Source organism: Lutra lutra, chromosome 3 (genome assembly GCF_902655055.1).
Source record: "Lutra lutra chromosome 3, mLutLut1.2, whole genome shotgun sequence".
Lineage (NCBI taxonomy): Eukaryota > Metazoa > Chordata > Mammalia > Carnivora > Mustelidae > Lutra > Lutra lutra.
In genome coordinates this window covers 115,705,616-116,282,331 of record NC_062280.1, presented here as the reverse complement: position 1 = coordinate 116,282,331, position 576,716 = coordinate 115,705,616, and the positions used below count along the sequence as shown (strand labels likewise).

The following is a 576,716-nucleotide window of genomic DNA, read 5'->3' as shown; positions in this document are numbered from 1 at the left end:
CAGGGCTCTCAGTATATACAAATACTCTCCTGTGTCTGAGAGAAGGCTTGTAGGGGAAATGGGAGCTGATGGGCCTCCCTTATGTTGCTCTTTCTTGGAGCTGAGGGGTTCAGGCTTTCCTCTATGCTTCCAGCTTCAGAAATGGTTCTCTCTTCACTGGACCGGGTGTGGCGTGTGCCTCAATGCATTGCCCCAAGATCAGCCGGTGGCACTTTCCTAGTGCTTCCACCCATCCATTTCGGATAGGCCTCTCTGCTCCGGGAGACTCGAGGATATTTGCCTAGAGGATGTTTGTCTGAAGGAGGCCCTCTCTGAGAGACAGGTATGAAACATGCCATTTATCTCCTCATGCTTACACAGGCAGGCCTGGGACCAACGGCTAGGGACAGGCTGACAGAGAGGGGCCCGTCAGAAGGAGCCTTGTGCACTCAAAATTGGAATTGGTGTTCTGCCATTGGTCCCATGGCCAGGGCTTCTGGTAAGGTTGGTGGTCGGGATGACAGCAGGAGCCTGTGCCCCCGCCAAGTGCCAGGCTGCTCTGAGGCTAAGTTAAGGGGGCACATTCCCAGAGATCCTCTGACCCAAGGACCCCACACCTTCCTTAGGCTTCCGCAATGAGGCACGGGGGCTAATCTTTCTCTCCTCAGGAAAGAGCAATGCTCACAAAAGGCGATTCGGCTTCAGGCTTGTTTCTAGGAGGTAAGGCCGTGGCCCTCTCTTTAGGATCCCAGATAGAAGTTTGAGAAGGCATTCTTCTTCATGGAATGATGTCTGCAGGGACAGTGGTCGTCTTACACACAGACTTCTTTCTCACAGGGATGCAGAGGGCCTTTCCCTCAGGCATTCCACACACACTCTTTGAAAATAGCTTCCCCTTCCCGACACTAGCCTGTTATTTGCGAAGGGCCAACCACTGGGCCTGGGCGCTTCCCCATCAGTACGTGGGCCATTTCCCTCACATTGATGCTTCACTCTTTGTGGCAGTCATTCAGGGAAGAATGTTGTTCCATAAGAGAGGTGTTTCTTGGAGTTCCTGGCCCCGCACCCTCGTTTGGCTTCCAGGGAGCAGTGTGTAATTGGCGCTGACTCCCTGAAACATGTTTTCAGGCCTGAGGTGCTGGTGGCACTAACAGGTTCTTCAGGGTGGACCCCAGAGCCCTCAGTATAAAGGCATGCTCACCTGCATCTGAGAGAAGGCTTGTGGCTATATGGAAAATGGGAGCTGATGGGGGCTCCCCTCTGTTGCTCTTTCCTGGAGCTGAGGAGTTCACGATTTCCTTTATGCTTCCTGATGTCAGAAATTCTTCTCTCTTCATGGGACCAGGTGTGGCATGTGCCCCAATGTGTTGCCCTGAAGTCAGCAGGTGACAATTGCCTAGTGCTTCCACCCATTTGTTTCAGATAGGCCTCTCTGCTGCGGGAGCCTCCAGGATGATTGCTTGAAGGAAGGCCTCAATACCATGTCCTCTCTGAGAGAGCAGGTATGCAACATGCCGCTCTCTTCACACTTGCACAGGTGGGTCCTGGGGCCAACGGCTAGGGTCAGGCTGACAAAGTGGGACCTGTCAGAATGAGTCTTGTGCACACAGAACTGGAGTTGGTGTTCTGCAGTGTGTCCGTGGCCAGGGCTTCTGGTAAGGGTGGAGGTGGGGATGACAGCAGGAGCCAGTGCCCTCGCCGTGTGCTGGGCTGCTCTGAGGCTGAGTTAAGGTGGCACCTTCCCAGAGATCTGCCTACCCAAGGGCCCTGAACCTTCCTTAGGCTTCCGCAATCGTGCACGGGGCCGAATCGTTCTCTCCTCAGGAAAGAGCAATGCTCATGAAAGGCAGCTTGGCTTTGGGCTTTTTTCTAGGTGGTAAGGACAAGGCCCTCTCCCTAGGATCCCAGATAGAAATTTGAGAAGGCATTCTTCTCCATGGAGTGACATGTGTGGGGACGGTTGTCACCTTCTACACAGACTTTCTCACAGGGAGGCAGAGGGCCTTTCCTTCAGGTGTTCACACACTTTTGAAAATAGCTTCTCCCTTTTGGACACAAGATGGTGGTGACTTGTGAAGGGCAGGCCACTTGGCCGGGGCACTGCCCCTTCAGTACCTGGGGTACTGAGTATCCATCACTCACCGATGCTTCTCTCTTCAATCAAAGTTGTACGGGGAAGGACGATCGTGTGAATTCCAAGCTGCTGGCTGAAGCTGCCAGCAGATTTAGACCAGAGCTCTAAATCGACCTTGGGTGGGGAAGTGACTATTCTGGGTACCCAGAACTGATGGAGTCCTGGGTTTGCCTCACCTAACCGGTGGTCAATAGTCAGGGTCACAGAAGAAAACCATGCTCCATGCCACCAGGGCTGTGGATACATATCTGGGTTCAAACAAACAGTAGGATCTCAGCTGTGCAGACCGCATCGCCCTGCACAAACTCGGTCTCATCCTCACCCTAACCCTAGTGCTTCAGTCAGTTCCTGGAGAGGAATTTGTGCTTCCATGCCATTCTCCGCAGAGTCTTCAGGCCTCTAACCTCATCCCTACGCTGGATGTGGCAGTGACCAGAACCATATCCAATTTGTGAGATTCCAATGGATTTTGGACACCTGAACCACAGCAGACTTATAGGGCAAGAGAGAAGAAGGAACACAACCCTGGTGGATGCATGCAACCCTGGTGGATGATGAAGGTGACCCTGATTCTAGTCAAGGCTCCCTACATTAGGAACACATGGAACATCTCCCTGAGGACGCACAGAACCCACACACTCATGCTCATGCTAGCCCTCCAATCACAGCTCCAGGCCCTTTTCTGCACTGCCAGGGATTAGCTTCTCGCCCACTCCTGGGTGGTCACCCTTACCCTTGGGCAGGGCTCTTTCCCTCCCAGGGCCCTGTATGGAAGCTTGAGGCCCAGCGGGATTTGGAACACAAGGGCGGGGGTGGGACAGCAAAACTGCCCTAGAAAAGGGAAACAACTCATGCCATGGTGATCACCCAATGTGAGGCTAACAGCAGAATGCTGGGGACAAACATGCCCCTCATTCCTCATGGGGCCCGACAGCACCTGAGACTGAACCCTAACCATGCACCTGGTCCTAAGGCTCACCCTCCCTTTAGGCCTCACAGCTGGTCTCCACACTCACAGCAGATACAGGCTTCCAGCTCTGGACTGTACCACAAAACCTAGCTCTGGCTGTGGAAATGACTATGTCAGAAACATAGCCCTGAGGGGGTATTGCATTTGATTCCCCTCACTGAGGCCAGATAATTCTTAGGACCATAGCCAGAAAGTGAGCCCCATGCAGAAATGGCGGTGGCCACCTGCCACTCAACCTAGGCTTGATAACCTGTCAGGGATGGAGAGGAAAACCATGCCATTTCCAACCGCCTGTCATGGACTGCTGCACACAGGATTCAAGCCCCAATGCAGAAACCCAACAACACTGGGAGCTGGTCCCTGAGGCCAACCCAGATAGCAGAGGCCCTCCCTTCAGCCCTCATGATAGGACACTGCACTGCCATGCACATGGCCCTGAACAATGTCCTGCCGAGTCCCTGAACCTTAGTCCTGGATGTGGCCCTGAGCAAAGCCCTTCTGTTTTGGTGTGGATACAATGGATTTGGATATTTGGGAAAGGCCATGTAATCAAGGAGGAGCTAAAAAGGAAACTGTGACCTCCAACCCTGGTAACTATGACTGCTGTCCATGCTTCTAGTGAATACCCTCTCCAGCACAAACACAAGTAGCTTGTCCTTGTTTCCAAAGGGGAAGCAAGATGGCCATCCCCCAAGGCAGCCCACAGGTCTTTCTTTAGGGCACTTCTCTGGACAGCCATCAGATGCGTGCCTCCCATCTCCCTGTTTCTTACCCTACACTAGCTGTGGTATGTATGGCCTTCCCTTGGCTTGAAACCTCAGAGTGAGGAATGACAGGATTTGGAATACAGATGGGTGTGGGACCATTCCTCCAAGAAGGAGAAGCAAGCCATGCCCTGGGCAGCCACCAGCGTCAAGCTAATAGCATGATGTTGATGTACACCTGTCTCTCAACTGCAGGGATGGCTCATCCTAGAGAGCAAATCTTAACCCTGCGGCTCATCCTACAGCTTACCCTCAAGGCAGGTGTCAGTTATGGACTCTGCAGGGCCATCGTTATTCCCCACACCAGAACACTAAACCTATCCTGGCTGGGGAAGTGACTGTTCCCGGTACCCAGCACTGAGGGACCACAGGATTTATGTCACCAACTCTTGATTGATTACTCAGTCAATGGCACAGTAGGAAACCGTGCCCCATGTGCCCACAGTGCTGAAGCTGCCCATCTGGGTTCCAAGGAAACACAAAGAACTCAGCCAGCATCATCCTTCCCACACTCAAAGACTGAGGCTTGCCCTAATCATAGCCCTTAACTCAGTTCCAGGAGAGGAATCTGCACTTCCATGTTTTTCTCCTCCTAGAGTCTTTGGGACTATAAATCCAACCCTACCTTGGCTGTGGCACTGACCAGACCCAAAACTGATTCAGGAGTTTACAATGGATTTTGGACACCTGAACAACAGCAGGCTTATGTGGCAAGGGGACAGAAGGAAAGCTTGTGACCTGCACCCCTGGTGGATGTTGAAGGTGACCCTGACTGTAGTCAAGGAACTTTACATCAAGAACACAAGGAGCATCTCCCTGAGGCTACACTGGAACTCAGATGCTCATGCTTATGCTAGCACTCAACTCATAGCTCAAGGCACTTCTCAACACTGCTATGCATTAACTGCTTATTGTCTCCCTAATTCTCACCCTAACTCTTGCCATGCCACTGGCCCTCCTGGACTCCAATCCTACGTGTGAGATGATGGGATTTGGAAACCTAGACTGACACAGGACAAGTTCTCCAGGAATGCAAAAGTCAACCAATCCTCTTGCAACCAAATGCATGGGGCTAATGGCATGATTCTGATGCTACCCTTCCCCTCAACCCTAAGAGGGGGCTTATCCTGAAGGACTAAACTAACCAAGAGCCTCACCATAAGGCTCGTCATCAATTCAGGCTCAGAGATGTGACTTTCACCAAAGTTGAACTCTACTTGTCAGGTGACAATGGAATCTGGATACCTGCGAAAGGCTAGTCTGAACAGGCAGGTGGAAGAAAGGAAACCATGTTACTTGCAATCCTGCCAGATGTTGCTGCTGACCATGATTCTACTGAACACACTGTACAGGAAGAAGACAAGGAGCAATTTCCCTGAGGCCAAATTCTAATCAGCTGCATGCTTATGCTAGCGCTCAACTCTCCCCTTGGAGCACTTATCCATTCAGCCATCTGATATGTGCCTCCTATTTCCCAGATGCTCACCCTAAAGCACACTCAAAGCAGATACAGCATTCCAGCTTGGGTCGGAGAAAGAACCCAGCCCAGGCTGTGGAAATGATTGTGCCAGAAACACAGCCCTGAGTGTATACTGCATTTGACTCATTGCACTGATTCCAGATAATGTCTCAGGAACACAGCAGGAAAGGAAGTCACATGCAGCCAGGGCTGTTGCTGCCTGAGGCCTAGCCCAAAGAGAGCATGGATTTGGCTCTCTTAACTTATGGTTGAGAATTCTGTCAGGAAAAGAGAAGAAAACCGTGCCACTTCCAACTGCCCATCCCATACTGCTGCACCACTGGATTCAAGCCCCAATCCTGAAACTGTGCTGAACCAGTGCCTCCCCCAGGGGCCACACTGCATGCCAGATGCCCTCCCTTCAGCCCTCACGATAGGACTCTGCACTGCCATGCAAGTGTCCCTTAACATCTTATGGACCAAATGTTATCCTTGCATGTGGCATTGACCAAAGCCCTTCCATATTGGTGAGGCGACAATGGATTTTGGATACTTGGGAAGAGCCATGCTAAACAGGCAAGAGCCAAAAAGGAAACTGTGACTTCCAACCCTGGTAGGTATGACTTCTGTCCATACTTCTAGTGAAGGCCCTCTCCATGATGAAACAAGGAGAAAGTCCTTGAGGCCAAAGGGGAAGCAAGATGCTAACCCCCAATGCACCCTTCCTGTCTTCCCTCAGGACACTACTCAGGACAGCCATGGGACGCATGCCTCTCATCTCCCTGCTTCTCATCTAGTACTTGATCTGGCACTGATCCTCCCTCTATCCTCCCTCAATTCAAATCCTATGTCTGAGGAATGAAGGGATTTGGCACACAGGACTGGTGAAGGACAATTCCTCCAAGAATGTAGAAACAAGCCAAATCATTGGCAAACACCAATATTAATATACTAGCATGATCCTGAGCAACTCTGTTCCTCAACTGCAGAGTGGTTCATCCTTGAGAGCAAATCATAACATGTAGTTTCATCCCACAGCTCAGCCTCAGTGCAAGTCTCAGGAATGGACTCCACAGTGCCATTGTCTAGACCCTAGACTAATCCTACCCTAGGTGAGAAAGTGACTCTTCTGGGACCCAGCCCCGAGGGAACTCTGGGTTGCCTCATCTAACCAATGCTTGAGAATCAGTCAGGAACACAGTTTCCCAGAAATCATGCCCCATGCCCCAGGGCCATAGTTACCCATCTGGTTTCAAAGCAAACAGCAAGAACTCAACCAAATAGTCACCTTCCCCCTGCCAAACTTGAAGCCTGAGGCTCACCTTAATCCTAGTTCTTGACTAAGTTCCACTAAAGGTTCTGCACTTCCATGCCATTCCCCCCTAGAGTCTTGGGCCTCTCACCCCAATCCTACCCTGGCTGTGTTACCAAAAAGACCCATACCCGATTCGTGAGGCTGCAATGGATTTGGACACCTGAACAATAACGGGCTCATAGAGCAAGAGTAAAGTAGGAAAGAGGGCGACGTGCAACCCTGGTGGATGGCAAAGGTGACCCTGATTCCAGTCAAGGTATTATACATCAGGAACACAATGAGTATCTCCCTTAGGCTGCACTGGAACTCAGATGTTCATGCTGATGCTAGTCCTCAACAAACAACTCGAGGCACATCTCCACTTTTCCATGGATTAGCTTTTTATCATATCCTGGTTTCTCATCCTACTCTTGGACAGAGCTCTTTCCCTCCTGGGGCCCTGTTGGAAGCCTGAGGCATGACAGGACTTGGAACACACGGGGAACACAGCGCAACTGCCCCAGAAAGGTGAAACAATTCATGCCATGGGAATCTCCCAGGGTGGAGCTTATAGCATAATGCCAGCGAGAAACTGCCCATCGTTCCTCATGGGGCCTGACAGAACCTGAGACCGAACCCTAACCATGTGCCTCACCCTAAAGCTCACCCTTACCTCAGGTCTCACTGCAGATACACCCTTCCAGTTCTGGACAGTACCACAAAACCTAGCCCCCCTGGCTATGGAATTGACTGCTGTAAACATAGCCCTGAGGGGGTATTGCATTTCACTCCCCTCACTGATGCCAGGTAATTACTCAGGAACACTACAGGAAACTGAGCCACATGAAGCCATGGCTGTTGCCCCCTGAAACCTAGTTCTGAGGGAGCATGGATGGGGCTCACCTAACCTGCTTGATAATCAGTAAGTATTAGAGAGGGAAGTTGTGCTTCTTCCAATTGCCCATAGGGTACTGCTGGATAACAGGATTCAAGCCCCAAACCAGAAACTCCACAACACTTGGAGCCTCTCCCTGAAGCCAAACTGGACACCAGAGGCTCATGTTAATGAGAGCACTCCATTCAGCCCTCAGGATAGGACTGCGCACTTCAATGAGATTGGCCCCTCCAACTTCAGGACTATGACCAAGAAGCCAGTCCTGGATGTGGTCCTCGCCAAAGGTGAACCCTATTTTTGAGGCAACAGTGGATTTTGGATACCTGGGAAAGGCCATGCTAAACAGGCAAGAACAAGGTGTATACCATTTGACATGGGCAAGATGGCTGAGGAGTAGTGAATCCTATTTCAACCAGTCCCCTGAACTGACCCAAACATCTACCAGAGCACTCTGAACTCCTATGAAATCAGCCTGATATGTAAGAAGATATATCAGGATCTATACCAACAGAATATCTCTGGTGTCCAGTTTCGAAGTATGAAGCAGGGAGCTGGGATTCCATAGACAGAAATTGGAAGATAAACAGAAGAGAGAGGGAGCCATCATAAGCGCTGGTGCTGGGGAGGTGAAATAACACAAGAGCTCAAAAGCGTCCCATGCCGGGGCCTTGGCACAGACTTGCAGACTGGTAGTCACATGGAAAGGTTTTTAGTGCAGCTGCCCAGCTGAAACCTTGAGCTGCAGGGGCATGCACGTGAACTGGGGGGGAGCTGGCAGTTTTATAAGCACAAGTGGCTTTTAGAAGCCACTGAACTAATGAATATTGACATAGGCAAGATGTTGGAAATAGAATTCAGGGTAACAGTAACATAGACAATAACTAGGTTAGAGAAAACCATTGTTTTGGTAACAAAGATTCTCTGAGGACAGAAGTGAGAGAGGACAGAAGTGATCTGGCAGAACTTAAAAATGCAATCAATGAGACCTAATCTAATCTAGATACTCTAACAGCTAGGGTAAATGAGGCACTGGAGCTCAGATGCTGATGCTAATGCTAGCTCTCAACTCACAACTCAAGGCATGTCTCCACACTGCCATGGATTAGCTGCTTACTGTCTCCTGGTCTCTTATCTTATCTTTGGGCAGGGTTCTTTCCCTCCCAGGGCCCTATATCAGAGCCCAAAGCATGACGGGATTTGGAACACTAGGTGGAAACAGCAAACCACTGAAGAATGCTGAGACAATTCATGCCACAGGTAACCCCTGGGGTGGGGGGGCTCATAGCATGATGCTGGCAAAAAACCTGCCCCTCATTCTTACATGGGTCCTGACAGGACATGAGACCAAACCCTAACGATGGGCCTCACCCTAAAACTCACCCTCAGCTCAGGCCTCAAGGTTGGTCTCCACAGTGCCATCCGGCCCCTTCCATTGTCCTAGTTGTGGAAATGCCCACAACCTAGCCCTAAGGGAGTGCTGGATTTGGCCTACCTAACCGACGATAGATAATCAGTCTGCAGCACAGTAGGAAACTGTGCTTCATGCAGCCACGGCTGTTGCTGCACAGTAGGTTTTGAGACAAAATCCAGAAACTATGCAACACACTGTTTCACCTTGGCCAAACAAGAAGCTTAAGTCTTACCCTAAGAACCGCCCTCCATTCAGCCCTGACGATAGGACCATGCATTGTCATCAACAGGCCCCTCACATCTTTGGCCCTATAACCAAAATGCTATCCCTGTAGGTGGCCCTGACAAGACCTGAACCATACTTGTGGGGTTACAATGGATTTTTGGACACCTGAGCAATATGACAAATAAGGTAAAAACAAAGAAAAAAACGTATGCCTTGGAACCCCTGGGAAGTGCAGGAGATCATAATTCTAGTTTAAAAAACAAAAACAAAAACAAAAAAACCTATATCTGAGGAATAATGCATCTACCTGAGGCCAAATGAAAAGTCAGATACTCACTGAAATGGTAGCCTTCAACTCGGCCTGCATTGCACTTCACCATATAGCTATCAGCTGGGTGCCTAACATCTCTGCATTCTTGCCCTAACCATTGGTGTGGCTCTGGCCCTCTGTGGGCATGAATGCAAAGTCTGAGAAATGACATATTTGAGGCACAAGATAGGTACAGTACAATTACTGCAAGAATGGAGATACAAATCATCTCACAGGCAACGTCATGGTGGGCCAGTAGCATGATGCTGGCAAAAACCTGACCCTAGATCGTACAATGAGCCTAGTCCCTGAGAACAAACCCCAACTCAGAAGTTCACACTAAAGCTTGCCTTCAACTCAGGCCTCATTGATTGTCTCCACAGTGCTATCACATAGACTCCTTCTAGCTTCTGGTTGGTAACTTGAAACTTAGCCCTGGCAGTGGAAATGACTGCAGAAACCACCAAAACCCGGAAACACAGTGAGCAACCACATAGTCAGACACCATTCCTGAAACACACCATATGTTACTCCTCCACTCACCCTGCTGGATAGGACTCTGTGCTCTATGAAATTGTCCCCTAAATTCTTTGGCCCTCTAACCCCAACCCTAGCACTGGATGTGGCCCTGAACAATGCTGAACACTAATTGTGAGGCTTCAGTGGATTTTGGTCATCTGGGCATCTCCAGGTAATCAGGCAAGAAAAAAAAAAGAAACTGTGTGACTTGCAAACCCCAGGTATTTTACTGGAGAACATGATAAAGTGAAAGCTGAATGGGAAGTCAGAAGCTCACTCTAATGATAGCCTTTAAATTGGCTCTTGGGCACTTCTCCACATTGCTATTGGGTTGGTGTCTACAGTCCCCATTTTTACTCTATACCTAGGAATTGTTCTAGCCTACCCTGTGCCTTAATGCTAAGTCTGAGCATGGCAGGATTTGGGGCACAAAACTGGCACAGCACAATTCCTTGAAGAATTCACAAAGAAGCCATGCAATGGGCTTCCACCATGGTGGGGCTTTTAGCATGATGCTGGCAAAAATATGACCCTCTATCCCATGATGGGCTTAGTCCCTGAGACCAAACCCTAACCCTAAGCTTCAGACAAAAGCTCACCCTCAACTCAGGCTCAGAGCAGGCCTCCTCAATTCCATCGGATACACCCCATATAACTCCCAGACCATAACCCTAACACTAGCCCTGGCTTTGGAACTAACTGTGCATGAACCCTAGTTCTGAAGGTGCTTTGGATTTGGCTCACCTGGCAGAAGCCATACTAATGAGTCAGGAACACAGAGAAGTGCCGCTTCCTGATGGCTCATGGGAGAAGAATGAGGCACAAACAAGTCAGCTGCAAGAGAAAGGGAACAAGGGACAACAGTAGAAAAGACTATTGCCCTGAACAATTCCTCAGTCCCACTTCTATTAGATATAGACACTAATCAACAGAAAAGCCAAAGAAGGCCAAACATTAATCATATGCCTTGTAGATAAACAAAAAGGAAGGCAAAATATGTCTGGTCAAGGAGTTTAAAGTTTATCGTTGAGCAAGCTCATTCCAAGGACTTCTCTAATTAGCCACAGGTGCTCTAGGGCAGGGGGCAGGGGGGAGATAATGGAAAAATGAAGCAGGCAGCATTCTGCCCTGAGCTAGCCAGGAATCCCCAGCTGCTCGGCTTCAAGGCTGTATATTGTCCTCTCCCCCAGAGGCCTGTTGCCTCTTGTTTTTCTTAAGGCTATATCTAAACATGCTTGGTAACTAGTAAAATTTCCCATGGGTTATATTTTAAGTAATACACTGTTCTGAGGGACAGTTACAGAGAAGCAAACCATGCTATTGCAACGGCTCATTTTTGCTGGACAAGAGGATTCAGGCCCAAAACCTGAAATTCAGCAACACTGCGAGCATCCTTCTGAGGCCAAACACAAACCCTGAGGCTTGTTCTAATGATAGCCCAAGGATAGGACTCTGCATTGCCATCCAATAGGCCCCTAACTTTCGGGACTATAACAATAACCCTAGCTCTCAATGTGGTCCTGACCTGGACTATACCCTATTTGTGAGTCTACAATGGATTTTGGACATCTGGGCAATGCCAAGCAAATCAAGCAAGAACAAAGAGGGAATCCATGGGACTTGCAACTGGAAGAGATGTTGCTTTTTATGATGATTCTAGTGAAGACACCATGCTTCAGAAACACTAGGTGCATCTCCCTGATGGCACATGGGATGCCTGATTATCACCCTAATGCTAGACTTCAACTCAGTCCTCAGGGCACTTCTCTGCACCACCATTACATAGGTGCCTATTATCTCTCAGATTCTACCCTATCCCTAGAAATGGCTCTTGTCCTCCCTGGCCTGAATGCTAAGTCTGAGGAATGACTGGATTTGGGACACAGGACCGGCACAAGGCAACCCTCCAACAATGCAGATGCAAGCCATGCTATGGGTAATCACCAGGGTGAAAATAATAACATGATGCTGGTGAAAACATGATCCTCTACCTCATGATGGGCCTAGTCCCTGAGACCAAACCTTAACCCTGAACTTCACCCTAAAACTCACCCTCAACTCATGCCTCAAAGCTGTTCTCCACACTGCCTTCAAATCACATCCCATTTTCTCCTGGACTGGAACCGTAACCCTAGTCTTGGCTGTGGCACTGACCAGACTTACCATAATGGCATAAAGTTTTGGGACACCTGGCCAACACCAGACTACTCAGGCAGGAATACAAAGGGTAAGAGTGTCTAATGCAACCCCCAGAAAGTAAAGGGAGTAAAGGATTCTAGCAAAAATCCAATCAGCATCCCCCTGAGGCCCTAATGGAAGCCAAGATTGACTCTAAAGTAAGTCCTCAACTCAGTCCTCAGGGCTATTCTCTGCATTGCCATCCTATTGGTTCCAACTACCTCTTGGGCCATCATCCTAACCCTACACATGGTCTCTCATTTTTAAAGGGCCTGAACCCTAAGTCTGAGGTTAAAATGGATTTGCAATGCCTGGCCACTGCCAGATTATTCAGTCAGAAACACAGAAGGAAACAGTGCTACATACAGGCCCTCAGTTCTATCAGGAGAGCATGATTCTAGTGAAAATCCTAACTTCTACTGTCACTATCAGCATTTCCTTGAGACTGAAACTGGAAGCCAGAGCCTCGTCCTAATGCTAGCCCTCAGCTGAATCCCCAGGGCAGGTCTCTACACTGCCCTCCAATTGTCCTTACCATTTCTGTAGTGGACCCCTAACTCTAGCATGGTCAGTGGCCTGAACCCTCTTTCTGAGGACACAATGGATTTGGGACATCTGGCAGATGTCAGAGTACTCAAGCAGTAATACAGAAGGAAACTATGCCACATGCAACCTGTAGAATGGAGAGGGAGAATAGGTGGGTAGTGAAAATTAAACAGACACCATAGCTGCCAGCAACACCTGAGGTCACAGGGAAAGCTGGAAACTCACCCTAATGCTAGTCCTCAACTCATCCTTCATGGCAGATGTCTGCACTGTCATCAGATAGGCCATAAATAGCTCAGGGGTGATCACCCTTATCATCCTAACCCTATACAAGCCTGTGGGTCCGAAATTGTCTGGACACTAGGATTCAAGGCACAAGGGATTTGATACAATTAAAATAGAAGTGTTTTTTTTTTTAATTTTTTATTTTTTAAATTTCTTTTCAGTGTACCAGAATTCATTGTTTATGCACCCACACCCAGTGCTCCATGCAATATGTGTTTTGAAATGTATGTGTAGAGATTAAAACAAATCACCATGTACTTATGTCTAAGAAAGAACACTATATAGAAACCATCCTTGAATTAACATGTTTCAGGAAGATAAAAGCATTTCAAATGTATATGTGGAAGTCTAAGGAAATGCCATATACTTAACTCTGAGAAACACTGTAGAGAAATGGCTTTTAAACTAACATAAACTTACCTAAATATAGAAGCATTTACAAAATGTGTATGAAAGCATAAGAAAAGTACGATATACTTAACTCTGAGAAAAAAGTATGAGTAGAATAAAACTTTCAACTAATATCTTGTTTCATTAAGATAGAAAGTTTTCAAATGTATGTGTAGAAATACAAGAAAAGTGCTATACACTTAACTCTAAGAAACAACAGTGTTAAGAAATCATCTTTCAACTTACATCTTCTTCCTGAAGATGGAAGAATTTTCAAAGTGTGTAAGTGTAAAAAAGTGGCATACACTTATCTCTGAGAAAAAATTCTCTGTAGCATGCATTTTCAACTTTCAACCTTGTTTCATGAAGGTGGTAGAGTTTTCAAATGTTTATGTAGAAACTTAAGGAAATTGCAATATACTTAACTCTAAGAAATAATACTGTAGAGAAACAATACCTTAATGAACACCTTTCTTGAAGATGGAAGCATTTTAAAAGTGTGTATGAAAGCATAGGGAAATTGCCATATACTCAATGAAAAAACGAAACCGTCTTCCAACTAACATCTTTCCTGAAGATGGAAGCATTTTCAAAAGTATGTGTGAAAATATAATAAATTGTCATACACTAAACTCTAAGAAACCACAGTGTAGAGAAACTGCAGTATCTTTCAAGTAGTAACTTCTTTCTTGAAGAGAGAGGCATTTTCTGAACTATGTTGTAAAGCATCAGAAAAGTGCCATATGCTTAACTCTGAGAGAAATCTAGGTAGAATGCAACTTACAACTAACATCTTGTTTCATGAGATAGGATTTTCAAATGTATGTATGGAAGCATAACAAAATTGCCATAGAGTTAACTCTAGAAACCAGAGTATAGAGAAACCAATTTTCTTTTATTCTTTTTAAAGATTTTATTTATTTATTTGACATAGAGAGAGAAATCACAAGTGGGGGGCAGGGAGCAGGTTCTCCGCTGAGCAGAGAGCCTGATGCGGAGCTGGGTCCCAGGACCCTGAGACCATGTCCTGAGCCGAAGGCAAAAGTTTAAACCTCTGAGCCACCCTGGCGTTCTGAGAAACCAATGTTCAACTAACATCTTCCTTCCTGAAGAGAGAAACATTTTCAAAGTTCTTGTGATGCATAAGGAAAATGCCATATGCTTAACTCTGAGAAACAAATCTGTGTGAAATGTAACATTCAACTAACATTTTGTTTCAGGATGATAGAAATGTTTCTAAATTTATGTGTTAAATGATAAGAAAAATGCCAAACACTTAACTTTAAGGAATACCATGGTATTAAAATTTCAACTAATGTATTCTTTCCTGAATATAGACGCATTGTCAAAAGTGTGCAAAAGCATCAAGAAACTACCATATGCTTAACTCTGAGAAGCAAGTCTGTGTACAATGCAACTGTCAACATCTTGTTTCATAAACACAGAAGCGGTTTCAAATGTACGTGTGGAAGCAGAAGCAAAGTGCCATACACTTATCTCTAATATAAAACATTGTAGAGAAAAAACTTTGATCTAACATCTTCTTTCTTAAAGATAGAAGCATTATCAAAAGTATATATGATACCATCAGGAAAGTGCCATATGCTCAGCTCAGAGAAACAAGTCTGTATAGAATGTAACTTATAACTAACATCTTGTTCCATGAAGATAGAAGGGATGTTTGTAGGTGAGGACACATGAAGGTGGTGTGTGCAGGCTCTTCCTTGCTCTATGGGTCACTCTCATGTACCTGAGGGTCTCACTGCCAGCTTGTTGCCCTAATGATTTCAAGTCTCATCTAAAGACTTGGGAGTCTCTCTTTTCTGAAAAAAGGCTACACCTTAATAAGTGAGCAGAGTAGCCTGTAGACAATATTCCAAAAATGTGATAAAGTGTGTTCCAGAAATTGTGCTTATAAGAAAGATTTATGGCCCAGACATACTTATCACTTTAAGAAAATCAAATAATCTGAAATGGCTCAGTTCAACAGATGGGGTTGCTGAGTGCATCACTGATAATGTCCAAGGGGACAGGAGGGATAGTGCCTGTCTACTGTAGAGAAATCAGGTAAAACAAGAGCCCAACCCTGGAACCCTCCCTGCCCTGCTGTATCACACACATCCACACCCACCCACACACATATGCACATACACCCACTGCACTAAGAGGGAAAGGCCTAGAAGAGGGACACCATGTGTTATGGGCAATTATTTCTTGGTAGAAAGAATGTATTTTTTCTTCATATTTAAATCATTAAATAAACATAATCTGGCTAAAACCTTAAGGAAATATTTACTTTATTACCTGACTTATTAGTAATAAATGGGAAGATTTAAGACATGACTTTAATATTTAAATAATATGCACATTAGAATAGTTAAAACATGGCTCAACCCAGGAAATGAATGAATTTAAAGGTATCTCATGAACCCATAAATTTCTCTTGTGGTTTCTGCCTTTTGAGGTATCCTTATAAATGGGAATCCTATCTCGGATAATGAAAATACTTCATTTGGGGACTTCCCATGATTTTTGTTCCATCAGGAACATTCCTTCATAATAAAATATTATTTTTATTAAAAACTGGAAAAATTATGAATCACTTTTATGTTTTCTGCAGCCAGACACAGAAGGCCATATTTCAGGATTCCAGACAAATGAAAATCCCAGACAAGGTAAAGTACCAGAGACAGAAAAGCAGTAGTTGCAGGGACTAGGATGAGGGAAGGAGCAGTGAGTGATTAGTAGCACAGGTATTATGGAAATATTCTAGAAGTAAGTAGTTGGGGAACAGTCTGAAATATGTACCTAATGACACCTCCATATATAATTAAAAAGGATCAGAATAGAACTTTATGTGAACTCGAACTACTTTATTTAAAGAACAAAATATACCAAGTTATATTAATAATATACAGGTGTCTCAACCGATACCAAAAGATTGAGATTATTCCTGCATATTCTCAGGTCACAATGCTTTGAAACTGGAACTCAACCCCAAGGAAAAGTTTGGAAGGAATTCAAACACCTGGAAGCTAAAGACCACCTTGATTAAGAATCTTTGGATCAACCAGGAAATCAAAGAAGAACTTAAACAATTCATGGAAACCAATGAGAATGAAGACACTTTGGTCCAAAACCTATGGGATACAGCAAAGTCTTCCCTCAAAAAAATTGAAAAATCCAGAATACACCAGCTTTCTTTACACCTTAAAGAACTGGAGACTCAACAACAAATTAAGCCAACTCCACATACCAGAAGGGAAATAATTAAGATTAGAGCAGAGATCAATGAGATAGAAACTAGAGATACAGTAGAGTGCATCAATGAAACTAGAAGCTGGTTTTTTGAAAGAATCAATAAGATTGATAACCAGGGGCGCCTGGGTGGCTCAGTGGGTTAAAGCCTCTGCCTTCAGCTCAGGTCATGATCCCAGGGTCCTGGGATCGAGCCCCACATCAGGCTCTCTGCTCAGCGGGGAGCCTGCTTCTTCCTCTCTCTCTCTCTGCCTGCCTCTCCGCCTACTTGTGATATCTCTCTCTGTCAATAAATAAATAAATAAAATTTAAAAAAAAAAGACTGATAAACCATTGGCCAAACTAATCCAAAAGAAAAGAGAGAAGCCCCAAATTAATAAAATTATGAATTAAAAGGGAGAGATTACAACTAACACCAAGGAAATAGAAACAATCTTTAGAAATTATTATCAACAGTTATATGCCAATAAGTTAAGCAACCTAGATGAAATGGATACATTCCTGGAAAAACTATAAACTTCCAAAATTGAACCAGGAAGAAATTGACAACCTGAATAGACCAATATCTCTAGTAACAAGATTGAAGCAATGATCAAAAACCTCCCAAAAAACAAGAGCCTAGGACCTGATGGATTCCCTGGGGAATTCTACCAAACTTACAAAGAAGAAATAACACCTATTCTCCTGAAGCTGTTTCAAAAAATTGAATCAGAAGGAAAACGTCCAGACTCTTTTTATGAAGCCAGCATTACTCTGATCCCCAAACCAGGCAAAGACCCTACCAAAAAGGAGAATTTCAGACCAATATCCCTGATGAATATGGATGCTAAGATTCTCAACAAGATCTTAGCTATTAAGATCCAAAGCACATTAAAAAGATTATCCACCATAACAAGGTGGGATTCATCCCTGGGTTACAAGGATGGTTCAACATTTGCAAATCAATCAATGTGATAGAACAAATTAATATGAGAAGAGAGAAGAACCACATGGTCCTCTCAATTGATGCAGAAAAAGCATTTGACAAAATCCAGCATCCGTTCCTGATTAAAACGCTTCAAAGTACAGGGATAGAGGAAACATTCCTCAACTTCATCAAATCTATCTATGAAAAACCCAGAGTAAATACCATCCTCAATGGGAAAAAGCTGACAGCCTTCCCTTTGAGATAAGGAACACGACAAGGTTGCCCACTCTCACCACTCTTGTTCAACATAGTATTAGAAGTCCTAGCAACAGCAGTCAGACAACAAAGAGAAATGAAAGGTATTAAAGTTGGCAATGAAGAAGTCAAACTTTCTCTCTTTGCAGATGACATGATACTTTATATGGAAAGCCCAAAAGACTCCATCCCCAAACTATGAGAATTCATACAGCAATTCAGTAATGTGGCAGGATACAGTCAATGTACAGAAATTAGTTGATTTCTTATACACTAACAATGAAAATACAGAAAGGGAAATTAGAGAATTGATTCCATTTACTATAGCACCAAGAACCATAAGATACCTGGGAATAAACCTAACCAAAAAGGTAAAGGATCTGAACTTGAGGAACTACAGAACACTCATGAAAGAAATTGAAGAAGACACAAAAAGATGGAATACAATTCCATGTTCATGGATTGGAAAAGTAAATATTATTAAAATGTCTCTACTGCCTAGAGCAATCTATACTTTCAATGCCATTCCTATCAAAATTCCACTGCCATTTTTCAAAGAGCTGGAGCAAACAATGCTAAAATTTGTATTGTATGGAATCAGAAAAGACCCCGAATTGCTAAGGAAATGTTGAAAACGAAAAACAAAACTGGGGGCATCACATTGCCTGATTTCAAACTTTACTACAAAACTGTGATCACCAAGACAGCATGGTACTGGCATAAAAAAAAAAAAAAAAAGACACACAGAACAGTGGAACAGAGTAGAGGGCCCAGATATGGACCCACAACTCTATGGTCAAATAATCTTCGACAAAGCAGGGAAAAATATACAGTGAAAAAAAGACAGTCTCTTCAATAAATGGTGCTGGGAAAATTGGATAGCTATATGTAGAAGAATGAAACTCGACCATTCTCTTACACCATACACAAAGATAAACTCGAAATGGATAAAAGAGCTCAACATGAGGCAGGAATCCATCAGAATCCTAGAGGAGAACATAGGCAGTAACTTCTTCGATATCAGCCACAGCAACTTCTTTCAAGATATGTCTCCAAAGGCAAAGGAAACAAAAGTGAAAATGAACTTTTGGGACTTCATCAAGATTGAAAGCTTCTGCAAAGCAAAGGAAACAGTCAACAAAACAAAGAGGCAACCCACGGAATGGGAGAAGGTATTTGCAAATGACACTACAGACAAAAGGTTGATATCCATGAGCTATAAAGAACTCAAACTCAACACACACAAAACAGATAATCATGTCAAAAAATGGGCAGAAGACATGAACAGACACTTCTCCAATGAAGACATACAAATGGCTATCAGACACATGAAAAAAATGTTCATCATCACTAGCCATCAGGGAGATTCAAATTAAAACCACATTGAGATACCACCTTACACCAGTTAGAATGGCCAAAATTAGCAAGACAAGAAACAACATGTGTTGGAGAGGATGTGGAGAAAGGGGAACCTTCTTACTCTGTTGGTGGGAATGCTATTTGGTGCAGCCACTTTGGAGAACAGTGTGGAGATTCCTCAAGAAATTAAAAATAGAGCTTCCCTATGACCCTGCAATTGCACTACTGGGTATTTACCCCAAAGATATAGATGTCATGAAAAGAAGGGCCATCTGTACCCTAATGTTTATAGCAGAAATGGCCATAGTTGCCAAACTGTGGAAAGAACCAACATGCCCTTCAACGGACGAATGGTTAAGGAAGATGTGGTCCATATACACTATGGAATATTATGCCTCCATCAGAAAGGATGAATACCCAACTTTTGTATCAACGTGGATGGGACTGGAAGAGATTTATGCTGAGTGAAATAAGTCAAGCAGATAGAGTCAATTATCATATGGTTTGACTTATTTGTGGAGCATAACAAATAACATGGAGGACATGGGGAGATGGAGAGGAGAAGGGAGTTGATGGAAATTGGAAGGGGAGATGAACCATGAGAGACTATGGACTCTGAAAAACAACCTGAGGGTTTTGAAGGGGTGGGGGTAGGAGGTTGGGGGAGCCAGGTGGTGGGTATTATGGAGGGCACATATTGCATGGAGCACTAGGTGTGGTGCATAAACAATGAATTCTGTTACACTGAAAAGAAATAAATTTTTAAAAAATGGCCGAAATTAACACGACAGGAAACAACGTGTGTTGGAGAGGATGTGGAGAAAGGGGAATGCTCTTACACTGTTGGTGGGAATGCAAGTTGGTACAGCCACTTTGGAAAACAGTGTGGAGATTCCTTAAGAAATTAAAAATAGAGCTTCCCTATGACCCTGCAATTGCACTACCCCAAAGATACAGATGTAGTGAAAAGAAGGGCCATCTGTTCCCCAGTTTTTATAGCAACAATGGGTATGGTCGCTAAACTGTGGAAAGAACCAAGATGCCCTTCAACAGATGAATGGATAAGGAAGATGTGGTCCATACACACTATGGAGTATTATGCCTCCATCAGAAAGGATGAATATCCAACTTTTGTATCAACGTGGACAGGACTGGAAGAGATTATGCTGAGTGAAATAAGTCAAGCAGAGAGAGTCAACTATCATATGGTTTCACTTATTTGTGGAGCATAAGGAATAACATGGAGGACATTAGGAGAAGGAAAGAAGTGAGTTGGAGGAATTCAGAGTGGGAGATGAAGCATGAGAGACTGTGGACTCTGAGAAACAAACTGAGGGTTTTGGAGGGGATGGGGGTGTGGGTTTAGGTGAGCCTGGTGGTGGGTATTAAGGAGGGTTTCATGGAGCACTGAGTGTGGTGTGTAAACAATGAATCTTGGAACACTTGAAAAATAAAATTAAATTTAAGAAAAAAAAAAAAAAGGAAGAACTGGAGGTACTCACTACCAAGGATTGAATCACTATGGATATAAGTCAAATATCTGATCTAGAATTCAAAATTAAAAACAATGATTCAAAAGATACTAGATGGGCTAAAAGATGCATAGAAGACACCAGAGAATTCCTCACTCTAGTAATAAGAGAACCAAAATCTAGACAGGCCCAAATAAAAATGCTATTACAGAGATTCAGTCCCAAATAAAGACTATGAAAAGGATGGTGAATGTGGAAGAAGAAGTCAGTGATATAGAAGATAAAATAATGGAAAATAAGGAAGCTGAAAAGGAGAGAAAGAAAACTATTGGATCATGAAGGGAGAGTTTGAGAACTCAACATTTCCATAAAGTGAAATAACATCTGGATAATAGGGGGCCCTGAAGATGAGGAGAGGGAAGGCACTTTATTTCAACAAATTGGTGCTGAGGACTTCCCTACTCAGTGGAAGGAAACATGTACTTAAGACAAGGAGGCACAGAGAATCCCTCTCAAAATCATAAATACATGTCAACACTTTGACATATAAGAGTCAAGCTTTCAAATTTCAATGATAAAGAGTGCTTGCTTTGGCAGCACATACACTAAAAATGACAAAGAGAAAATCCTGAAAACAACTCTGGACAAGAGGGCCTTAATCTACCCTTGTAGATAGCAGCACACCTGTCCACAGACACCTGGCAGATCTGGAAGGACTGCATGTATATTCAATGTGCTAAATGGGAAAATTATGCAGCCAAGAATACTTAACCCAGGGAGGAGAGATAAAGAGTTTTCCAGGACAAATAAAAACTTAAGGATTGTGAACACTAAACCAACCCTGAAAGAAATATTTTGGGGATCTTCTGAATGGAGAGAGAGCTCAAAGGTAACTAAAATCCATTAAAGAATAGAGATAATCTACAGAGACAGCAACTTCGCAGGTAATACAATGACACTGAATTCATATCTTTCAATAATTACTCTGAATTAAACGAACTCAATGCTCCAATCAAAAGACATCAGCACGGATTAAAAGAAAAACAAGATCCATCAATATACTGTTTTTAAGAGACTCACTGTAGAGTCAAAGACACATTGAGATTGAAATTGAAGGCATGGAGAATCATTTATTATGATAATGGGCATGAAAAGAAAGATGGCGGAACCTTCCTTATATATCAGACAAACTAGATTTTAAACCAGAGCCTATTATACGAGATGAAGAAGGACACTATATCATGATAAAAAGGGTCTATCCAACCAAAAGACCTAACAATTGTTAACATTTATGCCTCTAACTTGGAAGCAGCCAAATATATATACACCTATGAATAACAAAATTAAAGAAACTCATTGATAATAATACAGTAATAGTAGAGGACTTCAACCACCCACTCACAGCAATGGACAGATCAGCTAAGCAGAAGATCAACAAAGAAACAAGGGCTTTGAATGACACACTGGACCAGATGGACTTCACAGAGATATTCAGAGCATTGCCTCCAAAAACAGCAGAAAACACATACTTTTGGAGTGTACATGGAACATCCCCCAGAATAGATCACATACAGTCTGAGAAATTGGGTCTCACCAGTATAAAAAGATTGACAACATTCCATGCATATTTTTAGACCACAATGCTAGGAATCTTGATGTTAACCACAATAAAAAAATGTGGAAGGGCTACAAGTACATGGAGGTTAAAGGCCATCCTACTGAAGAATGAATGGAGAATCCAGAAATTAAACAAAATTTAAAAATAAACGGAGGCAAAGAAAATGAAAGCGGGACAATTCCGAGCCTTGGATGCAAGGCTTGGGATACAGCAAAGGTGGTCCTAAAAGGGAAGTATACGGCAATACAAACCTTCCTCAAGAAACAAGTAATATTCTGTAATATATGACCTAACCTTAAACCTAAAGGAGCTGAAGAAAGAACAGCAAGTAAAGCCTCGCTCGATGCAGAAGATGAAGAGAAATAATAAAGATTAGAGTGGAAATCAATGATATAGAAATTAAACAAAAGTGGAACAGATCAACGAAACTAAGACCTGATTCTTTGAAAGAATTAGTAAGATGGATGAAACCCTAGCCAGGCTTATCAAAAAGAGAGACAGAGAGAGACCTAAATAAATAAAATCATGAACGAAAAAGGAGAGTTGTCAATAGACATGGAACAAACAAGAGAATATTATGTGTAATTAAATGTCAAGAAATTAGGCAATCTGGAAGTAATGGATGCCTTCCTAGAAATCTATAAACTACCACCAAAACTGAAACAAGAAGAAACAGAAAACCAAAACAGACCCATAACCAGCAAAGAAATAGAATCAAAAACCACCCAACAAACCAGTCTTGTACCTGATGTGTTCCCAGGGGAATTCTAGCAAATATTTAAAGAAGAATTAATACCTATTCCTCTGAAACTGTTCCAAAAAATAGAAATGGAAAGAGAAGTTCCAAACTCATTCTATAAGAGCAACATTACCTTGATCCCCAAACCAGACAAAGACCCCACCAAAAAGGAGAATTTCAGACCAATCTTCCTGATGGACATGGATACAAACATGCTCCCCAAGATAACAGCTAATACAATCCAACAGTATATTCAAAGGATTATTCAGCACAGCCAAGGGAGATTTATTCCTGGGATTCAGGGGTGGGTCAACATCTGTAAATGAGCCAATGTGATACACCACATTAATAAAAGAAAGGGTAAGAATCATATGATCCTCTCAACAGATGCAGAAAAAGCATTTCACAAAATACAGCATCCTTTCTTGATAAAAACAATCTGCCATGTAGAGAAAAAAGAAATCACCTCAATATCATGTAAGATCACAGAAAATATCATTTCCTTTAGAAAAAAACATGGAAATTTTCCCCTAAGATCCGTAATACAACAAGGATGTCCACTCTTACCACTGTTGTTCAACATGCTACTGTAAATCCTATCCTAAGCAATCAGAGAGCAAAAATAAATAAAAGGCACCTAAAGTGGCAACAAAGAAGTCAATCTCTTACTCTTTGCAGTTGACAAGATATTCTATGTAGAAAACCCAAAAAAAACTTCACTCAAAAACTGCTAGAACCATTACAGCAATTCAGCAAAGTCTCAGGATATAAAATCAATGAGCAGGAGTCAGTTGCATGAGGCATAAGAAAAAAGAAATCAAGGAATTGATTCCATTTATAATTGTACCAAAAATTATATGATACCTAGGAATGAACCTGACCAAAGAGGTAAGGGATTTGTACTCTGAAAATGATAGAACAGTTATGAAAGAAGTTGAGGAAGATACAAAGAAATGAAAAAATATTACATTCTCATGGATTGGAAGAACAAATATTATTAAAATATCTATGGGATGCAAAGAAATATCTATGGGTTCAATGCAAAACCTATCAAAATACCCTCAACATTTTTCAGAGAGCTGGAACAAATAATCCTAAAATTTGTGTAGAACAAAAAAAGACCCCAAAAGACCAACAGAATGTTGACAGGGAGAACAAAACCAGAGGCATCACAATTCAGGACTTCAACCAGGTATTCAACCAATACATCAAAACTGTAATTACCAGGATAGTATGATACTTGAACAAAACCAGACACCTAGATCCACAGAGCCAAATAGAGAACCCTCAACTCTATGCTCACCTAATCTTTGACAAAAGGGGAATGAATATCCAATCGAAAAAGACAGTGTTGGGACGCCTGGGTGGCTCAGTGGGTTAAAGCCTCTGCTTTGGCTAGGGTCATGATCCCAGGGTCCTGGGATTGAGTCCCGCATCCAGCTCTCTGCTCAGTGGGGAGTCTGCTTCCCCTTCTCTCTCTGCCTGCCTCTTGGCCTACTTGTGATCTCTGTCTGTCCAATAAATAAATAAAATCTTTAAAAAAAAAAGACAGTCTCTTCAACAAATGGAATTGGGAAAATTGGACAGCCATGTGTGGAAGAATGAACCCAGACCACTTTCTTACACCATACACAAAAACAAACACAAAATGGATGAAAGACCTAAATGTGAGGAAGGAATCCATCAAAATCCTGGAGGAGAACACAAGCAACAACTTCTTTGACCTCAGCCACAACAACTTCTTAGATATATGTCCAGAGGCAAGGGAATCAAAACTCAACATGAACCATTGAAACTTCATCAGGTAAAAAAGCTTTTGCACAGCAAAAGAAACAATCAACAAAACTAAAAGGCAGCCTACAGAATGGGAAAAGGCATTTGCAACTGACCTATCAAATAGAGGTCTAGTCTTCAAAATCTATGAAGAACTCATCAAACTCAACACCCAAAACTGAAAAAATCCAGTTAAGAGAACCACCAGAAGACATGAGCAGACAAATCAGCAAAGAACACATAAATGGCTAAAAGACACATGAAAAAAATGCTCGATGCCACTCTTCATCAAAGTAATATGAATCAAAGCCATAATGAGACCGCACCTCACGTCAGTCAGATTGCTCAAATGAATAGCTCAGGAAATAACCTATGTTAACAAGGATACAGAGAAAGGGGAACTGTCTTACATTGCTGGTGGAAAAGTAAACTTGGGCAGCCACTCTGGAAATAGTACAGAGCTCCCTCAGAGAGTTAAAAATAGAACTATCCTCACCCAGCAATTGCACTACTAGGTATTTACCCAGATGATATAAATATTGTGATTAGAATGGGCACGTGTCCCCATTGTTACTGCAGCAATGTCCACAATAGCCAAACTATGGAAACAGTCCTGATGTCCATTCACTGAGAAATGGATCAAGAAGACTTGGTATAGATACTCAATAGAATATTACTCAGCCATCAAAAAGGAGGAAATCTTGTCACTTGCAACAGTGTGGATAGAACTGGAGGGTAATATGCTGAGTGAAATAAGTCATTCAGAGAAAGACAAATGCCGTAAGATTTTGTTCCTATGTGAAATTTAAGACACAAAACTGATGAACATAGGGGAAGGGAAAGAAAAATAAATGGGCTAAAAACAGAGAGGAAAACAAACCATAAGAGACCCTACTACTGGGTACATACTGAGGGTTGCTGGAGGGGAAGTGGGTGGGGGAATGGGGTAATTGGCTGATGGTCATTAAGGAGGGCCCTTGATGTCATGAACACTGGGCGCTATATGCAACTGATGAGTCACTAAATTCTACCCCTTAATTAACAATACACTGTATGTTGAATTTTAAACTAAATATTAGTTTAATTAATTAATTTAAATTAATTAATTAAAATGAAAATATAAATGTAAAAACAAGAGGGGTGCAAAAACATTTAAAAAATCACTCTTCTCATCAGCTTTTAAAAATATGCATTTTTAATTTTAAATGTGTTAGTATAGGATATATGTGGAATTTAAGAAATTAAACAGATGAACATATGGGAAGGGGGAAAAGAAAAACAATGAGAGAAGGAAAGAAGCCACAAGAGACTCTTAAGGATAGAGACAAACTGGGGGTTGATGGTGGGTGGGTATGGGTATGGCTAGATGACTGAGGGGTATTAAAGAGGGCACTTTTTGTGATGAACACTGGGGTTGTATGTACGTGATGAATCACAGAATTCTACTCCAGAAACCCATTTTGCACTGTATGATCTCTAATTAAAACTTAAACAAACAAAGCTGTGTTAAGATGGGTTTGGCAGCCAGCTTCAGCACTTGATTTCCAGTCCCTGCGCTGGAAGTTTGTGTGCAGTGTTCAGTGCAGAGTGAAAAGTGTTTTGGCAGAGGCAGCAGAGGGTGCTGTGGGAGCACACAGGAGAAGTGCCCAGGGGCCTACCCAGAGGGCCTAGAATCACAGAGATTCCCTACCAGTGGTGAGGAGGGAGGACACCCAGGACCAACTGCCTGCTGTGGTCTGCACTTCCTCCATCCATTGGCTCAAATAGTGAAGGGCTGACCCCAGAAGGGCATGCACCCCAGGTTTCCATTCATGCGTTCCTGGGCTGTCCCTGCACTGTTCACTCAGTGTAAGTGATTTACTCATTCACTCAAGCATGCATTCAGCCAGCAGTTATTAAATACTTATTGTGTGCTTGGCACTGTGTTCTGGCCCTCTCCTTACCTGCCAAGCGTAGAAGCATAGAAGCATAGAAGATTATGTGGCCCCCATGTATTCTGACTCACTCACCAAGTTCCCCCAGCTTGTAGCATTAGTGTCTGGCACATAGCAGTTGCTCAACTGATACTTACAGTGTGAATGAATAAAAAGATAACAAATTATAATACCTCTCATTTACTGAGCTCTTTCAACTTTACATGTTCCATCTTAATGCTCAAAGTAGGCCCTGTTATTATCCTATTTTATTGATAAAGTGAAGCACAGAGAGGTTAAGTAAATTGCCTAAGGTCACACAGCCAGTCTGAACTCAGCCACTATTCCCTGTGCCACTGCAGCTGTACAAGGCAGGATGCACTCGGGGCCAAGATATGGCACATAGGGGAGCCTTGAGCTTTCAGAGGGCAGAGTGGTTATGATGGGCTGGGGCAGAGATGAAAGACTTCATGAAGACCAGACAGAAGGGCTGGTAGAGGTGGAAGAGGAGACCATCTTGCATGATGGAAGAGGAATGGTTGGAGGAAGCCAGAGGTCCTCCATACATGCTTCCTGGGTTTGGGGTCTGGTTTGCCAATAAGGACACATCCTTTGGCAAATGTGAGGTCTTCCATATTTCAAGCCCCAGGCTGTGTGCTTGGGAGTACATGAACATGAGTAAGAACTCCCCTCCAGGATGGACAGGAGGGCAAAGGCAAAATATGAAAATGACTATGTGTCAGGAGAGGAAGTGCCCAGAGCCAGAGTAGTGTGGGAGCATTTTTCTGGGAGGGAGTGATTGGTTCCATTTGGGAAGAACAGAGCAGCCTCCTGGATGAGATGATATTTGAACTGAGCCATGAGAGGTGGGTAAGACCACCCCTTGTAGTGGGGAAGGGCACCCTGGTATGAGAGCAGCAAAGATAGATGTCCGGAGGAGCATGAGGCAGGAGGGTCCCATGTGTCCCATCTGAGGCCCTGGAGGGGGCTGACAGGGCAGGATGGGCACACTCCCAGAGGGCTATGTGTCCTGTGCTAAGCAGCTCAGCTCTCTCCCCTGGGTGATGGGGAGGCAGGGGAATTTTGTAGGAAAGAGACAGGTGTTATTTGCCAAGGGACAACAGAAAAATACTTTTCTTCTGGGGCACCTGGGTGGCTCAGTCAGGTAGGTTTCTGACTCTTCATTCAGCTCACATCAAGAGCTCATGGGTCCTGAAATCACACCCCTTCTAGGGCTCCATTCTAGCAGGGAGTAGGCGTGAAGATTCCCTCCCTCTGCACCCCTGCCACCCTAGGATCTCTCAAATAAACAAATAAATGTTTTAAAAAATTAGTTTTCTTCTAAATTGTAAGTTCCTTGAAGGCATGGCTTTCACTCTGGGAACAGGATTAGGAAAAGCAATGCTGAGGAATGTAGAAAGCCATTCACCCTGAGGCCTTCTCCTCAGACTCTGGGAGGTACAATGGGAATTGCCCTCAACCAGCAATCAGGATGTCTGCACCGAATTCCTGCTACATCACTAATTCACTGCATAAGCTTCCTCAGGTCTCTCTAGGGGAATCAATTTCTTCATCTGTAATACAAGGGGGCTGATCACCTCCAAGGGCCCCTTTAACCCCAGTACACCCCCTAATAAGCTAAGATCCCATGCCAACCCATTATCCTCCTAAGCACACTTTGGACAGATCCAGGCAGACATGGGAAGGCTCCGCCATCCTTACTGGGCTGTCCACATGGGAGAGGCAGAGTGGGTCAGGCACCCAAGGGAGTCCTCAGCCTCCACCAGCCACTGGCTGACCCAGCTGGGAAAGCCCAACCTCCCAGGGAGCCAGAAGAAAATTTGAGGAATGAAAGTTACCAGAGAAGAGGAAGGGCAGGGGGTTGGGTGGAAGGGAAGGGAGTTAACCCAACAGCTTCCTTCCAAACCAGTTCCAGGCCCAGGGCTTGGTATTTCACAAAAGGACATAAGAGCTCTGTGAATATTTCCTGCCCTACACCAGCCCCCTCCTGTCAGTGACAGCTCTGCTCAGGGTTAGCTCTCTGTTGGCTCCTCAGGCAGTCTTCTCAGGAGAGCTGAGTGTCCAGGCCAGGACCTGACTAGAACTACAGGCTCAGCACACCCTGTCAGAGCCCTTAGTGTGGTTCTCTAGCCTGGGCAAGTGAGCTGCCAGCTTCCCCGGACAGGAGCCCACCCTCCAACTCTTTTTTCTCCATGCCCCTCCACTTGACAAAATTCTTTAAAATCTTCCCCCTGGAGGCCCAACTTGATTGACTCGCCAACATTAAAACTTCCTTCACATATCTTAGCTCATGGTCTGCTGGAGCCTTCTGCCTTCAAATGTTCTGCTTTCTGGGGGCACCTGGGTGGCACAGTGGGTTAGGCCTCTGCCTTTGGCTCAGGTCATGATCTCTGCATCCTGGGATCAAGCCTTGCACCAGGCGCTCTACTCATCAGGGAGCCTGCTTCCCCTTCCCTTTCTGCCTCTCTGCCTACTTGTGATCTCTCTCTCTCTCTGTCAAATAAATAGATAAAACCTAATTTAAAAAAATGTTCTGCTTTCTGGACTTCCCCAGATATTTTACACTTGATCTTAGCCAAAAGGCTGAGAATCGATTCCCCCGGATATTTTTAAAAAGCATTTCTCCCATGTGTGGGACAGGGTCTTCTTCCAGTTCAGTTGGATCCCATGCTTTCTTTGTAGTCTTTGTTGATTCCTTCATTCCTGAGAGTAGCCAGTGGGAGTTGTCAAGGAAGCTTGATAGCATTTTCTTCTAAGTTCCCTAACACCTGCTTCTCCACCATTGGGGAGAGTCCCTGCTCTTGCAACCAGGGGTCCCAGGTGTTATTAAATGGCCCCCCAACCAGTCCTCAGGACCCTCTCCAGTGGGGCCAACAAGAAAATCTGAAGCCTACCTTCAGGGGGAATTCTGCCCATTGTGTAGGTTAATGCTTGTCCCCCAAAAGCCCAGTTCTGGAGCCCTTGGCCTATTCTAGATTGCTGACTACACTGCACTTCTCGGCCTGCTTGTGGGCAGGATGCACCCATGTAGCCAACAAGGGCCTTACAGGGACTTGCCTGCTTGTGGAGCTGGAACCCAGACCTAACCACTTCCTCATTCACCCTGAGGTGGTAGAAGCACGTTAGTGACAGTCCATCCCCTTTGGACTTGCCACTTTTAGGGTCCTGGGCTTCTCCAACAACCAGGGCACTGAGTGTCTCTTATTGGAGATTACAACAGCCAACCCACTGGCCCTAACTAGGCAAGGAAGGACAGTGTGTTCTCTCTACCTGAAGGAGAAATATGCACACTTATGTAGATTAGGTTTTGGGATTATACAGATACCTTGTTCCTCCAAGATCCCGCTCCTGTGTTCCAGTGTCTCCTGACTTCGGCCCTGTTCCAAGTCCCTTGGTACCATGACTTTCATGGCCCAGGCACAGGCAGCTCACATTCATCACCAGAACTTGGGTAGTAGGGGCCCTGCAGGCCCAAAGAGATGAAAGCCTAGCTCCAATCATCCACAGTCTCCAGCATGGAGGGGGTGCACACACTTGAAATCATCCTGGGGCAGCAGCCACAAACAGATGACAGTCCCCATTGGTTCTTGCTGCCTGAAGGGCCCCATGGTTCTCTAGCAGGATGAGTTCCCAGATATCTTCTACTAGGTGGTCCCCACCTCCACACACACCCCATGAGCCTTTAAGGCCCTCACAGGCCAGGCAGTCAAGAAACCTCAAGCTCTACTCAGGAGCACTATGCCCATGCTTGTCCTGTTCCACATCAGGGGCTACTCTGCCCCAACTTGGAGCATGCACAACATTCACCTTTCAGCTGACCTGAGGCCCTTAGGGCACTGCAGGCCCATGGAGCCATGGCTAGGCCCTGGTCACCTACATTGTCTCCTGTGTAGTGGGACCAACACACCAAAAATTATCCTGAACTCAAGGGGGTAGTGGACACATGCCAACTTCCAAACACTGAGCTACACAAATGCTCATCTTTCCCCTGCAGGTAGAACCACAAATACCTGCCCTGCCTTGCCAGGATGGACCCAGCGACTGACAGAAATAGCCCCAGTCCAATAGGAGACCTGGAAATACTGAGTGCTGGAGAAGACTTGGGCCCCAGCAAGCAGACTTTCACCATTTAAAAGCTGCTTCAGAAAAAGTTGGGGGGTTGACTCCCTCTACCCTGGAAAGTATGCAGGTGGTTGGGGAGCTGCCTGAGCTTCAGAGGCCTGCCCAAGGATGGCTGATGAGGGGCTTACTGTGCAGGCACATGTTGTGCATCAATAGGGTAAAAAATGGGAGCGGCTGGTCACTGGAGCAAGCTTCTGGGGTCTCATTCAACCATCGGCTTCATTCCAAACTCTTATTACACTGTTTTCCATTGAAGGCAAAGATGGAGAAACCAATCTTGCCAGGGCAGAGCCAGACAGGTTGGGTAGGGTATCTAGCAGCAAAACACATTGGGGAGCCTTTATTGCTGGTCAAATCCCGTGACCCCATCCAGAGTCGGTCCAAATAGGTACTATGGCCAGTTGGAAACTGCAGCCTTCATGGAGGTATCACATTGCCTTATTTCAAACTCTATTACAAAACTCTAATAATCAAAACAGTAGTGTTCTCAAACATATAGATGAATGGAATGGAATAGAGAGCCCAGGAAAATCCATGCATATAAAGGTCAATAAACTGATGACAAAGGAGGCATGTACATACAAGGGGAAAAAGACTATCTTCAGTAAAGGGTGTTAGAAAAACTGGATACGCAAAGAATGAAACTGGGCAATTGTCTTACAGCATACACAAAAATAAATTCAAAATGAATTAGTCTTGACTGTAAGACTTGAAACCATAAAAGTCCTAGAAGAAAATATAGACAGGAAGTGCTTTGAGATTATTCTTAGCAATGTATTTTTTGGACCAGTCCTCTCAGGCAAGGGCTGCAGAAGTTAAAATAAATAAATAAACAAATATCAAACTGAACAGCTTTTGCCCAACAAAGGATATCTACAACATAACGAAAAGGCAACTCAATGAATTGGAAGAAAACATTTGCAAAATTTATATCCAATGAAAGTTAATATTCAGAATACGTAAAGGACTTACACAATTTCCCACCAAAACCACAGATTGAAACATGGGCAGAAAACTTGAATAGACCTTTCCCAAAGAAATCACAGATGACCAACAGGATTCCAAAAAGATGTTCAACATCACTGATCATCAGGGAAATGCAAATCAAAAGCACAATGAGATATGACTTGATGCCTGTCAGAGTGGCTATTACCAAAAAGACAAAAAATAACAAGTGTTGACTAGGATGTGAAGAAAATGGAACCCTCATGCACTGTTGATGGGAACGTACATTGGTGCAGCCACTGCAAAAACTCTGTGGAAGTTCCTTGAGTAATTAAACATAGAAATACTGTATGACCCAGCAATATTGTATGACCCAGCAATTCCACTTCTGGGTATATACCTGAAGAAAACAAAAATTACCAATCCAGAAAGATATATGCAACCTTGTGTTTCTGGCAGCATTACCGACAAGGGCCAAGATACAGATGCAATTCTAAGTACGTGTCGATAACTGAATAAAGAAGATGTAGTATGTCTACATAAGTAATATTACTCAGCCATGAAAATGAATACAAGCTTAGCATTTGCAACAACTTGGATGGACCTAAGAGTATTATGCTAAGTGAAATAAGTCAGAGACAGACAAATCTAGTATGATTTCCCTTACAGGTGGAATCTGAAAAACAAAACAAACAACAAAACAGAAACACTCATAGTTGCAGGAAGCAAGGTGCTGGTTACCAGAGGGATAAGAAGGGGTTAGGGGCAGATGATATAGGGGAAGGGCATTAAGTGGTACAAATTTCCACTTATAAAATAAATAGGCCATGGGGATGTAATAGACACATAGGGAATATAGTCAATATAATTGTAGTCACTTTGTATGATGACAGACAGTATCTAGACTTACCCTAAGGATCATTTCATAATGTATAAAAGTATCAAATCACTCTGATGTATACCTCAAACTAGTAAGGTATTGTATATCAATGATATTTCAATTTAAAAAGTAAATAAATTAGATAGAGGAGTCAAGATGGCGGAGAAGTAGCAGGCTGAGACTACTTCGGGTAGCGGGAGATCAGCTAAATAGCTTATCTAAAGATTGCAAACACCTACAAATCCAACGGGAGATTGAAGAGAAGAAGAACAGCAATTCCAGAAACAGAAAATCAACCACTTTCTGCAAGGTAGGACTGGCGGAGAAGTGAATCCAAAGCGACGAGAAGATAGACCGCGGGGGGAGGGGCCGGCTCCCGGCGAGCGGCGGAGCAACGGAGCAAAATCAGGACTTTTAAAAGTCTGTTCCGCTGAGGGACATCGCTCCAGAGGCTTAACTGGGGTGAAGCCCAGGCGGGGTAAGCGCGGCCTCAGGTCCCGCAGGGTCGCAGAAGGATCGGGGTGTCTCAGTGTCGCAGAGCTTACCGGTATTAGAACGGGGAAGCCGGCTGCAGAGACAGAGCCGAGGAGTGACTCTCAGCTCGGGGTTGCCTTGAACCGGTCGCAGGCTCGGTCAGCTTGGAGCGTGGCCGGAGGCCAGGGTGACGGGAGTCATTTGGCGCTGTTCTCTGAGGGCGCACTGAGGTGTGGGGCCCCGGGCTCTCGGCTCCTCCGGGCCGGAGACCGGGAGGCCGCCATCTTTATTCCCGTCCTCCGGACTCTACGGAAAGCGCTCAGGGAACAAAAGCTCCCGAAAGCGAACCCAAGCGGATGACTCAGTGCGGCCCCGGGTAAGGGCGGTGCAACTCCGCCTGGGGCAAAGACGCTTGAGAATCACTAAAACGGGCCCTTCCCCCAGAAGATCTACGGGAAACCCAGCCAGGACCAAGTTCACCTACCAAGGAGAACGGCGGAATTCCAGAGGAGAAGAAAGCAAAGCACGGAACTCATGGCTTTCTCCCCATGATTTTTTAGCCTTGCAGTTAATTTAATTTTTTTTCTTTTTCAATTTTTTTTTCTTTTTCTCTTCTTCTGCTAAATTTTTTTTAACTTTTACCGTTTTCTTTTTTTAACGTTTTTTAAATAGTTTATCTAATATATATATATTTTTTCCTCTTTTTATATTTTTTCTTTATCTGCTTTCTTTTTTTTAATAGTTTTTTTTTTCTTTCTTTCTGAACCCCTTTTTATCCCCTTTCTCCCCCCTCACAATTCAGGATCTCTTCTGATTTGGCTAAAGCATATTTTCCTGGGGTTGTTGCCACCCTTTTAGTATTTTACTTGCTCCTTCATAAACTCTTATCTGGACAAAATGACAAGGCGGAAAAATTCACAACAAAAAAAAGAACAAGAGGCAATACCAAAGGCTAGGGACCTAATCAATACAGACATTGGTAATATGTCAGATATAGAGTTCAGAATGATGATTCTCAAGGTTGTAGCCGGGCTTGAAAAAGGCATGGAAGATATTAAAGCAACCCTCTCGGGAGATATAAAAGCCCTTTCTGGAGAAATAAAAGAACTAAAATCTAACCAAGTTGAAATCAAAAAAGCTATTAATGAGGTGCAATCAAAAATGGAGGCTCTCACTGCTAGGATAAATGAGGCAGAAGAAAGAATTAGCGATATAGAAGACCAAATGACAGAGAATAAAGAAGCTGAGCAAAAGAGGGACAAACAGATACTGGACCACGAGGGGAGAATTCGAGAGATAAGTGACACCATAAGACGAAACAACATTAGAATAATTGGGATTCCAGAAGAAGAGGAAACAGAGAGGGGAGCAGAAGGTATATTGGAGAGAATTATTGGAGAGAATTTCCCCAATATGGCAAAGGGAACAAGCATCAAAATCCAGGAGGTTCAGAGAACCCCCCTCAAAATCAATAAGAATAGGTCTACACCCCGTCACCTAATAGTAAAATTGACAAGTCTTAGTGACAAAGAAAAGATCCTGAAAGCAGCCCGGGAAAAGAAGTCTGTAACGTACAATGGTAAAAATATTAGATTGGCAGCAGACTTATCCACAGAGACCTGGCAGGCCAGAAAGAGCTGGCATGATATATTCAGAGTACTAAATGAGAAAAACATGCAGCCAAGAATACTATATCCAGCTAAGCTATCATTGAAAATAGACGGAGAGATTAAAAGCTTCCAGGACAAACAAAAACTGAAAGAATTTGCAAATACCAAACCAGCTCTACAGGAAATATTGAAAGGGGTCCTCTAAGCAAAGAGAGACCCTAAAAGTAGTAGATCAGAAAGAAACAGAGACAATATACAATAACAGACACCTTACAGGCAATACAATGGCACTAAATTCATATCTCTCAATACTTACCCTGAATGTTAATGGGCTAAATGCCCCAATCAAAAGACACAGGGTATCAGAATGGATAAAAAAACAAAAACCATCTATATGTTGCCTACAAGAAACTCATCTTACACCTGAAGACACCTCCAGGTTTAAAGTGAGGGGGTGGAAAAGAATTTACCATGCTAATGGACATCAGAAGAAAGCAGGAGTGGCAATCCTTATATCAGATCAATTAGATTTTAAGCCAAAGATTATAATAAGAGATGAGGAAGGACACTATATCATACTCAAAGGAACTGTCCAACAAGAAGATCTAACAATTATAAATATCTATGCCCCTAACGTGGGAGCAGCCAACTATATAAACCAATTAATAACAAAATCAAAGAAACACATCGACAAGAATACAATAATAGTAGGGGATTTTAACACTCCCCTCACTGAAATGGACAGATCATCCAAGCAAAAGATCAACAAGGAAATCAAGGCCTTAAATGACACACTGGACCAGATGGACATCACAGATATATTCAGAACATTTCATCCCAAAGCAACAGAATACACATTCTTCTCTAGTGCACATGGAACATTCTCCAGAATAGATCACATTCTTGGTCCTAAATCAAGTCTCAGCCGGTATCAAAAGATTGGGATCATTCCCTGCATATTTTCAGACCACAATGCTCTAAAGCTAGAACTCAATCACAAGAGGAAATTTGGAAAGAACCCAAATACATGGAGACTAAACAGCATCCTTCTAAAGAATGAATGGGTCAACCAGGAAATCAAAGAAGAATTGAAAAAATTTATGGAAACAAATGATAATGAAAACACAACAGTTCAGAATCTGTGGGACACAACAAAGGCAGTCCTGAGAGGAAAATATATAGCGGTACAAGCCTTTCTCAAGAAACAAGAAAGGTCTCAGGTACACAACCTAACCCTACACCTAAAGGAGCTGGAGAAAGAACAAGAAAGAAACCCTAAACCCAGCAGGAGAAGAGAAATCATAAAGATCAGAGCAGAAATCAATGAAATAGAAACCAAAAAAACAATAGAACAAATCAACGAAACTAGGAGCTGGTTCTTTGAAAGAATTAATAAGATTGATAAACCCCTGGCCAGACTTATCAAAAAGAAAAGAGAAAGGACCCAAATAAATAAAATCATGAATGAAAGAGGAGAGATCACAACGAACACCAAAGAAATACAGACAATTATAAGAACATACTATGAGCAACTCTACGCCAACAAATTTGACAATCTGGAAAAAATGGATGCATTCCTAGAGACATATAAACTACCACAACTGAACCAGGAAGAAATAGAAAGCCTGAACAGACCCATAACCAGTAAGGAGATTGAAACAGTCATCAAAAATCTCCAAACAAACAAAAGCCCAGGGCCAGACGGCTTCCCGGGGGAATTCTACCAAACATTTCAAGAAGAACTAATTCCTATTCTCCTGAAACTGTTCCAAAAAATAGCAATAGAAGGAAAACTTCCAAACTCATTTTATGAGGCCAGCATCACCTTGATCCCAAAACCAGACAAGGATCCCAACAAAAAAGAGAACTACAGACCAATATCCTTGATGAACACAGATGCAAAAATTCTCGCCAAAATACTAGCCAATAGGATTCAACAGTACGTTAAAAGGATTATTCACCACGACCAAGTGGGATTTATTCCAGGGCTGCAAGGCTGGTTCAACATCCGCAAATCAATCAATGTGATACAACACATTAATAAAAGAAAGAACAAGAGCCATATGATACTCTCCATAGATGCTGAAAAAGCATTTGAGTACAGCATCCCTTCCTGATCAAAACTCTTCAAAGTGTAGGGATAGAGGGCACATACCTCAATATTATCAAAGCCATCTATGGAAAACCCACCGCAAATATCATTCTCAATGGAGAAAAACTGAAAGCTTTTCCACTAAGGTCAGGAACACGGCAGGGATGTCCGTTATCACCACTGCTATTCAACATAGTACTAGAAGTCCTAGCCTCAGCAATCAGACAACAAAAGGAAATTAAAGGCATCCAAATCGGCAAAGAAGAAGTCAAACTATCACTCTTCGCAGATGATATGATACTCTATGTGGAAAACCCAAAAGACTCCACTCCAAAACTGCTAGAACTTGTACAGGAATTCAGTAAAGTGTCAGGATATAAAATCAATGCACAGAAATCAGTTGCATTTCTCTACACCAACAACAAGACAGAAGAAAGAGAAATTAAATCCCATTTACAATTGCACCCAAAACTATAAGATACCTAGGAATAAACCTAACCAAAGAGACTAAGAATCTATACTCAGAAAACTATAAAGTACTCATGAAAGAAATTGAGGAAGACACAAAGAAATGGAAAAATGTTCCATGCTCCTGGATTGGAAGAATAAATATTGTGAAAATGTCTATGCTACCTCAAGCAATCTACACATTTAATGCAATTCCTATCAAAGTACCATCCATTTTTTTCAAAGAAATGGAACAAATAATCCTAAAATTTATATGGAACCAGAAAAGACCTCGAATAGCCAAAGCAACATTGAAAAAGAAAGCCAAAGTTGGTGGCATCACAATTCCGGACTTCAAGCTCTATTACAAAGCTGTCATCATCAAGACAGCATGGTACTGGCACAAAAACAGACACATAGATCAATGGAACAGAATAGAGAGCCCAGAAATAGACCCTCAACTCTATGGTCAACTCATCTTCGACAAAGCAGGAAAGAATGTCCAGTGGAACAAAGACAGCCTCTTCAATAAATGGTGTTGGGAAAATTGGACAGCCACATGCAGAAAAATGAAATTGGATCATTTCCTTACACCACACACGAAAATAGACTCAAAATGGATGAAGGATCTCAATGTGAGAACGGAATCCATCAAAATCCTCGAGGAGAACACAGGCAGCAACCTCTTCGACGTCAGTCGCAGCAACATCTTCCTAGGAACATCACCAAAGGCAAGGGAAGCAAGGGCAAAAATGAACTTTTGGGATTTTATCAAGATCAAAAGCTTTTGCACAGCAAAGGAAACAGTGAACAAAACCAAAAGACAACTGACAGAATGGGAGAAGATATTTGCAAATGACATATCAGATAAAGGGCTAGTGTCCAAAATCTATAAAGAACTTAGCAAACTCAACACCCAAAGAACAAATAATCCAATCAAGAAATGGGCAGAGGACATGAACAGACATTTCTGCAAAGAAGACATCCAGATGGCCAACAGACACATGAAAAAGTGCTCCATATCACTCGGCATCAGGGAAATACAAATCAAAACCACCATGAGATATCACCTCACACCAGTCAGAATGGCTAAAATTAACAAGTCAGGAAATGACAGATGCTGGCGAGGATGTGGAGAAAGGGGAACCCTCCTACACTGTTGGTGGGAATGCAAGTTGGTGCAACCACTCTGGAAAACAGCATGGAGGTTCCTCAAAATGTTGAAAATAGAACTACCCTATGACACTGCAATTGCACTGCTGGGTATTTACCCTAAAGATACAAACATAGTGATCCGAAGGGGCACATGCACCCGAATGTTTATAGCAGCAATGTCTACAATAGCCAAACTATGGAAAGAACCTAGATGTCCATCTACAGACGAATGGATAAAGAAGATGTGGTATATATACACAATGGAATACTATGCAGCCATCAAAAGAAATGAAATCTTGCCATTTGCGACGACGTGGATGGAACTAGAGGGTATCATGCTTAGCGAAATAAGTCAATCGGAGAAAGACAACTATCATATGATCTCCCTGATATGAGGGAGAGGAGATGCAACATGGGGGGTCGAGGGGGTAGGAGAAGAGTAAATGAAACAAGATGGGATTGGGAGGGAGACAAACCATAAGTGACTCTTAATCTCACAAAACAAACTGAGGGTTGATGGGGGGAGGGGGCTGGGAGAGGGGGTGGGGTTATGGATATCGGGGAGGGTATGTGCTATGTTGAGTGTTGTGAAGTGTGTAAACCTGGCGATTCGCAGACCTGTACCCCTGGGGATAAAAATATATGTTTATAAAGCTTAAAAAAAAAAAAAGAAAGAAAGGATGAATCCCCAAGTTTTGTAGCAACATGGACGGGACTGGAAGAGATTATGCTGAGTGAAATAAGTCAAGCAGAGAGAGTCAATTATCATATGGTTTCACTTATTTGTGGAGCATAACAAATAGCATGGAGGACAAGGGGAGATGGAGAGGAGAAGGGAGTTGAGGGAAATTGGAAGGGGAGGTGAACCATGAGAGACTATGGACTCTGAAAAACGATCTGAGAATTTTGAAGGGGTGGGGGGTGGGAGGTTGGGGGCACCAGGTGGTGGGTATTGTAGAGGGCACAGATTGCATGGAGCACTGGGTGTGGTGCAAAAATAATGAATACTGTTATGCTGAAAAAAATAAAAATTAAAAAAAAAAAAAAAGTAAATAAATTAGGGGTGCCTGGGTCATTAAGTGTTTGCTTCGGCTCTGGTCATGATCCCAGGGTCCTGGGATCAAGCCCAAATCAGGTTCCCTATTTGTCAGGAAGACTGCTTTCTTTCTCGAACTCCACCTGCTTGTGTTGCTGCTCTTGCTGTCTTTCTATCTGTCAAACAAATAAATAAAATCTAAAAAAAAAAAAAAATGAGTTAAGTTGAAAAAGTAAAAAATAAAACTGCTCCCTCACAAAGATCTGGGACTGGACTCCCTCTAACAAGCATACTGTGCAGTTGTTTGGGGCCAGGTCCCAGCTACCCAAGACCTGTTGAAGGAGTGTACACTGCTCATGCAGGGCTCCTCAGTGCAGGTTCCAGGGATCTGGAATAGGGTAAGGGTTTACAGACGCTGGTTATAGGAGATGGCTCTCAGGACCAAGGCATTTGTACCATCACATGTCATATGCACAAAGGAGTATAGGCTCACCATAGGCACAGCTGGAGGATACTGGACTAGCCAGGGAAAGGAAGGGCAACTGGCTGGCAATTCCTCCAATCAGAGACAGCTGGGCTCTCTGGCAAGAGAGACACCTGGTCCCCAATCAGGCAACCAGTCCAGATGGACTGTGCATGGATGGTGCATGTGGACTTGCAGTTCAGGGTAGCCCACAATCTGAAATAAGGTGAGTGTCTGGAGAGGCCAGGCCATAGAACCTGTCCCTAGAGGGATAAGGAGTATGTATAATTTCAAGGCAAAACCTGCAGAAATGGGCATACTTTTCCCAAAGGCACAGTTGAAAGATACTGGAATATATTCCAAGGGTGATGCTAGTCGGCTGGAGGGCCAGTCCTCCAAGAAGACTCCACTGGGTTTCCTGGTTCTGGAAGAGCTCTTGACCTGATGAGGCACCAAGTTGGGATAAGTATTTGCAGCTGCTACCTCAGTGTGTTTCTTGGAAGTGAGCTGGGAATATGTCACCAAAATCCGGGCCCAAGGCCCCCCACCTGCTCTGTGCTGCCCTGCAAGCAGTTGAGCTCCAGATGAAGCTGGTGGCCTCTCAGGTTGATGTCACACATTTCCCATTATCAGTGGTCTTCAACAATTTGTGTTCACAAGTCCCTCTCTGTTTGTGTTGCTAGGGCCCTGTAATAGGAAGAAACTACCCCGTTCCCCCAACTCAATGTCCTTGGGCCTCCACTGTAGGCTCCATGGTGCAAGGACCTGGGGTTTGCTCACCATGCAGCCAGAGCAGGGCTATCACCAAATAGGCACCTATAAACGCTGCATGAAGGATGGATTCTGCCATAAAGTCTGGGATGGGGGGAATCAGGATCTCTACTGGGGTACAAATCTTGTAGGGTCAAAAATGCCACCTCCCATTGGCTGTGGGGAAGAGTCTCCCACATGACTGAAAGCAGCTTCTATTAGAGAGCCCACCACTGCCCTTTACAGCTCCTCCCAGCCCCGAGAGACTCTCTGATATCTAATCCCTAAACAATGTAGGGGACTACTTCTGATGTGGGAAACAAAGGCAGAAGAAAAAGTATTCAATTTCCTTACTACCTACAGCCCACTGATAAATCCTTGGAATGGGCAGAGTGACATTCCTCTAGGGACTCAATTGTCTTGATGTTAATACTTGCCTAAGGGTGAAAGGCAATCCTACCCTGAAACCTTCCCCACCCCATGGATCCTTTAAGTCAACTTTAACAGATAAAAATTCCTTTGGAAGCTTCCTTCATCTCTAACCCACCCCCCAATACATTTGTTGGTAATCACCCCCCAAGCATATGGCCCCCTGATATACATCTGAAGGTTCTCATGACTAAGGTTTTATTAGACATTAATAAATGACCTTTTTCCAACAATAGCTGGCCCCCAAAATATCCTAGAAACCTTGCTTCCAAAATTCCTTAGAGGCTTACCCTATCCCTAACCTCCTCCCAATGTAAAGGTGTTTAGTGGGCCACCCCTCACGACCCTACCACAGCTATTTCTACCTGTGGATCCTGTCCCTGTGCTTCTATAAAACCACCTTTTCACACCAAAGGGGTCTCAAGAATTCTCTCTTGGCCATCAGATTAGAATCCTAAAGTTCTTTCTTACATCAGTTCCACCTCCAAGAACTTTCCTATCCTCCCACCTTAAGAGCATACCTTCACTTTAATTAAGTCTTTTGTGCTTGCTAAACTCCTACTGACTGTCTTGATTCAACATGGATCCAATCCCCACATAAATCTTCTGCTGGAAAATCCAAGAACTGAGACCTACATTCACACAAAGCAGACTGATGGATAATAGCCTCAAATGAGGCCCAAGTGCCACCAATTGGAAGACGCTGCCTCAGAATGATTTTGGGAGGCTGGGTTTTACCATCTCTAAACTATGCAGTCATTTGGGGACAGGCATTAACTCCCCAGGCCTGGAGGGTCTCAATGCCCAAGGTTTGCTGAAGGACTAAGTGCTAGGCATGTGTAGCTGTGCAGATCAGTGTTGGGAGGGATTTGGAACCAGCAAGGGTCTCTGGAGTCCTGATCACAGGGTTCATCTCTTGCAGGACCAAGTTTGTGCCTAATTGAAGGCTCTACTTAGCACTAATGTGCACAGTCCCCTTGCCAGCATCAGCCCAGCCCACTGGGTAAGGTATCCTTCACTAAGAGACTTGTTCACTTGTAAGCCCTGGGCATTATCAGGCAGCCAGTTCAAATGGGGACTGGTAGTTTCCAGTTTCAAGCTGCCACCTCAGGAATATATGGGGAGGATTGGGCCCTGTCCCCTCTGGATGCTATGCAGCTTTGGGGACCAGCCCGAGCCTAACAGGCTCCAAGAGCCAAACACCAGCTGACAGAGTACATACTGCACCTGTGTGGGTGACACTAGTCAGGGGAGCCTGGAATCCGAACCAGGACATCTATTGGGAGAGGCTGGGCTCCTATAGTGAGTTATTGGGGTACCAGGACACTTCCTAATTCCAAGTGCTAATCTACACAAATATGCATATTCTTCCCCCTGAAGACACCCCTAGAGGAATCTGGACTGCCCTGTCAGGCAAGGCAGTACAGGATGGCTCGAGATTTCAGAAAGAGGGAATCTTATCAAGAGCATTGATGATGGTCAGCCCGGCACCCCATCAGACAGGCAATCTAAGTGGAGAGACATTGAGCCTATTTAAAGCTGCCACCTCAGAAAGATTTTAGGGGAGTGAGCATTGTCCACCCTGGGAACTCTGCATGTTCAGGGGACCTGACTAAGTGCAATGGGCCTGGTAAGCCCATTATACTTGGCAGGAACTGGGCTGTCCTGTAAGCCAGGACAGCCCAACACAGGTGGCTGACACAGTGTAGACACTCGGAACAAACACACTACTTGTCTCTCCTGGTTTAGCATTCCATATTCTCTATTTCTACATGCTAGACCCAACTGGCCATCATCTGCATGTCTCCATACTTACTGTCTACATCATATTATACATACATCTTGGATTACTTTTTTCCTTTCATTTCCTTTCTCCTTCTCTCTCTTCCTTCCTTTCTTTCCTTCTTCCTTTCTTTCCTTCTTCCTTTCTTTCCTTCTTCCTTTCTTTCCTTCTTCCTTTCTTTCCTTCTTCCTTTCTTTCTTTCTCTTTCTTTCTTTCTTTCTTTCTTTCTTTCTTTTCTTCCTTCCTTCCTCTCTATCTCTGTCTCTCTCCCTCCCCCCTCTCCCTCCCTTCCTTCCTTTTATTTGTTTAAACTAACTGGGACACATTAATTTGCCCAAAGCTCTTATGCCCATGCTTGGCACAGTATCCAAATAAGCTGTGGCCCTAAGGAAAGGTTTTCTAAGTATGTCACAGCTACACCTTAACCAGGTGGTGAAATTCATGCAGCTAAAGACTGAAACCAGTTCCTGCCAAGTATACCTTGGCTCTTAAAATGCTCAAGGATACTTAACCTCTCTTCAAAGGCCATCCACTCACTGACTAATCTGCAGGTGTGGACAATCAGGGAGAGGATAGTCAGGACTTAAAGGAAAGGCACTGGAATGTGCAGGACACTGACTAGCAGGGCCACAGGATCCCCAGGTTTCTCTAGGGCACTTCAACCTTGGCTTTAAGGCCTGAGGCTGGAGTCCTGGTGACCTGCTTGAAAACTTCCTGCCTCCCACAGTGCCCTGTAGTGTGTAGCTCCTGGAAGAAAGGGCTACTGGCACAGGACCAGGTGGCCCCAGTGATGCACAAGCAAGTGCTTGTGTACATCTTGGATTTAGGGGCTCTCGATCTTCCCTATCACCTCCTTCTGCTTTTCCTTCTTCCTTGCCTGTTCAACTGATTCTGCTCATTCATCATCTCTTCTTCTCTGGGCCCACACACATCTACTCCTTGCCTGCTATGTGCCACTCAGCAAGATGGGACTGAGCCTATTGATGTCTTTAGAGATACTTGCTCACCATTTTTTAACCAGCCAAGTTGGGGATCTAGGCTTTCTCCTGGTAATTAAAACTAGTTGAATTTAAGCCAGATAATTACTAATATTTACAGTTATTTGAAATGAGTTTTATTAATTGACATGTGATAGACTCAGTGGTGAAAGTAGATGATTTATTGATAGAACTTGTGTTGAGAAAACATCTATTCCTATTTTTGTCCAATTGATTTTAAAATAGCAATGATGAGGGGGCACCTGGGTGGTTCATTTGGTTAAGAAAGGGACTCTTGATCTCAGTTCAGGTCTTGATCTCAGGGTTGTGAGTTCAAGCCCCAGGTTGGGCTCCATACTGGGTTTGAAAAAGTCACCCTGGAAGTCTTTCATCTCTGATTTGGGTTATTCCACTGATGAGCTCCATTTGACTCTAGACTCACACATCAGTTTCACTACTATCTGCTTTGCCATAATAAAATCTTCCCACATGGTCTTGGGTTTACTTTTAGGCCAAAGCCCTAAGATGGGCCTACCAATTCCTTTTGTACACAGCCTCTCATTAACTTCATTACCAGCTAAAGTTACCAAAAGGCTGCTGGGTTTAGATAGCTAGCTCCTGTCTCTCTCCTGGGCATCAGGCATATCTCACTTAGAAATCACAGGTCTAGGAGAGTCACTGTGCCCCAATTACACTTAATTATGTATCCCACCCTCTACATATGCCCTCTTGAGTTTCTGAGTCAAGGTATTGCTACCCAGTCCTGCCAGATGACCATCTTTCTTCTACTTGAGCTTGATGATATTTCTATTTTCTCTATTCTTCAATACCTCCTTACCATGTATTCTAATTTCTGTTGCCTTCTAAGACAAACCTTAGCAGACTTTGTAAAAAACATCTACAACTTTTTCAGGGTGATTATCAACTTTATTGCTCCTTATTGCCCTAGCACATTCCAAAGAGTGAGAGTTCTTTAGATTCTACACACCAGGGGCCTGGTTCACCTTTTATGTGTGTGACTAACATTCCCTAGAGTTGTGCAGGGTGATCTCTCTGGATATTCCTCACAATCTACTTGAGAACTTGGTGGACTCAGGTCCTCTGGAGTCCTCAGTCTGTGTCCTCAACTCATTGTGCCTCTCTTCTGTTGTCTCTATTAGGGAAATCATAAGAAACAGAAGTTTGCAACTATCCCAGTATTATAGTTCTCATGAACAGGTGAGAAAATTGTGTTTCTCTCTAGCATGCTACTCCTCAGGGTCACATGTTTGCTGGCGAGCTCTCATCTCTTCTCATAAGATGGGACCTTTGCCTGCTTCCCTGTCTCTCATTCCCTGCCCTTCTCTATCACCACCTGTGAGTGTCAGCCTCTGACATTTCTTTGCCCCGATGGTGGTTGCTAAATGCTTCCTCAGAGCACCATCACCACAGTAAACAAAAAGAGAAAGGAAGGTTACCCAGGAAATCCAAAAAACTGGGTGCTTCTTCAGAAGGATGATGTATTGCCCATCACCTGACCCATCTTCCACCAAGGCAGGAGGTATTTTGGGAGAAGGGAGAGCAAACTAAAGCTGTGGTATCCCAGGCCTTGAACTACAAAGCTTTTCCCATGTTCCTCTGTGTTGCTTTGTGCACACATCAGTAGCCTTGGCAATGGTGATGCCCACTCATTTCACTTACCAGAACTCTCTCCTCTGGGAGACTTCTGAGCCAAGTGACCTGCTAGTGCCTCCTCCTAATTACCATTCTCATCTCCACAGTGAGCTCTGCAGCAGAAGATGTGCAGTAAACAGGAGAACGGGAGTCCAAGAGTAGCAGAGAAGTTTTGTTCATAGATCATTGCCATGGGTCTTCTACTTTCTTTTGGTGACTGCTTCTGAATGCTCAATCAAGTTCAGCTCTGTTGGTGAAAGAAAGTGAATTCACTTCAATGTATGAGGCAGGTTATACTCCAAATAGTAACTGTGGTGTGTGTCTGCCCAATCACTCTATAATTTAAAAACAACAGGTGATACAGGCAATTCTCCCCTCAAGCCACTCATCAGCTCAGTATGTCTGTCTCTGCTTTGTTGGCTAGGATATTTTTCAGTATACTTAACCAAATCTCCTTTCTTAATAGATGGCCTGTCTTGACAGTTGTTTAGCCTGCTTTCATCGGTGATGATTTTAATGTGGCTCTGAGCTTGTATTATTGACTTTGCTGGTCACAGACGTTCCTTCAGAAGCAGTGCCATCCAGCAAAAGCTTTATTCTCAGTGGGCTGCAGGGTTCTACCTGGACACAGAGGTGGGGTGGTTTTCTATCCTGGAACAGGGTGTCCCAATTCCCACACACTATAGGTCAGCTAAAAGGGAGTCAAAAGTTCTTCCAGAGGTCAGGTGGATGGGTTGGCTCCAATCTTACCTGTTTACAACTGATAGCAAGAAAGAACCTTCCCCAGAGCTGGGGATCTGCTGCCCCTCACCAGGCTTCCAGCCATTCTCAGGCACCCCCTTCCAGCTGGGCCTTTTTTACCAAGCAAACCTTGGCTCCTCTGCTGTGAAATGCAAAACTCCTTTTTACAATGCCTGTGGGTAAATGAAAGCAAGTGACAGATAGCTGAAAAATAGCTATCAACAGTTTTCTCCCAGCTAGGTCATCAGTCCTTTCCCTCCCAGGAGCTCTCTTAAGCAAACAGCCACAGATGAGACATTCCATCCCTCTGGACTCTCAATCCTGTCTTGCTGGCAAGACAATTCCTTTGCTTTTCCTACAGTTTCCTTATAAAGTGTTTATTTTCAGAACCTTATTTGACATAGAAATTATCACAATTTCTGAATTTGCTTTCAAAGAATCCAGAAAAAAATGAGGGGGGGGGGGTGGTTGCAGAATAAACAAAACTGGCAAAGGTAGATATTTAATCCAGGAACCCCAGATCAGTGAATCATTATCCTGGCTCTTGTGTACATTTAAAAGTGTCCACAATACAAAATATAATGAAAGGGGCACCTGGGTGGCTCAGTGGGTTGAGCCCCTGCCTTCGGCTCAGGTCATGATCCCAGGTCCTGGGTGCGAGCCCCGCATCAGGCTTTCTGCTCAGCAGGGAGCCTGCTTCCTCCTCTCTCTCTGCCTGCCTCTCTGCCTACTTGTGATTTCTCTCTGTCAAATAAATAAATAAAATCTTAAAAAAAAAAAAAAAAAAAAAAAAAAAAAAAGACATGAAGCCCAAATGCCTGAGAAAAGGGTTCCAGAGGTATTTGGGAAGATTAAAAAAAAAAAAAAATATATATATATATATATATATATATATATATATATATAATGAAAGACACTATGGAAGGAAATTCAATTTTAGATACTCTTCTTAAAATGATAATGTCATCAGAAAGGTTTAGATTCTTTCAATAACATCACGTAAACTGAAGTTTTAAAACTTCTTATTCAAAGACATATAGTCCTTTAGATTATACATGGTTTTATTTTATTGTACAACCCATTTTGTTCAAAAAGTTTCTATTGATTTAGAGTCATATTTTTATATATAACTAAACAATGCAGTTAACATGTAATAACCAGTTAAGTCTAAAGGCATGTTTGTCATGACTGCAGTTACAGAGGCCACTCTGGAGGAAGTCGCTCCCAGGACGAGGTCGCTCCCAACAACAAAGAGGCGATGACGACAGTGACGATGACAAGGAGGACAACACCGATGACACAGACTCTGCTCCCCATGACGCCACTCTGACAAGGCTGCTCCCCAGAGGAGGCCACCACTCCAGACAAGGCCGCTGCTAATGAGGTCGCTCCCCGGACAGGGCTGCTCCGGGGAGGCCGCTCTGGCAAGGCTGCTCTGGAGGAAACCTCTTCTCTGACGATGCTGCTCCCACAGGGTCGCTCACCAAGGAGGCCTCTTCCCAGACTAAGCCGCTCCCCAGAATGACGCAGCTCCAGCAAGGCAATGGCTCAGGGTTCACAGCGAGGTTGCTGGCGTCTAGGCCGTTCCCCGTGGCGCTGCTGCCGAGGGTCGCAGTGTGTGGGCGGGGCCTCTGGTGTTGGAGCTGCAGGTGTCTCGGTGGTGGTGAGGCTGCTGGCGTCTCAGGGCCTCTGGGACCGCTGGCGGCTTGGGGCCACTGACGGCTCAGGTCTGCTGGCATTGCTTATAGCTCTGACAAGAGCTGTCACAGCTCCGACAGCTCTTCTTCCCTCTCCAACGACTCTTCTTCATCTTCCTTCAACAGCTCTCCTTCTTCCTCTCCGACAGCCTCGCAGGCCAACCTTTATGGGGGGTGGTTGAGCCCTGCCCCTACACAGGCGGCCAATTGAATCCCAATTCACCCCAGTGGATATAAGTGCACCCCACCGATTGGACGTCTCCACCCAGCCTGCCCCGCCCCTACATCCGGGGTCTACAAGCAAGTTCCTCTAGGGGAGGGGCAGGCCCTTACAGTATCCTCTTCAGTGATGATTAAAGCCCCCCCCCCCAGCCCTGCCATCCCCCAGTCCTTATGTTTTGGAACCTGGACTGGATCCTGGCGGAAGAACCAAGTGGCACTCAGAGACTTTGGAGGATCAGAGGTTTAGTTAACACCGGTGGGCTCAGACAAGGTTGTTCTCCAAAGGTCTGAGCCCTGAGCACAAGCAGAGAGGGGGTTTTATACCATTCTCTGCTTCACATACTGGGTACTTTTGGCGTGCGGGGAAAATGGGGTAGGAAAGAAGAATCCGGAAGGGCTTTGAGACAGGGACTGGAATTTCCTTTCTGGTTTGGTCAGCCATCTTGAAGTACAATTCTTCCCTAGCATTTATTTTGGGGATCACTCCTTTCTTGGATCCAGAGCTTAACATGAGACAATGACTGGGGCAGTCAACTCTACACTCCATGGTTTCACAAGCTGAGCACACTGTAGGCTTCTTTTCATAAAATCTGTACCTTACATATTGTTTGAAGATCCAGTTGCCACAGGGACTTTTAAACTAAGCCTCTGTTGTCCCTCCTCTTACATGGGGGATAATGAAAACACTGCCCCAGAGGCATGCTGTATTAAATGGGTAATGATGTGCCCCAATAATGGGTCCATGATTAAAGGAGTGAGACTGATATAAAACGAAGGTCAAGCAAAGCTTTATTTCACACCAAGCATCAAGAATCAAACTGACCGGCCACAGCCGCACCTCTTACAGAGAGGGCGATCCTTCTTTGTTTCACAGACTAGCTTTTAAGGGCAAAGGCCATGTGGTTGGGCCTGGCCATGCACAGGTAGCCAATGAGATTGTAACACACACAGGAAACTCCACAGTGATGCTAGGTGACCAATTGAATTACAATTTACCCTAGTAGACATTTGAACCAGCCTATCACACCTTGATTAGGATTGGCACCAAAAAGGCTCCCAAAGGGCAGGGGCCCATACTCCTTGGTAGCTAGGGAGACAGTATGCAACCCCCTACTGATCAGATGTCTCCCCCTGGCATGACCCACCCTTGTATCTGGGCTTTGTTACCTGGAGCTGGTTTCTGGGATTTGTTTTTAAGTAAATCCCCTGGGGGAAGGGGAGCAGAGACAGTTTAAAGGTTAAACAACAATGGAATGGAAGCCTCTGGTTAAATAGGTCCTTACAGGTAATGTATATGACATAGTCACCACCATGCTGGGCACAGAGAAAAGGCTCAGTCTGTGGAAAGATCTATACATCCTCAGAAAGCAGGTGGTAAAATGTCTCCCTTTATATTCATCCTCCCCAGTCAAGACTTTTGGGACCCATACCTGCTGCCTAGGTCCCACACGATGACTCCCTTCTCTAGCTGGGCCCTCACTACCATACGAGGGTACATAATATAAAATTACCATTTTCCTGTGAAAACATCTTTTCATGTTGAGATTTTAATTTTTTTTTTATTAGCGCCCCACCCCCACCCCCCATTCCATGCAAGAGATGTTTGTTGCCTTAGCCACCAATATTTACATCAGGGGTTGACTACTTCTGTTGATGTAAATACTATTAACACTATTGAGGAGAGATCAGCACAAGTCTCCAGGCCCCACCCCACCCACCCCCACCAAGTCTCAGGAGGCTCAGCATGGGCCCTGCCTGTCACAGCAACTCACTGCCTAATGGACTTCCACAGCAGAGCCCAGAGATCTCACTGCTGTTTCTCACAGCCTAGAGAAAGGTAGGAAAGATCTGTATCTTCTTTCTTTATCCATCTTATGTCTTAATGCAGTTATTCCAGGTCCTGGAGGAAAGATACCTTCAAATACAAAACCCGGTGAGACTTGACTTCCTTGGAAATTGATCTCCAATGTATTGATGAGACAAGGAGATTCACACCAGATGTGCCAGTGGGAAATGACATGGAGACACCCTGTTAGGTAAGGACTCACATCCAGATCTGAGGGCCAATAGGGGCATTTAAAAGCCTCCAGAATAAACTGCAGTGCGTGCACAATTGTTCCTTCTCATTAAGGGACATATACACTTTCTTGGTCTCAAAATCTTTCTAAGTCATGATAACATTAAGTTATATCTACAGGTTACAGAATGATAGCATAATATTTATTATATGTTAAATTTGTATATACTTATGTTTATATATGATTGCTTTACATTTTAAGCATATGTACATTTCTACTTTTACTTTTAATATTCAAACTTCAATAATTTTCTTTAAACATTCTAGCCTTCTGTTTTTTTATCAGTTTGGCATTACACATCATCCACTTGGGAGACAATGGTAACAAGCGTTTAATTTACAGTCTATTTTTATTATATATATATTTCTTAATCATTGTCAGTCTCATATTTTCAATATTTTTTAAATGTTATCAAAGAGAGAAACATAAAGGTAGCAGAGAAGAAATCAACAACGCTACTGCCCAGAATCTCCAAGCAGAAAACACTCAACTGGACCTCATATAATTTTGGGGAGGGGAATGGAAGCATGGATGGCTGGCAGCCCCAGGATTCAAGTCCCTACTTAAGGGCTTTCCAAGGTCTTAAGTCACATTGTCCCCCAAATACATGTGTGGTCATCTCCATCACTGGCCTCCCAGTTTAGGATCTGAGAACAACCTGGAATAGATTAAGGATAAAATGAAAAACCCAGCAGAGAACATTTTATCATCTTCTTATGAAGATATACTATAAAGTGAAAAATATGTCCTAGTGAGCAGCATATGTCCTGTGAAAGCAAGTTTTACTCTTTGATTGGTACAATGTTGCATTTGCTCAGGTCTAGAAGAATGTGCTTTAAATAGATTCAAAGCAATGATTCCAGCGCAAGTTAAAAGCGGTCCATTGCTTGGCCTACTGCAGACTCTCAGGCTCCAGACTCCCTGTCTCTGGTGGGTGGGGAAGCAGGGGCAGGGAGGAGAGACCAAATCCCTTTGGCAGGTTTGTTCTTAGTCTTAGCACCTGTGGGTGGTCCCTGCCCTGAAGGCCTGTTTTTAATCACCGTCCAGGGAAGCCCTAGCCTGACTTTAACATATGAAAGGAAGGAAGAGAGAAAATCCTACTTGGCAGGGGCCAGTGTTTCTCTTGGTTCCTTGAGCTGTTTTCTGACCCTCCAGTACCCCTGGCAGTTTATTTTTAATCCTTAAATTAACAAATAGGCTTTACCTGAGCAAACAAACTTGGCAGGGAGCTAAATTTTATTGCCTCTCTGGGCAATCTCATGAGGTCCTCTCAGGGGTAGTCTAGCAAAGGGCCAGGAGGCCCGCTCAAGCTAACTCCCAGGCCTCTCACCCACAGGTGTGTCCCCTGGACTGTGCTGCTGCAGGAATGGTGGCACCTGCGTGCTGGGCAGCTTCTGCATATGCCCCATCCACTTCACTGGCCGTTATTGTGAGCATGAGCAAAGGCATAGGTAGGCTCTAGGAGGAACTGGTTGCCAGTGTGGCGGGGGCCTGGGAGGAGGCACAGGGAGAAGCCAAGCTTGACCTTGCAAGGGGAGAAGGCATGGGGGGCGTGGTTAGGATGTGGGGGACGGGAGTTGGGGCATGGATGGGAGCCCCTTCAAAGGGCCTGCAGGGTGGGGCTTGTTGGGGAGTGACACCTAGAGCATGAAAGACAGGAAGGGCATGGCTAGTGCACCCCTGACTGCCAGGTTGAAGCTGCCTCTTTGTCTGCTCAGTGAATGCAGCACACTCCGGCACGGAGCCTGGACCCTGCACCGCTGCCGCCTTTGCAGGTGTGTCTTCAACAGCCCTGCACTGTCTCCCCCAGCAGACACCTGGCAGCTGTGATAAGTGGATCCACATCCTGTGCACACAGTCCTCGATAGCAGGCATTGCTCTTTTGTACCTGCCAATCCACAGAGATCTAGCTGTGCCAGGAGACACAAAAATGAGAACCAGTGATGATTGATCATTTAGGTAGGTCATTCATTCTGAATCACATAACATATTATGGATGAAGTTTTAGAATATAGGTGAGGTTCAATGGGGTGAGGTCCCGAGCCAATGACCAAGAAAGAATTCCTGAGACATCTTTGGTGCAAAATGGTGGTTTATTAAAGCACAGGGACTGGACCTGTGGGCAGAAAGAGCTGCTGCCCAGTTGTGAAGGGTGGCAGGTTATGTACCATGGGGATGGGGCAAGTAAGGAAAAGGGAGGTTTCAATAGAACTTTCAGATGCTGAAGAGGACCTACAAGATGCCAGATACCAGAGGCCTTGCCATTGCCAAGGTTGTTTTGCCCTTTTTAGCAAGCTATTAAGATAGGAGATTCCTAAAGAATGTCACAATATATCCTACCCAGAAGTGGGGGTGGGGGGGTTGCAAGGTGTCAGCCTTTTCTTTGCCCTCAGCCAGCCTTCTGTTCCTTCATTATTATCATTATTATTTAAAAATGATTCTTAAGTTTACTATGCCCTGATTGCTTGTTAAATGTGTTTTTCCAAACAGTGTCCTTAAGTGTCCTTTCAGTGAGCAGACTTTGGGAAGTACACAGCTGCTAAGCAGATCCAAGCTTGGCAGGGAGGTTACTGACTAAATCTTCAGTGATTTCTCTATACCACGCCAACACCCTCTCCTCAGCTGAGAAATAAGGAGGGCACTGGAGCAGGACAGGAGCAGGCATGGATGGCCAGGCGCCACCCTTTAGAGCCAAGCAGGCAGTGCTCCTGGAGAAGGAAAGTGGCTTGTAAGCACAACTCAGGCCTACCATGCATATTAAAAGCCAGGAGGGTGTGGAAAACACATGGGGTGAACACTCATTTATGAGAATTCTGAGCAGTGACCAAACAATGCAAGTGTTTAGCTTATAAAACTCAGTGAGGAGTGTAGGGCGCCTGGGTGGCTCAGTGGGTTGGGCCGCTGCCTTCGGCTCAGGTCATGATCTCAGAGTCCTGGGATCGAGTCCCGCATCGGGCTCTCTGCTCAGCAGGGAGCCTGCTTCCTCCTGTCTCTCTGCCTGCCTCTCTGCCTGTTTGTGATCTCTCTCTGTCAAATAAATAAATAAAATCTTTAAAAAAAAAAAAAAAAAACTCAGTGAGGAGTGTGAATTTCCTGGGTCAGAAAACAGATGTAACACTCTGCTGCTGCCCTTGGGCAGGGCCAAGGGGCACAAGTAAAGAAGGCACAGCATTTTTTTTTTTAAGATTTTATTTATTTATTTGTCATAGAGAGAAGCGAGAGCGAGCACAGGCAGACAGAGTGGCAGGCAGAGGCAGAGGGACAAGCAGGCTCCCTGCCAAGCAAGGAGCCCGATGTGGGACTCGATCCCAGGACGCTGGGATCATGACCTGAGCCGAAGGCAGCTGCTTAACCAACTGAGCCACCCAGGCGTCCCAAGGCACAGCATTTCAATCCCACATTCTGCACAGTCTCCCCTCTTCACCATGCTCCCTGTGGACTTCAGTGAGAAGAAGTACAGTCCCTTCAGCCACTTCATCAGCCCTTGGGGCCTTTGCTGTGCAGTGAGCAAAGCTCCTAAAGCCCCTTTTCTGTTCCTCCATCCACCTTCTTCAGCTTGACCAAATCCCACAGTTGAAGGGTACACTTACTGCTATCACAGACCTTCAACACCACTTCCCACCCCTTTGTCGACTGTCAGGACTGCATTACAGGGGCAGCACCACTGGGTGTGAAGCCCTTCAAACCAACCTCCTGCCCCTGCCTTCCCAGTAGGGCCAGTAGTGGAGGAGAACACTTAATGAACACTCAGCTTCCAAGCCACCTTTCTGCTCCTCCCTCCCTCTTCTGTAACCTTGGATGGGATGAGCTGTCAAAATATGTTTAATGGGGGTACATGGGTGGCTCAGTGGGTTAAACCTCTGCCTTTGGCTCAGGTCATGATCTCAGAGTCCTGGAATAGAGCCCTGCACCAGGCTTTGTGCTCAGCAGGGAGCATGTCCCCCCACCCCCACCCCGTCTGTCTGCCTGCCTACTTGTGATCTCTCTCATGCCTACCAGGTTTCCAAAGCTTTCCCATCTCCTTTCATTTGCTGGGCTTATGTCTCTGATCCACTGGCTGCTCCTTTTGAGCCCCAGAGAAAGGAGGACATAAATTAAGGAACAGGTACTGGAACTGCAAGTGGGACCTATATAATCCTAGAGGTGAAGTCATTTCCTACATGCCATTGGTGCTCCCAGCTGTGGTCATTTCCAGTCTCCTATGTGTAAGGTTTTATAGGCAAGATAAACACAACACCAGGCGAAGTGGGCGCAAGGCAAGATTTATTAAAGACACTCCAGCGAAGTTTCAGGGCTTAGGAGAAGGGGAGCCAGGAAAGTCATGCCAGGAGGAGGTGGGCACCCTCAGGTGGGGTTCCTTGACTCTGGAAAGGGGAGTAGGGGAAGTCGCACTGGGAGGGAATTGGTGGGGGTCTTTTACCAGGCCAAGGTAGGGCATGGGCTCACATCCATATATGGTAGGGTATTTGGTGATCAGAGGGTATGGGGTGGGGGGTCCTGATACCTCTGTTAACTGCATAGGTATCAGGTTACCTATGGAGACGTGACCTGGGCATACATCCTTTTGGTGGGAGAGTTAAGGGTTAAGAAAAGGGGTGGGGGAAGGCTAGAAGACAGCGGTCATTTCTATTGTTCCTCCCGCATTCCTGGAGCCACCGACCCAACATTCCAACCCTTTTGGTGTAATAGGGGCAGCGACTCAGATCTGGCTACTTCCTGCTGGCAAAGGGGCATCGTCAGAGGGTCCTACAGATGTGGATAGGCAGGTATAGGGGTGCAGGAGGAGTTGGTGGACAGTGACCCTGGATACCTCGTGGATGTGATCCTGAATGAAGCGAAGAACACAGGGGGTGATTAGTGCTAATAGGCAGAGGAGAATAAGGGGACTTAGGAGGAGCCAGGTCGTTATGGGGGAGAGCCACCATTGAGAGGGGTTATTTCAGGGCAATGCTGGCCACAAAGGGAATCGCAGATTTTTGCCAGGGCACCGATATTGGTTTCAACTATACCGGATTCATTGATATAATAGCAGCATTCTTCCTTGAGGAATACACAGGTTCCTCCCTTGTCTGCAATGAGGAGGTCCAGGGCTTGTCGGTTCTGTAGGGCTACCTGGGCCACTGAGGTAATCTGTCATTGTAGGGATGCCAAGGACTCACCTGAGGCCTCCACAGCTGTTCGGAGCTGTTCAGATAAATCTCGGGTACGTCTATGGAGTGAGTTAGGGCCCTGGTCCCCAGCCCAGTGGCCACTAGGGAAGACGCCAAGGAGACCCCAATAACCAGGGGAAGAAACACAGCCCTTTTCTGTCGCAGGAGGGGGGTGGAGAGGATGGCCATTTCCGCTAGGGCTGGCACCCTCCGGGCTGGCAATCTGTGGTGACCAGCTGACTAGACCGTGTGGTGTCCCCATTGGTCCAAGTTTCCACTAGGAAGAAGTGCCACCTGAACCCAGGGTCACCAGAGAGGCAGCTATTGGGGGGGGAGGGGTAGAAGGAGGAGGGTGAGGAGAAGTGGTGCGGGAAATCTGCAACTGTGTAGGCCCCAGGGTTTGGGAAGTCCAGCCATCCTGTGGTGGGACTGGTTTTAGATTGGAGATGTGTACCCACAGGTGGTGTCCTAGGAGTTTTGCCCCTGTGGGAGTTGTGAGAATAACAATATGGGGGCCGGTCCACCTGGGCTATAAGGACTTTGGGTGAAGTTCTCATAGGAGAACTTGGTCCCCAGGATTTAGGGCCTGGGGGAAGTCTCTGCCCAAGTTGTCAGGGGTGGGGATGGTGGAATCGGCATGAGACCTTAGGAGGGCTCCTAAGAGGGTCAGATAGGACAGATAGGATAGGAGGGGTGGAGGAGAGGCAGGCAGGTTGTGATTGAGTAGGAAGGGCCTGCTGTACAGGAGCAAAAAGGGGCTGAGTCCTGACAGGCTGCGAGGGGATGCTCTAAGGCGGGTGAGTGCTAGTGGGAGAAGAGTTGGCCAAGAGAGGTGGGTTTCAAGAGTGAGTTTGGTGAGTTGTTCCTTGAGGAGGCCATTGGCCCTCTCGACCTTACCCGAGGATTGGGGGTGATAGGGGATATGGAGTTTCCAGGTGATGTTAAGGCTCTTGGAGATCTGTTGTGTGATGCTGGAGATGAAACCCAGTCCATTGTCCGATTGTAGGGTTCGAGGGAGTCCAAATCTTGGGATGATGTGTTCCATGAGAAGCACGGCAACCATGTCTGCTGTTTCCCTAGCAGTGGGGAATGCCTCGATCCAGCCTGTGAAGGTGTCCAGAAGAGTTAGTAGGTATCTAAAGGTTTTGTGTCAAGGCATGTGAGTGAAGTCAAGTTGCCAGTCCTCGCCTGGCTGATGCCCTTGGAGCTGGTGGGTGGGTCCCGGTCTATGGAGGCCACCCTGGGCGTCGACCACAGAACAGGTTCTGCAGGCCTGGTGTACCTCCTTAATAGTCTTTTGGAGGAGGGGGTGGTGAAAGAGAGGTCGGAGAAATTGGTATAGGGCCTTTGGACCGATGTGGAGAGACTGGTGGGTGTCAGTAATGAGGGTGTGGATTAGGCTGTTCGGGAGGGCAATTTTGTCCTGGACAAAATACCATCCCTTGTCACCCAACCTGCCACCTAATGTTTTGAGGGCCCGTGTCTCCTCATCAGTGTATGAGGGACTGTGAGGAATGTTGAGAAACAGGAGAGTGGCTGGAGAGGAGTTTAAGGCCATCTGTCAGGCAATAGAGTTGGCCTTGTTGTTCCCCAAAGAGATGGGTTCCTTGGAGGCCTGATGGCCATGGCAGTGGACAATAGCCACCTCAGTGGGGTAATTGAGAGCCTCGAGGAGTTTGGCAATAAGAAGCCCGTTGACTATGGGGGTTCCCTTGGTCATGAGAAAGTTCCATTCTCACCAGAGGAGAGTGAGTGTGGGTAATAAGGAAAGCGTATTTGGAGTCAGTATAAATGGTGACCCGTTGGCCCTCAGATAAGTGAAGGGCCCTGGTAAGAGCCACGAGTTCTGGGCGCCTGGGTGGCTCAGTGGGTTAAGCCGCTGCCTTCGGCTCAGGTCATGATCTCAGGGTCCTGGGATCGAGGTCCGCATCGGGCTCTCTGCTCAGCAGGGAGCCTGCTTCCCTCTCTCTCTCTCTCTCTGCCTGCCTCTCCATCTACTTGTGATCTCTCTCTGTCAAATAAATAAATAAAATCTTTAAAAAAAAAAAAAAAGAGCCACGAGTTCTGCCTTTTGAGAAGTAGTCCTGATGGGAAGGGGGGCCGCTTCTATGACTGCGTCCAGGGTGACCACTGCATAGGCCATGCGTCACCGTCCATCTGGAGCTATGAGGGAGCTCCCATCCACGAACAGAGTGCGATCAGGGTCAGGCAGCGGCCGGTCCGAAAGTCCTGGATGGGAGGGAAAGAGTTCTTCTAGGAGTTGAGAGCAGGAATGGGAAGGAGTAGACGAAGGTGTCAGCAAGAGTGGCGGGATTTAGGCGAGGGGAGACAGACAGTGACCAGGGGGTTTTCTATGAACAGCAGGTGGTAGAGTTGGACACGGGAAGGAGTGAGTTGTGCCAAGGATTTGTGGCTGACTAAGTCCATCAGTCAATGGGAGAAGACCGTGAGGTGCTCTCCTAAGGTAAGTTTGAGGGCCTCCTTTGTCAGAGAAGCAGCTGCCGCTAGGGACCTGAGGCAGGGCTGCCATCCCCGGGCGGTGACATCTAGTTGCTTGGAGAGTTAATGGGGATAAGGAGATCCTGCTGCCGGAGGCGGTTGATGACGGGCTTAAGTCCTTGCCAGTGGGTTGCTCCTATAGGTCTGGAAACATCCCATACCTGAGGGTCCATTGAGGGGAGTTAGTCCGGGATAGAGGACAAGTCACAGGAGAGTAAAGGGAAGACGAGGTGAACAGAAGTTGAGGGAGAGGGAGATAGACAAATGGTGGCCTGAAGTTTGTGGAGGATGTCCCTGCCTAATAGGGGCAGGAAGGGATAATGAGGAAGGAGTGTGAGAAGGGGAACCCATCCAGGCTGCATGTAAAGGGAGGGGTGGCCTTTGGAGTGGAGGAAGTACCATCAATTCCCATAACTGCAACTGGGGAGGGACGAGTAGGACCTGAGTAGGAAGGCAGGATGGAATAGGTAGCCCCTGTGTCCAACAGAAAGGAAATGGACTTACCCACTACCTGGAGTGTGAACCTGGGCTTGGCGTGGGTGAGAGGGGTGTACGAGTCTGGACTCCGTCAGTCATCCTCCAATCTGAGAAGTTGGAAGGCAAGACTTACCTTCTCAGGGTTTCCCCCTCGTGGAGGCATGGGGAATCCCCTGAGGCTGGGGCGGTCGGATTTCCAGTGGCCCATTATGGGGCATTGAGGGCACAGCCTAGTAGGCGTTTTTGGATTGGGGCATTGATGGGCCCAGTGTCCCTCGGCTCCACACTTGAAACAGGCCCCTGGAGGGATGTGGTTAGGTTCTCCCTTCTGTTGACCCCCAGAACCTGCCGACCTCAGGGCTGCTACCAGGGCTTTGGTCTGCAGTTGGACCTTCTGTTGGGAGTCTGGCTTGGCACTTAAGTTCTGCTGCCTCCTCTCGGGAGTTAAAGACTTTAAATGTCATTTTCACCAGATCAGAAATGGGAGTTTGAGGGCCTTCCTCCGCTTTCTTTAATTTTTTCCAATCGGCAGCTGACTGAGAAATAAAGTGAGTAGCTAAAACAGTCACCCCAGCCGGAGAGGCCGGGTCTAGTTGAGTGTATTGAGTCAGCGCCTCAGTAAGTTGGTTAAGAAACATAGCCAGGTTTTCATTGGGTTCCTGAATGATTTCCCTTCACAAACCTTCTACAACTTTCCTTTGCATTCAGGATTTGTCCCAAACAACCATCTCATTTAGGACAAAATTACCTCCTTTTACTTTCAACAAAATGTACTCCCATTCCTTAAATCCTTCTTACATATCTTCTACTTTCCTACATACAGAATTGCTTCCTTTATTTCCATCAGTCTTACAGTTAGCAGAATTTTGTACTCTTAGAAACACCTTTAGTTATTAACCTCTAGTCAGTTATTAATCAATTGTGAACGGTTGGTTATAACAGAATTCTTTAGGTGCCAATTTATGAATCAGTTAAGCACAAACCATGCTTACTAACAGATCTCAATATTCTTATTTTCTTTGCTGTAAGAAGTCAAAAGCACAAACTCATGTTCAGTAATCAATGACTTGGCATTTTATCCTCTTTGGAAAAGACCTAAATGTCCAACAAATTTAATTCCATTTGTTATCCAAGCAAAACTTTAAACTTTCAGGTTACCAAAGACTTTGAAAGCAAACTTTCAGGTTACCAAAGACTTTGAAAGCTATCTCAGCAATTACCCATTAAAACTTTGAGACAGACAATTAACCATCAGTTTAGTTATTTCTTTGCTAACAGATTTTAACAAATAACAAGAGCTTATTTGACCTTCAGTAAACTTTGATTGAAGTTTCACGTACTGCGGATAACTTTGTCAGGAGTTGGGATAGGAGTTGGGAGGGGGAGGGGTAGACGAGGGCGCCGGTTCAGAAATCCTGAACATAAGGGACCTTGGGCCCATCTGCCTTGGTGTCTGCCGAGGTTATTTAGGTCCATGAGAATCTGATAATTAAACTTGCCTTCCGGAGGCCATTGGGAGTGATTGTCTAATCGGTATTGTGGCCAAGCCACGGTACAGTAACATTGTTTTTACAGGTCCTGGTCCAGTTCCAGGGTTGTAAGATTGGCCAGCAGGACTAAAACACCCCAGGGATGTTTTAGGGTAGAATTTTGATTGGGAGGTCCCCATGATTCATTTCCGGGCAACCCGAGGGCTGGAGGAAGGTGTCCCCTCGTCCGCCACTGGGTTGCGGAAAAACTGTTGACTGCCGTAGAGGTTAGGACGTCTCCCAGCCTCTGGGAGTCACGGAGGTCACCCGGTGACTGGCGGGGTCCGCCCTGTCGCTGCTGTGATTAGGCAGGGCTTTCTGGAGGGAGGCGCGGAATTGGAGGAAACTCACCACGGCTTCAGAAGTGGCATTCGGAAAGGCAGGTCCAGGTCGGGCTAGGGAGAGGAGAGAGCCTCTCCACCAGTCTGGGGGCTCAATCTCCTCCCGGTTTCAGCACCAAATGTAAGGTTTTATAGGCGAGATGAACACAATACCAGGTGAAGTGGGCGCAAGGCAAGATTTATTAAAGGCATTCTCCAGTGAAGTTTCGGGGCTCAGGAGAAGGGGAGCCAGGAAAGTCGTACCAAGAGGACGTGGGCACCCTTGGGTGAGGTTCCTCGACTCTGGAAAGAGGAGTGGGGGAAGTCGCACTGGGAGGGAGTTGTTGGGGGTGTTTTATCAGGCCAAGTTAGAGCATGGGCTCACATCCATATATGGTAGGGTATTTGGTGATTGGAGGGTATGGGGTGGGGGGTCGTGATACTTCTGTTTCCTGCATAGGTATTGGGTTACCTATGGAGACGTGACCTGGGCATACATCCTTTTGGTGGGAGAGTCAAGGGTTAAGGAAAGGGGGTGGGGGGAGGAGGCTGGAAGAAGGCGGGACCCAGCGGTCATTTCTATTGTTCCTCCTGCACTCCTGGAGCCTGCCTATCCAACACTATGCAAGGCCAGTTTGGGTTCAGAACCAACAGGGCAGGGACTAGATTCCAGAATATCTGCTTACTGTCTTCTATCCTTGAAAACGTCCAAGACTGCAAATGTTGTCTGCCAAGGACAGTGCCAATGGATTCTACGTGTGACTTCTGCTCATCACAGTTAAACAAAATAGTCATATTTCACAGTAATTTATCAGGTGCCAAAAGGACAGGAACACTTTTGTACTGTTTGACTCATGATCCTTCCTCAGGGCTGATGACTGTAGTGGCTTGCTAACAGAGGTCATGATGACATGAGGGATTATGATGAGAATGATGATGGGTCTCAGTATATTTCAGGCACTTTATCCACTTATACCATGTAACTCTCTTAAGCTCATGAAATAGGTTTTGCTATACTTTTTATATTTGAGGTAACCAAGACTTAGAGGAATTAACTCCTATAGCTAATAAACAGGATCTGTTATTTTTTCTTAAAAGATAATCACAAAAGTCTAATGTGAATTTAGAAATAATACATTTTAGGGGCGCCTGGGTGGCTCAGTGGGTTAAAGCCTCTGCCTTTGGCTCAGGTCATGATCCCAGGGTCCTGGGATTGCGCCCCATGTCGGGCTGTCTGCTCCGCAGGAGCCTGCTTCCTCTTCTCTCTCTCTGCCTGCCTCTCTGCCTACTTGTGATCTCTGTCTGTCAAATAAATAAATAAAATCTTTAAAAAAAAAAGAAATAATACATTTTATAGCTTTTAAATATTTTAAAATATTGCAAATAAACATATCATAGCATATTGATATAATATTCTATGAATAGTAAAAATATTAATCTATGAATAAAATTGCTACCATTTATAGACAACATGAGGACATCCCTGAACTTTGTCAAACACATTTTTTTAGTTGCAATATAATCTCATATAACATTTTATTAGTTTCAGGTATAAAACATAATGATTTGATACTTCTGTACATTGTGAAATGATAATCCCACTATGTTTAGTTAACATCCATCAACCTCACGTAGTTATGGTGTCCTTTTCTTGTGTTGGGAACTTTTAAATTAACAACTTTCTTTTTTGTTTGTTTGTTTTTTCTTTAAAAGAATTTATTTATTTGACCGAAAGAGAGAGAGATAGCAAGAGATAAGGCACAAGTGGGGGAGACGGAGAAGCAGGCTTCCTGCTGAGCAGTAAGCCCTATGTCGTGCTCTATCCCAGGACCCTGGGATCATGAACTGAGCCAAAGGCAGATGTTTGACTGACTGACCCATCCAGACACCCCTTAACAACTTTCAAATACAGGTTTATTATAGTCACCATGCTGTACATTACATCCCCATGAGTGATCTATTTTAAAACTGGAGATTTGTACCTTTTGATCTTTGATCTTCCTCTGTTATGCCCGAGTTTTCGCGCCTGAGAGACCACCAAGGAGCCAAGCACCTATGATGCAATCACATGAGGGTTTATTTGACAAGCTTAAGCTTGGGACCAAGTATACCAGAAACAGCGGAGTAGAGACTTGGACCCCGAACCAGATTACAGTCAGAGTTTTTAAAGGCAGAGTAGGGGTGGACTTGGCAGTGGGTGAGGACAAAGGGGATTAGGGATGGCATAAATCTCTAAGGACTTTCGGAAGCAAGGTCTCTAGGACCTTGAGGGGCTAGCTATTGTTGGGAGAGAGGTTATTTATTACCAATAAGAAAAATCTTCTCGTGAGACCCTTTAGATGTATATCAGTGGGCCATATACTTGGGAATGATTCTCGACACTATCTTGGAGGTTTAGAGATAAAGTTTCCTAAAGGAATTGTTAAAGTAGACTTACAGGATTCTGGTCAGACCTGTTGGGGTAGGGGGTTGATCAGGCTAAGATTGTCCTTAGCAAACCTCAAGGTGAGGGCAGTTAAGTCCTTAGGGGAGAACCACTCTGTCTGTTTCAAGGGCTTGTCATTAGGTGAGGAATTTTAACAATTTTCTTCTGCCTTTGTTTCCCACATCAGCTAAACTTGAGGTGGGATGGCCTTCATTTTCTTGGCCTCCACACTTCTACTTTGCCCACCTACCAACCCCCACCTTTGGCAGTCACCGAACTTGTTTCTATGAGCTGTTGTTTTTATTTAAGATTCTACATATAAGTGAGAGCTTGTGTTATTTGTCTTTCTCCATTTTAATTATTTAATTTAGCATAAAGCCCTCAAGGTCCATCCATGTTGTCAGAAATGGCAAGATTTCCTTCTTTTCTATGGCTGACAAATATTCCATTGTGTGCATTTGTGTTTTCTAACATATATTTTCTTTTATCCACATTTATATCATATTCATCCCATTTATATCATATTTATAAATATTTATATCATATATGTTCTTTGTCCATTCATCCATCAATGTTCACTTGGGTTGCTTCCATATTTTGGCTATTGTAAATAATATGCAGTGAACATGGAGGTGCATATATATTTTTGAGTTAGTATGTTTGTTTCCTTTGGATAAATGCCCAGAGTGGGAATTGCTCAATCATATGGAGTTCTATTGTTAATTTTTTGAAGAACCCCCATAGAGGCTGCACCAATTTACATTCCCACCCATAGTGCATAAGGGTTCAGGATGTGAATCTTAACTACTGTGCCATTTCTGTACTCCTGCTATAAGAAGAATTATCAGTACAACTAAAGATATTTTTTGATAGTGTTATTTAGAATATTGATAATATGGGCATATTCTAAATATAACTGCAGAGTACTAGCTAGGTAACTGCTTTAAATCCTTTAATGGGATGTTGTGATGATTTTGAAGAAAATATGGAAGATAGAATGGAAAATTATGTTTATAATATAGTGAAAAAAAATGTGAATCATGTTGATGGGTGAGTTGCCAATAGATAACAACACACTACAAAATCATGACCCTCTGGCACCTCCACAGACCTGAATGCCAAAGGACCTCCAAGGGCCCTTCATGCTCTGATGCTCTGTGGATCTAAGAATGATAGGCTATCTTAATGCCAAATAGAATGTCTTTTCAAAGGCGTGTTTTTCCATTCCCATTCAGAAGAACATTAATTGTTTCTCAGTTTTTTCTTGTAGAAGGAGGTTAACCTGCCCTCTGTCCTAACATAGATGTTGAAGGATAAAATTAATGCCAAATCATCTTGTTTGTTGGTGTGAGCTCTTTTGTCATTTTTCAGTTCCATTATCTAAAATAAATGTTTTGTGAATAATATTCTCAACAAATATTGAATGGATGGTCTTGATCAGTTAGTTACAAATACAGCTCCAAAGAAGAAAGACCATATAAGCCGTTATCTATCATTATATTGCAATGAAAAGAAACCATTTCTAGTACTCTGAAAACCATATGCTTAAGGCAGACAACTGTCATTATCTCTACTATTTTCTTCATTTACTTTTGTTAATTTTGCATTCAAAGAGACAATGTAACATAATAGAAAAAGCATGGGACAATCGCTCCAAAATACTTGATCAAATCCCCCAAAATACTTATTATAACATTTAAGATCTTTATGAAAGGTTGAATAACTTGTTTAAGTTTCAGTCACTGCAACTGAAAAAGTAGAGCTGATTATTTACCCCCATTGATTAATTAAGATGAAAAGGACTTCACCTGTTATATATGATGCACAAAGTAAATTATTACTTTATTATCATCCCTGTCAACAGTGTTCCAGTCAATATAATGAGGTTTAAAAAATTATTTCATAATGTAGCATTTATATGCAAGTTTACTGAAGTGTGTTTTTTTTTTTTAAAGATTTTATTTATTTATTTGTCAGAGAGAGAGAGGTAGAGAGAGAGAAGGCACAGGCAGACAGAATGGCAGGCAGAGGCAGAGGGAGAAGCAGGCTCCCCGCCGAGCAAGGAGCCCGATGCGGGACTCGATCCTAGGACGCTGGGATCATGACCTGAGCCGAAGGCAGCTGCTTAACCAACTGAGCCACCCAGGCGTCCCTGGAGTGTGTTTTTTAGCTTGTGACCCATATCCACTATTTGAGGGGCATTAAAAAAAAAAAAAAAAAAAAAAAAGACAAGCATCCAGCTAGCAGGAAGCTTAGTGTTGGGCCAGGTCAAAAACTCATTATACTAAGAGGGTGGTTCTTCCCAAAGGTAGCCTCAAATGATAAGTATTTCATTAGCCTCAAGAAAACAGTTTAGTGTTCTAAAATTTAGAGTCTAAATACTGACACAGTGAATTAGCAAACTCAAATGCTTTGAGGGATAAACAGAGAACATGAATGTCAAGTGAGGGTCAGGTCAAGCCTCATCTCGTGCTTCCAACTCAGTTAAAGAAAAATATATTTCTGGCACCAACCACAAAGAAGCAAACATAAATCATGAGGGCCAGAACCAGCCTTTAGGCTTATGGGAGAAATGCCCTCCAGGGTTGTGGCCCCTGCCTCCTCCAACATGCTGTATTGGAGAGAGACCCTTCTTCCTGCCCACCAGGGACATTCCCCCATGATAGTGACATTCCAATGGGTAAGATTCTCTGGGAGTCATGGCAGCAGAGGAAGCCATTTGGCTCTCAAAGGTGTCTGCAAATGGGAGAGTTTTAGGAAAGCTGGTTCTGGACCTCACATTGAAATATGACATTAACCTCATTCTCGGTGGTCTTCAAACTTCTTTCCATTTTAATGCCCCACTCCACTCTGGTAAAAACACTGAAGTATTTTTCAGGATAGGACAAAAGTCTGGCCCACTCTAGGCCCGGGTACCACTTCTCTATACCACCCCACCCTGGGAGAGCGTTGTTCCTGTGTACCATAACCTCACAAAATAGGAAACCCAACATCTGGGCCCATTCAGTGGTGGTGAGACAGTTGCCATCCAAACTTGATTTTACTTATATCTTCTTTTTCATATATGCACAGGACTAATACACATGATAAAAATCTTTGAAGTGTCTGGTGAAGTCTAAAAAAAGGTCTTTTGATAAAGATATGATAAAAATCTTGGGTTATAGTAAGTCGTCCACTGGTAGAAGAGTTTCCTTTTCAGTATGAGGTGAGTTAATGGCAGTAGAACAATTGATTTAGTAGATTCTAATCATTACAGTAAATGTTGTAAGGCTTAGTTTTAAATTTTCCTAAATGTATAATGAATTCTAATATTTTCTCCCTAGCCCAGTGGGTGACCTCGGACCTCCATGTGGTATTCACAGTCCCAGTCTGTGGACCCCTGCTGGCAGGGATGATTTGGTCTAACCAAATTCCCAAAGCTGACTAAAACAACAGCCTTTGAATTTATATACAAGAAATGACTACCAACAGGACCTTTATCCTTTCCTGTGGGTAGCCTATTTTGTTCCACCAGGGAAGAGTCAACACAGAAGCTCAGGCTAACCCCTTTCTCACCTGAGTAACTTCTTATGTGGTGAGCACCTATCTTAGCATCAGCTTTTGGAGCCTTCTCTGGGTCCAGATGTTAGGTTTCCTGTTTTGTGAGGTTTTGGTACACTAGAACAGCCCTCTCCCAGGGTGGGGTGGTATAGGGAAGTGGTACCCAGGCCTAGAGTGGGCCAGACCTCAGTCCTATCCTGAATCCAGCCTCCTGGATGGTCCCACTGTAGCTCACCTGTGAACAGGAGCAGAGTGGGTACATGTCGCTGTTGCTTGTCTTCATTATCAGTTAACTTCCACTGTGTCTTGCCCACCATAGGTTCTCACATTCCGAGGGCATCTTCTGGAGGGACTGTAGAGGGCAGGACCAGGCAGACCTATCTGAGGTAGGGTTGGGTGGGGGGAGACAAGGGAGAAGAATACCAGGTGGGCCTCTGCCGAGCAGTCCTGGGGAGAAGTTCTCTGCAGTTAGGCCCTTCCTCATTGGCATGCTTACCTGCTCAGTCAACTCCACATGTAGCCCCAGATTGGCCTGTGATAATGCTTTAGTGCAGTTGGCACCCCTGCCTGCCCGTAGGGCTGGTCAGCTTCACATCATAATCACTCAGCAGGGACTTTAGCTAAGATGCCTGCTGGGCCCCACTACCCCAGGGACTCCCATCCAACACCTTTGGGGTGGGGTCCTACCCATACAGAAAGCCAGACTCACTCCTTTGGGCTAAGAGGAAACACTTGTAGCAGCAGGGAAGGTGAGCACCTTGGTGTGGTGCCACACCCCAGATTGTTGGGAAGCTGTTCATTTTTGTAACTTTCTCTGTGGGAAGATAAACCATTGCTTTTGGAATGGGTGCTTTCTCCTGTTTAATAAACAGTTCCTAGTCAAGAAAATGGTGTTAGGACTCATTTGAGGAAGAGGTGGACCTTTGCAACACAGGGATGAAAGCTGTTTTATTTTATTATATTTCAAATCAGATCTTTTTGCCCTTGATTGCTAAATGACCTGGTGTGGAATTCTCTGAGAGATGACCTTTTGTCAGCTCACAGCCTAAATGAGAAGGGATGAAGGGTTTGTTTGTTAAGCCCTAAAAACACAAATTCTCTTTCAGCTCTCCAATTTCCACAGAAATCCCACTGTTTCTGGTTGCAAGAAAAGGAGTATGAAAGCTCCAGGAAAGCACATCTTCCTGAAACTGGGCCTCCTACAGCGGGGCTTTCTTCCTCTGCCAGGTGAGCCCACTTTTGCCTGGGGCCTGGTTTTGCAATCCTCTAGCCCTGCAGCAGAGCCCCAGCAGCTAGTGAGGAGGCTCAGGCAGAGTAGGGCCTGTATCAGAGCAGGTGCAGACAGCTCTATTTCATTTTCTTAAAACCAATCTGTGACAATGTGTCTCACACCCTCTTTTTTTTTTTTTTTTTTTCAGACCTGGAAGAGTTTCTTGCCATGCACTCTAATGGACAGAGTGCACACTGCATGCTGAGTGTTCTCATCCTTCTTCTGTGCTTGCTCTTACAAAGGCTCCTCAGGGAACGGGGTGACTGCTGACTAGACCCTAGGAGACTTATGCCACAGTTCCACACTGGCAGATGTTGGCCTCTTCAGCACAGCTTGAGCAAGCCTGGTCCTCTGTGGGAAAGCTGGGACTTGTGCAGCCTCTCAGTTTCTATGTTGTAGGTAATAGATTTGTTTCATTTTCTATCAAAAGAAGCATTAGATGAATATTTTCACTGTTTAATAAATATTTTCATGAGACTATATCACTTCACTAAGCCTTATTTCCAGGTCTGTGACTTAGAAACCATGAGTAAACACTTGGCTGGGGCCTATTCAACTCTAAATTCTCTCTGATGATTTCAGAGTGAACTGAGCACATGACCCCTCCCAGATGACAGCTCTACCTTGAGCCCCACCCCCACCACCAAGATGCACTCTGGATGTGGCAAGACTTCGTGTCATGCAATTGTTCACTGTTTGTCTCCCCTACTACTCTCTATATCCTTGGGAGGTAGACACAGCACCACATGGGCTGTGCTCTGGGTCAAGCAAAGAGCTGCAGCCTACAAAATGCCTCACTGAAAAGGAAGGCAAGACAGGGGAAAAAGGGTGGCAAGGAGGGAGTCAAGACTTGAGTGTGACAGCCAGTCAACCCACATCTTTTTCTGTAGCTTCCTCTATTAACCAGGGCTCTTGTGACCCACTGTTCAGGGCAATTAGCACTTAATGGAATTATCACCATCTCCTTAGAAAGGGAAGATTCTACACAGCAAAACCCATTCTAAAGGCCAGGCAGAGGAAGAATTCAGCCAAAAGGGGCTACAGCCTCAGGCTCTAGGCTAGCCCCACTCTGTTGGAGTCCAGTCATCTCCTAGCCATCCAGGCAAGTACAGCTTCTGTGAACTGGGCCAGCCACCAAATCTTGTTACAGACTCAAGCTTGCCCATGCCTACGATGCACCTTGCTCTTTGTTCCCAAAGCTGCCTTGCTCTGCTGAACCTAGGAACATTATACACACACACACACACACACACACACACACATATACATAGTGACTGGAGAAGGAGGTGAATACACAAGAGGAGGTGAATGGGGTTTTTGAAGCCTTGGGTGAGGGGAATCTTGAAACCACCGAAAGATAGGTATTCTTCCAAACAACAAGGTGCCATCCAGGATCTGGTATGATGGGGTGAATCAGATAATTTTGAGACAGATTTTACCACCTGATCGCCATCAGGTTTCTATATTCAATGTGCAAACAAGGAGTAGAGAGTGGAAAAACCAGGGGTAATGATTAATCATACATGGGGCATAAGACATAAGTAAGGAATATTAAAAAAGAAAAAAAAAAAAAACAGGAAGCTAAGTTAATAACATAACTCATACTGCTGTACCCGAGTTTTTGCGTCAGAGAGACCACCAAGGAGCTGACACCGATGCAATCACACGAGGGTTTATTCACAAGCTTAAGCTTAGGCCCAAGTATACCCTACCCGACACAGTGGAGTAGGGACTTGGACCCCGAGCTTAGTTAAGGCAGGGGTATTTATGGGTTCCTGTTACTAAAACAGGGTGGGGGTCTCTGAACCAAAGCAGGGTGGGGGTCTTTGGAACTAAAGCAGGGTGGGGCTTCTTGTTATTAAAGTAGGGTGGGTGTCCTTAGAACTAAAGTAGGATGGGACTTCCTGGAACTAAAGTAGGGTGGGGGGGTCTCTGGAACTAAAGTAGGGTGGGGCTTAGTAAAGTAGGGTGGGGGTCCTTAGAACTAAAGTAGGGTGGGGCTTCCTGGAACTAAAGTAGGGTTGGGGTCTCTGGAACTAAAGTAGGGTGGGGCTTCCTGAAACTAAAGTAAAGTAGGGGAAAGTTCAGCCCTTGGGGACAGGGGTCTGAGATGGTTGTACTTGTGCTAAGGCTAAACCTGAGGTGGGATGGCCTTAATTTTTCTTGGCCTCCACAATACAACTGTAGTACTGCTTATGCTTTCAAGACAGGTCCACGAAGCAAGCATCCAGCCTCAATCTGAACCCCAGTCTGAAATCTGAAATCAATCTGAATTTGCAAAAAATAAAGGGACTGAAAGGCGCATCTTCCGATGCATTGCACAATGATTGTGAGTCAGCTGTTTCTAAGCTGGATCTGCCAGCTACATTAGCTCTCAGATAACCAATCAGTCCTGTTTAAACAGTTACCACAACTAGAAATCAGAGGACTGAAAACAAGGAGAATATTACAAATTATTCCAGTGAACAAATAAAAATAAAATGGGAGTGAGAAAAGGACTCTGGAATAGATAATACAGCCTGAATTAATATCTAATTGATCAAGATATTGATATTTTATGACTTGTGGAATTACTACCTGTGGATCATTTATATGTCTTCTTGGGGAAAAAGGTCAGGTCAGTAAAGGGTTGATTTGGACTATGGTTCTGGAAAAAATAATTACTAATGTTTTGAGACATAAATATTTCTAGGCAATCATGATTTTTGATAGCAAAGTTGTCTTTAAATGGTTTCCAGTGCATTCTGAGCAGTACCTTCTATTGCAGCTCAATTAATCTGGAGACAACTGATGAACTTTGAAAACTTATCCTCAGAACCTGATAAATAGGTTTATACTATGTGTAGAATATTTACAAAATGCTTTTTATTATACCAATAAAAAGTATGCTGAAAAACATAGGTAGAGGAAAAGGGACATTGTCTTACTTCCAATGGCTGCACTTAGGAAATTGAACTGAGAGGACTGTCCCACACTTGAGAGGCTATAATTGTGGTCAAAAGGAAAAGCAAAATGTTTTCATTATTAGTATGAATATGTAAGACATGAACACTCATTTAACTCTCAAGTAGAAAACTGGATCCTTCTAATAGAATAATTCCTGACTATAAATAAAAAAAACAAGTTAACCATTTTTATTTCTCTATCATCCATCTATCATTCTATCTATGAATCTATGGATTTATCATCTACCTACCACCCTCTCTCTCTCCCTGAGAAACCTCTACCTATCTAACTCAGAAAAGGACATAAATTATCATCCAGTAATTGAAAAAAGTAAGTCAACAGCTTCTTCTGTGATGCATGGAGAATGTGAGGATAAAAGGTGTTTTCCATGTAAATAGCTCCCCAGGTGTCCAGAGAGCTCATTAAAAAGCAGACACTTCCTAGGACACAAAAGAGGATCCTGGGGTCATGGTTGGAAACTTGACATAAATGTGTCACATGTGTTGTCTCCATCATGCCATTGAGGAAATCACACAGAGATAGCCTTCCTAGGCCAGAATGTCAGAGCTGCCCCATCCCAGGGATTAGCCTTTTCACACCCCTGGTTTTGCTCACCCTGACAGCTGGTGAGGGGACCTCCTATGGAGACAGATTACAAGCTCTCTCCACTGTGAATTGTTTATAGGAACTATTATTTCCTTGCCAGCTTTCCTTTTCACTCAGTCTATCCTGGCATATCCTAGAAAATTAGGATCTGTTACCACAAGGTCATGTAGGCTCTTGCTAAGGGAGCCACTTGAGGACACTGAGAAAAGGAACAAGGAAAGCCCCAGGGATTGATACCAGTCACAGGGTTTCAATTCCTGACCTTTCAGAGCTTTTAACCCACTTCTGCATTAAAGTTTACTTCCAGAGTCAAAGTGAATGACTGCGGGGCCAGGACCCCTCTTCTACATTTTGGCCACATCACAATCCCTCCATCCCAGCCTGGAAGCAATTGATTTCTTGTCTGGGAGCATTAAAAGGAGCTTTTAGTGTATTTCCAATGTTTGAGGTCTGCAAAATCCACTCTGCACAAGTAGCTTTATATCACACGGGCAATAGTTCCTGTGATGGACTGTTCTATTGCATTTATCTTTGAATTTTAAAAATCAAGTTCTAGAAGCTTTATATATGCAAGCTTTAATCATTTAACTTGGTCTCTCTGCTCTTGGAAAGGAAAACAAGTTAGAAGTGCTGGGCCCTCCATTGATCTGAACAGCAGCTAGATCCCAGTTGGATATTATGAAAGTTTTTAGCCACAGAGATGGCTGAAGCCCCAGCAGCTGAATCCTGGCAAGCTGAGTGGGAGCATGCTTGTAAATGTCTGCAGCATTTCCACTAGTGTTTATACACCAACATGCAACATGTTCCATATCCAGCTCTCCAGAAAGAAATTGATCAATAAAAATATGTTGTTACTGTAATATTTACTTTATATATTCACAAATATATTATATAAGTGGAAGTATATCAGTTTATTATAAGTAAGGTAGATACAGTTTGTTATATATAGAGTATAGATAGCTCAGAATTTTTACATCATAATTAAAACAACACATATAATATTCTACTGTAGATCCCATGTAGCCAATAAGCTGTTGTTGAGTCTTTACCAAATTTTCCATCTGAATGCAACCTATGGCTGTGATCCAACGATAACTTGACAAATGGTGCTGCATCCTAATTCACACTTCCTCCAATGAATTTATTTTCATTACATCTGATATGGGATCTACTGTGAAACTATTTCTTTTTTTTTTTAATTTTTTTTTATTTATTTGACAGACAGAGAACACAAGTAGGCAGAAAGGCAGGCAGAGAGAGAGGGGGAAGCAGGCTTCCTGCTGAGCAGAGAACCAGCATTTGTAGGAGCTTTCACAGTGATGACCCTGTGCCAGTGCTTAAGTGGTTCTTTTTTTTTTTTAAAGATTTTGTTTATTTATTTGACAGACAGAGATCACAAGTAGGCAGAGAGGCAGGCAGAGAGAGAGGGAGAAGCAGACTCCCTGCTGAGCAGAGAGCCTGATGCGATGCGGGGCTCTATTCCAGGACCCTGGGATCATGACCCAAGCCGAAGGCAGAGGCTTTAACCCTCTGAGCCACCCAGGCGTCCCTGTGAAACTATTTCTAATGCTAATACAATGTAAATGACCTGAAACTTCTTTGAACATTGGTACTGCATGTATGAGAACTTCATTGCTTATTGATATGAGTGACTTCTTCGCTGTTTTAAAATGTACCTGGGACTTGTTTTCATCAAGTAGGGTAAGACATGTAGACACAGAAAGGACTGTCATGAAGAAAGAAGTTAATACTTGCAGATCCCTAGAAATAGGAGGCATGGAACACCACACAGAGCCACATAGGGAAGGATCAGGCTCATTCAGGAGACAAGGGAACAAGAGAAAGTATAGGCAAAAGCTTTACATGTGGTTTCCATAGGAAGGAATGGGCAAGGCAAGGTGAGAAGGCTTAGAATTGGATAGTTTGAAGAATTCCAGCAGACACTGTGGTGTAGAGGCTGTCCTGCTACAGTTTCCTGGTACATTTTTCCCTTGACCCCCTCTGCCTCCTGACCCTGGGCTTCCCCACATGGCATGGTGTACCCTGTCCTCTTAAGATCCATGAAGATAACAACCTATCTTTGCAATGGCCTCATTATACCTAAATAATAATGGAGGCTACATTTGAAGACACTAATTGTAATGGACTAAAGAACCACTTAAGGGGAGCCTGGGTGGCTCAGTGGGTTAAAGCCTCTGCCTTCTGCTCAGGTCATGATCTCAGGGTCCTGGAATCGAGCCCCGCATCGGGCTCTCTGATCAGCAGGGAGTCTGCTTCTCCCTCTCTCTCTGCCTGCCTCTCTGCCTACTTGTGATCTCTGTCTGTCAAATAAATAAACAAAATCTTTAAAAAAAAAAAAAAAAGAACCACTTAAGCACTGGCACAGGGTCATCACTGTGAAAGCTCCTACAAATGCTGGTATGACAAATTTTTAACTCATGTTCACTTAAATTCCCCAAAGGCTAGTTGTGCAGGTAATTCCCAGAGGTCAAGACAAGGATTGTCAGTAATGAGCATCCACTTGGACCCTGTGCATTCTCTCAAGGGAAGCCTGGTGCTGCTTGGGCCTCTGGAGTTTATTGTACACCAAAGGGTACCTCAATAAACTTGGTGAGGGGGGGTGTTATCACCACCGAAGAACATGTTCACAGGGGTGTAAATGAACAAAAGCCATACTTCAGAATCTTTGTTACTGAGTCAATAATAACTTCATCTAATAATAGACCTCACCTCTGAGCAGGTTTTAGGTTTCCTTCATGGCATTTGATCAAGCATGAGAAAAGAAAAGGCACCATCATGGTCTTTGTGTGCTATGTGAGGTAACAGAGGCTTGAGAACAATGTACACACATGGCCAGCATATGAGAAATGGGGCGCTGAAGTTCTGGTGCCTTGATTCCAAAGTCCATGCACTTTCTCTCACATTTCTAATACCTGGAAGGGGTTGTAAATTTCTACTATGAGTTTCACATCAACTATAACTTTAGTCCATGCTGTAGAGCCTCCTGTGGGGAGTGCTTGCCAGGCCCAAGACTTCAGGCCCAGTCCTTGCTCAGCATGTAAGTACTTTTAGCATCCAATGTGTATTTCCCCCACTGATGCTTCACTGTTTCCCCTTCCCTTACTCCCAAACTCTTTTGATTACAGGCAGTTTCAGAGTCAATCTTCCTACAGTCTCAAAAGTTGGAGTTCTGGAGCAGGGCTCCTTCCTGTGGCAGTCAGGCCCTGGGGCAGCCAAACCCCACATCCAACTCGGGTAGGACTCTGAGAAAGGGGGAGCCTTCAAGTAGAGTTGGGGAAAATTTATCCCAACTTTCCCCAATTGGGAATCTAACATTTCACCTCAGATGATGTTGCCAAATGTGGAAATGGCATTCCATTTTGGAAAATCTGTCTTCCTCACCCGTGCCAGGCATGGTTTCTGTGTGATAACCAAAGGACCCTACACAGTAAAAAAAAAAAAAAAAAAAAAAGAGAAGCAGGGACTGAGCACTAAGGTGGGCACCTGGCTTCCTTCCAAAGAGGAGGAAAGAATAGGCTATATATTGCCAAGGTGGAGGAAGGAAAGTTCAGCGATGGGAGAGGAAAGCACCACTTAGGTTCTTGTCAAATTGACCAGTTAAAATAAACTCTTGCTGTCTCATGTGGACCTTTGGAAGGAAACAAACCTAGGTTGTCATTTTGAGTAAATACAAATATAAAATGAGACAAATTATGGTTTGAATTTTCCAATTCAATCATGTATGTGTATGACATATGTTGCATTTGAATGGACTTTGTTTGCCCTGTCAGTGTCAATATTTTCCTCCACAAAACAAAATCTAAGACTGTTGGATTGATAAATGTCACTTATTCACTCCAGAAAATCCTAGAAATCATAACCTCCAGATTATCATTTCCATATCATCAACAAGGAGGATCTAAGGATCAAGAGAGCTACATGGTGGGCTCCATGGGTGAATGCAGCACTCAGAGCCTAGGAAAAAGATTTCTGAGGGCAGAAGAAGATGCTCAGCACATCAGACAATGGGATAGATGAAGGGTCTAAGGTTTCAAGATCAGAAAACTCTGTAGAGTACCATTAGAAGACTCAGTAAAGCATCATCACCTGAGCCCAGCCATGACTGGCTGACCATTTGTGCTGATATTTGTGCTCCTCTGAGTGGGGAAGAGGCAAAATATGTTCTTGCTGCTGGCATAAGCACCATACAGGGGTCTCCCTACAAGACTGCAGTAAAGCTTCCTTCTGTTCTCTTGTCTTCTCCAACTACCTGTGTGACAGGACAGGTACTTTATTTCATGACTTTAACAATTTCACTAACAAGAGATCGTGAGAGGCAGAGAAGTGAAGTCAGGTCTCCAGAGATTGGCCCAGAAATGCATTCACACTGAGGGGCAGCTTCAAGAGCTAGGGCAGCTGTGGTAACATGTTCTGGTAGAGTGGAAGTAGGGAGGGCATAGTCTTCAGTGCAGGGCAAGGCCAGCAGAGATGGGAGCAGAGCCTAGAGCTCAGGTGGTCCTTGCTTCTCCCTTTATGGCCTCGAGGACATCTGTTGGAGTTTCTCTAAAAGGGTTTTGGAATTCTCAGTCCCAGACTCTCCCCCTGCATGTCTTTACACTCACAGGAACAGGAATCCTGGCTATGAGCAAGCCTTGCAAGGGCAGCAACCATGCTATCCTCCTCAACCATGCTCAGCCCTGGCAAAGTCAGGTGAATATGCTCCTGGACTGGGATCTGGTTCAGGTGTGAAAAGGATCCCTTTGTAACTGACTCAGGCCTCTTGGGCCCCAGACAAAGCAGGTGTCTGCCCAGCCTCTCAACAAGGGTGGGCTTCTGAAGACAGTGAAGAGTCATCCTGCTTTGATTGTGTCTAATCCAGGTTCTGCGGAACCATGCTCTTCACCTCTGTTTTCAAGTGGGCTGTCTGCTGGGAACTCTTCTAGGACCTGAATGTTGACCTTCCTCTTTCAATGTTTCCAGGGCACCTGTGTATGTGCCCAAGCCAGTGAACCATTATGTGAGGAAAAACAAAGCATCTTCTTCATCTCTGGAACTCTAGAGCTGTGCTATTTAGCATGGTAGCCATCAGCCAGATGAGCCTGTTTCTATGCCATCGAGCCCTCTTTCAGGTGTCTGTCAACTCTAGGTGCCGGTGGCCACCATGTTGGATGGTGCAGAGAGAATACCTCCACCCTCCTGGACAGTGTCCTGGGCAGATGCTTTGAGTCCAGCACAACTTTCAGAAAGGGAGAGTAGCAACCTCCATATGATTTATTTCCTCTTTCGGTCTCTCTCTCTCTCTTTTTTAAGACTTTATTTGACAGAGAGAAACATAGCAAGACAGGGAATGGGAGAAGGAGAAGCAGGTCTCCCACTGAGCAGGCAGCCCAATGCGGGGCTCGAACCCAGGACCCCAGGATTATGACCTGAGCCAAAGGCAGACGCCCAAGAACTCAGCCACCCAGGTGCCACTTTTGGTCTCTTTTTAATTCTCTCTTTTAGTCATAAGCTTCTTTTATAGCTCTTCCCCATTCCTTCCTTCATGACTCTCACCCTGAAGGACCTGGTCTCATCCAGACAGCTAAGGTCACTGGATCTTCAGCGTTCATAAAATCTCCCTACAGACCCTCTCACACATTTTCCTAGCACTGTCCTGGTTTCTGAATGTCAAGCTACATTCTAATGTGTTGAGTAACCCTGCATGCCAAGGTAGCAGGGCTGGGAGTCAGAAGAGCTGGGCCCACCATGCTGGAGTGGCCACAGGAGTTCTGACTCTTCCCTAGGCACTCCCTACACAGGAAATTTCCTGCATTGGGTGGCTCTGGACATGCATGATTGTTTTCTTCCTTTCAGCTCTCAATTTCTTTCCAGCAGGAGTCTGCTTCCAGAAATTCTCTTGTCATGGACTCTAGACAAAGGATTGAAGAAGTAAAAGAGCATGAAAAAGTAGAAGAAATGGGCATGTGGAACAGGTGCACAGAGGAAGCAGAGAAGGCAAGTAAATTCACATATACTTTGTTGCTTTCCTATGCTTTTATTACCACTGCATAAGAATTTTTTCTTAATTGAAAGGCACAGGCACAGTTTGGTGGTTGTGCTAGAAAGAAAAATCCTTACCAGGGCAAAAGAGAAGCACTCCAGGAAGTTGCTCACTGTTGAAATGCAGCTTTCATGACAGGACTGTCTTGAGTGGAGGGCTGGGCAGAAAGAAAGGGTCATCTTTCTACTCCTGTTCCATGAAACCTGAGACAACCAGCTCAGGTTGTCATTATTTCCCTATCCAGGCAACGTGACCCTGAAAGCTGCCCTGCCCATCACCCAGGTGAAATGGCTCTGTGTGTTGACACATCACACCCTCAGCACAGATCAGCAAACAGGCCTCAGTACCTTGTGACCCCTGGGCATTCTGGGGCTCAAGGTCATTTTCCCAGGGCCTGAGAGGCACCTACACATCCACCCTGCTGAACCCCTCTTCCATCTATTTCTGTGACCCCTGTAGATTCCTGCTTGTGCTACAGGTTCTGTCACTGCTCATTTGAGTGCCCAGCCTGGGCCTCAGAGGAGCTGGAGCTTGCCCACTGCAGGGGGCTTCTTCTTTTGTTTCTGTTTCTGTTTTTGTTTTTGCAGGGGGCTTTAATCAGCCATGAGGCAACAACAGAGCTGCCTCTCAGCTACTCCATGAACACTCCTATCTCCCAAGTCAGCTAATGTAGGGCCAGTTATTTCCTTCCTGAATTGTGTGGACTTGGAATGCGCTTTGGTGAATCTTCTTTATATTTAATGTTGGAAGTCCTATATTTTTAATTTAAAATCAATTAATTAACATACAACTATCTATATTAAGCAATATTTCCTACCAATGATTTTAAAATATGTTAACCTTAAATAGAAAGCATCCCAAACCAAGAAAGCTCTTTAATTATTATGAGGCAATTATCCTAGTAACTGCCACTGAGGTCATTCTCTCTCTCATAGTCTTTAGTCATGCAAAGTCACCATAGATTTCCTGTTAACCATCTGTCCTTACATTCTTTCAAGGCATTTCTTGTCCTAAGTTTGGTCATCCCTCTTCAAGGGGTCATGAGAATAATATTGCCTAAGTTCTTGCATGATGACTTGAATGCCAAGACTTTTATTCTGTATAAATCAGGTTTTCTAGCTAGAAAATCCATGGCTTACTGTTTCTTCTGTTCAGTGTCTTTCAATACATTACTCCATTTTCTTGTGATACAAAATATGGCTCTCAGGAATGTGGATGACATTCTCATTTCCCTTCCTTTATATGTCATTTGCTCTTTTTTCCTAGATGCCCAAGGATTTCCCTTTTCCTTGTTTTAATTAAATTTTACATTAAATTTAATTTTAATTTGATTTTCTCTCAATGATTTTATGAGACTACGTCTTGCCATTTGTCATTCTGAATCAGTACTCAGGGTGCTCTGTTGATATACAGTTTGAAAGCACTACTGTGTTTCCAGGAAACTTTCTGTATTTTTATTTTAACACTTTTAGTCTTTGCTTTGTTTTTCTCACAGGTACTCCAATTATTCATTTTCTCTCCTTAGCCTCACATTTTGACATTTTCTCTCAAATCTTGTACTCTCTTGCTTAGTTTCTTTTTTAGGATTTTCCTCTTCTTGCTTTCCATTCTCATACAGCATTGTCTGCTGCCTTGTGCTTATTGGTTTACATTTCATTTATGAAGCGATGTTTCAATATGCTGCTGCTTCTTCCCTGAGGCCTGTTCTTTCATCATTGAGTTTTTCTAACTCTAATTTATGGTGTCATTTAATATCCTGTATAATTTCCTTAATGCCTTTCTCTTCATTTTTTAAAAAAGCACACTAAAATAGATGAAGTCCGTCAAGAAACGATGCTTTCATTTTCTGCAGTGGTGCTATTCTAAAGTTACTCCCCTTTCCTCTACAGCCCTACTGCCTGGGATTTGAAAGCACTATTTTCTGTCACTAAACTTGTTTTCTTGGATTTGTGGAAAGCAGTGTGACTTAAAGAGATCTGCTAGCCTCACAGAGCTCTTTCTCTCCTACTGTTGCTGTGAAGTGCTAAAAAACCCATGGAAGCTTGTTTCTGGAGATTTTCCAGCTGTGTCCCCCTATCCCTCATTCATAGGGCTCTGCTCTTTTGCTACTTCTACTGCAACTGTCCTTCTCTATTTTGGTTCTGTTCTTTAATGTAGTGAGTAGCCTGTACAACTTGGAAGGGACAACTGCCTTCATCTTCCCCAAATCTATAGCTACTCCTTTACATGGTTATCTATTTTCAGATTCATTTAACTTTTAAGTGATTTTTAATTATATACATGTTTTCTAATTATTTCATTTTAGAATTTCTTTTAGGTTTATTTTTATTAAGTACTTTATTCTTATACTTATTGATTTTTAGTTTTTCATTTATTTTAGTCATGGGTTTTCTTTTATTTTTTTTTTAAACTTATTTTGAGCCTTTTGCTTTTAGAGTCGGCAATGTTCATTTCATTTATTTTATTTTAAAAAGTAGAATAGATTAACTTATATGGCAAATATAATCTTCTCTGCTAGGTTTTTGAAAAAAAAAAAAAAAAAGATAAAAGATCCCAGCTCAATGAAGCTTATTGTCTTAGGCATACTTCTCTGTCACACTGTGTTAGGAGGTAGATGCTCCATAATATGGGGAAAGAAGGCCTCCGGTCATCCTATCTTGCCAAACTGAGCATTAGACAATTTGCATTACAGGCCAGAGCAAGGATAGGTGGAGTTCTAGTATTTTCAGTGCACCATACTCAGGAAGAGCCTCTTTCAGAGTAGGGCCTGGATGGTAGAGAGTCCAATCTTGGCCACACTTGCCAGGAACGTCCCCTTGACAACAATCAGCTGAGTTCAAGATGAAAGACTGGCATCCTTCCTCTTGCAAGAGGATGCTGTAACCCTCAAACTGGGGGACAGAGCCCTGTGTCCTTGGCTACAGCTATCTGGAGTGGAATTTGTTTCATGCTGAGCTGGGGATGGTGAAGAAAAAAAGTAGGTTGTGGTTCAAGTGTCACAGACTTTTACTGTTCTTACTAAGTTTTTGTAGGTTCTCTTGAATACATTTTCCTTCATTTGCTATATGTCCATAAGACCATTGCTATACCCTTTCATTAAAAAAAAAATCATCTTCACTATTTTCACTGGAGAGTTGGTCAAGAGAGCCATGCTGTAAGTGATAGTCCTAGCTGTAGTTTTGAGGTTATCTGTTATTCAGCAAGTGATAACAGATACAATGGCAATGAATATTTAAAAGTTAACAGATGCAAGGAAATGATTAGAGGTATATGAAATGTTTGACATTTATGAAGTCTGAAATCTTTGTCCATTTCCGCTTTATCTTATATCTTCTGGTTACTTCATGAGCTTTGTTTCCTTTCATGGTTGGTTCTGTTTGACCATATTCTGGTTTTTATTCTTGGCAAAACAAATTACAGTGAATTCCTTACACCAGGAATGAATGTACCCTCCTTTAGAGCAACTCAGCATTGTGTCAGCCAGGAGGCTGGAGCCCTATCAGTCACAGACCACCTCAAATGACATTCATACCTTGATGTTGGTTGACAGATGCCTAGCTCATCAAACTGCAAGGGCTCATCTACCCGTTCCTTTGCTTTCTCCTTTCCACTCTTTCCCTGCATGCTCCTGGGCTTGAGACCAGTGTGTCTTATCTTGTTAGGCTCTTTGGGATCCTGGTGTAATATGAGGAACATTTCCTATAAAATTCTTGATATGGTTAATTTTATGTATTGACCTATTTGGTTCACAGTGTCCAGATATTTGGTCCAACATTATCCTAGATATTTCTGTGAAAGAGTGTATTTTGAATATGATTAATACTTAAATCAATGGACTTTGAGTAAAGCATAGGTCTTTCCGTAATGCAAGTAGCCCTCACCTCATCAGTCAAAGGCCTAACTACAACAAAAGACAAACTGTCCCAGAGGAAGAAGGTTATTATACCAGCTGACCACTCCAAACTTGAACTGTAATATTCTCTCTTCATAGGTCTCCAGCCTAACAACCTTTGAACTTTGTGTTAAAATACCTGTGGGATTTTTAACTTATGGAAGTGACTGTATGATGATACAAAGATGCAAATGACATTGAGGAATTTTTGTTACTTGCATTTTCCAGGAAGAAGAGGAGGCATGCCACTTCACACAGGTAATGAAACACCAGTTTGGTCAGGAGACAGAAGTAGGAGTGAGGTTAAGCATAACCCAGAGCCTTTACTGTGGTTTCCATGGACAAAGCAAGGCAGAGCAGAGGAAACAGTCTAGGATCGGCCAGTTTGAAAAATGTCAACCGGCTCTAGGCTATAAGGGTGGTTTTTATTTGTCTGACACCTACCTTTGCAGTGATTTAGAATAAGAGAACTATTGGTTTCATTGGATGAGAGTGAGATAAAGAAGGTGTTAAGGTAAGGCCTTGGGATTGGTTGGTTTGCATATGAAAGGTATGTTACCAGTTGATTATTATCTTCATGAATAGAACAGCTCTCCTTGCCAACCTCTAGTAAGATGTCTGGTCACCATAAAATAAAGAAAATTAAAAATATGATTAATATAGTCTTGAATTGCAATATCAGCTCTTCCAGGGTCTGAGCCTGCCAGCCCACCCTACAGTTTTTGCATTTGTACTCTCCATAATCATGAGCCAATTCCTTAAAATAAATTTCCTCCTCCCCCCCACTCAATGTATAGATAGATATTGACATAGATACATATCTCATATATTTGTGTATAGATATCCAATTTGTTCTCTGAAGAACCCAGATAATAAGCTTCCTTCCTGCAGCCTCTGCAGATATCTCCTGAAGCCCAGTTATGAACTCCAAGAATATCCTTGCAGCATAAAGAACATTGGGAATCAGATATTCTGATTATACTCCAGTTGCAGGCTTTCTCTCAGAATTTGGCCTATCAGATCCCTGCTATTTTTCTACCTCTTCAATACCTTTATGAAGATTTTTTAAGACTTTATTTTTTCTTTGTTGTGCCTTTTTAAAAAAGATTTTATTTATTTATTTGACAGATGGAGATCACAAGTAGGCAGAGAGGCAAGCAGAGAGAGAGGAGGTAGCAGGCTTCCTGCTAAGCAGAAACCTGATGTGGTGCTCCATCCCAGGACCCTGAGATCATGACCTGAGCTGAAGGCAGAGGCTTAACCCACTGAGCCACCCAGGTGCCCCTTTTTGTGCCTTTTTATTGAAATTCTAGTTAGTTAACATATAGTGCAATATTAGTTTTAGGTATACAATACAGAGATTCAGTACTTCAATATAACACCCTGTGCTCATCACAAGTGTCCTCTTTAATCCCTATTAGCCATTTAACCCATGACCCACCTCTCCTCTGGTAACCATCTATAATGGTTTGTTCTATTTTGTTTGCCCTCTATTATTGAGTACCTCTCTATATAAGATTTTATTTTTAAAGTAATCTGTATGCCTAATGTGGGACTCAAATTCACAACCCCAACATCAAGTGTTGGATGCTGAAAGAGTGTCCAAGATGGAGGAAGAGTAAGAGACCTTAGTTTCTTCTAGTCCCAGGAATTCTACTAGATAGCTATCTAAACATTCTGTACACCTATGAGCTTAACCTGAGATCTAAGAAAATAATAGCTATAACTCTAGACATAGAAAAGTGATCACTTTCTGCAAGGTAGGAGCTGTGGAGAAGTGAATCCCAGATAATATATGGGAAGATAGACTGTGCGGGGAGGGATCCTCTGTCAGATGGCTACCAGTAAGTGATATAGTGGTGGAGCACAAAATTAGAACTTTTAAAGTTTGCACTGGTGAAGGACACCACTCAGGCTGCTAAGCAGGGGAAGGACCCTTGTTGGGACAGTGTGGTCTCAGGATGCTTGGGGACACAGGAAGAATAGGGGTGCCTGAGTGGGGTAAAGATCCCAGGCATTGGAATGGGAAAGCTGGCTTCAAAGAATGAGCCCAGGAGCAGGCTCTCAACTCAAGTGCCTACCGTGGCACAGTCAGGCCACATCTCTGAGTAGATGCCCAAAAAGCTGAATAACTGGCAAGACCCCCATGTCCTTCCCCAGGAGGAACGTCTCAGGAGGGCCACAGGAGTCTGTAGAGTTTGGAGACTCAGAATGGGGGCATGGGCCTGAGATAGAAACACTTGCTCCCAGGCCAGTGAGCATCGAGTGTGGCTGGAGACCATGGAAACAGGTGTGACTGACTGTTTTTCTCTGAGGGCTCACTAAGGAGTGAAGCCCCAAACTTTTGGCTCTGGGGTCAGACATTGGGAGGACATCCTTTTCATTCTCATCCTATAAAGCTGCACAGAAAGCCTTCAGGGATCAAAAACCACATAAAACAAACTGCAGCAGATTAATTAGCCTGGGCCCTGGCAAGGGTGGTACAATTCCCCATGGAGCAAAGACACTTGAGAGTCAGTGCAACAGGCCCCTCTCCCAGAAGATCAGCAAGAACACACAGCCAAGACCAAATTTACCAATGACTGAGAACTGCAAAACTCCAGGGCTAGGTTAATATAGCACAGAGAATTCATGGCTTTCCCCCCATGGTTCTTAAGTCTTTCAGCTTTAATTTTGTTTCATTTCTTTCCTTTTTCAACCAAATTCTTATTTTATCAACTCCTTCTGCCCCCCCCTGCCTCCCCCATGGCAGCAAAGCAAGTTTATTGAGCAATAGCAAAATGATAGTACTTTGAAGGGGACCTAACAGGGTTGCCCTTATTAACTCCTTAAAATCTTTTTTTATTTTCATTTTACAGTTATACTCTGTCCCTTCATTGTATGTCATCTTTTTTTTAATATATATGTTTTTTTCTTTACAATTTTGGAATTCAGTTGCTTCTAATAGACCAAAATACACCCCAAATCTAGTGTACAGTTCTGTTCTATTCATCTGTTGGATCATATTTTTTTATTGTTGTTTTTCTTTCCTTATTCCTTTTTTTGTTTGTTTGTTTTTATGGGGTTTTTTAAATTTTTTGCTAAAGTCTCTCTTTTTTAAAAGATTTTATTTATTTATTTGACAGAGAGAGAGAGATCACAAGTAGGTAGAGAAGCAGGCACAGAGAGATGGGGAAGCAAGCTCCCTGCTGAGCAGAGAGCCCAACGTGGGGTTTGAAACCAGGACCCTGAGATCATGACCTGAGCCAAAGGCAGAGGCTTAACCCACTGAGCCACCCAGGCACCCCTTGTTAAAGTCTTTTTAAATGTTCATCTGTACATCCATGTTTTATCCTTTCAATATATTTAGTTTATTTAATCCTATTTTGGATATACAAGTTTTTCTTTCTTTACAATTTTGAGATGTAGTTTCTTCTAACGAACTGACCAAAATACACTCAGGCAATAGTGTATTCCTCTGTCCTGTTCACCTGTCTGTCTATATCCCTTTTGTTTTTAGTGGGGGTGATGTTTTCTCTTTTGTTTTTCTTGTCTTTTAATTTTTATTTTTGTAATTATATTCTATCCTTTCATTGTATTTAACCTTATTTTTATACATGTATGTTTTTCTTTTTTTTTACACTTTTGAGTTCTAGTTTTATACACACAGATTCCAATGTCTTTCTCTATTCTGTTCACTTGTCTGATTATATTCTCTCTTTTTTTTTCTTTTCCTTGGCTTTAGGTCTCATCCGATTTGTTTAGTGAATTTTGAAATCTCTGGGGATATTGTTGCCATTTAGTGTTTTGCTCTCCCATTCTTCTATTCTCTGGACAGAATGACAAGATGGAAAATTTCACCTCAAAAAAGAGAACAAGAGACATTACTGACTGCCAGGGGCTTAATCAATATGGACATAATTAAGATGTTGGAACCAGAGTTCACAATAATGATTATAAAGTTAGTTGCTGGCTTTGAAAAAAAACACAGAAGGCAGTAGAGGATCCATTTCTGGAGCAATAAAAGAACTAAAATCTAACCAAGTCGAAATATAAAAGGCTATTAATAAGATGCAATAAAAAATTGGAGGCCCTGGGGCGCCTGGGTGGCTCAGTGGGTTAAAGCCTCTGCCTTCGGCTCAGGTCATGATTCCAGGGTCCTGGGATCGAGCCCTGCATCGGGCTCTCTGCTCAGCGGGGAGCCTGCTTCCTCCTCTCTCTCTGCCTGCCTCTCTGCCTACTTGTGATCTCTGTCTGTCAAATAAATAAATAAAAAACCTTTAAAAAAAAATTGGAGGCTCTAACTGCTAAGATAAAAGAGGAAGAAGAGAGAATTAGTGATGCAGAAGACCAAACGATGGAGAAAAAAAGATGCTGAGAAAAAGAGAGATAAACAACTACTGGATCATGGGGGGAGAATTCGAGGGATAAAGTGATATGATAAAGCAAAGCAATATTAGAGTAATTGGGATCCCAGAAGAATAGGAAAGGGAAAGAGGAGAAGAAGGTACACTGGAGCAAATTATAGTGGAGAACTTCCCTAATTTGGGGAAGGAAACAAGCATCAAAATCCAAAAGGCACAGAAAACTCCCCTAAATATCACTAAAAATAAGTCAACACTCCCATCGTATAATAGTAAAACTTAAAAATCTCAGGGACAAAAAGAAAATAATGAAAGCAGCTCAGAACAAGAGGTAGTTAACCTACAAGGGTAGAAACATTAGACTGGAAGCAGACCTATCCACAGAGACCTGGCAGGCCAGAATGGACTGGCATGGTATATTCAGGGTGCTAAATGAGAAAAATATAAAGCCAAGAATACTTTATCCAGCTAACATGTCATTCAAAATAGAAGGAGTGATTTAAAAAAAAAAAAAAAAAGAAGAAGGAGAAGAAGAAGAAGAAGAAGAAGAAGAAGAAGAAGAAGAAGAAGAAGAAATGAAAGAAAGAAAGAAAGAAAGAAAGAAAGAAAGAAAGAAAGAAAGAAAGACCTTCCAGGACAAATAGAAACTTAAAGAATTTATGATCACAAAACAGCCCTACAAGGAATATTAAAAGGAATCCACTAAGAAAAAAAGAGCCCCAAAATAACATAGACCAGAAAGAACAGAGACAATATAGAGTAAAAGCCACTTTACAGGTAATATAATGATGCTCAATTCATATCTTTCAGTAGTTATTCTGAATGTCAATGGACTAAATGCCCCAGTCAAAAGACACAAGGTATCAGATTGAAAAAACAAAAAAAACAAAAAACAAGACCCATCAATGTGCTGTCTGCAGGAGACTCATTTTATACCCCAAAACACCTCCAGACTTAACGTGAGGGGGTGGAAAATCATTTGTCATGCTAATGAACATCAGAAGAAAGCTGGGATGGCTATCCTTGTATCAGATAAATCAGATTTTAAAACAAAGAATATAATAAGAGATGAGGAGGGGTAATATATCATAATTAAAGGGTTTATCCAACAAGATCTAATGATTGTAAATATTTATGCCCCTAACATGGTATGAGCCAAATATATAATGGAATTAATAACAAAATCATAGAAATACATCCTACATAACAGTAGGGGACTTTAACACACCCCTCACTGCAAGAGACAAATCATCTAAGCAGAAGATCAACAAGGAAATAAGGGCTTTGAATGGCACATTGAACCAGATGGACTTCAAAGATATATTCAGAACATTCCATCCTAAAGCAACAGAATAGACATTCTTCTCAAGTGCACATGGAACATTCCCTGAAAGAGATCAAATAGTGGGTCACAAATCAGGCCTCAACCAGTAACAAAAGACTGGAATCAGTCCCTGCATATTTTTGGACCACGAACTTTGAAACTGGAACTCAATCACAAGAAGAAATTTGAAAAAAATACAAATACCTGGAGGCTAAATAGCATCCTACTAATGAATGAATAGGTCAACCAGGAAACTAAAGAATTTTTAAAAATCATGGAAACAAATGAAAATGAAACAACTGTTCAAAACCTTTGGGATATGGGACGCCTGGGTGGCTCAGTTGGTTGGACGACTGCCTTCGGCTCAGGTCATGATCCTGGAGTCCCGGGATCGAGTCCCACATCAGGCTCCCGGCTCCACGGGAGTCTGCTTCTCTCTCTGACCTTCTTCTTGCTCATGCTCTTTCTCACTGTCTCTCTCTCAAATAAATAAAATCTTTAAAAAAAAAAACTTTGGGATGCAGCAAAGATAGTAAGAGGGAGGTATATAGCAATACAAGCCTTTCTCAAGAAATAAGAAAGGTCTCAAATATGTAACCTAACCTTACATCTAAAGGAGCTGAAGAAAGAATAGCAAATAAAGCCTACACCCAAGAGGAGTAGAGAAATAATAAAGATTAAAGCAGAAATCAATGAAATATAAACCAAAAGAACAGCAGAACAGATCAATGAAACTAGAAATTTGTTCTTTGAAAGAATTAATAAGACTAAATCGCTGGGGCGCCTGGGTGGTTCAGTGGGTTAAAGCCTCTACCTTCGGCTCGGGTCATGATCCCAGGGTCCTGGGATCGAGCCCTGTGTCGGGCTCTCTGCTCAGCGGGGAGCCTGCTTCCTCCTCTTTCTCTCTGCCTGCTTCTCTGACTACTTATGATCTCTGTCAATAAATGAATAAAATCTTTAAAAAAAAAAAAAGACTGTAAATCCCTGGCCAGACTTATCAAAAAGAAAAGAGAAAGAACCCAAATAAAATCATGAGTGAAAAAGTAGAAATCATAACCAACATTGAAGAAATACAAACAATTATGAGCAACTATATGCCAACAAATTAGGCAATCTGGAAGAGATGATGGTTGCAGTCCCAGAGATGCATGAGCTACCAAAACTGAAACAGGAAGAAATAGAAAACCTGAACACACCTATAACCAGCAAGGACATTGAAGCAGTAATCAAAAATCTCCAAACAAACTGGTGCCCAGGGCCGATGGCTTCCTAGGGGAATTCTCCCAAACATTTAAAGAAGAAATAATATGTATTCTTCTGAAGCTGTTGCAAAAAAATAGAAATGGGAAGAAAACTTCCAAACTCTTCCTATGGCCAGCATTACCTTTTTTTTTTTATTTATTTATTTGACAGAGAGAGATCACAAGTAGACAGAGAGGCAGGCAGAGAGAGAGAGAGGGAAGCAGGCTTCTCGCCGAGCAGAGAGCCCGATGCGGGACTTGATCCCAGGACCCTGAGATCATGACCTGAGCCGAAGGCAGCGGCTTAACCCACTGAGCCACCCAGGCGCCCCCAGCATTACTTTTTTTAAAAATATTTTATTTATTTATTTGAGAGAAAGAGAATGAGAGAGAGAGAGAACACAAGAGGGAGCAGAGTCAGAGGGAGAAGCAGACTCCCTCCTGAGCACGGAGTCTGATGCACAACTCGATCCTGGGACTCCAGGGTCATGACCTGAGCTGAAGACAGATGCTTAACTGACAGAGCCACCCAGGCTCCCTTGTAGCCAACATTACCTTGATCCCAAAACCAGACAAAGACCCCACCAAAAAGGAAAATTACACACCAATATCTCTGATCAGCTTGGATGCAAAAATTCTCACCAAAATACTAGCCAATAGGATCCAACACTACCTCAGAATGGCTATAATTAACAGGTCAGGAAACAACAGATATTGGTGAGGATGCAGAAAAGGGGAACCCTCTTAAACTGGTGGCAGGAATGCAAGCTGGAGCAGCCACTATGGAAAACAGTATGGCGGTTCCTCAAGAAGTTGAAAATAGAGCCACACTATGACCCAGCATTGCACTGTTGGGTATTTACTGCAAAAATACAAATGAGTGATCTAAAGGGGCGTGCGGACCCCACTGTTTATAACAGCAAGGTCCACAATAGCCAAACCATGAAAAGAACCCAGATGTCCGTTGAGGGATGAATGGATTAGGATGTTGTGGTATATATAATGGAATATGTTGCAGCCTTCAAAAAATTGAAATCTTGGCATTTGCAATGACATGGATGGAACTAGAGCATATTATGCTAAATGAAATAAGTAAATCAGAGAACGACAACTATCATATGATCTCATCGATATGAGGAATTTAAGAAAAAAACAAAACAAAACAAAGGATTATAGGGGAAAGGAGGAAAAAATAAATAAGACAAAACCAGAGAGAGAGACAGACAAACCATAATAGTCTCCTAATGATAGGAAACAAACTTATGGGTTGCTGGAGGTTAAGAAGTGGGAAGGGGTGATGTAACTGGTGACACACATTAGGGAGGACATGTGATGTAATAAGCACTGGGTAGTATATAAGACTGATGAATCACAGTTCTCTACTGCTAAAACCAATAATACTTTATATGTTCATTAATTTAAATTTAAATATGTAAAAAATAAAAGTGTTGTATACTCCACTTACTGTGCCATCCAGGTGTCCCATGAAGATTTTTTAATAAATTAGTGAAAACATTCAATTAATTTTTTTAAGCATTAGAATGGGGTTTAGAAATCTAGACTTCCCTATAGCAGTTACTTCTTGTTTGTCCCTCCAGGCAAACTCTCCACCCATCCCAGTACTTCTGTGGGATGGAATTGGGAAGAAGAAAGGTCTGACAGGCTCCTGTGCTCACTGGCTACATGGGTTCAGCCAGTGGAGAGCCTCAGCTAAAGAACTGAGGAAGGGATTAGAGTGGTCACAGTGTTTATTTCCATGAAAACCCTATTTGTGAGTTTTCTTCACTTAGTTGTATCCCTCAGCTGCTGATCCCTGCTCCTCATTCTCCCTACCCTGTCCCTTAGGGCTGGCAGTGGTGGGGTGGTGGGAACAGTGGGGGAGGGGGTGAGAATGGCAATGGGAATTGACAAAAGCTCTGTTGCTTCTGCTTATGCCAGGCTACTGAACCAGCTTCCTCTTCTCCATATACCCCATCATACTTTGATAATTAGTTCTTTGATAAAGAAATTCCACAAATGATCCTACCATAAGTGTGGCAACTCCAAAGTCCATACTTCTGTAATGTCCACAGAAAATAGCAATTGCATGCCTCTCTGATCTGTGTTTATCCTGTTATTTACCTAATCTATTGTGCCCTTTAATTCAACCATTCTATTTCTCATATGCAATATTTTGACTTGGTTCTTTCCTGTGGTTTTCTTGGGTCTTATTGCTAGTGATATTTTCCTATATCCAGAAGGAGAGATTTATTGTGTTTATTACTTTTCTGGAGTCTGTCTCTTCCACTACTTTTATTTCAAATAATATATAATGTTCATTCTGTTGTATGTCTAGGCGGTCTTCATATTTCACAGGTATATAATAATTTTTGCATGTGTGCTCACATTCCCAATGGGTTAGCAGCTACTCTGTCACTATTTGGTACTGTGCATCAGAGAAGGACAGAAGTCCTTGTTAGGTCCCCCCAAATATGGGTACCCCAATAATGGGTCCGTGATTAAAGGAGCGAGACTGATACAAAGCGAAGGTCAAGCAAAGCTTTATTTCCTGCCAAGCATCAAGAATCAGACCGACCATCAAACAGACTGGTTGGGGATGCCCCTTACAGAGGACAACCCCTCCCTGCTTTCCAGACAAACTTTATAGAGCAAAGGCCATGTGGTTGGGCCTGGCCACACACAGGTGGCTAATTGAATTACAATTCACCCCACAGTAGCCATGGAAACTAGCCCATCACCTTGGTAGCTAGGAGATAGTGTAAGGGCCTACTGAGCCAGAGCGAGCCATTTTGTTGTTTATGCAGTAAACTTAAATTGAACCTGCCCCTTCCCCCAAGAGGAAAGCGCTTAGAAACAGAATAGGTGAATTATGGCCAAATAGCCCCCGATAACGGAGTCCAGATTCAAGGACGTGTCTGGCCAGATAGAAATGTCCAATCAAGGGAAAGCACACGTGTTACCTCCCTACCCGCCAAGGACATGTTTGGCCAGGTGGAGACATCCAATCAGGAAAGCACCTCCCTAACCACCCAAGAATGTGGGCCCTACCTTTTGGGTGCCAATTCTGACCAGGGTGATAGGCTAGTTCAAATAACTACTATGGGGTAGAATGTAATTCAATTGGCCACCTGTGTGTAGCCAGGCTCAACCACATGGCCTTTACTCTATAAAAGTTAGTTTGCGAGGCTGGGGAGGGGGGTCGCCTCTTTGCAAGAGACGGCCCTGGCCGGTCAGTTTGATTCTCGATGCTTGGTGTGAAATAAAGCTTTGCTTGACCTTCGCTTTGTATCAGTCTTGTCCTTTTGTCTATGGACCCTTTCAATAGTATGCACCCCCACTGATCGGATGTCTCCACCTGGCCTGACCCACCCTTGTATCTGGGCTTTGTTACCTGGAGCTGTTTTCTGGGACTTGTTTTTAAGTCCCCTGGGGGAAGGGAGCAGGGACTGTTTAAGGGTTAAACAACAAAGTTATTGTTTAACCTCAATGGAAGCCTCTGGCTAAAATAAAAATATAAAATACGTCCTTACAGTCCCGATGAGTTCAAAGAAAAGGAGGGGTGACCTCAGAGCAGAGGATCCCAGGCACCACAAAGACACTCTTAACTTCTCTTCCATAATGCCTCCTGCCAGGCAACTCCTATAGCCAGAATTCAAGTTTAAAGTCCTTAGAAGAAATTATGGAGGACCCTGCAAGGAAGGGTAGAAGTGGGGACACAGAAGGCTCTTACTCAAGGTGGCTATCTGGACCTACACACTAGTTGATATGGCCACCCTGCAACATACTGGCACCTGGGAAATATTGGACAGCATTTGTCATAGGGTATGGGATGGGAAAAGAGCAGAACAGGTAAAAAACTTTCTTCAAGCCCATTCTCACGTTGCCCCACCTTCTTCTCCCAGCTACAAGACACTTCAGGATCACCTTTAGTTTCTCCAGTTTTCCTCACTGATTCCAGATTTTCCTCTCACCTCCCCTTCTCACCCACAGTTTCTTTGGGGATGTGAGCCAGTAGCCCCTTAGGATCTCCTGATGGCAGGTCTGGTGAAACCCACTGCAGTGACACACTCAGCCTTTCCCTCAACTGCAGACTCACCAGCCCTGCAGACCTGACCTGAACCTTAACATCACTCTTGTTACTTGGGATCTTTCCTTGCCACTGACCAGGGCCATGTTTGGGACAGACAAGCCTCTCGTGGTACTTCTCACAGGTAACCTGAGAAGGGAAGTCACACAGGGCCTTGATGTGACTGTGTTAGAGGGAAGACCTCTGAGGTCCTTAAAGAGATCTGGGTGGGATTTCTGTTCTACTATTTACTACCTACATGACCTCAGGCAAGTTGCTTGACCATGCTAGGCCTCAGGTCCATATCTGTAAAAAGAGATCAAACCTGAATAGTAATACTGAGCACTGAAGCTGGCTGTGGGTAACAGGGAAATAGGCTGGAGTGTAGCTGTGATTTTGCAAATCTGCAGAGTGGACTAGAAATGAATTTTCATCTATGAGTTAGGGGTCCCAAGACCCTTCGTGGAGGAGCAAGTAGTCACACAATTCCATGCTTCACACAGAAGCATAGCTATTGATGGACCAAACAGAAGTCTCTATTTGAGAGAAAACCAATACAGTTACCATGAGTTGAGGAAAGTGGCTGTTCCAGGGGCAGCAGGTGGCTAGTGCTCCAAATCTGAACTAAGCGCTGACTCCTACCTCAGGGCCCAACAACCCGGTCATGGAGCCCCATAACTGAGTTTACTAACAGGGAGGGAATTTTTTTTCTCACTTAACAGATACTGCTGAGCTGGGAAGGAAACATTTGCATAAATAGCAGAGGGCTTAAAGCCAGCCAGATTCTGGTGACAATGTGCCTGATACTGTAAGGACTTATTTTAGCCAGTACACTCCCATCCAGGTTAAACAATGACCTTGTTGTTTAACCCTTAAACTGTCCCTGCCCTTCTTCCCCCAGGGGACTTACTCAAAAACAAGTCCTGGAAACCAGCCCCAGGTAACAAAGCCCAAATACAAGCGTGGGTCAGGCTAGGTGTAGACATCTGATCAGTGGGGGATGCATACTGTCTCCTTAGTTACCAAGGAGTATGGGCCCTGCCCTCTGGGCACCTTTGGGCGCCAATTCTAACCAAGGTGATAGGCTAATTCAAGTATCTACTAGGGTAAATTGTAATTCAATTGGTCACCTAGCATGACTGTGCAGCTTTCTCTGTGTGTTACAATTTCATTGGCCACCTGTGTGTGGCCAGGCCCAACAGCATGGCCTTTGCCCTTAAAAGCTAGTCTGTGAAACAGAGAGAGGTCGCCCTCTCTGTAAGAGGCCGGTCAGTTTGATTCTTGATGCTTGGCATGAAATAAAGCTTTGCTTGACCTTTGCTTTATATCAGTCTCACTCCTTTAATCATGGACCCATTATTGGGGGACCTAACAGTCCTTGACCTGTTCTCACCTTCTGGAGAGAGGGACAAGAGTGGAAGGAATTTGCACAGAACACCTGATGGCACTGTAGATACAGAGGGTCTGCAATGATTGGGGGCTGCCCCCTGATCAGCAAGTATTCAGGTTTGTGGTCTCCAGTTGTGAGACCCTTCTGAGCATTCTGCTAACTAGTTAAGGTTCTGTGACCCAGACATGTTTTGTAAGGGCCTACTTAGGGCCAGAGCGAGCCATTTTGTTGTTTATGCAGTAAACTTAGATTGAACCTGCCCCTTCCCCCAAGAGGAAAGTGCTTAGAAACAGAACTGGTGAAATACGGCCAAATAGCCTCAATAACGGAGCACAGATACCAGGACATGTCAGGCTGGGCAGAGATAACAGAGCCCAGATACAAGGACATGCCCGGCCAGGTGGAAATGTCCAATCAGTGAAAACACACGTATTACCTCCCTACCCGCCAAGGATGAGCCAAGCCAGGTGGAGACATCCAATCAGGAAGGCACCTCTCTAACCACCCAAGAATGTGGGCCCTGCCTTTTGGGCGCCAATTCTGACCAGAGTGATAGGCTAGTTCAAATAACTATTATAGGGTAAATTTGTAATTCAATTGGCCACTTGTGTGTGGCCAGGCTCAACCACATGGCCTTTACTCTATAAAAGTTAGTCTGTGAGACTGGGAGGGGTCGCCTCTTTGCAAGAGACAGCCCTGGCCGGTCAGTTTGATTCTCGATGCTTGGCGCGAAATAAAGCTTTGCTTGACTTTCACTTTGTATCAGTCTCGTCCTTTTGTCCACGGACCCTTTCAGTTTGTAAAGAGCAGCTCAGGTCATGGATTGGGCTCAGTGGTGGCCCAAGTCAAGAGTCAGCCAGACCTCAAGCTATGCCAAGTCCCCAGGGGGTCGTAGGCTAGGCTTTGAGAGACTGCGGAAAGACAGAACTATGGGTATAAGGGGGATAGACTGAGAGCTAACTTCTCAGGGTTAGAGAGTAGAGCTTTAGAGTGCATCTGAGCTGAGACTTGAGACTTTAGCCTGGTGGCCAGAGCCCTTCACAGTCTACCTCAAGTAGAGCCTTTCCAAGGGAACCTATGTGACCTGTGGGCCTGGAATATCCTTCAGCTCATGTCACATCATCCACTCTAGGAGGACCCATCTACATTAGTTCTTTGTGGAATCTAAGGCATGCTACTTCCTCTATGAGGTGAGACTCTGGCCCCTAAGCCATGATAACTCTTCAGGAAGAATCCCCAAGTCTAGTGGCTCACCTCTGGATGGCCACCAAACCCCCCTGAATGTCCCTGTCCTTCCCTGCCCCCAGTGCAGGGAGGAGGAAGATCTTCTTGTGCTGAGGAGCTTGAAGGACAGTAGTGTGGGAAGACAGGTCCAAAACAGGAGCAGGAAGCTTATTTGACTATTTTTATTTTGTCAGGCCTGTAGCAATCCACAGATGGACAAGTGAGTTCAGAGATGGACAGAGTTAAGAAGAATGCAGAGTCTATTGGAACTAACATAGACAAGTTTATGGGGGAAGAAGCAGGAGGGGCACCATGGGGTCCGTCACAGTGTCCTTAGGGAAATCAGCAGCAGAAGGAAGGTCTGTGAAGACACAAGGGTTATGCAGGTGGTGGGCTTGTGGACCATGCCCAGAGAAGTGAAGTCACTCAAAATAGGAGGTTTTTCCTGAGGAGGAGCCAATGAAGGATGGGGATTGGGCGAGGTGCTCTGCTTCTCACTGATCCAGTTGGAGAAGTAGGTGATCCTGGTGAAGACGCTGGGACTTATGGGGTAGTGGCAGGCCTGGCTCCAGCTAGACAGTCCCATCAGAAACCAAGTACTACTGTTCAGCTTGCAGACCAGGGGGCCCCCAGAATCTCCCTGAGGAAAGAGGCAGTATGAGTTGTGAGAACAAAGATAAAGGAGGATACAGCGCCAGAGGAAAGCAATGGTTTTCTAGGTTTGCTATGGTCATGCTACCTCACCTTGGGCTATCCACTTCCCTCTCTGTGTCTCAGTTTCCCTACCATAAAAGAGAAGGATTCCACAGTAGAAGACATTCTTAACACATATCCAATAACATTCTCAGGTCCTACAATTCAGTAGGAAAGGCACACAACCCCATAGAAATAGTGGCAAAAATCTTGAATAGATACTCTTTAAAAGAGGTAATATATAGATGAAAAAGCGCTCATCTCCATCATTCACCAGAGAAATAAAATAAATAAAATAAAATAAAATAAAAATCACATGTAATTGTTAAATTGAAAATGGCGGGCAACATGAAGTACCAGAGACAACATGGAGTAAGAACAGCTCTCAGCCACTGTTGGTGGAAGTGCAAATTGGTACCAAGCAGGTTAGAAACCTGCTTTCCAGTGTCTATGAGAGATGAAGCTTGCTTATGGCACAGTAATTCTACTCCCAGGGTTACACCCAACCCAAATATGAACCCATGTGCACTAAAACATATGCACTAGGGTGTTCATAGCAAATCTATCTGTAATGATTTCAAGTGGAAGCTATCCAAATGCCACCAAGACTAGAATGGATGGATAAAATGATAGTATATTTACACAGTGGGTATAGGCAGTAAATGAACAATGTAAACCACACCTAAGATGAATAAATCTTTCAAACATGATATTCCCTGGAAGAGACCAGATGAAGATGTATTCTATATAATTCCATGTATGTAAGTGTCAACACTAATCCACAGTGCTTCAGAAGCCAAAGCTACTCTCAAGAAGTTAGTGACAGAAAGGTGGTATGAGGAGGACTCTTTGGGTAACAGTTTACATGAGCATGCCAATTTCTAAAAATTTATCAAACAACACATTTGTAAATTATACCCTTTTCTATGTATGCTATATACTTCAATAATTTATTTTTAAAGAAGACATGTATGGTATTAACTAGTACTCTTTGGGGGCTTCTGACTTTCAGCTCTGACACTTCAGGCTAGAGTGGGCTTAGGAGGAAGAAGCCAGGGGCTAGGACCAGGTTCAGAGAAGACAGAAGGGGACAAATAACACAGGAGAAGACAGGCAGGCTGAGTTCCCACTTACTTGGCAGATGGACTTTCCTGTCATGAGGTCCCCAGCACAAAACATATCCTCGTGTATAGAATATTCACTGCTGCTGGAGTCTGGCAATTGGAAATACATTTTACAGACCTCACTGTCAATAATGCCAACTTCTCCTTCTTGCAGCTGGAATGGTGGAGCCAGGAAATCTACAGCAGAATTTGGGTCGGGGAGAGGACAGATATGGGGTGGAGCCTGGAAGGAAGGCTAGCTCCCTCTGAAACATGCTGCCAATTCTAGCTGACAGGATTGGGGAAGTCTCTCAGAGGACTTGCAAAGATGAGGGGACAAGATGTTCAAGACAGACAAAAGAGCAAATGAGGGGCCTGCAATAGGGGCCAGGAGGGAGGCATATGTGGCTGCAATGGGGTGGGAGTACGGGTTGTAAAAGATGAGGCAGGGTCATAGCAGGGTCTAGAGCAAGCAGGGTCTCCTCACCATCTGAAATGTGGATTTCAGATTTCATTCTAAGCACACTGGGAAACCACCAAAGGGTCTCCTTATGTTTTGAAAGTAATTAATGTGGCAGCTATGCAGAGCTAGAAATAGAAGCACAGAATGTGGAAGCTGGGAGTCCAGGCTCAGTTGCACTGATGTGCCCACTTAGATGCCAGGTGGATTGAGGTAGTATGACCAGTAAGACACGGCCCAGCCTCAAGGAGCAACTGGTCTGTGGATGTTTCCCATGTGGATTCTATTTCCACACACTGCTCACAGATCTGACTGGTGTTTGCATGGGGCAGCACAGTGTCACAATGACAGCTCCCTCCTAGGGTGTGCTTGCCATGTGCAGCCCTCACATGTTCTCGGGGGCCGCCCAGGCCCAGCAGCTGTAATCAGGGGAGGGTGTGGAGGAAGGAGAACTGTAAACTCCGTCTGCTCCTTCTTTCCTGCTCTAGCCTGTGACATCCCCTCATGCCCCAATTCCTACCCTCTGACCTATCCTGCAGAATCCTCCTTGCTCTGCTAGTGGTTCTTCTTGAGTGATAGTCCATCCCAGAAGGGTGTCTCTGGAAATGCTGGAGAGTTGGCTGTTCATATGTCTAGAGACTGGGACTGACATTTAGTGGCCAGAAGCACAGAAAAACAAGTCTCGCCCCAAATGTCCCCACTGAGACATGCAGCCAGATCCTGGCAAACCTATAACCCTACAAATCATACCAAATCTACATTCCAGTTTCTTCACTCTACATTATATTTTCTAATCAAAAGTATTCACTATTGTGTAAAAAGGACCACCATTTCTACAGTGTCACCCTAAAAATATACAAGCCAGCAAGCTGGCAAAATGGGAGTTTTACTTGAGTTAATGGATAAGGGGATGTGAGAGTTACAGAGGAAAATATCCTTAAGCTATAAACACCCCAACTTCGCCTCCCGGGCCAGCAAGCAGGCCTGCTTTGATTTCCCTACTGCTGCTCCAAGAACCTCCCATGGCAAGGGAAGCCTAAGAGGTGTTTGGTGAAGCCTTGGAGGAGCTTGACATAGTCCCAAGCAGAACCTTGGAGTCTGAGTGGAATCCTGAATGGCTTGGAGTCAAAGAGCCCAAGTTCCTGATTCTGAAAGTTACAGATACTCAGACTTTTTGATCCATGGGCAGAAGAAAACTTGAAACTTGAAATGGACATGATATCAGGGCTGAAAGGGCCCTACAACCCTCCTTCTTGGCCTTTGCCTCCCTGCCTGTCCTACCCCTACTCACCACCCTCAGTGATCATTCCCCAGCCTGTTATCCAGCAGCTGCTGTGAAGGGGTAGCTTCGTGGTTGGCCCTGGGAGGCAGGCAGGAAGAATGTGGGATGTAAAGTTCACAGACAGATGCAGTTGCAACAGGGCGATGTCACTGCCCATGAAGTAGTGTTTGTTAAATTCATTGTGAACAATGAGTCGATACACTGTCATCTGCCGGCTATGCTCAGTGGGATGTTGGAGCCGATGGTACCCGAGCAGGATCCGGTAGTCAGATGGTTCATGGGACCTGTTGTGAGAAGCTGCATTATCACCTGTCTCCTCTGTGTGCTGCACCCTTGTACCCTCACCTGACTGTCTAACCCCCAACTCCCTCGACCCTTGTAAGCAACCAGAAACCACCGTTTTTCCAGAGGTAGCTCTCTCCTCCCTAATAATCTTGTCAGTTGGGTTGGATGCCTGTCTGTAGCCTCAGAACATCTGTCCTTTGAAAGTGTTGGATGGCTTCCCCTGTATGTCCCCAAGTCAAAGGAGCAGAAAATCTCAGTGCTGGAAAGAAAGAGCAGAGCACATAAAACTATACCTCTTCATTTTAGAGTAAAGAATACTTGGCTCTTTCCCAGCTCTGATCAGAATACTTGGAACATCCCATGTCTTGAAGTAGTTTTCAAAGACACCATTTCCCAAGCCATGATCCATTCCCTCTTCCCTGTCTTCACATACACATACTTCTTCAAGCCTGTCCCCATCTGGAGACAGGCATTCAGTGAGTCTGTGTGGAGCAAATAGGGGAACTCATGTAACTGAACTCCTTGTTTCTGGAACATGAGCAACTTTCCAACACAAATGGCCTGTTTGTGCTGCTACTTTGCCCAGATTCCACATGTCTATACTCTCCTCCCATAAGGCCTCTTTAGTTCCAAGACCCTATTCTGATGGGATGCATGGCATTTCCCCTGATACTGGCTCAGAATCCATTCTCTTGTATATTCCGGCCTCTCCATTCTGCATCAAAGTAGTTGGGTTTATGTCTCACTTTCCTGATAGTATTAGAAACGTCAAGGTCTGCATCTCCACATCCTCCACAGGGAGCCTCAGATGGGGCCTGGCACCAATGGGTGCTGAATCAATGAACAGAACCCAAGTGGGGTCTCAAATCTATTTGATGCTGATAGCTCTGACCTCCTCTGACTTGGAGCATGATGTTCTCCCTGCTCCCTCTGGGCACAGAATGAGTTCAGGATACACTTGAGGAGCTGCGCACTCTCCTAACTGTCTGCATCCTGTCTCCCAGGACAGAGACCATTTGCTTCATGCCTCACTCTGGCCTATAGGGGCAATGATGACTACAGGATCTCTTAGGCACATAGTTCTACAGCGTGACAGGAATTTCTGGGTACTGGTTAAATAAGCAGTGGATGCCTCCAGAGAGAAATGTGCTAGAATGGTGGGTGGTTAGGACCTAGGGATCTCTGACAGTTGTGCTGATGATGACCTTTGAATGGTCTGACTGGAAGAGTACAGAATAATTTCCAATTTTGTCCAGGGCCTGACTGATGCTCCCTCAGGCCTGGGAAGTGAGGGTTCTGAAGCCACTTGTGACTTGAAGCCTAAAGCCTGTGCCATATGCTTAGCCAGGGACACTACACATCCATTACCATCTGCATAAGAGGAAAATGAAACCCACTGAGATCTTGTTGGACTGTCTAGAGCTGGACAAGATTCAGAAACCAGAGTCTACCTTGAGTGAGAACAGGACTTAGAATCCTAAAGTTTAAGGAAGACAAAGAGTGGGCTGGAGGCAGTTCCTTTGGAATTAAAGTCTGTTTTCCAGTGCTGATCATCACAATTAGAGTTAATTTCCATTTAGCTATTTAAAAATAATGTACATGTAGCTGAAATAACCATGCCATCTTGGCAAGTATTACCAAAGTGTGAGGAGGGGGGCAGATGAGAATATCCCTAGAGGGAGAGATGAGGTACAAAGGGCCTTTGTCCTGGGAGATGTGAACTCAGACAGTCAGGAGACTGGACTCAGGTGGTGAGTAGGGATGGCACTCAAAGTAGAGGGGACTGCTGGCTCAAAGGCAGAGGCAACAGACTTTCCCTAGGGATAAAGGGTTGAGACACTTTTCAACCCCTTCTGTTCTGCCCACCTTGTGCTCCCTCCCCAGTCCCACCCAGGCAGCTGGGCCCATTGGGAGCACATACTTTTGGAAGCAGTGGGCAGCTGAGATAACCCAGTAGGCATCTATGAGGGCAGCTCCGCAGATGTGCTTGCCAAGGTAGAGCAGACTGGCCTGCCATGGCCACAGTAGATCAGGTGCATTCTGTCCACCAAAGATCTTCCCACTTACTGTTGGCTTCCCACACACTGTGGAGACAATCCTACCCGTGAAGCATGTGTATTATGGATGCCAGCCTCAGTGTCTCCAAATGTTAGCATCAACAGGCTCAGGGCCACCATGGACCCTTCCCACTTTCAAGCTGGGAAATCCAAGGCCCAGGGTGAAGTGACATGGCTCAAGTAACAAAGGGCTACCTGGCTTTGTTGGTGACAGTAGCGCTAAGGAAGAAGTCTCTGAGTCTGGGTAAGAAAAGGGGGGCAGTCATCGAAGGGCAGGGAAGCAGGCAGTTGCAGAGGTGCACGTCTGCACTTACTGGGGTACAGAGGTCCCGGAGGTGGTGCTGCCCCAGGCCCTTCCCCACACCTTATTTAACTTAACTAGCACACCACTGTTTGAAGTCCTCAAAACTGAAGACTTCTGAGGGATGCTGTTTGCTCCAGGCTCTTGACGATTAAGTGGTTGCATCCTTCCCTCCTCAGCCTAATATTCTAGGGAAACTGATGGAACACATTCTGCTTGACAATTCTCCTTCTGAAACACTGCACTCCTGTTCTTAAAATGAAGAGATCCTGGGGGCCACAATGACAGGTTAGTGAAAGACCTCTGCCCTTGAACTGAAGATGCTTGAGGCCCTGAGGGAAAGAGGCTGGTCTTCTCAGCCTCCGCCCTCCCTGACCCAGGGAAGGACCCACCAGGGACCCAGAGACTCTAGAGCCCCACTTAGCCAGGTAAAGGTCTTCCTGGCTTGGTGGGGTTTGGGAGGGTCACTTGAGAAGTGTGCGAGCCTGATGCCTTTCGCCTGCTCACTCACCATCTGCAGTGGTTCCCTTGGGCTCAGCGTGCAACAGCAGTGGGCGTAGCCAGAGCAGGGCTGTGGCCAGCACGCAGGCCCCCTGCCAGCCTGGGCCTGAGCCCTTGGCTTGGACGCTTGCCATCCGGCCACTGCACGACCGTCTCCCGGATGTGTGGACCGCATGGCGCGAGGCTGAGGGGGCCGCTGGGAAACCGCCTCCCGCGGTAAGAAATGCCCCCTTTCCAGTCTGCCCTGCGGCCTGCTTGGATAGCCAGAGAAGTCAGTAGACCTCATTTACCTGGAGCCGGGAGCCCCCGGGCTGATGGGGGAAGCAGAGGGCACATAGGGTGTTCTGCCCAGGGATCCCAGTTTGATGGTAGAGACATCAGGGCAGTTATGTGTATGCCCAGGAATATGCACTAATGGTCAGAGCCTAAGCACTTCTATAATGTCACCAAATATTTCCAACTGGCTTTCAAGATCCAATCCCTTCATTTCTGCCCCTCCCCCATTCACATAATTAAGTCAGACCCACCATGGATAATATCCCTTTTAAAAGCTTACTCGTGCAAAACATCATGGCATAATCATGGGTGGATACTTCATCAGAAGGGCATTATGCAAGGGTATGGGTTGTATAGGAAGTCCAACTTCTGGCTGCCAACCACTTATGTTCTCCCAAATGAAAAATTATTTGCTATCTCCCAACAACCCCAAGGATCTCATTTCATTCCAGTATCAACTCAAAATTCAGAGTTATCTGTTAAAGGAGGTCACTAAGAGGACATGACCACTGGTTGATCTGATAACTGGACCCAGGCAATCAAAGGCTCTGCACTCTCTCCCCTGGCCTTGGAATGTATGCTCTGCCTACCAAGTGGGAGCTGCTTAAAGGACACTGCCTTGAGAGAGAAAGGTGTTGCTGAGAACTTCTGGACTAAAATATGTGACTGAACCAGTAAAGGCTTCTTCTTCCTTTTTTAAATTTTATTTATTTATTTGACAGAGAGAGAGAGCACAAGCAGGGGGAGTGGCAAGCAGAAGGAGAGGGAGAAGCAGGCTCTCCCCTAAGCAGGGAGTCCGATGCGGGGCTCAATCCCAGGACCCGGGGATCAGGGCCTGAACCAAAGGCAGACACTTAACAACTGAGCCACCCAGGCACCCCCAGTAAAGTCTTCTATATAAACTTTAAGATCATGGCCTGCCAGTGTAGAGATCCAATCATCTTGTGATCCCCCAAGACAAGCCTCATACCTAAGTTCCCTTGCAAATTAAACCTGCCATCTACCAATCTGCAGCAACCTGCCTCTTTCTCTAGCCTCTCCTTGCCCTCCGTGTCCAGGGGCCAGTCTGTGAGCCAACCTCATCTCAGTGTAAACATTTCATCAGCTCCAAGTCCAAAATCTCATTATTGAAATTCTCTAAGTTAGGTGAGGATGAGGTTCTAAGATTTAACTCATTAACATAGTTCTTAACCACAGTTCTTCCTCTATTTATGGAACTACCTACTCAACATTCCCAACATAGGATGGTAAGACAGGCCAGGAAGGGGATAAAAATCATAGGCATTGCCATTCAAAGAGGGAGGAGGAGAGGAGATGGAAAGCAAAGCAAAAAAGAGTTACTGTCTGTCCTACTGGGCAAGGTCTCAAGGCCTTAGGAAAAAACTCTCTGTGACTCTTGACTCTGCCCTTTGAACTCTTGGTCATCCTCCCTTTTTTATTATTATTTTTTTAAATTTTAATACTTGTTTCTTTCTTACTCTCTGAACTGTTTTATTTTTCTTTCTCTTTTCCTTACTTTTTCTTGCCCTATAATATTTCCTTAAACTTAACAGGAAATCTTCAAAATCTATAAAAAGAACATTTGTAGTGCTTTAGAGATTTACCTGAGTGAAATTCTGATTTTTTCTGTGTAAGTCATGCAGTCCTTAATTGATAATTTCATGAATTATAGGTGCAATCTCAATGACTATATTTTATTTTATTTTTAATATTTTATTTATTTATTTGACAGAGATCACAAATAGGCAGGGAGGCAGGCAGAGAGAGAGGAGGAAGCAGACTCCCCAAAGAGCAGGGAGCCCAATGTGGGGCTCGATCCCAGGACCCTGGGATCACAACCTGATCCGAAGGCAGAGGCTTTAACCCACTGAGCCACCCAGGTGCCCCTCAATGACTATATTTTAAAGAAAAACTTTAAAATACTGCTCTAAATTCATTTGAAGTAATGGAGGCTCAGTGTAAAAATCACAAAGAAAATAATAATTGTGAACACTTATATCTGTCCTTTTGTGGGGGGAAGGAGCACATAGTTGCACAAAATTTGCACCTGAATAGATCTGTCAGCTTGCTTCCGCCTAGTGTAGAGCTGAGGGTCCAACTTCCATTTTGTACTTTCTCTGATCCCTGTCAGTACCAGACCTTCATACTCCTGCTGACATCAGCTCCAGAATTTTGTGGTCCTTGTGTGGATTTCACTAGTTTTCATAGTGCTAGACAGAACCACATCCACATATATTTTTGAGTTAATTCATCCAAATTAGCTTCCTTTTGAGAAGTTATGTACATACCCTCCATCCCCACCCAACCCCCCGCCACACACACACAAGCTGAAAACCCTAATATTAGGCAGAGACATGAAGACAAGATTGAGAGTTTTGAATGGAAGCTGGAGGAAGCCAACAGAATGGGGAGGGTAGAGAGGCATAATTATTGGTCCTCAAAGGAGGCATCAGAAGTTGGGGAATGGAGACATTGCAGAAGCTAGGAATAACAATTGGGCACACCAGGCAAGTATGTCTGAGGACAAAGGCAGCCTCCCAAAGAGAAGCCACAGGAAAACTGTTTTCAGGGAATGTGGGAGATAATAGGGACTTTGGAGAGGATGAGGTACAAGAGATTTGCTGCTCACCATCTGGGCTGCTTCTGAAGTGCTCAGGGGGGGCATGTCATCTCCACAATTATGTACATTGGCAGTTTGCAGGTGAGGAAACTGAATCCAAGGAAAACGAACCATTACATAGGAAACACAGTGACAGGATCAGCCCCAGGTTGGCTGATGGCTCCCTATGTCCTGCTTTTAGTCAATCAGAGGCCTAATCTTTTCCCCTGCTTGTCCCAACTCCATGCTATTTCCAAGAGAATGCAGAAGATAGGCTTAGGACAGGGCTGCCACCATTGTGAGCTGGGTGGGTCTGGAAAAATGGAGGGTGTGCTATGAGCAGAGGCAGGTGCAGAAGAGCAAGCACTGTGAGGTCACACCTAGGGGGATGGACTGTCCTAATTCCTACTCAACATGAGGAACCAGCATCCCAGAGAGGCAAAATGACAAGCAGGTAGGTCAGTGCCAGAACTGGACCCAGCTAGCAGACTCTAGAACATGTGACCAGAGGCATAGTTCCACACAGCCTCTCTGCAGGCTCCACTCAGCAACAACCTACAAGTGCTGGGAGAGGACAGCACCTTCCCTAGATTTTTCATGCCCAGTCAGGTTTTTCCACATTCTCTTTCCTCCAGTAGTAAGTTCCTCTTGAGCCTTGCCACAAGGTGGCAGCATTAAACTGTTTGAGATTGCCTTAATCAGCTTCTCTCTCCAGACCTAGGACATGGCATCCACCCTCTTAGGTACTCTGATTTTCAGGTAGTTACTCTTTCCACCATTCCTAGCTTTAGTGTACCCATGTCCCTCCAACCTCCCCACCATCTGCAACCATCCCAGATTCTTTAATGGCTCCCCCTGCATCCTTCCCCACAAGTGGAAACTCACTCTCTCTAGGAATTTCCTAGGCACTTTGTGGGGAGTCTTAAAAACATTGTCTTCCTCTGTTCTGTTCTGTGGGTGTGCTGTCCCCCTTTCCCACCCTCCTGTTGCACTACGAGCTTCCTCAAGGCTGAAGCTGCGTTCTTGTGTGTGTGTGTGTGACACAGCCTCATTGTGGAGAGAGGATGTGTGGCAGGGCTATTGCCCCTGAGGCTCTTGATGGTCTTCCCCTCCCAGCCATAGAGGGCAGGGCCAGGAAAAGCCTGATCCACCCACACCCTGAGCACATTTTCCCCTCTCTGTGACCTCTGGATGTCTTCAGTTCATCGCAGGTTCTCATGCCTCAGACAAGACTCTGTGCACAGTGGTACCATCCATTTCCTAAATGAAGGGTACCCCATCCCACCTACATGTTGCCTGCAAAAGGAAAATCCTGATGAATAGTGTGATTCCTCATGGTCAAGCAATAGTACTTCTAAAGAAACATCATATATGTACATACAGAAACTCCTCATCATTGCTCTCCTTGTAATACTATACACGTCCATCTATAGGTAAAGGATAAAGTGTGGTGATATGGTCAGAGATGAAATGCTATAGGGCATTTTCATAGAATGAAAGAGATCTGTGTAGAAAAAAACCCTGGCCTACAATGTATAATATTGAGTAAAAAATGCAATAGCAGAATTAAATCACAGTACAATACCAAGCATGAACATCAATGGAAGCTATATAAGCTTTGGGAACCATATATTGGCAGTGAAAGTTTAAATACATGGACAGGAGGAATATAGACCAAATTCAGAGTGGATGCTGCTCCCTGGATAGGTAGGAAAGGGAAAAGGCTGTGTCACACACACAAGAACAAATAGTGTACAATATTTTATTTATCTACATATGTAATAATAAAATGATATATAAAATGATATATAAAATTATTGGAAGCAAATATGGCAAAACATGAACATTTGTTAATTTTAGATAGTAGGTCCAGGAGAATGTGTTAATTCCTTTCTACATTTTTCAATGTATTTAAAATAGTTCACAATGATAATAAAAGAACAGTGTGGTATGTTAACCTTCAAAATTAAATAAATGGACAAAATAAATCCCAAGTGTGAACCAAATAGTACAGGAAGCAGCAGGGTGTTGTGATGGAGAAGACCTGCATCTACAGAAGACAGGAAGGAGCGGCCTCCAGAGCAGAGGCAGGAGCAAGCTGAAGGGACTGGCCATGGAGGAGCATGCCAGGTAGAGAGGACTTAGTGTGAACAGACTGGGCTGAGAGAGCAATGGGTAGTTGCTACGTAGGGAGGAGTGGCTACAGGGCTTCTTCAACTAGAATAGAACCAGGGTGATTTTCCAGGCTTTAAGGAGGGCTCTTGGGGTCCTTAACTACAAGCAGAGTTAAAGAGGCTTTTCAAAGGTATCCCCTGTATGCTAAAATCCAATAAAATAAACTTATTTAAAGCCTCAGTGAGTGCATGAATAAAAAATGTCTCTGACTACTGAAAGACTGATGGACACCCTAATGTGAGTAGAAGGTGAGTTGTGGGCTGGCCCTGAGGAGCAGGAGGCACTCAGGTTTGCATATGTGCAAAGAAGACCAAACACTATGGTCTTTCCCTCCCACCTATCCCAACCAGACTCCAGGTGCTATCATCCATTTATTCATTATTCCAGGATTTTCCAGGTAGGAGTGCTGAGCCAGCAACACCATCTGAAGGGGGAAAGGGGCATGGAGGTAAATAAGCTCTAGCCCTGCACTCAAGGAGTTCACTGTGGTAGAGAGTCAGGTCAATAACTGAACACAGGAGATGCAGAGAGTAGTACGGGCTATGGGAGCTATCAGGATTTTAATTTCTCTCTCATCAGTATATATTATTTAATTATTTTAAAAATCTGGGTTTAACCAGTGGCAGATGACATTCTAATATTTTTTGATTATGGATTAAAAATCTGCTAATTCTAAAGGAATCAGTATGATGGAGATCTCTAAGGCCTCACGGACAGTTCTTGGAAAGTGGCATATCTACTGATGGAAAAGTCAACTGAAGACCTTTCTTCAGAGGAGCATTTCTCTTCTACCCATGTGGTACATCACAAAGAGACCTCACTCTGCCTCCAGGCCTCCTCCAACCCATTGTCCATCTGGATGTCAGCTCTGTCCTCACAGAAGGTAAATTTTGTCCTGTCGCTCTGAGGTATAAATTGCCTCCCCTCCCCCCTCCCACCCTGCTCCTGCCACAGCCAACATGACCAAAAGGCACTGCTGGGTCCTTCACCCTCCTGGCTCTGCTCAAACTGGATTCCTCACTCTGAACTTCTATCCTACCTCTAAGTCCCTGGCCTTAAGGACAGGCCATTTAAACCTCAGCCTGGCATTTACATGATCCTTTTCTGTGACAGGCACTGAGGGTGTGCTGGTGAGCAGGACCCCTTCCATGGAGCTGATTCTGATAACAATGTTAGACATGACTCATACAAGGAAACACAAAGACAAATTGTGGTAAATAGTATAAAAGAAATAAAAACACTATATGCATATAAAGGAGATAGCTGTGGCCCATTCCAAGGGTCAGTAGACATTTGTCAGAAGAGTCCTTCAAAGTGATAGTTTGCTGATAAGGAAAGAGGGTAGCAAAGTTCCCAGGCAGCAAGGGTCATTTGTTCTCTAAGGAACTGAAAAAAGGCAAGTGAGCTGGACCACAAAGACTGAAGAGCAAGGGAAGGAGGGACTAGGGATGGGCTGTACTCAGTCTCATGTACCAGGACAAAGATCTCAGTCTTTATCTTCAGAGCAATGAGAAACCGGTGGAGAGTTTTATTTAATATAGGAGCAACATGCTGATGAGGTGGCAGTGATCACAATGATGGTGAAAATGGTAAGGAAGAGGAGGAAGATTATGGTGACATGGTGATGATGATGATGGCAAAGATGATGCAGGGATGACAGTGATGAAATAAGGATGAGAGTAATGGGATGGTGACAGTGATGCTGACATGGTGATAATAATGGTGATGATGAAGATATGAAGATTGAAAATGAATAAACAAACAAACAGAAATCAGAACCAAACCTATAAATACAGAGAACAAGCTTATGGCTGTAGAGGGAAGAGGGTGAAGGGATGGATGAATGGGTAAAGGGGAGAGGGAGCTACTGGCTTCAGTTATCAGATAAATAAGTCACGAGGCTGAAAGACACAGCCAGGGAATACAGTCAATGGTGTTATGACAGTGCTATGTGGTGACAGATGGTAGCTACACTTGTGGGCAGCACAGCATGACATATAGACTCATTGAATCACTATGTTGTACAGCTGAAATTAATGTAACACTGTGTGTTAACTGTACTCAAAAACCAAACAATAAATTAAAAAATTAGAACAAATGTGTGTACTGAAATGCTGACGAAAATGATGGTGGTAATGAAGAGTCCAGCACCAGTGCCAGCTAGGAAGGCAGTGGCAGGAAGACTGTCTGGGATGCTGGTGAAGAGAGGATGGAAACAACACATGATTTGGAGTCAGACATACCTATGCTCTACTATTTTCTGGGTGCCTTTGAGAAAATGCCTTGATCTCACATATGTCTCAGTTTCCTTGCCATGTAAAAGATTCCTAAAGGTGAATTGATGTCTATAAAAGTGCCTGACACCCAGGAGGTTCACTTTCAGTTTTCTTTGTTTCTCCTTGATCTACATGCATGCAGCTAGGCATGTGAAGTGGAGGTTCTCTTCACTGCTTCATTCCTGCAGCTTGGTCAGGTGACATGGCCTGTTGCTGAGGGACATTGTATTGCTGCTAAGAGCCCAAGAGCTCCCGTTTAGATCATTCACTCCAACTTGAGAGTCTTGGCTGCTGGCTGCCTGTGGGCACTGCTGTGTGAGGGGGGGGGTTCTGCTCAGGGCTACCACCGCCACTGCCCACTACCCATACCTGTCAGTCTTGCACTTCGCCCTTACCACAGTGAGTAGTTCCTATTCACTACCAAATCTGGGGGACACAGCAGCAGGGCTTTTGCATGTCTTGGGAAAGATAGCTTCTTCCTGGTCCTGAGCCTTCCCACAATGTGATTATACACAAGGCACTTAACCTCTTTGGGCTCCATTTCCCACCTGAAATCTGTCTTGCTGGATCAAGGAACAATGCAGGATTCCTGTATCATCATGTGGCAGTACATATATGCAGTAGATGCCCACAGTGAAGAGGTGTGCAGTCACTGTTAGCTTCTCTCTCTCTCCTTTGGTGGGGGGCAGAGCATAGGGGCCCATCCACTTGGTGGTTTGAATTTGCTGGTCTCAACCTTGTCCATAGTTTCAGTTTATCTCCAGCTTCCTGGAGGGTGCCTTCTGGCTGGTCACTGGATAGGGACTGTCCTAGCATCCCAAGGCTTTAGATATGTCACACATGGTGAAGATTTTATTTCCAAAGTGACTTGTAGATTCATTAACCTGCACTACTCATTTTCCCTATATCAGTACATGGTTTTCTATAACACCCATAATGTGAAGTCTTCAGTTTCTACACTGCTGAGAAAGAAAAGGGAGGAAAAATGTGAGTGCGCATGTAGTCAGAGGGTCCTTAGATGAGGAATGAGGCAGGGTTCTGGTGTGTTACTTGCTAGATCTGGTCCAGGTGGCTTTCATATGAGGCTAGGCCTCTTATGGTTCAATGTCTAAAATTTTTGTTTCTCTCTGATCTTAAGAACATTCTGCCTGTGCTCAGGAAGTCACCAGCTCTGTGGTAGCTTCTTCCCAAGGCTCAGCCTGGTGTTGGGCTGGGGCCTGGAGAGAGACTGCAGAGGGATTGGAGGGATGTGGCACAAGCAGCAGGTCCCTGGGGGCATGGAGCAACTAGTGCACTCTGTCTACAGTGAGGACAAGAGAGGTCTGTGGAGCAGAGATGACCCAAGCCTCTGGAAAGTGTGGAAAGGTAAGGACTTACATGAATTGAGCATTTCTCCAGGCTATACATTGCATTAAGTATGTTACCACTAGATTTTTGCAACATTTCCATGAGGTATGTATGAGCAGCATTCATATTTCACAGATAAGAAAACAAATGTAGAGAGCTTCCCAAAGTCTCAGAGCCAGAATCTCAAGAGCAGAAAGCATGCTCACCTAAACCGGATGGGAGACACTTCTCAAGAGATCAGTGACCATACATTATGGTAACAGCCCGATCCATTTAGTTGTACCCATGAACACGTAGCCAGGACAGCTGGCAGATGTGTATGAATGTAGGAACCCATGTGTGAGCAGAATTTTGCTTTGTTGTTTTATTTTTGTTAAACAGTCATTCCTAAGGCCTGCTTAAGCATAGCAGTTCTACAGAGGAGTAGCACCAACAGAACCCCTGCATGGGAGATCCGCACCCTGGGAAGGTACAGAGCAAACCATCTGTAAGAAAGCCTGCCATTCCTGCCAGGAAGCAGGAGGGATCAGCAGACACCCTACCGCCTGGACACAATGGCCTAGCCAGCCTCTGATCAGCTCATCAGTGAGACCCCTGCATGCTCCAGTTAGCCCCAATGCCTCCCTGAGCCTTGGAGACCTGAGGGTGCCTGTCTCGATACTGTTCTGGCTGTTCCTCACCTCAAGCCCGCTGGCTATGCCACACTTGCTCTGAGCTCCCTGCTGCTGGTAACCATCCTGCAGAGCCAGAGACTTTGGAAAGAGCCCCACTACCTGCTGCTGGCTAACATCCTGCTCTCAGATCTGGCCTACCTTGTCTTCCACATGACCATCTCCTCCAGCAACCTGGGTAGCTGGGCCCTGGGCTGCATTGCTTGTGGTGTTCTCACAGATGCCATCTTCGCTGCCTCTACCAGCACCATCCTGTCCTTCATGGCACCGTGCTGCACACCTACCTGGGAGCTGTTTATCCTCTGCACTATTTCTCCTTCATGTCTTATGAGGCAGCCCAAAAAGTGGTGGCCCTCAACTGGTTGGTAGCCTGTTTCTTCTCCACATGTCTCATTTGGCTTAGCAAGAGCCAGAATGCTAGGTTAGAGTAAGAGGCCTCATGCATCCTTCATGGACACTGAACCAGGCCATGACCCCCGAGTCACTGTCACCGACACCTGAATTTTATGCATTCTCTTTCTATGCACAGCTCTCATCATTTACTGTTCTGGAGGATCTATGCAGAGACCAGGACTTCAGGCATCTGGGTGTAGGGCTATTCCCTGGCCAAGGGTACCATGCTTATCCACACAGTGCTAATCAGCTATATGTTAGCCCAGTTGCGGTGTTTTCCCTGGACATCTTGCTAACCAAATAACACCACATTGATGTCAGAACTCATATGTGGATCATGGCAGCCAACAACAAAGTGCTCATGATGTTTCCTCATGCCATGCTCTCCTATCTGTATACACTCAGTTACTGGCAGCTGCTGGGGACAGTCCAGGGCCACTTCTCATCTAGGAGGCACAGAGATATCTGCAGTATTTCTTAGAGCCACAGACATCACAGTCTAGCAGACTGAGGTTAAAAATTATATGTTGGGTGCCTCAGCATCCAATTATTGACAACTCAAAGAACTATGAAATATACTTGTGCAACAGGACCTTTTTTTCACATTTTATTTTTTTTTTCAGTGTTCCAGCATTCATTGTTTATGCACCACACCCAGTGTTCCATGCAATACTGCCCTCCATAATACCAACTACCAGGCTCACCCAACCCCCCATCCCCCTCCCCTCCAAAACCCTCAGTTTGCAACAGGACTTTTAAGATGACCTCAACTGATGGTTTTCAACATTTCAAAAGTTTTTAAGTAGAGAAAGCTCATTCTCACCGAAGTGAAGATTTTCTACTTGAAAATGAAAACAAAGAAGTGATTTGGCAGAGCTCTGATCAAAATGGGGGTAAGACCCTGATCTGTGCCTTTCCAATGGCTTCCACCATATCTTCTACCACCACTGGTAAACCATTGTTCCTGACAAACACACAGAGGCCAAACCATTACTAAAAGTTTAAACCTGGAGAGTAAGCAAGCAGATATGCTGAAGCTGGGACCATGAGCCTCCATTTTGGCAGCTCCTCAGTATATGGGAGGAAGAAGAACAACCTAAGAACCATCTATAGTGGGGAGTGTCATGAAGACATCTATAAACATGGAACCCCCTTAAGGCACCTGGGTGGATTAGTCAGTTGGGCATCTGCCTTTGGCTCAGGTCGTTGTCCCAGGGTCCTTGGTTGGAGTCGCCACGCAGGGCTCCCTGCTCAATAGGGAATCTGCTTCTCCTTCTCCTCCCTGCTTGTGCTGTCTGTCACAATCTCTGCTTCTTTCTTTCTCTCTCTCTCTCTCTCAAATAAATAAATAAAACCTTTAAAATAAATAAATAAATAAATAAATAAAAATAAAGCCAGAACCCCAAAATATTACAGCCTCCGAGCAAGGATAAATGACAACTAACAGAATAGTAAGGGAACTTCTCTGCCTTGATAGTGGTGCTGAGCAAAAGAGGAAGAAAATGCCTTTGAAGCCACCCTTCAAACAGGATTAGAACTAGTTTTTAAACTATATTTTGTGGTTAATAAACTTCATTCTGTGGTTGGTGTGACTCTTTAGGAGGATTAGAATTTTGGCTCAGGCTTCAAAGAATTTCATAGTAAAAGAACCTCAAAGAAAATGAGAAAATTTCAAAAGAAAATTCATAAAACCACACAAAAGAATAAGGTACCATAAATGAGAGTGAGAAGAGACAACAAGAGAACAGTAGTATACTCCATCCAGTTCCTTAAACTGTCAGACACTTGGCTAATACAAAAATGTTCAATACGTTTTAAGACATGAAAAATGACACAGAAATATGAATGAGGAACAACACATTTTTAAATTAATGAAGCAAATTAGGAAAAGAATTAAAGAAAACTTCTAGAAATAAAAAGATGTGTAATAATTAAAATAATAAAAGATGGGTTATATTTAACATGGATTAAAAAGTATATTAGAGGGACACCTGTGTGGCTCAGTCAGTTAAGCATCTGCTTTTGGCAGATGGGATTGAGCCCCACATTGGGCTTCCTGCTCAATGGGAGCCTGCTTCTCCCTCTTTTCCCCACTTGTGCTCTTTCCTGCTATCTCTATCACTATCTGTCTTTCTCTCAAATAAATAAAATCTTTTTCAAAAAAGTATTTGAGACACAACTGAAGAGGGATTTTGTAAACTAGAAGGTGGGTTTAAATAAATTACCTAAAATTCAGCCTAGAAGGACAAGGAGGTGAAAAATATAAGTGAAATTAGAGATTTTGAATTTAGAAAAGACTGACATCTAATTTGAGAATACAAAAGAGACAATGTGGAGAGGGAAATACTTAAAGAGATAACAGCTGATAAATTTTCAGATTTATTGAAAGATCTCAAACCTTAGATTCAAGAACTCTAACCCGTTACAAGTAAGATGAATGACAAATAATCCACTGCAAGTGAATGTGAAACTGCTGGAAACTGAATACAAAGACAAGTTATTTAAAGCAGTCAAAGAGACAGAAGAATAACAATTTAACTGAAAGCTGACTTCTTAAAAAAAAAAAAAGGCACAAGTCTAATGTAACTGAAATAATATTGTAAACGTGATGAGAAAAAATAACTGTTGACCTGGAATTCTACCTAGGGGAAAACAGTCTTTTCAGAAAACAAAATAAAAACCGTTATAGAACACAAAACTGAAAACACAATAGTCCTAACAATACACATTAAAGAAATTTTAAGATTTTTTTTTAAGATTTTTTTTTTTAATTTTATTTATTTGACAGATCACAAGTAGGCAGAGAGGCTGGTAGAGAGAGACAGGAGGAGGAGGCAGTCTCCCCGCCGAGCAGAGAGCCCGACGCGGGACTCCATCCCAGGACCCCGACCACGACCCGAGCGGAAGGCAGCGGCCTTAACCACTGAGCCACCCAGGCGCCCCCCCCATTAAAGAAATTTTAAAGGATATATGTCTGGCAGAAGGATAGTTATTCCAGATGGAAGATTTGAAGTGCATGAAAAAAATGGCAAGAAATAATTATTGAAAACTTTGTGCATAGGAGCAGAGTTAATATGGCAGAATATAGAGGATCCTGACTTTGCTTCAAATACAGCTAGATCAGCATTCAACTATTTTGAATCCTAGGAAGAGGATCTGAGGATTAAGGAAACAATCTGCATAGTTGGAGGGAGAAAAAGTGATAGATGTGAGATTCCAATCCATGGATTGTGGGAGAGGAAAGCAGAGGGGCACAAAGGGGATGGAACTCTTTTCATGGAGCAAAGTCAGGGAAAGGAAGAAAGTGGGAGAGAGCCCAGTAGTTAGGGACAGCACAATTAGCCACAGTAAAGGGTTACCCTGGGTTGCCTAAGGAGAAATAACTCCCCTTCCCAGAGGGCATTTAGAAGAGTGTGTTTAGCCTCACCAAGGACAAAAGGCCAGCTGGGAGCCATTGAGTGGTGCTTAAGAGCAGGGTCACACATGTGTGGCTTCAAACCTCTGTGGCAGAAAACCTCTGAACAACTTCTCAGTGTAAGCAGCAATAGACTTAAACCTCTGTGTGCATTGTTGGCTAACTGAACATAATAATAAAAAATTAAAATAAAAAAATAAGAAAGAAAATTTAAAAATAAAACAAAAAAACCTCTGTATGCAGGATGAGCAGCTGCTTTTCTGTGACAGAACTGAGCAGAAAACAGAGGAGCAAATTACAGATAACCTGGCTGTTACTTTTTGCTGTCTGCTGTAATAGATTCAAGCCTCTGCAATGGCTTTCCTGGAGCAGAACGAGTAGGGGATTGAGTCCGTTGCAGACTGTCAATAATCTGGTTCTAGCTTTTTGCTGAGTATTACAATAACTTCTAGATTCGGAGTGTGCACTGCGTGATTGATTTTTTGGTGTGGGATGGTGCTGGGCATGCCTCCAGCCTCTCTTCTGGGGGATGGGAATGGGTCTGCACCTTGCCAGGCCCTTTAAAACTTGGGAGTTTTGAATCTCAGCCACTAACTAGAGATAAAATACAGGAGATCTGTGGCTCTGGGCTTGCTGATGGCCTGGGCACAAGGTAAAGGGCAGGGAACTGAGAAAAGCATGGGACACCGGAGACTGTTTGCTTTCCGAAAAGGACCTCTAGAACAACCGGTGGCTCGGTGGCTCGGAGGTCCACATCCCAGGAACAAGAGGGAGAGATGATGTCATATTCTTTCTCCTGCTCCACCACCCGCCTTCCACCCACCAACACAATTAGACTTCAGAGAGAAACACAGCGCCTCCAGTGGAGGCTGGAGTTCCCTACACTACACCCCCCAGCCCCGCCCCCTGAGCCTGGCCGGGGCAACTTCACACAGGCAAGTCAGCTTGTAAACCAGACCATCAGGCCTCTTCCTCAGAAGAGGAACACAGGCCCCCGCATCTACCAAGTCTATTAATAAAAGAAAGCTCCAAAACATCAGCTTCCGGTGGAAATACGACCAGGCTTTCTTCTTTTTGTTGTTGTTGTTGTTGTTGTTGTTGTTGTTTTTTCCTCTTCTTAATTTAAAAATATATATATTTTTTATTTTTATTCTTTATCCTTTAATTTATATATATTTTCTTCCTTTTCTCTTTCTCTTTTTTTTTTGTATCAAGCTTATAATCTTCTGTTCATTGGTTGGTTCATTTATTTCTCTTATTTTTCAGATCAAGCTTATTTTTTATTTTCCTCTTTTCTTCTTTCCTCACTCTTTTTTCCTTTCTTCTTCCTTTTTTTAAAGAATCAGGCTTCTAGTTTATTGTTTCTCTATTTGTTTCCATTTTTATTCCATTTCTTTTCTCTTTTCTTGGATCAAGCTTTTTGATTTTTGTTTTTTGCCTTTCTTCTTATTATATTTCTTTTATTTTCTTCTTGTCAAACAAATTAAAGCACATTTACATGAAGGTCCAAACACTTTCCACTACAAGCAGGGAGGAACTCTATGGAGGAAGGACCATTGGGAAAAAGCAGATAACACAAAAAGCAAGACTGTACACAGTACACATCAGAAACACTTCCTGAAGTTTTTGTTGTCATTATTGTTATTGTTGCTGTTTTTGCTGGGGTTTTTTTCTTTTTCTCCCCCCCCCTTTTCATTAAGGGCACAATGACTAGATAGAAAAATTCAGCCCAAAAGAAAGAATAGGAGATAATTCTCACTATCAGGGATTTAAGCAAAATGGATAAAAGTAAAATGTCTGAACTAGAATTTTAAAAAATTATTATAAAGATGCTAGCTGGGCTTGAAAAAAGCATAGAGGACACTACAGAATGACTTACTGTAGAAATAAAAGAATAAAATTTAACCAGTCCAAACATAAAGGTGTTATTACTGAGATGCAGTAACAAATAGGAACTTTAACAGAGAAGAAAAGTGAGGCAAAAGAGAGGGTCAGTGATATAGAAGACAAAATGATGGAAAATAAGGAAGCTGAAAAAAAATAGAGAAAGACAACTACTGGATCATGAAGGGAGACTTCAAGATTTCAGCAATTCCATAAAGCAAAATAATATCTGGATGATGGGGTCCTAGAGATAAAAAGCAGGAGAGAGGGACAGAAGTTTTATTTGAACAAATTATAGTGAGAATTTCCCTAATCTGGGGAAGGAAACAAGAATTCAAGTCAAGCAGGCACAGAAAACTCCCTTAAAATCAATAAAAATAGGTCAACACCCTGACATATAATAGTGGAACTGGGAAATTTCAAAGATAAAGAGAAAATCCTGAAAGCATCTGGGGACTACAAGGATAGAAATGTAAGGCTGGAAATAGACCTGCCGACAGAGACCTGGCAGGACAGAAGGGAGAGGTATCATATATTCAGTGTGCTAAATGGGAAAAATATGCAATCGAGAATACCTTATCCAGCAGGGCTGTCATTCAGAATAAAAGGGGTTATAAAGACTTTCTAGGACAAATAAAAACTAAAAGAAATTGTGAATACTAAAAGAGCCCTGCAAGAAATATTAAAGGGAATCCACTGAATGAAGAGAAAGCCCAAAAGTAAAAAAGACCAGAAAGGAACAGAGAAATCTAGAGAAACAGGGACTTTAGAGGTAATACAATGGCACTAAATTCATATCTTTCAATAACTACTCTGAGTGTAAATAGAATAAACCCTCCAATCAAAAGACACATGGTATCAGATTGAATTAAAAAAAAAAAGACCCATCAATATGTTGTCTACAAGATACTCATTTTATACCCATAGACACTCCAGATTGAAATAAAAGGGTAGATAATTACTTATGGCAATGGACATCAAAAGAAAGCTGGAGTAGCCATCCTTATATCAGACAAACTAGATTTTAAATCAAAGACTGTAATAAGAGATGAAGAAGGACACTATGTCATAATAAAACTGTCTATCTAACAAGAAGATCCAACAATTGTTAATATTCATGCCCCTAGCTTTGGAGCAGTCAATTATATAAATCAATTCATAACAACATTAAAGAAACACTAATAATAATACGATAATACTAGGGGACTTTACCATCCCTCTCACAGCAATGACAGATCATGTAAGCAGAAGATCAACAAGAAAACAAGGGCTTTGAAGAAACACTGGACCAGCTGGACTTCAGAAATATTCAGACAATTTCATCCCAAAGCAACAGAATACATATTCTTCTTGAGTACACATGGAACATTCTCCAGAAGAGATCACATTACATTTCAGACCACAATGCTTTAAAACTTGAATTGAACCACAAAAGAAAATTTGGAGGGGACACAAATACATGGAAGTTAAAGAACATCCTACTAAATTGTAAATAGGTCAACAGAAAATTAAAGAAGAGTTTTTAAAATACGTGGAAGCATATGAAAATGAAAACATGACAGTTCACAACCTTTGGGATACAGCAAAGGTGACTCTAAAAGGGAAGTATATAGCAATACACGCATTTCTTGAAAACAAGAAAAGTTCTCAAATACACATTCTGTCCTTACACGTAAAGGAATTGAGAAAAGAACAGCAAATAAAATCTAAATCTAGCAAGAGAAGAGAAATAATAAAGATTAGAGCAGAAATGAATGATATAGAAATTAAAACAAACAAACAGTAGAACCAATCAATGAAGCTAGGTGCCCATTCTAGAAAAACTAGTGAGACTGACAACCCCCTAGCCAGAATTATCAAAAAGAAAAGAGAAAGTATCAAAATAAATAAAATCATAAATGAAAGAGGAGAGATCACAATCAACAACAAAGAAATATAAAGAATTTTAAGAGTATTATGAGCAATTAAATGTCAAGAAATTAGACAATCTGGAAGAAATGGATGCATTCCTAGAAAGCTATAGACTATGAAAACTGAAACAGTTTTGTTTCATAACCAGCAAACAGATTGAACCAGTAATCAAAAATCTCCCAACAAACAAGACTGCATAGGCAGCTGCCCTCTCATCAGAATTCCACCAAACATTTAAAGAAGAATTAATAATTATTCTTCTGAAGCTGTTGCAAAAAAAAAAAATAGAAATGGCAGGAGAACTTTGAAACTCATTCTATGAGGCCAGCATTACCTTGATCCCAAAACTAGACAAAGACTCCACCAAAAAGGAGAATAGTTCCAAAAGATTAATATCTCTGATGAACATGGATGCAAAAATTCTCACCAAAATACTAGCCAATAGGATCCAACAGCGCATTAAAAGGATTATTCACTATGACCAACTGGGATTTATTCCTAGGCTGCAAGTGTGATTCAACATCCGCAAATCAATCAGTGTGATACAAACATTAATAAAAGAAAGAATAAGAACCATATGATACTCTCAACAGATGCAGAAAAAGAATTTGACGAAGTACGACATCCTTTTTTGATCAAAACTCTTTACAGTGTAGGGATAGAGGGTACATACCTCTAATATCATAAAAGCCTTCTATACAAATCCCACAGCAAATATTTTTCTCAATGGGGAAAAACTGAGAGCTTTTTCCCTAAAGTTAGGAACACAGCAGGGATGTCCACTATCATCACTGCTATTCAACAGTTCTAGATGTCCCTCAGCAATCAGACAACAAAAAGAAATAAAATGCTTCTGAATCAGCAAAGAAGTCAAAGCCTCACTCTTTGCAGATGATATGATACTTTATGTGGAAAACCCAAAGGACTCCACCCAAAAACTGCTAGAATTCATAGAAGGAATTCAGTAAAGTGTCAGGATATAAAATCAGTGCACAGAAATCAGTTGCATTTCTATACACCATAAGCAAAACAGAAGAAAGAAAAATGAAAGAGTTGGTCCCATTTACAGTTGCACGCAAAACCATGAGATACCGCAGAATAAATCTAACCAAAGAAGTAAAGAATCTGTATTCAGAAAACTATAGAATACCCATGAAAGAAATTGAGGAAGACACAAAGAAATAGAAAAATATTCCATCCTCATGGATTGGAAGAATAAATGTTGTGAAAATGTCTATAATACCCAGGGCAATCTACATATTTAATGCAATCTCTACCAAAATACCATCAACTTTTTTCAAGGAAATGGAACAAATAATCCTAAAATTTATATGGAGCTAGAAAAGACCACAAATAGCCAGAGGAATGTTGAAAAAGAAAACCAAAGCTGGCGGCATCACAATTCCAGACTTCAAGCTCTATTACAAAACTGTAATCATTAAGACAGTATGGTACTGGTAAAAAAAAAACAGATACATAGATCAATGGAATAGAATAGAGAGCCCAGAAATGGACCCTCAACTTCATGGTCAACTAATCTTTGACAAAGCAGGAAAGAATGTCCAATGGAAAAAGGACTGTCTCTTCAACAAATAATGTTGGGAAAATTGGACAGCCAAATGCAGAAGCATGAAACTAGACCATTTCCTCACACCACAACAAAAATAGACTCAAAATGGATGAAAGACATCAATGTGAGACAGGAATCCTTCAAAATCCTTGAGGAGAACACAGACAGCAACCTCTTTGACTTTAGCCACAGCAACTTCTTCCTAGAAACATCACCAAAGGCAAGAAAAGCAAGGGCAAACTATTGGGATGAACTATTGGGATGTCATCAAGATAAAAAGCTTTTTCACAGCAAAGGGAACAGTCAGCAAAATGAAAAGACAACCAACAGAATGGGATAAGATATTCGCAAATGACATATCATATAAAGGGCTAGTATCTAAAATCTATAAAGAACTTATCAAACTCAAGACCCAAGAACAAATAATCCAATCAAGAAATGGACAGAGGACATAAACAGACATTTCTGCAAAGAAGACATCCAGATGACCAAAAGACACATGAAAAAGTGCTCCATGTCACAGAAATACAAATCAAAACCACAGTGAGATATCACCTCACGCCAGTCAGAATGGCTAAAATTAACAAGTCTGGAAATGACAGGTGTTGGCAAGGATGCAGAGAAAGCGGAACCCTTCTTAACAATGTTGGTGGGAATGCAAGTTGGTGCAGCCACTCTGGAAAACAGCATGGAGGATCCTCTAAAAGTTGAAAATTGAGCTACCCTATGACCCAGCAATTGCACTACTGGGTATTTACCCCAAAGATACAAATGTAGTGATCCGAAGGGGCATGTGCACCCCAGTGTTTATGGCAGCAATGTCTACTATAGCCAAACTATGGAAAGAGCCTAGATGTACATCCACAGATGAGTGGATAAGAAAAATGTAGTATATATATATATATATATATATATATATATATATATATATATGGAACATTACTCGGCCATCAGAAAAGCCCCAGAAATTTTGCCATTTGCAATGACGTGCATGGAAGTAGAGGCTATTATCTAGCCTCTAGGCTATTAACTAGAGGCTAAGCAAAATAAGTCAATTAGAGAAATACAATTATCATATGATCTCACTGATACAAGAAATTCGAGAAACAAAACAGAAGATCATAGGGAAAGGGAGGGAAAAATGAAACAAGATGAAACCAGAGAGGGAGACAAACCGTAAAAGACTCTTAATCTCAGGAAACAAACTGAGGGCTGCTGGAGGAGAGGGGGTAGAAGGGATAGGTGGCTGGGTGATGGACATTAGGGAGGGTATGTGCTATGGTGAGTGTTGTGAGTTGTGTAAGACTGATGAATCACAGACCTGTACCCCTGAAAGAAATAATACATTATACTTTAATTAAAAAAAAAAAAAGACACAAAAGCCTTCAGAACACCAGGTGTCTCAGTTGGTAAAGTGTGTTACTCTTGATTTTGGCTTGGGTCATGATCTCAGGGTCATGAGATCAAGCTCCGTATCAAGCTCCATGCTCAGCTCAGAGTCTGCTGAAGATTCTCTACCTCTTTCTTCCTCTGCCCCACCCCCTCTAAAATAAAGAAATCTTTTAAAAATTAATTAATTAATTAATTAATTTTTAAAAAGTTGCAAAAGCCTTAGAGTGATATTATCCCCTATCTCCCTCCCCAAACCCTGTGTCCTTGGCCTCCATCCAGACACAAGGCCATGTGCATATTTGCCCAGATTTCACTCCACAGTGACACACAGCACTCTCTCCTCATCTCACATTTTTCATTTTGGAAATCAAAGCACATGAGCAGTTAGAGAGCTTCCTTGTACTTTTAGTTATATTCTCTACCTGAATATATCAGAATATAATTAATTGGTGCCCTATTGGTAAACAGCGAGTTGTTCAAGGATATTGCAACTGCTAACAGTATTAGAGTGCACATCCTGGGACGAATGTCACTCCCCTGGCTGATTGTATGGCTGTAAGATAATTTATGTGCACTTCCAACCTTGACAGTTATAACCAGAGTGCCTTACATAGATACTGGATCAATTCTATACTCCCTTCACCAATGTATGAAAATTCCCATCACTCCACAAGCTTGCCAACAGGGACTATGCTCCTTGTTCATCTAGTAGTTGGAAATGGTAGCTCATTGGAATTTAAACTGTATTTCTCTTATTAGAAGGGAGGAGTGAGGTTGAACTTTTATTGTTGTTGGTGGTTTAAGAACTACTTGCTTTGCTTTCCTGCAAAGCTTTTTTCTGTGTCCTCATGGCCTCTGCCACTTTTCTTTGGGTTATTGTAGGAACCCTTCTAGTAAGGACATGAATACTTTTATGTAAATATCTACCTTAGTTGGTGTTTGCCTCTTGACATTGTTTATTTCTAGTTTTCAATATAGAACATTTTAAACTGTCTTATATTTGGATCTATCACTTATCATTTATGGTTTTGTGGTATTCATGCTTAGAAAAGCTTTCCTTAAAATAAGTTTACCAAAAAAAATTATCTCTCAAGTTTTTTCTAGTTATCTTTATGGTTTTATATTTTATTTTTAAAGTTTCAGCTTATCCAAAGCTTACTTTAGTAGGAGGCAGATAAATTCTTTCCCCCAGACATCTGTACAGTTGTGCCAACTCATTTCTTAGAGTCCTATTTTTCTCACTGATTTGCATGGCTCTCCTCATCCCATATCAGCTTCCCATTTAAACCAAATTCTGTCTCTGGAATCCAGCTAAAATAAGAAACATCTCTTCTGACTGGCTCTACCACCAAACTTGGCACAAATACAACCCAGAGGCTTCTGGGTAAACAATAAAGAGTGATTTACTTTACTCTAGGAGGTAAAACCATGCTTCACACTTGGCTAGGACTGCATTCTCTCTAGGACCTGTCAGGGTTCAGAAGGCGGGCAGATGATTTGTCAGAAACGTATGGGTGCTACTGACTTCACCCACCTGACAAACACCTCGAAGGCCGGCGGCTGGAACTCGACATGCTCTGTAGTGGAAAGGGCAGAGTTCAGCCCCTGTCTACCATAATAACCACTGTGTTCCAGGTCTGGCAGGATAAGCTGGCCTCTGTGACTCCTCCCTCAGCTGGACCCTATGACCCTAGCAAATAAAGTTGAAACTTTAAACTTTAAATTTTAACTTTAAAGTTTAAACTGGCCAACCACAGCAGCCTGACTGTTTCATCCCAAAGAGGCTTGGCCTTGCCAGTCACAGCTGGAATATCTGCTGAGTGTTGATATGTGCTCAGCCCTGTGTCAGCTCCTTATACATCTTATGCCAGTTGATCACCTGCCTGAGACTTGTTCATGCTGTTTCTTACTCTGGAGTTTTACAAACAATAGGACTCAGTGGCAGGTAGGGGAAAGGGTGGATGGCAGGACCGATGCAGTAAAAGTCAGGGGGCCACCAACTTACCCAGGCACTCCCTGCAACTCTGCTTCAGCATGATACCAGAAGCCCAAACAGCATTACTCCTGAGAGACCATGCTGTCTTCCCTCCCTAGCATTCTCTTCTACAGTCCCCTCCACTTGTCCCTTCCCTTCCCTCCTGGCCAGCTTCTGCTCATTCTCTAACTTAGTGAAAGCGTAAAGCAGTCCTGACCCTTCAGACTATCTTCCTTTATGCCCCTGCAACCCAGGTGGCTCTCTCTATTCCAGTTCCAGTTACTTTGTATCATCATCAGCTGATGGTGATGAAGGTGGTGCCTTGCTGTGACCACCACTGTCACCACCACTGGGTGTGCACAGTGGCTCCATGTACTCAACAGACTGCAGTGAGGGAGTGCTCATGTGATCAGATGGGCATTATGGAATATTATGGAAACATCACATCCTAGGTATATCTCAAATCAGAGAATAAATGAGTTAATCCCATATGAAGGAAACACAGGGCCTGTCAATAGGTTGTAGAAGGAGCAGTAACCATTCTCAGTTCCAGGAAACTGCCCCACATGGGTCACCCTCCTCTCAGCTTCACATTGGCCTCACTATTCCAAAGCTTATGACAATCCTGTAGGTTTTTCAAAGTGTCAGCATGACAGGTAATACGAGCTATTGAAGAATGATACAAGTTTTAATAGTTTAAAGAATGACAAGAGCACATAGATGTGATCTTCTCACTTCTGCAGACACCTTAGATTGTTATTCAGAACAATAGCCAGTGTCTTTGACAGAAGACCACAGACTAGAGCCTTTGCAAGTTCTCCACGGTTCAACTTTCATTACGGCCCCCATCTCCAAACTTGCCACTTTTCTCACAGTGAGCAGCAACTCACTGTGGGCTTAACTTGGGCAGGCCACAGGCTCTGGGTGGGAGGGAGATGGCATTTTCCTTAAAACTGGGTTTAGAGGGGCCCCAGTGGCAGAGAACAGCATGGGCTTTGAGGCAGACAGAGACAAGACCAGGGTGTGAAACAAAGGGAGACATTTGTGTTAACAGAGTTAGAAATCAAATTTTTCATTGTAAGAGAAAAAAGATGTAAATATAAAGTAAAAAAAAAAAAAAAACCTGCAATGTGAAAATGGAATTTAAAATATTAATACAGGGGCACATGGGTGGCTCAGTTGGTTAGGCATCAGACTCCTGGTTTTGGCTCAGGTCATGATCTCATTGTCATGGGATCAAGCCCAATGTCAGGCTCCACATTCAGCACAGAGCCTTCTTGAGATTCTCTCCCTCCCTCCCCCTCTGCTCCTCCCCCCATTCATGTTTGCTCTCTCTTTCTCTCAAATAAATAAATAAGTAAATAAAATATTTAAAAAAATAATATATTAATACAAACTCTGATTTCAAAAATAAGTTTCCTGGGATGCCTGGGGTGGCTCAGTCGCTTAGGCATCTGCCTTCAGCTCAGGTCATGATCCCGGTGTCCTGGGATCAAGTCCCGCATCAGGCTCCCTGCTTAGCAGGAAGCCTGCTTCTCCCTCTGCATGCCCCTCCCCCCCACCCCTGCTCCCCTCCCCCAGCCCCACTTACTCAGTCTCTCCCTCTCTCTCTCTCTGACAAATAAATAATATCTTTAAAAAAATGATGTTTCCTACCTCTACCCACTGAAAGGGCTCAGAAACTGATATTTCAGCAGGAATGATCACAGCCAGAGGGCAGTTTTGATTTCCAAATAGCCCCTCACCGAGTGAAACCAGGGATCCTTGGAGAAATTACTGGCTTTGGTACTGAGCCAGAGAAAGGACAGGTGATACTGGCATGCTTTTCTTGCCAAAAAGAAGGAAATGCTTCAGTCAAAAGAACTCAGAAGGCACCTTGAAGAGGCTTTTGCTAGATAAATTTAGGGTAATGTGAATATCAAGAAGAATAATGATTACAAAGCAAACAATAATTAAAATTATAATTAACAATATAAATATTATAATATTATAAAATTATATATATAATCTTACTTATATATAATTATTATATATTATAAATTATATTATTATATATAAATTATATTATATAAATTATATTATTATAAAAATTAAAATATTAAAATATTATAAATTATAATTTTATAATATTGTAATTAAAAATTATAATAATGTAATATAATAATTATAATATATTATATATTAATCATAATTTAATTATAATTTATTTAATTATATAGATTTATTTAAATATATAAATTATATAAATTTAATCATATAAGTTATATTGTATAAATATAATTATATATAACATATATATAAAATATAACATATATAACATATGTGTTATATATATGTTATATAATTACATTTATACAATATAATTTATATGATTAAATTTATATAATTTATGTTATATATATGTTATATATGTTATATCATATATAATTATATATTATTATATTATATAATATATAATATATCAAATATCATGATTATAATTATAATCAATTATTAATTATTATATTATAATTATGATATATTATTATAATATTATATAATGGGGGAATGAGAGAGAAACATGTAGATGTGAATTGTCAAATACTCAGGCAAAAATAATTATTGTTAGTCAAAGTGACAAATGTTAACAATTTTTGAAGCCAGGTTGTAGGTACATTTATATACACTTGAGAATGTTAATTCTAGGAAGTTGGAGGGAAATGAAAGAAGTGCCCAGTTGCTCCCAATGTGCAGCTGCATCCTGTACATGAAGAAGCAAAGAGAAGGTGTGCTTCCACCACTGAGTGGAAGGGATTTTCCTTAGGCAAGTGTGAGAGTATGTGAGTGTGTGAGTCCATGTGTGTGAGAATGTGAGAGTTTAAGAGTATATTAAGGGGCTTTCTTACACCACATACAAATTATACCACATACAAAAATAAACTCAAAGTGAATGAAAGACCTCAATGTGAGACAGGAATTCATCAAAACCTAGAGGAGAACATAAGTAGCAACATCTTTGACTTTGGCCTCAGCAACTTCTTACAGACACATCTCCAAAGGCAAAGGAAACAAAAGCAAAAATGAACTGTTGGGACTTCTTCAAGATAAAAAGCTTCTGCACAGCAAAGGAAACTCTTGACAAAGCTAAAAGAGCTAAAAGATAATTGATAGAATGGGAGGAGATAGTTGCAATGTCTTATCAGATAAAGGGCTAGTATCCAAAATCTGTAACTTACCAAGCTCAACACCCAGAGAACAACAAATCTCCTCAAGAAATAGGTGGAAGAGGGGCGCCTGGGTGGCTCAGTGGGTTAGGCCGCTGCCTTCGGCTCAGGTCATGGTCTCAGGGTCCTGGGATCGAGCCCCGCGTCGGGCTCTCTGCTCGGCGGGGAGCCTGCTTCCTCCTCTCTCTCTGCCTGCCTCTCTGCCTGCTTGTGATCTCTCTCTGTCAAATAAATAAATAAAATCTTAAAAAAAAAAAAAAAGAAATAGGTCGAAGACATGAACAGACATTTCTCCAAAGAAGACATACAAATAAATGGCTGACAGACACATGAAAAAATGCTCTACATCACTTGGCATCAGGGAAATACAAATGAAAACCACAATAAGATACCACCTTACACCAGTCAGAATGGCTAAAATGTAACAAGTCAGGAAACAACAGATATCGGTGAGTATGCAGGAAAAGGGAAACACTTTTACACTGTTGGTGGGAATGCAAACTGGTACAGTCACTCTTGAAAACAATATTGAGGTTTCTCCAAATGTTAAAAATATGACCTGACAATTGTACTACTAAGTATTTATCCAAGGGATACAAACATAGTGATTCAAAGAGGCACATATACAAGTGTTTATAACAGCAATATCCACAATAGCCAAACTAGGGGAAAAGTCCAGATGTCCATCGACAGGTGAATGAATGGGTAAGGAAAATGTATATACATACATGTATATGTATATATATATGAATATATATGTATGTGTATATATATATACACACATGTATATGTATATATATATGAATATATATATATGTATATATATATATATACACACATTCCAGGAATATCAGAAATTGATATTCCAGCAGGAATGATCACACCCAGAGTGTAGTTTTGATTTCATCATATATATTCCAAATATATATATAAATTTATATATATAAAGTTTTGATTTCATCATATATATATCATATATATTATCATATATATCCATATATATGATATATCAAATATATTCCATATATATGCAATGATTTGGATGGAATTAGAGGGTATTATTCTAAGCAAAATAAGTCAGTCAGAGAAAGACAAATATATGATTTCACTCATATGTGGAATTTAAGAAACAAAACTGATGAACATAGGGGAAGGCAAGGAGAAATAAAATAATATGAAAATAGAGAGGGAGAAAAACCATAAAAGACACTTAATTCTAGGAAACAAACTGAGAGTTGCTGAGGGGTGGTGGGTGGGGCGGGGCGGTAATTGGGTGATGGAGATTAAGAAGGGCACTGGATGTAATAAGCAGTGGGTGTTATAAGCAACTGATGAATCACTAAAATCACTTCTAAATTAAAATCACTATTATGATTTTAATAAATCGTAATAATAAATGTGAAACAAAGCTGTTTTATGGTTCTAAAAATTCACAAGATTGTTTACCAAGAAATCTGAATAACAATACCTTTTAAAAAAGGACTTGAACAAAGGCATGAGTGAATCACAGAAGGGAACAAGAGGAACCATGATGGACTGGTATGTGGTAAATACAAATAAATATTGACTGTCTAAAACAGAAAGAATAAAAATATCTTTTAAATATACATAGTGATAAGACTATTGTAACCACATTGAATGAAAAAATACCTCAGTTAAAAGAAATATATTATCAGACCAGTAAAAAAATAAATAGATCCTAAGTATATGTTTACAAAAATACACATTAAATGTAGGGATAACAAAACTGAGCCAATAGAGCTCAATTAAGGAAACCAAGGTTTCTGCCCTGGAGATGAAGATCTGATTCATTCCACACCTGGCAAACCACTAGACCCACTAAGTGCTATTGAAGGAAATCCAGAACACGTGGTAGAGAGGGGGAAGTGATTAACATTGTTTACCATCTTGGGAGAGGCTGCAATAGTAAAGATTCTAATTTTTGTTTGTTTCATGTTTTAATTAACACTCATTTTAATTTTCTTCAGAGACTAGAAATTTCCACTGCCTTGAAGAGGGCTTCTGTGGCTTACTGGTTTGTATCTTCACATTGTGTTCCCACCACAAAGCAAAAATGAACTGCAGGAGACAACCGGAAAGAATGAGAGTACAGTTGATCTGCATGAGCTGCTCACCCTCCAAAACTTTTCCCACTTGTTTCCCCAGCCATTGGGCTGATTTATGTTAAGCAGGTTTATGAGAGACTGTGGGATCCACTGGCACCTGTGCATATGCAGTGGGAAATATGGTTGTGTTAATGTTCTTTCTGTGGGATGAATGTATCTCTAGTCAACACTTCTTCTTTGAGATAGTTTTTCATAGATCTTTTAGAAAATGAGAATATTTTTCCTTTCCTTTTCCTAATGTCCTCCATGTTATTTCTTATGACATTAGGAGAAGGAAAGGAAAGGTGAATTGGGGCAAATCTGAGGGGAAGATGAACCATGAGAGACTGTGGACTCTGAGAAACAAACTGAGGGTTTTGGAGGGGACAAGGGTATGGGGGGTTAGGTGAGTCTGGTTGTAGGATCTTAGGAGGGCATGTATTGCATGGAGTGCTGGCTGTGGTGTATAAACAGTGAAACTTGGAACACTAAAAAAATAAAATAAAATTTTAAAAAAGTGATGACATGAGCTTAAAATGACCACATGCATTCTATACCAAGTAGTGAACAACTCAGTGGGAGACAAATTCATTTGAATCCTCCTTTTCTAACTCATTTCCTTTACCCCTTGTTCCTGCTTTCTTGAGATGGCTGTTTTTAAAACACGTAATGTGATTTTTTTTTTCTAGGTCTCTGCTTTCTGAAGAACCCCATATTAGTCACAGATAAAAGAGAAAAATCTAGACCATTGTCTAGGAAGTTCCAAATACCTAAATGTTTGACTTCATGAAAAAAATATCTGAGGAGGGACTAAACTCAGTAATTGCATGCAGTGATTAAAACTGCACGCAATTTTATGCACCTCCAAAAATAGTAATACAATATATGTTAATTAAATTGAATTAAAATTAATTAATTAATTAAATGCAAAAAACCCTAAAAAACTATTTCCTCTAATTAATTATCTGACAGAAGATGAGACTCTAGGAAAGAGGACCCAAGGAAAGAAGTCCTGTTGTACATCACCAGCTACACCACCAGTTTCCATCCTGCCCCAGTGTGCCTTTGCTCATGCTACCTGCCTGCCCATAGTGCTCTGCTCTCCCCACCCTAGCCTCCCCAGCCCTTCCTATACTTCCTCCAGGAGATTCTCCAACCACTAAATCTCCTGGTGCCCACAAGGTAAGCAACAAATAGCTTCTTGGTGATTAATCTTGTCTGCAAAACGAGACTGAGTACCTTAGAAGGGACACTGTGCCCTAGACTGGGAGCAGCTTCAGCATAATGATCACACTGACTCATAAACTGCATCCTGTCTTTGGAATGTGCCCATTCCAGGGAATCACTGGGATCCTGCAGGGAACAAAATCTTGCTAGCAAGACAGACCTAGCAAGCTGGAGGCAAAGATGGATAGCACACAAGAGGCCTGACTGCAGCAAGCAGTCCCAAAGGTAGGACAAACAGCACACGCCATTACCCGTTGACTCTCAGCACAGGACAGGACTCCCATGCACCTCCACATAGTTGGCAAGGGCCCAGGACTGCTTCTGTGAAAAGATCTGTCCTCGGAAATCACTTTAGATGAAAGAATACCTTCTTTGGCTTACTCCAGGGACTGTGTCCCCAGAGAGCTCCTTGCTCTTTCCTGACAAACAGCCTAGGATTATGCCTTTTGCCAGGACCCTATGGCACAGCAAATGGATCATGAGCTGATCAAATGAAGGTGGACAGATAAGAGGGCATTGGGATTCTCCCAGAGGTTCCAGAGCTGGATAAAGTTAGATGACACGTGAAAACAGTTATTTGCTTTTATAGAATCCATTGCTCAGAGTTAATTAAATAGGCTCTTTTCATTCTCAAGGCCAGCTTTGAGATTGAGAGTAACAGAGAATTAGCCTGGGGAGACTTGTAATGTCCTCCTGTTTCTGGGGTCTCACGTCCATGCACAGAACATTGGAGCTGGCAGAGGCCTCAGAGCTTCAGCAGTCCAAACCCACATATCAATGGTCAGAACTAAAGCCTAGAGATAGTTTGGGTTGCACAGAACAATGGCTTCTGCCTGTCAATCCAAAGCTCTTTTCTCATTATATGTAGGAACAGAAGGTTACTCTGGGCCAAGGATGAGGAGCTCTGCTGAAGCTACCCACTCTCCTGGGTGGGAAGGTCTTATCTACTCTCAGGGAAAGTCACACAAGAACTCAGCAGATGAAGCCAGATGTGGATCACAGGACAGTTCCTGATCCCGCAGTCTCTGAGCTTTTGCATTGCACTTCTGACTCCACAGGCAGTAGAATGTGCCCTCGGGGCAGCTATCTCAACCACTCTAGGAGAAGAGCACATCAGTTGATCCAGCCTCAAGGTTTCTTGGTGCTCATGAGGGGAACATAGATGGGGAAGGATGGAAAGTTCTCCAAAGGGGAAAGAGATACACTCTTAGTAAAATAGATTGAACATTCAGTTTTACCTTTGAACCTATCAAAAACATCACAAAATGCAGTGATGGACTTTAAAAAGGTATGAACCTACCAAGGAAAAGAGAAAGAGTGAAGACAACATAGACTGGAGATGTCAAGGATATGTTGGAAGAGAGGAAGGGAGGCAGACAAAGAGAGAGAGGGATAGAGCCAATTCAACAGGATTGCAAAGTCCAGGTCCACTCTGCCTGAAAGAAAGCAATGGGAGAAAGGCAGGAAAGACTCCAGATCTGTTTTCCTCCCCCCTCCCCCCCCCCCACACTGTGGGAGAGAGGCCTGACTGGGGAGTCCAGGAAGGCTGATTGTGCATGAAGAAGTGAGACCTCAGATTTGCTCCTATCCTGAAAGGCTCTGGATTCCAGGACAGTAGGCTCAACTGAGAGCAGGGGTGAGACCCCAGGGTGAACAAAGAGGGAAAACTGGAATGTGTGTGAATGCTGAGATCTCAGACTTCTCCCTCATCAGGCTGCTAGAAGCCTGACATTTAACTCAGAAGAAGGAAACTGAAGGATTCATCTCCAGAAAAACTGAGTGATCTCAGATACCATGGGAACATGGGCATTTGGGTGAGGAGGTATGAACAAGCCATTATACTGCACAGTCACTCTATAGTGAAGGCCCACTAGTTAACAAGAAGGAGACAAAAACAACACACAGCTTCTTCACTTACAATTTACTTACAAGGCCTCACCCTTAAATAAAGGAAAAAAAAAAAAAACCAACAACAGCACAAGAATCACCAAATATTTTGGGGAAGTTTCCAAAGTGCTATATAGAGATCAAAACAAAGTATTTCAGAGAAAACAAGACCTCAGAAGAAAATAGGCAAGAAGGAGGCATAAAAAACTTGAATTTATATAATTTATACAACAGATTAATAGAACATACCGAATCCATGATGCAAATAGAGGTGTTATAAGAAAAGGAACAGTGTCAGGAACACTTCTAATATCTATTAGGACTTCTTAGAAATTAAAAAAAAAAATCCTATGATAAGAGAAGTTAAAAGTTCAATAGAATGCAAAGATAAATTTGAGAAAATCTATTAAGAAGCAGAAAATAACTAGAAGTCCTAGCAACAGCAGACAACAAAAAGAAATAAGAGGTATTCAAATTGGCAAAGAAGAAGTCAAACTGTCTCTCCATGACATGACACTTTATATGAAAAAGCTAAAAGACTCCACTTCCAAACTACTAGAACTCATGTAGCAATTCAGTAATGTGGCAGGATACAAAATCAATGTACAGAAATCTGTTGCCTTCTTATACACTAACAATGAAAATACAGAAAGGGAAATTAGATAATTGATTCCATTTATTATAGCACCAAGAACCATAAGATACCTGGGAATAAACCTAACCAAAGAGGTAAAGGATTTGTACTCAAGGAACTACAGAACACTCATGAAAGAAATTGAAGAAGACACAAAAAGGTGGAAGACCATTCCATGCTCATGGATTAGAATAGTAAACATTGTTAAAATGTCTATACTACCTAGAGCAATCTATACTTTCAACACCATCCTGATCAAAATTCCACTGGCATTTTTCAAAGTGCTGGAACAAACAGTCCTAAAGTTTGTATGGAACCAGAAAAACCCTGAATCACTAAGGAAATGATGAAAAAGAAAAACAAAGCTGGGGGCATCACTGCCTGATTTCAAGCTTTACTACAAAGCTGTGATCACCAAGACAGCATGGTACTGGCACAAAAACAGACACATAGACCAGTGGAACAGAGAGCCCAGATATGGACTCTGAACTTTATAGTCAAATAATCTTTGACAAAGCAGGAAAAAAATATCCAGGGGAAAAAAGACAGTCTCTTCAATAAATGGTGCTGGGAAAATTGGACAACTATGTATAAAAGAATGAAACTTGACCATACTCTTACACCATACACAAAGATAAATTTGAAATGGATACCTACCTCAACATGAGGCAGGAATCCATCAAAGTCCTAGAGGAGAACAAAGGCAGTAACCTCTTTGACATAGGCCACAGCAACTTCTTTCAAGACATGTCTCCAAAGGCAAAGGAAAAAAAACCAAAATTGAACTTTTGGGACTTCATCAAGATAAAAACTTCTGCACAGCAAAGGAAACAGTCAACAAAATAAAGAGGCAACCTACAGAATGGGAGAAGATATTCGGAAATGACACTACAGAAAATGGGCTGATATCCAAGATCTATAAAGAACTCCTCGGGGCGCCTGGGTGGCTCGGTGGGTTGGGCCGCTGCCTTCGGCTCGGGTCATGATCTCGGGGTCCTGGGATCGAGTCCCGCGTCGGGCTCTCTGCTCGGCAGGAAGCCTGCTTCCCTCTCTCTCTCTGCCTGCCTCTCCGCCTACTTGTGATCTCTCTCTGTCAAATAAATAAATAAAATCTTAAAAAAAAAAAAAAAAGAATCTAACTTCTTAAAAAAAAAAAAAAGAACTCCTTAAACTCAACACACACAAAATAGGTAATCATGTCAAAAAATGGGCAGATGAAATGAACAGACACTTTTCCAAAGAAGACATACAAATGGTTAACAGGCACACATGAAAAAGTGTTCATCATTAGCCATCAGGGAAATTTAAATCAAAACCACATTGAGATATCACCTTACACCAGTTAGAAGGGCCAAAATCAACATGACAGGAAACAACAAATGTTGGAGAGGATGTGGAGAAAGGGGAAACCTCTTACACATTTGGTGGGAATGCAAGTTGGTGCAGCCACTTTGGAAAACAGTTTGGAGATTCCTTAAGAAATTGAAAATAGAGCTACCCTATGACCCTGCAATTGCACTACTGGGTATTTCCCCCAAAGATACAGATGTCGTGAAAGGAAGGGCCATCTCTATCCCAATGTTCATAGCAGCCATGGCCACAGTCGCCAAACTGTGGAAAGAACCAAGATGCCCTTCAACAGATGAATGGATAAAGAAGATATGGTCCATGTATACAATAGAATATTATGCCTCCATCAGAAAGGATGAATACCCAGCTTTTGTATCAACGTGGATGGGACTGGAAGAGATTATGCTGAGTGAAATAAGTCAAGCAGAGAAGGTCAATTATCATATGGTTTCACTTACTTATGGAGCATAAGGAATAACATGGAGGACATTAGGAGAAGGAAAGGAAAAATGAATTGGGGGAAATCGGAGGGTGAGATGAAGCATGAGAGACTGTGGACTCTGAGAAACAAACTAAGGGTTTTGGAGGGGATGAGGGCGTGGGGTTAGTTAAGCCTGGTGGTGGGTATTAGGGAGGGCATGTATTGCATGGAGGACTGGGTGTGGTGCATAAACAATAAATCTTGGAACACTGAAAAAATAAAATAAATTTTTTAAAAAAGCAGAAAATATAATAAAACTAAAGCATTGATTCAGAAATTTTAGCTTATGGTACTTGGAATTCCAAAAAGAGAGAAAAGGAAAGGAATTATTTTCTTTTTAACTGAAGAATATGTCCCCAAATTTACCTTTCTGATTTAAAGAGTCCACCAAGTGTTCAGCACAACAAATGAAAACAAAACACCAAGCTGTGTTATCAATGCATTTCAGAATCACTGGAATAATGTTAAAAATTTCCAGAGACAAAAAAACAAACAAACAGGTGTAAGTATTTGAAAATGAATAGGAGCAATGTCTTTATAATTCTGAGGGGAAATGATTCCCATCTTAGGATTTGGTACTCAAACTATCAGTCAAGTCTAAGAGTGGAATAGAATTGTCTTAGACATTCAGTGTCTCAAAAGAATGCCTAGGGAAGCTATAGTGGTATGGATTCCAACAAAACCAGATAATTAATCAAGAAAGAGGAAAATGATCCAGCAAAGGAGGGAATCCAAGGGAATTCTCCAGACAATAAGAAACTCTAGGACAAAGGTTTGAGCAGCAGGTCTAAGGTGAAGTCATGTCCCATAGGAGCAAAAGAAGAGTGTGTACCAGCAGGTGGAGGTATCCAGAAAAGAAAAAAGGAAAGAAATTGATAGACTAGAAATGCATTTGAACATGTGGCAAATTTATGAAGAAAGCATTTCCATATTCAATGAAGAGTCTGACAGTAGCAAAAGATACATGGAAAATTAGACAGAAAAAGAAGCAATGATTAACCCTGGGGAAAATGAAAAGGTATACAAGGAAGGAAACAAACATAGCACATTACAGAGCACATCAGTGAATAATGTTTACATAATTACAATGTGAATGCAATATTGATACAGCAAAATAAAAGTAATAGAAGAGAGCTCATTCCTCATATTCAAAGGTGGGCACTTGGCGTTATAGACAACTAATGAGTTGTTGAACACTGCATCAAAACCTAATGATGTATTATATGTCAGCTAATAGAACACAAAAAAATGTTTGGAAGTGTTTTTCTTGGAGCAGGGGTAGATTTACCTAGAGTCCACATTCTCTGTCTCTTTTGCCTATGAACTAATGCAGTATGGGGGCAAAAATATCTCTCACCAGGGTGGGCAACTCATTCTGGCTCTATGAAAATGATTTTCCCTAACGTCTGAAAATCTGGTTAAAAATCTGACCAATGACCCCACCAGAACTTAAGTCATAGAGGCACAATCAAGGTTGTCTGCACAACCTCCCTAATTGTTGAGGGAGTAGTGCAGTGGAAACACATATATTTGGGGTGCAGTGGTAAAAAAAAATATGGACTCTAGATTCTGCTCCTCTAAGAATAAACTGCATGACTCTTTTTCCTTTTGCTTCAGGCCCCAAAATGACTCAGCATTGCACTGGAGGAAAGCATTGAAAGAAAAATGAGCAACAAGAAGTGGAAATAAATAAAGGTTTTAGAAGGATTAAAAGGAAAATTATGGAAACTGAAGGTAGTTATTGCATCTCAAAGATAAAAACAAACAAACAAACAAAAACCTTTGAGCAGCCAGGCCAAACAATGATATAGCAAGAAAGAACTTCAGTCTTTTTTTTTTTCTCTTCAAGAATTTTTTTCTTTTATTTCTTATTATGTTCATTGGGCCAACACATAGTACATCATTAGTTTTTGATGTAGTGTTCAGTGATTCATTAGTTGAGTATAACACCCAGCTCATTACAAACACGTGCCCTCCTTAATACCCATCACCCAGTTACCCCATCCCTCCACCCCACCCCCCACTTTTCTGCAACCCTCAGTTTGTTTCCCAGAGTCCAGAGTCTCTCATGGTTTGTCTCCCTCTCTCTGATTTTCTCCCTTTCAGTTTTCCCTCCTTTCTCCTGTAGTCCTACACTCTATTCTTTATATTCCACATATGAGTGAAACCATATGATAATTGTCTTTCTCTGCTTGATTTATTTCATTTAGCATAATCCCCTCCAGTTCCATCCATGTCTATTCAAATGGTGGGTATTCATCCTTTCTGATGGCTAAGTAACATTCCATTGTACTTATGAACCACATCTTTTTTATCCATTCATCTGTTGAAGGGCATCTTGGCTCCTTCCACAGTTTGGCTATTGTGGACATTGCTGCTACAAACATTGGGGTGCAAATGCCCCATCTGTATCTTTGGGGTAAATACCTAGTAGTGCAATTGCTGGGTCATAGGGTATCTCCATTTTAATGTCTTGAAGAATCTCTATACTGTTTACCAGAGTGGCTGTGGCAGCTTGCATTTCCACCAACAGTATAAGAAGGTTCCCTTTTCTCCATATCCTCACTAACATTTGTTGTTTCCTGTCTTGTTAATTTTTGCCATTCTAACTGCTGCAAGGTGGTATGTCAATGTGGTTTTGATTTGTATTTCACTAATAGCTAGTGATGTTGAACATTTTTTCATGTGTCTGTTAGCCATTCATATGTCTTCTTTGGAGAAGAACTTCAGTCTTTTAATAGGTATATGTCTTGTGCAGCTTTTTTTAATGTTAATAAACTTTTTCACCTTTTAAATGGATTTTATTTTTTAGAGCAGGTTTATGTTCACAGCCAAGTTGAGCAGAAAGTTCAACTCACAGTTCCCTTATTTCCCTGGCCTTTCTCATTTTTTCATTTTACATTTCTCCTATGATATCTGCTTATTTGCCATCTGAGTATCTTTTCTAGTGAAGTGTCTATTCAGACTTGTGCTCAGTTTTCATTGCATTGTTTGACTTCTTATTGTTGAGTGTTGAGATTTTTTTATATAGTTTGAGTACAATTCCCTTGTGAAATAGTTGATTTGCCAATATAATTTTTCTAAAAATATTGCTTTTTTTTTTTCAACAAAAACAATTGATTAAAAAATTAGCAGAGGAACTGAAGGGATATTTTCTTTAAGATTTTTATTTATTTATTTATTTGACAGAAAACACTGTCTGTCAAATAAAGTAGGCAGAGAAGCAGGCAGAGAGAGAGGAGGAAGCAGTCTCCCTGCTGAGCAGAGAGCCCAATGTGGGGTTCCATCCCAGGACCTGGGATCATGACCTGAGCCAAAGGCAGAGGCTTTAACCCACTGAGCTACCCAGGCACCCCCTGAAAGGATATTTTCCAAAGAAGACATCCAAGTGACCAAAAGACATGAAACATATGTTCAAGTGTGTTCAACATCACCAATTATCGGGAAAATGCACATCAAAACCACAATATATCACCTTACACTTGTTAGTTAGACTAAAAAGTCTAACTTGTTATTGTTATTATCAAATGTACAATACACAGCAAGAGGAGAGAGGAGAGGCTGTGGGGAAAATGCAATCCTTGAATACTATTGGTGGGAATGTAAATTATTGTATCCACTACTTAAAACAGTATGGAAGTTCCTCAAAAAATTAAAAAAAATAGAATTTCATATGATCCAGCAATTCCACCTCTGGGATACATCCAATGGCAATGAAACCGCTATCTCGAAAATATATCTGCATCCCCATGTTCATTCCAGCATTATTCATAATAGTCAAGGCATGGAAATGACTTTAGTGTTCATCAATGGATGAATGGATAAGCCATACACACACACACACACACACACACACACACACACACACACACAGTGGAATATTATTTAGTCATAAAAAGAAGGAAATTCTGCCTTTTGTGACAACATGGATGATCTTGAGGGCTAAGTGACATGTGTCAGACAAAGACAAATAATGTATTATTTCACCTCTATGTAAAATCTTAAAAAGCTGAATTCATAGGAGAAAGTGGAAGAGTAGTTGCAGGTGATGGAGGGTGAGGGAAATGGGGAGATATTGGTCAAAGGATACAAACTTCCAGCTATAAGATGAATAACTTCGGGGATCTAATGTACAGTATAGTGACAATAACTGACACTATAGTATTATATACTTGAAAGTTTTTCAGAAAATGGTCCAGTTTCATTCTTCTGCATGTGGCTGTCCAATTTTCCCAACACCATTTGTTGAAAAGATTGTCTTTTTTTCCATTGGATATTCTTTCCTGCTTTGTTGAAGAGTCATTGACTATAGAGTTGAGGGTTTATTTCCGGGTTCTCTATTATTTTCCATTTACCTATGTGTCTGCTTTTGTTCTAGTACCATACCATATTGATGACTACAGCTTTGTAATAAAGCTTAAAGTCTGACATTGTGATGTCACCAGGTTTCTTACACCATACACAAAATTAAACTCAAAATGGATGAAAGGAATCCACTAAAATCCTAGAGGAGAATTTCGGCAGCAACCTCTTTGATCTCAACACACAACTTCTTACTAGACATGTCTCCAGAGGCAAGGGAAACAAAAGTAAAAATGAACTATTGGGACTTCTTCAAGATAAAAAAGCTTCTGCAGAGAGAAGGAAATAATCAGCAACACTAAAAGGCAAGCTATGCAATGAGGGAGGATATTTGTAAACGACTTATCAGATAAAGGGCCAGTATCCAAAATCTATAAAGAACTTATCAAACTCAACACCCAAAAAACAACAATCCAGTCAATAAATGGGCAGAAGACATGAACAGATAGTTCTCCAAAGAAGATATCCAAATGGCCAACAGACATGAAAAAAATGCCCCACGTCACTCAGCATCAGGGAAATACAAATCAAAACCACAATGAGAAACCACCTCAAACCAGTCAGAATGGCTAAAATGATCAACTCAGGAAACAATAGATGTTGACAAGCATGCAGAGAAAGGGGAATACTCTTACACTGTTGGTGGGAGAGCAAGCTGGTTGCAGACACTCTGGAAAACAGTCTGGAGGTTCCTCAAAAAGTTAAAAATAGGGTTACCCTTTGAGCTAGCAACTGCACTACTAGGTCTTTATCCTAAGGATACAAACATAATGATTCGAAGGGGCAGGTGCACCCCAATGTTTATAGCGGCAATGTCCACGATAGCCAAACTATGGAAAGAGCCCAGATGTCCATCAACCCAAGAATGGATCAAGAAGAAATGTGGAATGTTACTCAGACATCAAAAAGAAGGAAATCTTGCCATTTGCAATGAGGTGGATGGAACTAGAGGGTATGAGGCTAAGTGAAATAAGTCAGTTAAAGAAAAATAAATACCATACGATTTCATTCATATGTGAAATTTAAGAAACAAAAGTGATGAACATAGAGGGAGGGAAGAAAAAAATAAAATAAGATAAAGACATAGAGGGAAGTAAACCATAAGAGATTCGTAACTCTAGGGAACAAAATGAGTGTTGCTGGAGGGGAGGTAGGTGGGGGGATGAGGTAATTAGATGGTGGGCATTAAGGAGAGCCCTTAATGAGCTCTCCCAGTAATGAGCACTGGGTGCTATACACACCTGACAAATCACTAAATTTTACCCCTGAAACTAATACTACACCATATGCTAACTAACTTGAATTTAAATAAAATTTTGAAAGAAAAAAAAGTTGCTGAGAAAGTAAACCTTAAATGTTACTACTATACCCTATGTTGTGGGGAGATGTTTTGCCATATATACATGTTTCAAATAATCAGATGGTACACCCTAAACTTTCATATGGGTATGTCAATAATATCTCAATACAGTCAGGAAAAAAATATAATACAACTTAAAAATCTGTAAAGGACTTGAATAGACATTTCTCCAAAGAATATATACAAATGGTTGATAATTACATGAAAAAGTCCTTAATATCACTAATCACCAGGGAAATGCAAATCAAAACCATGATGAGATATCACTTTGTGCTCATTAGAATGACTATTGTTAAAAAAACAACAAAAACACAGAAAATAACAAATAATTAATTGGTAAGGATGTAGAGAAGTTAGAGTCCTTTGTCAGTGCTCGTGGGAATATAAAGTGGTGTATAAAAAGGTACAATGTAGGAAAAATTACAATGGCTCCTCAAAAAATTAAACATAGAATTACCATTATGACCCAACAATTCTACTTCCAGGTAAATACTCAAAAGTTATGAAAGCTGAAACTTGAACAGTTATTTGTACACCAACATTCACAATATTCACAATAGACAAAAGGTGGAAACAACTCAAATGTCTATCAAGGGAAGAATGGATAAAAAAATGTGGTATATACATACAGTGTAATATTATTCAGCCTTAAAAAGGAATGAAATTTTCATTCATAACTACAATATAGGTGAACCTTGAAAACCTTATGCTAAGTGAAATAAACTAGACACAAAAGGACAAGTATTATATGATTCCATCTATACGAATTACCTAGAACAGTCAATTTCATAGAGAAAGAAAGTAGAATACAGGTTACCAGCACCTAGGGGGAGAGATGAATGAGGAGTTTTTGCTTAAATGGTAGAGTTTCTGTTGGGGGTCATAAAAATATCTTGGAAATAGAGATGATGGTGTATAACTATGTGAATGGACTTAATGACACTGAATTATACACTTAAAATATATTGAAATGAAAAATTCAATGTTACATATATTTTACCAGAATTTTTTTTTATTTTTTTTAATTTTTTTTTTTTACAGAATTTTTTTTTTAAAGATTTTATTTATTTATTTGACAGAGAGAAATCACAAGTAAGCAGAGAGGCAGGCAGAGAGAGAGGAGGAAGCAGGCTCCCTGCTGAGCAGAAAGCCCGATGTGGGGCTCGAACCCAGGACCTGGGATCATGACCTGAGCCGAAGGCAGCGGCTTAACCCACTGAGCCACCCAGGTGCCCCTTTTACCAGAACTTTTAAAAAGAAAAAGAAACTAACTGTTACAGCTTTTTTTTTAAGATGGAAGTTTTAAAATATAGGTAATTTTGTGCTCACTTCTGCAGGACATATATTAAAACTGGAACAATACAGAGAAGATTAACATTGTCCCTATGCAAGGATGACATGCAAATTCATGAAGTGTTCCATATTTTTAAAACAATTTTTTAAAAATAAAACAAAATAGGGGCGCCTGGGTGGCTCAGTGGGTTAGGCCGCTGCCTTCGGCTCGGGTCGTGGTCTCAGGGTCCTGGGATCGAGTCCCTCTTCGGGCTCTCTGCTCAGCGGGAAGCCTGCTTCCCTCTCTCTCTCTCTCTGCCTGCCTCTCCGTCTACTTGTGATCTCTCTCTGTCAAATAAATAAATGAAATCTTTAAAAAAAAATAAATTAAAAAAAAATAAAACAAAATACAGTTACTTTTGAAAGAACAAGAAACCACCCAGTCATTGCAGTAGGCCACATCATGTGAATGTATCCCTAATGCTAGTTTGTTTGAGATTGTGGAGGACATCTTTCTGCAGGGGAACTAGCCTGAGTACTAGGTTGCCTCTTGCCACATCCATCCTTGGGGCCATCATCCTTCTTCCCTACTCCAAATTGTGGCTCTTGAAACCACCTACTCCACCTTTCCAAATTGTGGCTCTTGAAGTCTTTCTTCTCCATGTTGACAGTGCCAGTCCTCTCATCCTTCCTTGTGGGCATAGGATCCCACCACCTCACCTCGCAATCTTCTCTGAGGATCTATTGAGTTTAGGCTGCAAACCTGGATTTTTGCACCCCAACTGAAGCACTTGACAGGCTACTGCCATATTTGTGCTCACAGTCAGGTGAAATCCTTTGAATTTGTCAGAAAGCAAAGGTTATGGCCAGAAGGTCTGAGACCCACAGGTGAATCAATAACCAGGGAACAAGGGCAAAGAACCCTAAGGGCCCATGCCAGGAAAGAAAAGTGTTAGAGCCACAGCCCAAAAATGTTGTGAGTCCTGATGAGAAAACTACATGTATTATAAAAATAACAATGCAAGTTTACAATAGAACACTATTAAAAATCAGTCAGTAATGTCTGAACTGGAACATCCTGGTATGAAAGATCTTTCCAGGGGTCCTCAGAGAAGACCTGATCCAATGTCTTTGGGGAAGAAAAAAAAAAAATTATGTATCATAAATTGTCCATATAGTTTGTTTTGTTTCTTAAAAATAAGGATATTTTAAAACTCTCTGACGGATGAAAGCAGATGGCTTAGAATAGCTCTCAATGGCCAAAGGGTGACAAATTGGAAAGGAAAAGAACAATTATCACTCATTGGAAGAAGTTAAGCCCTTAATTATTCCTCAAAAGGGGAAAAGTTCAAGAAAAATATAAAGCCCTTATAAAGAAGAAGAGGGAAGACCATAATAAAAGAAACAAATGTTTATTAACTTTAATTAGTAAGGACTATGGAGTCTGTAGGAATCTTATTCTTGATTCACGGTATATGTTGCAATGAAACATAGATCCGCCTTTGTTTCTACCTAATAGGGGAAGAATTGACTAAAGGAACTCTGATGGCCAGAAACTGACAGGAAAGGTCAGAACTATACCACCAACACCTGGAGAGGGGACATCTAGGATCATGCATGCTGCATCAGTCAGCAAGTAATGTCCGTTCCGCGGAGGTGACAGCAATGGAGCTCTCGACTCTGGGGTGTCTAGAAAGTCATGGCCTTTGCCATTTACCCTAGCCCTGATCTCTTTCTGGCCTCAGCCCAAACCTGGACTGGGCGACCCCTGTGTCCTTCTTTCCATTACTCATTGCCTGCATTCACCCCTATTGTGTGGAATCAGCCCCTTACCACCACCCTCTTCTACAGCTCACTTCCCCACCTCGGGGAATCAGCAGCTTCGTCAGCACCAGCTGTGTGTTCCCGCCCCTCTCCACCCCACACCTCTTCCCCCACGTTCTTGGCACTGCTCCTTGAGCCATCCGGTGATTACTTAAGCCATACTTTATTCCTTTCCCTCAGCATGCCATCCCTCTGTCCTCGCCCCAGCGGGGAGATAGTTCCCACGGTTCTGCTCTTCCCAAGACTGCTGCAGGGCAAAGCAACAGAACACCTCACACAATGAGTAGCAGTAAAGGAAGTGCCTTGTTTCCATAAATAATATAATCCGATCCAAGGAAGGCACTCTGTAAAGAAGGTTCTGTAAGACTTCTGCCGCGCATTAGGAGACTGGCCTGCCCCAGACCCGCTCTGAATCCTGGGTAGGAATCTGGACTAGGCCCCGTGTGATGGAACCTTTCCGAGACGGTTGGGATTAAATCTTCCTGGACGCTGCGAGCTGCGGAGATCAGGGTACCCACACCTGTGCACTCTAAGGCTTTCGGACCACTGCACAGGCTTGCGGTCTGGAACCAGGGGAGACCACTGCGAGGCTGTACATCCCAGCAGCATCCGCAGCTGGGCCTGAGGAATGAAAAACCACAGCCTTGCCAAAAGTCAGAGACAGAGATCGAAGAAATACTTAATAAAGCGAGACTGACCGAGGTCCGGGTGGCACCGAGGCTACAGTTCCCCGAGAGCAACCTCCACCCGGGCCCAGCGCGTTTCACCTCGCCCCCAGCGGCGCTGGGCTGCGGCGGAAGCTAACAGGCTCTCCGCCCCGCCCCCACCCCGAGCCCTCCCTTGACTTAACCCTTCCCTGCCCGCTTCCTGCCACAACGGCCCGCCCCTCCAAGCCTCGGCGAGCGGGCGCGGGCCCACCTCCTTCCCCACCCCGCGGGGGCGCGCGGCGCCAGGAGCTGACCGTGGTGCTGAGCTCGGCTCGCGGCTTGGGCTCGGGCGCGGCTCTCCGCCCTGCCAAGGCCGCGTACTGCCACACTCCCGGTCACCAGCGGTAAGTCGGCAAAGGCCGAGGATTTAGGCTTGGGGAGAAAGGGGATGATTTGGAAATTTTTGTATGTTCTTTTGAGCGATGGGCGGACTGAGTGGAGGAACCAGGGTCTGCACCCTCTCTACCCCACAGTGTCCTGAGCGGATGTTACGGAGTCTGGGGTCTGGGGGCGACGACACTTTTCCGTCTGGGCTAAGGAAGGGGAGAGAACCCTTGCGCGCGGATGCAGAGGCTGGGAAAGAACAGATAAGACTGGAGACCCATTTTCTTTCAGCCGGGCAGCCCGGGAACACCTAGAGACTTCCTTAGAGGAGGTGGAACAGAACCTTTGCTCCCCAAAAGGTCCTTTGTCTCCCCAGCGTGGGGATTGGGTGAATTGGTGATGTTCTTGCTGCAGATTCTATTTCTGCTTCATTCCCCACCCCACACCCACCCCATTACACGAGGCTTTCTTTCTCCACAATAGCCTTCACTCCACCCACCCTGAAGGTTTTGGCTTAGACAAGACACCCTCTACAGAGGTAAAGCATTGCCCCATACATAACCTCCTACGCTGACCCCAATGTCCAGGAAGTCCCTTGGTGGGGCTCCCCTCTGAAGCCTCTGCTTTCCTATCACCATTCACCTCTTTGTATTTCAAGGCTTGCGATTTTATTGGGTGTTGGGGGCGGGGCAGGGAAAAGCATGGCAAATGCCAAAACTATTAGCCAAAATTTTTGTATCTCCAAAACACTGCTATTATATGTGTACCTGCAAGGTTTTTATTTGCTCCGTGATATGCCCAATCACTTTTATGTTAAAAAAGGGAAGAAACTGACAGAATTACCTTCCCAAAGGGAAAAGAAAATCCTAGGTAGTGGAGTTAAAGTTATTCATCTTGTAGAAAGCAGCCAGTAGAATTACTTCATTTTCTCAATTTGCAGTAAATCCATATGCAAGTTCATACTCTGTGTAAGACACTGAGAGGAAAGGTTGGCATACATGGAAAGTCTCTGTCACTATTTACTTTCCACTAGGCCCTGGTCTGGTTTCTTTTTTATTTTTTTTAAGATTTTATTTATTTACTTGACACAGAGAGAGTGATCACAAGTAGGCAGAGAGGCAGGCAGAGAAAGCAGGGAAGCAGGCTCCCTGCTGAGCAGGGAGCCTGTTGTGGGGCTTGATCCCAGGACCCTGGGATCATGACCAGAGGCCAAGGCAGAGGATTAACCCACTGAGCCACCCAGGCGCCCTATGGCAAGGCTTCTAATCTGCTTTCTTTTATTTTATTTATTTATTTATTTATTTATTTATTTATATTTATTTCTTTTCAGTGTAACAATATTCATTGTTTTTCACCACACCCAGTGCTCCATGCAATACATGCCCTTCCCAATACCTACCACCTGGTTCCCCCAACCTCCCACCCCCTGCCCCTTCAAAACCCTCAGGTTGTTTTTCAGGGCCCATAATCTCTCATGGTTCACCTCTAATCTGCTTTCTTGCCTCCACTCTTTGAGCCTACTTTCCACTCTCATTTACAACTGATCCGTTAAAACTGAAAATTCACCCCTGTTACTCACCCTTGATCGTTGGCTGTCCATTGTGCATAGGATAAAAGCCAAGACCCAACCTGTGAACTTGGGCCTGGTACAGTCTGCCCTGCATATCTCTAGGCCTCAACCCACTGGCTTGCTGCTCTGGCCATCTGGGCCTGCTTTCAGAGCTTTAAATATTCTTCATCCGTTGCTCGGCAAGGCCTTTCCCGAGGGATGTCCCCTCTGCCTAGAATATGTTTCCCACATCTCTTACCTGGTTGTTTTCCACTGTCCTTTAGATCTTGGTTTAAATATCACATCTGTGAATCAGAGTTGATTAAATAAATACAGGAGGTGGTCCCTGTTCTCATGGAATTTGGAAGTTCATTTTAGAGAGGCAAGACTCAGTCCAAGGTCTTAGTGTCACTGAGACCTGTCTCAGAGAATGGTGTGTATAACTGTAGAATTAAAAATGCCAGATTCAAAAAAAAAATGCCAGATTCAGCATTCTATTTAGAAAATTTAAGCATAAATATGTGGCTAAAATGTCTCAAAAGCATAAATACTTCATTTAAATAAGCAGTAGCTCACTGTCAATGGCATTTAGAATCCTGAATCTTAGAGAATTTTCAACCTCACTGGGGAGTAAGAATACCAAGCAAGCAACAGAATGAGGAGCCAGTGATCACTGAGTGCTACAGATTAGAAGGCACCAAACCGGGGAAGGGACAGTGCTACTTTTTCTTTTGGGGAGGGATGTGGAACATGGTAAAGGATTCCCTCTCAGGTTTCATGCTGAGCACCACTGGAGAGGTCTTTAGCTAGAGAGTTACAAAGCAGAATGTGAATTTTTGCAGCTGGAAACCTCGACATATTTGACCTCTGCCTTCAGGCAATGACAGTGTCAACATCTGGCTATCCAGATAATTTCTACTTTGCCCCTGAGAACTGTCATGGAAGGTGACTGCTCAGCTTCCTCCAGTTCGGCAGTGGGCCCTCTGGCCCCCCAAGGGATTTCCAACCCATGTCACAAATGGACCCATTTCTAAAGAGTCAGGCTCTGATAAAATATTTTAATGTAGAATCTGGACTGAACATACACTGAATGTCACATAATTGTTCCAGTATTTAGCAAGTTTCTCAATCATTATTCTGAATCTTAATGCTTATTTCCCTATCAATGTGCCAAAGTGTTAAATGAACTCAGGAAACAGCGTTGGCAACATCAGTGACACTGAGTCCAGCCATCTGTAGAAATGACTGCTATTTTGAGACTTTATTTTCCAAGTTCAGAATATAGTGAAATTTCTAGTTCTTTGTGATTTTAAATCAGTTAACTGAATTAAGAAGTAAGAAATCAGTTTTATTTATAGAGATCTGATCTCTATATCACCTAAAGTATCAGATAAACCATTTCAGTTCTTGTAGTTGCAATTTCTTCACACAGTGAAGTAATCTTTATCATGCCACTTGAAGTTATTCCTAAGAGCATAGTAATAAAAAGATTTGTCTAAAACATAGAAAAGAGATCTCATAATAAATATCTCTAAAATTTCATGTCATAGAAATTACATTATCTTCAATTATAATTTTTCTAAATTTGCGTGCACTATACTTTCGATTTCAAACACCATTTTCATTGGGCTTGCCAATGAAATTCTTCATAAAAATACATTTATTAATTGATTTTTAAATTTCCCATGAAGAGGAGTTTGGGCTGTTGGTTCATAGAATATCTATCATGATTAAGAGCATATGATCAGAATTAGATGGGCTTGGTTTCAAATCTTAGTTCTGTCACTTACCGCATGGCTAAACTGAACCAACCTATTGACTTTTCTGGACCTTAATATCTCCTTTGTAAAATGGAGGTTACAGCAGTATATCTCATAAGGTTATTGGCCAAGCTCTCACTTGGATAAGTAGATGTAACCAAGACTCAAATCTGGGTTCTCCAACTCCAGAGTCTAGATAGTATCCACTATGTTGTGGATATTAAAACCCATCAGACCTGGGGAAGGACTTATCTAGGCCACAAAGGACTATGGGGAATGAAAATGGTATCTGCAGATACAGGGTAGGAAAGGCTTGGGCACATGCCACCTCACAAGAAGCAGAAGACAGTTTGAAGCACTGTCCCATCCAGGATGCTGCCACCAAGAACTGAGCTGCCCCCAGAGCCAGGTCTGGATTCTGTCATTTTCCCTGGTCCAGTGCCAGCTCCTCCTATCCTCCAGCTAGAAGTCCCAGGTGTTCCTCTGCAGGGTAGGAAGCACTGCTCATAGGTGGGAGTAGGGTTGAGGCTGGTCAGCTTGCCCCTGTGAATCCCTACAATGACAACCTTGTCACCCCTTTTCATCTTCTTCAGCTTTAATGTTGTTAACTGGTCTGTGAGGCAGCCCCTCTGCTCACCTCCAGGTCCTCATGGCTAAGCATTTGAGAGACTCCAGAGCTGACCCTATATGGCTTACATCTGTCTAGCAGCTTTCTGAAGGTAGCTGCAAATCTGTGTGGACAATGGACCTGAAAGGCATGCAGGCTGACAGAGCCACTTGCCTTTACACTTGCTGCATCCCTCCCTCACAGACTACAAATTATGTGGGAGTGAATTCAGGAGCTCCCTATCAAGAAAGTCTTTGTAGAGAGTCAAAGAAACCCCAAAATCTCTCCTGTAATCTTTCCCTGTACAAACTGACAGGATGGACTGTCAGGTTGCTCATCACCAAGGAGAGGAAGAGCTGCTGGAACAGGCTGAGCTGTGAGCTGGGTGCCAGTGAGAACGCAGAGAGGGAAAGTCCAGGGAAGGTCACAGGTGGTGCTCTTGGGCATCACCTTCTTTTGTTCCACTCTTGTAGGCCTCTAATCACATTCCAAAAGCAACATGATTAAAACTATAGATTCTTGCTTCTCTCTCTCTCAAACCAGCTCTTGGCACAGGCCCCTTCCTTGCCTTTACTCAGTTTCTACTTCCTTACCTTTTCCCACTTCTGAGTCAGTATTTACTGTTCCTCAGTGTTGATGACTTCTCTCTCTTTATTCAGTGGCTGGGTCCTAGCACTTCTGCCTTTGAAAGGCCCTATATAATTTCACCTCTCTTTTTTGTGACTTATGACATAGCTTCCATCTGGATCTTATCTCCACATACTTAGCCCACTTTAGTTACCTTTTATGAAACTTCTCTGCTCAAAACTTCTCTCTAATTTATTCTGTCCTCCACTCAAAGGTCAGAAAAATGGTCTTAGACCACCAACTTTGTTATGTTACTGTTTCTACACACCCACTCACTCAGAAGGTTTTCATAGCTCTTCACTGATCTCAGAGGAAGGTCACACTCCCCAGCTATTCAAAAATGGTCAAGATAACACTCTTACTGGCTTCCCCACACACACCCAGGACAGACATTGGTAATCAATCCCAACAGTCTTTCCCATTAGATTAGACTGGGCATCCATCTGGGTGGCACTCTGGATGGCACTCCAGACATCAATACTTCTCAGGTGTGCACAGAAAGTGATACCTGCCTGATCTCCAGCCCATCATGTTCTGTGTCTATCTAACCTGCCTGGTCTTGGTCTCATGTCTGACTCCTCACTTTGGTCTTCTACCATGATGCTGTCTCTCTTCTCAGTGCTCAGACCCAGCATGCACTGTTAGATGCTTGGTTGTGCCTTGCCCTGATGGTCTCTGTATAGACTGAGTCTTGCTTCCTCAGACAGATGCAGTAGCCCTGGAGGGCAAGGTATGTGTCTTTCCTTCCAACTGACAAGCACCCATGTCCATCCCAGAAGGCAGGCTTGGGTTTTCCTTTGAGCTTTGTCTTTTAGATGAAGGCAGGAACTTATTTATTGAATCCACTGCTTCTTCACTCAGAAAGGCTGTGATACTGTAAGGTTGTGGTGCTATTTGTAGAGTGCTTGGGCCTGGAAATGGGAATCTGACTTGGCCAGATAAAGTCTGAGAGGATGCTTGGTTGAGTTGAGAGATCACAGACACAAGAACACCAGACCCCAGTCTGCTCTCAATTCAGCTTCCACTGTGTGACTTTAAGCATGTGATTTAGCTTCTCTAACATCAGTTTTCTGTGGAGCAGTGGGCAGCCCTGGAGCAGTGAGCATGGGTGAGGCCATTCTCATCTCCCTCTCCCTGCCTCTGCAGAGGATCCAAATTTAGTTGTCACCACTCAGCAACAAGGCCACAGTGTAAGCAGACATAGGCAGAGGTCTTCTAGAGCCATAGGCCTCCATCTTGGATACTAAGTGTCTCCTGCTTTCCTTCACAGCAGTTTGGGGCACTGGCAGCATGGAGCTGAAGAGAGGGAAGACCTTCATCAAATCCAGCCTGCAGATTTCCCATGAGAAACTCCTAGATCCATCAGCCACTGCTCTGGCCAGGGAGAATACAAGTCCCTGGTCAGTCTCACCAGGAGGGCAACAGCGGCCCTACTGTGAAAGGGCCCCACAGGTTAGTCCCAGCACCCAAGGATATGACAGATGTTCCAACAATGGGGCAGAGCTGGAACCCGAGGTGGGGGCTGCAACCTTCTGTGGGGCCACCTTCAAACTGGTACGAAAGAGCAAGACTCATGACTGTGTGCCTGAGGCTGGCAGCGCAAGCACAGCCACAGGGCAGCTGGTGGGCAGTGCAAGCTTCCCAGGGCCCCCCAGCAGCCAACGCATGATTGATTACCGCCATTTTGTGCCCCAGATGCCCTTTGTGCCAGCTGTGGCCAAGAGCATCCCAAGAAAGAGGATCTCCCTGAAACGACCTAAGAAGTGCTTTCGGAACCTATTCCACATTCGCAGAAACAAGACTGAGAACTTGGCCTCACTAGTGACCAAGGGTGAGAGCCTGTCTTCCCCTGGGGAGCCATCAGAGGATGGTGGGCAGCCAGGCAAAACTTTCTTCCCATTAGGTGAGGGACTGGGGCCAGACAGCCTGTGCCAGGACCTATCTGACAGTGAGCTCCTGCCTGACTCTTCCTTTGACCTCTGCAGGGCCTTATGTGAGGATGTGGCCTCACTCAAGAGCTTTGACTCCCTCACAGGTTGTGGGGAGATCTTTGCAGATGAAAGCTCAGTGCCATCACTGGAACTGAATGAGGGCCCAGAGAGCCCAGCCCAGGTATCCCAGATCCTTGAAAGCAAGGTTCTTAGGGGCCCTTTCCAGGGCAGTGTAGAACAGCTGGCATCACCTGCCCAAAATGAGATGTCTGACTTTGCCAAGTTCTGGGACAGTGTGAATCACTCTGTGAGGCAGCAGCACCGTGCCCTACTAGGGCCATGGCTGGGGGGTCCCCAGGGGACAGACACAGACCGTCCCAGGCTAGATGCAGCTGGGCTTGCTGAGCTACCCCTGTGTCCCAGCAGGGACCCCCACAGTGGCTCCAAAGCTAGCTCCATAGACACAGGTACCCCTAAGAGCGAACAGCCGGAATCCGTGTCCACAAGTGATGAGGGCTACTATGACTCCTTCTCACCTGGCCTTGAGGAGGACAAGAAGGAGGCTTCAAGCCCAGGCACACCTGCAGCTGCCTTCCCCCGGGACAGTTACAGTGGAGACGCCCTCTATGAGCTCTTCTATGACCCGAGCGAGGGCCCTATAGGCCCAAGCCTGGATGATGACTTATGTGTGTCTGAGAGTCTGTCAGGGCCAGCACTAGGAGCACCACTGTCCATGTGCAGCTTCCACATGGGGGCAGAGGAGAACTTGGCCCCAGCACCAGGGCCAGATCTGCTCAGCCAGGGATTTTTGCAAAGCTCCTGGAAGGGCAAGGAGTGCCTGCTAAAGCTCTGTGACACCGAGCTTGCCATCACCATGGGCATTATCAACTGGCTTCGCCGTGGCCCTGAACTCCGTACCCCACCTGCCTCAGCTCCTGGAGAAACTGCAGCCTCACCCAGGAGACAAGCAGAGAAGCTGGGAGCTGGCTCTGAGAAAAAGGGCCCAGATCCAGTGAAACTGGAGGGCAGGGGGCCTGGGGCTTCAGATGCAGGTAAAACTACTGTAGGCTCAGCACCCAGCAGATGGGAGCTGTGGGCACATTCACGTTCCAAGGGCCTGCTTGCTGGAGAGAGCAAGGTCATAGGAGGGTCCAAGCAGGGAACCAGCACTCCATCTAAGGACTCATCTATGGAGTGTGCACAAGTGTCTGGGGAAGGAGGGACGCAAGGCTGTCATGAAGTCTTGTTTTCCTCTTTGGGGTGTGAAGCCTCTGCAACAACAGACACTTCCAGCAAAAATAAGATCCCAAACCCTTGGCCTGGCTTCCAAGAGCCCAGTCCTCCTGGGAATTTGAAGTGTTTCCAAGATCCTTGGAGGCCAGATCCTGGAAGAACCACTCTTGATGTAGAACCCCCCCTGATAGGCTGTGTGGCCCAGGTGGCAGCCCTGCACATCCACCCAGACTACCAACCCCCTACTATACACCTGTCAAGGCAGGACACAAGCAATGGGCTCTGTAGGCAGCCTCAGGCCAGGGGCCCTGATATTCTTCAGCAGAAACAGCCTAACAAATTCCCTAGCATGCCAGTTGTATGTGGCCTGCCCTCCTTGGCTAATCCTCTCCACAGCCCACAGGACCAGAGGTGCCCAGGTCATATCCTGGACCTTAGCCGGCTCAGGGTGGAGCCCACCAGGATGGATGCCCAGGCTTATCGTGTCTCTATGGATGACCAGCCCCTTCAGCTCAGTTCAAGGGCTGTGGAACAGGCAGCACCTAGGGGCCAGCTGGATTCATAGCCCCTCTTGGTCCTACTACCCAGCTGAGCCCCCAGGGCCAACTTCCAGGATTCCTGGACCTCACTTCCAACATCCAGTATAAGCGAGCCCCCTCTGCAAGTGCCCCAGAAAGTTGTTATAGTTTCCTGGTCCATGAAGGCCTCCTCTGCAACCAGCCGGAAGAAGGGCCCCCAGACCAGCCATGGCCGAGCCTCACCTGTAGCATGGGCCCTCACTCACCAGAAACTGTGTCTTTGGGGCCACATTCAAGAGAACCTAACATCGAAACCTCCAGCCTCTGTCCCTAATGTGAGGACTGTGGGGGAGTGGGGTTAGCAGCACACAGACAAGTGGAGCAGAGCATTTTAATGTGGAGGCATCCACGCCTGAACCAGTTCAGCCAGACCAGGTACTGTGCAGCCCAAGGCCAAGGACAGCTGCACAGCTGCCATTGCTCTGAAAGTGTGCCTCACTGATTTCCCCACAAAGAAATGAAGATTCGAATCCCAGTTGGCTGTAAAGTGGCTACATCTGGATTCTCCTCCTATAGCATGTTAGAGAGAGGAGCTCAGACTTGAAACTGATGGGAAGATAACAGTACATCATATAAATGGCAATTGAGGGAGCCAAGATGTCTGCAATAGGGGTTGAGAAAAATAAATGTGTGGCCTAGGGCTTAGGGGTGGGATGCAGAGTGGGAAAGAAGCAGGATGGGGCACTGTAGATGAGGTCAGGAATGTTCACTGACCCCACACCAGTCTGCTCTCTATCTCCAGAACAAGTAACCACAGTGTACTGGGGTTCTGAAGGACTTCTTATGGGAATAAGAAGCAGGAACAGCCTCATCTTATTAAAAACCTTGAATCAGCAGACAACATGTGTTACTGTGCAACTCTGCCAGGGCTAGAACCTGCAGACCCTAGTCAATAGGAGTTGGTGAATTCTCGGTCACAAATCAGACCAATAATTTTCCCCGACTTCTCTAAATGAAGCCAAGGATGGCAAAATGTTCTTAGGGAAGAAGCTGATTGATTGTCCACAACTCTGCCATTTTCACCCCTCCACACTGTCAGCATCTTTGCCTCCCTCTTCAGGAAAACTTACCTCGAAATGGAGCTATAATTCTCATCCTTCTGACAGCCACAACATACACAGTACCAAATATTCAGAATCATGGAGGGAAAAGGAGGCCCTCATCCTCAGGAAGGGCAAGTGTCAGAACATCAGGTACAGTGAGAGACCATGCATCAAGTTTCTCCATGTTTAGATCCTACCTCAATCATCATGCTACAGTGAGAAGCAAAGGATGGGATACCACAGATATGAAACAGTTTCTGGAAGAAAGGTCATCATTGAAAGGGGTAGGTCAGGTGGTGGGGGATAAATTCCAACCAGAAGGATGCAGTCTCACAGCTGACCACATTATGGTGCCTCTCCTGATTGTCTGAGGCTTCATTTCAGACTAGAAAATGCTCTGTAGCCCTTGTTAACAACTGCTTACAGGGGCCTACTTTTTGCCTCCATAGGCTCCTGACCAGGCCCATCCCTGGGACATTTCCAGTCTTCCTGGAAAACCACACATGATTCCCCCTCCCAGGACTTCCACAAATGGTTAAGATTATTGAGCTGTGCTGGGAGCAGGTTACACATGGAATAGTTTACCACATCCCTGCATCAGCCTGAATGCAGCTGTCTTCATTTCTCAGATGTGGATACCAAGGCACAGAGTGTTGATGTGACTTGCCAATGAACACACACAGCTAGTGTGTGGGGTTGGTGGGGTTTGAGTCCCACCCTTTGGCTAGAACTTCTCTTGCTGAACTCCTGCAGTGAACTCCTCTTTCAAAGCATTCACTCCTCCCTTCTCCCACGGCACCCTCTAGGTGCCAGCTGCATGTCTCCCTGTAAGCAGCCTGAGTTCCTGGGGGCAGGGGACATCCTTCATTCAATCATGGTCCTTATCACTTTGTACTACACCTGAGCAGAGCAAGTGTTCAGTACATATTTACTTGTTGAAAAATGAAATATCAAAAGATTGCTAGTGGTTTTGTTTTCTTATTGAACATGAGCCTATGTCTGAAGAGTAGCAGAGTTAAGATTTTACCTTTAGGAGTTCTGAGGGAGTGTTTCCTTGCTGTGACATGGTGACTGGTGGCGATGGGGAGAATCCAGCCAGTGCCAAGAGTGCTGATAAAAGCAGAAACCAAGGAGTTCCAGGACCCAGAGGTTATGGTGAGGGTGGTCTGCAGTGACCCAGCAGCAGAGCAGCAGAGAAAAGGAACTGAGGCCATGCCTACCTGAGAGGAACAATCAACCCAGTGGCTATCACTCTGGGAAGCCTCTTAAGTAATCCTGACACCCTAGAAATTTTCATTTTCTGCAATGTGGTGGGAGATCACAGCAGTGGCCTCCAAGATACCTTGCTGAGAAAACAGAGGAGGGCCTTCCCTTCCTCTTATGTCCAGTGGTTCTGAGGAAGCCTCGGACTATCTCATGCCACATCCCAACTCTTGGGTTGCCCTCCCCTGCAAGAGGGGCACAGGCAGTGCCAGTCTAATGGGGTTCTGCAGGCCTCAAGTATGTTCTCCAGGTTGACCCACTGAGAGGAAAGAATAGAACTGTTGGGCCATTTCCTAGGATAAGTACTTAGTCCAGTGTTGGGAGTAGCAGAGGGCTGTGGGGCATTTTCAGAATTCTGGTCATTTCTAACCCTCTTATTCATACATGGCTGTAAAAGTTATAGGAGGTTGTTTTTCCCATATAAAGCAAAATCCCAGCTCATAGATGTCCCAGAGTCGGAATGACTCCCCAGGGTCATACAATGACAAGCAGAGGACTGAAGTACACCCTGGGCCCTGTGCACTCTGCCTTTCAACCTTCCAGCCTTCCAAGGTTGCACTGGATACTGGGAGGTGCTGGGAAGGGGCCAGGCAGCCTCCCAGCCTGCCTTAATGGTGAGGGTGGCCTGGGGTACACCAGCAAACCTGGATCAAGAGATCAAGAGGGAGGTGCTGAAAAGGGATAATTATAGGCCAGCACATGCTGAGGAGGACCCAGAGAACTATATCAGTCTTACCTTTCCTGGTTTCTTATTTTATTTCGCTTTACTTTTTATGGAATGGGGTAAATACAGGATACAAACTCAAAAGACACAGAAAACAATAAAAAGTCAGTCTCCTTCCTTCTTTTATCCTTCTGTTGTTTTGATTACAAAACTAATTCTCATTTACTACAACCAACCCAAACTACGTAAAGTGCTGAGTCCACTTCCCTGACTTTCTTGAACACTAGAAGTGTCCTCAGACCCTTTTTATACCCATGACATAAATACACATGAACTTTAATCTTTTTCACTGCACAGCACAACACAGACATCTTTTTTATTTAGAATCAATTAACATATAGTGTATCATTAGTTTCAGAGGTAGAGTTTAGTGATTCATCAGTTGTGCATAACACCCACTTCTCATCCTCAGTTACCCCATCCTCCCACCCACCTCCCCTCCAGCAATTCTCAGCTTGTTCTTTATATTTAAGTCTCTTATGGTTTGCCTCCCTCCCTGTTTTTACTTCATTTTATTTTTCTTTCCCTTCTCCTAAGTTCCTGTGTTTTGTTTCGTAAATTCCATATATGAGTGAAATCATATGGTATTTGTCTTTCTCTGACTGACTTATTTCTCGTAAGCATCTGCCTTCAGCTCAGGTCATGATCCCAGGGTCCTGGGATGGAGCCAGCATCTGGCTCACTGCTCACTGGGGAGTCTGCTTCTCCCTCTCCTGCTGCCCCTCCCCTGCTGCTCCTGCCTGCTCTCATTCTTCCTCGCTTGCTCTCTCTCTGACATCTTCTTAGCAGGTACCAGCAGCAAACAGTTTTTCCATTCTCTTGAATAGCTCCACAGCATTCTCCTAATAGATAGGAATTATTTAAACATTCTCCTATTGATGGATATTCAAATTATTTTGATTTTTGTTATTATAAACAATGTTGTGCTCACTTTTTATTCTCCTAAATCTTCTTTATTAGAGTCCTCTTAAAAACTGTAAAAATGAAACTTAACAGTGAAAGGATGCATTTAAAAAATGAACAACACATCCTGTTTCCTGTACCTACTGCAAGGAACAACTGTCCTGAGGCCCTGATGTTAATGCCCTAGGCTCCATGGAAATAGGGATATATCACACACACACACATATTTGGGAGAAGAAAGGTGGTTTTTCTTCTGTTATTACATGTAAGACCTTGAAAATTGTCATTTCTATCCTTACAACAAGAAAAAGCTGGACAAATAAAATCAATGACTTTTCTTGACCTATCAGAAAATGGCAAATAATTTTCTTGAAATATGGAGAAATAGGCGCATTCAGAGAAATACAACAACCAAGACCTGGAGCAGAAGACCCAAAATTACAAAAACTGTAGGAAGAGTTAAAAAGCAATTTTGACAAATTCTTGAAGCACGAGTAGGTAGCTGGGGAGATAGACAGTCAAGGGGGGCATATGCTTTCATAGTCTTTTCCTCTAGGAAACATCAAGTTTTCAGGATGAGGATAGAGAAAGATCCCCTTGTGGGCATGGCAGAGGGAATGGAAAGGTAGCTACTGTTAAACCCTTCAGAACCTTCTCCCAGCAGGTCTACCTCACAGGGGAAGGACTTCTCCAGAGGGCTATTCTGAAACTTTTCCAACCTGAAGGAAAGGAACTTCACCCCATTCCAGTTCTCTTCAACCTTCCTGTCTCAGGTAAGAATAAGTGAATAAGTATATAAGCAAATAAATACATAATATAAGGTATAGTCAATTGGGAGGGAACTGCAAGGAAATAGACTGGAAACAGTAGGAGAGAAGGGATTAAGTCTTCTGAAGGTTTTTTTTAAAAAAGATTTTATTTATGTATTTGACTGAGATCACAAGTAGGCAGAGAGGCAGGCTGAGAGAGGGGGCGGGAAGCAGGCTCCCTGCTGAGCAGCGATCCCGATGTGGGGCTCCATCCCTGGACCCTGAGATCATGACCTGAGGCGAAAGCAGAGGCTTAACCCACTGAGCCACCCCGGTGTCCCAAGTATTCTGAAGGTTTAACCCTACCTGAGGCAACCCCCAAAAGGACTGAAACTTACTTCAAATCTTAGGAGATAAAGGAACATCACTTTCCTTCCCACCCTACCCACTCTCCCTGCTACAACACTAATAAGAATCCAATAATAATAGTGGATTACAACTTAAAGAGCTATAAGACAAAGATTCCATCTAAGGACCAGAACAAAGGGAAGCAAGCCAGAAGAAGAAGGAAAAGGAGGAAGAGGAAAAGAAAGAGAAGAAGGATAAGAAGGAGAAGAAGGAAGAGGAGAAGGAGGGAAAAAAAGACAGTGACAGTGGAGAAGAAGGGAAAGGAGGACAGAGGAGGAGAATGAGGGGGAGGAAAGTAAGCTCACTAGAGTAATATGAAGTCTCTGGTGCCTTTAGCTATGACAAATATTAAAATAGACTCTTAGACAGATTAATGTAAATCCTTACACTAAAAGTCTGTTTGCCTCAGTACCTATTACCCTATACAACATGTCCAGCTTTCAACAAAAATTTATAAAGCTGGCTAAAGTCGAGAAGAAACAATGTCTGAAGGACAAAGTTATCATCAGAATCAGACTCAAAGTTGTTGGAATTTCAGATAAGTATTGTAAAATAAGTATTACCAATAAGTTAAGAGCTCCTTTAATGAGAAAAAGTAGATAAGATGTAATAACCCATGGCAATATAAAATTAAAGAATTATAAAAATGATGAATTCCTTGGCATCGCTCATTGGCAGATTCAACATGGCTGAGTAAAGAGCGAGGAAGCTTTATTAGAAAATATCTTGAGACAAGTAAAAATGGAACCCCACATACCAAAACTTATGGGATGCAGAGAAAGCAGTATAAAATAGAAATTTGTAATCCCTACATTAAAAAGGAAGAAAGATTTCAAATCAATAACCTGATTTTATACCTTAAGAAATTAGGCAGGGGCACCTGGGTGGCTCAGTGGGTTAAGCCTCTGCCTTTGGCTCAGGTCATGATCTCAGGGTCCTGGGATCGAGCCCCACATTGGGCTCTCTGCTCAGCAGGGAGCATGCTTCCCTCTCTCTCTCTGCCTGCCTCTCTGCCTACTTGTGATCTCTGTCTGTCAAATAAATAAATAAAATCTTAAAAAAAAAAAGAAATTAGGCAAAGAAGAGAAAACTAACTCAAAGTCAGCAGAAGGAAGGAATTAATAAAGCTTAAAATAGAGGGGGAGGGGAGAGATGGCAGAGGAGTAGGAGACCCTGTTTCAGTGGGTCCCCTAAATTGAGCTGAATATCTACCAGAACACTCTTAACACCCATGAAATCAGCCTGAGATATAAGATTATACACTTCTGGATCTCTACGGGGCCAGAAGATCATCAGTACAGGGGAGTGGGAGTGCTCGGACTGATATTGGAGGATAAATAGAAGGTGGTGGGAGCCACCCGAAGTGACCCATTAGAAAGTAATGAAAGTGCCCTGTGATTGGGGACCAGCATTAACTTGGAGACCGGTTAACAGCACTCAAAAAGAACAACGGGTCTTAAGGGGCAATTGGTAGGATCAGGTGGCCATGGGCATGGGTCTAAGCCCACAGCAGTCACAGGGCAGACTGGGTCTAAGCCCAGGGCAGTCACAGCCAGCAACCACCCGCACCTGGGGGCTCCAGTCAGCGGGCCCTAGGCCCTGGTCGTTCTGCAACCTAAGACCTGCACCACTGCCTGGGTGCTGTGGTGGGCTGGGTGGGTGTCCTGGGGCTGGGTGCAACCCCACCTGCACCTGAGAGAGCCTGGTGCAAGAAAGAGCCTAGATGCCCTTCAACAGATGAATGGATAAAGAAGATATGGTCCATATATACAATGGAATATTATACCTCCATCAGAAAGGATGAATACCCAGCTTTTCTATCAACATGGATGGGACTGGAGGAGGTTAGGTTGAGTGAAATAAGTGAAGCAGAGAAAGTCAATTATCATATGGTTTCACTTGTGGAGCATAAGGAATAACATGGAAGTCATTAGGAGAAGGAAAGGAAAAGTGAATTGGGGCAAATCGGAGGGTGAGATGAAGCATGAAAGACTGTGGACTCTGAGAAACTGAGGATTTTGGAAGGAAGGGGTGTGGGGGAATGGGTGAGCCTGGTGGTAGGTATTAAGGAGGGCATGCATTGCATGGAGCACTGGGTATGGTGTGTAAACAATAAATCTTGGAACACTGAAAAAATAAAATTAAGGGGGGGAGACAAGATGGCAGGGAAGTAGGAGGAGGCGACCTTTCAACCTGTACCCTAAAGTGAGCTGATTACCTTCCAAAGAACTCCGATCACCCACAAAATCAGCCTGAGATCAGAATTATACACGTCTGGATCTCTACAGGAGCAGAAGACGCCAGTGGGCAGGTAAAGCAGAGTGGGAATGTCGGACTGATATCAGAAGATAAACAAAAGGGGGAGGGAGCCACCAGAGGCGACCCATTGGAAAGTAATATCCCAATATGAGAGTGCCCTGCGTCTGGGGACCAGCATTAACTTGGAGTCTGGTAGAAAGCACTCAAAAAGAGCAAAGGATCCCTGGGGAGGGGCAATTGTGGGAATCGGGCGGCTAGGGACAGGGGCTTAAGTCCCCAGACCCAGGACAGCCAACCCTGGTGCAGAGCCAGAGGGAGTGTGGTGGAGAAACCAGGTCTTGATCCCTGAACCACCAGTGCGCCTGAGAGCGCGTGGGGTCCTGCTCCCATGAGGGGCTGGGAGCCTCACCAGGGGGCAGAAGCACAGCCTTTTTGCAGTCCCCATGTGAGTGCCGTGCCCTGCTATCAGAGTCCAAGTCGCGCCCCATGCCATCCCCTGAGAGAGGTGCGCACAGGCACCAGCCCAGTGCTCTCGGACCCCGAAAGACCAGGCACTCCCAGCCCAGGCCAGTGGGAAAATCTCAGTGTGTGATCGCTGCTTGGAACCTCTCTGGTGGTCTGGAGCTGCCCAGACAGCCACCACTGCCATGGTTTTGGGTACAAGCAAAAAACCCTACGTCCCCAGGGACCGCAACTCTGAAACTGCTCTGCCAGCAGCCAAGGGGAAATTTATCTGCGCCCATAAAATGGCACAGGGTTACAGATTGGATACAATGACAGGACCCATCCATATGTTGTATACAAGAGACCCATTTTGAACCTAAAGATACACCCAGACTGAAAGTGAAGGGATGGAGAAGCATCTTTCATGCCAATGGGCCTCAAAAGAAGGCCAGGGTAGCGATTCTCATATCAGATAAATTAGATTTTAAACTAAAGACTGTAGTCAGAGATACAGAAGGACACTACATCATTCTTAAAGGGACTATCCACCAAGATGATCTAACAGTTGTAAATATCTATGCCTCCAATATGGGAGCAGTCAATTACATAAGAAAACTGTTAGTCAAGATACAGAGTCATATTGATATGAATACAATTATAGTTGGAGATCTTAACACGCCTCTCTCAGAAATAGACAGATCATAGAAGCAGAAAATCAATAAAGAAACAAGAGCATTGAATGACACATTGGACCAGATGGACCTCATGATATATACAGAACATTCCACCCTAAAACAACACAATACTCATTCTTCTCAAGTGCACATGGAACCTTCTCAAGAATAGACCACATACTGGGTCACAAATCAGGACTCAACTGATACCAAAAGACTGAGATTATTCCCTGCACATTCTCAGATCACAATGCTTTGAAACTTGAGCTCAATCACAAGGAAAAGTTCAGAAGGAACTCAAACATCTGGAACCTAAAGACCACCTTGCTTAAGAATGCTTGATCAACCAGAGATCAAAGAAGAACTGAAACAATTCATGGAAACCAATGAGAATGAAGACACTTCGGTCTAACCTATGGGATACAGCAAAGGCGGTCCTAAGGGGGAAATACATAGCCATCCAAGCCTCCCTCAAAAAAATTGAAAAATCCAGAACACACCAGCTGTCTCTACACCTTAAAGAACTGGAGAATCAACAACAAATCAAACCAACTCCACACATAAGAAGGGAAATAATCAAGATTAGAGCTGAGATCAATGAGGTAGAAACCAGAGATACAGTAGAACATATCAATGAAACTAGAAGCTGGTTTTTTGAAAGAATCAATAAGATCGATTAACTATTGGCCACACTAATCCAAAAGAAAAGAGAGAAAGCCCAAATTAATAAAATTATGACTGAAAAGGGAGAGATCACAACTAATACCAAGGAAGTAGAAACAATCATCAGAAGTTATTATCAACAGTTAAATGCCAATAAGCTAAGCAACCTAGATGAAATGGATGCATTCCTGGAAAACTGTAAACTCCCAAAATTGAACGAGGAAGAAATTGGCAACCTGAATAGACTAATATCTAGTAACGAGATTGAAGCAGTGATCAAAAACCTCCCAAAGAGCAAGAGCCCAGGACCTGATGGATTCCCAGGGGGAATTCTACCAAACTTTCAAAGAAGAAATAACACCTATTCTCCTGAAGCTGTTTCAAAAAATTGAAGCAGAAGGAAAATTTCCAGACTCTTTCTATGAAGCCAGCATTACCTTGATCCCCAAACCAGGCAAAGACCCTACCAAGAAGGAGAATTTCAGACCAATATCCCTGATGAATATGGATGCTAAGATTCTCAACAAGATCCTAGCAAACAGGATCCAACAGCACATTAAAAAGATTATCCACCTTGGGGCACCTGGGTGGCTCAGTGGGTTAAAGCCTCTGCCTTCAGCGCAGGTCATGATCCCAGGGTACTGGGATCGAGCCCCGCATCAGGCTCTCTGCTCAGTGGGGAGCCTGCTTCCTCCTCTCTCTCTCTGCCTGCCTCTCTGCCTGCTTGTGATTTCTCTCTGTCAAATAAATAAACAAAATCTTTAAAAAAAAAAAAAAGATTATCCACCATGACCAGGTGGGATTCATTCCTGGGCTACAAGGATGGTTCAACATTCACAAATCAATCAATGTGATAGAACAAATTAATATGAGAAGAGAGAAGAACCACATGGTCCTCTCCATTGATGCAGAAAAAGCATTTGACAATATCCAGCATCCATCCCTAATTAAAACGCTTCAAAGCATAGGGATAGAAGGAACATTCCTGAACCTCATAAAATCTATCTATGAAAGACCCACAGCAAATATCATCCTCAATGGGAAAAAGCTTGCAGCCTTCCCGTTGAGATCAGGAACACGACAAGGATGCCCACTCTCACCACTCTTGTTCAACATAGTATTAGAAGTCCTAGCAACAGCAATCAGAACACAAAGAGAAATAAAAGGTATCCAAATTGGCAATGAAGAAGTCAAACTCTCTCTCTTAGCAGATGACATGATTCTTTATATGGAAAACCCAAAGACTCCACCCTCAAACTACTAGAACTCATACAACAATTCAACAATGTGGCAGGATACAAAGTTAATGTACAGAAATCAGTGGCTTTCTTATACACTAACTGAAAATACAGAAAGGGAAATTAGAGAATCGATTCCATTTACTATAGCACCAAGAACCATAAGATACCTGGAAATAAACCTAACCAAAGAGGTAAAGGATCTGTACTTGAGGAACTACAGAACACTCATAAAGAAATTGAAGAAGACACAAAAAGATGGAAGACCATTCCATGCTCTTGGATCAGAAGAATAAACCTTGTTAAAATGTCTATACTGCCTAGAGCAATCTATACTTTTAATGCCATTCCAATCAAAATTCCACCGGTATTTTTCAAAGAGCTGGAGCAAATAATCCAAAAACTTGTATGGAATCAGAAGAGACCCTGAATCGCTAAGGAAATGTTGAAAAACAAAAATAAAACTGGGGGCATCACGGTACCTGATTTCAAGCTTTACTACAAAGCTGTGATCACCAAGACAGCATGGTACTGGTATAAAAACAGACACATAGACCAGTGGAACAGAGTAGAGAGCCCAGCTATGGACCCTCAACTCTATGGTCAAATAATCTTTGACAAAACAGGAAAAAATATACAGTGGAAAAAAGACAGTCTCTTCAATAAATGGTGCTGGGAAAACTGGACAGCTATATGTAGAAGAATGAAACTCGACCATTCTCTTACACCGTACACAAAGATAAACTCAAAATGGATAAAAGACCTCAACGTGAGACAGGAATCCATCAGAATCCTAGAGGAGAACATAGGGAGTAACCTCTTTGATATCATTCACAGCAACTTCTTTCAAGATATGTCTCCAAAGGCAAAGGAGACAAAAGCAAAAATGAACTTTTGGGACTTCTTCAAAATCAAAAGTTTCTGCACAGCAAAGGAAACAGTCAACAAAAGAAAGAGGCAACCCACGGAATGGGAGAAGATATTTGCAAATGACACTACAGACAAAAGGTTGATATCCAGGATCTATAAAGAACTCCTCAAACTCAACACACACAAAACAGACAATCATATCAAAAAATGGGCAGAAGATATGAACAGACACTTCTTCAATGAAGACTTACAAATGGCTATCAGACACATGAAAAAATGTTCATCATCACTAGCCATCAGGGAGATTCAAATTAAAACCACATTGAGATACCACCTTACACCAGTCAGAATGGCCAAAATTAGCAAGACAGGAAACAACATGTGTTGGAGGGGATGTGGAGAAAGGGGAACCCTCTTCCACTGTTGGTGGGAATGCAGGTTGGTGCAGCCACTTTGGAGAACAGTGTGGAGATTCCTCAAGAAATTAAAAATAGAGCTTCCCTATGACCCTGCAATTGCACTACTGGGTATTTCCCCCAAAGATACAGATGTCGTGAAAAGAAGGGCCATCTGTACCCCAATGTTCATAGCAGCAATGGCCACGGTCGCCAAACTGTGGAAAGAACCAAGATGCCCTTCAACGGACGAATGGATAAGGAAGATGTGGTCCATATACACTATGGAGTCTTACACCTCCATCAGAAAGGATGAATACCCAACTTTTGCAGCAACATGGACGGGACTGGAAGAGATTATGCTGAGTGAAATAAGTCAAGCAGAGAGAGTCAATTATCATATGGTTTCACTTATTTGTGGAGCATAACAAATAGCATGGAGGACAAGGGGAGTTAGAGAGGAGAAGGGAGTTGAGGGAAATTGGAAGGGGAGGTGAACCATGAGAGACTATGGACTCTGAAAAACAATCTGAGGGGTTTGAAGGGGCAGGGGGTGGGAGGGTGGGGGAACCAGGTGGTGGGTATTAGAGAGGGCATGGATTATATTAGAGAGGGCATGGAGCACTGGGTGTGGTGCAAAAACAATGAATACTGTTATGGTAAAAATAAATAAATTAAAATAAATAAATAAATAAATAAAATATTTTTAAAAATTAAAATAAATAAATAAAATAAATAAACCTTTAAAAAAATTAAAAAAAGATGCTAAGATCAGTTTGGAATGTGTGGAGGATGGAGGTATCTGTGGGATAGCCTGTGATCTTGAGTACTATGATGATTGAGGTTGACTCCATGGGATCCACTGAGAGTCCTTAATCTGGGAGTGCAACATGGAGAATATAGTGTTTAAGAAAGGTCACCTTGGTCTGGAGATTGTACTGTGGAGGGGTACACAGAAGTGAGGTCAAAGACCTAGCAGGTGATGGTGCTTGTCCAGGTGAGTGGTGGTGGGGACCCAAGCTGGGAAACGCTGTTAAGTGCTATCTCTAAGAAGAGTATAAATAGGATTTGTGAGCTCCTTTTGTTGAATAAAAAGATACTTATTAATTTATCTGGATTACAAATCTACCCACTCACACTTGGAATCTCCTTAAAGTGGGGCCACTGTGTGCCTGGAGAGGACAGGGCAGCCATGTGGAAGAATACCATGGTTCCTTCTTGCATCTCCTAGAAGCTGGCTGAGAGACTCTGCTTATCCCCTGGCAGATTCAACACTTGCTTTTTGCTCAATAGTCCTACTCTTACCCTGGCTTCCCATTTGTGCTTGCCTCGGAGTGATGGGCACAAGGAGCCAGAACCTCACCTGTCTTGTGCCCAGGACTGGACTAGCTGACAGTGCATATTAGTTCATATTAGTTCTTCATGCTCATGGGCCACATCTATCCTCCCCTATGGCTTCCATGTTAGAGAACAAGCCAGACTCACATGTCTGCTCATTGCAGGCTCCACATTGGGGCCTAGTTTGAGGAAACCTCTCCCAAACTACTTTGTTAATGAGATAAATAAAAAATCAACATGGTGTTGATTGAGATTGGATTGGTGAAAATCATCTGAATTTTTTGGAACCAAATCCAGTTTAAATACAACATGTTAATTAAGATAGATGAATGGATAAGAGAATAAGAGGTAACACGGAGGACATGGGGAGATGGAGAGGAGAAGGGAGTTGAGGGAATTTGGAGGGGGAGATGAATCATGACAGATTATGGACTCTGAAAAACAATCTGAGGGTTTTGAAAGGGAGGGGGGCGGGAGGTTGGGGGAGCCTGGTGGTGGGTATTATGGAGGGCACATATTGCATGGAGCACTGGGTATGGAGCATAAACAATGAAATCTGTTACACTAAAAAAAAGATAGTGATCAAGAGGGTAGAGCTATAAAAAAACTGAAGAAATAGAGAATTATAAGCCCCCAATACTATGATTCTGCCTTAATTAAAATTGCGATTAAACACACAGGTCACGGGTGCCTGGGTGGCTCAGCGGGTTAAGCCGCTGCCTTCGGCTCGGGTCATGATCCCGGGGTCCTGGGATGGAGTCCTGCATCGGGCTCCTTCCTCAGCGGGGAGTCTGCTTCTCTCTCTGCCTCTCCCTGCCACTCTGCCTGCTTGTGCTCTCTCTCTCTCTGACAAATAAATGAATAAAATCTTTAAAAAAAAATAAACACACAGGTCACAGTAATATTTATTTATTTATTTATTTATTTTCAAAATGTTTTATTCAAATTCAACTTAGTTAACATATACTATATTAGTTTCAGGGGTAGGATTTAGTGATTCATCAGTTGCATAGAACACCCAGTGGTTATTACATCAAATGCCCACCTAATGACCATCACCAAATTACCCTATCCCCCTACAAACCTCCCTTCCATCAGCCCTCAGTTTTCTCCCTAAAGTTAAGAGTCTTTTGTGGTTTGCCTCTTTCCCTGCTTTTACCTTATTTTTTCTTCCCTTCCTTTATGTTCATCTGTTTTGTTTCTTAAATTCCACACATGAGTGAAATCATATAGTATTTGTCTTTCTCTGACTGACTTATTTCACTTAGCATGATATCTTCTAGTTCCATTCACTTCATTGCAAATGCAAGATATCATTCTCTTTGATGTCTGAGTAATATTCCATTGTATACATATACCACTTCTTTTTTATAATTTTTTTTATTTTTTTATAAACATATAATGTATTACTAGCCCCAGAGGTACAGGTCTGTGCATCGCCAGGTTTACACACTTCACAGCACTCAACATAGCACATACCCTCCCCCATGTTCATAACACCATGACCCTCTCTCTACACTCTCCCCCTGGCAACCCTCCGGTTGTTTTGTGAAATTAAGAATCTCTTATGGTTTGTCCCCCTCCTGATCCCATCTTGTTTCATTTATTCTTTTCGTACCCCGCCAAGCCCCCCACGTTGCATCTCCACTTCCTCATATCAGGGAGATCATAAGATAGTTATCTTTCTCTGATTGGCTTATTTCACTAAGCATAATACCCTCTAGTTACATCCACGTCATTGCAAATGGCAGAATTTCATTTCTTTTGATGGCTGCAAAGTATTCCATTGTATATATATACCACCTCTTCTTTACCCATTCATCTGTTGAGGGTTCTTTCCATAGTTTGGCTATTGTAGATATTGCTGCTATAAACATTCGGGTGCATGTGTCCCTTCAGATCACTATGTTTGTATCTTTAGGGTAAATACTCAGTAGTGCAATTGTTGGGTCATAGGGTAGTTCTATTTTCAACATTTTGAGGAACCTCCATGCTGTTTTCCAGAGTGGTTGCACCAGTTTGCAATCCCACCAACAGTGTAGGAGGGTTCCTCTTTCTCTGCATCCTCGCTAGCATGTTATTGCCTGACTTGTTAATTTTAGCCATTCTGACTAGTGTAAGGTGGTATCTCATTGTGGTTTTGATTTTTATTTCCCTGATGCCAAGTAATGTGGAGCCCTTTTTCATGTGTCTGTTGGCCATCTGGATGTCTTCTTTGCAGAAATGTCTACTCATGTCCTCTGCCCATTTCTTGATTAGATTATTTGTTCTTTGGGTGTCGAGTTTGCTAAGTTCTTTATAGATTTTGGACACTAGCCCTTTATCTGATATGTCGTTTGCAAATCTCTTCTCCCATTCTGTCAGTTGTCTTTTGGTTTTGTTAACAGTTTCTTTCGCTGTGCAAAAGCTTTTGATCTTGATGAAGTCCCAATAGTTCATTTTTGCCCTTGCTTCTCTTGCCTTTGGCCATGTTCCTAGGAAGAAGTTGCTGCAGCGGAGGTCAAAGAGGTTGCTGCCTGTGTTCTCCTCAAGGATTTTAATGGATTCCTTTCTCACATTGAAGTCCTTCATCCATTTTGAGTCTATTTTCATGTGTAGTGTAAGGAAATGGTCCAGTTTCATTTTTCTGCATGTGGCTGTCCAATTTTCCCAATATCATTTGTTGAAGAAACTGTCTTTTTTCCATTGGACATTATTTCCTGCTTTGTTGAAGATTAATTGATCACAGTGTTGAGTTTCTGGTATCTCTATTCTGTTCCATTGATCTGTCCATACTGTCCTGATGATGACAACTTTGTAATAGAGCTTGAAGTCTGGAATTGTGATGCCACCAACTTTGACTTTCTTTTTCAATATTCCTCTGGCTATTCAAGGTCTTTTCTGGTTCCATGTAAATTTTAGGATTACTTGTTCCATTTCTTTGGGGGGAAAAAATGGATGGGATTTTGATAGGGATTGCATTAAATGTGTAGATTGCTTTAGGTAGCAAAGACATTTTCACAATATTTGTTCTTCTAATCCATAAGCATGGAACATTTTTCCATTTCGTTGTGTCTTCCTCAATTTCTTTCATGAGTACTTCATAGTTTTCTGAGTATAGCTTCTTTGCCTCTTTGGTTAGGTTTATTCCTAGGTATCTTATGGTTTTGGGTGCAATTGTAACTGGGATTGACTCCTTTTTCTCTTCTGTCTTGTTAGTGTAAAAAAAACGTAACTGATTTCTGTGCATTGATTTTATATCCTGATACTTTACTGAATTCCTGTACAAGTTCTAGCAGATTTGGAGTGGAGTCTTTTGGGTTTTCCACATATAGTATCATATCATCTGCAAAGAGTGATAGTTTGACTTCTTCTTTGCCAATTTGGGTGCTTTTAATTTCTTTTTGTTGTCTGATTGCTGAGGCTAGGACATCTAATACTATCTTGAATAGCAGTGGTGATAATGGACATCCCTGCCATGTTCCGGACCTTAGCGGAAAAGCTCTCAGTTTTTCTCCATTGAAAATGATATTTGCAGTGGGATTTTCATAGATGGCTTTGATGATACTGAGGTATGTGCCCTATATCCCACCAGTCTGAAGAGTTTTGATCAGGAAGGGATGCTGTACTTTGTCAAATGCTTTTTCAGCATCTATGGAGAGTATCATATGGTTCTTGTTCTTTCTTTTATTAATGTATTGTATCACATCAATTGATTTGTGGATGTTGAGCCAACCTTGTAGCCCTGGAATAAATCCCACTTGGTCGTGGTGAATAATCCTTTTAATGTACTGTCAGATCCTATTGGCTAGTATTTTGGTGAGATTTTTTTGCATCTGTGTTCATCAAGGATATTGGTCTGTAATTCTATTTTTTGATGGGGTCTTTGTCTGGTTTTGGGATCAAGGTGACGATGGCCTCATAAAATGAGTTTGGAAGTTTTCCTTCCATTTCTATTTTTTTGGAACAGTTTCAGGAGAATAGGAATTAATTCTTCTTTAAATATTTGGTAGAATTCCCCCGGGAAGCCGTCTGGCCCTGGGCTTTTGTTTGTTTGGAGATTTTTGATGACTGTTTCAATCTCCTTACTGGTTATGTGTCTGTTCAGGTTTTCTATTTCTTTCTGGTTCAGTTGTGGTAGTTGATATGTCTCTAAGAATGCATCCATTTCTTCCAGATTGTCAAATTTGCTGGCATAGAGTTGCTCATAGTATGTTCTTATAATTGTTTGTATTTCTTTGGTGTTGGTTGTGATCTCTCCTCTTCCATTCATGATTTTATTTATTTGGGTCCTCTCTCTTTTCTTTTTGATAAGTCTGGCCAGGGGTTTATCAATCTTATCAATTCTTTCAAAGAACTAGCTCCTAGTTTTGTTGATTTGTTCTATTGTTTTCTTGGCTTCTATTTCACTGATTTCTGCTCTGATCTTTATTATTTCTCTTCTCCTGCTGGGGTTAGGGTTTCTTTCTTGTTCTTTCTCCAGCTCCTTTAGGTGTAGGGTTAGGTTCTGTACCTGAGACCTTCCTTATTTCTTGAGAAAGGCTTGTACTGCTATATATTTTCCTCTCAGAACTTCCTTTGCTGTGTCCCACAGATTTTGAACTGTTGTGTTTTCATTATCATTTGTTTCCATGAATTTTTTCAATTCTTCTTTAATTTCCTGGTTGACCCATTCATTCTTTAGAAGGATGCTGTTTCGTCTCCATGTATTTGGGTTCTTTCCAAATTTCCTCTTGTGACTGAGTTCTAGCTTCAGAGCATTGTGGTCTGAAAATATGCAGGGAATGATCCCAATCTTTTGATACCGGTTGAGACCTGATTTAGGACCGAGAATGTGATCTATTCTGGAGAATGTTCCATGTGCACTAGAGAAGAATGTGTATTCTGTTGCTTTGGGATGGAATGTTCTGAATACATCTGTGATGTCCATCTGGTCCAGTGTGTCATTTAAGGCCTTTATTTCCTTATTGATCTTTTGCTTGGATGATCTGTCCATTTCAGGAGGGGAGTGTTAACGTCCCCTACTATTGTTGTAATATTGCCAATGTGTTTCTTTGATTTTGTTATTAATTGGTTTATATAGTTGGCTGCTCCCATGTTATGGGCATACATATTTAAAATTGTTAGATCTTCGTGTTGGACAGACCCTTGAGTATGATATAGAGTCCTTCCTCATCTCTTATTATAATCTATGGCTTAAAATCTAATTGATCTGATATAAGGATTGCCACTCCAGCTTTCTTTGGATGTCCGTTAGCATGGTAAATTGTTTTCCACCCTCTCACTTTAAATCTGGAGGTATCTCCGGGTCTAAAATGAGTTTCTTGTGGACAGCATATTGATAGGTTTTGTTTTTTTTATCCATTCTGATACCCTGTGTCTTTTGATTGGGGCATTTAGCCCATTAACATTCAGGGTAACTATTGAGAGATATGAATTTAGTGCCATTGTATTGCCTGTAAGATGACTATTACTGTATATTGTCTCTGTTCCTTTCTGATCTACTACTTTTAGGGTCTCTCTTTGCTTAGAGGACCCCTTTCAATATTTCCTGTAGAGCTGGTTTGGTCTTTACCAATTCTATTAGTTTTGGTTTGTCCTGGAAGCTTTTAATCTCTCCTTCTATTTTCAATGATAGCCTAGCTGGATATTATATTCTTGGCAGCATGTTTTTCTCATTTAGTGCTCTGAATATATCATGCCAGTTCTTTCTGGCCTGCCAGGTCTCTGTGGATAAGTCTCCTGCCAATCTAATATTTTTACCATTGTATGTTACAGACTTCTTTTCCTGGGCTGCTTTCAGGAGTTTCTCTTTGTCACTAAGAATTGTAAATTTTACTATTAGATGATGGGGGTGTGGACCTATTCTTATTTATTTTGAGGGGGATTTTCTGTACCTCCTGGGTTTTGATGCTCATTCCCTTTACCCTATTAGGGAAATTCTCTACCATAATTCTGTCCAACATACCTTCTGCTCCCCTCTTTCTTTCTTCGTTTCTTGGAATCCCAATTATTCTAATGTTGTTTCATCTTATGGTATCACTTATCTCGACTTCTCTCCTCATGGTCCAGTAGTTGTTTGTCTCTCTTTTGCTCTGCTTCTTTGTTCTCTGTCATTTGGTCTTCTATATCGCTAATTCTCTTTTCTGTCTCATTTATCCTAGCAGTAAGAGCCTCCATTTTTTATTGCACCTCATTAATAGCTTTTTTTATTTCAACTTGGCTAGATTTTAGTTCTTTAATTTCTCCAGGAAGAGCTTTTATTTCTCCAGACAGGGTTTCTCTAATATCTGCCATGCCTTTTTCAAGCCCAGGTAGCACCTTGAGAATCATCATTCTGAACTCTAGATCTGACATATTACCAATGTTTGTATTGATGAGGACCCTAGCCTTCAGTATTGGCTCTTGTTCTTTTTTTTTGTGGTGAGTTTTTCTGCCTTGTCATTTTACCCCAATAAAAATATATGAAAGAGTGAATAAAATACTAAAAAGGTGGCAAAGATCCCAGGAAATGTGCTTTAACCAAATCAGAAGAGACCCCAAATCGTGGGGGGAAGAAAAGGGGTTAAAAGAAGTTCAGGAAAAAATTTTTTTAAAAAGCAAACAAATAAAGAAAAAATATAAAAAAGAAAATATATATATATATATATATATATATATATATATATATTAGACTGGTGAATAGAACAGGGTCACCCATTTAATTTGGGGAGTATTTTGGTCTCCTAGAAGAAACTACCTCCCAAAATTTTAAAGAATGAAACACATATACAAGGGTAAATGCAATGAAGGAATGGAATATGACTATAAAGATGAAAATTAATAATTTTTTTCTAAAAAAAATTCTAAAAATTTTTTCTAAAAAAATTTTCTAAAAATTTCTAGAAATTTTTATTTCTAAAAAATAATTTTTTTCCTAAAATTTTCTAAAATTTTTTTTCTAAAAATTTTCTAAAATTTTTTTTCTATTTATTTGATAAATTAAGTTTGTTGGGAGAATAACGAAAAAGAAAGTGGAGAGAATTTTCTTAGGCTGGAGACTAGAACAAAGCCCTATGCTAGATTTAGGGTATATTTTGATCTATTAGAAGAAGTTGTACCCCATATTTTTTTAGAAGAAAGAACCCTATGTGTATATAAAAAATAAAGTTAGATACAACGAAGGATAAAATATGACTACAGTAATGAAGTTTCAAAAAAGATTTTTTTTATGAAAGGTATTGTTAAGATGAACTAGTTAAAAAATTTTAAAAGAAGAAAGGGTAAAAGTTAAAAAAAATTAGCAGAAAACAAAATAAAATTTAAAAAATTAATTAACTCTGCAAGACTAAAGAATCATGGGGAGAAAGCCATGAATTCCATGCTTTGCTTTCTCCTCTTCTGGAATTCCACTGTTCTCCTTGGTAAATGAACTTGGTCTTGGCTGGATTTCTTGTTGATCTTCTGGGGGAGGGGCCTGTTGTAGTGATTCTCAAGAGTCTTTGCCCAAGGTGGCATTGCACCACCCTTCCCAGGGGCCAGGCTAAGTAATCTGCTCATGTTCACTTTCGGGAGCTTTTTCCCTGAGAGCTTTGTGTACAGTTCTGGAGGACATGAATGAAAATGGCAGCCTCCCAATCTCTGGCCCAGAGGAGCTGAGAGCTTGGGGGCCCCATTCCTCAGTGCATCCTCAAAGAAAAGTGCTCAATCATTCCCATCTCCCTGACCTCCAGCCATGCTCCAAGCTCACCCAGCCTATGACCAAGCTTCTCTGTCTGGCACACAGCCCCACCTGCAGTCTCTGAACCCCACAGATCCCTGAGTTCCTCCAGGGGGTCTCCACAGATCTTGTGGGGTCCCTGCTCACAGAGCAGTGGTCTGTGCCACAGATCACGATTTAAGGTAACCCTGAGTTGAGAGATCACCCCTTGGCTTTGTTCAACAAACAAACTCTGTAGCCGGCTTTCCCGCTCTAATGCCTGTGAGTTCTGAGACACTCAGACAGCCCTGATCCTTCTGTGACCCCACAGGACCTGAGGCCATGCTGTCCTTGCATGGGCTTCATCCTGGCTTAGCCTCTGGAGCAGTGTCCCTCGGTGAACCAGACTTTTAAAGTTCTGATTTTGTGCTCCATTGCTCCACTGATGGCCGAGACCTGGCCCCTCGCCCTGCGATCAATCTTCCCATTGCTTTGGATTCACTTCTTCACCAGCCCTACCTTTCAGAAAGTCATCAATTTTCTGTTTCTAGAATTGCTGCTCTTCTTCTCTTTGACCTCCTGTTGGATTTGTAGATGTTCACAGTGGTTTGATAAGGTATTTAGCTGATCTCCTGCTACCTGATGTTGTCTCAGTCTGTTACCTCTCCGCCATCTTGACTCCTCTCCCTATATATACCACTTCTTTATCCATTCATCTGTTGATGGGTATCTAGGCTCTTTCCATAGTTTGGCTATTGTGGACATTGTTGCTATAAACATTAGGGTGTGTGGGTCCCTTCAAATCACTATGTTGGTATTCTTTGGATAAATGCCTAGAAGTGCAATTGCTGGGTCAAAAAGTAGGTCTATTTTTAACTTTCTGAGGAACTTTCATACTGTTTTCCAGAGTGGCTGCACCAGTTTGCACTCCCACCAACTGTGTAAAACTGTTCTCCTTTCTCTGCATGCTTGTCAACATCTGTTGTTTCTTGAGTTGGTCATTTAGCTATTCTGACAGGTGTGAGATGGTATTTCATTGTGGTTTTGATTTGTATTTCCCTGATGTCGAGTGATGTGGGACATCTTTTCATGTGTCTGTTGGTCATTTGTATGTCTTCTTTTGAGAAATGTCTGTTCATGTCTTCTTCCCATTTATTGACTGGATTTGTTGTTTTTTGGGTGTTGAGTTTGAAAAATGACAGTTTTTCCCATTGGATATTCTTTCCTGCTTTGTTGAAGATCAGTGTACCATAGAGTTGAGGGTCCATTTCTGGGTTCTCTAGTCTGTTCCATTGGTCTATGTGTCTATTCTTTGGCAGTAACATACTTCTTGATGATTATAGCTTTGTAATATAGCTTGAAGTCAGAATTGTGATGCCCCCAGCTTTGGTTTTCTTTTTTCTACATTTCTTTGACTATTCAAGTCTTTTCTGGTTCCATACAAATTTTAAGATTGTTTGTTCCAGCTCTGTGAAAAAAGTTGATGATGTTTTGATAGGGATTGCATTGGATGTGTAGATTGCTCTAGGTAGCATAGACATTTTAACAATATTTGTTCTTCCAATCCATAAGCATGCAATGTTTTTCCATTTCTTTGTGTCTTCCTCAATTTCTTTCGTGTTCTGTAGGTTTCAGAGTACAGATCCTTACCTCTTTGCTTAGGTTTTTTCCTAGGTATCTTATGATTTTCAATGCCATTGTAAATGGGATCTATTCCTTGATTTCTTTGTCTTTTGCTTCATTGTTAGTGTAATATTTGAAGAGAAAACCTGAGAGAGTGGAAAAAGGGATTTACATGTTGTGTACTTTTGGGAGGGCCAGCTGTTTCAGTCTGTTCAAGCTGCGATAAAAAAACACCACAGACTAGGTGGCCTAAAAATTTATTTTCTTAGCCTGGACACTGGAAGTCCAAAATCAAAGTGAGGACAGGTTTGGTTTTTCCTGAGTCCTCTCTCCTTGGCTTATGCATAGCTGTCTTCTGCCTGTGTTCTCACATGTCTTTCCTCTGTGCACACATAGCCCATGTACCTCTTTCTCTTCTTAAAAGGACATCAGCCAGATTGGATTGGAACCCTAGCCTAAGAGCCTCAATTTTACTTTAATTATCTCTTTAAAGGCTCTATCTCCAAATATAGTCATAAATGGAGTTAGAGCTTCAAAATATTAATTTAGTGGGGAGAAGAAAGAAAACAGTTCAGTCCATGACACCAACCCTTTGAAAAAAAAAATTAAGAAGGTTGGGAAATACTTACTAGCTACTATTACAATGCAAGGGATAAAAATCTTGTCTTGTAAATATTTTATTATTTTATTTTATTTTATTTAATAAACTTTTATGCAGTACTAACTATAAGTCAAGCACTGGTTCAGGAAATTGACAAATATTAATTCATAGGGTGAAGAACCTATTTAAGGTCAATTTTAGTGTTTTTTTTTTCCATTCTGTCATGATAAAGTTGATACATCAGCTGCATCATTTTTATGAAGAACAAGGGAGTCCCCAGTAATAACAATGATTATTACATCTATATTCAGGTCCCATGATCTGTAACTTGTACCCTTGAGACCCTGGATGATTATTATAGGAAACTGCATTTCTCAGAATGTTTGCAATTGAAAATTGTGTCAACTCATTCCAAGTTATAAACCGTATTTGTTTCAGGAAATTAAATTTGCTCACCAACTGTGTTATAATTAACCCACTATCACCTCACTATTTTTAAAATTTTTAAAAAAATTCTACTTATAGATTGTTTTGTTTAAGATTTTAGTTATTTATTTGACAGAGAGAGAGAGATCACAAGCAGGCAGAGAGGCAGGCAGAGACAGAGAGGGAAGCAAGCCCCCTGATGAGCAAAAAGCCCTATGTGGGGCTTGATCCCAGGGCCCTGAGATCATGACCTGAGCCAAAGGCAGAGGCTTAACCCACTGAGCCACCCAGGCACTCCCACCTCACTATTTTTGTTAAAAATTTCCTTCTCTGAACATAAGTGGTATAAATACTCTTGCTTATTAAGTAAAATACATCCAAGATTTTCTCCTCTGTCATCTCTGTGGACATTCACAGAAGATTCATTTTGAAAATGCAACACTAACTCATTTGCCATCATGCATAGAAATGCACATGCTAACAGAAACACAAATGCACAATGTAAGCCTCAGACAGATGTTGTTTTAACTGAGCCTTCTCTTCTTCCTTTTTTTTCCAAAAGGCTCTTAAGAGCCCTCAGTCTCCTGATTCTTCTCATCTTTTCCTACCACCTGTGTCTCCTCCTCATTCTAGCACCACACATCCTCTGACCTGGGCCTAGTAAGTCCAAGCTTCCACACTCCAGCCCATGTGGTTCTTCACCTTCATCCTAGCCTCCTCTGTCTTTTCCCTAGGCTTATTTCTGCCAGAAATCAGCTATATCTGACTTTCTTCTGCCCTCATCCCCCTGCTTTACTGATTCCCACCTTGGTTGCCCCTGTCTGCCCTTCTGCCCCTGACTTGGGGAAGCTGACAATTTCATACTGGTGTGAGTCACACCCGGATTCCCAATCTTCACTCTGGTGGGCCCATATTCTTAATTTCCATACACATCCTCTATAAAACTAACCTGCCTGAGAATGCCTATGACAAGGATATCAGTAAAAAGATGGGACTGCAGAACAAAATCTTGCCAAGGACATGGAGTGGAAAAATAAATTCAAGGAGAAAAAAAAAAAACAACAATGTAAGTTAAAGAAGATCTTATTCATTGTTTTACATTTTAAAAAATTTAAATTAAACTTAGTTAACATATAGTGTATTACTAGGTTCAGGATAGGGTTTAGTGATTCATCAGTTGCTTATAACACCGAGTGCTCATTATATCAAGTGCCCTCCTTAATGCCCAACACCCAATTACCCCATCCCCTACCCACCTCCCTTTCAGTAACCCTCAAGTTTGTTCTCTAGAGCTAAGAATCTCTTATGGTTTTCCTCTCTGTTTTTATCTTATTTTATTTTTTCCTTTCCTTCCCCTATATTAATCTGTTTTGTTTCTTAAATTCCACATATGAGTGAAATAATATTTGTCTTTCTCTGACTGACTTATTTTGCTTAGCTTAATACACCCTAATTCCATCTGTGCCATAGTTGTTCATTTTTAAAGCTTTTATTAAGTTTTTAATTTTAATTCCAGTATTGTTAACATACAATGTTTTATTAGTTTCAGGTGTTCAAAACAGTGATTCAACAGTTCCTTATCTTACTCAGTGCTCATCATGATAAGTGTACTCTGGATCCCCATCACCTATTTCACTCAGCCCCCCTCCGACCTCCTGTCTGTTAACCATCTGTTTTCTATAATTAACAGTCTGTTTCTTGGTTTGTTTCTCTCTTTTGCTCTCTCTCTCTTATTTTTTTCTTTGCTCATTTGGTTCTTAAATTCCACATATGAGTGCAACATACGGTATTTGTCTTTCTCTGACTGACTTATTTTGCTTAGCATAATGCACTCTAGCTCCATCCATGTTACAAGTGGCAACATTTCATCCTTTTTTATGGCTGAGTAATACTCCATTGTAGTCCTATTGTCCATAAATACCACCTCTTCTTTATTCATTCATCTACCCATGGATACTTGGTCTGCTTCCATAATTTGGCTATTGTAAATTATGCTCCAATAAACATAGGGGTGCATGTATCCCTTTGATTTTGTGTTTTTGTATTTTGGGGGTAAATTCTCAGTAGTGTGATTACTGGATCATAGGATAGTTCTATTTTTAATTTTTTGAGGAAGCTCCATACTGTTTTCCAGAGTGGCTGCACAAGTTTGCATTCCCACCAACAATGCAAGAGGATTCCTTTTCCTTCACAACCTCACCCACACCTGTTTCTCATGTTGTTGATTTTAGCCATTCGGAAAGACGTCAGGTGATACTTCACTGTAGTTTTGATTTGAAGTTCCCTGATGATGAGTGATGTGAAGCATCTTTTCATGTGTCTATTGGCCAACTGTGTATCTTCTTTGGAGAAATGTCTATTATATCTTCTACCCATTCTTTAATGGGAATATTTGTTTTGGGGGTGTTGAGTTTTATCAGTTCTTTTTATGTTTTGGGTAATAATCTTTTATTTGTTATGTCATTTGCAAATATCTTTTCTCATTCAGTAGGTGGCCTTTTAGTTTTGTTGATTGTTTCCTTCACTGTGCAGCAGCTTTTTATTTTGATGGAGTCCCAATAGTTTATTTTCACTTTTAGTTCCCTTGCCTCCTGAGACATATCTAGAAAAATATCTTAAAATTTCTTTTAGCAATGTTTTGTAGCTTTTCATTATAAAATTCTTTTGCCTCCATGGTTAAATTTATTCCTAAGTATTTTATTTTTTATGCTATGGTAAATGGAATTATTTAATTAATTTCTGTTTTGGATTTTTCATTTTTAGTTATGGAAATGGAACTGATATTCATGTGTTGACTTTGTATCTTGTAATTTTGTGAATTAATTTATTAGTTTTGTTATCTTGTGACTCTTCAGAATTTTCTTTATATAAAATCATGTCATCTAGAACAGAAATATTTTTTTCTTCCAATTTGGATGTATTTCACTTATTTTTCTTGACTAATTTCTCTGTCTAAGTTTTCCAATACTACACTGAAAATAAGGGGTAAATGTGGCATCTTTTCTTGTCCCTGATATTAGGGGACAAGATCTCAGACTTTTACCTTTGAGGGTGATATTAGCTGTGAGTTTTTAATAAAATCTCCTTATCATATTAAGGAAGTTTTCTTCTATACCTAGTATATTCAGTATTTTTTTAATCATAAAATGATTTTTAATTTTTCAAATACTTTTCCTGCATCAGCTGAGATGATCATGTGCTTTGAAAATTCATCTATTGGGCAAGATGGTGAAGTAGGAGACCCTGTTTCAACCGGTCCCCTAAAGTGAGCTAAATATCTACTGAATAGTCTGAACACCCATAAAATCAGGCTGAGATGTAGGATTATACACCTCTGGATCTCTACAGGGGCAGAAGACATCAGTGGTGAGGGTGCACTTTGCCTGAATTGTGGTTGATATATTCAGCTATACATTTCCTCAACCACCTCTCACCAAAATGACTAGGAGGTGGAATACCCAACAGAGGAAAAATTCAGAGACTGTGTCCTCTCTCACAGAACTATTGGGTATGGACATAAATAGTATGTCAGAAAGGGAATTCAGGATAACAATTATCCAATCAATGGCTAGGTTGGAGAAAACCATTAGTGACAACATAAAATCTCTAAGGGTGGAAGTGAGAGCCAATTGGGCAGAAGTTAAAAAATGCTATCAATTAGACCCAATCTAATATAAATACTCTAATAGCTAGGGTAACTGAGGCAGAAGATAGAATTAGTGATCTAGAAGACAAGCTGACAGAGAAAAATGATCAGGAGGAGGCCTGGAACAAACAGCTTAGAAGCTATGAAAACAGAGTTAGGGAAATAAATGACACAGAACATTCCAACATCAGAATTACTGGGATCCCTGAGGTGGTGGAGAAAAAGAGAAGACTAGAAGATATAAATGAACAAATTCTGGATGAAAATATCCCCAGTCTGAGGGAATGGAAAAAGTATTCATGTCCTAGAGGCAGAAAGGACACCCACCAAGATCAACGAATCTAGAAAGACATCAAGACAATTGATTGTGAAATTCACAAATCATAATTTTAGACAAGAGGTTCTAAGGGCAGCTACAGGGAGAGATTCCTTATATCCAGAGGAAGGTGCATCAGAATAATGTGAGACATGTCCACAGAAACCTGGCAAGCCAGAAGGGATGGCAAGACATATTCAGGGCACTAAATGAGAAGAGAAAATCATAAGATACCTTGGAATAAACCTAAACAAAGAAATAAACGATCTGGACTCTGAGAACTAAGAACACTAGGTGTGATACAGTTGCTTTCTTATACAGTAACAATGAAAATATAGAAAAGGAAATTAGAGAATCAATTCTGTTTTTTATAACACCAAGAACCATAAGATACCTGGGAATAAACCTAACCAAAGAGGTAAAGGATCTGTACTCAAGGAACTACAGAACACTCAATTTCTTTCAAATTGAAGAAGACACAAAGGGATGGAAGACCATTCCATGCTCATGGATCAGGAGAATAAACATTGTTAAAATGTCTATACTGCCTAGAGCAATCTATACTTTCAATGCCATCCTGATCAAAATTCCACTGGCATTTTTCAAAGTGCTAGAACAAACAGTCCTAAAATTTGTATGGAACTAGAAAAGACCCTGAATCACCATGTAAATGTTGAAAAAAAAAATTAAAGCTAGGGGCATCACGTTGCCTGATTTCAACCTTTACTACAAAGCTGTGATCACCAAGACAGCATGGTACTGGCACAAAAACAGACACATAGACCAATGGAACAGAGTGGAGAGCCCAGATATGGACCATCAACTCTATGGTTAAATAATCTTTGACAAAGCAGGAAAAAATATCCCGGGGGAAAAAAGTCAGTTTCTTCAATAAATCGTGCTGGGGAAACTGGACAGCTATGTATAGAATAGTGAAACTCAACCATTCTCTTACACTATACACCAAGATAAACTCAAAATGGATGAAAGACCTCAACGTGAGACAGGAATCCATCAAAGTCCTAGAGGAGAACATAGGCAGTAACCTCTTTGACACTGGCTTCAATGAAAGAAGCAAATTCTTTCAAGACACATCTCCAAAGGCAAAGGAAACAAAAGCGAAAATGAACTTTTGGGATTTCATCAAGATCAAAAGCTTCTGCACAGCAAAGGAAACAGTCAACAAAACAATTAGGCAACCCACAGAATGGGAGAAGGTATTCACAAATGACACTACAGACAAAGGGCTGACATCCAAGATCTATAAAGAACTCCTCAAACTCAACACCCAATCAGCAGATAATCATGTCCCAAAAATGGGCAGAAGACATGAATAGACACTTCTCCAACGAAGACATACAAATGGCTAACAGGCACATGAAAAAATGTTCACCATCATTAGCCATCAGGGAAATTCAAATTAAAACCACATTGAGATACCACCTTACACCAGTCAGAATAGCCAAAATTAACAAGACAGGAAACAACAAATGTTGGAGAGGTTGTGGAGAAAGGAGAACTCTCTTACACTGTTGGTGGGAATGCAAGTTGGTGCAGCCACTTTGGAAAACTTTTAACAAAGTTAAAAATAGAGCTACCTTATGACTATACAATTGCACACTGGGTATTTACCCCAAAGATACAGATGTAGTGAAAAGAAGGGCCATCTCTACCCCAATGTTCTTAGTGGCAATGTCCACAATCACCAAACTGTGGAAAGAGCCAACAGACAAATGGATAAAGATGTGGTCCATATATACAATGGAATATTACTCAGCCATCAGGATGAATACCCAACTTTTGTATCAACATGGACGGCACAGGAGGTGATTATGCTGAGTGAAATTAGCCAAGCACAGAGAGTCAATTATCATATGGTTTCACTTACTTTTGGAACATAAGGAATAACATGAAAGACACTAGGAGAAGGAAAGGAAAAGTGAATTGGGGCAAATCAGGAGGGGGAGATGAACCATGACTGTGAACTCAAGAAACAAACTGAGGGATTTAGAGGGGAGAGGTGGGGGATGGGTGAGCCTGGTGGTGGGTATTAAGGAGGGCACGTATGGCATGGAGCACTAGGTGTGATACATAAACAATGAATTTTGGAACATTGAAAAAAAACTTTAGTTATAAATAAAGTAGAAAATAGAAAAATAATAGAAAAAGTCAACAAAACAAAAATTTTGTTCTTTGAAAACATTAACCAAATTGACAAATCTCTAGGTGGATCAGGAAGAAAAAGAATACTCAAGGTAATAAAATAGGAAATGAAATTAGGATAGAAGGGTCATTTATCATGAAGGTCTTATATGAAAGACTTAACAGCTAGTATGATCCCCAAATGAATACATATAGTTTTTGCCCTGAGGTCAGGAACATGACAGGGATGTCCACTCTCACCACTGTTGTTCAACATAGTTCTGGAAGTCCTAGCCTCAGCAATCAGACAACAAAAGGAAATAAAAGGCATCCAAATTGGCAATGAAGAAGTCAAACTTTCATTCTTCACAGATGATATGATACTCTATGTGGAAAACCTGAAAGACTCCTCCAGAAAATTGCTAGATCTGATACAGGAATTCAGCTAAGTGGCAAGGTATAAAATCGACATTCAGAAGTCTGTTGCATTTCTATATTCCAACAATGAAGAAGCAAAAAGAGAACTCAAGGAATCAATCTATCCCACTTACAATTGCACCAAAAATCATAAGATACCTTGAAATAAACCTAAACAAAGAAGTAAACGATCTGGACTCTGAGAACTAAGAACACTTATGAAAGAAGTTGAAAAAGACAGCAAAAAATGGAAAAATAGTTTATGCTCATGGATTGGAAGAACAAATGTTAAAATGTCTATGTTGCCCAAAGCAATCTACACATTCAATCCAATCTCTATTGAAATACCATCAGCATTTTTTCACAGAGCTACAACAAACTATTCTAAAATTTATATGGAACTAGGAAAGACCCCAAATAGCCACAGGAATGTTGAAAAAGAAAGCCAAAGTTGGTGGCATCACAATTCCAGACTTCAAGCTGTATTATCGAACCATAATCAACAAGACAGTATGGTATTGGCACAAAAACAGACACTAAAACCTGTGGAACAGAAGAGAGAACTGATAAATGGACTCACAACTTTATGGCCAGCTAATCTTCAATGAAGCAGGAAAGAATATCCAATGGAAAAAAGACAGTTCCTTCAACAGATGGTGTTGGGGAAAATGGACAGCACCATGTAAAAGAAGAGACTGGACCACTTTCTTACACTGTACACAAAAATAAACTCAAAATGGATGAAAAGCCTAAATGTGAGACAAGAATTCATCAAAATCCTAGAGGAAAAAGCAGGCAGCACCTCTTTTACCTTGGCCACACCAACTTTTTACTTAACATATCATCAAAGGCAAGGGACATGGAAGCAAAAATGAACAACTGAGACTTCTTCAGGATAAAAACCTTCTTTACAGAGAAAGAAACAATCAACAAAACTGAAAGGCAGCCTACAGAATGGGAGAAGTTATTTGCAAATGACATATCAAATAAAGGACTATCCAAAATCTATAAAGAACTTTTCAAACTCAACACTCAAAAAACCAATAATCTAGTTAAGAAATGGGCAGAAGACACGAACAGACAGTTCTGCAAAGAAGACATCCAGATGGCCAACAGACACATGAAAAAGTGCTCCATATCACTCGGCATCAGGGAAATAAAAATCAAAACCACAATGAGATATCACCTCACACCAGTCAGAATGGCTGAAATTAACAAGTCAGGAAATGACAGATGCTGGCGAGGATGTGGAGAAAGGGGAACCCTCCTACACTGTTGGTGGGATTGCAAACTGGTGCAACCACTCTGGAAAACAGCATGGAGGTTCCCCAAAATGTTGAAAATAGAACTACCCTATGACCCAGCAATTGCACTACTGGGTATTTGCCCTAAAGATACAAACGTAGTGATCCGAAGGGGCACGTGGACCCCAATGTTCATAGCAGCAATGTCTACAATAGCCAAACTATGGAAAGAACCTAGATGTCCATCAACAGACGAATGGAAAAAGAAGATGTGGTATATATACACAATGGAATACTATGCAGCCATCAAAAGAAATGAAATCTTGTCTTTTGCGACAATGTGGTTGGAACTAGAGGGTATCATGGTTAGCGAAATAAGTCAATCAGAGAAAGACAACTATCATATGATCTCCCTGATATGAGGAAGTGGAGATGCAACATAGGGGGGTTAAGGGGGTAGGAGAAGAGTACATGAAACAAGATGGGATTGGGAGGGGGACAAACCATAAGAGACTCTTAATCTCACAAAACAAACTGAGGGTTGCTGGGGGGAGGGGGTTGGGAGAGGGGGGTGAAGTTATGGACATTGGGGAGGGTATGTGCTATGGTGAGTGCTGTGAAGTGTGTAAACCTGGCGATTCACAGACCTGTACCCCTGGGGATAAAAATACATTATATGTTTATAAAAAATAAAAACAACAACAACAACAACAAACCCTAAAAGGCAGCCTACAGAATGGGAGAAGTTATTTGCAAATGACATATCAAATAAAGGATTATCCAAAATCTATAAAGAACTTTTCAAACTCAACACCCAAAAAATCAATAATCTAGTTAAGAAATTAATGAATAGACACTTTTCCAAAGAAGACATCCAGATGACTAATAGACATATGAAAAGTTGCTCAACATCACTCAGTATCAGGGAAATAAAAATAAAAAACACAATGAGATACCACATCACACCTGTCAGAATGGCTAAAATGATCAACTTGGGAAACAAGAGATGTTGGCAAGCATGCAGAGAAAAGGGAATACTCTTATACTGTTGGTGAGAGTGTAAATTGGTGCAGCCACTCTGGAAAACAGTATGGAGGATCCTCGAAAAGTTAAAAATGGAGCTACCCTATGACCCAGCAATTGTGCTACTAAGTATCTATCCAAAGGATGCAAACATAGTGAATCAAAGGGAGCACATTTATCCCAATATTTATAGCAGCAACGTTCACAATACCCAAATGTGGAAAGAGCCCCAATGTCCATCAACTGATGAATGGATAAAGAAGATGTGGCTTATATATACAATGGACTATTACTCAGTGGTCAAAAAGCATGAAATCTTACCATTTGCAAGAATGTGGATAGAACTAGAGTGTATTATGCTAAGCGAAATAAGTCAATTAGGGAAAGACAAGTACCATATGATTTGGCTCATATGTGGAATTTAAAGAAACAAAACAGATGAGCATAGGGCAAGGAAAAGAAAAATAAAATAAGATAAAACAGGGAGGCAAACCACAAGAGACATAAATACAGAGAACAAACTGAGGGTTGCTGGGGGAGTGTCAGTGGGGCATGGACTAAGTGGGTGATGGTCATTAAGGAGGGCAATTGTTGGAATAAGTACTGGGTGTTAAGTTTTCAATTAGCAATAATTGTGCCTCAGATAAACTTCATTGGCTATGATACTGCCACTGTGCAAAGCTAGTACTGGGTGCTAAGTGTAAGTGATGAATCACTAAATTGTACTTCTGAAATCAATACTACAAAATATGTTAACTAATGAATTTAAATTTAAAAAAGAAGAGAGAAAGAAAATTCTTCTTGATTAAAAAGAGAGAGAGAGAGAAATGAAAGTAGGGATATTACTACCATTTTTTTTTTAATTTTAAAAATTTTATAAAAGAATGTTATGAACATTTATATATCAACAAACTGGACAACCTAAATGAAAGGGACAAATTCCTAGAAACATACATCGACCAAAACCAAGTCATAACAAGACTTTAAAAAACCAATAGAAGATAGCCAAAGGAATATTGAAAAAGAAAGCCAAAGTTGGTGGCATCACAATTCCGGACTTCAAGCTCTATTACAAAGCTGTCATCATCAAGACAGCATGGTACTGGCACAAAAACAGACACATAGATCAATGGAACAGAATAGAGAGCCCAGAAATGGACCCTCAACTCTATGGTCAACTCATCTTCGACAAAGCAGGAAAGAATGTCCAATGGAAAAAAGACAGCCTCTTCAACAAATGGTGTTGGGAAAATTGGACAGCCACATGCAGAAAAATGAAATTGGATCATTTCCTTACACCACACACGAAAATAGACTCAAAATGGATGAAGGATCTCAATGTGAGAACGGAATCCATCAAAATCCTTGAGGAGAACACAGGCAGCAACCTCTTCGACCTCAGCCGCAGCAACATCTTCATAGGAACATCGCCAAAGGCAAGGGAAGCAAGGGCAAAAATGAACTATTGGGATTTTATCAAGATCAAAAGCTTTTGCACAGCAAAGGAAACAGTGAACAAAACCAAAAGACAACTGACAGAATGGGAGAAGATATTTGCAAATGACATATCAGATAAAGGGCTAGTGTCCAAAATCTATAAAGAACTTAGCAAACTCAACACCCAAAGAACAAATAATCCAATCAAGAAATGGGCAGAGGACATGAACAGACATTTCTGCAAAGAAGACATCCAGATGGCCAACAGACACATGAAAAAGTGCTCCATATCACTCGGCATCAGGGAAATACAAATCAAAACCACCATGAGATATCACCTCACACCAGTCAGAATGGCTAAAATTAACAAGTCAGGAAATGACAGATGCTGGCGAGGATGCGGAGAAAGGGGAACCCTCCTACACTGTTGGTGGGAATGCAAGTTGGTGCAACCACTCTGGAAAACAGCATGGAGGTTCCTCAAAATGTTGAAAATAGAACTATCCTACGACCCAGCAATTGCACTGCTGGGTATTTACCCTAAAGATACAAATGTAGTGATCCGAAGGGGCACGTGCACCCGAATGTTTATAGCAGCAATGTCTACAATAGCCAAACTATGGAAAGAACCTAGATGTCCATCAACAGACGAATGTATAAAGAAGAGGTGGTATATATACACAATGGAATACTATGCAGCCATCAAAAGAAATGAAATCTTGCCATTTGCAACGACGTGGATGGAACTAGAGGGTATCATGCTTAGCGAAATAAGTCAATCGGAGAAAGACAACTATCATATGATCTCCCTGATGTGAGGGAGAGGAGATGCAACATGGGGGCTTAAGGGGGTAGGAGAAGAGTAAGTGAAACAAGATGGGATTCTGAGGGAGACAAACCATAAGTGACTCTTAATCTCACAAAACAAACTGAGGGTCGATGGGGGGAGGGGGTTTGGGAGAGGTGGGGTGGGGTTATGGACATTGGGGAGGGTATGTGCTATGGTGAGTGCTGTGAAGTGTGTAAATCTGGCGATTCACAGACCTGTACCCCTGGGGATAAAAATACATTATATGTTTATAAAAAATAAAATTAAAAAAAAAGTTAAAAAAATAGATAAATAAATGCTCTGTGGATTTCAAAGTGTTGACTTCTGTGCTGATATGGTCTGAAATATGAAGCCTTGCCCACAAGGTAAAATATAGTCTGGGCTTGAAACACCTTCTGCCTGAGTGGCTGGAGACAATGTCTAAAGGGGCTGTCTTATAGATGTGTGGTTTCTGCTCAAGGTGGATTCCCTGCACCATTTGTTCCCAAGGGACTGGATTCTGTTCTCGTAGCCACCAGCTAAATCAGCAAGGGGGCTGGAGGGAACTCATGCATGTTTGGAAGGCTGAAGGGTCTGGGAATGATGCAGGATGGCTGGGAGAGGACAATGGGTATGCATACACCTACACTGCTTGCAAACCAAGGCAGGGCTGTCCCAGGGAAGAGTGTGTGGCCAGCTGAGCCCAGCTCATTTCAGAAGGCAAGACTGGGACTTCTTGACCTCTGAAATTGGAACCTGTTGGGGCTTTGTGTGGGGGAGTGGATGGGTGAGCTCATTAAGTGATAGATGTTACTCAAAGCAGAGTGGGCAGACCTCTTGAGGTGACATGATCAGAGCTTTATTTTAGGTGTTTGATCCTTCATGGTTGTAGAGATGCATCATCAGCATGTGTAAATCTCTTGTCTTTGCCCATTAGGCTGGGGCTTGAGGTCAGTGGGGAAAAAGGAAATAGATGTGTAGGGGGAAAGCAGGAAGGGAAGGGATCCACCAGAATCCCCAGGACTAGCTTAAACCAAAGCCTCCAACTAGAAGATGGGATCTTGCAGTTAAAGCTGTCACCCTTCTTCAGGGACTGAACATGCTTCTGGGCAAAGGTGAGGGAGGGCCCAGCAGGGGCTAGCAGTGCTGTGGCCAGGCTGCTGCTCACACCAACAAGGTAAGCCAGCTGGGGAGCACTGTGAAACCCTTCACCAACCTCCTGAGTGAAAACAACATGGCGCTGCTTTATTTCCACTTCCCAAACCTCACACATGATGTCTCGTGACTGTTAGAGAGTCACGAGCCCTCCCTCCTTTACCCACTGGTCTCTCTTCCCAGGCACCAACAGCTCCGTCTGACTTTAGCCATGATCTGAGGGTCTCTATGCATCTCAGCTCTCAGGAATGCCACACAGAAGCAGCCAGTTCTATGCCACAGAATGGGAGCCTTTCTCCACATGTAGGACCAGCCTTGGCACCTAGAACGATGGTTTCCATCAAATGGCTGGACAGTTCAAGGTGGCAGAGGCTGACCCCACCAGCAGCTCCTGATGACTGGATCAGACTCTAGAGTATCACTGAGGGCCTAACCCTGGTGCCCTGGCTCCCACTGCCCAGCCTTGGCATCTGTGCCAAGGGAGAGGCTGGGAAGGCTGCCAGAGGGCTCTGCCAGGCTCTGCACCAGATAAACCATCTCTTCAAGGGCCATAGCAGTTGCAGAAAGAGCATCTCTATCCCCAGTGTGTGGACATGGAAAGTGATGGCAGTTAAGAGACCCACCCATTCAATAGGCAGTGAGGAGGTTAGAGGTCCCAGTCATCTCCCCTTTTCTCCTTCCCCTGTCCAGCCTTCCCTCTCTGATGCACAGCTCATTGTAGGGGAACAATGTCACCCCTCTGCAGGCTGTGCTGAGCTCAGTTGGGGGCTAGGGCAACTCAGGAGAAGCAGGCCTTATGCTCCTGGCCTGACGCACCTGGCTGGGAAGTAGGAGTCCCACCTGTGGGCTGAAGGCCTGCAGAAGAGGTTGCAGGTGGCATAGGTCAAGACCATTGGTGTGGGACAGAGGCCAAGCTGACAGAGAGTAGCTGACCAGTCCGGGTCCACCTCAGCTTCTTCCTTCCCATGATACATTTGTCAAAAGGAAGGAGCTAGTGACAAAAATTAGGAAGAGCAGTCAGCCTCCTTCACTTGGGAGGAGACTGGTTTCCCTGACTCCCATTCCTGGGGCCAGGATGAGGAAGTGTGGGAGACACACTTGTGGTCTCTGTCCCCGGTTCCTAACACCGAACTCCTAAGACCTTTGCAATATCCTGATAGGAGTGTCTGACATAGAGCTCCTAAATCCCTTGGAATTTCCTGGGTGGTGGGGGTGTTTTTTGTTCTGAGGAGACTCTCAGTGGGCTTCTGGATAGAGGCTGGACACCAGAAAGACCAAGCCATGACAAGAAGCTTGGAAATTTCAGCCCCACCTGCTATTCTCTAGAGATTGGAGAGGGGCTGGAAATAGAGGTTTTTTTTTTTTTAAGATTTTATTTATTTATTTGACAGAGAGAGATCACAAGTAGACGGAGAGGCAGGCAGAGAGAGAGAGAGAGAGAGAGAGAGGGAAGCAGGCCCCCTGCTGAGCAGAGAGCCCGATGCGGGACTCGATCCCAGGACCCTGAGATCATGACCTGAGCCGAAGGCAGCGGCTTAAACCACTGAGCCACCCAGGTGCCCTGGAAATAGAGTTAATAACCAGTCATACCTCCATGCAAATCCCAAAAGTACAGGATTCAGAGCTTGTGGGTTGGTGAACATGTGAAGACAGTGCACCCAGAGAGCATGGAAGCTCTGCTCTCCTTCCCCAGACATCACCCTATGTACCATTTCATCTGACAGTTCATCTGTATTCTTTATCATATCCTTTGCAATAAACCTGTAAGCACATTGTTTTCCTGAGTTCCGTGGCCATTCTTGCCAATTATCCACTGCAAGGAGGTAGCTGTAGGAATCCTGATTCATAGCCAGGGGGTCAGAAGAAGTGGGGACATACCTGGGCTTGCCATTTTCCTCTAAAGTGGGAAGTGCTGTCTTATGCTACTGGGATGGAGTCCCGGGCAGATTCCGTCAGAATTGGCTTAAACTGCGAGACACATGCTGGTGGGGTAAACTTCACACATCTGGTGTCTAAGTATTGTTGAGTGTGTGAGGGAGGGAAAGTCCAGGAAGGTTTTTCCTAGATACCACTCCAGAGGGCACCCAGGGCCACTTGGCTAGGCCCAAAGCATAGTGCGGAAGGTAGACACCAAGAAACACAGCAACGAAAGCACAGTAGAATTTGTGTACTATCAAAATATACTCACATGAAAAACAAGACACCTGGTTCCAAGAACACACTCCAAAACCTCGGAGAAGTTTTCTGTAGTGAGGGAAAGGAAGGGAGCATAAGACCTCATAGAAGAGTGGGAGGGGGAAGAATTCTGCTCTTGTTGAAAAGTTACATGTCATATATCACTGCTGAGATTATGAACTAAAAGTTAATAGGTGCTAAGAGGGAATCTAACTAGTGGACCACGTGCCCTGTTTTCCCAGCATACTCCTCCTGGTTGATGTCTTAATCAAATGTAATAGTGTAATAACTTACAATGTTCCTTTTACTTCCAAAGCATCCTGGTTTGGGGTGTATGTCCGTCCAAATGCCTTCATGTTCATTCCTGTTCTGCCCCTTCAGCAGGCTATGGCTCTGACCAGTCCACTCAAAGACTCCAGCTGGAGGAAACCAACTTACACTGAAGGGTCCCAGTGCTGAAGGGATGACTCCACTGCCCAGCCTCCTCCTACTGGGAAGGGGAAGGTTGCTTAGAGCTAACCACCTTTACCCAGCATCTTCCCTTAGGTAAGGGAGATAGGCAACTTCTCTAAGCCAGGCCAAGTTGCCCTGGAGGAGTGCCCTGCACAATGAAGACAGATCCGTGTGTTTCAGCTGGGTCACTGCTATCCTGCTGGCTGCCTCCTCCCCTGACCATCCTATATTAAGGATATCCTCCGTCCTTTCTGAGAGGGAATAGCTGGTGCAGCACCTACATGACATCCTCTCAGACTGGATCAGTGTCCTCAAGAGTCTGTTGGTGTAGGGCTAACCCCCACCACACATTCCTTGTGCCTTGTAAGTCCGTGGCATTGCTTGTTCATAGAAGGCTCCAGGGCAGGTACACAAAGTTTGGGGTGGTATCAAAGAAATGATCGACTCTCTATAGTCAAGGAACCAGAAGCAGCAGGAATTGATGACCAGGCCAGGTCCCACTGGAATCAGCATGCCTGGAAAGATATGGAGACTGCTTCCAGAAGAATATAGCTGTTCATAGGAGGAGGAAGAAGTACGTAGGAGTGGGGCTTTGAGGCCACTTGCTGACACTTTAGCAGAAATTCACTTAGCCTGGAGCTTTTGGTGGGCAGGCGGCTTAGGTCATCCTGCTTTGGGAGAAGTTGAGTTCCGACTGTTGAGGGACTGGAGAAGAATCCTTTCTGTCCCTCCCTGTATCTGTGCAGGACCAGCAGTACTCCGAGACAGTGCCCATTGCTGTCACCTTGTTTCCAGGCAATGACCAACTGTGGGGAACACACTGTAGTACACATTAGTGTCATTCTATGTCTGCCTGACTCTGGTTGGAGATGTCCCAGAGCTACACTTCATGGCTGTGTGGATTTCAACATCTGGTCAGCCAGCACTCTCTGGACAACCACCAAGACACAGTAATGGGGCAGCGATGAAGCCAAGCAGCCCAGGATACCCTATTTCTTATTCATTCCCTCATGCTTTCATACAAGCACCCTCCACACAGATGGATGTTCGAAGGCCACATGGGAGGCCTATAGCCTCAGGACCCCAGTGAGAAACCCGATGCCTACAGAAGCTGGAACTTTTTCTCAAGGTCCCAGTCCTGCCACCTCTCTGTTCTATCTGGCAGACATTCCCAGGGCTGAGAGTAAAAGGACCTTCCATGGACCTTTCTTTTGGCAGCTCAGCCCCAGCTACACCCCCCACACACCCCAGGCACACTGAAGACCGGTCATGCCCTTGTGACTTAGCTGCATCCCCAGTGATCCCCCTCATGATCCCAGTGGTTTTAGGACATACCTCCCATTCCCTCTTCATGCAGTAGAAAGTCAGCCACACCTGGGATCCAATATTGACTCTGCCACTCCCTCATTATAGGGGATAACATTGGGAACTCATGACTTCTGAGACTCGCTTACCTCATCCATGAAATGGGCTACTGAAGTACGTGAAGTGCCTACTCTGTGGGTCTGGACACTGAGGAGAGCAGATGCTAGAAGGCCAACAGAGCTGGCCCTGCTCCCCAGTGTCACCAGCTGGGTCCTATACATACCCACACAGGCAGGACATCCTGCACACCCCATGGCATGATCACCTGGATAGTTTTTTCTTGGAAACTGAAATATTCTTGTGAACACAGCCCAAACTGCTGCTAAACTGCCTTTAAAAAAAAAAATTCAGATTGTTTTCTGTGTGAGAGAATTGATTCACAAAGACACAAATGCACATGGCACAGAAACTTTCAAATCTCTTCTGTTTTCTTCTTTGCATGGAAGCATGAGTCACCAAGGCTCTCAAAAAATCCCCTGATGGTGAATGAGGGTGATGGGCCTCATTCAATCTTTTTGTTCTGCTTGAGCTCAGCTGTCTCATGTGTAAGCAGGAATGATTCTCTCTCTCTCACACACACACACACACACACACACACACATTCCCCCTCTGTAAAGGCGTCTCACACAAGTACACAATTGTAGTGGCCAGCAGCCAGCCTGGCCTGAATTATGAGCAGATTTCTCCCTGTGCACCCCGTTGCTGAGAGCAGCCTTGATCTGGCTGCCAGGCACAGAGACCCAGTGTCTGTCCTGCTGCTGGCAAGGGCTGTGGGGTCAGAGTGGGGTGAGGTGCTCTGGTCCTACTCTGTGGTGGAGTTGCAATTGCAATAAGGAAAGTGAAGGTATGGTGAGTGGGCAGTGCTGTGGGGTTGCCCTTGCTCTGGCCCCTGCCCTGCCCATCCCCTGTCCATGGGCTCCCAGGAGTGGCCTTCAGGGCAGGGCCAACTTTTTGCAAGGAAGTATTTAGCCTGAGGTCAGCTTCTGGCCTAGCTTATAAAAGAGGTGGGACTGGGACAGCCACACAGTACAGCAGAAAAAAAGCCCTTCACTCAAGCCTGAGTAAAATCCTGGAGATTTCTGAGGGGTTCCCCTCTTCCCAGGCTCCCTGGTCCCTCCTTTCAAAAAGTAGGTCTATGTGGGTGGGAGGCCAGAGTGCATGGACTCCCCAGCCCCAGGGCCTTTCTTAAAGGAATACCTGGTCTCGCCCTATGCACCTGTCAGCTAGGGGCCTCACCTACCCTGGGCAGCCTCCCCCATAACACATGTGTTATGAGGCCAGGGGCAGGCACAGAGGCAGGGTATCCCCAGGGTCACCTCCATATGACTGATGCTCCCCTCACGGCCAGGTCAGGAGACAGAATTCACAGCCTGGGCAGACCTACTATGGGACATGAAGCTACAGCTCAGAAAAGTTAGGCTTCTGGCTCTGATTTATGCTTCCTCCCACTAAAGCTGGGTGGCCTCTTGGCTTCATGTAGGAGGGAGAAGGCTCTACAATGGGAACAGCACTGCTAAAACTGCAAACGTGCCCACTGCCCTGCTATATCTGGATAGGCACAAGCTGAGCCTTCTCCTTTTGAATGGGGAGCTTCTCTCAGGCCCCCAAAGCCCCTGGTCAGGCCCTTATTCAAAGCATGCAGCCCCCTGGCCTTCTGAGCCTAGAATAAAAGCTACTTGTTGCCTAGTGAGGGTACTAGGTGGCATCTTTGCCATGTTTTATGGCCCCCTTTCTTTCCTGCAGTCATCTCCTCCCTCCATTCCTTTCTCCCCATCAGGCCTGGGAACACACATCACCTTCTGCTGCACACAAAAGCTCATTCTGGGCTCTCTCTTTGAGGCCAGGCAGTGGCAGCATCACCCCGGCGACCGGGAGTTTAGCGCCTTCCGGCCCAGCCCATCTGTCCCCTCCTCTGCCCAGCTTGGCCCCCATGCTAGCCCAGCTAAGCCCCAAGTAGGCTTGTAAGCAACAGGGCCCTACCTACTGCTCCCCTTTCAGCTGCTTTGCTACCTCTTCCAGGAGGCCAGGTATCTGATAGGCTTCCTATTGTCTCCAGGGGTCCTGCTGTTCCCAGATAGGGTCTACTTCCCTTGCTTCCCTTGCTGCCATTGTCCTATACTTGCCCTGAGCATGCCTCTCTCTCTAGTTCTTCAAGGTCTCCAGAGCCCCACATAGGTCGCTCCCCATGATGCCACCATGAGATGCTCCAACCCCACATCCCCTGTTCTTGAGCCACAGCCTACATGATGTGCCAGAGCACATGGGCCACAAGTGCATGTCACCCTTTCCTGGAGCATCATGCCACTTGGTGATGGTAAGTCACAGCTCACTAATAGGAGCAGATTCAGTAACTTGGGAGCTGATGTTGACCAGTGGCTATATGTGCCAGTGGCTGCATGTGCCAGGTGCTAGATGCTGTTTCTTACTTTGTGTATTGACACTGGGCCTCACTTTAACAAGAGGAGGCAGGAAGTATCCCAAATTTAGGGGCTTCACACAACCTTTTGTCATTATCTCTCACAGTTCCGGGGGTTGACAGGACTCAGCTGGGCAGTTCTCTGTGGGGAGAAAGAAGTGGAGGAGGGTCAATGTAAGAGGGGCCTGGGCCCAGTGATCTGAGTTGGTAGGCAAGTGCCTACTTTGCACACAAAAGGCCCCACTTCTTCTTATTGGTGTCCTTTATCATTAGCGCCATAATAATCAAATGAATTCAAACCATGCATACTATTTTTTTTAAAGATTTTATTTATTTATTTGACAGACAGAGATCAAAAGTAGGCAGAGAGGCAGGCAAAGAGAGAGGGCAAGGAAAGCAGGCTCCCTGCTGAGCAGAGAGCCCGATGTGGGGCTCCATCCCAGGACCCTGGGATCATAACCGGAGCTGAAGGCAGAGGCTTTAACCCACTGAGCCACCCAGGTGCCCCCCACGCAAACTATTTAAAAGAAAAGCCTAGCCCCAGAGATGACTGCTGCCAACAGTTTGGGTATCAAAGCAATTCCTTCTTTCTTCACAAATCCTCCCCCCTGCCAGGACCTGGGAGGGGAAGGAGGTCTCAGATCAGTGGACTGAGGCTTTGGCTGACGTGTCCACACATGCTTGCTCAGTCAGGCTAATAGTAGTCCAGTGGGACAGGTGCAATCGCTGCCTCATTTTACATATAAGGAAAAGAGGTACAGAAGAATCAAGTAACTTGCCTCTGGCTGGGCCCAGAGCCCATGCTTCCAGCTGTTCCGTGCAGGTTCCCAGGCTACCTCAGACACAGCATCCAAAGTGGGCAACTTATCCACACACCTAAGGAACCCCACACCTGAGGAACCCCACATAGACCATCCTCAATCACAGTCTGCTTCAGAATCCTGAAGTCACTGGCTCCTTGTTACCTGCATACCTTGGTTCAAAGGCATGCTCCTTCTCCTACACCATCTTCACTTGGTCCACCCTCTGCTGTAGTCCTGCCTCATTGCTAAAAGTCAGCTGTGCCCTCCCACTGAGAAGAGTGGTGCCCAGCTGTGATACAAGCTTGCTTTATCAGCAGCACACCACTCCTGCTCCAGAGCTGAGGGGATTTGGATGGGGACAAACAGAGGGTAGTCCCATACAAGGACAGAATTCATCTCAGCATGTGAGGGGTGCTTGAAGTACAAGGCAGGAGGACATGAAGGCAAAGAGGAATGTGTGGTGGGGAGGAAGGGCTGTAGGTCAGAGTCCTGACCCTCTACAGGTTTCGGTAAACTTCATCTCCCCACATCCTGTCTTTCATAGGATGGTGTGCTATGAGGAGGCACAGTACTCTTTTCATATCCCAGCTCAGCCTCCAAAGCCTTTCTTCAACCCTGGCCAGGCTTCTGAGACTCTCCACACTCAGGGCTTGGACCAGTTCTCTTGTGGCCCCTCCTCCATGGTCCTGACCTCCAGTGGTTTCCCTAGGGATGGAGGGGGACACTGTGCATGTAGGGGCTGCATGCAGGACCCAGAGTTCAAAGGAGGTCCTGAAACTCTGTGAAACATACCCGCCCTGCTCCCAGCTTGAGGGTTCTAAGAGCAAAGACAGAAGAAGGTTTCCATTGTTCTCTAATAAAGGCTCTGCTGGTTCTTCCTTCCTTTCTTCCTTTACACTTCTTTTTCTTCTCTTTCACTTTGTAATAAACCATCCATGGTATTGGCCAGAGACTCTGTGGACACTTATTTGCCCCTGTCAGAACATGCCTCATGAGTCATGCATGACCTCAGGAAGCTGAACAGAGGCTCACTTGAGGTTTTTTCAGATTTGGGAGCAGAGATGGAGAGTAGTTTGTTAGTGCACTGAGCTGGTCATAGTAGTGCCCAATCTTTCCATTTCTCTAGGCTCAAAATGCCCAAGCTTTGCCTATGTTGTAGTCAGCCCTGTCCTGGCTCTTGTAGGGGGTGGGGAGGTTATGGGAGGGAGTAGCATCTAGTGAGCATTCTGCAAAAGGACCAGAGCTGTGGTCTGTACCTGGGGGGTTTCTCCAGTGTTCCACTTCTGAGCCTTGTGGGAAGCATGGCCTGATCCTGCTATAGGGCTGAGGCCCAGCTTTTCCTGGGGAACCAATGACATGTCTATGTTGGGAAGAACACAGTTGATAGTCCTTTCTGAAGTGTTCTTCTGCCTGAGGGCCCCTAAGTCCTCAGTCCCACCACTGGAAAGACAGAGCTGGGGACTAGGCTCTGCTCCTTCCCTCAACAGAATTGAGTTTGAAATACTAGTGCCCTCTGTGACAGAAGGGTGACTACCCATAGGATGGAGAGGAGAAGTCCCCAAGGGCAGTGCTTCCAGGCTACCTTCCAGACAGGGATGCTGGGAAATTCCATTCAGATCTGAAAAGGATGGAAACAGAGTGGTCAGTTATTAGAGACCAGGAAATGCCAAGTGTGCATACCAGGGGCTTGGGAGAGGCATGTGTGTCCTGCTCCCAGGTGCACACTGCATATGTCTGTGTCTCTGATGACTGGTGCAGTGGGGGGTCTGGAATTTGCACACAGCTACTGGGGGATGAGGGTAAGGCCATGCAGAGATTTGCCTGGGAGTTGGGTGGTGCAGCTGCTCCAGACCTCTGTGCCAGGACTCATCAGATTGGGAGCTTGTACAGCTATTTGTGTATGAAATTCTTGTAGAGAAATGAGTTTCCAGTGTTTCTCTAATGTGACCCCATCTTCCTTCTGGGCACCTGCCTTCCCTTTGCCCACAGAGGCATCTACTTTGTCTCAACAGGATTTCTGAAGACCTATGAGCACTGAGGTCTCAACAGGTAGCAGGGTTAAGACCTCATTAAAGGCAAGATTGCTAATTCTAGGAGCAAAAAGTGCTTCCTGACTGATACCAGCATCTACCAGTCCTGCAGCCTTGGGGAGCAACCAAGGCAGTGTCAGGTTCTGTGGCTCAGTGTGTACATGGCTCAATCCCACTCTGCACTCAGGATACCCACCCTGCTAGAGGCAGTGGGTCAGCTCTGGGTGAGGGCACCCAGGCACCTATGGACCAAGGCAGATGGGCTACTTCCCAGGAGTTGAGCAATCAAGCCTGGACACTGAGAAGGGGTTTGCATGGTACATGAGAGCGAGGGGAGTTAGGAAGGATGTGGGGCAAGGACATTCTGTGAGTAAAGAAGGACATGGCCAGAGGTGAGGAAGCAGCATGAAGTAAGAGGACAAGGGCCAGTGTTGGCCAAGTGGGGACCAGAGGACCCTGAGGCTGCGGTTGTGTCATTCTCTCTCTCTTCTCTCTGCTGGGTCTGGATACAGGTGAGCACTCACAGGACACCTTCAGCTTAGGTCTCCTATCCTGCCACCTAGCCTGCATGATCCCTGCTCCCCAATACTCTACCTGCCCAGACTGAGAGCTCCCCATCCCCAGGTTGGGCAGGCACCCTGCTCTCATGCCCTCTGAGTCCCCTGGGACTAGACCCCTGGGACTATCACCCCAAAGTTCACATGTACAAGACTGAATTATTGTCCTCCATGCCCACCCACAAGGTATCTTCCCCAGGGGTCCTCTCATCTCACTGAATAGCACTATCATTCCTCTACTTTATCAGGCAAAAAAGTCAGTATCCTCCCTTCCCCAAAGCCCTACGCCCAATTTAGCAACACTTCCTGTTGGATGAGCCTCCAAAATGCACCCCAGTCCCACTGTTCCCAGCCACCTGCTCTGCCTCAGCTCTGCTCTAACTATGGGCCATCTCTCTCCTGTAAGGCCTCTAAAGTGATTATTTAAAAGTCTGCTTTCTTCTGCACCTAACTCACTGGCTTGTCACTGCCTTCCCTGTGGCCTCCCAGGCCTTCTTGCTCTATCTCCACACCTAGACTCTCACCTCATTCCCCACTTTTCTTTCCATTTTCAGCATCTGCACACAGGTACACATGGTAATCTGGACAGGATCTCCTGCCACTCACATCTCCCCACCATAAGGGAGGGGACTCACAGCTTTGCCTTAGGCTGCATGCTAGCCACAGTCATGCCCTTCACAGACACTTTGGAAGGGGTTAGCATTCCCCTACAAGTGTTGACTGAAAAAAAAAAAAAAAAAAGCTGGCCTCCCTCACTGACTTCAGGACTAAGTGGGATTACATATGCACTGTTGCCTCCTTCCTTTACCCCAGCCTAGAACCTCCATCGTCCTTATACAGAACAAGACAAATCCAGCCCACATGCAAATGTGGTGGGGAGACAGGAGAGCACAGTAAGGTGCACTGCAGCCGGGTCCCTGTGGGGTGGTCAGAAGACACCAGTATCCAGAGAAGTGGTGTCAGCTTGGCTTCTCAGACCAGGCAGAAGAAAATCAACTGGCTAAGGTGGGGCCCATTTCTAGCCATCCCCACAGGAAGGTGGGCCATAAGAGAACCCTGGGCAGAGGCCTGGGCTCTGGGCACCAATCCTGCCTCCATCTTCTCTAGGTCTGTGTCCTCAGGAAGAGGCAACAGAGCTGATGGTTTCTAATCGCAGTTCTGCTGATCCCTGGGATGTCCCACCTTACCTGGGCTCTGTCTGGTCTTCTTTCACTGTGGGAGGACAATAGGTAAGAAATCCTGCAGGGGTCACTCCCTCAGAGACCAATACCCTCATGGGAATCCTCATAGAATGTTCCTACTGGTTCTGCTGTCTTCAGAAGAAATGCAGGCCAGGGTCCAGAAGAGAGCTTGTGGACACTCCATCCAGCACAGGAACTCTTCCTCACTGATTCTCTAGCTCCTTTCAGGGTCCCTTTTACACAGCTTCACAGAGACCTCAGATCACAAGGCTCACTCCTGCTCTGCTTGGTCACCAGATCTGAGCCACACCCCACACTCCATTCTGCCTTCACCTGTCCCTGACCACCAGGTTCCTGCTGCTGCCTCCCCAGGGGCCATCATACAAGGTGCTTTACCTCTTGGAACCTCAATTTTCTCAGGTGATAAGATAGAAATGGAGGTAAATCTTTCCTCCATGCTTTTGTACATGTTCTGTATGAAAGTTTTCCATGCACAGCCAAAGAGCATGTCCATCTTTTGTTGGTTATTGTTCTAAATTTCTCTCCTGGGCCACCCAGGCAGTGCGTCTGCAGGGCCTGCCTCTCCTGGCAGGGGGACAGGTGTGGAGAAAGAGATGAGGGGACAGGCAGGGGTGTTAGAGAGACAGCCACATAAAAGAGGGTTCAAAAAGAGGATGGGGAAATGAGGAGAGGGAGTGTGCCAAGAGGAGAGTGGCACAGGGTAGGACAGTTTGAGCACCCAAGTCATAGGTGTACTGCTTCCTCACCAGTGAGGGGTGCTGATGTTCACTCACTCCCAAAAGAGGTGATGAGGTCAGGTGTTTGAGCTGCCTAGAACAGAGGAACCTCTTTCCCTGCAGGTACGGCACCTGGAGAAAGGGAGAAAGGGATAGGAATGGTGGGCAGCAGGATGAATCCTTTGCAAGTGGCTCAGCCTGAGGGCCTCAATGCCCTTTTCCTTGCACAGACAGTTATCCTGGAACCTTGGAGGCTCAGGATTCTCTTAGGTGCTTTTCTGAACTCCTCACAAGTGCTACCAGCCTCTGCTTGACTCTATGCTCTCAGCCAACTGTCCTACATCTGCCACTGTCACAAAGTTCTTTACATCAGGGTCCATCCTGGCTCCTATGCTAGTTCTAAGCACTCAGCAGAGTCATCTGCTTACTTGTCCTGATAGCCCTTGGAGGAAAGCAGAGTGGGCTCCCCCTGGGCCTTCCTTAATTCCTTTCTGCACTTCCCACAAACCACTATTTCAGGATCCCAATTCAGTTTGGAAGTCCCTGAGGAAAACATGTCAGGTTGTCCCAAGCTCCCATGAAAATCTAACTTACAGAGTTGGGCATAACAGAGCCAAGGTTGTAAGGGCAGGAAAGCCCCTCTCTTGGGCACAGCTTCCTGGACCATCCAAGAGGGGACACCAATGTTGCCACATCTGTCTGATGGCTGACCACCAGCAGCTATGTCTCCCTGGCCATCTGAACCAGCTCTCTGTAGAACTGCCCTTATATTGGGGTTCATTTGGTCTCTATTCAGCACTTCACATTCACCCTAGAGAATAGCACCATTTGATGTCAGCCCGGCTTTCCAGCCTGAGGAGCTCTTTTAAGTTCTGTTTCTAGTATGTCTATGATTTGTCACCCATTTGGTGACAGCAGTGCACACAGGCCAGCTTCTTACCAAGAAAGCTGAAGGCTCATCCTCTTCCTATCTCAGCGCCCCACAGCAGGCGCATAACTGGAGACTCCAGCAATCCTGGGCTTCACATCTTCGAAGCTGATCTGGGTCCAGGAACAGAAGGGTCACTGGCAGAGACTGAGGCAGGCCAATGGTTAGGAACAAAGTAAAAGTGTTTGGGGCTGAAGCATGTTGACGGAGAGGACCCAGTACTGGACTCTCCAATAGGGCGGTTTCTCTTACAGAGTCTTAGCTGTGGCTGCCGACTACAGTGGCTCCAGCTTTCTGCCTCTTCCCTGAGTCAGCATCCTTCTACCTGCCTGTGGACTTGTGACCTACTCCACAGTCTTCCAGAAACCCCATCCTGCAAGATGGATGGTAGGGGCCAGTTGTCTTTTTTGACCCAGCTCCTGGTTGGTGGTGCAGGCCCAACTATATGTGTACTTGGGGACTTGGGACTGAGCTGTAAAGCTAATGAAGGACAGTCACTGGTGAGGGAAGCACAGGGCACTCCTGGGCCCTGTCTGTGCCAGAGCCCATGCTGTTCCTGTTGCCCCAGTGCCTCTTTGCATCTGGTGCAATGTTTTGTCTCTGACCACTTGACTCACCCCCTGACTTGCTGAACCTGCTTCAGTGCTGTATGTGACAGATTCAAAATTGGGATCATAGAATTTAAACACTGTGCTAATTGGGAACACACACTCTTTAATTCCACAATACAGTTAAATTCTCTCAAAGTCATGTTCCCGAGAAGGAAAACTCAGACATAAGATTACATTTAACTTCATCCCCTTCAGCATCCAGTGTTGTCATTTTCCCCAAGACTGCTGATAGATTAAATGGCAGAAGATATGGCAAGGACCTAGTCCAGGGCTGAGACACCTTAGGTGCTTGTAAATGGAAGCTTGTTAAATGTTAGGATGGCTATTACCTGATCTGGGGTCTGTATCTCTGCTACATTCTGAGGCTGGCCCAACCCCCCAGTTCCTGGTCCAAGGATTCTCTGAATGCAGTCCCAATCAGCAACAGCCGTGTCATTTGGGAACTTGTTAAAATGTAAATACTTGGGCTCCACCCTAGACTACTATCTGGAAACTCTGGGGTTGGCTCAGAAGCCTGTGTACTAACACACCCTTCAGGTGGTTCTGATGCCTGTTTAAGTCTGAGAAACTGTGATCCAGGGTTTCCTCTGCTGGTCAGAGAATTCGTCCAGATAATGCTGGGATCTGTGGCTAGTTGTTTGTGTATTTTTACTGGACTACCCCCCAGCCCCCACCATAGCACCCGAAGGCTTCAAAAACAGGGAAGTAACATTTTCTGAGTATCCATGAGCTTTAATTTCTCTGTAATCTCCATAGATACCCCATCAAGCAAGTCTTCCTCTCCCAGATTAAAAAAAAAAACAGGTTTATAAGAGCACCTGGGTGGTTCAGTTGGCTAAGTAGCCCAGTCTGATTTTGGTTCAGATCATGATCTTGGGGTCCTGGGATCGAGCTCTGAGTCAGGCTCTGTGCTCATCTAGGAGTCTACTTGAGGATTTTCTCTCTTCCTCTGCCCCTCTTCCCACTCATGAGCACTCTCTCTCTTTCTCTTTTTCTCAAATAAATAAATCTTAAAAAAAAAAAAAAAAAGAAACCAGTTTATAAGGGAGACCAAGATCATACTGTTTGTGCGAGCACAGCCAGGCATCCAAATCCCATGCCTTTCATACATGCCTGCAAATCCCATGCCTTTCCTCGTACCACCATGAGCCTCAGGGACAGGCAAGCAAAAACAAGCATGACCCTGGGCAATGGAGAGCAGGGTTAGGACCAAGACTTTCAAATGATCTAATGGCCTTCTCCTCTGCTTCCAGACCCCACAAATTCTGAGCATTCAGGCTTTCTGCTCTGGCCTAGCTGCTCTGAGGGTCTGGGAAGAAGTAGAGGTAGGTTGGGTGTGGGGGTGGGGGGGCGGGAACCACTCCACCAGGCAATACTAGATATGAGCTGCTGATCAGGAATAGCATTCTAAGAGGCCAGGAACTGGGGAGGGGTGTAAGCATGGGCGAGGATATGCAAAGCCAGTCTGGTTAGATGCTACAAGCATCCATAGGTCTCTGGATACCAGACATGATAGACCTGCAGCAGGACTGCAGTATGACACCCATTGGGCCCTTGGCATTTCTCTTTCCTGGGTCCCCCTTTATATATTTAACATTTATTTTTCACAACTGTGTATAAAGATGAATCTAATCCAGGCTGGATATTGTTAACATTATTATTTTACTCAGGTCCTTTCTTTTGTTTTTAAAAGCAATTAAAATTAAGACATTTTAGTTGGTTCATAACAATATTGTGGTCTTAGTGGCCAGTGGGAGTGTGTCTCCCAGATAGGCCTCCTGTCCCTAAACCCCACAGAGAAAACAGCCAGGACTTCTCTTTGCCCTTTAGCAGAGAGCTCTGCCCTATTTGAGGGATGATTCTCCACTTACCTTCTACCTACAGGAGCATACCTGGAACCCTAGGGAGAGGAGCAAGAGTGCGTTTTGGACCAAGAATTAGGTCTCAGAGATTCTACCACACTTACTGCCCACCAGATGTGTGAGCTCAGACATGTTGCTGAGCCTCTATGGAACCCAGTTTCCTCACGTGGTAAATGAGAACGTTGGGCAAATGCTCATTAAATTCTCAAACACTGAAAAGCAAAGCTCTCAGGCAGGAAGAGAGGCCGCCCCTTCTCCCGGGTAGGGGCAGAGACAAAGTCGACTGATGAGGGCCTGGTGGATAGGCCCAGGGCCCCAGCGGGATGCGCGCCTGCATTCTGTATGTGCAGATGTCCAAGGCGCGGATTCACTTGTTCTTAGAAAACACTCCTAGTTCCCAATCCCAGCAGGAACTTCGCAGGAAGGGGTGTGTGTGTGTGTGTGTGTGTGTGTGAGGCGGGGAAGGGGGAGTTTGGGGGGTGTTCCCTGGTTCCTGGCCCGTGTCCCCGGATGGCCCCGAGTCTCCAGTTCTGCGGATGACCCACACCCAGAGCGAGCAGGCGAGCGCCCGGGAGCGTCCCCCCCAGACCCGCAAGTGCCTGGAGTGGCCCTGCGCGGGAGGCGGGGCCTGTCGGCGGCCCGGGGCGGGCGCCAGGGCGGGGCGCTGGCTGGCATTCCGGGAGCAACGGCTGGGCAACGAGGTTCTCTGTCCTGCCGGCGGGCTTCGGTGCCCAGGCTTTGCGCGCCTCGGCGCAGCGCCCCGCGGGCCACCATGCTCAGCGTCGTGCACTTCCTCCGGAGCTTCTTCAAGGTGAGAGGAAGCGTCCGCGGCCCAGCGGTGGGCGCCGGGCAGCTTCTGGCCGCGCGTGGGGAGAGCCGGAGTGCTCCTTTGCGCCCTGGGCCAACTGCTGGGTATCGGGTGGGGGGAGGCACTTGACCACCCACAGCTTTCCGGCGTGGCGACCAGGAGACCGAGAGTGTGGTCTCCCCAAACTCAGGGAAGGAGAGGTGCGGCGTCGGAGGCTCCCGCGGACCAGCCTCTTCCAGGGAGGCAGACCACCTGGTGCGTGGCTTCGCTGGCACCTACCGGCTCTCCGCAGGCAGGGCGCTGAGCAGCCTAGGCCCGTGCAGGACCGCCAGTTCTAGGAAGGACGGCTTGTGCCCGACCCTGTAGGTGCCCAGGAAGTGGTTGGTATTATTATTACCTCCGCTGAGGGTGCCCAAGGGTACTAAGGGAGGGTACCATGGAGGTTGGGGCACCATTTTGAGGAAGATGTGTTTAAGCAGGAGTAGGGGAACAGGAACGTGAGAGAGTGTTAGACTTTTGCCCAAGGTATGCCCTCTCCAGACTATTCTCAAGTGGCCACAGGGACCCATTCATCTGGGATGAACCAAGGGTACCCTCTACCTCCCCTGCCCCCAACGGAGATTCCCCAGGTGAGCAGTAGGCTCCAAGGCACTATCTTGGGGTGGCCATCTGCAGATTGCCAAGCTCCACCTCCCTAGTCGAGCCAAGTGGGAGGTGGGTGGGAGGGAGGCAGGGTGGGGATGGCTCTGACTGCCAAAACAACTGCATACAAAAGAAGCAGAGAAGACCTGCCAGAGTGACAGCCAAAGGAGTGGGCTGTGATGAATGGGGCCAGGCCAGACAGCAGTCCTGTCCATGGGGGGAGGTCCAGCTCCGTTTGGCTGGGAGGCTACCTTCTCCTGGAGGTGCAGACTGAACTGGTGAGTTGAGGGGTTGAGCTCTCTCACTGAGAGCTCTGGGGGAAAGTGGCAAGAGGCTAGATGACCCAGGGCTGGACATGCTCCCAGCTGCCTTGAACCCATTCTTCAGCCAGTGTGGAATAGAAGAGCAGCCTGTGGATGCTCACACTTCTGGGATAATCACCTGTTTACAAACATCAGCAGAGGAGAGGGATGGAGTTTTTCAGGCTTGTAGGGTACTCACTTAGGTTAGTGAGTGCAGGAGATGCCTTTAGAGAACGCAAGAGGCTGGCTGGTGTCAGAGCTATGGCTCCGAGCACACAGGTGTTCCGTTTTGAATTCTGATTTGGTCACCAACAGGGTATAGGATCTTGGGACATAACCACTTTGGTCTTTATTTTCCCATTTCAAAATTGTGGATAGTAAATCCCAACCTTCCAGAGTGGGTGAGAGGATCTTATAAAATGTTGTGTTTTTATAAAGAGATGAGTCTGGGATCCTGTTCCTTCCCCATCCATGGTATTGGTGATAGCAAGTCACCTGGGTGAGGGGAAGTTGGCCAGGCAGAATCTGAGATGCCCCCACTGGCCACAGAAGTTCATGGAACAGGCAGGTGTAGATGGGGAAGAAGTTGTTGGATATCTCAGGGCAGCCACCTTGCCCACTTACTGCTGGAGCCTCCTTGGAAAGGGGAAGGTATTTTTAAGGGACACACAATCTCACATTCCCAACCTGTTCCAGGAGGCCGTACTACCCTTCCTTGTGCCCAGACTCCAGTGTTTGTCCTGGGATACCTCAGACCTCTATCTCTGTACATAAGGTGCAGATCAGATCAGATGTACCTCTCAGAGGATCTCCCTTTCTACTGTCCTTCGGAGCCACCCACGGAGGGTCCCTAACACCATCAGAGTCTACTTCTGGCTGTGCAGGTATATCTTGCAGAGCCACCTGTAAACACAGTTCACACATGTTCTTCTTCAGACACTGGTCCTAAAGAATGCTCTAGGAGGCCACAGGTGCAGGAGGTGACGGGAACCACTTGCTCAGATCACTTCCTGATCCCGCCTGAGACTCTATTGACCAAAAAATTTGATGGGCACCTGATTTGGTTGTTGGTTGATCAAGAACACTGCTTTGTCCTAGGAAACTCAGATCCTTGCATCCCACATTCAGACTCTGGTAGCAGAGACACAGTTAGTCTCCACCAAAGCCCAGGCCAAGAGCAGCCCCTTGAACTCCAGGTCCTGGGTAAGACTTCTGTTGGGACTTGCTGCAGACTTTACATAGTGTCTGGCTATGCCGTGGACACTCTCATGCTGTGGGGTCCATGGGGTGTGACAGAGTCCCCCACAGTGCAGGTGAACCAGAGACCTTGTTCTTGCATGAGTCCCGCATGAAGCTCACGGTCTTTGGGATCCATCACCCAGCAAATGAGTGGGAGTAGGACACCCAAGGAGGAAATATGTTGCTTCAAAAATCTGAGGTCCACCAAGCATTGTGCATCTTTCTTCATGGTAGGGGGGCCAATGTCTAGCAACGGTCTTTTGCTTTAAAAGGGCTATCCCAAAATGTTCCATACAATTGAACACCTCCTCTGCCTTCCTGGAGCCTTCACTGAAGTAGAAGCATACCTTGTTACTTGCTGTTCTCCAAGTCCTGTCAGTACACAGCAGCAGACCAGCGTGAGGTCCTTTGGAGTAGGAAGGTCAGGGTCTCTGCTAACTAAATGGTGGCACAAAACCAGGGAGTAGCTGAAACCCTGAGGCAGGATGGTGATAGTTATGTTACTGTCCCTGTCTTGGGTAAAGCAACCTACCTCTATTGATCCCTGAATGTTAAGATGGGAAACATACCACATACATACCACATAGCACACACATAGGCACCCACAAGCACACACAAGCACAGTTTTTACCAAATCATTGGCCAAGGAACATAATGGATCTGTTCCATTTAAGAAGATCATATGTGGGACAGCACAGAACAGTTGCAATTACCTGAAACAATTCACTGGCATTCTTCAAGGTCTCAAGTATTCTGCATAAGCCAAACTGGGAAGTTGAGTAGGGATGCACTCCTGGTTGGTGATTTCCTGTTGACCAGAGATTATTGACCATTGCTTATGATGCCCCATTTTGGAGGGGAGAGGTTGTTCCAGAGGCTTCTGGTAAAGCTTTCATACCACAAAAGTCCCCATATTGGGGATGAAGGAACCAGGATGGAGTTTCTACTGGGAACTGAGCAAGTCTCTGCCAACTGAACACCCAGGAGCGGGGGAAATCACCATAGGACAGATTCAGGATCTAGTTGCCTGCTGTTGAGTTGGATGCACAGCAAGGCTCCATTCATGATCTGGCATGCCTCCCACCTCTTATGGGTCCTCATGAGCTATAGTGGCATCCTGTGTCTCCAGGAATTAATGTTAACTCTGAGCCAGTTTTCAGTAATCTCTGAAAGATCTAAATATTTCTCTGTTTAGGAGCAGTATGTACTTAGGATGTTTTTCCAGGTAATCATCTCCCCTTCATTAAAGGAACTTTGGAACCATTGACTCAAGTTTGGGAATTAGGCAAAGGGCAGTGGAGTTTAATCAACAAACATTTATTGAACATCTACTATCTGCCAGACACTCTTCTAGGCACTCATGGAGCCCTGTGTTTACCAGACTCAGTTTAATTTTTTTTTTTACATTTTTATCAATATTACACAAGTACAATAGGACTCAATTGGTTTTGCCCATCCATTTCAGTCCTGGCAGTCCCACAGTTTATTAGTCAATCCCAAAGGGCCCCTGGCATCAAAATATTCTGATATTACTTCTCCTTGTCATGCTACCTCCTAGCATCCCATCTGTAGAAGTCACCCAAAAGGTAGCATCTTTCATCAGCATTGCCAGCTGGTAGAGAATAGTGTTATGGCAGCTTCCCAAGATGTTGACATTCTTCTTGCCAAAGTATTTTTTGGTTCTTTGGGGGACAAGGTGTGTCTTTTTGGTCCTCCAGGAGACATAGTTAGGGACTGGTGAGCAGGTTGCTCTTGATGAATTCATTCCAGCACTCTATTCCTTCTGATATTTGGATACCTTCAAGGAATTTATGGCTTTCTTGTTTCATTTCATGGTGGGGGGCAATATCAAGCTGAGGTTTTAGTCAACAAACACATCACATGCTGGAATAAATCCTGGCTCTCAGACCTAGTATACCGACTCTAGAATGGATGGGGACATCCACACTGATGCATTCATCCTGATCCCTCCTTGGTCAAATATTCTCAGAATCCATTTCCACCAGTCTCCTCAGTTTCTTGCCAGTACAAGTTAGCAAAGTCATAATTTTCTGAGATATGAGGCTTTTCCTCCATAATTTGACTTTATAATTGGTTCCCATGGCCATACTGAGATCTAACTCTACTTTGTTCAGCAGGGGTGGACATGAGGAGAACTGGTCTCACTTTATAGAATGGGTGCAAACAGGCTCTTGAAGCAGCCAGATAAGGACTCAATAGGTTTGTGAATCCTCCTCTGTTAGGGGTAACAGAGCCCCATTCCTAGGACCAGGGGTCCCACTCTTTACTAAATGGTACTCTAACTTTCATTCAGGAGCAGGGAAGCAATCCTTTCAGTGGGCTTTATAATTCATCAGCCCACAGATGGATAGAATCATTGCTTTTGCTTTAGGGATGTCTCAAGCCTGTGGCTATAAGAGAAAAGAGACACTGCGTATATGGTCATAGTGAGTCCCTAGGAGCTCAGGGATTTGACTTTGCTACTCTCCCTTTAAGCTGAACACAACAGTTAGAAGAAATTAACCCACCCCATAGTGCTTGAATTCTTCTTCATTCCTTTTTCTCAGGTTTTGTTTTAAGAGTGACTTTTCACCTAAAAGCCCCTAGTGAACATTTGGCCACAGCTGATTTGATTAGGGGTTTGCCATGCGCAGTAGGATGCCAGAGTTCCATAACTTCATTCCCAATATATTTTCACTGCCATTGGTCTTAAACAGATGGAATAACCAACCTGAGACACTCCCTTCCCCTTTCCTGTTGGTTTTGTTATCTGAAATCATCCTGGTACCAGTTTCTTTACTAGTGAAGTCTCTTGGTTGCAAAAGACAGAAATAGACTCAATAGACTCCAGTCAAATGAAAAAGTAACTGTCTTGGCAAGGTGCAGGGTAGCTCACAGGACCCAGCTTGGGCAGTCGTCTAAAGAGGCAAAGCACAGTAAGTCCTTCTAGAGCAGCCAGCTGCTTAGGATGCCCCTGGGGGACTCTCAGATCTACTGCTCCTCACTGAGAATACTTTCTAGCTCCCTCTTGTAGACATATAGGTTTGTCTTTAAGATCCAAGGTCCTGGCTGGAACTCAGCTGAACTGCCCTTTGGAAGGTGGGAAGAGAGGGTATCTGTCCCCTTTCTATTTCTGAGATAAGTGGGCCCCGGTTTCTCAGCTTTCTGGGATTCCCTACTCCTAACCCCCCATGAGCAAGACTGCTGTTCAAATGCTGGGCAGGAAAGCAAAAAATACCCCCTCATGGTGTGCAATTAAGCAAAAATCCCACCAGGACCAACTCAACCTCCCAAATTTGTGGGTGGGAAAGTGTAAGCCCCATATCCCTTGGGACATTTGCTAAGGAATCACCCATGAATGTATTAGCTCTGGAAGGCCTCAGCCAAGTCAGAGCCCCTAGGGGACCCCTTACTCCAGAGGGCCTGAGCAGGCAGGCCCAGGCTGGGTGGTTCTGGAAATTCCTACAAACTTCTCTCCAAACTTAAGGAAGCTCAACTCTGCCCTCCAGACTTGGGGTTGCCTTGCCTCCCCTTTGCTGTAGGCAGTGACAATACTGTACTATCTGCTATAGACTCAGCCCTTAATGTGCCAACCCTGAATCTCCAGCCACTGTCTGTAACCCCAGGGAGGTACTGGATTAGAATTGTTCTTGGTCTCATGTAGGGCTTGCTGACCTGGATGTTTTGTTTGTTTCTCCAGCCTAGTACAACTGGGTATCATGCCTGCACTCTGGTTTCCTGGTTCATGAGGGCTGTTCTGTCTTTAGGGAGCCCTTTCATTGTTTACTCATCTCTGCAATGGATAGTCTCCCCCTTGCCAGTTGTAAGGCTGTGAGTTTAAGTGATATTGCCTATTCTGGTCTCATGCTTGGCTTCTGAACCCTCCTGAGTTACCCAGTCTGAAGCTTCTGGAGGTGTGGATGGTGCTATTTATGAGACCCTGCAGCCCCTCATCTGCTGACCCATGTATCATAGGTCATCAAGTTGGGTGCTCCCACATGCTCACAAGGTGCCCTGCCCCAGGGAATACTCAGTGCATCAGCCTCTTGGAAGTCCCCTGCTCCATTTCTCTTTCAAGATGCAGTGTTACCTCCAGGAAGTCTTCCTTGATGACTCCTTGCCCCTTTCAGGTCCTTCTCTGTGCTGCAGCTCAGCTTTCTTCAACCATTGGAACATACCGGCTTATAATTGTTTGTCACCCCTACACACACATACATACACACACACACACACGCTTGTGCACACTCATTTATTTATTTAAGTGGGCCCCATGCCCAGTGCAGAGCTCAACATAGGCTTTCCATTCAAAACCCCAAGATCAAAACCTGAGCTGAGATCAAGAGTTGGGCATTTAACTGACTGAGACACCCAGGCACCCCTCTCGCTCATTCACTTAGATGTCCCTTTATTAAGGATCTCATTGCTATTTCTGTTTCTTGCTGTTCTTAGGAGACTCCATGACCACACAGTATAATTTCCTCTTCCCTCATGTTCCCAGCTTTTCCATCTTACTCAGATGTATGATGTGCCATACACATTGACACAAAAACAAGCCTGGTTACCTGAGGCTGTAGCCCTCCTGAGCTGCAATTATGTGTCAGAGCCACTGGCTACACACAGACTAAGTGTGTCAGAAGTCAGGGCAGGGGCCTAGGCCCTGGCTTCCAGGCTCCAGGATGACTCCAGTGTGCAGACTAGCTAAGCATTTCTGTACGGTAGACCCTGAGCTTCCTGCACAGTCCAGAGCAGGGCTGTTCTTGGCTTCTCTTGACTAAAGAGAAGCTGAAGTCAGACCATAGTTGCTCTCCAACCCCCCACTGCCCTGTAATAACTGAGGTGGTGAACAAGTGCCTCCCTGCCCGGTCAACACCACCCTGTTGACTATAGTGAATATGGGTAAACCCCATCAGTAACCATTACAGACCATCCCACCCAGGCCAGCTTGATAGGCCTTCAGCATCATCCGTGTTTTTACCAAGTAGGCCAATTGGTCTCTCTTTGACAGCTTTTTGCCTGTAAGCTTGAGAAGAGATCTTGGAGTAAAGTCTGAGTCTAGAAGCCGCCTGCTATGGCACCTGTCGCTCCTCCCAGGTCCCTTTGCATTGGTAATGGGCCCATGGGGCACCAGCATGCCCAGCTCTCCCACGTTGCTCAGTGTTCCTTCATGCAAGCCTGTCCATCTGAGGGGTATTGTGGAAGTTAGCTTGATAGTAAAAGCATGGGAAAGCGTGGGATTCCCCAGCACAGAGTGGGTACTCAACATCTTTAGTTATCTCCTTATGCCTTTCTTCCCTCAAATGAATGTTTGTTTGTTTTTTTTTGTTTTGTTTTGTTTTGTTTTTCCTTATAACCAGTGGGATTGAATGGAAATCCATGTCCTGATACTGGACCATGAGGGTGCTGCTTATGCTGATGCTGTTGGCTACAGTTCCTGATATAGGCACAAAGTCCCTGTTCAACAGGAGATCACTGGTTATTAGCATCTTGCCTCTGAGTGGTTCACACAGCCAATGGGAGAAGCCAGGGTCCTGGGACCAGTTTCCTCTGTGTGGACACTGAGACTTTTGAGAAAATGGGAAAGAGCTAAATTTGTGGTCTGTGCACACTATAGACTACCATGCAGCAACCGAAATGATGAGCTGCTGGTGCTTATGCCAGCCTGGGTCAATCTCCAGAGAGTTAAGCTGAGAGAGAGAAGCCACAATGCTGAATGCTTGCATTTATCTAAATTCCAGACAGCACTAATGAATCTGTAGTGACAACAAGCTCATCAGTAGTGCCTGGGGACAGGGTGTAGGGCAGTGGGGACAGGAAAGTGGTATGACATATGGACAAGAGTTGCTGGAGGCATGCATTGTTCTGCATGTGGTGATAGCTCTATGCCATTTACATGTTATGCCATTTACATGGTTTCTGAACCATCCAGTAATACTTTCAGTGAGTGCAGTTGTACCTGTCAGCTACCTCCTGTCAATCACACCTCTTTCAAGCCAGGCTGTCTCCTTGGCAGAACTAGCCTAAGGTCTCCCGCCCAAAGCCTCTCAAAGCACTCTTCCTTCTCTGAGAACAAGTCCCTTCCTGGATGCCATGGGCACAGAGACCATGAGAGCTAGTGAGAGCAAGGTGGAGGCCCCATCTAAAATAAGAAAGGTGATTCTGGCTTCCTCAGTTGAGTACCCAACAGAAGACGTCCTTAGGACAAGCATGTCTGTGCGTCACTGATGATGTGTCATTTTTGGTGGGTTGTATAATAGATGTAAGACCAGAGACTGTGCCCACATGGGGTGCTTGGTCATCTGAGGCTCACTCCTGGGAGAATGCAAATGCCTCCTTGCATCTCAGTGAGGTGGTATTGGAAGGACTGGCTATGGCATTTGGGTCTGGTGAGCTGGGTTTGGTGAGATTTATGGAAGTGGGGCTTTGCTCTCCATTGGATGTGGGAAGGAATCATAGGGGCAATTCTGTGATTGTGCAACTTAAGAAATCTTTCCCAGCACAAGGGACAAGTCTGAGGCTAAATCTGGGACTGGTAAAGTGGCAGCCATTGCTCAGAATAGCCAGCATGCGGCCGTTTGGTCTTTGTGAGCTGGACAATGTGCATGTTCCATCTGTGCCCAGATGTGAATATGATAGGTGCTTGTTTCTCCATCATGGTCCCAAAGTGGCCCTGCCTAAAGGTGATGTTCTGTGCCATTGTTCATGTTCCACAGGATGATAAAAGCACCCAACTGTGACACCAGACAGCTCCTGCATGTTGTGATTGCTTTTGTCTTTCTTGCTCATTTGGAAATGAGTAGGGTACATATCTAACCCCCGAGAACTTTATCCACAAATAGAGGGCAGGATACTCCCAGCCCTGGTTACTAAAAAGGGGCTCCAGCAGGTATTTCTGGAAAAGCCCTGGGGTGATTCTGCTGTGTACCATGGCTAATAGCCCACATATACTCCTGACTTGCTGAGTCCAGCAGAGTTGGCACTCTGGACCCCTCCCTCATCCACTCCCATAACCAAGCCAGCTCCACTCTTCAGCAGGTTCTCTCCTCCCCACTCAAGAATTTGACCTTGCCCAACCCTGCAGGCTGTCCACATGCTGCTCAGTGCATGAACAAAATTTCACCAGGAGGCAGCTATACACCCTGTCCCTTAATACCTTCTTTTTTCGTGGAAATGAATGCCTCAACCCCAAGAGCCATAGGGAGAGTATGAGTCCTCACAGTTCACAGGGCAGAGGCCTGTGACAGAGAGACAGAAGTGGTGTCAGTCACCAGAGTGGACTTGGGGGCACCAGAAAATCCTAACTACATATTTGGTATGAATTGTTATCTAAATCCTCAGTCTTCATATCTGTAAAATAGGCTAATGATGTCTCAGTAAGATGGTTGTGAAAGTCAATATGCTCACATTTGTAAAATGCCTGGCCTGGAGACTTGAGTGCTCCTGAGACTAGACTCCAAGGCAGGAACACACTGGTAACTCTGTCCCCTCCTGGGTCTACTCCAGTCCCTTGTCTGTGAGTTCTAGAGTTTATAAAACCTCAGGTAAGTGTTCATTGGAGAAAAACAAAAACAAAAACAAAAAAACCCCACTGGTTTAGAAAAGGTGTGGCCTCCAGCTGGAGGGCAGTGAGTAAAACATGGAGAAGGTGGTCACTGGGAAGGCAGCTCTGAGAAGACAGCTAATGTGGCCCCACCCCTGTGTGCAGCCTGGTACCTCTTCCCCTGCTCCACTTCCCCAGGCCAGCCTTTTACCCTCCCCAGAGGCCTTCCTCCAGCCCTGAATCAGGGACAGGGCAGGAGCTGAGCCTCTGGACAGGGAGTTCTGTGGGCAGACATGTGTGGCAGGTCACCTCTGGGCGAAGCTGACTAGCCTCATGCAGACCACAGATATGGGAGAAACCCCATGGGGAGCAGGAACTCTTCAACGTAAAGGGGGAAGGAGACCTGGATGTGGGACACTGGGGACGGGTGGGGAGGGAGGGGGCACTGAAGGTCCCAGGCTTCAAGGTGGGCGTGGGTCTGTATTTGCAGTGTTATAGTATTTGTGTGAGACCACGTTCTCTGGGGCAAATGTGCACCCCTGACCACTGCTGTCTTTCAGGGCTGCCCTCTGCAGTTGCCACTGGGAGTGCAGTGGCTCCCTTGCGCCAGGACTAATCTAAAGCATTCAAACGCTGACATTTGATTCATTCATTCTAACACATAGAATTTGCCAAGCACTGTTTGATCCCAGGTCCTGTACTAAGGACACTAAACCATGAGGAAGACACAGCCTGTTCAGCCACAAGCCCCTGATAAGTGATTCAAGCACTCCTGAGTTATAAGGCCAGCATCCTTTTGAGTACTCAGTAGAGGATGTGACCCCTCATACTGAAAACCCTCCCTGCTTTTGTGTGCATGTACCTTCTGCTTCCAATTTCAAAGATCACAAAACCTATGGATGGCAAGTTAAGAACCCTGCTCTGGATAGTGAGCTCCAAAGGACCAGGACCACTGCTTCTCTTTCCCATCCTTAAGGGCCCAGCATGAAGCTTTGAGTGAAGTGGAGGCTCTATGCATGTTTCAGTAAGTTGACTGGTAACATGGCCTTTTATTCCAGGTGATGGAGACCTGGGTTCTAGGGGAGGGGTAGGCTGTCCATGTAAGTAGAACAAGGAGTCAGACACTACTCATGGGGGATGAGTTTCAATGGGACCAGAGTGAGGAGGCCTTGGAGAGGTTTGAGTTCCTGGGGGATCAGGCACTGGCAAGGCAGTGAGCCCAAAGGGGAAATGATCATGCACAGGCTGACAGACCTGGCCAGGATGGTGCCTGGAAGCCAGAGGGCCATGCCTTGGAGAAGCTGAATGGGCTCTGGATACCTCTGAACCTCCATCCCAGCCAAAGTCATTGGGCAAGAGCTGGTGACAAAGCACAGAGGTAAGAAGGGAGAGACAGGCCCAAAAAACAAAGAAGTATTGCCTGCCTATGTGCACCCCACGCCAAAGGGTGCCACTCCCCACCACTGGCAGAGGAGGAGAGGACACCATGTGGGGTCTGCAGGCCCCATCCAGAAGCTCTTCTCTCCAAGTCCAGTGGCCTGGATTCTGGATCTTATGGCCCCACTCAGTGTGGTCTTTAGCAGAGCAGAATCTTGGAGCATGTTTGTTCTTCTATAAAATGGGCACATTTTACCTGGTGCAGCTCCCTCTGAAGAGTAATAGGGAACATTAGGGATCTCTGGGAGATTTGGCTCCTCACAGGGGTTTATAGAGAAGACACTTTGTTGAGTGTTCAGTGCCATGTCCCAGGGGCACAGAAACAGGCAGTACAGAGAGACTTTGGGATGCATGGAAGTTTTGCCCTAGCTGCCAGGTATGGGCACAGCTGCCACCTACTCCTGGGGAATGCCCCAGAGGGCTGGTTCAGGTCACCTTTCTCCATGGAACCTGAGGAAGACTCACTTCAAATTACTCAGGAGAGGCACTGTAACTTTCCACCTTTCCTTGAGTCTAAGATAAACTTATTAAAAAACAGCTTATTACTTTTGAAATCAAGATGTACTTAGAATTGATGTGTATACTTAAAAGGGATTTCTTCTTCCCTCTTAAAAGTTTCATTAACTTAGTGACATCTTTGCTTTGAGGAAATAGAATACTTGTAAACCTCATATGTGATCAGGAAATATAGTGTGTGACATCCCCAGGAGACCCCAATTCCAGTCCCCCACCACCATTACCTGGAGGGCTTATAACTGCCGGGTCAGGCCAGTCTGGCTCATTGAGAGTTCTTAAAGGAGCCTAGAGTGCACATTTTGAGAGTACCCTCAAAATGACAAACAAAGATAGCTGGATAACCCTCCCCAGGAAGAAGGAACAGATTCCTTCAAATTTTTTCAGAGGTTCCAGCCCCAGTCCCCAAAGCTGCCTATATCACATCTTACTAGAAGTGTATGTGATCAGCATGGTTGTGTCTGATAGGCAGAATAAGAGCCACATTGCTGAGTTGTGCTATATTCTTCTTCATGCAGGTGGAGTCACCACTCAGGGCACTTCAGAGAATAGGCACTTCTGGCGACGCCTGTGGTCTGGAGTTTTCCCAGAGAGTTATTGACACAGACAGTGGCTGGGCCGCCACATGCAAAGATTGCGTTTCTCTGGGAACTGGTCCTATGCTTCTTCAGTGAGCCAGGTCATGGGACCTCCTCCAACTTGTCTGTCGCCCTCAACTTACAATTCCAAATCCCCTCAAATTGGCCCAGTGCCTCTCTCAGGACACATAGGCTTCCCTCTGGGCCAACTCCATGTGTTCTAACACAATAGGCAACACAATAAATAAAACACACCACCAGTGGACAGTCAAGACAGACTGTGGGAATGGCCAAGCCTCCAGCAGAGGTGATGCAGCAGCAGGCAGAGGCCTCATTTGTAGATGAAAGAATTAAAACTCTTCAGGGGTGATGAGCACAGTGGTGGTGGGGAAGCAATGGAACAAGATCCAACTTCAAAACTTCCACTTTTCTGCATACTGGGCAGCCCTAGCAGTTTAGGCTTACCGATGATACCCTTTCTGATGACATTCTGGGGCCTCCAGAGCCTCTGTCATGCAAATGCTTCTGTGTAGGAGGAAGAAGATTAACCCTGTGCAGGGCAGGATGTACTCCAGGCCCCAGCATGCAGCCTACAGAATGGCCTGGGCTGGGACCTGGGACTGCCCTGCCTGCAGATCCACTATAAGCAATTCACTCAGTTCCTCTGAGTGGGATGTGAGGTTCTCCAGGTTTGTGCACTGTGTAGGGCACTAATCAAAAGTCAGGAGTCCTGACTGCTATTGAAGTGCAGACGTATTTGCTTTTGGAGAAGGACAAGTACTGACTGTAGCTGGGATGGGACAGGTTCTCCAGGACCAAAGGTCAGTGCCTGCCTTTTCTTTGCCTGTGGCAGGGTGGGAGAGAGGCGCCATCTGGGAAAGACAAGGCAGAGAAGATGCAAATCAGGACATGTCCATAGATGGTGACAGACATTGTTTGCTGCCCACAAGCGGGTGAGACCTACCTGGTATGTGGCTCATTATTTCACTTGTTGGGAGAAGAGTCTGTGCAGGCTCCACACCCAGCTCTGGTTTGCATTAGTAGATTGTGTGGTGTTGTTTCTTGGGCAGCTGTGTCTTTTCAGAAAAAAGAAGGCCACACTCTTCCCCATGAGATAGACTGCTAAGATATGTGGGCAAGAATGTGCCCCAGTGAGTGCCCGGGAGCAGTTCCTTTGGCTTGGGCAAACCTCTTTTGTTAGGCCTAAGGAGGAGCAGGAGCTGCAGCCAGGATTTGGGTGGGCAGCTGCACGCTGTCTCTGGTCCAAGAGATTGGAGTGGGATAGGCTGTGGACCTCCAGTGTACCTGCGAAGCTGCAGGTGAGAGTCCAGCATCTTGTGGGTCACAAGAAGAAGCAGAGTGACATCACCAACATGGACACATGTCTACTATAATCCTCCTGACTGCTCTGTCATCAGCTCATCTGTGATCCAGAGCAAGTCACTGATCCTCACAGGGCCTCTGGGGACATAGCCAGCAAGAAATGTGAGAATATGAAGTGTGTGCCATTGTCCTGGGGATTCTATAATGTTCACGAGACATCATGAGTTAATGTCTATACACTCAGAGCTTGGGAGTCAGACTTCATCCAGATTTAAACGCCGTCAGATAGTAACTTGTGCAAGTAGCTTGGGCAGGTTGTTGTTCTGAGCTTCATAAAGATGTCTGTAGAATAAAGACAATACTACCTGCATCATTTTAAGATTAAATAATGTATAAAAAGGTACTAGACATGTGGTGAGCATTTCATATTTAGCTATTTTGTTATAGATGTTATTTTTGCAATAGGAGAGACAAATTCCTCCAACTGCACAATTTTCACTCAGAAGTGCTGCTGAGCAGCTGCTCTGTGCAGGCCCTGTCCTGGGAGCTGGAGTTCTAGAGGGACTGAGCCATGCTGTCCCCTCAGCAGTGCCTGTCTAGTGGAGGAGAGAGATCAGCCAATAGCTGCAGCAGCAACAACAGCATCAATGGCCATAATGACAGCAATTCCTGCGCAGCCTGGGTTTGAACCAAAAAGTAGTCTGAATTAGGGTGCCCGGGAGAGAAAGCACCCAACCTTGCCTAGGGAGGAAGGGGAGAACCCTGGGGAACCAGGGAGACTGAGAAGTAAATAGGCCATTATGTAGGACTGTGGGAAGCACTGGTGTCGGGGTGCCTACTGCCTACTGCCCACAGAACCTCAAAGAAGGCTACAGGCTAAGGTGGAACTTGAGGGAGACTCTGAAGAGTGAGTTGAGGGGAGCCTGATGAATCAGGAAAGGACAACATGCAAAAGGTAAAAAAAAAAATCAGTAAAGGTATATGTTGCAAGCATGGGACTCTCAGGAGAAGCACAGGATATGTGCTGGGACATGGAAGAGATAGTTTTGGAAATGAGAGTAGGGCCTGTATGGGTTTTAGTCCAGACATTTTCTGAGGGTGGTAGAGAGTCAGAGTGGTGACATCAGATGTAGCTTGTATACAGCACAAATAATGATTGAGTGTGGGACTTGATCTCCTTCTTCTGTACAGTGTTTATCAACTGATGCATCCTAAGATAGCATTAGCTCTTTGGGCAGCCACATTCCTTTGTGGATTAAAATCCCTGCCAAGTTAGGTTCAGAACCTGAACAGGGGAAACTTTTTAGAACTGAATAAAAGTACCAGGTCTGCTATAGGGTCTGGATGAGGTTTGAACCTAACTAACAGCAGGATGGCCTCATTCCACCTAGGACTAGCCTTATAAATAAAGTAAGAGGTGGCCATTTACATAGTACTCAATAAAATAGGCTTAGTAACTCCTGAAATATCTCCTCCTAGAGCCTCATTATTCTGATATCTGGTACTTTTATTCCAGAATCCATTTCCTTGCCTTTCTCAGCTCTTAGTAACTGCCTAAATTCCTAGGCTTATGACCTGCTCCATCTTCAAAAGCATTACTTCCTCTCTGCTTTCAGCATCACAGTCTCTTCCTCTGATCCTCCTTCATCCCCCTGAGAAGGCCCATGGTGATTACATTGGGCCCACCTGGATGATCCACGGTGAGCTCCCCATCACAACATCCTGAACATAATCATACCTGCAAAGTCCCTTTTGCCATAAAAGGTGACCTTCACAGGTCATGGATATTAGGACATAAGCACCATGGGAGTTATTATTCAGTCCACACAGAAGGTATTTTACAGATGTGATAAACTGTCTAATTCATGGTTTAGAAAGATCTGGCTGGTAACAAAATGGGAATAGTAAGGCTGGAGGACTACAGAGTACTTTGGAAGTTGCTGCTAATTAAAGGGTACACCTGGATCAATGGCAATGGGACAGAGAAGAGCACTCGGGAGGTATAACCCACAGGATTTGGAGCCAGTTAAGATGTGGGATGAATGAGAGAGGGCTCAAGGTTTCTGTGTTCATCAGTTGGCTTGACGATGGTATCCTTGATCAATAGGTAGCACAGAGGAGGCAGAGAGAGATTACTGTGCTTGTTTGGAATCTGACTTTGAGGTGTCTATGAGATAAGCAGTGGGTCCTGGTAGACAGGTCTGCAGGTCTGGAGAGGAAGGTGGTGACAGCTATTTGGTGTGCTGAGCACACAGGCATCACTTGAAACCACAGTAGATCAGATGACCCAAGGGCTATGTCTACAATTAGAAAGAACACAAAAACTGCCCTGGGGTGACAATGACTTCCACAGTTAAGGAGAAATAAGGGTGTGGGAGGAAGCTAGAGAGGCGGCAGAGCACCAGAGGAGTACGTCCTGTGTTGGAGCAGAGAGTTAATGCATTTGCATTCAAACAGAGTCCTTTCTCCCCTGAAGAATGGCCACTTCTTATCAAGTAAAACCCTGCAGGAAAAGGGTAGAAATGGTTCTGAGTTTTTGCTTGTTGAACTTGGGGGCCAGGAGCTCTAGCTGGGAACTGGACTGATTCTTGGACATTAGGTGCATGCAAACACAGAAAGAGTAAAGTGAGGTCCCCTCACTGGAACAAGTAATGGCTAATGGGAACCATTTTGCTCTCAGGCTTGCCCTGGCAACAACTGAAAAGCTCTATTATTTGCCTTTCTGGGCACATTCACTGAAGAGGCTCAAGGTTTTGGTGCAATGCAAAAGTCTCCTGCCTCTGAGAACAACAGTCATCCTCTTCAGTCATTCCCATACAGGGGCCTTGTATAGAAATACTTCTGTGGGAGAGATCCATGACCTTTGAGACTGTTTCTTCTATATGTGTTGCTACTTTTCCCTCATGCATCTTCCTCCCCTGTCTGGAGAAGAGAGAGGAATTAAGAGGATGGAGCAGGTGAATGTTGGCAAAATGTGTAAGATCAAGGCTTAACAGGAGAGGTGAAACTTAACATGTCCCCTGAAAATAGGATAAGACTTTTGGTAGAACTGAGTAGTCAGGAAGGGGTACATTTGAGAAGGTGGGATGAGCACATTAAGATAGAAAAGCAGAAAAGGGCATGAAATTTATAGGGGCAGGGCCCAGAGACTGGCTTAGCTGGAGGGAGTGCATCATGGGCCTTGAGCTGCCAGGACACTGTCCTGGAGAGGCTCTCTGGCCTTGCTCCTTCCTCTAGAATAGAGCATTGCTTCATGTTTGAATGGTCCTTATTTTATTGTGTCCATTCCCATGTAATCCTCTCAGAATTGTGTGCATTGAGGTGAATGAATTAAACAAGCTCCCAAAGTCATGGCAGTCTTAGTCAGTTCCAAGATGGAAATTGAGGGAGGGGGAACTATTTGGTGGCTACTTACATGTCAGAATTCTAAATATAGGTTGTCATTTAATCGTCAGCTCTACTAGGACAAGTGGATTTTCAGAAGAAAGACCACAGTTCGTAAAGGGACCCAAGGGACCCAGCCAGACAGTTGGAGAGCTGGGTCATGAGTCACCTCTTTCAGCCCTATAATGGCCTACAAGGAAATTATCTATACCTCAGCTTCCTGCTCTTGGACCTTTGAAATGACCACTAATGTACAGATGCTTTGAGAAGTCTGTAAAAGAAAAATCAATTTAATCTTATGGCATTTTCTAAAATTATTTGATTGTCAGTCTCATCACCTGTCTTCCAAATCCCATGGACCCTGCTTCAAGAGATGCTTCATGCCAGCAATCTAGGAAACTCAGGTCCACTTCCCCAGATCCTGGGAAGACCCTCTGACTTTTTGTTAATTAAAAATCAACTTGACTCTCTCCCTATGGTTCTCTCACCACTAGAGCAAGAAAAAGGGAAAGACCCTGTGTCCCTGGCTTTGATGTTTTCCTTGTGAAAATCCACAAAACAGATTGGGCATAGAAAATGGTAAAATGTGTTTTCATAGCATCTTGTGTCAGCTGTGACCTTAGGTGAGTATTTAACCTGGCAGAGCACAAAATTCCCATCTGGAAAATGGAGCAAATGGTGCCTTGCAAGCCTACTCTACAATTTATGTAAGAATAGGGAGTGGAAAAAACAGACACATAGACCAGTGGAACAGATTAGAGAGTCCAGATAAGGACCCTCAACTCTATGGTCAAATAATCTTCAACAAAGCAGGAAAAAATATCCAGGGGAAAAAAGACAGTCTCTTTAATAATTGGTGCTGGGAAAATTGGACAGCTATGTATAGAAGAATGAAAATTGACCATTCTCATACACCATACACAAAGATAAACTCGAAATGGATAAAAGACCTCAACATGAGGCAGAAATCTATCAAAATCCTAGAGGAGAACATAGCAGTAATCTCTTCAACTTTGGCCACAGCAACTTCTTTCAAGGCACATCTCCAAAGGCAAAGGAAACAAAAGCAAAAAGGAACTTTTGGGACTTCATCATGATCAAAAGCTTCTGCCCAGTAAAAGAAACAGTCAACAAAACAAAGAGGCAACACACGGAATGGGAGAAGATATTTGCAAGTGACACTACAGACAAAGGGCTGATACCCAAGATCTATGAAGAGCTCCCCAAACTCAATATTCAAAAAACAGATAATCATGTCAAAAAATGGGCAGAAGACGTGAACAGACACTTCTCCAAAGAAGACATACAAATTGCTAACAGACACATGAAAAAATGTTCATCATCATTAGCCATCAGGGAGACTCAAATCAAAACCACATTGAGATACCACTTTACACCAGTTAGAAGGGCCAAAATTAACAAGACAGGAAACAAGTGGAGAGGATGTAGAGAAAGGGGAACCCTCTTACACTGTTGGTGGGAATGCAATTGGTGCAGCCACTTTGGAAAACAGTGTGGAGATTCCTTAAAAAATTGAAAATAGAGCAACCCTATGAGCCTGCAATTGCATGACTGGGTATTTATCCCAAAGATACAGATGTAGTGAAAAGAAGGGCTATCTGTGCCCCAATGTTCATAGCAGCAATGGCCACAGTCGCCAAACTGTGAAAAGAGCTAAGATACCCTTCAGCAGATGAATAGGTAAAGAAGATATGGTCCATATATACAATGGAATATTATGCCTCCATCGGAAAGGATGAATACCCAAATTTTGCATGAACATGGATGGTACTAGAGGAGATTATGCTGAATGAAATAAGTCAAGCAGAGGGAGTCAATTATCATATGGTTTCACTTAGTTGTGGAGCATAAGGAGTAACACAGAGGACATTGGGAGATGGAGAGAAGTGAATTGGGGGAAATCGGAGGGGGAGATGAAACATGAGAGACTGTGGACTCTGAGAAACAAACAGGGTTTTGGAGGGGACGGGTGTGTGGGGTTAGGTAAGCCTGATGGTCGGTATTAAGGAGGGTACATATTGCATGGAGCACTGGGTGTGATGCATAAACAACGAATCTTGGAACACTGAAAATTAAAATAAAATAAAATAAAACTTATGAAATAGAATTAAAAAAGAATAGGGATTGCATCTAGCAGGATGGGAACTGCCATTTTTTCTCTGCAGAGAGTAGGCTTAGCTTTCTGAAAATGACTTCAAGCCTGTTTCAAGATGTTCACCTTATTGATAAGGGTTAATGTGTCTTCCTCTGCTGATTATCAAAACACAGAACTCAAGCTTCCTGGAGATGCTGGGGAGGAGGGGTATGCAGAGAGATGCCATGTCAGCCTTGCACCAGGCACATCCCAGTACGTAAGCCTTGTTTTCAAAGATTTATTTAGTCTAAAACCTGCCCTAGAAGAAACCATAGTTTTTGTACTAAAACTATAAGTATGTGATGGACAGCAGATGAAATTTTGAAATCAAGATTGTCTTGGGAAACTGGCCCTCTAGCTTCTGTATGCACAGGCTGTTCAGTGCTACAGCAAAAACCCCTTCTGGTTCCCCCATCCAGGCTTCTTGTCAGCAGACATTACTCCAGAGCTCGGTTCCTCCTATTTCCCAGCTTTCTTCTTTGAACTGCTTTGAGCTGAATTATACCAGTTGTGTGTTCCTTCCCTGTGACCACTCGGTACAATTGCAAATCTTACTTCTGGCAAGTTCTTTTGTCTGATGTGTGCAAAGTTCTTAATGGGGTTTCTAATGGAGTCACTCAGAAAAGAGACTGTCTTTCTGCCAGCTCCTTATGAGAGGGAAGAATTTCCCTGTTGTTTGGGGATTATGGGTTACCAGAAAATACAAAGGAGTGGAGGAGAAAGAAGGGGCTGGGATATCAATGCCATATGTGTAAAATGGGAGCACCAGCACCTCACAGAGCTGTGGTACAGTTTGATGGGATGGGTTCAGGACTTCATGGTAGCCCACCTTCGAAGAGCCTCTATTAGGCTGCCCATGGACACCTCCCAGCTTGCAGCTGGTCCATGTGCTCACCTGTGGCCACAGACGCACATGCTCAGTATTAGCTTGCAGAGCATGCTTTAAAGACTCCTAAGGCTGCGAATTTCTAAGTCAGATGACTAATACAGGGCTAACTGTGGGCACTAACTTTCTTTTGTTGATTTTCTTAATCTTCAGAGAAATGGGCACACAGAGGTTTGGAGCCAAACTGTCTGGGTTTAAATCCTGATTCACCACTTACTTCCTAGCTGATGTGACCATGACCAGGTTACTTGATTTTTCTGTGCCCCATTTTCATCTTCTATAAAATGAAAATATAGTGCCTATCTCATCTGGCTGTCGTGAGACTCATGTAAGGTAAAGGTTCAATAAATATTATTGTCATTACTCCCATTTTATGAAAGAAGACAATAAGACTCAGAAATCAATCCTGGTTACTCTTTACTTAGCTACTAGTGGCAGAACTAACTAGGACATATATCTGATACAGTTATAATCCTCTCTATGTCAGCTGTTGTTCATGGTCAGAAATGAATCCAAAATGGTAGATCAGAAACCACATAGAGAAACACTGGGCAATGTGCATGTGTGGTGGCAGGTGGCAAGAGCGCTCCTGGGGGTGGAATTTGGCTCAGGGATACACAGCATTGGATTTCCAGGAGAAACCCCCAGGTTCTGTGAATAACCTGATTTGATCAAGGTCCCTTGCCAGTGAAAAGGACTATTTTGGATTCCTTACTGTCCCCTGGTGGTAACAGATTGCATGAGGCTCTTTCCCTGAGAGATGAAAGCAGGAGGCTATTTTGAAATTGGCTCACCAGATTAATGAAGAATTTTGAACTTTTTGTTTCTCTGTTTTAGCTTTTCTGGCACCTCTGACCCAACAGCATAAAATAGTTATGGGTTTTGTTCCATTATTAATTAACGAATAGCTTACTAACTGCTTGACTTTAGTAAGTTACCAGCCTCTTAGTGATCTTCCATCCATAAAGTCAGCATCTCAGTCCCACTCAGAAATCCACGGTCTATTCCAGCTGGCTCATTCTTATTTTCAGCAGTCAAACCACGAGGTGGCAATACAAGGGTTTCTCCTTCTGTGTTATCCCCAGGTGATAGGAGAGTAGGTCAGAGGAATCGTGGCATCTGCAGGTTGGCTCAGAGCAGAGCTCTAAAAGTTAGTCTTCTGTCCCCAGTTCATATTTCCAACATGGCCAGGCTCAACACTCAGACCTGATTCATCATCACAATTTGCCTGTATATGTGCCCTCTCTTTTCTTATATGGCAAATGGAGAAAAATTTGCTCAAATTTCCTTAAAGGGCACCCTGAGGATTCAAATTAGCTAGTGGAAGAATAATATTTATTCTTATAATTAACTTAAATTTGGGGAGGGAGTTATTATAAATTTACATACAAGTTATAAGAAGTAATACAGGGAGCTGCCATGTACCTTCACCCATTTTCCCTGAATGATAGCATCTCGTAAAACTGTAGCACAATATCACAACCAAGATGTTGACATTTGTACCATCAAGACACACAACACTTCCATCACCCCAAGGCTCTCTCATGTTCCTTCTTTATAGCTAAACCCATGCCTCCATCTTTAACCACTAACAACCACTAATCTGTTCTCCATCTCTATAATTTTATCACTTCAAGAATATTATAATGCTCATTTGAACAGCACATATACTAAATTGGAATGATACAGAGAAGATTAGCATGCCTAAAAAAGACACACATTCCTGAAGTGTCCGATATTTTTAAAAGAAGAATGTTATATATGTTGCCATTTACAATGACATAGGTAGAGCTAGAGAGTATTATGCTAAGTGAACAGAAAGACAATACCATATATGAGAAATCTAAGAAACAAAATGAACAAAAGGAAAAAGAAAGGCAAACCAAGAAACAGGATCTTAACTATAGAGAACGCACTGATGGTTACCAGAGGGGACATGGTGGTGATGGGTGAAATAGGTGATGGGGATCAAGGAGGGAACTTGTTATGATGAGCACTGGGGGTTGTATGAAAGTATTCAGTCACTATCTTATACACCTGAAAATAATATTACACTGTATGTTAACTAACTGGTATTTATATAAAAACTTTAAAAAATAAAACAAGAATATTATATAAATGGATTCATACAGTATGTAATACTTTAGGTTTATATTTTTTTCACTTAGCATAATTCTCTGCATATGCATCCAAGCTGTGTGTATATCCATGGCTGGTATTTCGTTGCATGGATGTACCAGTTTGTCTAACTATTCACTTGCTGAAGGACATCCAGGTCACTTCCAGTTTTTTTCTTTTTTTTTATTAACATAAAATATATTATTTGCCCCGGGGTACAGGTCTTTGAATCATCAGGCTTATACATTTCACAACACTCACCATAGCACATACCCTCCCCAGTGTCTGTAATCCAGCCACCCTATCCCTCCCGCCCCAACTCCCAGCAACCTTCAGTTTCTTTCCTGAGATTAAGAGTCTCTTATGGTTTGTCTCCCTCCTAATCCCATCTTATTTCATTTTTTTCCTTCCCTACCCCCCATGACCTCCTGCCTCTGAAATTCCTCATATCAGAGAGATCATATGATAATTGCCTTTCTCTGATTGACTTACTTCGCTTAGCATAATACCCTCTAGTTTCATCCACGTCATTGCAAATGGCAAGATTTTGTTTCTTTTTATGGCTGCATAGTATTCCATTGTGTGTATAGGTGTGTGTGTGGGGTGTGTGTGTGTGTGTGTTTGGTATATATATAGATGATATAGATATAGATATATGTAAAACATCTTCTTTATCCATTTTTTTGTTGATGGACATCTAGGTTCTTTCCATAGTTTGGCTATTGTGGACATTCCTGCTATAAACATTTGGGTGCACATGCCCCTTTGGATCACTACATTTGTGTCTTTAGGGTAAATACCCATTAGTGTGATTGCTGGGTCATAGGATAGCTCTGTTTTCAACTTTTTTTTTAAAGACTTTATTTATTTATTTGACAGAGAGAGATCACAAGTAAGGAGAGAGGCAGGCAGAGAGAGAGAGAGAGAGAGAGAGAGGAGGAAGCAGGCTCCCTGCTGAGCAGAGAGCCGGATGAGGGACTCTATCCGAGGACCCTGAGATCATGACCTGAGCTGAAGGCAGAGGCTTAACCCACTGAGCCACCCAGGTGCCCCTGTTTTCAACTTTTTGAGGAACCTCCATATTGTTTTCCAGAGTGGTTGTACCAGCTTGGAATCCCACCAACAGTGTAGGAGGGTTCCCCTTTCTTTGCATCCTTGCCAACACCTGTCATTTCCTGACTCATTAATTTTAGCCATTTTGACTGGTGTGCGGTGATATCTCACTGTGGTTTTGATTTGTATTTTCTTGAGGCTGAGTAATGTGGAGCACTTTTTCATGTGTCTGTTGGCCATGTGTATATCTTCTTTGGAGAAATGTCTGTTCATGTCTTCTGCCATTTCTTGACTGGATTATTTGTTCTTTGGGTGTTGAGTTTGATAAGTTCCTTATAGATTTTGGATACTAGCCCTCTATCTGATATGTCATTTGCGAATATCTTCTCCCATTCTGGTGGTTGTCTTTTGGTTTGTTGACTGTTTCCTTTGTTGTGCAAAAGCTTTTGATCTTGATGAAGTTCCAATAGTTCATTTTTGCCCAGCTTTCTTTTGATGTCCATTTGCATGGTAAATTGTTTTCCTCAATTTAAATCTGGAAGTGTCTTTAGGTCTAAAATGAGTTTCTTGTGTTGCAGGTTTTTACAACAATATTTATAAGGAGTATTGGTCTGTAGTTTTCTTGTATTGTCTTTCTAGTTTGGCTGTCAGTGTACTCCTAGATTCATAAAAAAAGTTAGGATGTGTTTCCTCCTCTTCAATATTTTGAAAGGTTTGAAAAGGATATGTATTCATTTTTCTTCATATGTTTAGTACTATTCACCAGTAAAGCCATTTCATCTAATTCACCAGTAAAGCTTTTTGATGTTGTGGAAGGTTTTGACTACTAATTTAATCTCTTTACTAGTTATACTTTTATTCAGATTTTTTATCTTTTCGTGATTCACTTTTGGTGCACTGTGTGTTTCTAAGAATTTGTCTACTTCATTCAAGTTAACCAATATGTTGGCATAAAAACGCTCATCACAATCTTTCTATTTCTGTACCTCAGTAGTATTGTTTTTGTTTTTATTTCTGATTATTATGAGTCTTCTTCTCTCTGCCAGTTTTGGGTTTAATTTGCTTTTCTTTGTCTTAAGGTATGATCCTTGATTCTTGATTTAAGATCTTTTTTTTTATATGTGCTTTTATAGCTGTAAATTCCTTCCCTACCATTGCTTTCGCTATATCTCATCGATTATAGTATTTTGTATTTTTGTTTTCATTTGTCTCAATGTACAGATATTCCTCAACTTACAGTGGGGTTATATCCCAATATACCTATCATAAGTTGAAAGTATCATAATTCAAATGGGAGAAGATATTTGCAAATGACATATTCAATAAAGGGTTAGTATCCAAACTATATAAAGAACTTATAAAATTCAACACCCCAAAAACAAATAATCCAACTAAGAAATGGGCAGAAGACCAGAACAGACATTTTTCCAAAGAAGACATACAGACTGTCAAATTTGCTGGCCAAAACATGTGTCAACAGACACATGAAAAATACTCAATATACTCACCAGGGAAATACAAATCAGAACTACAATGAGATATCACCTCATATCTGTCCAAATAGCTAAAATCAACAACACAAGAAACCACAGGTGTTGGCCAGGATGTGGTGAAAGGAGAATCTTCTTGAACTATTGGTGGGACTACAAAATGGTGCAGCTACTTTGAAAAACAGTATGGAGGTTCCTCAAAAAGTCAAAAATAGAATAACCTTATGAACTAAAAAATCACACTATTGAGTGTTTATCCAAAGAATACAGGAACACTAATTCAAAAGGATACATGCACCCTTATGTTTATGCAGCATTGTTTACAATAGCCAAGATATAGAAGCAGCCCAAGTGTCCATTGATTGATGAATGGATAAAGATGATGTGAGATATACATATACATGTATACATATATACAAGTATGTATATATATACACACACACACACACACACACGCTGGAATAGTCAGCCATAAAAAAGAATGAAATCTTGCCATTTGCAGCATGTATGGAGCTAGAGAATATAATGCTAAGCAAAGTAAGTCAGTCAGAGTAAGACAAATATGATATGATTTCACTCAAATGTAGAATTAAAGAAATGAAACAAACAGGCAAAAGGAACAAAATAAGAGAGACAGGTAAATCAAGAATCAGACCCAGGGGCGCCTGGGTGGCTCAGTGGGTTAAGCCGCTGCCTTTGGCTCAGGTCATGATCTCAGGGTCCTGGGATCGAGTTCCACATCGGGCTCTCTGCTCAGCAAGAAGCCTGCTTCCCTCCCTCTCTCTCTCTGCCTGCCTCTCCGTCTACTTGTGATCTCTCTCTGTCAAATAAATAAATAAAATCTTTAAAAAAAAAAAAAGAATCAGACCCTTAATTATAGAGAACAAACTGATGGTTATCAGAGGGGAGGGGATGGGGAATGGGTTACATAGGTAATGGGGAGTAAGGAGTGTACTTGTCATGATGACCACAGGGTGATGTATGGAAGTGTTGAATTGTACACCAGAAACTAATATAAAGCTACATGTGAACTAACTGGAATTAAAATAAAACATTTTAAAAATAAAAGAAAGTATCATAATTCAAATGGGCATTTAATACACCTAACATACTGAACATCATAGCTTAGCCTAGCCTACCTTAAACATGCTTAGAACACTTACATTAATGTACATTTAGGCAAAAATCATCTAACACAAAGCCTTTTTTATAATAAAGTGTCAAATATTTCATGTAATTTATTTATTACTTTACTGAAAATGAAAACCAGAGTGGCTCTATAGGTACAGAATGTTTGTAATTGTATTGGCTGTTTACCCTCATGATCACATGGCTGGCTGGGAACCATGGCTGGCTGCCACTGCCCAGCATCACAGAAGTATTACTAATATCTCATATCACTAGCTCAAGAAAAGATCAAAATTCAAACTTCAAAGTATGGTATCTACTGAATGCATATCACTTTTGCATCATCATACATTTGAAAAACCGTAAGTTGAACAATCATAAGTGGGGACTGTCTGTATTTTCTAATTTCCCTTTTGATTTATTCTTTGACCCACTGATTGCTTAAGAATGTGTTACTTAGGGGTGCCTGGATGGCTCAGTCAGTCAGGTGTCTGCCTTCCACTCAGGTCGTGATCTCAGGGTCCTGGGATCAAGCCCCACATGGGGCTTCCAGTCAGCAGGGAGTCTGCTTCTCCCTCTCTCCACTCATGCTCTCTCTCTCAAATAAATAAAATCTAAAAAAAAAAAAGTGTGTTGTTTAATTTCCCTGTATTTGTGAATCTAGTTTTCCTGTTATTGATTTTTACATGCTGTGATAGATAAAAAAATATTTTTTGTGATTGCAATCTTTTAAAACTTACTGACTCATTTTGTGTCCAACATATGGTCCATTTTGGAGAGTGTTCTATATGCACTTGATAAAATGTGTATTCTGCTGTTCTTGGGCGTTCAGTATATTTCTGTAACCTCAGAACCTTAGTTCATGGTTTTATTCAAGTCCTCTGTTTCCTTATTGATCCTCCATTAGTTTTCCTGTCATATTAAAAGTGATGTTTTGAAGGCTTAATTATTATTGAAATGTCTATTTCTCCCTTCAGTTCTATAATGTTTGCTTCATATATTTTGGGCTCCGATGTTTGGTGCATATATGTTAAAATTGTTATATTTTCTTCATGCATTGATCCTTTTATCAATCTGTAATGTCTTTGTAACAGTTTTTATTTAAAGTCTATTTTATCCAAATTAGAAGACACACCTTAGCTCTCTTTTGGTTAGTATTTGCATGGAATATATTTTTCTATCCTTTTACTTTCACCCTATTTGTGGCTTTCAATCTAAAATGAGTCTCTTCTAACAGACATCATAGAGTTGGATCATGTAGTTGTTGGGGTTTTTAACCAATTTTCTCATTCAGTGCATTTGATTGGAAAGGCTAAGCCATTACTTCTGAATTCCAGACAGGGAGAGACTTACTTTTGTCATTTTTCTGTATGTCTTACAACTTTGTTTTCATTTCCTTCATTGCTATCTCTTTTTGTGTGTTTAATTGCTTTTTTTTTTTTTTTAAATAGCGACATGTTTTGATTCCCTTCTCATTTCCACTTGTAGCCGGTCTATGGATATTTTCAGTATGGTTAAATGGAGATTACATATATTACCCTATAGTTATAATTATTTAATTTGAACTGACTCCAATAATGCTTCTTCTACCCTCTTTATGTTTTGGTGTCACAAATTACATAATTTATACATTGTGTGTCCAGTAGTATAGATTTTAACAATTTTTATGCTTTTGTCTTTCAAACCTGTAGAAAATTAAAATTCAAGTTACAAACTAGGATTACAATAACATTGCCTGTTACATTTATTCATATGTTTATATTTACTGGAGATTTTTATATCTTTATATGGCTTTGAGTTAATGTATAGTGTCATCTTATTTTAACCTGAAGTACTCTGTTTATCATTTCTGTAGGGTAGATCTAACAGTATTGAAGTCCATCAATTTTTTTTATATAGGTACACCTAATTTATCCCACATTTGTGAAGGTCAGTTTTGCCATATATAAAATTATATATTTACAGTATTTTTCTTTCAACACTTTAAATATGTCATTTCACTGGTCCAAGGTCTCTGATTATAAATGGCTGATAATCTTATTAAGAGTCTCTGGTACATGATAAATCACTTCTTCCTTGCTGGTTTCAAGGTTTTTTGTATTTGACTTTCAACAATTTGATTATACTTTGTCTTGGTGGGGTCTCTTTAAGTTTAAACTACTCGGAGTTTATTGAGTTTTTAAGGTTTATAAATTCAGAGACTTCAATAAATTTGGAGTGTTGGCCATTATTTTTTCAAATAATCCTTCTGCCCCTTTCTCTCTGCATTCTCCTCCTGGGACTCCCAAAATATGTGTGTTGATCCACAGTGATGGTTTTTTGTTTTGTTTTTTAAAATTCTTGTTTGTGCTCTTGATACTCGATAACTTCAAGTGTTGTCTTTATGTTGACTGATTCTTCTGTCTGCTTAACTGCGCAGGTCAACTTCCCTTGTGAATTTTTTATTTCAGTTACTTTATTTTTTTAGCTCCATAATTTTGCTTAGATCATTTTGCAATTTCTATTTCTTTATTGATATTCTTATTTTGTTTATATATTGCTTTCCTGATTTCCTTTATTTCTTTTTCTATGGTTTCCCTTATCTCAGAGCACATTTAAGCCTTTTGTTTTAGAGAACTTGTTTAGTAAAATTGATGCCTGGTCTTTCTCAGGGATAGTTTCTTTTGATTTATTTTGTTCCTTTGAGAGAACCAGTTTTTACATATGCCATGTGATTTCGGGACGAAATTGGGCATTTGGTTATTATAATGCAGTAATTCTGGAAATCAGATTTCTGCCTCTTCTCATGGTTTTCTTTCTTTTTTTTTTTTCCTTTTGAGACTTTTCCAAACTACTTTTGAAAGTCATGTGTGCTTATGATATCTCTGTTCTTTTAACTCATGTTCATTTAATGTTTTTTTTTAATTTTTAAAATTTTAATTCCAGTATAGTTAACACACAGTGTTAGTTTCAGGAGTACTATATAGTGGTTCAGAAACTCCATATATCACCCAGTGCTCATCATGAGAAGTGCACTCCTTAATCGCCATTACCTTCATTTAGTGTTTTAACAGAAATATCCTTAAATGCCAAAAGCAAAAATAGGCATACAAACAAAACCATCAAAAATGAAAACAAACAGAAAACAACCACCTCTCATAGTCTTTGCAGACTGGCTCTGTGCCAGTGTGGTCCTTCACTAATTAGTTAAACTTGCTCCAAGACTGAGATTATCTAAAGGTAAAAGTTTAAGGTCTTCTCAGGTCTTTTCTGTGTACATGACTGGGCATACATGGCTTTCTAAGTTCCCCTGCATCTGCAGTTTCTTTTAAATTTCCTCATTTCCCTAAGCACATAACCCCAGCTTTTTTCTTAGCCTTTAGATGGTCTACTATATATCTCCACCCAGAATCTCTTGCCCCAGGCAACTTTGAGTTTGGATTCCACTTGTAGCATTTAAGATCAGTGCCTGCCACTTTTCCTGCTTGCATGCAGAACAGAAACAGGTAAATCAATCCTTCAGGTACCCCATAGACAGGTTAGAACAGACAGTAATTTGCAGATAAGATCTGCTCTTCAAGTGAGGAACTGAGAACTGGGCTTACACTGCTCAAGATCAAGAGTGCCACTATACTATGTTATGAGTGGGGCAGGGGTCAGCAAAAATACCACAAAACTTGCCTACAGTTTTAAAGATGGGTTCTCCTTGATTGCCTGATTTACTTGAATACTGTAAACTCTTGGTTGTTTCTTAGAGCTTCTAAAAAATTGGTTCAGGCAGCTTCTGGCTGGTTTATTAAAATACAGTTTTTTTGGAAGGGAAAAAAATCTTAGAGCTTTCTAGTTTGCTATTATGCTGACTGATCTCACTCACCTCGAATATGACTTGAAAATTATAAAAATGCTCTGATTTTCATTATCCCTAGTTCCTGGTTTATGCTCTTTCTTTCATGAGCTCTTTTTCCCTTCTTCATCTTATGTAAGTGTCTATTTAGGACTCTTTTATTAGCCCTCTTCTCATTCTACACACAAAATCTAGATTGTCTCATTCATATTGCCTTATCTACATATTGATGACTCCCAAATCTGTCTCCAACATAGATCTCACTCTTTTACCTCTGTCTGCCTCCTGGACACTCTACTAACATAATCCAGACAGATCGGTCTCAATCTCATTTCTATCCCTCCAACCTCAAAATCTTCTTCTAGGCGGCTTTCTTCCCTCCACTCCTGCTCTTCTCCCAGGACGTTATTTGGGCAGACGTGGGGACAGGGAGGCTCTGGAACTAAAAGGAGGTGTTGGGCCTTGTGGCTTCACCACACTTCACAAGTCACAAGTGACCTGGCAGGGCACTTGATCTTGGACTTATGGAATCGCTTGACTGCTGGTTGGCAGAATTTGCTGACTGTACTCTCCTCCACCTTCATGATCTGGATCTAGTGGGCCTGGGCAGGTACCAGTCTGGGTAGCCTTCTAACTCATTGCGTCTCCAGTATTTCCTTGCTCTAATTGCATCTCCATATGAAAGCCAGAGGTTCTTCCCTTGTAGTCTTTAGGATCAGTCTGAATGCCTTAAGCATGGCAGTCAAGGGCCTTTAGCTCTGATTCAGTTCTCTCTTAGCACTCTACCTCTTCCCTGTAACTCTCATCATTAAACTTTCCCAAATTACATATTCTTCCAGCTTTTCTCATTATACATAACCTGTCTGGAATGTCTGCTTCCTCTGGATGAGAGCCTTGCCTTAGGAGTTAGTTCAGCTGTTCATATTGAGAAGCCCTATTTGATACATTCTTATCCTACTGGGGATTCTCTTTATTACATATCACATTGTATCATCTTTGCTTATTTACTTGGCTGTCTTACTACTCTGCAGTCTTCTTGAGAGCACATAAACTTATTGATGGGAGGAGTCCCCTCATTTGACACACTCTGACAAAAAATGGGAGCAGTAAAGCCTACTGAGTAACTGAAGGATTCATGTACTACCTGACAATTAAGATACCAACTTTATAGAACATTTACTGTGTGGCTTGGTGCTCTGCATTTAGTATCTTTTTTAAAGTGGTTAATATGGAAACTAAGAGAGTTAAAGCAACTTGCCTGAAGTCTGTTGCCTAGCCAGCCAACAAGCGATGAAGGAGAGAGTTGGACCCAGCTCCAAATAATCCCAAAGCCTGTGTCCTTTCAAGGTCATCATACTTTTTACCAAAGTGAAAGTTCAGTGATTCTTATGTATATATGCATTTTATTTCTCATTTTTAGATATGTATGAATATATCACTCATGTGTTTTAGATCACAGAATTATGCATTTGATAGAATAAAATAAATCAGAATATAAGTACGGTGACTCCTAATTTGAGGGTTTTTAGTGCCAAAGTAGGATTTTATGGACACACTCATTGGTGGAGATAGAGTGCAAAACACATGTCAGCTCCAACTTGCACTGAATTTGTGCCCTCAGGCTTCCAGGGGAGTGTGTAGGAGTGTAATTCTCACAAGAAGAGGAGAGATGGGGAGTTTTTTGGTTGGAACCCAACTTGAATGGGTACTTAGTTCAGAAAACCATGCATTAGAAAATGGAAGTGAGATGAGCTTCCCCAGGGTTTCAGGGTTCTCTACAGTTTAGATACCCGATAGGCACTGACTTACCAAATTATACCATCTTCTCAGAGGGGCCCTCCCTGAATACCTTGCATAAAATAGTAGCCAGCTGCACCCCCCCCACCCCAGCCACCCACCTAAACTTTACTCTTCTATAATTTCTCCATAGTCCTTACCCAAAACATATTTGCTTATTGTCTCTCCCTCCCATTAGGATGTCAGTTCTGTGGGGCTAGGAGTTTTTATCGTTTTGTCACCCCTATGTCCCCAGTTCCTGAAACAGTGCCAGGTACCAAAATTTTGTGGAAAACCACTGTGGTGTTTGTTGTCTTATGTGAGTATCAGCCCCGAGCCTGGTGCTGTGAGGGCTTCAGGGGGAGAAGATGATGTTCCTAATCTCAGGAAATTGACTGAAGAATGGAATTGTTCAGAAACTCAGATCTAATTTTTACCCTTATAAGATAGTATGGGGGCTGGCAAACGTTTCCTTTTATGAGTGAGATTGCAAATATTTTTAGGCCTTGGCGGCAAAATAAGGTCTTTGTCACATGTTCTTCATTTTTTATAACCCTTTACAAGTATAAAAGCCATTCTTAGCTTGTAAGCTGTGTAAAAACAGATCTTGTGCTAGATTTGGCACACAGGCCATAGTTTGCTGACCCTTGAGATAATAAATTAACATATTACAATCTCATGGATCCTGGAAGAAGACATGATACCTCTGGCTCAGAGTCAAAGGACTTCATTACATATAGCACAGCAAGTTGGAATAGCATCATGTCTGTGGGACTTCTTGCCCCCTAAATCCTATGGACTCAATACTGAGACGCCAAGTGGGTACTTCGTAAGCAGTGAAGTTGTGTCACAAATGAGGATCGCTGAGTGTGGGTAGTCCTTTTTTTTTTTTTTTTTTAATTCCTTTTCAGTGTAACAGAATTCATTGTTTCTGTACCACACCCAGTGCTCCATGCAATACGTGCCCTCCATAATACCCACCACCAGGCTCCCCTACCTCACACCCCCCACCCCTTCAAACCCCTCAGATTGTTTTTCAGAGTCCATAGTCTCTCATTGTTCATCTCCCCCTCCAATTTATTCTCAACTCCCTTCTCCTCTCCATCTCCCCATGTCCTCCGTGTTACCTATTATGCTCCACAAATAACTGAAACTATATGATAATTGACTCTCTCTGCTTGACTTATTTCACTCAGCATAATCTCTTCCAGTCCCGTCCATGTTGATACAAAATTGGGTATTCATCCTTTCTGATGGAGGCATAATACTCCATGGTGTATATGGACCACATCTTCCTTTTTTTTTTTTAATTTTTTATTTCTTTTCAGCATAACAGTATTCATTGTTTTTGCACCACACCCAGTGCTCCATGCAATACGTGCCCTCCCTAATACCCACCACATGGTTATCCCAACCTCCCACCCCCTGCCCCTTCAAAACCCTCAGGTTGTTTTTCAGAGTCCATAGTCTCTCATGGTTCACCTCCCCTTCCAATTTCCCTCAACTCCCTTCTCCTCTCCATCTCATGTCCTCCATGTTATTTGTTATGCTCCACAAATAAGTGAAACCATATGATAATTGGCTCTCTCTGCTTGACTTATTTCACTCAGCATAATCTCTTCCAGTCCCGTCCATGTTGATACAAAAGTTGGGTATTCATCCTTTCTGATGGAGGCGTAAGACTCCATAGTGTATATGGACCACATCTTCCTTATCCATTTGTCTGTTGAAGGGCATCTTGGTTCTTTCCACAGTTTGGCGATGTAGCTATTTCTGCTATAAACATTGGGGTACAGATGGCCCTTCTTTTCACGACATCTGTATCTTTGGGGTAAAAACCCAGTAGTGCAATTGCAGGGTCAAAGGGAAGCTCTATTTTTAATTTCTTGAGGAATCTCCACACTGTTCTCCAAAGTGGCTGCACCAACTTGCATTCCCACCAACAGTGGAAGAGGGTTCCCCTTTCTCCACATCCCCTCCAACACATGTTGTTTCCTGTCTTGCTAATTTTGGCCATTCTGACTGGTGTAAGGTGGTATCTCGATGTGGTTTTAATTTGAATCTCCCTGATGGCTAGTGATGATGAACATTTTCTCATATGCCTGATAGCCATTTGTATGTCTTCATTGGAGAAGTGTCTGTTCATGTCTTCTGCCCACTTTTTGACATGATTATCTGTTTTGTGTGTGTTGAGTTTGAGAAGTTCTTTATAGATCCTGGATATCAGCCTTTTGTCTGTACTGTCATTTGCAAATATCTTCTCCCATTCTGTGGGTTGCCTCTTTGTTTTGTTGACTGTTTCCTTTGCTGTGCAGAAGCTTTTGATCTTGATGAAGTCCCAAAAGTTCATTTTCACTTTTGTTTCCTTTGCCTTTGGAGACATATCTTGAAAGAAGTTGCTGTGAATGATATCAAAGAGGTTACTGCCTATGTTCTCCTCTAGGATTCTGATGGATTCCTGTCTCATGTTAAGGTCTTTTATCCATTTCGAGTTTATCTTTGTGTATGGTGTAAGAGAATGGTCGAGTTTCATTCTTCTACATATAGCTGTCCAGTTTTCCCAGCACCATTTATTAAAGAGACTGTCTTTTTTCCACTGTATATTTTTTTCCTGCTTTGTTGAAGATTATTTGACCATAGAGTTGAGGATCCATATCTGGGCCCTCTACTCTGTTCCACTGGTCTATGTGTCTGTTTTTATGCCAGTACCATGATGTCTTGGTGATCACAGCATTGTAGTAAAGCTTGAAATCGGGCAACGTGATGCCCCCAGTTTTGTTTTTCGTTTTCAACATTTCCTTAGCAATTCGGGGTCTCTTCTGATTCCATACAAATTTTAAGATTATTTGCTCTAGCTCTTTGAAAAATACCGGTGGAATTTTGATTGGAATGGCATTAAAAGTATAAATTGCTCTAGGCAGTATAGACATTTTAACAATGTTTATTATTCCAATCCAAGAGCATCAATGGTCTTCCATCTTTTTGTGTCTTCTTTGATTTCTTTCATGAGTGTTCTGTAGTTCCTCAAGTACAGATCCTTTACCTCTTTGGTCAGGTTTATTCCCAGGTATCTTATGGTTCTTGGTGCTATAGTAAATGGAATCAATTCTCTAATTTCCCTTTCTGTGTTTTCATTGTTAGTGCATAAGAAAGCAACTGATTTCTGTACATTAACTTTGTATCCTGCCACATTACTGAATTGCTGTATGAGTCTAGTAGTTTGGGGGTGGAGTCTTTTGGGTTTTCCATATAAAGTATCATGTCATCTGCGAAGAGAGAGAGTTTGACTTCTTCGTTGCCAATTTGGATACCTTTTATTTCTCTTTGTTGTCTGATTGCTGTTGCTAGGACTTCTAATACTATGTTGAACAAGAGTGGTGAGAGTGGGCATCCTTGTCGTGTTCCTGATCTCAACAGGAAGGCCGTCAGCTTTTCCCCATTGAGGATGATATTTGCTGTGGGCTTTTCATAGATAGATTTTATGAAGTTGAGGAATATTTCCTCTATCCCTGTACTTTGAGTTGTTTTAATCAGGGACGGATGCTATATCTTGTCAAATGCTTTTTCTACATCAATTGAGAGGACCATGTGGTTCTTCTCTCTTATCACACTGATTGATTTGCGAATGTTGAACCATCCTTGTAGCCCAGGGATGAATCCCACCTGGTCATGGTGGATAATCTTTTTTTTGTTTTTTAAAGATTTTGTTTATTTATTTGACAGAGATCACAATTAGGCAGAGAAGCAAGCAGAGAGAGAGAGGAGGAAGCAGGCTTCCCGCTGAGCAGAGAGTCTGATGCAAGGCTCAATCCCAGGACCCTGGGAAGATGACCTGAGCCGAAGGCAGAGGCTTTAACCCACTGAGCCACCCAGGTGCCCCAAGGTGGATAATCTTTTTAATGTGCTGTTGGATCCTATTTGCTAGGATCATGTTGAGAATCTTAGCATCCATATTCATCAGTGATATTGGTCTGAAATTCTCCTTTTCGGTGGGGTCTTTGCCTGGTTTGGGGATCAGAGTAATGCTGGCTTCATAAAAAGAGTCTAGAATTTTTCTTTTTGCTTCAATTTTTTGAAACAGCTTCAGGAGGTGTCATTTCTTCTTTGAAAGTTTGGTAGAATTCCCCAGGGAATCCATCAGGTCCTGGGCTCTTGTTTTTTGGGAGGTTTTTGATCACTGCTTCAATCTCTTTACTAGGTATTGGTCTATTCAGGTTGTCAGTTTCTTCCTGGTTCAATTTTGGAAGTTTATAGTTTTCCAGAATGCATCCATTTCATCTAGGTTGCTTAGCTTATTGGCATATAACTGTTGATAATAATTTCTGATGATTGTTTCTACTTCCTTGGTGTTAGTTGTGATCTCTCCCTTTTCATTCATAATTTTATTAATTTGGGACTTCTCTCTTTTTTCTTTTGGATTAATTTGGCCAATGGTTTATCAATCTTATTGATTTCTTCAAAAAACCAGCTTCTAGTTTCATTGATGCGTTCTACTGTATCTCTAGTTTCTATCTCATTGATCTCTGCTCTGATCTTGATGATTTCCCTTCTTGTGTGTGGAGTTGGTAGTCACTTGTCTTATGCCAAGCCTGTTCTTTGTCCTGGAAGGAGACATTATTCCATCTCAAAAGGTTGCTTGCTGCAACTACAACCCTGAAAAATAAGACGGATTATTCTAGGATTATCCAGTAAATATGTGCAAAGATTTCTTAGGGCCTATTGTGGGTTTACTGTGGCCCGGGGGCCTGCTCCTTTAAGTCTTAATTGAATTAAAGAGAAATGCCAGGAAATATACATGGGACTAGAACTAATGATACAATGAGAATTAAAACATGATCCCCATCTTCAAGGAGCTCTCAGGCTGTTAACAACTATAATGTATTAAGTGTTCGCAGCAGAAGCATAAACACTGATCTGGCAATGAGTGCATGGTAACCTTTTGGGCATCTTGGGAACACATAAGAGAAAAAGTGGTTTTTGAGTTGGACATTAAAAGATGCCCAGGTGAGGCAGCATAGTAGTGGAAGGAGTTTTCAGGTAGAGGATCCACCTGAGACAAAGGTACAGAGGTATGTTGAACAATGCTGAATAATGGGGTGTTGCCAAAGAATATATGTGTGTGAACTCAATGAGGAGTGAGGTAGGAAGAGAAGGAATGAGGGAGGAAACTAGCATTTTCTAAGAGTTAGTTACTTTGATGCTTTAACTTATCTAATCTTCACAGCCCATCAGGTAAGATTAAGCACATACTGTGTGCAGAGTTCTTTAGGCCTTAAATACACTAACACATTTACTCCTCATCACTACATGGACAGCCTTTGGAAAATGAGAAACCTAAGACTTACTAACTTGTACAAGGTCATGACTGGTGGGGTGACATATCTAGGATTTGAATATGGATTGACTGGATCCCACAACCTGAACTCTTCAGCACAACCCTGTTTTGCTTCACAAACTAAGGCTCAGAAAGAAGAATATATATTTTTCCAAGTTTATCTAGAAATTGTGAAACATTAATGGTAGAACTGGAATTTGCACCTCTGTTTATCTGCCTGCAAAACTAGTCCTGCCTTTGATTATGGGGTCCTTTATGCAACAAGTTTCCATATAATTGAAGTAATTAACTAACAGTGGAAGGCAATAGCTTGAATCGAAGATAGAAAGCAAAGTGATAGAAGCAAAAGAAAACCCCGGTTCCCCCACCCCACTTTCATTTGTGTTAGCTGTCCTCAGCTCCTTCCAAGGAAAGGTACGTGTTCTACCAGTGGAAGGCAACACAGCATGGCAGTCAAGAACATAAGCTTTATGACATGAGCAGCTCAGCTTCACTAAATAGCTGTGGAAAATTAAGCAAATTGCTTACTTGTTCCAATTCTCAATTTCCTCCTCTGATAAATGAGTTGTAAAGTGAAATAAGATAGTACTTTTAAAGCACTAAACACAGAGCTTGACACAAACGATTGTCTAGAAGGAATCTGAAATTGTCAAAAATCAGGACAAGATGGTCATTGGGGAGAGTTAGTCGATGGTGAGTTAGAAACCAAAATCTTGAGGGAATGAGGGCGTGTGATCCAGGGGTTCATATGGCTACAGTAAGAGTAGTTGTGAGCAGCACAGTCTAGATATATGATATTCAATGTTAAGTGACTTAAGACATTGGGCTTTTGCCTTTCCTGGTTTGGGGTTCATCAGACTAAGAGACTACAGTTGTACATGAATCGTCTTTCGAACATATCCTTTTCCCCAGGGTTTTTGCTATAGTGAGTGCTACAGAGATTCTGAAGAAGGAGAGTTAAGTGTAAGCCAGAGTCTCTACACTAGGAGGGTGGCCCTTGAGTGCGGGTGAATTGAAGATAAGGAGGAAGCAATGATGCAGAATACAGATGGTGAGGGTCTGCATGGAGAAAGTCTGCTTGGAGCAGGTGTGCTGTAAGAGATCTACCTGGGCCTAAACGGTTTGGTTTGAGGCCAAGGTTGAGCTAGCTGGCAAAACAAAACAGAACCAAAACCTCTTTCTTTGCTCTGTCTGGGTGTCTGGTACACAGGCAGGAATCATGGGAGTCAAGAATGGCTAGGGTGCAAGGATCACAGATAGCATTGTGAGTTGAATATAGAAAATGGCCAGTGAGAAGGAGAGCTCACTGCCCAGCCCAGAGAGGAGATCATTCACGACAAAATGGGTTGAGGTAGCAAGTGGTCAGACCAGGACTTAATGAGGAGAGGGTCATCCCCTCATCCTCAGTCCTTTTCCTGCTTCTTGCCATTAGGTCTGCTGTCCAAACCCTGACCTTGCTCCCAGAGGCTTCCAACTCTAAGGCAAAATGCCATTTATGCATCATTGTCATGTATCACAAAATAGTACCATTATTTTGAATGTTGTCAACCATAAAAATATGTAAACATTATTCTTAGGTCATAGGCCATTAAAAAATGAAATAAAATAAACAGGTGGCAAGTTGGATTTAACTCCGGAGTTTGTTATGCTGTGATCTTGAGCTGGCCCATTGCCTTTATTGACTTGACTTTCCTTTCCTTTCCTTTCCTTCTTTTGCCTTGTTTGGGGTTTCTTTTTTCTTTTTCTTTCTTTTTTTTTTTTTTTTTTTTTTTGAAACAATCTCTAACAAACATCGTTAAAGTATAACTTTAAGGAAGTGGCTGGGGGTCCTCAAAGCCAAGCCATGCTGCCTCCCATAGAACAGCATTTGATTGCAGACTGAGGACTGTCCCCAGGATTTGTCCCGACCAGGGAAAGGTTGGCCTTTCTAGGTTTTCTTCAGTGTCCTTTTCAGTAATATGAGGACAAAATCCATTATCTTATAGCACTATAAGGGAGAACTAAATGAAGTACCATATTTGAAAGTACAAACTTTGTATTAACAGAACCTGGTCATTATGGTTTTTGTTTCTTCCTGTATTGTTGGACTTGGTATAATGATACTTTGTTTTAGATTTTTGCATTTTTGTCCATATATGAGATTGGTGGGTAATTTTTTTTTTAAAGATTTTATTTATTTATTTGACAGAGAGAGATCACAAGTAGATGGAGAGGCAGGCAGAGAGAGAGAGGGAAGCAGGCTTCTTGCTGAGCAGAGAGCCCGATGTGGGACTCGATCCCAGGACCCTGAGATCATGACCTGAGCCGAAGGCAGCAGCTTAACCCACTGAGCCACCCAGGCGCCCATTGGTGGGTAATTTTTATGCTCCTTAGCATTTTAGGTTTTGAGATCAAGGATGTGTTAACCCTATAAAATGAATTGATAGGTGTTACCTTTATAAAAAATTCCAAAAAAGGCTGTGTAAAATTTTGATTACTTATTCCTTGTATACCTGGTAAAAATTGCTAAGGAAGTTTCCTTTGTGGAAAAAAATATTTTAGTTCTGATTCAATTACTTTAATGGTTATTGGACTATTCACAATTTCTACTTCTTTTTGAGTCATTTTTGCTAAGTTATTATTTTTTTTTTCTATGTGGATCTATAGTGTGCCCAGCATTCTCTGTTGAAAAAAACTACCCTTTTCCCAGTAGATTACCTTGTCACCAACAAAATAGTATTTATGGGTCCATATTGTTTAATTTTAAAAAAAATAATATGAAAAAATAATAATATGATATTATAGTTTATTTCTCCTAATAGGTGCTTCTAGTCAGCAGTGGCTGTACTCTAAGTGATGACTCAGGATCCCAAACCTTTTCCATCTTTGACTCTGCCTTGTTCATGATGTGGTTTCCTAGGCTGCCTTGCTTGTCTTTACCATGTGAGGAAAGAGGATGGAGGGCCACACATGGGAGGACTCAAGAGGCAGGGCTGAGAATGGTTGTGTGTCACTGTTGCTTACATTCCACAACTAGAACTGCTACTGGGCCACAGCCATTCAGGGGCACTGGGATATGTTATGGAGCTGTGTGCCCAGAAAGAAGAGGAATAGGTTTGTACAGCTATCCTGTATAATCTACAAAGATTTTATTAGTCTTAAGTTAAAAAAAAATTCTTTACTGGTCTTTTCTGTTATGTACTGATTTTCTATTTCATTAATTGTTGCTCTTAGCTTTCAATATTTTTTCTTATACTTAATTTGGCTTTATTTTTCTATTCATCTTCTAACTTCCTTAATTTATTAGTTTTATTAGTCTTCAGGCTTTCTTTTCTAGTATTTAAGGCTACAGATTTTTCCTCTAAGTAATGCTTTAGATATATCCCATGAGTTTTCACTTAGGGTGTTTTTAATATCATCCAGTTCAAAACATTATCTGATTTCCATTGGTATTTCATCTCCAATGCATGGGGTTTTGTAAATTGTTCCTTAATTTCTAAGTATATGGAAATGAGCATTTCTTGATTTCTGGTTTAAATATAGTGGATCAGAGAATGAATACAGAATTATTTCAGTCTTTTGAGCAGTGTAATCATTACAATCTTTTTCTCTCCTTTTTAGAAGTTGCACATTCTGTCTCCATTTTTTAGATGTTTGCCCAAGACGTATAATATGTATATTTAACTTAACCAAATGATAGTGAATCAATTCCTTTATTTTCCTCATGGATAATACAATGATCTTAGAACACTTTAACCTTATAAATTTACTAACTTCTTTGATATTCTTGTTCTATAGTTTCTGTTTGTTTTTTAAACCTGCTAGATACTAATATTTTATATACTCCAAGTGCATTTTTATTTACCTACTTATTGTTTACTACTTTATTTGCCTTCATTTTTTTCTATTTTCATTCATTTTTATTTTTTTTTTTCAGCATAACAGTATTCCTTGTTTTTGCACCACACCCAGTGCTCCATGCAATCCGTGCCCTCTCCAATACCCACCACCTGGTTCCCCCAACCTCCCACCCCCGCTGCTTCAAACCCCTCAGATTGTTTTTCAGAGTCCATAGTCTCTCATGGTTCACCTCCCCTTCCAATTTCCCCCAACTCCCTTCTCCTCTCTAACTCCCCTTGTCCTCCATGCTATTTGTTATGCTCCACAAATAAGTGAAACCATATGATAATTGACTCTCTCTGCTTGACTTATTTCACTCAGCATAATCTCTTCCAGTCCCGTCCATGTTGATACAAAAGTTGGGTATTCATCCTTTCTGATGGAGGTGTAAGACTCCATAGTGTATATGGACCACATCTTCCTTATCCATTTGTCTGTTGAAGGGCATCTTGTTTCTTTCCACAGTTTGGCGACCGTGGCCGTTGCTGCTATAAACATTGGGGTACTGATGGCCCTTCTTTTCACTACATCTGTATCTTTGTGGTAAATACCCAGTAGTGCAATTGCTTCTAAGATTACTCTCCTTCTGTCTGGAACTCATCATTTAGATGTTCCTTAATGAAAGCCTACTAGGGGTGAAATTTCTCAGACTTTTGTTTTCTTAAACTGTACTTATTAAAAAGGTATTTTTACTGGGAATGTGTCATTCTAGTTGGACAGCTATTTTTTTTTTTTTTTCAGCATACTGAAGATATTCTTCCACTCTATCCTGGCTTCTATTGTTGCTCTTATAAGTTTAACTCTTTGCAATTAGTAATTTTCCCCCTCTTGCTACTTTTAGGATATTTCTTCCCTTATTGGGAGTTTTTCAATTTTGCTCTAATTTGTCTATGAGTAGATTTCTCTTTTTATTTATTGAACTTGAGATCTTTTGGACTTCTTAAATTATGGATGAGTGTCTTATCAGTCCTACAAAATTCTCAACCATTAATTCTTCAAATACTGCATCTTTGTCATCTTCTGTCCCTTCTCCCTTTGGAACTCCAGTTTAAATTTGTTATACCTTTGTACTTTATTCCTCATGCCTCTTAAACTTCTCTTCATAATTTCCATCTCTCTGTGCCATTTTGTAAATTTCTTTGACCCATCCTCTGATTCAATAATTTTCTTTTTAGCTGTATCTAATTTTCTGTTAAAGCTATCTGTTAAGTTTTTCATCCTTTTATTATAGTTTAATATTAAAGTTTAATTTTAATGTTTCCTGTACATACTTAAGCTTGTCTCTCTTTCTTTAAACAGAGCAAACATACTTGCTTTAGCTTCAGGCACTTTGCATTTGCTGTCTCCTTTAGTCCTCAGAATGCAGCTGTGAAGAATCACTATGCCTATCATAGAGCTAAAAACACCAAGACACTTGTCTCAAGGTCTATTAGTTCCTTTTCCATCATCTGCTTTCAGCTAAAGTTGAAGCTCGGAGAAATTGCTCTAGGCCACAGAGGAGTTTTGGATTTGATCCCTATTGGGGATCTACAGAGATTGCCTCTGCCTGACGGAGCCTCCCTCAGAACAATACAAAAGAGGTGGGGTCATTGCGCATGGAATAAGGTTTTATGGAGCTAAGACTTATATTTCCTGGATTCATTGTGAGCTCCCTGAGGGCATGGACTGTGTCTGATGCATCCTTGTGACTATAGTGCTTAGGACAAGACTTAGTAAATATTTGGTGTTTGCATGATTCAGTGCTCTGAGCACATAGCTGGGATGCATGTATAACTGTAGGAATGAATTAATAACTAAAATAATACAATTAAAACAAACTTATTTGAGCACTGCTGAGTATTTATTAATATCTGGCTATGAACATCTAGAATAGAGCTTGGAAAACTTCTGCTATGAAGGGGAAAATAATAAGTATCTTTGACTTTACTGACCATATGGTCTATTTCACATCTACTCAGCTCTAGCATTGTAGCCTTTATTAGTCTGATAGAGCTGTCAAAACAATAAAATATCAGACTGGACTTCTAGGTTCCAATATTTTCACACAATTTTGGAACCTAGAATATCAAGATCAGGATGCGATCAGGGTTGGTTTCTGGTGAGAACTGTTCCTAGCTTGCAAATGGCTACCTATAACTGTGTCCTCATGTGGCCTTGCCCTTGTGTATATGCAGAGAGGGCGGGAGAGATTTCTTCTTATAAGGACATCAGTGCTATCAGCTAGATTCCCCTTCATGATGTCCTTTAACATTACCTAACTCCTTAAAGGTCCTATCTCATAATACAGTTACATTGGGGGTTAGGGCTTCAATGTATGACTTTGGTAGGGGGACACAATTCTGTCAACAACAAAACCTAAAGCAGCCCTAAGCAACCCATAAATGAATGGGTAAGGCTGTATTCTAATAAAACCCTATTTTTAAAATATTTTATTTCTTTATTTTAGAGGAGAGAGAGTGAGCAGAGGTAAGGGCAGAGAAAAAAGGGAAAGAATCTCAAGCAGACTCCTTGCTGAGTGAAAAGCCCAACATGAGGCTCAACCTCAGGTTCATGAGATCTTGACCTGAGCCAAAACCAAGAGTCGGGTGCTTAACCAACTTTGCCACCCAGTTGCCCCCTAATAAAGCCTTATTTACAGGAATAAGTAGCAAGCTGATTTGATAAAAGGACTTCATATCTTATCTAGATATGCACTCGATTTGTACAAAGATGAACATTATATCAAATCTAGATATACAAAGATGAACATTATATCAAAAACAAATGACATACTATACCTTGGCTAATTGAATTTAAATTAAAAAATAAAAACTACCGTATGATAGTTTTATCATATATGGGATATATATATATCATATTTGGGATATATGCCCCCAAAATACAAAAACAGTGATTCAAATGGATACGTGTACCCTATGTTTACTTTTTAATTGTTTTTTAAGGATTTTATTTATTTATTTGACAGAGAGAGTGAGAGACCACAAACAGAGGGAACAGCAGAGGGAGAGGGAGAAATAGGCTCCCCGCCAAGCAGGGAGCCTGATGTGAGGATGGATCCCAGGACCCCGGGATCATGACCTGTACTGAAGGCAGACACTTAACCATTTGAGCCACCCAGGCGCCCCACCCCTATGTTTATTGCAGCATTATCTACAACAACCAAATTAGGAAGCAGCCCAAGTGTCCAGGAAAAAAAAAAAAAAAGATGACTAAGCTATAAATGTGACAAAATTTATTTGAAATCCTATTCTTCAGGCACTCACTCTTGGCTCTAGTGGCTCTTGAGCCTCAGTGGGAAAAGTATATAGCATGTGGGGCAGATTCACAGTCAGATGCTTTGCCCCATTGACCAGCTGCATATTCTGACTTTAGCCTTCCTTTGAGAGGAGCCTAATTTATCAAAAGCAACTAAGAGATGAATGATAGTAAATACGTCCTGAACAGTTTTTATTTCATTGCCCTTTTATTTCTTATAGAATAAGATACAAAGCTTTAGTTTAAATTGCAGTTGGTTCAATGTATGTAACTGAGACAATCTATATTATTCCATTCATGCATGCATTCATTCAAATACATATTTTTTAACAGTTTATGTGTGTAAGACAGAGTTATAATTGCTAGGGATACAGATAATATTAAGACAGACATGTATTGCAGAGCACTGGGTGTGGTGCATAAACAATGAATCTTGGGACACTGAAAAAATAAAATTAAATTAAAAATAAAAGAAATAGAAAAAAAAACGACAGATAAAATCTTGACTTTGCTGACAAAATATGGCTCATGCTGACAATATATGGCTCTTGCCAAAATTATAGCACTATTAAAGAAGGCCCATAAATCCTTGGTGATGCCTCTTTCATAAGACTCCACTCATTTCTCTTTTTTTTCTTCACTCATTTCTATTCATATCTGCTCTTTGGGAGGTCCCTACAATCATGTACCTAACCTGAGTGAATGGATTTTCCTGGTTGCTTCTCTATTCTATGCAATAGGTGTGGACCTGCCTAAGTCTAGCAAGTCAGTAAGACCTATGAGGACTTGGGGCTTATAAGGAAAAGTGTGCCTTCATTTGGGGTGAAAAGCTATTTGGATAGACAAAGAAGGAGAAGTAGCAAAATCAGCCTCAGTGCTTCTTCTCACCATGAGAGTTAGGTCCTCTTGTATCACTCGTTTCCTGATTTGGCATTCTGGTGGGTTCATGCACTACTTCTGGTTTCAGTGACAACCTGGGGCCATGCTGGTGGAGAAGGGTCCTAAGACCGGCTTATTAGGATGTGATGGCAACTCTTACAGGGAAGGCCTGGCCAACTCTGTTACTAGGAAATTTCTGAGAGGATGGTGCTGTGAATGATCTGGTGAGTGGCTCCCTATAGGTGGTTCCAGTGCACTATGACAGGAGACTGTTAACCCATCAGGCATTCACTGGACACTACCTTGGCATCTGGCCTCTATATAGGTATGGGAGGAGTGGGTGGATGGGACACAGGGATAAAGACATTGGGATATAATGGGTCAATGAAGAGCTGTGTTTACATCTTACCTTCACTGTATCAGTTACAAGCATTTTTATTATTATTATCATTATCATTATGTTCAGTTAGCCAGCATATAGTACATCATTAGTTTTTTATGTAGTGTTCAATGATTCATTAGTTGCATATAACACCCAGTGCTCATCATAACATGCCCTCCTTAATAACCATCACCCAGTTTCAGCATTCCCCCTTCCCCCTCCCTTTTGTAACCCTCAGTTTGTTTCCCAGGGTCCAGAGTCTCTCATGGTTTGTCTCCCTCTCTGGTTTCTTTCCATTCAGTTTTCCCTCCCTTCCCCTATGGTCCTCTGTGCTATTCCTTATATTCCACATATGAGTGAGACAGTATGATAATTGTCTTTCTCTGTTTGACTTATTTCACTTAGCATAATCCCTTTCAGTTCCATCCACGTCAGTGCAAATGGTAGGTAGCTACATATTTTTAAGCAAATCACTCTTTCAGGTTTTACAGACCCTGTGCTCCAGGCTATTGACTATGGCCTCTTCTAGACCATTTATCTCCAGAGAAAATCGAAGCTTGGGCACCTCTAAACTTGGCCCAGTGGCCAGCAGTTCGTTGGTGGCAGACTGAGGACTAGAGCCAGGATGAATCCCATCCCAGCAGTACGTCAGCTCTTCACCAACCCCCACAAGCAATAATAGACCCCCCAACCCTATAATGCACATCTTTCCACAGGTTCCCCTTCAAGACCTCTACCCTCCTCTCTCCTCTTTGCAGCCTGTCCAGATTTTGCCTGCATTCGCAGTCCACCCAAGACCCATTTCCTCCAGGATGTTTTCTGCAGCTGCTAGGCCTGCCTCTGAGACCCATTAGGTGCTACATTTCTTGCCTTCATTCTCAGTGTCTGGATATCCGTGTCCTACATTGCTCCCAGAGTGATGTTTTTTACCCAGAAATATGTTGATTTACTTTCTTATTTAAAGGTGGTGTCTTGTAGATTAAATCCAGAGCCCTGAACATGGGGTACATAACCCTTTGCATCCTGGCTCCTGCCTAATAAGGTTGGGCGTTATTATCACTTTTTTTCTAGCTATTCCCAGTGAATGTTCCAACTGTGCTAAATGACTCAGCTTCATACCATATTTCCTCTTACAACTTCATCCTTAACACCAAACATCCCCTTTCTACCTGCTGAACTTCTACTCTTCTTTCAGATTTAGCTTCTCCTCTCTGCCTTGGCTTACTTACCTGGGAGGTCCCACCAGACTTTTGCATTCAACAATATAGTACTTAGCACTTGGCCATATAATTGCCTTCTTATTTGCTTCAACTTCTGCCTGACCTCTCTATGGGCTAGCACAGAGTCTTTTATTTTTATATTGTCATTACCTAGCATAGAATTTAGCATAGAGTAGGTGTCCAACAAATAAATATTTGGATAAATTTTTGAATTATGGAGATGAACATATTCTACCTGATTATAAACTGTCCTGCACTGATTTTTAATAATTCATCTTGTTCCAGCCTTAACATACTTCAGGTGTAACTGGTCTTACAGCCTGGCACAGTGCTGGGAACAGAACATGGCCTCGGGAGCTATAGTGTTCAATTGAGCTGAGCTGTGAGCTCCATGCCAGTCAGTGTACCCTCAGCAGGGTGGGGAGACATAATCTCTTCCCTGCTTTACCTCCGGGACTCAGTCCCACAGAACCAGAGGGTGGAGTTCAGGAAGAAAAGCCTGTACTTCCGCCTTTATCCTCAGGTTTTGTGGCCCCACCTGGTGAATCAGCCCAACCAGAATGGGCCTAGTTAGTGAAGCACATGCTGACATTGCAAATACCCAGAGGTCCTTTCTAAACTTCATGAAGCCTCCCTCCCTGCCCAGTCCAGGCATGTTCCCTAGTTCTCTGCAGAAGGTGCTCTGCTGGCAAAGGCTACCACCTTGGTTTACTTGTGTTCCAATACAGTTGGGCCTAACAGGTAAGAAGGGCCACAAGTACTTCTAAGAGGGGAGACTAGTCTTGTGTCTAGGAAGAGATTTTTTGATGAGATTTAGATGGGAGAGAAAATTTATAGTTTAGGTGATCCTGTTACTATTCTCAGAATCCTATAGCCTTCCCTGCCATGCCCCGCCTTGCCTGGGTACAGAGGATATGCCAACGCACAGGCTGCTGAGGTCATGGCGGGGCACAAACAGACCCTGTAAGAGTACACCTGATCATTGGATATAGTTCCAGAATTTTAAACTGTGTGTTACAAGCTGGGTATACGTGTTAATTTGCTATGGATGTGAGTGTTTTTTGTAAAAGCTGTTTATTTTATTTTATTTTTTTTGTAAAAGCTGTTTATTAAACTAAACTGAACTTGGTTATGCAGAAACACAAAAATTACCATAATGATGTTATCTACATGCTTATTCATGCTCTTTATTTCATCCACTGCCCACCCAGAATGGTTGCTTGATTTCTACACGTACAGTGTCAGGAAAGGCTTATTCACTCCAGATATGATCCCTGAAGAAGTGAGATTTGAGATATTATAAGGAAGACAAAGGACTGTTAATGAATTTTGAACCACTGAATTGCAAACTAAATCCAGGAGTGGCTTTCAGTTCTTTTTCATTAAAAAACCACTGAGGAACCACTGCAGAGGAAATAGGAGGACAGTGTGGTGAGCAATGTGGTCCTGTCTCCAGAGGTCACTTCTGAGGGCAGGACTCAGGGTCCTAGGCTGGAGAAGGAATTGTACACTCATTTCATATCCTTCTGATCCATTGCTTTGCTTGTACAATGAACCATCTATTGCCTTGCTAATTTTTAGAAATAAAAACTTTTTTATTAACATATAATATATTATTTGCCCCAGTGGTACAGGTCTGTGAATCATCAGGCTTAAACACTTCACAGCTCTCATACCCTCCCCAATGTTCATAACCCAACTACCCTCTCCATACCTGACCTCCGGCAACCCTCAGTTTGTTTTGTGAGATTAAGAGTCTCATATGGTTTGTCTCCCTCCTGATCCCATCTTGTTTCATTGTTTTCCTTACCTACCTCTCAAACCCCCCACTTTGCCTCTCAAATTCCTCATATCAAGGAGAACATATTATAATTATATTTCTCTGATTGACTTATTTCACTCAGCATAATACCCTTTAGTTCCATCCACGTCATTGCGAATGCCAAGATTTCGTTTCTTTTGATTGCTGCACAGTATTCCATTATATATATATAGTGTATATATATATATACATATATATACACATATACGTATTCCATTATATATATAGTATATATATATATATATATATATATATATACACTGTGCAGCAATCTATCTATATAGATATATATATATATATATATATATATATATACATACACACATATATACATATACCACATCTTTATCTATTCATCTGTTGATGGACATCTAGGTTCTTTCCATAGTTTGGCTATTGTGAATATTGCTGCTATAAACATTCAGGTGCACATGCCCCTTCAGATCACTGCATTTGTATCTTTAGGGTAAATACCAAGTAGTGTGATAGCTGGATCATAGGTAGCTCTATTTTCAACTTTTTGAGGAACCGCTATGCTGTTTTTTTTTTTTTTAAGATTTTATTTATTTGTCAGAGAGAGAGGGAGAGAGAGCGAGCACAGGCAGACAGAATGGCAGGCGAGGCAGAGGGAGAAGCAGGCTCTCCGCCGAGCAAGGAGCCCGATGTGGGAAATCGATCCCAGGATGCTGGGGTCATGACCTGAGCCGAAGGCAGCTGCTTAACCAACTGAGCCATCCAGGCGTCCCTCTATGCTGTTTTTCATAGTGGTTGAACCAGCTTGCATTCCCATCAACAGTATAGGAGGGTTCCCCTCTCTCCACATCCTCACCAGCATCTGTTGTTTCCTGACTTGTTAATTTTAGCCATTCTGACTAGTGTGAGGTGGTATCTCATTGTGGTTTTGATTTGAATTTCCGTGATGTGGAGCACTTTTTCAAGTGTTTGTTGGCCATCTGGATGTCTTCTTTGCAGAAATGTCTGTTCATGTCCTCTGCCGATTTCTTGATTGGATTATTTGTTCTTTGGGTGTTGAGTTTGGTAAGTCTTTTATAGATTTTGGATACTAGATATGACATTTGCAAATATGTTCGCCCATTCTGTCAATTGTCTTTTGGTTTTTTTGACTGTTTCCTTTGCTGTGCAAAAGCTTTTGATCTTAATAAAGTAAAATAGTTCATTTTTATCCTTGCTTCCCTTGTCTTTGGTGATGTTTCTAGGAAGAAGTTGCTGTGGGTGAGGTCAAAGAGGTTGCTGCCTGTGTTCTCCTCAAGGATTTTGATGGATTCCTTTCTCACATTGAGGTCTTTCATCCATTTTGAGTCTCTTTTTGTGTGTGCTGTAAGGAAATGGTCCAGTTTCATTTTTCTGCATATGGCTGTCCAATTTTCCCAACACCATTTGTTGAAGAGGCTGTCTTTTTTCCATTGGACATTCTTTCCTGCTTTGTCGAAGATGAGTTGACCATAGAGTTGAGGGTCTATTTCTGGGCTCTCTATTCTGTTCCATTGATCTATGTGTCTGTTTTTCTGCCAGTACCATACTGTCTTGATGATGACAGCTTTGTAATAGAGCTTGAAGTCCGGAATTGTGATGCCACTAACTTTGGCTTTCTTTTTCAATATTCCTTTGGCTATTCAAGGTCTTTTTTGGTTCCATATAAATTTTAGGATTATTTGTTCCATTTCGTTGAAAAAAATGGATGGTATTTTGTTAGGGATTGCATTAAATGTGTAGATTGCTTTAGGTAGCATAGACATTTTCCCAATGTTTGTTCTTCCAATCCATGAGCATGGAGCATTTTTTTTCTTTCTTTCTTTTTTTTTTTTTTTTTTTTTTTGTGTGTCTTCCTCAATTTCTTTCATGAATACATTATAGTTTTCTGAGTACAGATTCTTTGCCTCTTTGGTTAGGTTTATTCCTAAGTGTCTTATGGTTTTAGGTGCAATTGTCAAAGGGATCAATTCCTTAATTTCTCTTTCTTCTGTCTTGTTGTTAGTGTGTAGAAATGCAACTGATTTCTGTTCATTGATTTTATATCCTGACACTTCACCAAATTCCTGTATAAGTTCTAGCAGATTTGGAGTGGAGTCTTTTGGGTTTTCCACATAAAGTATCATATCATCTGCAAAGAGTGATAGGATATAAACACTTTTTTTTTAGAGGGGAAGAAATGGTGGGAATCCTTGACAGTTTCATCCAGTCCGCTTTTGCTGCTGCTTCCTATCCTGTGGCTCCCTGCATGGACTCCCCTGTTCCATGGTGTCAAGTTAGCCAGTTCAGATCCTCCTATGCAGACTAACCTCAGTCTCTATGTATGGAATTGTTCAAGGTACGTTCCCCTTCCATTAGTTTCCTCTGTGGTTCTTTCCGTGGCTATCTTAGAGATTACCACATGGATTTTTAAATTAGCTTTATTGAGGTATAATTTGTGTATAATAGAATTCACCACTTTTAATAATGAGTTTTGACAAATGTATACTATTGTGTATTTATCCCTACAATCATCATATAGAACCTTTCTATTCCCTAAAAAGGTTTCCCTCTGCCCTTACCTAATAAATTCCCTTCCCCGTGCTGCCAACAAACATGAGCATGTTTCCTGCTACTTCATGTGTACCTTTTAGAGTCTCACATAGACGAAATGGTAACATGGTAGCCTTTTGTGTCTGGCTTTTTTCACTTAGTAGAATGCTTTTGAGATTCAACCACGTTGTTCTGAGTGTAAGAAGTCTATTATCTTATTGTGGCTGAGTAGGTTCCGTGATGTCACTGTGTCATTAGCATGAACCAGTTGGTGAACAATTAGATTGTTGATGAATACGTCTGCTGGAACATTTGCTTACAAATGTTTGTATGGACATGTGCTTCACTTTTTTTCAGTAAGAACATAGGAGTAGAGGAACACCTGGGTGGCTCAGTCAGTTAAGCTCTGCCTTCGGCTTGGGTCTTGATCTCAAGGTCCTGGGATCGAGTACTGCATTAAGCTCACTGCTCAGCAAGGGAATCTGCTTCTCCTTCTTCTTATGCCTCTCCCCCCACTCATATACACACACACTCTCTCTCTCTCTCTTAAAAAAATAAAATCTTAAAAAAAAACAACAACATAGGAGTAGAATCTCCAGTTGCATGGTAAGTGTGTGGTAACTTTATAAGATACTGCCAAGCTCTTTCCCAGTGGCTATATGGTTTTATACTCCTACCAGCAGTGTGGGACAGCTATAGATTTTTTTTTTATTTCTTTTCAGCGTAACAGTATTCATTGTTTTTGCACCACACCCAGTGCTCCATGCAATACGTGCCCTCCCTAATACACACCACATGGTTATCCCAATCTCCCACCCCCTGCCCCTTCAAAACCCTCAGGTTGTTTTTCAGAGTCCATAGTCTCTCATGGTTCACCTCCCCTTCCAATTTCCCTCAACTCCCTTCTCTTCTCCATCTCATGTCCTCCATGTTATTTGTTATGCTCCACAAATAAGTGAAACCATATGATAATTGACTCTCTCTGCTTGACTTATTTCACTCAGCATAATCTCTTCCAGTCCCGTCCATGTTGCTGCAAAAGTTGGGTATTCATCCTTTCTGATGGAGGCGTAAGACTCCATAGTGTATATGGACCACATCTTCCTTATCCATTCGTCCATTGAAGGGCATCTTGGTTCCTTCCACAGTTTGGTGACCGTGGCCATTGCTGCTATGAACATTGGGGTACAGATGGCCCTTCTTTTCACGACATCTGTATCTTTGGGGGAAATACCCAGTAGTGCAATTGCAGGGTCATAGGGAAGCTCTATTTTTAATTTCTTGAGGAATCTCCACACTGTTCTCCAAAGTGGCTGCACCAACTTGCATTCCCACCAACAGTGGAAGAGGGTTCCCCTTTCTCCACATCCCCTCCAACACATGTTGTGTCCTGTCTTGCTAATTTTGGCCATTCTGACTGGTGTAAGGTGGTATCTCGATGTGGTTTTAATTTGAATCTCCCTGATGGCTAGTGATGATGAACATTTTCTCATATGCCTGATAGCCATTGATAGCCAGTGTCTGTTCATGTCTTCTGCCCACTTTTTGACATGATTATCTGTTTTGTGTGTGTTGAGTTTGAGAAGTTCTTTATAGATCCTGGATATCAGCCTTTTGTCTGTACTGTTATTTACAAATATCTTCTCCCATTCCGTGGGTTGCCTCTTTGTTTTGTCGACTGTTTCCTTTGCTGTGCAGAAGCTTTTGATCTTGATGAAGTCCCAAAAGTTCATTTTCACTTTTGTTTCCTTTGCCTTTGGAGACATATCTTGAAAGAAGTTGCTGTGAATGATATCAAAGAGGTTACTGCCTATGTTCTCCTCTAGGATTCTGATGGTTTCCTGTCTCATGTTAAGGTCTTTTATCCATTTCGAGTTTATCTTTGTGTATGGTGTAAGAGAATGGTCGAGTTTCATTCTTCTACATATAGCTGTCCAGTTTTCCCAGCACCATTTATTGAAGAGACTGTCTTTTTTCCACTGTATATTTTTCCTGTTTTGTCAAAGATTATTTGCCCATAGAGTTGAGGGTCCATATATGGGCTCTCTACTCTGTTCCGCTGGTCTATGTGTCTGTTTTTATGCCAGTACCATGATGTCTTGGTGATCACAGCTTTGTAGTAAAGCTTGAAATAAGGTACCATGATGCCCCCAGTTTTATTTTTGTTTTTCAACATTTCCTTAGCGATTCGGGGTCTCTTCTGATTCCATACAAATTTTTGGATTATTTGCTCCAGCTCTTTGAAAAATACCGGTGGAATTTTGATCGGAATGGCATTAAAAGTATAGATTGCTCTAGGCAGTATAGACATTTTAACAAGGTTTATTCTTCCCATCCAAAAGCATGGAATGGTCTTCCATCTTTTTGTGTCTTCTTCAATTTCTTTCATGAGTGTTCTGTAGTTCCTCGAGTACAGATCTTTTACCTCTTGGGTTAGGTTTATTCCCAGGTATCTTATGGTTCTTGCTGCTATAGTAAATGAAATCAATTCTCTAATTTCCCTTTGTGAATTTTCATTGTTAGTGTATAAGAAAGCCACTGATTTTTGTACATTAACTTTGTATCCTGCCACGTTGTTGAATTGTTGTATGAGTTCTAGTAGTTTGGGGGTAGAATCTTTTGGGTTTTCCATATAAAGAATGATGTCATCTGCTAAGAGAGAGAGTTTGACTTCTTCACTGCCAATTTGGATACCTTTTATTTCTCTTTGTTGTCTGATTGCTGTTGCTAGGACTTCTAATACTATGTTGAACAAGAGTGGTGGGAGTGGGTATCCTTGTCATGTTCCTGATCTCAACGGGAAGGCTGCAAGCTTTTTCCCATTGAGGATGATATTTTCTGTGTGTCTTTCATAGATAGATTTTATGAAGTTGAGGAATGTTCCCTCTATCCTTATACTTTGAAGCATTTTAATCAGGAACGGATGCTGGATATTATTTGGATAAACAAATGCTTTTTCTGTGTCAATTGAGAGGACCATGTGGTTTTTCTCTCTTCTCTTATTAATTTGTTCTATCACATTGATTGATTTGTGAATGTTGAACCATCCTTGTAACCCAGGGATGAATCCCACCTGGTCATGGTGGATAATCTTTTTAATGTGCTGTTGGATCCTGTTTGCTAGGATCTTGTTGAGAATCTCAGCATCCATATTCATCAGGAATATTGGTCTGAAATTCTCCTTCTTGGTAGGGTCTTTGCCTGGTTTGGGGATCAGGGTAATGGTGGCTTCATAGAATGAGTCTGGAAGTTTTCCTTCTGCTTCAATTTTTTGAAACAGCTTCAGGAGAATAGGTGTTATTTCTTCTTTGAAAGTTTGGTATAATTTCCAGGGAATCCGTCATGTCCTGGGCTCTATTTTTGGGGAGGTTTTTGATCACTGCTTCAATCTCGTTACTAGATATCGGTCTATTCAGGTTGTCAATTTCTTTCTGGTTCAATTTTGGGAGTTTATAGTTTTCCAGGAATGTATCCATTTCATCTAGGTTGCTTAGCTTATTGATATATAACTGTTGATAATAACTTCTGATAATTGTTTCTACTTCCTTGGTGTTAGTTGTGATCTCTCCCTTTTCATTCATAATTTTATTAATTTGGGCTTTCTCTCTTTTCTTTTGGATTAGAGTGGCCAATGGCTTATCGATCTTATTGATTCTTTCAAAAAACCAGCTTCTAGTTTCATTGATATGTTCTACTGTATCTCTGGTTACTAACTCATTGATCTCTGCTCTAATCTTGATTATTTCCCTTCTTATGTGTGGAGTTGGTTTGTTGTTGATTCTCCAGTTCCTTAAGGTGTAGAGACAGCTGGTGTATTCTGGATTTTTCCATTTTTTTGAGGTATGCTTGGATGGCTATGTATTTCCCCCTTAGGACTGCCTTTGCTATATCCCATATGTTTTGGATGGAAGTGTCTTCATTCTCGTAGGTTTCCATAAATTGTTGAAGTTCTTCTTTCATCTCCTGGTTGATCCAAGCATTCTTAAGTAAGACAGTCTTTAGCTTCCAGGTGTTTGAGTTGCTCCCGAACTTTTCCTTGTGATTGAGCTCCAGTTTCAAAGCATTGTGATCTGAGAATATGCAGGGAATATTCTCAGTCTTTTGGTATCGGTTGAGTCCTGATTTGTAACCCAGTATGTGGTCTATTCTTGAGAAGGTTCCATGTGCACTTTAGAAGAATGAGTATTCCGTTGTTTTAGGGTGGAATGTTCTGTATATATCTATGAGGTTCATCTGGTCCAATGTGTCATTTAGTGCTCTTGTTTCTTTATTGATTTTCTGCTTCGATAATCTGTCTATTTCTGAGAGAGGTGTGTTAAGATCTCCTACTATTACTGAATTCATATCAATATGACTCTTTATCTTGATTAACAGTTTTCTTATGTAATTGGCTGCTCCCATATCGGGGGCACAGATATTTACAATTGTTAGATTATCTTGGTGTATAGTCCCTTTAAGAATTATGTAGTGTGTTTCTGTATCTCTGACTACAATCTTTAGTTTAAAATCTAATTTATCTGATATGAGAATCACTACCCTGGCCTTCTTTTGAGGCCCATTGGCATAAAAGATGCTTCTCCATCCCTTCACTTTCAGTCTGGGTGCATCCTTAAGTTCAAAATGGGTCTCTTGTAGAAAACATATGGATGGGTCCTGTCGTTTTATCCAATCTGCATCCCTGTGTCACTGTATGGGTACATTTAGGCCATTCACATTGAGAGTGATTATTGATAGATATATTTTTTGACATCGTGTTACCTTTGAAGTCTTTTTTTTTGATAGATTGTCTCTATATTTCTGTTCAATGCTATTCTTAGGATTTTTCCCCTTTTATAGAACCCCCCTTAATATTTCCTGCAGTGTTGGCTTGGTGGTTGCATACTCTTTTAAGCTTTGCCAGTCTTGGAAACTCTTTATCTCTCCATCCATTTTGAATGTCAGTCTTGCTGGATATAGTATTCTTGGCTGCATGTTCTTCTCATTTAGTGCCCTGAATATATTTTGCCAGCCCTTTCTGGCTTGCCAGGTTTCTGCGGACAGGACTGATGGGCTTTCCTCTGTAAGTAAGGTGCTTCTTTGTCCTAGCAGCTTTCAAGAGATTGTATCTACAATTATGATTCCTCAATTTGACTCTCAGGTACCTTGATTTTTTTTGGAATCTATAATCTTGGGTGGAAACCGTTCAGCCTCTAGTACATGAACGCTGGTTCCATTTGCGAGATTGGGAAAATTTTCATGGAGAACTTGTTCCACTATATCTTCTAGACTTCTTTCTTTCTCCTCCCCTTCAGGGATTCCAATAATTCTGACATTGGAACGTTTCATGGCATCATTTATTTCCCTGATTCTGTTTTTGTAGCTTCTAAGCTGTTTGTTCCAGGCTTCCTCCTTATCCTTTCTCTCTATCTGTTGTCCTCCAGATCACTAATTCTATCTTCTGTCTCAATTACCCTAGCTTTGAGAGAATTTAGCTTAGATTGGAACTCATTGAGAGCATTGTGAACATCATCCCTGGTGGCTTTCAGCTCTGCCCTAACATTGTGAACATCATCCCTGCTGGCTTTCAGTTCTGCCCTAATCAATTCCGTTTGGTCATCCATGGCTTTCTCCAACCTAGCTATTGCCTGGATAATTGTTAGCCTGAATTTTCTTTCCGACATATTGTCTATGTTGATAGCCATTAGCTCCCTTGCAGAAGGCCCATCCTCTGTATTTTTCTTCTGTTGGGCATTCCTCCTCCTAGTCATTTTGGTCAGAGATGACTGAACGGATGTAGCTGGATGTGTCGACCGTGGTGCAGTCAAGGTGCACCCTGGAACGCTTCTGAGCAATCAGGATTCCCCACCCAAATGAGAGAAAATAGAAAAGAAAAAGAAAAAAAAAGTGAGAGGGAGAGACAGGAAAAAAAGGGAAGATAAAAGAGAAGGTTCAGCCAAAATGGGCCCCAAGGTAAGATTTATGGAGTATACAAACAAAAACAGACAAACAAAAAGACTGATAAAAGTATATGACAAGAGAAAAAAAAATATATATATATAAGCAAATAAAGGAAGAACCTCTTCAAAAAGATCCCCAAGTATAAGATTTATATACTATCAGGACAAACACAAAAACACAGAAACACTGGCCCCAGAAAAAGATGGGAGAGTGGTTATAAATTCTCAGTGTGGGCGAGGAAGGTTGTTTTGATTCTTCCTGGATGTATCTTGATATCTTTGTTAAAGGACTCAACTTTCCTAACATAAAGGGGGATTAAGAATTGGTTTACCTATAGGGGTAGCATTGATTGGGGAAAGGGGATTACCTTGAAGTTTAACTCTATATGAATATTAGAAAATAAAAATAAAAAAGGAATAAACTAGACTAAACTAAACAAATTTTAAAAAATTAATAAAATAGAAATGCAAAAGAAAAACACAGGTGTATGTATCAAAAAGTCAAGTTAGAAGGTTATGATGGGATTTGATGTACTGGACATCTCACTGTGATGGTAAATAGGTTAAAAAATTATCTATATAAAAAAAATGAACCAGAATAGTGGGAACAAGTTAAAAATAAAAGTTGTCCTATGAAGTAGTGGTGGTTGTTCTCTTATAGTCTTTTTTTTTTTTTCTTTACTGGTTGGTTTTCTGGGGAAGGGGCCCGCCATGTGGGTTTTCCGTCAATGATGTTCCCTGAGTTATGTCCTCCTGCCCCCCTCAGCGGGGGTGGGCTCTGTGGAAACTGGTTTTTTCAGGCTTTTCTTCTCTGGAGGTTTTTATGTTTGTTCACATTTTTTTCTCTTGCCTTGACCGCTTTTGATGGTTTTTGTGGGTTTAGAGGAAAGCAAACTACACCCTGACCTTCCTCTCAGAGAAGCCTCAGTCTGGTCCCCTGTGGGTGCTGCAGAGCCCATATAAATTCCCCCTTGGCTGCTGGCAGAGCAGGTTCTGAGTCGCAGTCCCTGGGGACACGGGATCTTCTGCTTGTACCCAAAACCACGACAGCGGTGGCTCTCTGTGCAGCTCCAGACCACCAGAGAGCTTCCAAGCAGCGATAGCACACTGAGATTTTCCCGCTGGCCCGGGCTGGGAGTGCCTGGTCTTTCTGGGTCTAAGAGCGCTGGCTTGTTCACACCTCTCTCAGGGGAGGGTGTGGGGCATGTGCTCGTCTCAGGCTCTGATAGCAGGGTGTGGGTCTAGAGCACCAGGCTGGGCCTTCAGGCACCTCTCTCAGGGGAGGGTGAGTGGCGTGTGCGTCTCAGGTTCTGATAACACGGCTCGGCGTTCTGCCATCTGGCAAGGCTCCCAGCCCCTCACAGGAGCCGGACCCCACGCGTTCTCAGGTGTGCTGGCGGCCCAGGGACTAAGACCTGGTTTCTCTGCCACACTCTCTCTGGCTCAGCGACAGGGGAGGCTGTCCTGGGTCTGGGGACTTAAGCCCCTGTCCCTAGCCGCCCCGATTCCAACATCCCCCCGCCCCGTGATCCTTTGCTCTTTTTGAGTGCTTTCAACCAGTCTCCAAGTTAATGCTGGTTCCCAGACGCAGGGCAGTCTCATATTAAGGGTATTACTTTCCAATCAGTCGTCTCTGGTGGCTCTCTCCCCCTTTTGTTTATCTTCCGATATCAGTCCGAGGTTCCCAGTCTGCTTTACCTGCCCACTGGCGTCTTCTGCCCCTGTAGAGATCCAGACGTGTATAATTCTGATCTGAGGCTGATTTCATGGGTGATCAGAGTTCTTTGGTAGGTAATCAGCTCACTTTACGGTACAGGTTGAAACGGCGCCTCGTCCTACTTCCCCGCCATCTTGTCTTCCCTCAATGCAAAGCCAAGAGTTTGATTTTTTAAAAAATATTTTATTTACTTAATTTTTTGAGAATGAGAGAGAGAGAGTGAGAGAGAGCCAGCAATGGGGAAGGGCAGAGAGAGAAACAGACTCCTCACTGAGCAGGGAGCCTGATGCAAGGCTCCATCCCACGACCCTGGGATCCTAACCTGAGCCAAAGGCAGAAAATTAACAAGTTGAGTCACCCAGGTGCCCCTGTGGTTTGGTTTTTATATAGTCTTTTTTATTTGTTATTAATCTAAGGCACATAGAAATATGATAATTCATATATATATTAATAAATGACCCTTTGTTCTTTCTCTTTTTCTGGAATACTTGAAATGGTACAGTTTTATAATCTCTTGTTTTGCACAGAGCCATGTGTGCTGCTGAATAGGAGACATTGTATGTAGAGTAGACAGGGAGACCAACCCATTCATTGTATTCCAAGGAGAAACCATTCTCCTGGCAGCAACAACTCAGGAACATTATAATATATAACTAGGCAGGGCCTACAGTGCGTGGACATGTACATAAGAAGGCAACTACTATTCATTAAGCACATACTTTCAGGTACTTAATTTAACCCTTACAACAACAGCATCAGGTGAGAATGGCTATCTCATTTTGCAGATAGCAAATATGAGGCTCAGAGAGAATAATTAACTGACCCACAGTAAACACAACAGAGCCTGGAACTAGTTTTTCTTTCTGTTATACTGCTTCCACCAGTACTGGCAATTTTCATATATTTTACTATATTAATGGCGTTCATGTTCTCCACGGAAAGAGAATCAATAGTATATATAGAGATGTATATAAGAGGAGATTTATTATAGAAATTGGCTCCTGCAGTTATGGAGGCTGAGAAGTTCCATAATCTGTCATCTGCAAGATGGAGAGCAAGGGGAACCAGTGGTATAACTCATTTTGAATCCAAAGCCAGGAAATTGGAGGACTGATGGTGTAACTCCTGGTCTGGGTCCAAATAACTGAGATTGAGGAGCACTGATTCCAAGGACAGGAGAAGACAGATGTCTCAGATCTAGCATAGAGAATGAATCCCCCCCCTTTCCTCTACTTTTTGCTCTGTTAGGGTCCTCAACAGATTGGATGATACCCACCTTCATTGGTGAGGCCAGTCGTCTTTCCTCAGTCTTCCCATTCAAAAACTAATAATCTCTTCCAGAGATATTCTCACAGAGACATCTAGAGATAATGTTTTGCTGGTTATCTGGAAATCCTTTAGCCCAGTCAAGTTGACATATAAACATTTCCTTGGTGATTTGGGGTCTTTTCTGGTTCCCTACAAATTTTAGGATTGTTTGTTCCAGCACTTTGAAAAAAAATGCCATTGGTATTTTGATCAGGATGGCATTGAACATATAGCTTGCTCTGGGCAGTATAGACATTTTAACAATGTTTATTCTTCTGATCCCTGAGCATGGAACGTTTTTCCATCTTTTTAAGTCTTCTTCAATTTCTTTCATAAGTGTTCTGTAGTTTATAGAGTATAGATCCTTTACTTCTTTAGTTAGGTTTATTCCAAAGTATCTTATGATTTTTGGTGATATTGTAAATGGAATCAATTCCCTAATTTCTCTTTCTACAGTTACACTATTAGGTATAAGAAAGCAACTGATTTCTGTGCATTGATTTTGTATTGTGCCACATTACTGAATTGCTGTATGAGTTCTAGCAATTTGGGGATGGAGTCTTTTAGGTTTTCCACATAAAGTATCATGTCATCTGTGATGAGAGAGAGTTTGACTTCTTTGCCAACTTGAATACCTTTTATTTCTTTTTATTGTCTGATTGCTATTGCTAGGACTTCTAGTAACATTAGTACATTGAAGTACTAACTTCATGTTAATGTTAAATGTGAAGTTAATGTTAACTTAGTAACATTGAACATTAGTAGTGAGAGTGGGCATCCTTGTCATGTTCCTGATCTTAAGGGAAAAGCTGAGAGCTTTTCCCCATTGAGAATGATATTCACTGTGGGCTTTTCTTAGATGGCTTTTATGAAATTGAGGCATGTTCCCTCTATCCCAACACTCTGAAGAGTTTTAATCAAGAAAGGATGCTGTATTTTGTCAAATGCTTTTTCTACATCAATTGAGAGGATCATATGATTCTTGTCTCTTCTCTTATTATTGTGTTCTATCACATTGATTGATTTGCAGATGTTGAACTACTCTTGCATCCCAGGAATAAATCCCATCTGGTTGTGATGGATAATCCTCAATGTACTATTGTATATCCAATGGGAAAAAAGACAGCCTCTTCAATAAATGGTGCTGGGAAAATTGGACTGCTATATACAGAAGAATGAAACTCAGCCATTCTCTTAACACCATACACAAGATAAACTCTAAATGGATTAAAGACTCAATGTGAGACAAGAACCCATCAAAATACTATGGGAGAACATAGGCAGTAACTTCTTCGACATCAACCCCAGCAACTTCTTTTAAAACACACCTCCATGAGAGACTATGGACTCTGAAAAACAATCTGAGGGTTTTGAAGGGGTGGGGGGTGGGAGGTTGGGGGAGCCAGGTGGTAGATATTATGGAGGTTACGTATGGCATGGAGTACTGGGTGTGGTGCATAAACAATGAATTCTGTTACGCTGAAAAGAAATTAATTTAAAAAAAAAAAACATGTCTCCAAAGGCAAGGGAAACAAAAGTGAAAATGAACTTTTGGGACTTCATCAAGATAGAAAAGCTTCTGCACAACAGATGAAATAGTCAACAAAACAAAGAGGCAACCCACAGAATGGGAGAAGATATTCACAAATAACAGTACAGACAAAGGGCTGATATCCAAAATCTATAAAGAATTCCTCAAACTCAACACACACAAAAGAGATAATCATGTAAAAAAAAAAATGGGCAGAAGACATGAACAGACACTTCTCCAAAGAAGACATAAAAATGGCTAACAGACACATGAAAAAGTATTCAACATCATTAGCCATCAGGGAAATTCAAATCAAAACCACATTGAGATACCACCTTATACCAGTTAGAATGGCAAAAAATGACAAGACAGGAAACAACAAATGTTGGAGAGGATGCAAGTTGGTACAGCCACTTTGAAAAACAGTATGGAGGTTCCTCAAAAAATTAAAAATAGAGCTACCCTATGACCCAGCAATTGCACTACTCAGTATTTACTACAAAGATACAGATGTAGTGAAAAGAAGGGGCACCTGCACCCCAATGTTCATAGCAGCAATGTCCACAATAGTCAAAATGTGGAAGGAGCCGAGATGTCCTTCAATAGACAAATGGATAAAGAAGATGTGGTCCACATATACAATGGAATATTACTCATTATCATTTCTGATAAGAAATGATGAATACCCACCATTTGCATCGACATGGATGGAACTGGAGGGGATTATGCTAAGTGAAATAAGTCAACCAGAGAAAGACAATTATCATGTGGTTTCACTTATTTGTGGAACATAAGAAATAGCATGGAGTACATTAAGAGAAGGAAGGGAAAAATGAGGGGGGTGAGTGAGAGGGGGAGATGAACCATGAGAGACTATGGACTAGGGGAAACAAACAGGGTTTTAGATGGGAAGGGGTGGGAAGATGGGTTAGCCCAATGATGGGTATTAAGGAGGGCACATATTGCATGGAGCACTGGGTATAAGATGCAAACAATGAATCACAGAACACTACATCAAAAACTAATTATGTACTGTATGGTGACTAACATAGCATAATAAAATAAAGTTAAAAAAATTGACACATAAAATTAATCACCATATTAATGAAATTTTTTGAAGATTTTTTGGTCTGTTTGACAGGTGGGGGGATAGCACAAACAGGGGGAGTAACAGAGGGAGAGGGAGAAGCATGCTTCCCACTGAGCAGGAAGCCCAATGCAGGGCTTGACCCCAGGACCCTAGGATAATGACCTGAGCCAAAGCCAGACATTTAACTGACTGAGCTTCCAGGTGCCCCCACATTAATGATATCTCAAAACCAACTATCAATTACCAAATGAGCATACATTTGGCAATCAAAGAGAACTCTGGCCTCAGGGTAAAAAGGCTCACAAATGAGCCTTTGAAGTCCAAGTTAGAGACCAGAGACCATGAGGGTGTGTGTCTGTATCTAGCAACATCTGGAATCAACAGTTCCCAGCTCCATATGGATCCAAACTGATGGCCCCTCATGCCAGGGACTGTCTGCTCATTCAGTGGAATTTTAATCTTCATGGGAGTAGTGGCAGTCATCCTCCAGGGTGGTAAGAACTGAGTAAGATAGCATAGGTAAAATTCCTAGCATTTGGAAAGAATGAATTTTTGTTACCTTGTTGGCCCTGATCACCAGGATAGAGGAGGACAGAAGAATGTAGTTCCTATGAAATTTCAATGAAAGAAGGAGTATAAGACACAGTGAAGTCCAGAAATGCTAGCTCCCATCCTTTAACATTACCAAGATGGAAATATTTCTGTGGCAGTGTACTTCCAGACTGTCGTTGAACATGGTTCTGTTTTTTAACCACAGCACTCAGGAAAATGTATGTAATCTTTGCCTCTATGAAACACAGGACAAGCAGTGTTTGTATAAGTAATTGCTGGTTACTAAGTGAACCAAAGCTGCTGACTGCAAGTCTAGGAATGTTAGCCTTCTGCCACAGAAGGACTTGCTTTCATGGATGTTCGGGAGCTGAAGGGCAGGAGATCAGTGCGAGCAGGTGTGAAGGGCAGTGAACCCAGAAGGAGGAGGCAAGGACTTGAGTTGTGGCCACCCTGCAAGTTGCTTAACTTTTCCCCAGCTTCAGTTGTGTTAGTTTGAAAATAAAAGTGGAAAAGATCCAGTATTTGTTGAATATCTTCTATTTGCTAGACATTTCACACCTATTATTTCATTGGATGCACAAACATACATACATGATGTAGCATCTTTTCCCTCAAATCTTACAGATAAGGAAACTCAGGTTTGGGCAAGTCTGATACCTTACCATAGACATAAGGCTAAGTGGTAGCTCTTTCTGACAACGGAGTCTTTTAATTTTTCTGAGACACCATGTGACAACAAATTCAAAATTGTGGTAATGATAACATGGATTGTGAAGAACAAATGAGATAAAAGATGCAAATTTGCAAACTCTCAAGTATAATGAACCAATTTTAGTTGTGTGGGGTTTTTTTATGTTTAAGCAACTAAATGAACCTTTATATTAACTGTACAGTGAATGTGCCAGAAGAAATATACAAGTCCAGGCAGAATAGAGGGTTACACCTGTGCATGCCGAGATTAATATTTAAATATACAAGTAGGAAAAATTGCATTTTCTTTTATTTGGAAAATAGTTGTTTCATTTTATCCACATTTTTCTCCTGTGTCATGAACAGAAAAATGATATTATGCCCCCATATGAGAACCCCAGCTGGGCTAGGAGCATGGATGGATTTTCTGAATACAGTCCTGGATGTGAATGTAAAATGTTAAATATAGATACAGTCACATCCTGTGCAGGAGGGCTGGTGGAGCTAAATCCAGTTTGAGCACGGGGCAGCATGCTGTGTTTACCTGCACTCTTTCAAGTCCTACTGCAGGTCTGGGAGGGAGGCCTTCCACAGGTACGGCCCAGGATGAAAGAAGTTATATTACTTTCCCAAGTCAGGGAACCTGGGTGACAATATTAGGATCTCCATGAAGGAGGGTGTCAGATCATCTTCTGGAAGAGATGAGGAGAGGATGTGTAGCAGGAGTATTGGGTGGCAGGAAGGTCTGAAATAGCCTTGGGGAGAATACTTGCTGGAAATAAAGAATTGCAGAACAGTAGTGAGCACCCAGGTCTGAGGAGCCCCAAGGGACTTGTTCTTCCTCCTAAGTCTGCTTGAGTGCATGCTTTACAATGTGGGTCTTGGCCTGGGGAGAAATAAAAAACATTTTCTTTAGGACAATAAAAACAGATTTTCAAGAAAATTTAAAATTTCAGTGCAAGACACATAAACAGTATACTTTACCATCTGGTGTATAGTTTTAATTAGATTAAGGTCTGGAGCAAGGGATAATTCATTCCCTCCTCCCTTATCCCTAGCTGATCTTGCTAGTGAGCATGGCACTCATGTCATCTAGGCCCAAAAGTGGTCTTAGAATCCCTCTTAAGATTGCATTTCTGGCATTACCAGTCAGTGAGAGTTGAAATGTTATATGAAATCAAATTTGTTGTCCTTAGACCAAGTATCCAGTGGGTACATTTATGTATTAACCAAGCAAGTATCCTCTAGATCTAGATTATTTTAAGCAGTAGTATATGTATTATTTGGAATTTGAAAAAGTATAATATTTAGTTCACTCATGCATTCATGCATAAAGATTTTCTGAGTGCCTTCTATTTGCCAGTCACAGTGTATTCAGGATTAAAACAATGAAGTAGAAATAGACCCCTTCAGCAAAGAATTTATGTGGAAGAATATATATGATAAATGAAATAACCATTAAAGGCCATTAATTATATAACCAAACTGCCCTACAAATATAACAAGATGCCATATAATGGTCTATAATTTAGGCTAGATAGTGATATAATTTTTACATATGTTCGAAGGACAAAGATCATGTGAATCTCCTTTTATTTGTGTGAACTGGTCTGGGCTCTGTAGAAAATACAGAATTTTTTTTTAAAACTTCATAAAAACATGGTAAATTTTATAGATACCAAAAATAAGAAGTCTCCAAGTAGGAGGATCACACACTGCTGAAGAGTTATTTATTCTGATTCACCTCAATTATTTCTTCTTTATCTTTAGTGATAATTCACAGGAATGGATAGATGGCTCACAACATTACTAATTCATCACAATAAAGATCATGAAACAGTGCTCTAGGGCCTTCCAGGTATGGCCTAATTATTAAGATTCATAAGTACAGCATAGTTCTCCATTTATGTCTTCTCTAATGTCATTTTTTTCATTCTTGAAAGATATTTTCACTGGATATAGAATTTTCAGTTGGAAAGTTATTTCCTTTCAGCTCTTGAAAAATACCCACTTTCTTCCCACCTCCATACTTTTAGATGAGAAATCAACTGCCACTCAAAATTGTTTGCTACAAAAAGTATGTCACTTCTCTCCAGTTGCTTTCAGGATTTTTTTCTTTGTCTTTAGTCTTCTTACATTCAGTTATGCTGTTCTTGGCATGGAATTCTTTCTGTTTATGCTACTTGGAGTTTGCTCATCTTTCTGAATCTTTGTAAGTTTGTGTCTTTTGTCATATTTGAGAAATTTTTAGCTATTTAGTCATTACTTTTTCAAATAGTTTTTCAGTCCTATGCTCTTTCTCCTCTCCTTTTGAGGCTCTGATGATACATGTATTAGCTTTTTTATTATGATCCCACATATCCCTGAGACTCTATTAATATTGTTACAACCTCTTTTCTCTATATTGCTCAGACTGGGAAAATTCTATTGATCTTTCTTCAAGTTTATTGATTCTATCCAGTATCATCTCCCCTCTGCTTCTGTCCCTGTCCAGCAGGTTTTTCTTTCTGTTACTATATTTTTCAGTTCTCTAATTTCCATTTGATTCTTTTTTACTGAAAGAGATTTCCAATTATTTTTTCTGTATTTCAGGTTCTAGTTTTCATGTTTCCAGAAAATTCATAATTGCTTTTTGAAACATTTTTATGATGGCTGCTTTAAAATCTTTGTCAAATAACTCTGACATCTGATTCATCTTGGTGTTAGTATCTGTAGATTGTCTTTTCTCATTCATGCAATGATCTCCCTGATTCTTGGTAAGACCAGTGATATTCAGTTGTATCCAGGACATCTGAATATTATAACACTCTGTATCCTATTTAATTTTCCTTTATTCATAGACAGTGCCCAGTTGAGATGCACTGCTAGGGCATGGTGAATGTGTAATGTTCAATTTCCCACTGGGCCTTAACAATAACACCCAATAAAAATGGAGCACTGACTGACATTGCCTTTTTGCCTATATGGGAAGGGGAAGCAGATGCCTGACTCATACCTCACTGTTGCTTCAGGGCAGGGTAGAAGCTTAGTTCCCACCTGAGCCATGATGATACCAGAGAAGAAATGGGAAAGGAGGGGTAGGGGAGTATAAGCAAGCCAGCCTTTCACCACCCCTTCCACCTTGGGTTAGGGTAGAGGTAGGTAGTAGTGAAGCATTCTTCTGGTTTGTAGTGAACCTCATTCTGGTTTGTTAAGTCTGATTGTTACTCATTGGAGTTGAAGTTCAGCACCCTGCTGGCACTGATGGCAGAGGAGTCAGAGCACCACCTCAGTGATGGTGGGTTAGGGTAGAGGTAGGTAGTAGTGAAGAATTCTTCTGGTTTGTAGTGAACCTCATTCTGGTTTGTTAAGTCTGCTTGCTACTCATTGGGGTTGAAGTTCAGCACCCTGCTGGCACTAATGGCAGAGGAGTCAGAGCACCACTTGCTTCTACTGAACAGGAGATCTGCTTTCTGCTGGGGTCACTGACAGTGCCCACCAGGGGCAATACCCCCAGATGAGAAAACTAGAGCACCACCTGCTTCCTGGGAACAGGTGGAATATCATCTGAGCACTCAACCTGCTCAAACCATAAAGTATGTGACTTCCATTGGTGTTTGGCTGGAACAGGGCAGGTGTTGCCAAAAAGGTATTCTTTTGTGAAGCTTCTCTTGTCCTGGCACTTTTCTTAGGGCCCTTTTTGCTTGAGCCTGTTGTGGGTTCAGACTTAGGGGTTCTTCAATATATATGGGAAGCAATTAGAAAACCAATAGACTCATGTCATCCCTTAAGTCTAGAAGTTCCTAAGCAGCCACCTCCTTCATCCCACTTTTCAGACACTTACTATGCTTGTTTTTTGTCTTGTGTCTACAGTTATTTAGTTGTGGGGAAGGATGTGGGGGCAATGGGGCTACTCTATCTTTGGCTCCAGAAGAACCAGAAGTACTTTCATGTCTTGCAATAAACTTTTAAATTGAAACTGAAAATTTGCATTTAAAGTAAAAATTTTTTTCCATGAAGATCTTGGAAATATTTAATATTTATTCTTAGGTACGGGGTACTTTTGTATGTGTGCTTTTATAAAAAGATGTCTTTTTTAGAAGAAAGGATCAGAGAAAATCTTCATAAGTGACCACAAAATAAGTAATAAAATGGCAATAAATACATATCTATCAATGCTTACTTTGAATGTAAATGGCCTAAATGTTCCAAAAAAAGACATAGGATGACAGAATGAAAGGGGGGAAAAAAAACCAAGACCCATCTATATGCTGTCTACAAGAGACTGATTTTAGACCTAAAGACACCTGCAGATGGAATTGCAGGAGATTGAGGAGATGAAATTGAGGAGATGAAAAATCATCCAGCATGCAAATGGATATCAAAAGAAACTGGACTAGCAATACTAATTATATCAGACAAAATAGACTTTAGAACAAGACTATAACAAGAGAAAAAGAAAGACACTATATCATAATAAAGGAAACAATCCAACAAGAAGACATAACAATTGTAATTATTTATGCACCCAACATGGGCCACCCAAAGACCGAAAACAGTTAATAACATAAAGAAGCTAATTGATAATAATACAATAGTAGTAGGGACTTTAACATGGATCTTCTGAACAGAAAATTAATAGGGAGACAGTGACTTTGAATGGCACACTGGAACAAATGGATTTAACAGATCTATTCAGAACATCTTATCCTAAAAAAGCAAAATGTACATTCCTTTCAAGTGTACATGGAACATTCTCCAGGATAGATCACATATTACGCCACAAAATAAGTCTCAACAAATTGAAAAATATCCAAGTCATACCATGCATCTGTTCCAACCACATGCTATGAAACTAGAAGGCAACAATAAGAAAAAATCTGGAAAGACCACAAATACATGGAGTTATATAATGTGCTACTAAATAATGATATGGTCAACCAGGAAATCAAAGAAAAAATAATAAAGTACATAGAAACAAGTGAAAATGAAAACACACTGGTCCAAAACCTTTGGGATACAACAAAAGAAGTGGATAAATTCCTAGAAACATATTAAACTACCAAACTGAAACAAGAAGAAATAGAAAATGTGAATTCCCTTCACTTAAATTATCTCACTATTATGGATTGTATTTGTGACTAAAAGAAGAACAGAATGGGGAAAATTGTATAGTTGAGATCCTCTCAAACACCTGATTTGTTTCAAAATGGTAGTCAGACAGTAGAAGAATGGTTATTTTATAATCACATGTACTAGTCTTTCCCTCACTGTTATGTTATTTAGCATTATCAATTTCTTCCTGTAACCACTGAAAGGAACTAGAAAAAAATTATCTCATTAAAAGTTTATGTCTTCATCATTACATCTCAAGTTGAAATGCTGTCTGTAACACAATGCAAAGACTTAAGTGGTGGGGTTTCAATAAATGTTGCTTTTTCTCAGATTTGAAACCATTTTGAATTCAACTAACCCTTTATCTGGTAAAACATTTGCAAAAATCTTCTCCCATTCTATAGGTTGTCTTTTGGTTTTGTCAACTGTTCCCTTTGTTGTTCAAAAGCTTATCTTGTGAAGTCCCAATAGCTCATGTTTACTTGTTTCCCTTTTGTTTCTCTAGACAGACGTTGCTACGGCCAAGGTCAAAGAGGTTGTTGCCTGTGTTCTCTTCAAGGATTTTGATGGATTCATGTCTCACATTTAGGTCTTTCATCCATTTTGAGTTTATCTTTGTGTATGGTGTAAGAAAATGGTCCAGTTTCATGCTCCTGCATAAAGCAGTCCAATTTTCCCAACACTATTTGTTGAAGAGACTGTCTTTTTTCCATTGGATGTTCTTTCCTGCTTTGTCGAAGATTAGTTGACCATGGAGTTGAGGGTCCATTTCTGGGTTTTCTATTCCGTTCCATTGGTCTATGTGTGTGGCTTTGTTTGTTTGTTTTTTGTTTTGTTTTATTTTGTTTTGCCAATACTGTACTGTCTTGATGATTACAGCTTTGTAATAGAGCTTGATGTCCGGCATTGTGATGCCACCAGCTTTGGTTTTCTTTTTCAACTTTCCTTTGACTATTTGTTGTCTTTTGTGGTTCTGTACAAATTTCAGGATTGTTTGTTCCAGTTGATAGTATTTTGATAGAGATTGCATTGAGTGTGTAGATTGCTCTGGGAAGCAAAGACATTTTAACAATATTTGTTCTTCCAATCCATGAGCATGGAACATTTTTCCATTTCTTTGTGTCTTCCTCAATTTCTTTCATGGGTGTTTCTATAGTTTTCAGGGTACAGATCATTTACCTCTTTAAACTCAACACTCAGAGAACAAATAATCCAGTCAAGAAAAGGGCAAGAGACATGAACAGATATTTCTTCAAGGAGGACATACAAATGACCAACAGACTCATGAAAAAATGCTCAACATCACTCAGAATCAGGGAACTATAAATCAAAACCACAATGAGATACCACCTCACAACAGAATGGCTAATATTAATAAGTCAGGAAAGAACAAATGTTGATGGGGATGTGGAGAAAGGGGAACCCTCTTACACAGTTGGTGGGGATACAAGCTGGAATAGACATTCTGGAAAATAGTGTGGAGGTTCCTCAAAAAGTTAAAAATAGAGCTACCTTATGACCAAGCAATTGCACTACTAGGTATATGCCCCAAAGATAAAAATGTAGTGATCTGAAGGGGCACCTGCACCCCAGTGTTTATAGCAACATTATGTACAATAGCCAGACTATGAAAAGAGCCCAGATGTCCATCAACAGATGAATGGACAAAGATGTGATATATATATATATATATATATATATACACACACATATACATATGTATACACATACATACATCTATGTATGTATGTATATGTATATACACACACACTCAACCATCAAAACACATACTCAACCATCAAAAATAATGAAATCTTGCCATTTTCAATGACTTGGATGGAACTAGAGGTTATTAGACTAAATGAAATATGTCAATCAGAGAAAGATGGATATCATATTTCACTTATATGTGGAATTTAAGAAACAAAACAGAGGAGCATAGAGGAAGGGAGAGAAAAATAAAACAAAATGTAATCAGAGAGGGAGACATACTGTAAAAAACTCTCAACCACCGGGAAAGAGGTGAGATTTGCTGGAGGGGTGAGGGGAGGGGAATAGGTAATAGGGTAATGGCCATTAAGGAAGGTACATGATGTAATGGGCACTGGGTGTTATATACAACTGATGAATCACTGAACTCTACCCAGGATTTATTCTTATTCCTGGGTTGCAAGGGAAGTTCAATATTTACAAACCAACCAATGGGAAACATCAACATCGATAAGAAAGAATAAGAAACATGATCATTCTCTAAATGCAGAAAAAGCGGGGCGCCTGGGTGGCTCAATGGGTTAAAGCCTCTGCCTTCACCTCAGGTCATGATCCCAGGGTCCTGGGATCGAGCCCCGCATCAGGCTCTCTGCTTGGCAAGGAGCCTGCTTCCTCCTCTCTCTCTCTCTGCCTGCCTCTCAGCCTACTTGATCTCTGTCTGTTAAATAAATAAATAAAATCTTTTGAAAAAAAAAATAAATAAATGCAAAAAAAGCATGACAAAGTATAGCATCCATTCTTGATAAAAACCCTCAACAAAGTAGGGATAGAGGGAACATACCTCAACACAATAAAAGCCACCTATGAAAAACCCACAGCTAATATCATCCTCAATGGGGAAAAACTAACAGCTTGCCCCCTAAAATCAGGAACAAGACAAAGATACCCACTCTCACCACTGTTATGTAACATAGTACTGGAAGTCTTAGCCATAGCAATTACACAATAAAAATAAATAAAGGGAAATCGAATTGGCAAGGAGGAAGTAAAACTTTCACTATGTGCAGTTGACATGATACTATATATAGAAAACATCAAAGACTTATCAAAAAGCTGCTGATACGGAGAAATGAATTCAATGAAGTCACAAGATACAAAACCAATATACAGAAATCTCTTGTACTCCTATACACCAAAAATGAAGCAGCAGAAAGGGAAATTTTTAAAAATCATCCCATTTATAATTACGCCCAAAGTAATAGGATACTTGGAATAAGCCTAACCAAAAAAGTGAAAGACCCATACTCTGAAAACTAAAACGCTGATGAAAGAAATTGAAGATGACACAAGGAAATGGAAAAACATTCTATACCCATAGATTGGAAGAATATTGCTAAAATGTCTATACCACCCAAAGAAAACACATTTAATTTAATCCCTATCAAAATACCAACATTTTTCACAGAACTAGAACAAACAATCCTAAAATTTGTATGGAACCACAGAACAAACAAACAAAAAACAAATAGCCAAAGCACCTTAAAAAAGAAAAGCAAAGGTGGAGGCTTCACAATCCCCGACTTAAGTTATATTACAAAGCTGTAGTAATCAAGACAGTATGGTACTTGCACAAAAATAGACACATGGTTCAGTGGAACAGAATAGGAAACCCAGAAGTGGACCCACAACTTCATGGTCAATTAATCTTCAACAAAGCAAGAAAGAATATTCAATGGGAAAAAGTTTCTTTAACAAATGGTGCTGGGAAAACTGGACACCAACATGCAAAAGAATGAAACTGGACCACTTTATTACACCATACATGAAAATAAATTCAGAATGGATTAAAGACCTAAATATGAGACCTGAAACAATAAAAATCCTAGAGGAGAACACAGGCAGTAATTTTCTTGACCTCAACTATAGCAACATTTTTCTAGATATGTCTCCTGAGGCAAGGGAAACAAACAAAAATAAACATTTGGGACCACATCAAAATAAAAAGCCTCTGCACAACAAAGGACACAGTAGATAAAACTGAAAGATAACCTACTGAATGGGGGAATATATTTGCAATTGATATATCTCATTAAGGGTTAGTACCCAAAATACACATACTTTTTTTCTTTCTAGATTTTATTTAAATTCAGGTTAGTCCACTTATAGTGTAGTATTAGTTTCAGGGGTAGAATTTGGTGATTCATCAGTTTATACAACACCCAGTGCTCATCAAATGCCCTCTTTAATGCCCTCCAATTACCCCATCCTTCCACCCACCTTCCCTCCCCCAACCGTCAGTTTATTCCCTATATTTGAGTCTCTTATGGTTTGCCTCCTTCTCTACCTTATTTTTTTTTAGTTGTAACTTCTTTTTTTTTTAATTTTTTTTAAATTTATTTTCAGCGTAACAGTATTCATTGTTTTTGCACCACACCCAGTGCTCCATGCAATCCGTGCCCTCTCCAATACCCACCATCTGGTTCCCCCAACCTCCCACCCCCTACCCCTTCAGACCCCTCAGATTGTTTTTCAAAGTCCATAGTCTCTCATGGTTCACCTCCCCTTCCAATTTCCCTCAACTCCCTTCTCCTCTCTAACTCCCCTTGTCCTCCATGCTATTTGTTATGCTCCACAAATAAGTGAAATCATATGATAATTGGCTTTCTCTGTTTGACTTATTTCACTCAGCATAATCTCTTCCAGTCCCATCCATGTTGCTACAAAAGTTGGGTATTCATCATTATGGAGGCAATTATGGAATCCATTCATTCATTATGGAGGCATAATACTCCATAGTGTATATGGACCACATCTTCCTTATCCATTCATCCATTGAAGGGCATCTTGGTTCTTACCTTATTTTATTTTTCCCTTCCTTCCCTATGTTCACCTGTTTTGTTTAAATTCCACATATGAGTGAAATACGGTATTTTTCTTTATCTGAACCTCAACACCCAAAAAAAGCAAATAATCTAGTTTAAAAATGGGTAGAAGACATGAACAAACATTTTTCCAAAGACATACAGATGGCAAATAAGCATACAAAATGATGATCAACATCACTCATCAGCCGGAAAATACAAATCAAAACTACAATGAGATATCATCTCACATCTGTCAGAATGACTAAAATCAACAACACACACACACACGCGCACACAGAAACAACAGGTGTTGGTGAGGATGTGGAGAAAAGGGAACCCTCTTACACTGTTGGTGGGAATGAAAACTGGTGCAGCCACTATTCAAAAAGTTAAAAATAGAACCACTCTATAATCCACAATTGCCCTACTAGGTGTTTACTCAGAGAATACAAAAATACTAATTCAAAGGGATACATGTACCCTTATGTTTATAGCAGCATTGTTAACAATAGCCAAATTATGGAAAAAGCCTAGGTGTCCCTCAATTGATGAATGGATAACAAAGAAGTGGTACACAATGGAATATTACTCATCCATAAAAAAGAACGAAATCTTTCCATTTGCAACAATGTGGTTGGGGCTAGAGAGTATGATGTTAAGTGAAATAAGTCAGTCAGAGAAAGACAATATCATATGATATCACTCATATTTGGAATTTAAGAAACAAAACAAATGAGTGAAGAGCAAAAAAGAGAGAGAGATCCAAACCAGGAAACACTCTTAACTATAGAGAACATACTGATGAAACTGATGGTTACCAGAGGGGAGATTGTGGGGGATGGGTGAAGTAGGAGACGGGGATTAAGAGTACACTGATCATGATTCAACATAAAATGGTTGAATCACTGTTATACACCTGAAACTAATATAACACTGTTAACTAAATGTAATCAAAGCTTAAAAAGAAAAAAAAGATGCTTTTTTAATTACACTTTCCAATGATTCTTTGATAAATTATAGAAATTCAGTTGATAATATTGCTCTTTTTAATGCTTATAATTTACTTAAAGATTTTTTGGAATTTTTATGAGGGTGTATGTGAATAGTGATAACTTCATGTCTTCCTTTGCAATTATTACATCCAGGTGTACCTCAGAGATATTGCAGGTTTCATTCCAGAGTACTGCAGTCAAGTGCATATCACAATAAAGCAAGTCAAATGAATCTTTTGTTTTCCTAGTACATATAAGAGTGGTGATTACTCTTATATGTACTTATATGTAAAGTACTATGCTGTACTTCATTAAGTGTATTAAGAGTTTTGTTTACACTATGTTGTGTATTACCATTATGTCAAAAAAATGTACATACCAATTAAAAAGTACTTAAGTGGTTAAAAAGTTAACCATTATCTGAGACTTCAGCAAGTCATAATCACTGATCACAGATCAGAATAGCAAATATAATAATAATGAAAGAAGTTTGAAATATTGTGAGAGTTACCAAAATGTGACAGAGACATGAAGTGAGCAGATGCTGTTGGGAAAATGGCTGATAACTTGCTTAATGCAGGGTTGCCATAATCCTTCAATTAGTAAAAAATGCAATATCTGTGAAGTATAATGAAGTGAAGCACAATAAAATGAGTTACGCTTTTATTTTGTTGCTTCGTTCTGTCTTTTGTGCAAGACAGGATCCTTAGCACATTGTTGAAAAAAAAAGAAAGTGTCATAGCAACCATCCTTGATTATTTTCCCGATTTGAAAAGGCTGAGGTTGAGTGTAATGTTTGAAATTTTCTGTAGGCTTTCTAAAATACCCTTCATCAGATCTTGAAGTTTCTTTCTCTTTCTATTTTGATAACAGGAATGGATATTGAATATTTTCAAATTCTTTTCTGAATCTGTTGAGATGGCTGTATGTTTTCTTTCCTTTTTGATCTGTTTTTGTGGCAGACTTTATGCAAGAATAATTAAGTGCTTTTTTTTTTTACATCAAAAGATTTGCTAATATTTTGTTTAGAATTTTTGCATCTATGTGGGTGAGATTAATGTGCCTGGTGCTGTGTGTTGAGTTTTTGTGTTCATATTATACCATCTTCATTAAATGAGCTAAAAGATAATCTCTCTTTTTTTTCCCCACTTCTTTGGTGAGACTGGACTTATCTGTTCTTTGAATATTTCATAGGGTGTTCCTTTAAAACCATATGAGGGTGTGTACTTTCTCTATAGGACTTTTTCTTTCAAGAAAAGAATTTAACATGTTATTGAGTGCCTGCTATTCTTGAGAACTGTACTAGATTCTTACACACAATCTTGTAAATCTGTATATCAGCTTCTCAAGGAATCATCCCTGTCATTGGAGATGAAGAAAGTGAGACACTCAGAGGGCAGACCATTTCTCAGGGACCCTCAGCCAGAAAGTGCTGGACCAGAAATTGGAATCCAATTCCATATGTCCAAAAAGTGTTAATCATTCTTGTTACACATCGCAGAGAGACTTTATAAGAAATAAAGATGAGTTCCAGTGTTATCATATCCACAAAGCCTGGGCTCAGGGGTCTGAAAAAGCACTGTTATGTGGTATTAGATAGAGCCGTCTTTTTGTACATTATTAGTTGATGATGAGACTGCATTTCTCAACATTTTTCCTCTATTTATTTTAGTTTTGAGTGCTCATTACTTTTGCTTTTCTATAATTTAATTGTACTTATGTAGTTATGTAGTTTACATAACTGAAATTTGTAATTATGTATTTTGAGATAATTGTACATTATAATTACTTCCTTTCTGTTGGAGTGTTTCCTTTAGCCAGTCTAATTTTACTTCATCTGAGATTATATCTTGATTTGCCCTTTGCTTCTAAAGGTTTTTCAGTAGATATTGAATTTGCAATTGAATGTTCTTTTAACACCACTTGAAAAATGTTCCAATTTCTTCTGGTTTCCATGGTTTCAGATGAGAAAATGCTGTCATTCAAACTGGTATTCCTCTGTTAGTTATACTTCATTTCTCTTTCATTGCTTTTAAGTTTTCTTTGCTTTTAGTCTCCAGAGGCTTAATTATGATGTATTTTAGCATGGATTTATTTGGATTTATCCTATTTAGTATTCTTTCATCTTCTTGAATCTATAATTTATTACTTTTGCCAAATTTGAGCCATTATTTGTTTAAAAATTATTTCAGTTCTTCCTTTCTCCTCCTCCCAAGACTTTAAGGACACAAATATTACTGAGACTGTAAATTGTCTTTATTTAGGATGTTTTCTTTTTGTTGTTCAGAGTTCTATTGACTTGTTCTCAAGTTCACTGATTCTATCTCTGTGCTCTTCATTCTCCTGTTTAGCTCATCCATTCAGTTTTATTTCCACTATTATACTTTTCTCCAATTTACATTTGATTCTTTTTTTATAACTTCTTTTTTCTTGGGGCACCTGGGTGGCTCAGTGGTTAAAGCCTCTGGCTTCGGCTCAGGTCATGATCTCAGGGTCCTGGGATCGAGTCCCGCGTCGGGCTCTCTGCTCAGCAGGGAGCCTGCCTCCTCCTCTTGTCTCTCTCTGCCTGCCTCTCTGCTTACTTGTGATCTGTCTGTCAAATTAAAAAAAAAATCTTTAAAAAATATATAACTTCTTTTTTCTTTTGTTTCAAGTGTATTAATACTTGAAGAAATTTTATGGTGGCTTCTTCAAAATCTTTGTGAGATTTTTCTATCTGATTCTTCTCAGTATTAATATCAACACAATGTTTTTTCTCACTCAAGTTGTGATTTCTCATACCACTTGGTATGACAAGTGGTTTTTATGTTATATCATGGGCTTTCTGGATAATGTTGAGAAACTCTAGTCCAATTTTAATCTTCTCTTCAAGCAAACATTTGTCCAATTTAGATTTAGCATGGAGGACTGGCCTATATTATTGACTGAAATTCCAATGACAATTTAGTTTTCTTAGACTTTGAAGTGCTTTTCTGGTTTGCTTTATCCTCCTGCTTGAACTCTTCCTTGATCCCTGTTGGTGCTGTCTGCAAGGTCCAAAATGGCTTCCTTGGGCTGCCTAGCATTGTTAGGTTGGATGTGAGGATCTCAAGTCATAGGACAGAGATCACTTCCCCTAACCTATTCTCCAACTACACAGTGCTGGTGGGCTTCCCACTCTATCTCTGTGATTATGATTGGGGGAGAGAAGTGCCTACCTGGGCCAACTTCTGTCACTGGGAAAACCCAGGAGCCATGGAGTCCAGAGGGTTCTCTGCTATTGGGTAGAGGATTGGGAGACACCAGTCCTGCATTTCTTTCTGCCACTGGGTGGAGGACTAGGAGACACGAGGGCTGTTGACACCACCTGTGCAAGCAGAGGTTCCACCTGCTCATGGCAGATGTGTTCCAGGGGGGTGTATGGCTTGCCCAGGCTCTGGTATTGGTAGATCCACCTGTCCTTGCCAACGTTTGGGGGGATTCAGGAGCATGGCTTGACCTACCCAGGATCTATTGTTGCCACCATTGCTGTTACTGGGGATGGATCTTCTTGCCAAGACCTTCCTGGGCTTTCCCTTTCCTGGAACTTTGGAAGGAGAGAGTGTTCTGTTTTCTTAGATTCTGGATTTTTCTATTTGACATTCATAATAGAACCAGGCTAATGGCCAAGGTGGTTTACATTTTCTTGAGATCCAGAGCCCACATCCTGAATAACCTCTTTATCAAACTTCCACACTGAGCCAATATTCCCCCTGCCCTAAATCAACCCAGGACCATCTCCTAAAATCCCAGAACCCAGTGTAATTAGTCAGACTTGCTGATCCTAAGCTGTTTGTCTTGTCCTGCTTTGTCTTTCCCTTGGAAGCCCTGATAATGGGTCTGGCCCAGGCTGTCCCCTTGCTCCTTCTGCCTTCTGCCCAACACTGACGTTTTCCTATGTGGCCCTATGTGGTATGGCATCCTCCTTTATCTTGCAAACTGTTAAATAATCTAAGTCTTCTTTTAATGGCATTAACCTCTCCATCTTGTCACTCAGTGCCTCCATAACTTTAAATTCTGTGGATACAAATGAAACAGAGCAGGTTTTTCTTCCTTATCTTTCTTCCTCCTCCACTTCTCCCCACCCTACATTCCCTTCCTTCCTTCCTTCCTTTCTTTTTGCCTGTTGATGGTTCCAGTCTGCTCATCATCTAGAATATTTGGGAGATAAAAAGACAAGCTCAAGGAACAAATTGTTTTGTAGTTTTTATTTTATTTTTTTTTAAGATTTTATTCATTTATTTGACAGACAGAGATCACAAGTAGGCAGAGAGACAGGCAGAGAGAGAGAGAAGCAGACTTCCCACTGAGCAGAGAGCCCAATGCAGGGCTCAATCCCAGGACCCTGGGATCACGACCTGAGCTAGAGGCAGAGGCATTAACCCACTGAGCCACCCAGGCACCCCTATTTTGTAGTTTTTAGTATACAAGTCCTACACATGTCCTTATCAAAGCCTATTGCTTTTGACATTTTACCAGTTTGAGTAGAATGGAAAATTTTACTTCCTTTTTTAATCCCCTTACTCTCCTTCCTTTATAATTACCTTAAATATTTCCTCTTTATATATTGATATCTGACACTTATTAATTTTTGCTTCAAGAGTCAAACACAACTTCACAAACTCAAGAGGATAAGGGAAATCTGTTTCCTGGATGTTATGTCTTTTGTTGTAGTCCCATAGGTCCCTCAAGCTCTGTTCATTTTTCTTTCCAGTCTATTTTCTCTCTGGTGTTCAGATAATGCAATTCCCATAGTTCTATCTTCCCATTCACTGGTTATTTCCTTTGTCTTCTCCATACTGCTTTTGAACCCATCCATTGAGTTTAAATTTCAGTTATTGTATATTTCAGTTCTAAATGTTCCTTTTGGCTCTTCTTTATGTCTTCTGTGTTTTTTTGCAGGAGAAGGGAGGCTGACTCTTCCACTTTTGCATTGTTTTAAACATTTTTATAATAGGTGCTTTAAAATCCTTGTCAGATAATTTCTATCTTTTATTTTGTTGTTGGCATCTGTTGAGTGTCTCTCCTCATTTAAGTAGAAATTTTCCTGCTTCTTGATATGATGAGTAATTTTCTATTTTATTCTGGACATTTTAGTATTATGTTATGAGACACTGGACATTATTTAAATCTTGTGACTTAACAGTCCTCCTTTGGCACTGCTCTGGCAAAGACAGGGAGCACCATCTAATTACTGCCACGTAGGGTTAGAGTCTAGGCTTTCCACTGATGAAAGGAAAGCCATTACTTGAAGAGAAACAAGCACTAAACTTTCTTTTCTTTTTATTAAGTTCAATTAGTCAACATATAGTACATCATTAGTTTTTGATGTAGTGTTTAGTGATCATTAGTTGCATATAATATCCAGAAGCATTACACTTTCTCGATGCAACAACTATAGCTATGAATACTGGGAGTGAACCAGTTTGTGAATGTTGAGCTCATTCTGCGTTATCTGGTCTTACAACTATGGGGAATACAAAGAAGTAATTGACATGGCCCTTTCTCTTAAGGCTGAAAGTCTATTTGAATTATTACAAAATCACCTACAATGCTAATATTATAAAAGGAATTATTTCTAAATATTTTTTTTTATAAACATATATTTTTATCCCCAGGGGTACAGGTCTGCGAATCGCCAGGTTTACACACTTCACAGCACTCACCATAGCACATACCCTCCCCAATATCCATAATCCCACCCCCCTTCTCCCAACCCCCCTCCCCCCATCAACCCTCAGTTTGTTTTGTGAGATTAAGAGTCACTTATGGTTTCTCTCCCTCCCAATCACATCTTGTTTCATTTATTCTTCTCCTACCCCCTCAACCCCCCATGTTGCGTCTCCTCTCCCTCATATCAGGGAGATCATATGATAGTTGTCTTTTTCTGATTGACTTATTTCGCTAAGCATGATACCCTCTAGTTCCATCCACGTCGTCACAAATGGCAAGATTTCATTTCTTTTGATGGCTGCATAGTATTCCATTGTGTATATACACCACCTCTTCTTTATACATTCGTCTGTTGATGGACATCTAGGTTCTTTCCACATTTTGGCTATTGTAGACATTGCTGCTATAAACATTCGGGTGCATGTGCCCCTTCGGAACACTACATTTGTATCTTTAGGGTAAATACCCAGCAGTGCAATTGCTGGGTCATAGGATAGTTCTATTTTCAACATTTTGAGGAACCTCCATGCTGTTTTCCAGAGTGGTTGCACCAATTTGCATTCCCACCAACAGTGTAGGAGGGTTCCCCTTTCTCCACATCCTCGCCAGCATCTGTCATTTCCTGACTTGTTAATTTTAGCCATTCTGACTGGTGTGAGGTGATATCTCATGGTGGTTTTGATTTGTATTTCCCTGATGCCGAGTGATATGGAGCACTTTTTCATGTGTCTGTTGGCCATCTGGATGTCTTCTTTGCAGAAATGTCTGTTCATGTCCTCTGCCCATTTCTTGATTGGATTATTTGTTCTTTGGGTGTTGAGTTTGCTAAGTTCTTTATAGATTTTGGACACTAGCCCTTTATCTGATATGTCATTTGCAAATATCTTCTCCCATTCTGTCAGTTGTCTTTTGGTTTTGTTCACTGTTTCCTTTGCTGTGCAAAAGCTTTTGATCTTGATAAAATCCCAATAGTTCATTTTTGCCCTTGCTTCCCTTGCCTTTGGCGATGTTCCTAGGAAGATGTTGCTGCAGCTGAGGTCGAAGAGGTTGCTGCCTGTGTTCTCCTCGAGGATTTTGATGGATTCCGTTCTCACATTGAGATCCTTCATCCATTTTGAGTCTATTTTCCTGTGTGGTGTAAGGAAATGATCCAATTTCATTTTTCTGCATGTGGCTGTCCAATTTTCCCAACACCATTTATTGAAGAGGCTGTCTTTTTTCCATTGGACATTCTTTCCTGCTTTGTCGAAGATGAGTTGACCATAGAGTTGAGGGTCTATTTCTGGGCTCTCTATTCTGTTCCATTGATCTATGTGTCTGTTTTTGTGCCAGTACCATGCTGTCTTGATGATGACAGCTTTGTAATAGAGCTTGAAGTCCGGAATTGTGATGCCACCAACTTTGGCTTTCTTTTTCAATATTCCTTTGGCTATTCGAGGTCTTTTCTGGTTCCATATAAATTTTAGGATTATTTGTTCCATTTCTTTGAAAAAAAAAATGGATGGTACTTTGATAGGAATTGCATTAAATGTGTAGATTGCTTGAGGTAGCATAGACATTTTCACAATATTTATTCTTCCAATCCAGGAGCACGGAACATTTTTCCATTTCTTTGTGTCTTCCTCAATTTCTTTCATGAGTACTTTATAGTTTTCTGTGTATAGATTCTTAGTCTCTTTGGTTAGGTTTATTCCTAGGTATCTTATAGTTTTGGGTGCAATTGTAAATGGGATGGACTCCTGAATTTCTCTTTCTTCTGTCTTGTTGTTGGTGTAGAGAAATGCAACTGATTTCTGTGCATTGATTTTATATCCTGACACTTTACTGAATTCCTGTACAAGTTCTAGCAGTTTTAGAGTGGAGTCTTTTGGGTTTTCCACATATAGTATCATATCATCTGCGAAGAGTGATAGTTTGACTTCTTCTTTGCCGATTTGGATGCCTTTAATTTCCTTTTGTTGTCTGATTGCTGAGGCTAGGACTTCTAGTACTATGTTGAATAGCAGTGGTGATAACGGACATCCCTGCCGTGTTCCTGACCTTAGCGGAAAAGCTTTCAGTTTTTCTCCATTCAGAATGATATTTGCGGTGGGTTTTTCATAGATGACTTTGATAATATTGAGGTATGTGCCGTCTATCCATACACTTTGAAGAGTTTTGATCAGGAAGGGATGCTGTACTTTGTCAAATGCTTTTTCAGCATCTATGGAGAGTATCATATGGCTCTTGTTCTTTCTTTTATTAATGTGTTGTATCACATTGATTGATTTGCAGATGTTGAACCAACCTTGCAGCCCTGGAATAAATCCCACTTGGTCGTGGTGAATAATCCTTTTAATGTACTGTTGAATCCTACTGGCTAGTATTTTGGCGAGAATTTTTGCATCTGTGTTCATCAAGGATATTGGTCTGTAGTTCTCTTTTTTGATGGGATCCTTGTCTGGTTTTGGGATCAAGGTGATGCTGGCCTCATAAAATGAGTTTGGAAGTTTTCCTTCTATTTCTATTTTTTGGAACAGTTTCAGGAGAATAGGAATTAATTCTTCTTTACATGTTTGGTAGAATTCCCCCGGGGAAGCTGTCTGGCCCTGGGCTTTTGTTTGTTTGGAGATTTTTGATGACTGTTTCAATCTCCTTACTGGTTATGGGTCTGTTCAGGCTTTCTATTTCTTCCTGGTTCAGTTGTGGTAGTTTATATGTCTCTAGGAATGCATCCATTTCTTCCAGATTGTCAAATTTGTTGGCGTAGAGTTGCTCATAGTAGGTTCTTATACTTGTCTGTATTTCTTTGGTGTTCGTTGTGATCTCTCCTCTTTCATTCATGATTTTATTTATTTGGGTCCTTTCTCTTTTCTTTTTGATAAGTCTGGCCAGGGGGTTTATCAATCTTATTAGTTCTTTCAAAGAACCAGCTCCTAGTTTCGTTGATTTGTTCTATTGTTTTTTTGGTTTCTATTTCATTGATTTCTGCTCTGATCTTTATGATTTCTCTTCTCCTGCTGGGTTTAGGGTTTCTTTCTTGTTCTTTCTCCAGCTCCTTTAGGTGTAGGGTTAGGTTGTGTACCTGATACCTTTCTTGTTTCTTGAGAAAGGCTTGTACTGCTATATATTTTCCTCTCAGTACTGCCTTTGTTGTGTCCCACAGATTCTGAACCATTGTGTTTTCATTATCATTTGTTTCCATGAATTTTTTCAATTCTTCTTTAATTTCCTGGTTGACCCATTCATTCTTTAGAAGGATGCTGTTTAGTCTCCATGTATTTGGGTTCTTTCCAAATTTCCTCTTGTGATTGAGTTCTAGCTTTAGAGCATTGTGGTCTGAAAATATGCAGGGAATGATCCCAATCTTTTGATACCGGCTGAGGCCTGATTTAGGACCAAGAATGTGATCTAATCTGGAGAATGTTCCATGTGCACTAGAGAAGAATGTGTATTCTGTTGCTTTGGGATGAAAAGTTCTGAATATATCTGTGATGTCCATCTGGTCTAGTGTGTCATTTAAGGCCTTGATTTCCTTGTTGATCTTTTGCTTGGATGATCTGTCCATTTCAGTGAGGGAAGTGTTAAAATCCTCTACTATTATTGTATTATTGTCGATGTGTTCCTTTGATTTTGTTATTAATTGGTTTATATAGTTGGCTGCTCCCATGTTAGGGGCATAGATATTTAAAATTGTTAGATCTTCTTGTTGGACAGTTCCTTTGAGTATGATATAGTGTCCTTCCTCATCTCTTATTATAGTCTTTGGCTTAAAATCTAATTGATCTGATATAAGGATTGCCACTCCTGCTTTCTTCTGATGTCCATTAGCATGGTAAATTCTTTTCCACCCCCTCACTTTAAACCTGGAGGTCTTCGGGTTTAAGATGAGTTTCTTGTAGGCAACATATAGATGGGTTTTGTTTTTTTATCCATTCTGATACCCGGTGTCTTTTGATTGGGGCATTTAGCCCATTAACATTCAGGGTAAGTATTGAGAGATATGAATTTAGTGCCATTGTATTGCCTGTAAGGTGACTGTTATTGTATATTGTCTCTGTTTCTTTCTGATCTACTACTTTTAGGGTCTCTTTTTGCTTAGAGGACCCCTTTCAATATTTCCTGTAGAGCTGGTTTGGTATTTGCAAATTCTTTCAGTTTTTGTTTGTCTGGAAGCTTTTTATCTCTCCTTCTATTTTCAGTGATAGCCTAGCTGGATATAGTATTCTTGGCTGCATGTTTTTCTCGTTTAGTACTCTGAATATATCATGCCAGCTCTTTCTGGCCTGCCAGGTCTCTGTGGATAAGTCTGCTGCCAATCTAATATTTTTACCATTGTACGTTATAGACTTCCTTTCCCGGGCTGCTTTCAGGATCTTTTCTTTGTCACTAAGACTTGTAAATTTTACTATTAGGTGACGGGGTGTAGACCTATTCTTATTGATTTGAGGGGGGTTCTCTGAACCTCCTGTATTTTGATGCTTGTTCCCTTTGCCATATTGGGGAAATTCTCTCCAATAATTCTCTCCAACATATCTTCTGCTCCCATCTCTGTTTCCTCTTCTTCTGGAATCCCAATTATGCTAATGTTGTTTCGTCTTATGGTGTCACTTATCTCTCGAATTCTCCCCTTGTGGTCCAGTAGCTGTTTGTCCCTCTTTTGCTCAGCTTCTTTATTCTCTGTCATTTGGTCTTCTATATCGCTAATTCTTTCTTCTGCCTCATTTATCCTAGCAGTGAGAGCCTCCATTCTTGATTGCACCTCATTAATAGCTTTTTTGATTTCAACTTGGTTAGATTTTAGTTCTTTTATTTCTCCAGAAAGGGCTCTTATATCTCCCAAGAGGGTTGCTTTAATATCTTCCATGTCTTTTTCAAGCCCGGCTAGAACCTTGAGAATCGTCATTCTGAACTCTATATCTGACATATTACCAATGTCTGTATTGATTAGGTCCCTATCCTTTGGTACTGCTTCTTGTTCTTTTTTTTGTGGTGAATTTTTCCGCCTTGTCATTTTGTCCAGATAAGAGTATATGAAGGAGCAAGTAAAATACTAAAAGGGTGGCAACAACCCCAGGAAAATATGCTTTAGCCAAATCAGAAGAGATCCCAAATCGTGAGGGGGGAGAAAGGGGATAAAAAGGGGTTCAGAAATGGGGCGCCTGGGTGGCTCAGTGGGTTAAGCCGCTGCCTTCGGCTCAGGTCATGATCTCGGAGTCCTGGGTTCGAGCCCCGCATCGGGCCCTCTGCTCTCTCGGGGAGCCTGCTTCCTCCTCTCTCTCTGCCTGCCTCTCTGCCTGCTTGTGATCTCTCTGTCAAATAAAAAAAAAAAATCTTAAAAAAAAGGGGGTTCAGAAAGAAAAAAGAAACAAAAAAGAAACTATTAAAAAAAGAAAGCCAATAAAGAAAAAATATAAAAAGAGGAAAAAAATATATATATATTAGATAAACTTTCAGATAGTGGTTGATTTTCTGTTTCTAGAATTGCTGTTCTTCTTCTCTTCAATCTCCCGTTGGATTTGTAGGTGTTTGCAATCTTTAGATAAGCTATTTAGCTGATCTCCCGCTACCCGAAGTAGTCTCAGCCTGCTACTTCTCCGCCATCTTGACTCCTCTACCCCTAAATATTTTTTAATTATAAAGGTAATTTAACCACTTTTGTGGTAAATAGAAAATAGAAAAAATGTTTTGACTATAACAAAAACACTATTTCTTTACATATTTTATTTCAGGGGTTTTTTTGGTATTTTTAAAATGTTTTATAATCATAGACTGCATAAAATTCTCTATCCCACATTATATATATTCTCTACTATTTAATAGTCTTTGTAAAGTACATTTTTAATTCCTCCTTAGTTTTCCATTAAGTGCATATAGCTTAATTTGCTTAATCATTTTCCTAGGGCAGAACACAAATTATTTCCCTTTTTCAATTTTGCAAGTAACACTTCAGATTACAGAATTTTTCCTTAGATTAGAATCTCTCAAGTGACATTACTCAGTCAGAGTTTGAACCTTTTGATTACTCATTACACATGATTTTAACATTCACTGGTAGATCCTTCCTGAAACGACTCTTACCGTGGTGTTGTAATGGCAATTTTCTATTTCCCTTATTTATTAGTTGTATTTTTCTCCTTTTTAAAATTTATTCAGTCATTTATTCATATCAGTACAGACTTATGGATAATTATTCTCTTCTTTGAGTTATAATTCAATAATATAGTTACTCAATTTTGTTACTCAAATTATTCCAAAATGGGGAGAATGGCTTAATATTAAGTAATAGTAAGTAATAGTAATATTATTAATATTAAGCAATACTAAGTCCTTAAATCCATGAAAAACATACTTGCTTCATATATTTAGGTCTATTTGGATTTCTTTCATCAGTACTGATTAAAAAGCCATGCTGATGAAATATAGCTTATATTCGAGAGAGTATGTGCTATGGTGAGTGCTGTGAAATGTGTAAGCCTGATGATTCACAGACCTGTACCCCTGGGGCAAATAATATATCATATGTTAATAAAAATTAAAAATAAAAACAAACAAATAAAAACAAACAAATGAAAGAAATACAGCATATAGATCCTGATTATCTTCCCTTAGATTTATACCTAGGGATATAAATTTTGACTACTATTATAAATGCTGTTATTTTACATCAAATTCTAATTGTTCACCCCTAGTATAGAAGTGCAATTTGTTTTGTTTCTTGAACTTGTTGTCTTGGAACTTAGTAAAATCACCTATTAATTCTAGGGGGGGTTTTGTTTTGGGTTTTTTGGGTTTAGGATTTTCTATATAGGAAACAACACTTGGATTATTTAGTTTCTTCCATTTTAATCTGTATTCCTTTTTTTTTTTTTTTTTTGGTCTTATTACACTGGCTAGCACTCCCAGTGTTCAGTGGGAGTGATAAGAGAAAAGGCCTTGAAGTTTTAGGGAGAAAGTATTCAATCTTTCCCCATTTAGTATGAATTTAGCCTTAGGATTTTTTTTTTTTAATAGTTTCCCTTATCAGGTTGAGAACATTCCTTCTGCTCCCAGTTTGCTCTCTTCATTTATTTGTGTAAACTCTGCTATCATGTTCCTTCTGCCTGAAGAAGTTTTAACATTTCCTATGCAGTGTGTTTGCTGGAAATTAAATCCTCAATATTTGTTAAGAAAGTTTTTATTTTTCCTTCATGTTGAAAGATTCTTTTGCTGGATATATTTTTTTTCTCTCAGTTCTTTAAAGCAGTCACTCCACTGCAAACTGGTTTGCACGGTTTCTAATAATATTTTTCTTTAATTTTTCTTTATTTTTTAAATTTATTTTGAGTGTTCCAGAATTCATTGTTTATGCACCACACCCAGTGCTCCATGCAATACGTGCCCTCCACAATACCCACCACCAGTCTCACCCAACCTCCCACCCTCCTCCCCTCCAAAACACTCAGTTTATTTCTCTCACGGTTCATCTCCCCCTCCAATTTCCCCCAACTCCCTTCTCCTTCCATCTCCCCATGTCCTCCATGTTATTCCTTAGGCTCCACAAATAAGCAAAACCATATGGTAATTGACTCTCTCTGCTTGGCTAATATTTTTGCTCTAATCCTTGTCCTCATTTTTCTCTATGTGCTGCTTCTCTTTACTTTAGCTGCTTTCAAAGTCTTTGTCTTTTATTTTTCAACAGTTGAGTATGACATGCCTACATGTGAGCCTTTTTTATTTTATATTTATCCTACTTGAACTTTATGAATTTGTATCTTATTATTGTCATTTATTTGGGGAAATTCCTGGACTTCTTGCCTCAAATACTTTTTCTGCCCTGTTCTCTCTCTCCTTTCCTTCTAGGAATCTTATTATCCCATGTGTCAGATCATTTGAAATTAGTCTTGGATATTTGAGTTCCCTGTATCCCTGCAGATGCCTGTCTCTCCTCATATTTTGGGCCAGTATTTTACTCTGCAACTTCAACTCTCAGATGGCTCCAAAAAAGTTGTGAATTTGAATCTAATTTGGCTCTTTCATTGTAAGAGCTCATTTATACTCCAGCGCAGAAACTGCAGTCAGAATGCAGTCTTGGAAAATGATATTCTGGTCATATGACTTGTTTACAAATGAGGATACTGGGGTATAGAGAAAGGAATTAAGTTTCATAACTCAAATTCTCAACACAATGAGATCACTAACTTTTTACCTCTCTAAGACATGGTTAAATGCCTATTTCCCATTGGGGAGGGATTCTGGGCTAGTTTCTCAGGTGATCCAGTTCACAACTAAGAGCAGCTCACAGGGAGGGAAGAGGGTTGCAGGGGCTAATGTGAAGGCATGTAGCCAGATTATAGGGTACCTTTGCTAGGTGCCCAGCAGTGAGACATTAGAGTCTAATAGAGAAGACAAGTAAAAAACTAAGTTAGCTTTCTGCCTGGCCAGGATGACTCTAAAGATACACCACATCATGTTACTCCCTGCCTTAAACTTTTTATTGGCTTCCTCTTTGAACTCAGAATGAGATCCAACTCTTCAACCCACCTAGAAGTCCCCACAATATCTGGCCTCTGTCTCCTTTTGCCTTCACCCATGATATCACAGTGGCGCATTGTATTGGATCACTTGAGCCAAGGTCTGTAAGCCTCACAGTGTTCACATATGCCTTTCTCTCTACCCAGAATGCTCTCCTCCCCAACCCTTCTGCAGATGGCCCCTATTCAGCTTTCAGGTCTCAGTGATAACACTTTCCCTAACCACTCATTGCCCCTTGGGTTTTCTCCCTTCATAACCTTCATCTCAACTTGTAATTATGCATACACATGTCCTTGTTTTCTGTTTGTGGGTCTTTGGGGGCAATGTCAAGGTCCGCTTGGTTCACCTGTGCACCTCTGAACTTCAATATTGTTAAATAATTCTCATGATTGCAGTGTTATGTGTTATATGAGAAGACAGAGTGATAGCAAAAATGGATACAGAGTAGATAAATATGCACTGACCTGACTTACAAGAAGTGGAGAGCTCCAAGGACAGGTCTTGCTGCTGTGCCCCATAGTGGCCTTACTTGTCATCAGTAATTGCCCACCTTTACACTTGCTCCCTTGGCACCCAAGAAACTTCATCTCTCATAGCACAGTTCAATGGGGAGCCCCTGTGAGAACTTCCTCCCTCTGAAATCACTCATTTTTATATGTGTGTATGTTTTTTGTTTATACCATTTGTATAGCATAGAGCACATTTCACTCTTGCTAGTTATTTAGGTGCTTGTTCCCTTGTTAGTTCACAATTGCTCTGATAGAAGGGGCTTTATTTTTTGTGTCTTTTATTTGAAATGGTTTCTTGCACATAATAGTTCCTAGTGAATGGCAATTTCTTTTTTTTTTTAATTTAAATTTTAGTTAACATACAATGTAATATTGGTTTCTGGAGTAGAATTCAGTGATTCATCACTTACATACAAAACCCAGTATTTATCACAAGTGCACTCCTTTATACCCATCACCCATCTAGCTCACCTTCCACCCACCACCCTCCATCAACCTCCAGTTTGTTCTTGATCATTAGGAATCTCTTATGCTTTGTTTCCCTCTCTCCTTTCTTTCTTTTCCCCCTTCCATATGTTCATCTGTTTTCTTTCTTTCTTTTTTTTAAATTTTATTTGTTTTCTTCAGTGTTCCAGGATTCATTGTTTATGCCATGAGAGACTGTGGACTCAGAAACAAACTGATGATTTTGGAGGGGAGGGAGGTGGGGATTGGGAGAGCCTGGCAGTGGGTATTAAGGAGAGCATGTATTGCATTTGTTTTCTTTCTCAAATTCCACATATGACTGAGATTATATGTATTTGTTCTTCTCTGACTAATTTCACTTGGCATAATACACTCTAGCTCCATCCATATCATTGCAAATGGCAATATTTCATTTTTTGATGGCTGGGTAGTATTCTCTCTCTCTCTCTCTCTCTATATATATATATATATATACACACACACATAGTATATAATATAATATAATATATAATATAATATAAAATATACAGTAATACTATATATATCTATATATGTATATATAGATATATATATATCACATCTTCTTTATTAAATGGCAACTTCTTTTTTTTAACTTCATTTTATTTTTTCAGTGTTCCAGATTCATTGTTTATGTACCACACCCAGTGCTCCATGCAATACATGCCCTTCACAATACCCACCACTAGGCTCACCCCTCAGTTTTGTTTCTCAGAGTCCACAATCTCTCATGCTCATCTCCCCCTCCAATTTCCCCCAATTCACTTTTCCTTTCCTTCTCCTAATGTCCTCCATGTTTTTCCTTATGTTCCACAAGTAAGTGAAACCATATGATAATTGACTCCCTCTGCTTGACTTATTTCACTCAGCATAATCTCCTCTAGTCCCATCCATGTTGATACAAAAGTTGGATAGTCATCCTTTCTGATGGAGGCATAATATTCCATTGTATATAGGGACCATATCTTCTTTCCATTCATCCAACAGACCATTCGTCTATTGAAGGGCATCTTGGCTCTTTCCAGTTTGCTGATTGTGGCCATTGCTGCTATGAACATTGGGGTACAGATGGCCCTTCTTTTCACTACATCTGTGTCTTTGGGGGAAATACCCAGTAGTGCAATTGCAGGGTCATAGGGTAGCTCTATTTTCAATTTCTTAAGGAATCTCCACACTGTTTTCCAAAGTGGCTGCAGCAACTTGCATTCCCACCAACAGTGTGAGAGGGTTCCCCCTTCTCTACATCCTCTCCAACACTTGTTGTTTCCTGACTTGTTAATTTTGGCCCTTCTAACTGGTATAAGGTGGTATCTCAATGTGGTTTTAATTTGAGTCTCCATGATGGGCTAATGATAATGAACATTTTTTCATGTCTGTTAGCAATTTGTGTGTCCTTCTTTGGAGAAGTGTCTGTTCACGTCTTCTGCCCATTTTTTGACATGATTATCTGTTTTTTGAATATTGAGTTTGAGAAGCTCTTCATAGATCTTGGGTATCAGCCCTTTGCCTGTAGTGTCATTTGCGAATATCTTCTCCCATTCCATGCATTGCCTCTTTGTTTTGTTGACTGTTTCCTTTGCTGTGCAGAAGTTTTTGATCTTGATGAAGTCCCAAAAGTTCATTTTCGCTTTTGTTTCCTTAGCCTTTGGAGACATATCTTGAAAGAGGTTGCTGTGGCCGATGTCAAAGAGGTTACTGCCTATGTTCTCCTCTAGGATTTTGATAGATTTCTGCCTCATGTTGAGGTCTTTTCTCCATTTTGAGTTTATCTTTGTGAATGATGTAAGATAATGGTCAAGTTTCATTCTTCTATACACAGTTGTCCGATTTTCCCAGCACCATTGAAGAGACTGCCTTTTTTCCACTGTATATTTTTTTCCTGCTTTGTCGAAGATTATTTGACCATAGAGTTGCTGGTCCATATCTGACTCTCTACTCTGTTTGACTGGTCTATGTGTCTGTTTTTTGTGAAATGGCCAACTTCTGAAGTAGCTGAATCCAGAATTTGGCAAATGCCTCTGTACCATCCCAGAAAAATCAGACAAAACAGCAGATAACTACAGGGCCTTTGAAAATAAAAAGTGCCTGATTTATAAATTCAGCCTGAGCATATAGAATCAAGGCTAATTAAAGGAAGAGGCCATGTGGGATTCTAGAATATTCTTTTTTTTTTTAAGATCTTATTTTTTAAGTAATCTTTGCACTCAGCATGCGGCTTGAACTCACAACCCTGAGATAAAAAGTAACGTGTTCCGCTGACTGAACCAGCCAGGAACTCCAGATTCTAGAATATTCTTAAGTAAACATAAAGTAATACTTCCAGGATCATATTATAACTCCCACTGATTGCCTAAAAGGACCCCCCCCCCCAGGTGCAGTGAGGTAGAACCTTCTTGAGTCCTTGGACAGTATAGGGAATACATTCTCTTTGTAACCTCATTAACTGGAATAACTGACTTATAAACCCACACTTTTCAGAGAGTAAAAAGATAAGTATGATCATCTCAGGTTCCAATGTCAGGGATAGGTGGAGAATGAAGTTGGCTAAGCAAGCAGCTGTGCCTGTAGGTAATACGGCAGCTTGCTCTGAAACTGAGGCAAGCAGGGAGCTTCTGGGGCTCCTCAGACCTCCTCAACTTTCTTTTGCTTCAGTCAGCCTCTTTACACTCCCACTATCTAACTGTCACTGCCTTCTATTCATTAATTCACCTGACAAACATTTACTGGGAAACATTGCCCACAGTGTGCCATACCCTAAGTTGTGACTGAGGGGTCAGCAGGTTCTCCTTGAGCAGCCAGAGGACCGACCGCAGTGGGACTTACCTCTCTCTCCCCTGAGACCTCCTGTGAACTGCAGTCTAACTCCAGTTATGTGAATAGGAGTTTCCTTTTGTTAAAAAAAAAAAAAAGAAAGAACAAAAAAAAACCAAAAATACCACACTCTTACTCAAGTGGAATAGTAAAATATTTCATTTCTGTAGTAAAATAAAATACATTCACAAATTGGAAAACTCAAAAAAACAAGATAAGATATTCTGCCTCTGCTGGCACAGGTTTAACACACACAGTAAGTGGAAAATGAGCATGTAAATCTGAATATACGTTTGAATATTATGCCTGGGGAAAATGACCTGTGAAAATAAAATAAGATTTTCAGATCTTTAGCCACAGCATTAAAATAGCTATCCATTGAAGTGGTGATCTTATGTAATTCTTTATCCCTCAACTACTTATCTTGTATTTACTCTGTGCCAAGCCCTGTACTAGATGCAACAGGAGATGACAAGGTATATGACATAATTTATGTCTTTAAAGTATTTGTGACCAGCTAGTTGTGAAAATAGAACTTATTTTCCATGTTTAACATGGAGAAATCAATAGTGATAAGAGAATATTTAGAATTTTTGCAGGGCCCTGATTTCCTTCTTTCATCTTCCCCCAAATCCAGTAAGATAAGAGCACTTGGCCTTGTGGCAGCCATTGACAGAAATGTGAACTCAGCCAAGTGAGAAAAATAGGCCTATAACCCAGATCTTCTGCACCAATAAGACCACAAACTTTCTCTGGAAATCATCGTAGTTATATGTGACACAGTGCTTGTGTTCCATGCCAGTGTTGTTACACAAGCCTACTGGTAGACATCCATAGAAAACTCTCATGTGGACTAAAACCAAGGAGTCAGCAGGGCTGTGTTCCCTTCCGGAGGCTCTAGAGGAGAATCATTTATTTGCTTTCTATAGCTTCTGAAGGCTGCCACATTTCTTGGTTTATGGTCCTCCCCTGAATCACTGTTTCTACTCCCATTATCACACCTCTTTCTCTGACCCTCCTGCCTCTATTTTTCCCTTTAAAGGATCCCTATGATTACATCAGACCCACCCAGATAATTCAGCATAATCTTCTCAAGATATTTAACATAGCCACATCTGCAAAATCCCTTTTGCTATAAAATGTAACATTGACAGGTTTTGGGAATTGGAACATGACATCTTTGGAGGAGAAGGACATTATCCTGTCTACCATACTCTAGAAGAAATGTCAGGAAAAAGTCTTTGTGACCTGAGGTTGGAAAGAGTCTTTAAAATATGACATACAAATACATAACCTACAAAAATCAATGAATTGGGCTTCATCAAAATGAAAACTTCACTCTGCAAATAAAAAATAATTATTAATAAAATGAAAAGGCAAGCCACAGACTGGAAGAAACTTTGTAAAAGATATATCAAACAAAAGCCTTATATCTAGTTTGTGTAAATAAGTCTTACAATTCAATAATAAGACTACAAAAGACAAAGACTACAATGCAATTTTTTTTTAATAGACAAAAATCTGAAATTGGGGCAACTGGGTAGCAGAGTTGTTGAGCATCTGCCTTCGGCTCAGGTCATGATCCTAAAGTCCTTGGATCTAGCCCACTTCAGGCTCCCTGCTCAGCAGGAAGCCTGCTTCTCTCTCTCAAACTCCCCATGCTTGTGTTCCCTCTCTTGCTATCTCTCTCTCTCTCTCTCTCTCTCTGTATGTGTGTGTGTCAAATAAATAAATAGAATCTTTTAAAAAAATCTGAAAATTCAACTTCTACCTCACCAAAGAAGCTGTACAGATGGGAAAAAAAGCATATGAAAAGATGTTTGACATCATATGTCATTAGGAAAGTGCAGATTAGAACCACAGTGAGACACCGCTTCACACCCACTAGGATGGCTGAAATGAACAAAGCCCACTGTACCAGAAGTGGAGTTGGGGGGGAGCAGCTCACTGTCATACATTGCTGGAGGAGTGTAAAAGGGAATGGAAGGGAAAGCTGTTTGCCATTTCTTAAGAAATAAAACCTATAGCCCTTCTATATGATGCAATCATTCCATTCCTCAATATTTACTCAAGAGAAATGAAAGCACATATCTTTACAAAGACTTGTACACAAATGTTCACTGCAGTTTTATTTGAAAAGCCAGAAACTGGGGGCAACTCAAATGTGCATCAGCAGATGAATGGATAAACAAGCTGTTCTATCTCTCTACAAGGGAACACTACTTATCAATAAAACAAATTATCCTGCAACATAGATGACTTTCAGAATAATTGTGCTGAGTGAAAAAAAGCCAAACAAAAAATACATACAATATGAGTCCATTTTATGGAATTCTAGAAAATGCAAATTAATTTGTAGTAGCAGAAAGCAGATAAAGATCACCTGGGGATGGAGGAGGGTTGCCAGGGAGAGGTGAGAGGGGGATGAGAGGGAACAGAAAAGTACAAGGTATCTTTTGGAAACAAAAGAAGTGTTCATTATCTTGACCGTGGTCATGGTGTCCCAGATGTATGTAAAAACTTTAATTGTACACTTGCAATATGTACGGCTTATCTTATGTCAATTATACCCCAATAAAGCTGTAAAAAATTAAATAGTCAAGAAAAAGTGAGTGAGCAAGACAGAAAACCAGAGCCTTGGGTTAGGCAATGCAGAAGTTACTAGGAGCTTCTGCCAGAGTGATTTGGGTGAGTGAGCAGCCAGCGAGCCAGACTATGGTGAGCAGAGTGATAGGAACTTCTGATTCTAAAATTATGGCAAATTATGTACTGCCCAAAATGCTCACTGCAACAAAAATATACAGAAACGAAGCATAACATTCCTTTAAATATATGTTCTTAAGCAAACCATTGCTGAATCCACACACAAGATAAATTCCAAGGGAAAAATGGGGAAGCTCAAACAGAATGAGTTATGGCAGTAGATAGAAACCCAAATATACCAGTGATCACAATAAATGCTCATTGTTTAAACTCTTTAGTTAAAAGTGACTGAAAGGGGTGCCTCAGTGGCTGAGTAGGTTAAACATCTGCTTTCAGTTCAGGTCATGATCCCAGGGTCCTGGGATCCAGCCCAGCATCAGGGTCCCTGCTTAGTAGGGAGTCTGCTTCTCCCTCTGTCTCTACCCTTGCTCATGCTGTCTCCTCTCTCACTCCTTTTTTCACTCTCTTTCTCTCAAATAAATAAAAACTTTAAAAATAGTAACAAGTAAGGTGAGAGCTGTGAATTGTGTAAGACTGATGATTCACAGACCTGTACCCTGAAGCAAATAATACATTATATGTTGATAAAAAGTAATAACTAACTAACCAACTAAATAAATAAATAAATAAAAGTGACTGAAATATTGGATTTTGAAAGCCCAGCTTTATTCTGTTTATGAGAAATACACCTAAGAGACATAGAGAGATTGTAAATAAAGGAATGCTTGAAATCAGGTAACGTGATGCCCCCAGTTTTGTTTTTCTTGTTCAACATTTTCTTAGCAATTCGGGGTCTCTTCTGATTCCTACAAATTTTAGGATTATTTGCTCCAGCTCTTTGAAAAATACCGGGGGGATTTTGATTGGAATGGCATTATAGACATTTTAACAATGTTTATTCTTCCAATCCAAGAGCATGCAATGCTCTTCCATCTTTTTCTGTCTTCTTTGATTTCTTTCATGAGTGTTCTGTAGTTCCTCAAGTACAGATCCTTTACCTCTTTGGTTAGGTTTATTCCCAGGTATCTTATGGTTCTTGGTGCTATAGTAAATGGAATCAATTCTCTAATTTCCCTTTCTGTGTTTTCATTGTTAGTGCATAAGAAAGCAACTGATTTCTGTACATTGAATTTGTATCCTGCCACACTACTGAATTGCTGTATGAGTTCTAGTAGTTTGGGGATGGAGTCTCTAAGCTGTGATCACCAAGACAGCATGATACTGGCATAAAAACAGACACATAGACCAGTGGAACAGAGTAGAGAGCCCAGCTATGGACCCTCAACTCTATGGTCAAATAATCTTCGACAAAGCAGGAAAAAAATATACAGTGGAAAAAAGACAGTCTCTTCAATAAATGGTGCTGGGAAAACTGGACAGCTATATGTAGAAGAATGAAACTCGACCATTCTCTTACACCGTACACAAAGATAAACTCAAAATGGATAAAAGACCTCAATGTGAGACAGGAATCCATCAGAATCCTAGAGGAGAACATAGGCAGTAACCTCTTCAATATCAGCCACAGCAACTTCTTTCAAGATATGTCTCCAAAGGCAAAGGAGACAAAAGTGAAAATGAACTTTTGGGACTTCATCAAGATCAAAAGCTTCTGCACAGCAAAGGAAACAGTCAACAAAACAAAGAGGCAACCCACGGAATGGGAGAAGATATTTGCAAATGACAGTACAGACAAAAGGTTAATATCCAGGATCTATAAAGAACTTCTCAAACTCAACACACACAAAACAGATAATCATGTCAAAAAGTGGGCAGAAGACATGAACAGACACTTCTCCAAGGAAGACATACAAATGGCTATCAGACACATGAAAAAATATTCATCATCACTAGCCATCAGGGAGATTCAAATTAAAACCACATTGAGATACCATCTTATACCAGTTAGAATGGCCAAAATTAGCAAGACAGGAAACAACGCGTGTTGGAGAGGATGTGGAGAAAGGGGAACCCTCTTACACTGCTGGTGGGAATGCAACTTTGGAGCACAGTATGGAGATTCCTTAAGAAATTAAAAACAGAGCTTCCCTATGACCCTGGCATTGCACTACTGGGTACTTACCCCAAAGATACAGATGTAGTGAAAAGAAGGGCCATCTGTACCCCAATGTTCATAGCAGCAATGGCCATGGTCGCCAAACTGTGGAAAGAACCAAGATGCCCTTCAACGGACGAATGGATAAGGAAGATGCGGTCCATATACACTATGGAGTCTTACGCCTCCATCAGAAAGGATGAATACCCAACTTTTGTATCAACATGGATGGGACTGGAAGAGATTTTGCTGAGTGAAATAAGTCAAGCAGAGAGAGCCAATTATCATATGGTTTCACTTATTTGTGGAGCATAACAAATACCATGGAGGACCTGGGGAGATGGAGAGGAGAAGGGAGTTGAGGGAAATTGGAATGGGAGATGAACCATGAGAGACTATGGACTCTGAAAAACAATCTGAGGGTTTTGAAGGGGCTGGGGGTGGGAGATTGGGTGAGCCAGGTGGTGCGTATTACGGAAGGCACGTATTGCATGGAGCACTGGGTGTGGTGCATAAACAATGAATTCTGTTACACTGAAAATAAATAAATAAATAAATAAATAAATAAATAAATAAATAAATAAAAAGAAAATAAAGGAATGGAAAAACCCAAAGAAAGCTGGTATAGGTCTATTAATATTAGAGAAGATAGCCTTGAAAGCAAAAACCTTCATTAGGGATAAAAAGTTTATTATGTAATAATAAAAAGAGCCACTCACCAGGAAGATGTACTATCATAAACTTGTTTATGTACCTAACATAATGCTGAAATATATAAATCAAAAAATGACAGAGTTAAGAGTAAATTGACAAACATGCCACCTTTGTGGTTATGTTAAATGTTAAAATCATCCTTCTCTTAATAGCAGATGAAAAACTGGTCAAATTACTTAGGATTAATAGTATTAATGAGGTTGTAGCAGTTAACAAGCTTGAGTTAATGAACATTTATTAAACTCTGCATGAATTTATTAGAAAATACACATTATTTTCAAACACCCAGGAAACATTTATGAAATAAAACTTGGATTATGCCATAAAGCCAGTTTCAACTAATTTCAAAGAATCAATATCATACAGATCACACTCTGGTTATAATTAAATAGAAATCATAAACAAAAAGATAACTAAAATATACATTTAAATAAATCATGAGTCAAGGAGGAAATTATAATGGCCATTAGAAAAAAAATAGAGGGGAAGTCCGAGTCTAAACACCTTGCACTAGTGTTTGAAGTTTCATATAGTTACAGAAACAAGACAATTAGGAGTGGTAGACTGTGATAAAATAAAGAGAAGATTTTCTGCTAAAAAACATTCAAACACACGCCCACCAAAAAACTTCAACAAAAGAATACTTATAGCTTCTAGATTTAACCCCTAAGCCTTCCTTTAGGGTAACCCTGAAATTATATGGAATCATCTGAGAAATTATTTGAGAATTACTCCTGAGTCAAGCAGGAAGAAAATATATTTCTCTCTCTTTTTTTTTTTTTTTTTAGTTTCTCTTTTTTTAGATTATTTATTTATTTATTTATTTGACACACAGAAAGTAGAGAGAGAGAGAGCAACACAAGTATGGGGAGTGGCAGGAGTCATCGGGAGAAGCAGACTCCCCACTGAGCAGACATTGGGCTTGATCCTAGGATGCTGGGATCATGACCTGAGCCATAGACAGACACCTATGTGACTGAGCCACCCCAGTGCCCTCAAAATATTCTTTCTTCATAATTTAGAACCTAAGTATTCAAACAAAATCAAATGCTTTTTTAAAAAGACAGCTACTTTTCATATTGCATCATTCGTACATTTTAAGGATATTAAACCTGCTATTCCAGTGCTCTTGCACAGATGACACCAATTTGTAATCTACAAAGTTATTTTATATTTTTCCCAAAGGGCTTTTATTTTCATGAGCAGAGTGAGACCTTTTGCCAAAAAAACCTGGAACTCAAAGAAATGCCCGACCATCAACAACACCCAGCCAGGGAAATCAGTTTCTTGGCGCAGCCCATCCCCTTACTCACAGGGTTCTGGGAGGTTATTGTTAGCAGGGGTAGGGGCAGGAATGATACCTCTGGCATCTGGGGATGGTCATTTTCCAGATCACTGGTCATTTGAATGTGGGAACTGCGGAATCCTCTGGGCCTGAAGCTCCTGACTATTGATGCCACTGTAAGTCTGTAAAGAGATGTCGAGCTATAACAGTGCTGAAAGGTCCACTCACGTGCTCTGTTGTCAGGAAGTCAGTTCCTGATTTAATACCACAGTTGGTGAGATGAGGGCATGGAGGTGCTCCAAAGGCTGCACTGAGGGAGCAGGAGCTTGCTGCAAGGCTGTCAGTGGGCCTCTGTGCTTGCCAAGGCACATCCATACCTTGCTCATCCTGGAAGGTCTGTGGGCAGTGCCCAGCACCTGGGACATGGGTGACTGTGGCCCTGCGTACTTGTTGGGAACCCTGGGAGACCCATGCTTCCTAAGTGCCCATCTCCCCTGGATACCACACAGCAAGTGCACAGCCCTCCTTTCCAAATGGTTTAACTTTAAATGTTTCCTTTCCTATTTCTGATTCCTTTCTGCTCTGCCACAAATTTGAAACTATAGTATCATCATTCCTGATGTTCTGAATCTATCTATTGCCTTAGAAGCTTCACATTGCAAGCTTTGGTGTTTGTTTTTCTCCACTCGGTTAAGGAGTAATTAAAAACATTTGCTTTGGGAAATCTCTTATGACAAGTCCTGAGAAACCATGCTTAGGAAGAGCTGGTTGAGTAAATGGCTTCTGTACAAAACCTGGCTACAACTTGGCCAAGTGCTTGCTCCACTCCTGATCTAAGGAGTCTTTGGGGAGTTGATGATTGAAGGTTGGGGGCAGAGGTGCCTGGATGGCTCAGCCAGTTAAGCGGCTCCTTTGGTTCAGGTCATGATCCCCGGGTTCTGGGATTGAGACCCGCATCATGCTCCCCACTCAGCAGGGAGCCTGCTTCTCCCTCTTCCTCTGTTTGTGCTCTCTCTTTCTCTCAAATAAATAAATAAAATCTTAAAAAAAGAAAACAAAAAAGTTGGGTGCGGCATTATCACCACATTCAAGGTATTGTTTAATACTTGCTACAACCGTGATACGTGGATGAAACTGTAAAATATTATCCTGAAAGAAACAAGTCAGACCCTGAAAAGTACATACTGCATATTCTGGTCATTTGAAATTCCAGAAAAGGCAGACCTAGACTGTGTGACAGAGAGCAGGTCATTGGGGAGGTACAGAATGACTGGGAGGGGGAAGGGGCTTTTTTTTTTTTTTTAGGAAATAAAAATGACTCTAAATTTTATCATGATAGTAGTTACATGGGTGTCCACATTTGTCAAAATGCATAGATCCATCCACTTTAAACAGATGCATATAAATTTATATCTCAACAAGTTGATTAAGAAATATGTAATGAAAGGTGTGCCTGGGTGGTTCAGTCAGTTGAGCATCCAACTCTTGATTTCGGTTCGGGTCATGATTTCAGGGTGATGAGATAGAGCCCCAGGTTGTTCTCTGTGCTCAGCGGGGAGTCTGCCTGGGACTCCCCCCCAACCTGCTCCTCCCTCCATTCTCTCTCTCTCTAAAATAATTTTAAAAAAATGCATAATGACAAAAGGAAAATTTGCAAATACTTGCACAGTTCTCTATTTTTCTTCCTATTCTCAAAACTGTCTTGGGCATTTATAATATCACAAAATGTGTTTGAAATAGTATCACAAAAAGCATTTGAAATTCAATAACTCTTGTATTTTTTTTTTAACTCCAGGAAACATAACTCAGAAAACACTTCTAAGTGTAAGAGTGCCGACTTTAATCCAGTTGGTTACATAACAACAAGCAACACAAAACAAACATATATTAATGTGTTCTTTCCTGCTGAAAACATTAGGCAGAGATATGCTTTTCATCATGACTCACACAACACATTTATACTTACTTCAGCTGTACATGCTCATTTGTCCTATTCTGATTTTTCAATAGGGTCGCCTTTAACTATGTGCTATATTTTCTCCTTACTGTTTGGGTTTGGGTTCATTCCTTATTTCTTGTGTTAATAAAAGGTAGCTCTTCACCTTTACCTCTCTTTTGCTAGGTGCACATGGGGAACTAATGAGATGTTTCTGAACCTTCCTCCTTCTGACAAAGGCTGTGCAGTGTAAACATGTGTAGCAAATATCCTGAGGCCTTGTCTCTGACTCCTCTCTTCTTGCCCTTCCAGAACTCCAGAGCCAGGTGCACACCTGCCAGGTGAAGACAAGATTGAAGACAAGCAGCTCCCCACTTCTCCTGGAGAACCAGAGGAATGGGACGGAGCCAGAAAACAGACCACGATGATTTGAGACACTGTCCCACCATAGCAAAAGTTATTCAGACACAAAAACCGACCCCTTCGAAAGTGGCTTCTGACACAGAGTCCCTGCCTGGTGACCTCACGGGGGAACTCTGCCTTCCTCTAAGTGGTACCTCTGTGGACAGAGAAGGACACTGGGGATGCCCTGACATCCAGCAACCACACCTCCTCACGAGCAGCATTCAACTGGTGTCCCTTGGGCTTGACCCAAAGGAGAACCTAGAGTTGTCCCTTGACCCCAAGGAAGAATCTTACAAAAGTGGGTTTGCAAGCCTTTGCTGCAGGTTGCTGGAGAAGAGAAGACAGAACACCTCCAGGGAAATGGCATGGCCAGCCTACAGCTAGAGTCTTTGCTGGCAGGGTCTCCCTCATCACACAAAGTGCTGCTCACAGAATACCACGGGCCGCTACAGTCTCCAGCCCGCAAAAGTGGTGACTGCTCAAGACCTCAGGGGATCTCTGTTTTTTTCCCTTCAGAAATCCAGGTCTGAGAGTTGTCTGGACATCCCAGTAGTCCTGGCCCTTCCTTCTCTGGTGCTGTGAACTGGGCCAGAGCTGGCCACATATCCATAACAGGGGCCAGGGGGTCCAGGCTGCCTTACAGAGGTCCACTGCACAACACCACCCCTTTGGGAGCCAAGACAAAGAAGGGAAGTATTCTAGGGCCCCCAAAGACAACATAGACTTGCTCTGCACCGAGCCTTGCTCTGATGTCCCTGCCAGATTCCTTTGGGGACCTCTACCTTGCATATGGCAAGCTTCACCATAGTGCCCCAGAAAAATATTAATGACAAGGACAGGACATCCCCAGAGCACCTGCTATCAGCACATGAGGACACTGACAAGGGCCCATTCCATAGCAGTGTTTCCCTTAAGATATCCTGAGAATCTTCCAGGACAGAATTTTGTGAAATTTGGGATTCATTTGAAGGAAGGGATGGGAGCAGAACAAGATACAAGAGCACAAAACCCTCTTCACCCTATCCCACCCAGATGTCTCCTTTGCCTTCTATTTTCCAAAGAAGGGCCCCTTACTTGCAGGTCCAGGATAAACACAGGGCTCCTAGCTGGAAAAGGGCCTTTCAGAACACACCCTGTGAATTTCTCTGGCTGGAAAACCAGTTGGGACAGGATTCTAGATCCTGCCCAGGTCTCTTCATGCCTTACTGCCGAGTCTGTGAGTCCTTACACAGAGGAAGTGCCAGTGGCCCACACAGTGCAAGTCGGAACACAGCCCAGAAAGTCTACAGGAGGAACCCCAAAGCACTGGCCCTTCACCAAACCATGCTGGATGTGAGTGACAGGCAAAACTACCTTCAGACATTTCTGTTGAAGCAGGAAACCAAACCAATTATTATAGATCAAAGTACATTCTCATGTGAGAAAAGAAAGCCACCTTGTTAGGGCCAAGTTTCCACATCATTCTAGCAATAATGGGTCACAGGTGAGGAACAGACACTGGATGCATTGCTGCGAAGGGAGTGATTATTTAGTCACTCCAGAGACTACCCTGAAAACAAGTGCAACAGATACTTCAAAGGAAGTGGAAGACGTGATGGTTCTAGACCCCAACTTCACCGAAAATGCCTTGCAGGAATTTTTGGAAACCACAGCAGCCACTGTGTCTCATTGCAGTGGTGGGGATGAGTGTGACCAGGACTGGAGGGGGTGGTGCCCAAGACTCTCCTGAGGGCCTGAAGCTAAAGCCCAAAGTACACGCCTCTAGGGGCAGGTGCACACTCATCATTATAGCTGTTGAGCAGAAAGGTCTACAGGCCACCAGGAGGAAAGCAGGTCCTCTTTCAGAAACACAGTCCGAATTTCTGGAGCAAAGACCACCATCTCCCTGCAGTGCTGGAGCAACCCCCTGTGAATCTCCCAGGGCTGGGAAACCACAAACTTGTGGGAGTGAGTATGAGCTGCCTGCTGCCAGTGGACTGGGAGGTGATGATGGAACTCTTTGCCAGGGGGCCAAAGCAGCAGAATTTGAGGTAGTTCTATTCCCCCAAACTGCCTCCCTAAAGAGTCCCCTGGGCAAAAAGACTTGTTCCCAGGAGCCCACCCAGGGCAGAGGAGCACAGGGGATGTTGCAGAACAAAAACCTGCTTAGGGCAGACAGGAAGCATGCTGCTAGGTTGCTGGGCCCTGGTCCTGAGACATACCCAGGCCTGGATCCTTCACCCATGGGGAGCCAAAGAGCACAGAGCCCTGAGGCCAGAACTGGGGCTGGGGAAGTGGATGGGGCAGAGAAGGGTTCTGGCACCTCTGCCTCTGCCAGCGCCCAAGCTATTCCACAGCCCAGCCCACCCCGCCATTCCTGCAAGGCTTCACAGGAACCTGGGAAGCACCTGACGTTTCCCAAGGTGACCTCCATCAGGAAAAGCAGGCCCTTGGTTACCAAGACTCCAGGAGGGGATGCCAGTGCTCAGGGACCCCGGCATCTGCAGCCTGCCAGGCCCGCCACAGCCAGCACATCTGCCTGGACCGCGGGTCCTTCGGGCCTGGAGGAACTGCGTGGGGATGGTGCAGGATCTGCGGCCTGTTGGCAGAATGCAGTTGGTGGGGATGAGTTTCCTATACACCAAGTGGGCATGAGCGCCTCTAAGAAGGTCATCCCCCAGGGCGCAGGGGGCAGAGCTGCAGGTCTGAGAGAAGTGGACAATGTGGAGACACGAGGGGACCTTGGTAGCAGAACCCTATCCTCTGAAAGCTGTGATGCTAAGAAACTCAAAACTCCAGAGAAAAGGCTCAGGGCAAGGTTGGCCTTAGCTCATAAGACCTTTGCAAATTTTTTTGAGTCAAAAGTTTTAGAAAAAGAGAACACTGATGAATGCTCTCCAGGTTCTTTCAAGGGCCAGAAGGAGAAGAGCAGGCCACGGCAGAGCTCCTGGCGTGCATTTCTGAAAAGCAAAGATGCAGAAGGCCCCAAAAGGCCCACCTTAGTAAGTCTGGTTCCGGGACAGAAAATTTTGAATCCCCTCAGACCTTCTCCACCAAGGAAAAACAGTCACTGTGAGGAGCAGGTAGAAGACAAGGAAAGCTGTGTTTTTGGAGATCCCTGGTCACCTCCACATTCTCCCACACCAGTGTCACCCAGCAATTTGGTTTCTCTAGATAACAGGAGAAAAAGTGAGCCAACCATCAAATGCACCAGCCCCCAGGAAAGTAGTAGGTACCTAAGTACAGGTATCTTTCCTGAAAAGTCCTGGTTGATGTCACCCACCAGCCCTCATGCCCAGCAGGCTGGGATCAGCTGCACTCTTCCTTCCAGTTCTGCCTGTTGCCTGGCATATGGAAGCCAAGGCATGCCTTGCAAACCCATGAGTCCCAAGCCCCGGAGCCCTAGGCCTGGTGTTCATTGGGCAGATTTCCACTACCCTGGCAGGAACAGTGCCATCTCCATGGTTTCTCTTGAAAGCTACATTGATGTGGATAACAGTGCAGAGGCTTCTGAAAGGTCCAAGACCCCCAAGGCCCAGGCAAGCCTCCTACTTTCTCTGCAGACACGAAACCAGGATGACCAGAAGGAAGAGAGTGGGAAAAGAGGCTGGCATCACCATGGTCTGAGCATAGCACCCTCACTCAGAGACCTTCCTCGAAGTGAGGTGAGTTACCTGTGACTAGCACCAATTTGCTTATTTACCTATAAATGCAAGAGGAGGGAACCACATAGGAAATTTTCCTAAGAGAGGGGAGAGGTGAAGCAGGAAGGCCAATCTGCCTTGCATGGAGACTGTACCATTTAACACTCCCAGAGTGCCTTAATCAACATAGTATGTGACCAACTTCTGAGAATTTGCCAAACTAATGAGTAGGAAGTGACATTTCACTATAATTTTGTGCTTCTAGGCTTTTTTTTCCTTGTATAAATCCAGCCATTTAAATTCCCTTTTTTATCAACTGCCTATTCTTCTATCAGGTGGTTGTTGCAGACTTTTTCCCATCAGCCTTCATCGTTCCCCACTGAAATTTTAAAAAAAAAAATTCCCCTTTTTGGCTGCTAATATTCTTAATGGTGTTTATTTTTTAAAATTTAGGTCTAATACCATTGAGCTTATTTCAGTATAAAGAGATAGTTATCGGTGCTTCTGAATTTCCTAGTAAAATAAAATGGCCTCTCCCCCAAAGCTAAGACCCGGAACAGGGTACATGTGTTGGGTCAGGCACAAGAAAAGGTATACAGGCTTGGGTTTTCTCACGAGTCACTGCTCTCAGGAGGAGGTAGGTTTTTTGAAATTCCAGAAAGAATACCCTTGGGGCTGTGAAAGAAAACCTCCCTATACCTTATCCACCCCTGCATCTGTGTGCCCCTACCCCTCCACTTCTTTAGAAAAATGGTATTGTGTCTCCCTTGTGCCCAGCACTGTGCTGGTGTGAAAGGACCTCAAGTTCAACGTTAGTCTCCAGACAGAGCCAGGCAGTGCACACCCAGCTACACACTGCCTGCTGGTTCCTGGTGAGCCCCTCCTCTGAGCGACCCATCTGTCTGGAACCAGTAATGCTGGGCTGGGTCTATGCTCTCCTCCTTCCTATGTCAGCCATCCAGGTACTCCTGCGGGTCTCCTGTCTCAGAACACATGCATTTTTCCTGTGTTCATGTATTTGCTGCTCTCTTGTCTTTCTACATGTTCTGATACGCACGCATACTAGACTTTCCCTCTCCTCCCATAAGATGTGAAAGACAAAGAGAAATAGTAACTAACATGGGTCACCCACTTCATGCCTGTCCCTTTCCTGGGCACCTTCCAGGTGTTTGCCTCAGGCCCACTACATCTGCTCCTTCCCTTATATAACACCTGGACAGACTGTGGGTCTTAACAAGCAGGGACGTGATTGCAAAGTGCCCGGGAAATGACTAGGCATGAAGTGGGTGTTAGATAAATGTTAGTTCCTGTTCCTCTTTGTCTTTCACATCGTACTGGAGGAAAGGGAAGGCCTAGTGGGCTTACACATAAGAACATGTAGGAAGGGGCTTTTCTGGGTGGCTCAGTTGGTTAAGTGGCTGCCTTTGGCTCAGGTCATGATCTCAGGGTCCTGGGATGGAGTACCGCTTGCTCAGCGGGGTGTCTGCTTCTCTTTCTGCCCCTCCTCCTGCTTATGCTCTCTCTGTCTCTCTCAAATAGATAAATAAAATTTGAAGGAAAGAAAGAAAGAAAGAAAGAAAGAATAAATGTAGGTAGACAAGAGAGCAGCAGATACCTGAACACAGGAATGGAAAGGGGAGAAATGCTTTCAAGTTTGCTCTAGCTGAGGCTCCTGAGCAATCATGGAACAAGAATCTCAACTTGGAGAGATATGAAGGCTCCCTCTTGTGGCTGCTCCTGGGAGAGCAGGCAATGATTGTAGGAGTAATTAGCAAGGAATTCAGTCAGCATTCCCATTTATTCCTTCCACAGTGCATTTAAAGAACAAGGGTTCTTTTATTCCAATACCCTAAGACAACCATCCTTTTTTTTTAATGGCAAAGTTCAACCGTAATGTTTTTATTTTTTTATTTTACTTTTTTAGTATCCCAAGATTCATTGTTTATGCACCACACCCAGTGCTACATGCAGTACATCCCCTCCTTAATACCCACCACCAGGCTCACCCATTTATTTCTCAGAGTCCACAGTATCTCATGCTTTGCTAAGACAACCATTCTTAATATTTTAAGTTTTCTTCAAGCTTCTTTTCTGTAAGTATGTTTTATATATTTATGATGTTTGCGATAATGCCATCTATAGTCTTTAATTTTCTATGAATTTGCATCCTGCACTTTGTTTCTTTAAAACTCTTTTAAGTTAAGAAATTCAGAGGTCATACAGAAAAGCATAATGCACAAATGTGTAGATAATATATCCATGTAAAACAAAAACCAAGTAAGCACCACAAGAAACACTATACCACCCCAGCTCCCATCCCTTCCTGTTCAGAGTGCCCTCTCTTCTCTCTGACACTAACCACTGCCAACCTTTATGGTATTCACTCCCTTGCCTTTCATTATAACTTACTACTTAACTTTGCACCACCAAACCACATAGTTTATTTTTGCCTGTTTTTGAGCTTAATAAAACCTTATTTGATTTCCTTTAAACCTATTCATTCTATTGTCTGACTTCTTTTGCTCTAATTTTGTTAAGACTCATTCTTATCCTGTGTATCTAATGTTCTTTCATGTTTTTGTTATAGAGAATTACTTTGAATCAGCATATTACTGTTTATTAGTGAGCTATTGCTAGACTTTGGGGCTTTCTCCAGTTGCATCTGTTGTGAACAGGGTTGCTAGGATCATTTGTGCCTGGGTGCCTACTGTGCCCGCACATGCATTTCTCCCCAGTGCATTCAGAGGAGTGAGATGGCTGGCTCATTGGGGGATGCAGATCTTCAGCTTTACTAGATACTGTCAAACATTTTCCCAAAGTGATTTGCCAATTTATACTCCTTCCTTGAGATTTCTTTTGCTCCACATTATCATTAACATTTGTTTGGTATTGTCAGTCTTGTTAATATTAGCCATTCTCCTAGGTACGGGTAGAGGTTGTCTCCTTGTGGTTTTAATTGGCATTTCCTCTATATCTATACTTATATGCTTATACGGCAATTTGAATATCCTCTCTGGGGACATGTCTGACCTAATCCCTTGCCTATTTGTCTGTGAGGTTGCCTTTTTCTTGCTGATGGTGATTATTCTAGATACAATCCCATTATTGATTAAATATGACACAAATATCATTTCCCACTCCATGGCTTGTCTTTTTCTTTCTATAATGATATCTTTTGATGTACAGAAGTTCTTAATTTTGATGTTTTCACGTATATCCACATTTTCTCAACTCCAAATTTAGGGGATTGATAGAATCCCCTAAAAAACTTTTTTACTAAAGATTTTTATTTATTTATTTATTTATTTGACAGAGATAGAGAAAGAGCATGAGTGGGGAGAAGGTCAGAGGGAGAAGCAGACTTCTTGCTGAGCAGGGAGCCCAATGCGGGACTCTATCATGGTACTCCGGGATCACGACCTGAGCCGAAGGCAGTCGCTTAACCAACTGAGCCACCCAGGCGCCCTCCCCTAAATAACTTCTAACAAAGATTTCCTAGTCTTATTTTTTTCTTACATTTAGATTTCTGAGATGGCTAAAACTGGCTTTTGTGTTCCGTTGGTTGGTTGTTCTGTCTTTGTGCCAGTTCAGTGTCTCATCAGTGTAGCTATATAGGATGTGTTGCTGTCCAGCTGGTCAGGTCCTCCCACCTGGTTCTTCTTCAATATGAATACTTATTGAGTGCCAGCCATTCATCAGGCAATATTCTAGGTGCTATGAATACAATGTGGAAGAATATATAAAGATCTCTGTCCTCAAAGGAGGCATGGTGGGAGTAAATAAATAATTGAGCAAATAAGATTATTTCAGATATTGAAGAGACTTTAAAAAACAAAAATGTAATTTAAAAATTGGAAAAGCTAATGGGATAGAGATTTGGGTGCTATGAGGGTCAGGCTCCCTTAACTTGCAGGTTTGGAATGTAAGGAGTTGAGCCAAGCCTTGGGTGATGAGAAGCCAGAAAATGAGGCCTCTCAGGGCCAGTCCAACATTTCAGTGACATGGAAGACTCCCCTTACCGAGAGACTGCCCACAATGTTACCTCATACATGGGACAGCACAGCATGTTTGTGCAATGGAAAACAAAAGGAGGCAACATTTGGGTATGGAAAGTGCCACTTACATGTAGACATTTCTTCCCTTTTTAATTCAAGTTTAGGGGCAAAGAATCTATGATTCCAGGCAAGCAAGCTCTGCATCTTATCTATAAACTAATTTGTGCACACATGGGCTTGCACTCTTGGCTAAGGGGGTTTAAGGAAGAAGACCAAGATCAAGAGGGAGCAAGATGAGAAAGAACTGTGGATGGATGAGAGAAATTGAGAAAAGCTATAAGTTTTGAACAACTGTGCATTCTTGATTCCCACTCTGTTACTTCTAACCATGATCCTTGTTGTAAGACCTCACTGGGGCTCTGTTTCCTTATTTGTAAGGGTTGGATAAGGTAATCTCTTGGGCCTCTGCTAGGTAGAATATCAACTTTCTGAATGAATGCTGGAGAGTTTTCCTGACCTTCCCCCATGGTCTTCTCTGACTTTGAAAGCAAGGATCCAAAGTATGGCTTCTACTGAGAGATTTTAAATGAGCTGGATAGGAGGGAATACATTGTGAACATTTTCTAACCTTTCTGAGGGGAATGTAAAATAGTATAGCCACTCTGGGAAAAAAAAAGTTTGGCAATTTCTAATTAAACCTAACCTGGGTTTACCATATGACCCAGCAATTACCCTCGTGCACATTTATCTCAGGAAATGAAACTTAGTTTACATGAACCTACAAATAAATGTTCATAGCAGCTTTATTCATAATAACCCCAAACTGGAAACAACCTAGATGTCCTTCTGTGGGGGAATATTTAACAAACTGTGCTACATCCCTAAAAAACTGAACCATTGACGTATGCAACAACTTTGATGGATTTCAAGGGAATTATTCTGAATGAGAAGAAAAGCCAGTAGAAAAAGGTATTGTACTGTAGGAATCCATTTATATAACATTCCTAAAATGAAAAAATATATATATGGAGATGAAGAACAGATTGGCTGGGGCAAGATGGCAGAGAGGTAGGAGAGGCTGTTACAACTGGTTCCCTAAAAGTGAGCTGATTATCTATCACAATGAGCTGAAAACCCATGAAATCAGCCTGAAATGTAGGATTATACACTTCTGGATCTCTGCCGGGGTAGAAGACACTAGTGGTGAGAGACGTTTCAGGGTACGCCTTGCCTGGATCACAGTTGATACATTCAGCTACACATCCCTTCCACCATCTCTCACCAAAATGAGTAGGAGTAAAAATGCCCAACAGAGGAAAAATTCAGAGACTGTACCCTCTCCAGCAGAGCTGTTGGATATGAACATAAACAGTATGTCAGAAAGGGAATACAGGGTAACAGTTACCCAGGCAATGGCTAGTTTGGAGAAAACCATTAATGACAACATGGAATCAATTAGGGCAGAAGGGGAAGTCACCAGGGAAGAAGTTGAAAATGCTTTCAGTGAGTTACAATCTAATCTAAATTCTTTAACAGCTAGGTTAACTGAAGCAGAAGATAGAATTAGTGATCCAGAGGACAAACTGATAGAGAAAAAAGATCTGGAGGAGGCCTGGAACAAATAGCTTAGAAGCCATGAAAACAGAATTAGGGAAATAAATGATGCCATGAAACGTTGCAATGTCACAACTATTAGAATCCCTGGGGGAGAAAGAAAGAAGGTTAGAAGATATAGTTGAATAGATTCTTCATGAAAATGTTCCCAATCTGGCAAATGGAACCAGCATTTGTGTCCTAGAGGCAGAAAGGTCTCCCCCCAAGATCAGAGAATCTAGAAAGACCTCCATACAACTGATTGTGAAGCTGATGAATCATAATATTAGACAAGAGCTCTTGAGAGCAGCTAAGAGGAAGATATTCCTTATGTAGAGAGGAAGGTCCATGAGAATAACATCAGACCTGTCCACAGAAACCTGGCAAGCCAGAAAGGGCTGGCAATACATATCCAGGGCACTAAATGAGAAGAACATGCAGCCAAGAGTACTTTATCCAGCAAGACTGACTTTCAAATGGATGGAGAGATAAAGAGCTTCCAAGACCAGGAAGGTTTAAGAGTATGTGACCACCAAGCTGGCACAACAAGAAATATTAAGGGGGGTTCTATAAAAGAAGAAAGAACCCAAGAGTGTCATAGAACAGAAATTTATGGAGACAATTCTATAGAAACAAGGACTTCACAGGCAACACGATGTCAATAAAAATGTATCTCTCAATAATCAATCTCAATGTGAATAGCCTAAATGCTCCCATAAAATGGCACAGGGTTGCAAATTGGATAAAACGACAAGACCCGTCCATGTGTTGTCTACAACAGACCCATTTTGAACCTAAGGATACATCCAGACTGAAAGTGAAGGGATGGAGAAGCATCCTTTATGCCAGTGGGCCTCAAAAGAAAGCTGGAGTAGCTATTCTCATATCAGATAAATTAGATTTTAAACTAAAGACTGTAGTCAGAGATAAAGGACACTACATCGTTCTTAAAGGGCCCATCCACCAAGAAGATCTAACAATTGTAAATATTTATGCCCCAAAAAAGGGAGCAGCCAACTAGATAAGACAACTGGTAATCAAAATAAAGAGTCATATTGATATGAGTACATTAATAGTAGGGAATCTTAACATGCCACTCTCAGTAATAGATCATCCAAGTAGAAAATCAATGAAGAAATAAGAGCATTGAATGACACGTTGGACCAGATGAACTGTATAAATATATACAGAACATTCCACCATAAAACAATAGAATACTCATTCTTCTCAAGCACACATGGAACTTTCTCCAGAATAGACCACATACTGGGTCACAAATCAGGACTCAACCAATACCAAAAGATTGAGATTATTCCCTGCATATTCTCAGGCCACAGTGCTTTAAAACTGGAACTCAATCACAAGAAAGAGATTGGAAAGAATTCAAATACCTGGAAGCTAAAGACTACCTTGCTTAAGAATGTTTGGATCAACCAGGAAATCAAAGAAGAACTTCAACAATTCATGGAAACCAATGAGAATGAAGACACTTCAGTCCAAAACCTATGGGATACAGCAAAGGCAGTCTTAACGGCCATCCAAGCCTCCCTCAAAAAAAAAAAAAAAAAAATTGGAAAATCCAGAATACAATAGCTCTCTTTAACCCCTTAAAGAACTGGAAAATCAACAACAAATTAAGCCAACTCCACCCACAAGAAGGGAAATAATCAAGATTAGAGCAGAGATCAATGAGATAGAAACTAGAGATAGAGTAGAACACATCAACGAAACTAGAAGTTGTTGTTTTGAAAGAATCAACAAGATCGATATATCACTGGCCAAACTAATCCAAAAGGAAAGAGAGAGGACCCAAATTAATAAAATTATGAATGAAAAGGGAGAGATCATGACTAACAGCAAAGAAATAGAAACAATCATCAGATATTATTATCAACAGTTATATTCCAAGAAGTTAAGCAACATAGACAAAATGGATGCATTCCTAGAAACCTATAAACTTCCAAAACTGAGTCAGGAAGAAATTGACAACCCGAATAGACCAATATCCAGTAACGAGATTGAAGCAGTGATCAAAAACCTCCCAAAAAACAAGACCCCAGGACCTGATGGATTCCCGGGGGAATTCTACCAAACATTCAAAGAAGAGATAGTACCTATTCTCCTGAAGCTATTTCAAAAAATAGAAGCAGAAGGAAAACTTCCAGACTCATTCTATGAAGCCAGCATTACCCTGGTCCCCAAACCAGGCAAAGACCCACCAGAAAGGAGAATTTCAGACCAATATCCCTGATGAATATGGATGCTAAGATTCTTGACAGATCCTGCCTAATAGGACCCAACAGTACATTAAAAAGATTATCCACCATGTCCAGGTGGGATTTATCCCTGGGATGCAGGGGTGGTTCAACATTTGCAAATCAATCAATATGATAGAACAGATCAATAAGAGAAGAGAGAAGAACCACATGGTCCTCTCAATTGATGCAGAAAAAGCATTTGACAAGATATAGCATCCGTTCCTGATTAAAACGATTCAAAGTACAGGGATAGAGGGAACATTCCTCAACTTCATAAATCTGTCTATGAAAAACCCACAAATATCATCCTCATTGGGGAAAAGCTGACAGCCTTCCCTTTGAGATCAGGAACACAACAAGGATGCCTATTCTCACCACTCATGATCAACATAGTATTAGAAGTCCTAGCAACAGCAATCAGACAACAAAGAGAAATAAAAGGAATTCAAATTGGCAATGAAGAAGTCAAACTCTCTCTCTTTGCACATGACATAATACTTTATATGGAAAACCCAAAGGACTCCACCCCCAAATTACTAGAACTCATACAGCAATTCAGTAGTGTGGCAGGATACAAAATCAATGTACAGAAATCAGTTGCTTTCTTATACACTAACAATGAAAATACAGAAAGGGAAATTAGAGAATTGATTCCATTTACTATAGCACCAAGAATCATAAGATACCTGGGAAAAAACCTAACCAAAGAAGTAAAGGATCTGTACTCGAGGAACTACAGAACACTCATGAAAGAAACTGACGAAGACACAAAAAGATGGAAGACCATTCCATGCTCTTGGATTGGAAGAATAAACATTGTTAAAATGTCTATACTGCCTATAGCCATCTATACTTCCAATGCCATCCAGATCAAAAATTCACCAGCATTTTTCAAAGAGCTAGGACAAACAATCCTAAAATTTGTATGGAACCAAAAGAGACCCCGAATTGGTAAGGAAATGTTGAAAAAGAAAACCAAAACTGGGGACATCACATTGCCTGATTTTAAGTTTTACTACAAAGCTGTGATCACCAAGACAGCATGGTACTGGCACAAAAACAGACACATAGACCAGTGGAAGAGAGTAGAGAGCCCAGATATGGACCCTCAACTTTATGGTCAAATAATCTTCGACAAAACGGGAAAAAATATACAGTGGAAAAAAGAGTCTTTTCAATAAATGGTGCTGGGGAAATCGGACATCTATGTTTAGAAGAATGAAATTCGACCATTCTTTCACACCATACACAAAGATAAACTCAAAATGGATTAAAGACCTCAACGTGAGGCAGGAATCTATCAAAATTCTAGAGGAGAACATAGGCAAAATCTTCTTTGACATCAGCCATAGCAACTTCTTTCAAGACACATCTCCAAAGGCAAAGGAAACAAAAGGGAAAATGAACTTTTGGGACTTCATCAAGATCAAAAGTTTCTGACATTGGGGAGGGTATGTGCTATGGTGAGTGCTGTGAAGTATGTAAGTCTGACGATTCACAGACCTATACCCCTGGGGCAAATAATACAGTATATGTTAATAAAAAATTAAAAATAATAATAAAAGAAACTAATAAAAAATGAAAAAGGAGGAAAAAAAATCAAAAGCTTCTGCACAACAAAGGAAACAGTCAACAAAACAAAGAGACAACCCACCGAATGGGAGAAGATATTCGCAAATGACACTACAGATAAAAGGCTGATATCCAAGATCTATAAAGAACTCCTCAAACTCAACACACACAAAACAGAATATCATGTTAAAAAAAAAAAATGGGCAGAAGACATGAACAGACACTGCTCCAAAGAAGACATACAAAAGGCTAACAGACACATGAAAAAATGTTCGTCATCATTAGCCATCAGGGAGATTCAAATCAAAACCACATTGAGATACCACATTACACCAGTTAGAATGGCCAAAATAAACAAGACAGGAAACAACATGTGTTGGAGAGGATGTGGAGAAAGGGGAACCCTCTCACACTGTTGGTGAGAATGCAAGTTTGTGCAGCCACTTTGGAAAACAGTGTGGAGATTCCTTAAGAAATTGAAAATAGAGCTTCCCTATGACCCTACAATTGCACTACTGGGTATTTTCCCCAAAGATACAGATGTAGTGAAAAGAAGGGCTACCTGTACCCCAATGTTCATAGCAGCAATGGCCATAGTCGCCAAACTGTAGAAAGAACCAAGATGCCCTTCAATGGACAAATGGATAAAGAAGATATGGTCCATATATACTATGGAGTACTATGCCTCAAAAGGATGAATACCCAACTTTTGTATCAACATGGACAGGACAAGAAGAGACTATGCTGAGTAAAATAAGTCAAGCAGAAAGAATCAAGTATCATATGGTTTCACTTACTTGTGGAACATAAGGAATAACACAGAGGATATGGGGAGATGAAGAGGAGAAGGGAGTTGGGGGAAATTGGAGGGGTAGACAAACCATGAGAGACTGTGGATTCTGAGAAACAAAACTGAGGGTTTTGGAGGGGAGAGGTGTGGGGTGTTGGGTAAACCTGGTGGTGGGTATTATGGAGGGCACGTATTGCATGGAGCACTGGGTGTGGTGCATAAACAATGAATTCTGAAACACTGAAAAGAAATTAAAAAAAAAAAAAAAAAAAAAAAACGAACAGATTGGCCATTGCCAGAGGTTGAGGAGAGGCCTGTGGATGTGGTAATAAAAGAACAAAAGGATCCTAAAGTGCTGACATATCTTGACTATGTTGGTAGATTCCTGAACCTACATAAGTGATAAAACGGCATAGAACTAACAGAACTAAATAAACACACACACACACACACACACACACACACACCTGCAAGGAAAACTGGGAAATCTGAATAGGATCTGTGGGTTGTATCAATATCCTGGCTCTAATATGTAACATTCTATAAGATGTTACCATTCTGAGAATCTAAGTACAAAGTACACAGGATTTCTCTATACTATTTCTTACATCTGGGTGTATATCTATAATTATATCAAAATTCAAAGTTTAATTTGAAGAAAATGTTTATATCATTCAATTAATACCTGGATGGTATTCAGCGGTATACATGCATTAGAAATCTCAACCAGTTCTCTATTGTTTTGAACAATTAGGTTGCTTACCACTTTTTAACATAAATAAGGCTATATTGAAAATCTTTGTAGATAAGCTTCTCAAAATGTTTTATTCTCCCTCTTTATATTTTCTTCACTTTTTAAAATTATCAAAATTATGCATACACATAGTTATAAAATCAAATGTTACTTAGATAATGTTTTTCTTTTTTTAATTAACATATAATGTACTATTTGTTTCAGGGGTACAGGTCTGTGAAACATCAGTCTTACACAATTCACTGCACTCACCATAGTACATGCCCTCCCCAATGTCCATCACCCAGCCACCCAATCCCACACCCCTCCCCTCCAGCAACCCTCATTTTGTTTCCTGAGATTAAGAGTCTCTTGTGGTTTGTCTCCCTCCCCAGTCTAATTTTCCCTCCTTTCCCCCCAAACTCCCCCCTGCCTCTCAACTTCCTCCTATCAGAGAGATCATATGATAATTGTCTTTCTCTGATTGACTTATTTCGGTTAGCATAATACCCTCTAGTTCCATCCAAGTCATTGCAAGTGGCAAGATTTAGGGGGTTTTGATGGCTGCATAGTATTCCATAATGCTTTTCAAATGTTAACACACATATAAACCACCTAGGCTCCGTTAAGGTACAGGTCCTGATTCAGATGTTTGGATGAGGCCTGAGGTTTGTGTTCTGACATGTATCCAGGGGCTGTAACTGCTGGTCCTTGCCCTCACTAGCAGTAGTAAGAGGTTAGAAGGTTAGAAGAGGTTAGAAGACATCCTTTGGAAATAACAACCAGCTGGCTCGTTCCTCCCTGCCCAGAGACAACCAAGTTAGGTTTTGCTAGTAATTTCAAACTGCTATTTTGATTTATTATTTTTAAATACTATGTATTAACTTCCAGTTATGATAGTCATGAAGATTCAGCATCTTGCATTCCATCCGGTCTCCTTTTCCATCCTCCTAATACCATCCTTCTAGTATATAGTTAAGTCAGTAGTAAGTGTTTCTATCCTTATGTATATGAAAATATTCTCAGTGTAAATCCAAGTGGTAGGCTTCAATGGCATTTTTTTGTTTTTTTTTCCTATAGTTAATATTTGTTGAATTTTTCATATGTGTGATTTTTCTATAAATCTATCCTTAAATCTGACTGTAAGATCACTTATAAACTATTTTCCAAATATTCAAATATGTCAGCATTCTATCAAGTCTCTATTTTCTCCTAGAGACCTTCCTGCCAGAACCCTCTGACCTCCTGCTATACTTTGGACTAGTTGTTCCCAGGAATTCTACATAGCTTTCTTCTCTAGTTTCCTGTTTCTTGGATCCTGGGTCTTCCTCTACTCCTTTATTGTGTACAAGAACATCCCCTACTAGCTTTCTAAGAAAAGGTATGTAGGAGGGATTGTTTTTTAATTTTTGCGTGTCTGGAAAAAAAATACCCTTTTAATTTTTATACTTGATGGATAGCTGGGCTTTGTATAGGATTTCCTTCTAAAAAGTGAAGACGTTGCAACGCTATGTTCTAGTATCAAAATTGCTGGTGAGAAGGGTGATAATGTTGTTCCAGGCAGTCCTGCATGGCTTGGTTCATTTTGTTTGTTTTTCTTTAGAAGCTTTTAGGGTTCTTTCTTTTATTCCTGGTATTATGAAATTTCTTAGTGAAATTCTGGATGTAAGTTTCTTTTTATTCATTGTGCTAAACATTCAGTGTACCCTTTAAATCTGAAGTCTCTTAACCTTCAGTACCAGAAAAAAATTAGGTATTATTAATCAATTATTAATTAATTAGGTATAATTAATTTGATTATTTCCTTCTCTCCTTTTACCCCTGGAGCTCCTGTTAGAGGTTGTAATTCCTTGGCAAATCTTTAATATTCTTACCATTTCTGTGTTTCATCTCTATATCTTCATTTTATTTTGGAGGGAGGAGAGATTTTCTCAAACATATTTCCAGCCCTCCTATTGAATATTTTCAATGTTCTCTAATTTTATTTTGTAATAAAAATGGCTTTCTCCTGGTTATATGACTAATATGTGCTCATTACAAAGAATTCCAACAATAAATAAAAATACAGAGAACACAAGAAATTCTCTGTAATCCTACTACATTATGATAATCAGCCTAATATTTTGGTGACCATTATTTTATTCTTCATTTTATAGAAACATAAATGTCAAAAATGTCACACCTATAATTTATACAAACAGAATATTACTCCTGCTGTTTTTAATCATAGATGCTACTACCAGTGTCCCTCTTCCCACCTCAACATCACTTCACTGTGGTCCCCCATTAGCCCATACCTACAGCCTAGTGAATGACATTCTATATTTTCCCCATACTCTTATAATCATGTATAAATACATGTATGTATACATGCATACACACCTATACAAACACCCTTTCCTGTATCTTAAATTTATCCCTTAACAACATTCATGGAAATATTACCAAGGTACTTGTAAGTAATGGTTGCATAATATTCCATGTTGTGAGGGTATCAAAATTTGCTCCCTTTTTCACCCATAGATAGCTACACACTTTTCCTGTTCCTGGAAACTGCAAATATTCTTTTAGTAAACACCATTTTATAATAACCTTATAGACTAATAGAGAGTCTTTTTTTTTTTTTTTTTTTTTTTTAAAGATTTTATTTATTTATTTGACAGAGAGAGATCACAAGTAGACAGAGAGGCAGGCAGAGAGAGAGAGAGGGAAGCAGGCTTCTTGCTGAGCAGAGCCCGATGCGGGACTCGATCCCAGGACCCTGAGATCATGACCTGAGCCGAAGGCAGCGGCTTAACCCACTGAGCCACCCAGGCGCCCAGACTAATAGAGAGTCTTGAATGAAAATCCCAAAGATCATAAACATTTTTATATTTTAATAGATTCCAGATTCTTTTCCAAAAAGGCTATAATATTTCATATTTCCAGGGGCATCTTGGCGGCTCAGTCAGTTAAGCATCTGCTTTTGGCTCAGGTCAAGATCTCGGGGTCCTGGGATAGAGCCTCACATCAGGCTTCCTGCTCAGCAGGGAGCCTGCTTTTCCCTCTCCTTTTGCTGCTCCCTTTGCTTGTGTGCACTCTCTCTCTCTGTCAAATAAATAAGCAATATCTTAAAAAAAATTTTTGTATTTCCAGTAGCATTTTATATTTCTCCACAATCTCCAACAGTAATGAACATTGTAATCTTATAATTCTTGTTTTGGTTTGATATTGTTGCTATTGTTTTAGAATTCTATTTTTTTTTTTTCTGGATGAAACCTTTATTATTTCAGAAAGAAGCAGACTATGTAATTTGAGGTGGTAAGAGTAATTACTTCTGGATTACTGTAATAAATATTTGTCAAAAATACCAGTCATTTCGATAATCATACATACTTAGTTCATTCATTAAGAACTTCCAAAAATAACTCTTCTGTATCAAAACACAAATGTCACAAGAGAGTCAAGTAATAGTCTATGGAGGTGAAGGAAAAGTCTGCTGTGGGAAACTCTAACAAAGCATTTTGCCTATTACAGTTTTGACTGACACAGTTCATGAAGAAAGACTAGCTATGTCCTCCTTCTTCTTCTTTTTTTTTTTTTTTTTTTTAAGTGCTTAGTCTGAGAGGAACAGAAGAAACCAAGTCCTGGGACCTGGGAGAAAAACTGCTTTCATAATCTTATGTGTGAGCCACAAACAGGCTTTTCTGATGCCTAAAGTGAGATGGGAAACGCAAGCATGTATTCTATTAATAATATCTCAATAATATTTCAATAAATATGCACAAAAATTCAGCAATTAGGAACACAGTGTTTGTATATTTGAAAATGCAAGAGTTTTCATGCTTTGAATGCTTTATCCTGAGAAGAATTTTAAGGATATTTTGTTCTATAAGGTTCAAAAATAAAACTTACACATACATAACACGTATCAGGAATTCTCCACACGATTAACATCCTGGACTGTCCTAGCAATGTCCAACAATGAGAAGCCAAACAAAATTATACATATGTTGTAAAGACAGCACTGAGAAAGAAAGGAACATCAGGAGAATGAATCACCTGTATTTTTGTTTTATGCTCAATGCTTTTGAAAAGTTCAACAGATCAATGTAAAAACAACTATGATTTGTTTTTAAATAGCCAAACCCCTCTCAGTAGCTCGGCACCAATTACACAAGTGCTACGTATTCAAAGAATGACTGCAGGTGACTCTTTGCTTCTCTCTGGTCCCTTTACCAAACCTCTACATCACCTATGAGATTACTTGTAATATTTCTGCATTTCAAAAGATATGCAGCAAAACAGAGTTGTCTAGTTTTCAGTCAAATTAATTTTAAAATAGAACAGTTAAATTCTCACAACACAAACTTTAGTTTTCACATTCATTGAAACATTTAAGAATTACTCAAACATGGGACGCCTGGGTGGCTCAGTTGGTTGGGCAGCTGCCTTCGGCTCAGGTCATGATCCCAGCGTCCTGGGATCGAGTCCCACATCGGGCTCCTTGCTTGGCAGGGAGCCTGCTTCTCCCTCTGCCTCTGCCTACCACTCTGTCTGCCTGTGCTCACTCTCGCTTCTCTCTCTATGACAAATAAATAAATTAAAAAAAAAAAAAAGAATTACTCAAACATGAGCACTAGAAATGTGTGTGCTTATTTGGAAGAGAAATGAATTTATTCTGCAGAAGAAAAAGGAGGCCGGAAGCATCACATCACCGGAACAACTGAAACATGTTGACAAGTCTTATCTTCTAAACTTCAGTGAAAGCTGCTTCTACGAACTATTTAATGAATACCTGTCCCTATTAAACAAGCAAGATATCTGATGTATAAAGAAGTCAGAAGCTGAGGCATGTCATTTCTTTCTGTTGCTTCCAGTTGCTAGAATACTGGCAACTCGCATAAATATATTTAATGTATCCATGTAGATTCCCAGCATCGAATTGATGGGATCATATTTTTGAATTCCATATGCTGGTATTATTTCTGCACGCTTGATTACTTTCTGTGTATCATACAGAAGAAACATACTGAAAAGAGCTAATCCACCATAAATTGCCACTGAGTACAAAGTGGCACCAGCTACAGTGGTAGGTGGAAGAAACATAGATCCCAGTGAGGATACGAAGACGAGACCCAGGCCCACTCCCAGGGGTGCTCCCATGTTCAGAAACTTCTCACTGGGTGCGCACATGGCCACAGTGGAGAGGCCTCCCACAATGCCTGCTGTATACCACGCAGCTCTGATGAGAAGAGGCCCCCCTAATATCGTCAGTGGAGCCACCACTGCACCCATTATACCAGAATGTAGTAACCAAGCAAGATGCTTTGGGCCTGGGCTCTGGTCATATGGTATTGATTGTACCATCATTCCAGCTCCAATCATGTCTGCAAAGGTTGCACCAATCGTCACCCAAGAGCCTCCCATCATGAAGTTCATGAGAACAGGAGTTCTGCTCACTGCCAGGGCGGACAAAGCTGTTAAACCAATACTTCCTGCTAAATACATATAGGTAGAATGAATTCTATCCTTCACATACTGAGGCCAAATTACAGCTTTTTCAATAGCTCCAATCTCATTAGACATTCCCAAGCCATAGTAGCACAATGCTCCAAGACCAACAGCAGCCCCTCCAGCAATAAACCATCTTCCCATCTGATCAATTTTAAATATTTTTTCCACTCATGGTTCCATTGCTGCCTCCTTAAGTTCTTGACCAGTTTTCCCGCGCGGGATCCCAACTCTTGTCTTGGTGGCATATTGCCGGCTGGGTGTTAAGAGCCATTGATTCTTCGTGATGGAATTTTCACAATAGGCGAGGCCTTGGTGAAAGCTGGCTGGAAGACCCTGGAAGGGAGTGTCCGGAGACACACAAATCTTGCGGCCAGCATGGTGGTGCACCAGGTTTACCAAGCAGATCTGAAATGCTCAGTTCCCGGTCACCTCAACCGCACAATTACCCTTCCGGGCCGGCGACACGCAAACGCGCACACCTCTCTGGACCTCCGCCCACTCCTTACTCTAGAATTCTATTTTTTTAAGTTTTTAAGCACATATTTATTTAATTAAAATTGCTTTTTCTTGTTCCTTCTTGCTCTTTTTTAAACTTTTTATTTTAAAACAATTATAGACTCACAGGAAGTTGAGAAACAATATAGAGAGGTCCAGTATGCCCTTCCTTCATCCAGTTCCCCAATGTAACATCTTTTTTTTAAAGATTTTTTATTTATTTGAGAAAGAGAGAGAGAGAGCGTGCATGTGCATGAATGGGAAGCACAGAGGGAGAGAGAGAAGCAGAATCCCTGGTGAGCAGAGAGCCTGATTCAGGACTCGATTCCAGGACCTTGGGATTATGACTGGAGCCAAAGGCAGATGCTTAAGAGACTGAGGTACCCAAGCGCCCCCCAAATGTAACACCTTATGTAACTATAGAATAATATCAAAGCCAGCAACTGACATTGGTAGGATGGGTGTATGACTCTGTGTCATTTTATCACAGATGTAGATTTACATGACTACCACTATGAGCCTGGTAGACAACTCTTCCATTACCTCATGCTACACTTCTTTACAGTCATACCCTCCCCCCTGACTACTTGCAACCATGAATCTAATCTCCATCTCTATGAGTTTGTCATTTCAAAAATGTTGCCTTTTGAGAATGGCTTTTTCATTCAGTATAAATCCATGGATTTTTATTAAGCTGTTATGTTTATCCATAGTTATTCCTTTTTATTGCTGAATACAATTCCATGGTGTGTCTTTACTGTTTTTCACCTGAACCAGTTACCTATTGAAGGACATTCGGGTTGTGTCTAACTTGGGGCTATTGCGAGCAAAGCTTCTATAAACATTTGTGAACAGGTTTTTTGGGTGGATAAAAGTTTTCATTCCTCTGGGATAAATGCCCATCAGTGTGGTTTTTAAGTCGTATGGTAAGTAAATTTTTAGTTTTTTAAGGAAGTACCAAATTCTTCCAGAATGGCTATACCATCTTACATTTCCACCAGCAATGTATGGAAGATTCGGTTCCCTGTATCCTTGCCAACATTTGGAATTTTGCTATTTTTCATTTTTCAGGTACTAATAAGCATGTGTCACTATCTCACTGTGATTGTGATTTACATTTCCATAAGGGCTAGTGATGTTGAACATTTTTCATGTGCTTATTTGCTTAGCCCACTCAGGCTGCTATTAAAAAATACCACAGACTAGGTAGCTTAAAAGACAACAGAAAATTTATTTTTGCAGTTCTGGAGGTTGGGGAATCCAAGATCAAGCGCTGACAGGTTTGGAATCTAGTAAGAGCCCACTTCCTAGATGGCCCTCTTCTCATTGTAATGTCACAAGCAGAAAGGAAAAAGAGTGCTCCCTGGGGCCTCTTTTATAAGGGCACTAATCCCATCCAAGAGGGATCTATTGTCATGGACTAATCACCACCAAAGGCCCCACGTCCCCTGGGGGTTAGGATTTCAATTTATGAATTTGGGGGGGACAGATATTCAACCTATAGAATTTGCCATGCATATAAATATCTTTTTCAGTGAAATGTCTCTTTATGTCTTCCTCATTCTTTAATTGAATTGTTACTTTTTACAGTGGAGTATTGAAAGTTCTTTTTTTTAATGAGATATACTTGACATAACACCACATAAGTTTAAGGTGTATAATGTGTTATTTGATGGAATTATATATTGCAATTTGATTACCACCTTTAGCTAACACCTCTGTCAGGTCATGTAATTCTCATTTCTTTTTTGTGGTGAGAGCATTTAAGATCATGTCTCTTTGTAACTTTGAAGTTTATAATATGCTATTTTTATTGTCATTATTATGATCATTATTCTGTACATTAGATCGCCAGGATTATTCATCTACCAGGTACAAGTTTGTAACCTTTAACCACATCACCCAATTCTAATACTCCCCAGTCCTTTGTAGCCAACACTCTACTCTCTGACTCTATGAATTCAGCTTTTTTAGATTCCACATGTGAGTGATATCATATAGTATTTGTCCTTCTCTGTTTAACTTATCCCACTTTTCCACAATGCCCTCAAGCTCCACCCATGTTGTCACAAATGGCAAGATGTCCTTCTTTCCCATGGCTGAATAATATTCCGTTGTCTATTATATATACACCACATCTTCTTAATCCATTCATCCATTGAAAGAAAACTGTTGTTTCCATATCTTGACTATTATGAATAATGCTGTAGTAAACATGGCAGTACATATATCTCTTCAGTATCCTATTTCCATTTCCTTTGGATATATACCCAAAAGTGGGACTGCTGAATAATATGGCAGTTCTATTTTTAATTTTCTGAGGAACCTCCATACTGTTTTCCATAGTAGCTGTACCAATTTACATTCTCCACATTCTTGCCAGTACTTGTTATCTCTTATCCTCTTGATGATAGCCATTCTAACAGGTGACATCTCATTGTTTTGATTTACATTTCCATGAGCATCATTTCATGTACTTGTTAGCCACTTGGATGTCTTCTTTGAAAAATGTGTTCTTTCAGTTCTTCTGTCCATTTTTAACAATTGGGTTGTTTCGTTCTTTTTTTATTGAGTTGTAGGAGTTCTTCATATATTTTGGATATTACCTCTTATCCAATATATGGTTTGTAAATATTCTCTGTTATTTTGTAAGTTGTCTTTTCATTTAGTTGTTTCTTTTGCTGTGCAAAGACTTTTGAGGTTGATATGGTCTCACTTGTTGACTTTGACAAAATGACAAGCTTTTATTGCTTGTGCTTTTGGTGTCATATACAAAAAATCATTGCTGAGACCAATGTCGAGGAGCCTCTTTATGTTTTCTTCTAGGAGTTTTATGGTATCAGGCCTTTTGCTTACATGTTTAATCCATTTCAAGTTAATTTTGTGAGTGGTGTAAGATGGGGTCCAATTTCATTTTTATGTATGTGGCTGTCCAGTTATTGGTGAGACTGTCGTTTCCTCACTGAATGTTCTTGGCTGCCTTGCCAAATATTAGTTGACCATGTAGGTGCGGGGTCTACTTCTATCCTCTCTATTTTGTTCCATTGGTCTGTGTGTCTGTTTTTGTGTCAGCACCATCCTTTTATTACTATAACTTTGTAGTATAATTTGAAATCAGGAAGTGAAATCCCTCTACCTTTGTTTTTTCTCAGGATCATTTGGGCTATTGGGGTGTTCCATGGTTTAATACAAATTTTAAAATTGTTTTTTCTATTTCTGTGAAGAATGCCATTGGAATTTTTAAAGGGAATGTATTGAATCTATAGGTGGTTTTGGGTAGTATGGACACTTTAACAATATTAACTATTCCAATCCATGAACGGGAACTGTCTTTCCATTTATTTGTGTCTTCCTTAATTTCTTTCATCAATGTCTTATAGCTTTCATTGTGCAGATATTTCACTTCCTTGCTTAAATTTATTCCTAAGTATTTTAATTGTTTTTGATGCTATTGTGAATGGGATAGTTCTCTTTCTTATTCAGATGTTTCATTATAAGTGTAGAGAAAAACAACTGATTTCTAGGTGTTGATTTTATATCTTGCAACTTTATTGAAGTTGTGAATAGTCTCAACAGTTGTTTAGGTGAGTCTTGGGGGTTATATATATATAAGATGTCACCTGCAAATACTGATGGCTTTACTTCTTCTCTTTCTGTTTAGATACTTCATTTCTTTTTCTTGCCTAATGGCTCGTGTAATGACTTCGGATATTATATTGAATCAAAGTAGGAGAATGGACTCCTTGTCTTGTTCCTGATCTTGGAGGAAACTTTTCAGCTTTTCACTGTTAAATATGATGTTTGCTATGGGCTTGTCATATATGCCCTTTATTATGTTGAGGTACATTCTCTCTATACCAGCTTTGTTGAGAATTATTTCATTTTTGGGATGCCTCGGTAGCTCAGTTTGTTAAGCACTTGCCTTCGGCTCAGGTCATGATCCCAGGGTTCTGAGATTGTGTCCTGCATTGGGCTTCTTGCTCAGCAAGGAGCCTTCTTCTCCCTCTGACTGCTGCTCCCCCTGCTTGTGCGCTCTCTCTCTCTCTCTCTCTGACAAATAAATTAAAAATGTATTTTTTAAAAAAGAATTATTTCATTCTTTTAAAAAAATTGCTCCTGTGAACTTCTCATTTTATTCATGTATTATTTTTTTAATGTCTTTTTTTTTTTTTAAGAGAGTAAAAGCACATGAGCTGGGAGGAGGAGTGGGGGCATAGGGAAAGGTAGAGAATCTTAAGTAGACTCCATGCCCAGCATGAAGCCCAACACAGGGCTAGATCTCATGACCTTCATATCATGAGCTGAAACCAAGAGTCAGACATATAACTGACTGAGCCACCCAGGGGCCTCTCCTTTCTTGGTGTCTTTGAATTGCCTTTCTGTGTTTCCTAGTAGTTCACTGAGTTTCCTTAAAAGTTATTTTAAATCTTTACCAGAGAAATTATAGACTTCCATGACTTTGGGGTAGATTATGGAATATTACTGTGATCCTTGGGAGTGTTATTTTCCTTTACTTTTTCATGTTCCTTGAAGTTTTTAATTGCTATCTTCACATGAGAAGTTGCAGTCACCTTCTCCAGTATTTACTTATTGCTTTCAGGATAGAAATACCTGGTGTCAGTTCTGCTAGTGATTCTGAGGATTTCTCAGTCTTCTGTTAATATGCATGTTCCATTCTTTTTATTCCCTCTTCTGACACATTTAAGTTTATATGAATTCTACTGATCCCTCAAAGCAACAAGCTCTGCAGTGCCCCATTTGTTTTCCAAAATGTGGTGCTAAAACTCAAGCTTGTGTTCTGTCCCTTGCTTACAGATTGTTCTACATGAACTCACTAGCCATAATTCCATCCTTTTTATTTCAACCTACCTGCATCATTATATTTGAAATGACTTTCTTACAACCAGCATATATTTGGTTGTGTTTTTTAATCCACTTTGAACTTCTCTGTTTATAATTGGTCTTTAAACATATATTATTGACTGTTTATATTTAAAATAACTTTTTTCTTTTTTTATTATGTTATGTTAGTCTATTCAAAGTAATTCTTAAGGTTTAAGTCTGCCTTTTTATTTTTATTTTTTGGTTTCTGTTTGTTGTTTCTGTGTTCTTTTTCCCTCAGTCCTATGGGTTGCTTGAATATTTTTGAGAATTCCATTTTTATGTATCATAGCATGTTTGCATCTCTTTTCATAATTTTTTTAGTAGTTGCCTAGATATTACATTGTATATATTCAACTTACCAAGGTTGATGGGTATGGACATTTTACCAGTTCAAGTTGTAAGAATGGGTTAGCATGAGAACGGCCATCTCAAAGGCCAGGAAGCCATTTTACTGAGTTGAGGGAAGAGGGACTAGGGGAAGCTTGAAAAACAAGTTTTGAACAACAAGTTTTGAACAACAAGTCAATCATAAGCACTGGAAAGCGGGCAGCTGCGTCACAGACCAGATGCATTAGTAAAGAGCTTATCTCACTAAACCACCAGGGACTGATGCAAAAGTAAACCGTCAGAGTGGGGCGCCAGATATGAATGAAGCTATGGAAAATTACTGTGCGTTAAGTGCTTTGAAAATGCTATATAAACCCTTGGCTTTGAGTGCTTGGGGTCCTTGTTGAAACCCGCTGCGCCAGGCAGATACTAAGACCCCAGTTAGCTGGAAATAAACCTCGCTGTGTGACTTGCATTATCGTGAGTGTCCTCTGTCCATTTGAGGGGTGGTTGACTCCATACCCTAACACAAGTAATGTTTGTAATATAATTATCTTAAATATTTCCTCTAAATACATTGAGAATCACATCAGGTAATGTTATAATTTTTGTTCCAAACATCAACACATAATTTAGAAATCTCAACAGGAGAAGGAATATCTGTTATATTTATCCATATTTTTACCCTTTACATTGTTCTTTTTCTTTCTGATGTTTGTTGCAAGATTCTTACTTTTATCATGTTTCAATACTTTCTTTAGCTTTTTTAATTGAAGTATAGTTGATATACAATATTATATTAGTTTCAGGTGGACAACATAGTGATTTGACAATTACATTATGAAATTCTCACCACAATAATAGTAGTTACCATCCCTCACCATATAAAATTGTTATAATATTACTGACTATATCCCCTACACTGTACTTTTTATCTTCAGGATTTATTTTATAATTGAAAGTTTCTATCTCTTAACCCCCTTCACCTATTTTATCCATCCTCCCACCCTTCTTTTCTTTGGCAACCACCAGTTCTCTGTATTTATGAGTCTGTGACTAGTTTTTGTTTGTTCATTTGTTTTGTTTCTTAAGTTCCACAAATATATGTGATATTATATGATATTTCTCTTTGACTTATTTCACTTACAATAACACCCTCAAGGTCTCTCCATGTTGTCCCAAATGACAAGATTTCATTCTTTTTTAGGTGGAGTAATATTTTGTTGTTTATATACACCATATCTTCTTTAACATTCACCTATGGATGACATATGGGATGCTTCTATACCTTGGCTAATATAAATAATGCTGCAATAAACACAGAGGTGCATATAACTTTTCAAATTAGTGTTTTCATTTTCTTCAGGTAAAAACTCAGAAGTGGAATTACTGGATCAAATGTTAGTTCTATTTTTAATTTTTTTCTCATTCAGTAAACATTTTCTTTTTGTTCATTATGTTCAGTTGGCCAAAGTATAATACATCATTAGTTTTTGATGTAGCATTCAATGATTCATTAGTTGCATATAGCACCCAGTGTTCATCATATCATGTGCCCTCCTTAATACCCATCACCTGGTTACCCCATACCCCTACGCCACTCCCTTCTGTGATACTCAGGTTGTTTCCTGGAGTCAGAAATGGACCCTCAAATCTATGGTCAACTAATCTTTGGCAAAGCAGGAAAGAACACCCAATGGACAAGAGACAGTCTCTTCAAAAAATGGTGCTGGGAAAATTGGACAGCCACGTGCAGCAGAATGAGATTGGACCTTTCTCTTACACCATACACAAATATAAACTCAAAATGGATAAAAGACCTAAATATGAAACAGCAATTCATCAAAGTCCTAGAGGAGAACAGAGGCAGTAACCTCTCTGAATCAGCCACAGCAACTTCTTGCAAGACATGTCTTTAAAGGCAACAGAAGCAAAAGCAAAAATGAACTTCTGGGACTTCATCAAGATATAAATCTTCTGCACAGCAAAGGAAATAGTCAACAAAACTAAAAGACAGCACACAGAATGGGAGAAGATATTTGCAAATGATGTTAACAGATAAAGAGCTAGTATTCAACATCTATAAAGAGCTAATCAAACTCAACACCCAAAAAACGACAAATCCAGTCAAGAAATGGGCAGAAGACATGAACAGACACTTCTCTAAAGACATACAAATGGCTAACAGACACATGAAAAAATGCTCCACATCACTATCCATCAGGGAAATGCAAATCAAAACCACCATGAGATACCACCTCACACCCATCAGAATGGCTAAAATCAATAAGACAGAGAACAACAAATATTGGTGGGGATGTGAAGAAAGGGGAACTCTCTTACACTCTTGGTGGGAATGCAAGCTGGTACAGCCACTCTGGAAAACAGTATGGAGGTTCCTCAAAAAGTTAAAAATAGAGCTACTCTATGACCCAGCAGTTGCACTACTGAATATTTACCACAAAGATACAAATGTAGTGAAAAGAAGGGACACCTGCACCCCAATGTTCATAGCAGCAATGTTCACAATAGTTGAAATGTGGAAGGAGCCAAGATGTCCTTCAACAGATGAATGGATAAAAATGTGGTTCATTTATACAGTGAAATATTACCCATCAGAAAGGATGAATACCTACAATTTGCATCGGCATGGATGGAACTGGAGAGGATTATGCTAAGTGAAATAAGTCAATCAGAAAGACCATTATATGGCTTCACTCATATGTGTAATATAAGGAATATTTTTAATTTTTTGAGGAACCTCCATATTGTTTTCCATAGTGGTTGCACCAATTTACCTTCCCACCAACAGTGCATCAGGGTTCCCTTTTCTTCACACCTTTACCAATGCTATTTTTTTGCCTTTTTGGTAATAGCCATTCTGATGTGTGTGAGGTGATATCCCACTATGGTTTTTATTTGCACGTCCCTGATCATTAATGATGTTGAGCATCTTTTCATGTGTCTCTTGGCCAACTGGATGTCTTCTTTAGAAAAATGTCTATTCAGGTCCTCTGCCCATTTTTAAATTGGATTATTTGTTTTGTGTGTGTGTGTTGAATTTGCATGAGTTTTTTAATGTATTTTGGATATTAACCCCTTATCAGATATATCATTTGCAAATATCTTCTCCCATTCAGTGAGTTGTCTTTTCGTTTTGTTGTTTCCTTTGCTATGCAAAATCTCTTAAGTTTGATGTAGTCCCAATTGTTTATTTTTGCTTTTGCTGCCCTTGCCTGAGGAGAAAGATTCTGAAAAATATTACTAAGGCCAATATCCAAGAGTTTGCTGCCCATGTTTTGTTTTGGGAGTTTTATTGTTTCTGGTCTGACATTTAGGCTTTTAAACCATTTTGTGTTTATTTATGTGTATGGTACAAGAAAATGGTTCAGTCTCATGTTTTGCACTTACCTTTCCAGTTTTTCCCAACACCATTCATTGAAGAGACTGACTTTTCCCATTGTATTTTGTTGCCTCCTGTGTCATAGACTAATTGATCATGTAAGTGTGGGTTTATTTCTGGACTTCCTATTCTGTTCCCTTGATCTATATGTCAGTTTGTGTGCCAGTACTACATTGTTCTGATTACTACAGCTTTCTAGTGTATCTTGAAATCTCCAGCTTTGTTCTTCATTCTGAAGATTGTTTTCACTTATTCAGGGTCTTTTGTGGTTCCATACAAATTTTAGGATTTTTTTGTTGCAGTTATTTGAAAAATGATATTAGTATTCTGGCAGAGTTTACATTGAATCTGTAGATAGATTTGGGTATTATCAATATTTTAATAAGATTAATTCTTATTTTCCATAAACGTGGGATATCTTTCTACCTATTTGTGTCATCTTTAATGTCTTTCATCAGTGTCTTCTAGTTTTCAGCATACAGGTCTTACACCTCCTTGTTAGTAGGTATCTTATTCTTTTTGAGGTAATTGTAAATGGAAGTATTCTCTCAATTTCTCTTTCTGCTAATTCATTATTTTTATAGAAATGCAATAGAGTTCTGTTAATTAATTCTATGTCCTGTGACTTTACTGAACTCATTTATTAGTTCTAATAGTGTTTTTAATGAACTTTTTATGGTTTTCGATATATAGTATCATTTCGTCTACAAATTGTGACAGTTTTACTTCTTCTTCCTTACAAATCTGAATGCCTTTTATTTTTTCTTGTCTGATTGTTGCATATTTTAACCATTTTTAAGGGCATATCTGATGGTAAAATATTCCCTGTTTTCCTTTCTCTGAGAATGTCTTGATTTTTCCTTCATTCCTGAAGGATATTTTCACTGCACATAGGATTCTGCATTAACAATTGTTTTCTTAAAAAATGACCTTGAAAAATGTTGTACCTCTTCTTTCTGGATTCCAGAGTTTCCTATGATGCCGTTTAAATTGCTTTTCCTGTATAAGGAAGTTGTCTTTTCTATCTTACTGCTTTCTGCCTTGCTTGTGCTGACTGATGTCTGATACTAAACAGAGAGAGATTTGGAGAGCATCTTATTCATTTGTACAGAACAAGGTTACTTTACAAGGATGCAAACTGAATAAACCTAAACTGTACTGCTGAATACTACAAAGAGAATTACAGATTTGTACTAGAACTTTCCCAAGTAAAAATGTCAAGATTCTCCAAAATAAAAATGAAAAATCAGAGAATGAGTTTAATGCTGAGTAGCATGTTTATAGTGAAGTGCTGAAGTAGGACCTGAAAACAAATCATTTCAGAGATAGGACTCTATTACCACCACAGCCCTCTCATCCCTGTCTACTTATTAATAAAAACAGCAGTATTGGCTACTATATATTGATGCAATGTGTATGACAGACATTATGCCAAGTGCTGTATGGATACTCTCATTTAGTTCTGATAACTTTTCTGAAAAGTATTAGTATTCCCATTTTAAGGTGGAGAAATAGAGAGGAAGTTAAGGAAAGTTTCCCAAAGCAACTCTGTTGGTAAGAGCCACAGCCAGGATTCAAACTCAGCTTAACTAACCCCACAGTCTGCTCCCTGACCCTCCACCCTGGGATATATGAGGAGCACAGAACAGCCTGCTCTGCCTTGCCTCTCTCTTACTTACCTGTCTCTCTAGTACAATGATTCTCAAACTAGCCATGTAACATAATCCCTCGAGGGCATTATGAACAGATTACTGGCCCCACTTTTAATTCAGAAAAGTCTTGATCGGGCTTGAAAATGTGCACTTCAGCAGGTTCCCAAGAGTATGAGCTATCCATTGCTACATAACCAGCCTTACTTAGCTGGGTGCTTTTGGCTCAGAGTCTTTCACAAGGCTGTAGTCAGTGTTTTGGCAATGGCAGCACTCATCTCAAGGCTGGACTGCAGGATGTCTGGCTTACACATATGCTCTGTGACATGGCTGTTGTTTGGAGACATCAGTTTCCTGCCACATGAGCCTCTCCATAACACTCTTCACAGTCAGTATGTCACTTGGCTTCCTGCAGAGCAATGTATCCAGGAGAGGCCCCCCAAAATGGAAGCCACAGCCTTCCTATAATATAATCTCAGAAGTGGCATCCCATTCCTTCTGCCATATTCTGTTCATTAGAAGAGAGTCACTAAGTCCAGCCCACTCTCAAGAAGAGAGGCTCAGACAAGGGCCTGCACCAACCAGGTGAGGTCTTTGGGGATCATCTTAGAGGCTGTTCACCATACTGGGTGCTGCTGCTTGACTGGAGCCACACTTTGCAAACTACTGCTCTATTTAATAGCCTCAGAACAAGACCATTTTTCCTGATAACAAAGCTCTTTGGTAAGTAAATGGATATATGACTCTAGTAGCCTCCCAAGGTAGGAAAAGGTGTGGGAGGGGAGTTAACTCTTTTCTATTGAGCATACAGAAAAAATCAAGGTAAACTTTTGCATTTAGAACACTCAGTCTTCAGCCCGCATTCTCTCTAAAGGCCCATAACCAAGCTATGAAAGTGCTAATGTTCTAAAATTATGATGAAAGGAAAGTTGAGGATAAAGCTCTCATGATAGCATGAAGAGGCCCCACCAACAACTCAGGTACAGGCTGGTAGAAGAGTAGGGAGAGGTGTGATGGAAAAGTCCAAGTCACCTCCTAACTTGAAAACAAGTGAGTTCAACTTTAGTGGCAGTAAGTTGCATTCTTATGGAAGTGCCAGGATCAGGTGGCTTAATTTCCTTCCAGAAGGCTTAATGTCATTTACTTGCTGAATGGCAAGGGCCCATCTTCTTTATCTCGTGTACCTAAAGTGCATAAAAGGGAGCCTTGCATACAGATGTGCTCAATTAACATTCATTCCTTTTGGGGGGAATTTGAGAGTTAGGAGAGTCTGAGGTGTTGTTCTTCCTTTTTTTTGGAGTCATTCTATCTACCTATGAAACAACAGGAATTTATACGATGTAGAATAGTGAGTGGACATGGGGTTTAGAATCACAATACGATGACACACCGAGCTGTGTGAACTCAGGCCATTGCTGAAGTTCTCTGAGACTCTAACTGTAAGATATAGATAATATACCACCTCTTTCTAACTCACAGTGGAGTTGGGGAAAGAAAACTAAATGAAAGCACTTTTTAAACTTAGAGGAATAAACAAACAAACAAACAAAGCAATATTTGGGAGCTAAAACAAAAACAAAACAAAACAAAACAGAATAAACAGTGATTTTAAACTTTGGGTGCATATTAGAATCACCTGGAGAGTTTTGAAAAGTCTGAGTTCCCAGGCTGAACCCCAAAACCATAAGCAACAATTATGCTCCCTTCTCTTCCTCCTCCTCTGCCTTCCTTTCTCTCCCCATGGAAGTGGGTATATATATACATATACATATTTACATGTATATTATTTAAGGTAAACTCTTAAAATAGTTAAAAGAAATTTCACATTTGTTTCGACCAAATAATATACACAAAGTATTGAGGATGACATTCCAAAGGAGTATGTGAAAGAGGTGTCCTGCAGGGTGGGGTGGAGGTGGGAGTCATGAGACTTGAAGAACACCTGTGAATGAAAGAGCTTCATTTCTCAGTGCCTGTGGGTTGATCATAACAGAAAGGATGGCCATATCAGCACAAACCTGAAGTATTCTGTTAGGAGGGACAAACTTTATTTTGAATTTAGTTAGAGTGCCTGAGTAGATAACTAAACTGGGACAGAGTGGGGGCAGCATAGGTAGGTGAAGCTGTGTGTACGCTGAGTTAATGTCTGAGCCAAGAAATAAGTAAGAAGTGCCTGAGTGTGTTTGTGTTCAAATTCTATTCTTAGGGGATATTTGTTTAAGCAAGAACATTTGCCCCAACTATTTACCTTTAAAAAGTATTTCTAATAAGCATGCCAAGTTCAGTAATTACTTTCAAGACTTTCTTTGATCAAGGTGGAACACTTGATTTTTTAAAATAGTCTTAAAAGTATAGATTTTAGCAGAAACAAGATTTGTTTATTCCTAATCTTCACATTTTCCAAAATTACTGTGAACAAAGTATTTCACTGGAATCTGTATTTTGAGGATTAACCAAAAGATGGAGTAATACTGAAAAAAAAAAAAAAACTAAACAGGAAAAGGACACTGTGTCCAGTTGATACGTTCTCCTCTCTGCTTTCCAGAACCACATGCAGTGGGAAGAACAAGGCAAGAAGCCCATTTGCTCCCACAGTCAGAAAGCTTTTCACATTGAGCCAGTTCAGAGGGCATGGACACTCCCCTCCGTCTCTGCAGAGGATGTACCCAGGGAGATTCCTTTACAACCCAGGAGCATCATTCCTCAGCACCCAAGCATCAATTTAGATGACCTGTGGCTGGAGAAGACACAGAGAAGGAGGCTGAAGAAGCAGGTTCAGGAAAGGAAGATGCAAAAAGGGATAGCACATAAAGATGGAGTCCAAGTAAGCTGTTCACATGCCATTAGTCATCAGACTTGCCCTGGTATCCCCTCTTCCTCTGCAGCAGCTTGCACTTCCTGTGATTCTTTCCTGTGCTATAGTTTGTTACCCTTGGGCCCTCTGGATACAGCACAGTGATGCCGCTTTCCAGCCCCTCTGCCCTAGCACAGCCTGCAGGAGACACTTTTCATAGTGGCATGTCCCAGAGCTAAAGGTTGTGGCTCCTTTTTCCTCTCTGCAGTATGTCTTGCCTGTGTCCTGCCCTTTGCAAGGTATTGGAGCAGAACTGAGGAAGGCAGGGCCAACCCTCAAGTCTGTCTGTAGTAATTACCATTTAGTAAGGACCTACTCTGTGCCAAGCACTGTGTTAATCACTGGTCAGTATTAGCTCTACTGCTAATAAAAGAGCATGACATTCTGATATATTCTTAATTAAGTTAATTAAAATATTAGATCAATAGAATGTTGTCCCTAGGGACATTCCAACACCATGATTTTTGCATGAAACTGTTAGCCTATTAAAAAATGGCTTAATAGTGCATACACCATATCTTTTACCTAATTGCAGACTCTGTTTCTTATTCTTTCCTTTATAAAATAGCAGTTTTATACACATCCCTGAGTCTCCCTCCTCCATGAATACCCACCCTTTTTTTTAATAAAATGAAATTCACATAACATAAAATTAACCATGTTAAAGTATACAATTCAGTGGCATTTAGTAGATTCACAAGGTTTTGCAAACATCACCTCTATGTAGTTCCAAGACATTTTCATCATCTATAAAGGAAACTTCATACCCATTAAGCAGTCACTACCCATTTCACATCCCCAGACCCTATAAGCACCAATCTACTTTCTGTCCCTAAGGATTTACCTACTCAGATATTTCATGTAAGTGGAATCATGATACACAACCTTTTGGGTCTGGCTTCTTTCACTTAGCATAATCTTTTTGAAATTCATCTATGTTGTAGCATATATTAGTACTTCATTCTTTTTTAAGACCGAATAATATTCCATTGTACAGGTATGTTTGTTTTATTTCATTTATCCATTCATCCATTGATAGATATTTGGGTTGTCTCCCCTTTTGGCTATTGTAAATAGTGCTGTCAGGAACATTTGTGTACAAACTTTTGTTTGAGTACATGTTTCTATCCTTTTGGGTATATATCTAGAAGTGGACTATGGCATATGGCAATTCTATGATTAACTTTTTGAGGAATTTCCAAGCTGTTTTCTATACCATTCACACCATTTTACATTTTTACCAGCAGTGTTTGAGGGTCACAAGTTCTCCACATCTTCAACAGTTGTTTTTTGTCTTGTATTATTTTGTTTAAGTTATACCACCTAGTGGATCTGAATGGTACTGCATTGTGGTTTGATTTGCATTTTCCTAATGACTAATGTTGAACATATCTTCATATGCTTGTTGGCCATTTGTATATCTTCTTTGGAAAAATTTCTATTCGTCTTGTTTGCCCGTTTTGTAATTGGGTTGTTTGTCTTTTTGTTCTTGAGTTGTAAGGATTCTTTACATATGTGGATACCAGCCCCTTTTGAATAAATTATTTGCAGATATTTTCCCCCATCTGTAGGTTGACTTTCACTTTCTTAATAGTGTCTACTGATGCACAAAAGTATTTAATTTTTTATAACCCAATCTATGTTTTCTTTTGTTCTTGTGAATTTAGTGTCATGTCTGAGAATCCATTCCCAAATCCAAGGTTATGTACATTTACTTCTATGCTTTTCTCTAAGAGTTTTTATAACTCTTGCTCTTACATTTAGGTTTTTTATTTATTTTGAACCAATTTTTGTGTTTTCGATGAGGTTGAGGTCCAACTTCAGTTTTTTCCATGTGAATTTCTTGTTGTGTCAACAACATTCATTTGATGAAGAAACTATCCTTTCCCTCACTGAATGGTCTTGGTGCCCTTGTTAAAAAAAAAAAAAATCAAATGACCTTATATATATATATATATATATATTTCTGTGCTCTCAATTCTGTTCCATTGGTCTGCATATCTATGTTTATGCCAGTACCAGACTATTTTAAATACTGTAGTTTGTATTCAGTTTGGAAATTGGGATGTACGAGTTCTCTTTGCTACTCATATATATAGAGTGTAAGGCTGTTGAGATTTTGTTAAGATTACACTGAATCCATAGATCACTTTGGAGAGTACTGCCATCTTAACAATATTAAATCTTTGAATCCATAAACACGGTTTATTGTTCTGTTTTTTAGGAGTTCTTTAACTACTTTTAATTTTTAAAAAAGTTTGTTTTCATTTTCACTAATTTATTTGACACAGAGAGAGATCACAAGTAGGCAGAGAGGCAGGCAGAAAGAGGGGAAGAAGCAGGCTCCCTGAAGAATAAAGAGCCTGATGCGGGGCTTGATCCCAGGATCCTGAGATCATGACCTGAGCCGAATGCAGAGGCTTAACCCACTGAGCCAGCCAGGCACTCCTTTTAACTGTTTTTAGCAATTTATTTTATAGTTTTCAATGTACAAGCCTTGCACATCATTGTTAAAATATTCCTTAAGTATTTTTTCAATTTTTTTAATTGACATATAACTGACATACAACATTATATTAGTTTTAGATGAACAGCCTAGTGATTCAAGAATTATATATAAAATGCTCACCACAATAAATGTATCACTACCTGTCATCATACAAGATTAGTCCAATATTATTAACTATATCTCCTGTGATGTATTTTTCATCCCCATGTCTTATTTATATTATACCTGGATGTCTGTAACTCTTAATCTCCTTCACCTATTTTGTCCACCATTCCACCTCCCCTCTGCAACCACCAGTTTGTTTTCTGTATTTATGGGTCTGCTTCTGCTTTTTGTTTGTTTGTATTCATTCATTTGTTTTGATTTTTAGATTCCACATATAAGTGAAATTATATGGATTTTTTCCTTCACTGTCTGATTTATTTCACTTAGCATTATACTTTCAAGGTCCATCCATATTGTCATGTCACAAATGGCAAGATTTTAGTCTTTTTATGGCTGAGTAATGTTCTGTTATAAATAAAGATATGGTATATATACCATATCTTTATACATTCATCTATTGATAGACACTTAGGTTGCTTCCATATCTCGGCTACTATAAATAATACTATAATAGACTGGGGTGCATATATCTTTGAATTAGTGTTTTTGTTTTCTTTGGGTAATACCTAGTAGTGGAATTACTGGATTGTATGGTATTTCTATTTTTAGTTTTTTGAGGATTCTCCATAGTGTTTTCTGTAGTGTTTGCACCGACTTACATTCTCACTAATAGATCACAAGTGTTCCCTTTTTTCTACATCCTTGCCAATAATTTTTATTTGTTGTCTTTTTGATACTAGCCATTCTGACAAGGTGACAGATACCTCACTGTGGTTTTGATTTGCATTTCCCTGACAATGAGTGATGTGAGCATCTTTCACGTGTCTTTTCAGTGCATCTTCTTTTGAAAAATGTCTATTCAGGTCCTCTACCTAGGGTAATATGGGCCTCATAAAATAAATTGGAAAGTATTCTCTCCTGATCTATATTCTTGAAAATATTGATAAAATTGGTTTTCTTTGCTCTGAAGTCTACTTTGATATTAACATATGCAATTCTTTTTTTTATTTATGTTTACCTTTTACTTTCAAACTGTCATTAATTTGAAGTGAATTTCTTGTAAGCAACAATGTTGGATTTTTTTTTTAAAGATTTTATTTATTCATTTGACAGAGAGAGATCACAAGTAGACGGAGAGGAAGGCAGAGAGAGAGAGGGGGAAGCAGGCTTCTTGCTGAGCAGAGAGCCCGATGCGGGACTCGATCCCAGGACCCTGAGATCATGACCCGAGCCGAAGGCAGCGGCTTAACCCACTGAGCCACCCAGGCGCCCCCAATGTTGGATTTTTTTAATCCATTATGCTTATCTCTGTCTTTTAATTGGTGTATTTTGATCATTGACATTCGAAATAATCATTGTGTTAGGCTTCCATCTGTGATTTTATTACCAGTTTCCTGATTGTTTCTCCTGTTTTCCAGTATTCTTTTCTTACTTTTCTGTCAGTTACACAAATATTTTTTAGGATTCCATTATAATTTATTTGTAGTGTTTTTAAAAAGATTTATTTACTTATTTTAGAGAGAGAGAAAGAGCTTGCATGTGAGAGTTGGGGAAGGGGCAGAGGGAGAGTCTCAGGTAGGCTCCCCACTGAGTGTGGAACCTGACATGGGCTTGATCTTACCAGCCATGAGATCATAACCTGAGCCAAAACTAAGAGTCCCATGCTTAACTAACTGAGCCACCCAGGCGCCTCCTGTGCTATTTTTGAATATATGGTTCTGTATGGTTTTCTCAGTGTTTGTTAAAAGTATTGATGTATACATACATAACCAACCATTGTATACTGTTACCAACATTTTATCACTTCCAATAAATCTTATGCCCATTGAGGTTCATTTACCCTCCCTACTTATAAAGTATTATTGTCTAAAATGTTTTCTCTATAAACGTTGAGCACCATATCAAAGATTTTTAAATTTTATTTTAGTCATCAAAAATGATTTGACATTCACAAGAAGTAAGATAGTCTATTATATTTACCCTAATTTTTACCTATGCCATTGTTCTTTCTTTATGAAAGTCCAGACTTTTTTTGTCATCATTTCCTTTCTCTTTAGAAAACTTCCTTTACCCACCCTTAAAGGGTAAGTTTGCCAACAATAAATCTTTCACTTTTCCTTCAACTAAAAATGTCTTTATTTTCCCTTCATCCTGAAGGAAAAAAAAATACAAGTTTGGGAGTTGACAGTTCTTTTCTTTCAGTACTAAAAAATGTGTTGGGCCACTTCCTTCTGGCCTACATGGCTTCAGATGTCAAACCCATTGTCATTACAATTGGGGTAAACATATAAGTAATGAATCTTTGCTCTCTGGCTGCTTTCAAGTTTTTTTGTTTGTTTGTTTGTTTGTTTGTTTTTTAGTTCTTTTCAATTTTCAGAGGCTTAACTATGATATGTCTTAGAACTTATTTCTTTGGGTTTATCCTATTTGTGGTCCACTCAATGTCTTAGTTAGCTTAGGCTGCTACAACATAATACCACAGACTAAGTGGCTTAAAGAACAAACATTTATTACTCACAGTTCTGGAGGCTAGAGGTCCAAGACCAAAGTGGTGGCTGATTTAGGGTCTAATGGAAGCCTGGTCCCTGTTTTGAGATGGCTTCTTGCTATATCCTCACATAGCAGAAAGTAAGATCATCTCTCTTGTGTCTTTTCTCATTAGGGCACCAATCCCATTTATAAGGGCTACACCTTCTATTACCTTCAGATACCAAAACACTGGGGGTGAGGGCTTCAAAATGAATTGAGAGGGGACACAAACATTCAGTTCAATAGTACTAAGTGTTTTGAATTTGTAGTTTTATATATTTCACCAAATTTGGGAAGTGTTCAGCCATTATTTCTTTAAATATTGTTTCAATCCCATTTGTATCTCTTCTCCTTTAAAGACTCTGCTCTTCTGTTATTCACCCACAGATCTCTGGGACTCTATTTATTTTGTTTCTATTTTCTCTGTTGTTCAGAATGAGCAAATTCTATTGATCTACCTTCAGGTTCAATGACTTTATCCTCTGTCATCTCCACTCTACTACTGAGCCTATCAACCTTTTGTAACCTAGCAGGGTTTTTGTATCAGTATTGATTCCTGTCTGGTTCTTTGTACAACTTCTTTGTCTGTTATTGTGTTTTTTGTTTTTGATTTTGTTTCAAGAAAATGTGTAACTGATTATTCAAGTACTGTTATGATTGCTGTATTTACACTGTCAGATAATTCAGGATCTGATTCATCTCAGTGTTGATATGTTGCCTTTTCTCATTCATTTTGTGAGTTTCCTCTTTCTTTGTATAATGAGGGATTCTCTGTTGTATCATGAATATTATGTGATGAGACTCTGCATTGTATTTTACTTTCTTATTCTTATTCTTATTTTAACAGTCAGTCCCCCTGACAAAAGTTGGGCTCTCACTGCTTCATTGTAGTTGGGTAGGGTAGTTCATCTCACTCCTTAGGACTGCTTACAACTTCCTGGTAAAAGTGGGGCACCAACTCTACCACCTCATTGCTTCCAACATGTAAGTCGCCTCCCTGCTGGGCCCTGCCAACACATGGAGAGAGGAAACAAAGTAGAGTGCCAGTTGGTCCTGCCTCTCTTCAGTTCCCCTGCCTCATTGCTGCCCGGTGGGTCTGGAGGTTCATCTTTCCTACCTTTCTGACACAGGGACAGGTAGATTTGCATGATGTCATTCAGTCCCATTCATGCCAACTGTGATAGACAATCACCCTGGCTGCACCCCACTGGCAATAGAGCAAAGGTGGTAAAAACCTACTGGTGCTGCACCCCACCTCACATTGTCCTCTTGTCTAGTTCTTGTTACATGAGGGTGAGGCTCAGCTCTCTGCTGGACCCACTGACACTACCCTGGCAAACAAATTGGATCACGACTGCTTGCTTCCACCAGGCAAGGGATGGAAGGTCAGCTCCCTGCTTGGCCTGCTAACACTACCTATTGGGGAAATTAGAGTGCCACCTGGAAAAGAATGGAAACTTCCCACTCATTTTCATAGACACCACTGAGAGTGGGGACAACTAGAGCATTTCCTACTTCTGCTGGGTGCATGTTGGGAATATAACTCCATGTTCAGCCCAGGGAAACCACCTGAGAAGGGAATTAGAGCATGCCATCTGCTTCTGTGAGATAGGAAAATGGGGTGAAAGATTAGCTCTCTGCTTGGCCCCACCTTCATTTCATGTTCTCTGTCCCTCTTGGTCAAAATAGGCAGTCATTTTGCTGTGATAATGTTCTCAAAAAGCCTTTTGGGTCTCCCACATTTGTGATGGGGATTCACTCCATTAACCAAGAAGTTCTTCCAAAGATCTTTCATCTCTCTATTTTTGGCTTTTTCTGATATGACTAAGAAGATTGTGGGTCACATGCCTAGTGTCTTCAAAGATTGTTTTGTATAACTGAATACTCTTTCAATCTTTCGAGGCATTAGCAAAAGATGAGGTCTAGACACTCTCAGCTTTTTCTCTAGACCTACTTTTCTGAAACTGACCTCTTAATTTTAGTATTTTTGCCATCTGGATAAGCTAAGAATTTCCCAAATCATCAAGCCCCTGTTACTTATTTTTCAATAGTTCTTCCCTCAATTTCTCTCTTTCTTCTTGCATTTTATCATAAGCATCGAAAAGAAAACAGGCTATACTTTCAACACTTTGCTTAGATCTCCTCACCTAAATATCCAAGTTCATTATTTACCAGTTGTGTTTTCTTCATAACTACAGAACACACTTCTGCTAAGCTTCCTACCACCAAATGACAAGGATCCTCTTTCCTCCAGTATCAGGAAAAAAAAAATCCCTCATTTCCTTCTGAGCCCTCACTAAAGGAACATTCAATGTCCATTTTCTACTAACGGTCTATTCAAAACATCTTAGTTTTATCTAAGGCAATTTATGTTTCTTTATCAAGCTCTTCTCCCTCCTGAACCCTTACTGCCAGGCATGACTTCAATATCCATGTTTCTACTAACAGTCTATTCAAGGCAATCTAGATTTTTTTCTATCATGCTTTTCCAAATTCTTCCAGCCTCTGCCTACTGCTCAATTACAAAGTCTCCATGTTTTTAGGTTCTTGTTATAGTCACATTCTACTTCCAGGCACCAGAATCTCTACTTATTTCCTATTTCTGCTATAACAAATTACCATAGATCTAATGATTTAAAACAATACAAAACCATGACCTTACAATTCTATATGTCAGAAGTCTGACATGGCCCTCACTGAGCTAAAATCACTGCATCAGTAAAGCTGTGTTCCTTTCTTGAGGTGCTAAGGGAGAATCCATTTCCTTGTCTTTTCCAGCTTCTGGAGGCTGCCCACGTTCTTTGTCTTCTGACCACTTCTGCATCTTCAGAGTCACCGAATGGCTCTCTGACTATTCTTCTATAGTTCTCTCTCTCTCTCTCTGAAACTGACCTCAGCTGGGAAAGGTACTTTTAAGGACTCATGATCATGTTAGGTCCACCTAGGTGATCTCTCTCTCTCATGATGATTAACCTTAATCACATCTGCAAAGTCAGTTTTCATGGTAAGATAACAGGCAGGGATTAGGATGTGTGTACTGGGTATATTATTCTACCTACAACAGCCACCCTTCTAATGTTTTAGCTAGGGGAAACAAGCTTTTCTTTGAGCTTTTCTTGTTTATGCCTGTTGTTGGTTCTGGGTTGGAGGTTTCTGCAGTGCCTTGTCTGAGTTACATGAGGGGCATAAGGAGACCCAGGTCACTCAGCACCCCGTTGTTTCTCAAATCCTGAGATCTCTAGATAGCCCACCTTCTTCTACCTTCCAATCTTTCTATGTTTGTTTGTTCTGTTGTATCTAAGGAATTTATTGGGAAGAGAAAGGGCCTTGAAAGAATAGGGCTATTATATCCTAGCAGAACCAGAAATCTGTAAATGTTTGGTTTTTAAGAACTAAGCAGGTTTGGGGGGTTGAGGGGATCCCCAAGGCCATTCACACATTCAGTAATGTGCTAGAAGAACTCAGCATATAATCATATTTATGGGGAGACTTATTGCAACAAAAGGATATAGGCCAGGATCAGTAAGGGAAAAAGATACAGGTGAGGTCTGGATAAGTGACTGATGAAGTCCTCCCATGCTTTCTCTCTTCTGTGAGGGTTCACATTGAGCTTGCTTCTTTCTCTAGCAGGAAAAAAAAAATCAGTAACATGTGCGTAATGCTTCTGTCCAAGTAAGTCCACTAGTCACTGAGTGCTTAATGTTTTTATTGGAGAAGGCTGGTCACATGGCACCCCCTGTCAAATACATACCAAATTCCAGACTGTTAGAAGGAAACCAGGTGTTTGGCCTAAAGCACATTATACAATTGAGAACTATAAGTACTCATTTTAATTAGATGATAAATAAATATTGTACAGATGGCCCATGCACAGTAAACCCATCCTTATCAGTTATGGAATGGTTTGAGAGCCAAGCTTCCAGATGCCAGCTAAGAACAAATCCTGCACACAGGCCCCAGTAAAAATAACAGCCTCGGGGCTGGTCTGCTGTTTTCTCTTTTCTGCATATGAGTAATAAACTTACTTGAGATTTTATCAGATAATACATCAAGACAACAACATAAATGGAATAGCCAATTAGATTGTAGCCAGAATAGGTAAAATAATAAAAATTGTTCTAGTACTTATCAAGCATGTTTTAAGTGACAATCACTAAGTGATTCAAATGAAATAACACATTCCTTCCTACAGATGCCATTAGATGCCAGTATTAATGTTATTTTCATTTTTCTAGTGAGAAAATAAAGACATAATTGCCCAGGTAGCAGGGGTACAAGTCGAACCCAAGAAGTCTAGCCCCAGAGCCCATGTTTTAACCAATATGTGATACATCCTCCTAGAAGAAGGTTGGAGATATGTTTAAGAGATAAAATCTGTCAGATTTAGTTATTATTGGATGTGGGAGATGATAAAAAGGGACGAATCTAATGTTTCCTTGGATTTCAGCTAAACAACTGGGTAGATGAATAATGCTAGCCTTCCCTGAGAAAGGAAACACAGGAGGACCTGAGATGTAAAGAAAGGGGTAGAATAATAAGAATGATTTGGTACTAGTTCAGTCAGAGGTGCCTGTGGCTCATTCAAATGGATATATTCAGGAATCAGTGTTGGAATTATTAGTCTAAAGGTTAAGGAAAAAGTCAGGGCTAAAATAGAGATTAAAAAACCATGGGAAGTGTGTATTCCAGCAGAAAAGAAGGCAGAACCCAGAACATCAACATGAATCATTACAAAGGAAGGAAAGCCAGGAGAAAAGGAAAATGGAGCAGAAACAGTGGAATGGTCAGCAATGGCAAATGTGGCAGAAAGTACTGAAAATGACTCACTGGATTTCACAATATGAACTTAATTATTGAGCTTTGTAAAGTAGTGTGGGTACAGAGGTGTGGGCAGAAGTCAGAACCAGTTGCATGAGGAATTAAATGAGGAAAGTGGAGGAAGTGAAGCAGTGAAAATATCTGGAAATACAGTTTTCTTTCAAAAAAGATGGCCCAGAAAATAAGGAGATTTGGGGCACCTAACATTGCTTAACCTCTCTGAACCTGTTTCCTCATCTGTAAAATGGAGATATTAACATCTTAATATTCTGTTGGCTTGTTGTAGGGATTAAATTAGAAATGATGAACTGTGTAGTACATGTCAGACACATATAAAGTGCTTAATGAAAGCTATTCCCTTCCTCTCTATCAGCCCCTTCCTGAACAATTAGCTTGACTCAGAGTCATATGTTAGGATAAAAGAAGAAGACAATCTCTTTCCTCAGGAAGCTTACAGTCCAGCTAGAATGCTAACACAGTAATAAAATGTATACTGAAATTCGGTGTACATAAAACTGTAAGTAACTATACTGAAATACAGATGCTGTAGTGTCTTCAACAAAATATTGTTAACAGAAAGGCAATGTGGAGGGAGCACAGGAAATACCTTGCAGATGGGGAGATACTTGCCCGAAGAATTGAAGAATTCTTCTTTCTGGGGGAGGCATTTCAAGTAGAGAGAATAGCAAAATCAAGGGCATGGTAGGAAGAGTCTGTCCAAAATGGTGGTGTAAAAAGAAACTGAGTTCACTTCCTCCTGTGCACATCAAATCTACAGCTACATGTGGAACAATTCCCTCTGAAAAAAAAAAGAACTGAAAACTAGTTGAAATGTTCCTCCACAACAACAAAAGATAAAAAGACCACATGGAGAATGAGACAGAGAGGCAGAGACATAGTATTTCCAAAATCCCCACCCCAGAAACAGAGACACTCAATAGGAAGGGACCTCATAAGTCCAGAGTTTCTCTCAAAGAAGGGAGGGGTTTTTGCCCCACATCAAGCACCCAACCCTTGGGACCTTCACCAGAGAGACAAGCCCCCAAAACATCTGGCTTAGACAAACAATGAAGCTTACATCCAAGTGACACAAAGGACTGTAGGAAATGGAGATATGCCTTTTAAAGGACTTAAATGCAGTCTCACTTGCCCCAGGAACAAGTACAAAGTCAGCAGCTTAAAAACCACCTATACTATAATGAAGGGGATCCATTTACTAATCTGCTATAGGAGAAGGGACAGATGGGACTATGGAGGCCAGCAGTGTGCATGATTAAAGCCCCACAAGAATGTATATATTTACATACTTTGAAAGCTACTGCCTGAGGGTCAGACTTCCAATCAGCCTGAAACTAGGTGCTAACTGAGATCCTTCTCCTTGGATCGTGACAGGTCTTGGTGCACCTTCAACAATGGGGACTTATCAAGAATAAATCAAACTAGTTAAACAACCACAAATGTTCAAAAGACAAGCAAGAATTAGGGCATGGTTAAATAGTAAATTTCTTCACCTACACAAAGCCACTCCTTCAAGACTGGTAAAGGTACCTCTTTTGCATAATACATAGAAACAAATGCAGAGAGTCAAGCAAAATGAGGAAACAGAAGAGTATGTTCCAAGCAAGAAAGAATATAAAACCTCAAAAAGAATATGAAACCTCAAAAAGAATATAAAACCTCAATGAAAAAGATGTAAGTAATATACCTGTTAAAGAATTCAAAGTAATGGTCATAAAGATGCTCACTAAACTTCAGAGAAGAATGAATGAATACAATGAGAACTTAAAGAGGCAGAAAATATAAGAAAGTACCAAACAGAAGTCACAGAGCTGAAGAACACAATAACTGAACTGAAAAACACACTAAAGGAGTTCAAAAGCAGACTGACTCTAAAGAATCAGTGATCTAGAAAGCAGGGCTCAATCAGAGCAGTAAAAACAAACAATTTTAAAAAGTGAAGATAGTTTAAGTGATCTGTGGGACAACATCAAGTGAGATAACATTCACCATTCACATTACAAGGGTCCCAGAAGGAGAAGAGAGAGAGAAAGAAGCAGAAAATTTATTTCAAGAAATAATAGCTGAAAACTTCCCTAATCTGGGAAAAGAAAGACATCCAGATCCAGAAAGCCTGTAAAGCTCCCAAAAAGATGAATCCATAGATATCCACATCAAGACTCATTACAATTAAAATGCCAAAAGTTAGAGAGTCTTAATGCCAACAAGAGAAAAACAACTTGTTATGTACAAGGGAATCCCCATAAGGCTATCACCAGAGTTCTCAGCAGGAACTTTGCAGTTCCAAAGACACTGGCATTATTTATTGAAAGCTCTGAGAGAGGAGAGAAAAAAAAAAAAAAACTTTCAACCAAGATTACTCTACCTAGCAAGGTTATCATTTGGAATTGAAGAATAAATAAAGTTTTCCAGATAAACAAAAAGTAAATAAGCCCACCACCACTAAACTGGACTTAAAAGAAGGATAAATGGGACGTTTTTTAGCTGAAAAGAAAATTAGTAATTAGTAACAAGAAAATACATGAAAGTAAAAATCACAGTAGTAAATTTAAATATATAGTAAAGGTAGTCTCTAAGCCACTTACAAAGTTAGTATGAAGGTTAAAAGACAAAAATATTAAAATTAACTATAACTACAGTACTTAGTTAAGGGATATGCAAAAAGATGTAAAATGAGATATCAGAAACAATGTTGGGAGGGAGTAAAAATGTAGATTAACAATGGATTCAAACTTAAATTGCTGTCAACTTAAAATAGACTGTTTTACATATATAGGATGTAAGATATATATATGCAGCACAATAGTACCAAAATATATAAAGCAAATATTAATAGACCTAAAGGGAGAAACTGACAGCAATACAAAAGTAGTCAGGGACTTTAACACCTCCTTACATCAATGGATAGGTCATCTAAGCAAAGTCAGTAAGGAAACATTGATCTTCAACAACAGACTGGACATGACGGACTTAACAGATATATACAGATATAACAGATATATAAAGAATTAAGCTTCTGGGACTATAATCATATACCCATTTTGAATTCCATGCAAAAGCAGAATACACATTCTTCACAGGTGTACATAGAACATTCTCCAGGATAGACCACAGGTTAGGCCACAAAACAAGTCTCAATAAATTTAAGAAGAATGAAATTATATCAAGGTTCTTTTCTGACCAAAATGGTAGGAAACTAGAAATCAATTCAAAGAAGAAAACTGGAAAAATCACAAATAACCAGTGACTAAACAACATGGTACCAGAAAACCGATGGGACAATGAAGAAATCAAAAGAGAAATTTAAAAATACCTCAAGACAAATAAAAATGGAAACACAATAATCTAACATATGTGGGGAAATGTGGTTCAAAGAGGGAACTTCATACCAATACAGGCCTACTTCAAAAAACAAGAATAATTTCAATGAACGATATTAATTATATACCTGAAGGAACTAGGAAAAGAACAAATAAAGTACAAAATTACCAGGAGGGAAGAAATAATAAAGATCACAGCAGAAATAAATAGAGACTAAAAGACAGTAGAAAAGATCACTGAAAGTAAGGGCTGATTCTCTAAATAGTTAAGCAAAACTGACAAACCTTTAGCAAGGGTCACCAAGACGATCCTTTCCCTATTGTATATCCTTGCCTATGACACAAATTAATTGACCATACATGCATGGGATTATTTCTGGGCTCTCTATTCTCTTCCATCGATATGTGTCTGTTTTTATGCCACTTCTATACTTTTTTTTTTAACTGAGGTACAATTGACATAAAATATAATACTAGTTTCAGGTGGAAAACGGAGTGATTTGACAAATAGATACATTACTAAGTGCTCACCACAGTAAGTTAATTGCCATCTGTCACCACACAAGTTTATTACAATATTATTGACTATATTCCCTTTGTTGTACTTTTAATCCTTATAACTTATTTATTTTAAAACTAGAAGCTTGTGCCTCTTAATCTCCTTTCATTTCGTCTCTTCTCCCACCCCCTGCCCCTCTGGAAACCACTAGTTTTTTCTCTATGACTCTATTTCTCTTTTTTGTTTGTTTTGTTTTTTAGATTCTACATATAAGTGAAATCATTTATCTGTCTTTCTCTGGTTTATTTCACTTAGCATAATACCTTAGTTCATCCTTGTTGTCATGAATGGCAAAATTTCCTTCTTTTTTTTTAATTTTTTATTTTTTCAGCATAACAGTATTCATTATTTTTGCACCACACCCAGTGCACATGCAATCCGTGCCCTCTACAATACCCACCACCTGGTGCCCCCAACCTCCCATCCCCCACCCCTTCAAAATTCTCAGATCGTTTTTCAGAGTCCATAGTCTCTCATGGTTCACCTCCCCTTCCAATTTCCCTCAACTCCCTTCTCCTCTCCATCTCCCCTTGTCCTCCATGCTATTTGTTATGCTCCACAAATAAGTGAAACCATATGATAATTGACTCTCTCTGCTTGGCTTATTTCACTCAGCATAATCTCTTCCAGTCCCGTCCATGTTGCTAAAAAACTTGGGTATTCATCCTTTCTTTTTTTTTTTTTTTTTTACAGCTTTATAAACATATATTTTTATCCCCAGGGGTACAGGTCTGCGAATCGCCAGGTTTACACACTTCACAGCACTCACCATAGCACATACCCTCCCCGATATCCATAACCCCACCCCCTCTCCCAACCCCCTCCCCCCATCAACCTTCAGTTTGTTTTGTGAGATTAAGAGTCACTTATGGTTTGTCTCCCTCCCAATCCCATCTTGTTTCATTTACTCTTCTCCTACCCCCTTAAGCCCCCATGTTGCATCTCCTCTCCCTCACATCAGGGAGATCATATGATAGTTGTCTTTCTCCGATTGACTTATTTTGCTAAGCATGATACCCTCTAGTTCCATCCACGTCGTCGCAAATGGCAAGATTTCATTTCTTTTATTGGCTGCATAGTATTCCATTGTGTATATATACCACATCTTCTTTATCCATTCGTCTGTAGATGGACATCTAGGTTCTTTCCATAGTTTGGCTATTGTAGACATTGCTGCTATAAACATTCGGGTGCACGTGCCCCTTCGGATCACTACGTTTGTATCTTTAGGGTAAATAACCAGCAGTGCAATTGCAGGGTCATAGGGTAGTTCTATTTTCAACATTTTGAGGAACCTCCATGCTGTTTTCCAGAGTGGTTGCACCAGCTTGCATTCCCACCAACAGTGTAGGAGGGGTCCCCTTTCTCCGCATCCTCGCCAGCATCTGTCATTTCCTGACTTGTTCATTTTAGCCATTCTGACTGGTGTGAGGTGATATCTCATGGTGGTTTTGATTTGTATTTCCCTGATGCCGAGTGATATGGAGCACTTTTTCATGTGTCTGTTGGCCATCTGGATGTCTTCTTTGCAGAAATGTCTGTTCATGTCCTCTGCCCATTTCTTGATTGGATTATTTGTTCTTTGGGTGTTGAGTTTGCTAAGTTCTTTATAGATTTTGGACACTAGCCCTTTATCTGATATGTCATTTGCAAATATCTTCTCCCATTCTGTCAGTTGTCTTTTGGTTTTGTTCACTGTTTCGTTTGCTGTGCAAAAGCTTTTGATCTTGATAAAATCCCAATAGTTCATTTTTGCCCTTGCTTCCCTTGCCTTTGGCGATGTTCCTAGGAAGATGTTGCTGCAGCTGAGGTCGAAGAGGTTGCTGCCTGTGTTCTCCTCGAGGATTTTGATGGATTCCGTTCTCACATTGAGATCCTTCATCCATTTTGAGTCTATTTTCGTGTGTGGTGTAAGGAAATGATCCGATTTCATTTTTCTGCATGTGGCTGTCCAATTTTCCCAACACCATTTATTGCAGAGGCTGTCTTTTTTCCAATGGACATTCTTTCCTGCTTTGTCGAAGATGAGTTGACCATAGAGTTGAGGGTCCATTTCTGGGCTCTCTATTCTGTTCCATTGATCTATGTGTCTGTTTTTGTGCCAGTACCATGCTGTCTTGATGATGACAGCTTTGTAATAGAGCTTGAAGTCCGGAATTGTGATGCCAACAACTTTGGCTTTCTTTTTCAATATTCCTTTGGCTATTCGAGGTCTTTTCTGGTTCCATATAAATTTTAGGATTATTTGTTCCATTTCTTTGAAAAAAATGGATGGTACTTTGATAGGAATTGCATTAAATGTGTAGATTGCTTTAGGTAGCATAGACATTTTCACAATATTTATTCTTCCAATCCAGGAGCATGGAACATTTTTCCATTTCTTTGTGTCTTCCTCAATTTCTTTCATGAGTACTTTATAGTTTTCTGTGTATAGATTCTTAGTCTCTTTGGTTAGGTTTATTCCTAGGTATCTTATAGTTTTGGGTGCAATTGTAAATGGGATGGACTCCTGAATTTCTCTTTCTTCTGTCTTGTTGTTGGTGTAGAGAAATGCAACTGATTTCTGTGCATTGATTTTATATCCTGACACTTTACTGAATTCCTGTACAAGTTCTAGCAGTTTTGGAGTGGAGTCTTTTGGGTTTTCCACATATAGTATCATATCATCTGCAAAGAGTGATAGTTTGACTTCTTCTTTGCCGATTTGGATGCCTTTAATTTCCTTTTGTTGTCTGATTGCTGAGGCTAGGACTTCTAGTACTATGTTGAATAGCAGTGGTGATAACGGACATCCCTACCGTGTTCCTGACCTTAGCGGAAAAGCTTTCAGTTTTTCTCCATTCAGAATGATATTTGCGGTGGGTTTTTCATAGATGACTTTGATAATATTGAGGTATGTGCCGTCTATCCATACACTTTGAAGAGTTTTGATCAGGAAGGGACGCTGTACTTTGTCAAATGCTTTTTCAGCATCTATGGAGAGTATCATATGGTTCTTGTTCTTTCTTTATTAATGTGTTGTATCACATTGATTGATTTGCGGATGTTGAACCAACCTTGCAGCCCTGGAATAAATCCCACTTGGTCGTGGTGAATAATCCTTTTAATGTACTGTTGAATCCTATTGGCTAGTATTTTGGCGAGAATTTTCGCATCTGTGTCCATCAAGGATATTGGTCTGTAGTTCTCTTTTTTGATGGGATCCTTGTCTGGTTTTGGGATCAAGGTGATGCTGGCCTCATAAAATGAGTTTGGAAGTTTTCCTTCTATTTCTATTTTTTGGAACAGTTTCAGGAGAATAGGAATTAATTCTTCTTTAAATGTTTGGTAGAATTCCCCCGGGGAAGCTGTCTGGCCCTGGGCTTTTGTTTGTTTGGAGATTTTTGATGACTGTTTCAATCTCCTTACTGGTTATGGGTCTGTTCAGGCTTTCTATTTCTTCCTGGTTCAGTTGTGGTAGTTTATATGTCTCTAGGAATGCATCCATTTCTTCCAGATTGTCAAATTTGTTGGCGTAGAGTTGCTCATAGTAGGTTCTTATACTTGTCTGTATTTCTTTGGTGTTCGTTGTGATCTCTCCTCTTTCATTCATGATTTTATTTATTTGGGTCCTTTCTCTTTTCTTTTTGATAAGTCTGGCCAGGGGTTTATCAGTCTTATTAATTCTTTCAAAGAACCAGCTCCTAGTTTCGTTGATTTGTTCTATTGTTTTTTTGGTTTCTATTTCATTGATTTCTGCTCTGATCTTTATGATTTCTCTTCTCCTGCTGGATTTAGGGTTTCTTTCTTGTTTTTTCTCCAGCTCCTTTAGGTGTAGGGTTAGGTTGTGTACCTGAGACCTTTCTTGTTTCTTGAGAAAGGCTTGTACCGCTATATATTTTCCTCTCAGGACTGCCTTTGTTGTGTCCCACAGATTCTGAACCGTTGTGTTTTCATTATCATTTGTTTCCATGAATTTTTTCAATTCTTCTTTAATTTCCTGGTTGACCCATTCATTCTTTAGAAGGATGCTGTTTAGTCTCCATGTATTTGGGTTCTTTCCAAATTTCCTCTTGTGATTGAGTTCTAGCTTTAGAGCATTGTGGTCTGAAAACATCGCAGGGAATGATCCCAATCTTTTGATACCGGTTGAGACTTGATTTAGGACCAAGAATGTGATCTATTCTGGAGAATGTTCCATGTGCACTAGAGAAGAATGTGTATTCTGTTGCTTTGGGATGAAATGTTCTGAATATATCTGTGATGTCCATCTGGTCCAGTGTGTCATTTAAGGCCTTTATTTCCTTGTTGATCTTTTGCTTGGATGATCTGTCCATTTCAGTGAGGGAAGTGTTAAAATCCTCTACTATTATTGTATTCTTGTCGATGTGTTTCTTTGATTTTGTTATTAATTGGTTTATATAGTTGGCTGCTCCCACGTTAGGGGCATAGATATTTAAAATTGTTAGATCTTCTTGTTGGACAGTTCCTTTGAGTATGATATAGTGTCCTTCCTCATCTCTTATTATAGTCTTTGGCTTAAAATCTAATTGATCTGATATAAGGATTGCCACTCCTGCTTTCTTCTGATGTCCATTAGCATGGTAAATTCTTTTCCACCCCCTCACTTTAAACCTGGAGGTGTCTTTGGGTTTAAGATGAGTTTCTTGTAGGCAACATATAGATGGGTTTTGTTTTTTTTATCCATTCTGATACCCTGTGTCTTTTGATTGGGGCATTTAGCCCATTAACATTCAGGGTAAGTATTGAGAGATATGAATTTAGTGCCATTGTATTGCCTGTAAGGTGACTGTTATTGTATATTGTCTCTGTTTCTTTCTGATCTACTACTTTTAGGGTCTCTCTTTGCTTAGAGGACCCCTTTCAATATTTCCTGTAGAGCTGGTTTGGTATTTGCAAATTCTTTCAGTTTTTGTTTGTCCTGGAAGCTTTTAATCTCTCCTTCTATTTTCAATGATAGCCTAGCTGGATATAGTATTCTTGGCTGCATGTTTTTCTCATTTACTACTCTGAATATATCATGCCAGCTCTTTCTGGCCTGCCAGGTCTCTGTGGATAAGTCTGCTGCCAATCTAATATTTTTACCATTGTACGTTACAGACTTCTTTTCCCGGGCTGCTTTCAGGATCTTTTCTTTGTCACTAAGACTTGTAAATTTTACTATTAGGTGACGGGGTGTGGACCTATTCTTATTGATTTTGAGGGGGGTTCTCTGAACCTCTTGAATTTTGATGCTTGTTCCCTTTGCCATATTGGGGAAATTCTCTCCAATAATTCTCTCCAATATACCTTCTGCTCCCCTCTCTGTTTCCTCTTCTTCTGGAATCCCAATTATTCTAATGTTGTTTCGTCTTATGGTGTCACTTATCTCTCGAATTCTCCCCTCGTGGTCCAGTAGCTGTTTGTCCCTCTTTTGCTCAGCTTCTTTATTCTCTGTCATTTGGTCTTCTATATCGCTAATTCTTTCTTCTGCCTCATTTATCCTAGCAGTGAGAGCCTCCATTCTTGATTGCACCTCATTAATAGCTTTTTTGATTTCAACTTGGTTAGATTTTAGTTCTTTTATTTCTCCAGAAAGGGCTTTTATATCTCCCAAGAGGGTTGCTTTAATATCTTCCATGCCTTTTTCAAGCCCGGCTAGAACCTTGAGAATCGTTATTCTGAACTCTATATCTGACATATTACCAATGTCTGTATTGATTAGATCCCTAGCCTTTGGTACTGCCTCTTGTTCTTTTTTTTTGTGGTGAATTTTTCTGCCTTGTCATTTTGTCCAGATAAGAGTTCATGAAGGAGCAAGTAAAATACTAAAAGGGTGGCAACAACCCCAGGAAAATATGCTTTAGCCAAATCAGAAGAGATCCCAAATTGTGAGGGGGGAGAAAGGGGATAAAAAGGGGTTCAGAAAGAAAAAAAAAAAAGAAACTATTTAAAAAAAGAAAGCCGATAAAGAAAAAATATAAAAAGAGGAAAAAATATATATATATTAGATAAACTATTTAAAAAACGTTAAAAAAGAAAACGGTAAAAGTTAAAAAAAATTTAGCAGAAGAAGAGAAAAAGAAAAAAAATTGAGAAAGAAAAAAAATTAAATTAACTGCAAGGCTTAAAAATCATGGGGAGAAAGCCATGAGTTCCGTGCTTTGCTTTCTTCTCCTCTGGAATTCCGCCGCTCTCCTTGGTATTGAAATTGCACTCCTCGGTAGGTGAACTTGGTCCTGGCTGGGTTTCCCGTTGATCTTCTTTCAGATAGTGGTTGATTTTCTGTTTCTATAATATTCTGTTCTTCTTCTCTTCAATCTCCCGTTGGATTTGTAGGTGTTTGCAATCTTTAGATAAGCTATTTAGCTGATCTCCCGCTACCCGAAGTAGTCTCAGCCTGCTACTTCTCCGCCTTCTTGACTCCTCACCCAAAATTTCCTTCTTTTTCGGCTGAATAATATCCTATTGAATTCAATTCCATAGGACACAATATATTCTTTATCCATTCATCTATCTGTGAACACTTGGGTTATTTCCATATCTTGGCTATTATAAGTAACACTGCAATAAACATAGGGTATTTTTCACAGAACTAGAACAAAAAAAATCCTAAAATTTGTATGGAACCATAATAGAATAGCCAATATCTCAATATCTTGAGAAAGAACAAAACTAGATATAAATACACAGTGGAATATTACTCAGCCATAAAAGAAAATGACATCTTGCCATTTGTGACAACATAGATGGACCTTAAGGGAATTATGCTAAATGAAATAAGTCAGACAGAGAAAGATAAATACTATATGATTTCACTTATATATGTAATCTAAAGAACAAAACAAAACTCATACATACAGAAAACAGAATTGGTGGTTTCAGAAGGGAAGAGGTGGATAGTAGACAAAACAGGTAGAGGGGGCCAACAGGTACAAACTTCCAGTAATAAAATAAGTAAGTCATGGGGATATAATACACAGCATGGTGACTATAGTGAATAATATTATAGCACATACTTGAAATTTTCCGAGAGTAAATCCTAAAATTATCTTCATATGGGGACAGATGGTAACTAGATTTATGCAGTAATCACTTTGCAATGTATCATTATATTGTATACCTGGAATCAACATGATGTTGTATGTCAAGTATACCTCTATAATTTTTTTAAGAGCGTGATAGTATGGAATTCATGGAATATCAGGGGTAGTGAGTGGTAGGTCCTTAATGGCTTAGAAAGGCAGAAAACAGCAGTTGTAGTGGTTATAAGACAGAATGTAGAAAAACTTGGCCCCATGTCAGTCAATCCTGACTTGATTCTATAAGCAATGGCAGTCTTTCAGGGCTTTAATAGAGGAGTGACATGACAGATCTGGTGTGGAGTAAGAAGAGAAGGATTTAGGAGAATGTATTAGTAATCCCTGTGAAAGTGGCTAGATAAAAAGTTTTGTGAAAATGATGCAGTCACCAGCTTACATGACTGTTTTTAAAAATTAGATGTATTTGTTGAGTCCTGATTTGTGACCCAGTATGTGGTCTATTCTGGAGAAAGTTCTGTGTGTACTCAAGAAGAATGAGTATTCTGTTGTTTTAGGGTAGAATGTTCTGTATTTATCTATAAGGTCCAACTGGTCCAATGTGTCATTCAACGTTCTTGTTTCTTTGTTGATTTTCTGCTGGGATGATCTGTCTATTGCTAAGAGTGGTGTGTTAAGATCCCCTACAATTAATGTATTCATATCAATATGACTCTTTATTTTGTTTAACAATTGGCTTGTGTAGTTGGCTGCTCCCATGCTGGGGGCATAAATACTTATAATTGTTAGATCTTCTTGGTGGATAGACCATTTAATAATGATGTAGTGTCCTTCTGTATCTCTGACTATAGTCTTCAGCTTAAAATATAATTTATCTGTTATGAGAATAGCTACCTCAGTGTTCTTTTGAGGCCCACTGGCATGAAAGATTGTTCTGCATCCTTTACTTTCAGTCTGGATGTATCTTTAGGTTCCAAATGTGTCTCTTGTAGACAGCATATGGACAGGTCCTGTCATTTTATCCAGTCTGCAACCCTGTGTTATTTTATGGAAACATTTAGGCTCTTCACATTGAGAGTGATTATTGAAAGATAAGTTTTTATCTAATGAAGTCCTTGTTTCTATAAACTGTCCCTGTAAATTTGTGTTCTATGTCACTCTTGGATTCTTCTTCTTTTATAGAACCCCTCTTAATATTTCTTGTAGTACCAGCTTGGTGGTCACATAACGTTTTAAGCCTTGCCGGTCTTGGAAGCTCTTCCTCTCTCCATTGATTCTGAATGTCAGTCTTGCTGGATAAAGTATTCTTGGCTGCATGTTCTTCTCATTTAGTGCCCTGAATAAGTATTGCCAAACCTTTCTGGTTTGCCAGGTTTCTGTGGACTGTTTTGATGTTATTCTCATGGTCCTTCCTCTGTACATAAGGAATCTCTTCCCCCTACCTGCCCCTAAGATAGTCTCTCTGAATTTATGATTCATGAATTTCACAATGAAGTGTCTGGAGGTTTTTCTAGACTTGTTGATCTTGGAGGGGGTGTCCTCTCTGCTTCTAGGAAATTGAAGAAGACACAAAAAGATGGAAAAGCATTCCATACTCATGGATCAGAAGAAGAAACATTGTTAAAATATCTAAACTGTCTAGAGCAATCTATACTTTCAATGCTATTCTGATCAAAATTCCACTGGCATTTTTCAAAGAGCTGGAACGAACAATTCTAAAATTTTGGAATGAGAAAAGACCCCAAATTGCTAAGGAAATGTTGAAAAAGAAAAAGAAAAATGGGGGCATCATGTTGCCTGATTTCAAGCTTTACTACAAAGCTGTGATCACCAAGACAGCATGGTGCTAGCACAAAAATAGACACATTAACCAATGGAACAGAGTAGAGAGTCCAGATATGGACCCTCAACTCTATGGCCAAATAATCTTCAACAAAACAGGAAAAAATATACAGTGGGAAGAAGACAGTCTCTTCAATAAATGGTGCTGGAAAAATTGGACAGCTATATATAGAAGAATGAAACTCAACCATTCTTTCACACCATACACAAAGATAAACTCAAAATGGATGAAAGGCCTCAGTGTGAGGCAGGAATCTATCAAAATCCTAGAGGAGAACATAAGCAGTAACCTCTTCAACATCGGCCACAGCAACTTCTTTCAAGACACATCTCCAAAGGCAAAGGAAACAAAAGCAAAAATGAACTTTTGGGACTTCATCAAGATCAAAAACTTCTGCACAGCAAAGGAAACAGTCAACAAAACAAAGACAAAGAGGCAACCCATGGAATGGGAGAAGATATTCACAAATGACACCACAAATAAAGATATCCAAGATCTAAAAAGAACTCCTCAAACTCAACATCCCCCAAAATAGATAATCATGTCAAAAAATGGGCAGAACACTTGAACAGACACTTCTCCAAAGAAGACATGACAGACATATGAAACAGACATATGAAAAAAATGTTCATCATTAGCCATCAGGGAAACTGAAATCAAAACCATACTGAGATACCACCTTATACCATTTAGAAGGGCCAAAATTAACAAACAGGAAACAACAAGCATTGGAGAGGATGTGGAGAAAGGGGAACCCTCCTACACTGTTGGTGGGAATGCAAGTTGGCGCAGCCACTTTGGAAAACAGTGTGGAGATTCCTTAAGAAATTAAAAATAGAGATACCCTATGATCCTGCAATTGCACACTGGGCATTTACTCCAAAGATACAGATGTAGTGAAAAGAAGGGCCATAAATTCATAGCAGCAATGGCCACAGTCGCCAAACTGTGGAAAGAGCCAAGATGTCTTTCAACAGATGAATGGATAAAAAAACATATGGTCCATATATACAATGGAGTATTATGCCTCCATTAGAAAGGATGAATACCCAACATTTGTATCAACATGGATAGGACTGGAGGAGATTATGCTGAGTGAAATAAATCAAGCACAGAGAATCAATTATCTTATGGTTTCACTTACTTGTGGAACATAAGGAATAACATGGAGGACATTAGGAGAAGGAAAGAAAAATGAATTGGGGGAAATTGGAGGGAGAGAAGAAGCATGAGAGACTGTTGACTCTGAGAAAAAGAGTTTTGGCGGGGAGGGGGTGGGGGGCTAGGTGATCCTGGTAGTGGGTATTAAGGAGGGCACGTATTTATGGAGCACTGGGTGTGGTGCATAAATAATGAATCTTGGAACACTGAAAAAATAATAAAATAAAATAATAAATAAAATAAAATAATTTAAATATAAAAATCAGATATGATTTAGCCTCCATGTGAATATGTACATGGCCCATTTCACCTTAACCAGGATTAAAGTAGACTTCTAGAGAATTCTAAGTCTGAGATTCTATGATTTTAACAGGTTTGGGGTCTAAGAGCAAATTCTGATAATTTAATAGAAAGTGGAGATTATAAACTAGTTGAGTCAAATAATGCTCTGATACTTTCTACAAGTAAACACAAAAAGATACATTAGAGGTATGATTATCTAAAGAGTATGATGAAGAATAATGCAGTATAGCTTGAAAGAATCAGAACACTAGGAATTAAAAAAAGCATATGTTGAAGGCATTGGAACACTGGATCACAGTTCTCAAAGTGTAATCACTTTACTACTGTGGATTATTTTGTACGTTGCTTAATCCAAGTAGGTGAAGACTCTCCAATTACCTTTCTATCACTGATTTCTAGTGTAATTCCATTATGGTCAGAGAAGCATGTTCTGTATGATTTCAATCCTTTTAAACTTGTTTTTGTTACTGTTCATGATCACCAAGGACATAGACTCTCAGTGAATACTCTGTGTGCACTTGAAAGCAATGCTTATTCTGTGATTGTTGGGTGGGCTATTTTGTAACTGTCAGTTCCAGTTGGAGGATAGTATTGTTCCCTTCACCTGTCCCCTTGGTGTGTTTTTTCGTTTTTGGGGTTTTTTTTTAACTTTTTCTATTGATTACTATGGTAAAAGTGTTAAAGTACCCAACCATAATTGTGGTGATTCTAGTTCTCCTTTAAATTGTGTCTGGTACTATTGCTTCTCAGCCTTTTGGCTAAGATCAAGTGTAAGTTTTATCAGGTTTTGCTTCATATATTTTGACGGTCTGCGGTTAGATGCATACATCTTTAAGGTTGTCCCATCTTCTTGATGAATTCACCCTCTTGTTAAGTATATAATGTCCTCTTGTATTCCTGGTAATTTTCCTTACTCTGAGCTCTGTTGTGTCTGATATTAGTGTAACCTTTGAAGTTTTGATTAGTGTTTGCGTGGCATACGTTTTCCATCCTATTACTTTTTATCCACCTTCATCATTATTTTGAAAGTGGATATCTTATGATAACATATTGTGAAGGTTTTTTTCTCTAATCCATTTTGAAAATCTCTTTATGTGTTTTGAGTATTTAAATTACATGTAGGGGCACTGGGGTGGCTCAGTGGATTAAAGCCTCTGCCTTCGGCTCAGGTCATGATCCCAGGGTCCTGGGATAGAGCCCCTCATCGGGCTCTCTGCTCAGTGGAGAGCCTGCTTACCCCCCTCTCTGCCTGCCTCTCTGCCTACTTGTGATCTCCATCTGTCAAATTAATTAATTAATTAATTAAATGTAATTACTGATGTGTTTGGATTTAGATCTACCATGTTCTCTGCTTGTTCCTCTGATTCATTGCTCTGTTTTCTTTTACTGTCTTTTGGATTATTTGGATATTTTTTGTTTTTTATTTTAACTTACTGGTTGAGTTTTTTACACTATATATTATTACGCATTCTTTTTTTTTCTTAATAGCCACTGTAGGGATTAATATGTGTCTTTAACTTTCATTGTCCACTTTTATAACTGGTTATTTTACTACTTCAAGTAGAATATATTAAACCTCCCACCATATAGTCTCCTTTAGTCTTCCCCTTAATGCTGTAGTTGTCATGTGTCATCTGCATATACTGAAAACCTCATCAGACAATAATATAATTTTTGCTTTTAACTGTTGGACATACTTTAAACAACTTAGAGGAGAAAAATAGCCTTACACTTATCTATATATTTATTATTTCTATTGCTCTTCCTTCAGCTCCCATGTTGTTGAAGTGTCAGCACTATCTCCCTGATGTTATTTTCCATTCATTTCAAGAGTGTTCACCCTTACTTCTTAAAGCATGGTTATATGAGCTGCTTTAAAGTCTTTGATAATTTCAACAACCATGTCATCTTGGTGTTGAGATATGTCAGTTGTCCTTTCCCTTATACTTTATTAAGATTTTTATAGTTGTTTGTATACTAAGTAATTTTGAATAATATCTTAGACATTTTGAGTACTATGTTATGAGACTCTGTTTAGTTTAGTTGCTATGGAGAACAATGACTAGTACATTTTCCATGCAATTGAATCCAACTTATATTCTAATTTCTTACTGACCTTCAGAGGCTGTTTCTTTTTTTTTTTCTTTTTTAGTATTTTATTTATTTATTTGACAGACAGAGATCACAAGTAGGCCGAGAGGCAGGCAGAGAGAGAGGAAAGGAAGCAGGCTCTCTGCTTCATGACCTGAGCCAAAGGCAGAGGCTTTAACCCACTGAGCCACCCAGGTGCCCCAGAGGCTGTTTCTTATGTCAGTTTGTTTCCAAGGTGTTTTCAGTGCTATTCAGATAATTTGGATCACTCAGTGGCCAGTCTGGAACCTATAAAATGTTCTATTCCAAATACTCAATGACTTTAGTATTTAGAGTCAGATCCACCCATGCACAGTTTGGGTGTAAGTCTAATAGCTTATAAACACATTTTTGGGATCATTTTCATGGGCCCCTTCTTCTCTGCATTGTTCCAGACACTTCTTTCTCCCAGGAGCCCTCACATTCCTGTTTTGTTTGTTCGTTTGTTTGTTTTGCAATAAAGCTGGCTTTTGTTTTCTCACTTTGCCATACACTTCTTGCAATTTTTATCTGCCTCTGGAACTAAATGGCAGGAGGATAGAGAGATAAAAATGAAATGGGGGGAGGGGGTGCCTGGGTGGCTCAGTGGGTTAAGCCTCTGCCTTCCACTCAGGTCATGATCCCAGGGCCCTGGGATCGAGCCCTGCATCAGCTCTCTGCTCAGCAGGGAGCCTGCTACCTCCTGTCTCTCTGCCTGCTTCTCTGCCTACTTGTGATTTCTGTTAAATAAATTAAAAAAAATAAAATCTTAAAAAAAAAAATGAAACAGGGTTCTCCAGCCATCCCATCACCCAGCCATCATCCAGCTCTTGTGACCACAGTTCCTCAGTTCATAAAGGATTCCCCTTCCTCAGAGTTTTATGTGCCTACCTGGCCAACACTGCCATACTATAATGGGATGTCCTGGAAATCTTGGGTGGGAGGAAGACAACACAGAAGATTTACACCATTTGTTCATACTCTTTAGGGGCCCTTTATCCCTCTCTTCAGACCAGAGAGGGCTTCTTTTGAGGTCCTTTTTATCCATTTTTTATCCAGTTTCAAGCTGCTGCTGAGTTCAGAACACAGGATATCATAGGAACAACAAAAGAATTTCCTAAGCACACTTGCTTGATCATGCGAGGGATACAAAAGAAAAGGAAAAGGAACATTTACTTGAATACATAACAAAATGTTAAAGTTAATACAGTAACTTTACAAAGTAGACAAAACTGGAAGGGGCCAATTTTATCTCAGGATGATGGGATGATAGAAAGAGTCAGTATCCCTTGTCTTTCCAAGACCCTATGTAACACTTGTCCTTACAGTTTTAAGGGTAAGTGTAAGGTCTGCCATCCTGAGGAAGGTCTCATAATTATGACATGTCAGGGACTTGATCAGTTGAATTTTAATTAAGTACTCCTAGAAGAAAATGTCTTGGTTAAAATTAATAGTTATGCTTTTGGAGAACTGTAGGGCTGTGTGACTGAGCAGCTAGGGGAGATTTAGGGGTTTGAAGACTTTCTCAACAGTCCTCATTTTATATTGTTGAATGACAACCTATTCTGCCACAATTACCACATACGGCCTCGTAGGTTGTAGACTCTGGGAGAAGTTTTATGGTTTGTTTGTTTCTCATGGATTTTGATGTGAATGGCACCTCCTGAAGCTGTGTGCATTTTGGCTGTGTACCCTGCTCCTGGACAATGAAAAAGTATGATGTTGTAATGACAGCATATCATCTCTTTTCTTCTCTCTGCCTCTTTCCTCCTCTCCTAGTGTTGGAGGAAGATGACCATTACCTCTCCAGAGTCTTTGAGTCTTGCTAGAAGAACACATCCATTCTCCCAGAGTGTCCCAACAGGATTGAACTGCATGGGCTGGCCAGAGTACATACCTGACACTGGTGAGTTATGTGTCTCTCTCTTCTGTTTTACACTCCGATGTCCTATAAAGAAGAACAAGATGTGAGAGAGTGTTGCTGATTGCTATGTTTACTTGTCTGGCAGAAGTAGCTTAAAGGTGAAACAGATAAGACAACGTCTCTTATCCCTTCAATTAGGAAGAGGTCCCTAACACCCTGAGAAAGGGAATTCTTGGCTTCAGGAAGACTCCATTATTGAATCCCCAAACCTGTCTCTGTTTATTTTAAGTAGAACTAATGACCACCTCTTGGATCCTGTAATGGGATATAATTTGTAGAAGAAATAACCACAGTGAGTTGTCTCTAATCTAGAATAGAACTTGAGTGTTTTCCCTTCTAAGGGACAAGCCTCTTCCTCTAGTTTTATGGCCACTTCTGTGAGACCATTTCCCAAATCTATAGCAAACAGCCTCACATCACATATTCGGCCATAAAAGGGTTGGCCTTTGTGCCAGAAGGAAGCTGGGCCCCAGTGAAAGCAAGCATAGGGCATCCTCATGCACAACCTTCACCTGAACTAGACCTAACCCAGGAAAGGATGGGCATGTTGAAAATGCTCAAGGACTTCTGGTGGAAGGACAGGTATTACGTCTTGAGCAGGTACAGATTATATTAGATTGGAATCTTACTGTCTAAAAGCTGGCTAGAAGGGGAAGCCAAATACAGTGTTATGAAGGATAAAGAATGGTAAAGCCCTAGACAGGATTAAAAAGGCAAGCTAGCTACATCTGTCAAATATGTACTGTGTCAAGACTTGGGGAGTGGGAATATAGGACTGACAGGAGCAGAGTGGCCAGGCTCTGAGCATCAATGTGGCATATGCCATCCTGAGGAAGGTCAACTCAGTGCATACTGATGCTGGTCCTGGGGACCTGGCTGCTCTGATTAGCTGGTGGACATGATTGGTTTCCATTCACAAATGTATGCGCTTATGCTGCATCATGCAATGGACTTTAATGGTTGTGATCATGAATTCACAATAAGAAAAGTCATGAAAAGTTACTTTACAACTGCTGAAAGAATCTTTTCAAGGGGGAAAAAAAAGATATTTCTAACATAGCTCTTCATTAAGTCATGGGATTATTTAGAGGCTCATAGAAGGGGCCATAATGGATTAGAGCAGCATTTTTCCAGTAATAATCCTCAAGGATGATTTTGGCCCTTGAAGGTAGAACATCCTTACAAAGCCAAAGCTTAATAATCACATAGTCCTATTATTTCAGATGTTCATTTGAATTAATTGACAGGTGAATTTATTGCAGAATAAGAAATTTAAAAATCTCAGTGACACATTTGTCCTGGTATGTCTGCCTATCGAGAATACTGGTCTGGATGTCAGAGTTCAGGGCTTTGGCTCTAGCTGCACTTGATATAGGGATGAGAAATTGGGCACATCCCTCGGTTTCTCTGTATTTCAGATTCCATTATTATTCAAAAAAGGAATGATAATTCACTGGGTTAATATGAGGTCAAGTTAATATGGGCTTGGATCTCTGCATTTACCTTAAGAAAGCATTATTTTCTTTAATTATTGCTCCTACTCCAACTGTTCTGTTCCAAACTTCTGAGATTTCTACTTTCTGTAGATTATATTTCCAGTTTTATCCTTGGTAACTCTCTCATTATTTTCTTTTTTTTTTTTTAATCCTTTTTCCTCTTAGTTTTGGGAGAAATTTTTAGGCTTTTTTTCTTCTTTGTTTTTCTGGTTTTATCTACCTGTTAATTGCCTTCATTAGGATTTGTGATTCAGTGATCACACTTTTAATATCTCCATTGAATCTTTCCAATGTCCTCTAGAAGCTTGTTAAAAACATAAAATAGAGAATTTTGTAAAACTTTTTCTCCCGTTCATTTCCAAATTCATCTGCAATTTTTTTGCCCATGAGTTCTTCTGTAAGTGAAATTTCTCTATTGTCTTATCTGAACAGACATCAGTCCTTCACCAGCAAGGGCTTGTTACCATGTAGCACTGGAGACAGCACTTTTTTTTCTTTTTTTTTCTTTTTTTCTTTTTTTTTTGTGATCTTCTTTCTTTAACACAGGCAGTTGTAGCTATAAATTTCCTGGCAAGCATGCATTAGCTATGTCCTATAAGTTCTGGCAAATTTTGTCTTCATTTTCATTTATCTCAAAATATTGTCTTATTTTTCTTCTCATCTGTTCTTTGACCCATTGGTTATTTAGGAGTGTATTTGTGAGTTTCCTAAATTCCTGTTACTTATTTCCAATTTTATTCCATGTGGTCAAAGAACATGCTTTGTATTATTTTTATCTCCTCTTAAATTTACTGAAGTTTGTTTTACAGACTAACATAGGGTCTATCCTATAAAATATCCCATGTGCAGTTGAGAAGAATGTATCCTATCATTTGGTAGTATGTTCTATAGATGTCTAGTAGGTCTCGGTTTGCAGTGTTGTTCAAGTCTTCTATTTGCTTGATCTTCTGCACAGTTCTACTGAAAGTTGGATGTTAAAACCTCTAACTATTATTGTTGAATTATCTTTTTCTCCTTTCATTTCTGTCAGTTTTTGCTTTATGTATTTTGGTGCTCTGTTATTAGGCCTATATATGTTTTAATTGTTATATCTTCCTGATGGATTGACCCTTTTATTGTTAAACTCAGCTCTTAAAATCCACTGACCAGCAGTTGATTGATTTACTGTTTACAACAATGCCCTGGGGCATCAGTTGCTCTACAAACTAATTCAATTAAATTCTCACTCCTTTGAAGAAATAGTTTCAGAGTTCTGGGTTTGGTGTTTGTTCTGATCCCAGAAGGACTCCCCCCAAATATCTTATTCCTAGTTCTTTCTTGAGACTGTCATAGGTTCCTGTTAAAATCCTTTAAACATGGCTGAGTAGGAAGTGAAAATTTAAGCTTTTGTATAAAATATATCACAAATTCAGTCACCTGAGGGAGCTGTAAAGAGTTCCAGCTGAAAGTTCGCCTCTTACCAGTATTTCTTTTCTGTGTTTGAAGGAGTAGCTGAGGAGTAGTCAAGAATTAGCCTGATGTGGGAGCATGCTACCATCTGCCCCACAAGTTGGTGCCCAGGATGAATTGCTCCATATCCACTTCTCTCTTTGTAGAGCCAGCAGAGCCAGATACAACTCTTCCAGTTGCCAGCACAGCAGATGCACATAGCATCACATGAAGCCCTCTGCACCTCCAGAGCCCTGGTAGTTGGGGACAGGGTGAAAAACACAGCTCCTTTAGGGAAGTAAGTTCTCCAGCCAAGAGATAGTAAGTGAAAGAGCCCTATGTTCTTGGCGTTAGCCATGGGAGTAGAATCTCCATCTCACTCAGCTAGAAAGAAGAGTAGAAGGAGTGGTTTTTAGTTCAAACCAAAATGCTCACAAAATGCAGACTCTAACCCCTCTTAGTAAACTTTCATTGGTTTTCTTGAACAGATGTTTCTTTATTTGTGGTCTGTCCCCAAGGACCATATCCAGAGCTTTTAAGTGGTTATTTTTAAGTAATTTTCACCAGCTACACTGGGGAGTGGGTCAGGAGAACTTGATTTCCCCTATTTTTATGACCTATTAGTCATTTCAGTTAGAGTCTTAAAGGAGACAAGTTAGATGACTGGTTTCATATCAGACTTACTTGATATCAAGATCCATTGCTTAAACTTCCTCATTATATCCCCAACAACTAGCATTATGCTCTGTACAAAGTAGGCTCACAGTGTCTCTTGCCAATGATACTGATAATATTCCAACAAGAACTGTCTAGAGAATGCTTAGAATTAGGAGGAAAGGAATTAACAAATTACATAGTGGTTCAAAGCATCGCTGGTGAGCACTAGAACCAATTCCACCATTTCCTAGATGAGTGGCCTTGGATCATTCTTAGCTTCTTAGGTTCAAGTGAAAAATGAGACCAAAAATTTGCAAGACAGGAAACAACGTGTGTTGGAGAGGATGAGGAGAAAGGGGAACCCTCTTTCACCCTTGGTGGGAATGCAAGTTGGGGCAGCCACTTTGGAGAACAGTGTGGAGATTCCTTAAGAAATTAAAAATAGAGCTTCCCCATGACCCTGCAATTGCACTACTGGGTATTTACTCCAAAGATACAGATGTAGTGAAAAGAAGGGCCATCTGTACCCCAATGTTTAGCAGCAATGGCCACGGTCACCAAACTGTGGAAAGAACCAAGATGCCCTTCAACAGACGAATGGATAAGGAAGATGTGGTCCATATACACTATGGAGTATTATGCCTCCATCCGAAAGGATGAATACCCAACTTTCATATCAACATGGATGGGACTGGAAGAGATTATGCTGAGCGAAATAAGTCAAGCAGAGAGAGCCAATTATTATATGGTTTCACTTATTTGTGGAGCTTAACAAATAACATGGAGGACATAGGGAGATGGAGAAGAGAATGGAATTGAGGGAAATTGGAGGGGGAGATGAACCATGAGAGACTATAGACTCTGAAAAACAATCTGAGGGTTTTGAAGGGGTGGGGGATAGGAGGTTGAGGGAGCCAGGTGGTGGGTAATATGGAGGGCATATATGGCATGGAACACTGGGTGTGGTGCAAAAACAATGAATTCTGTCACGCTGAAAAGAAACTAATAAAAAAAAAAAGAGAGGCCAATAATAGTACCTATTACGTAAAGTTATTGTGGAAGTTAAATAATATATATAAAGTACTTAACATTTAGTATATACTTAATAAATATCAGCTAAGATTTCAGACATTTCTAGACACTGTTGAGTATGTACATAGCACTTCATTTAATCCTTATAATAATCCTGAAAAAATATTGTTAGTGTCATTATTTGATGGGTGAAGAGAGAAAGACTTAAGAAGTTTAAATAATTTGCCCAAAGTTATAAGTAGTAAGAGAAAACCAGAAGTTGAACCCAGATCTCTCTGATTTTAAAGCTTCTTTCTGTTTAATACTGTTGTAGAAACTGACGTACAGGGTTAGTCAGTAGAGATAGGATGGAAGTCAATCCATAAATTTAGAGATGTTTCAATCCCATTCTGTGTCTGTTTCTACATGTATAGTTCAATTGCACCTCCTATTTTCACATCATTGAGCCAGCCTCAGTCAGTGATCCTCTGTGCTGACCTTTCTGATAAAGACACTGTATTATTGTTAATTCACAGAGAGAGAGAAGTAATTACTTATAATTATAAACCTATCATGTGATGTTAAGAGAACCAAAATCTCCTCTCTCTTTTAATAATATCAGAAATCGATGAGTTTGATGGGCTTCCCATGGTAGGGAGGTAGCTAAGTCTCACTGAATCAACTTTTATCCCCCAAGACTTCCTTAACCTTGGGCAATAAGTATTAATTTTAGCCACCAGGGCACCTGGGTGGCACAGCTGGTTGAGCATCCAACTTTTGGTTTGGGCTCAGGCCATGATCTCGGGATTGTGAGACTGAGCCTTGCATCTGCTCCATGCTCAGAGGGAGTGCTTGGGATTCTTTCCCTCTCCCTCTGTTCTTCCCCAATGCATGCATTCTCTCTCTCTGGAATAAATAAATAAGTCTTTTTTAAAAAACTTTCATTTTAGCTGCCATTATCACTGTGGTCTTAAGAAATGTGGATCCCTTTTTCATACTCAAACTTAGCAGTACAGCTGAGACCAGGATAGCTGGTTCAAGTTAAGAGTTTACTAAGTCTCAGGAAGAGTTAAAAGAGAAATGGACTCAGCAAAAGCATGGTGCTTGGCTGTCTGGCTGCCAGTGGCTTACAGAGGCTAGATTTGCCCATGGCTCCTGCCATCTGGAAAATTTTTATCTATGCTTTTTCTATCCATCCACTCAGGATGACACATCATCTGCTCAAGGGCCTGATCCCAAAGAACAAGAATGCTCCCTTCCTGCCTAGTTGGCCTCCTGCTCAGTTCCAGGCCCCCAGTCATTCCTCCACAGGCACGCACAAAGCACTCAGCCTGTAATGGGCCCAGCACCCAGGGTCTATGGGGGCAGATGAGAGATAAACAACAAGCCATTGACAGATAGTCCTGTGAAGGATAATGAAGTTTTGCTGAGGAGGTTATGTTTTCTAAGATCTGAATGTTGAGGAGGAGCCAGTGCCCTGAAAAGCAAAAGAAGAGTATTCCAGGTAAAAAGAACACTAAGTGCAAAGACCGTGAGGCTAGAAGGAGAAACAGCAAGGTGGTAACAGTAGGTGGAACACAGAGAGCAAGGAATAGAGGAGATAAGAGTTGCAGACATAGGTCAAGTCAGAACACACAGGGTCTTGCAAGTCTGGCTAATTGTGAGGAGAGGGTTCTGGAGGGCAGGAGCATGACATGGTATGCTTTATATTTTGGAGCTCTTGCAGGCTGCTTTGTGGAGTAAGTTAAAAAACTGACGCTGTCTTCTAAACCCAGTGTGATCATGGTAGCAGTAAAGACAAGGAGAATTTGACACTTATCTGGAGCAGAACTCAGACTTGCTGATGAGTTGGGAAAGATGTCTCTTGATCTATGTCTCATGCTGGCAATGACCATCTCTTTCCTGAGCACTTCTCCTCACCCACAAGAGCTTATCTCCAAGTCCTCAACCAGAGAGCTGCACAAGAACACGAGGGAGACCCTTCTCGCAGAACCACCCACAATCAGGAATAAGGGGAGGGAAGAATTGTTCTTCCCAAGGGCAGGAAAGGATGGAGGCATATGGAGTAGTTAGGAAAGCACACAGTTTTCCCAGACAAGTAAAGTAAATTGAGGGAGGAGACTTCAAGACGCAGATTGGCTCAGTCACCCTCCAGTGCCCATCAACTGAACACCCAACAACACCAATATTACCTTATCCTTGTATAGAACTTTGTGCTTTACCCAAATGTTGGCATGCCATTATCCCCAGCCCCTGCGTCTGTTAATACCTGCAGATATTAATATACTCATCTGATAGATAAGATAACAGAAGGCCTACAAGGAGAGGAGATAGATAGCTATGATGATGCAGTATCCCTTATGGTACAGACCTAGGAGCACATATAGCTTAAGGAAGGAGATGGGCCACAGGAAATGGACCCCAAATGCAGGGAAGGGGAGAAAATGACCACTTTTCCAGCATCCACCCTATACCAGCTGGTGTGTGGCAAGTACCTCTCATTTTATCCTCATTATCATTAATACCTCAGCCACTTTATAACCATCACCCTAGAGGGTTGGAGGAGCTGGAGGAGGGACAATACTGGGCGTGGGAGGCTGGGAGGGTAGGAAGTTGGGAGGGAGGGTCAGCAGCCCTGATCAGCTTGTATCAATCCATATTAGGACTCCCCTCACACATCTCACCTCCAAGACCAAGTCTCCCACTGTTTTCACCTCCCAGATTTTATATTTCATATAGGTACTTCTTCATTTATTGTTCTTGTTTGGAACAGTGGAGGTATTTCACCTTTTAGGCATACTCCAAGAACCCACAGAACTCTCACAAGTGTCTGGAAGGGTCAAAGCAAACAGCAACTTTCTTCCCTAAAATCCTTATCTCCCCCCAAAACAAAACAAAACAAAACAAAAACAACCTGTAATCTCTGGCTGGGCCAGGGGCTAGAGGCGTGTCCTGGCCAAGCGTGCTCCCCCTAGCCGGTGTTCACGGTTGCATGCCAGAGTCACTGCCCCTGGATGAGTGTGGCCTCTCATCTGGGTTCCCGCCCCACATGGACACACAGGCACTGCCCGCAGTCTGAGCTGGATCCTTGCAGAAGAAAAGCTCACTGGCTTTACTCACCACCGTGGCCTCGAGGTGTCCCCTTCTCAGAATGATCCTATCCTAACACACGCATGCGAATGCTGGCTGCGGGGCGCGGCCCTGCGGGGACCAAGGGTGGCCAGGTGCCCCCGCTCGCCGCGCCCGCGCCTGCCGCCGCTCCAGGTCTGCGTGCGCGCGTGCGTGAGCGCGTGCCGACCGGCCCGCGACCCGCAACCGGGTCGCCGCCTCCGGTTTGCGCCCGCTAGGCTGGCAGGGAGCTGGCGGCGAGCGGAAGCGCCGTGCCCTCCTGGGTGGGAGCCTGCCCTGACCCTGAGTGGCGCGCGCCCGGTGCCTGCAGAGGATCCTCGCCGCCGTGGCCGCATAGCCCAAGCAGGCGGCGCCCGGACGGAAACCTCCTTAGCGGAGCCCCATGATGTCAGCTGGCCCGAAGCTGCGGCCGTGCGGCGACGGGGATGGGGCCGAGGACGCCGCGCGATCGCCTGCACGCCCCTCGCCCTCCCACGGCGCTGCCGGGCCTGGCCTGGGCCCCGGCTCGCTCGCCCGGTCGCTTGGCAGCCCCACCACCGCAGCGGCCCCCGCGCCCTGGCCCGCGCCGCCCCCAGCGGCCCAGCCGCCCCCAAGCCTGTGGCTGGAGCTCGGGCCCGCCTGCATGAGGGTGCAGCAATGCCCGAGCGAGTCGAGCGGGCAGATGAGCGGCGACCTCGGCACTAGCAGCAGCAGCAGCGGAAGCAGTAGCTCCGGGCTGTCTCCGGGCTCGGACTCGGACAGCAGCGGAGTAGTGTGCGGCGGCCGCGGCTGCAGCGGGGGCATGCGCGGCGCCTTGTCCCGCTCCTGGAGCCTGGAGAGCCTGCGCTCCGCCACCGCCGGTAAGGGCGCCGCTCGCGCCCCTGCCGCTCCCCGGGTCTGTCCTCTCTCCAGCTGCTGCTTCTCTCCTTTCCCCCTCGAGACTGTCTTGCTTCCTTTCCACTCCTCCCTCACTTTTTCTGTTTTTCGTTTCCATCTTCTGGTTCCTTGCTTCCCATTGATTTACCCTCCCGATTCCTTTTCTTTTCCCTGGTTTTCTTCTGATTTGCCACCACCACCTCCCACCATCCTGTCCCTTCTTTCACCTACTATTACCAGTGGGCCACCTGTTACAGCTGGGACCTTTTTTCCCCCACCCCCAGCAGGGCGCGTCAACTGGAAACTGAATGCTTAAGGTGAGAACAGAATTTGGTCCTTGATGCTCTGTTTTCCGTCACAAACAGTTTGGGGAAGGATATGTCTGGCTTTCTGAGCTGCAGTTCTTTGAGCTCTGTAAAACAGAAGGTAGGAGAGGGCTCTCTGGCCAAGGGTGTACAGGATTCAGTGCATTTGGTCCTCGCTTCAGAACAGGCTCCCCACCCAGAGAAGGGGTTGTCTTGGACCCTCTGAAATAAGCAGTGCTTTTCTCTTAGATGGGATTGCTCTGGAGTCCCAGGGACCATGTGCTTCCCTAGTGCCCCCCTTTTCTATTCGGAGGGCCCAATTCTTGCTATAGAGTGAGAGAAAGACTTTAACCCTCAATATTAATTAAGTCCAGACTGGTTTTATAAATGGTGTTGGCCTACCCTTGGTTAGTTGGCAAACGGGATTATTTATATTTTACTTCTTGCAAACATTCAACAGGTTATTTTTGAGCTCCTGATGTGGGAGCTCTAAAGGAAGATAAGTGTTGCCCAGAAATCAGAAATGGGGGGTTGGGGGAAGATAACACTTGCCTTATGCTTGTGCATGGCATAGGGGGTGCAACCTGTGAGAGCTATATGGTCCTACCAAGGACTTGATGTGGAGGTAAGGCTCTGCATGTGCCCTGGTCAAAGTAGCAGAGCCAGAGAAGAGCAGGGGGTCATACAGACAGCAGTTCCCCTTTTCCCCAAGGGTGGAGTACAGGCCATGTTGGGGAGTAGAGATAAAGGTTGACTTCCAAGGGTTGTGAGAGTACCCTTACTGGCAGATACACGGTTGGGACCCTGCTCTAAAATAGATGGTTTGGAAAAGGAAAGTGAAGGATGCCCATTGTATTGAGCATTCCATGATTCTCATCTGCTCTGTCCCAAAACAAACACGTGAAACTCAGAAAAGTTGGTGTCTCCTCCAAATAAAAGTTTTTTCAGAATTTTACAGCTGACTCCTTCCCATCCCAATTCCCTTGAAACTCTCCATTCCCTCCCTTCCTCAGGTGCTTAGATAGAACCCAACTTGAGAAAACCAAACCATAAGTGGGACTTTAAGGAAACTGATAAAGGATGCTTTTCTCTCTCTTTCTCTCTCAGCCCAAATAGCTTTCCCAAATAGCTTTCCTTCCACTTCAGAGTGAAAAGGCTTACCTGCTCCACCCCAGCAATGGCAAACAGGCCCAGAGAAGCTCAAGAGGTGGCCCTGGTACCCCCAAGGTCTCCTTTGCTCCAGGGCAGGAGTGAAGCTGATGGAAATGGGAGAGACCCAGGTTAATTAGGTGACCTTAAGATTAGGGGACTCCCCAGACCACACCAGGGGCACTGAGGTCACCTGGATGAGTTTTAGAGATAACAGCTATATGGGTATGAAGGTCTGGGGTGGTGTATATGTGTGTGTTAGGAGGTGAAGCAAGTTAAAAGCTAAGGCCCGGAAGGCTGCTCCTTGAGGGGCTCAGAGTTGCCCCTACAGTGGGAGGACAGTGTTTAGAGCAACATGATATTGGAAGAGTTGATGTGAGACCCAGAAGCAAATGCCATGCCCCTCACAGAACACAGGTACTTCTAGGCATATAAAGAGCTCAGGGAGTGCTGGTCAGTAACCAACCACAGAGACCCAGGGCTTGAAGGCATTTTAAATCCCCTCTTGATCCCCTGCCCTCAATCCTAACCCTCAACCCTCTACTCCCTGCCTTGTTTGGGGGACCCTGTATCAGTTGTATTCAATACTATATTTGTAGTGGTGCTGCCATGGACCCTGTAGAGTTTCATGAGTCCATGACACCATCACAACTGGATTCCAGGAGAGAATTAAACCCTAATGTCCTAAGACATCTACTGTATGCAATGCATGAATTTTCTTCTCTTCTTCTAAAACAGCACTAGCTATTCCATCCTTGAGAGAAATTAAGAAAATAGGCACTCGAGTAATACTTTTTAGATTTGTGGTTTAGATGAGGAGATTTTTCTGGTTGGAAAGGCTGCCATGGAAGGGGATTCAATGCGAAGAACAAAGGGAATTTGTTGAGCATCTTCTTATGGTCCATGTTAACTGCTTTACCACATAAAAATCCAGTGAGGTAAGATTATTATCCTACAACTCAGGTACAAAAACAGGACCAGAGAGATGCAATAACTTATCCAAAGTTGCCTAGCTAGGCCATGTCTAACTAAAGCTTCAGGCCTGGACACATGTGATTTGATAAGGGCTCTTTACCAGGTTTGGAGTGGAGGCTCCAGTGGCGTGCCAGGTCCATAAAGAAAAGGTGTGTTGGGTTGCACACAGGAGGGGAGGGTACATATTGAAGTAATGTCTTGGCTATTTGCATGCTGTTATCTTTATTTGACAGCTATTTTTTTTTCCTAGATCCCAGTTATCTCATTTTCAAAATGAAAGCATGACTCCTTCTCTAATCAACTATAAAATTCCATGATTCTAGTCAGAGCTATTGATTTTGGGTGGATACCCTCCATGAGTCAGCATTTTTTTATGTTCTATATTGTATTTCTGTTCCATCTATAGCTCTGAAACAAAATACATGTGTGTTTAATTGAACTGTGTTTCTCTCTTAAGAAAGATTCAGAATTACCAGTAAAAGATCCTTAGCAAACTTAATTATTGTTGTTGTGATTTTTGTAATGGAGTGTATTTGCTAAACATTTTTGTAGTTGTCAGCAAGAACCAGAAGGGCTAGTCCTTGAGGGCAGAATTGTAATACTTACCTGCAGAGCAGAACATCAGCTAGGGAATCTAGCAGAGAGCTATAAATTCTCATTTCCAAAAGACTTTTTGAATCTTAAATGTCCAATCTTGGCATTTTCCCTTGAAATTTCACTTTTCCTGGTGTGGAGAAGGCTTTCCTTTTAGACAGAATCTGAGAATTAAACACAGTTGACAAGGTGGAATTGCTGTAACCCTTCTTTCTGCTCCACTGTTCTCATCCCCCTCACCCCCCAAAGCAAGTGCCTGTAGTCTCTGCAGCCTTCAGCTATATTATCACACTGCTGCTGCTGGGCTAAGGCTTTTCAGATTTCTATTCTGGATGTCTTATCTGACAGAATTATTTCTCAGTTCAGGCTTCTGGGGTTGACAGTTTTCACTACCTGTGCTTTTGCATGGTTAATATCATATGATTCCTTCTTGGGAGAGAATGCTTACTACCCCCACATTTCCTCTTCAAGTCTCTGAGGCATTTTACTGACTCAGATAGGAATCAGACTTTTCAGAAGGCTAGGTCTGTCTTGTGGTCAGACATTTATTTAACACTTAGCATGTCCCAAGCACAGTACTAGGCACTAGAGATGGTAGACAAATCATACAAATCATACATCTTGCCCTTAAATAAATGACAGCAGAGCGAGACAGACAGTGATAGTTCACTATAAGGGCTCTAATAGAAGTAAATCCAGTGGGATGATGCAGTGAGTCAGGAGCACCAAGCCCTTGGTGCCCAAGCCCAAGTGGCATCCACTCTCAGTGAATGATTCTCCAGAAAGACTCACAGAGCTCGGAAAAGCTGTTACATTCATGTTTCCAGTCTATTACAGTGGAAGCCTGCAGACTAAAATCAACTAAGGCAAAAGGAGCGTAGGGCAGCTATATAAGAGAAATCGGGTGCATACTTCCAGATGTTTTCTCCCATGGAACCATGTGGACCATGCTTAGCTTTCCCAGCCACAGTGTGTGACAATATGCAGGAAATATTGCCAACCAGGAGAATTTGCCAAAGCCTTGGTGTCCAGGGTTTTTAATTGGAGGTCATTTACTTAGGCACATAGTGTCCACAAGACTGACCTTAGCTGCTTAGTCTCCAAGCTCTCCAGAGGCCACACTGAAAGAGTGTTGCCCAGGAACCCCCATCATAAATCACACTATTAGTATAAAGTATCTGGGGTGGTTGAAGACCCCAGGTATACAAAGCCACTCTTATCAGACAGGATATTTCAGGGACTTAGAGTCAATCTCTCCAGAACCAGCTGAAGGCCAGCCCTTCCTTCAAAATGTGTAAGGTTTGAACATCCCCAAACCTTTACTGTACATCCGTAAGCTTCCCCAAGGAAGCCCAGAAGAGAGGCACCAGACCCTACTAGTTATGAGGGGCAGAGAGAGGGAGAAGTGAGTCAGAGAAACCTTTCAGGATAAGGTACTGCCTAAGTCCTATTGCCTGCAAATTAGCTGTGTGGTGAGGAGTAGAAAGAGCCTTCATGAGGAAGAGCCAACATGAATGCAGAAAGATGTACAAGGGAGGGGAGCCTGTGTTTACTGAGCACCTATGCTGGGTACTGTGTCAAGTGCTTTAAATATGCAGGAATTGCAAATAATATGGAATAAGGACCATAGCAAGAGATAAGGAAGACCAGGCTGTGGCTCCATGCTAAGAACTATGGACTAACAGTTCTTGGAGCCTTGGAAAGGTTTTAAGAGGGACACTAATGTGGCCAAATGCTTGCATACTTTCTGTCCTTTATTTTTAAAGTTAAACACAGTAAAACTTACTCTTTTGGGTGCTAAGTTTTTACAGATGTATGCAGTTATGTAATCACCACTGTGATCTAAACACAGAAGAGTTCTATTACTCTAAAAAATTAATACTGCTCCTTTGTAGTCACCTCCCTCCCCTACCCTCAGTTCCTGGCCAGTTTGACTATTCTAAGAGTGTTACATCCATGGACTCATGTCATATTGCCTTTCAAGGCTGGCTTCTTTTACCTGGGATAACACATTTGAGGTTCATCTATGGTTTTGCATGTATCAATAGTTGTTTTTTCCTTTTATTGTTGAATATTATTCCACCAAATGGATATACCACAGTTCGTCTATTAGGTTCACTAATTGAAGGGCTGTTTGGAGGTTGTTCCCAGTTTTTGTCTATATATAATTTTGTTTATTTTGTTAAATAAAGCTACTATGACGTTAGTGTAAGAGTCTTTGTATGGATATAAGTTTACATTTCTCTTGGGTAAACACCTAGCAGTAAATTGTGGGGTTGTTTTGTAAGTATATGTTTAACTATAGGAAACCATCAAACTCTTTTTCAAAGTAGCTACCACTTTCACTCTCACCATCAGAATATGATAGTTCCCATTGCTCCATATTTTCTTTGGTACTTGGTATTGCCAGTGTCTCAAACTATTCTGTTAGGTGTATGATATCCCATTTGGCTTAATTTGCATATCCCCAGTGACTACTGATGTTGAACATTTTTTTATATGCTTGTTTGCCATATAGATATCTTCTTCTTTGGTGAAGTGCCTGAATCTTTTGCCCAGTTTTTATTGGATTATTTGTTTTCTTATTACTGAGTTTTGAGAGTTCTTCATATATTCTGAGTACAAGTACTTTGTCAGATATATAATTTGTAAATATTTTTTCCAGTCTGTGCCTTGTATTTTAATTATTTAATGGCATCTTTTGCAGAGCAAAAGTTTATAATTTCAGTGAAACTCAATTTATAACTTTTCTTTTATGGACTGTACTTTTAGTGCTGTATCCAGGAACTCCTTTATTGAACCTGAGTACATAGGGTTTCCTATGTTTTCTTCTAGATGTTTTTATACTTTCAGATTTTATACTTAGATATTTGATCCATTTTAAGTTAATTTTTATATAGTTTGAGGTAAGGGTCAAAGTTCATTTTTTGCATATGCATGTTCAGTTTTGTAGCACCATTCATTAAAAAGATTATCCTTTCTTCACTGAATTGCCTTCATATTGTCAAAGCTCAACTGTCTGTATTTGTCTAACCCTAACTTTATAGTATTTCTTAAGGAAGGTATGTGAACCTCTCATTTTATTCTTCTTTTTCAATATTACTGTAGTTATTCTAATTTCTTTGCCTTTCCATTTGCATTTTAGAATCAATTTGTCAATATCTACAAAATGTCCTTCTGCAATCTTGATACAGATTGTAATGAATCTGTAAATTAAATTGAAATCTTGACAATATGGGGTCTTCCAGTTTATGAGCATTGTACATCAGAGGCTAGGAAGCCAAACCATGAACCACCCAACACTCACCTACAGTACCTATAGATTTGAATGAATTCCTCCCTTCTAAAAATTTCCAAAATATCCTAATGCTCTTGAGCCTGCCAGATAGTGACCTTCCTCACTGACCTAAAAGTCTGAGAATTCTTTAAGCCCCAAAACAGACCAGTTTTTCTAAGAAGGCTTTGTAAGCATTGGCTGCATGAAATCAACTTAGGTCCTTAAAAGTGTCTGGGTGTATGTCATTAAATTCATATTTTTAAATATGACATTCTAATCATATAGCCAAGTTTCCAGGTATTCCTCCTGTTAAACAAGGAGTACAGATTCTTATTGAACCTGTGCAAACAATTATATTGCTATGAATATAAGAGGATTCAGAGTGTCCAAATTCTGGAGGGGTCAGGCAGGGAGAAAAAGGTATAATTAATAAATGTTTCATTTTACAAAAGCATACTCTACCAAATGGCTGTTTATCAATTAAGGATAACTTAAGAGAATAAAAGGGGAGTTCCTTATATATCCAGAAATTAGAACATTAGAATATTAACAATGTTGCAAATAAAACTCACAATCATCCTTAATCAAATAAGTTCCTTATATATCCAGAAATTAGAACATTAGAATATTAACAATGTTGCAAATAAAACTCACAATCATCCTTAATCAAATCATTCAGTTTAATGTAGGTAATTATCACTTTGGTCTATCTTGGGTTTGTAATCTCTTAAATCCATCTGTTTCTCTGCTAGAGTTTTAGAAATCCACTGCTGGAATTTCAAAGTTGATTATGTGATATCATCAGAACCTGACACTCAAAAGTATCTGGCATAGTCCCTTTCATGGAGTACTGAGAAGGTTCTTTGTTGAAGAGGAAATTTTTAGGCCACTAGCTGTAGCATCAGAATAAAACAAAAAACTATCTATAGAAGACTTAAAGTGGCTATAGTAATTATTACCAATAATTTTTAAAAGTGAAAGATCTCGAGATGCCTGGGTGGCTCAGTTGATTAAACATCTGCCTTCAGTTCAGGTCATGATCCCAGGATTCTGGGATCATGTCCCACATCAGGCTCCTTGCTCAGCGGGGAGCCTGCTTCTCCCTGTGCCTGTCACTCCCCCTGCTTCCTACTTGTGTTCATGCACACTCTCTTGCTCTCTCAACAAATAAATAAATAAAATCTTTAAAAAAAAAAAGTGAAGATCTCATGAGAATTCATAATAAGAATAGTGTAACAGACAAGGAATTTTGGATATTTCTGCTATATACAAAGCAAGATAATAAAGTCAATCAAAAAATTTCAGACATTATAATTATAAACATAATGATTAGCTGTATTTTCAAAGAATATAGTTAACATTATAGCTAATTTATTTAAATGAATGAGCATATCTCTACATAAAAAATCTTCAGATATAATATATAATAATCCTGACAAAATTTGTTATGAATATACCAACCATGTAGTTAGAATATACTAAGAATATCTATAAAAAGGTTGAATAAGTCTGAAGCAGGTCTTAAACATCTGTATATTAATAAAATTGCATAGGTTTTATTATTTTAATCCCCTGTTGAAAACTACTGGCCTACAAAATGCTAGATTCAAATTAAAGGAGTAAAGTTGCAACCAGCTTTTTTTATTTTTGGAGATTATGTAAATTATGTAGATTTGGGATTAAATTAAATTAAATTAAAATGCTCGATAGAATTCAACAGTAAATTATCTAGGCCTGGAGGACTTTGTTGTGGTGGTCTTCTTTCTTTTTTTTTATTTTTCAGTTAGTCTAACTAGTGGCTTGTCGATTTTATTGACTTTCCAAAGAACCAACTTTTGGCCCTATTGACTTTTTCTGTCTTCTGCTTTCTTCAGGTTTTTTCTGCTCTTTTTTCTAATTTCTTAAGGTCTAAGTATAGACTTACATGTTAATAAAAATTTTTTTAAAAAAGTTTAAGTGTAGACAATTGATTTGAAACCATTCTTCTTTTCTTATAGAAGCATTTAAACTTGAGTCTCCCTCTAAACACTGCTTTAGCTATGTCTCACAAATTTTGATATGTTTTTATTTAATTAAAAATATTTTTTAGTTTCCCTTGTGACGACTTCTTTTATTTATAGATTATTTAGATTTCTAATTTCCAGATATTTAGGAATTCTTCCAAATATCTTTTATTGATTTCTAGTTTAATTCAATCATCAGAAAACATATTTTGTATGATTTAGTTCCTCTAAAATTTTTAAAGCTTGATTTTGTGGCACAGAGTATGATCTATCTTGGTTAATGTTAGGTGCTAATTCCATCTTAAAAGAACATTTTTATTTTTATATAAAGAGTACAATTAGGAGTCCATCATGAACTGGGCTGAGCTGAAGCTCACAGGTATTGGAGTAACTAATTAAGACAAGCCAAAACGAAGCACTGGTCAAGCCTTTGATCACTCACTGTGATATATAAGCAAGAAGGGAAAGCATGGCTCCCCACTGTGTTTCATTTTCCCTTGTATCAGGGCAGGTGGGGAGAATGTCTCACTGCTGAGAGGACAGAACAAAAGATTCCTGACATCTTCTGGACAGAGCCAGGAGTTGAGAACAGGGAAAGGAAAGGAGTACTGTGTACTGAGTCAAAGTGGACAAAAGAATCTTGAAGGTTTCTCTCCTCCCTACTATAAGGAGATCTCTGTAGAAGCAGCTGAGTAAGGCTTTGGCTGAAGGCCCCCAGTAAAGAAGTCTCCAAATAGAGGCACCGGTACTAGGAATGCAAGTATGTACGGGCATGTGGCTGACAGGGAGGCCCGAGCCCTAACTACAACTCCTTTCAGAGACTGCAGTGCACTGGCTATCACCAAGTCCACTGTAGGGGTGGAGAGGTTGGAGCTGGGAGCAGCTTTCCCCAGTAAAAGTCTTTGTAATTGCTTGTGATCAGACCTGGAAGATCCTAATGTATGTTTCTGGCCAGAAGCTAGACTTCTTAGAGTTTCTTGGGGTTATCAAAGCAACACATGATAGCGGCCATGAACTAAAACACTAATAGTCGGAGAAGACTTGAAAGTAGACTTCACAGATGTTGAGTTGGGAGTGTTGCCAAGACTTGGTAATAGATTGGTGCCATGGGTTGGGTTACCTGAGAGACAGAATCAAAATCTGTGAAATGAGAGGAAGGACCTTCAGAGTTGTCTAGATTTGGACCAAGATGGTTAGGCTTTTATCCTTACACATCAACTGACCATAGGCCACTAAGTAGAGAGGAAGGGCCTTGAATAAAGTGGTTCCCTAAGACTATGGCAGTCCCTAAAGGGACTGTCACTGAAGGCTGCCATCAGTTTCCAGCACTGGGCAACAAGTCCTTTATCAAAGGAGAACTGTGGTAGCTCACAGCAAAACAGAGGAGTCTATAACCCCTAGGTGTTTGACTTAGATGCCTGGGTAAATGGAGATATTCTTACTGAGGTAAGTAGTCCAGGATGGACAGGTTTAGGGAAGAAAGATGGTGAGTTGAGTTCTGGACAGGTTGACAACTTGGGAATCAAACAGTGAGGATCAAATCCCCTTCTTCTGAGTGTACAAAGAATTAATTGCATAGTCATGTTTTTATTTGCTAATGCTTTGACATTTTGGGGCCTTGCTGACACTGGGAAGAAAGCCACTCCCAGGATACCTCTTCCCTTGAGAGAAAATACTCATCTGAGCCCATTCTCTTCAAAAGAAGGCTAACCAATCCAGAGGTCACACTCCCAACCACCTCCTTTATGGGGCTCTTACACTCGGTGCCACTATCCCCCAACCCTAATCATCCCAGGGTCAGAGACAAGACAACTAGAGGTAGCCCCTAGACCCCAGAATCTGCTGAAATTATTCAAACTAGTCACTTCTAAGCCTGGTTACACCATGAGGCCTTGCCTTCCCCACTGAAACCACCATGTCTTCCCCCACGTCATGTGACATCCGACCTGTGCTTCCCCATGCAGCCTGCATGGCATGCCATGCGTGGACACGTGTTTTCCTGTGTGTAGGAAACTATGAGCAGAATATATTCCTTCATGACAGTCATTTCCATGCCCACATATCTTACTGTACCCGATTACAACAAATCTGGAGTACATTTTAAAACACTAATTTGGTGATCTGGGCTTCCAGACCTTTCAGTTATGCATCTCTCCACCTACCGTCTGCAGTCAGTAGTTGAAAGAACATTGTGCAGATGAGAAAGAAGAAATGCCACTTTAAGGATTTTTCTATATAGTCTTCACAACCATCCTATTTAATAAATAAGAGAAATGGGAGCTCTCAGAGTTTAGCTAACTTATGGTGATCACATAGCTGATTGGTTATTTTAGAGTTGACCTCAGGTCTATCAGATTTCCATATTTGTTCCATTCCAGCTGTCTCTGATTTGAGGCTTCTATTTGGTTTCTGTTGAAAAATGAAGAAATTGATGAATGGGGAGCTTGTCCAAGGCCACTAGTGTGAAAGTGAAGTGAGAAACATGTATCCCAGAGTGCATGGTCTCAGTCTTGAGCAATGTTCAGTGGAAGATGAACCCATAGACCAAATAAGTTGGGAAAATGCAGGTTAAAATATCTCAGCCTTTCTTAACTGTTCATAGTGTTTTCAAGATTTGACTCCACAATTCTTGTGTGACTGGGTGCATGTGTGCACGCATGTATGTTTGTGTGGTGTGTCTTATGCTACTTTTCTCTGCATCAGCTTCCTTCTTAAGTCTTCTTAGGAAAGGAGTGTCTTCTGGAGGTTATCTGGAACAGCCCACAGTGTCTAAGGTCAAATGTTACAGTCTGTTCTCATAGAGAGGGCAAGTGTCTCTCATTCCCAGTTTGAGATCCCTTGAGAAGGATCCCGATTGCCTTAAGGTGTGAAATCATCTGAAGTCAGCACAGTCATAATTGCCTATGTGAGCCCGACAGATGTTCCAAGAGGTGTGTACTGCAGGGAATTCCTAGTCTCATTAAAAACCTGCTATTTATACACAAGAAGCAGTGGAGACACTGTTCTAAACACTGTTCTAGACACTGAGCTAAAAACATAGCTCAGACACCACTGCTAAGGAGGCTGAAGGGAAAGAGGCTTCTGTGCAGGCTGGCTAGTTGGCTTTGAGGGGTTTGAGGTGGACAAGTGCTTGGGAGGCAGAAGGAGGCTAGCAGGGGACTGCAGGGTAGAGCTCAGGACCTCCGCTAGCAACCTCAGGGCATGCTGGTTTTGGGCCCAGCAAAACTCCTTATGGACATGCTTCATTTCATCAGTGCCCCTGCCTCCTTTTCAGGTTGCAGCCATCTGCCCCAAGAAAAAAGGAGTTTTAAGGCAGTAGATGTGAGAAACAGGTGAAATTTGGGGAAAATAATTGGCAATGCCTAATAATTGTTTTGCAAGTACCTGTTCTCCTAGTGCATCCCTTCATCTGGCTTCTCCTTTCTCCTGCTTCAGGCAATTCAGCAGACTTTGAAGCAGTCTTCTCTCCTTCCCTCCCTCCCTCAACACTGTCTGGAGAGCCTTGGGGTGGCCTACTCCAGGTGGTCTGCATTGATGGAGAGGTGAAGTTGGGAAGAGCACTTCCCAGGCCCTGAAGCAGCAACAGGGAGAATGGGACCCCTTCAGTGTCTTGTCACATCTCATGCACATTGCAAGTAGATTGGCTATTTGTACTTCCTGTAGGACTTTAACTATGTCTGCCATGGTGCGTTAGGAACCCCATTACCAGTGACAGGAGTTCAACCAGTGTGCATGGGCAGACGGGGACGGGGCACTGACCTCACCCTGGTGGCCCAGGACACAGCCCAGGGCACAGAGTGCAGCCAATAACTATACAGCACTATCCTGGCCCTGAACACATCTATGCAGGGCCACAGGGAGACAGTTCTGTGAGGTCAGAAAGCAGCCAGCTTTCCCAGGATCTGGAAGGGGGCTGATCAAGAGCCCAGCACGATGGTGGATCTTGTTGTGTGCAATGACTTCCACATTCTCACAGGGGTCCTAGGCTGAGAGCCTGCAGACCATCTGCAGTGGGTATTATGAGATGTGTCAAGACCAAATTAGCTGTGCACTTTTTTTAAAAGATTTTATTTATTTATTTTACAGATAGAGCACAAGCAGGGGAGTGGCAGGCAGAGGCAGAAGGAGAAGCAAGCTCCCCTCAGAGCAGGGAGAGCCCAATGTGGGAAAAGCAGTCACTTAAGCAACTGAGCCACCCAGGTGCCCTTAGCTGTGGGTTTTATTGGAAAATCAGCTTGTGAATGTAGTGAAAGATATGGATTAGTGTTCTGTGTATCAAATTTGATCTTCTGATGTTTTAAAAAGAAATAGCCCATGGGAGGTACTGGAGGATTGTGAAGGACACTGGACTTAGCAGCTACATAGACACTGGGTTTGCATCCCAGCTGTGCCTCTTACTGTGATAAGCTGACAATTGACCTAATTCTCTGCCCTCAGGTTTATCATCTGTAAAATCAGAAGCATGAGATGATTCTCAGGGTTTTCATGAGGATTGAAGACAGTAATGTGTGTTTAGTTCCAAATTTATTGCCTAGCACATAGACACTAGGTGCTCAATAAATGTATAGAATGAATGACTGAATTTCTTTTTTTTTTTTAATACCTATAGTGTTTTGTTTGGCTTTCTTTTTTTTATTATTATTATCTTAATACAGTACATCATTAGTTTTCGATATAGTGTTCAATTTCTGATAGAAAAATAAGTTAAGTAAGTCCACCATGGATGAGATCTGTCTGCGCTCCAGGAGTATCAGGGAGCCTGGCCATCCACCTCGGGCAGTGGGCAGAGGAGGCGTCGGCAGCCCTGAGGGTCATCCCAGGACCCCCATAGGAGTCTGACTCAGATTGGAAACTTCCTGTTGACCTTGGATGACCAGGACTCAGAGTTCCAGAGCTGCATCTTTGGAGGCAGTGTTTCATCCCTGGAAGAAGCTCAGGCCTGGTTACTGCAGGGTAGAAATTGGGACCACCTGTGTGTTGTGATAGATGACACAGAGAAATGAAATTGGATCTGAGGTTCAGGAAATTTAAGAATTAACTTTTAATTGACTTTTACTATTACAAAAACAATGTTGATTATAGAATTATTTTTTTAATTACTCATAATCTCCCATCCCAGAAACCATTACTATTAACATTTTGGTGTATATTTGGCCAATCATTATTCCATTTACAAAATTGTTCATTAACAGGGACTCCTGGGTGGCTCAGTTGGGTAAGCCGCTGCCTTCGGCTCAGGTCATGATCCCAGCGTCCTGGGATCGAGTCCCACATCGGGTTCCTTGCTCAGCAGGAGCCTGCTTCTCCATCTGCCTCTGCCTGCCACTCTGTCTGCCTGTGCTCACTCTGACAAATAAATAAATAAAATCTTTAAAAAAAAATTGTTCATTAACAAAATAGAGCTCCTACGGTATGTTTTGTCTCAGGACATTTTTTTTTTCCTCCACTTAACATGCTGTGGTTTCTGTGGATGTCATTAAATATTCCTTTTATTTTCTTTTTTTAAAGTAATATCTACTTTATTATTAATATATAATGTATTATTTGTTTCAGGGGTACAGGTCTGTGATTCTTCAGTCTTATACAATACCCAGTGCTCACTACAACACATACACTCCCCAATGTCCATCACCCAGCCACCTCAGCCCACTCATCCCCCGCTACTCCAGCAACTCTCAGTTTGTTTCCTGAGATTGAGAGTCTCTTATGGTTGTCTCCCTCTCTGGTTTCACCCTGCTTCATTTTTTTCTGTAGAGGGTATTATGCTAAGCAAAATAAGTCAATCAGAGAAAGACAATTATCATATGACCTCAGGGATATGTGGAATTTGAGAAACAAGGCAGAGGATCATAGGGGAAGAGAGGAAAAGAAAGAAATGAAAAATAAATATTCTATTATTTTCATGGCTACATTTTATTGACATGTCATAATATTTTTGGCTAATATTTTATTATTGAGCATTTAGGTCTTGTTTACAATTTTTTTAGTGTTTTAAACACTACCTTAATTGTTATCCTCCACATATCTTTGTATTTTTCCATGATTATTTTCTTAAGATAAACTTCTAGAAATAGATTTGTTGAGTCAAAATGTACATAAAATTTGATGGTTTCTGATAAGTTTGCATTACATTTTGATTGCAATTTTATTCACCTTGCTACAAATCCCTGGAACAGGATTATCCTCTATAATTGCAATAAAATATTAGAGCTGATACATTTATATTCGGAAACCACACTACATCATAAGTAAGATATTTTGTAAAATACTTAATCGAAGCACATTATATTTTTAGCAGTGAGCATGACTATAATTTAAAAAATCTGAGAATGAATAAGCATAAGTAGGACAAAGTTACCCACAATTCCTTTTCCCAATTAGATTTATTCTTAACATTTCATATTTTCCTTTCAGATTTTTTTCTATGCATTTAAACACAATGGAGATTATTCTATATCCTTCATTTGGTACTTCTGCTAGTGTGATTCGTGTGTAGTAAATGTGCTCAGCCTGTCTCCATCAGCTTTTTGATAACAGGGCACGTGTTTTGTCCCTCCTTATGGCCTGACATCAAACAAAACTGTCACAAACACCAAGCAAGATGCTCTATATAGACGTTCTCTGAACAGATTTGAGAGTCAGGAAAAGCAAAGGTAAAATTAGTCTTGTGGCCATATTGACGAGAAATTACTGCCATGTAGTTAAGCTTCTGCCCTTCCAGGATTAACTCACATTGCTGCTTCTCAGAAGTGAAGAGAAAAATGGTTCTCCATACACAGATCCCTTTGAACTGCTGTCAGCAAACACAGCGTGGACAGTGATCATTTCCCCTACACACTTCCATACTACTTTACTTGGGTCTTCCTAACCCCTGCTATGTGCTGGGATCCATTCAGATTTGCAGCTTTGGAATCTAGAGATCTTTAGGGTTTGCACTGTGGTTTCAAATAAGCTTTTAGAGTTTGGCACATTCCAGAAAAAAAAATGTACACATAAAATGAATTGATGTCATGGAAACACAGGTCAGCCTTTTTCAGGTGAGCGAATTGTTATTGAGAAAAATATTCTGAATGGCCAAGGACTAAAGAGTACACTCTTTCTGTTTGAATATTTTTGCATTTTTATGCTAAATTCATTTCTTCCCCTTCTTTAAGTGAGTCTAGAGACTTTAATTTTTTTCTTTGTTAATTAAATATCAGCAGATACTCAAGAAATTTTTGTAATGAAGAATGCCTAGCACGGGCTTCAAGGTCAGACCAATCTGAGATTAAGCCCTGGCTCCAATTCTGGTGAACTGTTTGTCTTTGGGCAGATTATTTAATCAGGACCTGATTTTTCTCATCTTTAGAATAAGACTAATGATACTTCATTAGTTGAAATATTGAATGCATATTTCCTAACACTATTTAGCACACAGTAGATGCTTAATTAGTGTTTAATATTTTCTTCTGCTTTCATCTTATAAAGGTCTAATATGAATTAGTACTTTAAATATCTTTCATAATAATGTAAGGACCTTGGAATATCCAGTACATTTATTCCTCTACTGGCTTATAAGCCATTATTATCTTACATTTTAAGTTTTTGTATATTTTGGGGGCACCTGGGTGGCTCAGTGGGTTAAAGTCTCTGCCTTCCGCTCAGGTCATGATCCCAGGGTACTGGGATCGAGCCCCGCATCAGGGTTTCTGCTCAGCGGGGAGCCTGTTTCCCTTCCTCTCTCTCTGCCTGCCTCTCTGTTTACTTGTAATCTCTGTCAAATAAATAAATAAAATCTTTTAAAAAAAGTTTTTGTATATTTTTTCTACATATTTTTAAGTCAACAAGACATTATTTTTTTTGTAGAGTCAATGCTTATTTGTATTTTCCCATATATTTACATTTTCATTGCTTTTCATTTCTTTCTGAATCTCCAGTTTCATATCTGGGATACTTCTCTCTCTGCCATGATAAACATGCCTAGTTTAAACCCTTATGCCTAGTTCAGACCCCTTCACTTTGGGGTGTAGAATTGATACTTTGAAGATATCATTACACTGTGTTCTAGTTCACATTGTTTCTATCGAAAAATCAACTGTTTGTTGTTTTTTTAAAGATTTTATTTATTTATTTGACATGCAGAGATCACAAGTAGTCAGAGAGGCAGGCAGGGAGAGAGAGGGAGAAGCAGGCTCCTCGCTGAGCAGAGAGCCCAATGCGAGGCTTGATCCCAAGACCCTGAGACCATGACCTGGGCTGAAGGCAGAGGCTTAACCCACTGAGCCACCCAGGTGCCCCAAAAAATCAACTCTTGGTCTGCCTTTCGCAGCTTTAAAGTCAATCTGTCTTTTGCCTAGACTCCTTATAAGGTATTCTCTTTGCCTTTTGTTTTCAGCAGTGTTGCTGATGTGCATGGATGTAGATTTTTTTTCTTTTTCTTCTTCTTTTTTTAAATTTATTACTCATCTTAGGGTTTTATAGAACTTCTTAAATCTGTGACTTGATATCTGTCTTCTATCTTGGAAAATTCAAAATTCTCAAACCATTCTTTTTAAATATTGCTTCTAGCACACTCCCTCTCTCTAGTCTCTTGAGACTGTAATTACACATAGACCTCCTTGGTGGATTTGCCATTTTTTACCTTCTCTTCTGTGCTTTCCATTTTTTTGCCTCTGCTTTATTCTGAAATTTTGTCTGACCTACCTTCTCTATTTGGCTGTATCTAATTTTCTGTAAACCCATTCACTGGGTTCTTGATTTCAGTTACTGAATTTTTTAGCGCTAGGGTTTCCATTTGTTTTGTTGTTGTCGTTGCTGTTTTTACACTTTTAACTTCCCTGCTGAAATAGTCATTCTTGCCTTTTACCTCCTTGAACCTATAAGTATGTTAATTTTTAAGATCTCTATCTAATAATTCCATTCTCTGGTTTGCCCGTGGGTCTGTGTCTATTGAAGTTATTTCTTTTGTTCATACTGCCCTTCCTCCACATGTGTCTGGTTATATTTGGTAATGAGCAGATATTTGCAGAATTGTTTATAGAAATAATTTTTGGTTTAAGATGATATTATCTTTTTGAAAAACAAATTTCTACTTGCTTCTGCCAAGTAAGTCTAGGCACTAGCAATTAGTGTCACCTTGGTCCAGTTTTAAAGTATTCAAAGCTTAGCCAAGTCCTGCAAGGGCCTGTCTATTTATAACCTATCCACACTCCTAGTATATAGTCCTACAGAGTTCCACCACAAGGATAGGCAACCCCCCTTAGCCCTTCTGGAAGCCCTTGCATTTATTTCTTCCCCCTCTAGCCCCTTGAGGTCTTCTAGACCCCCAGCCATTCCTTTGTTTTATCAGGATTCAGTACTCCTCTTCCCCAAGGAAATGAAGCCATAAACACTTGGCTTCTTTGCTTGAGCCTGTTTTCCTCTGGATCTTGACCTTGTTGTTCATATCTTAATCACCTTTTCATGTCTTGAAACATATGTGTTTCATATTTTATCTAGTTTTTCTAATTGCTCCCCATAAGTGGATTATTTGAATTATAGTCCCCCAATATCAGAAGCAGAAATCCCTTATCATATTTTAAGATCTGCCTATGTTGTTGTATATATGTTTAGTCCTTTGATTCTCACTGTAGTCATGATGAACATCTACTACATTTTACCTATTACTCCAGTGATTAAACACCTAGATTACCTTCAACTGTTTCCACAATTAGTACTACAAAAAATATGTAGAATTGTGTTTTCTTATAAACTGTGTAGGAGTTTGGGGGAGCTATCCAGGAATAGATTGCCAGAACATTGGGAATTCTTGCATTTATTTTAATTAAGAGCTTCCAGGTGGTGACACCTGGGTGACTCAGTGGGTTAAAGCCTCTGCCTTCAGCTGGGGTCATCATCCCAGGACCCTGGGATCGAGTTCCACATGAGGCTCTCTGTTCAGCAGGGAGCCTGCTTCCCCCTATCTCTCTGCCTGTCTCTCTGCCTACTTGTGATCTCTGTCAAATAAATAAAATCTTAAAAAAAAAAAAAAAAAAAGAGCTCCAGGTGACTTGTCCTCAGTCCAGGATGGTTGCATCAATATATTTTCCATCAGCGCTATCCCCACACTATGACCAAAACTGGAATGTTCCAGGTCCCTAATTTACATCAAGTCTAATGGAAATAAAATGGTATCAAAAGTTTAATTTGCATTTTTCAGGTTAGTTTTTCTATTGGATTTCTGTCTTTTTTCTCATTGATTTTCAAGAGTTCTTTTTGTTTTTAAATAATATCCTTTGTGGGACGCCTGGGTGGCTCAGTTGGTTGAGCCACTGCCTTTGGCTCGGGTCATGAGCCCAGGGTCCTGGAATCGAGTCCCGAGTCGGGCTCCTTGCTCAGTGGGGAGCCTGCTTCTCTCTCTGCCTCTGCCTGCTGCTCTGCCTGCTTGTGTTCTCTCTCTCTCTCTCTGACAAATAAATAAATAAAATCTTTAAAAAAAATAAAATAAAATAAACAATATCCTTTGTTAGATACAGGTATTACAAATATATTCTCAGTCTGTAATTTAACTGTCATCCTATTCATAATGTCTTAATTGATCAATATTGCTGTTTATGACTTGTGCTTTGTACTACTCTTTAAAAAGTTATTTTCTTGCCTTATTTCTTCAGTATTTTGAGCTTTAATTTTATATTTTTACCATTAATTGATAAGTATTTAAATCATCTGGAGCCCACTTTTGTATAATATGTTGATAAGGGTCCAGTTTCATTTTTCTTTATATAATAATCCAGTTTCCCAATACTAGCTATTGACATTCTACTTTTTCCTCTTTTTTTCATTTCTTTTCACTTTTGATAAATTCCTATTTTTTTAATATGTTACTAACTAGATCTTTTAGTTTTATCCCCCTAACCCTATTTTCCCCCAAATCCTATGGTTTTAGTTGTGTAATTTTATATAGCATAGTGATTTTTAGGAATGCATATGTTGCATGATAGAACTACACGTATCTGAAAATTTCCATAATAAAATTTTTTTTTAATTTTTAAATAAAAATGTAAACAAAATAAATTCTTTTTTATTTCAATTTTGCTAAAAGTGTTTGTGTTTTTGTGCAAGTAAGCATTAAACATTTTTTTTAGCACTAAACATTTTAATGTGCCTTTTCAGAACTGATGGAAATATCTTTTCAATGATTTCTCTTTCTTGTCTCTAATTCAGTGAATTTTATCAGTAGATTATCTCATGTGGAACCACCTTCACATTTCTGGATAAGCCCCTAATGATGCATTATTTTTAATGTGCTGATGTATTTGGTTAGCTAATGTTTTATTTAGGGTTTTTGTATCTATTTTCATAAAGGAGCTCTGAACCTTATTTTTTGTTGTTGTTGTATTCCCTTATTTGGTTTTGAATCATAGTTATACTACCCTCAAGTTAAGCAGTTTTTGTTCTTTTTCTATTTTCTAGAACAACTTTTGTAAGATATGAATGAACTGTTCTTTAGAAGATTGATAGCCTCTAATCTGGTCTGAGGTGCCTGGGTGGTCCAGTCAGTTAAGCATCTGACTCTTGATCTCAGGTCAGGTTAGGGTTAGGTTTAGGGTTAGGGTTAAGATCTTAGGATCATGAGTTCAAGCCCTGTGTTAAAAAATAAAAGATCTTGTCCATGGGATTTGGGGCACGAAGGTTTTTTTTTTTTTTCTTTTATACTACCATTTAAATTTCTTAAACCTTTGTTGGTTCAAATTTTCTATTATGCCAACTTTTACCATTTTATGTGCATTTTTTAAAGATTTTATTTATTCATTTGACACAGAGAGGGAGAGATCACAAGTAGGCAGAAAGGCAGGCAGAGAGAGAGGGGGAAGCAGACTCCCCGCTGAGCAGAGGGCCCAATGTGGGGCCTGATCATAGGACCCTGAGATCATGACCTGAGCTGAAGGCAGAAGCCTAAACCACTGAGCCACCCAGGCACCCCTTTATGTACATTTTTATCATTTAATGTACTTTTTCAGAATTTAATTATTTTATCTAGGTTTTCAGATTTGGATTTGAATGACAAACTGAAACTGCCACCAAATAAAGATATGCGCCTTAAAATAGTTAAGAAAGGGGCATTTGGGTGGTTCAGTTGGTTCAGCATCCAGCTCTTGATTTTGGCTGGGGTCATGATCTTGGTATCCTGAGTTAGACCCCAGCAGGCAGTCTGCTTGAAATTCTCTCCCTTCTCCTCTGCCCCTCCCGCTATACTTGCACATTATGCAGTCTTTCTCTCTCTCTCTCTCAAAATAAATACATAAACAAAATCTTTTTCAAAAACTAAATAACGGGGCACCTAAGTGGCTAGGTCAGTTAAGCATCTGCCTTCAGCTCAGGTCATGATCCTGGGGTGCTGGATTCCAGGCCCATGTGGGGCTCCCTGCTCAGCAAAGGAGCCTGCTTCTCCCTCTCCCTCTGCCTACCACTCCCCTGCTTGTGCTCACTCTCTCACTCTCTCTCTCTGTCAAATAAATTTTAAAAATTTTAAAAATAAAGAAATAAGTAAAAGTTTTTAAAAACTAAATAGAATAAAATAAAATGGTTAGAAAAAGTAAAAGTCAAAAAAGTAGCCCTAATATAAAGGAAACAAATGGATAGATATAATAACATTAAAATGTAAAACTATGCTTCAAAAGACCATCTAGACAATTTGACATTTCAGACTAGGAAGTAGACCATGTCATAGTATAAGAAAGATATTTACAATATTTTGTAAGTGACAAAGGATTAGTGTAAACAATGTGTAAAGGACTTCTAAAAATAGATAAGAGGAAGACAGAAAACTCAATATACAACAGGTGTTGGTAAAAATAGGCAATTCTTAGAAGTGGAACTTGAATAATCAATAAATATATGAACAAATGCTCAGTTTCATTGATCATCAAAAGAAGCAACATAAAATTGACACTCTAAGTGTGAATCCCAAATATTGGTGAGGATGTACAGTGTCAGGAATTTTTGTAAGTTGCTAGTGGGAGTGTGAATTTATGCGGAGACTTTGGAGGGTGGTTTGTCAATATCTAGTAAAGTTGAAGATAATTTTCTGTGTATCCAAGATAAACTCATCAATATACATGAGGGGACACCTGTATGTTGATTGGTGCTTCAAGGTTTGATTATAACCAAGGAATGCAGAAGAAGCAGGCTTCAGAAGGATACGTGCAGTATGATAGTGTTTATGTAAGTGTATAAAACACAAATAATAGAATCCATAAAAGTTTACTTTTGGGTATGTATATATTTAGTATTAGTAATATAAAATCCCATGGGGCGCCTGGGTGGCTCAGTGGGTTAAAGCCTCTGCCTTCGGCTCAGGTCATGATCCCAGGGTCCTGGGATTGAGCCCCGCATCAGGCTCTCTGCTCAGCGGAGAGCCTGCTTCCTCCTCTCTCTCTGCCTGCCTCTCTGCCTGCTTGTGATCTCCCTGTCAAATAATTAAATAAATAAAATCTTTTTTAAAAAGGTAATATAAAATCCCTTTGGATATATACATTTAATCAGATTATAGAAAATTCATGAGAATACAGGATAATGTTAAGTAAAGAGATATGTAAAGAGATAATGTTAAGTAAAGAGATAAGGAGTTCACATGAAGGGTAGGTTTAAGATGCACCCATAATGTTTTGGGAGATCAGCAGAGAATATAGCAAAATGTTAATTAACACTTGTTTAATCTCAGTGATGGCTGCATGGAAGATTTTACCATTTTATTTTCTATGCTTTTCTGTATGTTTAGTTTGCATTTATTGCATTTATTCAAAAAGTATTTATTGAACACCTCCTAGTTGTCAGGCTTTGTTCTGGATGCTTAGAATCAAGCAGTAAACAAGGTACACATGTTGCTCTACCCTCATGGAGCTCACAGAGTTTAAAACGCTTCAGAATTCAAAATTTTTAATGCTTAAAATAATTTTTAAAAGACCCCTTTGGGAACTATTCCTTCTATAAATTATAATTACACTTCTAAACCCATCCAACTTCATTTCTCCTTATCCCTGGACTCAGGCACTTAAAAAGCTGTGGGTAACAAACTCAAACTCTGGTACAGAACGCTGATAGAGGAGGCTGGAAGGAGGTGGGGGCAGGGGGTGTATAGAAACTCACTGTACTTTCCGCTGACTTTCACTGTTGCTATGAACCTAAAGCTGCTCTTAAAATAGTCTATTTAAAGGGGGGGGAGCCTTTAAAAGGGGGGGGGAGGAAGAAACCTAATTGCTCCTTGTAAAGTCAACCTTCATAAATGGAATGTGCAGTCTGAATGAGCTATGGGTCTGCATCCTATACAAGGTTTCCAGCCTTGTGGTTTACACTTTAAAGATCATAGAATGAGTTCCTCAGCTCTATAGTTCTGTAAATAGTCACCCATGGGAACTGTTTTAATGAATAAACAAGGATGATTTCTAATTGCTACATTCACTGAACATATGTTGGGCACCCTTACTTTGTGTAAGACTATGATACAGGACATGGACCAAACAGCAACAAGCAGAGACCCCTGTTCCCAGAGGTCCAACAGTATTTATAGTAATAATAAGTCATAATAACAGCAGCTGTGATCATTCACTGTGCTACCTCCTGTATCAAGTATCAAAAGATCTGGACCAGAGCACTCATGCAAGGACTGCCATGCACAGGTCTCCACATCCAGAGATTAGGGAGCCAGAGATCCAGGGAGTCAGTAGTGGCAGAAGTATCAGAAAGGGGTGGTAAAGGGGCACCTGAGTGGCTCAGTCAGTTCAACGTCCGACCCTTTATCTCAGCTCAGATCTTGATGTCAGGACTGTGAGTTCAAGCCCCACGTTAAGCTCCACACTGGGAGTGAAGCCTACTTAAAAAAAAGGAAAGAAAAGTAAGGGGTGGCAAAGGAAGCCCCTAAAAAATGAGAAGGTACATGCTGACAGCCTTTTCAACCAAAGGGAATAACCTGAGCAGAGGCATAGGGCCGCCCAGAAAATGTTGGAGCAGCAGAGTGGTCAGGAAAAGGAGGGCATGCATGAAGCTACTCATGGATCAGAGAGATTTTTGAAACCACAAACATGAGTGAAAGTGTAAAAGGGAGAAAGAGACGGAACAGGAGAAGGCCAAGGGCAGAACCCCAGTACCTGCTTTTTGGGGTGTGGACAGCATGGGAGGAGACCCTGTGCCACTGGGCCAGGGGTCTGAGTGCCCCAGCCAGTCTGGCCAGGACTGAAAATGAGCACTGCTGACCATGCAAACCATCATGTACCCAGCTTAGTGGAGGAGGTTCCTCCATGAAGGCCATGTTCACAGTCGGTAGCTCTTGTAGGGCTGGTGGCTTCCTGACTGAGCCAGCATGCAGTTGTCTTAGCACAGACACTGACATGGGCAGGCATCAGATTGGGGTTCTGACAGTTCTGTAGGACTTGCCACAGGCCATGTTCCAGAGTTAGTGAGGACCTTTGGCCCTCGGGCCCCCTCATTCCACACCTCCCAGAAGCTCCAGATGTTGTCATCCTTGGTCACAACCTTGTCTTGGGTAAATGGCTCGTTCTTGAGGACCTGGTCAGTGTCACTTCTACTTCTGAACACAAGGTTTGAGGATGACCCAGAGGAAAGCAGAGACCACTAGTGAGAGTCGTGTGTAACCAGAACAAAAGGCTGGAGCCAGGCATTCCCCACTACCTCACAAGAAGCTACAGACTTAAAGGATGCCTGCTAAAGGAGACCCTTTGGGACACATGTCTGAGAGCTGGAATGCTCTGAGTCAGACATTTGCACAAGGTATATGGGTGTTAGGCCTTGTGTGTGTTAGGCTTTGTGCCAGGTGGTGAGATACACCAACTCAGGTGGTGAGTTGGAACAAGAAGTTGTCCCTGGCCTTTACAGAAAATTTATCCTAGTAGAGGACCCAGACCAGTAAAAAGGGCAGTGCAGGAATAATTGCAGACGGGGATGTTAGTATTCTGTCGACAGAAGTGCTGGTTGCTATAGACATTGAGGAAGGAAGAATCTTACCAGTCTGGGGAGTCCCAGAAGATATCCCAGGGGACAAATGAAAAAGCCACAGCTGGGGCACCTTGGTGACTCAGTAAGTTAAATGTCTGCCTTCAACTCAGGTCATGATCTCAGGGTCCTGGGATCGAGTCCCACATCATGCTATCCCCTCAGTGAGAAACCTGCTTCTCCCTCTCCTTCTGTATGCTACTCCCCTGTTGTGGTCTTTTTCTCTTTCTCTCACTGTCAAATAAATAAATAAAATCTTTATAAATAAATAAATAGATAGATACTAAACATTAAAAAAAAAAAAAAGAAAGAAAGAAAGAAAGAAAAGAAAAGAGAAAGCCACAGTACTCAATGGTGAAAAACTGAAAGCTGTCCTCCTAAGATCAGGATTGAGGTGAGAATGTTCACATTTACCACTTCTATTCAGCATTTTATTGGAGGTTCTAGCTAGAGCAAGTGGGCAAGAAAAAGATATGAAAGGCACCTACATTGGAAAGGAGGAAGTACAACTACCTCTATTCACAGATGACATCATCTACTATATAGAAATTTGAAAGAACACACATACACACAATTAAGACTAATAAATGTATTCCAGGGTATAAGATTAAACACAAAACCTAATTCTATTTCTATCCTCTAGCACTGCACAATTTGCAGTTGAAATTAAGAAATAAGTTCCATTTATAATAGCATCAAAAAGAAAACTTTTAGGAATAAATTTAACAAAACCAGTGTAAGATTTGTACACTGAAAACTATAAAATGTAACTGAAATAAATTAAAGAAGACATATCTAAATGGAAAGACAGGGGCGCCTGGGTGGCTCAGTGGTTAAAGCCTCTGCCTTCAGCTCGGGTCATGGTCCCAGGGTCCTGGGATCGAGCCTCACGTCGGTCTCTCTGCTCGGTGGGGAGCCTGCCTCCTCCTCCTCTCTCTCTCTGCCTGCCTCTCTGCCTACTTGTGATCTGTCTGTCAAATAAATAGAAATCTTTAAAAATAAATAAATAAATAAATAATGGAAAGACATCCCATGGTCAAAGCCATCCCTATCAAAATCCCAACTGCTTTTTTTTGCAGATGGAAATTAATTGATATAGAGAACCAGAATAGCCAAACAACCTTGAAAAAGAACAAAGTCAGAGAATTCATATTTCCTAATTTCAAAACATACCACAAAGCTACAGGAATCAAGGCAGTATAGTACTGGCATAAGAGATACACATAGGTCAGCGAAATCAAATTGACAGTCCTGACATAGTTCTTATACTTCTAAGCTCAATTAATTTTCAACAAGTGTGCTAGGACCATTCCCTGGATGGAAGAATAGTCTTTCAACAAATAGTGCTGAAACAACTGGACATCCACGTGCAAAACAATATAGTTTGGTCCCTACCTCATACCATGTTCAAAAATTGGCTCAAAGTGCATCATAGAACTAAATGTTAGAACTAAAATTTTAAAAGCTTCACTGCACAGGGCAAGATATGGGAGAGTTGGCTCCACGGCAGAAAAGCTGCCAGGGGCTTTAGCTGACAACTGAAGGAGTCAGCCATTGGGTGGAGGGAACAAACAAATTGGGGCACTTTTACCAGCCTTAGGCTGAGCCATTTGAAACCCAATCTTGGAGTGACTGGTTAGTCCATCACTAAGACGTTGCAGATATGTATACTACAATGTAGGAAGGGCAGAGCAATCCAGAGTAGTTCAAAGGAGTGAACAGACTCACTCTACTATTCCATGCCTTCTCTGAGATCTGTATTCTGTGTATACATAGCAATATATGTATATTGTCTCTTTCCCTGGCTGGTGCAAAGGCCTAGATGTTACCAGTTCTCTGTGGGCCAGGAGGTGAACAAGATTGAAAGGCACTTTTCTCTGCCTTCCGTGGCATCCCCCTGTGCGAGTGGACCTTTCCACAAGGGTGCACTTCCTCTGATCCCTTACATATATCTGCTGCTCTGTCTAAAATAGACTCTACTGTACCAGCATGCTTGTTACTGTATGTGAATCTTCATTCATGCATTTTGAGTTTCTTCCCTATTCTTCTCTCTGTCTCTCTCCAAATCTACTTTCTCCTGGACATGCTAGCCCCTATCTATCTTTCTTAGCTTCTTTCTGGGTTACTCATTTGCCCCCCACAGTGAGCATAGATCATCAGCTTTAACATTCCTTCTAGACCTAGACAAGTTCTTCAGCCAAGTGTTGTCCGTTTTTTTTTTTTAATTTTAAAACTGGTTTTTTTTGTTTTTGTTTTTGTTTTTTTTTTATTTATTTGACAGAGAGAGATCACAAGTAGACGGAGAGGCAGGCAGAGAGAGAGAGGGAGGGAAGCAGGCTTCTTGCTGAGCAGAGAGCCCGATGTGGGACTCGATCCCAGGACCCTGAGATCATGACCTGAGCCGAAGGCAGCGGCTTAACCCACTGAGCCACCCAGGCACCCCAATGTTGTCCGTTTTTTATGTGTATCGCAGACAGTGTCAAGATTGCCATTACCTGTTCTTTTTATTTCCAGCTTGGTTGATGTGATTTGCATTGTTGCCTCATTGTGTGTCATGCATTGGCAGTTTCATTCAGCAGACTGTCCCATCTTCTATAGATCATAACAGGAGTATTAGCTCCTGGTTGTAGTTCAGGAAATGTCTGTTACCTAACTGGTTCTATTGACTCTTTTCTCTTCAGACCCAGTTGTGTGACTCCAAAGCCCATATTGAAATCTGGAGCACAAAGTATTTATCATCAAAAGGGCTAATTCCTTAAGGGTCTGGAGCTATTTGTACTTCCAGCAGCCTTCTCTGTCTTCATCTTTTCAGAGTTCTCCAAACAAACCTATCTTCTTCAGTGGTCCAGGGCCCCTCACAGTCTTCCAGACAATCCAGAGTTTCTCCCACTCCTGAGTCTGCCTGAATGAATGCCTTGCCCCATCCTCTGTCTCTACAAAATCCCAATCCTATGTAAAGTCCAGCACTAGTGTCTCTTGTTCTTCGAAATATCCTCCAGCCTGCATGTCTCCCTTAGTGTCTGTACATGGAGCTGCCACCAATTCCACTGCATTTGGTTGTTTACTATTGCCTGCATTCACCTTGGTTTCTCTTTGGAAATTAGTTTGCTCTGGATATAGCTAGACTTTACCTCCACACCCTCTCACTCCAAATCACAACTGCTCTGAGCCTCACTCATTTCCTTATTTATAAAACAGTGGTGATTTCTATTTCACCCAGGCTTTGTAGTGAGTGGAATAATATATATGAAAATTCCTGACACATCATAACCTCTCAGTAAATGTTAGTTTTCTTCCTTCTTGAGCATGAGCACTATCTCTTAAAATTTCTCCAGTAATCTCTACCAAGAATTCTCTTCTCTGAGCAGAGTTCTGGTAAAAGCAGGACACTCAGTAAACATTGACTGATGGGACTGTATGGTTCATTGAGTCCCCAGAAGCACAGGACAAGTGGCCTGAGGGCAGATGGCTGAAAAAAATCTAAAAGACACTCTGTCCAGACTTACTGGGTCACTGAGAAAGATGACAGCCCAGCCACTTTACAAGACTCTGCCCTGTCTCAGGACTCAAGTGACGCTGATTTTAAGATTGAGATAATCTTTTCTGAACTCTGACTTAGCCAGCAGTCTGCCTTGCATTGGATAGTACATGACAGCACTTGCTAGAATGTTGCTAAAATGCAGAAACATTGAGGAAAAAATAATATCTGACAGCCTAGCCTAGAAGTCCAAACCTAAGCAGGTTTATATCCATCAGCTGATGGCTTTCAGGTCTGTCTTCTGGAAAATAAGCTTTTGTGAAACTGATGGGCTTAATCAAAAAGAACTTAAGTAGGATAACGGGATGGGAGTCATTTGGAAATGGTTATGCAGGTATCCTTCACAAGGGGTTTTAGTTGAAGTAAGACTTTTTTAAACCCTAAGTTTTCAACTCCCAAGGGCCATCTTGGGGAGGTCATCATAGAAGGGAAATATCACCCCAGAGAGCCTCCCAATGCCCACAGTGGTCTGGACCTGACTCTAGGGGACACAAGAAAGGGAGGAGCCTGGGTCCAGTATAGTGTGAAATCTGGGCACACCTTTGGAATCAAGATATCCATTAGTGTTTAAACTATATTCTGAGGGCACCTGGGTGGCTCAGTCAGTAAGAGTCTGCCTTCAGCTCAGGTCATGGGCTGGGATCCTGGGATCAAGTCCTGCATCAGGCTCCCTATTTCACAGAGGACCTTCTTCTCCTTCTGCCTCTGCCACTCTCTCTCTGTCTCTCATGAATAACTAAATGAAATTAAAACAAACAAACAAACAAACAATGTTTTGAAATATTTCCATTATGATTGTCTTTTCTCCTCAAAACAAAAAGAAAGGCTCAGGGAAGGAAATGGGTTGACAAAGCTACTCAGTGGCAGAGCTAACCCTTCCTGGTCATGCCTCCAGAGCTCATGTCAATAGTCCTTCCAGGGCCATATCTCAGACCCTGTCTCCCTGGCATGTGTATTGGGGCCACATGCACCTGCCACCTCAGCCAGCCCCTAGGTGTGTACAGTGTCCTGCATCCCACCAGATCCTTACAGAGTCCAGACAGAGATCTCTGTACTAATGGGAGAATGAAGAATGCTCTGTACCCAGGAAGCACACATTTCAACTGATGCCTTTTGGTGACAACATCTCCAGTGTTAGCATATAGTTTGCATATTGTTTTATGGTTGCCTGATGGAGGGCAGGATCAGCTCCCTGTGCAGTGTACCAAAACCTAGGGTAGATGTTGAATCTGATGATAGCACAAACACACCAAGAGATCATGAACAGTTTTATTGCCCACATAAAGGGGTTTTCTGGGAGACTGGGTAGACTCCCAGCACGTTTGGAATAGCTGGAGCAAAGAGTGGGTAGTGGCTTAGGATTTTATTCTGGTTAGCAGTGGTCTTGGCTAAGTGTTCTTCATTTCCTGATGCCTCAGATGGGGCCACAAAAGGCAGGGGGAATCCTCACACAGAGAGGTACAGCCATGAGCAAAGTAATCCCTAAAACATGGTGAGACTTTGCCTTTCTGAGAGACATAATCAAGGCCTGAGCTGTGCTGTGCACAATATGAGTGGGTTTATTCTATAGGAAAGGTTTAGTTAAAATATTTTTGGTTGAAAGCATGGATTTTATATTCCAGTCTAAAGTCAGGTTTGGGGGCATAGGTTTTGGAGCTAACCTGGCTAGACTTGAATCCTGGCTTCACCATTTCTTTTGCTATGTGAACTTGGGCAGGTTAAGCTACATGCGCTGTGCCTCAGTTTCTTTATACTGAGATAACAGTGCCCATGTAAAGATTTATTTGAATTAGGTGAGATTATAATAATGGGCTAACTGAGTTTCTAATACATTGTAAAGACTCAAAAATTTTTTATTTTTCTGAATGTACCAATACTTGGAGTAAAATAAGAAAATAAGTCAAAATCATAAAAATTGGAAAGGAGGAGGTATTATAACTTGCAGATTATTGTTTATTCCTGGAAAACCAAAGAGAATCAACTATCAGATGCAAACAGATTAGTGTACAGAATTGTATTTTTGACATAAAAGGCAAAATTAGTAATATATTTAAAAATCAACAGTTTGAGGGGGATGCCTGAGTGGCATAGTCTGCTGAGCCTCCATCTCTTGGTGGTGATCAGTGGTGATCTCGGGGTTATGAGATTGAGCCCTACATCAGGCTCAGTGTGGAGTCTGCTTAGGATTCTTTCTCCCTCTCCATTTGCCCCTCCCCACTGTGATCTCTGTCTCTCTCTCTCTTTCTTTAAAAATGGATTAATCTTTTTTTAAATCAACAGTTTTTTAACATATTATCAAGAATAATGCAAGAAAAGATGTCACATATATTTCTAACCAAAATTAAAAGATACTTTTGTATCTTGAAAAGAAATGTGATGGAGCTATATGAAGCAGCTTTTAAAATTCTACTGAAACAAAACTTCAAGATTAGAAAACTTCTTTTTAAGTATCATAAAGTAAAACATCATCTCTTCCCTAAATCAATCTAAAAATTCTATTGTTAGGGTATGGAGTTGACCACCCCTCAATTAGACAGAGAACACTCTTAATAATGCAAGTCACACAGCGAGGTTTATTTCCAGCTAGCTGGGGTCCAAGTATCTGCCCGGCGCAGTGGGTTTCAACAAGGACCCCGAGCACTCAAAGCCAAGGGTTTATATAGCATTTTCAAGGCACTTTTTCATAGCTACATACATATCTTGCACCCCACTTGGACAGTTTAACTTTGTTTAACCTTTTGCCACCCCTGCATCACCCTGGCACCATCCTAGCAGGTAAGTGAGATTTAGGTTTAGAAGGAATTTAACTTTATTTACATTTCCTTCTGCCTCAGCCTCCTTCAGTTTTATGGTGGGGAGGGTGACACCAGGCCTCAAGGAACTGAGCCATTTGTCTCTGGAAATTGGGCCATTGAAGAGATACCCTTTTTGTTGTAAATCACCAGGACATTTGCAAACCAAGGGAGACTCCTGACTTACAGGATTGTGATCTCTGCAAGTTAACTATTTGTTTTTCTTTAACATCTGATCCCTGTGGCGCCACCGCCTCACCGCCCTGGTGGTATATGATTAAGTTGTTTCTTTTTAGGTTTTAGCTAGTTTCTCTTATCTCAAGTCACCTACCCAGTGTGGGTTAGGGACGCTCAGTAAAATGGCTTCCCGGCCTTCAAGATGGCCATTCTTATGTTAATCCCCTCTTACACTACTTTGTTCAGTTCACTCATTTATTCAACAAATATTGAGTCGCTGTGCTAGAACTAAGAGTATAGTAGCAAACAAGACAACCACGTCATCTACCGCAATACTGGTGCTTGTGATAAGTGGAAGGAAGAAAAAGTTTAGAATATTGTGAGGTCAGTTACACAAAAGTCGGTGTTCCAAACAAAAGTAGGCCTATTTTTCTGAGTTAGAAGAAATTAAAGAGATGTAACAGTCAAATGTAGGGTGTAAACATTGTGGCCTTTTCCTGATACCTAATACCTAATACCCGACCTGACCTGACCCCAAGTGTTAGGTTCAGTCATTCATCAAATTGTTATTAAGGTATTGCCCTGGGCACTGAGATACAATGGAGACAGAACCCAGTTAAAAAACTTCTTTGGGGGAAACTGGGAGCCTTAATGTGAACTTTAGGCTAGATGATATTATTGAACTAATGTTAATTTTCTAATATTTGATAATGGTATTGTGATCATGTAGGAGAATGTCTTTCCTAGGAGCTGCATGCTGATGCTTTGAAAGGTGAAGTGTCGCCAGTGTGTGATAGAAAACATGTGTAGGAGGAAAATGTATGTATAAAGAAAGAGAAAGACCTAGAGAGGTATTATTTAAAGGTACAAACTTGTGGGGTGCCTGGGTGACTCAGTAGGTTAAGCATCTAGGTGAAGCAGCATACTTTAAGGTTTGCAATTTTCAAAATAAAAACTGGGGGAAAATCCAGTTTCTCTGTCTATACAGTTACAAACTAAGAGCCCATGTCCCATTTGTGAACTGCCTTTCAGCCATTTGGAAGAGTTGTGACCTGACACTGGGCTGGGGAGCTTTGATACTAAGAGAGAAAATTTTATCCTCACAGTTTAGCAAGTTAGCATCTGAAAGACCGAAAGGCTCTATTTCACAAGCCATGGTCACGTGTATTAGAAAGGAGTTATAGGATCTGTCTAATAAAACATTAAGGAGCTGTCATTTGTTGAGACTGTTTAGATTATGTCTAGTTTATATAACTCAAAGTTCTCTCTGTTTGGGGAACCAAATTTCTTCATCAGCAGATTGGTTGTGAGGGCACAATAATGGAACAATGCTTCTTGCCATAGAGACAGGGAGTCCAAACAGGAGAGGGTGCATGAGAATTTAAGACAGTCCTGGGTTCAAATCTGGATTCAAGCACTTACTAAGAAGATCACTTCATCTTTTTTCACCTCGACTTCCTCAGCTTTAAAATGGGGATAGTAAAATCCACTGTCTGGGTTGTTATGAAAATTAAACAAGATAAATGATCTAAAAGTTCCTGGCATATTGTCTGTCATTTACAAAGCAGTCGATGCTCAGAGTTTCCATTTTTCCTTGGATTAATGTTGAGAATCACATTAAAAAATTATAATAATAATAATAATAATAAAGAATCACATATATATGGATTTGTATATAAGCTAAATTTTGAAAAGCTGAATCTTGACAGGTATGTGCATGGCTGTGTACAGAATATGGATCTAGAAAGATATATGTCAAATTATTGATAGTGTTTTAAACAGGGAGTGTGGTGGGCAGTCTTCTACTATTTACTTTAGATACTGTTTAAAATTGTTTTCAGTGAAAACCTATTTGTTTCAGAATAAGAGAAAAGAAAGAAACACTGAACTGTGTAAATGCACTGGAGGTGGAAATGGGCTGCCTACCATGGAAAGGAATCTTGTGATGAATCCTTTTGTAAAGACTTTCCTTCTTCCATTCATATGCAATCACGGTTTTATATGCAGAGTTTTTGTTTTTTAATGAGGTGTCCTAGAGTTCTGGCTGGTGATGGCAGGATGGGAGGAGAACCGAAACTGCTAAAAGAAGAAAAAAATAAAAACCTGTCCTGGGGCTACCTTGATTTGCCTCCCTTTCCTTCTAAGAGGATAGCTGTAGGGCTCTGCTGGAAATGCTCTGGTTGTGAGAGCCAGTCCATGGGTCCCCTTTTCTATTCAGTCACACTCTTTACATTTATTTATACTGTTAAACAACAAAAACTCAACTGAGTAATTTAAATGATCAAATTGGCTTTATAAAACCATTATGAATTAGGGAGCATCCCATCCAGCAAATAGAAAGGAGCTCCATCAAGCTGTAGAGAAGGAAAGGTTTTGTTTGTTTGTTTGTTTGTTTGTTTTAAAGATTTTATTTATTTATTTGACAGATAGAGATCACAAGTAGGCAGAGAGGCAGGCAGAGAGAGAGAGGAGGAAGCAGGCTCCCAGCCGAGCAGAGAGCAAGCAGATCTCCATGCAGGGCTCCATGCGGGGCTCCATCTCAGAACTCTGGGATCATGACCCGAGCTGAAGGCAGAGGCTTTAACCCACTGAGCCACCCAGGCACCCTGAAAAAGGAAAGGTTTCTAAAGGTAGAGAGGGAGCAGAAAAAAGGAAATTATTAGCAAAAAGTTCATTGTTTTAGGCAAGGTCACCCTCCCCAGGGGAACGGAAAGGGTCTACCAGTCAAATTCCTAGTGCTGAGCAGGAAATTAATGTTGATTTAAAGGTTAAAGTTTACATTCCTGGGGGAAAGAGGAGCTGAAATTGCAGATGGGTCAAATACTGTCTCATTTGCTGATGTGGGGCCCTTAATATAAGTGACTCCATTTCAGGCCTGTGGTTTTCTTTTTAACAATAGTCATGGGACAAGCATGCAATGGTACTATATGCAGGAAACTAAGGCTAGTCTTCGGCTTAGGAGAATAATACCACAAATAGCTAAAGCCATCCTGGCTTAGTCATTAACCACAGGCAAGAACCCCTTCATTATTATTCTTGTGAGATATCACGCCCCCTTCCCTGACTGAACACATTAGTTTTAATTTTGGAAAACTTGACTGCTTAGAAAAGGCTTCATCCTTAATGCTGGGGAAAATCAGCCTTCCTGTACCTTTTTCACTCTTGTTCATGCCTTAAAGTAATTAAAAAAAAAAGTTTATTTTTTTTTTAAGTGACAGCCCTTCAGAAGCCTGAAAATCTTTCTCATCTCCCCTGCCTCCTCTTCCCTTTGCCAAAATAACCATCAATAGTAACATAACTGTTCCTGATTTTATAGAGGTATCATTGCCCTACTTATTTTCTACCAGATATGCTCCTCTTTGTGAGGGTCCTCCTGAAACAATGTTGCTAAGTGTCAGACATAGTATTCCAAATGTGTTCCATCAGAAACAATGGAACCCATCTTTTGGATCACCACAGTATTACAACTAAGATATGTGTATATATCTAAAGAAGTTAGAGGAAAAGCAAGTTAAACTCAAAGTTAAATAGAAGGGAGGAGGTACTAAATATGAGAAAAGAAACTAATTAAATGTAAAACAAACATATGATAAAGAAGATCAACAAAAACAAAAATTGTTCCTTTGAAAAGTCTAATAATTTCTTAAAGTCTAAAATTGATAACCCCTAGCTAGAATGATCAAAGGGGGTAAAAAAGAGAGAAGGCACAAATTACCAGTATGAAATGGGGAAAGAACTCATGAAATCATATAGACATTAAAAAAGTCTTAGTACCATATTTTGAACAACATTATGACAATAAACTTGAAACTTTGAAATGCCTAGAAAAACAAACTTACCAAACTTAACCAAGAAGAAACAGAATATCTGAAGAGTTTTATATCTAAAAAAGAAATTAAATTCATAATTAGAAACCTTCTCATAAGAAAAAATGGGAACAGATGACTTCACTACTGAATTCCACCAATTTTTTTTAATTCTACCAAACTTTAAAGGAAGAAATAACAGCAACCTCAAATAAACTCTTCCAGAGAATAATAAAGGAGTAAATTCTTCCCAGTTTGTTTTATGACACCATGTAATATTGGAAAATTAAAACACATACTCATTAGAGTGGAGCAAAAGTTCTAAAAAGGAAATTAAACCAAATTCCGCATTGTGTGAAAAAGGGACACATCTAACCTAATTACATTCTTAAAAATCAGTCAGTAGGTACAACTACTTTAGGAAATAGTTTGGCAGTTTCTCTCTTTCTTTCTTATTATGTTCAGTTAGCCACTGTATAGTACATAATTAGTCCTTGATGCAGTGTTCAGTGATCCATTACTTAAGTATAACACCCTGTGCTCATCACAGCTCGTGCTCTCCTCAATACCCATCACCCTGTTACCCCCCTCCCTCCGTCCTCCCCTCTGAAACCTCCAGATTGTTTCTCAGGGTCCATAGTCTCTCATGGTTCATCTCCCTCTCTGATTTCTACCCCTTTGGATTTCCCTCCCTTCCCTTATGGCAATTTCTTTAAGAAGGTAAACATATACCTACTGTATTACCCATTCTACTCCTTCTTTGGGGTTAATTGATTCCTTTTATTAAATCCCATTTTTATTTATTATTGGCTTGGCACAATTCCTTTGTGTTATTTTATAATGGTTGCTCTAGAGAATATCATATATATCCTTATATATCTCACATATATCCTTAACTCTTCACAGTTATTACCAAGAGTAATATTATACCACTTCGTGTAAAATGTAAGAACCTTACAATTATACAGCCTCGTTCATCTCTTTCTCATGTTTCATCATATATTCATCTACATACACTATAAACCTCATAATATAATGTTATATAAATTTTGCTTTATTTTAAATAAGGTTTTTTTTTAAGTAGTGTGTTGTATGTGTCCACATTTACTACCTCTAGGGTTTGCATTCCTCCTTGAAGATCAGAGTTTTCATCTGTTATTTCTGTTATTTCACCTCAAGCTAAGGAACTTATTATTTCTTGCAATGATGATCTGCTTATCATTAATTATCTTAGTTTTATTTTTCTGAAAATGTCTTTTATTATTTATTTATTTATTTATTTCAAAATTTTTACCACTTTTATTCTTTTTTTTTTTTAAGATTTTATTTATTCATTTTACAGACAGAGATCACAAGTAGGCAGAGAGGCAGGCAGAGAGAGAGAGGAGGAAGCAGGCTCCCTGGTGAGCAGAGAGCCCGGCGTGGGGCTCGATCCCAGGACCCTGGGACCATGACCCGAGCCGAAGGCAGCGGCTTTAACCCACTGAGCCACCCAGGCGCCCCCCATTTTTATTCTTGAAAGACATTTTTGCTGATATGGAATTCTGAGTTGACAGCTTCCCCTACCCTCGGCAATTCAAAGATATTGTTACACATTTTTGTCCTCATGATGAGAAGTCAATTGTCATTCAACTAGGGTCTGTCTAATTATGTTCCTATTTATACTGCCTGAAGATCGCTGATGTCTTTGATCTGTACATTTACATCTTTACCAAAGATGTGAATTGTGAAACGTTTGGCTGTTATTTCTTAAGATTTTTTTCTGCCCAATTCACTTTCTTCTCATTTGATACTGTCCCATAAGCCACTGGTGCTATTCACTATTGTCCAACATTTTTTTTTTAAGATTTTATTTATTTATTTGACACAGAGATCACAAGTAGGCAGACAGGCAGGCAGAGAGAGTAAGGGAAGCAGGCTCCCAGGACCCTGGGATCATGACCTGAGCCGAAGACAGAGGCTTTAACCCACTGAGCCACCCAGGCGCCCCAATTGTCCAACATTTTAAAATCTCTTTTTCAGACTGGATCATTTCTCTGGTCCATCTTCAAATTCACTGACTTTTCCTTCTGATATCTCCAATGTGCTGTAAGCTTATCCAGTGAATATTTTTATTGAAGGTACTATGCTTTCTAGTTCTAGAATTTCTATTTGATTCCTCATTATGATTTCCATTTCTTTGCCATTTCTTATTTCTTCATTCATTAGAAACATGTTTTTCTGTATATTTCTGAGCATTGTCACAATAACTTATTTGCTAATTCTGACATGCGACTGACTTCTCTCTTGAGAACTAGTCATAGAAAAGGAATATTCCTTTTCTTCAAGTGTTTAATAAATTTGAATTGTATATTGGTCATTGAATGATAAGTTGTAGAGTCTCTGTAATCTGTTTTTCTAAAGAGTATTGTGGGTGTTTTGTATTTTATTTTTTCTTTTAGCAGAAAATTAAGGTGACTGAATTAGAACTTCACATTCTTGCTCAGTTTTTTACCTTTAGCTAGATTTCTTAGTTTTCCCCATACCTTCCCATTTCAGGAGTCACCTAAAGATTTAGGCAGAGTTCCACCCAGAAGTTATTTGTAGCTACCCCCTTGAAGCTCTCTCCTTTCTGGGATTGTCTCCCTCATTCCAGCTTCTATGATCACCCTGAATTCTATTTTCTGATTCTTCCATCAGTGAGGCTGTGACTGAAGGTTCCTACCTAAGTTTTAGCCAGCTCTTGGAGCCTGCCCTAAAGCAAAAAACTAGGAAACTTACCCAGTGGTGTTCTGTTTTTCTCAACTCTAGTTTCTTTCTGGTTTGGGTCATTCTTCAGGGCCATCAGACTATTGACTTTTACATTTTTTCCGCTGTGTATAATTATGCATGGGAGAGTTTTTCTGATAGTAGTTATTCCACTATTAACTGGAAACCCTATCTTATTTATTGAGTAGTTGAGGGAGATATTTTAACATTCTCTGACACGAGATAGTAAATTTTACTTGACCTTAAACACCTCTAAGTAGAATAATTAAGGAGGGGTGAGTCACAGTGTTAATGTTGTAACTGAGATTAATTTATTTGCACACTTGGCATATAACAAATGGAAGTTAACATCCTTACATAGCCCTATATTTTATCATATCTCCGGGAACTTTTCATTGCAGAAATCAAATTCATTCATGTTTATGGGTCTTTTAATTTTTTATATTTTGTTAACATATAATGTATTATTAGCCCAAGGGGTACAGGTCTGTAAATCACCAGGCTTACACACTTCACAGCACTTACCATAGCACATACCTTACCCAAATTCCACAATCCAACCACCCTCTCCCTATCCCCCTACCCCTGGCAGCCCTCAGTTTGTTTTGTGACATTAAGAGTCTCTTATGGTTTGTCTCCCTCCCAATCCTATCTTGTTTCATTTATTCCTTTCCTAACCCCCCAAACCCCCCACATTGCCTCTCAACTTCCTCATATCAGAGAGGTCATATGATAATTGTCTTTCTCTGGTTGACTTATTTCGCTTAGCATAATACCCTCTAGTTCCATCCACATCGTCACAGATGGCAAGATTTCATTTCTTTTGATGGCTGCATAGTATTCCATTGTATGTATCTATATACCACCTCTTCTTTATCCATTCATCTGTTGATGGACATCTAGGTTCTTTCCATAGTTTGGCTATTATGGACATTGCTGCTATAAACATTTGGGTGCACATGCCCCTTCAAATCACTACATTTGTATCTTTAGGGTAGATACCCAGTAGTGTGATTGCTGGGTCATAGGTCTCTCTATTTTCAACTTTTTGAGGAACCTCCAAAAAAATCTTTTTTCCAGAGTGGTTGCACCAGCTTGCATTCCCACTAACAGTGTAGGAGGGTTCCCCTTTCTCCGCATCCTTGCCACCATATGTCATTTCCTGACTTGTTAATTTTAGCCTTTCTGACTGGTGTGAGGTGGTATCTCATTGTGGTTTTGATTTGTATTTCCCTGATGCCGAGTGATATGGAGCACTTTTTCATGTGTCTGTTGGCCATCTGGATGTCTTCTTTGCAGAAATGTCTGTTCCTGTCTTCTTCCTGTCAATCAAATTTCTTGATTGGATTATTTGTTCTTTGGGTGTTGAGTTTGCTAAGTTCTTTATAGATTTTGGACACTAGCCCTTTATCTGATATGTTGTTTGCAAATATCTTCTCCCATTCTGTCAGTTGTTTTTTGGTTTTGCTAACTGTTTCCTTTGCTGTGCAAAAGCTTTTGATCTTGATAAAATCCCAATAGTTCATTTTTGCCCTTGCTTCCCTTGCCTTTGGTGATGTTCCTAGGAAGAAGTTGCTGTGGCTGAGGTTGATGAGTTTGCTGCCTGTGTTCTCCTCAAGGATTTTGATGGATTCCTTTCTCACATTGAGGTCCTTCATCCATTTTGAGTCTATTTTCATGTGTGGTGTAAGGAAATGGTCCAGTTTTATTTTTCTGCATGTAGCTGTCCAATTTTCCTAATACCATCTGTTGAAGAGACTGTCTTTTTTCCATTGGACATTCTTTCCTGCTTTGTCAAAGATTAGTTGTCCATAGAATTGAGGGTCTATTTCTGGGCTCTCTTTTCTGTTCCTTTGAAATATGTATCTGTTTTTGTGCCAGTACCATACTGTCTTGATGATGACAGCTTTGTAATAGAACTTGAAGTCTGGAATTGTGATGCCATCAACTTTGGCTTTCTTCTTCAACATTCCTCTGGCTATTCGAGGTCTTTTCTGGTTCCATATAAATTTTATGATTATTTGTTCCATTTCTTTGAAAAAAAATTGATGGGATTTTGATAGGGATTGCCTTAAACGTGTAGATTGCTTTAGGTAGCATAGACATTTTCCCAATATTTGTTCTTTCAATCCATGAGCATGGAACATTTTCCATTTCTTTGTGTCTTCTTCAATTTCTTTCATGAGTACTTTATAGTTTTCTGAGTACAGATTCTTTGTCTCCTTGGTTAGGTTTATTCCTAGATATCTTATGGTTTTGGGTGCGATTGTAACTGGGATCCACTCCTTAATTTCTCTTTCTTCTGTCTTGTTGGTGTATAGAAATGCAACAGATTTCTGTGCATTGTTTTTATATCCTGAGACATTGCTGAATTACTGTACAAGTTCTAGCAGATTTGCAGTGGAGTCTTTTGGGTTTTCCACATAAAGTATCATATCATCTGCAAAGAGTGATAGTTCGACTTCTTCTTTGCTGATTTGGATGCCTTTATTTCTTTTTGTTGTCTGATTGCTGAGGATAGGACTTCTAGTACAATGTTGAATAGCAGTGGTGATAATGGACTTCCCTGCCATGTTCCTGACCTTAACGGAAAAGCTCTCAGTTTTCCCCATTGAGAATGATATTTGCTGTGGGTTTTTCATAGATGGCTTTGATGATATTGAGGTATGTGCCCTCTATCCCTATACACTGAAGAGTTTTTGTTTTTTTTTTTAATTTTTTTTTATTTATTTGACAGACAGAGATTACAAGTAGGCAGAGAGGCAGCCAGAGAGGGGAAGCAGGCTCCCCGCTAAGCAGAGAGCCCGATGCAGGGCTCAATCCCAGGACCCTGGGATCATGACCTGAGCTGAAGGCAGAGGCTTTAACCCACTGAGCCACCCAGGTGCCCCACACACTGAAGAGTTTTGATCAAGAAAGGATGCTGTACTTTGTCAAATGCTTTTTCAGCATCTATTGAGAGTGTCATGTGGTTCTTTTTCTTTATTTTATTAATGTATTGTATCACATTGATTGATTTGTGGCTGATGAACCAACCTTGAAACCCTGGAATAAATCCCACGTGGTCATGGTGAATAATCCTTTCAATGAACTGTTGGATCCTATTGGCTAGTGTTTTGGTGAGAATTTTCACATCTGTGTTCATCAAGGATATTGGTCTATAATTCTCTTTTTTGATGGAATCTTTGTCTGGTTTTGTGATCAAGGTAATACTGGCTGCATAAAATGAGTTTGGAAGTTTTCCTTCCATTTCTATTTTTTGGAACAGTTTCAGGAGAATAAGAATTAATTTTTCTTTAAATGTTTGGTAGAATTCCCCTGGGAAGCCCTCTGGCCCTGGGCTCTTGTTTGTTTGCGAGATTTTTGATGACTGCTTAAATCTCCTTGCTGGTTATGGGTTTGTTTAGGTTTTCTATTTCTTTCTGGTTCATTTGTGGTCATTTATATGTCTCTAGAAATACATCCATTTCTTCCAGATTGTCAAATTTGCTGGCGTATAGTTGCTCATATGTTCTTTTAATTGTTTGTATTTCTTTGGCGTTGGTTGTGATCTCTCCTCTTTCGTTCATGATTTTATTTATTTGGGTCCTTTCTCTTTTCTTTTTGATAAGTCTGGCCAGAGGTTTATCGATCTTATTAATTCTTTCAAAGAACCAGCTCCTAGTTTCGTTGATTTGTTCTATTGTTTTTTTGGTTTCTATTTCATTGATTTCTGCTCTGATCTTTATGATTTCTCTTCTCCTGCTGGGTTAGGCTTTCTTTGTTGTTCTTTCTCCAGCTCCTTTAGGTGTAGGGTTAGGTTGTGTATTTGAGACCTTTCTTGTTTCTTGAGAAAGGTTTGTATTGCTATATATTTTCCTCTCAGGACTGCCTTTGCTGTGTCCCATAGATTTTGAACCATTGTGTTTTCATTATCATTTGTTTCCATGAATTTTTTTCAATTCTTCTTTAATTTCCTGGTTGACCCATTCATTCTTTAGAAGGATGCTCTTTAGCTTCCATGTATTTGGGTTCTTTCCAAATTTCCTCTTGTGATTGAGTTCTAGCTTCAGAGCATTGTGGTCTGAAAATATGCAGGAAATGATCCCAATCTTTTGGTACCAGTCAAGACCTGATTTGTGCCCCAGGATGTGATCTATTCTGGAGAATGTTCCATGTGCACTAGAGAAGAATGTGTATTCTGTTGCTTTGGGATGGAATGTTCTAAATATATCTGTGATGTCCAACTGGCCCAATGTGTCATTTAAGGCCTTTATTTCCTTGTTGATATTTTGCTTGGATGATCTGTCCATTTCAGTGAGGAGGTTGTTAAAGTCCCTTACTATTACTGTATTATTGTTGATGTGTTTCTTTGATTTTGTTGTTAATTGGTTTATATAGTTGGCTGCTCTCATATTAGGGGCATAGATATTTAAAATTGTTAGATCTTCTTGTTGGACAGACCCTTTGAATATGATATAGTGTCCTTCCTCATCTCTTATTATAGTCTTTGGCTTATAATCTAATTGATCTGATATAAGGATTGCCACCCCAGCTTTCTTTTGATGTCCATTAGCATGGTAAATTATTTTCCACCCCCCTCAGTTTAAATCTGGAGGTGTCTTTGGGTCTAAAATGAGTTTCTTGTAGACAACATATTGATGGATTTTGTTTTTGTTTTGTTTTGTTTTGTTTTTAAAGATTTTATTCATTTATTTGACAGAGAGAGATCACAAGGAGGCAGAGAGGCAGGCAGAGAGAGAGGAGGAAGTAGGCTCCCTGCTGAGCAGAGAGCCCGATGCGGGGCTCGATCCCAGGACCCTGAGATCATGACCTGAGCCGAAGGCAACGGCTTAACCCACTGAGCCACCCAGGCGCCCGGATTTTTTTTTTTTTTTAAACCATTCTGATACCCTGTGTCTTTTGTTTGGGGCATTTAGGCCATTTACATTCAGGGTTACTATTGAGAGATATGAATTTAGTGCCACTGTATTGCCTTTAAGGTGACTGTTACTGTATATTGTCTCTGTTCCTTTCTGGTCTACTACTTTTAGGCTCTCTCTTTGCTTAGAGGACCCCTTTCAATATTTCCTGAAGAACTGGTTTGGTGTTTACAAATTCTTTTAGTTTTTGTTTGTTCTGGAAGCGTTTTATCTCTCCTTCTATTTTCAGTGATAGCCTAGATGGATATAGTATTCTTGGCTGCATGTTTTTCTCATTTAGTGCTCTGAATATATCATGCCAGCTCTTTCTGGCCTGCCAGGTCTCTGTGGATAAGTCTGCTGCCAATCTAATATTTTTACCATTATATGTTACAGACTTCTTGTCCCGGGCTGCTTTCAGGATTTTCTCTTTGTCACTAAGACTTGTAATGTTTACTGCTAGATTATGGGGTGTGGACCTATCCTTATTGATTTTGAGGGGGGTTCTCTGTGCCTCCTGGATTTTGATGCTTGTTCCCTTTGCCATATTAGGGAAATTCTCTCCAATAATTCTCTCCAATATACCTTCTGCTCCCCTCTCTCTTTCTTCTTCTTCTGGAATCCCAATTATTCTAATGTTGTTTTGTCTTATGGTATCACTTATCTCTCAAATTTTCCCCTTGTGTTCCAATAGTTGTTTGTCTCTCTTTTGCTCAGCTTCTTTATTCTCTGTCATTTGACCTTCTTTATCACTAATTCTCTCTCCTGCCTCATTTATCCTAGCATTTATCCTAGCAGTAAGGGCCTCCATTTTTTTATTGCACCTCATTAATAACTTTTTTGATTTCAGCTGGGTTAGATTTTAGTTCTTTTGTTTCTCCAGAAAGGGCTTTTATTTCTCCAGTCAGGGCTTTTTTGAGCCCAGCTAGCACCTTGAGAATCATCATTTGAACTCTAGATCTGACATATTATCAATATCCATATTGATTACATCCCTAGCCTTCAGTACTGCCTCTTGTTCTTTCTTTTGTGGTGAGTTTTTCTGCCCTGTCATTTTATCCAGATAAGAATATATGAAGGAGAGAATAAAATACTTAAAGGGTGGCAAAGGCCCTAGAAAAATGTGCATTAACTAAATCAGAAGAGACCCCAAATCGTGGGTGGAAAAAAAGGGGTAAAAAGAAGTTCAAAAAAAAATTTTTTTTAAAGAAAATAAGAAAACATATATATTAGACTGGTGAATAGAACAGAGCCACTCACTTAATTTTGGGAGTATTTTGGTCTCTTAGAAGAAACTACCTCTCAAAATTTTAAAGAAAGAAAAACTTAGAAGAAGTTGAATCCCAAAAATTTTTAGAAGAAAAAACCCTATGTGTATACAAAAAATAAAGTTAGATACAATGAAGGATAAAATATGACTCTAATAATGAAGGTTGAAAAAGATTTTTTATGGAAGTTATTGTTAAGATAAACTAGTTAAAAAACATTAAAAGAGGAAAGAGTAAAGGTTTAAAAAAATTAGAAAAAGAAAAAATAAAATTAAAAAAAATTAATCAACTTTGCAAGACTAAAGCATCATGGGTAGAAAGCCATGAATTCCATGGGTTGCTTTCTCCTCTGGAATTCTGCTGTTCTCCTTGATAGGTGAGCTTGGTCATGGCTGGATTTTTTGCTGATTTTCTGGGGGAGGGGCCTGTTGTAGTGATTCTGAAGTGTCTTTGCCCAAGGCAGAATTGCACCGCCCTTGCCAGGGGCCAGGCTAAGTAATCTGCTCCAGTTGGCTCTGGGGAGCTTTTGTTCCCTGAACAATTTCTATAGAGCTCTGGAAGACCAGCAAGAAAATGGCAGCCTCCCAGTCTCTAGCCAGGAGTTGCCAAGAGCTCAGGGCCCCACTCCTCAGTGCACCCTCGGTGAAAAGTGCTGAATCACTCCCGTCTCCCTGACCTCCGGCTGCACGCTGAGCTCACCCCGCCTGTGACTGAGCCTCTCCCCACCTGGAGTCTCCAAACCCAGCAGATCCCTGCTGCTCTTCCAGGGGGTCTCCCCGGATCTGCCACTTGTGGGGTCCCTGCTCAAAGAGCAGCGTCCTGACTGTGTCATGTATCACAGTTTAAGGTAACCCTGAGTTAAGAGCTTACTCCGTGGTTCTGTCTCTATAGCTGACTTCCCCCTCTAATACCTGTGAGTTCTGTGATACTCAGACACCCCTGATCCTTCTGTGACCTCGCGGGACCTGAGACCATGCTGTCCCCACAAGGGATCCAACCCCGCTTAGCCTCTGGAATGATGTCCCTCAGTGGGGCAGACTTTTAAAAGTTCTGATTTTGTGCTCCATTGCTCTGCCACTTGCTGGGAGCCGGCCTCTCCCCCCATGGTCTATCTCCCCTTCACTTCGGGTTCACTTCTCCACAGGTCCTACCTTTCAGAAAGTTGTCAATTTTCTGTTTCTAGAATTTGCTGCTCTTTTTCTCCTCGATCTCCTGTTGGATTTGTAGGTGTTTGGAATGGTTTGATAAATAATCTAGCTGATCTCCTGCTACCTGATGTCATCTCAGCCTGCTACTACTCCACCATCTTGACTCTCATGTTTGTGGTTTAAAAACAGATCCAGGAGGGCGCCTGGGTGGTTCAGTGGGTTAAGCCTCTGCCTTTGGCTCGGGTCATGATCTCAGGGTCCTGGGATCGAGTCCCACATCGGGCTCTCTGCTCAGCGGAGAACCTGCTTCCTCCTCTATCTCTCTCTCTGCCTGCCTCTCTGCCTACTTGTGATCTCTCTCTGTGAAATAAATAAATAAAATCTTTAAATAAATAAATAAATAAATAAATAAATGAAAACAGATCCGGGGCATCTGCATGGCTCAGTCAGTTAAGCATCTGACTCTTGATTTCAGTTTAGGTCATGATCTTAGGGGTCATGAGATTGAGCCCCACCAGGCATCTGGCTCTGTGCTCAGCAGGAAGTCTGTTTCTCTCCCTCTACCTTTGGCCATCTCCCTCCACCACCATCCCCCACACTCATGCATGTTCTCTCTCTCTCTCTCTCTCTACCTCTCTCTTTCTTTCAAATGAATAAATAAATATTTTAAAAATAATAATAAAGGAAGATCCAAAATGGACAGTGTCTGTAAGTTAATTCTGAACAGGTCTTCAGAAAAAGAAAAAACTAAAAAAACAAGAGCCAAGTAAATTGTTAGTGCAGAGGTATGAGTGTCAGTCTTGAAGCAATCGGATTTGTTTGTTTCTCAATTCTACTGCTATTTTCTCCATGACCTGGCAAAGCCTCTCCAGGCTACAACATTTCTCTTGTATAAAATGAAGACAAATAACTTAGCCCACATGATAGAGATATAAGTGAAATATTTGCTAATTCTAAATCAGAAAGGTTTAGATTACACTTTCTTGATAACAAAACACAATAGTTCAAGCATGTTAGCATGCCTGTTCTTTTACCTCTCTTTGTCCCAACTTTAATCCCTTTACCCCACCCCAAATTATTCTGTTTCACCAGTGTACAAGCCCATGGCCAGGATTTTTATGATAAATATTTTGACAATGAGAGAAAAGTAGCCTTGAGCAAATTCATTTTATCTGTCTGAAAGAATATGATCATTTGAATAGACAGTGTCAGGATTGATAGGAAAAGAGATGGTATAGAGGAAAAGGAAAATGTAATTTCTAGGAAATCTGAATGATTACAGCAAAATTTACCACTTTGAGCCTCAAATGTCAGGATGTTAAACTTATGCCTCTGTCTGTATCAACTACCTTGACGAGCAGTACATGGTATTAATGACCACATTAGTGGCTCCTGGTAGTTTTCATCAAAACTAGTTAATCCTCAGATTGGCCAGGAGCCCAGGGTAACTGGAGGTGGGGAGGGTAGAGAAAGGAAATGAGGCCAGGAAGGAAAGCAGCTATGAGCACCATGGTAAAGACTTTGACTCTTACTGGAAAGTAAAGGAGAACATTTGCAGGTCTTAGGCAGAGAAATGATATGACCTGACTGTATTTTACCAAGGAACACTCTGGCTGTGGTGTAGGAGACACGAGCTCAAACAGGAAAGCAGCCAGGAGGCTCTCGGGTCACTCAATGGAGGAGGGGACAGTGATGTGACCTGCACCACGGGTTAGTGGTAGAGGGATGAGAAATGGCTGGATTCTGGGGAATAAAACAAAAGCAGAGCTGATAGATTTGGATGTGAATTGTAAGAGAAAAGAGTCAATGAGAACTCCAAGACTTTCATTCTGAGCAACTGCAAGAATGTAGTTGTCAGCTGTTGGGACAGGGATGCCAGTGAACTAAGCAGGTTTGGGTGGATGGTCAGGAGCCCTGGTTGGGGTTCATGAACTTTGAGATTCTATCAGACTTCCAGGCAGAGGGAGCCGACCAGGTTGGGTTTACGAGCTAGGAGTTGAAGACAAAGCTCCGGACTAGAGAACCAGAAGGATGTGAAGCCTCTGGGAGAGGGCAGTGCTCTCCCAGCTTGAGGGGCAGGGGTAGGTGCTACCTCACCTAGCACTGCCCTGACAGATTAGGTCATGGGAACATGACAACCTAGGCTTCAGAGCACATTTTCAAACCCCCATTAGAAACTGTTACAATGACTGCAGTGCAGAAATACCAGTATCTGAATGTAAAGCCAAGTGTGGCTGTGGCAAGCAGAAAATAGCTCATGCTGACAATTATACATCCATAGACTTCAGAGCACAGAGTAGAAAACAACTTTCATTGTGAAATCACTTATCCATACAGCAAGAGTCAAAGCATATTGTGAGAACACTCTATATTGACTGTGGACAGACAATGGAAATGAAGTCTACCAATATTTCATTTACATGTAGAATGTGAGAGGTTTATATATAAATTATATCTTCAAGATCCAGGAAAAATCAGTCTGATTCAAATAACCATAATCACTACAAAAGAATTCATGTCAGTAGTTACCTGGGACTAATGACAAGTACAATATTTTCAAATATTAAATGCTAAAATTGAAAAATCATCTATCTCAGAAGATGGAGTCATAAGGACACCCATAATAGCATTTATAGGGAAGAGATCATCAAGATTAGTATAAAACTTAAGTTCCTCTAGGTCTCTGCAATCTAGCAATATGTTTATTTATATTTGTTATTTAAAATGTATAACTATATGTTAGGAAGGGTCTTTTTTTGGTAATAAGTTAAAGAAAGTCCATCTGAATGTTTGATCTAAACTGAAAAGAGGTGCAGATCATCCAAAGAGGTCAGGTAGAATGACCACTGAAGGTAAAGCCCAGCTACACAGAAGGTTCCATTATGGATACAAAGACAGCAATATTTGAAAAGTTACCTCAACCTAAAACTGGTACATGGCCTCACCTTCTTTAAGGACAACCTCACAAACTTTCATTTTACTTTACTAAGAACATTTAACATGAGATATACCCTCTCAGCAAATTTTTGAGTGTACAATAAATTATTGTTGACTATAGGTGAAGTGCTGTAAAGCAAATCTCCAGAGCTTATGATCTTGCTTAACTGACACTTTATGACCATTTATTAGTAACTACCATACCCCACCTCCCCAGCCACTGGCAACTACCATTCAGTTCTTTGATTCTATGAATTTGATTATTTTTGATCCCTCATATAAGTGGAATCATGCAATATTTATCTTTCTGTGACTGGCTTGTTTCACTTAGCATAATGTGCTCAAGTTTCATCCATGTTACATATTGCAAAATTTCCTTCCTTTTTAATACTTAATCATATTCCAATGTATGTGTGTACCACCTTGTCTTTATCCATTCTTCTGTTGATGGACTTTTAAGTTGTTTCCACATTTTGGCTATTGTGAACAGTGCTGAAATAAACATGAGAATGCTAATATGTTGCTACAAAGTTGGGTATTCATCCTTTCTGATGGAGGCATAATACTCCATAGTGTATATGGACCACATCTTCCTTATCCATTCGTCCGTTGAAGGGCATCTTGGTTCTTTCCACAGTTTGGCAACCGTGCCCATTGCTGCTATAAACATTGGGGTACAGATGGCCCTTCTTTTCACTACATCTGTATCTTTGGGGTAAGTACCCACTAGTGCAATTGTAGGGTCATAGGGAAGCTCTATTTTCAATTTCTTGAGGAATCTCCACACTGTTCTCCAAAGTGGCTGCACCAACTTGCATTCCCACCAACAGTGTAAGAGGGTTCCCCTTTCTCCACATCCTCTCCAACACACGTTGTTTCCTGTCTTGCTAATTTTGGCTGTTCTAAATGGTGTAAGGTGGTATCTCAATGTGGTTTTAATTTGAATCTCCCTAATGGCTAGTGATGATGAACATTTTTTCATGTGTCTGTTAGCCATTTGTATGTCTTCATTGGAGAAGTGTCTGTTCATGTCTTCTGCCCACTTTTTGACATGATTATCTGTTTTGTGTGTTTTGAGTTTGAGAAGTTCTTTATAGATCCTGGATATCAGCCTTTTGTCTGTGCTGTCATTTGCAAATATCTTCTCCCATTCCGTGGGTTGCCTCTTTGTTTTGTTGACTGTTTTCTTTGCTGTGCAGAAGCTTTTAATTTTGATGAAGTCCCAAAAGTTCATTTTCACTTTTGTTTCCTTTGCCTTTGGAGACATATCTTGAAAGAAGTTGCTGTGGCTGATATTGAAGAGGTTACTGCTTATGTTCTCCTCTCTGATTCTGATGGATTCCTGTCTCACATTGAGGTCTTTTATCCATTTCGAGTTTATCTTTGTGTACGGTATAAGAGAATGGTTGAGTTTCATTCTTCTACATATAGCTGTCCAGTTTTCCCAGCACCATTTATTGAAGAGACTGTCTTTTTCCCACTGTATATTTTTTCCTGCTTTGTTGAAGATTATTTGACCATAGAGTTGAGGGTCCATATCGGGACTAGAAGAGTTTATGCTGAGTGAAATAAGTCAAGCAGAGAGAGTAAATTTTCATATGGTTTCACTTATTTGTGGAGCATAACAAATAACATGAAGGACATGGGGAGATGGAAAGGAGAAGGGAGTGGAGGGAAATTGGAAGGGGAGGTGAACCATGAGAGACTATGGACTCTGAAAAACAACCTGAGCATTTTGAAGGGGCAGGAGGTCAGAGGTTGGAGGAGCCAGGTGGTGGGTATTAAGGAGAGCACGTATTGCATGGAGCACTGGGTGTGGTGCAAAAACAATGAATTCTGTTACACTGAAAAGAAATTTTTTAAAAAAAAGAATGCTAATATGTCTTTGAGATCCTGATTTTAGTTCTTTTGGATAAATACTCAGAAATGAAGTTGCTAGATCACATGATAGTTCTTTTTTTTTTTTTTTAAGAACCTCCATTCTGTTTTCCATAACAGCTGCAGCATTTTGCATTTCTACCAAGAGTATACACTGGTTCCAATTTCTCCACATGCTCTCCAACATTTGTCTTCCATTTTCTTGATACTAGCCATCCTGACAGGTGTGAAGTGATATCTCACGGTGGTTTTTATTTGCATTTCTTTGATGATTAGTGATGTTGAGCATCTTTTTATTACCTGTTGACCATTTGTATGTCTTCATTGAAAAAATATCTATTCATGTCTTTAACCTATTTTTTTAGAGATTGATTTATCTATTTTAGAGAGAGAGAACATGAGCAAGTGTGACACGGAGGGGCAGAGGTAGAGGAGATAGAAACTCAAGCAGACTCCACACTGAGCATGGAACCTGATGCAGGGCCCAATCTCACGACTCTGAGATCATGACTCTAGCCAAAACCAAGAGTCAGACGCTCAACTGAGTGCACTACCCAGGTGCCCATAGCCCATTTTTTAATTGGGTTATTAGCTTTTCTGCTATTGAGTTATAGGAGTTCCTTGTATATTTTGGAGATATCTTATCAGATAACACAGTTGCAAATACTTTCTTCTGTTCCATAGGTTATCTTTTTACCCTGTTAATTGTTTCCTTTGCTGAGCAGCAGCTTTTTAGCTTGATATAGTCCCACTTGTTTGTTTTTGTTGCCTGTTCTTTTTGTGTCATACTCATTAAATCAGTGCCAAGACAAATGTCCTAAGCTTTCCCCCTGCATTTTCTTCTAGGAGTTTTACAGTTTCAGATCTTATATTTAAGTCTTTAATCCATTTTGAGTTGCTTTGTATAAGGTGTAAGATAAAGGTCCAGTTTCATTCCTTCATATATAGATATCCAGTTTTCCTAACCCCATCTGTTGAGGGGACTGCCTTGTCATCATTGTGTATTTTTGGCATCTTTGTCAAAGATCAGTTGACCATATATGCATGGATGTATTTCTAGGTTCCCTATCCTGCTGCATTGGTCTATATGTCTCTTTATACCAGTACCATATTGTTTTAATTATTATAGCTTTATAATATAGTTTAGATAAGGAAGTGTGATGCTTCCAGCTTGGTTCTTCTTTCTCAGAACTGATTTGGCTATTTATGGTCTTTTGTGCTTCCATATGAATTATACAATTTTTTTTCTATTTCTTAAAAAATGCCTTTTTGATTTTGATAGAGATTACATTGATCTGAAGATCACTTTGGGTAGTATGAACATTTCAATATTAGTGTTCCAATCCATGAACACAGGATGCTTTCCATTTGTTTGTGTCTTTAATTTCTTTCTTCAGTGTTTTGTAGTCTTCAGTAGACAAGTCTTTCATCTCGTTAATTAGGCTCATTTCTAAATATTTTATTTTTTATGGTACCACTTTAAATGGAATTGTTTTCCTTTCTTTTTTTTTTTTTGCCTTCTCTTTTTATTAATTATTTATTTTTTTCAAGATTTCACTTATTTATTTGAGAGAGAGAGAGCACAAATAGGGAGCAGGGAGGGAGAAGGAGAAACAAGCTCTCTGCTGAGCAAATAACCCAAAGTGGGGCTTGATCCCAGTACCCTGGAATCATGACTGGAGCTAAAGGCAGACACTTATTTGACTGAGCCACTGAGGTGCCCCTTCCTTTTCTTTTCAATCATTTTTGTTAGTCTATAGAAATACAACTGATTCTTATACTTGATTTTTCATATCCTTCAACCTTACTGAATTCATTTATTAGTTCTAACAGTTTTTTTAATATAGAGTCTTTAGGGTCTTCTAGGTATAAGTTCGTGTCATCTGCAAACAAAGACAGTTGTACTTCCTTTCCAATTTGGATGCATTTTTTCCCCTAATTACTCTAGCTAGAACGTCCAGTACTGTATTGAATAGATGTAGTGAGAGTGGGCATCCTTGCCTTATCCCTGATGTTAGAGGAAAAGCTTTCAGATTTTCACCATTGAATACAATGTTAGCTGTAGGATCTTCATACATGGCCCTTATTATGTGGAGGTACTTCTGTTTCTAGTTCGTTGTGATTTTTTATCATGAAAGGATATTTGATTTTGTCAAATACTTTTCCTGCATCTATTGAAATGATCGTGTGATTTTTATCCTTCATTTTGTTAATGTAATGTATCACATTCATTGATTATCATATGTTGAACCATCCTTGCATCCCAGGGATAAATCCTACTTGGTCATGGTGTATGATTCTTCTAACGTGTTGTTGAATTTGCTTTGCTAGTATTTTGTTGATGACTTTTGCATCAATGTTCAACAGCATTATTGGTCTGTAGTACTCTTTTCATGTCATTTCTTTGGTTTTGGCATCAGGGTAAGTGTTCCCATTTCTTCAGTTTTTTTTGGAAGAGTTTGAGAAGATTGTTGTTAATTCTTCTTTAAATGTTTATGCAGAGACAGTTTCTAGATACATGAGATTGTCCTGTTGCATTTAACTTAGGCAGCTTACACAGTAAAAGAAGAAAGTTGTATCATTTTAAAGGCTCAATCTACTTAAAATAACTGGCTCAGCTATAATCTGTCATGAACAATCATGATATTTTTATGGTACTTAAAATTATTATTTCAGTCATGTATGATATGATTCTGTTGCATTGCAGAGTATTGAGGTAAAAATAAAAGTTTTCATTAAATGTGATATTGTTTTATTATATTATGGAGTATTATATTGATTTACCAAAACTTTACATAAAATTTGATAAAAGATACTGCCATCTTTGGATTTGTACTCCAAAAGTCTATTATATTGTGGGCTGGTTATACTAAATGAAAAATTAAAGTCATTACCTAAACTTTACAATAGTTTAAACATAAAGGAACAGTTGTTTACCTCCTTAGCACTTCATATTTGCTTAACATAAAATTTCCATGTGTCAAAAATCGTGTTTCACTTCTTGTTAAAATATGATATGTCACATTTTTTAATGTAATTGCTTTTTGAAGTAATTGTGACCACAAAGCCTTTTTTATATGTGAAGACCTGTACTTTAACTGATTTCCCAGGTACTTAATTCTTTGAGTATTAGGGAACCATGGCACCAAACAGGCAGGCACAGGAGGGTGATTGATGGGCAAGAAGGCTAGGGGAAAATAAGGGATTGTGTGCTCATGAAGGCCAGACAGCAAGGAGACCTTCAAGAGGTGTGGGGGAAAATGTGGGCATTTGGGCAAGTTTTTAAAATTATTTATTTAAATTCAGTCTAATTAACATGTACTGTATTATTAGTTTCAAAGGTAGAATTTAGTGATTCTTCAATTTCAAATAATACCCAGTGCTCATTATATCAAGTGGCCCCCCCAACCCATCTCTCCTCCAGCAACCCTTAGTTTGTTTCCTAGAGTGAAGAGGCTCTTATGGTTTGCCTCCATCTCTGTTTTCATCTTATTTTATTTTTCCTTCCCTTGCCCTATGTTCATCTGTTTTGTTTCTTAAGTTCCACATATGAGTGAAATCATATGGTATTTGTTTTTCTTTGACTGATTTATTTTGCTTAGCATAATACCCTCTAGCTCCATCCATGTCATTGCAAATGGCAAGATTTCATTCTTTTTTATGGCAGGGTAATATTTCATGATATATATAGCTAAACACATCTCCAAAGACAAGAGAAACAAAAGCAAAAATGAACTATTGGGGCTTCATCAAGATAAAAAGCAAAAAGAAACTGTGAACAAAACTAAAAGGCAGCCTACGGAATGGGAGAAGATATTTGCAAATGTCTTATCAGATAAAGAGCTAGAATCCAAAACCTGTAAAGAACTTCTCAAACTCAACACTCAAAAAAGCCAAAAATCCAGAAATGGGCATAGGATATGAAAAGATATTTTTTCAAAGAAGACACACAAATGAACAACTTTCAGTCCTGCCTCTGCTGCTGGCTATCTATGGGACAAGCAAGCATCTTAACCTCTGGAAGCCTCTTTATCTGTGTGATGTGTCTAATAATACCTGTCTCCTGGGTCGGCTTGAATCTGATGTGTAAAGCAGTCGGAACATTGGAAATGCTCAGAAAAAGTTATTTGCTCCCAGCAATAAGAGGACAGGAAGACTAGCAGGGACAAAAGAAGTTCAAAGTCTTTCCTATGAGAAAAGCCCACAAATAGGCCTGGCGGGACAGAGGGGATTCAGGTTTGATGCTACAGATGCCATAGAGTTTTATTTGCCAAATGGACAAAGATCTCAGAAGCTTGAATAAGTGAGGCTTTGTGCAACCTGAATAAAAAATCTTGATCTGAGGAGATCACTAAATGTGATATGGGATCCTGAAACAGTAAAAGGGTATTAAGGAAACACTGAGGAAAAACTGAGGAGAGTATGGACTTTAGTTAATAGTAATGTATCAGTATTGGCTCATTCACTGTAACAAAAGTAGTTTAAGGTTTTAATAATTAGAGAAACTGGGTATGGGGTATATGGGGACTCTCTGTACTATCTACTATATGTACTCTCTGTACTATCTACTCAGTTGTTATGTAAAGCTAAAATTTCTAACAAATAAAGCCTATTAACTGAAAAAAAAAAAATGTTTTTAAATCTGGAAGCTGGACAAGATTTAGGGCAGAAGGCAGATTCCAACTCATGAGCATAGCACCAGAAGAAATAAGAACACATGAGGAGAGACAAGTCATGTCAGGACAGCCTGGCTTCCAGATCAGGGGGATCTGGCCCCTGAGAAGACACCAACCCTTTCTACCCTAGGTCCACAACCCTGACTCCCCAGACATGGCTTCAGAGCATGGTGCAGGGAGTGGCTGCTGTACCTAGTTAGAGCTGCAAGGGGATGCAGGGCCACAGATAGGTTATTTTTTTTTTAAGATTTTATTTATTTATTTGACAGACAGAGATCACAAGTAGGCAGAGGGGTAAGGCAGAGAGAGAGGAAGGGAAGCAGGCTCCCTGCTGAGCAGAGAGCCCGATGTGGGGCTCGATCCCAGGACCCTGGGATCATGATCTGAGCCTGAGGCAGAGGCTTTAGCCCACTGAGCCACCCAGGTGCCCCACAGGTAGGTTATTAATGAGCAGATGGACACTGCCTGTGCTCTGGGCTCCTCTAGCAGTAAGCACAGACCTTATGGACTCTTGTCCGACTTGCTATCAGCAGAAACCCTTCATGCAAAATAAATAAATATAAACAAACTCGGTCTGGTGAAAGCCGTTCAGAGATCTGGCTGGTGTCTGAGCTTTGACTCCTTGCCAGCTGGGTGATTTTTCTAAAGAAAGTTTAATTCTCTGTACTGCCAGTTCTTCATCCGTAGAACAAAATGCATAATTTAACCTTCCCTGTCCATATCACTAGGATGTAGTGAGAAGCCCATGAGGTGACAGACCTGACAAATTACTCTAGTTGTTCTGCAAGAGGCTAAGACAATACTATTTGCATTAGCTGTCTTTCCCAGGAAGTGACCATCAGACCTCGCTTCTTTCCTCTCTTTCCCCTTTCTCTATTCCTGGAATTCTGAGATTCTTCCATGTCCTTGGCCAACCCCACCTTCTTGCTTCTGGGGCCTGATGCTGCCTGGAATTGCCTGGAATCCTCTTTGCCACTCCCTCTCATTTTCCCACAGGTCACTTCCATGTTGAGGTGTCTAGGACATCTCAGGCTTGGCCAGTCTCCTGTTCTTGCCACTTCACAGTTCTGCCATCTGTCACCATTTAACTCCAGTGTTTCCTGCCAGACTCTAATCCCCACAGAGAGCAGGGGATGTGTCTGTTTTCATCACACCATGTCCTCAGAACCCAGCATGTATTTGGTAGTACACACACAATGGGCACTAAATACTTTTGAGTGAGTTCAGAAAGAAAAAAAACACATGCATAAATGGAATAAATGGAAGCCCCTGGTTAGTTGGTTAGTTGGCAGTGGGGAAAGCCAAGGCTGCCTGCACCCCTCCAGATGCTCTGACGTTCTGAAATTCCTGTTTCTACCCTGCAACTCTGTGCCAGGTTCTTAAAAGTTTTTTTTTTTTTTTAACTTTTTAGAAAAAAAAGGCCCTTTTAGATCCCCTTGGATCTGCTGAAGCAGAAATTTCCTAGGAAGTAAGTCACTTTGTTAAGGACTCTCGACTGATAGCAGTAATCTCAGACTTTCAACTCTGGACCAGCATCACTTGGGGAGCTATTAAACAAGGCCTGCCCCCCAGAAACTAGTTCCCAAGAAATGCTGCTGGTCTGAGGACCATACTTTGAGAACTACTAATTTCCAGGGCTCTAGGACAGCACCAAAATGATTCCCCTGGGACTCTCTCCTTTCATTGGTTGAGCCATGGCCTTTCCTTGTAAGTGGACACAAAGAATTTCTTGGTAAAAGGGTCTTGCTGACCTTTTGTCTAGAACCCAAAATTCTTATCTGTGTTACTGTCTAAATGTTCTAAATAGTTAGAATCTCAGAATGGATCAGACAGCTGACTTGTTTTCCTACATGCAAATTAAAGATCTGGAGTTAAGACTGACTTTGTGTTGACCAGGCCATATTGTACTCATGTATTTATTTACCCAGAGATGCTCATAGAGCACTTGTTCCACCCTTTAATGCCTTCATATAAACTAACTGCATGTGACTCTTCCATTGGCCTTGTTTGGTAAGGAAGGAGTTTGGGCCACCTCTCAGAGGGCAAGTGACTATCTCTGCCCCGGCCATTTGCACAGATCAGCCAAACCAGGGCCTGGATTTCCTAACTTTAGTCTCAAGGTCATTCTCCCACTAAGGGCTCCACTCACCCCCAGGAATTCCCCACCTTTCCTTTAATGCAAATACCACTTCTGTCCCAGATCCTGTGATGGAAGCTGGGATATTAGATGATGAGTAAAAATGTTGGGACACTCACATTGAAATGTGGTTTTCTTTTCTCCTGGGTCTAAGTTTGCTAGGTGAGCAATCGTTCTGTGAGCTGCTGAGACCCCAGGTGAGACTGCCTCAGAAAAAAAACAAGGAAAGTAGTCACTCTTACAAAGAATCTATTTTTTTTCTCTCAAGACCACTGATTTTTAAATTCCCCAGAGAAAAAGGATGGCAGAGAGACTGTATCTTTTAAGACATGTTTTATAGTATTTATAATTAAATTATAGGATTCTGGGATTTGATTTAAAATAATGCAGTGCTGCAAGAAATCAAAGAAAATCTAAGTTATGGAGAGATTTCATGTTCACAAACTGGAGGCTCAATAATTTTGTAAAGATGTCAGTTATCTCCAAATTGACCCACAGTTAGTGCAATTTTTATCAAATTCCAGCAACTATGACTGTAGTTTTTAACTATAGACAAGATTATTCTAAAATGTATACAAAAGGCGAAGGAATGAGAATAACCAATACAGTTCTGAGGAAGAGTGATAAATTAGGAAGAACCGCACTACCAAATTTCAAAAATTACTGTGTAGTTGTGTTCGCTTCAGCAGCACATATACAAAAATTACTATGTAGCTACAGAAAACTGTGTAGTACAGACAGTATGGTATTGGAGGAATAAACAAATAGATCATTGGAACAGAAAAGAAGATTCAGAAACAGTGCTGAGCAAATAGAGCCAACCAATGTTTTAAACAGCCTTATTGAGTTATAACCCACACACCATACAACTCACCCACTTGAAGTGTAAAATTCAGTGAGTTTGGGTATATATTATTAATTTTTTAATTATGATAAAATGTATATTTTAAAATTTACCATTTTAACTGTATAATTCAGTGGCATTAATTATTTTCACATGTGCAACCATCACCACTATATATTGCTAAGCTTTATCACCCCAAGTGGAAACTCTGTATTAAGCTGTAACTGATGTTCCTCTATCTCTACAGAGCCTGGTAACCTCTAATCTATTTTCTGTCACTATGAATTTGCCTATTCTAGGTACCTTATAGAAATGGAATCATGCTGTGTGTGTCCTTTGTGCCTGGCTCATTTTACTTAGCCTAGTGTTTTCAAAGGTCATCCATGTTGCAGAATGAAATAGAACTTTGTTCCTTTTTATGGCTGAACAATATTCCATTGTACATATATACCACATTTTGTTTACCCATTTATCTGTTGATGGACTTTTCAGTTGTTTCCAACTTTGGGCTATTGTAAATAATGCTACTGTGAATACTGGTGTATGAGTATCTTTTTGATTCCCTGATTTCATTTCCCTTGGGTACATACCTAGAAGCGGATTTGCTGAATCATATGGTAATTCTATGTTTTGCTTTTTGAGGACCTACCAACTGTTTTCTGCAGCAGCTGCACTGTTTATGTTCCTGCCAGCAGTGCCTGAGGGTCCTACTCCCTCCAATCCTCCCCAGTGATTGTTATTCCCATGTTTTTCATTTTTGGCATTTGTTTTAATAGTAGCCCATCCTAAAGGGTATGAAGCAGTATATCACTGTTGTTTTGATTCATATTTTCCTAATCATCAGTGATGTTGAGCATCCTTTTATGTGTTTATTGGCCATTTGTATATCTTCTTTGAAGAAATATTTATTCGAGACCTCTGCCTATTTTTTATTCAGTTTGTTGTTGTTATTGTTTTTCTTGTCCTTGAATTCTAACAGCTTTTTACATATTCTGGATATTAATCTCTTATCAGACACATGATTTGCAATTATTTTCTCGCTTTCTGTGGGCTCCTTTTCACTGTCTTGAAACTCTCTGTCAATGCACAAAACTTTCAAGTTTTGATGTATTCCAGTTTACCTATTTTTTTGGTTGCCAATAGTTTTGATGTCATATGCAAGAAACTATTTCCCAATCCAATGTCATAAAGTCTTTCCTCTGTTTTCTTCTAAGAGTCTTAGAGTTCAGTTTTTATTCTTATGTTTAGGTCTTTGATCCATTTTGAGTCTATGGTGTAAGGTAAGGATCCAGCTTCATTCTTTTGAATGCAAATATCTAGTTTCCCAACACTGTTGAGACTGTCTTTTCCCCCACTGGCCATCTTGGCATCTTTGTCAAAAATCATCTGACCATATGTATGACAGTTTATCTCTGGGATCTCTATTTTATTCTATTGGTTTACATGTCTATCCTTAGGATAGTACTACACTGTTTGATTGCTGTGGGTTTGTAGTAAGTTTTGAAATCAGGAAATGTGAGTCCTCCAACTTTTAGGTTTTTTGTTTCAGGATAATTTTGGCTATTCAGGGTGTCTTTATATTCCATATGAATTTTAGGGTAAGTTTTTTTTTTGTAAAAATGCCATTGGGATTTTGATGGGGATTACGTTGAATTTGTAGATTACTTTGGATAGTAATGTCATCTTAACAGTATTAAATCTACCATTTCATGAACATGGAATGTCTTTTCATTTATCAATTTTCTGTAATGCCTTACAGGAGGTTTTGTAATTTTCAGTGTACATAATTTTCAGTGTACATAATTTTTTTTTAAAGATTTTATTTATTTATTTGACAGAGAGAGATCACAAGCAGGCAGAGAGGCAGGCAGAGAGAGAGGAGGAAGCAGGCCCCCTGCCGAGCAGAGAGCCTGATGCGGTGCTTGATCCCAGGACCCCGAGATCATGACCTGAGCCGAAGGCAGTGGCTTAACCCACTGAGCCACCCAGGCGCCCCTTCAGTGTACATAATTTTGCCTGCTTGGTTAAACTTATTTCCTATGTATTTTTGTTACTTCCAATATGACTATATTGCAATTAATTTTTTCCTTTTCAAATTGTTCATTGCAAATATACAGAAATAAAACTGATTCTTATGTGTTGATTTGTACTCTGCAACTCTGATGAAGTTTTTAGCCTTAATGATTTATTGTGGATTCTTCAGGGTTTTCTATATGTAAGATCATGTCATATATGAAAAGAAATAACTTTACTTCTTCCTTCCATTTTAGATGCCTTTTTTTCTTTTTCTTGCCTAATTGGTCTGGCTAGAACGTCCAATACTGTTTTGAATAGAAGTGGTAAGTGAGCATCCTTGTCTTTCCTCATCTTAGAGGAAGAGCTTTCAGTTTCTCACTATTGAGTATATTAGCTATGGCTTTTTCACATATGGCCTTTATCATATTGAGGACATTCCTTTATATTCTAATATGCTGAGTACTTTTTATCATGGAAGGATGTTGAATCTTGCCAGTGCTTTCTCTGCATCAACTGAGATGATTATGTAGGTTTTTTTTCCCCTTCATTCAATTAATGTCATATATTGCATTGAACAGTTTTCATATGTTGAACTATTCTTGTATTCCAAAAATAAATCCTTGTAGGTAAAGATAAATATAATCCTTTCAGTATCCTGTCGAATTCAATTTACTAGTAGTTTATTTATTGAATTCAGCTTACTAATCTTTTGTTGAGGATTTTTGCATCTATGTTCATAAGGGATATATTTCTGTAGTTTTCTTGTGGTGTTTTGTCTGGTTTTAATGAGGAAGTATTCTCTATTATTGAGTTTTTGGAAGATACTGAGAAAGATTGATGCCAATTCTTATTCACACGTTTAATAGAATTCACTAGTGAATCCATCTACTCTTGGGCTTTATTTTGTTAAGTAGTTTTTGACTATTGCTTCAGTCTCCTTACAAATTTTATATATATTCAGATTTTCTGTTTCTTCCTGAGTCATTTTTGGTAGATGTGTGTTCCTAAGAATTTGTCCATATCATCTAGTTTATCTAGGGTACAACAGTTGACCAAAAAAAAAAAAAAAAAAAAAAAAAAGAAAAGAAAGAAAGAAAGAAAAGAAAAGAAAAGAAAAGAAACACAACACAACTCAAAATGGATCATAGATTTAAATGTAAAAGGTAAAACTATAAAGCTTTTAGGAGAAAACATAAGTGAAAATCTTTTGCAACTAGTGTTGATTGCAACTAGACATGATTCCCAAGGCATGATCCATAAGAGGAAAAATCAATAAATTGAACTTTATCAAGATTTTAAACTTTAGCTCATGAAAACCCTTGTGAAGAGGATGAAAAAAATAAGCTGCAGACTAAGAGAAAATATTTCCAAATCACGTATCTGACAAAGGACTCATAGCTAGAATATATAAAGAATTTTCAGAGGTACCTGGCTGCCTCAGCCAGTATTGTTCTTAGGGTTATGAGTTTGAGTCCCATGTTGGTGTAGACTATTTATTATATTAAAAATGAAATATAGGGTCACCTGGGTGACTCAGTGGGTTAAAGTCTCTGCCTTCAGCTCAGGTCATGATCCCAGGGTCCTGGGATCAAGCAAGCCTGCCTTCCCCCATCTCTCTGCCTGCCTCTCTGCCTACTTGTGATCTCTGTCAAATAAATAAATTTTTTAAATCTTTAAAAATATATAAAAATTAAATTAAAAATTTTAAATTTAAAAACTTTAAAAAAAGAATTTTCTAAGCAGGCTCAGTTGGTAGAGCATGCAACTCCTGATCTCATGAGATTAAGCTCCACATTGAGGGTAGAGTTCACTTAATAAAAAAATTAAAAAAAAAAGAATTTTCAAATCTCAACATCAAAACAATAAACAATCTAATTAGAAAAGGGCAAAAAAACAGAAGAAATACTTCACCAAAAAAGGTATATAGATTACAAATAAGCACATGAAAAAATGTCCAACAGCACCTGTCTTTGGGAAATGCAAATTAAGACCATGATACAATATCACTATACACTTATCAAAATGTCTAAAATATAAAATTGTTAACAGGGTCACCTGGGTGGCTCAGTCAGTTGAGTATGCAACACTTGGTTTCAGCTCAGGTCATTACTGAGCCCTGCTTTGGGAGGTCAGAGCTTATCTTAAGATTCTCTCTCTTGGGGCACCTGGGTTAAAGCCGCTGCCTTCGGCTCAGGTCATGATCCCAGAGTCCTGGGATCGAGCCCCACATCGGGCTCTCTGCTCAGCAGGGAGCCTGCTTCCCTTCCTCTCTCTCTCTGCCTGCCTCTCTGCCTACTTGTGATCTCTGTGTCAAATAAATCTTTAAAAAAAAAAAAAAAAAAAGATTCTCTCTCTTCCTCTCCCTCTGCCCCTCCCCCCCCACTTTTGCATTCTCTCTCTCTCTTTCTCAGATAAATTAATCAATCTTTATCTTTTAAAAAATATATAAAATTGTGACAATACCAGATGCAGGTAAGGATTCTGAGAAATACACATTGTTGAGTATGAGAATGTAAAATGGTATAACTACTCTAGAAGATAGTTTGTAGGTTAAGCCTCTGCCTTCAGCTCAGGTCATGATCCCAGGGTCCTGGGATAGAGCCCCACATCGGGATCCCTGCTCGGCGGGGAGCCTGCTTCACTGCCCCCCCCACCCCGCGCCTGTCTCTCTGCCTGCTTGTGATCTCTCTTTGTCAAATAAATAAATAAAATCTTAAAAAAAAAAAGATTTAAGAAAATAGTTTGGCAGTTTCTTAGAAAACAGAGAAATAAACTGCCATATGACCCAGCAATTTTACCCCTGGGCAATTACATTTATCCCAGAAAAATGAAAATTTAGGTCCACCCAAAAACCTGTTCACAGATGTTCATAGGACCTTTATTTACAACAGCCTGAAATTAGAAATCACTTGGATGTCTGTCAGTGGGTTGGAGGTGGAACAAACTAATATACCCATTGCATGGAATACTAGTAAGCTACAAAAAGGATGAGGTAGAAATACAAACATTTTGGATGGATCTCAAGGGCATTCAGCTGAGTGAAAAAGCTATCCTTCAAAGCTTACATACTGGTTGTCATGGTGGTTACACAAATCTACACAGATGGTAAAATGATGTAGAACCATAAACACACATTGTACTAAGGCCACTTTCCTGTCTGTGATATCATATCAGAATTCCATAAGCTATAACCACTGGGTGAAGGGTACACAGGACCTCTGCACTACAGTTACAATTCCCTATAGAGTTATTTCAAAATAAAAGGTTTTTTAAAAAAGATTTATCTATTTATTTGGGTGGGGGGAGGTACAGAGGGAGAGAGAGAAAAATCCCAAGCAGACTCTGCGCTGAGTGCAAAGCCCCACACAGAACTCAATCTCACAACCCTGAGATCAAGACCAAAGCAGAAAACCAAGAGTCGGTCATTTAATCAACTGTGTCATGTAGATGCCCTTAAAAATTCTTTTCAATGCCCTAGAGGAGAAGGTATGCCACTAAAATAACCTCTGATGGATTATCGTGTGTTTTAGATATGTATTGTAGCTATTTTTTTTATAAAGACCAAATCCTCATCTCTTATATACTACAGTTTTTACAGATGGAATTGTATCATATCTAGGATCTGAAAGGGGAGGGGATATGGATGATGAAACAAAATTGCCTTCATGTTGAAAATTGCTAAAGCTGGATAATGGGAACACAGGATTCATTCTCTCCCTTTGTACTTATTCAGAACCTTCCATAATAATCATTTAAAAACAATAAAATATGAAATAAAAATGACGAGGGTTCCTTGGGACTCTTGACTGTGTGGGGTCAGGGGCAGGGCTTTTAGCTCCTGCCCCTAAGCTGGGCTCAGGCAATTGGTGCCAGGCTGGAGCAGAGGGCTTCTCCAGTAATTTCCAGGGAGAGAGTGCTGCTTTCAAGTTCTGTGCTTCTGTGTCCATATTCAGCCATGGGCATGAAGCTTTAGCTGTATTCCAGGCATTGGCTCTGCCAGACCCCAGAGGCTCTGCCTTCCATTACTTGCCATCATCCTCCAGGCCTCCCTACATTCACTTATTCGTCTCTCCATTTTTTTATTCATCTATTCAGTCATTCCCTCTGTCCACCATGCTCCCATTTCTTTATCTATTCATTTCTTTAACACTTACTGAAGTCTACATCAAGGAATAAGGCAAGGTTACTGCCTTTGGGGAGACAGTCAGTGCAATGTATAGGGGATATATGATAAGTGCCATGACCATTGTCTGTACAAAGCTCCTTGGGAGTGAGATAGAAACCAATGTCAGTCCTTGGAGTGATATTAGATAAGACTTGCCCAGAGGAAATGCTTGAGATGAGTCTTCACAAAGTTAATATTTTCACCTATGTCTGGCTCACCCAGGGAATGTTGGATAATTCTCTTATGTTGATATCAGCTGATTTGTAGATTTAATTCCATTTGCAATCTTAATTCCTCTTTGTCATGTAAAATAACATATTCCTGGGCTCCAGGGATTAGGACTTTGACACTTTTTGGAGGCTATTACTCTACTCTGCCTCCCACAAGAATAGAGTCCAGAACTCAATTTAATGCCAGAGCAGACATCATGGATCCATTGGAAAGCACTGTCTATTCCATAATGATGCTGAGAAAATTGCTTATCTTTACAGAAAAAAATGAAATTGGATTCTAAAAGTTCTGGACCCATTCTCATGTGTGTTCCCATTACCAAGCAATTTCTCAGACACCAGCAAGGTGTCCTGCAATTCAGCTCAGTTCTCATACTCATCACCTGGAGATAATTTCAGATCGCACAGGTCAAGGGCTCAGTCCTACATGACCACCCTTGTTCTCCCAGTTCAGGTACTAGTCACAAGCCCCAGGTGTTTCTGATCCACAGGCTATAAATTGGAGGTTCCAACAAAGTCCTGCAATGGGTTCTATTAATTTGCTAGAGCGGCTCACAGACCTCAGAGAAACATTTTATTGACTAGATTACCAATTTATTACAAAAGGATAGAACTCAGGTACAACCAGATGGAAAAGTTTCCCAGGAAACTCTGACAGGAAGAGTCACAGAGCTTCCATGCCCTATCCCCAAATTTCCATGTGTTCACCAACCAAAAAACTCTTCAAACGCTGTTCTTATCGTTTTTTTGGAGGCTTCATTATGTAGGTGTGATTGACTAAATCATTGGCCACTGCCTATTGATCCAGCCCCTTGCCCCTCCCTAGAAGTAGGTTGTGGGGACAGCCCCATCCCTATGTTACCTAGGGGCTTTCCCAAAGTATTTATTAACATAAGAAAAGAAACCTTTTCTTTCTGTCACTCTTATCATAGGATATCCCAGGAGCTCTGTGCCTGGAAAGGATCAAAGTCCAAGTATATATTTCTTATTATAAAAGATAATACCACAGATTTCAAACTACACAATACACAAAAATCATTCCCAAGTGCAATAAAAACTTAATGTCAAAAGAAAAACTACAAAACCTTGAAAGATAACATAGGAGGGTACCTTTGCAACTTTGAGGTGGGGAAGAGTTTATCAGCACAAAAAATATAAACCACACAGGACATGATTGATAAATTTGTCTATATGAAAATTAAGAACTTCTGTTCATCAAAAGCACCTTAAAGAGATGGGACAAACTACAAAGTGGGAGATGATACTTGTTATACAAGTGGGTGAAAAAGATTTAGCATGCAGAATTGGGGCAGTGTATGTATATATACACATACATAGAAATACATTTTTTACATTATTGATTACATTAAAGACCAATAGCTCAATAGATATAGATTTTTCACATTAAGAAAATACCAATGACCCATAAACATGGATAAGGTGTTCACCTCATTAGTGATCATTAGTGATCAGAGAAATGTAAATTCAAACTATAGTAAGATTCCATTCCATACCCATCAGCCTGTCAACTATGTCTAACAATGTCAGTCCTCAGAGCTGGTTAGGATGTGGTGTGGTGGGAACATTCATACATACTGTTGGGCATCTTTTTTTTTTTTTTAATTGTAGAGAGAGAGGAGAGAGGGCATGTGTGCACGTCGGGGACAAGGGCAGGGAGAGAGAAAGAGAGTCTTAAGCAAACTCCATGCAGAGTGTAGGGCCTGAGGTGGGGCTCCATCTCATGAGCTGAGATCATGACCTGAGCCGAATCCAAGACTGAGACATTTAACCAACTGAGCCACCCAGGCAACACACTGTTGGAAATTTTAAGTGGTAGAATAGCTTTGGGAAACAGTTTGGCACACCTAGGACCCAGGGATACCACACCTGGGACCTATCCACCTAGACTATCAATTCACACCAGAGGTAATGATTTTTGCCAAAGCGGGCAAAAATTTTAGGCATGACAATGGTTTGTGGCCTTCCAAAGAGCCATGGAACATAACATACAGTATATTTGTGGTATTCAAATTTCATTGGGACAATTAGGAAAACAATGTATAAAGGGCTCTTTAGTGGGGAGTAATGAAAAAGAGGTTGAAAACCACTGTCCAAGGGGAAACTCTGGAACATGTGCCCCAGCGGTGTGGAGGTATGTTTGAAGTACCATCATTCATACCAGCAGCAATACAGAAAAGCACCCGCTGCTCTCTAGCAGTACAACGGATATGTAAAATTTGACATGTTCATAATAAGACTGTGCATCTGTAAGAATGAATCAATCACAGCTACACAAGCAGTTGAGCAAAAAAAAAAAAAAAAAAGGCCAGCCAAAGCAGAAACAGTACTGGATGGTCTCATTTATATAAGGTCAAACGATGCAAGACTCAGCAGAAATAAATGCTAGAACACAGCACGGGTGTGATTTATAGAAATAATAGATAGCTCTAAAGGAAAGAAGGGAATGCAGTCAGAAAAGAGCATGCAGGTAGTCGAATTCTGAGATTCTGGTATTAAGCAATTACTATGGAGTTCATTTTATTAATTTCTAAACTATACTCAAATGTATTACTTTATATTTCTTTGGATACATATGTATTTCAGAATAAATTGTTAGCATTATTCTTAGGAAATAATGGAGTCATTAGTTAGTGGGTAGAAGGCTTTGAACTGAATTCAGCTGGAGGGGACTCTTGAGCATCATGCTCTGGCAGATATTTCTGTTTCCTTAGGGCGATGGTGGGGATTGAAGGGTAGGTGATCAAGAGCAATGGGGCAAAAGTCACCTTGTGCACTCTTTCAACCAGACCACATTTTGCAGCAAAATTCATTTGAAAAACTAGTTCCCAGGTCTTCTCCCACCTCTCAAAGAAGGATCATTTATCCTGCAAAGGTGCATTTCCTTCTCTGCCTGTCCCCCATCCTCAGCTCCTCTTTGCCACCTGGTGTCTCTCCTTCCAGCTATCCCTGATGGAGTTCTGGACACAGCCCTCCGTGCTGACGAGGCGGGGAGTGAGGAGGACCTGTTTGAGGACATGCACAGCTCCAGCCACCACTACAGCCACCCTGGAGGGGGTGGTGAGCAGCTGGCCATCAACGAGGTAGGGTCAAGGTTTCATGGATGAAGGGATGGGGATGGGACAGATGGCCTGGATGTCAGGATGAGTCCAGCATTCTCTCACAGGACTAGATGTCCACAGTCTCTGTGTTCCAAGCAGATGGCAGTGGCCCCCAGGTGTTTCAGCCTGTGACTCTCATTTTAGGATGTGCTGTCTATCAGCAGAGCTTACCCCAATACAGGACCTGCCCCTCTGCCCTCATGGCCCACAGGGAACCCAAAATGGCAGGCATGACCCAAGACATATGATGAAAGAGTGCTGGTCTGTCCTTCCCTATAACAGCCCCCATAAGCCATCCTGGATAGAAGATGCTCTGCTTGGTAGAAGGGAGGCCAGGGCTTTAGCCCCCTGTCCCTCCAAGAAGTTGTCTGGGCAGGATGGAAAGCAAGGCAAGTGAAAATTGATTTCTCTCCTATTGACTCCAAGAGCTCAAAAAGCTTTGTGGTTGTTATGACAACTGTGTGCAAGTTTGTTTGCTGTTCCTACCTAAACAGAAGAAATTAGTGACATACTTCCTCTAGGTAAAACTGGTTCCCCTATCAAGGACTCCTTTTGCATCTCCAAGGACAGAGACATTTTGAGACCTTGACTCCTCTCTTTTTCTCACGTGTACTTCTATTTTCTCCCCATCTTCTTTTTTATTTAATTTGTCAAGTAGAGGACCCCTAAACATAATGTGGTCCATAACCCACATCCATAACACTGCATCTCTTCCTGGTCATAAGCTATTGTGTATTTCTGTCTCATCAAAACCAGAATCTGACTACCCAGGATCTTGCAACACCTCAGGAGGGGATCAATTTACAAACAGTGTGAGTGAATAAATGGGCTAGTGGGCTTCTCAGAAACCCTCAAGGACTATTCTCATTACCTACTTGACAGATGGGTACAAACTATAGATGGTGGACAAACTCTTCTCTCACACCCAGATCTGAATAATTTGAAAGTCATTAAATAATGCTTTATTCAAAATCCATGGTGTGTTAAAGAACACATATCCAAGTTAAGTGGACATTTCCAATACATAAAGCCTTTCTTTAAGTACTTCTCATCAGCTATTTTGTTATCTTAAGTAGAATTCACAGATAATGGTTTTGCTTTTCCTTGAAGTCTCAGGCTGCCCTCTTCAGTCTTGGGCCCCAGCCCTGGTGGGGAGAAGCATGGTGCAAGGGATAGAATCAGAGCACTGGGGCCTCCCAGACCTGGATGATAGTTTCTCCCTGCCCCGGGGCCAGGTGTGGAGCTCTGAACAGGTAAACCCTCTGAACGCTGGTTTACTTAACTGTAAAATAAGATATCTATGAGGTTACCTGAGGGCTGACTGAAATAACATAAATACCCTGGCATGTGGTGGGTTCTCAGTAAATTTCCAGCAATGCGAAATACTCACATACAGTTTTTAGGGACTCTGACAAGGTGTGTGGCCATTGGTGTTGCATTGTTAGAATTCCTGTGTCTGTTTTTCATAGCTGTGTGTGTCCTACCTGATGGCAAAATCCTGGTCTGTCATATCTTGCTGCTGGGGTAGAGGTGCCTTCTGAGGCCCTTGACAAGTTTTTCATTCTTAGATGCTTTGGATGAGGGAAGTCAAGAGCCAGGGCCACTCTAAAAGAACAAATAGGCTCTGGCAGAGGGCATCTTTATGAGGGAAATGAAGGTAATTTAGATTATGAATTGGATAGCGTCTATCTTGGCCACCTAGAAAATTCGTTTCCTATTCAGTTCAAAGGTCTTTCTTGGTATTTGGGGCTTCTGAGTAGACAGGGTGGTAATGTTGTTTCTTATGTTCAGAGCAGTCAGTGCTTTCCAGGTTACTTGTCTTTCCTGGATGTGCCTCTGCGGGGAAGGACATATCACATCCCGGAGGAGGGCAACCAGACCGAGGAGCTCTTCTCCAGGGATGCAGCAAGCTCATGCCAGTTGGATGCTGGGTTGCTGACTTGGTTAGTGTCCACCAGGCTACTCACCTTTATGACACCCAGCAGCACTTCTAGATACTTTATGCTGTACTGCCCTCCTAGGGCTTATGCTATATTCCTAGGGCAGTATAGCATAAAGGACAGGGCCTGGGTTTGGAGGCTGACAGCCTTGCACTTCCCCTCATCCTGCCACTGGCCAGCTGGGGACCTGTGGCAAATCATTCCCTCCTCAGGGCCTCAGTTTCCTCTTGTGGAGTGGATGTGGCATCTGAGTCGCATGGGCAGCTATAGGAGGGTCACTTATACAGGTATATAAGTTACTGTGTAAAGGCCGGCATTCATTATGATTTTTTGGCAGCATCAAGTAGACCCACATAATCAGAAACTGAAGAGCTATAAAAGGTGATTCTCCAATAACAGGCTGGTTCCCTTGGCCTCCTAAGAGCCGCCAAGTCCCACTGTGCTTTCCCAAACCCTCTAGCACTCACTGCTGGCTCACAGGTACAGCAAGAAGATTTGCTAGGGTCAATGTGAATTTCATACTTAGAGATTATAGAAGCAACAGATGTCAAAGAAAAGTCCAGACTAAAGAATAGTTGTCTTGCTCTAAAATCACACATTCACTTGGATTTTTTGGACACATGTGAATATCATGTTCTAAATTGTGACACTGTCTTGTTTGTGTTGACCTCAGAAGGAGAGACCACATCTCAATTTCCAAGCAGAAGGGAGCTCAAAAACCATTTCGCCCAAAGAGCAGTAGATACAGGGTAGAATAGTGAAGCACTTTTGTATTCTGGGTACAGAAGAAGTGAGTGCATGTGCCCACACCTGCATGCACAAGAAGGTTCTGAGTGTGTTGTATGGATGTGTATGTGGCATGTATGTGACATATCTACTGAGTATTTAATTCGTGTCTGGTGATGTCCCAGGTCCTGGGATACAGGACTGTCAGGGGCAAGGGCCACAGGGCATATATGTGAGAAAGTGAGAAAGGACACAGCATTATGCTCATTCTTTATTCCCTGCATCTCACACGGGCCTTGCACCTCATGATCGTCCACCCCTGCTATAGGCGTTCTCTTCAGTGCCCAGAAGTATCCCTTTCTTTCTTCAGCATTGTCCCATCTAGTGTGTTGTCCAAATGTTCAAGACCCAGGCCTGGGCCTATCTGCCCGATTCCTCACCCTCTTCCCAGCCTCTCCCTACCTCACAAGGCTCTGAGCCTGTCCTGCTGGGTTGGGCATTTATCACTGCAGTCAGGCCTGACAGTATCCTTAGCCCAAGCACATTTTCTGGAGTTGAGAGCTGAAAGGAGGAGGTGTCTTGGGAAAACATCATTTTCTTTTCATTTCCACCCAGCTACCCGCCCTCTCCCCACCAAGTTGTGAGATGGGACCAGAAGAAGGGAGAGGACATGGCTCCTGGCTCAGAGGCCTACGGTTTTCTGATGCCCACTCCACTGCACTATAAGTGACAGAGTGGGCATCACTCCCTATGTCTCCCCTATTGGCCAGGTCACAACTGCATGAAAGGAGGGCACATGTGTGGAGCTGGTCTTCCTCCCAGTTCTGCTCACTGCCTGCATGGCTCTGAGGGCCTTGTTTTGTCCACGTCTACTCCAAGCACCTGTGCATAGGAGTGTTCCAATGTCCCGGTTCCAGGAGGGTATGGGGGGGACCAGGGATAGTTCCTGGAACCTCCTACTAGGAAGAGATGAAGATTGAACTAGAGATCTTGTCATCTACCCTAAGACTTAAAGCATAAAAGGAGCTCTACCAATAGTTAGGCCAGCAGAGTAGGTGGGAAGCAGGACTGTCCTGGCCCACCAGGCTACAGTGTCACCCGAGGATAGAAGACAGTCTTGTCATCCTTAAGCTCCCAGAAATTCTTTGTGGAATATTAAGAGGACACTGCAGGACACCATGCCAGCTTGTGCCCACCCCATCCATGGAGTTAGTCTGACCTTCTCTGCAGATCTTTCTGTCTTCCCCAGTACCTGTGACCCTGGGTGTCCATCCCAAGGCCTGACCTGGCTCTTGCACCAGCCCGGGAGAAGAGCCTGATACTGGCCAGTGTTCCAGTGACCTCTTCTATGCCCTGTTTTGGGACAATGACTGCACTTAACTCTCCATGGGGTAGTGTCATCTTGAAGACACCCAGGGCCAGGGCTGAAAGTTTTCTAGTGGCCAGCATACCAAGAGCAGCTTTCCTCTTCCCTCCCCAAGACATGGTCCTGGGGGCTTATCCCTCATCTGCCCTTCTCCCTGCCAGTCCTGGGTAGGCCACTCCCTGCTGCCATTTCCACCTACTCTACCCTCCCTGGCTTAGCACCATCTAGCTTGAACCCCTCAAGGGCCAAGGCCTTCACTTTCAAACTTTTCTGGCTTTGTTTTTGGTCATGAAATATACACAAAATAGATGTTGCCACTGTGTTCTCTGCTATACACCCAGTTCCCCAGAAGTTAATGTCTGGGTGCCCCCAGGCAGGGCAGAGGGCACCCTTTAGTTCTTGGTCCCAGCCCAGGTTCAGAAATTCTTCTGCCCCAGGCTGGTCAGCTACAGGGGAGATCTGACCCCAGAACTGGGCCTTGGATGTATGGTCTTAAAGTATGGTCCTTGGGCCAGTCCAGCAGCAGGAAGTACAACAGACCCACAGCACTCAGAATGCACTGACCAGTGGAGTCCCAGAACTTCATTCTGTCCCTTCTTTCCTGGTGTTTAATGGTTCTGTAACTACAGGGGCACAATAGAACATCTGGCCCAAAGTCAGGGCTTCCAAGCTGCCCCCTGCCAAAGGGCATGTCACACAGTCTTACCACAGGAGCCCTGGGATTTGGGGTGGCAGGGAGCCTTTGATGCTTTCTCTTCCCCCACAATCCTCCTGAGAGCTTGAGGGAGCAAATCTTGAGCCTGAAGAACTTTCCTGAAGAAACTGAAGAGATACAGAAAGAAGACATTCCCCCTGACAACCAGACAGATGGGACCAGGCTGGACCATCAGCTCTGAGGCAGGCAGCCAGCCTCTCTGGACACAATCCTGAACCACTCCTGGTACACACATCCCAGCATCTGCTTAGGTTGTTCAGCAGGATGGGAGTGTCCTCAGTGCACTCATCTGTACTCACTCACATGCATGTGGTACTGACCCACACATAGAAACCTGAACATACAGAAACAAAGTCACCCACATGTGAACACCCACCTCTGCACATCACTCCTACCCCCATGGAACCTGGAAATCTCTACTCACTTCTGGCCTGCTTTTAAGTCTCCTCAGCCCCCACAGCTGCACCCCCTGATGGCATGGTGACTGTGACAGAGCTCCCTGTTGTACATGGAGTGACAGATACCTGCACATGACACCTACAGTGTTAAGTTTGCAGCCTCCATCAGAAAGAAAGTGTAAACTCCTGCATAGTTGACATAAGGTTTTGTTTTGTTTTGTTTCATGATTTCATTTCTTTTAGAGAGTGTGTGTGTGTACCAGTGGAGGGAGGAGCAGAGAAAAGGGAGAAGCAGACTCCCCACTGAGCAGGGAGTCTGATGTGGGGCTACATCCCAGAACCCTGGGATCATGACCTGAGATGAAGGCAGACGTTCAACCAACTGGGAGCCACCCAGGCACCCTGACATAGGGTTTTTTAAAAAAGCTGTTGAGCCACATGCAGAAGAATGAAACTGGGCCCTTACCTCACAAGATACATAAAAAGCAACTCAAAATGGATTAAAGACTTAAACCAAAATCCTGAAACCATAAAGCTACTAGAAGAAAACAGGGGAAAGCTTCTTAACACTGGTCTGGGCAATGGTTTTTTGGGTATGATACCAAAAACACAGGAAACAAAAACAAAAATAGGTAAGTGGGACTACACCAAACTATAAGCTTCTGTACAGTCAAGGAAACTGTCAACAGAGTGAAAAGGCAGTCTGTGGAATGAGAGAATATATTTGCAAACATGTACCTGATAAATGATTAATATCCAGAATATATAAGTAACTCATATAACTGAATAGTAGAAAAAACAAATAATTCATTTTAAAAATGGACAAAGGGCCCAAATAGACATTTCTCCAAAGAAGATACACAAATGGCCAACAGATATATGGACAGATACATGGAACATAATTAATCATCAGGGAAATGCAAATCAAAACCACAATGAAGTATCACTTTACATCTCTTAGAATGCCTATTATTAAGAAGACAAAAGATAAGTGTTGGTGACAATGTAGAGAAAAGGAAACTTATCAACTGTTGGTGGGGATATAGATTGGTAGAGCCAGCATGGAAAACAGTATGGAAGTTCCTCAAAAAATTTTAAATAGAATTATTATTTAATCCAGCAATCCTATTTCTGGACATTCCAAAAGAAATGAGATCAGATCTCAAAGAGATACCTGCATTCCCATTTTCATTGCAGCATTATTCACAGTAGTAAAGACATGGAAGTAACCTAAGTGCCCATTGACAGATGAATGGACAAGGAAAATGTGGTATATATACTATGAAATATTATTCAGCCTTAAAAAAGGAAAGTCCACCATTTGCAACGACATGGATGAATGTGGATGATATTATGCTAAGTGAAATAAGCCAGGCACAGAAAGACAAAAAATGCATGATCTTACTTATATATGTAATCTAAAAGTCAAACTCATAGAAGCAGAGAGAACGATGTTGCCTGGAGTTGGGGGAGGGAGAAAGGGGGAAATGTCAGACATAGGGATACAAAGTGTGTGTGAGAGGAGTAAGTTCTGGAGATCTAAGGTGCAACATGGTGATCATAGTTAACAATACATTGTGCACTTTAAATTTGCTAAGAGGATATATCTTAAGAGTTGTCACCGCACATAGGGACACCTGGGTGGCTCAGTCCGTTAAACAGCTGCCTTCCACTCAGGTCATGATCCCAGGATGGAGTCCCACATCAGGCTTCTTGCTGCGCGGGTAATCTGCTTCTCCCTCTCTCTCTGCCTGCAGCTCGCCCTGCTTGCTCTCTCTCTCTCCCTTTCTCTCTGAAAAATAAATAAACTTAAAAAAAAAGTTGTCACCACACATAGATACGCAAATGGTAAGTGTGTGAGGTGCTAGATATGGTAATTAGCCTGATTGTGGTGATTTTTCACAATGTATACCTCTTTCAAAATACCAAGTTGTACACTTTAAATATATACAATTCGTATTTATCACTTACACCTCAATAAATCTGGAAGGAGATGACTAGCGGCTGAAGAAGCCAGCTGCTTTCCCAAAGGAACAAAATGCTATTCTGATGGGTCAGTAAGGAGAGGTCCTGAGTCAGGGCCTCAATGGAGCACCTCAATGTGGATGACCTTAGTCTGCCCAGAGTTCAAATCCTGATTCCACCATCCATGTATACCCATGAGATTTGATGAGTGAGCAAATTACCTGACCTTTTAGAGCCACATTTACTCCTCTGAAGTGGAGGCCAAGATAGCTCGTGGTGTTAGGAATCAGAACCCCTGTCTGGTCCCCACAGCTAAGATGCCTCAGTATCGACGAACTCCCTCAGCACCCCCGAGCGCCTCCCTACCCCCGCCCCCCGCCCTCCCCAGCACCACCGCGGTCCTCTGCGTCTGGCCGGCCGAGGGCCAGAACCATCTGGTGGGCCTTGAGAGGTTCCCCGGACACGCACCCCGGAAAGCGCCAAGGGCAGAGCGCCGCGCAAGCCCAAGCCTCCTTATCCCTCCCACCCCGGCTCCTCAGCCCCTGCGGTCGCTCCGTTGCTATGGCTGCGGGGCCTGAGAGACGCGGCACGCACAACGCGGGCTGAGCCGGAGGAGCCCAGGGCCGGGCGAGCGCAGGCGGCTCCGCCCCCTCCGGGAGCTCCCGGCTGCAGTGCTCCCGCCCTATCGCAGCGGGACCTCGGAGCCGCAAGGAGCCCGGAGGCCGGGCGCCATGGCCAGGGCCCCGCAGTCCCGGCGACGCCCCGCGGCGCCCGGGAGCGCCCTGCGCGCCTTGCTGCGCTGCAACCTGCCCCCCGGCGCCCAGCGCGTGGTGGTCTTCGCCGTGCTGGCGCTCCTGGTCCTCATCAACGTCGTACTGATATTCCTGCTGGCCTTCCGCTGACTGCTTGGGCAGAGCGCCGCAGGGAACCGCGCAGGGGTGAGTGGCGCCAGCGCTGGGCTCCTTCGGCAGCCGCGCGTCTTCCCTTTCAACCCTGTCCTTGGTGCCCGCCAAGGCTCCTAGCCCGCAGTGGCCCGAGGTGCGGCGATTGGCCCAATCTTGCCCCCGCGAGTCCCGAACGGGACGCCACCAGGGGAGGCCTCCCCTTCCAGCCCCATGTGCCAAGGCCTGGTCTGTGTGCACACGCCCCGCTGGGGATGCGACCCTGCAGGTGATTCAGGGGCGTAATGACACTTGTGCCACGGCTTCTTTCCATCTGTCCTTTGTACATGTATGCATGTGTGTGTGTGTGTGTGTGTGTGCAGGCATGTGTGCGTGTGTCTAAAATGGCGCATCTCTATGTGAAACTGAGGATGTGGATGCAGCTGTGACCACGGCTGTGTATGGTTGTCTGGAAATTGTACATGTGATTGCCTTGTGAGCGGAACTGGACCTGCGTTTCTGTGTGGGTTGAAAAGTGTCTAGGAAGTGAGTGGGCTCCTCTTCACATGTCATCTGCCCTTACTTTTCCTATTTTAGGTGTTAGTGGTCTCAGCCAACCTGCCCCCACTTCAGGTAGAGCCCCCTCTGCATCACCTCAAAGGTGGGCATTCTGAATACTCCCTAGCCCTTGCTGTACAGGGACCCAAAGTAGCTGAGCCACATTTTTTCCCAGACTGTCTGATTGGAATCCTCTGTTAGTCTGCATATGTGAGAGAGGAGGAGGTGGGGCAGGGTGAGAAACATAGTGGGTGGTCATCAGGGGGAGCTTTGAGGCAAAGCCTGGCTTCTTGAAGCCGGTCAGAATCTCTGGGGTACAGGAGTGGATCCTGCCCCCTGTCCCTCCATGGGGACAGTTCCCCTAGCTGGCCTCCACATAAATATTCCGTGTCTCAGAGCCAGCTTCTTCTCCCCACTGCCAGGCCAAGAAAGAGCCTGCAACCCTTGCGGCTCAGTCTGCTGGACTTGAATCTGGGCTTCCATGCAACTGTACCTCAGACAGCATCAGGAAGGGCCTCTGCCCAGAAACCATGCAATATGGGCTCTGGTGGCCTCTGAGCTGTCCTGGAGTTAGAACATATCTCTGACTTCTTAGAGCTACATTTTATCTTGGTGACATGGCTTAAATGGTTAATGTCCTTGCTCTAACTTGACAGAATGCCTCACATTTGTAGATCTAGAGGAGCTTTGTGGCCCAGGGAGAGCACATCGTTACTTTGGCCATTGACCAATTTGGGCATTGGTCAGGACCAAAGCCCCAGGGAGATTGGGGGAATTACTCATGGCTCTGTGTCTGTCAAGTACCTCCTGTGCACAGCAAGGTACTAGGACAAGGAAGTGACAAAGGTGACCACCCCCACCACCACCAAGGGCTTCTGGATGATTGGACAATGCAGGCATAGGGGCTTGTCCATAAAGGTTTCAGGAACCATTATCTCTCTGGGAAGTCCTACCTCTTTGTCCCACACCTAGAGCCCTTCTCCTGCAGCTATATAGGAAACCACCTGTATAGGATCTGCACTTCTCTGCAAGGGCTGGCAGAGGAAAGCAGCAGGAGGAAGCGCTGGCCCATATAAAAGTGGCTTTTTCTCAGGGCTCATTTGAGAGAACCCAGGGTTAGGAAGAGACACCTGACCTGGTTAATATTAGTAGGGAACAGCCTTGGCAGGGAAATGGTCGGAAGCTGGGCTGTGTGGAGTATGTCTGCATTATGTGTTCCCTGCCTAGGCTCCAGGAGTGAAAGGCAGCTTCCACACTGTCCTGGAGACCTGCATGTGCACCTGGTGTAAACTGAGGATGGACAGCATTCACCTGCAGTGTTCTCAGGAGATCAAAGTGGAGCATCCCATTAAGTGACTGTATAAATGTGTTTTGGCAGGTGCATGTCGGGGTGTGTGCAGAAAGAGGGAGTCTCAGGACACTTACCTCTCAAGGATCAAGACTACCCAAATACCCTGTAGTCACACATTTCCTCCATTGTGATGCATACACTTCCCTGAGGTCATACACACCCTCTGTCCTTATGCTTACACTCACCCTTGCTCACACACATCTTCCGTCCTGATGCATCTGCTCACCTGTGATCACTGTCCCTGAAAGAGGACATTCACCTGCAGACCACATTCTCATTGGCTCACCCACACCACCCTTGAGTACGCTGCTTCTTCCTTGTCTTCAGGCAAGATCCTTCATGAATAGGGGTGGTAGCCTGCTCATGTGGAGTGTGCCAGCTCTGGGATACTTAGTCCAGTGCCTGCTCGCTAGGTACAGCAGGCACTTTCATGTGGCCTCCCTGAGTCCTCTTGTCTCATCTTGTTCATATTGCAGCCAGGAGGTCTTGATCCTGGGGACCAGGCCTTCCTGCAGAAGAGACATACCTGTAGTAGGTCTTTTTAGCTGGGGTGAGTTCAATGGTCCCTCGAGGAGGCATGCAGCCCCCCAGGAATAACCCAGTGCTTGGTGCCCAGGGTCCCTGGGTGGGCATCAGGAATCTGCAGCCCCGAATGGCTGTTGCATGGGAGAGTAGGTCTACAGGTTGGCTGTGGATCATTCGGGGGAGTGGTTTCTTCAGGGTTTAGAGCAGGTTTCATCCCCAGAAAACACGAACTGGAGGTTTCTGAATGTGTTTGCTAAGGCCCTACCCTGAAGGAAGGTTCCAACCTGAGTGGGCTCTGGTACCCAGGTGGCCTATCCCACCCTTCACCTTGCCCATTCAGGGCCTAGGGGAGACCTCCTAGCTACTGGAGCTCTCAGGTGAAGACTCAGACAGTCCGGCTGCAGCCCCGCTCTGGATCCCATTTCAGTCTGAGAAAAAGCACATACACTGAGCTGGGAGCACCCAGAGAAGGCACCACTGGACCTGAAGCCAAGGAAGGATTCAACTCACGAGTCGGGGCAGAGGCAAGCAGCTCAGAGGAAGAGATAGTTGATGCAGAGGGCCTGACTGGTGATGCTCTGAGGCCTTAATTGCCAAAGAGGCACCCTGCAGAGCCAACACTTGGTCCCACTAGAGAGGGGCATGTATCTCACCTCTTGTATAGCCCCCAACCTACCTCTCCCTCTTATCCTAAGCCCCAGGGCCATTCATTATTTATGGAGCAGAAACTGAGCCCACTGTTACAGGAAAGCAGGCATCAGCACAACAGGAAATGGGGCTCTAAGCATAAGGGCTGCCTGGGGCAAGGGGGAGGGAGGGAGTCCCATCTCCCTGCCTCTCAGGGCAAGGGAGCATTCCTACTGATTTGAGGTCCATAACCATGTGGGAGGAAGGAAACACACTAAATTATTTCAGCAGAAAGAAGTCAAAGAATTGTGAGCCCCATAAAGAATGCTGGATTCCATAACCAAGTGCATAAGGACAATCCTGAAGTATCTGTTACAGAAATAGCAGCTTCAAGATGTACCTACCTCCCCTAGACCTAGGGAATAAAGGAAAGAGGTTGAAATAATTAAAGATGAGGATTCCATGGGCCTGGGACCTAGAAGTCTGAGGCTAGGTGCTGCTCAGCTAGTGCGGGGGGCGGGGGGAGGATGGCAAGGGAGGGCCATGAGACTGGTTCTATAAATGTTAAAAATAAAACACTGCAAAGCAGATCCAGCTACTGTGATGGCTGGGTCCCCATGTACCTGAGAGGAGTGGCACTGCTGCTTGCCAGGTGACCTCATATAATGCAAGTCCACAAGAAGCCAGTAGGAGGGAATAAGCCCCTTCTTCCTCCAGCCTTGTGGTCTCCCTCCAATGCCACATTAGGAGGACCTAATGTGAGCAGAGATGGTAAATGAAGCTGAGGGTAATAATTAAATCACCGGTCTAGTGGGGTAGGTAGAAGATGTTCCCTATGCAGGGGAATGAGCAACACACTTGCTTCTCAGATTCTGTGGCTCACCAGGATTCTGGTGGTCAAATTCACTTCAGGCTTCTTCATGAGCCCTGCCAGTCTAGACATGCCCAAGGCATAGTCCTATCCCCTGAAGAATGACTGGCTCAGAGGGAGCCTCTGTTCACCCCTCTGTAACATGAGTCAGGATCTCCTCTTTGCAGGGCTGCTGAGGGATGGAAGGCAGAAGGCAGAAACACCCTTCCCAATGAAGAGGTCCATGACAGCCTTCCCACTGATCTGCTATCTGTGGCTCTCTCTACAGCTCATCAGTGATGGCAGTGTGGTCTGTGCTGAGGCACTCTGGGACCATGTCACCATGGATGACCAGGAACTGGGCTTCAAAGCTGGGGATGTCATCGAAGTAATGGATGCCACCAACAGAGAGTGGTGGTGGGGTCGTGTTGCTGACGGCGAGGGCTGGTTTCCAGCCAGCTTTGTGCGGGTATGGCACCAGCCTGTGCTGCTCCTATGCCCATAAGGAGCCAACTGGCTCTGTTCAGAAGTGCAGACCTGAAACTGCTCTGGGGTCCGAGGACCTGGGCATGGACTTACCCCACCCCTGCTTCCCCCCACCCTCGGGGCTGTGCTGAGACTGCAAGGCTGTGGGTTGGGGTGGGAGTGAGGTGTCAAGAAGGCCAGCCACAGTGTGACACAGGCTTCCTCCTCCTGCAGAGCCATCACCAAATCCCGCCTGCTCCCTGCCTGAGGGCATTGGGGGGTGCCCTCAATGTCAGAAAGGAATGGGTCAGAAATGATGGTGTGTGGATTCCTCCAGGGGGAATCTGCATGTTAGAATTCCATCACCACAGACAACTCAACACCAGGAATTTACTAAATCCCGTGCAGAAAATTTGGGTGGGCATCTCAGTTAACAACTTTCACAATGCCCTGGGATCTGGGAAAAGCTACTTACACCTGAGAAAATTGACGCATGGACGAGTTAAGTCTTTAGCACAAGAGACCACAGGAAGGGGACCCAGAGCCTACCTGTGGCAGCCTTTGGTCTCCAAGGAAGGAATCATGGTGCCCTCTCAAAAGCCAGGTGGAAGGCAGTGGAGAGGAGATATCCCAGACCTTGGGGTTCACTGCTTCTCCTGCCCCAAACCCCGTGGATAAACTGCCCACTCTTCACCTCTAGCCTGTCCTACTTACAGGTCGGAAAGCCAGAAAGGCCCCATCACCCATCCACTTCTGTCACAGCCCCTAAAGGGTTGGCCCCTTGTGAGCAGGCACTTGTTCCAAACCGTGAGAGAATGAGCATTTGCTCCGCTCCCAGCACTGCGTCCAGAAACAGCAGAGGAGGGAGAGGAGGAGGGGGAGCGGGTGCGGTCTCGGGTATGGGGGGTAAAAAGGCTGGTGTGTCTACGCGTCTTCCGAGCCTCAGTTCCCCGCTGCCGCCGCGTGCCGGTCGCAGGGCGCTGACCCTCGGCAGGGGCTGACCTGAGGCGGCGCTGACCAGCTGCGCGCTGCCTGCAGCTGCGGGTGAACCAGGACGAGCCCGCGGACGAGGAGGCTTTGCGGGCCGGAGACGGAGAGGCAGAGGATGGAGGGGCCGAGGCGCAGAGCAGCAAGGACCAGATGCGGACCAACGTCATCAACGAGATCCTCAGCACCGAGCGGGACTACATCAAGCACCTGCGCGACATCTGCGAGGTGAGGCCCGGCGAGGGGTGCGGAGGCTGGCGTGGGCGGGTCGGGACAGAGACCTGATGGGTTGCGGGCCGCAGGGCTACATCAGGCAATGTCGCAAGCGCGCCGACATGTTCAGCGAGGAGCAGCTGCGCACCATCTTCGGGAACATTGAGGACATCTACCGGTGCCAGAAGGCGTTTGTGAAGGCGCTGGAGCAGAGGTTCAACAGGGAACGCCCCCACCTGAGCGAATTGGGTGCCTGCTTCCTGGAGCACGTGAGCACGCCCCGCCCTAGACACCCTGCTCCCCAGGACCCACTCGCCCTGTCTCCCCACTAGGCAGGCCCCCTGCCCTGCCCATCTCTGCTGGGGGTACACGGCCCACTACACACACACCCTGGCCCCAGCACAAAGCCTCCCTTTGCCCTTGTCTCCCATGCCTGCCTCCTCTCAGAAGTCCAACCTGCAGGCTAAAGCCCAGGAAACCTGCTGCTCTTTTCCCAGAAGCTTCCAGGCCTCACACCCTTACTGCCCAGCAGCCCTCATGCTCCCACAGTTTTTGCAGCGTCTCTCCTTGTCTGGGAGGCAGACCAAGTCAGAGAAGGCTCCCTGGAGCAGGGGTGCCTGGGCATCTGTCTGAAAACATCTGCTTGGGCTAGAGTAAGAAGAAGACAGAACTGGGCTGGGCCACCTCTTGAGCATCTTCAGAGCTGTTCATAACAGATTCTGGGCTTCCTCACACAGTGAGAAAACTAATTTGTGGAATGTACAGTGCTTACTTCCACTCTAAATGCCAACTGGCATTTAGCCAAGGTTCATGGGACTGGTCTGGGCTAGATGGACTCCTTCTGGCCTCGCCTGGTAAGGAATGCACTTGTTACTATCTCTCTCCTGTGGCAGTTATGTGGGGTTGAGCAGAGGATGCCAAGGCCAACCCATGAAGGACAGTATGTGTTCCTTCCTGGTGTTGGAAGGACTCTGGTACCTCACTCCAATGGCAGGAGGAAAACTGGAAAGGGAGACCTTACAATCCCCAAGCAGGGACTAGTGGTGGGTCAGAGCACCTAAGTGAGTATGGGATTTGCAGCCAGTTATTCAACAGGCAGAGCTGTGATGGGGGCAGGAAGGGGAGGGCAGGCACTTTATGGATATTACCTAGTGTAACCATCCCAGCAACCCACCAGTCAGCCAACTGCCGTTACTCTCCTATCCCATCTAAGTCCTAGTCACTATAGGGCACACCAATCTTTCTCTGGCTCTACATAGATGAAACTTTAAAAAAAAAAAAAAAAGGCACCGTGAGTCTCATATGATACACACACAATATGGATGTATCTGTCACATTATGTTGAACAAAGTGGCAGTGTCTGTCTTTCAGATATGAAGCCAGAGCTTTGTGAAGGAGAAGCAAGACACTGGGCTGAGGATGAATACAATCCAGAGGACATAGCCATAGACCCTGACATCCATTTAATCCCCCATAATTTCTTTCCCCTCTTCCTCCCTCTCCCCGTCTTTCCCTTTCCCTCTCCTTCACTCCTTCTCTCCCTCTCTTTCTGCCTGTCCCTCCCCCTCTCTCCTTTCCTCTCTTTCTCCTTCTCTCTCTGGTTTTTGGTCTTGATAATGCTTCCTTATTAGCATCATTGATTTCATCCAAAAAACCAGACATACAGTCAGAATATCTGCTTGAGGGCCCTGCTGAGAAAGCTGGGTGGCAACAGGGCACACATATGCCTCAGTTTTCAGATTGCTCACATCCCTGAGCCTAATTCCACATAGTTTGTGCCCAGTAAAGTAGGTAGATAAAGCCTGAGCCCTGTAAACCCAGTTCCTGAAGGAAATGCAGAGGCTCCCTCCTGATGCTATGCCTGAGTCGCTTGGGTGGCCTGAGGGACAGAGGGTCACCATCCTAACCTCCAGCTGTGCCCCCCAGCAAGCAGACTTCCAGATCTACTCAGAGTACTGCAACAACCACCCCAATGCCTGTGTGGAGCTGTCCCGGCTCACCAAGCTCAGCAAGTACGTGTACTTCTTTGAGGCCTGCCGGCTGCTGCAGAAGATGATAGACATCTCACTGGACGGCTTCCTGCTGACACCAGTGCAGAAGATCTGCAAGTACCCTCTGCAGCTGGCCGAGCTACTCAAATACACACCCCCCCAGCACAGGTAGGAGGCAGCCGGGAAGGCTGCTCGAGGCTCTTCCTGCCCCAGGTCAGCCGGTTAGTTGAGTCCTGGTAGTGTGTGCACACTGTTATAGGCACTGGCTGACCGCCCACGGTAAAACAGTCCCTGCTGTCACATGCTGTCCTTGTAGTGAGGAAAGAGGACAAAAATGGGATATTTAGTTCTGCTGCCTGGCCAGGTGTGCATTGACAAGTGAAGAACTGGCCAAGATCAGAGCCCTGAGGGAAGCAGCTCCACAGGGGGCCCTCTATGCTCTCCATAGTGCAGCCTTCTTCCATCTCACTTCTGCCCCAGGGATTTCAAGGATGTGGAAGCAGCATTACATGCCATGAAGAATGTGGCCCAGCTCATCAACGAACGCAAACGAAGGCTTGAAAACATCGACAAGATTGCTCAGTGGCAGAGCTCCATAGAGGACTGGGAGGTGAGGGTCCCACACCCCAGAAAATACCATGGGGCTCTGCCCCTGAAAAATCTCGGAAGGAGCTGCAGCAGGGACCCATGGTCTTGGGAGATGGCGAATAGGAACTAGTGGTAAGAAAGCTAGTCCTCTGCCCAGGCCAACCCACCCAAGCACTGAGCTGCAGGCCTGGCGGCCCCTTTCCTGGTCAAGAGTGTAGGGCATGTGTGAGATAGGATGTCGTTCCTGGTGCAGCTGGCCAGCCCAGCAGGACAGGCCAGCTCCAAGTTTTAGTAACTGTTGGGACTCCTCCCAGCAGAAGGGTTCAGGCTTGCCACAGCAGAACCAAAAACTGGCTGCCATGGGTCAGAGCCTCCTGGTTCCATTCTTCTGGCTTACACATACCCCTTGTATCTGCCAGTCTTGTCTTCTAAAGCAGCCAGAGTCCTGAACTCATGGGGACATTCCCGTCCTCCGGAGGTCTTCCTGTTATCTCACCTCCACCCATTAGCCATAAAATGTTATGAAAATACAGATTATTAGGTCCCACCCAGAAAATAGAGACTTAGAATCCCTGGTGGGGATGCTGAGCAATGTGTTCTTTGTTTTGTTTAGGGTTTTTTATTTTCCTAGTGGCTGGTTCTGAGGCCCACCCCTGGCCAAGGACCCATACGAATTCACTTATTTCAAACTAAATAGCTGCCAAAAACTCCTGGCTGTGGTTTGCAATTCCCAGGAGGAATGGGAAGGGGGCAGGGGTTAACCTGAAAGTTTGAAGTCTGATGATGGGGCTTTAGGTACTAACTACATTTAGATGAGAAAACTTCCTTAGCCCCTAAAAGACAAGGTTCACAGGTGACTTCTAGTCAGGTCTAATTATTCTCGAGCTCAGCACTGATTGAAATATCATGGGAGCCACATAGGTAATTGTGTATGTTCTAGTAGTCATCTTAAAACAGAAAACAAAGCAGGTGAAATTAATTTTAATGTTTAATTTAACTCAGTATACCCAAAGTATCATTTCAGTGTGTACTCAACATAAAATCATTAGTGAAATACTTCAGATTCTTTTAGTCTTCAAAATCGGTGTTACTTTACTTACATGACATCTCAGCAGGGATTAGCCATATTTCAAGTGCACATGCCACTGGCTGCCATGGGGCCCCATTTTGCAGAGATAAGCAACTTGTCGGTCAGACAACCTTTCCACTCTCCATCCTCCCCAACGACCCCCACCACTTCCTTGGGCTTCAAGAGCAACCCCTCCTTCGGTGGCCTGCTGCTTGATACTTGTCAGTGGGGAGCCCGCCCAACCCATGATGGAGGCAGGAGGCAGTGCCCAGCCTCCGGAGAGGGCTTCCAATGTTGGGTGCATTCAGCTCACAGCTCTCCTTGGCGTTTCCCAGGGGGAAGATCTCCTGGTCAGGAGCTCAGAACTCATCTGCTCGGGGGAGCTGACTCGTGTTACCCAGCCACAAGCTAAGAGCCAGCAGAGGATGTTTTTTCTCTTTGACCACCAGCTCATCTACTGCAAGAAGGTACCAGATTTGCTGTGCCCTGCTGGATGAGGCATTTAGAGCAGGAGTGGAGGGGTGAGGCTGACGGGGTGAGGCTGAGGGCTGGGAGTAACTGCCAAAGAAAAGGAGCCACACACAGGTGGTTCTTTTTCCTGGGGAACTTCAGTGGAGCAGGCCCTTCCCTGGTCAGGCTTCTAGGACTGGGATGAGGGTGATTCTCTGCAGAGGGAGCCAGATAGCAGTTTTCCTCACAGTCTAACCAGTGTTGTTAGTACTCTCTTGCCTGACCTAGGCCCTACTTGCTTCTGAACCCACCTCTCCTGTCCCTGCAAACCTCGGTTCCATGAGCCCTGGGGTCCTTGCTCGTACTGCCTCTTTACTGTTAGCTTCTACTCTCAACATGTGGCCCAAGTGCCTGGCCACTGGCCCTGGGCCCAGCCTGGTAGGCCTGGTACTCTTCTCTTCATGTGGGATGAGCCGTGGGCCATTGTTTCCATGACTGCCTCACCATGAAACTATGGGTACCCTAAAGATTCTCCAGGCCAGTCAGTAACTTCACTGAAGGAGTGAGGCTCCTCCATCATGGGTTCAGCACACAGGTGTGAGCCACACCACATTCACTCTGCCCTCATGAGCTCACCGTCTGCTGGGGAAGTGGGTGAGCAGCTCACTGGCCCTTCCAATTGCAGGATGCGGGGTGAGGCATAAACATGGTCAGGAGAGTGGTTCAAAGGCCTGGGAGGGACCCTGACAAGCAGAACAGGCCAAGAGCTCACAGAGTCTCTGGCAGGACCTTCTCCGCCGGGATGTGCTGTACTATAAGGGCCGAGTGGATATGGATGGACTGGAGGTGGTGGATCTGGAGGATGGAAAAGACAGAGACCTCCACGTGAGTGTCAAGAATGCTTTCCGGCTGCTCTGCGGCACCACAGGAGAGAGTCACCTGCTGTGTGCCAGGAAGTCTGAGCAGAAACAGCGCTGGCTCAAGGCCTTCGCCAGGGAGAGGGAACAGGTGCGGCTGGACCAGGAGACAGGTGCGAGACCCCATCATCCTTGCTCCAATGTGAGGGCCCACTCAGCCCTCCTAAACTCTGAATGCAAGGTCAGGAGAACTTTGAGACTGTGAGACAGCATGTCCCACAGCCCAAGGACCTCAGGTTTTGGCAAGGGTCCAGGGAACCTCTTCATTTCAGCCCCAGGGCATGGGTCTCCTGGCCTGTTGGGGGTTTGCTTCCAAAACACTCACATGTACGCACACTTCATAAGGTGGCGGCCCTCTGCTCAGTTGCAGAAACCTGGTGAGGCCCCTTTCTAGCATGGACCATTCAAGTAGGATTTGGGCACTGGCTTTGAGAAGACTCCTCCACTCCAACATAAGCAAGGCACCTCCGCTACTGCATTCCTCTCCTCTCCAGCATCAGGCTCAGAGTGATCTGATTGGATCTTGGTCTGGGAAAGCCATAATGGAGAGAAAGGACACTAGATGTTGGAGACATCAGGGATTGGGTCATGGTGAGAGATGGGATAGGGCAAGATGTGGGGAGGGCCCTTGTGCATCTCCTCTGCCTGGATGGCCAAGGCAGGCTGGCTGAGCAGGATGCTGAGCATCTGCAGCCTGCTGGGACCCCAGACCCTGTGGGGAGGTGCAGGACCACAGATGACCACAGGTTCCAGGAGGCACAGGACAAGAGAAATATTGGCTGGGGTGGTGGAACGGCAGCCAAGTCCTCAAAGTAAGCAGAGGTCTTATTTGTGGCCCTCTCTCCCAGGCTTCTCCATCACCGAGCTGCAGAGAAAGCAAGCCATGCTGAATGCCAGCAAGCAACAGGCCACTGGGAAGCCCAAAGGTAAGTGGATGGTACCCTAACTCCTCCCATAGCAGCCTGACCCTACCCATGATCAAACTCTAATCCCCCAAAGCAAAGCCAGCTAGTACCTGAGGTCCTTCTGCTGCCCACTGCCCTTTGTATTTGTTCCCGAAGATGGGTGTTAAGAGGCCACTGGTAACAAAGCTTCAGTCAGTGTGCAGTTGATTTTGCTCTCAATTCCCTTGGGTACCCCAGAGCAGTAGCATTAGTGACAGCACACCTCCCAGGCAGGATTTCTGCTGGCCTTATAGTCACCTGGCAAGGAGCTCATATCCCCATTCCTACAGATGTTGCCTGGCAACAATGCCTGGTATGGAGCCTGTTCCATGGAGGAGCTCCAGGGCCCCACCCCATCTCTGCAGACTAGAGGGTGGCCCAGGTCACTGGGTGTGATGGGCCCCATAGGAAGGAAGTTCCCTTGCATGGGACAGGCCCCATTCTATTCCCTACCAAACAGAGGCTTCTGCTATGCCCTGTGCCACCTGGCTCCCTAGGCACTTATGATCCCTGCTTCTGCTCAGCTCTCAGCCGGCCCTACTACCTGGCACGCCAGAAGCACCCAGTATTGCCCACCAGCCTGCCTCAGCAACAGGTCTTGGTATTGGCAGAGCCCAAACGGAAGCCGTCCACCTTCTGGCACAGCATTAGCCGGCTGGCACCCTTCCGCAAGTGAGCCAGCTCCCCATCCGACAGCACTGTCTGGACCTGCCTCACCACTGGGCCTCCAGCTTTTTCTCCGAGGCCCACCGCATGTGGCCTACTTTGCGGGTCACGCACACTGGAAGTTACAGGCTGAGTGAGGGACTGCTCAGCACCCCATTCATGGATTCTTCTCCACTACTGGTGCACTGAAGACACCAGCTGGAGGGGCAGGGGCCCATAGCAATGAGCCTCCCGCCACCCTCTGGACCTCTATGGGGCCTCCTGGGAGCCACAGCTCAGAGCCACCAGCCAGGCCAATGTGGTGAGAGGACTGGCCGCTCTGAACCCTCTTCTCTGGACATCTGATCATCCCTCCTCCTGTTTCCGCCGGGCAGGAGAGCATCTGCCTTTTTAGCCCCTGCAAAGTTGGGCTCTGTGCCCCTCTGCCCTCCAACTGTCTCTGAGGCCCCCAGTCTCCAGCTGGTGGTGCCAAGCAACTTGCATCCCTGGAGGGTGGTAGTCAGAATTCTGTGCACAAAAATGTCCGGCCCAGAGCCCACTCATTTTTGCCTTCTAGCCCCTCTAGACACTCCTGGCTGCTGGACAACCTTCCTCACTTGTGTTTATAGTGGAAAGAAAACAAAACCATAGTCACTGCATACTTCTGTCAGGGCTTGTGATCAGTCCACGTGTAGCTGTGGGTTGACTCCAGAACCTGATCCCATATTTTTTTTTGTTTGGATTGTGCTGTTTTTCTAACAATGGGGAAAAAGAATTGTTACTAGTGACACAGAAAGATTGCCTTACCCTAAGTGAGCGTGAGAAGCCATAAGGACTGAATTCTGTGGCCCAGCATCCAGGACTGACCCACCAATCCAGAGGTTGATGGGCATGTGAGCTAGAGGGAAGCCCACATCCTGCTGAGAAAGGTCACCCATGAGTACAGCCAGGACCTGCCTTGTGGGTGTGAAACACTGAGCTTTCCCTCTGGCCCACAGGAATTCAGCAGCATGTACAGTCACTCTTGCACTATACCGTCTCCAAGCCAGAAACCACATTTAATTTCATAAAGAAATTTATGAAAAATAACCTGGCTGCCAGCCCTTGTTTTTCCATTTTGTCTGTGTATTTTCTTCTTTGCATGCCCCATCCTTCTTGTACCTCTTATACCTGTCTCTGCCCTGGACCTTTCCTTCAACAGAAAGGATGAGACCAGCATCACCCACTGTGGTGGGAGCTCACTTACATGCAGACCATGCCCTCAGAGTTTTGATGGATAGAAAAGCAAAGGTGACAGGGAACTTCAGAGGCTCAGAAGGAACTGGGAGGACAGTGTGTGGCCTGGGAGCTGTCCTGATGTGGGATACAGCTGGCTCAACTCCTCCAACCTATTTGGGCCTGGAAGCCTCCCTGGCTGCTCCAGAGTCAATGTTTAGCTAAAGTTGGCAAATGTCAATTTGGGGAACAGAAAGTCTATAATCTTTCTTAGGTCTTAGCATCCTCCACAGTGAAATGGAGCTAAGAATGTATCCTCCCAGGAGGACCCAGGCCACAGGCCCAGGAGAAGAGGAACAGGGCCAGCGTTCCTCCATTCTCCCAGGGGCAACAGTACCTACAACCTGCTGCTTCCACACACCCTTACACACTGTGATGTCAGTGCCATACAAGGTCACCAGGGCTGAGCACCACAAAGCCTCTGCCCCCAAACCCTGGATTTCCTAACTTGAAACTCCTAACTTGGCCTCCCAGCCAGGCCATACCACCTCAAGATAAAACCTGCAGGGAAAAAAAAATTAAAATCACAATATGCAACACAAGTCAATCTTTATTGAAAACTGCAGTATTAATACATAACAATTTTTGTTACAATAAACGTGCTTTTAAGAATTTTAAATCTGAGCTCATCTACTCATCAGATTGCATAAAAAATTAAAATAGTGTGAATTTACACATAATGGAACTGGCTCAGGATGGATGTTCCATTCCTTTGTATTGATTGACAACACCACAGGTTCAATGCAGAAGTGAGGGATGCCTTTAACACTGGAAGACAATGCTGACTTAAGCTTAAAAAAAGTACCAAGGGAACGGTCTAAAAAAAACAGTATTTAAAAATCATTAAAAAGAAAAAAAAAAAAAAAAAGGAACCATTTCCTAGTCAGTCACAACCCATGTGGCTCCTTGGGGCCTCTCCTCCAACACAGCAACCTGTGATCACAGCCATCAAAGCAACCCTGACAGAAGTACAGCACAGCCCAACTATTTTACTGACCACTAGTCTGCACAGGACCCATGGGAGAGTGACAAGGCTCAGGAGGCCCAAATGAGACACCTGTTCTAACACATCCACCCTGGGAGCACGGGTCTCCTGAAGCCTTCTGCAGGCTTCCTGAACAGACCCCTGCCTCTCCTCTGTCTCCCTGTCCCAAGTAAGTAAACTTTAGTCCTGGGGATTCAGATAAAGTTACCCTATCATTTTCTGTTCTTCAAATGAATTGGTTGGGGGTGGAGTGCTGCATGGTAAGTGGGGGGAAACAAATCCTCTGAAACATGTAAGAACAACTTTGCGACTTTCTATCCAAAAAGATCAGACCCTCTTCTGCAGCAGTCAACTGCAAGTCTGTTCAAAAAAGTCTGATGCACCTTCAGAAAGCTCAGGTGAGTAATAAAGAGCTCAGGGAAAAAACACACACAAACATTTGAGATGTGCTAGAGAGAAGAGCTAAGCAGTCTGCCCTTCCCCTGAGCCAACCACACTCCTCAGTAGAGACACCCCACCTACCCTTACAAAGCACCGGAGAAGAACCAGAAGCTACCCCCCCCCCCCACCCTCAAGCCATTCACCCTTAAAACTGCCCATAAGCCTGCTGATGGGTCAGACAGATATCCTGTCCTGTCTGGGCAATACTTAGATTGGCAATGACTAGGGAATCCAGTCATTAGCTGCCAGAAAGAGAGAAGGTGGCCCAACTGGTCAGAGAAACACTGTTCCAACTGTTTACAAGAACTGGTGAAGAAGCCTAGATTTCCTTTTGGACGTAGGCCCCAATGTTGATGTGGTTGGTATATGCCACCTTTTCATTACCGACTGGCAGGCACACTCACAGAAACCCATATGCCAGGTAGCAGTATATCCAGAGTGCCTTAAGAATGTACTTTCCTTATAGAAGTGATGGTGCCACCAGATGGAGCAAAGCACTGTATGCTCAGTGTGGGAAGGTGCTCAGCCCAAGGCTCAAGACCTCCCTCATGTCCTGTAAATACTACATTTGCATAGCACTCAAGAAACAGATTCACAGAATAGCAACTGGTAAGCCTAATAACCATACCAACAAGAATGTTCTGAAAAGATTTAACATGAGACATAAAAGGTTCTAGAACCGCCTTGCCTTTGTGCCTATCACTATGAATGGCCCTGGCCCTGATGTTGGCCTCACTTCACAGAGGTAGCAAACTGATGGACCAACACTCATCACTAAACACTCAAGTCACCTGGCCCAGATCCAAACAAAATTTCCATAAGCAAAAAACCGGACCTCCTAAGCCTCAGCAGAGAGGCTGTAGAACAAATTTTTTTTTAAATACCCATGATGACGTTCATGTTTAGAGGAATTAGGTCCTTCACTTGCCTATCTCCACTTCTAAAAGAACCATAATTCAGCTGAAAGACTCTCAAATTTGGAATGTCACATAAAAAAGAAAAGTGAAGTTTCTCCGAATATTCCATTATTATGCCTGGGATATCAAATTATGTAGCTCTTTAACAGAAGTCTATTCCTTAATTAATTTTCCTGGAATTAAATGTTGTTAAAATTACAACCTATGATAGCATTGCTACTATTCATATGTCCAGATTCTTACCTGCTAGACAAGATCTACCTTTCATTATCATATTTGATAGCTCAAGCCCTATCAGTTCAAAACGGGAAAGATTTCCAGAGATGTAGTCCATTATGCAAAAGTATATGATAAAGTACTCACCTTCACAAAAGGGAAAAAAGATTAAAAAAAAAAAAAACAAAACTATAAGGGGGAAAGTGTTTATGAAGCTGATATAAATGAAGGCAAAATGCAATCCACCCTTCTTGCTCTCAAAAACACCACTTAATTCAGTGCTTATGAAAACACTCACCCTGTGTGTGCCAGGTCTCAAGCAAGCCCAATGAAGCATCCTCTAGAACTTCTATCTTTCTGCTCAATTCAAATGACCCCACCCCTTTACATATAGTTTTGTGTGTGTGTGCGTGTGCATGTGTGTGCACGTGCCCATTTTGTGATATTTAGGGCTTTTCTAAAGCATACATTAAAATTGTATTTTCTCCTAATCTAGTACCCTAAACTGGAGAAACTGGCTTTTCTTCTATTTGGGCAGTTCACCCCTGCAACCCTTAGAAACAATCAGATATTTATTACAAACCATCTACTATGGAATTACCAACAAAGAGTTGAAGAAGTGGACACAAATCGTGTGCCTGAAGTAAATGGTTCACACACACACACACACATGCGCGCGCACGCACATGGGTTAAGTGCTAATAAAGCAATTTAAAGTACTTATCAGAGTAAGCACACTATGTTAACAGACATTAGGAATAAGGACTCTTCTGTTTACAATGATCCATGCAAAAATATTCCTAAACTTCTTACAAAATAAAATATGAAAAAGAAAATTATGGGGTATTTACTATAAAAAAATAAAGTTACCAAAGGCTCAGGGGTCAGGTGTCCTACTCATCAAATGGGGCCGAATGCCAAACCAGTGCCAGAGTCCCGACCTAGCTGCCAGAGATGGAGGGGCAAGGTTCCCTCCCCAACCAAAGCCCACAACACTTGAAACAATGATGGGGTGAACAGGAGCATACCCCACCCCCACCTGACAGACTGCTGAAAGGGAACAAAACCCTCACCCTCCCACCCCCTCTCTGAACAGACACACACTCCCATCAATACAAGTTGGGCACACTTAGGCAAAAAAATCTTCATTTCTTATGTACAATATTCAGACTCTAAACACAAAACCATTTCCAAATAAACCCTGGCAGGCAAATACATTCTGATGCTGCCTGGCCCTTTGCTGTCCATACCTGCTTTGTGCCAAGAGCCCTCAGCTAAAAGACAGCAGACTAGGCTCACAGACAATAGGCACCAGCTCTTCCCTCACACCTCCACAGACCCACCTCCAGGAGCAGCCTCCAAATGGTTTCAGATGACAAGTCCCCATCAGGTGGATAGGCCCATACACAGCCACAGCCCTGCCTCTCCACAAGAAACAACTTCAAATAAAGTTTGTTCCCTTTTAATAGTTCTTAAATATACAACTTTCTTCATAACAGATGGCTGAAATCTTTGCCCTTCTTGGAGACGGTGGTGCGAAGAGCAATGCCTACATATGTTTTCAGTAGACTGAAACATTTCTTGGGGGGAAGGAATGGTTTCCTAAATTAAATAAAGGAGAGAAGCCAATACCTTCTCCAAGTGTGGCTGTTTCTCCTTCACATATCTTCCATCCCAGGAAAATAATTTAGTTGTACATAGGACTTTTCCAGTAAAGATACAGAAAACCTCATCTCTATCTGTAAGAGGCTTGTCATAAAAACTTAGATGGCAGAGAAAATTGCTTTGCTGATGAAGACCACCTCTTGCCCCTAACTATACTGGCCACACAACTCTACACTTTCATGATGATTTTTAAGAATGTCCATACCACAATGCCCCACAAGAATAAATGGCAAGAAAGGGATGCCCAGTAAGCTGGCTGCGTCCCAAGCAGTGGAGGCCCTCCCTGCACTCTCCCCGTCCCTCCAACTCTCTCCCCACGCCATGCAGTAAGAATGAAAGAAAATAGATGACTGAAAACTCAAAAGTCCACGTTACCAACTGGCAACCCACCTCAACCCCAAAGGCTGAAGAATCATCATCTAAGGGATTTCAGATACTCTATGAAGAAATTCACTTTAACACTTATAACTTTTAAGACTCTGCATACATTACAACAGTGCATTAGTGATACAAGTTATAAAATGCTTTTCCATTCCTTTGGGTTTTGCATATGATGGTTTTGCATCAGTCACTGCAGGTAGATTGAGCAAGCTTTGTTTTTGTGTTTGTTTTTTTAAACATGCATTCAACTAGATATGATTCAGAATAGATTAATACTCCCTTTTTATCATTACAGTTAGCTAAAAAATTGCCAGGCAGCCCACAGAACAGGATTTGCTTTAATACCAACCCACAGAGTTAGTTGGAGACTAATGGTGCTGGGACCTGCTGGGCTGGGCCATAGTAGTGTTTAGCTAAGTGTCGAGAGCATTAAGAAGAAAGTCCAGGTTGGAGGCGCGAGGCCTGCAGCACCAGCTGTGGAACCTCCATGATGTGACTGCACAGCTCCATCCTCAAACCTGGCAGGGGGAGAAAGACAGATAGACAGTCAACAAAGAGTACCTCTGACACCACTGCTCCAAAAAGGTGGTGTTTCATTCAACTCAAGGAAGACTTGGACCAGAGTCCAAAATCCACTAGGACCAGAAAGGACAGATCCTGGTTCCTGTGGACCTCAGAGAGACTTCCAGTTACAACCAGAATCCTATTTTCTGCAAAAACCAGTGGAAGATTACAGCATGGAACAGGAAAGGAACAAAGTCTATAGTGTAAACAGCAAGTAAAAACTCAATGATTCCCTTCCTTCTACTTTATAGAGTCCCAGTAAGAACAAAAATTTAAATACCACACTGCTCTTGGATTAACAGGTAGCATTTTTCTCATTAGTGTTTAAAATATGTTAGATTGTCATTCTGTACCAAAAAATATGCACTTAGTTAAGAACTGACACAGGTTTCACCAGTCACTTACATTTGCAGGGTGATCACCACTGAGGGGGCACGTAGCTGTAGGTGGGTGTTCCTGGGGCCCGATACGTGGGCACAGTGACTGGGTGGGGGGCAACAGGAGTTGGAGAGTGAGCGGTCAGCAGGGTACCTGGAAGAAAGAGCAGCTGTCTCAGTGGCAGGCAGCACCAGACACACACATGGCTAGCCTGTGTCACCACACAGCTCCATGCTGCCTGACAAGAGAGCTCTGAGACCTGGCCTGCTTGGAAAGGAAGGAGGTACACAGGAAGAGGGGTAGTCTTAACCTAGAGTGCTGTCAGAACTCTGATCATACACAACTCAAAGTTATACGAACACAGCAAGCTCATGTGATAATATCTATAGAAGGTTTTGTGTTTCCCCTTCACACGAGCATACTCAACGATTTTTGGAAATCAGATGATAACTGACGAAATAAAAAAATTATTGGGGCACCTGGGTGGCTCAGTGGGTTAAGCCTCTGCCTTCGGCCAGGGTTATGATCTCAGGGTCCTGGGATCGAGCCCCACATCGGGCTCTCTGCTCAGCAAGAAGCCTGCTTCCCCCCCTCTCTCTGCCTGCCTCTCTGCCTACTTGTGATCTCTCTCTCTGTCAAATAAAATATTAAAAAAAAATTATTATTCTGCCTTAAAAAGGAAGGAAATTTGTTACATGTTACAACATGGATGAACCTTAAGGACATTATGTTACGTAAAATAAGCCAGTCACAAAAAGATACATCCAAAAGGACTACACTTAATGAGGTATCTTGAGTAGTCAAATGACAAAGCAAATGGTGGTGGCCAGAGGCTCGGCTGGGGTGGGGGACACAGGGGATAAGGGAAGTTGTTATTTAATGAGCAGACCTTCAGTTTTGCAAGGTGAAAAAATTGTTTTACAAAAACGTGACTATACTATATACAGTTAAAAATGATTAAGATGGTAATAAATTGAAAAGAGGGAAGATACTAAACCACATGAATTTCTGAATACATGAATATAATTGTATTTCCCTTATAACTAGAGAAAACTCTCTGAGCCCATTTGTTGATAAGCAGAACCTCAAACCTAAAAGCCTTACCTTGCTTCTCTTCACTTCTCATCTCCCTGCCCACAACCAGCCCACAGCCTTTCATCCCTCCTTCCACATGCCTCAAACATGCAGTTTCTGTCTCTTCACAGATAACCCATATACAATGGAGATTCTGGGCAGAAAACATACACCTTTCTCTCTGGCACAATCTCCCTATGTTGAAGTTTAAGAGAGAGAGAGAGAGAGAAGGAACACTGAAAAAAAAAAAAAACAAACCCCAAAAACAAAAACAAAAAAACAGCCAGGGCAATCAAATGCATCCTGTGTACCTGGCCAGCCTGCCACACGTAACTCATATGCCCACTGGAGGTAACCTAAACCCTAGACATTATATCAAGTCCCTGGGGCTCCAGAGTCCAAGATGATGGGCACATCCTACCCAGGAGTCTCATATCTCTGTGATTTATTTTTCTGATCAAGGGAAGCCTTGGGAAATAAAGCTGACCAATGCCAAAGGATTTCTACAAGTAGCTGTTCTATCTGTTAACACAAAGCTAGTTTTCTTAGATTTATGCAAACACCAACATTCACAGACTAAAGGGAGGTATCAGCAGGGCCAGACCACCTAGACACAAAGTAACGCCCTTCTGCTCAAGCTTGGTATGCTCCTCAGGAGGACTGGCCACTCCCTGGCCCTAATGCCAAGAGCTCACCTCACCTGTCAAATACAGAGATCACTACCCAGTCATGCCCACAGGGAAGGTACTTAGTTCTTGGCTTATTACTCTAAAACCCCAAACCCAGACTTCTCTCAAGTGAAAGAGGAGGAGGAAATGAAGGGAAGGGAAAGAAAAAGTTCCTTTCCTAAGAAAATGTCCTTCCATACAACTCGAAGCATGAAAAATCAAACCAAAGTTCAAAGAATTAGTGAGCTCTCCCTTTCCCCAGCTCTCATGCCATAAAACAGGCAACCCAGGGTCATGGACTCACCTGCCGACATGGCCATAGTGGTCCCAGCCACCATGCCCATGGTGACGCCGTTGCCTCTAGGTGGAGGAATGGGAGCAGGGTACACCGTCGCTGGCATGCCATTGGGCTGCACCACTGTGGTGTGGTGGATGACGTGAGGGGGTGCTGCATACAGGGGCTGTGTGTAGTACGTGCCTTGCTGTGGAGGAGAGGAGAGTCAACTGCCATAAGGCTGCACACCCCATGAATCAGAGCCCAGAGAGAACCAACCCTTCCCATATGTACAGTGCCCATGAGCAGCACCGTTAACAGACCCAAAGCACACCCCAGGCCTACCTGTGCGTAGGGGCTCTGCTGGGGGTAGGCACTTCGCACAGGGTACACAGCAGTCTGGTAAGGGTTGGGGGAGGAGGAGTATGGTGGCACTGCCCCACTGGTGGGGGAACAGGACACTTTGTAAGGTGTGCCAGGAGTGTAACCTGAAACAAAGAAGCCAATGGCCATGAAAAACCCAGAGCTTTCCCTCTAAGGTTAGGAACAAGACAAGGATGTCCACTCTCACCACTGTTACTCAACAGAGTACTGGAAGTTCTAGTCACAGCAGTTACACAAGAAATACAGGTCATCCAAAATCGTAAGGAGGAAGTAAAACTGTCTCTATCTGCAGAGGACATGACACTACACATAGAAAACACTAAAGACTCCATCAAAAAAAACTATAAAATAAATGGATTAAGTAAAACTGCAGTACACGAATATATAGAAATCTGTTGCATTTCTACACACTAATAACAAAGCAGAAGAGAAATTAAGAAAACAGTCCGATCTGCAACTTTACCAAAAAGAATAAGGTACCTAGAAATACATCTAACCAAGGAGGTGGAAGACCTGTGCTCTGAGAACTGTAGAACACACTGATGCAAAAAAAACTGAAGACGACACAAATGGAAAGATACACTACACTCATGAACTGGAAGAATATTGCTAAAATGTCCGTACTACCAAAAGCAATATATAGATTCAACGTAACTCCTATCAAAATACCAATAGCATGGGTGCCTAGGTGGCTCAATTGGTTAAGCAACTGCCTTCAGCTCAGGTCATGATCCCAGAGTCCTGGGATTGAGTCCTGCACTGGGCTCCCAGCTCCATGGGGAGTCTGCTTCTCCCTCTGACCTTCTCCCCTCTCATGCTCTCACACTCTCTCTCTAATAAATAAATAAAATCTTTTTTTTAAAAATGCGAATAGCGTTTTTCACAGAACTAGAACACACAATCCTAAAACTTTTTTATGGAACCACAAAAAAGACCCCAAATAGGCAAAGCAATCTTGAGAAAGAAGAACAAAGCTGGAGGTATACAAAGCTGACAATACAGTACTGGCACAAAAACAGACACATAGATCAATGGAACAGAATAGAGAGCCCAGAAGTAAACCCATGTTTATATGGCCAATTAATGATCTACAACACAGGAGGCAAGAATATACTATGGGGAAAAGATGGGTTTTTTTTTTTTTTTTGATGAATGGTGTTGGGGAAAAGTAGACAGCTACATGCAAAAATATGAAAATGGACCACTTTCTTACACCATACACAAAAAATAAAATGGATTAAAGATCTAAATGTGAGACCTGAAACCTTTAAAGTCCTAAAAGAAAACAGAGGCAATAATCTCTTGTACAATGGCCTTAGCAACATTATTTATGGATCTCTCAAGCAAGGGAAACAAAAGCAAAAATAAACTATTAGAACTACATCAAACTAAAAAGCTTCTGCACAGGGGTGCCTGGGTGGTACAAATGACTGAGTGTCTGACTCTTGGTTTCTGCCCAAGTCATGATCTCAGGGTCATGGAATCAAGCCCCCTGCCCACTTTCGGTCTCCACACTAAAGGAGTCTGCTTTGGTTTCTCACTCTCTCTCTGCCCCTCCCTCCTGCACCCACTAGCTCTCTCTAAAAAAAAATTAAAAAATAAAAAGCTTCTGCACAGCAAAGTAATCCATAACAAAACAAAAAGACAATGTCCTGAATGGTAGATAAGATCTGCAAATGAAAAATCTGATAAGGTGTTAATATCCAAAATACATAAAGAACACCACCAAAGGGGTGCCTGGGTGGCTCAGTGGGTTAAAGCCTCTGCCTTCGGCTTGGGTCGTGAACCCAGGGTCCTGGGATTGAGCCCCGCGTCGGACTCTCTGCTCAGCAGGGAGCCTGCTTCCCTTCCTCTCTCTCTGCCTGCTTCTGCCTGCTTGTGATCTCTGTCAAATAAAAATAAATAAAAATCTTTAAAAAAAAAACACCAAAAAAAACAAACAATCCGGTTAACGAATGGGCAGAAGACCTGAATAGACATTTTTCCAAAGAAGATTTCAGATGGCTAACAGACATATGAAAAGATGCTCAACATAACTCAACATGAGAGAAATGCAAATCAAAATCACAATGAGATCTATCTCACACCAGTCAGAATGGCTAGTATCAAAAAGACAAGAAATAACAAGTGCTGGCAAGGATGTGGAGAAAGGGGAACCCTGGTGAACTATATTTTGGTACAGCCACTACAGGAAAATAATATGAACATTCCTCAAAAAGTTAAAAACTAATATACCCCATGATCCAGTATTTCCTCTATTGGTATTTAACCAAAGAAAATGAAAACACTACTTTGGAAAGATACATATGCACCTGTTTTTACTGTAGCATTATTTACAACAGCCAAGATACAGAAGGAACCCAAGTATCCAATGATAGAATGGATAAAGATGATGTTATGTATATGATGCACCCACACACACACACAGACACACAGTGGAATATTACTCAGCCATAAAAAAGAATGAGATCTTGTCATTTGTGACAACATAGGATGGACCTAGAGAATATTATGTTAAGTGAAATAAGTCAAGATGAGAAAGACAAATACTATATGATCCAGCGATTTCACTTATATGTGCAATCCAAAAAACAAAACAAAAGCCACAAACAGGCTCAAAAATAGAGAACAAAAAAGCAGTGGTTGCTGGGCTGGGGGGTGGAGGGAATGGTGATGGGCAAAACAGATAAAAGGGATTACGTGGTACAAACGTCCAGTTATAAGTCAGTCTGTCATGGAGATGAAAAGTAGAGTACAGGGAATACAGAGTACAGGGAATAACACTGCACTGTGAGAGATGGTGAGTACTTACTGTGCTGAGCAATAAGTAATACAAAGAAATGTTATATCACTATGTTTGTACACCTAAAACTAACAAAAAATTTAAAAAGGAAAGTGAAAAAGGCCTTAATTCAAACCCACTTTCAGGCCTGGCACAGGGTAGGAACAAAGCAGTGAGGAACAAAGCATTGTTACAGCCCTGACTGCAGTCAAGATCTGACACTACTGTGGACCTATCTTCCACAAATATCTGACTTCATTTCTAGACCTGATATGCAAGTACATGTATGGGGACTGGGGTAGGTGGCATTCTGGGGGAGAATGGAAAAAACAAAGGAGAAAGTTCTACTGAGAGTATACTCAATACAGGACTAGGAAAGAAATACCTGTCCTGTGGGAATATAAATTGGTACATCTTTCTGGGGCACAATCTGGCATTAGAAGTATGGATGGTAACAAACTCAACTATAAGAATGCTCATCACAGTGTTGTTTATTACAGCAAAATAAAAGGGGATGGGGGAGAAACTTGTCAAACACCAGGGCTAAGGTAAGAAGACTGAATTAAGACAGCAAGTTGAACACATACATTTGCCTCTGTCCCCAAAGTGAGAATAAATCAGATTAATAAATTAAAGATATAAAGCAACACAAAGAATGGGAGAAAAGACAACAGTTTGGAATCTAAAAGGCAGAAATGGAAAATGACTTGGGAGACTCAAAATAGCTACATCGTAGCCAACAGTGAAAAAGGCCAAGAAGCAGCCTACTACCAGGAACAGGAACACCTCTTCCAAAAACCTGGAAACTATCAGCACTTGCTTCCAGGAGTTGATAGAGAGCTGAAGTCTGGAAGAGTGGCTAGAGTCTATCTGGTAAGTAGGAAGATGTCTGGCTCCCCTTCCTGACTCCCCATCCCAACACAGAACAGTGGCTTATTCTCAAATGAGGGTATGCGAAGGTCTTTGAACTGCTATGTTCGTAGCAGCTTTATTCATAATGACCGAATGTCCACCAGCAGACTGGTATATCCATATAATAAAATACCAGTTAGCAACCAAAAAGATAAAACTGCTGATATATACAACATGGCATAAATTTCAAAACTGTAAGATGCAAAGGAAACCAGATATAAGAATACATGCTGAGAGGTGTCTTGCTGGCTCAGCTGGTGGAGCATGTGACTCTTGATCTCAGGGTGTTGAGCTCAAACCTCACACTCAAACCTCACGCTGGGCATGAAGACTACTTAATAAAATTTTTTTTTAATTATTAAAAAACAAAATACATGCTACATTCACTGAGAGGAAACTCTAGGAAAGACCAACCTAGTATTCCAAGATAGAAAACCGATTGGTGGTGCTCAAGGGCCAGAGGGTATGAGGGAACTTTACAGGAGAATGAAGTCACTTGACTGTGGTGGTATTACACAACTAACTGTATACTTCTATCTAAACACACCACACTGTACATTTAAAAGGATAACTTTTAGTGTATGTAAATTATACCTCAGAAGAACTAATTTCTAAAAGTCAGGGGGTGCTGGGTGGCGCACTCAGTCAAATGTCCAACTCTAGACTTTGACTCAGGTCATGATCTCAGGGTGGTGAGACTGAGTCTGCTTTGGGATCCCCACTCAGGGTGGAGTCTGCTTGACAATTCGCTCCCTCTCCCTCTACCCCAACCTCTAAAATAAATAAATAAACCCATAAAAAATGAAAACAAAAATAAAAGTTTTTGAGATATTATTTCTCATTCATTACAAGCGCTCACTCACTCACACTTAGTTCATGGGAATGTCAGACAGTACAACTTCTCATAAAGCTAGAGAAATACTTTCCAAATGACCCAAGAATTCACGCTCAGATACCTGCCCTAGAAGAATGAAAACATACATCCACAATAGGACTTACAAAAACTATTCACCAAACTTAATAGACAAAAACTGGGAAATAATCAAAATGTTCATCAAAAGGAAGAATGGTTCAATTATGATACATCCAAATAAAAAATACTAAGTATCAAGAGGAAAAAACACAAGTAAGTCTCAAGCCATGTTGAACTTTTAAAACTCACCAAACACACATAAGAGCACACACTGTATGATATCATTTTCAATACAAAGCATACAAATATACATATGGCGGGAGAAATAGGAGGGGTGGTTTGGAGAGGGCAGAATGAAAGCTATCTGGGATGATCAAAGTGCTTGGTATTTTCTTTCAGGTGTGATTACATGAATATATACAACTGTCAGAATCTGTCTAACTGAACACTTAATACATATCAGTGTTTGTGCATAAACTATACCTCAAGTTTAAAAAAACAAGCTAAGTGAGGCACCTTGGGTGGCTCAGTCAACTGAGTGTCTGATTCTTGATTCTGGCTCAGGTCATGATCTTAGGGTCCTGAGATCAAGCCCTGTGTTAGGTTCGGCGCTCACTGAGGAGTATGCTTGAGATTTTCCAGTTACTCTCCTTCTGCCCCGCCAGGCCCTCACAAATGGGCTCTCTCTCAAATATATAAACCTTAAAAAAAAAAAAAAAAAAAAAAAAAAGCTATTAAAAAATTAAAATAAAAAAATTTACATTATTGGTCTGTGGTTAGAAATATACACATATATTATTTATATATAATTATTATATATTATTAAATATATATTAATATATATATTAAATTTAAGGGAGAGAAAGAGAATGAATGACTCCCAGGAATTTAAGATTTATTTATTTATTGGGAAGGAGGGGCAGAGGGGAGAAAATCTCAAGCACACTTCCTGCTGAGGGGTGGAAGCCAACAATACAAGGCTAGATATCATGATCTGAGCCAAAATCAAGAGTTAGATGCTTAACAGACTGAGCCACCCAGGTGCCCCAAAATGCACCAGTTTTATTTCTTTAAAGTCCATTAGTAAACATACAGTATATCATTAGTTTCAGATGAAGTGTTCAATAATTTATCAGTTGCATATAACACCCAGCGCTCACATCAATGTTCCTCCTTAATGCCCATCAGCCAATTATCCATCCCCCTGCCCACCTTCCATCCAGCAACCCTCAGTTTTTTCCTACAGTTCAGAGTCTCTCAGTTTTTGTCCCTCTTTGAAGACTTCCTGTTCACTTTTCCCTTCCCCCTATGATCCTCTGTGCTGATTTTTATATCCCACATATAAGTGAAACCATAAGATACCTGTCATTCTCTAATTTATTTCACTCCAGTTTCATGCACATCCATGTACTTAAATTATAATAAGTATTCATCCTTTCTGATGACTAATATTCCACTGTGTAGTGTGTGTGTGTGTGTGTGTACCACATATTCGTCCTTTCACCATCTATCAGTGGACATCTTGGCTCTTTCCACAGTTTCACTATTGTGGACATTGCTGCTATAAACACGGAGGTGCACAGGTGCCCCTTCAGATCACTACATTTGCATTTTTGGGGTAAATACTTAGTAGTCCAATTGCTGAGTTATAGGGTAGCTGTCTTTTTAATTTCTTGAGGAACTTTTCTTAAGGAACATTTCTGGAGGAACACTCCATACGGTCCAGAGTGACTGTACCAGCTTGCAATCCTACTAACAGTATAAAAGGGTTGCTCTTTGTCTACATCTTTACCATTTGTTGTTTCCTGTCTTGTTAATTTTAGCCATTCTGACTGGTCTAAGGTTGTGGTTTTGACTGTATTTCCCTGAGGCTGAGTGATGTTGAGCATTTTTTTATGTGTCTGTTGGCCATGTGTCTATCTTTTTTGGAGATTCAAGTCTTCTGCCCATTTCTTAACTGGATTATTTGTTCTTTGGGGAGTTAAATCTGGTAAGTTATTTATAGATCTTGGATACTAGCCCATTATCTGATTGTCATTTGCAAATACCTTCTCCCATTTCGTAGGTTGCCTTTTAGTTTTGTCAACGGTTTTCTTTGCTGTGCAGTAGCTTTTTATTTTGATGAAACAGGTTATTTTTGCTTTTGTTTCACTTGCCTTTGGAGACATGTCTAGCAAGAAGGTGCTGCAACCGAGATTGAATAGGTTGCTTGCTGCCTGTATTCTCCTCTATGATTTTGATGGATTCCTAGCTCACATTCAGATCTTTCAATAATTTTGAGTTTACCTTTGTGTATGGTGTAAGAAAATGGTCCAGGTTCATTCTTATAACATGTGGCTGTCCAATTTTCCCAGCACCTGTTATTGAAAAGACTGTCCTTTTTCCACTGCATATTCTTTCCTGCTTTGTGAAAGATCCAATGACCTTGTGAAAGATCCATTGAGGGTCCATTTCAGGGTTCTCTATTCTATTCCACTGATCTATGTGTCTGTTTTTCTAATAGTACCATGCTGTCTTCATAATCACAGCTTTGTAATATAGCTTGAAGTCTGGCATTGTGAGGTCATCAGTTTTGGTTTTCTTTTTCAACATTCCTCTGGCTATCAGGGTCTTTTCTGGTTCCATACAAATTTTAGGATTATTTGTTCCAACTCTGTGAAAAATGTCAATGGTATTTTGATAGTGGTTGCACTGAATATGGAGACTGCTCTGGGAAGCACAGATATTTTAACAATATTTATTCTTTCAATCCACTAGCATGTTCTTCCATTTCTTTGTCTTCCCCAATTTCTTTCATAAGTGTTCTGTGGTTTTTCCAGTACATGTCATTTATATCTTTGGTTAGGTTTATTCCTAGGTATCTTATGGGTTTTGATGCAATTATAAAAGGAACTGATTCCTTAACTTCTCTTTCTTCTGTTAGTGTATAAAAATGCAACGGATTTCTGTGCACTGATTTTTATATTCTGCTACATTACTGAATTGCTGTATGAGTTTTAGCAATTTGGGGGTGGAGTCTTTGGGTTTCCCACATAAAGTATCGTCGTCTTGGGAAAAAATTGTTTGACTTCTTCGCCAACTTGAATGTTTTTTCTTTCTTTTTGTTGTTTGACTGCTGTGGCTAGGACTTTCTGTATTATACTGAAGAACAGCAGTGAGAGTGGGCATTGCTCTTGTGTTCCTGAGCTCAGGGGAAAAGCTCTGTTTCTCCCCACTGAAAATGGTATTCCTGATAGGCTTTTTATAGATGGCTTTTATGACATTGAGGTATGTTCTTCCCCCTTTCCCTACATTGTGGAGAGCTTTAATCAAGAAAGGATGCTGTATTTTGTCAAATGCTTTTTCTGCATCAATTGAAAAGATCATATGGTTCTTGTTCTTTCTTTTACTGATGTGATGTATATCACATTAACTGATTTGCAAATGCTGAACCACCCCTGCAGCACAGGAATAAATCCCACTAGGTCATGATAAGTAATCCATTTCATGTATGTTGGATCCTATTGGCTAGTATCTTGGTGAGAACTATGGCATCCATGTTCATCAGGGATACTGGTCTGTAATTCTAAAATTTTTAGTGGGGGTCTTTGCCTGGCTTTAGGATCAAGGTAATGCTCACCTCACAGAATGAGTATGGAACTTTCTTCCATTTCCATTTTTTGGAAAAGTTTCAGAAAAACAGGTACTAATTTTTCTTTAAATGTTTGGGAGAAGTCCCCTGGGAAGCCATTTAGCCCTGGACTCCTCTAGGGCTATTTAGCCTTGGACTCCTCTATGTGTTGGCAGATTTTTGATTATTGACTCAATTTCCTTGCCAGTTATGGGTCTGTTCAGGTTTTCTATTTCTTCGTGCTTCAGTTTTGGTAATTTATATGTTTCTAGGAATGCATCCATTTCTTCCAGATTGCCTAATTTGTTGGCCATATAGTTGTTCATAATATGTTCTTAAAATTGTATTTTCTTGGTGTTGATCATGATCTCTTCCCTTTCATTCATAATTTTATTAATTTGGATTCCTCCTCTTTTCTTCTTGTTAAGTCTGGCTAGGGGTTCATTGATCTTAGTAATTCTTTCAAAAAACCAACTCCTGGTTTCACTGATGTGTTCTACTGTTCCTTTGGATTCTATTTCATTGAGTTCCACTCTAGTCTTTATTATTTCTCTTGTCTTGCTTGGTTTAGGCTTTATTTGCTGTTCTTTCTCCAGCTCCTTTAGGTGTTAAGGTTAGCTTGTATATTTAAGACTTTTCAAATTTTTTGAGAACAGCTTGTGTTAGTTACTATGTACTACTTCCCTCTTAGACTGCCTTTGCTGCATCCCTAATTTTTGAACAGTTGTGTTTTCATTTTCGTTTCCATGAATTTTTAAAATTCTTTAATTTCCTGGTTCATCCGTTCATTCTTTTTTTTTTTTAAAGATTTTATTTATTTGACAGAGAGAGATCACAAGTAGACGGAGAGGCAGGCAGAGAGAGAGAGAGAGGGAAGCAGGCTTCCTGCTGAGCAGAGAGCCCGATGTGGGACTCGATCCCAGGACCCTGAGATCATGACCTGAGCCGAAGGCAGCGGCTTAACCCACTGAGCCACCCAGGCGCCCCTCATCCGTTCATTCTTTAACAGGATGCTCTTTAACCTCCAAGTGTTTGAGTTCCTTCCAAATTTCCTTTTGTGACTGAGTTTAAGTTTCAAAGCATTGTGGTCTGAAAATATACACAGAATAATTCCAATCTTCTGGTACTACTTGGGACCTCATTAGGGACCCAAGCTGTTGGTATGATCTCTACTCTTTCATTCATGATTTTATTGATCTGGGTCCTTTCTCTTTCCTTTTTGATAAGTCTGGCTAGGGGTTTATCCCTTATCAATCCTTTCAAAGAACCAGCTCCTAATTTCACTGATCTCTTCTATTGTTGTTTTTTTTTCCATTTCTGTATCATTGATTTTTGTTCTGATCTTTATTATTTCTCGTCTTGCTGGATTTAGGTGTTATCTTATTTGCTGTTATCTTATTTGCTGTGCTTTTTCCAGCTTCTTTAGGTGTAAAGTTAGGTAGTACATTGGAGACTTTCCTTCTTTCTTGAGGAAGGCTTGTATTGGTATTACTTCCCTCTTAAGAGCACCTTGCTGCATCCCAAAGATTTTGGACTGTTGTGTTTTCATTTTCATTTTCTTCTATGTATATTTTAATTCTTTAACTTCATGGTTGATCCATTCATTCTTTAATGGGATGTTCCTTAACCTCCATGTATTTATGTTCCTTCCAAATTTCTTGTGGTTGACTTCAAATTTCATAGCATTGTAGTCTGAAAACATGCAGGGAGTAATCCCATTCTTTTGGTACCAGGTGAAACTTTGTGACCCAGCATATGATCTATTTTGGAGAATGTTCCATGTGGATTCAAGAAGAATGTATATCCTGTTGCTATAGGATGAAATGCTCCTTATCTATCTGTGAAGTCCATCTGGTCCAGTGTGTCATTTAAAGCCCTGTTTCCTTACTGATCTTCTGCTTAGATGATCTGTCCGTTGCTATGAGTGAGGTGTTGAAATATCCTAGTATTATTATCAATGAGTTTCTTTAATTTGATTATTAACTGATTTGTGTAATTGGCTGCTCCCAAGTTAGGAGGATAAATATTTGTAATTGTTAAATCTTCTTGTTGGATAAACACTTTAAGTATGATACAGTGTCCCTCTTTATCCCTTACTACAATCTTTGCTTTAAAATCTAATTTGTCTGACAGGAGGATAGTTATCCCAGCTTACTTTTGAGGTCCATTAGCATGATAAATGGTTCTCCACACCCTCACTTTCAATATGGAGGTATCTTTAGGTCTAAAATGAATCTCACCATATGGATGAATCTTGTTTTTTTTTTTCTAATCTGATATTCTGTCTCTTCTGAAGGGAGCATTAAGCCTATAGAGTAACTATTGAAAGATTATTAATTTAGTGCCAATGTATTACCTCTAAAGTTCCTATTTCTGTAGACTGTCTCTATTTCTTTCTGGTGTATGTTACTTTGGGGCTTTCTCTTTGCTTAGAGAGTCCCCTTTAATCAGGGCTGGTTCAGTGATCACAGATTCTTTCAGTTTCTGTTTCTCCTGGAAGCTCTTTATCTCTCCTTCCATTCTAAATGGCAGCCTTGGTGGATAAAGTATTGTTGGCTGTATTATTTTTCTCATTTAGTACTCTGAATAATCACGCTAGCCCTTTCTTGCCTGCCAGATCTCTGTGGCTAGGTCTGCTGCTAGTCTGATGTTTCTAACATTGTAGGTTAAGGAGCTCTTGCCTCAAGCTGCTCTCAGGATTTTCTCTTCATCTCTAAAATCTGAAAGCTTCACTATTATATGTCAGGATGTTGATCCATTTTTACTGACCTTGAAGGGTGTTTTCTCTACCTCTTGGACAAAAATACCTGTTTTCTTTTCCAGATTAAGGAAGCTCTCAGCTGTGATTTTCTCAAATATACCTTCTTTCCCTCTCTCTCCTTCACCTGGGATCCCAATAGTTATAATACTATTTCACTTGATCGTCTTGCTGATTTCTCGAAGCCTCCCCTCAGGGGCCATTTAGTTGTCTTCCTCTCTTTTCTTCAGCTTCCTTTCTTTACATCATCTTGTCTTCTATGCCACTTAACTCTTCTTCTGCCTCATTTACCCTAACTGTTAGAGCATCCATTTGTAGATCAGACTACATCTCAATTAAATCATTTTTAATTTCAGCATGAATGGATTTTATTTCTGCTCTAAGAGATTTTTCTATTGTCTTTTATGTTTTTTTCAAGACCCAGCTAATAAATATATAACCATTATCCTGAATTTCACCTCTGACATTTTATTTATGTCCATATTCATTAGATCTGTGGCAGAGAATATTACCTCTGGATCTTTCCTTTGTTTTACGTTCCTCTTTCTAGGCATTTTGCCCAGAGAAGAATGGATTTACAAGAGAACAAGACCAAAAATATCAACCATGACCCAAGCACAATACACACTAGACAAATCCAAAGAGGTTAGAAATCAAAAAGAAAAGAAAAAGAAACAAAAGAAGGGAATAAAAGAGAGAATATAATCCTCCATGTGGACAAAATAGGGTGAGCCAGTAGGTCCTGGGTATATTTTATTTTATTCTTTTTTTTGTTGTTAGAAGACACTAAATCCCAAAACTGTAAAGAAAGCAAAACTTTAAATATTTATATAAAAAAAATAAAATTGAATACAGTGAAAGGAAGCCAAAAATGAAGAATATATCTATAAAATATAAATGTAAAATGAAAGTTAAAAAGAAACCTTAAAAACAAAAAGTTGATAAAATAAGAAACTGAAATATTTTAAAGAAATATTTAATTTCTTTAATATTTATTTAATATTTAAGAAACTGAAAAATTTTAAACTGAAAGATAAAAGAATTATGAGAAATAAACATCAAATTCTATATACTATTCTCTCCTGGTGCTTGAGTTTTGCAGTTCTGTGTGCTTGGTAAACTTGGTATTCTGCTGATGTTGAGCTGGTCTCCTAGGGGAGGAGGAGCCTGCTATGCTGATTCTCAGGTGTCTTTGCCTGGGCAGAGTTGTACCTTCCCTTTCAAGGGGGCTGGGCTCAGTCAGTGTAAGCTGCTTTTGGTTGTTCTCTGTGGCTTTTGTTTACTGAAGGCTTTCCCCCACTGCTTTAGGGGATGAAAATAAAAAAGGTTGCACCCCATCCCTAGCCCTGGAGGTAAAAGTTCATTGTCCCCTCTCTTCAGTAAACCCTCAGGGAAAAGCGGTCTCCAATTTTGTGTGCCCCAAACTCTGCAGACTCCCATGGTATGCACCCGTGTGGATCCTCACATGGGTGGGAGGAGGGTCACCTTGGGCCTGCACCTTGCTGGGCACTCGAACAGAGAGCACTAGCCCAATCGTGTCCCAATTCGCAGTTAATGGCAAACCAAACTAAGAGCCCATTCCCGGGCTTGCTGACCCTAGCAGGTTTCCCCGCTCCAATGCCTGGGAATTCTGCCAGCTCAGGCACCCCTGTTCTTTCTGTGACCCTTGGGATCCTAAGACCACAATGTCCCACCTAGGATTCTGCCCTGCCACTTGAGCACCACTGAAGCAGGGCTGTCCCTCAAAGAAGCAGATGTCTACAAGCTCCATTTTGCACTCTGCTGCTATATCATTTTCTGGTAGCCAGCTTATGGAGGCTCTCTCTCCCAATCATTTATCATCTTCAGTATATCCCCTCAGATTCAGCTCTCCGCACCTCTACCTTACAAAAATTGGTCACTTCTCTATTTGTAGAATTCTACGAATTCTTATGTCTCAGGTTGAATTCACAGGTGTTCAGAATGACTTGACAGTTATCTAGCTAAATTCAAAGGACCAGATGAAATGAGGTCCCCTACTCTTCCACCATCTTGCCTCCCTCTCTGCACCAGTTTTAAATGATGCTTTTTTTGAGCCACAAGAAAGAAATCCCTCTTTTCTACAAGGATCAAGTTAGTCCTAGAGGTCCATCTTAGAACTGTTATGTACTTACTAAAGTGAACTCCCCAAAATGCCTTGCATGGTATTCATTATGAAGATGCTGATAAAGATACTACTGCCCAAAATGTCACACAGTCTTATGTAGCAGAGCAGGTACAACCCCAGTTCTGGCTGTGAGTCCTGACTCCTTTGCCCAAACAAGGCAAAGGCACAGCTACTTTCTGTTCTAAGAGAAAAGATCCTTCCAGGTTTTATTGTATTATCCTGAAATTCATTTTAACTGCCATGTTAACTGTAAATAAAAACAATAAATAGCCATCTGCTCAGTGTAGTGCTTCCATCACCTGATGACTGGTCACAAGTATGCCCACCATGCGCCAACATCTCATTGATTCCAGTATGATAATCTGATTTAGAAAAAGAAGCTGAAGAAATGAAAATAAACAAACAACATATTCATGACCTGGAGAAAACGAAGCTTCTAAAAAGCCTATCACTATTCCTACTAAGAAAGTCCAAGACCATTTTGTCACTCTTCAAACTGCAGAAAGAGCTTGGAGCTTGGACTGCATACAAAACGGAAGCTGTCAACCTGAACAAGCCTCCACAAACACAGTATAAAACCAAAACAAGGATGATCTAGGCATAAAGTCCTCCACAGAGAGAGAGTCTGATTCAGAAGCACTATTTTGACCAACCACATCCACTAAAAAAGGTGAAGCCCTTTACTCACAACCAATGAATGGTCAATCTACAATGAGTTTCATTTCTAATGGAGGCCCGAGGCCTACTGCTGCAGAAATCCCTCCAGCTGGCCCTAGGTGTCTTAATCATCTGAAGATGTCATGTAACACCTGCCTCATATGTATGCTTTATTGAAGATGATGATTCCAAGAAGATACTATGTGCATGCACCTGTCAGAATGCAACTGAAAGGCACACTTAAAATGTATGCATCTCACATGTAAATTTCACCTTAAAAAACAAAAAACAAAAAACTAAAATACAACTACAAATAGCAATGGTATGTACACTGAACCAAATGGAATGAAGTGTATTAGTGTCCCAACTTACTGTGGTTTCAAAGTAACCTCATAAAACAAGATTTATTGCAGGTACACAAATGTGATACAAGTAAAAGTTAATTTTCAAAGTTGACTGAAGTTGATTCAGCCTGGCTGTTGGTGGAGCATATGACTCGAGCTAGGTTCAAGAGCTGAAGCCCCACATCGGGGGGGAGGGGGTGGTGTAGAAATTAAATAAAAGATTAAAAAAATAAAATAAAAGATTTAAAAGGTTCAATTGTAGGGGAGCTCGCAGGGCTAAGTCATTTAAGCATCTGACTCTTGATTTCAGCTCAGGTCATGAGCTCAAGGTCGACCTGAGCTCAAGGTCGAGATTGAGCCCTATGTGGGGGCTCTGCACTAGGCATGGAGCCTGCTTAAGATTCTATTCTCTCTCCCTCCCCACCTGACTCTCGAGCATGCTCTTCCAAAAAAAAAAAAAAAAAAAAAAAAAAAGCTTAATTGTAGAATCTTGGCAGTCTACATGTAGATATTCACTGTGAGGGGCGCCTGGGTGGCTCAGTGGGTTAAGCCGCTGCCTTTGGCTCAGGTCATGATCTCAGGGTCCTGGGATCGAGTCCCGCATCAGGCTCCCTGCTGAGCAGAGAGCCTGCTTCCCCCTCTCTCTCTCTCTCTGCCTGCAAAAGATTACTCTCTTTCCCGCTCCATCTGCACAACTCCCCACGCCCCCACACCAGCTCATGCTCTCTCTCTCCAATAAGTAAATAAACCTTAAGAAAAAAAAAAAAAAGATATTCACTGTGAATTTTTTTCAGTTTCTCTGTATACTAAAAATTTTCACAATAAAAATGTTAAAAAAGTCACCCATTATTTCTACTAATGACAGCAATGATTTTTTTAATAAGATTTACTTATTTATTTTAGAGAGAGAGGGAGTATTAGGGCGGGGTGGGGAGAGAGGGAAAGGCAGGGAGAATCTTAAGCAGACTCAGCGCTAAGCACAGCGCCTACCTGACATGGAGCTCCATCTCATGATCCTGAGATTACGACGCTAACAGAAAACAAGAGTTCGCCACTCAATAGACTGCGCCACCCACACTCCCCAGCAATGATTTTTAATATATGCTATCTTACTGCCTATTTTTATAACTTTGAGCTACATCCTAATACTAACTAGAAAATTTATTTTGTTTTCTTGTATAGGTACTTTCTAAACAACACAAACCAGTTACAAGGAAACAAATGTGTTCCCTAGTCACTTAAAATTGAGTGTGTTTGCCAGGCACCTTCTTTTTTTTGTTTTAGATAGCACTAGCTCCAATGTATCACACAGGAGAACCTCAACAGGAAACTTAAAATACATACACATACCTCTCATAGTATCCAAAACTGACACATCCTCTCTAAAATAATTTGTAGGGGTGCCTGGGTGGCTTAGTGGGTTAAAGCCTCTGCCTTCGGCTCAAGTCATGATCCCAGGGTCCGGGGATCAAGCCCCGCATCGGGCTCTCTGCTCAGTGGGGAGCCTACTTCCTCCCCTCTCTCTGTGCCTGCCTCTCTGTCTACCTGTGATCTGTCAAATAAATAAATAAAATCTTAAAAAAATAATAATAATAATTTTTAGACTTATCAGCCCTTCACAATACAAAAACAAATACAGGGGTGCCTGGGTGGCTCAAGTGGCTAAACGTCAGCCTTTGGCTCAGGTCATGATCTCTGGGTCCTGAGATAGAGCCCTACATTAGGATCCCTGCTCACTGGGAAGTCTGCCTCTCCCCCAACTCATGCTCTTTCGCATGCTCTCTCAAATAATAAATAAATAAATAAAGACATACACATATACACACACACACACACATACATTCACTATATGGTCTTTTAAAAACAGTAATAGCTTTCCAGATTGTTCTTTCCTAAAAAGACCATTCACACCAATGCAACATAGACAACAAAATGATTAGAACCTTTCTCCTTTCCCTCTCACCAAAAAAGTGAGGCATTGCTGGCTGACTTCCTCTCAGGGAAAAATTCATGTCTAGGGCCACTGTTCTTTTTTTTTTTTTGAAGATTTTATTTATTTGACAGAGAAAGAGATCACAAGTAGGCAGAGAGGCAGGCAGAGAGAGAGAGAGAGGGAAGCAGGCGTCCCGCTGAGCAGAGAGCCCGATGCGGGGCTCAATCCCAGAACCCTGGGATCATGACCTGAGCCAAAGGCAGAGGCTTTAACCCACTGAGCCACCCAGGCGTCCCTAGGGCCACTATTCTTAGACTGCTAATTATGTGATTATGTGATACCAAAAGCTTTTTATATTCAAATAGATCATTTCTTCCAAAAGTACTGCACAAGATTATATTTAAGTTTCTCAGCATAAAAGACAAAAAATTCAGAACGCTAGGGGCACCTGGCATGCAATTCTTGATCTCAGGGTCATGAGTTCAAACCCCATGTTGGATGTAGAGACTACTTAAATAAAAACTTAAAATATATATTTAAAAATATTTAAAAAGAAAAAAGAGAAATCAGAACATAAAATGTATTTGAAAGGAAAGACCTGCACCAAGACACGACATCAAGAAATTTCAAAACACCAGAGAAAAAATGCCAAATTACCAAAAAGAAACCCAAGTTACAGTCAATCAAGCATCAGCAAGGTATCACAATTCTCAACAGCAACAATGGAAGCTGGAAAACAATTAAGCAATGTCCTCAAAACTGTGGAGGGAAATAACTGCTAGCCTAGACTTCTATAACTAAACTACAGAAGTATGAGTGCAAAACAAATTGTTTCCACACATGAAATTATGACTCTCCCATACTACTGGGAAACTACTGAAGGAGATCCTCCATAAAAACCAAAAGGTAAACTAAGAAAGACAGGAATCGAACAGAAGGGAAAGATGTAAGAAATCCCTGAGATGTTGGAAAGAATGACCCTAAGGTAAGGTGTAATCTAGGATACTGGGTCCAGGGAAGACAAAGCAGTTGCAAAAGAAAATAGTCTCAAATTCACTAAAGGATGCTCACAGGGTCACAGTAACAGGGATGGGAAGGAGTGAGGTTACCTTTAAACTATATGGATGTGAACCCTTTATTGATTTATTTTTAAAGATTTTATTTATTTATTTGACAGAGAGAGAGAGATCACAAGTAGACAGAGATGCAGGCAGAGAGAGAAGGAGAAGCAGGCTCCCTGCTGAGCAGAGAGCCCAATGTGGGGCTTGATCCCAGGACCCTGAGATTATGACCTGAGCCAAAGGCAGAAGCTTAACCCACCGAGCCACCTAGGCGCCTCATGTAAACCCTTAATTTAAACAAGAGAAAGCAGATCCATGACCCCACAAATTGGTAACATTCTAAGGCTTTTCTCTCCTATGTGGCTGCCATAAGTGTAGTTTATTTTTTAAACAAACCTGGGGTCTTACTTCATGGACATAATTCATGGACGTAATTCAAATCTTCCCCAATTTATTCTCCATTCAGCCCTGCATGGCAAAAACCAAGGAAGCTATTTTATCACTCTTGGCAACATTTTTCTCCCTTTAAAATGTATGCTGTGGGTAAGGGGGATAGGTTAAATAGTTCATGAGTTTGAAGGAAGGCACTTGCGTTGAAGCACTGGGTGTTGTATGTAGGTGATGAATCACTAAATTCTACATCTGAAACTGGTATTAGACTGTATGTTAACTGGAATTTTATAAATACCCACCCTCAAAACGTATGTTAATGTAGTGTTTAAGTCACTTCTTAAATAATTTACTACAAAGAACTGAATGTTTTCTTGAGGACTTCAGATGATTATTGCAAATATTACTATAGAGATTGTAAATAGGACTAGAAGAGAAGCCTGAATGTGCAGCCTCAGGACCATGGGAGCCTGACTGTGTGCATGCTGCCTGCCAGCATTCTCAATAACACAGCCAGGGGGATATGTTAATTTATTATACAAATGCCAAAAATGAAATAAAATAACTTACCCAGGAGTGACACAGCCACGATTTGAGCCACATCTAGCAAACTCCACACCCCAAACTCTTTCCAACAGATTGCGGATTCCAAAAGGAGACAGCCAACTCTGGCTGAACAGGTACTCAACCTATTACGCTTGTTCATGAGGATGAAATGAATGATACCTCCATAAGAGTAACAGAATCTTTCAGCAAAAGACATGACATCTCATCACAAGGTTCTGTGTCACACTTACAAGAGTGGTGTGTTTGTGGACATTGCCAAAGTGCCTTAAAAGCTAAACTCCACGAACATACCATACCAGCTTTGTCCACAAATCTGGTGCTGAGAGAACCAGAAGGCAGATTGAGAAAGCAGCAGAAATGGAGACAAACTTTTTAACTTTTTTATAGTAACAATTCTGACTTGTTCATCAGATAAGATGAAAGCCCCATTAAAAAGGAAAATTTTAAAATTCACAATATGAAACATTGAACAGAAACATTGCAGAAAAAGATGGGGAGCACAGCTGTGGCTCAAATCAGGTGGCTAAAAGAACTGGGGATGTTGGTGGAACCTTCAAAGTGCTCTCATTTTCTCATTTGCAAATTTTATATACATCTTATCACCAGCCTCTTCCCAGATTATTTTTTATTCTCAGCTTGTCATTTACAAATTTCACATCTTTATTATCAGCTTTCCCTAAAAATCAGAGGGTTTTGATAATCCTGGGCCAGCAGTCTCGCAGTTGACAACTGTCTCTGCCATCTATCAGCAGATGCCCCTTTGAACAAGGCAGGCCCTCTTGGCAGTCACAATCCCCAAAAATCCTTTTGCTCCCACCTGCCTGCCCTAGCTTCTTGGTTACAACAGCAACTGCTGAGCAGTCTTGGAAAAGTAGCAAGAAAGGACCCATCTCCCAAAGAGAAGATGGATGACATCAGTTCTTCAGGTTGGCCTGAGGTGCCCCAAAGTAGGAAGCTAACAAGACCTAAAAACCCCAAGCTTCCTCTTGGGAGAGCACTGTACACTCTGGGAAAGGAGAACAATTTTGCCAGCCTCCAACAAGTCTGAGGCTCTTTTGTAAAAGAATAAAAATAACTTTTTTTTTTTTTTTTAAGATTTATTTACTTGAGAGAGAGAGAAAGAGAGAGAGAGAACATGTGAGCATGTGTAAGGGAGGACGGCAGAACAGCAGGACAGGAGAGAATCACAAGCAGACCCTGTGCTGAGCACAGAGCCTGATGCAGGGCTTGATCCCACAATCCTGAGATTACAACCTGAGCCAAAACCAAAAGTTGGATGCTTAGCTGACTGTGCCAACCCAGGTACCCTGCTTTTCAGTACAATTCTGTTAACTCGTGTACTCCAAGAACAAAATGAATACAAATGAACTATTATGGAAAATTCTAGAATGTGCCATTTTATGGTGGTCTACAACATGATAAGTAACAATTCTCAAGCAAAAAAATGAACTTCAATAGAATTCCTCCCATCATATATAAAAACTAAACCAAAATGGGCAACAGACTTAAATGTAAAATCTAAAACTATAAGACTTCTAGAAGAAAACAGGAGAACATCTTTGCGATTTGGGTTAGAAATGACACCAAACACATTACCCATGAATAAACAAAACAATAATCTGAAAACCATTAAATTTAAAAACTCTTGCTCATGGGGCGCCTGGCTGGCTCAGGTGGTAGAGCAAATCACTCCTGATCTTGGAGTTGTAAGTTCAAGCCCTATGTTGGGTATAGAGTTTACTTACAAATAATCTTTTAAAAATATAGAATAAATTAAAAAAATACAAACTCCTGCTCTTTTAAAGACACTGTTAAAAGAATGAAAAAAAGCCACAAACTAGAAGAAAATAGCTGCAAATCACATACCTGTAAAACAAGTCTCAAACGGAAAAATAAGAAGACAAACTCAAAAACTGACATACAATAAAGATGTACACACTTAACCTAAGACGTTACAGATGGCAAATAAGCACATGAAAAGATGCTCAACATTGTTAGTCATCAGGTAAGTTCAAATGGCTAAAATTAAACAGAACAACTATACCAAGTGTTGACAAGCAGGTAAAGGAACTGGAACTCTCATACACTGTGGATGGAACCAGAAAACAGTACAACCATTTTGGAAGACAGTTTGGCAATTTTTTACGAAGTTAAATATTCACTTGCCTTGAGAACCAGCCATTCTCCTCCTTTGTATTTACTCAAGAGAAACGAAGCATATATCCACACAGATTTGTACAGAGATATTCACAGCAGTTTCATCTTTAACAACCCCAAACTGCAAATAATCCATACGTTAACTGGAAAATGGGTAAGCAAACTGTGGTATTCCCAAACAATGGAATCCGACAATAAAAAGGAACCAATTACTGATAAACACTACAACATGGATGTTAATTACGTTGAATGAAAGCAGTCCAAAAAAGAAAAAAAAAAGGACATTCCATATGATTCATTTATACAAAATTTTAGAAAATAAGGCAATCTATAGGAGAGAAAACCGATCAGTGATTTTCGGGATCCTGGTAGAAATCACAAAGGGTGAGGAGAAAACTTTTAGTCAGAGTTATATTCATTCCCAACTGTGAGAGTGATATACATTATATCAAAAATTATCAAACTATACACTTTAAACATGTATAATTTACTCTATGTCATCTATGCCCCAAGAGAACTACTTTTAAGAAGTTAAACCTGAGAAGTTTTACAAAAGGAGATGGGCGGTGCCATTTAGCTGTTCAAGAATCCAGTGAGTAGTAACATAATATTGCTGATACCAGGGAAGGTATTTCCTTAACTGATCCCAAAACATAGGCAACAAAGTAGCAGGTACTCTCAGCCAGGTGGGAGAGAAAAAACGTTAGTAAATGCTAGCAAAAACACAAAACAAAAACCATTTTGGAAAGAACAGGCCAATGTGGCAAAGAACCAGAGATTTAAAGTTGAGAGTCTTGCCTTTACAGTCAGAGGAAACCTTATTCTGAAACATTACTCTGTTATAAGCAAGCAGGGAACATGAACCAAAGGAGAAAAGCCTGGGAGCAGGATGAGCAAGCCAAAGTCTTTGTCTGGGTGTGAGCTACAAGCTGAACAAATGCAGTCAGAGTAGGAATAGAAACAGGAGAAAGGACAGAAGAGTCACAGAAGAATTTTATGATTAGCAAAACAGGGAGAATTCAGGGAAGGGACACTACTCTTATCTCCTTTTCCATCTAAGTTAACTGTGTGAGGCTAGGGGTTCTAAGGTGAATAAAGTGAAGCACGCCAGCAGATCTATGAGGCCAAGACTTCAGGTCGCTGTGGGCCACCACTGCTGCAGGTGAATCACAAAGTCCAGTGTCGGTGAGTGAACCCTGGAACGAGGCCACACCAGAGTACAAGTTCACGGAGGAAAGTATCACTCCCTTTACAAAGTTCAGACCCAAACCAAGTTAACTTTGAACTGTATCACTGATTTCTAAAATCTAAAAATAATCTCATGCATATGAAATAAGACTTTGTTTTAAAACTATAAAAGGGACAGTGTAGAGAACATAGTCAATGGTATTGTAATAGGGTCGTCTGGTGACAGATGGTAGCTACACTTCTGGTAAGAACAACATAAAGAACATTTGTAAGGGGGGCGCCTGGGTGGCTCAGTGGGTTAAGGTGCTGCCTTCGGCTCGGGTCATGATCTCAGGGTCCTGGGATCGAGTCCCCCATCGGGCTCTCTGCTCAGCAGGGAGCCTGCTTCCCCCTCTCTCTCTCTCTCTCTCTCTGCCTGCCTCTCTGTCTACTTGTGATCTCTCTCTGTCAAATAAATAAATAAAAAATCTTAAAAAAAAAAAAAAGAACATTTGTAGGATCACTGTGTTGTACACCTGAAACTAATGTAACATTATTAACTACACTTGAAAGAAAAAATAGTAAAACTATAACCAGAGTGCTAAAACACTGGAGAGAAATCAGTCATCTCTAAAAACATTAGCAACATGGAAATTCCACCTATTAACTAGGCAAAATGATCTTTAGTTTCTAGTAATCAACAGTTTCATAAATATATGTCCTGGCACTAGTTACCTATAAAGACATATGATTAGAATAAAGATCTATGTTATGGAAGAACATCAGAAATGCAGTGTCTAAAGTTTTACATGCAGTAAGAAGAAAGTTTTTATCACACTCATCAAGACTGAACTTACAAACCAAGAAATCAATTCAACCCAAATCCTAATTCTATAACCACACTTCTCAAAACCCACCCACTTTACATTCTCCTAAGCCACACGGACAAAGCACTTATGTCAGCCAGCACACATAGGCTGCATACCTGTTTGGAAGGTAGGATTCGCTCCAGGGTACATGTTGGGGGAGTAGGCAGGAGCTGCAGCTGCATAGCCCATGGGGAAACCAGCTGGAGAAAAACAGAACAATGGGATATCACCACCTGAAGGAGTAACATAATTTTACAACCATGGCTCCTAAAGACCCAGTCGTTCTTACCTTTTCATCAAACTCCAGACTGACTGAAGGAGCCCAACAGTTTGTCACTAGTTGTCTCCTTTCCTCAGAACTGGAATGGGTCACAGATGTCCATTTACAGATGAATGGATAAAGATGTGGTATATATACACAACGGAATAGTACTGAGCCATAAAATAGAATGAAATCTTACCATCTGCAATAATGTGCATGGAACGTTGTAGCTGGTATTATGCTAAGCGAAGTAAGTCAGCCAGAGAAAGACAAATACCACATGATTTCATTCACATGTGGAATTTTTTTTTTTAAAGATTTTTTTTATTTATTTATTTATTTATTTATTTATTTATTTATTTGACAGAGAGAAATCACAAGCAGGCAGAGAGAGAAGAGGAAGCAGGCTCCCTGCTGAGCAGAAAGCCCGATGCGGGGCTCGAACCCAGGACCTGGGATCATGACCTGAGCCGAAGGCAGCGGCTTAACCCACTGAGCCACCCAGGCGCCCCTCACATGTGGAATTTAAGAAACAAAACAGATGAACATAAAGGGAAACAAAGGAAAAATAAAATAAGATAAAAACAGAGAGAGGCATACCATAAGAGCCTCTTAACTATAGGGAACAAACTAAAGGTTGCTGGAGGGGAGGTGCGTGAGAGGGTGGGGTAACTGGGTGATGGGCATTAAGGAGGGTACGTGATGTAATGAGCACTGGGTGTTTTTTTGCAACCAATGAGTCACTAAACTCTACCCTGAAATTAATAATATACCATAGGATAACTAACTTGAATTTAAATTTTAAAAAATTGGAATGGGACACAAACACAATTAAGTCTTTTAAACCTTTAAGTAAAGGCAATTGAAAAAAATTTAGCAAAAAACTGAGTCAGAATGCCAAAAAACAGAACAAAACAAAAAAAACAAACCTAAGCTGAAGTCAGAAAACTCCTCTAATACTTCTGGCAGTTTTACAGTAGATTTTCATCAGAAAATTTATTACTTAGCAACAGTAATAAGAATGCTAGGAAACTGTGTGGTGAGGGAGCTGTTAACTGGCACACTGACACACGGAAATGGGAAAAATCCAATCTCACAAACCACTTGCAAGCAACCTAATCTTTATTAATATAAATGAGACTCCTTAGTAACACTAAACCATAACCACTACTAAAACAAAAACATCAAATGTGACTACAACAAAAACATCAAATAAGACAGCATTACAGTCAAAATCCTGGCTACCAGGCATCCACCAGCAAAGGGGCCTCAATTACCTGCTTTTGGCCTCCTGAAAGCCTAAGGACCCCTGTAAGGTTCCCTAGACCTATCTGGGTGAACCTATCTGGTTCACAGTTCAAAATTCAGGTGACAGTTGGACCATTAGAATCTACTTCCTTATATTCAGGGCAAAGAACCAACAAAAATGACCCACATTCCTTAGTCTTTACTACTGTCACAAACTAGTTGTGAAGAGATGTTAACTTCTCCATCCCTCTTTCCCCTCACCTGTAAATGGAGTTGAAATGGAAAGGCAAACTTCAAATGAAAGACACTGTTTGAGACTCAGAGAAAGTGTCTCCCAGGGATATCTAAGGTACTGTGGTGGTTGAGTAACCAAAGTGAAAAAAACATAAGGGTAGTAGGATAACATAAAGGAGAAAACTGAGTAGAGTTCAGAGTAGAATTCCAAAGGTAATCTTTGTGGATCTGAATGTCATTTATAAAGATTTTGGATAAAGTGCCTTACAGGAATCCCTGCAGTCTCCTGCACAGGTTGGATGTCCTTGAGCTGCTGCACCTCCTGCTCCAGCTGTCCTGTAGTTTCCATGGGTCTCTTCCAAGGGCAAGGACAGAAGTTCAGTCCCACTGCTCCCAAGGAATCCCTACTTGCAAGTGCCCAGTTCTCATTTCATATACAAATCCTCTGCTTCAGAGTTGCTTTCTTCTTTCTCAAAACTGATCCTCCCCTACCTCAGTAGAAGCTATTTGAAGTTTCCTTCCTAGATTATCATTTTCCTGTTTGTCCAATTACTTAGAAAACAGTTTGAGGGGATCAAATGCTCACCAGATTCCCTCATTTTGGACATCAAGGACAGATTCCACTTGATTCCACGGACCTAAAATGGCTTTTTTTAAAAGACCAGGAAGGTGGTTTTCAACCTGTGTTCAATGAATCCTAAGCATTTCCTTAGAGGCCTCAACTGTGAGCAGGAGGAGGACAAGCAGGCTCTGGAGCGTGCCCGAAACTCACCCTGGGAGATGCTGTAACTCATCCTAGTACTAAGGAACCACGTACAAATCTTTTCTAAGGTTTCATTGTTAAAAACAAATTTTAAAATACTATTGACCTAGATCATATCTTACAGGCTTCTCCAACAATTCCCTCAAAATCCAAATGACCTCATCTCTCCATAAAGTCTACCAATAAATCCTCTAGCAGCATTGTCTGCTTCTGTACTTGTCTTGTGTCTAAGAGTTCCTGGAACACTATTATTATGTTTGCTTGGCCCTTCCTATCTTCACCTTCTAACAGTGAGTTAAACATGCCCTAAAATGAAAGAGAAAAGCCACATAACAAGTATTTAAAAAGCATAATTAACCACCCAAAACAGGACATCCTCTGTTACTTCTATTCCTACGCATAGAAGTATACCACCCTCACACACCACCAAATTCCACACGTACACTACCACACTGACCCAGAACCCCAGCACAGTTGACCTTCCACCTTGGCCATACAAAACCCCCACATGGAAACCCCTGAAAGAACTACCTCCCTGGAACTCCACAAACACTGTTTTAACTGGCCTTGGTTGTAGCATCTTCTGTTTCCTCATTTTTCTAGAAAATTCCAACCTGCAGGGCTCCAATCATCAAAGTTGAGAAGCACTGTTCCTTCCTATCCCTGTCAATCTTTCTGGCAACACCACCGTGTTCCTAAAAATGCCCCTCACAGCCAAGTACTATGGACTGTTTCCTTCAACATCTGGTCTAGCTCCCTTCTGGGACAGAAACACTGGAATGCTAGAAACTACACTGCCCAGACTCCCCTCTTGTAAGAGACTGTAAGTGACCCCAAATTCTAACCACTTTTATGAGATTTATTACTTCATGAAAATAAAAACTTCAGAGCAAAAGATACCATAAGTAAAAAAATAAATAAATAAATAAATAAACTAAGAAAAAATACTTGCAAATTACATTAACAAAAAATACTATACAAAATATGAAAATATAATAATATAAATAATTCTTAAAACTAAAAAAAAGAAAGAAAAAAAATTCAGTAGAGATCTGGACAGAATTGCTAACTACCACTACACCTATCCCATTTCTAACACGAGACTGGTAAAACTCCAAAAGCTGAAAACACACTTTGTTGGCAAAACTGTGGGGAAACCATCGCCTCACATACTTCTGGTAGGAATACAAAACAGTAAAAAATTCTATGGAGGAAAAATCAGAAGCATCTTAAAAATTACGTATGCGGGGCACCTGGGTGGCTCAGTGTGTTAAAGCCTCTGCCTTCAGCTCAGGTCATGATCCAAGGGTCCTGGGATCGATACCCACATCGGGCTCTCTGCTCAGCAGGGAGCCTGCTTCCTCCTCTCTCTCTGCCCACCTCTCTGCCTACTTGTGATCTCTCTCTGTCAAATAAATAAATGAAATCTTTAAAAAAAAAAATTAAGTATGCATTTACACTCTCACCCAGCAATCCCATCTCAAGGAACCCACTCTGAAGATAACTTCCACAATCAACATATGCTGTAATATTACAGGAATATCAAAATACTTCAAACAATACATCTACCCAAAGAATTGGTTGAATCTAACTATGGAAACCCCACAAGATGCAGGTGACACAGCAGTACTCTACAAAATAAAAAAACAAGGCAAACCTTTGTAAACGGACATGGAATGATTTCTAGGATATACTGAGTTGACAAAGCAAAGCAAACATCACCACCACCTGAATCTCCATTCCAGAAAAGAAGCCATTATTCAGCCACGAGCAGTACATGGACTGCCAGCCTCTGGGAGCGGCATCTCCAAAGGCCACTTCTGCCTAATGAGGGCCTCCTTTTTAACTTCCAGTTCTTCCCTCACAGCTCCCCCATGAGCTAAGAATTCAGCAATGTGTAGCACAGTCCTGAGGCTACCCACTACCTGATTCTGCATCCTCTTCATTAGACCTTTCACAAATGTTCCCCAAAAATGCCTACTACCCTAATTTCATCTCAGTGTCCATTACCAACTGGAGTGAGGGCATGATATGAACTGAGTATTTGTGTCTCCTTCAAAATTTATGTGTTGAAATTCTAATTCCCAAATTTGACAGTATTTGAGTATACTCAATTGTGGTAATCATTTCACAGTGTATACATATATTAAATCATCACATACACCTTAAAAAAACAAAACAAAACAAAAAAAACATACTGGGACACCTGGCTATCTCAGCAATTAAGCATCTGCCTTCAGCTCAGGTCATGATCCTAGGGTCCTGGGACTGAGTCCCACATCAGGCTCCCTGCTCAGTGGGGAGCCTGCTTTTTCCTCTACCTGTTGCTCCGCTCCCCCTGCTTGTGCTTGCTCTCTGACAAATATATCTTAAAAACAAAACAAAAAAACATACTGTACAACCTAAATATATATAATTTTACTTGTCAATCATACCTCAAAAAAGCTCAGTTAAAAAAAAAAAAGGAATCAGCATGCTATCTACCTCAAAGGGAAGACATCAACTGGAGCCACTATTTTTAATATACTGTATATTACATTCAGTGAAAAAACACTAGGCATGACAAGAGACAGAACTGCATAGGTGAAAAACAAAAGAAAAAGACAAATTGACAACAGAAACAAACCCACATGTAATTCACAGACAGCCTTCAACCAGCAGTCTTTAAAATAACGTAGTATGTTGGAGGAAAAAAATGGAGTAGATGAAAAGATTCAATAAATGGGTTTTTTAGCAAATTAGAGAAAAATCAGCAGGGTTGGTGAAATGGAAGCAGATCAGTACAAAATATCCACATTAAAACTCACAGAAGAAAATGATGTAAAATACAAAAAAGGATGCAACAGATATGAAATAGAGTAGAATGGTTTAACATACCTATAAATGGAGTCCCAAGAGAGAAGGGAGCAGAAAAAAAGTATTTGAAAAGTCACTACTATTGCACTTTGGGGGGAAAAAAAAACAACTTACTGAGGCTGTTTTCAGTGTTAATACACACACACAGTATTATCTACAGCTGCTTCAGTTCTGGAAAAGCAGAACTGAGGAGTTGCAACAGAGACACTATGGCCCACAGAGCCTGAAATATATACTACACCTGGACCTTTATGTAACGTTTGTCAATCCTGCTTCTGACCAACCAAAGAAGTGAAACAAAATTTAGACACCCTGCACAGAACTGGAGTATGATAGTCACTGATTTATTAAACTATCAGGTAAAACTAAGACCATTGGGTTTTGCCTATTTCCCTTGCTCTAGATCCACTCAGGATTCTCAGGAAGCTACTTGGCATTCTGTTTAAACTGTCTTGATAATTTAAAGACAACAGGTCTCACTACTAAATTATTCTGGAAAATTCTGTCACTCCTCTTCTTGTCTCTCTATTCAGTCCTTCTGGAGCTCTTAATTCTCCCCAATTCTTCTGACATCTCGAGTTCTTAACTGGTCTCCTACTGCCCCCTCTTTCCTTATTCTGCAGCCCTGTTCTCCCATTTAGCAGTGTTTTACCTACAATTTAACCTGAATTTTGTTCAAATGCTTTGCTTTTTCATTTCTTTAAATTCCAGTTCATTCTTTTCTCCCCCAGTGTCTTGTTCCCCTCTTACAGTCATATTACTTTTAGATTTTCAATTACTCTAAACTTGTATGATGTGGTATCTGATATTCTATTCCTGAAATCGGTCATGACTGGTAACTCTTACGTGGTAAAGAAGTCACATGTTTTATAATAAATTTGCGGGAAACCCACACAACCTGGAATGAGAACATGTGTCTCCATAGCAGTTCTGCTTTTGCGGCTCTCAGGTGCTGGGGGTAATGCAGGCTGCAGACTACTTTTTATGTTCGTTTCTTAAAAATTATGGACTGCCCTCCACCCCCAGGTAAGTACAAGTAATACAAAGTACAGCCTCCAACATTCCTGACTGGGCACAAAGTCTTAGGAAAGATCTTCCCTTCCTATAGAGCCCAAGCAGAGACAAATTGCCTTGTGGAGCCAGTGAATGGATTTTTTTACTCTAACTCTTCCTTGGGAGTATCATCTGCTAGAGGAACCAGATTGATGAGGGGTCCCACCTCCAAGCCCCAGACTCACAAGGGCCTAAGGCCTCACTTTCTCTTCCCGTGTGGGTTATTAAAACGCACGGAAAGCAAAAATCCACAATAAAACTGTAACATTACAAATAATTACTCCTTGTTAGATGTCACCAATTAGGATGTCCACTTGCTATTTTCAAACAACCAGTTCCTTTTCCCCCAAATTTTGCTTTACCACCTCCCTCACAGCCCATGTTCTACTAGCCGAGTCCAATAAGGAGGAAAAGTGGCTCAGGCCTAAATTAATTAGTAGAATCCCTTCCCTGGCCCTGGGATGGAAGCAGAGTGCAATCAGAACACATCCCAGGATTAGTCTGATTAGAGAACAAGAAGCCCCAAGGGGGCTTCCTATAGAGCAGAGATAGAGGCTCATAGCTAGGGTACTACTGGGGAGGGGTTGCTGAACACCACAAAGAGACCACAATGGGGAGACCTGCAACCTGTGACCAACACTGAGCCAATCCTGAGGAAGTGAAGTTGAGCCTAGGAGGTAGAAACTAGATCCTAGTCCAACTGCTGGAGCAACCAGATCAAGCTTTGACCAAAACCAGTCCTAGCTCTTGATTTTTCAGTTCCATGACCCAAAACATTTTCTTCTTTGTATCGATCACTTTGAGCTAGGTTTGTCAACTGAAAGCATTCTGAGCAACAAGGAAATTTACCAAATGTTCAAACTTCAATAATGAAACAAAGTTTTACTTGCTTACCTGGATAACCAATTCCTTTGGCATTTGCATAGGGAACTCCGGAAGAACCAGGGCTGTAAACAGGATTCATGATTTCAAGAACTAAAAAGGGGAAAAAAAAGTAATTTAGCCAAGTACTTTTATTCTCCAGTTTTTCTCCAATATCACTTGCAAAAGAGCAGGCAGCAAGAGTCCCTTCTCTAGTTGATGAAAAACAGGCATTTCATGCTGCTGCCAACCAACACAGAAAAGGCAGGCCAGAAGTCCTAATGAAAGCCCACCTAAACACTGTAATCTTTCCAACTTCTTCAGTCCATCAGAAGCTAAGGGAAAATGTGTTCTCTATGTCCCTGCTCAAAACAGTGAAAAAAATGTTATGATCTAAATGTCCTTATAACAAAGAATAGTTAAGGAAACCAGACCTATGCAGAATATGAAATATTACACAGATACTTTTTAAAGTGTTTAAAAACATGACTGATATGTTATGTGACAAAAGGAAAAGAACAAAGCTGTATTATGCAGTATGATCCTAAATCTGCACCTACATGTAGTACAAGCACGTGCACTTCTAGCACCAACAGAAAAAATCTGGGAGAATATAAAAATGTGAACAGAGATGATCTCCAGATGGGGTAGGTTTAGTGTTCTTTTTATACTTTTCTCTATTTATTAAATAACCTTTGTTAAATATGTATGTATTTTAAGAGACAAATCAGCTATAGCCTAGCAACTCTATTAATCCATTCGATGTTTTTTCATCATCTTTTTTTTCCTGAAAAGTTCAAGAGCTTGCCCAGCCACCAGCATCATTTTACCCCTTCCCCAATAGAAAAATATGATTCTCATCAGTATCTCCAGCAAGCTCCTCTGAATTCTGTCAACCAATGTATTACGAAAGTATGTTTAATTAAGACTACTCTATATTCCTCACCTATATTCCTCACTGGTGTGGAATGGTGGTAGTAAGGATGAAGGGAATCTTAATTTTAAATATAAAAACAGTACAGGATAGGGGGATAGCAGGCAACAGGTAACATGGGAACTCTGTGCCTTCCGCTCATTTTTTCTGTGAACCTAAAACTGCTCTAAAAAAGTCTACTTAAGGGGCGCCTGGGTGGCTCAGTGGGTTAAGCCGCTGCCTTCGGCTCAGGTCATGATCCCAGGTCCTGGGTTCGAGCCCCACATCGGGGTTTCTGCTCAGCAGGGAGCCTGCTTCCTCCTCTCTCTCTGCCTGCCTCTCTGCTTACTTGTGATTTCTCTCTGTCAAATAAATAAATAAAATCTTTAAAAAAAAAAAAAGTCTACTTAAAACTAAAAATAAAGAGGGTTGCCTGGGTGGCTCAGGTCTTGCTCCCACAGTTATGAGTTCAAGCCCCACAATGGGTTCCATGCACAGCATGGAACCTACTTTAAAAACAAATTAAATCAAAAATTAAAAATAAGGGGCGCCTGGGTGGCTCAGTGGGTTAAGCCGCTGCCTTCGGCTCAGGTCATGATCTCAGGGTCCTGGGATCGAGTCCCACATCGGGCTCTCTGCTCGGCGGGAAGCCTGCTTCCCTCTCTCTCTGCCTCTCCGTCTACTTGTGATCTCTCTCTGTCAAATAAATAAATAAAATCTTTAAAAAAAAAATTAAAAATAAACAAAATGTACACATATATACTTATTTAGTGTCTGCCTCCCCCACCACATCCCCCACTAGAAAGTAGCGTGTGGCAGACAGGGAACAGGGACTTGTTCCTATTTACTGTAGTATCTCTAGCACCAGTTACAGTACCTGGCACAAAAAAGGTGCAAGTACCTGACTTTTTGTTTTTGAAAAAGATTTTATTTATTTATTCATGAGAGAGAGAGAGAGCAAGAAGCAAGCCTGCTGCTTATACTCGACTCTAGGACCCCTGGATCATGACCTGAGCCAAAGGCAGACACCCAACCAACTGAGCCATCCAGGTGCCCGACCTGCTGACTTTCTAAAAACATATACACATTCAAACACTGCAGGTATCAAATTCTACTACAAAAACATATTGCAAAAATTAACCACTTCAAAGTCTCAGCTTACTTGACTCATTTAAAGTATTCACAATCAAGCAGTTCAGTACACATAAAAAAATACCCAGTCACATCCCTAGCCTTTGTAACAAGTTCTAGTCTAAATTAGGAATAAATCAGGAACATCAGTGATTAGGCCATTCTTACTTAAATGTTTTTTTTAACCTTCTAAGCCAAAGTTACTATGACATCCACAATTACAACTAAGAGATTAATCTAGATCAGTGCTAACAAACAGTACTCTCTGCAACAATGAAGATGCTATCTGTGCCTTCCAATATGGCAGCCACTAGCTAAAATTAACTACTGAGCACCCCAAAAATATGGCTAGTGAAGGATCTGATTTTTAAATTTTATCTGACCTCAATTTTTTAAAATTTATTATGTAATCTCTACACCCAATGTGGGGTTTGAACTCATGACCCCGAAATCAAGAGTCCTCCAACTGAGCCTCAACCTATATTTAATAGTCATATGTGCCCAGGGACTACCATATGGACAGCACAGTCTACAGTACAGATGATAGAAAACAAGGATAGGAAGGCACAGAAAGCAAGCAGGAGAATCAATTACATTATCTTACTACAGAGTTTAAGAATAAACAAACTGGGGAGGTGCCTAGGTGGCTCAGTCGGTAAAGCGCATCTGCTTTGGGCTCTGGGCATGATCCCAGGGTCCTAGAATCGAGCCCCATGTTGGGCTCCCTGATCAGCAGGGAGGCTGCTTCTCCCTCTCCTCCCCACTAATGCTCTCCTCTCACTATCTCTGACACTCCCTCTCTCCAATAAATAATATCTTAAAAAAAAAAAAAAATAGAACAAACTGGGGGCACCTGGTGGCTCAGTCAGTTAAGCATCTGACCCTTAATCTTAGGGTCATGAGTTCAAGCACTGCATTAAAAAAAGAATAAACAAATTGGCAATTGCCAATCGCCAATCCCTATTACCCTGTACTTTTAACCTATTCGTGGTGGATCTCCAACAGAACTGTGTAAGCCCTCATCTCTGTCGTTCAACTATGATCTGCTGAGTAAGTATATAATTCTCAAAATTCTGTTTCTCTATTCTGTGCCAGAACCTAATTTTCTCAATTGAATTCAAAATAAGCAACGCACTATGCAAAGGCCACAAAGAACACAAAAAGAGCAAGTCACAATCTTCTGAGTTTACAATCTAGAAAAGTGTTGTCCAATAGAACCTTCTGTGAAGATGAAAATGTATGGTAACTGTACATGTAAAGTAGCCACCAATGGCTGGCTAGTGAACACCTCAAGTGTGGCTAGCACAACTAAAGAACTACATTTTAACTTAAACAGTCACAAGTAGGTGATAGCGATTATATTGGAGAACTCTGGCCTGTAAGACAAAAGACATGAGGAGCACCTGGGTGGCTCAGTTATTAAGCTTCTGCCTTTGGCTCAGGTTATGGTCCCTGGATCCTAAGATCAAGCCCCGCACTGGGCTCCCTGCTCAGTGGGAGGACTGCTTCTATTCCCTAAGTACCATAAAGGAATGAAGTGTTCTGAAGGTTGAGAGAGCAAAAACTCAACAGGTGAGGGGAGGAATGGTCAGTAAAAACTTGATTATAGAAAGTAGTAGCTCTGAACAAGTATGAGCCCAAAAAGCCACTGAAGAGAGAAAATGCAAGATGCACTTTAGCAATACTGGGTTATGACTATGAAAACACAGGTTAATTTCTTAGAACCATCATGTGTAGACCCTTAAATGTAGGGCTGAACAGATGACATCTGGTAGGCAATGAAGCTCATGAGTAACATGGCAGACTAACACAGGAGTTACCAGGTGACCTGGTAATTCTATTCCTTGGTAAATACCTAAGAGAAATGAAAATACACATCCACACAAAAATCTGTACACGAATTTTTATTATTCATAACAGCCAAAAAATCGTAAACAATCAAATGAAGCATTGAACACAAGGCTCTCCTGCCGTAAAGATCTCAGTGTAAACCAATAATACAATTCTACTATACGCTTATCACTACAAAGTACATAGAATTGCCTATAAATTCTCAATACCATAAGTTTCAAACTACCCAGAAGTTTTATTTCCTAAAAGCATTTTTACCTCCCCAAAGGATGTTTCCTAAAGAGACCGAAAAATCTTTTTTTTTTTTATTTTTAAAATTTACTTATTTGACAGAGATCACAAGTTAGGCAGAGAGGCAGGGGGGTGGAGGGGGCGGAAAGCAGGCTCCCTGCTGAGAGTCCGATGCGGGGCTCGATCCCAGGACCCCGAGATCACGACCCGAGCCAAAGGCAGAGGCTCCAACCTACTGAGCCACCCAGGCACCCCGAGACCAAAAAATCTTAATGAACTGAAAATATTAGGCAAGAAAATATAAAAAGATTGATGAAAAATGTTGCGGGGTTCCCTCTCCTATCCAATAAAAGGGCTTGACTGAGCAATATAAAAAGTCTGTGAGCTAATGTCCCCCCCCCCAAAAAAAAATTCTTAGGTTACTTGTTCAAATAATAAGAATCCCCCGAGATTCTAAGCCTCAAGAGCAGAGAAAAATACTTTGTTCAGCTGTCTTCCTGTAGTTCACCAGTGCTAAGCACTAAGACAGCTTATATATATCTTCTGAATATTTTTTTTTAAGATTTTATTTATTTATTTGACAGAGAGAGAGAGAGAGATCACAAGTAGGCAGAGAGGCAGGCAGAGAGAGAGAGGAGGAAGCAGGCTCCCTGCCGAGCAGAGAGCCCGATGTGGGGCTCGATCCCAGGTCCTTGGGATCATGACCTGAGCCGAAGGCAGAGGCTTTAACCCACTGAGCCACTCAGGCGCCCCCTGAATATTTTTGAAGAACTATGTGATAGAAAATATAACTTTTCACAGCAATAAATATGAAGTTGAGCATGTGACTCTTCATCTCAGGATAGTTGAGTTCAAATCCCATATGGGTATAGAGCTTACTTAAAAAAAAAAAAAAAAATGAAGCTGAGACATTTATTTAAAATATAACTCTGGGGCACCTGGATGGCTCAGTGGGTTAAAGCCTCTGCCTTCCGCTCAGGTCATGATCTCAGGATCCTGGGATCAAGCCCTGAATCAGGCTCTCTGCTCAGCGGGGAGCCTGCTTTCTCCTCTGTCTCTGCCTGCCTCTCTGCCTACTTGTGATCTCTGCAGGTCAAATAAATAAATAAATCTTTTAAAAAATAATTAATAAAATATAACTCAGAATAGTTGAAACACCATCTATTTATTGATTAGTGACTATGAAAGCTGAACCCACTGGCCAATCTTAACATTTCCAGAAATCAAACTATTTAACATTAAATGCTCATATAATAGAATTACTCTGCATCACCTAAGGTACTACTACAAAAACATTACCATCTAAATCTAATGAATCCTATCTAATGAATTTTTGGTAGACAAAAATTTCCTTTTAAATTACAGGACCTATACCTATAGGGGTGCCTGGGTGGCTCAGTCTAGTTTACAGAAAAAGAAGTTGGAGGAGTAGGATGAATAACACCATGAAGCAATCAGACACACCCGAAAGATGGGGCATCTTAGAGGACAAGTAACCCAGTTTCTTCAGTAAGTCAATGGTCTGAAAACTAGTGGGGACGGGGGTGGTGGGAAGGCAGGGAGGGCAGTTCTAGATTAAAATAGATTTAGACATTAAAACCATTACGTAGTTTTGTTTGGATTTTAGTTTAGATTGAAAAAACTGTAAGAAGATATTTAAAGGACTTGGGGACACAAGTGAATATGGGCTAAGTATCAAATGGTATTCATTTTGCTAGGTATGGTGATAGCATTTTGGTTACGTAAAGACACAGCTTTTCAGAAGTACATGCCGAGGCATACAAGACAAAAAAAAATGACATGATGTCTCTAAGTATTCTTACAAAAAAGGAAAACTACAGTAAAATACTAATGATTGTTATGCTGAGGTATTGGATTATGGCTGCATATGGTATTGTTACTCGTTTTAAGTTTGCGTAACAAAAAAAAAATAAAGAAAAAAACATCATCATTCTGCCTCCTATCCTAGTGCCATTGGCCACCCAGAAACCAATTTCCCAGTCTGATTTACCGTGGACCAAAGACTCCAATTCCAACACTGGACCCAGAAGGTACCACTTTTTTTTTTTTTTTTAAACCCATGTGGAATGACTCAACTGTCAGAATACCTATGGGTGGTCTGACACCTGCACCAGAAACCCAATCTCAGATTTACCTTTAAAAAAGAGGACAGCAAAAATTTTTGAATTTGAAAATCCAGTAATAATCAGAGATAAGATACATTTAAGACCCATCACTGTATTATTTTCTCTAGTTTCAAAAGATACCATGATCTAAAGAAAGTTTCCACACACAACAGAAATTATAAAACTTTGAGGGCCTTTTTTAATAGTATTTCATACCAACAAAACTAATTTCAAGAGGGTTAAATTTTATTTCTCTCAGAGACTAATATTAATATACAAGATATACCCTTCAGCACAACACTGGAAATTCTCAGCAATGTCTGATATTATAAAGAAAAGCATATAAGATGACAAGTTCTTCTCAATTCCCTCAAAGTCTCCCTTCACTACTGAGGTTTGCAACCTCTTGGGAGAAATTCATGTATTTCTCACAGGACTGGTCAGACTCCAAAGACACAGATGTAGAGTGGAAAGCAGACATGAAAAAAGTAACTATTACTTTATTACATTGGTGTACCACTGTTTTTATAGGTATTTCAACTGATATTGGAAAAGAAGCTGTTTAAGTGAGACAAGTCTGGTGGACAAAAATTTCCCTTTAAACTACAGAACCTATACCTATAGGGGTCCTGGGTGGCTCAGTCTGTTAAGACTCCAATTCTTGATTTTAGCTTGGGCCTTGATCTCAGTGTTGCAGGTTCAAGCCCCATGTTGGTCTCCACACTGGCCGCAGAGCCTACTTTAATTTTATTTATTTATTTGACAGAGAGAGATAAAGCACAAGCAGGCGGAGTAGCAGGCAGAAGGAGAAGCTCCCGGCTGAGTAAGGAGCCTGACACCAGGCTCTATCCCAGGACCCTGGGACCATAACCTGAGCCAAAGGCAGTTGCTTAACCAACTGAGCTACCTAGGCGCCCCATGGAGCCTACTTTAAATAATTTTTTTTTTCTACAGAACCTATAAAAAGCTAAGATATTTTTAAAATGCACTTAAATTTCAGGCACCTGAGTGAGCATACTGAGTTAAGCATCTAAGCCCTGCATCAGACACTCTGCTCAGCAGGAAGCCTGCTTCTACTGCTCCCACTCCCCAGGTTTGTGTTCCCTCTCCCTCTCTCTCTAATAAATACATAATATCTTTTTTAAAAATCCACTTAATTTTTTTTTCAATTTTAATCCTCTACCTCTGTGGCATTATACTAATTTTCCTGTTGTTCAAAAATTCCAATGATTTTGGTATCACAATTCTAAACTCAAAATGAAAATGAGTTGAAAGGCAGATGTAGAGCAGAATAATAAATATCCTAACAAATATATCATGGCCTGATAAAAGGGCAGGGGTCAATAATAGCAACAGCAGCAGATGGTGCTTCCTCCTGAGATGCAGGCACTTGCCTCACAGGCACAACCCAATCTTCCCACTATTTACAAGGACAGGAACCAGGAAGAGGGGATGCTGCTACCTGCTCAGCATTTCTAAAGACTGCTGCCCAAGAACACCAGGCAGAACGCACAGGCAGCCAGCTGTCTCCAACTCAGAAGGCCTCCGGAGACCTCTAACAATCCTCAGCTTCCATTTAGTCACAAACACAACTAAACGTAAGAAACATGCAAACACCCCAACCAAAGCAAGCTAGCTTTATTAAGCTGAAGGGGGAAAAAAAATCTTCACAATATGCACACACTAGCTTTGGCATTAAAAAAGAGAACTTTAGGTTATCCAACTGGATGTCAGCAAAAATAGTACACTACTTAACAAATTTGCAAAGTGTGTCCCTATTATTGTCCACAGCAAAAACTTTTAAACTTTTTCATGTAATATTTGAGAAAATCTCAAATTACACAAGGATGACTTGAGAATTTAAGGTGTGGGAACAAGACAAAATTTTTCCTGCATGCCAAAAACACTCCAAAATATTTTTATGTATGACTTGAGTGAAACATTAACTCATACAATCCATACATGCACTTACATATATTATATGTAATGCATACAAGTGCATACATGCACTTACATATATTATAAAAGAAAAATACCCTGTTTGTTGACAGGTTGCAAAGGTACACCTTCTTTTCAAAGTTAACCCAGACTGGGCCACGAAACGTCCTTTCTGAAGAAATCATTAAAAGCCTTTCAAGCTGGAGGGCGAACACTAAGCTTCTGGCAGGCAAATGGAATAATTTTCACTTCGTGGGTAGACAAAGTGAATAGTTTACACATTCGAAATGATTACAACCACAAGAATCCCAAATCTAAGTTACAGAAAACAACACCCTGCTGCTTCTCATTTTTTCATACGTTTTCCTGACCGGATCTGAGTCGGACCTTAATAAGGCCCAGGGAACATTCTTGTGCACTGACTCCACCTCTCACCGGGCACCTGGGCAGCACCCCCCTCCCCCGTAGCCCACACCGCACCTGCCCGTGCGCGAGTCCGCGCCCAGCTCCGCCTCCCTTGGGCTCCCAGCTGCCTGGTTTACCCCACCGGACAAAGCACAGCCGAGGTTCGGCCCAGGGGCCGACAGGCCGAACCCCGAACCCGGCGCCAGGCAACCCCGAGCCGTGGGTCCGACCTTGGCGCCGCCCCAGGCCGGCCGCACAAAGCGCCGCACTTCCGGCCGGGCAGCGCCGCCGCCCGAGCCCGCCGCCCCGGCTCGCGCGCAGCCGGGAGCCCGAGAGAGCGCCGCGTCGCCCCTCCGCCCCGCCCCCGCCCGGGGGCACCCGCCCGCCCGCACTCACCGCGCCGCGACGGCGGCGGCGGCGGCGGCCTGGGCCTCAGTGACCAGCGCACGCCGGCCCGGGGCGGGCTCGGCGGTGGGGCTTGGCGAGGGGCGAGCGCCGCAGAAGAGTGCTCCGATGCGGGGGCTGAGCCTCGAAGTCCCCGGTAGCCGCCGCCGCCTCCCCGGTCCGCGCTTACAATCGCTCCGCTTCACCCGGCCCGCCTCTCCGCAGCCCGCGCTACCAGCCGACGCTGCGCAGCCAGCGAGCCACCGACCTCACTTCCGCCTGGAGCGAGCCGCTGCGATGGCGCGCTGGGCACGTGACTGGAAGTCTCCGTTCAGACTAGGGTAGTGGCGTGCGCGCTCCCGCCGGCGTCTAAGAGGTCCCCGGATGGAGAGTATCTGGAGCCGTGTGGCGTGCGACCCAAGGCTGGGCTGTCTACCCTAGGGCACCGCGTGCGGGTGGGCGAGTATCTCGCGGCGGCGGCGCCCACGGGGACGTCCGTGTCCACTTTTCGGAATAGGCACTCAGATGGACATTTTCCTCACCCTGTTTTTGCCCTTCTACTAATGCAGCGTGGAAGGGACATATTGGAATATAGAGTTTTACTAAAATTTTTTATGAGAAATATGTCTTCGATTTTGTATTAAAACAGCCACCGTATTGCAGGAACCTGTGTGTAAATGAAGACTCAAGGGTGCGGTGGTGGTGTGTGACCCGGTCCTGGCTGTGATGCTCAATGGTGACAACTGAGGGCAAGGCTCAGCACCCTCCAGAGCCAGGGCTAGTGTAGTGGCGGGCAGTCGAAGTGTTATCCCACCGAGTGGCACAGGGATCCGGCCTGGAATATCGCTGGGACACTCGCATGCCCCAGAGTACCAGGTAGAGACTGCCAGCACAGACACTGCGCTCACTCTGCCAATCACTATTTCCAAAGCTCCGCATTCATTAGGTCATGTAATATCCGTAATAAATCATTTTGCAAATGAGGGAATTAAGACGCAAGCTGATAAGCATTCAAGAGCACGCTATTAGGAAACCCACTCCGCATTCAAACCCCAGCATCTGGCTTCAGAGTGCATGTTCTTTTTTTTTTATTATTATTTTTTAAAAATTTATTTGACAGAGATCACAAGTAGGCAGAGAGGCAGGCGAGGGGGGGGGAAGCAGGCTCCCCGCTGAGCAGAGCCTGATGGAGGGCTCCATCCCACAACCCTGGGACCAGGAGCTGAGCTGAAGGCAGAAGCTTAACCCACTGAGCCACCCAGGCGCCCCCAGAGTGCATGTTCTTAAAGGGGCAGTCCTCGGATTTGGTTTCCCAGAACAACCTTGTGTGACATTAGTAGGACCCACAAATTCCCTGCCTGAGCTGAGTCAGTCTGCCTTGAAAAGAGGTGGAGGAATCCTGTGATGCAGGCTGGGATGGGTCCTTCAGAAGGGCCTGGAGAAAGCAAGCGCCTGTACTCAGCAAAAAGAGCCCAGGCAGTTTACCTATGGAGAGACATTCAGTACAAACAGCTTCTAAAGACTCTTTACCTGGCACATCTGCAAGAATTCAATGTAGGTTAAAGAGGTTGCAAAGGACAAGATTTCTGGCAAGCTGTAAATGTGGACTTTTTTTCTTTTTCTTTTTTTTTTAAAGATTTATTTATTGGTGGGGGGGCAGGTAGGAGGGGCAGAGGGAGAGGAATAAACATCCTCAAGTAGAGGCCCTGCTGAACTGAGCTAGATCCCAAAAAGCCCAGATCATGGCCTTAGCCCAAATCAAGAGTTGGCTGCTTAACTGACTGAGCCACCCAGGTGCTTCTGAAGATTTTATTTTTTAGTAATCTCTACACCCAACATGGGGCTGAATTTACAACTCCAAGATCAGGAGTAGCATGCTCCACTAACTGAGCCAGTCAGGAGCCCTAAATCTTGACAGTTTTAAATAAAATGATGTTACTCTTTAAAATACCCATTAAGGGGTGCCTGGGTGGCTCAGTGGGTTAAAGCCTCTGCCTTTGGCTCAGGTCATAATCCCAGGGTCCTGTGATGGAGCCCCACATAGGGCTCTCTACTCAGCGGGGAGCCTGCTTCCTCATCTCTCTCTGCCTGCCTCTCTGCTTACTTGTGATCTATGTCTGTCAAATAAATAAATAAAATCTTAAAATAAAATAAAATACCCATTAGAATATAAACACTACAGCAATTCAATTCCCACCTTTTTCCATTTTAAAAACACATGAGTAAATTATGTAACAAAAAATTTGTTCCCTTTTCTCCTTGACTGCTTCTATTTCACTGCCCCCACAGAATTTTACCCTAATATACTTGTGTGTTGAGTGTCTTTTTTTTTTTAATCACTTTTATCTGTCAGAATAGCTAGGAAATGTTCCAGTAATAACAAACCCCAAATCTCGGTCTCTTCACACAACAGAATTTTATCTCCCACATATCCATCAGGTCAAAAACAGATGGGATTGTCTGAAAAACTACACAAAATAATTCAGCAGCAAACTGGAAAAATGTACATATATATGTATATGTACATATACATATATATATGAAATATATATATATATAGCTATCATGCATCTAGTTAACAACCAGTTGGAAGATACAATGAAATTATGCAAAAGATTAATATTACACAAGGAATATATAAATATAACAATGTAATAACTAGCAATAAACTTTTATAAGAATTTAACAAGATCTATGTGAATAAAACTTTAAATAATCCCTGAATGGCATAAAACACTTAAACACATGGTGAAAAACATCATGTTCTTGGATGAGTAGATTTAACATCAAAAAGATGTCAATGCTTCCTAAATTAATTTATAAATTTAAATAAAATTCCTATGAAACACCAATAATTATTTTTAACTAGATGAAGAGATTCTGATTTACATATGGGAAAAAATCAGAGAGAATCAAAAGAATCAGCCAGGAAAACTTTGAAAACAAAGAGTTATAGGGTGGTGGCTGGCTACTAGATAAGAAAACATATTTGAAAGCCTCAGTGGGGTGCTTGGGTGGCTCAGTTGTTTAAGCATCTGCCACCATTCAGCTGAGATCCTGATCCCTGGGCTCTGAAATAGAGCCCTGGGTCCTCTCTGCTCAGAGGGGAGTCTGCTTCTCCCTCTCCCTCTACCCTTTGACCCCTGCTCTTTGCTCTGGCTATCTCTCTCTCTCAAATAAATAAAATCTTTAAAAAAAAAAAAAAGCCTCAGTAAGGAGCACTTGGGTGGCTCAGTCCGTTAAGCATCTGCTTTCGGCTCAGGTTGTAATCCCAGAGTCCTGGGTCCTGGGATTGCGCCCTGCATCAGGCTTCCCACTCAGCGGGGAGTCTGCATCTTCCTCTTCCCTTCCCTCTACCCTGCTCTTATGCTCTCTCTCTCTCTCAAATAAATAAAAACTTTTTAAAAAATAATAAAGCCTCAATAAATAAAGCAGTGTGTCTCTGATACATGAATAGACAGACCAATGAAAACAGAAAATCCAGAAATACACCCAAATAATTTTGGGAAATCACCAAGGAAAAGGTGGATAATTCAATAAATGGCATTAGGACAAAAATATAGCCATCTGAAAAAATATAAAGTTGGTTCCATACCTTACATCATACCAGAGTGAAATCCAAATCAAAAAAAGATACAAATGTATAACAGTGAAATCATAAAAGGACAAAAAGAAAACATGGGGAAAATCCTTTTTAATTTTGGAGTAAAGAAGGTCTTTTTTTAAAGATTTATTTATTTATTTAAGAGAGAGCAAGAACTAGCAAGTTTGAGCAGGGGAGAGGGGCAGAGGGAGAAGCCGACTCCCTGCTGAGCAGAGAGCTTGATGTTGGATTCAATTCCAGGACACCAGGATCATGATCTGAATGGAAGGCAGACACTTAACTGACTAAGTCACCCAGGTGACCTAAAGAAAGCCTTTCTAACTCCTGCTCAAAATCCAGAAGCCATGACAATGAAAAACGTTAGTTTGGCAAAAATCACCATGAACATATGCAAAAGACAGATGATTAACAAGGAAAATAGTTCCAACACATGTGATAGACAAAGGGCTAATAGAATAAAGGAATTTCAGAAGTTAGTATAAAGTACTACAAGCGAATAAAAAACAATGAGGAAAGGGGCCCCTGGGTGGCTCAGTCAGTTAAGCGGCTGCCTTCAGCTCAGCTCATGATCCCAGCATCAGTCTCCTTGCTCAGCCGAGAGCCTGCTTCTCCCTCTCCCTCTGCCACTCCCTTGCTTGTGTGCTCTTTCTGTCAAATAAATTAAGAAAATCTTAAAAAAAAAATGAGGAGAGTTCACAGAAAAAAAGTGGCTCTTAATCATATAAAAAATTCAATCTTACTCATTAAGAGAAAAATGCAAGTTAAAACTCTTTGATACAGCATTTCCCTCCTATTTGATTGGCAAACATCAAAGAAATTGATAATACACTCTGCTGACCTAGTGTGGAAAAGCAGGCACATTGCTGGACTGGAGAAGGGACTATTTGATGATGCATCATGACAAGTATACACAAAACATTTGACCCAACAATTCCACCTCTGGGAATGTGTCTAGAGAGATGTTTTCTGGCATATAAAATGAAGTAGGTGCAAGCTTACTTATTGCAGTATTGTTGTGAGTAGCAAAATATTGGAAACAATCCTAGTGTCCATAAATAGGGGACTGTTTACTGACTGGATGGTTCGTTCATACAATAAATTACTCTCTAACTGAATAAACAAATAAGCAACCTTTCTGTATACTGAAATAGGAATATCATCAAGTGCAACTGGTAAGTGAACAAAGGATAGAACTGTTCTTACAGGCTAATTTGTGTTCCCCTACCTTTAATTCATATGTGGAAGCCCTAACCCACAGTACCTCAGAATCTGTATTGCAGATAGGGCCTTTAAAGGAATACTTAGGTTAAAATGAGGTCAGTGGGGTGGGCCCTAATCCAATCTGACTGCTGTCTTTATAAGAAGAGGAGGGGATTAGGACACAAACAACACAAATAACTGGAAACCCATGTGAGGACACAATGAGAAGGTGATCATCCACAAGCCATGGAGAAAGACATCTGCAGGAGAATCTAACCCTGCTGGCATCATGATCTTGGACTTCCAGCCTCCAGAACTGGGAGAACATAAATTTTTGTTGTCTAAGCTGTTTCGTCTGAGGTATTTGTTATGGAGTGCTAGTCAACTAATACAACTGTGTTAAAGTACATTGTGTAAAAAGGGTAAATGAAAAGATATATTAGTATTTGCTTGTGTATAAATACAGAAATAATTTCTGGGGTGCCTGGGTGGTACAGTTGGTTAAGCATCAGACTCTCGGTTTTGGTTCAGGGCATGATCTCAGGGTCCTGGGATTGAGCCCCCATCAGGCTCCAAGTGTGGTGTAAGACTCTCTCTCCGTCTCTCTCTGCCCCTCCTGCTTGTGCGCTCTCTCAAAAATAAGTAAATAAAATATTGAAAAAAATACAAAATAAACTTCTAAAATCTGAGAAACTAATAGTTCTGATTACCTGTAATGAGGCCAGGGACAGAGTGGGTCCTGAACAAATGTGGGAGGGGTGAGAAGAATAATTTTCAAGGTTTCTTTTTCTTTTGAAATATATGAATGTACTACATATTCTAAAATTAAATTATAAAAAATAAAAATCTAATATATATAGGGATATATTATCCTTATATATATTAGGAATGTAAATGGTATAATATTTTGGGAAAAGGTCTGGTTGTTTCTTAAAAAATTAAACACACACCTATCCTGTCATCTAATAAATTGCTGGTATCTGCCAAAGAGAGATGAAAACATACATCCATGCAAAAGAATTGTACACAAATGTTTATAGCAGTTTTACTGATAATAGCCAAAACCTGAAAAAAGTGCAGACATCTATCATCAGGATGAATACAAGTTCATGTATTCATGACATGTATTCAATACAATGAATACAAGTTCAGTAGGGTGCCTGGGGTCTGTTTACAATGACCTGCACTGGCTCCTGAAAACCAAAGGATACATTTTCAGGAATTTGGCGAGACATTTGGCAAGCACAGTCATTATTAACAGTTATAGAGATTTAATATTAAAAACAAAAGAAATAAATATTCAAAAACTTATCCTTTCCTAATTCTTGTATTTTATTTTTGCCTTTACCCTGAGGCTCTTTGCCGCCATTGGACCAGCCTGGTGGAAATATTTTATAACACTAGGGGCGGGGGCAGGGTGAGAGGGAGAAGCAGACTCCTTGCTGAGCAGGGAGCCCAACACAGGGCTCATCCCAGGACCCTGGGACCATGACCTGAGCTGAAGGCAGACACTTAACCCACTGAGCAACCCAAGCACCCCTAATTTCTATTTCTTATACACCTGATATACATCCTTGTAAACTACTTTTGGCTGGCGTTTCTGTATACTATGGGATTTTTGCATCAAAGAATCTCTGACTTAAAGAGTATGAACTTAAACTTCTTGATAGTATCAAATTTAATTCCGGAGGGGTTACACACCAATCTACAGTTGCACAAATACTGTATACCACTGACTGTCTCATCAACTCCTTATATCGAGCATTTCATTAAAAATCTTTTAAAATTTGATCACTAAAAAAAGATTTCATTTAATTTGCATTTGTTAGATTACAGGTAAAATTCATCTAAAAATGTTTGTTGCAGGGCACCTGAGTGGCTCAGTTGGTTAAACAACCAACTCTTGATTTCTACTCAGGTCATGATCTCAGGGTCATGAGATCGAGCTCTATGTCTGCATCTGTCTCAGGCTCTGCCCCAGATGGACATGGAGTCTGCTTAAGATTCTCTCTCATGGGGCACCTGGGTGGCTCAGTGGGTTAAAGCCTCTGCCTTTGGCTCAGGTCACAGTCCCAGGGTCCTGGGATGGAGCCCCACTTGGGCTCTCTGCTCAGTGAGGAGCCTGCTTCCTCCTCTCTCTCTCTGCCTGCTTCTCTGCCTACTTGTCATCTTTGTCAAATAAATAAATAAATAAATAAAATCTTAAAAAAAAAAAAGATTCTCCCTCCCTCTGCCCCTCCCTAGCACTCTCATTTTCTCTCTCTAAAAAAAAAAGAAAAAAATGCTTGTTACATTTGCTCTTTCCTTATGTGAATGATTTACTCATATATTTTTTTGCCTATTTTTGTACTGGAGTCTTAGCATTTTTCTTGTCAATCTATTCGAATTCCTTTTACATGAAAATTGAAGGGTTATTAGGAAAACAGCACTGTTTTCTGTTCACTATCTAGCTGGAGGCAAAGTTATTGAGAATACAAAATTTTTGGTTTGGTTGTGGTTTAGCGCATAGGATTGAACATAGATAGGGATCTACTTCCCTTCCCTTCCAGACCCTATTTAGGTAAAAGAAAAAGTATTTTTAGTTTTTATTATTACTTATTTTTTTTAAGTAGGCTCCATGTCCAGCATAGAGTCCAGTGTGGGACCCCAACTCATGATTAAGACCTGAGCCGAGATCAAGAGTCAGATGCTCAACTGACTGAGCCACCCAGACACCACCCCTCAAACACCCAAGATTTTTAAAAGAATGAATCCTTAATAGTCCTGGAAAACAAGGTAAGGGGATTATTAGTTAACAAGACATTTAGAGACAGTTGAGCATGACAGAAAGGAGTTGGGGTTGGAGCCTTCTGACTCAAGATGGCAGACCAAGAACACACTTTGGCCTTCTATTCTCTCCTTAGACTTATAAGCAAGAGACTTATAAGTCTCTCCTTAGACTTATAATAAGCAACACAGCGATGACTAAGTAGTAGAAGCTGTGGTGGGTGGGGGAGCAGAGGGACTCACTTTCATGGGGACAGTTAAAGAGGCAGAGAAGGTGTGAGGTGAGGGAGGGGAAGGGTGGTTAGAAAGGGTGGTTAGGCCTGTAAACAAGAGCAGTGACAGCAAGGCTGCATGTGCCACATCTGTGCTCCATCTCTCTTCCTCATTCTTGTATTCATGGACAGTTTCATGTTTATAGTGGGCGAAAACACAACTGTTCTCCTCAAAAGAAATGGGCTCAACTATCTGAAGAAAGTTAACACTTTTCAGTAGGTGTTGAGGGAAAAATAAAGTCAAATTTAAATATGCAAAAATTCATTATTTTGTACCCAATAAAGTTTCAGAATTTCCTTCTAGGAAGAGCTAAGGTGCAGCAAGCAGAGTAGAAGAGCTTCCTAGTCTTGGACTAGACTTGGTTTTGGCTTAGGATTCTCATTCCAGATCGTAGGGTATGGCATGGAGAGGCATGACATAGTATTTCATATCCTATTAATTTTTTTAAAGTTTGTTTATTTATTTTAAATGATTTTTATTTTTATTATGTTATGTTAGTCACCATACAGTTTTAAATGATTTTTTTTTAAAGATTTTATTTATTTATTTGACAGAGATTACAAGTAGGCAGAGAGGCAGGCAGAGAGAGAGAGAGAGAGAGAGGAAGCAGGCTCCCTGCTGAGCAGAGAGCCTGATGTGGGGCTCGATCCCAGGACCCTGGGATCCTGACCTGAGCCGAAGGCAGAGGCTTTAACCCGCTGAGCCACCCAGGCGCCCCTGGTTTTAAATGATTTTTAAAGGATTTATTTATTTCTTTGAGAGAGTGAGAGCATGAGCAGAGGGGAGTGGGGAGGGGCAGAAGTGGGGGAAAAGAGAGAAGTGAGAGGGAGAAGCAGACTCCCTGCTGACTCTGGGATCACAGCATGAGCTGGATGCAGAAGCTTAACCCACCAGCCTGAGCTGGAGGCAGAAGCTTAACCACCCAGGCACCCCTATTTATTTATTTTAGTAGTTTCTACACTCAATATGGGGCTTGAACTCACAGCCATGAGATCACAAGTCACATGCTCTACTGATTGAGCCAGCCAGGGACCCGATGTCTTATTTAGATTTTCTTTTTCAACCACAAAAACCTTACACGTTCTTTTTCCAGTTTCAGTACTTATAATTGGGGCAAAAAAGGGAGCAGGGCTAATCAGCATAAAATTTTATTTGATTGAGTTAAGGACCACAAATTCTATGGAGCCATTGAGCAGGGGACTGATGAATGCAGAGTGCCAGTGTAGCTCTTTGAAACCCCATTTCAGTTCTAGACCAGAGGCTACATACTCAGTATTGGCAGATATAGGGCTGGAAATTAGGTGTCCTTAGCTGCAGTTGGTCTCCTTCTTCCTGTACTTTTATTGTCAGCAAACTTGGACAGAAAGCAAATTTACTGGTGACTACTCCTTGTGAGAGTGTCCTGCAACCTTTCTCTGATCCACTGGTGATTTGTGAGCATGTCAGAACACTCCAGAGAAGAATTTCATTTACCTCCATTTATGGAATCCGAGGAGTCCAGGATGATTAGGATCTAAGTGTTGCTGTTCTTCATATCACCAGGACTGGCACACTATGATTTTTCAATTGATATTTATGTATTTATTTATTTATTTATTTATTTATAAAGATTTTATTTATTTAATTGACAGAGATCACATAGTAGGCAGAGAGGCAGGCAGAGGGTGGGGAGGGGGAAGCAGGCTCCCTGCTGAGCAGAGAGCTGGGGGCTGGATCCCAGGACGTTGGGATCATGACCCGAGCTGAAGGCAGCAGCTTAACCCACTGAGCCACCCAGGTGCCCCTCAACTGATATTTATTGAATTGTGTTTTTAACTATGCACAAGGTATGGTGCTGGTGAGTTCTTATGAGCTTTGCCACATATGGTGAAATAGTGTATTAATAGCCTAAGAGAACTATTTTGACCTGAATTCATGTTAAAGAGATTGGAGAATTAAAAAAAAAGAAAAGAAAGCCAATATTGCTAAACCAGAAAACTTACTAGGAGATATTTCCTGCTCCAGGTCCTGGAACACCTACATAAACCAAACTAGATTCAAATATTACTTTTTTCTGGGGCACCTGGGTGGCTCAACTAGTTAAGTGGCCAACTCTTGATCTCAGCTCAGGTCTTGATCTCAAGGTTGTGAGTTCAAGCCTTGTGTTGGACTCCATGCTGGGCGTGACACCTACTAAAAAACATTATATATATATATATACACACACATATATATGTACATATATATATTTACACATATGTATTACTTTTTTCCTGTTGTCTAAATGATTTTATGTATTTTTTAAGAAAAATTTATTTATTTATTTATTTTACAGAGAGAGAGAGAGAGAGAGAGAGAGAGATCACAAGTAGGCAGAGAGGGAGGCAGAGAGAGGAGGGGAAGCAGGCTCCCTGTGAGCAAAGAGCCCAATGCGGGGCTCAATCCCAGGACCCTGAGATCATGAGTGGGAGGCAGGGGCTTAACCCACTGAGCCATCCAGGTGCCCCTATCTAAATGATTTTAAATTAGGTGTTAAGTAATTAATTGAGGAAAATCTGGAAAATACAGCAAAGAATGAAGAAGAAATAAGTCATCCATAGACCCATCACTTAAAGACAATGTGTGTATTTTGAACACTCCAAATCCAAACCTTGCAAGATACCTAAAACTAACACATAAGATAGGGTTAGCCTTATTGCTTTACTGAGAGAGGGTCAGGAACTTCAGTGATGTCACCCAGTTTGCTCAAGCTCATCCTCATCAAGTGGGAACCAGGAAAAGTTCTAGATGATTCCAAACTCTGTTGTTGACTAAGTCATGCTATTTTGCAAAAGATTAGATTGGAAGGCATCACAGTATTCCCCATCCTGAATTTCTCCTCAGAGAGGAGCTGGGTTAAGACAGGAGCTCTTGTCATCAGAGTTTGGAGTTTTAAAGACCATTAACTGTAAGCCTTCCCAAAGGGGTGTGTGTGTGTGTGTGTGTGTGTGTGTGTGTGCGCGCGCGTGCGCACATGCACGCATGTGTTTAAAGAGAGAGAGAGAGAAAGTTTACAGGTAGATGTTAAAAATGAGAAAGCAGTCCCAAAATGGAGTCACTTGTGCTCAATTCCACACTAGCAAAAAAAGATTTAATACCTAATCTAATTGTAGTTTCAACCTCCCAGGAATAAAATGGAATTGTCTGGTAAGCATAAATGAGATAATCCTCTTGATAGACCCATTTTGATCTCTTTGAGGAAGGTAACCTTGATTGAAACAATGCATTCTTTGCTGACAATTTTCTTTTCCTATCCTTCTTCCACCTTTAAAAACCTTTCCTTTTCTACAGCTCATTGGAGCTCCTTTCTATTTGCTAGATGTGATGCTGCCCGATTCATGAATCGTTAAATAAAATCAATTTGATCTTTTTTACTCAATTAAATGTTTGCTATTTATCACAGAAAAACAAATCTTAAGTGTACAGCTCAATAAATGTTTACAAAATTCACCTTTGAGGAGTAGGGTGGTGGGAAGCTCCCTCAGGCAACTTCCCAGGAAGGTTCCCTACCTTGAGCCCAGAGGCACCAAAGGGGCTTAAAGCCATCTTCAAAGTTTAGCAGTAAAGGTCACTAACATTTCTCTATTTCCCACTATTATCTTCTTTATTTAAAATTAAACTTTTTATTTTATTTTGGAATAATTTTATTTTTTAAAAGATATGTATTTATTTATTTATTTGAGACAGGGAGCAGGAGAGAAAGAAGCAGACTTCTTGATGAATAGGGAGCCCAGTGCAGGGCTCCATCCCAGGACCCTGGATCAGGACTTGAGTGGAAGGCAGATGTTTAACTGACTGAGCCACCTAGATGCTCCTGGAATAATTTTAAATTCGCAGAAAAGTTAGTATACTCTTCACTCAGTTTCAGATAATGTTCACATCTTACATAATAACAGTGCAATTATCAAAACTAAAAATTACAAGTAATTGTTATTATTCAAAATCAAGCATTTGGAATTTACCAGTTTTTTCCAGGATTCCACCCTGGATCCCCCGTTGCATCTGACAGTTTCTCAGTCTTTCCTTGTTTTTCATGACCTTTAAAGTTTTTGAGGAGTACTGGTGAGGTAGTTTATTGAACATGCATGAATTAGGAGTTGTCTGATGTTTTTGTCATGGTTAGATTGGGACTGTAGTTTTTTTTGGAGGAAGGCCAAAGGAAAAGTGACCTTTTCATCACATCATGTCAAAGGTAAATATTATCAACATGACTTACCATGGCTGATGTCAATCTTTATCACATGGTTGAGTAGTGTTTGTCAGGTTGCTCCACTGTAAAGTTATTTTCTCTTCTCTCTTTGAGAGGAAGCAATTATGCAGATTCAGGGGTGTGTGGGTGGAGGTTTATACTCCCTCTGGATTAGGTATGATTTATTAGAATTCTTCTATTAAAAAAAAACTTTTCTCTTCATTAATTTAACCATTTACTTTCAAAAGAATGGACTCTGTTATATTTGTTTTATACTCTGTTATAACTTAATACTACATAATTTATTTTGGTTCTCAAGTTGTTCCAGATTTGGCCATGGGGAGCTTTTTCAGGTTTATTCCTGTGTCCTTTGACATGCCTCCATGATTTTATTTTTTGAGCATTTCTTACTTCTGGCGATAAATCAAGCTCCAGGCTCAGGTTGTGCTTTCCCTGCCATAGTTCTAGAGCCACTCATTTCTCTAAGCAGCCCTGGCTCCTTTTATTGGAGGATGGCATTTGGACAAAGACTAGGGTGCAAACAACTTTTTCAGATGAAAATTAAACCTCCACTTAAGCAGAGTTGAGGATGCCTCAGGACCCTCTCCTCCCTCCTACGACGACCCAGGCTCCGCCACTGCCTCCGCGACTATTCCAGGCATGCCCCGCGCGGCCGGACGCATGCGCGCGGGAGAGGTGTGACGTTGGACAGCGGCCCGGACGTAGGCGTGAGGCAGTCGGAGCCCAGGAACCCCAGTGGCGTCCTTGCGGTCCCGCGCCCTGCTTCGGTGCTCCGCGGCGGCTGGAGAGTTCGCAGGTAAATGTGTTCATCCGGTCCAGGCGACTCCAGGGCCCCTTCTGTTCCCCACCGCCCAGAGTTGGTTCCTCTGGAGCCTTTCCCTAGAGTCGCCCAGCCCGGCACCACTCGGAGACGATCCCTTCTCGACCCGCGGTACCGCACGTCTTCGGCGTCGGGTCCCTTAGAGCCTTGGTGAGAAAGTCGTCCCTCTCCGCGCGTCCTCCCCTTCCCGGGTGTAGGTCCCTGCAGAACTTCTCGTACAGCCGCGCAGCCCCGCACCCCTCCGAGAGGACCCCCCCCTTACACCCCGCGGCCCGTCCCACCCCGGCGTAGATCCCAGCCTCCTCTAGCGGCGTCCCCTCCGCCCCCCGCCCCGGACCCACCTCCTTTCTTCCCTTCCTGGTGTTGGCCCCACCAAAGCCCCTTCTGGAGCCGTGCCTCTCCGCGTGCCCTCCTTTCCCCCCGTGTCGACTCCTCCAGAACCTTCCTTAGAGCCGTCCATCCCGCCCCCCTCGGAGCGGACCCCTTCGGCTTTGGCCAGGCTAGAGCTGCGCAGCTCCAAGCCGCTCGGGAGGCACTGTCCTTGGCCCGTGGTGCCGTGGTACCCTCCCCTCTAGAGCCGCCCAGCCCCGCACCCCTCCAGGAGCACCCCCTCCTCCCGGTGAGCGTCCCTCCTCTTCCAGGCCCCTGTGGAGCCTCCTCCAGAGCCACCCACTCGGCTCCCCTCTGAGGAGATCCCCGGCCCACGCCCCTTCTCCCCTCTCTGGTGTCCGCCTCTCCAGAGCCTCCCCTTGAGCTGCCCAGTCCTGCCCGAGCTCGCCTGCTGCTGTCCCCCTTCCCGCAAGTGCTCCTTGCGGGTCCGCCACCTTTCCGCCGGCACGGGTCTCCCAGAGCCTAGTTTCTGCCTTGCCCGCACCGAGATTGCACTCTTCTTAGGAATGCAGAGCGGCATTGAAGCTGAGGACTCGCGGGTGCGACTGGCCCCCACTTCCTTTCACTTATTCCTGGCTTTGTAGTGGTTGATGGTTAGTCTTAGGACTTTTGGTTGCGCATTATCTTTTTTCACGTTTGATCCTTTCACTCAGCCAGATCGGGAACTCCGGAACGCAGGGTTTTTATTTTGTGTGGGCAGAGAGTTTTTTGTTTTTATCTCAAATGTAAAGTAATTTACATAGAATAGGCTTCGTAAAAATGAAGGAATAGTAAGTTCCTGTTTTTCAGGGCGGGTGGAGGGTATGCGGTGTGATGGCCATACTGTCAAGAAATCTAGAGGAACGTGGTTAATTCCCAACGCCTTTGACTCCTGGCCCCCGAGAATCTTTTTTTTTTTTTAAACCTCTTCTGACTAGGTCAGGGTGGAGTCACTGACAGAGGCTGGAGTGTTTATAAGGAAAGGGAGGAAAGTTCCTGGGTCTCTTGGTCTTTGAGGAAGCTATTGCCAGTGCAGGAAATGAGTTGTCTGAAGTCACAAGGGGAATTAGGGCCCTGGCGAGGACTGTCAGCTGCCTATTGTGGCCGTCATTATTTGTCGAACAGATCAATGACCAAAATATATGTGATTGTGCAACTGGGCTGTCTTAAGGGCCAGCCTATAGGTGGCAATGAGAATGCCTGGGGTTTATTTTTCGCATTAGTGATTTCTATTCTTGACTCCCCTGCCCCTCCGCAACATACTGATCTCTGAGGGCAGGAATTCAAAATGCTTCAGGATGGTCCTGGCAGACAACTTAGTGTTCAGTAAATGCTTACTAAAGGAAGCTGCAGAAAAGAACTCAGAACCTGACAGAGGTTCTTCACTAGCATATTTTTAATTGTGTTGGCATCTTCTGTAGGTAAAATTCCTAATAATCTCAAGGACTGAATTTATGAAACTTGTACATCATTCTATAGAATGAAGAACAGATAACACTCTGTGTGATAGTCATATTACTTCTCTGGAAGATAGAGTGTTCTTTTCTGATTGCCTCTAGAAACTTTGCTGTGCTTCCCAGCTTGCCACTCTACATAAATATTTGGGTGCTTTCTCCTTAACTCTGCCTTTTTTTTCTTTCCAGATGTCTAAAGAAATTAAAAATTATTAGTGTCTGTAACTATGAAAAACTGCAGAGAGTAAAATAAACATGTTACAAAATGTGGATTAGTTGTGTTTCATTGGTTGTATGTTTGCTTCTGAATTTGATGGTGAGGATAGAAAGTTGAGCTTTCTTGCCTGTCCAGTGTGTCTTCCCTTTGATGAGTGCTATATTAGGCTTGTTATTGAGAAGTGGTTGCTACCTGGCAATGGTCAGTGCTATATATGAACTAAATGATGATGGATCATCCAGTTCTTGTCCCCTGTATTTTAGAGGCACTTGGGAATTCTTGTTGCCTTTACAATACTGTTCTTTTTTTTTTTTTAAGATTTTATTTAAACATTTATACATTGCGAGAGTGCATGCATGTGTGTGTATGTGTGCATGCACACATGCACACACACACACAGTGACGAAGGCAGAGGAAGATTATCTTCAGGCAGATTTTGTGCAAAGTGCAGAGCTTAAGGCGGGGCTCAGTCTCACACCCCATGAGATCATGACCTTAGCCAAAACCAAGTTATCCAGGCACCCCTAAAGGTTTTATTTTTAAGTAATCTCTACACTCAGTGTGGGGCACAAACTCACAACCCTGAGATCAAGAGTGGCATGTTCTACTGATGAAGCCAGCCAGGTGCCCCTGCATTATCATTTTTTTTTAAAGATTTTATTTATTTATTTGTCAGAGAGAGAGAGGGAGAGCGAGCGAGCACAGGCAGACAGAATGACAGGCAGAGGCAGAGGGATAAGCAGGCTCCCTGCCAAGCAAGGAGCCCGATGCGGGACTCGATCCCAGGACGCTAGGTTCATGACCTCAGCCGAAGGCAGCTGCTTAACCAACTGAGCCACCCAGGTGTCCCTGCATTATCATTTTTGAAGAACAGAGTTTTCCTTCCTTTGATAAGGTAGTCACTTTTACAGTTAAAGTACAGAGAGGGCTAGCTAGAGGAACAAGGGTATTGTGAGTGAATCAGTTGTAGACAGCCTTGAATTGCACTTCTTAGAACAAGATAGTAATGTAATTATAGCTGTTCTCTCTTTTGGAGCGCCTCATATGGGGCTCTTTGGGCATATTATCTCAGTTAATTGTCACACTAACCTCATGAGATAACTAGTAATGTCCTGTCATATAGGTCAGAAAGTGAGGCTTGGGAGGTTTGCTTTTGTGCTCATAGTCATAGCAGTTAGTAAGAGGTAGAGCTCAGAACTGCCAGATTCCAAAGGCAATATTCTTTCCACCTGTTAAAATTGATGTCTTTTGGATTCAATGTTTTGTTTTGCTTTTAAAGGTTTTATTTTAGAGAGTGCGTGTGCACTCACGAAGTGGGGTGCAGAGGGAGAGGGAGAAAGAATCTGAAGCAGACTCCATGCTGAGTGTACATCTGCACATGGGGCTTGATCTCATGATCCTGAGATCAGGACTTCAGCTGGACCCAAGAGTTGGGACACTTAACCAACTGAGCCACCCAGGCACCCTTGGATTCAGTGTTTTTAAAATGATTTGAGTTCATATTTAAACTAATTTGAGTTGCTGAATATGATTTATATTTAAAAACTTCCTATAGGTGTACTGGCATGTGAGTAATGTGGGTATTTTGCAGTTAGTTAGTTTGCTGGTGTTTTATTGTCTAGAGACCAACTGCAGATTTTCATCTGATGAGTTTTAGTTTATGCAATAGATCTTGCTCCGGGATAGAAATAGTGGAATGTTGAAATAAGTTGTGAAGTAATGTGGAATTCAGCAAGGTAAGGCAAAGAAATATTCCTGTTCCTTAAGGGATGGATTTGGTTATGTGTTCTGCAAGGTTTTTTGTTTTTTGCTTTTATTTCTAGTGTATATGTATTCAAATTTTAACCTTTAAGGTCATCTTTATTAAGTCTTCTAAGCCATTTGAGAAGCAGCATGATGTGCTACTATCTTCTGGAATGTTCTGGACAAATTTTAGTCAGGTGGCTAGTGAGGAAGTAAAGTGAGAATAATGATAATTGCTGTGTGAGCAGCTCCCATTTCTTGAGTTTTAGTAATGTCAGGCACTATGCCAAACACATGTTATTTCACCCAGTTTTCCAAATGTCAAGTAGTTGTTGGTATTCTCATTGTATAGATCAAGAAACTAAGGCTTGAAAAAGTTAGGTAACTTGCCCAAGGTTATTTATTTACTTATTTCCCAACCCCCAAGTTTATTTATAAGTGAGTGAGTCAGGATTTGAACACGGGTCATCTGCTTTTGTCTCTGCTGTTGGTGTTTTTGTCTTTGTGATTTAGGCCTTGTTTTACCCTTAACTCACTTTAGTTGCATTTCAGGAGGGAGCAGATTTAGTTGTTTGTGCTCCTTGTAATCCATCATTAATGTTGAAAATAGCAAAGCAGTCACCTGCATGGGTGATCTTGACATTATTGGTATTTCTTTTGTCTTGGATCCTCATTTTAATATCACTGTTGTGCCTTCTGTGAAAATAATTCTCCTGTGAATTCTAATGTTTAGTAACAAGAAATACGGACTTTACATATCTATGTAATATTTCTGTTTAACGCAGAGGGAGAATGAGATGATAGATGTTTAAAGTCCCCCCCCCCCCCCCCCCCCCCCCCCCGCCAGCACTGTTTCCAGGTAATCTCAAGGCAGGACAGGCTAGCAGGATCCGGGGCAGGAACTGGGCTAGGCTGATGAGTAAGGTACTTCTTTTAGGCATGTGAGTGCTCTGTAGGGCTGAGGGCAAGTAGGCTGAGTGATAGATAATGTCCCTTCTCCCTCTGCTCTGTGGTCAGGATTCAGGAGCCTGGCAGGGTGCAGACTCTAGATAGATGCAGCTGCGGTCCAGCTTAGGTGAGATGGGCCATTTAAGGAGTAGTTGATGGCAGCTGCTTATTTAAGTGCCTTTGGTGTATCTTGTTTATAAGCCCTTGGTGTATCTTATGTGGAGGATTTGTATTGTGTTACATGTTGCTTATGGGTTGGGAGCCAGAGGCAAGAGTTCTCTTGCTTTAGAGGCTGAGACTAAGGCTGATGATGAGGCAATATGCTTCATGTGGTGGTCAAGATACCAGAGTGATGCCTGACAGAAGAGGCTAGTAGGCACAAAGGACACACATCTCTTTAGTGGGGATAAAGAACTTGTTCCCCTGCATTCAGATGAGTGCCCATCTTGCAGTTTCTGCTAGATGGCAAAATGCCCTGGCTTCAGTCCCCCAAGAAAGATGTGCTGTGGTAGATGATATTGCCTAATTAGAGTGAAGATCTCACAAGGGGTTTTAGGAGGCTTTTATTATCATGGGGCTTTAATCTTTTCTTGATGTCTTTTGACTTTTCTGGAGACTGGCTTGTAAGTGCCTGCTCAGCAAGTGCAACTAACCAAACTCAAGTGTATTCCTGAGGGTGTGAGTCCGAGGTTCGTTTCCTGAACATCCTTCTTCCCGGTAGCCTGTTTTAGGCTGTTTCGAAGCCTGTTCCTCTGATCTTCCCTACTGCATAAATTTTATACAGTTGAGTCCTTAACTCAGAAGTCCAGACTTCCTGTTAAAAAAGAAATTGTAGTGTTCTAGTAAACATGACAAATATCTCTATTACCATAATAACCATTTGAATTATCTAATGAGGAGAAGGTATACAAATCAAAGTATTTCAACAAATTTTAAATCCCCCCGCCCCACCCCTTGTTGAATGAAATCCGAACTCACATTGGAAATTATGTTTTCTCTGACACATTTCATAGCAGTGTATTTGATTTTTACTCATCTATACTAAGGATGCCTTTCATTCTTAGTTGGTTCTAATGAATTATAACTATTGTTCTCAATTTGGCATTATTAGAAGCCCTTCCTTTAGCTGGTTTGCTTCTTTATCCTTTCTAAAGGCATTCCTGAAAGTATCTTTGTTTTTTGGTAGTAGGCACATATTGAGGTTTCCTGTCCATAAGTTGTAACCAGCTCATTTTCAAGGAACATTGATTCCTTTTAGAGGAGACCAGTATCAGATAAAAATCTGGATGCGGGGGTACATGTGAGATTGTCCCACAGAATGACTAAAGATAGGATGATACCAGAGAAAAAGCTACTTGAGTCCACAGAAGAATTACCCCTTTTCAAGAAGTCATGAGTTTCCGGCGCCTGGGTAGATTAATAGGTTAAGTGTCCAACTTTTGATCTCAGCTCAGGTCCCAATATCCAGGTCATGCATTCAAGCCCTGTGTTGTGCTCCAAGATACCGCATGGAATCTACTTAAAAAGAATAAAAATCCAAAAAACCCACATGATTTTCTGTTGCTAATTCCAGTTTGTTTCTTTCAGCCTTGTAATACTCTAATTTTCTCTTACTCTAATGGTTTTGAATTATTTTATATAGGCACATTAAAGGTGATGATGTCCTCTTCATGTAGAAGCTTTGTTTTTTTTTTTTTTCTTTTTTAAGATTTTATTTATTTATTTGACAGAGATCACAAGTAGGCAGAGAGGCAGGCAGAGAGAGAGAGAGGAGGAAGCAGGCTCCCCTCTGAGCAGATAGCCCGATGTGGGGATTGATCCCAGGACCCTGGGATCATGACCCGAGCCAAAGGCAGAGGCTTTAACCCACTGAGCCACCCAGGTGCCCCCCCCGCTTTTTTTAAACTTTTAAAATTTAAATTCAATTCAGCTAGCATATAGCATATTATTGGTTTCAGGGGTAGAATTTAGTGATTCATCAGTTGCATATAAGAGCCAGTGCTCTTCACATCAAGTGCCCTCCTTAATGCCCATCACCCAGTTACCCTCCTCCCACCTACCTCCCTTCCAGCAACCCTCAGTTTGTTTCCCGGAGTTCCGTGTCTCTTGTGCTTTGGCTCCCTCTCTCTTTTTCTTTGCTTGTACCTTCCCTTGTCCTATGTTCATTTGTTTTGTTTCTTAAATTTCACTTAGGAGTGAAATTAAATGGTATTTGTGTTTCTCTGACTTATTTTGCTTAGCGTAATACCCAATGATGTTCCATGCATGTTGTTGCAAATGGCAAGATTTCATTCTTTTTGATGGTTGAGTAATATTCCATTATAGATAGCTACACACATACCGAGACACACACATACACACACACACCAGGTCTTCTTTATCCATTTATCTGTCATTGGACATGTCAACTCTTCTATAGTTTGGCTGACGTGGACATTACTCCTATAAACGTTGGGGTGCAGATGCCCCTCTGGATCATTACATTTGCATCTTTGGGGTTAATACCTAGTAGTCCAGTTGCTGGGTTTTAAGGTAACTCTATTTTTAACTTCTTGTGGAACCTCCATACTGTTTTCCAGAGTGGCTGCACCAACTTGAATTTCTACCAACAGTGTAAGAGGGTTCCCCTTTCTCCACATCCTCACCAACATCTGTTGTTTCCTGACTTGTTCATTTTAGCCATTCTGACTTGTGTGAGGTGGTATCTCATAAAGGTTTTGATTTATATTTTCCCTGATGCCAAGTGATGTTGAGCATTTTTTCATGTGTCTCTTGGCCAATTGTGTATGTCTTCTTTGGAGAAGTGTCTGTTTATGTTTTCTGCCCATTTCTTGACTGGATTTGTTGTTTTTGGGGTGTTGAGTTTGATAAGTTCATAGATTTTTGGGTACTAGCCCTTTATCTGATATGTCATTTGCAAATATCTTTTCCTAGTCCGTGGGTTGCCTTTTAGTTCTGTTGGTGTTTCCTTTTCTGCACAAAAGCTTTTTATCCTGATGAAGTTGCAGTATTCCTTTTTTTTTTTTTTTTAAGATTTTATTTCTTTACTTTAGAGAGAGAGAGTGTATGTGTGCTTGCTCTCATACTCAAGTGTGAGCAGGGAGGGGCAGAGGAAGAGGGAGAGGGAGAAAGAATCTGAAGCCTACTCTGCACTCAGTGTGGAGCCGGATGTCGGGCTTGATCCCTGGACTACTAGATCATGACTTGAGCTGAAACCAAGGGTCAGATGCTTAACCGACCGAGACACCCAGGCAGCCCCCAGTAGTTCATTTTTGCTTTTGTTTCCCCTCCGTTTGTAGACGTGTCTAGCAAGAGGTCAAAGAGGTGTTCTCTTTAGGATTTTGATGGATTCCTGTCTCACATCTTCCATCCATTTTGAATTTATCTTTGTGTGTGGTGAAAGAAAATGGTCCAGGTTCATTCTTCTGTGTGTGGCTGTCCAATTTTCCCAACACTGTTTTTTGAAGAGACTGTCTTTTTTCCATTGGCTGTTTCCTGCTTTGTCAAAGATTAGTTGACCATAGAGTTGAGGGTACATTTCTGGGTTTTCTGTTCTTTTCCATAGATCTATGTGTCTGATTTTGTGCCAGTACTGTACTGTTTTGATAATTACAGCTTTGTAATACAGCTTGAAGTCCAGAATTGTGATGCTTCCAGCTTTGGTTTTCTTTTTCAGGATTGCTTTAGGTACTTGGGGTCTTTTGTTCTTCCATACAAATTTTAGGATTGTTTCTTCCAGCTCTGTGAAAAATGCTGATGCTTTTTGATAGGGATTACATTGAATGTGTAGATTGCTTTGGACAGTATAGACGTTTTAATGATATTTGTTCTTCTAATCCATGAGTGTGGAATGTTTTTCCATTGCTTTGTGTCTTCCTCAATTTCTTTCATAAGTGTTCTATAGTTTTCAGAGTGGTTAGTTTTATTCCTAGATATCTTACAGGTTTTGGTACAATTGTAAATGGGTACAATTGTACAATTGTAAATGGGATTGATTCCTTAATTTTTCTTTCTTCTGCTTCATTGTTAGTGTATAGAAGTGCAACTGACTTCTCTGTGTTGATTTTATATCCTGAGACTTTGCTGAGTTTCTGTATCAGTTCTAGCAATTTTTGGGTAGAGTCTTTTGGGTTTTCTAGAGTTGTGAAGAGTGAAAGTTTGACTGCTTCTTTGATGATTTGTATGCCTTTTATTTCTTTTTGTTTGATTGCTGAGGCTAGGACTTCCAGTAGTATGTCAAACAACAATGGTGAGAGTGGACATCCCTGTTGTGTTCTTGACCTTAGGGGAAAAACTCTTAGTTCTTCCCCAATGAGGATGAAACTCACAGTGGGTTTTTCATATATGGCTTTTATGATGTTAGGTGTGTTCCCTCTACCCTTACGTGATGCAGGGTTTTTATTAAGGAGGATGTCAGATGCTTTTTATGCATCAATTGAGAGGATCATATGGTTCTTGTCCTTTCTTTTATTTATTTATTTATTTTTTAAGATTTATTTATTTATTTATTTGACAGAGAGAAATCACAAGCAAGCAGAGAGGCAGGCAGAGAGAGAGGAGGAAGCAGGCTCCCTGCTGAGCAGAAAGCCCGATGTGGGGCTCGAACCCAGGACCTGGGATCATGACCTGAGCCGAAGGCAGCGGCTCAACCCACTGAGCCACCCAGGCGCCCCTGTCCTTTCTTTTATTGATGTGGTGATTAATTTATTGGTGTTGAACCACCCCTGCAGCCCAGGAATAAATCCATCCTACTTGGTCGTGGTGAATAATCCGTTTATTATTCTGTTGGATCTTATTGGATGGTATCTTAGTGAGAATTTTGGCATCCATGCTCGTCCGGGATATTGATCTGTAATTCTCCTTTTAAGGGGGGTCTTTGTCTGGTTTTGGGATCAAGGTAATGGCCTCATAGAATGAGTTTGGAAGTTCCTTCTATTTCTGGTTTTTGGAATAGTTTCAGGAGAATAGGTATTAATTTGTCTTTAAATGTTTGGTTGATTTCCCCTAGGAAGCCATTTGGCCCTGGACTCTTGTTTGTTGGGAGATTTTTGTTTACTGATTCAATGTCTTTGCTGGTTATGGGTCTATGCAGTTTTTCTATTTCTTCCTGCTTCAGTTTTGGTAATTTATATGTCTCTAGGAATGTATCTATTTCTTCCAGATTGCCCAATTTGTTGACATTTAATTGCTCATAATAATCTCTTAATTGTTTGTATTTCTGTGGTGTTGGTTGAGATCTCTCCTCTTTCATTCATGATTTTATTAATTTGGGTTCTTTCTCTTTTCTTTTTGGTGAGTCTGGCTAGGGGTTTATCAATCTTACTAATTCTCTCAAAGAACCACCTCCTAGTTTCATTGTTCTGTTTTTTTTTTTTTTAAATTAATTTCTGTATCATTGATTTCTGCTCTAATCTTTATTTTCTCCTGCTGAATTTAGGCTTTATTTGCTATTATTTATCCAGCTCCTTTAGGTGTAAGGTTAGGTTGTATATTTGAGACTTTTCTTGCTTCTTGAGGAAGGCCTGTATTGCTATGTGCTTTTCTCTTAAGACTGCCTTTGCTGCATCCCAAAGGTTTTGGACTGTTGCGTTTTCATTTTCATTTGCTTCCATATATTTTTTAAATTCTTCTTTAATTTCCTATTTGACTCATTCATTCTTTAGTAGGATGTTCTTTAAACTCCATATATATTTTTTTCTTTTAAAATTTTTTCTCAAATGGCCTGGTATTGATTTCTATTTCTTCATGTTTACATACCCAGGTACCTGAAAGTAAAACCCAACCTCCCAGGAAGTAAGTACTAAGAGAATAGAGGTATAATATCTGGCAACTCAGATGCTGACCTATACAATTTGTAGATAATAGGAAATCTCTAGGTCCTCAAGGTTTTAGCATGAACTCTCTTTTAAACTCCTATCTTCATGGGCGGTAGTGTTAACTAAATTTGCAGGTATGTAAAGTTGTTGGTCTCAGGTTCTTAAAAGCCCTTTGAGTAAATGTAACTGTTCTTATCCCAGTACTGACATTTTGACTATTTTTACATAACCACCAACCGATCAAGTACCAGTGAAGTTGTATGATAGCATTTCAGCCAGGTTTTATTGTATTGTATTGTGACTTGGTAGCTCCAATACCTCCTAATAATTTTTTGGCCTATACCCAGGTAGTTTCCTTTTCACATGAAATACAGATTAAGAATTCATGTTATGATGATGGTAGGACACTTTAGTATAATTATTCAGGATTTGGCATGAATGAATACTGATTTATGTTCTGGGGGTAATAACACCATTACAGAAATGTTGTCTACAACATTGTATCACCTATCTTTAATTAAGTTTAATCTGTTGCTTTTACTGCAGGGTAAGCTACATGAAAACAGGGACTTTAGCTTGGTCTCTGCTGTGTCCTTAGTACCTACAACAAGGTTGGGCACACATTAGCATTCAGTATTTGTTGGATGAAAATATGATGGTGTCTGTTTTGAAATAAATGATTATTTTAGGCTGCAAGGTTTTTTTTCCTTCTTTTTTTTGCTGTAGGTTTAGAAAACCATTCAACCCAGTTTAAATAATAAACTGTCATTTTGCTTAACAGCCTTGGATTAGGGAGGGTTTCCTGGTCAGTGATAGGTGCTGTTAGCCCTCTAGTCAGCGGCACTTGGCTTAGTCCCTTTTAGTCAGCAGTGAGGAGCATGTATGTGCACTTAGAAAAAGGGGAGAGACTGCCTTTCTGTTTCTAGTTTACCTGAGTGTGTGGGAGAAAAATGGGGAAAGATGAAAAACTTACTTCCTTTCATGGAGAGGACAGACAGCATGAGTTGGCAGAAATCACAAGGACATTAAGAACATTTAATATACAAGATTTGGGAGATGCTGGAGTATAGGATGAACCAAGCTTGTGTAGCTTATTTTGTAAAGGTTTGGAGAATGGTGAGAATTTAGTCAGACATGGAAAAAATTAAAGGTGGGGGGACTGATTTGTTCTTATCAGGTTTTTCTTCCGTTTTGCTAAACTGGCAGCCCTTAAAGAGAATACCTAAAAATGCTAAAGTAGAAAACAAAAATGGTCCAAATAAATTCTCCAAGTAAGATCTATTTTTTTTAGAAAGATTTTGTTTATCTATTTGAGAGAGAGAGACACAGCACAAGCAGATTCCCCACTGAGTGGGGAGCCTGACTTGGGGCTTGATTCCAGGACCCCAAAATCATGACCTGAGCTGAATTCAGATGCTTAACTGACTGAGCCACCCAGGCACCCCTATTTTTTTAATTCCAAAAAAAAATTTTTAAGTTATCTCTATGCCCCAAATGGGACTCAAACTCAAAACCCTGAGATCAAGTATCGCATGTTTTACCAACTGAGTCCACCAGGCGCCCCTAAAATCTGTTGATGAAAGAAAAAGGATATAATACATGGAAATTGTTAAAAAATTAAGTATTAATAGAAAGGTGTAATAGGACTGAATAGTCACTTTTTCTTCCTTTTTTCGAAAAATCGATTTATTTTAGAGAGCACTCGTATGTGCAAAGGGAGGGTGGGTAGTGAGAGTTACAAGCAGACTCCTCACCGCATATGGAGCCTGATGTGGGGTTCCATGTCACAACCCTGAGCTCACTCATTGAGCCGAAACCAAGAGTTGGATGCTCAACCAACTGTGCAACCCAGGTGCCCCTAGTCACCTTCCTTTCTGATACATACACAGCATTGCCTCCTTTCTTCTCCTCAGAGATACATGTGGTTAAGAGTTTCTGTGATTCCTTCCCCAAAACAATTGTGCAGATATCAGCACACGTTGTTCTACCTCCTTTTTCATATCTGCATAATGATCTGTCATGTGTAGAGGTACCCTTTGAGCCATTTTCTGAAGTGGATTGCTTTGGAAGGGGCTAGTGTTTTGCAGTATAAGCAACGTTGCCATATATACATTGCTAATATACAGATCTGTTGGTAGACCTCTGCACATCTGTCAGTGAAGCATAATCCTAGTAATCGTGAAATTTCTGGGTCACAGTTTATGAACGTTTAAAATTTTGATGGATGTCAAATCTTCCTCCCAGAGGTTTGCACCAGTTTTCACTCCTGCCATCTTCTTACTCCTTTCTGGGTATCATAGTTTTCTTCATTTGTGCCTATCTGATTGGTAATATTGTGACTTGTGTTTTGAATTTTGTCTTTAGAATTAAGAGAGAAATTGAATATCTTACAAATTTATTGCTCATTAAGGTTCCTTTTCTTGTAAACTGCCGGGTGATTGTCATTTCTGTTATGTGTGAGCTATGGACGTGAAGGAAATTAGCTCTTTGCTGCCATATAGTTGTAAATGTTTTTTCTTAATCTTTTGTCTTTTTGACTTGTTTTTCCACTCAGATTTTTATTTTTATGGAGTTAAATTTATCACACTCTTTCTTGACTTCTTGAATTCTGTTCTGACCAGCCACTTGGCTTGTTGACACTAGTGCACATCTGACTAGGCTGTGTGAATTCAACTGGTCACACCAGGAATAAAGCTGAAGCAGTGGACCCCAGAGCCCCAGGACACTGGGCATGTTTGGAGAAGCCACAAATCCTTGACAGAGCTAAATCTTAGTGTTCCAGGAGGGCTTTATGTCTGTTGAGTGGTGTTAGATTTAGTAAGGTGGGCAGAGTGTTGAGCCCAAAGCCTAGAATGGGAGGTGTGGGGAGGGGTTTTATTGTCCCTATTGAGGAGGTATTAGGTAAATGCCAGATGGCCAGTGAAATAAAATGGCTTTGGTGCTGGGGCGCCTGGGTGGCTCAGTGGGTTAGGGCTTCTGCCTGCGGCTTGGGTCCTGATCCCAGAGTCCTGGGATCGAGCCCCGCCTCGGGCTCTCTGCTCAGCGGGGAGCCTGCTTCCTCCTCTCTCTCTGCCTGCCTCTCTGCCTACTTGTGATCTCTGTCTGTCAAGTAAATAAATAAAATCTAAAAAAAAAAATGGCTTTGGTGCCTTCCTCAACTGACACAGAAGGTGGTCAGGATGGATACTTAGACCAGATGGCTGTGATTTTTGTGATAAAACAAGAAATATGTGAACTTTAAAAACCTTTGGCATTTCCTGAGATAGAGGTTCTGAGTATCTAGTTATTCATAATAAGCCCTTTTCAACCATATCTAAGCTTATGCTAATGAAGCGACTCTGGCTGGGCCCCTAGATAACTTTAGGATGGGGCCAATTGCCAGGGAACTCAATCTTGTGATTAGAAGTTTAGAACTTTCAGCCCCATCCCTGGACCTGCAGGGATGGGGAGAAGCTGGGGATTAAGTACAGTCACCAGTGGTCAGTAATGTAATCAATCAGCCTACTTAATGCAACCTCCTTAAAACCCCTAAAGCCAGGGTTCTAAGAGCTTCTGGATTAATGATCACATAGAGGTGCTGGGAGAGGGCATTGTGCCTAGAGAAGGCATGGAAGGCTTACCCATACGATGCTCGTTGCATCTCTTCCGGTCTGGCTTTTCCTGTGTTGTATCCTTTATAAGAAACAGGAAATGGGGTACCTGGGTGGCTCAGTGGGTTAAAGCCTCTGCCTTCAGCTCAGGTCATGATCCCAGGGTCCTGGGATCGAGCCCCGCATTGGGCTCTCTGTTCAGTGGTGAGCCTGCTTCCTCCTCTCTCTCTGCCTCCCTCTCTGCCTACTTGTGATCTCTGTCTGTCAAATAAATAAAATATTAAAAAAAAACAGGAAATGGTAAATAAAACACGTTCTTGAGTTCTGTGAACCATTCTGGCAAAATTACCAAATTTGAGGAGAGGTTGTGGGAACCCCCAATTTGTAGGTCAGAAATACTGGAGACTTAGAATTTGTTTCTAAAGTGGGAGCACTCTTGGGGAACTGAACCCTTAACTGATGCTAATTCCAGGTCAGAATTGAGTTGAATTCAGTAGACATCTAGTTGTTGTCCTGAGATTGAGAGAATTGGTTTTTAATGTAGAAAGACCCACATGTTTGGTGTCAGAAGTGTTGTGAGTGAAAAACAGCTTATATGGGCCATTCTCTTTTCTAGGTATAACTTTGGACTTGGCTGTTTCTTTCATAGGTGGAAAAATGGCATTTGTGAAGAGTGGATGGTTGCTGCGACAGAGTAAGTACCGAAGATGAGCCTGTTGGACTGGGTTTAGTGTTGCTTAGGGTACATGTTTATTTCTGTTGCTGAAACAGATCACATTTAAAAACAAATGTCAAAGTCTTATTAATTTTTAGAGCTCTGTGAACTGTGTTTTTCCTCACACAGAGTTCTTTCTTTGTTATAACCTTGATAGGAACCAGGGAATCGTGGTAGTCCCTGCTGGTTTCTCTTTTTCTCACTAGGGTGCTCTATTACTTATGGCTGACCTGAGTCCCTGCTGGAATCTAACCAAGCTGAACCCTGTCTCTGTGGGAAATACCTGTCTTATTTGGGGATTGAACAGTGACTAAGATTCTGAAATACTAGAGACTTTAATTATAGAGATGAAGATTTGAGAGATAAATAAAATTTTATTTCTTTTAGATAAACTCTATCTAAAACTAGTTTATCTAAAACTAGTCTTTTGGATCTCCAAAAGAACTCTGCAGAAGAGAATCAGTTTTTTGTTTATTTTCTTTTAAAGACTTTGTTTGAGAAGGAGAGAGAGAGTGTATGAGCGTGAGAGAGAATGAATGAGTGAGGTGGGGGGGTGTGGAGGGGTGGAGGGGTGGGGAAGGGCAGAGGGAGAGGGATAAATACTCCCTGCTGAGCAGGGAGCCCAATGCAGGGCTGGGATCATGACCTGGGCCAAAGGCAGACACTTAACCGACTAAGCCACCCAGGTACCCAGGTTCATGAAATGTTCTAAAGTAAGAAGAACCAACTCTGTTCTTTGGAGAAAAAGTAAACAGATTATTCTGCTGTCCTTCTAAAAAGAGCATAGTTAAGGGAAAAGTGACTACTATATCACTTACGACTTTACCAAAAAACTGAGCTGTAGTTTATACTGTTTATTGTTCAGATACAAATTTCTGTTATACCTTCAGAACTTAGCTAAAATTGAGACTAGCACTGAAGAATGGACTGCACACCTTAGATGGCTTATAAAAACTATTATTTATGAGGGTTGTTTGTGATCCTGTTACGTAGATTTTACATATGTTATATACTTATCATAGCAGCTCTGTGAGGTGGGTGGCGTTATCCTGGTTTCTAGTTGAAGACATTGAGTTTTAGTGATGTTAGGTGACTTAACACTGTGGGTGGCAAACCTGTATTGAGATTCAGGACTGTGTCATTTCAACATTGATACACTTTCTACCAGGAGACAAGCCTTCAGCTTATTTGTCCTGTCACTAGTTCAACATTCCCAGACCTGGAGCTGAACCAGGTGTCCTTTCAAGGTCCGTGACAGTTCTGTATTCTAAGAATAGATAGAGCAGTGTTGGCTTTAAAAAGAAAGTCCTGGAATATTGGAGCCCCAGTCTTTGTGTAAGTTTCTTTGATTTGGGTTCTGTGATTCCATTCTTCCCTAAATTGTTAGGGGATGTGGAGAGCCTTGCTTGTGGAAACCTTGAGGATATACCTTCCTTTCCTGGCCCTTTGGATATCTCTGCTTTTCTTTTTAGGCTTTGCTGTGTCCTTGTTTGAGGACAAGCTTTCCTTTCTCCACCATGACTCAATGTAAATGTTCTGGCAACATAAATGAACAGTGACCATTTTGACTATTTTTTGTCCCCTCTCCCATCACTGCCTAGCTTGATGACATACACAAAATAGATATATTTAAAAAAATTGTACAGACTTTTCTAGTTTCTTGGTCCATTGACAGTCTTTGAAGTGTATATTCAGAAAACTTATTCCATTTCCCCATCTTCGAATTTGTGGGTTGATTTTCCTTTGCAAAAACCAGAACTGTCAATCATAATAAGATGAGGTGAGATATATTATACTCACTGGGTATAAACACAGATGATTACAGGTATGCATAGTGGTCTAGAGGTTTCCTTTTATTGCTATTGCCACACAGACCTTTAGGACTCTGGAGGACAGCCTAAATTGGAAATCTGCAGTCAGGGCTTAGGTGGCAGGTGAGATACTTGCGTAGAACTCCCTAAACTGGTGATCCTATCTATATGTTTGGGCAGCTCTGTTTGATAGTTTCTGTATAGCTCAAGGGGCTGCCAATCAAATGGATGCTGATGTCACTTATTTATCAGTTTGGGACAGTGCTGTGGATGCCCCTTTTTGCAAGGAGGGTGCCTGATAGATAAAAGAGATTTGGAAGGGTGATATGGTACATATTTTGTTATCACCAGTAATGGCTATGGGAGCATAAGGAGAGGTACGTGGAGTGGGATTTGTGCACAATGGCCAAGAAGGGTGGGGTCTAACAGGAATGAAGGATGTAGTAGGTAGTGTCTGGGTGTGAGGAAGGAGTAGGGGTGACTGACTTGGCCTTTTTGTTTTCCTTTTTGGCTGACAGGGAAATTTCAGTTTCATAAAGTCAAGTGCCTAGTCCAAGAATACAAATGATTGGATGAATTCCTTAAACTGATAGGATGTGTGAGGTAGCAGGACAGATGCACACAGGATGGGAGTCAGTGTCCTGGCTGTGGGTACACTCAGTGTCTGAACCTGCTTCTGTGTCTGTTTGAGGCAGGGAGACCCTCCCACGCCATGGGCTTTAAGGGAAGATGAATGGTAAAGAAGAATATATGTGAAAGCTCTTTGAGAAAAAAACAAACATATTTTTTCAAAAGAGGAAGGCTTTACTCTTCTCTATATACTTTATATACTTTGTATATAGAGACTTCACAGTCCAGTGTTCTCTGATCATTAGCAAAGTTATATACTACTGGGAAACTTTTGATATGCTACATGGAAAATTAAATATTAGATGTTTCATTAGCTTAAAATGAAGGATTTTTTTGTTTTTAAAAAATTTTTTGAGTATAATTGACGTAGTCTTACATTAGTTTCAGGTGTACAACTCTGTTATGCTATGCTCACCACAAACATAGTTACCATTTCCATTCATCACTATTACAATATCATTGATTATATTCTTTGTGCAGTGCCTTTTAGTCCCATGATTTATTCATTTCATAACTGGAAGAGTCTATCTCTCACTATCCTTCCTCTGTTTTGCCCATCCCTCATCCCCCTCCCATCTGGCAAACATCAGTTTGTTCTCTGTATTTATGTGTCTTTTTCTTTTTTTTAAGGTATGTTTATTCATTTTATTTTTTTAGATTCCACATTGAGTGGAATCGTGTGGTTTTGTCTTTCTCAGTGTGATTTATTTCACTTCTCAGTGTGATTTATTTCACTTAGTGTAATACCTTCTAAGTCATCCCTGTTATCACAAATGGCACAGTCTCATCCTTTTTTATGAGTGTGTAATATTTCATTGTATGTAAATGTCACATCTTTCTTCCATTTGTCTGTCAATGGATACTTAGCAACTTAGGTTTCTTCCTTTTCTTGGCTATTGTAAATAATGCTGCAATAAACATGGTGACTATGTGTTTTCGAATTAGTGTTTTTGTTTTCTTTGGGTAAATAGTAGTGGAATTATTAGACCATATGGTATTTCCATTTTTTTTAACATCTTAATTTTATTTTTTTCAGTGTTCCAAGATTCATTGTTTATGCATCATACCCAGTGCTCCATGCAATACATGCCCTTCTTAATACCCACCACCAGGCTCATACCCCCACTTCCCTTCTCTCCAAAACCCTCAGTTTGTTTTTCAGAGTCCTCAGTCTCTCATAGTCCATATGGTATTTCTATTTTTAATATTTTGGGGAACATCCATACTGTTTTCCATAGTAGCTCTACCAGTTTACATTCCCACCAACATATGAGGGTTCTTTTTTCTGTATATCCTCACCAACACTTGTTATCAAAATCAAGGTTTTATCAAACTTTAAAAAAAAATGGGGACTATTAAGTTGGCAGCATTCTTAGTATCTTTAGTGTAAGCTAAACACCATGTAGCCTGGTACAGCATAGGTGTTTATGCCATTGGAATCTGCTTTCATCTCTATTTTGATGGAGCAACTCTGGGCAGCTGTATGCATGCATACTTATGGGGCCAGAAGAACGTTTCCTTTGTTTCCTTTGTTTTAGTTATCTGTGAACTAGAGAATGAAGTCCTTGCTTTTTTGGCTCAAAACCAATGGGTTTCCATTTTTTTCAGGTACTATTTTGAAGCGTTGGAAGAAGAATTGGTTTGACCTGTGGTCAGATGGTCACCTGATCTATTATGATGATCAAACTCGGCAGAGTGTCGAGGATAAGGTCCATATGCCAGTAGACTGCATCAATATCCGCACCGGGCACGAGTGTCGGGGTAAGTGAGTCTGTTGTGGCCCGCTTCTGTCCTCTACCCTTGCCCATTCATGGTGGGAGTTGAATCCTCTTCCTTTCTCCTTTTGCTTTCATTGACAGACCAAAGAAGGGTTTCATCTTTCATCAAAGAAGGGAGGTAACCACAGTGGGCACCCAGACACTTGGATCATGAATCATATGGTTGGGGCAGATTAATTTTCTCAACTGAATCAGACCCAGCAGTCCATATTCCTTGCTCTGTTATGGAGAAAGTGATGGAGAACAAGCAGACTGCTGGGATCCCCAAGAAAGATGGAACCACCCTAGGTAGTACAGGTTTTGTTACTCAGAAACTGGCATCTTATTGTTGACACCACCAGTCAGTTACTTAAAAATCCATGATGCCTTGGTTTCCTGGAATTATTCTTTATAGTCATTTTAAAGTAATACATTTTTAATAAGTATAGACTTTTCTATTTCTAATTAAGGGCATATATAGACTTCCCTGTTTATTAGCTCTGTTTCTGTTTGGAATAGAGTCTGTTTTAGTAAACACTGATGTTTGAAACATCCTGATCTATATAATAGTTTTTGAATTAGAGAGTTAAAAAATGGTCTGTCTGCTAGTAATAACCATTGTTGTAACATCTTGCCCCTGCATGTTAGTTCTTGAAACACAAGTATCCATGGGCTAGCTGTTGAAATATCTACCTACGCTAGGCTCAAATATCACAGACCTTATTTCTTGGTACACAGAACTACTTGAAAAGTATGATTTTCACTTTTAAAGCAGTGATCCAGTTTAGTATTTCCTGTGAATAAAAGCAAAAAGTAGTTTGTTATCTGATGCTCAGTAATGCTTTTCATTGGAGCTTATTCTTCTAATGTCTGGGCCATTCTGTACATTTCAGTATATGGATTGCCCTCTAGAAGAGGCCTGCTTGTTCTTCCTTCAGGAAGTTTATTTATTTTTATTTACTTATTTGTCTAAAGATTTTATGTATTTGAGAGAGAGAGGAAGGGAGAGAGCACATGAGTGGGTGGGGGGAGAGGGAAAGGGAGGGAGAAGCAGACTCCCTGCTTAGCAGGGAGGCTGATGTGGGGCTCCATCCCAGGACCCTATGAACATGACCCAGGCTGAAGGCAGATGCTTAACTGACTGAGCTACCCAGGCGCCCCTCCTGTAGAAAGTTTAATTGGAACAGAGTTGTGATTCATGTGCTTGGTTCTGTAGAGCAGGGCAAAGATGTTTTATTATTGGAATGTTATGAAATACTGGTCTTTTGCTTATCTGAGTTGTTAGGTAGAATAAATCCTTTAAAACAAACTATATAAATACTGCCTTATTCTACTTATTTTTCAGATATTCAGCCTCCAGATGGGAAGCCAAAAGACTGTATGCTGCAGATTGTTTGCCGAGATGGGAAAACTATCAGTCTTTGTGCAGAAAGCACAGACGATTGTTTGTAAGCTTTGAGTTTTTATGTGTTTAATTTAAAAACTGTTGTGTTTTAATTTCCAGTCAAGGAAATTTCCAGAAGGGAGAAGAATGAGAGGCAGCAGAATAAGTGACTCAGAGGATATGTGAAACAAATGTAACAGGGCATTATTCCATACCTAACAACCCTTGTCCTAGTTTCTGCTTCTCTAGAGCTGTGCAGGCGAGATCCCATTATACTGGGAATGACAGAGTATTAGTATATAGCCACTTTGCACTCTTTTTCATTACTAGACGTACATTGGGTAATGGATGTAGTTGAATGGGTTCTTAAATCTTGTTCTTTTTATGTAAGTATCTTTTAAAAAAGCATTGACATCTCTGTTACTCAGCCTTTTCCTTCCTTTGGTGGTTCTTGCTCCATCTGCCATCTCTGAAGAAGGGATATAATAAGGAAGAAAACCTAGCTTTATCAGTTCTCAGCCTGTTAACATTGGCAGTGAAGTTGAATCAGAATCTTGAAAATACCGGCTAAATATAATTTGGAGGTGAGGGAGCGCCTAGGTGGCTCCGTCGGTTAAGCATCCAACTCTTGATTTTGGCTCAGGTCATGATCTGAGGGTCATGAGATTGAGCCCTGTGTTGGGCTCCATGTTGGGTGTGAAGCCTGCTTAAGATTCTCTCTCTCCCCCTCTCTGACCAAGCACAACTGCATGCAAGCTCCATCTTTCTAAAAAAAAAAAAAAAATGGGGGGAAATTTTTTTTTTATGGCTACTCTGTACCACCTTTATGAGTTAACTCTGGAAGTTGTAAGAATTCACTAACCGAATATTGTAATGTTCATTTATATTAAAATCTTTATATTTAGGTGACTATTTACATACAATCCAGGCCAGTTTGTCAGAGTGCCTGCTCCACATTTCACATATATGTTCATTTTCAATATAAACATTTATTCCATGCTAAACTCACAGAGTTTATTTTAAATCCCATATATAGCTGCTTTTTTACACTCTTCTGATTTATATCAAGCAGTAAATCTTAAACGATACTTTCTGGAAGAGATACAGCTTTCCTTTAGACTGATGGAGAAATGACCACACATAAATCCGGTTTGCTACTTTTTAATAAACTGGACCTATATTATTACTACTTAATAATTTAAACATGTATATTGAACACTTACCTGGCACTAGTCACTGTGCTAATTACTTCATTTATGTTATTTAATCCTCACTATATCTTATAAGGTAGGTGCTATTCTTGTTATAAGAAACTTAGGTTTAGTGAGGTTAAGTAACTTCCTGTATCACTTTTTTTTTTTTTAAAGATTTTATTTATTTGTCAGAGAAAGAAGGAGAGAGAAAGAGCACAAGTAGGAGAAGCAGCAGAGGGTGAGGGAGAGGCAGTCTTCTTGCTGAGCAGGGAGCCTGACGCAGGGCTTGATCCCGGGACCCTGAGATTATGACCTGAGCCAAAGGCAGATGCTTAACCGACTGAGCAACCCAGGCACCCCCCCATATCACTTTTTTAATGCTCCTGTAATAAATTACCCTGACAGTGGCTCAAACAATACAAATTTATGATTGCATTTCGGAAGGTCAGGAGTCCAACACTGGGTCTTAAGTGTTGGCAGGCCCTAGGAGAGAATCTGTTTGCTTGTCTTTTAAGCTTCTGGAGGCTTCCTCGTTTCTTGGCTTCTGGGCCATGCCTTCTCTTGTGGTCATCTTTTTGGTTCTCTGCAGGTGGGGAAGGGTTTATGCCTTTAAGAACTTAATGAATAGTTTGTGCCAACCTGGATAATCCAGGGTAATCTCCCCATTTCAAGGTCCTTAACCTTAATTACAGCTATAGAGTCCCTTTTGCCCTGTGAGGTAACATCCGTAGCTTTTCAGGATTAGGATGTATACATCATTCTGCCTACCATACTTGCCAAGATTTTAGAGGCTAGTAGACTAGACTCAGGATTTGAACCTTTGTCTCCAGAGACCTGTGTTCTTAACTGCTCTGTTCTGCTGTACATTGAGGTGTCACATGGAACATTTTTTTTTTTAATGTAGTGGCAAAAATATCTGAAACTATCCGTAATTAGACCTTTGATGTTTATGATCTCAGTAAATGTGAACTGGTTACATTCCCCTTAAAAAGAATAATATTTGTGATTGGGTAAAAAATATAAAGTTTAACTATATAGTCTGTTAATAAGAATTTGAAATAAAATGACTCGGGAAGGTAAAAAAGCAAATAGGAGACTGTTTCAGGAGAGTGGCTGCCACAAACTGGGTGCTTTAAAACGACAAAGGTATTCTCTCACAGTTCTGGAAGCTAGAAGTCTGAGCTTGGCGTGTCATCAGAGCCATGCTCCCTCTGAGACTCCTGAGTAGAATCCTTCCTTACCTCTTCCTAGTTTAGGTTGTGGCTGGTGATCCTTGGCATTCTTTGGATTGCCATTGGATCAGTCCAATCTCTGCCTCTGTTGTAACAAGGCATTCTCCCTGTGTGTCTGTGTCCAGATGTTCTCTTATAAGGACACTAACTGTAGTAGAGTAAGGATCCATCTACATTAATTCAGTATGACCTCATCTTGAGTCCATCTGTAAAGACTGACCTTCTTTCCTTCCTTTTTCTTTTTTTCAGATTCATTTATTTATGATTTATTTATTTGACAGAGAGAGTGCATGTGCACATGTGCCTGGGAAGAGGAGAGGGAGAGAGTTTTTTTTTTTTAGGGACAAATGAGCATTTATTTGGTATTAAAGAATTGCAGTTGAGGGAGCACAGATCCAGGTAAATCCCCAAGCAGTGTTCCCACTCAGAGAGTGTTCATAGAGTTAAAGCAAAAGTTTTTTATTTTTTATTTCAATTTAGTTAACATATATTGTATTCTTAGTTTCAGGAATAGAATTTAGTGATTGATCACTTACATATAACATCCAGTGCTCATTACATCAAGTGCCCTGCTTAATAATTAGCCCATCACGCAACCCTCACCCCCTCTAATAACCTTCCAGTAACCCTCAGTTTGTTTCCTCGAGTTATGAGTCTCCTATGATTCCTTCCTTTTCTGTGTTCATCTTAATTTATTTGTCCTTCCCTTCCCCTGCATTCGTCTCAAACTCCACACATGAGTGAAATCATATGGTATTTATCTTTCTCTGACTGACCTATTTTGCCTTGCATAATACACTCTACCTGGGGGAGAGAGTGTCTTAAGCAGACTCCGTGCTGAGCATGGAGCCCTAAATGGAGTTTGATCTCATGATCCTGAGACTAACAGCTGAATACTCAACTAACTACACCATCCAAGCACCCCAAGACCTTATTTCTAAACAAGTCAAAGGTACTTGAGATTAGGACTTCAGCTTATTTTTTGGCAGGGGACAGAATTCAACCTATAACTGAGACCTTTGAGTAAAAATGGTAAAATGAAGGGGAAATTTTTTAGCGGTGACAAAGAAGTTCAGCTTCAAGCACCAACTATAAAGAGTGATGGCCAAAAAAAGAAATTTTTGTTGAAAGAAAGATTTTGTTGAGATGTTTCATTGTTTTTACCTCCAGCTGCCAGAAGTAGTAGCAGGAGGAGTTAATTTAAGTCTTACAAAGTTTCAGTAATATTCTGCAGTCTGGAAGGATGTTGATTAAAAGAGTAAGCTTTTTGGGAAAGCTAAGGAAAAACCCTTGAGGATCTGGTACCTCAGTGGAGAGTGGAAGGTTCCCACCAGGGCTTACTTATCATTCCAGCCCTGGAAGATTTCAAAGCTCACAGTAGAAGGATAATTCTTTGGCTGATGAAGTGAGCCCTAGCATGAGACATTCAAAAGAATATGCTCAGAAGACTGTAGAGGCCAGATTTTTCAGAAAGGACTTACTCGGTGTCAAAAGAAATTTTCTTCTCTCCCACCATTGTTTGCTCTGATTACAGAAAAGCAGTTGAGGGTAATACCTAGTCATCACACTGTTACTGGAGTGGAGTGAGGTGGTGATATCAATAGACATCAGATTAAGTAGGAAGGGTATCAAGAAGAAATAACACATACTGTATGAGAGCAAATAGAAGTTTTAGGTATCATTTCCCATGTTAAACATGAGTAAGATGCAAAGAAACGGTGTGGCAAATACACTGCAAAGGAAAAATAAAAAGGAAAATGTAAACCTCAGAAAAAGCTCCTCATCTGTAGGAAAATAAAACCCACGAAACAGAATTGAATTTTCCAAGAATGCTTTCCTGGCTACCATATTTAAAATTATAACCCCCCCTTACATCATACACATATACACATATACTTACAATCAAACTAGCTATTTGTTTATCCTGTTTTTCTCTTTTTATTAGAATATAAACTGCCTGAGAGAGGGAATTTATGTTTCTTCTGTGCCTTTTTGCATCTGAGTAGCCAAGAAGGTCTGTCATGGGGCGTATCTGCCGTTCATTTTATTATCTTAAGGGGCGCAAATCTCCCTTCCCTGGGGTACAAGCCCAACTAAAAAATGAATCATTGGCATGAAGGAAAGACTTGGGAATACTCTCAGAGAAAGTTGGGTGAAAAGATTAAACAATTTAGAGAAAAGATCAGAATTACGTTAGAAAGACTTAAAGAGTTTATCAGAAAGATTATTGATGTCTGGAAAGTACAGAACCCAAGAAGGTAGTTAGAAATTCAGTGCAAGAAAAACTTGCTGAAATAGTAGAACTGAATTAGACGATAAGAGACTCTCCTACCTGACAATATTAAATCCATATACAGTATATGAACAATCCAATAGGATACCCTTTAGCAAAATGAATGACAATAGTAAGCCACTTTTAAATCTGTTGGGGGAATTTTGCAACTTAACTGCATTTATTAGAAAACCAGAATGTTTGAAAATAACTTTGCAAAGCTTTTAACTCAAAGAGGTAGTAAAATGACTATCCTTCTAGATAGATAGATTCTAGATAGATAGATTCTAGATAGAGAATCATTAAGAAAGGTGAGGGGATGAGGGAGGGAGAACAGAAAATTTGCGAGATTTAAGATTTAGGTATCTAGTTTTTGTGACCATATATGGGCAGTTAGTAGGAATAGAATGTGTTACAACTTTTTCCCAGGGTCGTTTGGCAGTGCCCACTGAAATATGTTTATAGTTCTTGACCTAGCAGTTTCACTCTTTTGGAATTTGTCCTATAGAAATGTTTACATAAGGGTGCAAAGGTAATAAGGATGTTAACAGTAGCATAGTTTTCATGTGTGACGAATCCACAACTAACATAGTCAGCAGTGACAGGCTGGAAGCTTTCCCATCAAGATCAGGAATAAGACAAGGATTACTCCACTCTTACTATTTCTGTTCTACTACACTTTGGTTTTAACCAAATTAGTCAAGGAAGGAAAATAAAAGGCATCTAAATTGGAAAGGAAGAACTAAAATTATCTCTGTTATGGATGATTTGATCTTCTATATAGAAAACCCTAAAGAGGGATGCCTGTGTGACTCAGTCAGTTAAGCCTCTGCTTTCAGCTCAGGTCATGATCCCAGGGTCCTGAGATTGAGTCCCACATCAGGCTCCTTGCTCAGCAGGGAGTCTGCTTCTCCCTCTGCCTGCTGTTCGCTCTGCTTGTGCTCATGCTCTCTCTCTCTCTGACAAATAAATAAAATCTTAAAGACTCCACCAAAAAATTGTTAGACCTAATAATTGAGTTCAGTAAAATTCTAGGATATAAACCCATCATACAAACATCAGTTGCACTTCTTTATACTATCTGAAACTATCTGAAAGGAACTATCTGAAAAAGAAATTTTTATTTGTAATAGCACTAAAAATAATAAAATGCTTAAGAATGAACTTAACCAAGGAGATGAAAGATCTGTACACTGAAAATTACAAAACATTGATGAAAGAAATTGAAGATGACACAGACAAATGGAAAGATATCCTGTGTTCATGGATTGGAAGAATTAATATCATTAGAATGTTCTTACTACCCAAAACCATCTGTAAATTCATTGTAGTTACTATCAGTTTCACTGATATTTTTCAAGTACAAATAACAATCCTAAAATTCAAGGGGAACAAAAAAAGACCTTGAATAGCCAAAGAAAGAACAAATCTGGACACATCATAATTCCTGATTTCAGACTTTATTACAGAACTATAGTAATCAAAACAATGTGGTATTGGCATAAACATAGACACATAGACCAATGGAATAGATTAAGAGCCCAGAAATAAACGCATGTATATATAGTCAATAACATATGTTTTTTTAAAGTTTATTTATTATTTATTTAAGTAATTTCTACACTTAGTGAGTATGTGGCTCAAACTCATGTCCCTGAGACCAAGAGTCCTGTGTTCTTCTGACTGAGCCAGTCAGCTGTATGGTCAATAATTTTTGATGGAGGAACAAAGAATGCTCAATGGGGAAAGGACAGTTTTTCTTCAGTAAATGGTGCTGGGAGGACTGGATAATCCTATGTAAAAGAATGAAATGGGAATGCTATCTTAGATCACTCACACAGGTTAATTCAAAATGGATTAAAAACTTAAATATAAGACCTTAAACTGTTAAATTACTAGAAGAAAACAGGGAAAAAGCTCCTTGTCTTTTTTTTTTTAATTCTTGTAAGTTAACATATAGTGCTACATCAGTTTTTTTTTTAATTTTTTAAAGACTTTATTTATTTGACAGAGAGATCACAAGTAGGCAGAGAGGCAGGCAGAGAGAGAGGAGGAAGCAGGCTCCCTGCTGAGCAGAGAGTCCGATGCGGGACTCGATCCCAGGACCCTGGGATCATGACCTGAGCTGAAGGCAGAGGCTTTAACCCACTGAGCCACCCAGGCGCCCAAGTGCTACATCAGTTTCAGGTGTACAATACAGTGATCCAGCAATTCTGTACATTACAGGGTGTTCATTGTGATAAGTTGTACTCTTAGTCCTCTTCACCAATATAACCTGTCCCTGCCACTCACCTCCTCTCTAGCAGCCATCCATTTATTCTCCATAGTTGAGACTCTGCTTTTTGGTTTGTGTTTGTCTGTCTCTCTTTTTTCCTTTATTCATTTCTTTTGTTTCTCAAATTCCACAAATGAGTGAAATCATATGGTATTTGTCTTTCTCTGACTGGCTTATTTCGATTAGCATAATACTCTCTAGCTCCATTCATATCGTTGTAAATGGCAAGATCCCATTCTTCTTTATGGCTAAATATTATTCCTTGTGTGTGTACATGTGTATATATGTGTGTGTATATACACATGTGTCTGTATACACATATACATGTATATATGCATACACATACACACATGTGTACACACACACACACCACTTCTTTATCCATTAATCTATTAATGGACACTTGTGCTGCTGTTTGACCACTGTAAATAATGCTGCAGTAAACATAGGGGTGCATGTATCTCTTCAAATTAGTGTTTTCATATTCTTTGGGTAAGTATTCAGTAGTGCAATTGCTGGATCATAGGGTAGTTCCATTTTTAATTTTTTAAGGAACCTCCATACTGTTTACCATAGTGGCTGCACCATTTGCATTCCCACCTACAGTGCAAGGAAGGTTTCTTTTACTCCACATCTTTGTTAACACTTTGATGTGTTGTTGATTTTAATTATTCTGACAGGTATGAGGTGATATCTCATTGTAGTTTTGATTTGCATTTCCGTGATGATGAGTGATGTTGAACATCTTTTCATGTGTCTGTTGGCCATCTGGATTTCTCCTTGGAGAAATGTTTGTTCGTGTCTTCTTCCCTATTTTAGTTGGATTATTTGCTTTATGGGTGTGAGTTTTATTAAGTTCTTTATATATTTTGTTTTGAATACTAACCTTTATCAGATATGCCATTTGCAAATATCTTCTCCCATTCAGTAGGTTGCCTTTTAGTTTTGTTGGTTGTTTCCTTTGTTGCGGGGAAGCTTTTTACTTTGATATAGTGCCAATTGTTTATTTTTACTTTTGTTTCCCCTGCCTCAGGAGATATATCAAGAAAGAAGTTGCTATGGCCGATGTCAGAGAAATTACTGCTTGTGTTCTAGGATTTTTTGGTTTTAGGTCTCATGTTTAGGTCCTTAATCCATTTTGAGTTTATTTTGTTTATGGTGTAAGAAAATCGTAGTTTTGGGAAAAAGCTCTTTAACATTGGTCTTGGCAGTGATTTTTTTTTGTTTGTTTTTAGATGGAACACCAAAAGCACAAACAGCAAAGGCAAAAGTAAACACATGGGACCGCATCAAATTCTAAAGCTTCTGCACAGCAAAGAAACAATCAGAAAAATGAAAAGGCATCCTATGGAATGGGAGGAAAAAATATATTTTTAGTATTTTATATATCAGTGACAGAGCATGGGTGGTAGGGAGGGGCAGAGGGAGAGGGAGAACCAGACTTCCCGCTGAGCAGGGAGCCTGACGGGCTCAACCCTAGGACCCTGAGATCATGACGTGAACTGACTGAGCCACCCAGGTACCCCTGAGAGAAAATATTTGTAAACCTTCTACATGATAAGGGCTTAGTATCCAAAATATATAAGGAGATTGTATAGCTTCATAGCAAAAAAACCTACAGTTTTATTTTAAAATGGGCAAAGGACTTGAATAGATATTTTTCCAAATATATACAAATGGCCAAAAGGAAAAGATGCTCAACATCACTAATCACCAGGGATGCAGATCAAAATCATAATGAGATTACCTCACACCTCCTAGAATGGCTATTAACAAAAGGACAAAAGATAAACATTGGTGAGGATGTAGATAAGGGAATCTGGTGTATTGTTGGCAGGAATATAAATTGGTAAAAGCCACTATGGATATGTTATGGTGATTCCTCAAAAAATAAATGTAGAACCACCATTTAATCTAGCAGTCCCTCTTTGGATATGTCTTAAAGGAAACAAAATCATTATCTTGAAGAGATATTTGCACCCACATGTTCAATGCAGCATTATTCACAGTATCCAAAACATGAAACAACCTAAGCAGTTGTTGAACGATGAAAGGACAAAGAAAATGTGACACACACACACACACACAGACACAGAATTCAGTCATGAAAGAAAAGAAGGAAATCCCCCCCCCCTTTTTTTTTTTAAGATTTTATTTATTTATTTGACAGAGAGAGCTGACAAGTAGGCAGAGAGGCAGGCAGAGAGAGGAAGGGAAGCATGCTCCCTGCTGAGCAGAGAGCCCGATGCAGGGCTCGATCCCAGGACCTGAGATCATGACCTGAGCTGAAGGCAGAGGCTTTAGCCACCCGGGCATCCTGAAATCCTCCCTTTTGCAACATCTTGGGTGGACCTTGAGGGCATTTTGCTAAGTGAAGTAAGTCAAACAGAGAAATATTTTATGGTCTCATTTACTGGTAGAATCTTAAAAAGTCAGATTCCTAGAAATAGATAGTGGAATGAATGGTCAGGGGATATTAGATGTTGGTTGAAGGGTACAAACTTTCAACTATGTGATGAATAAGTTTTGGGCATCTAATTATATAGTTTGGTGATTATAATAAATACTTTATTATATACTTGAACAAGTTACGAAGTAGATTTAAAATGTTATCACCAGAAAAAATAGAAAAGCAGCTATGTGAGGGAGTGAAGGTGTTAATCTTAACTGTGGTGATCATATATATATATATATATTATGTAATTATATATATTATATAATTTTGTGGTAATCATTTTGATATATATATACACACACATATATATATATTCAGATCACCACATTATTTATATACCTTAAACTTATATGACATGTGCCAGTTTCTCAAGCAGGCATTATTTTCAATCACAGAAAACCTGACAATCTAAATCTCACATCATGGAACATTATGTAGCCATTAAAAAACAAATGCACATCTGTGTGTGACATGAATTGATAAAGCAAATTGCAGTATAGTAAGCATGGTGCATTTTATATTTACTAAAGAGTAAAGCAAAAACTGTGTAGTAATAGGGCATGCTTTAAATATATAGTGTATGTACCATAGATAAATATTTTTTGCATATTATGTATTTCTTGTGCATGTTTGAAATACTTTGATTGAGTGGGGTCTTGGGGTAAGGGCTGAAGACCTATTCTTGAAACAAGCTTTTCCAGAAATTTTTGTGCCAACACAGGTTTGAGAATCCTTGAAATAGATGTTGGATTGCCTTGAATAAAACATCCCTTTTTCTTTTCTTCAGGGCCTGGAAATTTACACTCCAGGATTCCAGAACAAATACAGTAAGTTGCTAATGGCAGTCACCAGTAACATTTTCACCTAGTTTGCTGTAACAAATGGGAGGGTAGGGGATTAAGAAAGGGGAATGGAGATGGGTGTCTTGGCCATCCAGCGATGGCTGAGTAGTCATAGCTGGGTGGGGCACCTTTCGCTGATATGAGAGCAAGCTAGATTTTGTCAAACCTTTTAAGCAGGAAGAGCCCCTCTGAATATAGGCAGCACTGGTTCCAGTGTTACCTTCCAGGAACGTCTGTATCTCAGAAAGTTTTGCAACACTTTGAGTTCTGTGATTTACAGGGATGGCTCAAAAGGACAACAGAGTCCCTTCTAGGCATAACATCTCAGCCTTGTGAAACAAGCATTTTTGGGACTTGTACTTAATTCCAGTTCTGCTTCTGAGGTTGCTGAAACAGTTAAACCCCATTTATAGGTGTTCATAGTGCCATGCTTGTTTCTATCAGAGAATCAAGGCAACAACTTTGCACTCAACTTCTGCAGTCAGCATTTTTATTCTTTTTTTTTTTTTTTTTAAAGATTTTATTTATTTGACAGAGAGAGATCACAAGCAGGCAGAGGCAGGCAGAGAGAGAGGAAGGGAAGCAGAGAGCCCGATGCGGGGCTTGGTCCCAGGACCCTGGGATCGTGACCTGAGCCGAAAGCAGAGGCTTTAACCCACTGAGCCACTCAGGTACCCCAGCATTTTTATTCTTTAGACAGGATTTTATTTTTTCTTTTATTTCTTTAGGAAGAAAAGAAGAAGGTAGATGAAACTTTTAAAAGATAATTTGTACAGGTGGGAAAAGAAAGTAAAAAAGACTGAATATCCAAATGACTTTGTTTCCTATTCCTGTTAGTCTAAGACAGTTCTTCCTTTTAAGGCTACTGTGCAACTTCAGTTACCTTTTTTTTCATAAAAATCTTCTTTTTGGCTGAAATTAGTATTTATGATCCATATAGTTGGAAGTAAGATGCTAGATGATTCTTTGTATGGAGTTTTTTTTTTAATGAGAGCGTTGATTTTTCTTTTCCCTTGGGAAGTAATTTAACGGAGGATTTTTTTTTAATGCAAAAAACAGGCTGTGTGTAGAACAACCTCTGACTGCTACATTTCAGACTGTAGGATTTTTATTTAACAAAAGGGTTGTTGAGAGTGGTACAACATTTTTGAAAAGGCCTGGGTGATGTGAGTCTCTCTGGTCTCTTTGGGCAGTGAGGGCTCTGTTCTTGTCACCTGCAGATGGGTGAAGAGGACCTCCTGCTCCCAAATTCGAAGGACACTTAGAGTGCAGGGTTGAAAGGGAGTGGTAGGGAGATACTCCTGTTTACTACTTCTCACAGAGCTGTTTTTTTTTTGCTGTTATGATTTTTAAGAATTTGCTAAATAAAAAGGATATATATACATAGAATTCTAAGAGCCTGCAGTTGCTTTGTGACGCTCTCTTTCATTCTCTCTCTCCTCTCATAGGCTTACGTTGGCTCAGATGTCCTGTATGATGAGACAGCTGTGGCTTCTTCCCCACCTCCTTACACAGCCTATGCCGCACCAACCCTGGAGGTAGGGACTGATTCTTGGCATTTCAGAATCCAAGTGAAGGGAAGTTGTGGGTCTCTGTGCTACTCTCCTTTTTAAGAAATAAAAAAGAAACTTGAGCCACTATTAGAGAAATTAGAAATGTACTCAGTCCTTTTCTTCTTTAAACTTTTTAAGAAAAAACAGATTATTGGGACGCCTGGGTGGCTCAGTGGGTTAAGCCGCTGCCTTCTGCTCAGGTCATGATCCCAGGGTCCTGGGATTGAGTCCCGCATTGGGCTCCTTGCTCAGCAGGGAACCTGCTTCTCTAGCTGCCTCTGCCTGCCTCTCTGCCTGCTTGTGTGTACTCGCTTGCTCTCTTTCTCTCTCTGGCAAATAAATAAAATCTTTAAAAAAAGACAAAAATAAAAAAAAACCAGATTTTTGTTTTCTTTCATAAAATTTATAATCTTTATATTCACATTTTGTTTTAAAGATAGACCTGAAAATGATTCATGTTAATGACAGTTTGGTAATATGATATTGATGATTTATGATTTATACTTAATGAATTAATAAATCAGGAAAAAAAGCTTTATAATCAGGAAAAAAAGCTTTTTTTATTTAGAAAAAACAAAACCTTAAAAAAAAAAAATCACATAACAAATACCTTGGCAGTATCTCCTAGATAGAAGTGCCAAGTGTTCATTGCTACATATAGAAGTCTCTTGTTTGTGGGAGGTACTTCTGTTTTGTTTTGTTTAACTTTTAATTTTGAATAATTATAGATTTATAGGAAGTTGCAAAAATAATATGTAGAGATCTCATGTATTCTTCACCCAGGTCCCCTCTAGTTGTTACATATTAGATAAAATCAAAACCAGGAATTTAAAATTGGCACAGTGTTTATGCCTAATTTTGTGTCATTTTATTGTATGTGTAGATTTGTGTAATCAGCTTCTTAGTCATGATACAATGCTGTTCACAAAATCTTCCTTCTACACTCTTACATAGTCACATCTTCCTTCCCCTTTCCTAACTCCTGTCAGCCACTGATTTGTTCTCTGTTTATATAATTTTGTCATTTCCACAGTGTTACTAAATTGAGTCATTCAGCATGTGATTTATTTATTTATTTATTTTTTTTGGGTATTTTTTCACATAGTACAGTGCCCTTGAGAGCCATCCAGATTGTTGCATGTGTACCCCATTAAGTATTGAGGGGCATTGTGCTCGCTTTGGCAGCACATACACTAAAAAAAGTATTGAGGGGCATTTATCTGTTGGGGTTGTTTCAGAGTTCTGTTACCAATAAACCCCCCATGAAGACTCATCATTTACAGGTTTTTATACAAACAGAAGGTTTTATTTCTCTGGAAAAAAGTGCTCCAAAGGGGAATTGCTTGATCTGTTGTATGGTAAATATATGGTTAGTTTTTTAGAAAGCTAGCAAACTACTTTCCAGAATGACTCTACCATTTAACTGACGAGTAATCCAGTTTCTCTGCATCCTTCCCAGCGTTAAGTGTTGTCATTGTTTTTTTAAAATTTTAGCCATTCTAATAGGTATATAGTGATATTTCATTCTGATCTTAATTTGTGTTTCCCTAATAGTAATGTTGCCATTTTTTATGTTCTTTTTTGCCATCATATATCCTGTTCAGTAAAATGTCACCTCATGTCTTTTGCTTGCTCAGTAGCATGTAGACGTCTTAACAGTGCCTTTCACAGTTTTAATTTTCATGCAGTCCAATTGCTCAATTTTTATGGTTCATGGTTTTGTTGTCATGTTTGATGCTTTACCAGACCAGGTTTCCTAAGGTTTTCTCATATGCTATTTTCTGAAAGTTTTATAGTCCCAGGATTTGCACTTAAGTGTTTTCCATTGTGAGTTGATTTTTTAGGTTAAGTTAAGGTTAGGTTAAGTTAAGATTCATTTTTTTAATATGGATGTCTGATTATTGCACTATAATTTGTTGAAAAGACTTGTAGTCCTTCCTGGAATTGCTTTTGTATCTCTGTTAAAAATCAGAAATTTGTGTTTGTCTGTTTCTCAGTTCTTTGTTCAGTCCCATTGATCTATGTGTTTTTCTTCCTCTGACACCACACAGACTTGATTACTGTAGCTGTATAAAAAGTCTTGAGATTGGATAAACTGATCCTCCACTTTATTCTTCCTTTTCAGAATTCCCTTAACTGTTCTGGTTACATTCCTTTCCATATGAAGTGTCTAAATCTATAGCAAAGTCTTAATAGATTTTGATAGAAATTGTTTTGAACTTAGGTATCCAGTTTATTGGGGGAGAATTGACATCTTTATTATGTTGAATTTTCCAATCAATGAATGCATGAAATCTCCAGTGAAACAGTCTGAGCCAGAAGATTTCTTTTTGGGATATTTTAAATTACAAATTCTAATTTCTTAATAGTTGTGGGACTAAATACTTAATAGTGTTCTCTATTTCATATTGAGTGGGTTGTTGTAATTTGTACTTTTTGAGGAATTGGTCCTTTTCATTAAATTTTCTAATTTATGTGTGCAACTCTGTTGTTTATATTTTCTTGGTGGATTAAGTCTATTATAATGTAATGTCCCTTTTTGTTTCTGGTAATTTTGCCTGATGTCTGTTCTGTCTGATATTGATATAGCCACTTCTGTTACTTTTTACTGTTTGTATGGTATCTCTTCCCATCTTTTTTTTTTCAAGTTACAGATATCATTATATTTGAAGTGAGTTTCTCATAGGCAGCATATAATTAGGTCATTTCTACCTATATATCTGACAAACCTCTATCTTGTAATTAGTATATTTAGACCATTTACATTTAATGTAATTTTTGATATGTTAGGGTTAAATATGTCATTTTGTTTTTTGTTTTCCTTTGGTTATTTTTTTTAAATTTCTCTATGTTCTTTTTCTTAAGCTTTTTGTGAGTTATTTGAACATGTTTTAAAATTGCATTTTTTAAAAAGATTTATTTATTTTAGAGAGGGGAAGAGAGTGTGTGAGTGGGGGAGGGGCAGAGGGAGAGAAGGAATCCAAAGCAGATGCTACAGAGAGCAGAGCTGATGTGGGGCTTGATTGCATGACCCTGACATCATGACCTGAGCCCAAACCAAGAATTGGATGCTTACTTAACCAACTGAGCAACCCATGTGCCTCAAAAATTGTGTTTTGATTTATCTATAATGTTTCTTGATTGTCTCTCTTTGTAATTTTTTTAGTTGTTGCTTTAGTTATTGTGTTATTCATAAATGTATTTTTCAAAGTTAAGTGTTCACATTTCCTTTATATATGAGGACCACATTAGGTGGTATTAGAAATTTTGCTTCAGCTGTCAGAGTTGTTAGAAATGTCAAGATGTGAAGATGTACTTCTGTTCTGACTATATTTTCTTATCTCTTGATATTTCAAGATTCCTTTTTTTAATTGTTTACTTTTTGTTTAGTGAACTTCCTTTTGCCTTTCCTTAGGATAGATTAACTGGCAACAAATTCTTAGTTTTCCTTCATCTGAGAATGTCTTGATTTCTTCTCATTTCTGAAGGATATTTTCACTAGTATAGAATTCTGAGTTGGTATGTCTTTGAACATTTGACAAGTGTGTGGTGTTTCCTTTGGCCTTCAGTGTTTCTGAGGACACATCTCTGTCATTTAAAATTTTTTCCCCCCATGTACATAGTACATTGTTTATTTCTAGCTTCTTTCTTTGTCCTTAGATTTTTTTTTTTTAAAGATTTTATTTATTTGAGAGAATGAGAGAGAGCATGAGAGAGGGGTGAGGATCAGAGGGAGAAGCAGACTCCCTGCTGAGCAGGTAGCTGGATGTGGGACTCGATCCAGGGACTCCGGGATAATGACCTGGGCTGAAGGCAGTTGCTTAACCTACTGAGCCACCCAGGCACCTATCTTTGTCCTTAGTTTTGAGAAGTTTGATTATAATGTGTTTTGGTATGGATTTTGTGGGGGGTGGGGTATTTTGTTTGGTTCAGTTTATTGAATATGTAGATTTATGGTTCTTGCTAAATTTGGGAAAATTTAGGCCATCATTTCTGGAATGTTTTTTTAGTCCTACCCCCTCTCTCTTTTGAAACTGATGACATGGATGTTAGATCCCATATGTCTCAGATTCTTTCATTTTCTTTTCATCAATCTATTTTCTCTCCAATTTATACTCCTGCTTACTGATTCTTTTTCTCTGTCATCTCTATTGTGTTGTTAAGCTCATTCATTGTATTTTTTAATATAATTTTTTCTAAAATTTTTATTTTTTAAATCTTGAAAATACATGAATATGTGTATAAATCTTTATGTTGTTTTTCCTGAGATTTTCTGTTTCTGTGGAGACTTTTTTTTTTAAAGATTTTATTTATTTGACAGAGACACAGTGAGAGAGGGAACACAGGCAGGGGGGAAGGGCAGAGGGAGAAGCAGGCTCCCGGATGTTCAGGGAGCCTGATGTGTGGCTCGATCACAGGACCCTGGGATCATGACCTGAGCCAAAGGCAACCGCTTAACAGCTGAGCCACACAGATGCCCCTGTGGAGACTTTTTAAAAATGTATTTCAGACATGTTCATAATTGCTTCTTGAAATATTTTTATGATAGCTGCTTTAAAAATCTTTCTGGAGGGGCGCCTGGGTAGCTCGGTCACCACCTTGTCAGGAGGGTTGGGAATTTAGGCCCTCCTCCAGGTCTCTGCTGACACCAGCCTATGTGGGAATTGGAAGGGTCCTCTCTACTGCTCCCCACTAGCTTCCACTGTGATGAGTACTTGCTTGGTCTCATCCCATGGGTCTGGGAGGAGCATCTGGTTTGTGCTGGACAGAAGTGGGAGTTCTGGCTCTCCATCTGGCAGGGATGAAATTCTTAGCTCCCTACTTGGCCTTCTCTGACACAACTTGGGACGGGGCATATGGGGGGTGGTGCCTAATTACAGCCTGCCAAACATGGAGGTTTACTCTCTATACTTGGCCTTGCTGGTGGGAGTTGGGGTGGGGCCACAGTTACTTCTGCAGTGTTGGACTGGAGTAGAGCAGTTACTGACTAAAAATGGTCTTTCTTGCCAGATTGCCCCTTTCCTCCCAAGGTTTTTTGGGTAGAGAGAGCAAGCTTTTTTGGGGGACCTTTTTGTTTGTATTTATTGGTTCCTTTCTTTCCTTTAGCTAGTTGAGGATATAGGAGGCAAACAGGAAACCCAGGGAGCTCACCATCTGGCCTTCTTAGGGTTCTGAGGTCCCTAGCCGGTCTGCTACCCTCTTGCCATCTTTCAGAGTCCCCTTATGTTTGTTTTAGATATTATGTTCAGGGTTTTCAGTTGTACTTAGGAAGAATAGGGAAAATCTACATCTTTGCTATCTTCCAGAAGCTTAACTCCCATGTCCTGCTTTTATAAGATGACAGGTTTAAACTATGCAGCTATTTGTTTGACAGCAGCATCCTGTTCTCCCTTGTGCCATATAGTACTTATCACATGACAACAGTAATGGTAGTTGTCTGTAAGCATATCTGTCTTCTCCTGCCGCCCTACCGACCCCCCAACCTGTGAGCTCGTAAACAAGGCTGGGCCTTTTGTCTCCAGATTTCCCAGAATATACTAGTCATTCACTTAATCAGTGAAGGTGGGTCCGTTGCCTATTTCTCGCAATGCTCATTCATAGACCTGCCAGTCACCTGCTGAGGTCTCAAATGTTAGGGTTTTCCCACCCACAAAATTCCTAGTTCTTCATTTTCTTCCTGGAATTGCTATGGGGGCTTCTGCTGCTAGAATGGCTTCCTTACCTCTCTCAGCCTTCACAGAATTGAAGTGAGTTAGGGCCTTACTTGGGATTAGGCTTTGGCTTAAGGGGATGTTGGACTGGTTTGATTTTTCTATCTAGACTACTCAGATTTTCTCTGCATTAGCTATATGGCTGTTTTGCTTTTTTATCATTTGTATGTTCACTGGAGTAGCACTTTTAAAGATTGGGGGGGTGGGGGCAGAGGCAGAGGGAGAGAGAATCTCAAGCAAACTCTGCACCAAGCATGGAGCCCAATGTAGGGCTCTATCTCATGATCCTGAGATCATGACCCGATAAAAGAGTTGGGTGCCTAACAACTGAGCCATCCAGGCACCCCACAAGTAGCACTTTTCATTTCCTTCAAGAACTTTTCCTCTGCATTCACAACTTGACTAACTGCGTGGTACAAGAGGCTCAGTTTTTGGCCTGTCTTGGTTTTCTACATGCCTTCTTCACTAAGCTTAATCATTTCTAGGTTTTGATTTAGAGAGAGAGACATGCGACTCTTCTTTCACTTGACCACTTAGAGACCATTGTATGTTTTTTTTTTTTTTTAAGATTTTAGTATTTATTTATTTGACAAAGAGAACAAACAAGCAGGGGAGCAGCAGGGGAAGAGGGAGAAATAGGCTTCCTGCTTAGCAGGGAACCTGATGCAGGGCTTTGGTCCCAGGACCCTGGGATCATGAACTGTGTCAAAGATGGATGCTTAGCTGAGTCAGCCCAGTGTAGGGTTATTAATTGGCCTTATTTCAATATTGTTGTGTCTCAGGAAATAGGAAGGCCTGAGAAGGAGAGAGAACTAGTAGTTGGTGGAGCAGTCAGAACGTACAAGATTTATTAATTAAGTTTTCCCGTTTTATGGGTATGGTTTGTGGCACCCCAAAATAATAGTAACATCAAAGATCACTGATGACAGATTACTGTAACAAATATAATAATAATGGAAAAGTTTGAAATTTTGTGAGAATTTACAAAATGTGACACAGAGACATGAAGTTAGCAAATGCTGTTGGAAAAATGGTGCTGGTAGACTTGCTCAATGTAGGGTTGCCACAAATCTGTCAATGTGTAAAAACACAGTATCTGCAAAGTGCAGTAAAGCAAAGCACAGTAAAATGAAGTATGACTGTATATCATTTTGAGTCAGGGTTTTCATTTTCTTCTGATAAATACCCGAAAGTGGAATTGTTGGGTCGTATGATAGTTCTATTTTTAATTATTTGAGGAATCTCCATAATGTTGGTGATAGTGGCTGCACTAATTTAGATTTCTGCCAGCAGTGTACAGGGTTCCATTTTTTCCATATTCTCACCACCACTTGTTACTTTTTTTAAAAAAATTTATTAATTTATTTATTTTCTATAAACATATATTTTTATCCCCAGGGGTGCAGGTCTGTGAATCGCCAGGTTTCCACACTTCACAGCACTCACCATAGCACAAACCCTCCCCAATGTCCATAACCCCACCCCCCTTCTCCCAACACCCACCCCCCAGCAACCCTCAGTTTGTTTTGTGAGATGAAGAGTCACTTATGGTTTGTCTCCCTCCCAATCCCATCTTGTTTCATTTATTCTTCTCCTACCCCCTTAACCCCCCCATGTTGCATCTCCACTTCCTTATATCAAGGAAATTATATGATAGTTGTCTTTCTCTGATTAACTTATTTTGCTAAGCATGATACCCTCTAGTTCCATCCACGTCGTCGCAAATGGCAAGATTTCATTTCTTTTGATGGCTGCATAGTATTCCATTGTGTATATATACCACATCTTGTTTATCCATTCATCTGTTGATGGACATCTAGGTTCTTTCCATAGTTTGGCTATTGTAGACATTGCTGCTATAAACATTTGGGTGCACGTGTCCCTTCGGATCACTACGTTTGTATCTACCAGCAGTACAATTGCTGGGTCATAGAGTAGTTCTATTTTCAACATTTTGAGGAACCTCCATGCTGTTTTCCAGAGTGGTTGCACCAGCTTGCATTCCCACCAACAGTGTAGGAGGGTTCCCCTTTCTCCACATCCTCGCCACCATTTGTCATTTCCTGACTTGTTAATTTTAGCCATTCTGACTGGTGTGAGGTGGTATCTCATTGTGGTTTTGATTTGTATTTTCCTGATGCTGAGTAATATGGAGCACTTTTTCATGTGTCTGTTGGCCATCTGGATGTCTTCTTTGCAGAAATGTCTGTTCCTGTCTTCTGCCCATTTCTTGATTGGATTATTTGTTCTTTGGGTGTTGAGTTTGCTAAGTTCTTTATAGATTTTGGAGACTAGCCCTTTGTCTGATATGTTGTTTGCAAATACCGTCTCCCATTCTGTCAGTTGTCTTCTGGTTTTATTGACTGTTTCCTTTGCTGTGCAAAAGCTTTTGATCTTGATGAAATCCCAATAGTTCATTTTTGACCTTGCTTCTGTTATCTTTGGCGATGATCCTAGGAAGAAGTTGCTGCGTCTGAGGTCAAAGAGGTAGCTGACTGTGTTCTCCTCAAGGATTTTGATGGATTCCTTTCTCACATTGAGGTCCTTCATCCATTTTGAGTCGATTTTCGTGTGTGGTGTAAGAAAATGGTCCAATTTCATTTTTCTGCATGTGGCTGTCCAATTTTCCCAACACCATTTATCGAAGAGGCTGTCTTTTTTCCATTGGACATTCTTTCCTGCTTTGTCGAAGATGAGTTGACCATAGAGTTGAGGGTCTATTTCTGGGCTCTCTATTCTGTTCCATTGATCTATGTGTCTGTTTTTGTGCCAGTACCATGCTGTCTTGATGATGACAGCTTTGTAATAGAGGTTGAAGTTGGAATTGTGATGCCACCAACTTTGGCTTTCTTTTTCAATATTCCTTTGGCTATTCGAGGTCTTTTCTGGTTCCATATAAATTTTAGGATTATTTGTTCCATTTCTTTGAAAAAAATGGATGGTACTTTGATAGGAATTGCATTAAATGTGTAGATTGCTCGAGGTAGCATAGACATTTTCACAATATTTATTCTTCCAATCCAGGAGCATGGAACATTTTTCCATTTCTTTGTGTCTTCCTCATTTCTTTCATGAGTACTTTATAGTTTTCTGTGTATAGATTCTTAGTCTCTTTGGTTAGGTTTATTCCTAGGTATCTTATAGTTTTGGGTGCAATTGTAAATGGGATTGACTCCTTAATTTCTCTTTCTTCTGTCTTGTTGTTGGTGTAGAGAAATGCAACTGATTTCTGTGCATTGATTTTATATCCTGACACTTTACTGAATTCCTGTACAAGTTCTAGCAGTTTTGGAGTGGAGTCTTTTGCGTTTTCCACATATAGTATGATATCATCTGCGAAGAGTGATAGTTTGACTTCTTCTTTGCCGATTTGGATGCCTTTAATTTCCTTTTGTTGTCTGATTGCTGAGGCTAGGACTTCTAGTACTATGTTGAATAGCAGTGGTGATAATGGACATCCCTGCCGTGTTTCTGACCTTAGCGGAAAAGGTTTCAGTTTTTCTCCATTGAGAATGATATTTGCGATGGGTTTTTCATAGATGGCTTTGATGATATTGAGGTATGTGCCCTCTATCCCTACACTTTGAAGAGTTTTGATCAGGAAGGGATGCTGTACTTTGTCAAATGCTTTTCAGCATCTATGGAGAATATCATATGGTTCTTGTTCTTTCTTTTATTAATGTGTTGTATCACATTGATTGATTTGCGGATGTTGAACCAACCTTGCAGCCCTGGAATAAATCCCACTTGGTCGTGGTGAATAATCCTTTTAATGTACTGTTGAATCCTATTGGCTAGTATTTTGGTGAGAATTTTCGCATCTGTGTTCATCAAGGATATTGGTCTGTAGTTCTCTTTTTTGATGGTATCCTTGTCTGGTTTGGGGATCAAGGTTATGCTTGCCTCATAAAATGAGTTAGGAAGTTTTCCTTCCATTTCTATTTTTTGGAACAGTTTTAGGAGAATAGAATTAGTTCTTCTTTAAATGTTTGGTAGAATTCCCCCGGGAAGCCATCTGGCCCTGGGCTTTTGTTTGTTTGGAGGTTTTTGATGACTGTTTCAATCTCCTTACTGGTTATGGGTCTGTTCAGGTTTTCTATTTCTTCCTGGTTCAGTTGTGGTAGTTTATATGTCTCTAGGAATGCATCCATTTCTTCCAGATTGTCAAATTTGTTGGCGTAGAGTTGATCATAGTATGTTCTTATAATTGTCTGTATTTCTTTGGTGTTAGTTGTGATCTCTCCTCTTTCATTCATGATTTTATTTATTTGGGTCCTTTCTCTTTTCTTTTTGATAAGTCTGGCCAGGGGTTTATCAGTCTTATTAATTCTTTCAAAGAACCAGCTCCTAGTTTCGTTGATTTGTTCTATTGTTTTTTTGGTTTCTATTTCACTGATTTCTGCTCTGATCTTTATGATTTCTCTTCTCCTGCTGGGTTTAGGCTTTTGTCGTTGTTCTTTCTCCAGCTCCTTTAGGTGTAGGGTTAGGTTGTGTACCTGAGACCTTTCTTGTTTCTTCAGAAAGGCTTGTACTGCTATATATTTTCCTCTCAGAACTGCCTTTTTTGTGTCCCACAGATTTTGAACCATTGTGTTTTCATTATCATTTGTTTCCATAAATTTTTTCAATTCTTCTTTAATTTCCTGGTTGACCCATTCATTCTTTAGAAGGATGCTGTTTAGTCTCCTTGTATTTGGGTTCTTTTCAAATTTCCTCTTGTGATTGAGTTCTAGCTTCAGAGCATTGTGGTCTGAAAATATTCAGGGAATGATCCCAATCTTTTGATACCGGTTGAGACCTGATTTAGGACTGAGAATGTGATCTATTCTGGAGAATGTTCCATGTGCACTAGAGAAGAATGTGTATTCTGTTGCTTTGGGATGAAATGTTCTGAATACATGTGTGATGTCCATCTGGTCCAGTGTGTCATTCAAGGCCTTTATTTCCTTGTTGATCTTTTGCTTGGATGATCTGTCCATTTCAGTGAGGGGAGTGTTAAAGTCCCCTACTATTATTGTATTATTGTTGATGTGTTCCTTTGATTTTGTTATTAATTGGTTTATATAGTTGGCTGCTCCCACGTTAGGGGCATAGATATTTAAAATTGTTAGATCTTCTTGTTGGACAGACCCTTTGAGTATGATATAGTGTCCTTCTTCATCTCTTATATCTTTGGCTTAAAATCTAATTGATCTGATATAAGGATTGCCACTCCTGCTTTCTTCTGATGTTCATTAGCATGGTAAATTGTTTTCCACCCTCTTACTTTAAATCTGGAGGTGTATTCGGGTTTAAAATGAGTTTCTTGTAGGCACCATATAGATGGGTTTTGTTTTTTTATCCTTTCTGATACCCTGTGTCTTTTGATTGGGGCATTTAGCCCATTAACATTCAGGGTAAGTATTGAGAGATATGAATTTAGTGCCATTGTATTGCCTGTAAGGTGACTGTTATTGTATATTGTCTCTGTTCCTTTCTGATCTACTACTTTTAGGGTCTCTCTTTGCTTAGAGGACCCCTTTCAATATTTCCTGTAGAGCTGGTTTGGTGTTTGCAAATTCTTTCAGTTTTTGTTTGTCTTGGAAGCTTTTCATCTCTCCTTCTATTTTCAATGATAGTCTAGCTGGATATAGTATTCTTGGCTGCATGTTTTTCTCGTTTAGTACTCTGAATATATCATGCCAGCTCTTTCTGGCCTGCCAGACCTCTGTGGATAAGTCTGCTGCCAATCTAATATTTTTACCATTGTACATTACAGACTTCTTTTCCCGGGCTGCTTTCAGAATTTTCTCTTTGTCACTAAGACTTGTAAAGTTTACTATTAGGTGACGGGGTGTGGACCTATTCTTATTGATTTTGAGGGGAGTTCTCTGCACCTCCTGGATTTTGATGCTTGTTCCCTTTGCCTTATTGGGGAAATTCTCTCCAATAATTTTCTCCAATATACCTTCTGCTCCCCTCTCTCTTTCTTCTTCTTCTGGAATCACAATTATTCTCATGTTGTTTCATCTTATGGTGTCACTTATCTCTCAAATTCTGCCCTCGTGGTCCAGTAGCTGTTTGTCCCTCTTTTGCTCAGCTTCTTTATTCTCTGTCATTTGGTCTTCTGTATCACTAAATCTTTCTTCTGCCTCATTTATCCTAGCAGTAAGAGCCTCCATTTTTGATTGCACCTCATTAATAGCTTTTTTGATTTCAACTTGGTTAGATTTTAGTTCTTTTATTTCTCCAGAAAGGGCTTTTATATCTCCTGAGAGGGTTTCTCTAATATCTTCCATGCCTTTTTCAAGCCTGGCTAGAACCTTGAGAATCGACATTGTGAACTCTAGATCTGACATATTACCAATGTCTGTATTAATTAGGTCCCTAGCCTTTGGTACTGCCTCTTGTTCTTTTTTTTTGTGGTGAATTTTTCCGCCTTGTCATTTTGTCCAGATAAGAGTATATGAAGGAGCAAGTAAAATACTAAAAGGGTGGCAAAGACCCCACGAAAATATGCTTTAAGCAAATCAGAAGAGATCACAAATCATGAGGGGGGGAGTAAGGGGATAAAAGAGGTTCAGAAAGAAAAAAAAAAGAAAAAAAAGAAACAATTTAAAAAAGAAAATGAATAATGAAAAAATATAAAAAAGAAAAGAATACATATACATATATATATGATAAACTACTTAAAAACGTTAAAAAATAAAAGGGTAAAAGTTAAAAAAAAATTTAGCAGAAGAAGAGAGAAAAAAAATTGAAAAAGAAAAAAAAAAAAAGGAACTGTAAGACTAAAGAATCATGGGGAGAAGAAAGCCATGAGTTCTGTGCTTTGCTTTCTCCTCCTCTCGAATTCCGCTGTTCTCCTTGGTATTGAAACTGCATTCCTTGGTAGGTGAACTTGTTCCTGGCTGGATTTCATGTTGATCTTCTGGGGGAGGGGCCTGTTGTAGTGATTCTCAAGTGTCTTTGCCCCAGGCAGAATTGCACCGCCCTTACCAGGGGCTGTGCTCGGGTTTGCTTTTGGGAGCTTTTGTTCCCTGAGCACTTTCCGTAGAGTTCTGGAGGACGGGAATGAAAATGGTGGCCTCCCAGTCTCTGGCCCGGAGGAGCCGAGAGCTCGGGGCCCCACTCCTCAGTGCGCCCTCAGAGAATAGTGCCCAATTACTCCGGTCTTCCTGGCCTCTGGCCACGCTCCGAGCTCACCGAGCCTGCGACCGGTTCAAGGTAACCCCGAGCTGAGAGCTCACTTCTCGGCTCTGTTTCTAGCCGGCTTCCCCGTTCTAATACCTGCAAGCTCTCCGACACTCAGCCTCCCCAGATTGTTCTGTGACCCTGTGGGACCCGAGGCCACACTGACCCCTTGTGGGCTTCATCCCAGTTTAGCCTCTGGAGTGATGTTTCTCAGCGGAACAGATTTTAAAAAGTCCTGATTTTGTGCTCCATTCCAACGCCGATTGCCGGGAGCTGGCCCCTCCCCCTGTGGTCTATCTTCCCGTCACTTTGGATTCACTTCTCCGCCAGTCCTACCTTTTAGAACGTGGTTGATTTTCTGTTTCTAGAATTGCTGTTCTTCTCTTCGATCTCCCCTTGGATTTGTAGGTGTTTGCAATCTTTAGATAAGCTATCTAGCTGATCTCCTGCTACCTGAAGTAGTCTCAGCCTGCTACTTCTCCACCATCTTGACTCTGTTTTTTTTTTTTTTGATGCTAGCTATTCTAACGAATGTAAGGTGATTCCTCATTGTGGTTTTGATTTGCATTTCCCTTATGATGAGTGATGTTAGCCATTCTTACATATGTCTATTGGCCATCTGTCTGTGGAAAATGTCCATTGAGATGAATTTCTTTTATATGTTTTGGGTATTAATCCCTTATCACATACGTGATTTGCAAATATTTTCTTCCATTTAGTAGGTTGCCTTTCTATTTCTTGACCATTTACTTTGCTGTGAAGAAAGTTTTTATTTTTTATTTATTATGTATTTATTTATTTTGGGGGGCACAGAGGGAGAGGGAGAGAGAGAATCTTAAGCAGGCTCCACACCCTGTGCAGAGCCTGACACGGGGCTTAATCTCATGACCCTGAGAATCATGACCTGAGCCAAAATCAAGAGTTGGGCATTTAACTGAATAAGCCACCCAGGCGCCCCCAGAAACTTTTTAGTTTATTACAGTCCCAGTTGTTTATTTTTGTTTTGGTGTCAAATCCAAAATATTGCTGAGACCTATGTTAGGTGGCTTACTATGTTTTTCTACTAGAGTTTTTTGGTTTCAGGTCTTATGTTCAAGTCTTTTAATCCATTTGAGTTGATTTTGTGTATGATATAAGATAGTGGTTCAGTTTCAGTCTGTACATGTGGCTGTCCAGTTTTTCAAACACCATTTATTGAAGAGACTGTCCTTTCCCCATAGCGTATTCATGTTTCATTTGTCATAAATTAGTTGACCATATATGTGTGGGTTTGTTTCTGGGCTCTCTTTTCTGTTCCATTGATCTCTGTGTTTTTATGCCAATAGTATACTGTTTTGGTTACTGTAGCTTTGTCCTATAGTTTGAAATTGGGGCATGTGATGCCTCCTGCTTTGTTGTTTTTTCCCTTAGGATTGCTCTGGCTGTTGGGGTCTTTGTGGTTCCATACAAACTGTAGAATTGTTCATTCTGTTTCTGGGGGTAAAATACCATTGGAATTCTGATATGGATTGCATTGAACCTGTAGATTATTTTGGATAGTATGGCTATTTTAACTGTTCTTACAGTCCATGAGCACAGAATATTTTTCATTTATTTGTGTTTCCTTCAGTTTTTTGTTTTTTTTTTCCCTTCCCTTCAGTGTCTCATGACTCAGTGTATAGGTCTTTCTCTTGGGTTAAATTTATTGCTAGGTTTTTTGTTTCTGATGTATTTGTAAATGGGATAGTTTTCTTAATTTGTCATTCTGATAGTTATTAGTGTGTGGGAACACAAAAGATTAGTATATGTTGATTTTGTATCCTGTAACTTTACTGAATTCCTTTTTTTAGTTCTAACAGTTTTTTTTGGTAATTTTCTTTAGAGTTTTCTAGGTATAATATCATATCATCTGCAAATAGTGACAGTTTTACTCTTCCTTCTTAATTACTATTACTATTACTTCTCAATTTATTTGCCTTTCATTTCTTTTTCTGGCCAGGACTTTGATTATCATGTTGAATAAAAGTAATAAGAGCGGTTAACTTATTGTCTTGTTCCTTATCTTAGAGGAAAGCTTTTAACTTTTCACTGTTGAATATGATGTTGGCTGTGGGCTTGTCATATATGGCCTTTATTAAGTTGAGGTACATTCCCTCTCCACCCACTTTGCTGAGAATTTTTATTATAAATTGATGCTGAATTTCAAAAGTATGTTTCTGATGGGCCTATTTCTTTTCAACAGGCATATGGCTATGGTCCATACAGTGGTGCATACCCTCCAGGAACTCAAGTTGTCTATGCTGCGAATGGGCAGGCTTATGCTGTACCCTATCAGTATCCATATGCAGGTAACTAATGCCTACCTTTTACTTCTTACATCTCTATTTAGTGGGTAGATGAGTCCTGAAGGATTTCTGTTTCTCAGTTTAAGGATAAGTGAGCTATGTTTCTGGTATAGATCTGCTACTGTGTTTAAAAAAAAAGCATTATGTATTTTTATACTACCTCAGAAAGTTAGAATATGCTTTTTAAAAACTTCACTATTAGATCTAGTTTTGTTCCCAAGGAGAGAATTTGTAGTTACTGGTATTCACTTGTATTAAAGAGCAACCAAACTAAGAGGCCAGTTTTAAGTGATAACTTCTCTTATTTTTCTCTTCTGGTTACATCCTTTAAAAATTAACACTAGTCAGGTGATATTCCCTTTTTGCAGGTGAAGTAAAGGCCTGGAAGGTACTTATATTTATTCTGGGCTTTTGATGCACGTTTTCCATTTTTCACCTTTCACCAAGAAAGACTGTAGATATGAGTAACTAATCTGTGTAGGTAGTATCAAGTCCTGTGTGCAGTTTTGACAGTGGGAGGTCTAAGGTAGAGGTGTTGGAGAATGCTGGCCGTGAGGCTGGAGCCTCCAGTCAGGTGAGGGGGCAGAGAGCCATGTGACTGATGTAATGAAGAGCAAGTGTCACCCAGATGCTGGGAGAGCAAGGGAAGTCTGGAAGGGGCAGGTTGCAGTAGACATGGCATGTCAGATCAACATATAAGATAATGAGCTGGTAAATAGCCTAGAACAAGAGCCCAGAGCTCAGAGAGATACAGGAAATCTGAGGGTGTTGTGAGCAAACCTAGTTCTATGTCTTAACACAGAAGCAGTGGAAGGAGAATCTGTTATCAGAAAGGTAAGTAAGTGGTTACTGATGCTAATGCCACAGAGATTCCCAGGAGTCACCAGCCCCATGTCAAAGTGTCCTTTTACTTGTTGGTGGTTACTTTGGTTTCTCGTATTTTAGCACCTAATATGAGAGTTTCTCTGGTCATCTGTTTCTGAAGTCTGATGCAGTTCACTCAGCTAGCATCAAGTATGAGGGATTCTTCTTGCTTGACTTTTTCATGTCAAATTGAAAACGAATAAAATGCTGATGCTAAAAAGTGAAGTATTTGTTGGTCCTGTGATCTTAGCACAACTGTTTTTTGAATTACCTTCACCATATAAAATGAATTTTTCATCTTTGCAGTCTTACATTACTTTTTGCATTTTTTTCTCATTTTAAAATTCTATATATTTTGTCTAGAATGCTGCATAATGTCCATAAGTATTTTAATGACTGCATATTATCATATTGGGTGATACATTATTTGAATCTTCTAGTATTGACTGTTTACTTTCTTTTTTTTCCTGTTTGCAATTGTAGATACTACTTTCAACATCTGATGATTTTCTTTTTCATTCCTGTTAAATCTGTTTTAGAATATATTTATATTTATATTTATATTTAGAATGTATTTATATTTAGAATATATTAAGCTCATATGTCAGAGGGCATAGACATTTATATTTCTTTTGATACCATATTTATAAGAGTTCTCAAACATGCAAAAGTAGGGACAGTAGTTTAATGAGCTGTCATTTGCCCATTACCAGCTTCAGTTACCACATCATGCCTAACTTTGTTTCACCTCCATCTCCTTTCCTCATCTCTGGATTGTTTTGAGGGAAATTCGGACTTTACATCATTTCATCTGAAGTATGACAATAAATCTTGATACAGTTACCGAGTTGATTCTCAGAACAGTTTGCCAGTTTCCAATACCACTAGGAGTTCATGAAACACTGGTTTCTCCGTTGTCCTGAAAGAGTTCCTATAGTTGTTAGCTCTGAAAGTTTTGATAGCGTTCTTAGGTCTAAAGTGAACTGTCAAGTTGCTTTAGTTTACTTTTCTCTGATGATTGGTGAAGATAAACATGGTATAATTGTTTATAAATTTAATTTCTTTGCCCATTTACCTTGGAGTTGGTGCTGGGTTTTTAAGCCCTAGCCTAACCAAGTCATGAAAGCCAGCCTCTTTCTTACTCAGTTGCAGACTTCCAGACTGGGGTAATCTCAGCTGTTTCTTACTGTTCAGAAGAGCTGAAGTTTTGTGGAAGTATTTGAGAAGGGAATTTATATAAATCAGATTCTATCTTTGCTGTTCATTTGCTTCATAGGAAAAGAAAGAGCACTCTCATGTGGGCATCCTCAAGATATTTGCTGCAAAGGGCAGAGTTAAGTAGGTCGTCATTCAGCATTGGCATTGTGACCAGCTAGCAGGTGTGCTTGCTCTGGAGGGGCCGAGTTGGTTTGTGGTCATCCCATAGTAGCATTGTGCTGATAACAAGACAAGAGCTCCTCAGCTCTTCTAGATACCTCAGTCCTTTGCCATCTTCATGACATACTGCCTTCCATTGTTCATAGTCATCATCCTCATCATGTGTAGAGCAGGTTAAAGGCCTTCTCTCCCCCCCTCCCTGACCCCCCCCCCTTTTTTTTTTAAGATTTTGCTTTTAATCTCCACACCCAACATGGGACTCGAAGTTAAGACCCCAAGACCAAGAGTCACATGCTCTACTGACTGAACCAGTCAGGTACCCCAAGATTTTCTCTGTAATATGATTGGAGCTAGTGGTCAGTCAGCCAATTTAAAAAGTGCAAAGGGTGCTGTGTACACACTGTAAATGTTCTGTTGTAATTTACCCACATTAGTGGACAGTTGTTCAGCTGTCTTTTGATGTAGGCTCTAGGTCTTTGCTTTGAGTTGGCTCCTTTGACTGGAGTTTTCTGTCTTACAAAGATTGTACTCATGACACGTTATTGCACCGCACTTTCCCTTGGCAAGTACAAATGACAAGTTCAGATTTTGTGATTCTTCTATAATTTACTCAGTTCCTTGCTTTGTAAATGTTACCTGCCTTTATTTAGTTTTCCCTAAAGTATCTACTTTAGTTATGTGGGGAAACAATATCTGCCTGTTTCACATTCACATTTTGACCATTTATGTAAATCTTAGTTAAGTTAGGTAATTACAATAACTACAACTTAGAAATGTCCCCACTGACTTGGATTAGGAGTTCCCTCCTTGGAGCAGAGGTGAGCAGAAGCTATAGGAGAGGGCTCTCCTGGTCATGTGATATGGGTGTCTCTTGGTATGACCTAATGAGGGTAATGCAGATTTAGATGGTCGAAGGGATCTTTTAATTGTCAGCTTCCTAGTTTCTACTATCCTACATTTCATAGTTATAGTTCCCTAATTGAAGACTTTTAACTACAAGGCTGTGAAAGGAAATATTATGGTTCACCAATTTTGAGATTTAAACATTGTGTAAAAGACTATTGACTTCCAGTGCTGTTACCTATTCTTGATCAGCCCTAGGTTTATGGTCTCATTCTGCTACGCTGTGGCTTTGGGTTTTTTTCTCTCCTATCTTTCTCCATCTCTTTGAGGCATTAGTGGTTATGAGTGCACATTTGTAGCTCAAGTGCCTGGGTTTGTGAGCCCGTACTGCCTTTAAGCCCTGTATGCCTCACTTTTGCCCATTGGTAAAATGAGGATAATAATAAACTCAATTCACAAGGTTGTTGTGAGGATTAAGTGAGTCAGTGCATGTAAATGCTTGTAGTACTGTAAATGTTTAGAGTGATAAGCCTATATTCTGCTGTTGGTTTTCATCTCCATGTATACATTACTGTTGGATTAGTGTCTAGCTCCCCTAGGGCTGAATTGTTAAGGAAACAGCGGGTCAGGGAGGAAAGTTAATGTTATTTATATTTGAGTAATTTTAAAGCTAATTAGCTGTTAGACAATATAGTTGTGAAGTACAGAAGATGTTCTCTTTGTTCGGTGATACATTTCCAGTTGTAAATTTTAATCACGCAAATTAAATACTAAATGTGTTTCAAGTTTGCTTTTTAAAAGTTTTCCCTCTAATATAAGTATTTTCCCCCGTAAGGACATGATTAAAAATGAAGAATGAATTATATTAGCAGATTTAAGGTTTAATTTAAAAATGGTTTGCATGAATATCAAGAAACTCATTAGTTTCAAATGGGTTTTACATTTTTAACTTTAGGTGCAGATTCTTGGCTCTCACCTTGTCTGTAGGCTCTGTGTATCTCCCATGCTGTTCCCCCATCTACCTGTCATACTAATGAGCATGATGTGGGAGGTAGAAGTGGACATTGGAACCTAGAACTTAGAGCTTCATTAGGATCCTGCTATTTGCAGTGGTTGGGGCTTTGGACCTTGGAAAGTTGAGCATCTTAATTTCCTTTTAGTGTAGTCTTAGAAACTGTCATCTGAGCCTTTGGTGAAGGAGAGCTGGGGAGTACCCACTCAGCCACCCTACACATCTCCAGAGGAAGACAGCACCGTAAGGGAAGGATGCACATGCAGGGAGATGTGGCCTTTACCATTTTCAGATCACGCTGTCTTTTTGAAGGAATGTTAGATTTAAACTGCTCCTCACAATGTCTACTTTTTTACTTCCTTTTTAGGACTTTATGGACAACAGCCTACCAACCAAGTCATCATTCGGGAGCGGTATCGAGATAGCGACAGTGATCTGGCACTGGGCATGCTGGCTGGAGCTGCCACGGGCATGGCCTTAGGGTCTCTGTTCTGGGTCTTCTAGAATCCTTCAGATCTGGATGTGCCTAGCTTCTGATGCCCTGTGTTCAATACTATAATTTGCAGGGTGTTTCTGTTGGTGATAAATGTTTTTAATAATAGTTTGAATAGTTCTTTTGAAACTGGTGACATCATATAACTAATCCATCTACTGTAGAGAAGACTTCTGACTTCTGTTTAGCTAAAACGTGGACTCTGGCTTACTGGCTCATTCCAGAAATTTCTTTGTAGAACTCTCAGAATACTTTATTTGAACATACTTGTTTTGAAAGGCTTTTTCTTTTCAGTTAGGTGTAATGCTTAAGGACAATTTACTTTAGTGTTATGTTAATAGTCTGATGGTGTATGAGTGAGTTATGTGGCAAGGAGAACTGCAGCTTCTTTCTGTTTAACCTCAAACTTTCAAGCCTCAGATCAGAACTGGCTGCATGTAACTTCAGGAGTTGTGGGCTGGTAAGTTCTCAGGAACTTCGCTGAGGCAGTGGGGTTGGTATTTCCATGATATGGGTCCAGTTACTGCTCAGGATGATGGGGGAAGGGCAGCCCTCCCTCTCCCCTTCCCCCCTTTAAAATGATTCTTCCTCATTTTATTCTTTGTTTTCTTGGTAGCAATACTTGGAAAATATCCCACATTAGGAATTGACTTGAGCCTTAAAGTTTTAGGGCTTTATCCTTTAAAACTTGAAGAAGGCAAAATAGTTACAAGTATGTGGAGGTAGGTTTGTTATTCAGAGACATTATGATTTTAGTGTCTGTTCTGAGTATTTTTATTGCCACCTCAGCCTACTTATAGCTAATTTTTCTACCTGTTAAGAAAGTGCTATTAAAAGAATGGTGAGGAAAATGGAATGAGAGCCATAGTTACAGTGTTACTGTGTCAGGCCTCCAGAGATTACACTGTGCAGAGGATGCTCTTTTCTGTCCTTCTAAAGGCTGTTAAAGAGCAGGTGTCCTGTTTTGTGCAGGACTGGGGCATTGTGGCTGTCCCCCAAGCACTGGGGTGCATGGAGCCCTTGTGGTAGCATAGTGAGGGCTCTTGGGACCTTGGCTGTGGGGAAGACTCAGGTTATAGATGGCAAATGAGGCCTAAGGACTTGAAGTCAAGATATTCCTCAACCTGACCAGGTTGCAAGCTTTGTTTTTATTCCTGACTCAGAGAAGCTTAAACATTTAATTTTGAGTCCCAGCTATGTGTAAAGCTCACAAAACCCAAAATCCTGCCCTTCTGTTATTTATGTAAATTTTTAAAGCACCTAATTAGTGCAGTTTTCTGTCCTGCATGCTTTAAAAAATGTACTTCTACTAAGGCAGTTTAGCACAGTAATAGTCCCTGTCCTTGCACTCCATGTAGCCATGCTTCCACAGAATATGCTCCTAGTAACACAAAATATTTTTATTTTCTATGGCCAGTTACATACATAGCTCATTTGTTTTATTGGTCAACTGATTCTATCTCTGAGCAGACTTAAATAGATTTCCATTTGAAGCCATCTGCCAAGCGACCTTTCCTGGACAGTTGTGGTGAACCTACTGCCACTGTAGAGTCTGTATCTAGCTGAAAGGAGGTACACTTGACTGTCACCTCTTTGGATATTTGGGATGGTGGAAAATTGCCAGATGATGTGTGACAACGCTGGTTTTGATGGTTAAAAATGTTGCTTTTATTATTTTACATCCTATATAGTAAGAATGGCTTTGTTGAGATTGTAGTCATTACTAGAGCTGGATGCTTTACTAATAAAATATTAAACAGTTTTTAATGTTGCATTGGGGTATTAATTTTGAACATGGAGTTACTGGAAACACAGACTACTGAGTTATATCACTGAAATGCCCAGGAAGCAGAGTCCCCCCACTGACAGAAAGGGAGGTGTGAATTGAAGCTTGGGCACATGTTGTGCACCCTGTTGGCCAGCCCGATTGGGTAGATATAGTTGAGCCTGGAGAAATTCACTGTTGGTGGTGACTTGATGCTGACATGAAATGCATAGTAGTTAT

General features: G+C 41.6%; 8 protein-coding genes, 1 long non-coding RNA gene, 1 other non-coding gene and 2 pseudogenes across 18 annotated transcripts; 7 read left to right on the top strand and 5 right to left on the bottom strand.

Moving 5' to 3' along the window:
• Positions 1 to 50,163: 50,163 nt before the first annotated feature.
• Positions 50,164 to 52,179, top strand: LOC125095599 (cryptic protein-like). Its single transcript, XM_047722043.1, is given in 7 exon segments — positions 50,164 to 50,187; positions 50,497 to 50,545; positions 50,636 to 50,697; positions 50,699 to 50,807; positions 51,565 to 51,679; positions 51,947 to 52,016; positions 52,018 to 52,179. Coding segments are annotated over 7 exon segments (591 nt in total).
• A 42,653-nt stretch (positions 52,180 to 94,832) lies between these two features.
• On the bottom strand, positions 94,833 to 98,256 carry LOC125095598 (serine protease 40-like). The gene is made up of 3 exons (XM_047722041.1): positions 98,058 to 98,256; positions 96,338 to 96,504; positions 94,833 to 95,150 (listed from the first exon to the last, which is right to left on the bottom strand). The coding sequence occupies exons 1-3, from the start codon at positions 98,254 to 98,256 to the stop codon at positions 94,833 to 94,835; spliced, it is 684 nt and encodes a 227-aa protein (XP_047577997.1).
• Positions 98,257 to 100,561: 2,305 nt separating this feature from the next.
• Positions 100,562 to 111,410, top strand: GPR148 (G protein-coupled receptor 148). Its single transcript, XM_053447830.1, is given in 9 exon segments — positions 100,562 to 100,634; positions 101,212 to 101,408; positions 110,429 to 110,463; positions 110,465 to 110,559; positions 110,562 to 110,801; positions 110,804 to 110,984; positions 110,986 to 111,080; positions 111,083 to 111,175; positions 111,178 to 111,410. Coding segments are annotated over 9 exon segments (1,242 nt in total).
• Positions 111,411 to 141,006: 29,596 nt separating this feature from the next.
• Positions 141,007 to 141,113, top strand: LOC125096572 (U6 spliceosomal RNA). The gene has a single exon (XR_007126253.1). It is a non-coding gene; the product is annotated as a U6 spliceosomal RNA (small nuclear RNA).
• Positions 141,114 to 143,660: 2,547 nt separating this feature from the next.
• On the top strand, positions 143,661 to 152,146 carry AMER3 (APC membrane recruitment protein 3). The gene is made up of 2 exons (XM_047720087.1): positions 143,661 to 143,832; positions 149,626 to 152,146. The coding sequence occupies exon 2, from the start codon at positions 149,646 to 149,648 to the stop codon at positions 152,082 to 152,084; it is 2,439 nt and encodes an 812-aa protein (XP_047576043.1). The 5' UTR covers positions 143,661 to 143,832; positions 149,626 to 149,645; the 3' UTR covers positions 152,085 to 152,146.
• Positions 152,147 to 184,761: 32,615 nt separating this feature from the next.
• On the bottom strand, positions 184,762 to 184,846 carry LOC125096534 (uncharacterized; annotated as a pseudogene).
• Positions 184,847 to 203,364: 18,518 nt separating this feature from the next.
• ARHGEF4 (Rho guanine nucleotide exchange factor 4) lies at positions 203,365 to 463,112 on the top strand. Its single transcript, XM_053447833.1, is given in 31 exon segments — positions 203,365 to 203,492; positions 304,647 to 304,731; positions 304,734 to 304,757; positions 304,760 to 304,824; positions 304,826 to 304,925; positions 304,928 to 304,974; positions 304,976 to 305,056; positions 305,059 to 305,142; positions 305,144 to 305,293; positions 305,295 to 305,354; positions 305,356 to 305,442; positions 305,445 to 305,503; positions 305,505 to 305,556; positions 305,558 to 305,593; positions 305,595 to 305,757; positions 305,760 to 305,926; positions 305,928 to 305,984; positions 305,986 to 306,174; positions 306,177 to 306,443; positions 306,445 to 308,382; positions 366,483 to 366,609; positions 441,695 to 441,834; positions 454,044 to 454,223; positions 455,258 to 455,434; positions 455,509 to 455,688; positions 457,346 to 457,578; positions 457,891 to 458,020; positions 459,403 to 459,534; positions 460,304 to 460,547; positions 461,283 to 461,360; positions 461,876 to 463,112. Coding segments are annotated over 31 exon segments (5,550 nt in total). The 5' UTR covers positions 203,365 to 203,453; the 3' UTR covers positions 462,055 to 463,112.
• On the top strand, positions 225,132 to 225,228 carry LOC125096632 (uncharacterized; annotated as a pseudogene).
• LOC125096118 (uncharacterized) lies at positions 267,753 to 374,776 on the bottom strand. Of its 3 annotated transcripts, none has more exons than XR_007126070.1 (4): positions 374,340 to 374,776; positions 369,584 to 369,805; positions 366,601 to 366,651; positions 267,753 to 267,878 (listed from the first exon to the last, which is right to left on the bottom strand). It is a non-coding gene; the product is annotated as an uncharacterized LOC125096118 (long non-coding RNA). The 3 variants fall into 3 exon arrangements; XR_007126069.1 differs by lacking the exon at positions 267,753 to 267,878 and adding an exon at positions 348,329 to 349,170 and having other exon boundaries at positions 369,540 to 369,805; XR_007126068.1 differs by lacking the exon at positions 267,753 to 267,878 and adding an exon at positions 348,329 to 349,170.
• On the bottom strand, positions 323,937 to 325,299 carry LOC125096116 (growth hormone-inducible transmembrane protein-like). The gene is given in 2 exon segments (XM_047722800.1): positions 323,937 to 325,091; positions 325,094 to 325,299. Coding segments are annotated over 2 exon segments (1,035 nt in total). The 5' UTR covers positions 325,176 to 325,299; the 3' UTR covers positions 323,937 to 324,138.
• Positions 463,113 to 463,830: 718 nt separating the features above from the next.
• On the bottom strand, positions 463,831 to 510,042 carry FAM168B (family with sequence similarity 168 member B). Of its 2 annotated transcripts, none has more exons than XM_047722801.1 (7): positions 509,780 to 510,042; positions 500,822 to 500,902; positions 493,628 to 493,711; positions 471,207 to 471,349; positions 470,892 to 471,069; positions 468,873 to 468,998; positions 463,831 to 468,421 (listed from the first exon to the last, which is right to left on the bottom strand). In XM_047722801.1, the coding sequence occupies exons 2-6, from the start codon at positions 500,889 to 500,891 to the stop codon at positions 468,886 to 468,888; spliced, it is 588 nt and encodes a 195-aa protein (XP_047578757.1). In that variant the 5' UTR covers positions 500,892 to 500,902; positions 509,780 to 510,042; the 3' UTR covers positions 463,831 to 468,421; positions 468,873 to 468,885. The 2 variants fall into 2 exon arrangements, with proteins under 2 accessions (XP_047578757.1, XP_047578758.1); XM_047722802.1 differs by lacking the exon at positions 509,780 to 510,042 and adding an exon at positions 509,459 to 509,489.
• Positions 510,043 to 522,503: 12,461 nt separating this feature from the next.
• PLEKHB2 (pleckstrin homology domain containing B2) lies at positions 522,504 to 576,473 on the top strand. 6 transcript variants are annotated; one of them, XM_047722794.1, is made up of 8 exons: positions 522,505 to 522,634; positions 537,445 to 537,489; positions 541,560 to 541,712; positions 543,054 to 543,156; positions 553,307 to 553,346; positions 554,810 to 554,899; positions 570,017 to 570,125; positions 574,586 to 576,473. In XM_047722794.1, the coding sequence occupies exons 2-8, from the start codon at positions 537,453 to 537,455 to the stop codon at positions 574,720 to 574,722; spliced, it is 669 nt and encodes a 222-aa protein (XP_047578750.1). In that variant the 5' UTR covers positions 522,505 to 522,634; positions 537,445 to 537,452; the 3' UTR covers positions 574,723 to 576,473. The 6 variants fall into 6 exon arrangements, with proteins under 6 accessions (XP_047578754.1, XP_047578750.1, XP_047578753.1 ...); XM_047722797.1 differs by having other exon boundaries at positions 522,506 to 522,634; positions 570,020 to 570,125; XM_047722795.1 differs by having other exon boundaries at positions 522,525 to 522,634; positions 537,412 to 537,489.
• Positions 576,474 to 576,716: the final 243 nt, after the last annotated feature.

Excerpts from the sequence above, each read along its gene's own strand:
- LOC125095598 (XM_047722041.1), bottom strand. The coding sequence starts at position 98,256 with ATGACAGTGTATCGACTCATTGTTCACAATGAATTTAACAAACACTAC. Across the intron at positions 96,505-98,057 it reads GGGAATGATCACTGAGGGTG|ATTTCCTGGCTCCACCATTC; the intron begins GTGAGTAGGGGT and ends ATTCTGCTGTAG. Across the intron at positions 95,151-96,337 it reads CAGGAAAGTCCATCTGCCAA|GGAGATTCTGGGGGCCCCCT; the intron begins GTAAGTGGGAAC and ends CTCTTTCCTCAG.
- PLEKHB2 (XM_047722794.1), top strand. The coding sequence starts at position 537,453 with ATGGCATTTGTGAAGAGTGGATGGTTGCTGCGACAGA. Across the intron at positions 543,157-553,306 it reads GAAAGCACAGACGATTGTTT|GGCCTGGAAATTTACACTCC; the intron begins GTAAGCTTTGAG and ends TCTTTTCTTCAG. Across the intron at positions 570,126-574,585 it reads CTATCAGTATCCATATGCAG|GACTTTATGGACAACAGCCT; the intron begins GTAACTAATGCC and ends CTTCCTTTTTAG.
- AMER3 (XM_047720087.1), top strand. The coding sequence starts at position 149,646 with ATGGAGCTGAAGAGAGGGAAGACCTTCATCAAATCCAGCCTGCAGATT.
- FAM168B (XM_047722801.1), bottom strand. The coding sequence starts at position 500,891 with ATGAATCCTGTTTACAGCCCTGGTTCTTCCGGAGTTCCCTATGCAAAT. Across the intron at positions 493,712-500,821 it reads CAAAGGAATTGGTTATCCAG|CTGGTTTCCCCATGGGCTAT; the intron begins GTAAGCAAGTAA and ends GTTTTTCTCCAG. Across the intron at positions 471,070-471,206 it reads AGCAGAGCCCCTACGCACAG|CAAGGCACGTACTACACACA; the intron begins GTAGGCCTGGGG and ends TCTCCTCCACAG.